This window comes from Pongo abelii, chromosome 5 (genome assembly GCF_028885655.2).
Source record: "Pongo abelii isolate AG06213 chromosome 5, NHGRI_mPonAbe1-v2.0_pri, whole genome shotgun sequence".
NCBI lineage: Eukaryota > Metazoa > Chordata > Mammalia > Primates > Hominidae > Pongo > Pongo abelii.
In genome coordinates this window covers 25,268,859-25,834,827 of record NC_071990.2, presented here as the reverse complement: position 1 = coordinate 25,834,827, position 565,969 = coordinate 25,268,859, and the positions used below count along the sequence as shown (strand labels likewise).

Sequence of the window (565,969 nt, the reverse complement as noted above, 5' to 3'; positions counted from 1 at the left end):
CCAGGCTTATTGGCAGCTTCCATTTGAAACACTGCAGCCAGTCTCATGGCACAGAAAAGAGAGAATATGTGGAGAAACTTATGGCTGGAAACATGTTATTTCTAATTAAATTGAATTGATCAAAGTAAGTCACATGATCCAGATGGACATTAATGCAGCCAAGAAGTATGAAGAAGGCAGCAAGTATCTGTGAACAATAATATATTCTACCATAGGGTCAAGTAGAAAAATAAAAAAAAAACTTGAGTCCCTCTGTCTTTATTGAACTGGTATACCAGATCTGAACTGCCTATAAATTGGGAAAAATAAAAATCTATTTGTTTAAGCCATTACCTGTATACAGTTCAAGAAGTAAGCACTGTCTAATTTGATATCAAACTTACTTGTATTGAGTTTTATTTTCAATGACTTCATTTTTTTAGGTCTTATTTGTCTCCTTGTAGGGAAAAGAAAAAGAGATCAGACTGTTATTGTGTCTATGTAGAAAAGGAAGACATAAGAAACTCCATTTTGACCTGTACCCTGAACAATTGCTTTGCCCTGAGATGCTGTTAATCTGTAACTTTACCCCAACCTTGAGCTCACAAAAACATGTGTTGTATGGAATCAAGGTTTAAGGGATCTAGGGCTGTGCAGGATGTGCCTTGTTAACAAAATGTTTACGGGCAGTATGCTTGGTAAAAGTCATCGCCATTCTCCATTCTCGATAAACCAGGGGCACAATGCACTGTGGAAAGCCGCAGGGACCTCTGCCTGGAAAGCTGGGTATTGTCCAAGGTTTCTCCCCATGTGATAGTCTGAAATATGGCCTCGTGGGATGGGGAAGACCTCACCATCCCCCAGCCCGACACCTGTGAAGGGTCTGTGCTGAGGAGGATTAATAAAAGAGGAAGACCTCTTGCAGCTGAGTTAAGAGGAAGGCCTCTGTCTCCTGCCTGTGCCTGGGAATGGAATGTCTCAGTACAAAACCCATTTGTACATTTGTTCAGTTCTGAGATAGGAGAAAAACTGCCCTGTGGCGGGAGGCGAGACATGTTGGCAGTAATGCTGCTTTGTTATTCTTTACTCCACTGAGATGTTTGGGTGGAGAGAAGCATAAATCTGGCCTATGTGCACGTCCAGGCATAGTGCCTTCCCTTGAACTTATTTGTGACACGGATTCCTTTGCTCACATGTTTTCTTGCTGACCTACTCCCCACTATCACCCTGCTCTCCTACCACATTCCTCTTGCTGAGATTCTTTCTCTATACTTTGTCTCTGTGTCTTATTTCTTTTCTCAGTCTCTCGTCCCACCTGTCGAGATATACCCACAGGTGTGGAGGGGCAGGCCATCCCTTCACTCCTCCCATTTTTTTCCCTTTTCTTCTAGTCTTTGTAAACAGTTTATTGGTGTTTTATATATCTATTTTCTTAGTTTCTGTAATTTCTTATGATGTTTTATTATCTCAAGATCTGGAGTAGGATGTCCAGTCTTTTTGTGTTCTCCTGACTCTTGCTCATATGGGATTGTTTCAGGTGTGTTGTGTAATTTCAGATTGTGAGCTCATATTTAATGAGTTTCACCTCAGCTAACCCTGTCATGGATTGAGAGATTGTTTCTCCAGAGAGATTTTGTGTTTGCCTCTGTTCAGTAACACCAGTCTGAGACCGTTTGTGTTCCTGACTGTCATAGACATAGTACTGATTTTTCACCATGAAACAAGACATTGGGGTTTAGGTTAAGGTATATTTGGCCCATGTATTAAGAATAATGTTATTCTTGTTTTACTAAGCATTTTTTCATGTAAAATAAGTAACAAATATACACATATGCCCTTCTAGCAAATTTTGAGATTTTTGAATTCACTTTTTTGAATCTTTGGCTTGGAATTATAAATTCCATATTATAGATTTCCAAATGTCAATATATCCTAAGCATCTTAGTCAATTTGGGCTGCTATAACAGAATACCATAGACTGGATGGCTTAAACAACAGAAATGTATTTCTCACAATTCTGAAGGCTGAGAAGTTCAAGATACTGCCAGACTCAGTATCTGATGAGGGCCCACTTCCCAGTTTGTGGACAGTTGTCTTCTCCAACTCCAGAGAGTTGTATCCTCCAGTGGTGAACAAAAGAGAAAGCATGCTCTCATGTCTCTTCTTATAAAGGCACTAATCTCATTCATGAGGAATCCAGCCTCATGACCTAATCATTTCCTAATCTCATCCCATTGGTGGTTAGGATTTTAACATATGAATTTGAGGGAGACTCAAACATTCAGTCCATAACAGTAGGTTTCTTGGAAGAATATTTTTGGCTAAAAGATACTCGAAGAATTTGTGCAGCTTTGGAGGTGTAGTGTTATTTGTTGGCTGATTTACTGATATCCTAGAGTCATATTCTCCAATCAGACAGTTGAGCTGAAGGCTGCAAGTTTACATGCCTCCTTTCATTGTTTCTAGTCCAACTAGCATTTAAGCCTACCTCTTACGTTGTGGAAATGGAAACCATAAAATAAGATTTCCCCATGGATCTACCATGATCTACATATTTATTCTTCTTTCTTAGGAACTGTGTTGTTGTCAGAATGCCAGAACAATTGCACTTTGCTCCTTTACCCTGAATGCCCTAACCCGGAAGAATGGCTATGATGCTGCAGGAATACACTGGGTTGATTACTCTGCTACCTGTAGGAGGTGCTAAAGTAGATCCACTTTGATACTGGCATCCTCTCTGCAGCCTTAAACATCATGAGTTTCTCTGTTGGTGATATCGTTGGTGAACTGCTTTGAGAGGCCCCTGTTATTACAATCAAAGATACTTTTTAGCATACTGAGAACTTACAAGAGTTGTGACAAAGTACTCTTTTTATTGTCAGTCTATCCCTGATGAATCAGTCAGTAGCTTTGTTGGCTCTGTTTCCTACTTTGTGACTAAAAGAAGTTGCATTACGTATTACAACCTAACCTCGAAAGTGGCATACCATCAATCCTGCCATATTGTTTTTCATTGGTTGCACAGGCCAACCCTGGTACAGGGTGAGAAGAGGATACACAAGGTTGGAATAGCAGGAGGCAGGAATAATGGGGTGCCACCTTAGAAGCTAGCTATTATACTAGGACTACAATTAAGTCATCCAAAAGTATGATATTGTCTTATAGTTGACCATGGCTAAATTCTATGCTTAATAACTTATCTAATATTCCACAACAAGACATATGGTGGTGATAAGAATTTGATTTTTGGGGGGATGTTTCTGATTCTAATGGCAATAAAACTATCTTACTACTGAACTTAGGATGCTGCTCCTTCTTTTGGGATGTATTCATTCAACAATTGTTATAACTTATCCCATTACCCCCAGTTTATTAAGAGTTTTAAACTTTAAAGAACCCATAGCTAGCATTTTTAATGCATTTTAGCAACTATTGTCAGGAACATAATATTTTATCAGTATTGACTTATTTAGTTAATTATCTTTATAAATGTTGTTATACTGGAATCATGGATGTCCCTTCACTTCGAAGAGGAACTCCATGAGGACTCCACCTGAAAATAAGCTGCTGAAGGATCATCAAAACGAAAGATTTTTCGCAGCAATTAAGTTTTAAAAATAAGAGCTGTGATTAACTATGGCTTCCTTATTTATATGCTTTCCATATTTATATGCTATTTATGAATCATACAGTTAATTTGATAAGACAGGTAATATAGATAGGACATGATGCATTTTTGTTGAATTTATTATCTGAAGCTGCAGTAAACATTTAAGTTCACTAGATTGATAACGGCTAATACTATTTATTGTTAGGATTGCAAAATCTGCTCATGAGTGATCCTCTCTGTCTTTTAAGTCAAATATGTGAATTTACTTCCAAGTATATCTTTAAAGACTTCTGAAGCAATCTTGTGCAATGGCACTTTTTCTACAAAGCCTATCAGAATCTGTTGGCTGAACTTTACAGATGAAATATGGTAGAACCAATTTTTCATATAAGGGAGAAGCTCTAAAGAAACAACTAATAAATGCCCTGATGATGCCCACATGGGTTTGGTCCCTCAGACCTTTCAGCCACAATACCAGAGTATTGTGAGTACTGGATTAGTTCCTTCTAGAAAGAGGCCAGATCATCTGTTTTGGTTACTTTGATGATTTGTTATTCTGTAAGTCTGAAATAGAAAGACCTGGAGCCTAAGAAAAGGCCTCCAACTTAGGGAAGTCCGTAACACAAAGATTGAGCAAGTTTTACTTTTTCTGTATGTTTTTTAGTGAAGGGAAAAGGTGTTCTTGCTATGATCTGGCCTTACTCACATTGGGAAACATGTGAATTTCAGACCAAAGACCAAGTAAATATTGAAGTATTCCTTTCTCTCTCATTGTCCTCCATACGCGTATTTCATTTGGAGGCCTCTCTCAAATGTATAGTTTGTAGATAGTTATGAGCTGGTATGTTTTTAACAACTGGCTCTAAGAGAAAAGTGAATATGCACATATACATACACAAAACATTTACACACCAATATCCATACATATATGTGTTAATAAAATCCATGGTACCACTTGCAAGTTAATGTAAAAACTTCCACTAACATTTCTGTATATAAATTGGGAAATAAATTTTAAGCTAAACTGCTTTCTTGATTTTCAGTTTAGACCTATAACTTCAGAGGAATTACTATTTCTTGTAAAAATTCTATCAATTTTTAGAATTTTATTGCCAACAATAGTGTCACCAAATCAGACTGCAAACTGCTTGATTACTATCTGTTTGATCAGAGAAGTCATTCACACATTAACTAATGGGTGCAGTCCTGACATAAATGTTGGTTATGTGCTTTAATTTCAGGTTTCAAAAAAAAAATGAAAGAAAATGAAAGTATATCAAAACTTTGCTCAGATGTCAATGGCATGAGCAACTACTTGCTGAATTGGATAATAGTTTTGGGGTACTGAAATAATATTTCCTTAATATTTTGCGCTATTCAGAATGTGATAGCTATAGATATGTCACACTTTTAAGTTTAATATACATTATTAACATTTTCTCCAAGATTTTCTTAAGTCTAGACAATCAACAATAAAGTCCTAATTTATAGTGTTTGTTGATTTCCATGGTGTGAGAATGTCCACCAGGCTGATTTCCAGCTACCTACACATTAGTGAATGCAGATTTGGGAAGAGATGCACAATAGCATACCATTAAATAGCATTTCTACTATTCAGATAAAATTGACAAAAATAACCTCAAGAGCATGGAGAGCAAATAGTAAAATGTACTGTATTTTCACCTTTCTAAATTTAATTTAATTGTAGTTTTATATAATTTAATTTTTAATAACGGTGGTGTTTAACAACCAGTTTGCAAAATTCCTGCAATTTTAATAATTGGTCCTTGTGAGTAAGATTGCATTCATTTGAGCCAGCTCCAGCACAACCCTGGCTCTGTGACTGCTTATAGAAATTAAGATTAAGTGACTCCTTAAGATCCCAACTTTCTGTCTGAAGCAAACTGGACAGGTGTGTTTGCTCATACTTTACCACTTCCCCATTACAATCCATTCACATTGATGCCACCAGTTTCTTGATTACTCATACATCTGACCATTTCACTCCTGTACTCAGAAGCCTTGGATGTTTACTTTTTAAATTAGAGGTTCCAATCTCCTTAGCATGCCACACAAAGGTTTGTGTCAACTGACCTCAAGCTGCCATCAAGTCGTATCTCCCCACTCTATGTCTATGTTCTCTAGTCATATTAGATTAGTCTTTATTACTCAAAAGAAGCCATGGCTGGCCACACCTTTGTGCCTTCGATGACTCTCTGCTATCTCCCTGAATGGACCTTGCCCTTTTCTCTGCATGGAACTTAGTGACACCCTTTTCCAGATCTGACTCAAATATTCTTCTCCTTGGGAAACTTTTCTCACCCTCTTCTCCCTCCAGTCAGAACCATATGCTCAACCCAGTAATTCTCATGAACTTTTGTACATGTATCTGCTATAGCACAGCTTTCTTTCACATTTATGATTTTCTGAAAGCATGTGGTTTATTTGTTTGTTTATCCATTTTATTACACATAAACTCCTTGAAACATTATCTAATTTACCCAGGCCAGGAGCAGTATCTGTCATATATGCATGCTCAGTAACCCTTGTTTAATGTGGATGACATTTAAGACCTTAACTATACTGGCATTGCAAGCATAAATCAAATACTTTCACAATATATTTTTTCTTAATAAACTACTTAATTGAATTTCATATTATTCTGTTTAGGACTTCTGCATCTACTCTAGTAATTGAGATTAGCTTCAGGTTGTCTTGTGTTTCCTTCATCTAGTTTTGATTTCATGGTAACACTAACTCACAGAATTACATAGAAGGTGCTATATTTTCATATGCTTTGAATTGGTTTATAAAACCTACAAAGTTTTTTTTTTAAGTTTCTGGCAGAAATAGAAGGCATCTCATAAAGAATGTATCATCAGAGAACTATATTCAAAAGTCATTGGAAATAATCTATTCTCTGTGTAGTCATGTTACCAATACAAAACACAATTTGTTTCATTCATTTCAGTTTGCTTTCAGTGTCAGAGTTTGCTTATTTTCCTTTTGATTTAATTTATTTCTTGAGCCTGTAAATCATTAACATGGTTTAAATTGTTCCTCCTTTTTACAAAAAAAAAGTAGTACTCAATACACAGTTTTTTCACCTTTTTTATAAAAACTTCAAATATATCATGGAGATTTCTGTACCAACACATGAAGATGATTCTCATTCATTTCCATGGCTTCCCAGGTGTTCTACTGTGAGTCTGTTCTAGACATTACTCAACATTTCCCCTGTGGATAGACTTTAACATTATTTCCAATTGTTTATATTACAAATAATCTGCATGTACAACCTTGTACATCTTTGTTGTTTCATATATGTGGAGTTGTATTTTCAGGATAGATTGTTAGGAGAATTCCTGGGTCCATGGTTAAGGCATATGTTATTTTGTTAGGTTTTACTAAATTCCGCACAAAATGTATTAATTTGTGTTTTTATTTTATTATTATTTTTTGAGAAATGGGGTTTCCCTCTGTTGCCCAGTGCAGTGGCAGGATCATAGCTAACTGCAGCCTTGAACTTCTGGGCTCAAGGAATTCTCCCACCTCAGCCCCTTGAGTAGCTAGGACTACAGGTGTGTGCCACCACACCTGACTAAATTTTCCACCATACGTGTTATACCATTGTACACTTCCACCAGCAGCTGTATGAGTGCGCCTATTTCTCTTCCAGCCTTGGCCTCCCCAGTAACTAGGATTACAGGTGCATACCACCACACCCAACTATTTTTTTTTTTTTTTTTTTTGTAAAACAGCATTTCAATATGTTGCCCAGGCTAGTCTTCATGGTCTCAAGCCATCCTCCCTCCTTGACCTCCCTAAATGATGGGATTATAGGCATGAGTCACTATGCCCCACTGGGTTTTGGTTTTATAACAAAAGTTTCCTGCCCAGGTTCCCAGTGAGGCCCATTTATGCAAATAAAGGATTTAAATTCACTTAGTTCTGATTGGTCAATGTAACTTAATTCTGATTGGTCAATACACTCAAGTCCTGATATGGCTGAACTCTGATTGGCCACCATAGCTGAACACTGATTGGTTGGCTTCCAAGCCCAGAAGTCTCTGTGCCGGATGATTCTTTTAAGCTTGGGAGTGGTTGCCCCGAGGCTCTGGCTGTAGTTTTACCTTGGCACCAGCAATGACCGGTTTGGCTTGATTATAGAAGGGGAGGTTTTGTGATACTTCTACAACATTTTTCTGAGAACACAGAGTATTTGAATGCTCTCTAACCCTGCTGTGGCCCTCTGGTTCTGTTTGAAGTTTGAGAGCCTCAGTTTGTCACAGGGAGTCCATTTTGTCTGTCGGCCAAGGATATACTTCAACAATGTGATATTTTGTATACATTTTTTTTTAGACAGAGTCTCACTCTGTCTTGGCGTGATCTCCGCTCACTGCAACCTCTGCCTCCCAGGTTCAAAGGATTCTCGTGCCTCAGCCACCCGACTAGCTGGGATTACAGGCATGCACAACCATGCTTGGCTAATTTTTTTTTTCTTTTTGTATTTTTGTTGTTGTTTTTGAGACAGAGTCTCGCTCTGTCGCTCAGACTGGAGTGCAGTGGCATGATCTGGGCTCACGGCAACCTCTGCCTCCTGGGTCCAAGCGATTCTCCTGTCTCTGCCTCCTGAGTAGCTGGGATTACAGGCGGCCCATCACCACGCCCAGCTAATTTTTGTATCTTCAGTACAGACAGGGTTTCACCATGTTGGCCAAGCTGGTCTCAAACTCCTGACCTCAGGTGATCCACTCGCCTCGGCCTCCCAAAGTGCTGGGATTACAGGCGTGACCCACCGCGCCCTTTGTTTTTTGGATTCTTAGTAGAGACGGGGTTTTGCCATGTTGGCCAGGCTGATCTCAAACTCCTGACCTCAAGTGATACACCCACCTTAGCCTCCCAAAGTGCTGGTATTACAGGTGTGAGCCACAGTGCCCAGCCATATTTTGTATACTTTAACAATGTGATATTTTGATACATGCATTCAATGTGTAATCATTAAATCAGGGTAATTAGGATATCCATCGCCTCAAATGTTTATCATTTCTTTGTGTTGGGAACATTACAAATCTTCTAGCTAATTTAAAATATATAATAAGTGATTATTAACTGTAGTCATCCTACTGTGCTATCAAATGGTAGAAATTATTCCTTTTATTTTCTACCTATTAACCAACCTCACTTCATTCCCTACCACCTCCTCCACCTTTCACAGTCTCTGGTAACCATAATTTTACTTTGTCTCCAAGAGATCAACTTTTTTAGCTCCCCCATATGACTGAGAACATGTGATATTTTTCTTTCTATGCCTATCTTATTTCACTTAACATCCTCCAGGTTCGCCCACGTTGCTGCTAATGACAGGATTTCCTTTTTTAAGGCTGAATAGTATTGCACTGTGCATATATAGCACATTTTTAAATTCCAGTCATCCATTGATGGACACTTAAGTTGATTCCATTTCTTGGCTATTGTGAGTAATGCTATAATTAACATGGAAGTGCAGATATTTTATATATTTTCTTAATGTGTTAGAATTGAGATTCATTTTTTGAACCATTTTATTTTCAGAATTATCTTTATAAAAATCTGAGAATAAACTCACTTTTCTGAGAAAGGAGCTCATCAGTAACGTCAGCATCTTGCATTCCATATAGTCCATTCTTTGGTGGTTAAATTTTTTGCAACTTACATTTTATTGTAATTTTGAACCACCCCCATGGTTATTTATTCTTTTCCTAATGAAATTAGAAGTTCAGTCTAATAACTGTTGTAATACAACAAATAACTTATATTAATCAATAATTTCTAATATTTGAGAAACCCAATTTAAAAAAAAATGACTTTGTAGATGCTTGAAGTTGTTATATCTTGTAAATACCCAAGTGTTTGGTTTGTTTTTTCCATTGTCTGGAGAATGTGGATCATATTTTAGTTTTCTTATGTAACTAAGGTTTAGGATCATTGTCTTCCCTTATGTCAGTCAGTTCCTGCTCCAGCCTGTGACTTTACATTTCTCTTCATAAAATTTTAATTTATTTTTATAATGTTATTTGATCCCAGATTTCTCCAGCTCTGGCTTTGTTTTCCCTAGTAACTAATGGATATGAGTTATACTGTTGCCTCGTAGCTAAAAGGGGCTGGTTTTAACGTTTTGTTTTGAAATAATTATAGGTTCACAGGAAGTTGCAAGGCTAGTATACAAAGGTGCCCTGTATCCTTCATTAATTTTATCCCAGTGGCCTTATCTTAATTACTATAGCACAATTTCAAAACCAGGCATGTGACATTGGTACAATGCGTGAATAGTTCCATATAATTTTATCATGTGTGTAGATTTGTGTAACTATCACAATCAAAGTACAGAACAATTCTATCATCACAAAGATCTCCTTAATGTTACACCTTAATAACCACACCTCATGCTATCCCCTCGGCCTCACCATCCCAAACCCCTGGAAACCATTAAGTTATTCTCCATCCCTATGACTTTATTTTGAAATGTTATATAAATGGAATCATACAGTATGTAATCTTTTGATATTGGCTTTATTTTTACTCAACATAATTTCCTAGAAGTCCATTCTACTCATTCTGTATACCAATAGCTTTTCTTTTTTGTTGCTGAGTAATATTTCATGGTATAAATGTACCACAGTGTGTTTAAACATTCACTCATTAAAGGACATCTTAATTGTTTCTAAGGCTTACCTATTAAAAACAATCTGCTATGGATATATGCATACAGATTTTTGTGTGAGCATAACATTGTAGACTGAATATTTGTGTCCCTTAGTTCATATGTTTGTGTCCCCTCAATTCACATGTTGAAATTCTAACTTCCAGTGTGATGGTATTAGGAGGTGGAGTTTTGGGAATGTAATTATGTCATAAGTGTAGAGCCCTCATGAATGAGATCAGTGCCCTTATGAAAAGAGAATCCAGAAAACTTGCTTTCTATCTCTCTTCTCTCTCTGCCACGTGAGGATACAAGAAGGCTATCCACAAACCAAGAAGAGTTCCCTTACCAGAGATGAGATCTGCCAGCACCCGGATCTTAGACTTCCCAGATTTCAGAACTATGAGAAATATTTTTGTTTGTCTGTTTAAGCCACTTGGTCTATAGTATTTTTGTTGTAGCAGCCCAAACTGACTAAAACACATACATTTTCATTTCTCTGGGATGAATGTTCCATAGTGGGAGTACTAGATCACGTTGTAAGTATATGTTTTGATTTTACAGAAACTGCAAAATGTTTCCCAAGGTGATCTGTACCATTTTATAGTTTTACCAGCAATGTATGGGAGATCAAGTTTTCCCATATTCATGCCATCATTTGATGTTGTCAATTTTTTAATTTTAGTTGCCCAATAGGTGTGTAGTGTTACCTCATCCTAGCCTTAATTTACACTTTCTTAATGAGCGTTAATGTTAAACATCTCCTCATGTGCTTGTTTGCCCTTTGTGTGTCCTTGGCAGTGAAATGTTTCTTCATGAATATTGTTCATTTTTTACTGGGATAGTTTGGTTTTTTATTGTTGAGATTTGAGAATTCTTTATATTAACATAGATCAAGTATTTTACCATATATATGGTTTGCAAATATATTCTGTAAGTCTGCAGCCTGTCATTTTTTTCTTCACGGAGACTTTCACAGAACAAAAGCTTTTACTCTTTTTTTCTTTTCCGGATTGTTTTGATTTCATATCTAAGAACTTTTTGCATACATCTAGACTCAAAAGACTTTTCTCCTACATATTTTTTCTAAAAGGTTTATAGTTTTACATTTTTCATATTTAAAGATATGACCCATATGAGTTAATTTTAGGCAAGGTGTAAGGTTTAAGTCAACCTACATATTTTTGCCTATTGCTCTAGCATCAGCTATTGAAAACACTATCCTTCCTTCATTAAATTGTTTTTTAATCTTTGTCAAAACTCAGTTGGTCATACTTGTGTAGGACTATCTGTGTGTTCTCTCTTCTGTTCCATTGATCTATTCTGCCATTACTACACAGTGTTGATTACTATATTATATAATAAGTCCTGAATTTGGTTACATTTATCCCTACCACTTTATTCTTTTTCAAAATAGTTTTAGATGTTCTAGTTCCTTTTACTGGTACTTTTAAGATTTAGTGTGACTTTTCACACAAACAATCATATCATCTGTGAATATAGGGAGTTTTATTTTCTCCCAAATCCATATGCCTTTAATTTCTTTTTCTTGCCTTGTTGTACTAGCAAGGACTTCCAGTATACAGTTGAATTTAACTGTGAGTGAACATTTTGCCTTGCTCCTGATCTTAGATACCAATCTAGAATCCAGGTAGAATCTGAATGTCTAGGATTAAGGGGAATCGGAAGAAACATGTTAAGAATGAAACACTTTATATAATGTAGGACTTATATTTCTCTGTCCTAACAATCGTAGAGAAGACTCTTTTGAAGGAATTCCTAATTTTGTTATTATATTTTGAAAGGGGGAAACTGTCAGTGATCTAGTAACATTGTTATATTTCACTGGAAGGCAGTAACTTTTATTTCCAAAATCATGTTATTTGGGTGCCATATGATGGTCATATATTACTGGTTGTAATAGCAGTTGTAACCACCCAATGAGTTTCTTTTGCCTGCTACCCAGATAAAGCCAATTTATCAATATAAGGAAATTGCAATAGAGAAACAGTTTAATACACATAAAACAGGCTAGAAGGGAGACTGGAGTTTTATTACTACTCAAACTAACCTCCCCGAAAATTTGGAGGCTAGGGTTTTTCAAAGATAGTTTGGCAAGCAGGGGGCTAGGGAATGGGTGCTGCTGATTGGTTGAGAAAGCAATCATAGGGATAGGGAAAATGGCCTTCCTGAAGCTGAGTCCACTTCTGAGTAGTGGCCATAGGACCAGTTGAGCCAAGAGTCATGGATCCAGTGGGGCCATCCAGTCATCAGAAATGCAAAAGCCTGAAAAGACATCCAAAAATCCAATCTTAGATTCTACACTAATGACATTATTTACAAGGCTAATTGGAGAAGTTGCAAATCTTGTCACCTATAGAATAATGGCTGGTAATGGAATAATGTTTCAACTACAAATTAAGACCCTCTCATCCTCTTAACCTGGTAGGCTTTCATTAGTTTTACAAAGGTGGTTTAATTTATTGAGAAGGGCTACTATAACTTAAACTATAAACTAAATTTCTCCCAAAGTTAGCTTGGCCCATGCCCAGAAATAACCAAGGGCAGTTTGGAGGTTGGTTAGGTAAGATCTAACAAGATCTAGCAAGATGAAGTTGGTTAGGTCAGATCTCTTTCACTGTCATAATTTTCTCACTGTTACAATTTTTGCAAATGTGATTTCATAATGAGTTCAGTTGGACCATGTAATTTTGTACAATTTAATGGAAAAGATAATAGGGTGTTAATTTTATTTTTACTGTGTAGAAAGACCTTGAGAACAATTTAGTTAAATATGGTCCAGTTCTGATAAATTTCAGGATTTTAAGAGAATCTTGGTGTAACAGAAGACACTGAGAGTCAGACCTGCCCATCCCACTGGTCTGATATGGGTTCTTAACAGTAGAAGGAAGGAATGGGTTAATGACCCCATGGAAGGGAGTCAAAATGTTCTGAGGATCCAAAAATCTTCTCAAAGCACCAGCCATACCCCTTGTTTGGCTCTAAATTTGTCTTCTAATTGCTTTACAGTATTAAAGGAAAGAGAAAAATTCCATCTTTTAGCTTAATTTCATGCTTCTTCCTTATTCTTCATTTATCCCTTCTGGCACACCCTGATTAAGAACAAAGCCATTTAGTCTCACCGAAATGAGTACTGAGATACGGGGCCATGGTTAAAGACCAAACACATTTAATTGACTATGATTTTGGGGAGGGGTTTTTATTGTGTCAAGCTGAAAATTTTTGCTTAAATTTGTCAGACAGATGTTCTTACAAAAGAAACTCATTATTGAGATAAATTAAGGAGGAAAGGGTGGGGCCCATTAACAGTTCTCTTCTAGGGTAACCGTAGACTAGAAAGAAAAGCTGCTGGGACCGAAGTCCTCAGAGAGTGGAATCTGAGATACACAGACATTCCCCCTACCACCCCACCCCCACCACCTTCTCTTTCAACAGCCACAGAAGTTTTTATTTCTGATGTCACCTTTATTTTTTAAAGTGCTCCAAGAGCAAGAGATTCAGCCCCTGGCAGCTCTGGATTAATTTTCTAAAATTTTTTATTTGTCCTGCAACCCTATAAATGTCTCTTCAATCTCCAGGTCTGAATATATCAGAAAAGATTCTTACTGGCTCAGCTTGGGTGGCATGCCCAACCTTTGAACCAATCATGGTACCCCAGTGAGTGCAGTTCCTTTATTGACTAAACCTGAGTGCAGAGTGGACTGCCCTGATTGACCATTTTCATCATCCCAATCTTGTTCTGAAGAGCAAGTCATGAACCACTTGTGAAATAGAACATACAATAAAACAATAGAACACAACACAATAATTTAGAAAGTAATGTCAGAATGCTTCCACCATAGCATATTGTTTTTGAAAACTTGTTTTAGCTCTTGGTATGTACATGTTTCCCTAACTGTGACTTTGGTCATGCAATGAAAGGTATTTCTTAAATGTTTGTTGTAGTTAAAAAAAAGTGAAAAAACTTTTAGCTCTACTGTACAGCTTGGGTACTTGAATTCAGTCAATGTTGATGTTTCCAGATTAGGAGTTTGTGATGTGTTACAGCAGTAAGACAGTTCCCTTGTTTGGTCTTTTGCAGAACAGACTGCATTAGAGCATGACTGCTCACTTAATCTCTCTGCTCCTCATTCACCCACTTTAGAGGGTAATCAGATGTACTTATGTCTCTTCTGGGCTTTAACACAAAGTATTATGTGTCCTTGCTCATTGTCCACTTCATTTGTCTTTAATCCCCCTACATTCCCTATTTTCCACAGTATAATTACAGTAGAATATTGTCATTTCCTTTAGCAAATGTTTACTATGGCTTTCTGAATGTATAAATGAAAAACAGCCAACACTCACCAGAAATGTTCTGTTTCACTTTTTAAAATTCCTTGTCATATAATACAATCTGCATGAACTAAGGATGACAGATTAATGCCATCATTTTGAAGCAGCTGCAATTACTACATTGAACATAAGTGAGTTACTGAAATGATATTTTTTGAAACTTGATCACAGGTCTTTTTCTGAAAGGGTGTATGGCTCTGAGGAGAACTGTTGATTTCCAATAATTATTTCCCAGTTAATTGTGGGGCATTGCCCTGCAGATGTTACTTAAATCTGATTTTATTTTCCTTCTACTGGTATGGGAGAATCTTTTTAATACCCTTTTTAAAGATTTGTCTAATCATAAAGAACATTGTTAAATAACAGTGATTTTAAAAGTCCTCTAACAACAACTACTAGTATTCCACTAAGAAACAAAGATTATCCATCTAAACATATTAACAAATGCCTTTTAAGCGTCTACTGAGTTTAAGATTTATTTTTCCTTTAGCAAACAGGTTTGCATTTTACTCAGCATTCAAACATCCTTACACTCGTAGATGGATCCCGGTTTATCACTGTTAACTTTTTAATTGGCTACCAGAGTTGATTGCTCATATTTAAGGGAAGATTTGTGTATATTTACTTATAACTGAGAATGTGCTGCACTTAGTAGCATGCCTTCTTCATTCACTTTTGGGATTTTTTTAATAATTTGAAACCACTTCGTTGGCTGTAGATTTATCCTTTTCTTAAATGTCTAGGAAGAAGGCTGATATTTGAGGATGTTAGCTCATTGGTAACCTCATTTTTTTCCCCGTTCATCTTAATCCTCACTGCTTTCTAGGTTTAATTTAAGCAATTTCTATTTTTTCAGAAACTCTTACATTTCTTCAATATTTTCAAATATGTTAACATAGGTTTTTTTAAACTATGTCCTTGTAACCTTAAAACAATTCCTAAATATCTCTATCTAAATTAAGTTCTCAGGAGGTTTAATAATTGTTTTCAACAAATAGTTCTTATATTTATTTAATTCTATAGGTTTAGGGTAATAATTTTATGGACACAAGCATTGTGAAGAAAATAACTTTTGGCAGTGCGCAGTGGCTCACACTTGTAATCCCAGCACTTTGGGAGGCCCAGGTGGGCAGATCACCTGATGTCAGGAGTTTGAGATCAACCTAACCATCGTGGTGAAACCCCGTCTCTACTAAAAACACAAAAAATTAGCCGGATAGAGCGGCACGTGCATGTAATCCCAGCTACTCGGGAGGCTGAGGCAGGAGAATCACTTCAACTCAGGAGGTGGAGGTTGCAGTGAGATTGTACCACTGCACTCCAGCCTGGGCGACAGAGCAATACTCTGTCATAAACACACATACACACACACAGTATTAGGCTTTGGTTTGAGATATAACCCACATACTAAAATATTAGTATCTTTATACTTATAAATATTAGTATTTATAAGTATGAACATATTTATATCTCAGTGTGTCCATTATATCTCAAACCAAAGCCTAATTATAGGTTTGTATCTTAATGTGTAGGTTATAAACCTTATAAACATTATAAACTTTATTGTAGTGTATTAGGCACTTTCACATAAGTAAGGTATCACATATCTGTGTGTACCTTTTATCTTTTGGTTTATTAACATGGCATGGCTACGTTCTTCTAGACATATAACCATCCTAGAATTCTCGGAAGGTAATTCTTTGGCAGAAGAAAACATGCGCCCTAGGAGTATGTTTAGATATGCCCATTCCTTGACTGATGTCCATACAGTCTCCCAACAAGAGTTGTGCTGAAAGCCGCAAGTTTACAAATCTTCCTTTGCTTCTAATCATTTAGTCTAATTCGACACTCTAACTAAAATTCAACCCCCAAAATAGGATTCCCCATCTTCACATTATTTTTCTCAGGAATTACATAGGGTGTCACAATGACGTCCTAATTTGTTTGTTCATTTTCCCAAGAAGAATGGCATTTCCCCTTCCAGGAGCCTGCTATAATCACTGCTCTGCCTACCTGAAGTAGGTGCTGAAACAGTTCCACCCAGAAACATCAAGTTCTGCTGTCAATACTACCGAGTATGAAAGGAAACTGCTTCGGATACCCCAATAACCAGAACTGTTCTGAGTCCTGTTTACGAAAGCTGTAGTCTTATTGACGAAACAGCATTTTGTAATCCTTTTGTAAACTAGCTCTTTCTCAGAAATTGAGTGGCTCTGAAAAGGGCCTTTGATTTCAGCTTTGGGGATTTTTTTGTTTTTGTTTTTGTTTCTTCTAGACATTAGACATTCAAGTCACTTCGCTGGCTTTTACAACTTGCGTGGTTATTCATACTGGACTTTGTGGTAATGGCTCCCAATCCTTTGGGACAGCAGCACAGCTTGGATTTTGGGCAAAACGTCACCCTAAGCCATTGTCACTCGGCCCAGCGCTTGTTGAGCTCCTCGTCGTTGCGGATGGCCAGCTGCGGGTGGCGCGGGATGATGCGGGTCTTCTTCTTGTCCCGACGCCAACTGCAGGGTGCCGGAGGCCAGGTACTCCAGAACCGCCGGCAGGTACGCTAGCGTGCAGCCCCCGACCCTCTCGGCATCGTTGCCCTTGCTGAGCAGCCGGCTGACACCGCCCACGGGGAACTGCAGAACCTCTCTGAATGAATAGCGCGTACCTTTCCCTCGAGCTTCCCTAGTCTAAGACATAGCCCAAAACTAAAAGTTATAACGGAAAAAGACACCCGTTAAAACGGGTACTCAGCGTATTTCTAGTCTGACAGCAGATTGTGGATTATCTGATTGATTGGCTGACAGCCATCTATCCAATCAGAGAACCTTACTGCTATTGCCTTATTTACATACTCTACCTAATATCCAATCAGATGTTGGATGCAAATGACGTAGGTTGAGGGCCATGCCTATAAATATCATGCTTCGCTCCAGTCAAACATCAGTTAGTGATCTCCCCGTGAACTTGGAAGATAAACATGCTGGAGCTTGCTTCAAAGGGGACTACCACTTCCAAAAAGGGCTTCAAGAAGGCAGTCGCTAAAACTCAAAAGAAGGAGGACAAAAAGCGCAAGAGATGCCGCAAAGATAGCTATTCTATTTACGTCTACAAGGTGCTGAAGCAGGTCCACCCGGACACTGGAATCTCTTCCAAGGCCATGAGTATCATGAATTCTTTTGTTAGTGACATTTTTGAGCGCATTGCCGGTGAGGCTTCCCGCCTGGCACATTATGACAAGCGCTCGACCATCACCTCTAGGGAGATCCAGACGGCCATGAGCCTTCTGCTGCCCGGGGAACTAGCCAAGCATGCTGTGTCGGAGGGCACCAAGGCTGTCACCAAGTATACCAGCTCCAAGTAAAACATGATCCAGCCAGCAGATGAGCTCCACAAACCAAAGGCTCTTTTAAGAGCCAATGAAAGTTTCTAATAGGGCTGTAGAATGTTTATTATAGAGTATGCCTCATTGCCAGACAGATAATTTTTTCCTAGACTAGGCATAACATGGTTAACTTTAAGTCTAAACTTTGCATTAATCAACTGTATCTGCAGCAGTATTGGTAAAAGCTAAAATCTCACAGCCGAGGCAATTAAATGGGAGCTCCCATAATCCTGGGTTCATGGGGATATTCTTTCTGTGGACAGTGCCATGGGGAAATATGGCTTGCCTTTTGTCAAGACGTTTTCTACTACAAACCCTCTACGATGACAGCAAAAAAGGCCTGGAGCTCCCCACTTAGGGAAGTCTGGCACTGAGCATTAGGCTGTTTGCTTTTTCTTGACTTTGGCCATAATGTGTGCAAAACATCCTCCAAGTCCGGGTGGACCTGCTTCAGCACCTTGTAGATGTAAACAGAATAGCTCTCTTTGCAGCATCTCTTGTGCTTTTTACACTCCTTTTCTTGCACATTATGAAAAGTGATCAGGCTAACTCCCCTTGAACTGCTGGAATTTGAGGTCCAAAGCCCAAGGTTTCTGCGTCTTTGTGAACTCCAGTAAACTGCTTACTCAGTATCACAGTTCTTATGTTGCTTAGCCCCTTAAGAATTCTCTCCATAGGGATTTCCAGTTGATCCCAACAGAACTGTTCCTGAACTTCTGCATTCTCTATATCCATGAGTACCACCCTATTCACATGGTTGTCCAAGCCAGAAATGTATTTTTTCCCTAACAGTCTCTGTTCAACCTCCATCCACTTCAATCTCTCAATATATGGTAATTTTACTTCCTACATATTTCTGTTGTCTGATTATTCACCATCTCCACCGCTACAATTTTTGTCTGCATACTCATGATCTCACACTTGAATTAGTTTCTAATTAATCTCACTGCTCTTAATCTTGCCTCCCTAAAATCCACTCTCCACCCAACTATTTTCATTTTTTAAATTGACAAAAATTATGTATTTATTGTGTACAACATGATGTTTTGATATATGTATACATTGCAAATCAATCTAATTAACATATGCATTACCCCACATATTTTTTATGAAAACACTTAAAATCTACTCTGTTTGCAATTTTCAAGAATACAACATATTGTTACCAACTATAATCAGCATATTGTACAATAGAGCTCTTCAACTTATTCCTCCTAAGTGAAATTTCATATCCTTTAACCAATAACTTCCCACCACTCCCCAACTGTAGCCACTGGTAACCACCACTCTGCCCTCTACTTATATGAGTTCAACTTTTTTTTAATTCCACTTATGAGATCATACAGCATTTGTCTTTCTGTGCCTTGCTCATTTCACTTAACATCCTCCAGGTTCATCCATGCTGCTGCCAATGACAGAATTCTTTTTCTTTTTTGAGGCCAAATAGTATTCTATTATGTATATATGCCACATTTTCTTTAGCCATTCATCTGCTGATGGACATTTATGTTCTTTCTATATCTTGTCTATTGAGAATAATTCTGCAGTGAACATGGGAGTACAGATATCTCTTTGAAAAACTGATTTTATTTCCTTTCAATATATACGCAGTAGTAGGATTGTTGGATTATATGGTAGTTCTATTTTTAACTTTTTGAGGAAATTCTATACTGTTTTCCACAATGTATGCACTAAAATATTACAATTTTCAATCTTATTTGAAGCACAAATATTACTATATCACACATTTTTAAAAATATTTTGAAAACTCAATTTGGTATTGTTTTATTAATAGTATTAAACATATTTTATTGCATGCACTTAGAAATTTATATTAAGCTGTGTATAGGATCAGCTAGACTTGCAAAGAAATCCATAGTACAATAAAAGTTTTGAATGTTGGAGCTTTTTGGATTACGGATGCTCAACCTGTATTGCAAACATGTAAAATTCAAGAAAATCTACCAGGAAACCAATAGGAAAATAAGTCAATTCAGTGAGGTGTACTAGAAGGATATAAAAAAAAAAACAATGCACAGAAAGCAGTCTTACATATACAACAACAAAATGTTAAAAAAAAATAACGAATAGGAAATACCTCATTTATAGTAACAACAAAAGCAAAATACCCAGAACTATACTTAACTTTTTAAAATGCCAAATATATATGAAGGTAGATGATCAGTTCACACCCATCCTGTGGTTTTCTGTAGGTGAATGACTCAGGCAGCACCTGGACTAGCTCAGTTCTAGAAAATGGACCTGAGAGGAACAGGGTCCTCTGGGAAGACTCCTCTTGCTCTCAATCCAAGACCCAGTGGAATAGGCTGACTCTTCCTGCCTTTACTTTATCCTATCCTCTCTGCATGAACACTTGGAACTGTAACCAGTATGATTGCAAAGTCACAGTGTGGAGAAGGGCAGAGGCATGACTGCAGGGTAGTGGAGCCAGGGCTGTGATCATCCTATTGGTGGAACTTCTCTGCCTTTATGTTGTCCTGTTTGGTTGCATTACTTATCTCAACCAGTTCAGCCAGCATTTCCTATTATTTGCAGCCAAAATACATCTGATATAAAAGCTACATGAAGTTTGGTCTGAAAAGAGTTTGTATTTGCTGGTATTCCTACTTATCTATTGCCCAAATAAGCCTAAAAGTCCTCGGGTAATCAGGGTAGTCTACTGACAGTGGTCACAAAGTTGACAGGTTATTTGGCAGCTATGTGATACCTGCTGTTTTCCAAGGTGTTAGAGAAGCATGAATCCCTGATTAGAGATGATCCCATCCCCTATACAAGGTGAGCATAGATGCTAGATGCCCCTTCCCCCCGATTTGTCACCTCCTTGGAAGATTTCCCAGCTGAAGCATGCAGGGGCTTTGCAGGGACTGTCTTACTGTGCACAAAAGTGTGGGGGCACTTATTTTAACGCGTCTTGTTGTACATTGATATATTTTTTTTTTTGTTTTTGAGACGGAGTCTCACTCTGTCACCCAGACTGGAGTGCAGTGGGGCGATCTCGGCTCACTGCAACCTCCGCCTCCTGGGTTCAAGCAATTCTCCTGCCTCAGCCTCTCGAGTAGCTGCAATTACAGGCACGTGCCACCACGCCCAGCTAATTTTTTGTATTTTTAGTAGAGACAGGGTTTAACCGTGTTAGCCAGGATGGTCTCGATCTCCTGACCTCGTGATCTGCCCTCCTCGGCCTCCCAAAGTGCGGGATTACAGGCGTGAGCCACTGCGCCCGGCCGGTACTAACTTTTTAATGTAAAGAAAGCACATATACTTATCCAAAATTTTGTTAAAAGATAAGGGTTAAATGAACATACGTTAAACAAATTGAGAATTCCAGCTAACCACAGGTTTCCAGGAAGTAATATTTGATCCATTTTTAAGGTGGCTGAAATCAGTTTAATGCTTGAGAGCCCTTACAGATGGAGTCCAACAACCGGTAACACGACAATGAAGGAAACTATTATAAATTTAAGAAAATTAAAGGACATTTTAAATCCCTTTAATTCCTGCTAACCAGATTTGTGAGTTCTCCAAAGAGTTCGCATAATCATTTCCACACCTTGACTTACTTGTGGCACAAAACGTAACTTCCTCTCAACTACTCCCTTTTTGTGAGGTCTTAAAATTTGGGATCATAATGCAAGTTATATTGTCTACGTCGCTGCGCTTTTTAGTTTTATATATGTAATGCTAACCTTAAATATACCAGTATCAGCATGTAGCTTTTACACAAACTAGGGGTTTTTTTGGTTTTTTTGAGACAGTCTCGCTGTCACCAGGTGACATCTCGGTGATGATCTCGGCTCACTGCAATCAAGCAATTCTCTTGCCTCAGCCTCCCAATCAGCTGGACTACGGTGCACACCACCACGCCCACCTAATTTTTGTATTTTTAGTAGAGACGGAGTTTCACCTTGTTGGCCAAGATGGTCTCCATCTCTTAACCTCGTGAACGCCAGCCTCGACCTCTGCAAGTGCTGGGATTACAGGCGTGAGTCACGGTGCCTAGCAAGGATTGTCTTGCTGCAACTAGTTCGTCTACCCACCCTTTTAAGAGACTCAAGTCTACCCTCAGCCCACAGCTGATGTGAGTATGTTCGCGGTGGCTCACGCTTGTGATCCCAGCACTTTGGGAGGCCGAAGCGGGTGCATCACGAGGTCAAGAGTTTGAGACCATCCTGGCCAACATGCTGAAACCCCGTCTCTACTAAAAACACAAAATTTAGCCGGGCGGAGTGGCGGGCGCCTGTAGTCCCAGCTACTCAGGAGGCTGAGGCAGGAGAACGGCGTTAACTCAGGAGGCGGAGCTTGCAGTGAGCCGAGATTCCGCCACTGCACTCCAGCCCAGGAGACAGAGCGAGACTCCGCCTCAAAAACACACACACACACACACACACACACACACACACACACACACACACACACACACACACACACACACAGCTAAGCCCACAGCTCTTTCAGTATGTTTAAGTGGCTCTGAAAAGAGCCTTTGGGTTAGAAATGACGTTTACTTGGCAGGCTTATTTGGAGCTGGTGTACTTAGTGACAGCTTTGGTGCCCTCAGACACGGCATGTTTAGCCAGCTCTCCCGGCAGGAGCAGGCGCACTGCTGTCTGAATCTCTCTGGAAGAGATGGTGGAGCGCTTGTTGTAGTGAGCCAAGCGTGATGCCTCACTCGCTATACGCTCAAAGATATCAGTGACGAAGGAATTCATAATACTCATGGCTTTGGAAGAGATTCCAGTGTCCGGATGGACCTGCTTTAGCACCTTGTAAATATAAATAGAATAGCTCTCCTTCCGGGTCCTCTTGCGCTTTTTGCCTTCTTTCTTCTGGGTCTTAACGACAGCTTTCTTAAAGCCCTTCTTGGAAATGGTAGCACTTTTAGACGACAACTCTGGCATAGCTACCACACACTTCTGTAGTGTTACACAGCTCTTCTTCAGTGTTACACAGCTCTTCAGTGTTACACAGCTCTTTTCAATGTTAAACAGCTCTTCAGCGTTCAACGGCCCCAAACGACCTCAGCCCCAACCTTCACCAAGTAAACGAACAAAGCGGGAAGATGAAAGACGCGGTATTTATAGGCACGGCCCTCAAACGCCGCATTCGGTATCCAAAATCTGATTGGACAATGGGAAGTGGCGTGAATGCAAATGAGGCGATTCTAGTACGACTTTCTGATTGGGTAGATGGCCATCAGCCAATCAGATAGCAAAGTCCAACCTCAGTCAGACTATAAATAGGCCCAGTAGCAGCTCTAGAAATCCGATTTTTCTATTGCTGTAATTTAGTGTGAGGAGATGTCTGGACGAGGGAAGCAGGGTGGAAAAGCCCGCGCCAAAGCTAAGTCCCGCTCTTCTAGAGCGGGCTTGCAGTTTCCCGTAGGTCGGATCCATCGTCTGCTTCGTAAAGGAAACTATGCAGAGCGGATAGGGGCAGGCGCACCAGTGTACTTGGCGGCAGTGTTAGAGTATCTGACAGCAGAAATCCTTGAACTGGCTGGCAATGCTTCTCGCGATAACAAGAAAACTCGCATTATTCCCCGCCACCTGCAGCTAGCTATCCGCAATGATGAGGAACTTAATAAGCTTTTGGGCGGCGTGACCATTGCCCAGGGCGGAGTCTTGCCCAACATTCAGGCAGTGCTGCTGCCCAAGAAGACTGAGAGTCACCACCATAAAGCCCAAAGCAAGTAACTTCGGGTTGTCATTGATAATGACGTGTCACAAAAAACAAAAGGCTCTTTTCAGAGCCACCTACCGTCTCAGAAAAGGCTGTACATTACAAAATGTTACTGCTGTTAGGCAGCCATCTTACGTGCCTGTCAGAAGTAATACCCGTTTAAGCGCATTTCGGGAATGTACGGGGACTGAATTTTCAAGGAGCGTTGCATCGACCATTAGTTTGAAGTAATTTTGGTTATATATGTCACTGGGCGAGGTGGTTTAACGCTTGTGAGCTGTCAATACTTGGCAGTTGTGGAGGTTGGAGCGGGAGGGTCGTTTAAGCCTGGGGCTTAACTGTTAACATAATTGCGACCCTGTCCCCACAGAAACTAGCCGGGCCTGGTGGTGCAGGCCTGTGGTTCCAGCTGCTCGGGAGGCTGCGGTGGGAGGGTTGTTCATGAGTCCGGGAGGCGAAAGTTACAGTGAACGAAGATTGCTCCACTGCACTCCAGTCTGGGTGACATGAGCGAGACTGTATCTCAAACTGGAGTTACGTATGTCAGTTATGTTAAGGGTTACACATGGAAGTGAAAATTGCATTACAAGCAGGAGAGGGGTAATCTTCCAGTTTAAATCCAGGCAACATCAGTCTGGCTGGTTAAAGTACATTTTAGAGAATTTCCTTTCAAATATGGTAGTTTCACGAAATACTCATAATTAAATGTGGCATGTAAGTAAGTTAAAATTTGGGTAAACGTATATTTGATACCGGTGGCTTCACGTACTCTGTAAAGAGTAATAGAATTATTTCTTAAAATGTAAGTAAAATATGTTTAAAAGCCTTACACCATATGTGATGGTGAGATACTAGTGTCAGACTCAGGCAGGAATGGGACTAGAAGGCCTAACATAATTTGAAGTTTAGAAATTTGGAACAGTATATGCTTCAAAAGTTTTGACTGTTGAAAAGAGGCAAAATAGTTTGTTGATCTGTGTTTGTAGTTTGTGCTGTAAACACCAAGAGAAAGTGAAAAACAAAACCCATTCAGTAACACTGGCAAATAACTAAATTAAAAATTACTGTACGATATTCAACAGCTGACCTTACCTCGAAAAAAAAAACTCATTTGGTTACAAAAAAAAAAAAAAACTGCTAAACACTTGATATCTACACATAATAAGGCGTGTATAGAAAGAGGTAAAGTTCTATAAAATAAAACATGCCGAGTAAGGACAATCAAGTTACAAAAGTCAGTCATCCCTTGAATTAACCTGCATACATAGTAAGTAAGGGATGCAATTAGGGAAGGCAAAAACTGAAGACATTTCTGAAAACAGAAATGGCAACTATATGTTGAATAAAACTGGGTAATATTTAGAACATGGCAAATGTGAAACTTAAAATCAGGATATAAGACAAATCTAAACAGATGAATTCCAAGTAATTAATGTAGATTCTTTGTCAAGGAAGTGGCACTTAACTTCCCAGACTTGCCAAGGCAGAGGAGGAGGGACTTGACTTTATAGAAGAGAACCTGTGTATTCTTCTATTCCAAATGCACTACATAATACTTTTATTTCCATCTCTAATGCAATCCTATTAAAATTGCATTAAACTAAATGTTTAGATAGAATAAAATATGTTGAAAAATTATTAATACATGTTAAAGGAGACATGCCCCTTGATTTTTCAAAACAATTTACTTGCAGAAGTTTCTGATTCTTCTTTTTTTGGAGCCAGAGTCTCCCTCTATCACCCAGGCTGGAGTGCAGTGGCACGATCTCGGCTCATTGCAACCTCCGGCTTCCGGGTTCAAGTGATTCTCCTACCTCAGCCTCCTGAGTAGCTGGGATTATGAGTGCCTGCCACCACGCCCAGCTAATTTTTGTATTGTTAGTAGAGACAGTGTTTCGCCATGTTGGCCAGGCTGGTCTCCAACTCCTGACCTCAAGTGATCTGCCCACCTCAGCCTCCCAAAGTGCTGGGATTACAGGTGTGAGCCACCGCACCCAGCCTTGATTTCTTCTTATAGAACTTTCACACATTTCTTAGAGTTTATCTCCAGGTATTCTTTTTATTACTGTATTTTGGGGAAATATTAGAAGGGTTTCTTTTATTATGTTTTCTGATTGACCATGTTTTACAGATAGAACATTCTTGATTTTCGTACTGATTTGTATTTCCTTCCTTATTCTGTCATTTCTGTTGTCCAGCTTTTTTCCTCTGTGGTTTTCCAGGCAGGCAGAAAAATCATATAATTTTGTCCTGTTGTTTTAAATAGTTGACTTTGTCTAAATGCATTGTCTAATAGTTATTCGTGATAATAAAAATGGTGATATTGACTTTTTTTTTCCCCCGACAGCCTTCCTCTGTCGCACAGACTGGAGTGCAGTGGCCTGATCTCAGCTCACTGCAGCCTCTGCCTCCTGGATTCAAGCGATTCTCCTCCCTCATTCTCCCAAGTAGCTGGGATTACAGGCGTGTACCATCATGTCTCGCTAATGTTTATATCTTTAGCAGAGACAGGGTTTCACCATGTTGGCCAGGCTGTCTCGAACTCCTGACCACCCACCTTGGCCTCCTAAAGTGCTGGGATTACAGACGTGAGCAACCATGCCCAGCTGACTTATTTTTTATTATAATCAGACTAATATGACACTTGCTCATGCCTAATGCCGGGTTTTTATGTGATTTGTGTAATTCCAAAATTTCTAAGAGTTGTTAATTAAAAATAAATATTGGCTATTAACAAAACTTTAGCAGCAACTGAGACAAATATATGCCACTTTTTTCCCTTTACTTTTTTTTTTTTTTTTTTGAGTGGTGAGGGCAGGGACAGAGTTTTGTTCTTATCACCCAGGCTGGAGTGCAATGGCACCATCTCAGCTCACTGCAACCTCTGCTTCCTGGCTTCAAGCGATTCTCCTGCCTCAGCCTCCTGAGTAGCTGGGATTACAGGCACCTGCCACCACACCCAGCTAATTTTTTTTTTTTTTTTTTTTTTTTTTTTTTTTTTAGTAGAGACAGCGTTTTGCCATGTTCAGCAGGCTGGTCTCGAACTCCTGACCTCAGGTGATCCGCCCGCCTCGGCCTTCCAAAGTGCTGGGATTACAGGCATGAGCCACCGTGCTCAGCCTCCTTTTATTTTTTATGATAAATCACGTTGAAGGAATTCAGAACACACCACTCCAAAATATGTCACTCTGACATATTGACTATTTGGAGTTAAAGACACTTGAAAAACAGCAGATGCACATACACTCTGACCTTCCTTTTGTTTCTTAAAAGCAGGAGATGAAAGATGCCCTCCCTATACCAGAAGGAAAGTATCATTCTCATCAAGGACAGAAAATTAAGGCCAAGGAAAATCTGTACAAATAAACCTTGTTACACCAACCCTTACCTCTCTAGTCACTTCTCCACCTAATTAATTACTCTAACCCAAGCCCCTTTGCTGTCACATTTTCACAACTTACTGCACTTTGTCAGATTCTTCATATAAGCATTCCATTCTTTGTCTTTGGGTCTTAATTTCCTACTCCTGTGCCACGTAAAACTTGCATTCAGTAAATTTATATGCTTTTCTCCTGTTGACCTCTCTTATGTCAATTTAATTCTCAAGCTCAACCAAAATATCCTGAGGGTAGAAGTAAAGTTTTGCTTCCTCCACTACATTATGGATTTCTCATCAGAAATCACAGAAGTCATGGAAGGATAGAATAATACCTTCCGAGTTCTAAAGCAAAATACCTTTCAATTTAAAATTCTGTGCTCAGATGAACTTTTTTTTGTGTAAGGGTGAAACAATTTTTGGACAAAGATTGGAAAGTTTTGCCACTCACAGATTCATACTAGAAGAATTAATGCTAAAGAATGTACTGAAATAAAAAGACTGAACTCAGAAGAAAGACTGAGGTGCAATAAACAATAATATTGCCAAAGGAAGAGGTAAAAGTATAAATACATCTAAATAAATACACTAGTTGTAAAAAAAAAAAAAACCTACAATAATACCACAATATTAAAAAACAATGAACCAAAAACACTGGACAATAGTTACAGAAGATGAAAGGGGCTGAAACAAATGAAAGCATGTTGATGTCCTTGTACTGTTTATAAGGAGGACAGACATACTGATATATTTTCTTAAGTCAGGTTTATATTTTATGATATTAAATGTAACCACTAAAATAATAAAATTAATGTAGACTAGAAAGAAGGGGGTAATAGCAAAAAAAATGAGTCCAGTGGAAAGCAGGAAATCAGAAAGGACTGGCATGACAAATTAGAATGCAAAGTCAAACATTAGAAATGAGTCCAAATATCAAAATGAAGGTTAACCGATTAAATTTGCCATTTAAAAGACAGTATTTGACTAGGAGTAAATCATAGCTATACCTTGGTTATAAAATACCTAAAATTTATTGGCACAGAACATTTAGAAGAAAAGGAATGGAAAAAATATATTCCAGACAAAACTGTCCCCCAAAAAATTGTTTTGCAAAATCAATAGCAGAGATATTTAATGAAAAAATAATTTGAAAATTAAAAGCGGAAAAATTAGGTAGATACACTATTTCTCATTGTGTTAACACCCCAAAGCACAGCTTTATAGAAAACAAACAGCAGAAATGTATGACAAAGAATACATTCACAATTATACTGTATATTTTAATATGTCTGTCTTGGAAAAAGGTAATCACCCCTACCACATATTGGAATGTTAAAAACACACTAAAGCATAATTCATGAGTTTAATAGCAAAACCATAAACCTCTTACTGTGTCTCTGTCTGTCTCTGTGTCAGTCTACCAGTATGCCTCTGTTTCTATCTCTCTCTAAAATGTATGTTATTAATTGTCATCTATATGCTTAAGCGTCCCAAAGAAACCTGAGTCCTCTACCCTAAACTTTATTTATTTTTAAAAAAATATATTATTATATATATATTTTTTGAGAGACGGAGTTTCTCTCTGTCGCCCAGGCTGGATTGCAGCCACACTATCTTGGCTCACTGCAATTGCCGCCTCCTGGATTCAGGCAATTCTCTTGCCTCAGCTTCCCAAGTAGCTAGGACTATAGGCTTGTGCCACTACATCCAGCTTTTGTATTTTTAGTAGAGACAGGGTTTCACTATATGTTGGTCAAGCTGATCTCCAACCCTGACCTCAGGTGATCCGCCCGCCTCGGCCTCCCAAAGTGCTGGGATTCTGGCCGTGAGCCACCGTGCCCGGCCTCTTCCCTAAACTTTAGAGTCATAGATTTATGATTTGTTCCACAAATATTGAGAGTTTACGAAGTACCAGGCGCAGTTCTAATCGTTTTACTATTATAAATAATGCTGAAACAAACATCTACATGCATACGGTGTTTTCTTTCTCCTGCAGTGTCTTTTTGATAGATATTTCCAGCATTGGAGAAACAGTGCTGTACAAATCAGATGAGATCCTGTCCTCCTGGAGCCGAAGTTCCTTATTCTTACTCACCACCCACATACCCGCCATCATCAAGTCTTACATATATAAGGTCTTCTCTCCCTTTGCCATTTCTCCGATTAAGATCTCTCAACTGCTCTCCCTAGCTGTCTCACCAGGCTCTTACTACACTATCCTATGCTGTGGTCATAACTAATCTACTTGCAGTTCCTTGAACCCATTGCGCTTTAATTCACCTGTATCTTTATGAGTTGTGTAACTTTTCTAGAATGTTCTTGCCATTCTTCGCTTAATTAGTTTCTATGCGTCCTTCAAGGATACGCTTACACATTACATCATTTGTGAAGCTTTCCTTGACGATTCCCCCCACAATCTTAGAGTCATTTAGATGTCCCTCTGGTGACCTTGTTGCACATTCTAGTTAAAGGTGTTAATGTTTATGTCTGTCTCTTCTACTAAAATATAAAGCTTTTTATATTTATAAAACTATAAAGCTTTTTATGAGAATGTTTTAATTGTTGAGCCAAATTTTGCAGTGCCTAAAATACAGAAGACACCAATTAATGACTGGTTGAATACATAAATAAAAACACTTTTTTCTGAGTTCCAGCTGCTTACTTTTTAGTATTTAAGTGATAATAGTAAAATAGAAAATTGAGAGTGGAAAGGTCATCAATCATTTCCCATTTTGACATATTTATTCTTATTTTTGTATTTTTTCCACCAACCTTTATGCTTATAGAGAACATTTTTCTCTTTCAATATCATGTTTTTTAAAATATATCATAACATTAGATTTTTAAGTGGTTATGTAATTTTATAATTCTTAATTTTTAATTCTCAATTTCGATAGCTGCATCAAGACATATACTGAGCACTTTGTACTACACATTTTTTTCTAAATGTGTTATGCACTTGATCTTGTTTAATCCTCAAAACAATCCTATAGCTAGGTACTACTATTATACCCACCTTACCAATGAAGAGATTAAACTTCTTTGGAGCAACAGAACTAGCACAGGAGCCAGCATTTCAACCCAGATAGTCTGACTCTAAAGCCCACCTTAACTGCGACTACACTAAAGTGGTTGTACCATAATTTAGTTAAATATACCATCTTTCATTGTTTGGGCTATTTTGGGGGGGATTTTTTTTTTCTTTTTTTGAGACGGAGTCTCACTCTGTCACCCAGGCTGGAGTCTAGTGGCACAACATCCCCCTCACTGCAACTTCTGCCTCCCAGATTCAAATGATTCTCCTGCCTCAGCCTCCCGAGTAGCTGAAATTACAGGCACGTGATGATTCACCTGCCTCAGCCTCCTAAAGTGCTGGGATTACAGGCGTGAGCCAAGCTGATCATTGTTAACTACTTAGGCTGTTTCCAATATTTTATTATTGCAATCAATCCTGTAACGAACATCTATGCAAAAATAGCTTTCACTCCTTCTGAAATATTTGTTTTAACCATTCCTAGATATGAGATGATTAGGTCAAAGATTACACAAGACTTTATGCCTTTTTCTACATATTATTACTATTCCAGATTATTGCACCAGAAGGCCAGTAGCACAGCATGGCAGTGTTTCTGTTTTATTTTGTCCTCCCATAATTTGGTGTTATTTAAAGAAAAATTTGTTTAGTTGGTAAAGTACAGCATTACCACATTATTTTAGTTTGCACTCGTTTTCATCAAAGTGAGACTGAACATTTCCATATATATATACACACACATCTATCATACATATATATATATATATACACACAATCTATCATACATTGCTTATCAACAGGGATACACATTCTAAGAAATTTATCATTAGCTGATTTCATTGTATTAACATCAGAGTGTACTTCCACAAACTTAGATGGTAGAGCCTGCTACACACCTAGGCTATAGGTTATAGCATATTTCTCCTGGGTTTCTGTACAGCATGTTACTGTGGTGAACACTGTGGGTAACTGTAACATAATAGTAAGTATTTGAATATCTAAACATAGAAAAGGTACAGTAAATATATAGTGTTATAATATATGGGACCACCGTTATATATGTGGTCTGGCATTGAGCAAAACATTGTTATGTGGCTCATGACTGTATATGTTTGTTTTTGCCAGTTACTCCCATATTCTGAAATGTCTCTTTGGGTCCATAAAAAATAATTTAAACAACAAATTCAAATTAGTTGTTTTGTAACATTATAAAACTTAAGTTATATTAGGCCCTTAAATATAATATTTGCAAAATCTGAATAAAAAACAATTTTATAACGCAATCAATGAGAGCCAGTTGAATTTTTTAAACTGCCTCTTAGAGAAAGCTCTCATTAATTTGAAATGCGGTCACACATGAGCTCCTTTAAAGTCAAATATAATCAAAGCTAACACCAGGGGGAGCCCTGTAGTCATTCCATGTGAAAATATATCTGACTTTTAATACATTTCTGAAGTGACACTGGAGAAAATGTACAGTGAAATTATGAATACTGCATTTAATAGTCCTACGGAGAAAAAATAGAAATCAGTGCTTAAAATATACATTCAGACTTCAACCTTTTAGTAAAGTGAAAAAGACATGAGAATGATGATTATGTGAACAACAGTTGTAGAACACCCACGAATGCCTGTACAGATCTTGTTTCCGTTGTTATTTCTGCCTCCTATCAGCATAGGAATCTGACAGGCCTACTTCAGAATCTAGCTCTGCTACTTCTAAGCTGAGAGTTCTTGAACCAGTTACATAATCTGTGCCTCAGTCTGTTCACCTGTACATGGTAATACCTACCTCACAGGGTTATTGTGAAGATCAAACTGAGCTCACATCAATAAAGCATCCGGCACATAGCCGAGGCTCAGATGTGTTAGTTCATTTCTTCCTCTAAGGCGGTGATTCTCAACCAAGGGTGATTTTGCTACCAATGGTCATTCAGCAATGTTGGGAAGCATTTTTGGTTGTCACAACTGGTGGTAGGTCCGGTATCTCATAGTCAAGGCCAGAGATGCTACTAAACATCTTACAAAGGACAACTCCCCAAAACGAAAAATTATCTGCCCCCAAATGCTAAAAGTGCCAGGTTTGAGAAATCTTTATCTATCCAGAGAAATCTAATATCATCATTAATACTCCTTTGCTGAGAGCCTATTCTATGTTGGATTCAATTTGAGTTTCTGGAAATACCATGAAATATAAAGATCTTGCCATGCAGGGGATTACGGTCTAATAGTGGAACTATGGCTTATCACAGTCTGCAAGTTTGGAGATGGGAAAGAGCGAGGAAAGTTCAGAGAATATCCCTTTTTCAGTTTAGAGTAAGCACCTTCAGCACCTCCACTTCTGTGAGCAAAAGGTTGCAGAGCACCCTGAGTGCCCTTTGGCTGTCTCCATGCTAGTGAAGCAGTCCAGAGTTTCCTTCCTGGGGTTTTCTATCCCTTAATTTAGGCTTGTTTCAGAAAGAAGTGCTGGTCACTTCCTCAGCACTTCTTATTCAAGTGCTGGCCTCTGCTGCAGTAGATGTTGGGGCACAGGGGCTCTGCCTTTTCCTGCAGAATGGGCCTATGTGAGGGTTGCTTCCACTTGCTGACCCTTCAGCACATCCCCTCCCTCAGCCCTGGGGAGTTTCCTGAGGTTAGCTACGGAGGAAAGTAAGAGCCACTTCTGCCCACCGCACATGGCCAGTGGCTCATGAGAGAAAAGGCTTTTGAGTCAGAAGTCCTCTGTGAGTCCGGCTCTGCTTCTTTCTTCCTGAGGAGCCTGGGGAAAGCCTTGACATTTCTGACCTCCACTTTATAGCATGGAAGGAGGAATCTCTCATGAGGTTTATGTGAACTTTATTTGGTGCTTTGCAAATATAAATCATAATCCCCCTCGGGGATGGATTTGCTTGTTGAGTCCTGCCTGCCCAAAAGTTCTGTAACCAAGCTCAGAATTTGCCACAAAATTACTCTAGTGTGGCCTTATGTCGACAGCTAGAGGCAGGTGGAATCACGCTTAAAAGCACCTACTGTGTGTCCATTCTGAATTCATCACTTTGTGCCCATTGTTTAAGACACAAGTATGGAAGAGCACTCTAAGGGAGGCTACGGGGCTGAGTGAGCTGAATGCCTGGGAGATCACTTACTGGCTCCTCCACTGCCCATGCTTCTGTCATCAGCCAGGTAGGGAGTTCTGAATACACTCCCTTCCTAGTTTCACGTTTTTCTAAAAAGAACGCAAACGCCTATGTCATGTATCCAAAATGCATAACATTTGTAGTTATGACTGTTCCATCACATCAGAAAGTTACCAGAAACCTTTAATGAAACAGTAAGAACCGTAGTAGGGCTAATTTTATGGATGTCCTTCTGTGGAGCTTCTGAAAGAAATTGTGGGTGATGTAATTTAAAATTATGTGTAGTGTTGCGCAACAATAGTAAGGAAGCCAATTGGTAGACTCTCAGAGAAGGACAGCAGAAGCAAGTTTTGGGCTCCCTGCCTGTGTAAGAGAAAAAGATCTGAATTGGTCTGACCCCACGCCCGCAGGGAAAGAGCACCCGTGAATCTGACCTATTACTTCTACAGCAGATGGTCCAAAGGAAATGTACAGGCATTTTATACAAACATGCACCTTAAAATGAAATTTGGAGTAAAATAAACACGCACTTGGAGAGCACTTTCTCTTCTTGCTGCATCTCATAATTGACTCCACTGAAGTAAATCCTGCGTCCCAGGCAGCAGCTGAAGGACTGAGGGAAAGACCACTACACCTTTCAAACATTAACTCATGAGTTGTGCTGGGTCATCTGGCACTGCAATCCCTCCAACAGACTGTAAGCTCTTTGCTTACGGCTTGTCTCCTTGCCTAGCTTGGTGCCTCACTGAAGGAAGTTGTTATGGTGTCCCCACTTCCCCCAGGGAGAAACCATCAATTATGTTTGGGTCTTCTCTCCTCTCTGCTTCCACTCATATATAGGTGTAAAAAGCGTAATAAGACAGCAGAAAATAAAAATGATAACATATGGAATCTAACATATGCATCCACTGAGCCACAGAGCTAGGTAACTACCTACGCTAATCCTTCCAAGGATTCCGTGAGTAGTTATTTCTACCTTACCTCTATTTTATAGGTCAGGAAACTGAGAGGGATTTTTTTTTTTCCTATGGGCCCTGTTACGGGTTGAATTGCATACTCTCCAAATTCATATCTTGAAGTCTAACCCTCAGTACCTCAGAATACGACCTATTTGTAAATAGGATCGTTGCAAATGTAATTAGTTAAGATGAAGTCATACTGGCATAGAGTGGGCCCCTAATCCAATATGAATGGTGTCCTTATAAAAAGAGGAAATTTGGATACAGAGCCAGACATGCAAACAGGTGGAATGCCATGTGAAGATAAAGGCAGACATCAGGGTAGCACTTCTACTAGCCAAGGAACACCAAAGATTGCCAGCAAACCAACAGAAGCTGGGAAAGAGACATGAAAGAGATTCTCACTCATAGCTTTCAGAAGGAAACAGCTCTGCTAACACCTTAATTTCAGATTTCCAGCCTCCAGAACTGTAAAATGATACATTTCTGTTGTTTAAAGCCACCTAGTATGTGATACTTTCTTACGGAAGCTCTGGGAAACTAATACAGTCCCTCAGTGAGTTCTCAGCAAAGCTGGACTTTGGGTTCAGCCGTTCTGTTTCTCAGTCTAATGCTCTTTTCTTCATAGAGCAGCTGTCTCATTTCCTGAGGGGAAGTGACCACTTCCATCTGATTAATCAGGGACTGCCTCCTGGAAGAAGTGAGCCTTGAGCTGTGCTTGAAGGTGAATAATGTTTTGATGTGTGGAAAAGAGAGTGGAGACTGAGGGTCACACCAAGGATTAGGAAGGCTCCAGGCAAGTTAAGGCTAGAACAGAGAACCCATATAAGGAAGCATATCTGGTTAAAACTTTTGCATATGCTGAGTACTAGCGATATGGCTTTGCAGTGTTTTATAAATCTGCTGGAGATAAAAGTTGTGGCCAATACAAAGCCATTTAGGATTTCTGTGAACCTGAGTGTGCCAGTAATTAAAGGGTCAAGTTTTGTGAAATCAAGTTGTTTCTTTGCCTTCCTGATAAAGGCAGGATGGGAAGTAGAGAGGGAGAAGTTCCATGAAATATATCAAATAGCCCAGTCCTACTGCTAGCAGACACTTCTCTCCTGAGTCAGTTACTTGAATCTTTTACTATTACAAGTGATCCTCTGTCTCTGGAAGATCTTTTTGTGTACCCCAGTTAAGGTAAAAATATTAGGCAAAACATTTGAAAATGAAGTTTTCTTATCCAAAACAGCCAAAGGGAAAATTTTCAGGAAGTGTTGAAGGGACTGGCACAAATGAATGATTTTGGTTAAACTGATCCCTGGGATATCCAAGCATAAGATCACAGATGGGGCTGGCTGGTGTGGTCTTTTAAGAGATCTCAACAATGACTTGTTGTATCTCAACAATAAGCCCAGAAAAATGCTTATTCAAATGGAGATAAAAATGTGATGCAGCCAGCTACAACACTTTGTTCATTTATCTGCTTTGGACTCAAGGGTTTATATATTCAGAATCTACATCTGTTAAAGGTCATCCCCAACTCTTGAGCATGTGAACCAGGCCTGCCAGCCCCCTGGTGACAAGCATGTTTAATTTAATTGCAGGCTGCCCTCTTTGCCAGCTCTTTTTGACTGAACAAGTGCTGGCTTTTTCACCCCTGCCTTAATTTGTGGTTGCAAAAATGCTGTAATCCTGATGCAGAAGCTGAGAATGGCTCTCAGATAATCACTCTGCAAAGCAATATCATTAGCAATATGAATGCTTGCCTGTGGATTGCTATCATTGTGCATGTAGTAACCAGTGCTGAGTCAGAATGGCACAGATTTATTAAAAAAATACGAAGTGTGCACCAAGAAAGGGTTCCACACAAACTATCCTTCCCTCTCCCTCTTCCCAACTGCGCACAACATTCCCTAACTCAATTTTGCTACCATCTGCACTCAGATAACTTGGGGAGTAAAATTTTGCTTCACTGTCTAGAAAAAAATGGGCATTATATTTTGACAGATGAAGAGCTGTTTGAGACTATTCGTTCTCAGATTCTTCTTTGTTATGCTTGGGTCACAGGAAGCCCTGATGTGACACATGGCAGTCTCCCCTCCAACAGCTTGCTGTTTCCCTGGGTTTCTGTTATGAAGCTAGGCCCAATTCCACTGCTCTGGGACCAAAAGGCCTTTCTTTCTTATTCTAGCCAAGGGAATTGTTTTTTGTTGTTGTTGTTTTTTGTTTGTTTGTTTGTTTGTTTTTTTGGTGGACAGTGAGGAGCCCAGGTTGCTCTCCTGGCTCTCTAAGATCTGATTTCCCCCCAAATCCTCTTCTTTATTCTATATCTTCTCCACAGACGAAGTTCTTAGGAACAACCTGGGAGACTTGCAGACCAGGGCCATGAACTTCCCAGGGTGCAATGGGGAGAATTCAAGCTGGTAATATTTTTTGTTTTTTGGAAACGGAATTTCGCTCTTGTCGCCCAGGCTGGAGTGCAATGGCGTGATCTCAACTCACTGCAACCTCCACCTCCCGGGTTCAAGCCATTCTCTTGCCTCAGCCTCCTGAATAGCTGGGATTACAGGCATGTGCCACCACGCTCAGCTAGTTTTTATATTATTAGTAGAGACGGGGTTTCACCATGTTGGCCAGGCTGGTCTCGAGCTCCTGACCTCAGGTGTTCCACTCGCCTGGGCCTCCCAAAGTGCTGGGATTACAGGCGTGAGCCACTGTGCCTGGACAAGCTGATCATAATTGATTAACAGGGTAACTAAAAAATGCAAAGTTGTCATTAATAAATGTGAAACTGTAAAAGCCAATCCTTCAGGATGAATCCCAAGTGGTTAACTGGACCTGAATTTAAAATAGAGCCAAAGACCAGTTGCTAACTAGAGGTCACAAGGAGTACTCTGAGTTCCCAGTGAATCCACACCTCTGTTCAAGTTCAGAATTTTCAGAGCTCACCTGAACCAACCAATCAGGGATCATCTGTGTTGACCAATGAGGGCTCAGCTGTATAAACCAATCAGAACTAAACAAATTTGAATATTTCATTTGCATAAACAGACCTGACTAGGAACTTGGGTGGGGCTTTTGCTATAAAACCTGTATTAAGATATACAAGCCCCATTACGTATGTCAGTACGTAAAAGCAACTCTCAACTCTGAATCTTCTTTAGGGCAGTTACAATTTTGCAGTGGCGGTTTCAGCAGCACATAGCCAGTAAGTGGTGGCCTCAAAAATTTAACTAGGTTCATATACTTTCTGCTCCCATTTATATAGGTTTTTTTCCTATTACATGTTCTTTCTGACCTGACATATCCTAGAGCTTTTCTAACTTTGGATGGGTTTATTTGGCCCAAATGGCTTGCATCTGCCCTATTAATGTATACAAGCCCCGTGAAGAATTTTAGTGCATAAAAGCTACTTTCCGGTCTGAATATTCTTTAGGGCAACAATTATTAGCAAGTAATTTTAATGAATAATATCTGTAATTAAAGTACAGAATGAAAATATTTGCATACTTTTCCATCAGGTTATTAATTCTTCAACATGGATTGTAATCAAGAATGTAGTTAGAACTAGAAGAAACCTTAGAAATCTATCTGGCCTTTCATTTTACATAAGCAATGTAATCCTGGGAGAGTCAGGTGACTTTGTCCGAGATAAAATGGCTTAAGCTGGAATTCACATTCAGGATTAGACCCCAGGTTCAATAACTCTTTCACCACACTGTGTTTGTCAGGGGGAAGCTTCCAGCCCCTCATAGAAGAAGACTGTATATATCAGATAGTCTCACTAGATGTTAACTCACCAGGCAACACTAACTACCAAGTGCTGCCCATAAAATTGAGCAGCCTTGTGGACCATTCATACACAGTGATTTATTCAGGGAAACGTCAATCTGACAGCCAAAAAACTTGAAAATTTTAGTCATTATTGAACTATTTCAATAAACATCAAAGGAGATTGCCATAAATAAAAAACCCAGTGAACTTTCTTAAACTTCTAGCAAAAGAAATTGTGCCAAAGAGTTGGCTTTGATCTTGTTGATTGCAAATAATGAAGTCAAATTAGTAGTAAAGGATCGTATTTTCACTACCATGAAGTTTTTCTGGTAATAGGTAAGCACTAGACGGCAGGCAAGCCGTTGGCTATTGTGTCTCTTTTCATGATGGGTATAAGAAGAAAGATGTTCCCTTGACTGTAATCTGGAATGCAAAAGAAAAAAAAATGGAGTTCATCATTTCATGCTCTAACAAATTAGTGAACACGGTTATAAATCCTTGGAAATGATTTCCCTGTGAAAATGATTACCTCAACTCTGTTGCAAACGCCATCTTCATTTTTACATACAAAAAATTAAGGTGAGAAAATGTTTAAAACTAATTAGATTCCAGGAAAGCCAATTAGGCAAGCACTAATTCTATATTTAAAGGAAGATAATGGATAGATTATTATGACAAGATAAATATGGATGATGGAAGAGGAGGAATCACGGCATAAGAAATACCACAAAATGCATCAGGTTTTTTGAAGGTCATCGCCACCCAACCCTCAACGTTCTCGCATCTCCATTGTCAGTCTCCACAGACAATTGGGAATTTTTCCTTGTGATTTTTTTTTTTTTTTTTTTTTTTTTTTTGAGACGGAATCTCGCTCTGTTGCCCAGGCTGGAGTGCAGTGGCGCGATCTCGGCTCACTGCAACCTCCGTCTCCCTGGTTCAAGCGATTCTCCTGCCTCAGGCTCCCGAGTAGCTGGAATTACAGGTGCATGTCACCACGCCCACCTAATTTTTTGTATTTTTAGTAGAGACGGCGTTTCACCGTGCTAGCCAGGATGGTCTTGATCTCCTGACCTCGTGATCCGCCCGCCTCGGCCTTCCCAAGTGCTGGGATTACAGGCGTGATCCACCGCACCTGGCCTTTTCTTTTTAATTTAACATAACGGAATAGAGTCAAGATAGACCCATTTCTTTTTCCTAAACAGTATCTCTAAATTGCTGGAATGCTACTTCTAAAATAGTGAATAATCTGATCTGTACTTTGAATTCCTAATTCATTCCTGTCCACTTTTTGTAATTTTTTGTTTGTACTCTTAATCTTAAAATGTCATTGCGCCTTTTTGGGGTTGCGTAATACTGACATGGAAAGGAAGGGCATGGTCCCTTTAAATGATATCGAAGCGGAAAGAGAAGTGCTGGGTAGAGGAGGGGTAGTCCTTGGCTAGGGGTCAGCCCCGAGCCTGTGCCCACGGACCTAGGTGAGGACAGGCATTGTTTTTTCCCCCGACCAAAGGTTGCATTTCCCAAGACCTTGGCCTGCCACACCCCCATCCTGTGCCTATAAAAATCCCCGAGACCGTAACAAGCGGACACAGAGACAGCTGTTCGTTTGGAGGAGTATGCTGCTGGTGAAACGCAAGAACGGGGAGTAGTACGCCGTTGGCAAGTGCAGAAGGAGGCGAAGCTTAGTCAGAGCAGCCAGAAGAATCCGAGCTGTTCAGCAGGCTTTTTACTCCCGGGGAAAGCTTTACCACTGCAGTCTTTTGACATTTTATGTCTGGTGCGTTCTGAAAACCTTACACTCATTCTCCAAGCCCACCTATCCATAGACGAAATCAAGAGCTTGCGAGAAAGTTACCTGTCCTTACGGTAGAGGATTTAATTGAGCTGTTTAGCATGCCGCCTACAGACAACAAGACAAACTGCGGGGTCCTGTAACAAGTCCGCCGGGGCTTCAGGAGTTGTAAACATTGATCCCCTAGGCACTGCCATAGCGTTAGAGTCCCATAACCTGACCGTCTGTGTACTGCCCTACAGATTTCAGCAGCGAGGCACGGAAGAAGCAGGCCACTTCCCCATCGCATGCCCTGCGAGAAAGACAAGGGAGCTGCTCCTTTTCAACATCATACTTTTGCCATCTTCAATAAAATACTTTAACCTCTTCTACTCCCAGGAAAATAACAGGCCACAAAGTCAGTTTCTGAGATTATTATGTAATCTACGAAAGACAGCTATTTAGGCAATGCGTGGTGGCTCACGGCTATACTCCCAGCACTTCCAGAGGCGGGCAGATCACCTGAGGTCAGGAGTTTGAGACCAGCCTGGCCAACAATGGTGAAGCCCCGTCTCTACTAAAAAATGCAAAACTGTGGTGGGCGCCTCTAATCCGAGCTACGCAGGAGGCTGAGGCAGGAGACTCACTTGAACCCGGGAGGCAGAGGTTGCAGTGAGCTGAGATTGTGCCACTGCACTCCAGCCTGGGCGACAGAGCAAGTCTCCGTCTCAAAAAAAAAAAAAAAATGTTTTAAGAGTCCAGATTTTTAATAAAAATGAAGTGCTGCAAAGTTTGGAGTAACACTATTGGGCATCTTGGTTGTTTCTATACTTTTGTATATTACAGCTAGTACTGTAGCGAACATCCTTACAAATCAATTTTTAGCCAAATCTCTGTCCATTTTAAGGCTTAAATATTTTAAAATCATTTTCCATACTATGCATCCCACACTTACTTTTGGATTTAGTTTTCTGCTTAAATACATCCTTATCTAGTTCTTAATAAGAATATATGGTGGAAGTTGAGTAAAGCCCTCAAAATATTTGTCTATGTAAAGTCTTTCATCCTAATTTTGAGTGATAGTTTGGATAGGTAACATTTTAGATTAACTGTTATTTTCCTTTCTTACTTGGAAATACTCCACTGTCCATTTGTTATCTGTCTTTGCTGATAAAAATCTACTGGCAATGTAGTTATTATTTAGTACATAATTTTCTCATTTTTCTCAGCTTTTGAGATTTTTTTAGCATTTATTTTCTACATTTTCAATATAAAGTTTCTGGTGTGGGTTTATTTTTATTTACCAGGTTTAGAATTCAATATGTATTCACATTCGGAGGATTCATGTCTTCATTTCTGGAAACTCAATTGTTATTTCTTCAAGTTGTATTGATCCACTATTTTTATTCTCTTTGTTTGCAATTGCTATAGACATATGTTGTGGACTCTAAAAACAACTATTATCTTCTTTTTAATTTTTATCTAGTGTGTCTCTGGGTGTCTTCCTGTGTGAATTATCTGCAATATGTGTATTCACTGATTCCAACTGTTACCAGTCAAAAGTTATTTCTTGCACTAATATTTCAGTAATCATATATTTTATTTTCATGATTTTAATGGGTTCTTATTTATGTCCAATTTTTTATAATTCATTCTGCCTATTTTAAAATAATTGTTTTAATTATTATACCTTTATTATTGTAAGAGTTCTAAGCAAACATATACTGGTATTATTATTAAATTTTATATTTATATATCTGTTTAAGTAGATAATACATTCATATGGTTCAAAATTCAAAAGGTACAAAGAATATTCTGTGAAGTCTCCTTCCTACCCTGTCACACAGTGCCTCTTCCTGGAGGCAAGTAAATTACAGATTCCTTTACAAACATAAGTTACATATATTTAAGCAATTACAAACATATCTATTTTGAAGGTATTTTTATATGGCTGTATTGTTTTTATTTCATTTGTTTACTCCATGGGTATTGATTTTGTAATAGTCTCTTCAGCATTAGCTTTTCTCATGAGCTTTTTTCCCAATGACCTTAAAAACTTTTTGTTTTATTTATTTTTAAAATAAATTTTATTGCATATATTTGGGTCTTACAACATGATGTTATGGGACACATATAGATAGTAAAATAGTTACTATAATAAAGCAGATTAACGTATCTGTCATCTCACATGGTTATTTTTTGTGACAAGGGCAGCTAAAATCTACTTATATAACATAAAATCCTAATACAATTTTACTAAGTTTAGTCCTCATGTTGTACATTAGATCTCTAAATTTGTTCATCCTAGTATACCTGCTATTTTATATCCTTTGACCTACATCTCCCCGCTGCCTGTGCCGTCCCCTCCTCACCCCCCAACCACTGTTTCATCCTCTATCTCTGTGTATTTGAGCTCTTTTTTACAAAACCCCAAATATTCCACATATAAGTGAGATCATGCAGTATTTTTCTTTTTTGTGCCTGGCTTAGTTCACATAGCATAATGTCCTCCAGGTCCATTCATATTGTGGCAAATGGCAGGCTCTCCTTCCTTTTTAAGGCTGAATATATATATCACATTTTCTTTATTCATTAATCTGTCAATGGACATGTAGATTGTTTCCATATCTTGGCTACTGTGAATAATGCTGCAATGAACATCACGGTGAGATATCTTTACAAGGTGGTGGTGATTTCTTCTCTTTTGGGCATATACTCAGAAGGATTGCTGATAGTTCTATTTCTAACCTTATGGGCTTTGGAATTAAAGTTTGCAGGCTTATGTGAATAAAAAATGATCTCTTTCTTTCTCTTTCTCTTTTTATTTCTCTTTCTCTCTGTGTCTCTTCTAAGTTCTTGTCCGGTAGCTTGGTGCTTACATAAGATTGGCCTTTTAGGGCCATAGCTTAAAACCTACATTTTGCACTGGGGGCCCGTGACTCCTTCCCTCTAAAAATACTGTGGATATTAGAGGTTGCATAATGGTACAGTGAGTGACTTGGCACAGGTCCAGCTCCCTAGATTTGAGCCATTCATAAGCCTTTGGCCCAGCAGTGCCTCTCAGCTTTTCCAGCCTCTTTTCATGCCTGTGAAGTCCATCTCCAGCCCCTGGTTTTGAGCAGTGAGACCCACTCCTTTCTCCCTGCTCAGGGACCTTTCTGGTGCCTGCTGCTGCCCCTTCTTGCCTCAGAATCTGGAGCCCAGCAAGACCTCAGGCTCTGCTTTATCCTACAGGAAAAGTCTCGTCTTATTTGTGAGGCTTATTTTTTAAAATTATTTCTTATCACTGATTCTGACAGTGCTATGCATTTGGAGTGGTGGCCCGCGGAGATGCTTGCTCAAATCCTGAACATAGAGCATCATTTTCACCAGAAGTCAGTATTATTTTTCAGATAAGGAAATGGGTATATAGAGAGATTTGTTGATTTTCCCCAGGCTATACAGCTAGGAAAAGTCAGAATTGGAAACAAATACCAGGGAACCAGCCTCAGAGGCAAGGCTTTCTCCGTCGCTCGATGATATAAGTTTCTCATCTGTGCTGGTAACTGTGCTAGGAGATGTATACTCATGTAGTGGTCTGGCAGGGCCAGACGGAGTTGCTACCAAAGTCTAAAACAAGGGTTTCAGATCTTACTGGAAGGTTTTCACCTCGTTGGAGGTGACACACACACATATGTATCACACACACAGATACAGCAACTACAGGAGAATTAGGATTAAATTATGGATATTAATTAAAAAATAATAGAAATTGGGTGAAAAGAGATAGTGGAGATTATTGGAGCAGATTTATGGAAAAGTTAGGACTTAAGGAGATCCAAGAAGAAAGGGTACATTTTAACTGGTCAAGGGCAAAAGGGATGAAGTGGAAGGTGGAAAGAAGAGATTAGAAAAAGGTCAAGAAGAGAGACTAGGGAGCTGTGAAGTCACTGCAGAGAGAGGAGGGAGCCTGAAGGGAGTGTGGGAGCAGAGGAGAGTGGGACCGATATCAGTGGAAGGAGTCAGGGAGACTGAGATGGCCCAGAATGTTAAGAAAAACAAGGGAAGGTCCACAGTTGAATGGAAGAAAAGTATCCATAAATAATTAGTTCCTTTAACCCTGGAGGGAATGAAGAGAGAAGGTCCTTGAGGAGACAGAAGCGGGTGTTTATCTCCCAGGTTGTGACTGTTTGTTATGATAGTTAGAGACTCAACATTGTCCTAAAAGTCTCATAGAGGAGGTCATGGCTCTAAGTATCCCTAACCCTGATAAAGCAAAAATAAGCTAACTATTGCTAAAATAAAAACCTATAAAAACCTATAAGCTTTTGCCTTCAAGAACTTATAAACAAATAAGCAATCAAGAAGCAAAACTGAAGCTTATGGGTCTGGCAGTAAGGCCTCTGAAGTTGTTTTTACACCAAGCCTTGTTCAGGTTTAATCAGAAAGTCCATTATTTGTGTTATATTAAGTCCACTCCAGCTACTGGGTTTTATAGAATTTGGGGCTGAATTGACCAGAAATTGCAATATCAAGAGATAAAGTAAAGCTGGATATCCACACCAATTTTACTGAAATTTTACAAAAATGAGTGATTGAGATCTATCACTGAACTATTTATTTTAGGCTATACTGTGCAGCAAATACAATTACATTTTTATTTTGCTTTATAATCATGTAGACCCAATAAAAGATTAGATTAAGCACTGCCCAATCACCAACTATGTTGTGCAGTAGATTCTTAGTCTACGAACACCATCATCACCACCAACAGCATCACCACCACCACTGTCAACAGCATTCTTGATTACAACTGAAATGCTTGATATACAAAGGATTGCATTGGTATCAATACCTTTACAATCCACTTAAGAAGAAAAGTATCCGTAAATATAAATTAACACTATTTGCAGGTATAGTTGGCAGATGAGTAGGACGGTGACTACCTGGGATCATAATTCAGGGTAGCGAGTGGTGTCTGAGGGCCTGACCAATTGAAGAAGGCTTCAATCATTCTTAATAGGTATTTGTTGAATGAAAGGATGAACACAAATCTTTGGACCAAAGCACAGCTTTCAGGATGTCATTCTTTTTCCCAACCCATCAAATATATACTACATGGGCTCTGATAAGAGACTTCTGCCTACTAGGAGCCTCTACGTCAGCTCCCTAATCTGCCTCTGGTTTTTCAACAAAAACCTAAGTCCATTTATCTTCCTTGGCCATCCATAAATGAATCCACCAGCACCTACATTATAGGATATAGTTAAATCATTCCTCACGTGGAACAAACCTACCCTCTTGCTATTCAAAGATCTTCACCAGCCCTTTCTTTGCATGCTTGGAAAGGTCTTCAACTTAAGATTGTAATAGAGCAGGAAACCTGAGAGCTTCTGATAGAGTCTCAGCTATGTGCCATGACTAAAAGCTTGCTGGTGCTCAAGGTAAGTAGTTTCTTTCAATGGGTCTGAACAAATTATTCCTAAAAGAATAAAACATCCCTTCCCACCCTTATCCTCATCTCAGCCACCACTAGGTAGACACTGAGGAGGATGCACATCCTTAGCTAAGAATGCAGTACACCCATTGCAGGAGCAGCAAAGCTCAAAGACTCTTCGTGTAGCTAAAGGAAGAGTCATAAATTAAGTGGATATGGCTCAGCCTTGGGTCCAGTTCTGATTTTTGCCAGTTCTGGAAAAAGCTCTATTTAGGAAGAGGAGATTAAAATTAGAGCCTTTATAGATTGCTAGTGGGAATGTAAAATGTTGCAGCTATATGGAAAACAGTTTGGCATTTCCTCAAAAAGATAAACATAGAATTAATACATGAACCACCAGTTCCACTCCTACGTATATACACAAAAGAATTGAAAACAGGGACGCAGATGCTCATATGCCAATATTCCTTGCAGCATTATTTACAATAACCAAAGGGTGGAAACAAACCAAGTGTCAATCAACAGGCAAATGAATAAACAAAATATAGACTACTCATACAATGGAAAATAATTCAGCCATAAAAAGGAATGACATTCTGATATGTGCTACAACATGGATAAATCATGAAATTACGATGCTTAGTAAAACCAACCAGACACAAAAGGTCAAATATTATATGATTCAACTTATATAAAATATCTAGAATAGGTGAATTCATATAGACAGAACATAGATTAGAGCTTAACAGAGAATGGAGAAGAGGGAAATTGGGAGTTATTATTTAGTGGGTACAGAGTTTCTGTCTGGGGTGATGAGTAAATTTTAGACATAGTGGTAATCATTGCACAAGATTGTAAATGTAATTAATGCCACTGAATTATACACTTAAAATTGTTAAATGGCAATTGTTATGCTACAAACACACACACATATGTATCTATGACTACAATTTTTTTAAAGTTTAAAAAAGTGACAGTGGAAGAGAATGCATTTGTGACATATAGAGTGGGTTTTCTCAAACCAAACATAAAATATGTTGCAATAAATAAATATAAAATAAATTCAACTATGTTAAAATAAAAGTCTTCTGTTATTTAAAACACAACAAGAAAACAGGAGATTAAGAGGAATTAATCACTGCAGAATAATGTGATGTCCTGGAAATAGAGAATGTCTTTTCCTCTTTGTAGGTTCAGGCAGTCTCAATCCTGAAAATGGTTGTTTGTCCTGTGAAGGGTGTATGTGTGTACAGTTAGCTCACCACTTGGACAATCAACAGAAGAATCTGGCATGTGTGGTTCACCCTGTGTTGCTTCCTGAACTCTCTTTAAGCTCCCACAAAGTGTACTCCAGGCTGAATGACCCAGACTTGGAGAACTGTTCTTCTGGGATGTGTGGCAGATCCCACTGTGAGAAAGAACCTGCAGGAAGGGGCCAAGGCTTCCTGAAAGGTACATGAAAATTGTCTGTAATTAAGTGGTTGTTGGCCGGGCATGGTGGTTCATGCCTGTAATCCCAGCACTTTCAGAAGCTGAGGCGAGTGGATCACTTGAGCCCAGGAGTTTGAGACCAGCCTGGGCAACATGGCGAAAGCCCATCTCAAAAAAAATAAAATAAAATAAAACAAAAAATAAGGTGGTGGTTAGGAACATGTGGTTCCAGAGTCAGACTCCCTGACTTCCCTCTTCTAAGAGCTATGATAACGAACATATTGTTTAGCTTCTATCTACCTTGGTTTCTTCATCTCTAAGATGAGTATCATGATAGTACCTATCTCACAGGGATTTGGTGAAGATTAAATTACTTAAGGTATGGAAAGCACCTAGAAGTACTTGGCACATAGAAAGCACTTAGTAAATAGTAGTTCTTAATATGAATTATCTATATGTTGGAGGTAAGGGTGACCTGAGGGGAAGAAAATCAGGTTAGGACAAGGGTGTGCAATGAAGGGAACCCCTGTAAGCAGAATTCTTGGGTTATGAACAGCTCTAAATACACTGTTCTACACTAATTTTTCTGAATTATCTATAACACTTCACTAAGCCTGAAATTACTGCACAGTCTAGTGTAAGGTAGGGGTGTTATGAAGAATAAAGGATGAAGACAGTAAAGGAAAGTGGGGCCTGACCCGCAGAAACTCTGCCCTTGCCCCAACAGTCTCCTTTCCATGGGGATGGCATCAGAGTTCCAGGAGAGAAGAGAGCAGGGCGCATGTTGGGGCCAGGAGCATGCAGAGGCATCCATGAGAGGCACTCATGTACCTAGAAGAAGACTGTCGTGGTCCCAGATTTGCTGGGGAGCACTGTTGGAAAAGGAAGGGATGGAGAGGGGAGCCTGGGTTACTTGGGAAACATTTTCTTCATATTTCTTCTCTATTTCTACCTGCCTAGCCATATGAGCTCACCAAGCACTTAAGAACAAAACCCAGTCCAGGATGAGTGTTCTGGTCTCCTCCTTCCAGTAAAAAGTGATTATTGGCAGCTCTCACTTTAATGCCAGCTCACCAGGAAGTCAGCCCTAGTGAGGGCATGTGAGAACTATAGAAGGACTGGTGGTGTGGATTTCTTTTAAGATATTGCCCTTCACTCTCCTTCTCTACCCTTCCCCCGATCCCCATTAGATAAGGGGTTTGTTAGTCAAACCATCAGGTAGAACATTTCAAAGGTCACAAGACAAAAGCAATTACCAGCACATTTTTGTTTCCAATTGCAGATTTATTTACACACACACACACAAAAATCTATGTTGAAGTTACAGAATTGCCATGAATGCCACACACCTTTCAGACTAAGCAGAAAGCCTACAAGAAAAGCACAAAATGAATGCACTCAGCTGCCCCTGTCCCCCCAACCCTGGTGACTGGGGAAGGACAGGCAGAGCCAACTAACAGGGGAGCTGAGTCTTTGGGAGGATAGGAAAGCCCAGAGTCAAGGGGAAAACAACACAGACACTACACAGGGGCTTTCGGTGAGGCAGGGATAGATCATGCCGGTGGAAGGAAGGCCCTAGCCTCCCTCCTCTTGCCCAAGAATAGCACACCATTTGTGAGTTTGCCCACTGTGTCCCCAGCAGCAATGCACAGATACAATTCTACCAGCAAGAGCACAGAAACATAGTAAGGGCAAAAGGCAAAGCAGTCTGGGATTATGGGTTGATTTTCAGCCCAAGACACAAAGCCAGCTCAGACTTCTGAATTTTTCCATCCTTGTTCACGTCGCAGTGACGCAAGAGAATCTCGCGGAACTTATCAAGGTCCACCCCGCTGATGCTGGGCTGAGGGCAACAAAAGTAACATGTTAACAGGCAAGCCAATGGTGTTCCCACCCTTTTCCCACCCTTTAACACCCTCTCTGATGCTCCCTAAGCTTAGGGTGTCCTGCCTTGAAGGAGACAGGCCACAGGGAGTGAGGGAATGAGTCTATCGCCTCATCCCACCAAATGCTGCCAAGGATAAGTTTTCTGCCAACAGCTTCATTTCTCAGCATGTCCCTTCAGGCCAAAAAACCTTTACTTCCACATCACTTCCCTGCAGTTCTTAGAGAAAGACTGCCTTATTAGCAACCATAGTAAAGATACTTTGCCTCAAAGTAGGGAATTATGATCATAAATTTCTGCCTTGCTGCGCTGATGAGAGAAGACACATTTCATTATCTCCCTGTAGGAGATTTTTGTGCCTCTGGTTTAAAAAAAAATGGTTATACTGAATGTAAATTTAAAACATGTGGTTGAGCTAGGGATGTAATATTTACTCCAAGGGATATGTTAGGGGGCAAGAAAGAATGTTAGCTAGAAATGTGATACATGTTAGCTAGGAAAAGTTTTTTACTTCAACTTCAAAGGCCTGCAAAAGTGAGGAATGCTTTAACAAATTGATTCTCCATAGGTTATTTCATTTAAGCTTCACAATAATGCTGGGAAGTAAACAATCCCACCTCTTTTACAAATTATGAAACAGAGGTGCAGAGAAAGCTTAAGCTTCCTGCCAAGCTGGAAAGTTGTGGCAGCATTTTTGAGCCCAAGAATAGTCCAACAGTCCTCTGACAATTGGAGACAGTCCTCAATAGTCCTCTGATTCCAATTGAGTGCTCATTGCAAAATTTCATACCATTCTCATGGAGAAAAGGCTGGTCTAATGAAACTACATGTGTGCTGATGCATCTGTGAATAAATGTCAAAATCAAAGAGCCCATCCTTCAAAATGGATCTCATGTGGCTTACTGGCCCTAAATTTTTTTTTTTTTTTTTTTTTTTTTTTTGAGACGAAGTCTCAGCCTCCCAGGCTGGAGTGCAGTGGCAGTGATCTCGGCTCACTGCAACCACCGTCTCCCGCGTTCAAGTGATTCTCCCATCTCAGCTTCCCGAGTAGCTGGGCTTACAGTCACCCGCCATCATGCCCGGCTAATTTTTGTATTTTAGTAGAGATAGGGTTTCACCATGTTGGCCAGGCTGGTCTTGAACTCCTGACCCCAGGTGATCCGCCCATCTTGGCCTCCCAAAGTGCTAGGATTACAGGAGTGAGCCACCGTGCCCGGCCACTGGCCCTAAATTTAAAATATATCCAAGTGGCCCTTTTTTGACTAGAGATGACAGCTTACTCAAGTTCCCTGGAAACCAGCACCTTTTTCATTTTAGGGCTTTCAGAGCTCACCCGAACCAACGAATCAGAACTCAGTTAAATTAACCAATCAGGGCTCAGCTCTATTGACCATCAGAACTTGGCTCCGACAACCAATCAGAACTAAGCAAGTTTGAATCCTTTATTTGCATAAACAGAACTAACTGGCAACGTGAGTGGGCACTGATTCTGTAAAATCCAAACCCCCTTTTGTTCTCTGCACCCTGGTTTACACTGAAAAGTGTGTCCTCCATTTTCCCGTTTTCTTTTCTTTCTTTTTTTTTTGAGACGGAGTTTCACTCTTGTCGCCAAGCTGGAGTGCAGTGGTGCCATCTCAGCTCATCGCAACCTCCGCCTCCCAAGTTCAAGCGATTCTCCAGCCTCAGCCTCCCAAGTAGCTGGGATTACAGGTGCCCACCACAACACCCGGCTAATTTTGTATTTTTTTAGTAGAGACGGGATTTCACCATGTTGGCCAGGCTGGTCTTAAACTCCTGACCTGAGATGACACACCCGCCTCGGCCTCCCAAAGTGCTGGGATTAGAGGCCTGAGGCATTGTGCCCAGCCCCGTTTTCAAACTATTAACGGGAATAAAGCCTTTCCATGAAATTCCTTTTCAGAAAACTTTTGTTCACAAATCTAAATTTAAAAGTCAATGTACAGAGAGAAAAACAAAACACAAATTTAGTCAAATTTCCAAGCCCCTTGATTACTGGAGTAGTTTTATGAGTGAACAGAGAAGGCAATGACCCGCAGGTTTGATTTCAGGGGCTCTGGGAAGCACTCTCCGTTACCCAACCCTGCCCCAAGATTTTCTCGCTTCCAAAAACAAAATCACTAAAAACATCATCAGTAGGGGAAGAAAAAGAAATTGTTCCTTAACTAGCCGAGCCACATTAAGACTCGTTAATTTGCACTGTCCCATGGGGTGAATGACTGACACCAAATCTATTACTGATAGCAGGTTTAAAATAGGAGGAAGGAGGAAAGAGCAACAGAAATTGGAAGCCAGATGGCAGAGCAGGAAAAATAAACACCAGAGTAGGGCTGGTATTCAGAGAGATATCAGGAGCTGAAAGTCTTGGACCAGAAGATAAACTTGATCAACTTCACTCTTCTGTGGAGAGTGGCCTGAATGATTAGACTCTGAGGCCACAATGTAACTCGACCTTGTCAATAGGTTCTCTTGTAGTTCTCTGCCAGTACCAGGCAAGTATAGATGTGGCCCAAGGAAATGTGGCTCAGAGGTCCTGAAAACAGCAGGCTGCATTCTGAGACCCCCTGGTGGGAGTTCATTTGTTGTACAGTGCAATGTGGGGATGTTTGCTTTTCAGCATCTACAGTGACTTGTTGGTAAAACTTTTCTCCACTAAACGGCCCCAGGATCCTTTTGGCAAATCCTGTTATTAGAAAATACTCAGGTGGTAGTCATTTACACATTAGTGTGAATTAATTTGCCAATGTATTTACCTCATTCAAACTATTCTAAGTTTGTTTTTGTTTTGTTTTGTTTTCTAATTGAAGAATAATGGACTTTGTTTCCCACCATAGTAATTATTTCCTTCAAGTGAGTAGAAAATATTTTTGGTGTATGAATGCATGTGTGTTAGGAGATGTGGGAATGGATGTGGATGTATGTAAAGGAAGTTCCTTTGGACCTTTTGAGTTATGTTTTCAATATTGGGCAACTCAATATGAGTCAGGAGACCTAAATGCCACAGCTCAAAAATGCACGTGTCACTGAAGACAAATCACCAGAAACCTTTAGAGCCTCAGTCTTAACAACAGTTTTTATAACAAGTGACTAATATAAGTGCAGATAGGTTCCTGAGGTAAGAGCTCTAAATATATTAACTCTAATCTTCAGAACAACCCTAAGAGGTTGTATCTACTTTCATCATTAATTTATAGATGAGTAAACTAAAGCACAGAGAAGTTAATTAACTTGCCCACTGTCACACAGCTGACACATGTCAGAACCAAGATACAAATCCAGGCAGTCAGGTCCAAAAGTGTATATTTTTTATCACTACACTGTATCATAATCTTTTATGTAAAAATGTAACTTTTTCCTCTTTCATCTCATAGGACAGTGTGAGAGTGGATCTGAAATAAAATTGATTGAAAAATGCTGACCTGTCTCCCTTTAATCCTGGCAATAGGGGGAACTTTGGGGCTGGCCTTCTCTTCCCAATTCTTGCCCGTAGTAGGTGCTCAATTATATATATGAAATTAGTGCACGACTATCCTCAAATGCAGCCTTCCTGTTTTTGTCATATACCTATCCTTTCCTGTACATTCCAATGCTCTTAAAATAATTAAAGTTCATATCCAAGCCTTCTGTTAACCAGCGCTCCACAAATCTCTATCCTAGAGTCAACATGACTCCAACACAGGATCATATTCTGACCACTAGAGGAACTGAATTAGAGTTTCACGGATGGTAAGTGCATTTTATTGTAATCCACTTAAAATAATTATCTACCAATCAAAATATTTAATTAACCAGAAACTTATTCTCTAACCATGCAAAATTACAACATGTTTTCTGTCTCCAGTTTGCTATTTATTGGCCACACTGGTGTTTGAAAACATTGAGGTGACAGGCAGAAGTTAAGACATTATTGCTTAAGATATCTGTCCAGGTCTCTACCAACAAGCCTCTGCTTGTTTACAAATTATCACCTGCCATTGCTTTTTAAAATGAAAATAAGAAATTACATTGATGTTCCTTTAGGATCAGTTTACTAGGCAAATGGAAATGTCTGCTCAGACACTGGGAAGTCTCCTAGAGAGTGGTGCACCCAGCAGTGCTTTAATTTGAGAAGCTCCTGGAAGAACCTCTTCAATCTTTCAACTTTCTTCCCATCGCTAGTTTCCACCACCCCAGACATTCTTTTGTTAGATATTCACTCTTTGGGATTATATTTTCTTCTCCTTGCCACCTATCCTCTCTTTTCAAAGTTTTTCATCACCCAAGAGATGGCAGCACGTTAAGTCCCTAACATAATAGTGCGAAAACATATAGTATATACACTAGAATGCTATCTTCCTTGATAGACAAAGCTAGGTCAAAATGAAGTCATCAGCAACTTTCTGGGTAGTGAGGGGAAGAAAAGTCCGGTTGGAGGAAAGGACGTTGAAGAAGGAAATGGGAAAGCACACCTGCTCTTTCTTCAGATGTTTGCTAAAACTTGACAATGGATCCCAGGAATTCTAAAGCACGCAAACCACTTGATTTAGTAATTTTATTCCCGGGACAAGGCCAAATACAGAGAAAGATTTTTGTACAAGGATATTATTGCATTATTGTTTTGAATCGCAGACATGGGAAACCATCTAAATTATTAATAATAGGGGAATGTTTAAGTAAATTATGATCTAACCACAGGTGAAATATTATGTGGTTACTGAATGACTATTAATATTATTCTATAATAGGCTATATATAGTATACTCTATATTATATATAATATACAATGATATTGTAATGTCTATTATTCACTGTAATCTCAACCATATAAAAACATACATAGGAGAAAATCAGTTCACAGTCAGTCTGTTAGAACATAGAGGTTATGCTTCTGTTTTTTCTGGTTTCTGTTTTCTGATTTCTCTATGATACATGTATCATTTTTACAATTTAAAAGTGAAAAGAAACATTTTTGCTAAGGGCTAGCTCTTTAGAGAGGCACATGTTAGATTCAATTCTTTATTCAATCTATCAATAACAAGAGGTATTGTCCCCTCTTGCCAATCATCTTCCTGTCAATAGCAGAGAAAAAGCAAATGGGGTGTCCATCAAGGAAAAGAAAGAACTTTAGGGAGGCCTGTGGGCAGGAACGCCCATCACTTCCAGGCAGCCAATTTATTTGGCTTCCAAATAAATTGGTGTCACTTCCGGCAGCCAATTTATTTGGCTTCCGATGTTACTGTTCACATTTCCACCTTCTCTTGGGAGATCTGGAATTTCTTGCCATTCTACTTTCTAATTTAAGCTGTAGATTCTTGTGTTGATTTTTATGCTGCTCTGAGTGAGCTATGGGCTGTTAAAAAGTTTTGTAGGCCAGGCGGAGTGGCTCATGCCAGCAATACCAGCATTTTGGGAGGCCAAGGTGGGCAGATCACTTGAGGTCAGGAATTTGAGACAAGTCTGGCCAACATGGTGAAACACCATCTCTACTAAAAATACAAAAATTAGCTGGGTGTGGTGGCATGCACCTGTGATTCCCAGCTACTCAGGAGGCTGAGGCAGGAGAATCACATGAACCCAGGAGGCGGAGGTTGCAGTGAGCTGAGATCGCACCATTGCACTCCAGCCTGGGCAACAGAGTGAGATTCTGTCTCAAAAGCAAACAAACAAAAATCTTGTATAGAAATTATTGTGCATATGATTAACAATATTGTATTGTATTGTATTGTATACTTGGACATTTGCTATGAGGGTAAATGTTATGTTAAGTGTTCTTGACATAAAAGAAAACAAAGCAAAACAAAAAGACAAAAAACGGTGGAGGGGGGTGGCTAGAGAAATGCTTGCAGGTGATGGATGTTTTTGTCATTGATCATGATGATGGTTTCATGGGCGTATACTTACCTCCAAATGCATCAAATTGTATACATTAAGTATACACAGTGCTTTTTTAAGTGTCAATCATATCTCAATACATTCGTTGGAAAAAAAGAAATCATGTTTATTCCTCAAGGACCTGCTATCTTATCAGATTGACAGAGGAAAGACTTGGGTGCCATTTTTCAGAGCTTGGGGAATGGGGTGTTTTGATAACCAAATAATCTTGTTCATGTAAAGTCAACATATGCATCATATATGATTGTCCAAGAATTAGAAGACTGTAAGATAAGCTTACTTCAGAGTTATTACTGCAAACACCAAAAACCCTGACCCAGACTTTGTAACTGGGCCAGCTTCCTGCTGACCCCATGGTATATGCTCTCTGATAGTTTCTTTTAAAATAAATTCCAAATACTGATTTGTTTACTTCTCCCATGGCCCTTTTATATAAAATGAAAATAAAGAAAAAAGTCACAGGAAAGACTATGTTTATAAAGCCAAGAAATGTGAAATTCAACTACTGGTCATCCTTTGACTACAGCATACAAATTATATGGCGAGTATTTTTAAAGAAACCTAGAAGACTAAGGAAGATCCAGTAAAGACTAGGAAAGACACAGTAAAGATATGCACCTTCAATTATCACTGTGTACATATGTTTTAGCTCAACAAATCATCTGGAGAATCCCAATAAATTCCTTTTGAATTACTGACCATAGTCTGACTTGGTCCCTAGGAACTAGCTCTGTCTCAAATTGGCTGGTGCTTACACTGAGAGGTGCCTTTGTGCTGCCCCAGCAGCTCTGCAGAAACAGAGAGGCAAAAAGGGGCGAGTATCTTCATCTTCCCATAGAGGTGATATAAGGTGATATAAATCCACTGAAGAACAAGGCTGATCTCTGCTTCCAATTAATTTTTTGCATGGTCTAGTATTTTTCCCATCTCTTTCATTTTCTCTGGAAAAAGTGTCTTGTCTGCTATGTTGTTGGTTTGGATTTTACTTCTATCTCCTCCTACTGGCCTTTGGAAACCATTGCCAAACTCAATGACAATTGAAAGGCAGAGTTATTGAAGATTATTAAGATTATCCAGATTCAAAAATCATGATTTTTTAAGAAGGGATACAGCAAAATTACTGCTGATAGATATCTGGGCTTTCTCTTAGAAAAATTATATAGAAATAGCAATGATCATAGTCACCGAAGTTATGAGAGCTATATCACTTTCCAGATCAACATGTGATATAGCTAATATTTTTTGAGTTTTTAGTAATAATTTATTACCATGGTATTAATTAGTGAAGTAGCACAATATTAATTGCCTTATACAGATTTTCCTCCTGTAATCTTCATGACAACTTTATGGAAGTAGGATCTATGACAATTTCCATCTTCCAGATGAGGAAACTGTGGTTTGGAGATGCAAAATGACTTGCCCAAGGTCTCATTGGCAGGGAGTGGTAAAATCAGACCTGGAACCCCAGGGGGTCAGCCTAGAATCCGAATTCTTAGCTTGAATTCTCATCAGCTTCTTAACTTTTACTTGCCTTTATTTTCAACATTTTTCTATAGTATGCAGAGATAATTTTATAATCAGAAAGGAAGCAAAAATTTTCAAGCTATGCATTCTAAAATATGTTAGTTAATTGCCATCTGACATAATCATACCTATCTTTTAGATGTTTTCTTTTGCACTGGCTTTTTTTACGTTATTGTTTCGGACAGGATTATCCAATAGAATGGCATAGCCATGCTTTGAGCAGATGATTCCTTTTATGAAATTCTCTTTCAAATGCTAACTATTCTCAGAAATGTACTCCAAAGATTACAGCAGCTTTGTTCCTTTTTTTTTTTTTTATTGAGACGGAGTCTTGCTCTGTCGCCAAGGCTGGAGTGCAGGGGCCCCATCTTGGCTCACTGCAAGCTCCGCCTCCCAGGTTCACACCGTTCTCCTGCCTCAGCCTCCTGAGTAGCTGGGACTACAGGCGCCCACCACCACGCCCAGCTAATTTTTTGCATTTTTAGTAGAGACGGGGTTTCACCGCATTAGCCAGGATATTCTCGATCTCCTGACCTCGTGATCCGCCTGCCTCTGCCTCCCAAAGTGCTGCGATTACAGGCGTGAGCCACCGCGCCCAGCCGCTTTGTTCTAATAAAATAATAAAGACTATTACTTTTGGAAATCATTTGATATCCCAGGGACTGTGATCAGTGTTTATGTTATTTCTAGTCAGCACACAACCTTGGGAAGTAAATATTGTTGTGCCCATATAATGGATGAGGAGACAAGTATCAGAGAGATTGAGTAACTTGCCCACACACATACAGTTCATAAATGGCTGATCTGGAATTAAAGCTCAGATCTGTCACAGTCCGAAGCACCGTCTCCCATTTTACACAGCCTCATCTACAAAAAAAATTCCAATCAGTTCTTTTCATAGTGAGGGAAAAGAGAAAGAAGGGAAGAGAATCAAAATGAGGTTACCAAAGAGGAGGAGCAGCAGCCACCCCCAACCAAGGCAGCCCCTCTGGAAACCACCCCTTCAAATTCTGTAAATCGGGTGTATTCTGATTCAAACAGAGCTTAATCCCTCAGCCAAGCCCAGCTGCCTCCCACAGCCTGGCGAAGATGTGGGATGCCACAAGACTGTTGTCAGCAACAAATGACACCTCTGACCTGAGAAAAAATTTTTTCCCACAAGTTTGAGACTAAAGAAAAGGGGGAGCAAAGAAGAAGGGAGGTTGATTTGGTTAATGACTGATTGCTCACTGTGACTCTGCATCCACACTCACAGCTGGGCTGTATGTGTGGGCCATGGAAGAGAAGAAGGCCAAAACCTCTGTGGGGGGTGGTGGGGTAGAGTGCTGTAAGGTTCCAAAGCCCCCAGGCTCTACACTCAGGCAGTCACTGCCCCTGGCTCCAATGCATAAGAGGCCAGGCAGCTCTCAAAAACAGACTGACTATCCCATTCATTCTCTCAAAAGCAAATTAAAACTCTAATTTAGCAAATGCTGCCATGCAACTTTAATATCCCATAGATAATTGCTCAGTTTCTATTACAGAAGCCATTCTGACATTAAATAGATAATTAGTGAAATGGGATTTTCCTCTAGCAATCAATAGAAAAAGCAATACCACACCAATACTCATCAGTTATTCTGGCTGTGCAAATGCCTGTGAAATCTCCAACAGAAGCAACAAGTGAACGAGGAAAAGAAGAGGCAAGGGACCCATTGGGATGAGAATAACAAAAGAAAGGAATCACAGAAGACGTCTCATCAGGCTGATTAGATGTCAGAAAGGCTTTTATCCATGCCTGCTCTATTACAGTACACAAACTTCCTGGAGATTCATGCAAAAATTGATATTTGCACATTTTTCAGCTGCAAGGCTCCATAGTGTTAATCTGATTTTCAAAGAAGTCTGGAACTCCACAAACAGTTCATAATTGCTACTCTAATTTTTTGCTATTTGGGCTGACCAGAACACAATCATTGTGTTCTGAACAAACCTCAAAAAATCCCTAAGGATACAAGACTACTAAATTCATTGTTTACATAATCCCATGGAAAAGGAAGAACTGGAAATGATCTGCTTAACTGGATCATGTAGCTGGTCAATACAGTTCAACAGGACCTCGAAGAAGGTTTTTTAAACATTGTCTGTCCTACATAAAACAGCTGTGTGATGTAAATATAATCTAAATTTCATCTGCCCCAACCTCAGCAATGTGTTAACCGATAAATAACCATCTTAGGCTAGGTATTAGAGAAACCTCTTAGTTAAAAAAAAAAATAGAATTCTGAAGATAAGTTTTATTACATGAAATTCAATTAAATGTTTTAGTTATTCTAATAACCAAGTCTAAGGGGAAGAGGGACTTTCTGTAACCAAAAAATAGAACAGAAAGATATTCAGTGGCACTGTGCTCCTTTGGTAAAATAGATGGCCTTTAAATGATGGTAAAAACATACTTGCATGATAGCTTCATGTAATTTAAACTACAATCTTAAGAAAGCGAGGGAGGTTTGTTGGGTTTCATAGCAATTCAAAGGTTATTAAATAAACTACATCCCTAGATTTTATCTTTGACATTAACCTTCAGTCTCACTGATTCCCACAAATAAACAATGGAATCAATCAAAACAACAACCCCAGTTCATAAGAAGAAAAACGTGCACTCACCTGGACAAGCTCCATCATGTCTTTGACAAACCCATCCACTTCTGGGCCTTCCAGGGCTCCTGTTTTACTCTGAAAAAGAAAAGATCCAATTGCCCAAATATCACTTTCTTAAGTCAAAAAGCAAAGGAATAAATTAGATAAATAAACTGTATCAGTATTCTTCTGTGGCTGCAAATAGATTTAGAAGTGGCATGTTCCAATTTATGTTCTCCATGCAGGACACGAATGTTCCACATGAATTAAAATAACTCATTGAAAACAGCTCCATGTAACCAAATGAGAAATCATACTTTTGAGTTCCTCGGCTTTTGCAGATTGCAGTCGTATGACATATATTGCCTTCGTTGGCTTCCCAGGTCCTAGGCTTCAGTTCAGATAAGTGTTAATTGTACCTAATATTAAGCCTTTGAGGTATAGATTGAAACATTTTTATTTTGCCCTATAATTTGGCAATGATATGGTGATTATTAAAATATTTATTTTAAATCCAGGGAGACTACATTGAATGGACATGTTAGAATTATCATTTGGTCTGTACATGAGACCCTTTATTTTTCTCTAACCATTTTATAACACATGCAAATATGAACATCTATAAAATACAATACATATTAAAATATTTGTTTCTTCTCTAAAGTTCCACTATAAGAACTCATCTACTCTTTTTGTGATTTCTTAATCCTGAGCCTTTAACATATTATTTTAAAAATTCCATTCCCTTAGTGTATTTACCAAACACTTATATAGTACTTGTCAGGCACTCTCATAAAAGCTTTATAAACCTGAATTCATTTAATTCTCATAACATCCCCAGAAGGTAGATATTATTATCCTTATCACCCTAATTTTACAAATAAGGAAAACAAAGCACAGGGAGGCTAAGGAACCTGCCCAAGGTCGCATAGGTAATAAGCCATGATTCAAACCTAGGTAATTGGTCACAGAAGCCACGTGTTTAACCACCTCTATGCTAGACTGCCTCTCCCAGGTGATACTGTTTTCTGCTCAGAACATGACACATAATTATCTAGTCTGATTAGTTTCAGGGAAACATCCTTATAACCTTTCCCAACATTTTTTCTGCTTTTCTACTTTTCTTCCTTCTTACATCATACTATCATGTCCTTAGGAAATTCAATCTCTTTGCCATACTTTGTACTTATAATTTTTATATTCTCCCCTTTTCATCAAATAATTGGTTCTACAAGAAAAAATAGTTTTTATGAGAAATAGGTATGAATTTTCCTCTATTTCTTTGGGTTGAATATTGGGTGGGAGGGTTGTATGTTTTTGTGCATGATATTATAAACGAACTCTTAGTCCTACAAGAGGGAGAAAACTTATAGTTTAGGCCCAAGGAGCCAAAAAAAAAAAAAGTCATTTTTTTCTCTTCTCAACCATGTGTACTCCTTTGGCTATTTTTACTTTATTCTCAGAAGGTCTAGAGAACTTGAGAGTATCTTGACCTAGAACACACAGATGGGATTGGTATTCATCATGTAAGTTTAGGGTCTGTGGGTAAGATGGCTCCACATAGGGGTTAAATAAGTTTCCTACTCAAAGATGGCCAGCACAGTATAAAGAGGCACACTTACAACATCATAGTAGGCAAAGATTTTCTCAAAGTCCCTTTTCCTTTCTTCAGCAGAACAAGCCTGTGTAAGGAAAAAACATTATGTCAGTTCAGCAATGTGACAATTCAGCTGTACAATTCTTCCAGAGTCCTGGGCAAATTTTGTAAACTTTGAGTCAACAACCTTTAAGATCCCTTGATTCCATGCTGAGCCTTGTCTGTTTTCTAAATAAGTTAAAAAGTAGGGCAAATAGATGCCTTCCTTTCTTCTTTCCTGCTCAAATCCGTAGAGAAACAGCAATGACATAAACCCATCTAGAGAAATGTCACTACTTACATCCATTTTAAATTGGAGAAGGAAGTTTTCCTGAAGAGCCAGAATCCTAAATAGAAAAAAAAAAAATCCACGTAAGGATCGTTCAGCTCTCAGTTATATGAAAACTTATAGCCCTGGTGTGTGGAAAGTACAGGCAATTTCCTGCAGAACAGAATAGGTACTTGAAAGACAGAACTTTCTACATCACAAAAAAAAAGAAATTAACTGGGAAAAACTCGTAGAGATTAGTAGTCACCATAGACTTTTAAAAGTTCATCTTGGTGGAAAATGGCACAGAATGGGCTTCTGGAAATTCGCTCCTCCATAAAGCAATGAGAAAACTGGAAAAAATAGTCAAAATAACTTTCCCAGAGCTCTGGAAAATAATTAAAGTCTTGCAGCAATCTGGGGAGTGTTTATTCTGAAAAAAACAGCTGAATCTTTTTTTTTTTTTTTTTTTGAGACAGAATCTCGCTCTGTCGCCCAGGCTGGAGTGCAGTGGTGCGATCTCGCCTCTCTGCAAGCTCGGCCTCCCGGGTTCACGCCATTCTCCTGCCTCAGCCTCCCAAGTAGCTGGGACTACAGGCGCCCGCCACCAGGCCCGGCTAATTTTTTTGTATTTTTAGTAGAGATGGGGTTTCACTGTGTTAGCCAGGATGGTCTCGATCTCCTGACCTCGTGATCCGCCCGCCTCGGCCTCCCAAAGTGCGGGGATTACAGGCGTGAGCCACCACACCGGGCCTCCGAAACAGGTGAATCTTGGTTAGAACAATGACTGTCGTAGCATTTAACTTGCCCTAACACATACACAGAGCCCGTTAGCAAGAGACTGGGAGACTTACTGGTTCAAGACATTTTAGAAAATCTCTGTCCATTTATGAACTGACCATTGAACTAACCTAACAGAGACTTCAGTGGACACACCTGACAAAGAATATAGACTTCATAGAATTAGTTCAGAAAAGTCACCAAATAAACAACAACAAAAATCATCAATACACCAGAAACATGACCTATAAGAAATACTAAAGGGAGTCCTTCAGGCTGAAATTAAAGGACACTAGACAGTAACTTAAATCCACATGAAAAAATAAAGAGCACCAGGAGCGGTAAATATATAACCAAATATAAAATACAGCATAAATGTATTTTTTGTGTGTAACTTTTTTGCTTTCTGATTTAAATGACAATTTCATAAAACAATAACTAAAAATCTATGTTGTGGAGCACACGATATATAAAAATATAATTTTAACAACAGAAAGGAGGAGAAAGGCATTTGAACTATACAGAAGTAAAATTTGGGGTATAATATTGAAATTAAGTTGTTATTAATCCACAATTAGATTTGATCTAAATTAAGGTGTTAATTGTAATCTAGCAGACAACCACTAAGAAAATAACTCAAAAAAAATAGCAAAAGAAATAATGAGGGAATTAAAATAGTACACTGGAAAATGTCTGTTTAACATGCAGGAGGCAGTAATGGAAGGACAGAAGAATTTTAAAAAAGCTTAAGACAAAAAGAAAACAAATAGCAAATATAAATCCTCCCTTCTCAGTAATCACGTTAAATATACACATATTAAATACTCCATTAAAAGCAGAGATTGGCAGAATAGAAAGAAATAAAACTATCTCTTTATAGATGATACAATATTGTATATAGAAAATCCTAAGGAATCCAACAAAAAACTACTAGAGCTAATACACAAATCCAGCATGTTGGCAGAATACCAGATTAATATAAAAAATTCAATGACATTTCTATACATTAACAATGGCCAGTCCAAAAGTGGAATTCAGAATACTAATCATTTCATGATAGCATCAAAAAGAATAAAATATTTAATAAATTTAACAAAAGTGGTTCAGTTTGTAGACTGAAAACTACAAAACATTGTTGAAAGAAATTAAAGAGCTAAGTAAATGAAAAAATATCCCATGTTCATACACTGGGAGACTTAATATTTTTAAGGAGACAACACTCCCCAAATTGATCTGCAGATTCAAAACAATCCTCATCAAAATCTGAATTGGTTTTTTTGCGGAAATTGACAATCTGGTCCTAAAATTAATGTGAATATGCAAATGAACCAGGATAGCCAAAACAGTCTTGAAAAAGAGGAACAAAGTTTGAGGACTCACATTTTTTATTTCAAAATTTGCCTGCAAATCTACAGAATCAAGATAGTGTGATATTGGCATAAGGACAGATATGTAGATAAACGGAATAGAATTGAGAGTACAGAAATAAACCCATACATATGGTCAACTGATTTTCAGAAAGGGTGCCAAGACCATTCAGTAAGGAAAAATATTCAAGAAATGGTGTTGGAACAAGTAGATATCTACATGCAAAATAATGAAATTGTGCCCCCACCTTACACTGTATTAAACAATTAACATGAAAAGGATTTACATAAAACAGAAACTTTATAGTTTATATAACTCTTAGAAGGAAACAAAGGGGTAAATCTTCATGAGCTTGGATTTTGACAATGGCTTCCTAGATATGACATCTAAAACACAAACAACCAAAAAAAATAGACAAATTGGACTTCCTGAGAATTAAAAACATTTGTGCTTCAAAGGACATCATCAAGAAAATGAAAACACGACTCTCATAATGGAAAAAAGTTTTTGCTGATTACACATCTGATAAGTGTCTAATGCACAGAATATATATAGAACTCTTATAGTTCAACAACAAAAGGACAAATCACCCAATTTTTTAATTGGGCAAAGGATCTGAACAGACATTTCTCCAAAGAAGACATACAAATTGCCAATAAAACATAAAAAATGTTCAAAATGCAAATCACAATGACATACTACTTCACACCCACTAGGATGATTACAATTAAAAGAAAGATGCAAACAATAACAAGTGCTGATTAGAATATGGAGAAATTAAAATCCTGATACATTGTTGGGAATGTAAAATGGTGCAGCCACTTTAGAAAACACTTTGGCAGTACCTCAGAAAATTAAATGTAAAATTACGACATGAACCAAAAATTCTGCTCCTTAATATATAACTAAGAGAATCACAAACATATATTTGTCCCAAAACATGTAGCAACGTTATTCATAATCTCTAAAATGTGAAAACAACTCAAATGAACATCAGCTGATGAATGGACAAAATGTGGTATGTACATACAAGGGACTATTATCCAGCCATAAAAAGGGATAAAGTTACAACATGGATGAACCTTGAAAACATTACTCCAAGTGAAATAGCCAGATAGGAAAGGCACATATTGTATGATTCCATTTATATAAAATGCCCAGAATAGGAAAGTCGATAGAAATAGAAAGTAGATTGGTGGTTGCCAGGGTCTTGTGAGAGGAGGAAGAGGGGAGTGACTGCTAATGTGTACTGAGTATCCTTCTGGCATAATGAAATGTTCTAAAATTAGATACTGGTGATGGTTGGACAACCTTATGAATATATCAAAATCTACCAAATTGTAGATTTGTAGATCTGACTTTAAAAGGGTAAACTTTGAGGTACATAAATTATATCTCAATTTTAGAATAATCTTGTTTTTGTTTTAGAAAGCAAATATGTCTGCCTCTTTTCTGTATAATTATAATTATAATTATACTTTAATAGAATACAGTCAGTTTCAGTAGATTCAACATTAGATTTATGTTGTATTCATAGTCAGGAGGATATATAGAAAAAGTAGAAAAAATGTAATAAACTATGTGGAAAATCTTTGCTCCTCCAAATGCTCAGAGTAGAGGGAATTAATTTGGGCCAATTAGAAGATAGAATATCCTGGAAGTCTGCAAGCAATATAGTTCTTACTATTTGCTGGCACCAGGCAGCCTAAATCATGTTGCCAGTCACAGCACATATACTTCGGAGGTGCTTTTATGTAGAGGAATTGAACTGCATTTCAGAGCTGAAAGTAGAGAGAGAAAAATCCTATCCGGAAATGTTTTAAGGCCTCTTTGTTGTTGTATTAGTTTCCTAGTGCTGCTGCGACACACTGCCACAAACACAGTGGCTTCAAATAACCATACTCATTTACAGCACTAGAAGCTGAAGTCTGAAATCGATCTCACTGGGCAAAATTCAAGCTGTCAACACAGCCGCATTCCTTCTGGAGGCTCTCAGGGAGAATCCCTTCCCTTGCCTTTTTCAGGTTCTAGAGGCTGCCTACATTCTTTAGCCTCTTCTTCCACTTTAAAGCCAGCAACTAGCATTTTCAAATCTCTCCGTGACTCTGACCTTCTGCCTCCCTCTTCCATATTTAAAGGATCTTTGTTATTATATTGGGCCGAATGTGGATAATCCAGAATAATCTCTATTATAAAGTCTATTGATTAGCAAACTTAATTATATCTGCAACTTTAATTCATTCTTGCCATGTAACATAAAATAGTCACCAGTTCTGGGTATTAGGATGTGGACATCCTTTTTTTTTTTTTTTTTTTTTTTTTTTTTTTTGAGATGGAATCTCACTCAGTCACCTAGCTAGAGTACTGTGATGCAATCTTGGCTCACTGCAACCTCTTTCCACTGAGTTCAAGCGATTCTCCTGCCTGAGCCTCTTGAAGAGCTGGGACTACAGGCATGCACCACCAGGCATAAATAATTTTATTTTATTTTATTTTATTTTGTATTTTTAGTAGAGACAGGGTTTCACTATGTTGGACAGGCTGGTCTCGAACTCTGATCTCAAGTGATGCACCTGCCTCGGCCTCCCACAGTGCTGGGATTACAAGTGTGAGCCACTGCACCCAGCCTAAGATGTGGACATCTGCATTCTGCTTACCACAGTTCTCATTTTCAAATTCCGTATCAAACTGGTTTTGAAATACACTTGGCACCCCATATCTGTGGGTTCTTCAGGGCCAGCTGTGGGACTTGAGCATCCGAGGATTTGGGTATCTGGTATCCGCGGAGGTTCTGGAACCAATCCCCAGAGGATACTTAGGGAAGACTGTACTGTACTAACTGATTTTGCTGTCTTGCATCTCTGTTCAGTGCTACTGTAGCTCCATCAATTCACAACTACTCATTGAATCCCCCTAAGTACACAACACTCCACCAAGTGAGAAGTTACTCAAGGGATTAAGGCATAGTTCCTGCCCTACCAGCAGGACTGTAGCAAACCCGCCTCTACAGAGTGTTTAGACGTATGCAGAAGGCCCTATTAGTTATCACAATCATAGAGGGGGCACAACTAGCATTTTGTACATAGGGCCAGGGATATTAGGTTTCTGGCATTGCATGGAAATTTCCACAGAATGAAGAATTGTCCCATGTCTCACTTGAACTTCAAATGTCCAGGGGGCAATTGTGACTGTAAAAACCTTGCTTTTAATTATTTATGCTTGGAACTGAATTCTTATTTGCATAAAAACTCGAGGTTTGCATAATTTACTACTTACATACGTTTTCCACATGGTACATGAATTGTGTTGAGAGATGAATGTACTTTGTCTCATTTGGAACTCTGTCAAGACTTATTATTTCATAAAAATCGTATCAACAGCACCTGAGTTACCAAAATGCCACAATTGTGTCAGTCAGCATCTGAGCTGCCCCATTTATGATAATTCTACACAGGTGAAAGCATCTGACCACTTCATTATATCTTCACTATGATTGTATGAAAGCACTTATACACTGAAATGTGCATTATTTTATAATTAACTGCTTTCCTCTTATTTCTCCTTTATATGTTACAGTCTGTGCATGATGTGAGTTATTTTAGCATTGTATACATAGGTAGGTCGTATTGTGTATGGACTAAGAGGGCAGAGAGCAGCTGCTCTGAGCCCTTTATTAACCCCAGCCTCCCAGGGCACACAAGGCTCCTCAACTCTCACTACCTCTGAGACATGCACAACTGAGTCAGGGCACAGGCGGATAGATGTTTTTGGTGAAGGGAACCATGAGATTGCAAGCTTTTGTTTTCATCTAGATTGTCATCTATTGAATGAATCCTTTGGTCGCTTTGGAATTGGCTCTCTCACATAACTTTCTGACCTCTACTTGAGAGGAACCCTGCCTCCATTGACCAGTGGAACCAGGTGGGATCCAGGGAGCAGAGGCAAGATGCCTTCTGCCCCAGGCCTGATGGAGAAACACTTTTGTCCCTCTTTGGCTGGTCCCTCAGTGGCTTTTCTATTTCAGTGTGGACAAAGTTAGAACGAAGGTCCTAAAAGAAGTAGCCAAGGAGGACACGCAGGCTGCCTCACAATTCCTATGAGCCACAGATAGAAGGCCATTTAGTGTACTGGGGTCAATATCCTGGCTGTTACTGAGGAGATATTCTTCCTGGTGAGTCCCCTTTCACAGATCTCAAAACCTGGCTGAGGTAGCTGCCAAGAAAGGAGATAGCTAGTGTGGGATTTGGTGATTCTGGACTCAGGTTAATGTCCACTAAGAGACGAAACCAACATCTTCTTGTGACTTCATCGAGTTACCTCCTCATCATTAAAAACTTGCCTTCAGTCCTTGGAATTCCTCTCTCTCAGCTATACCTGCTGCTGCGCTGCAGCCTGTAACTGCTGCCCCACTTACAATTACCATTGAGCCCTGCCCTGAAGCACTTGGTATTATAGATGCTCCCCAATAACAGGTATATCTGTGTATTCCAGATCCAATAATTTCAACTCTGACTATTTGCTCAGAATGGCTTTCTCTTTTTTGTAGACAACTCCATGCTGTTTGGGATCAGCCAGACTTGACAAAACATGCTGACACACCAATCACGTGTCACAACACCAGACTCACAGACAACATTTTCATGGACACTGAGCCACTTCTGCTTTTATCCTGTCCTCCTCCACTTCTAGCCTTCAGACACTTGGTGCCTCCCTGAGGATACACCAACACTTCAAGACCACAGAGTGCACCTGGAGTCTGGCTCAGTAGTCCTGTGTCCTGAAATAACTGCTCGACGTTCCCAGAGCCAGTAAATGGGATATGGGACATTTTTGTCATGAAGTCACAATGTGGCTTCTATAAATGTCTTGCCTTTAAGGGGAGGGTCTTCCCATGACCCATCCATAAAATTTGTGAAAATGTTATGTGTTGTACATTTTGGAGAGAAGAATTTTCGTTATCTTCACAAAGGGATCTGTTACCCTAAAAGATTTAGAATCACTCAGCTTATTTGGTAAGATGTGCCTATTCTTTTAGACTCCAGGTGAGGCTTGATCTCCAGTCTCAAAAGGAAATATACGATGTCATCAGACCCCTAGTAAGGTATTTCTGAATGTATGATATCATTTTCATGTAACTCACCTTGCTAAGTCATTTAGATCCAACCGACCATCTTTATTTCTGTCAAAAATCTTCATCTGAAATGCAGAAGGGAAAATGGTTGTACTTGTAACAGGAACTAATTCTGAAAGTTACTAAAGCACTTTTCTATTTTGCTCTTCTGATTACATATTTGCCTAAATTGGCTGAGGAGCCCACTTGCCTGGGGGAAAATTAGTATTTGTCACAGAAGGAATTGCATGTCAGCCTCTCTGTTAGGATGAGTCATAGTAGCCAAATCTCCTAAATCTCAGTGGCTTAACACAACACAGGTTTATTTTTCACAGGGTTAGCTGGCAGCTCTACTTCATGTTGTCTATACTCTGGCGACATGGAGTGACAAAGTAGTGACCATTTGGCACATTCCTGATTCCCATGGCAGAAAGAAAGAATAGTAAATAATTTAGTGATTAAAATTTTATTGTCCAAAGCAGATCCCTGGCCACACCTACCTTCGAAGGGACAGAATAATACAATCCTGCCATGTGCTTAAGAGGAAAACTAATTATTTGGAGGCTAGCAGCAACGACTACCACAGTCTCTGACAGGCAAAACAGGATTTTTATAAAGATTACAAGCTTGAAATATGGGTACTTGGTTTGAGTCAAGGTTTTCTGAAACTATTTTATTTTAGCCCTCATTTAGCATATCCACCACCAAGGAGGGCTTGGAGGGCTCATATCATAGGGTACTCTCATAAGGTATAAGAGAAACCTCATGTTTCCATGAAGGCAAAAGGTGTTGACATTGAGCCTTTCCTTTCATAGACAGACTTAGCATTGTCCAAAGAAGTTGTTTACGTTATTAGATGAGACTAAACTTTAAACAAGATAGGACTAAAAGTTAAAAATTTCTGCACTAACCACAAATTAGAAAGACCAGATTGGTTTGGGCAAAATAGAAGAGATAGATTTCTTTGCAGATCTGAGTTGAAATGTGAGTGAATTTTGTGACTTTACAACATTTTAATGCTCAGAATATCTCTAAACATATCCATATAAGGAGGCTGCACAGGGAAAAAGAGGGAGCGAGATAATCTGAAAATATATCCAACAGATTTTTGCTTTAAAAAATACATTAGTCCCCCATCCTTCCTCTATCTCCAAATCCAGTTTATTTTTAATATTTCAAATGAATTTGAAAACCTATTCTCACCACTTTGGCACCAAAAATGTGTATTACAGAATTAAAACACAGGTTATATTTTTATACATTTGGGCATGTTACATGTCCAATTATGTCCCTTAAACATAAACACTATACAGTATCCAGTAAAAAGTCTGATGGGGATAAACTTTGCTAGAAGATGAGCCATGAGTTATTTTCTGTGACACCTTCATTATGGGAGGTTCTATCTTAATAGAAAGCTAGGTCAGCTTGAGCTTTAAGCAAGTAACAACTCACCTTGAAAGACGTGGGCCTAACTCCATTGCTGTGCAAACTTACTCCAAGAGACAACAATCCTGTGCTCGAAATTGGCCTGGGATGAACTAAACACCAGTGTGGTAAATTATGCTTCTACCTATCAGAAAACTGGCTATGGCTCACGTAAGAATAAGAATCAGGAAAAAAATCATTTGCCTAATTTTTCCATCTCTGAGTGTATACCAGTGGGGATGAATGGCACACATATTCTGCTGTATCTGCTCTTCTACTTTCCTGGGGCCTCTGTAGCTCTAAGTTCAAATATTAATAATGAAAGAAGCTTGGAGTATGCCTGTAGCACCAGACTAGAAATCAGATCTTGTGTGACATTAAGACATTATGCTTCTTTGCAAGTATAACCTTTAGTGAATTTGAATGCTTGGCATATTTGTTTGAGACATAATGGCTTCTTAATTTTTAAACTATAATAAAGACCATTTATGGGGGCTCAATAGTTTGTATGTTATTACATTTAATTATCACAACATCCTTATAAGTTAAAAAAAATCTGCGTGTAATAAATAAGGAAACTGATATTTAGAAAGATTGAAGTAGGTTATTTAAGAAGCAAGATTTTAATCTAAGTATATCTGTCACCAGAGCTCTTTCCATAAAACCAGCCTCTTAGCTCTATAAAGTCTGGATATCTCATCATGAATTTGGTTTGCTTCATGTTTGGTTATGAAGTAAAACATCTGCTGCCATAGACTATGCCAGAGATGTGGTATTTACCTTTTCTAATTGCCTCTTTTTCCTTGGGAAAGCAAGAAAAGACTCTGTGGATTTTCCTCCAATTCAGTGGCCTGAATTTCCCCTAAAGAAATATAAACTTCATGATAGCTGAGTCACCTCTAAGACTGCCAATTTTCACTTCATTGGATGCATGCTTACATAGTTCATTTCTACCTATTTTCCCTACCCTTGACTATAAACCAAGAGATATAAACCTAGTGCCTGACAACTGCTCCAGGCAGTGGTGGCAGGTTGGTCACAGCCTGAGCTCCATGAGCAAGTGCCCCTGCCAGCCCTCAGCCCACAACCCAGCTCCCCTTCAATCCCCTGCACACACACCCCTGCCCACTGGCCTCCGTGCCCTGAAGCTGCACGGGTGCTCATTTACCCTGGCTGGAATGATGATGAAGTATTCCTAGGCCAGAACAGCCTCCAGAATTTCTGAAACCAAATGTTCACTTCCTTGTGACATTGGTACTCAAATCCCTATAGCAAACATACTGTGACCAAAAACAGTATATGAGGAGACGACCCCTGCCCAGAAACTCCTGTCCCAGTGACTGCTGACCAAGACCAGTGGGATGTCCTGCTGGGCTGAGCGGCTATTTCTTGCCAATGATGCTCACCCAGTGTCCATCCTGGAGGACTCTACTGGGCACCCACAGAATCAGAAGTGACCACCTTCACCTGTAGCATCAACCATGCCCAGCTGATGGTGGTGGAGGGACGATGTATTTACTGTGTGAACTCTAAGAACTGAACTAGTCCGAAATCCTCAGGGAAGCCTGGGTGTTCTCTAGCTTATCTAGTATCTCCAGAGCTGTCCAGGAACTTGGTCATGCTTTTTTCAAAAACAACATGATTGTAACTGTGAAGAGTTTTCAGTATATCTTGGCCAAGCTGCCAGATGATGCACCTTCCAAAACACCTGCTGGGACAGCCAAGGAAGACAAGGGGAAGGCAAAGAAGACAGCACTGACAGCTGCGGAGAAGGCCAAGGACCTAGCGAGCAAGGCAACCACTGAGACACAATAGCAGCAACAGTGCATGTAGCCAGCCTGGGCCCTGCCCACCACTGCCACAGCACCCCAGATGACCTGGTTCAAATCCCTCTGCCCTTTTCCAATTTACTTCCAGCCCTACCTACTTCCTGGGTGGTGGGTTGAGGGTGGGTGTCCTGTTGGCATCTACAGAACACCAGGCATATCCATATCTTAGCCAGTCCTGCTTATTTCCCCATTGGGCAGCTGAGGTCAGAAGCACAAAGAGGTGTGGTGACTTGCACAGGATCACAGACACGATGCAGATAAATTGGTAATAAATGCTAGACTGCAAACTCCATGAGGGTAGGGATCTTTGTTTTGTTTTGTGATGTGCCCCCAAGTACCTGGCACATATCTAGTACATAATAGGCATTCAATAATTATTTATTGAATTTTTTAAAAAAGAAAATAAATATAGGCCTGAATTTTTCCTCCCTCTTTACACTAATTCACTCCAGGAGGGCTGTGGCAGTTGAAGATGGTGGCGGTAGGGGGCATGGCTTCCATTCTGAAGGGCAATTGCTGAAAGGTGGTGAAGAGCCCTTCATCACTCTTCTCCCCTCTACCACTGCTTTTCCAAGACTTGCACTCATACTCCATCCACACATTTTTGAGAATTAACTACCTGAAAGGTGCTATAAAGTCTCCCAGAAATGGAACACAATGTCTTATTAACAAGTACCTTAGAATTCTAAGTGCGGTAGTTCCCATCCTCTGGCAAGAGACTCCTCAGGGACTTTGGAGTTTTTCAGAATTCTCCTTAGATTGAATAATATTTTAGTTTTTCAAATCTTTGTAGGTGCAATAGTGATTGTAAAATGCAAAATCACTTAAAATCATTACTGGGTAACTTCCTGTCAATAGATATTTTCTTAAGCAATAGATTCAAAGTACAATTACTGTCATGCGGTGGGAGAGGAAGTCTGTGACTTTTTAAAACAATTCTTAATGAAGAATTTTAGTATAATGCCTGCCCAAGGTGAAAAACATGCAAATAGTTCAGCAGAGTCAAGAGTGTGAGTCCCTCCCTTGCCTGTTCTGGTGGTAACTACCATTCACAGAGTCTTATGTATCCTTCCAGAAACTTTTTAAACATACAAGCATATGTATATATGTACACACACATATCACAACTATCTAGTTTTTTGACAAATAGGACCATATGCAATATACTATTTTGCAACTTCCTTTTTTTATTTAATAAATTATTGGAAATCATTCTTTAGCAGTTATTTTTTTAAAAAAATTTTAAAGGAGATCTTCATTCCTGCCTGGAAATTATTGCCATATGCTATTCCAAAAAAGATTTAGAACCCCCCTCCCATATTATCAATTGACAATTATTTGTCAGGTAATTACTGTGTGTCTAATAACATTCTACACACTATGAGATATCCCAAACAATTATTAAGGTGGTACATGATTTTAGGGCACACAATCGTAATTGAAGAGCCAGAAACAAATATCTGAAATATAGGTTAACAAATAAGATTCAGCATTATCTCTTTAACTCTGAGAAAAAGAGACAGAGCAATGTGACAGGATATTGGAGGAGACTGAGGAAGGAGATAAGAATTCAGGTAAGTTCTGAAAGAAGGATAGGATTTGGACATGAGGTAGAGAGAAGAGAGGAAGACATTGTAGGCTAGCAAATGTAAGAACAAAGGCACCGAAATAGAAATTCACATGATAGCAATAGGTTAGCCATAGAGAGTGACCAGGGAGGACAAGGGGTGTTCTGGGAGTGGAGGAGAGAAGTTAGACAGGGAGAGAGAATGGGACCAGAAGAAGCAAGAGTTTGAAAGCCATAAATAGGAGTTTAAACTTTTGTAGATCCATGCACAGGTGACTGGCATCATTCATTCATTTATTTGTGCGTTCATTCATTTAACAAATATGTATGGAGTGCCTACTATGTACCAGGCACTGTTCTATTTACTGAACAAACAAAGATTCATGCTCTCATGGAGCTGATTTGGAAAGAGGGGATGGAAGGGGGGATGGAAAATAAGACAGATAAGTAAAATACAGACTGCTTTACATATGTAACATGAAATATACATGTTATCTATGTTAAATGCTCTGGAGGAAAAATTAAGTAGCATATACTTAATTTAAGGTGAGAGGTACAATTTTAAATAGGATGGAAATGGAAAGCCTCAATTAAAAGGTGGCTTTTTCATAAAGACCTGAAAGAGATGACAGTAAATCAAATGCATACCAGGATTAAAAATAGATTGGCAGGGATATGGCAAGTGCAAAGGACCTGTGGCAGCACATACATGCATGTCAGAGTAACCAAAAGTATGTCAGGTAATAGTGTGGCAAGACTAGGACTGGGGAGGAGATAAAAGGAGATAAGGTGGGAAAGGTGATGACTTGGTGTGTGAGCAGGTGGTGTAAGAACTTTGGCTTTTTCTCAGAGACAGAGCCATTGGAGGTTTTTGATATGAAAAATGATATAATCTGACTCAGTATTAACAGGATCACTCTGGCTGCTGTGTTTCATAGAGATGGTAAGAGACAGGAGTGGAAATAGGGGGATCTGCTGGGAAGCATCTTGCAATTCAGTTGAGAAATAATTGTGCCTTGGAACAGGGTGAGAAATGGTCAGATTTAGAATGTAATTCAAATGTGTTCAACAAAATTTTCCAGTTAGATGTGGAGTGATAGAGAAAGAGGCATCAAAGATGGTTTCAAGTGTCATGCCTTGAGCAACTTGAAAGCTTGAGGAAGACCCAGTAGTGGAGCAGGTCTTTGGGGAAAGGTCAGAATTTCAATTTGAGACATGTTGAAGGTGTATATTAGGCATGCAATTCAAGTGGAGATACACAACTAAGTGTATCCAAGAAGTTTAGAGAAGTGGTCTGAGTCAGACATATAAATCAAGGGTGGTCAGCCTTTAGTTGGTCTTCAAAAGCATGAGACTAGTTGAGATCACCAAGAGTGAGAGTGGACATAGAAGAGAAGAGATCTGAGGACTGAGCCCAGACGAGCATCAGGTTGGCCTGGATCACAGTGATGAATGCCTAGACCCAGAGAAGGAAGCAGATATGAGCTGCTTTAATCCAGGCATAAAATATGAGAGCCAAGACCAGGATCATGGATGGGGACAAGCTTAAACTCATATCGTTCTCTGCCATTGTTGCAGGATTTAGGAGGACGAGAGTGACCTCGGGTTGAAACAGGAGAATCTTGAGTGCACTCAGGCCCAGCCGACTCACATCCAAAAGATCAGGCTCGGAATACAGACAGCACTTGACTTTTATATACACTTTACAAAAGGGAGTGGGCTAGCTTGAAGCAAGCTTGCAGTGGCGTGAAAGCAGGGATACAGAGGCAGAACAAACTTAGGATTGCACATAACCGTTGCCAAGCAACCCAGGTGTCCATTATCTAGGTTTGCCTGGGCACGGGCTTACTAACCTTCACTATGGTGCCCAGGCAGCTGTAGTTCAGGCCTACTCAGGCTTCTTATGACCTTCGTTGTACTTCTTAGATAAAACAGAATTCTTGAAGTCACTAGTTATAGAGAACAGGAATCTATGAACTCATTTCATAAAATAAAGGAAAATTTGTTTTTCTTCTCCCTATGTTGAGGGAGTGCTGGGAGAGTCTCCAGAGAATGTTAGATAATATTATCAAGACTTTTCCTGGGTCTGGGCTGTGCCTGTTGCTGCCTCTGGGACAAGTCAGCCTAATACAGGAAAACTTATTTCTCTTTCTTTTTATTTTTCTTTAATTTATCACCTCACCATAGTCTCAGATTTAAATTTGTTGTTTTATAAAAGTTCAAGTTTCCTGCTCTAATTAGTATGTGATTTAACATCAGCCAGAATTATTAGCTTAAATTTAACAAAAGTAAATATTATCTAAAAATATTCTATCCAGACAGTTAAATCTTTCCTCCTGCCTGGTGTTGGCAGCACCTCTAAATTCAGCATCATAATTTGATTTTAATAATAGGCTGTCTCCTTCCTTGTCCAGAACATTAATTAGGAATCAGGATAAGATAAGGTATGCAGACCTCAGCTTTTCTCTTCTGTTTAGTCATTCTGCCTTAACTCACTCATTAGTCATGCTTCAGCCAGTTTTTAAATGTGCCAATCCTTATTCAGATCGATTTGAATTCATTTAATAAGTTACATCTCTTAAGTAAAGCATTTGATGCTAAACCTCAGAACAAAATCTTTAATACAGTATTGCCATGACTATGTCCATTGCTCAATAAAAATCCATTAAAGCAGCAATAATGTGATTTCACGCTTGGTGTATCAGCGCTCAGGATGTAGAAGTCGTTTTTTAAAAAGTTAAGTTCCTAGAAGTTAGTACACCCAAAAGTTTCTAGGGAAATGTAAAAAGTCTTTTAAAAAATCAACTGTCAAGTTCCAAAATCTGTTTGTTGAAAAGTATAAGTCACCTCTATAATTTAGGGAAGAAAAATAAAATAGATTGGTCAAAATTTCACTGAACCCATTTTGTCTTCTGATCAAACTCAAATCTTTGGGTGGAAACTCTTTCACCAGCTTTCTCCACACTTGGTTCTCACCTCAGTGCATAAAAAGCCAATGAAAAGCTGATATAGTTTGGATGTTGTCTCCTCTAAATTTCATATTGAAATGTAATCCCGAGTGTTGGAGGTGGGGCCTGATGGGAGGTGATGAATCATGGGGGCAGATTTCTGATGAATGGTTTAGCACCATCCCCTTGGTGCTGTTCTTGCTATAGTGAATGATTTCTCCCAACATCTGGTTGTTTAAAAGTGTGTGGCATCCTCCTCGGCTCTCTCTCTCGTTCCTGCTTTTGCCATGTGATGTGCTTGCTCCTGCTTCACTGTCTACCATAAGTAAAAGCTCCCTGAGACCTCCTCAGAAGCAAAGCAGATGCCAGCACCATGCTTGTACAGCCTGCAGAACTATGAGCCAATGAAACCTTCTTTTATAAATTATAAACCCAGTCACAGGTATTTCTTTATAGCAACACAAGAATGGCCTAACACAGGGGCCATCTGGAGTTTGTTTGATTATGGACCTGTCTCCATGGGACAATTTAGAACCAAAATGAGTACTTAACTGCAGCACACATGAGCAGAAAAGCTATGAGGTGTGGGCAATTAAACAGACATAGAATAACAGGACCATCTTGGCCAAGGGACAGTTCTCAACGTAGATACTTAAACATTGTGTAAGATCACTCTGATTTCCCTCAGCTACTTCCCAGGACTCTAGACTTATGAATCTAGGCTAAAAATGTTGCATACTGCCAAAATTTCTTGATCTCAGGACATCCCATTGTAAGATGATGCCAGCCTGAAGCTTCTTTAATTCAAGCATGAAGGCTGTGAAGGGAAGAACTCTGGGCAACTAGGGCTGCTGGCCTGATGTGTGATGTGCATCATCTTTTTTCAGCCACATACTGCACCCTTTCTGATTCTGCCCTGGAGGGTCTGGTTTAAGGGGGAGGGGAAAAGGAGAATTTCAGAGCATAAAGCTCTGCTTGGGGAAGATTAGGTCTGTACAAAATGCTGAAATGTGCAATACGCAACCCTCTAAGCACCCCAAGAGGGAGCAAGAGCCATAATAGGGGCACAGGGTCACAAGAAACACTGACAGGGCAGATAGGAGGGTCCCAAAGACAAACGTTCCTTATTTTGTCATGGTTTCATCATAGCTGGCTATTAGGTAACAACTGAAAGTTCCGTTTAATTTGCATTAAGTAGCCTACTATGTGTCAGGTCACATGTGAGGGCTGGGACAAGAAGGTGAGATGCTCTCCTCACCCTTGAGGAGTCACAGTTTAGTGGGGTACAAGATCCATAAACAGATAACATCAGTGTCATCCTTGACTCCCACCTGATTCATCAGGAAATCTCGTCTGTCTTCAAAATATATTTAGTTCTCACCTCTTCTGCCACCTCACCTGAGTCCAAGCTGCCATCTTCTTTTTTATTTTTTTATTTATTTATTTATTTTTTTTTTTTTTTTTTTTTTTTTTTTAATTTATGAAGAATTTATTGATGATTCTTGGGTGTTTCTGGGAGAGGGGGATATGGCAGGGTCATAGGATAATAGTGGAGAGAAGGTCAGGAAATAAACACATGAACAAAGGTCTCTGGTTTTCCTAGGCAGAGGTCCCTGCGGCCTTCTGCAGTGTTTGTGCCCCTGAGTACTTGAGATTAGGGAGTGGTGATGACTCTTAAAGAGCATGCTGCCTTCAAGCATCTGTTTAACAAAGCACATCTTGCACCGCCCTTAATCCATTTAACCCTGAGTTGACACAGCATATGTTTCAGAGAGCAAGGGGCTGGGGGAAAGGCCATAGATCAACAGCATCCCAAGGCAGAAGAATTTCTCCTAGTCAGAACAAAATGGAGTCTCCTATGCCCACCTCTTTCTACACAGACACAGCAACAATCTGATCTCTCCTTCCTTTCCCCACACTTCCTCCTCTTCTCTTCAACAAAACCGCCATCGTCCTCATGGCCCGCTCCCGATGGTCGCTGTCTCTTCGGAGCTGTTGGGTACACCTCCCAGACAGGGCAGCCGGGCAGAGGCGCTCCTCACCTCCCAGACAGGGCGGCCGGGCAGAGGCGCTCCTCACTTCCCAGACGGGGCCGCCCGGGCAGAGGCGCTCCTCACTTCCTCCCAGACCGGGTGGCAGCCGGGCAGAGGCGCTCCTCACCTCCCAGACGGGGCGGCCGGGCAGAGGCGCTCCTCACTTCCCAGACCGGGCGGCCGGGCAGAGGCGCTCCTCACTTCCCAGACGGGGCGGCCGGGCAGAGACGCTCCTCACTTCCTCCCAGACGGGGTGGCGGCCAGGCAGAGGCGCTCTTCACCTCCCAGACAGGGAGGCCGGGCAGAGGCGCTCCTCACTTCCCAGACGGGGTGGTGGCCAGGCAGAGGTGCTCCTCACTTCCCATATGGGGTGGCGGCCGGGCAGAGGCAAGCTGCCATCTTCTATCATCTGGATGGCAACAATGGCCTCTCAACAGATCCTCCTGATTCCATACTTGCCCACTGAGGACTCTTCTCAACCCAGGGAGCAAATCTTGACATCCTCTGCATCATAGCCCTCTAGCCGTTTTCCATCTCACTAAAACCTCAAGTCCTCACGATGGCCTAAACATCCTGTGATGGTCTGGCTGCCGTTTAGTCTCATCCTTTCTTGCTCTGCTCCAGCCATGCTGGTCCCTCCCTGTTCTTAAAAATCCCAGGTGCGCTCTTGCACTAGGGGCCTTGTGCCTTCCGTACCCTCAGTCCCTCCTCACATCTCACCTTCTCAGAGGGGCCACCCTGACCACCTTATTGAAAAGTACCCCTTCTTCCCAGTCCCCTACCCCAACTGCTCCTGCTAGCACTGCCATTCCTGGCCCAACTCCACTTTTTAATTTTTTCTGTAACACTCATCACCCTCTGTTATGCAATATAATTAATTATTAATTACATTTATTATTTGTTGTCAGTCTCCCCTTTGTCTATTTTGCTCACTGTTGAATCCCTGGTGACTAGAATAATGCTTGGGGCATAGTAGATATGTAATGAATATTTGTGGAATAAATTAAATTATTAAGAGGCCAAGATGATGATATGCACAAGGCACTACACAGGAACAGAGAAGGAGTACTGGGCTCACTGTGGAGGGAAAGCTACAGAAGATTTATTTTTAGGGCAAGTTGATATCTAACTGAATCTCGAAGGATGAGCATGAACCAGGTGAAAAAAGTGGGGAGGGGGGGGAAGCTGAGCTATATTAAGAAGTAAAAGATTAGTGGTTTAGTATGGTTAGTTGGAGATGGGGGCAAGCCCCTCAGAGTCAAAGATAGTCAAACAAATACTGGCAACACACTGGAGATTCTACATGAGAATATATTCATTAAGTAGGTCATGTTTTATAAGTCAATAAAATCGAGATAACAACAGCCAGTGCTAACACTCTGTTAAATCAATGTTAAAAATATGCTGAACTAGAAAAACCACCTCCTTATTGTTCTGTACCCCAGGCAGTTTCCGTCTAATTTTCTTTTTCATAGTATTCATTCTATTAGAGGGCTTCACTGGAGCTTAGGTCAAAAGGAACCTAGAGATCCTCCTGTAGCTGGGAAACTGCTTCCCACTGCTGGGGAATTTCCCACTTCACCCTTTGGTGCTGAGCACATATTTACTCAGGATTTCAGACATCATTTTGCATGCTATTAAAACAAATCAATACAGTAAGAAGCTGAATAATTTCCTTAATTGAGATCCCGTCCTGAGATTTGATTCTCTCCTTGGCATTTGCCTTCTCCTGTCTAGGCCAATTACAAGTTACCAGGGTCAAGAGCACTTGCCTCCTTCCCAGCGCAGACTCACTTGACTGGGGGCACATTCAGAGCAGAGTACAGAGGGAAAACAGAGAAGGCTCCAGGGCTGAAAACCAGGGGAGCTTAGCTTCCAGCTTAACAGATGCTTTTAGCTAAGGAACGCTTTTTCTTAGTTATCTGGTCTTTAAAATGAGCTTAAGAACTCAACCTGGTGGTGACTTAGTCACTTACCCTTTCTAAGCCTTAGTCATCAGACATATAAAATTGCGTGAACAATACCAACACTGTAGAGAAATTGTTAGAAATAATATAGCATTTGGAAACACCAATTAAAAGCCTAAATATGTCAACTTGGTTGGTACACATTTTAACAAACTCTTCTCAGTAATATGTATCCCTGACTTCACCATAAGGCTCAATGAGGTGATTGTGCTCAATAACTCTTTATATAATAAATATAACAATCCTACAAGTAATTAAGGCTTTGTCAGCAAATTTCCTTGCTTACTAATTAAGAAACCTGAAGATTTTGATAGGAATGAAGCACTCACGTAGGGATGAGAAAGGAATAGGGGAGGAGAAAAAACAGAGGAGCTAGATGCAGTTCAACAGAAATCATTGACGAGTACTGGGAGAAATGCATCGAGTTAGGTGTTGAAACAGAACATGAGGATGAGTTCGCCAAAGGCAGCTCCTTACTTTACCACTCTCCATGGATCTTGACACAAAAATAGTCTCAAGGTCACTTGGAACAAGGATGACATGAGGGGAACATGAAATAATGACAACTACTGCAATAAGAGCTAACTCATTATATTCTGGACAGTATGCAAGTGCTTCATATGCATCAACGCATTTGCCCTCACAGGAATTAGGTACTGTTCATCCCCATTTTATAAGAGAAGTAAATAAAGTTGAGGGGCTTGACAGTTTTCTTACATCATAGCTAGTAAGTGGCAGAGGTAGGATATGCATCCTCATCCTCCATCTATCTGACTCTCCAACTGCACTAAATCAACATGCTAAATGAGGAGAATCATCCACTGTGGTGAGAGGCAGCTTCCATCTGTTTGGTCCTGATTGTCTAAGTACATGTTTACTTGTTTCCACGTGACTTCAATTAACATTGAGGTTATTGGCCTGATGCTTAGAAACCTAATGTTGACTGAACTTTTCAGGTTTCCCCACAGGCTGGTGAACAGCTTTCTCTCAAATAGATGCAACCTGTTCACAAGAGAGAGGCTAAAACAGTTCAGTTTTAGCCAGTATTTTTCAGAGTTGAAGTTTCCTCTTGCATTCATTTAGTCTTCAACTTCTCAAGGACGAACTCTCTAGCAGACACTGTTTCTGGGGTCTGGGGAGGGAGTAGGGGAGCTGCCCTCATGGAGATTACATTACTCATTACTTACCATGGTGCCAGTGTATTCTTCCAGTTTAGCCTCAGAAATGGCCTTTTTGTGGTGAAGAAAGAGGTCTCGGAGGAAGTTCTGTGGCGCCAAGAGAAGAGTCATATTTTATATAGTGAGCAAATAAACTGCAAAGGTCTTAAAAGGCCTTATTTCAAGAATTGTGGGTTGTTTGTTTCCAGAAGGAAATAAAATGCTTCTAGCAAGCAATAAATCCAAGAATGGAGGGCTGTCACTGTTTATAGGGAGCTCACGGGACCCAGGGAATAGCTCCAGCGTGAAAAAGTTATCATAAATGCTCAATTATGCTTCTTTTCCAGAGAGAGCAATGTGACTTGCACTTTCTAAACCTTTTAAAAATGAATATATACACATATGTACATATGTATGTATTTTTTGAGTCACATATTCAAATACATCTTTCTTGGGCCCACAGAAATCAAACTCATGATACACACATATCAAATTCCCAATGATAAACAAACCCACCCTTCACCCAGTGACACTCACGCGGAGCTCAGCAGCTGATATAAAGCCACTGCTATCAGCGTCATATTTGCGCCAAATCTGAAATACACAAAAGTCATTAATTAATTTATCCTCAGATAACTTGGAATAATTATGTGGTATCTACTACAGTTCAGCATCTGAAAACAGTACTTAACTGAATGGAAATTCCACTTTTGATGGAAAACTTTAGGCTTTCTTTGGTGAGAGCAATTTTGGGCAGAATCCACCACAAATGGATCACTGCATTCACTTGGATCCACTTAAGGAGGGCCACAATGGTTTCAATGAAAGACCATTGAGTGCGCTTTCATCAAAAGGGTCCTTTTGGAAAGCTCAGAATGGAAAGATAAAAAGGGATGAACTTCAGTTTGGGGCAATATGACAAACTAAGAAGCCTCCTCAGTACTAAATACCTAAAAATGCAGCATCCTATGAAAATAACTTTTTTTTTTTTTTTGAGACGGAGTCTCGCTCTGTCACCCAGGCTGGAGTGCAGTGGTGCCATCTCGGCTCACTGCAAGCTCTGTCTCCCAGGTTCACGCCATTCTCCTGCCTCAGCCTCCCAAGTAGCTGGGACTACAGGCACCCACCACCACGCGTGGCTAATTTTTTGTATTTTTAGTAAAAACGGGGTTTCACCGTGTTAGCCAGGATGGTCTCGATCTCCTGACCTGGTGATCCGCCCGCCTCGGCCTCCCAAAGTGCTGGGATTACAGGCGTGAGCCACCGTGCCCGGCCAATAGCTTTTAATTACATAGCATAGATCGCAAGAAAGTGAAAGGACTTCTAAGAGACCCGACATGATGGGAAAGCATAATCTCAGAGTGGTAATGTAGGACTGAAACCAAAGCCTGTCCCAAGCATATCTGCCGGCCCCTGGCAACAAAGCCTGCAGTTTTATGGGAAAACTGCACATGCGGTAGACAGGGAATAAATCATGGGACCCACACAGGTGGAAAATTAGATTGAGGTGCCTGCTTTAAACTAAAACTTCAAAACTAAAACCTTAATGAAAGATGAACTTTAAAAAATTACACTGCAGAAAAGTCCCCTAAGAAATCTTGCCTGTGCGGTCTTGTCTCTGATGGAGGGGATAAAATAACTCTAATAATTCCCAGTTATAAGCTACTCCTCTCATTAGTGTGAGGCCAGCATTCATCCAGCTGAAGATGCAGTTACTGAACTGGAAGACAGGACAGCTGAAACTTTTTGAGGAAAGCACTGAACTGCTTTATTTAATAAATGCTGTTACTCTCCCCACCTCTGATTATTCCATGGACAAGCCTCACATCAATTGGCAAGCTCATTAACTCTTGTACAAAATGAAAGATTACACTAAGTTTTTTTTTCATTGACAGATTTTTCTTGGATCCTAAATGGGTTGCCTGTGTTCTGTGTTACCAACCGCAAGAACCTTAATTATTAACCACAATCAGCGTCCTGAGCTCAGACTCTGCAGGGATGGTAGGAGGTGTTGATACTGATGCTGTGTTGACACTGATGCTGATATTTAGTGATAACAATTCAGAAACATCACTCCTTTCAGACCCTGTCACTTATGTCTGAATTTAGTCCAGTTTACAAAATCAGTGAGTTAAATGTGATTTATATATTTTATCATATGAATATGCCAAAACTATGAGAATTTCAAATAATTTTTAAAATTTTTTGCATGCTTTTTAAGTGCTGTTCTCCAATCAATTTCCCTTTAAATTATTGTATAGTTTCACTACAACTGAGCCATTGGAGCGCCAAAGATTTTTATGTGACTATTCAGCAAGCCTATCTTTAAAGAATAAAGACAAAGTAAAGACATTTCCAGACACACAGAAGCAGAGTTTATTACCAGCAGACTCTCAGTAAAGGATATATTCTAGGAAGAAGAAGGAACAGGAAGAAGGAAATCTAAGATATACAGAAAGGAATGGCGAACAAAGACAATGGTAGCAATATGATATGTGGTGACACATGGGCAAATTGAAACAAATCTTGACTGCATAAAATTTGTGGGGTTAAAGAAAACAAGATAGAACTAATACTCTGGACAATAATGGCACATGAGCTGGTGGGTAAGAGTTATAGTGTGTTAAGATCCTGTGGATCAGGGGAAAAGTAAAGACATTAACTTAGAATTTCTTAAAATATGTAGAATGTAATGGGATATAAGACAGTTAATTTTAAAAAACAAATTCAAGAATTCACAATGATAGTTTTAAAAATTGGGTACAGAAAGGGAAAGCTCTTCTTTACAGATAAAATTGACAAACTAGAAAGGCAGGAAAAGTGAAATTTAAAAAAAAAAAAGAAAAGATAAGAAGTCTCCATAGGGCCATGTGCTTTTCCCACTTCTCAAGATTATTCAAGACTACACTAGGCCTAACATTTTAATACAATTTTTCTATATTCATGATTTTTTTCTGAAATCATGTTCACTGTACAAAATTAATGAAATACAAAAAGAAAAAGTTTATAATCTCCAGAAATTCCTATCCTGAGATAATTACTTATTGTTTCTATGTGTTTCATTTCTATCATGTTTCTACAACATACACTAAAAAAACAGAATTGGGGGTCATATTGTCTATACACTTGAGCAGTCTATTTGTTATTTTTATTACAAATGTTATCTGAGTATTTTTAAACACGATTAGAATCATTTTTAAAATGTCATTTAAAATAAATTTTAAATAATTATGACTTTATACACAATTGGAAAATACAAAAGTACAAAGAATAAAATCACCTGAAATCCTACCACTTACAAAAAACCAATATTTTTTGTGTATTCTTACTTATATCTTATTTATTCAGGCTTTAGGGTAAACAACTTTTAAACAAAGTTAAGATCAAATTCCATATACAATTTTGTTTCTTAACATTGTATTGCATTTCCTTCATGTCATTAAATATTTTTTGAAAACTTGATCTTCAGTGATTAATAATGTTCAATACCAGAGTTTTTCTCTAATGAATCTGCAACACCTAGAACAGTGCCTTGCATATTAGGGTGCTCTTAAGAATTTGTAGAATGAATGAATTATATGAATATATCATAACTTAACTAACTGTTCCATTATTGTTAGACATTTATGTTATTTTCAGTTTGAACTATAAGTGACACTGCAACATTATATGAACATCATTGTACAGAAAACTTTTGTCTACATCTCTGATTTTTAACCATAAAATAGATGCCTGAAAAAGTAGAATTTTTGTTTTTTTTGAGAACGAGTTTCCTTCTTGTCACTGAGGCTGGAGTGCAATGGCGCGATCTATGCTCACTACAACTCCGCCTCCTGAGTTCAAGTGATTCTCCACCCTACGCCTCCCGACTAGCTGGGATTACAGGCGCCCACCAGCACACGCGGCTAATTTTTGTATTTTTTTTTTTTTTTTTTTTTTTTAGTAGAGATGGGGTTTCACAGTGTTGGCCAGGCTGCCTTTGAACTCCTCACCTCAGGTAATTTGCCCACCTTGGCCTCCCAGAGTGCTGGAATTATAGGCATGAGCCACTGCACCGGGCCAGGACAAAGTTTTTTTTAAAAAAATAAATAAGCAAATAACTGTGGATAATGAAATTTTAAAGGATCCTGATTGAATTTTTCCAAAAATTACTTTCCATAAAATTATTCCACAATGTATGCCTACCAACAGAACGTCAGTGACAATCTCTGGGCTTCCTTGAAAGCATTGCATATTTTTGTGGATTTTCTTAAAATCTTTGCCATTTTGCTTTAAAAAAAATCATTTTCTTAATGTGCATTTCTTGAGTTACTGGTATAAATTCATGGTCCATTCAGAATCTCTTCTGTGAATTGCGTATGTGAAACTTTTTATCTCCTAAATGGGGACGTGGTAACTATTTCCAGTGTGGGGCTCCGGATGCCGTGGCTGTCTTGAATCTGCTGCTCTGGCCTTGGGGAAACCCTTATCTGCCCTTCCCTGGTTGTTTGTCACCAATAGAGCGGGAACACTGAGAGGCTGAGAGAGGGGGTAGCCCAGAGGGAAAGCGGTAAGAGAGGTCATTGATACTGCCTTTGACTTTTACTCTCCCATGATTATAAACAGAAGGCCCACTGGCTGGACCAGCACTCTAATAAATTGTTTTGACTGTATCATCATGCCTTCAAAACTAAAATTAGTTGCCGCTATTTTCTAGAGTCTAGATTTCTAGACAGCATTCTCAAAAGGCTGAAGCTACATAGGGATATTGGCTTCAGATGGGGCACAGGCTCTCCAGTTTCCATAGTCCCCCACCTCTCCTCCCTCTCCATTCTTCAGTGTACCTGCTTGGCCTCTTGTCTAAAGTTTCCTCCAGCCCAAATTAAAGGAGCCTGTCAGCTCAGGAGCACCCCAGGACAGTACTGAGAGAACACTGGGGTTTGGGACCAAAGTCCTCACTCATCACTAAGGCATTTTTTGCTTGGTCTTATCCGCTGTGCTCAGCTCTCCCTTGAGCACTGGGCAGGAGTGGTGGCAGCCACAGCAGGTGGCTGAGATCATAGCCTTGTCTCAATCCCCTTTCTCCACAGAGACACAACCAAGCACTCACCTGCATAAACTCCACACTGCTGTCCAGTGGGTTTTCATGGCGAAAGAGCAGAAGAAAGTTTTCATCCTCACATAAGAACATACCAGCAAGCTAAGGAACAGAAAGAATAACAGTCAGGGACACTGGCCAGTGTCCATTTGAAGAGTTCTCCCTGGTAAAAGGCATGGTGGTGCATATTCCAGGGCAGAAGGGCTCAGATCTTCCAGGATGAAGAGCTCAGTTTGCAGTTCTGTGCTCTTGATTGACATTCTTTGATTCATTGATTCTTTCAGAAAGTATCACACTCCTACTAAGTATAAATCACTATGTATATCTGCCTTCCATCAGCTTAAAATCTAAAATAATAATGACTATAACATTAGTATCAATAATAAATTTCTTAAGTGCTTGATACGTTCCAGGCACTATTCTAAGAACTTCCAATACTAAATTAATTTAATTCCATAATAATAGAAAATAAAAATAGCAAATAATGCTTATGTTTGCCAGGCATTATTCTAAATGCTTGCATATGCTAATTCATTTAATCCTAATAACAATCTATAGGGTACACAATATACCATTACTGTTATTTTCTAGTTAAGGGAACTGGTCTATACAGAGATAAGGAACTTGCCAAAGTTTTGTAATTAGTGTGTAATGAAGTCAGTATTTCAGCTTGGCAATCTCAAGCCCACACTTTTAGTCAGTATGGTTTGCTGGTGAGATGCTGTATATATACAGTACTTCAGTGCAAAAGCAAGAATGGCTGCTGCCTGGCTTGATACTTGAGTGTTAGCTATGGTTTATATTCTTTTACATTATTAGTGTCTATAAGATACTACAACAGTTGACTCAAGTATGATAAATTCAACCAATCAGCTTTTTTATATGAGCACCAGTTTGACTGATTTACTTCATGCACTCCCTTGAACAAAGTTATAATAATATCTTATTCCCTTATGTAGTTATAATACTTTTTTCAGGTTTGGCTGTGTTCATTGCCAAACCTAGAGTATTGTAGTGTATGTTGTCTTCTTTCTGAGCTGTTCCCATAAACAATGGTCATGTCTTCTATAACTGAGTAGTTTGCTCAGTGTCTCATACAATACCACAGAGTGAGTCCACAACAAATGCTCTGGAAGGGATTTAGGTGTGATTAGCTCACATTCTCATTCATATTTTCTAATTGGATATAGGTCAGCTCAAGGACACACCATGTTAACAATAACTATCAGATGTTGAATGCCTGCTACATGGCAGGTACCAGCAAGGTGCTTTTGATTTATCATCTCATTAAGTCCTCACACCAGTTTTTCAGGATGAGTATAATTATCCCCTTTTTATCAATGGGAGGCAGTGCAGTTCAATGTGTGATAGGCTTTAGAGTGAAATTAAATTTCTTCTCCATTACTTACTAATTATTTGATCTTAGGTAATTTAGTTAACATATCTGTGCCTCCATTTCCTAATTTGGAAAATGGAGATAATAATATTAATATCCTGGTCCTGATGGGAAGACTAAAAGTAAGATGAGCCAGTATTTATAAACTGTTTAGGAACATACCTCATATATATCAAATAGTCAATAAATGATAACTGCCATGTTGGTAAAGATGATAAAATTGAGGCTCAGAGAAATTAAGTAACTTGCCTAAGGTTTCATATTCCACCATATTGACTTCATGCTTTTCCCATCAACCTACACAGGGTCAACTGGAACTTGGAACTGCTCTTTGAGACTAAGGGTGGACTTTTTCCCATCTTATTTTTTACTAGAAAATCCAACATGAGTCAAAGTGGGCTGATTTTTATGTCACGACTACCTGTAATTGGAGTAAGTGAAATGGTCAATGGTACAGCAAGGGAATATAGGGGAAACAAAAGGCCTTGCTGCTCCTTAGACTCATAGACTCATAACGTTTTAAGGAGCCTTGGGAACGATGCAGTCTTGCACCATCAACGTTTGTACAAACAACACCTCAATGACACTCATGTGCAGGATTACAAGACAAAATGGTTGGCCAATTACTCGGGAATGTCTATCTGTTATTAGTAAGATAATGACATAGTTTTCAGTTATTTGCTATGTTTTTCTCATTCATTAATTAGGTCAAGAAATACTGAGCACTACTATGCGCTATGCTCTGTTCCAGGTTCTGGAAAATTACAACAGTGAACATGTAGTTATGAATATTTTGTTTAGTGCACCTAACTTGCTGTTTGCATTTACTGTTCTGTTGATTGATACTTTTACATCCAGTATAATGAGAATTTTTGGTTACATATACAATTTTGCCTTTGATTAAAAGTTTGGAAACAGCTACACTCATAAATCTAGAGTTTAGTTTATTAGTTTTCTGAAAAGGCAGTCTCCTGGTGAACATGCCCACTTTTTATAAAGGGACATTATCCTGCCCTATTAACATAACTTCCTGAAGAAATTGTCCTATTATTTTCTTCAATAATACTGACTGCTCAAATATGGCAGTGTCACAGCATCAAGAGACTAGCTCTCCCAGTGTCAGGTAATATATCTAACAGGCAATTTTGACTATGAAAAAATATCTTAGCTTCAGATTGACTCATTTTCACATATAGATTTATAGCTACATAGTATGAACCTGTATAGATTCATATCTATAAGCAGGGTTCCATTAAAACCATTACCACTTATTTGGTCATGTTATTCTAGGAAAGTAACTCAAGTCTTTATCAGCAAAATAGGGATAATGTTCCATGCCTATCATCATCTTAACTACTATGGGAATACAATAACAAAATATACGTGGAAGTCCTTTCTAAACTGTAAACATTTTTGTAACTGGAAGGAGAAATGATCAGGTAAGTTGTAGACCATCCACAGCCCTACATACGTAGTATAGTTACATGCTTTAGTATGTGCTCCATAAAAGTGGGTTGAGTTGAAGTAAAGACAGATATTGTCTGTCATGCTTTTAATAATCTTAGGGATAGATCTTTCCCACCTGCACTGGGAGCTGATGCTGAAGTTTAACCTTATTTATTATCAGTAAGTTTTTCCTTATATCAATGTTCAATTTGAACAGGACACTGTATAAAGAGATAAATGGTAGATCAAGTAATTGAAAGGCCTCTATCGTTTCAATTCCCAAATTATAAAATAGGTACAAATATTGATTGACCTAAATAAAATGATAAAAGAATTGCACACTCTTTGTTACTAAGTAGATGAAAAAGGAGAGGTGATTACTTTTAAAATGTTATCTAGGCCAACTGCCTTTCAGAAATCTCTAATTTCCTGATCAAATGTAAGGTTTCCATTGTCTTTCAAAGAATATTACAGCCCAAGATGGCAAAGTAAAGAAAAAAACAGTCAAGAAGACTAGAGCCATGAAAGATACAGTCAGGAAAGTTACCTCTTTCATCTGAATGTGACCATCTTTAGAGGCGTCTTGGGTAGTCATAAATTGCTGTTTCACCTTGTGCAAATTTGCTTTCATGACCGTGTCCTGCAATTGACCAAACAGAGCCACATTAAAGCCACTGGGATCTCAAAGATATAGTTAGGATAGCAAATATTCAAAACATACCGTGTGAAAATTGTTTTTCAAACCTGGAAAGCAGGTTCCTTGGCCATTTAAAGTGATTTTACCCTTTTGTAGAAGAGAGAGCAATGCTGGGGATTTCTTGAGCAACCAAGCACTAATCAGAATCTTGACTAGGTACAATTTACAGTTAATGAGTTACTAAAATATTGATGAAAAGAAGCTTAGAGACTAGGGTGCTGAAAGAACAAATAAGAATAGTGTTATATTTGGTTGTGACAAAAGACTGTATTGTGATTACAGATTTTCTTCCCAATAACTCAGAGGTTTTACATTTTTTAACTGAAAAGTCCAGTTTTTCTGGGCCCCCAGGTGTCTGTAACTCATTTTTAATCTTCTTTTGTATTCTCTGAGGAAAAAAAATAATGAGAAGGGAGAAATAATTAAAGAGGAGACCAAAGTAATAAGGTAATTGCCGAGTTAACCAAAGATGTTACAACTCCCTTCTATGTAGAACCTTAATTGTCTTCTTTGGTGGATTTTATGGTTACTACAGTAAAAGTGACATATGTAACCAACAATAAAGAATGAATTCGGATGCAAGGGTTGAGAAGCATAGATAATCCCAAACAGTGCCCAATTCTGAGATTCTAGACTTGCTGAAATTTATGCTAAATTCATTCTCCCTAATACTATCATGCTGTCTCTTGTCCCAAGCCCTCCAGCTGTAAGTTAGAAGGGCTGAGAAGAGGTAATCCTGTTGACTCACTATCCTCCCTGTTGGTGTTGCAGGTGGAGGTGACTCAACCTTCAGCACACTGTCTGGATGCATCATCCATGCACATGTGTACAGGAGAGTTCTCTGGGTGGCCTTGGGCTAACTCAGTTCTTCTGCCTTTCTCACTTGTATTTCTCAAGAATAACCCCAGCATGTGCTGGTAATGCAACAACCTGAGATAAGGAAGAACTTGCCAGAACAACCCAGGTTCAAGATGTCCTAAAACACTTTAGCCCACCACAACATGTTGCCTTCAGGTATAAAACCCAGAAAAGACTGCTTTCTGTCAAGCACCTACCATGTGCCAAACACAATTCTGGCCCCTGGTGATATTATAGTCAGCAAAAGAGACCTGGTCTTTGCCCTCCATCACAGGCTGGTGGAAGGCATCTTTGTCCAGCCTTCCTTTCCACTGAGACCTCTCCCTAATGGGTTACAAAGAAGAGAGGAGATGGTGGAAAGAGAAGTGTGGTGGGGAATTAACAGCTGCCACATCCAGTTGCTAAGAACAGGAAAGAAGAGCAGGTGAATAAACATTTTTGGACTGCCAGCCAGAGGATGGGCACTAAGCCATGCTCTTTAACAAATATTATCTCCCTGGATCTTCACAACGGCCCTGGGAGGCAGAAAAAAATGTACTATACCCTTTAGCCCCTGGCTTCCTTGCTGGCCTGCTAGCTTCTTCCTCTTGGGGACCTTGTTTTTTTCTTTTGTGCTCCAGCTTCTTACGTGGAAATTCTCCTTTATCATTTTCCCATCACTGGCTGAGAAAATGTTTCTGTTTTTTATGTAGTCTTGACTCGGAGGGACTGTCAGTCCTCACCTCTTCCCATCAGGCTGTCATCTCTTCAGTTGACCTCTTGTATATGGCAAAGAACTTGCCAGAACAACCTATGCTCTGTTTTAGTCCTTCCTAGAACAAAATGTCCTAAAACAATTTAGCCTGGCACAACATGTTGCTCTCAGGCATAAAACCCAGGGAAGACTGCATATGGCAAATGTTTTCCAGTGAGTAGAAAATCTAGTAGAAAAGTAGTACAAACTCTCTACCTTCCAGATCTTAACATATGAAGACTAATACTCAAATTCATGATAATTTTATCCATTGCTGCAACTATAAATCAAAATATATGATTCCTTCAGATTAGTCTTTGTGATTTAGAAGCAAAAGAATAAACAAGAAAAAAAATCAGAGGAAGTTTGGCACCCTTTCTAAGGATCTGAGACACTGCCCTTTCATTTTACTGATGGAGAAAACAGGCCAGAAGGGTGATGCAGCTGAATACTGGCAGAACAATCTTGAAACCAGCACATTTGATATCTGGTCTAGTGCACTTTCCACCACACCTTGTTGTTGGTTGAGATGAGGCAGAGAGCACCTCATGGAGTCATTGCATTCCAACATTAAGTCGTTAATAAATGAGAAAGGTTCAAAAAAAATGCAAGGAGAGCTTGATGACTTGCTTTTGGGGATTTTTCAGGATGGGTTCTGGCAACTAGTTAGATAACCAGATGCTTTAAATATTATAAGACCCTGAAGGTTTGAAAGCATATTCTTAGAAAACCAGGGAACACTTCGGTCAGCAAGAACAATTTTAATGCTAGGGAATTTCCAGGGCATTATGCTAGACCTCAGCCCCTGACAATTGTCATCCATCATTGCAGGAGGTGGGTGCATAGCAAATGTTTGATGTCGGGTTATAATAGTGAGGTAGAAAAGATGCTGTGAGCTGATATGATTTAAGCTATTGGATCCTCTAATATCTGATTCTCTAAACTTCCAGGATTGGTGTGTATACTGGGTATATAGGGAACTGCCAAGTTTCGTGTCAGTCAGTAGTTTGCCTCTTCCCTGTTCAATCATACACAAACTTTTGTCAGCAAGTATAAAGATAGAATTGCACTTCCTTTTTTTTTCACTTGTTGCTTTTTGCTGCAGGGGATGATAAACAGATGAAATGCATGCAACAGAAAGAGGTTAATGAATTAATGGCTTGTATAGTTCCCAAATGGATAATAAATAGTGAGGAATAAACTTTATTTGAAATAAATTGCAGTGAAGGTGAGTCTCTTTGTGAAAAAATTAAAGTTACATGAATAAGAACTAAAAAATAGCATCTATATGTATAGCTATTTTTTTAAATTATAAACCCAAACCACTAGCATTTGTGATTGAGATGATGTATGAATCAAATGGATCTGTGTATCCTAGCCATATCAAGATCATCTGCTGTATCTCTGGCTTTGGTCCTGTATTTAGAAACCCAAAATGATTAAAATAAGAGGACTTAGACAGTCTGACTCTGTAAATATCAACCAAACATATTCATATGGTGATTATAAATGGGGAACAGTGAAGGGTCTAGTTAAAAAAAAACTGAATACCAGCCAGGTGTGGTGGCTCATGCCTGTAATCCCAGCACTTTGGGAGGCTGAGGTGGGTGGATCACGAGGTCAGGAGATTGAGACCATGCTGGCTAACATGGTGAAACCCTGTCTCTACTAAAATACAAAAAATTAGCCAGGCATGGTAGCATGCACCTGTAGTCCCAGCTACTCAGGAGGCTGAGGCAGGAGAATCGCTTGAACCCATGATGCGGAGGTTGCAGTGAGCCAAGATCGCACCACTACACTCCAGCCTGGGCAACAAAGCAACACTCCCTCTCAAAAAAAAAAAAAAAAAAAACCTTTCTAAATGAACACACACCAGACTAAAAATGTGAAAAAATACATTAGTAATTTGGAATCAAAGCATCAAGTGAAAAAATGAGAGATTATGCCTGTATCATTTGTCTAAGATAGAGCAAGTCTAACAGGTCCCTGAGGTGACAGTCTGTCTGTTGTCTTCTGTCTTCCTTTGAGTAGCTTCCTTTACTCATGAAGGACCAAAGAGTGGTGGTGAGTATGACTTAAGGCATCCTCCAAAAGCTACCCTAGCTTGGAAAACTTGCTCTCATAAACTGGAAATCATATATATATGCACACACACACATACACATATATATACATATATATACATATGATATATATGTATATATATATAATATATATATATAAAATCTTAAAAGCATTTCAGTGTTTAAGAGAGTAAGCTTCAATGATCCTGTGTGGGATAACCCCTTGGTGGATCTGAGGTAAAGTGGAGCGTAGAATAAACACTGGGAAAACTAAGGACCCAAGAAGATATTGCGTCAGCATAAGAACATATATGTTAGGTGCTTTTGCAACTAAAAGCGCCTTTCACTTGTGTTATCTTATCGGCCTTCACTGTGAAACAGGCAGGCCAAAACATTATTCTAATAATTATTATTTTATGGATAGGAAAATTGAGATCCAGGAGGTTTAAATGGTATGTTGCTATCACACAGCTCTAGGTGCAGAGATAGGGAATGAGCATCGGATTTCTGCCTCCACACATAGTTGTCCTTTCCCCCCACCATGAGTCTTCTTTGGAGTGGGCCTTCAGAGACAAGAGGTACATTTTTTTTATTCCCTGTGGAAGGTGAACAGGTTCTTTGAGACTCCAAGTTCTTCTGTCAACCAGGTTACCTCATGTGACATCCCACTAATCGTGGTGGGATTAACCTGTTTAGTCTCAGCACCAAAGATTTTGTGTGTGCTTACATTTGAGGGTTCATGTACCACACAGGAAAAGCACAATGGAAATCACTCAACAGGGTTGAACTTCACTTTGAATTTCAGCTTGATCTTTTAAATTAAGAACTCCACAAGTATAGCATTCATTTCTTTTTCTCTGGAACACAGGATCCATTGGATGAATAAATGATTCTTTATGATGGGCTGGGCATTCCCAAAGGAAGTTAACTAACATAGGTCATGTTGGTGAAAAATTAGATTTTAAAGTAAATAAATGTGAAGCCAAAGAAGCAGTGGCCAGATTCTACATTACCTTTAGTTTGAGGACACAGAATCTTGGCTTCTGTCTTCTCAGACCCCTAACCCCGATGCTCATGACTATCCCTTTGACCTAAAGCAAAAGAAACTGGGGCTTCCTCTGTTGTAATTTCCCATCAGTCATTATCTGAGACTCTAGGCTCCAGCAGGGTACTATAATCCCTGAAGTATTGAAAGAGGCCCAGGATGTGATACAGTCTGTATGTGAGGGGTATGCACACATATAATCTGATGCTTATCCATGGACTGGCTAAAATCTCAGCATTTGGAAAGAAAAGTTTTGCAGGGAGTAACAGAAACAGCAGCAATTGTAGCTGATGGTTCCATTAAGTCAATCCCCTCCAAGGCTCTGAGGAATAGGTAATTACAAGCAGGCTGGTTTGCTCTCCTGGATAGACTACCAGGCAGCTTGCTGTTAGAAACCTCAAAATACCTTCTTCTGAGATCTCTGTGATCCGCTAATCAGCAGAGGAAAGTAGAGCTATTCATGCCTCTGAAGGTTGGCTTACCACTGCTGAACACCAGAGCAAGGGGCTGCCTGATTGTGGCGGCCTCCCTGCTGCTGGATTCTGTACTCACTGGGCATTACCAATCAAAAGCAGGTGTCACAATCAAATGGTGACTGTTCCTCAACTGAAGGGCCTTCCATTTTGGAAGTCCTGCCCTATTGTTAAGAACTTGCTTAAGGTCCACTTATTACTCATCAGAGACAAAACCCAAGATTAGGAATAGCTTCCTTAATCATGGTTGTCCAGGTAGCATGGAGTGCCCAGTGAAAGTCCCTGCAAACACACTCCCCAGAGTAATGCCTCAGCGTTTTGAAAGGCATCCAATGGCAGATGATATCATTTCTAGTTAAGAGTTCAAATTTATCATCCTGGCTCCAAAAGCTTTCTTCCCAGCCAAGGGCTCATGAGATGTGCCTGGGGCTATTGCCACAGCTCAGTGGGATTGGCCTAATTATATCAGAATCCCCTCTCCAAAAGTCACTGTTCCTAGAGGAAAAGAGGGTAAAAAAACATGCAAACTGACTTTGAGTGCTTTTAAAATGAAAGATCCTTGGCAGACCCCAAATGTACTTAAATACCTACAGGATGAGACCTAGGGGTCTGCATTTTAACAAAAAAATATAATTCTCAGGCATACTGAAATTTGATTTGCACTAGGTTAAGGATTATGAGATCTTCCAACCCCCGTTCCAGCCTCAGAGACATTTGCACTGAATGCAGTTGCGCAGGACACCAGTGAGTCCTTTGTTGTCCTCTTTCCTCGAGGATTATGCTTGCCCCTGTGTAAGAGCATTAGTCCATGGACCAGGTCTGAGATAGGGGCAATGATAAAAACAGCCAAGCTGCAAGAGATGACATCCCTCTTTTCTGTCACAATGGCAACAATGCTTCTAAGCTTAGCCAAGATCTCAGATGAAGATATCTCACAGCATCCTCAACTTAGAGCAGACCCCAACTCGATGAATGGATATTAGATACTCCAGCTTCAACAGTGACAGCAAGTTTTCTCCTCCCTTTTATAAATCACTAGAACAAGGAGCCCTCTGAAAAGGTGAGAAGTTCCAGGTCCCTGAGGATAGATTTTTAGGAGCTGGCCATCCCATTTATTCCAAGATTTTGAATGGTTTTAACTTCATCTTTTTGCTTTCCTCAAATACCCATGTCTATGATAGATAAGATGGGTTGCTGGAATACGATGAGCCTTACATTTACAGATGTAAGTAGAAGCCCTGTGGGCAAGGCTGGTGGGCTTCACCATGGGCTGCTGGCATGTGAAAGTGGCTGGCTAGATTGAAGCAGAAGCCTCACCCGGGGGAGGCTTCCTCAGCTCTACCTGTAGCTTGTGTAGGTACAAGAATGAAGGATAAAGAGGAGTGTGTGCGAGTAGTCTGACCAGAGGAAAGAAGGGGCTTGTGTCTCTATCCTTCTCATCTGCTGATCCTTTTACTTCACAGGCTGCACAGGGTAAGGGGTGGAGTGCAGGCAGACAAAGAGCAATAAAAGGTACAGGGAAAGCGAGATAAGAGACAAAGAAAAGGGTGAATGAGAAAATGAGGAGAAAAGAAATGAAGGTCAAAAAGAGAGATAGGAAAGAAGAAAGGAGAAATAGAAGACATGGGGAGAGGAGAGACCAAAAGAGCTTTGAGAAGCAGAGAGACTGGAAAAAGAATGGGAAAACACAGAGACAGAGAGATGGAGAAAAAAATGAGAAACAGAGACAAGAAAGATGAGCAACAGAGAGGTCAGAGAGAAAGGCAAGAAACAGTAGGAGATGAGAGCCATGAAACACAGAGATGAGAAACAGAAGTGAGCAGAAAAATGACAGAGATAGACATAAAAAAAGAGAGAGAGACAGAATATGAGAGGCAGACAGAAATAGAGGGGCACCAAGAGATCTGTATGGCTGAAGGAGGCAGAAGCCAGCCCTTTTGTTTCTGAACTGGCTTCTCCTGCCCCCCACATACCCTTCCCATGTTCTCAACAGTGGTGAAGAGCTCCTTGTTCCCTCACTGAGCTCTCACATGAGAATGTGATGCACTTCTATTCTTCAGATAAACAGCTGAAGGATAAGGACAAACTATCTCCATCATTCATTTAAATTCAATTGTCCCTAGAACGTCTCCTTCTACTTTGCATGCCCTACTGGAGCTTTCATCAGATGGAGCCCATCCCCAGGCTGGCCTCTGCTCATGTGTTTCTGTGTAAAATTTTTCTCTGCTTTGGTACAGAGACTTTCAAGAGTTCATTTACATCTCCCAAGGACAGATTTACCATCAGATGGACACTAGATATATTGGCTTCCATTTGTATCTGGGCTCTGGGTATGCTGGTTGCTTTCTGGTTTGTCATTCCCTGAAAAATCTGTAACCTCTTCTAATAAAATGAGTAATGGAAAAATGATTTTAAATGGTTTGTGGTTTGCTATCAGAGGAGTATCATACATATTAAACACCCAGAACCTTAATGTGCTTAACATCTTTTCCAGCTTTTTGAACAAAGTGGGCTACTTTATCCCCAGGTATAAATCAATTAGCAGAGACATAACCAAGGAGATGTTCAAAACCAAGTTAACTGAGTCTACAGTTAGGATCTCTGAGTGGATGACAGATGTTACACTGAAAGTCAGTAACCAGCATGTCTAATGCTACAGTTGCACCTTTTATAAAACCTGCCTAAATCCCTCTGTGTTGCTAGGAGAGGGAGAGAAATTACATACACGCAAGGAAGAAAGGAAGTGAGTTGGAATTAATAGGTACAAATCAATATAAGACTTGGATGTGTGTATCTTACTAAGAGGCATAAATTAAGGCTTAGTGTGCAAGTACTTACATCAGTACCCAGTTTCATCAACATGTGGAGAAAGAAAGCATCGAGTTCCTTCTCTTCTATGTAACCTTTTTCTAAATGCGAGAAAATAAACATAAATAATACTAACATATAAAGTAACACGACAGTATTTATCTAAATATGTTTTTAATCTCACAATTTACAAAGCTTCCATCAACACTATTTTCTGTTATTCCAATAACAAAGTGCCAACACCTACCTCTAGAATACATGGGTTTGAAGAGTAAACACTGTTCCAGAATAAGTGCTTTATGCTAGGGTTTATGTTACTGCTTGGAAAAGGAAGGCTATTAAGTACATGAATTTTAATCAACGAATAAACATGAACTTTACAATAAAATTTAACCCCAAAATTTCTGAAGCTTGGAGAAACTTAACAGGTGTAAGTATTGAATCCCAGTTTGCAGAGTTAAGACACACCTTTTAGATATTTTGTTTCTTTATTAATAAAAACAAATATTAAGTAGTTCCATTTTATTTTTCAAGTAGTTTTTTGGTGGAGGAGTCGTTTTGAAAGTGATAAAATTTATTCTCATTTTGAAAGACTGAGGGGTGTACAACAAAGTCACTGAGTAAAAGTGAGCCCATTTAGGGAAGGATGACTTCAAATAGCTGAGTCTCAGCCCACAAGCCTTGAACATATACAATGATATTAATCATTATATATACAATATATATGCATGTCTACCATATATGACGCGCGCACACAAAGAGAGATTGGAAAGGGGAAAGTGGAAATTCACTACCCAGAATTTTAACAAGGTATATAGATGTGTATCACCAGTATGCCAAACGTCTGTTAATGATACTGTATTAGGTACACTGCATTAACAACCCAGGTCAATAACTTTTCCTACAGTAAAGGGGAAACTCTAGGTCCTTTCAGAGGGCTGAGCTTGGAGCCACGTCTACACCTGAGTGTGCAAGAGGCTTGTTCTACTCACCATCCGCATCAAAGCGCTGCCAGACCTGCCAGAAGCCAGCGGCGTCCAGGCGCCCCGGAGTCGGTTCGCGGGCGCTGTCCATGGTGTTGACGACGAAGACCAGGCACCGGCGCGAGAGGACCTAGACAACTTTGGTAAGGACTCCTTTACCGTATTTCTTGACTCCCTCTCCTGCTTCTTTCGCTATCTGATTAGCTTCGAGTAACTGTTGCTGGGGAGGACGCGAGCGCTGCTGGCCGTGGCGTCGCTGAGCCGTCCCTCAGCCCTCAGCAAAACCAGCTGCTGGAAGCCCGCCCCGCTCCTGGCGCGCCTGTCCCCGCCCCGCCCTGCGCGCTGTCCTGGCAGATCCTGTCTGTCTCCGCGCTGTCGGGGATTCAGGAAGAAAGAAACTGTCTCCAGGCGTCCACGGCTCACTGCTTTTGCCCTTTAACTTGCTTGTCAGACTCAGAGAAGACATCCCTCTTACGTTTGACTCACTTTCCAAACTTGCGTCTCAAGGGGTTTTCTAGGGAGAGCTACCTCATTTAAAGGGTTGCAAGAAGTGTCAGTGTTAGGGCCCTTTGGGCTTGAGGATTTAGAAATGTAGTGTGTGTGGAGAGGGCAGGTGAGAAGGGATGGTGATAGTGGTAAGTGGTTCCCTTTAAGCAAGGAGTAAGTCAACAGCAATTATTGAGTCCTGATTGTATAGGACATACACATTGCTGTACCATAATGCACTATAAGGACTTGCAACTAAGTAGGGATACTGCAATTCACTGTGATTTAAAGTAGCATCATTAGGATGCTGAGGAAAATATAAACTAAGCCATACTCTACCAGGAAAAGAGAGTCTGGGGGAGATGTGTCTGCCTGCAGGGTACTTAGGTAGAAGGCTTAGATGATTGTGTTTGGCTCCTAAGAGCCACATTAAGACCAAAGGATAAAAATCAGTTGGAGGAACACAGAGTTTCTAACAATCAGGACTGTTCAAAATTGGGCAATGCTCTGTGGAAAAGTGTACAAACTACACTGATACCTTTTGACTATATATTTAGAAGATTTCGTTGGATAATCTATAGAAAGTGCTTGGATATTAGATAAGAAGGTTGAACCAGATGTAAATCTTCTTTATGGCACACTGACTCTGGTTTTAGCATTCAGATGTATTTACGAAAAGCCCGCACGCATAAGTCATCTAAACCAGAGTAATGAAAAGAACATGACACTCAAGGTCAGATAGCCCTGGGTCGGGATCCGAGTTCCATTATTTACCAGCTTTGTGAACTGCACCATTAGTTCTCATCTCCCTAAGCCTCAATTTTATTATCTATAAAACGAAGATTAAAACATCTGTTTTGGAGGGTTGCTGTGAGGATCAGAACCACACATAGTAATGCACAATGAATTATAGCTGCTATGGTGTTGTAGCTGATGACGGGTGACTCTATTAGAGAAAACAAGTAAAGTCTAAGAGACTGTCACAGCCAAGAGGAACCTAATGAAAAATGACAAAGAAATGTGATGTTTTATCCTGGATGTGATGCTGGAACAGAAAAAGGCCATTAGGTAAAAATTAAGAAAATTTAAATAAATATGGACTTTAGCTAATAATAATGAAAAAAATGGTTCAGAAGAAAACAGTTCTGGGTTCAGGGCCCAGCTTTGCCTCTTACTAGTTGTGTGTGATATTGGGCAAGTTACTCAAAAGAAGCCTCACTTTCTTTGACTGTAAAATGGGAATAATAGTAGTATTTACCCTGTGTTATTATCATAAAGGTCAAATTAAAAAATCATATAAACCTATTGTCACAGTATATACAGTAACATTCAGTGTAAGTTAGTTACTAAAATGATGAATCTTCCATACATACATATTTGGAAGATGGTGAAGTAAACTTCAGGATTTTTGAGGACTGTGGCTTAGCCTAAAGGAGGAAAAGCAGTATTATCACCAATGAAGAAAGTGCTGGTTACAAAAATTGGAGAAAAGCATATGTAGCATAGGAGAAGAGCATATGTAGCATAGGAAGGTGTAAGGGTTCAGTATCTGTAATTATCATCTGTGACTTTAGGAAATTAGTGGATACAATGTCAAGCACCAGTTAGGAAAAGTAATTGGTATAAACTCACCGGGGCTGATCTTGTTTTCCGACAAATAGTGGAAAAAGATAAAACAAGGCAGATTTCAGAAGTAATAATCAAGATCTAACATGGAGGGATGGTTAAATAAATGATAGTAAATATCTATGATGGGCTTCGCTGCATACACAGAAATCTTGACTTTGAAGCTTGCTGATCCAGAAACCTTCTCAAAACATAAGGTTAAGATTAAAAAGCAAGTTACAAAAGTGTACATATATGATGACTCAATTCTGTAAAATAAAATACATGTTTCTACACATAGAAAACATGGAAGATGTATATTAATGACATTAATGATCTGTTTCTCCGGAGTGGGGAAGAGGGAGGCTCACAGATGATTTCAATTTTGCTATTTGTAATTCTTTTATCTTAAAACTTTGTGCAGTAAGCATATAATGCAAGCTATTATACTTTTTTAAAGTTGTAAAAGTGAAATCTAGGGAAAGAAGAAGAAAAGTACAGCCGCAAAGATTACTGTTCTTGGGACTGGAGAACAAACAGAACTTGGAACACTTTCCAGGAGCCTGTCATCTGGAGCTCTCTGGGGAGCTGCAGTCTCCATTCAATGATTTATTTCCTGTTTTCTTTGCATCCAAATATTTATCATGGCACTGGGTAGGGAGATACTGCTTAGGAATCCTGCATTCCCTCATATAAAAGTTTCTCTTTGAGAAAATCATCCAAGCCCTTAACAGAGAAGAGAGCCAGTAGGAAGGTATTTAAAGATCCTATAGGAGACACCTGTAAGACTGTCTCATTGGAAAAGCTCTCCTGCCTAAAAATGGAGTGATGGAGATAGTGATGAAAGAACCAGAGTGGTTTATCAGAGTCCCTTCCTGTCCAAAAAGAGAACTCAGAGTAAAGCAAATATTCAGCAGCTGGAATCAAGTTGAAATACATTATGCATCTTATGGATTAATTAGCACCTTCCACAGAGATTCTGATTTAAATGGTTTGGAGAAAGACCTCTACACTGATATTTTTTTAAGTGTTCCCCTAGGGATTACATTAGAACCACTGACTAACCTTTTGTCTATAAGTTTCCTGCTGCTCATATTCTGGTCATTTTATTATTTAGGTATGGCGTCTCTGAAGGGTAATCGAGAAAAGGAAAAAACTTCTAAAGAATTAACATTACTTTCTTATTAATATACTGTCTCTTTCAAAAAGAGGTTAGAATTTATACTTACATGTCATCCTGGTAAGTTTTGACAATTGATGGCTAAAACTAGAGACTAAAATCAGTTGTTTTTCTTTTTTCCCTACTGATTTCATTTTCTCCTGCAATCATTTCCTGCTTTTCTCATCAGCATAGCTAATTGATGGTTAGTTGTACAAGAAGCGGCAGTGGTCTCTAATTTGAAGCATTGCTAATTAACCCTGATGCATCCATTCAATTCTAAGCTAAAATATCTGCATCTTTTTACAAACTCAGAATGATATTTCTAACTGGAAATATAAACAATACTCATCTTCCTATGTTGTTGAACATTCAAGCATTGTAGCCATCTCACAGACTATATAGTAGACTTTAGAATTCAAAGAGACAGCCTTGGTTTAAAGCCACATCAGTTCCAAAGGGCCATGCAAGCAGAACAAAAGAAATTGGACAGTGGTTTTCATAAGAAAATAAGAAAACACTAGAAATAGAGTTATTTTTAAAATATATACATTTTACTGTTTCCTTTGCAATCACATGAATAGTACAGATAATTTAAACAATATAGATTAGAAAAACTACGAAACAAGAAAGAAAAGTTTCTTCCTAGAAACTTTTTTTGACACCTAGAGATAACTAGCAATAAGAACATATGGGTTTATGTCCTTACAGTAACTTTTTATATGCACAAAAAGTAGATTATACTGCTCTGTAACTTGCTTATTTCACTTAACATTATGAAGCATGTCATTAAATATTCTTCTATGATATTATTTTAATGTCGGTATTATCATAATTTATTTAACTAACATCCTCATTTTAGACTTTTCAATTGTCCCTAGGTTTTCACTATCATAAACTGTTACAGCTAAATTTGCACACTCTAGTAATTATTTCTTCGAGATAAAGTTCTAAAGGCACAAGTGCTGGGCTAAACAATGTATAACATCGTAAGTCTTTATAACATAAGGTTAAAAGTGGCCTCTAGCTGAATTTTACTGATTTATACTGCTATTAGCAGTGGAAGAGATACCTTTTTACACCATTCCTAACAATAAAAATAAAAATCTTTGAATAGTTTAAAGTAGTAGTTAATAGTGATTTTATAGGTGGTTGTTTGGGGTAATTTGGGATTTTTTAAGAGGTGGACTAAGTGTTAAAGTTAAAAGCCTATCACACTCCAGTGGCTCTTCAAAATTTCTTGTCCTCTCTCCCCTTCCTACCCCACAGAACATAGCATCTGGCACTGTGTCTTGCAAACAGTGGCTATTTAGTATTCTATATTACCCCAATGATACCATCTTTTCTTAAGGAGTTGATATCACTAAATTATGAAAGAAGACTTTTGTAACCTGACTAAAGCACAAAACCAGTGCTTTAAAAGCTCTAGGTCTGTTAAAATAAGTTGAAACTGTAAATGTTTTTCCAGCCACTTATACAGCCATCTTCTTACAAACTTTATAATACAAATGCATAGTGTAGCTTTTTAAATTTATTTTCTTCCTATTTTTCCCCTTCTGGGTCTACATTCCTAAATTATATAGCAGTTTTATCTCAGCACCAAGTCTGATACATAGTACTTACTAAACAAATGGTAAGTGTAGCTAAATCTAGGTGTCTACACAGAATAAGGACATTATTATATTTATTTCCCAAATAGTTTGTAAATTTTGTTCAGAAAATATTGATACCTTAATAACCATTTCTTTTTTAACTTAAATATATATGTACTTAACTTGTTAATTTGCAGCTTTTTAAAATATAATCATTTCAAAGCTATAAATTTCCCTCCAAGTAAGGCTTAAGAGACATCCTATGAGTTTTGCTTAATTATAATTTTCTTCTGATTCCCACTGTGATTTCTCTTGGACCATGAGTTAAAATATTCCTAAATTCTAAATACACATGGTTTATGTAACTTCTTTGTTATTGATTTTTAAATTTAATTGCATTGTAGGTGGAGAATGTGATCTATAGTAGCCATCTTTTGAAATTTGTTGAGGATTGCTTTATGGCCTTTTATAAAGTAAATATTCATAAATTTTTAGAGTGTGCTTTAAAAAATATGAATTTCTCCATTTGGTGATGTAGTATTCTATGTATGTTCATCACATCAGGTATGTTAGTTACATTGTTTAAACTTCTATATCCTTACTGATTTTTTGCCTGCATATGTTTAAGTCTTCTATTCTGATGGTGGATCTGACTGGTTCTTCTTGTCATTATTTGCATTTTTTGTTTAATGTATTTTGAGACTATGTGACAGGGTGAATATTGATTAAAAGTTATCTGTTCTTGGTGAACAAATTCCTTTTATTATTGTGTAGTGACCTTTTATCTCTTGTAAATTTTTTTGCTCTATTAAAGTTTATTTTACCTAATATTATTATAGGTACATCCACTTTCTTTTGTAGTATTTGCTTCATCTAGCTACTTTTATCCATTTACATTCATCATCTTGCATGTTTTAGATTGTATCCATAGACTATTTAGCTATTTTTACTTATCATAATTACTGATATATTTGGATTTATTTCATGTTATTTTTCCTGCCTTCTGTATGCTTATTTTTCCCTTCTGTCCTCTCTGCTTTTTGCTTGATAAAGTTTTTTGTTTCATTTAGTTTTTCCTATTTATTAACTTGGAAATTGTATATTCATCTTCTGTTTCAGTTTTTTTAATCCTAGCGATATCAACATGCATACATGACTTTTAAAGTAAAAATTAATACATTTACAGCCCTTGCACATAACGTTAAAACCTTAGGATATTTTAGAACTGTCCACCCCATCCCAACTTACATACTATTGTTATTATGTATTTTAAGTGTATTTTAAATCCACAAAATATTACCATTATTTTTTCATCTAGTAATATTTGTTTAGACTTTCCCATATATTTGTTATTGTTTTTGCTCATCTAATTCTTCTTGCATTTCAGAAATTCCATCTGGGATTACTCTTATTCTTCTGAAAGTTCATCCTTTAAAATCCCCTTTACTCGAGGTCTGTTGGAGGAAAAGTCATCATCTGTCTGAAAATGTCTTTATTTCATCTTTGCTCTTGACAAAAAAACATTGCCAGATACTGATTTTTGTGTTGACAGCTACTTTCTCTTAGAACGCTGAGATTATCTTTCCCTCAGGACCTTCTGAATGCCTTTGGTGCTGTTGAGAAGTCAGCTGTTTGTCTCTATGTAATTCCCTTGTAGGTCTCCGTTGTTTTGCTCTGGCTGCTTTAAGGATTTTTCTCTGTCTTTGGAGTTCTGTGGTTTTAGTACAATATGTCTAGAGATTTTTTTTATCCTGCTTAAAATTCATGGGGCTACTTGAATCTGTGATTTGATATCTCTCATTAGCTCTAGAAAAGTCTCAGCCATTTATTCTTTAATTTCTCTCTCTCCACTCCTTCCCTCCCCCTAACCATCTCTCTCCGCTTTTCTCCTGGGATTCTAATTAGAAATATATTAATCCTTCTCACTCTAAGTCTCCTCCTCATCATTACTATTCATATTTTCTGCCACTTTGTTTCTTTGTGCTGCATATTGCATGATTTTTTCAGATCCATCTTTTAATTCACTGATGCTCAGTGCAGCTATATTGAATCAATTGTTAAAGTCATCATTTAAGTTTTTAACATTATATATTTTGTTCTTTTTAAAATATGTTTGATTATGTCTCATAGTTTCTTGTTCTCTCATATTTTCCATCTTTTATTGATTTAAACTGATTAAAAATAACTATTGAACATTCCATTTTTTATTTTTCCCATCTCTGAAGTCTGATTCTACTGTGTGTTATTCCTGCTAGATCTCACTAATAGTGACTTATTTTCTTATGTTATTTTTATAATTTTGACTGTATACATTCATAAGTCTTGGAACTTTGTCTATGGGAATACTTTAAAGCCTAGGCTGAAGGTGAATTCCTCCAGAGAGGATTTGCATTTGCTTATAACAGATGTCTAAGGCATTATCTGCCCAAGGCAACTTTAAACTAAATTCATAGACTGAGGTTTTTTTGTTTTGTTTAACACCCAGTTAGAATGAATTCAGACAGCAAACATGTATGAGGGCCAATTTGTGGTTAGGAATTCTTAAGTTAGATGATTTTTCTCTTCCATCTGCACCGCAGTTTGGAATAGATATTTTTTAATGAAGTCACTTGGGCTTTATTATTTCTAGATTCCATTAACATTGATGGGACTCCTCCTTAGGCTTTCTCTCTTGATGCTGTGAAATTTGAAGGAAAATTCACCTGATTTGCTAAATATTTTCAAAGCAGAAACTAGATCCAGCCTACACTTACCTCTCTGCATTTCTATTTTCACTTAGCTGAGACCCTTAGTATCTTTTACTAAATGGTCCATGCATCAGAGTATTTTTAAGAGTTTGAAAATAGTCTGTCCAACATTTTCAGTTTTTCTTCAGTGGCTGGGTGCGATGGTTAATACGGAGTGTCAACTTGATTGGATCGAAGGATGCAAAGTATTGATCCTGGGTGTGTCTGTGAGGGTGTTGCCAAAGGAGATTAACATTTGAGTCAGTGGGCTGGGAAAGGCAGACCCACCATTAATCTGGGTGGGCACCATCTAATCAGCTGCCAGTGTGGCCAGAATATAAAAACAGGTAGAAAAATGTGAAAAGGCTAGATTGGCTTAGCCTCCCAGTTTACATCTTTCTCCTGTGCTGGATGGTTACTGCCCTCGAACACTGGACTCCAAGTTCTTCAGCTTTGGGACTCAGACTAACTTCATTGCTCCTCAGCTTGCAGACAGCCTATTGTTGGACATCATGATCTTGTGAGTTAATACTACTTAATAAACTCCCCTTTATATATATGTGTGTGTGTGTGTGTGTGTGTATCTTATTGGTTCTGTCCCTCTAGAGAACCTAGACTAATACAGTGGGTGAGCAGCATACTTCATCCACCACATTGTTAGAGATCATTGAGTTCTTAATGTCAAGACTCCTTTTAAAAATTTTAATTTTTCTGTGTAGATGCTAAATTAAAAAGTGTGAAACTTTATTTTTTGTAAATCTCAATCATTACAGTGATGAACAGGTTTGGTGTGGCTTCTTTTCTTCTCTCTTTCTTTCTTTGTCCTTTCTTTCCTTCTTTCTTTTTCTTTCCTTTTCTTTCTTCTTTCTTTCATCCTTCTGTCTTTTTTTTCTTTCTGTCCTTCTTTCCTTTCTTTTTTCAACACTGTAAAGTTCTTCTACCCATGGTATTCTTTTTGAGAATAGAGTAGATGCCTGAGGCTAAAGACACAACAAAGAAGAAAGTGATTTATAAAATTTGCTTGTCACACATGCTTATGAATGTATGTATAATCGTGTGTGCATAATTATAATGTCTTATCTTCGTCAGTCTTGGAATTTCAGAGATATTATTATTATAGGCTGAAACATTTTCTGCAAACCTTTGAAGACTTGAATAAAGCCAGCTGGTGAATTACAATGCAGGATGGAATAAGTACAAATTTACCAGATAATCTGGATATTTAATTAGCTGCTTGACTGCTGCTGATTACAAACCTCCCCTGCAATCCCACTAGGAAAGGGCTGCTCTCAATGTGCTCCACACAGTTAAGTCCTCTGAATGCATAAAGATGAAGAGAGTTGGAATGACAGCAACTGCCATGCTAAATTCAGATGATCCACCTAAAACTTCCATCACTAGATCTGGAAAGGAGTTTTTACAGCATCTAATTCAGAGTTTTCCAAACCTTCCCTGCTCATAGTCTAATTTGGGTTAGGGGTGCTCATACAATATAAAGATTCCTGGTTGCTATCCAAGATCTGATGGATTAATATTCCTAGAGCAAGGGCCTAGAATCTGTATTTTAAAAAAGCCATCTAGGAGATTTTAATTATCTATAAAATTTGGGAAACACTGATCTAGCATTGTTGAGAAAAACAAGACCCAGACAGATGGGATGCCTAAGGTCACCCAGGTTTCCTGACTAGCTGTCTTGTATCCTTTTCTTTACATCTATGGAAAGTTGTGGGGAAGGATAAAACTGACCTGTATCATCTGCCTGCAACTGCCCAGTCATGGCAGTGGGCACATGAGAGCACTTGGACAAGTTAAGAGAGCACCAAAGACATATGCGTTAGGGATTGTACTTTCCCTAATCATGAAGGATCTTTTAAGGATCCTTATGAAAGATCCTATGAAGGATCTTTTTAAGGATTAAACAGAACAAACTACTTCATTCTTCAAATCCTAGTGGTTGAGAGTGAAGGGCAACAGGATTTCACTGGGTTGCTTGTTTTCTTCCAGTTTCTACCTCATTCAAACTGGAAGTCCTTTGCACACAAAGCTTTGCCTAGTGTGATATCTCCTGGTGCACATTTAAACGCCAGCCAAGGCTTATGCTTGGTAACCGGAGTTTTCTATGTAGAGGAAGGTGAGTGGCTTTAGGTCATAGTATTGTGTGTATGCCTATTAATGTCTAGAGCCAGCAGTAAGTGCACAGGAGGGGTTCAAGTTTTCTGCTTGGGACTGAAAGGGACACTTCCAAGGAAAGAAAAAAGTTGGGGCATGCACAGGAGGGTTCTAGCATTCTGACCTTTTGTGCCTGATTTAAACTGGTATTTTCCCAAGAACGAATGCATTTGTGTGCAGCATGCCAAGAGTTGAGCCTCTTTTCAGAGAAAGGTTAATATTTTTCTAGGTGCCTACCCAAACTTTCATGGGAGAGTCCAACTTAACAGATTCCTCAAATAAACAAAACAAACAAAGGTTCACTTGTTTCCTGGGGATAGCTGCCTCTGTGTTGAACAGAATGCATTTCATGAGGCTATAAGCAACTGCTGAGATGTTTGCATTTTCAGAAAGCTCAGAGATTCATCAATATTTACCTGGAGAGATTTCAAGTTGTTTTGCTGACATTACGTGGACTAATATTTCCTTGATAGAAATCTGGCAAATCCAGTTGCCAAATACCTCTATGCTAAATTTAAAAGGAATGGCAGAGTTACCCATGGGTAACAGTTTGATTCCAAACATGAACTTGTCTTGTATCTAAAAGCCAAGCTCTTTGGAGCTTCTATTCAGACATAGACAGAAGGAAATACAGCACAGGACTGAAAGAGGGTGTGATCTTAGAAGGAGCTCATGTTTCCAGCTTCTTACCCTGTTTGTTTTAGGGAATCCATTAAATAACACCCCCTTTTCCCCAATAGAGAAATACAATACAGAGCTAGGTGAAAAATCAAAATACTAGCTTTATCACTAATAAAAGCTAGAAGGGAGGATATGGCTAATATGTGAGCATCATAGGCTTCCTAATATTTTCTGATTTCCAAAAGAAATGTACCCACAAGCCACAGGAAGAGCTGAGCAGCCACAGGCATCTCCATCATAGGAAGAGGCTAAGCTTATCATGTGGTACAGAAGAGGCCAGAGTGCACCTCGGGGTAGGCAGAGCTATGGAGTCAGCATACTCAGCCCCTGTTATGGACTGAATTGTGTCCCCTCACAATTCATATATTGAAGTTCTAACCCCCAATATGGCTGTAGTTGGAGATAGGGCCTTGAGGGAGGTAATTAAGATTAAATGGTGTCATAAGGATGGGGCCCTAATCTGATGGGATTGGTGTCCTTATAAGAAGAGGAAGCAAGAACAGAGATTGATTCCTCTCCCTGTATGCATAGATGAAAAGTTATGTAAGCTCACAGTGGGAATGTGACTGTCTTCAAGTCAGGAAGCGAGGCCTCACCAGAAACCAACTGTGATGGCATCTTGATCATTTTAGCCCCCAGAACTGTGAGAAAATCAATTTCTGTTGACTAAGTCACCCGGTCTGTGGTATTTTGCTGTGGCAGCCCAAGCAGACTAATATAGCCCCTTTTTCTAAATTCACCAATTTATAAAATCACTAAGTTCACCAGTGGGAAGGAGAGAGGAGATACATGTGCATCTGAAGAAAAATGGCAATTATTTAGTTCACATTTCCCCTTTTGGGGTATGGAATGGAAACAGCCTCCCTTTTGTGGACATTTGAGGAGAGGAGAACAAGCATTCCTCCTTAACATGATCCCCATGGGAATGCTGCCTCTAATTATTTCTGACAGGTGGTGTGTCCAGCCTCTGACCCAAATACCAAGGAACAAAGTCTCCTCCTCCTGAGTCATCCCACTCCACCTTTGGAGAGCTCTGACTCAGGGAAAATTGCCTTTAATAAAGTCTGCACCTTGCAGTGCTCCAACATAAGCCACAGAAATCTAGGCTGAAGCTTCTCTCATTTCACAGATTTACAGACATTTAAGGATACCTGTCTCTTACCTCCTTATTCTTCCGTTTCTTCTGTTAAACACACATGGGTCTCTTAATAGCACCAAGTGGTCCCCAGGACACTCTAGTGGGTTTCTAGCCATTAGGTCCTTCTGCTGGGGACCTTCACTCAGTACTCTAGCTCAGTCTGATTGGACAGGGATGGAGCAAGTTCTTTGTGCTACTTAGTTACTACACAACCATTGAGGCCAGACTCAGGTGTACTTGCAGCCCCAGACAGGCTGAGTAGTTTCCTTCTATGCTCTGAATGTAGAGCCTTGTATGCACTGGTGCCCAGCTGAGGGCTCATAGGCCCCTGGCCAAGCGTCTCAGGTAAGTAAATATTTGGTCTGTTATTCACCTGTTAGTGAATGTTCTGCCATATTATTGAGAGCTCACAGAGAGTTGTCATTGGCCATAATCTCCAGGTCTCTGACCACCAAGTCACCCTACTCTATTACTGTGCCCTTCTTTTTTAAACCTAAATGTAAGGCTTTGTTTGTTTGTTTGTTTCTGAATATATTTTAGCATTTTGGTTCCAATCTGATTATAGCCCTTTCTTTCAAAGCCCCAGCTCCAAATTCCCCTCACCTCCACTTTCTTATTCCATCGTCCTGCCTCCTGTCAGCAGAGGATCTATTCCTAATATTTCACATTGGGTATGATGTGGGCACTAAACAATCAGAAAGGACACTAACCACAGTGCAGGGTGCTAAGGGAGGTGCCCGGGCCCCCTGCTGTACCAGGCTTTGTTCCTTTTTTGGGGGCGGGGGTGGGGGTGGAGGCTAGATTACAGAAAGATCTAAGGGGTCCTGATGGAGAGGCTGAGTTTGCTAAGCTGGTAAGGGAGGTGGCCTGCAGGTGTTCTGGACAGTGGCTATTACCAGTTGGTAAGGAACTACATCGGTATTGTATCAGCTGTTGTGGGAACAGCTGATGGATGTTTTGAATTTGAGTTCTTCCAAGACTGAGGAAGCGTGATGACCCTAATGCTCCTAGCAGGGAAATGGAGTTCAGAACCGTGACTTACTCATGGTCCACAGGGAGAGAGTGGCACACTCAGGATCTTAACTCTGATCTCCAGCTTTCATGCTCCTGCCTGTGGTCAAGTTCCCACGATTTGCCAGTGAATATGACCAGACAAGATGAAGTATAAAAGAAGTAACAGAAAATGAGCAAAAGTATTTTTCCCAGAAGCCAGACACAAAGACAACTACTATGTGATTACAACGTATACGAAATTTCTAAAAAAGGCAAAATTCTACAGACAGAAAGGAGATCCGTGGTCATAAGATGTCAGGGATATCTACTTTTTTGACTAAAAACAGGCAGGATGGAACTTTTGGGGTGATGGAAGTGTTAAAAAAAAAACTGGATGGTGGTGCTTGCACAATCAGACGAATTTACTAAAATTCATTGAGCTATATTTAAAGTGGGTGAATGTTATGTTATATAAACTCTACCTCAGTAAAGCTGTTGACAAGGATTTTTTTTAAAAGGAGGCCTGGCACGGTGGCTCACACTTATAATCCCAGCACTTTGGGAAGCTGAGGCGGGTGGATTGCTTAAAGTCAGGAGTTCGAGATCAGCCTGCCCAACGTGGTGAAACCCTGTCTCTACTAAAATACAAAAATTAGCTGGGCATGGTGGTGGGCACCTGTAATCCCAGCTACTAGGGAGGCTGAGGTAGGAGAATTGCTTGAACCCAGAAGGTGGATGTTGCAGTGAGCCGAGATTGTGCCACTGCACTCCAGCCTGGGCAACAGAGCAAGACTCCATGTCAAATAAATAAATAAATAAAATTTTAAAAATAAAAAGAGAAAGAAAGCATTTGCCAGCATGAATTCTACTCCATTCTATTAGTACATATTGTTTCACAGTTCTCTAAGCACAGAAGTTGGGCACTTCAGGGTTGGTGTTAACTCTTTCTCACAAGTGATCTCAGTTTATAGAGCCATTTTAAATGGCCAGTTTATTTCTAGCTGGTCCATAAGAAAATAATTGTCCCCCTGAAATCCCTTAGGACATCCCTTACCACTGTAACCCACATTATATTCATTCAAGAAGTCAATGAGTTTCAATCGTCTAAATATTTACTGATAGCCCAGCCAGTGACAGGCACCTTTCAAGGGCAGTCTGGGGCAGTTGCTGGCGGCAGATAGTTGGTACTAAACTGAAAATAGAGGACTTGAGGTTTGTGGCCTGGGAGCCAGAGTTTCAAGGAATAACCAAGAGAAGCAAATATAGTGCATATGACTTACTAATTAGTGAATTATCTGCAAAGACATTCTTTTTATTTAACATAATATGTTTTCAATGATTTTTTTGACAATAAAGAGCATATAATACAAGTGAAGTTTCAAATAAAAAAGAACCAGATCCAAGTTAATTACTTAAAATGATAAAGCTTCCTGTTTTGAAACAGTAAACACTGAAATTTTTTCTTGCTCACAGGATGACTTAAAACTCATTTTCAGGTCTGGCTCCTTATTGCCAGACATTTCTCTCTGCCATACCATGTGTGTCTTGCTCTCTGTTCCATCTGTGGCCTTCCAACAAAGCCTGCCTGGTATCTGCCTCAGAGTTCACCCAAAAGAAACTTGGCATCGAGGTATGTCACATCTCTTCATCTGAACTGCAGCTTTTACACAATGGTCTCTTCCATTATTGATTGCTGGATAACACAGCATAGAGAACAGCAGTCATTTACTTGCTCACAAGGCTGTAATTTGGCCCTGACTCAGCAGGGGAGGCTTATTGCTGCTGCTTGTGGCATCACTTTGATTGTGCCTAAATGGCCTTGGGAGAATGGCCTCCCTCACCTGGCTGGCAGGTGGTGCTGTCTGTCAGCCAGGAGCTCAGCTGGGGCTGTCCAGCAAAATGGCCCAGTTCCCCTCCACGTGGCTCACCTGGGATTCTCATAGCATCGTAGCTGGATTCTGACAGATTCTTTGCTTGACCAAACTTTTGACAGGCTCCTGAAACTTCTCCTAGGCTCATCTGTACCCTTTTTGTAAAATCCACTTTTAGCAAGAGCCTTGATAAGTCAGTTTAGCAAGACCATCCCTTACTCCTTTCTGGATATCTGATCACTCTCAATATCTGACTGGTTCTTCAGCCTTCACCATCCCTGAGATAATGTCTGATCATCCTGGCCTGTCTTCAGCAAGGAATCCTGTTAGGTCAAGTTAGTCAGAATCTTCCTTACCCGCTTAGTCTTAGTTTAGTAATTTTTTATTCACTGACCCCATCTTGCTTCTTGGAATTCAGAGTTGAGCCCAGTCTCTTCCCCACAGCAAAATTCCATTACAGTGCTTCCTATACCTATAGAGAGAACACACCCCCTCCATAAAGTCCATAAAGTCTTTCCTACCATGCCTTAACAAGTGTCATTGAATAATGTTTAAATATTTAATATTTAATATTTCCAAGCAGAAGCATTCTAAGAGACAAATACGGAGGTTGTAGATATCTTAAGGCCCAGGCTCATAAATTGCACAACATCACTATTGCCACATTCCATTGACCAAAACAGGTTGCAAGGCCAGCTCAGACTACCTTTCAAAGCAAGGCATTGTAAAGAATTTTCAGCTACCTCTCCTCCACTGCAATATTTCTGACTCTAAAAAAATGCCTGTTCTTTTAAAATAGATTTCTTTTTTTGTCTTGTGGATTCTTTTTTCTTTTTTAATATTTACTTATTTTTAACATATTTATTTTTAGTACCCTTCAGAATGCTTTATTATCACTGGCAGAAGGGTTTCGTTGTTGCTTTATAATCTTTGTTTGTGATCTCATCTTCATGAGACTCTTGTGCCTGCCCCCTTGTTCATGGAGGCAGTCCCATATTGTGGATAAATCTCCAGCCCAAGGAGAAAGTTTTTTTATTGTGCACATACATAGATAGAACAATCTCTTTCTGACTCCTGGATTTTTGGTGTTAGGTGTTAGGATGGGAGGGAGGGCTTCCCACATCTGCTCAGTTCATCATCTTAATTTGAACTTCCCATGATAATCTCTTCTCAATGACAAATTTAAGTCTCTCTTTTACTAGCTTGCCTCTGCCAGTATTTGCAGTTTCTTCCCAGATTTAAAATCATACCTAAACACTGTAGTGATTAATTTGAAAAGTTAATAGTGATTTGTTCACAGGTAGGAAGAAAGTCACTCCACTAGGATGAGGAAAATAGTAACACTATGCACTTAAACAAACAATGAGGTGGCCAGTTTCTGTAACATAAGTTGCAAATATTTTTCCCAGTTTGTCATCTGTCTTTTAACTATCTTTATGATCATATTTTTAAATTTTTATGTATTAAGAGTTGGAATTGCTAAAATGTTCTTTTCTGGCTTCTGGTTTTGTGAGAAAAGAAGGTTTTGATCATTTTAATTATTCTCATCAGTGTCTTAGCTATTGGACCAGCTTCCCATTTACTCACCATATAGCACTGTGATCTTGTTACTTTGTGAAATTGTTGTCATGTTTTTTTCTATATTATGTGATATAAGTGAGGGTTATGATGCATTTCCGAGCATGGGCACCATAAGAACATACTGTTTTCCCTGAAAAAGAACCAAAGCATGAAAACATAAATACCACTATCATGGAACTTCAACCAACTAATTATCATCTTCCCATGCTCCTTTTGATTTATTCTTCGGTCTCCATTTTCTGCACACTCCTCATCAGACAGACAGCTGGGGAGGCCAGAGGCAGCCTCTGCTGAAAGCCTCTCTTGGATGCTTGTTGCTGCCCCACAGGAAGAGGGTGCAGTCTGCTTTGTCCAGACCTCAGGCTAAAGGTCAGCAGTGGCCCTTTTCACTCAAATGTGGATGAGTATGACTCACCAGGATCAGGGGACCCATGGATTAAGAGCCAAAGGTCCCTAGAAACAAGTACCTTTTATTGCCTACCATTGTTCTCTAAGCTTAACTCCCTCTGGGACTTATCAAGGGAATCAGCAGTGGACTCAAAGACCTTAATTGGTTCAGGCTTATTGCAGTCACATAATGGCCCCTATGGCTGATTTTTTCAGGAATCATTTGTTGAATAAAACAGGAACACATTTAAACTAGTTTAGGTAAAAAGGGTTTATTGTATACATGGGACAGTCACAGATACGGAGCACAAGCAAGGTTGATGTGTCTCACAGACACTGGAAGGTTTTCTGGCCCTTTCTGCCCTTTCTTTGAACTGCTTGGTTCTTTTCTGCTTCTCCTGGCACTCGCTGCTTCATGCTCTCTCTCTCTCACTTCCATGTCTCTGAGCACAGTTTCTTCTGTTCTGAGTGCACACGGCCCTCCTGCCTCCAAATGGTGGTCTCAGCCTCCAAGTCTCTGTAAACTTCTTGCTCTGGGGTTGGAAAGCTTTGCCTGTAAAGAGTCAGATAGTAAATATTTTATGCTTCCTGGATCCATAAAATATCTGCTGCAACTATTGACAGTCACAGACATTATTAAACTAGCAAGCATTGCCAGATTTGGCCTATGGGCAATAGTTTGCCAGCCCCTGAACTAGCTCTTCTTAACTTTTCCAAATTATTTGGAGAAACTGACTGATCCCCTGTGGGTCAGATGTTCATGCCAGTCATTTAGGGGAGAAGGTTTAGAGTTGCCCCTTTGGCCTATGGGCTGGGAAGAAAGATGGGCTTTTCCAGCAGAGTGGCTCAATTTTGCTGTCTGAATGGGAGCAGAGAGAGTGTGCATGGCTCATTTCCAGGCTTCAATATGAGTGTGGGTGAGAAAAATGTCCTAAATGCTGGGGCATGCTGGGTCTACATTAAGCTTTACATTAAAAAAAATAATCTAAGCAGTCCCAATTCAGAATGCTCAGATCCCTATAGTTGTGGCCTAAACCCAAGCTTTTCCATGTTTGCAGATGGTCAACAGAACTACAGGGACCTTCAGCTGGCTGCATAGGTCAAAGAATGGAGTCTCTGGTGCAAGAATAGAGTTTTTTGACTGAATTGTTTTCATGCATCACACACTTAGATGTAACCTAAAAAGACCTTTTATATGTTCCACTTTAATAACATATCCAGGTATTGAGTACAAGGAGTATGTTTGCCACAGCTCTGACCCTTGCATCCTATGTCATCTGTACAGGATGGGGAATGGAAGGAGCTGAGGCTCAGAATGTGCTTGGTGTGTTACTTCGTTGGTAATCAAAAGTAGCACATTTACATATTGGCACATCAAAATGTTCTTTTTGTACATTGCTTCAGGTTAAGAAAGACACAGCAGGACCTGCATAGAGTCAGAGAAGGGAAAAACAAGTATAGTCTGAGAAGGAAGGACTTCCACTCCTAAATATATAGCGAAAACCTACTCATCATCTGCCGGGTGGACAGAGCCTGGTTTGTATCACAGGAAGGGATATGGGAATCATGATGCTGTCACCAAATCAGGTATCTCACAAAGGATGACCAGAGGAGGTCTTTGGAAGCTGAGAGGATATAGATGAATTTTAGGGAAGATTAAAATCTTCTCTCTACACAGTGGGAAGAAGTTAGCAGAGGTCTTTTACCTGGAAGAGCTGCACTGGCCAGCAATTGAAGTGACTATGCCCTCTTGCATTTTGAGAAGATGCAAAATCAAGTGGCTGGAGAAACAGAACCACATTTGCTGAGTACCTACAGTGTGCTAGATGTTCCCCAAGTTATCTTGTGAATCCTCCAAACGGTCTTGAGATGTAGATATTAATTTTCCTGTTTTTAGAGATGAGCCAACTGGGACTCAGAGCGTTTAAGTAACTTCCTCAAAATTACTGTCAGTATGTAGCAGAGTTAGAGCTCAATCTTGGGTCTTTCTAAAGTCAAAGCTTGTTTTCTTTTTGCTAAAATAGCAGTTTTCAGTCCCATCAGACCCAAGGCCCCTTTTTATAATAAATATCTTGTAAGGTCTTCTTTACTACCCTGAAAAAAAATCATTGAAAACTATTTTCTTTTCTTTTCTTTTTTTTTTTTTTGAGATGGAGTCTTGCTCTGTTGCCCAGGCTGGACTGCAGTGGCGTGATCTCTGCTCACTGCAACATCTGCCTCCCAGGTTCAAGCGATTCTTCAGCCTCAGCCTCCCAAGTAGCTGGGACTACAGGTGCGTGCCACCACACCCAGCTAGTTTTTGTTTTTTTAGTAGAGACAGGGTTTCACTATGTTGGCCAGGCTGGTCTCGATCTCCTGACCTCATAGTCCCCCTTCCTTGGCCTCCCAAAGTGCTTGGATTACAGGCATAAGCCATCACACCAGGCCTGAAAACTAATCTTATGTATAGTACTTGGGTTTTGTTTGTTTTGTTTTTGTTTTTTGAGACAGGGTCTCACTCTGTTGCCCAGGCTGGAGTGTAGTGGCAGGATCATGGCTCACTGTAGCCTCAACTTCCTGGGCTCAAGCAATCCTCCCACCTCAGCCTCCCGAGTAGCCAGGGCTACAGGTGCATACCACCATGCCTGGCTAATTTTTATTTTTTGTGGAAATGGGATTTTGCCATGTTGTCCAGGCTGGTCTCAAACTTCTGAGCTCAAGCGATCCTTCCACCTCGGTCTCCCAAAGTACTGGGATTACAGGCATGAGCCACTGCACCTGGCCTAGTACTTGCTTTCTTAAAAAAGCAATAATATCTACATAAAAACTTGTACATAAATGTATATAGTGGCATTACTCCTAACAGCTAAAAAGTGGAAATGCCCAAACATTATCAACTGGATGATGGATACATATAGTCTATTCATACAGTGGAATATTATTCAGCAATAAAAAATGAATGAAATATTGATACATGCTACAACATAGAAGACTCTTGAAAACATTATGTTGAGTGAATGAAACCAGTCACAAAGAACAATATACCATGTGGTTCAATTTATATGAAATATCCAGAACAGGCAGATCCATAGAGATAGAAAGTAGATTAGTGGCTGCCTAGAGCTGGGGGATGGAGGGACTGAGGGTGAAATCTAAGGAGAGCAGGATTTTTTTTTTTTTTTTTTTTGAGACGAAGTCTCACTCTTGTCCCCCAGGCTGGAGTGCAATGGCACGATCTTGGCTCACTGGAACCTCTGCCTCCTGGGTTCAAGCGATTCTCCTGCCTCAGCCTCCCAAGTAGCTGGGATTACAGGCACCTGCCACCAAGCCCAGCTAATTTTTGTATTTTTAGTAGAGACAGGGTTTCACCATGTTGGCCAGGCTAGTCTTGAACTCCTGACCTCAGGTGATCTGCCTACCTCAGTCCCCCATAGTGCTGTGATACAGGTGTGAGCCACTGTGCCCGGCCAACTGAGCAGGATTTTTTTGAAGGGTGTAATGAAAGGATTCTAAAACTGATTGTGGTAATGGATGCACAACTGTGACTATACTAAAAACCATCGAGTTGTATACTTTCAGTGGGTAAATTGTATGGTGTGTGAATTATATCTCAATAAAGTACTTTTTAAAAAGCTATAAAATAATGTCTTGGCTGTAATGTAAATGAAACTAATTCATAATAAAACAATATAAACCATAACATGTAACAACATGCACAGCTACACAAGAAGACATGATCAAGTAGTCAGGGGCTTCAGCCTGTGTAGAATCCCCATAAATGTGACATTTACAAAATACAGACTGAATTGGTGTTTTATGTTGGTCACTCAACTATCATGAGCAATATTGCCATTCATGAAGTGATTTTCCAAAATGATGAACGATCCTTGGGTAGGCAAACAATTTGCTTGAGTGAGTACGCAGCTTTCTCTCTTTTCTAAGTAGTGGTTATTATTTTTTGAACACTTACAATGTGCCAGGCACTTTTCATAAATTTATATTCAATTTTCACTGCAACCTTAAGAGACAAGCAGTCATTATTGCCGGTTTCCAGATGGAGGAACTTACCTGTGGATTTAAATAACTTACAGAAGTCCATTAGCCACTCCTAGTACGGAGTCTGCTTCCCTAGTCATCCCTCTTTTGCACTTGCAGGACAGGGGCAGTCTGTGGTCTCTGCATATGTCTCTGCTCTCTTCTGGCATCCCTACCCCTTATACCCTCTGAATTCAGGACTGTGCATCACACACCTTGTCCTTCCTCCCTTCTTTCCCCATCTTATGACAGCCACACTCTCAGCAAGGAGAAAAGCCAACATTCAATGGCTCCACCAGGCAAAGATCAGCCACTGTGTACCACTGGCTGCCAGAGCACAGAACACAGCCCATGCTGAGGGCAGGTGGCAGAGCCACTGCACACATACATCTGTCTTGATGCCGAGCTTTGCTCTGGACACCTTCCATGTTGTGGAAGAAAAGCCATGTTACTTCTTCCAGTTCCCAAAAGCTAGCCTGCACAGTCCCTGCACCAGCAAAGGGACAGGAGCCATGCACCCAGGGTGCTCCACCAACATGGTCCAGTCCTTCCTTCCCACCTACTTTCCTGCTCACTTAATCCCCACTGAGTGTGTGTCTGGAGAGTCAAGCAAAACTCTCTACACTGGGCTTTTAACTTTTATTTTTTAAAGAGAGGACAGATATTTGAAACATTTTCTCTAAGTCTCCATAAAAAGCACTTTATGAAACAATCTAGGCTTACCAGCCTTGACATTCCCCAGCTCTCTGGACTTAATCACAAAGGGAGATGAGGCCAAGCCTTGAGGGGTAGAGTAGAAGAAAGTATAGGATTCCTTTGATGCCACCTACACACATTAAATGGACCAGCCACTTCTCTACTTTTCTTTGTGAAGAAGTTGTAAGCTAATCAATGTCCCTTCTCTGCATGAGATCGATTCTAAAGCTACAATCAGTGCTTTTACCAGCTTAGCTGCCCTGGGCCCATGGGGCTCCTGATTGTAAGGAAATAACCCCTCTTCTGCATGAGCTCTTCCTCACTCCACCTCTCCCAGTGGGATCTCTCATTACAGAGGAAATGCTGGAGGAGGCTGGGCTGTGATCATTTAGAGTGTACTTAGTGCCAGGACACCAGCCAGAAAGGGCTTTTTTTCTGGCAGGAGACAGGATGCCCTTTACAAATAAGTGCAGTGAGGTAAACCTTGGGACTTACCTGACTGTGCACTTTTCTGTCACTCCCAGTTGCTTCATCCTTTGCTTCCCACAACTCTGAAATGGCAATCAGGAGATGGACTGGCATAACATGGTGCTTAAGAGTGAGTGGTTTTGGCAATAGACTGCGTGGGTCATGAGCTGTGTGACCTTGGAGAAGTTACTCAACTTCTCTGAGCTTCAAATTCGTGATTTTTAAATGGAGGTGATAATACTACCTGCTTCCCAGGGTTGCTCTGAGGATTAAATAAGTGAGAAGGCATATAAGGTGCCAGGTACATAACCAAAGTTCAGATGTTTCCTATTCCTATTACCATCTTCTCCATCTTTCTGGAGGACATTCAGAAGGCCCTAACCATTCTCTTTCTGTATCTTCACCTGAAAATTGTGGATGATAGTGCATTTGAAAACATTTCACAATAGCCAGAAACTTTTAAGTATTAAAACCATCATATTGGCATATATCATAGAGAGTAGCAAGAAAACTGAGGGATAGAGGCTAGAGGAGGACCCATTGAGAATAGGAAGCTACTGTGGCCAAGAGAGAAAAAAATGATGACATAGAAAGAAACAAAATGGCAAACTTGAGCTGAGAGTTTAAGACCCTTCAACCAGCTCCAGCAGCTCTGGACAGGTTTATCAAGTTCTTTGGGGTGGTTCCCTGGTTGGACAGGTCTCTGGTAATGCTGGACCAGGTGTGGTTTCCAGGGAGAAGGGAGGTTCATAGGCTGGTGTTTGGCATATAGCAGATGCTCTGTAAATATTTGCTAACATTTAATGAAGACAGCACTGCCCACCTCTTAGAGAGTGTCAAAGAGATGGCAGCAGCACTGAGGAGAAGGTGAAAGGGAACTCCTGGATGTTTCCAAAACCTAACCTATGCAGCATCTGCTAATGGAAGATCCATTTGCTCACCAAGGAGGCTTCAGGAGAAGACCTTCTCCAAAAAGCGCACCCTGACTCAGGCCAGGAAATGCCAAGAGTCTGAATAAGAAGAGCAGGCTCCTCAGGTCTCCAAATGCCATCCTGGGAAAAGGTACTGGATGTCCGTGTTTGTAGGGGAGGAACCCAGGTGTACCAGGAGTTCGCAGAGCCTTGTTGAAGCCTATCCAATGAATGTTGAATATGAACTATAAATATATCCTGTTATATAAGTTCAACATAAATTTCAACCTCTTTAAATTCATTGTTTCAAAGTTTTCACAGGTTGGGTTCACCAGAAAGCTAGTTCTGAGATGGCGACTGGTGTGCAAGAGGGTTGTTAGGGGTGCTCTTGGAATCAACAACTGTGGATGGGAAGGCAGAAAGGAGGCAGGATTGGGCAAAGGAAAAGTTGAGCTGTGATGCTGTGCCAATGGAAGCCTCAGCCTACCTGAGTTCTGAAGATGGGATGACCTTTCACAGCTGTCCTGAGTTGAGGTGAGGGGCTGAACTTTCATGTTTCTGCATTGATTAGGTATTAGATGAGCTGCCAGGGAAAGTGGTGTGACCTTGAGCTTGTTGGCTCTCAGCCAAGGCAAATCCCTCAGGGAGCTGACAGCTGAAGTCATCTGCCAGTGGCAGCTGAATTTACAAATTCGTTATTCCTAAAGGGAGATCTGAGTGGTGCATCCCCGTGTCCACCACAATTGGGGAGCATAAATTAATAGAAAACACTAGTGTAGAAAAGAAAAGCCCTTTCATATCCAAATTGTTGTCCCAGCCATTGCCTTAGTCCCTTGCTGTGCAGAGCATTTGTGAAATTATGTCATTCACTAATTTGTTTATGTTCTCTCAGCTCCATGAGTCATAGCTCCATGAGTCAAAGGATGGGGATTTGGTCTTAGGAGACCAACACTCAGACCATTTCCTGGTACACAATAGGTGCTCAACAAATATTGAACAAGCTAACAAAATGAGAAAACATAACTGGCAAAAAGCTTGATTTGTATTTGAGGTATTCTCAGGAGTCGGGGAAAGCGAGAGGGAATATGCTTCAAAGCTAGATTCAACGGAACTATGGCTGGGGGAATCATTGAAACAGATTGGGTCATAGACGTGCAAAGTCTAATCCTGTGATTGAATGATGGCTGTCCCTTCAGTCTTCAGATGTCTTGTGTGGTTCTTTGGCCTTCTCCAGGGAAGGCAATGAGACAGTAAGGCACATTGTTTTCCTCCCCTTTAATCCACAGCGCATCTTGTCATAGTAACAATGGCCCCAGTCTTGTCTACCATCGAAGGGGAAATCTCAGCACTGGTGGACACTCAGCCTTGTTCCTTGTAGCCTGAACACCTGGAATTTCAAAAGCAGCATGTCGGTGTAAAACTTGCAAGAAGCTCACATGGCATATGAGATTTTTGCTGCTTAGCTTATGTCAGTTGCTGCCATTGGGGCTCCCTATGAGTGAATGCTAATAACACAGGCAGTGCCAGATATCTGGGCTGCACTGACATCCCCTCACTAACCTCAGGGTCTTGCTTTGTTTGCCTTTCAGCAGTGATTGGAGAGCTAACTTCTTCCCATAATTCAATTAAATGAAATTAGATTTAGGGAGAGGAAGTTTCTTCCTTTTGCCTTTTCCAAGAATAATCAATCTAATTAACATGTTCATGCCCCCAGAACTTTTTAAAATCTCTCCCTCCTGTTTTAATTAAACTCATTAGTGACACAGATTTCTTTTTTAAGTTATTAGAAGGTTGGAGTGGTTTGCAAGACCTATTCGGAACAAGCCATTTGCACAGTGATACCCCCAGAGTGGGTACTCCTGTAGCCACAAGATTAAATCAATTGCTTTTCCTTCTTGAACAGACCAAACATGGTCAACCCCAAAGTCTTCTTTGGGCCAGCCAGTTCTGGACCATAAGGTTGCCCTCAGACCCAAAGGCACTCAAGGGTGTTGGTTTCTAACCCTCTGCTCAGGCCTCAGAGGCACCTGGGACCCAAAAAGCCAGCAAAGCTGAGCTTCTTTTCCACCCACAGGAGGTAAGTGGTACGGTGGAGGGCAGGAAGAGCCCAGGGTGCTGGGACGATGCTCTAAAGACCTATTTCCATCTGAACATGAGGCTCTGCAGGTCCTGCATTTGTCATGGCTCAGGTCTCTACTAATGGATATTAATTTATTCACCTAAGAGACTGCAAGGGCACACCTTCTCCCCAGAACGCACCATCGCTTCAGCCAGGAATGCTAGGTGGCCTCTGTATTAATTACTCCTTTTGATTTTCTGTAATTCCTTTTTTCTTTTTTGAGATGGAGCCTCACTCTTGCCTCTGTAGTACAATGGTGTGATCTCAGCTCACTGCAACCTCTGCCTCCCGGGTTCAAGCAAATTCTTGTGACTCAGCCTCCTGATTAGCTGGGATTACAGGTGTGCGCCACTGTGCCCAGCTAATTTTTGTATTTTTATTAGAGATGGGGTTTTGCCATATTGGCCAGGCTGGTCTTGAACTCCCAGACTCAAGTGATCTGGCCCACCTCAGCCTCTCAAAGTGCCTATCCAATTGTCTGTAATTCTGTATCTTGGGGCTTTGCTGACCCTAAAGGGACTAGGCTGCCTAAAGGGAGCCGCTGCTTCTCAGAGATAGTAAATGAATCACCTGGAAGCATGCCTTTCATATGCAAACTGACCAATCCAGCACCTCCCCATCCCACAACCTCCTCTAAGTAGAAGTAGGCTCTCACACTCCAGGCTATTATTCCCCACTGTAATCACACCAAGGCCAGGTACTAGACAACGCAGGACAGTTGCTCTATCCTGAACCTTCTGAAATATTCAAGCTAGCCAATCCTAAGCCTGGTTACCTGACCTTGCCCATTCTTTCTCATGGGAAACACAATAAGAGCACTTGCTCGCATTTCCCTCTAGCTCCCACTGCCTCCTGACCAAACCTGCTGCTTCTCCATGTGGCCCTTCGTGGTATGGTGTGCCCTGTTTTCCTGGGAACTATGAGGAACTGGAGATCTTTTCAATAGTTGTTGTCTCTTGATCTGTTGACCTCACTATACCTGAATACTAATAAAACTTAACATTTAAAACAGCCTCCTAGGCCCTCTCTTGGAAGACAAAGTCCTGTAACCATTCACCTTGGTGGAGGAAAGCCACCTCTCTCCCTGTGTCTGAACAGGGGCTGAAGGCACACATAGCTGAGCCCACTTCACACTCCCTCCCCATCAGCCATGAAGATGATGCCTGGCAATGAAGTTTGAGATCCTGTTCCAATTTTGGAATCATTTTCTCCCATAGGTATTGACTTAATTTTTATACATTTCCAAGACCCATTGAAGATAATCCTCAGGGGCACATATGGTACAGGAGGATAGGAAACAGCTTGGAAGACAACAGAAAGGAATATGTATCCACAAGAAGAGCCTTTTCCAGTTTGTTTCCAAAAAAGTACTCCTGTCCTGCCCTGCTGGGCCCGGGGCGGCAGCTCTTAGAGTTGGTTTCTAACCTTGCTTGGACCATCATCTCTTTGGTAGTCTGATGAAGTCTCAGGATCCCTTCTCATCGTAAATATTTTATACGAATAAAGTAGAATACAGGGTATTACAGAGGAAACTAATAATATTAAAAATACAATTATTAGAATATTTTAAAACAAACTTTGATTTAGAAGTTAATGCACTGCTTTATTAATTCTTTACATAACACAGTGTATCAGAGGGTCTTATAAGTACCATAATTTTGAAGTAGTGGTGAGTGGGATAATGTATCGCAATATCTGCAGTGGTTGGAAACCGATCTAAAAATGTTTATGATTTCCATTTTCCCAGGCACTGTTAATACTATTATAGTTTGCTGCACATATTCATAGCTGAAAGAAATGCTAAATTGCAAAGGAGGTTAATGAAAATAAAGAAGTCATTTTTTTTTTTCACAATTCAAGCTCACAGACAGATGCCCAGCATTCTCCCCAGCCCATGGTATGCAGGATACGCACTCTGTCTAAAGCTTTGAAAATTAGTAGCAGCTAGAGGAGCTGGTCTCCTCTGCTGAGTGTGCCTGAGCCACAGTAGTGCTGGCTTCAGCTGGGAAGTGCCCATCTGGAGCCCAGTAGTTTGGGCCAGCAAATCATATTCTTATTTGCATATGGTCCTCCCTTCCCTCACACCTAGTCATTGTAGGCAATGAAGGCTCCATCAGGGTGCCTGGGATAGAGTAAGAGCAAACTAGCTCAGTGACCTTTGGGCAAAGTCTGTCTCTGTTCTGTAGAAATGGAAAGGCGTGGGGGTTCTGGTCCTCTATCTCCAGTGAGAGTTGAGTCTTATCCACTCTGGAGATCTCTCCAAGTGTCATAAAATTGAATTATCTCATTTCTAGGCATGGAGTATGGTCACCCTACACTCATGAATTATCTGATGCCCATGGGTCACCCTAATGATGCTGCATAGAGATGGAGCTAAAGCAAAAGACGAGGGAGACATCACTGCAAAGGTGGGAATTGTAGCCTTAGAAGGCAATAAGGTCACCTGGGGAAATGAGAAGAAGGTGCATCATGAGCCAGCCTCGAAATGACTTGATCACAGAGAGGACAGGCTTCAGTGAGGGCTGGTCTGGCCAAGGGTCAAATGTCCACTTGAATTCTTTGCTCTCAGTATGTGGGAAGAAGCCTGCCTTTTCTCCCCCCTCCTCTGAGGACCTGAGGGAAAAGCATGGGAGACCTGTTGACCCTTTGGGAACAGTCTAGGAATATCCCCAAGACAAGCTTCTGCCTGCATCGACACCTCCCATTCCACAGGACCTAGACCTAGGTAGGGCCCTTCTTCCATGTCCTTACTGCCATGGGTAAGGACACTCCTGCATGGAAGAATCCCTGTGCAGCTCATGTCTGAATTCTCTGCAGGGATTCAATGTCTAGAAGCTCAAGCACATCTGCCCAGCAGTGGTTTTTCTGTATCAGGCCCCTCTTATCACATGGTAGGCAACTTGAAGTGGCCTCTACCCTGACAATGCTTCTGTCTTTGAGATAATTCTTTTCTTCACACCTCCAGAAACTACAGTTAAGTGTATGCTCTTACTGTCAGAAGAGACCTCATGATCACTATATGTCACGGGAGGTGCAAAGTTGTGCCTAATCCTCAAAGTAGTGGTTTGGGTGTGGATGCATGAAACAGGCCCAGTGTAAGCTGTGTGTACACAGTGTAAGTGATGGCTTCACTTTGAGTTAAACCTAATACAAACTGTAATTGGAAGGTATAAATGGATCACCCTGGTCTTATTCAAATGTGCCACCATCCAATAACAGCAAGGACAGTCCCCTTGGAGAAAACACATTTTGTTTCTACTGTTTTCAAGAAATCTCTGACTAGGGAGAGTTTCTAATTCATGAGATAGATTTTCAAGTGTGACTAAGAGACTTAATCTCTATTAAGTTGTCCTAAAAAGGAAAAGAAGCTACACATTTAAGTTGTGATTATGAAATAACATACAATCTGACCTCAGACTAAGAAATCCTGAGATGCAATCTGTACGTCTCAAATGCTTTGCCTTACATTTTGAGAGTTAGTGATTTTGGTGGCAGTGGCACACACTGATCAACATTTCAAAACCCAGGCAGACTACCTTGGCTTTGGGCCAATGATAACCATTTGCACAGAAGCTGAATTCCCCCATTCTCCTATGTCTGTATATGATGCAAACACTGCATAGCTCTTAACTCACCTTAACTATAGCACCAGCAGGTTAAATTATGGCCCATTTCAGTGAACGGAGCCTTCTCCTACTCTCAGCTTTGTGATGTGTGGTGTGTGTGAGCCAAGAGTCACAGAAGGCTGAGATGTTAAATTGATGTGGCTCACTGAGCAGACAGTTTGCCCAGCCTATACCATCAGAGGGAAGGAGAGATCAGGCTGCCTCAAAGCATGGCTTTTAGTTACAGTTTTGCCTCATTCAGTCAAACCTCAGGAGAGACAAACAAAAAATCAAAACACAAGAAAGAGGGAGAGAAAAAATTATCCTCCTTCCATTGCTCTTTGTGTTCCCTACTTTGCCTCCCTGCTCTGGTTTTTAGCAGTTTGGCCAAGGGGTGGGGTTCTGGGCTAAAGAATTTAGGAAGGTAGGGTTCTATTTGAAATAATTTAGGAAAAGCAGGACCCTAAACATGGCAGTGACAACAGTGAGCATCTAGGAAACCTCTACTGTTTTCTTAGCACCTTTTAAAGGAGTAGAAATGAAGGCCAGCATCACTACAGCTATTGAAGGCATTGGTTCATGTTCTTGCTCTGAGGGAAAACATAAAAGAGAGACTGAGAATGAATAAAGGCCATATCATTTTTACTGCAGGGCCACACTGGGGCAGTGCTTTCAATCTAGCAAGTAAAAAAGTGATAAACAGAAATATCTTTTCAAGGCCACCTCAATTTAGGATTTTCACACTTGGGACAGAACAGGTTTAACGTCTCAGTTGAAAATCAGGGCTGTCCTGCCTACTGAGATTTCCTGTTGCAACCTATTTATTTCTTTAGTATTCTGTTTTCCCTTCAGTTGAAAAACTGTTTTCTCTGGGAATGCTGTTTTGCAAATGGAGTGTTAAAGTGAATAGTCAACAAAAGGAACTGGATCACCTGGGGAAATGAGCCAACACAGGGCAGGGTCAAAGTCATGAGAATGTCTTACCCACTGCAAGCTGTTTGCCCCTTCCTAATTGAACCACCTGTCCATTACCCTCTTCTGGGATTTTTAGTTGCCAATTTTTAATTGCAATTGAGTTCTCTCCAACACTTGACACATGCCTGATCAATTGCTGGCCAATGGCCTGTGCTAGTAGACCCACACTGACCAATGTTAAAGAAAAATAAAATTGGAAAGTCAGCCTGTTCCAAAGCTGCACAATGAATGCATCCCCAAAATAAGTGACCAAACAACTCCTAGATTATTTGGCCCCTGCTTAGTATATCCGAGAGGTGATTATGAAATCCATCTCATTCTTAATTTAGGCCTTGTGCATGGCACAAACAGAAAAAAGAATACGTGTGGTTTAGTATTCTAGGGGTTTTCTGGGAGGCTTCAACCCTTGCTCCATGAGCAGCACCCCCCACCGCCATCTGGCTGGTCCGAGTGGGCTCTCTGGGACCCACAGCTCCTGATGGGCTCCATTACTGCTCCAGCACTTAGCTTCACTGGGTTCCCAGATGCAAGCATGGTTCTCTTCACTTCTACTGGTACTTTACAAGGGTAACAGGAATCAAGGTGGTGTCTGTTGTGTCAAAATCCCAAAGGACCTCGAGAAGTCAGTTAGTCCCGTCTGCCTTAAGGGCATCTTTCTTTTAGGGACATATCACAAATTCTAATATATTCACAAAACAAACACAAAAGCTCACACATTTTGAGAAAAGATCTGCCAGCCACCAGCTCAGCAGATGTACATGGTAAAGCTGCCTTTCCATGTGTGTGTTTTTTTGTTTTAAGATGGAGTCTTTGTCGTCCAGGCTGGCGTGCAGCGGTGTGATCTCAGCTCACTGCAACCTCCACCTCTCAGGTTCAAGTGAGTCTCCTTCCTCAGCCTCCTCAGTAGCTGGGATTACGGGCATCCACCACCAAGCCCGGCTAATTTTTGTATTTTTAGTAGAGATGGGGTTTCACCATGTTGGCCAGGCTGGTCTCAAACTCCCTACCTCAAAGTTCACCCACCCAACTTGGCCTCTGAAAGTGCATGTATTCTTGATTGATAGTGACAGAATATGGAGAAGTGTGTCAGTTCAGGTTCTCCAAGAAGCATGTGCCCAGTTCGGATTAGACCGCAGAATATTTATTTACTGGGGGAAATGGCTGTGAAGTATAAAAGTGGAGGGAGCAGTAACAGGGAGTACCTTCAGACCATATTCAGGTTGATCACCTGTAAAAGAAAATTGGGAAGGAGGAAAGGAGACGTGGGTAGGAAGAGCTTTGGTGCAGCTCTCAGAAAGCCTTGGCCAGGCTAGAGGAGGGCCCTAGAGCAAAAGTTGCTTAGTAGAGTCCTGTGTTGGGCAGCTCTAGTGTACCAGCTGTCCTCGGTGGTTGGCAGGGAGAGTGGGGGTGGCCTAGCCACAGCAAGACCACTGTAGAGGGTCTGAAGGTGTGGCAGCTGGAAGCTGTTAGCCATGGTCGGCCCCCACATGCTCCCCATAGCCAAGTTCTCTTGAAGTTCTCTTGAAGGAGCATCTGAGTGGGCACCTCTTGACCACCACAAGGAGAGGGAAAATGATGAAGAATCCTTGCTCAGCCACTTCACTGGATGCCTGCCTCTAGTCTATAGGGTTTATCTTTATAATCTTAGCTCTGATTACATTATTGCTTTAAAAAACGCAGTGGCTCCTACTGCATAGAATCAGGATCCAACTCCATAATAAAGCACCAAGACTATTCACTATCCGGGCTTCTCTCGACTGTCTCTTTGAGGATAGTTCTTATGCTGAAACCCAGAGAGAGGTCCTAACCAGCAGCACGTGTGCCTTTTACCACATAGCATTCTAAGTGAATGTGAACTTGATTGCTCTGTGAGCACTTTTCTGTATCTTCCCACTATTCTCTATGGTTGAATACGGGTCACATCATACATTTACAGGGGGTACAGCTAGGAATCAGACACTGTTCCTGTACTTATGAAGGTATGACTTCAAGGCCTTGCACAAACATTGCCTCCTCTGAGGTTCCTGAGCAGCACAGGTAGACCTAACCCCCTTTCCACACCACTGTTTGTCATGAGTATGGTTCCATCACACTGTATTGTTTTGGGTTGGGTTATGGGTCTGTTTCCCCATAGCCTGTTAGCTCATGGAGGTACCATGCCCATCTTTTGTCTTCTGATGCTTCTCCCAGTTTGACAGCCGTAAGAGGTGTTTGTTCCCATCAGCATTTATGACAGCAGAGCTACAGCTGGAGGAAGCAATCTTCTGTCTTTCTGCCCTCATGAAGTCACGCAACGGCAGCAAACCATCTGGACTACATTATGGGCACTTACTTATAAGCCAGACACCTCAGCTGGGGAGAGGGCTAGTGGAGGATGATGAGAGAAATAGTCATGTCATGCCGACCCCACCTTCTATCATTCTTCTTTCCAATAGATAACCAAGCTTGCAACTCTTCAAATCATACTTCTTTGCTCACACTTGCATCTTTCATATGACCCTTATGCATGGTAATGGCAGGTGGATCAAACTCCTAATTCTATATTCTTCTGGTAAATTTCATCATTTTTCCCAAGGGTGAAAACAGGCAGTGGCATTAGTTATCTTTATTTCGTTATCTTTATTTCGAAGGTAATGGTTCCCAGATTGATTATCTGACAACATTGATTATTTTGGATTTTGGAAACAAAACCAAAGTTCACACCCTGAGCCAGTCCAAACTAAAAATGTAACTGGAGAAGGCCCAAATTCCACTTGTAAAATCATTTTATTGGTATAAATATACATATGAATAAAATACTTCCAGCCTGTAATGTAAGTGAATATTTGTGAAATGTCTTATAAAGAGTAGTATTTTGATTTTTACAGGTGTCAAAGTATTCTCTTAAAATCACACATTAAAAGCTAATATGCAGACAGAAATTAAAGGCCTTCAAAAACATGAATATTCATAAAACTTCATTCCAATCAACTATATACATTAATCTGGGCACATGGGTAAAATCAGCCGTGGGCCTCTCTCACTCTGTTCTTAGCTGTGCTCGTTGATGGTATGCAAAGGTCACCGACCAAGCTTTAAATGTACAATTCCACATCAGGAAGGAAGAAGTTCCCCATGGGAGAAGGTAAAAACCATAACCAAGATCTAATATATATAATCTATACAAATTATTAGTGTGCTCTGTTAATATAATTACAATGTGTAATTGCATACATCAAGAATAAATTGCTATATTGAGTCCTGTGCGGATTTGACACAGGTACACTCAGCAGTACTCCCAGATCTGCTGTGGTGTTACTTGTGTGAGTGTGTGTCCAGTTATTTCATTTATCTCCAAAAACTCATCTTGCAGGGCAATCTGTAGCTGCCTCAGATAAATTCAAGTAGGGCCCATGGGATAATTGCTGGCTTTCATTAAAGGCATATGAAGGAATGTTTAGAAATCAAATGCAAAGGGTTGGAGGAAGACCAAACAAATGTGCTTTGATTACCAAGAAATGGATCTGTTTCTATACAAAAAAAAAAAAAAAGGCAGGGGATGGGGGTGGGGGAGAAATAAAGAAAAAGAAGAGAATAAAGCGCCCAGAGAAGAATGCCTGGGAAGAAAAGATGTTGCCCTTGGTTCCTCTCTGATGGCTACCAAAGCACCCTGCACAGGAAGACTTCTGCGTGGGTGACCTTTACACAAAAATAAACTCTTTTTCTGCTTCTTCCCCAGAGTCACTAGATTTGCTGCCTTGATGGCCATCTTTACTGGAGGACCGTTGCTTTTGTTCTTGATACTCCTGGGCCTGCTGGCCCCAGCTTCTCCTTGAAACTGAAATAAAAAGGGAAGTCGCACAGTTTATTGACAAAGTAATATCAGTGGCCTGACTGATAACGGGCTGAGATGCAGCAGCCTTGAAGGTTTGGGGGAGGGGAGGGGGGCCAGGGTGAACTTTCTCAGAAACAAACTTGCTATTATGTTTAGAGACTCTAGACAGAAATGTAAAACAAACCAACAAAGCAGAAACAAAATGAGAAAACACACAAAAAACACAGTCTATGACAGGGTGAACCTCTCATAGATGTGGGCAAGAATCTGAGGTTAGGACCCCCGAGGAAAGGATGCTGGGGAAGCGGAGGGAGATGCCAGGAGGGAGGAGGACTTTGAAGCGGTTCTGCTCCAGGTGACCTCCTCAGTCGTAGCTGCCCCCTCACGCAGCAGAGAGAACAGGGCAGACAGAGCCTTGAGGAGATGCTGGGTGGACAGATGTCCCATTCGATGCCTTCTGCAGATGATTTGGGGCTTGTCATTCCTGCTTGTGGGACAGGATATCAGCAAAGGCCTCAGGAATCTTTGTCAGACCTTTCTGTGACTCAGAAAACCTCAGTTTCACCCTCTAGGAAATAAATACTTTAAAGTCTAGTGAAAAAGCATTAAATACTGCCTATGACACATTCAACCATTTTGGAATCACCCTCCAGGTAAAAGGATTACCACTATTGTTGCCTGCTCTGATTACACATAAATATGAAGAATCCACTGCGGCTTTATAAAGCAATGATAGGAGAATCATTACTGGAAGGGAGCCTCTGTTATGTGTTAGGCACTCTCTGTTTTATTATTGCTATTCCTCACAATTACCTTCTGTAAGGTAGGTTTTGTAAAACTTGAAACCAGGATTTAAACTAGATCTGTCTCTCCAAAACCTATGTTCTTTCCAACTAGAACATGGCTTCACTGCTATGATACCTTGGGAAAAGGTTTGGATGCTGTACTCCAGCATAGCTATTAAGGATTATTAAATACTATTCATCTTGTCTATTGTATAGACAGCTCTTGAGCTAAAAATACTAAACCCACACACTTCGTGCCAGCCTGAAGGAAGAGTACGGCTACCTCATCACTCGGAAGTTCCAATGATCTAACCAGGAACACACTGCATCAATCCTTTAAAAGCTATAGGATTCATTTGATGCTTCTAATCACTTGATGTTTGCATTCTGCTAAAAAAAAAAAAAAAAAAAAAAAACAACTCATCTTGCCAGGAGCTGGCTATTAAAATGTTGAACCCACTGAAGAGTGTTTCAGGAAGTGAAAGCTCATTAAACCTAATAGTCAAAATGCAAACCTAATAGAGTACTTCTCCTGCCAATACTGGTATTAGAGCCAGATTCTGGTATTTAGACAATAAAAATTTAAATCTTTAGTTAATGACATTAAATTGAAATAACTCAAAACTCTGAAAGGAAAAAAACCTTTCAAATCTGATAATAAAAGTAGTAATTTCTTAAATTGTGACTTCTTTTTGTCCAACAGATTCTCAAATCAGGGGAAGAAAGCAACAAACAAATATTATCATTGATTTCTATTATTTTTTCTTTTTAGAAACAGGGTCTTGCTCTGTCACCCAAACTGAAGTGCAACTTCTATTTTTAAGTTTGTGTTGGGTAAAAAAATTAAATGCACTTGTTTGGTCCTTTCAAAACTGTCAGTAAGCCAGGTTTGGAGAATGAAGGTGAATAAATGTCGATAAATATTTTGCTCTTTATCACAAAACCAATTTGACACTAATAGACAAAGAATCCTTTAATTACTAAGAACAAAAAAAAGTAGGGAAGACTTATATTATCTTCATCCTGAAAACATTTTACAATAAACCCAACCTCAAACTAGAGCATTTCTTGTGGTATCTGCTAGAAAATATTTTTCATCGTTTTAAAACCAAAATAAGTTGTTCCTCTATATTAAATGACTCAAAAATACACTACAGGTTCAAGGGAAGAAACAAATATAATACACTGCTCATTTGTCTTCAGAGCAAATATATTTGTTCTAATTCTTAGATTTAAAGGATAATCAAACTTTTCATTCTTCCCAATATTTTTGTTTCCTGGCAATCTTGGGTCTAACTCATGTTGTATGATAAGACATAAGAGTACTTTCTAAAAATGGAGAAATTCAAGAAACCAAAAATGTTTATGTCACAGATAAAAAATTGAGATAACCCTATAGACCAGGGTCATTACAATAGGCATGATTAAAATTCAAAGAAATCCAACATAGAAATCTTCCTGCAAAAAGTAGGTTGTCCTTCAGTCTCCACCTAAATGTTGATTCTTTTGAGTCACTGACACCAGGCTTCCAAATTCTCCAGGACTCAGGGGTTGTAGGAGGAAAAATAATATATTATTTCAAGAGGGCTGTCAAAGAATTTCACTATGGTGGCGACTTTATTTAGAAATTCATTCTAAATATATTTACCTCCATTGATTACACTCTACCAATTGTGAATGTGCATGTGATAATGAGACTAGTACCAGGCTGACATGTTCTTGGTATAGTAGGTAAGCACCATTCAAGAACAGGAAAACTAAGGCATAGTGAGATCAAGGACCTAAAGTTATGCAATTAATGTGATGAGTTTGAAGGTCAAAGCATTTGTTCCTCTAGTCTCCACCCTTATTAGTCCAGATCCCTAATGTGAACAACTTTGTAGGGCGAACGTTCTTTGTCATTTGTTTTCCAGCCCTTAAGGGAACATCTATTTGATTGCATGTAATTAAGATGTTGACTACAACTATATTGAAGTAGGTTTAGTCAGGCTTCTATTAAAAGATGGTCTAAATAGAATTATGTCTGTTTGAAACTTAAAACTCCAGAATGTATGTATGTATGTATGTATGTATGTATGTATGTATGTATGCATGCATGCATGCAAGCACTTACTCATTTATAGATACTGACTCTCACTCTGTTGTCCAGGCTGGAATTCAGTGGCACAGTCATAGCTCACTGTAGCCTCAGACTCCTGGGCTCAAGTGATCCTCCTGTCTCAGCTTCCAGAGTAGCGGACACTACAGGTGCACCTCCTTACCACACCCAGCTAATTTTTTATTTTTATTTTTGTACAGACAGGGTCTCATTTGTTGCCCAGGCTGGTCTCAAATTCCTGGCCTCAAGTGATCCTCCAGACTCAGCTTCCCAAAGTGCTGGGATTACAGATGTGAACCACTGTGCCTGGCTAGAATTTATTTTTAAAATATTTATAAGATTTAGACCTTTTACAAATTCAGACAGACCTCCTCTTAGGCAGCTTGAGTTAATGCTTGCTTTTATACAGGATGAAAAAAATCCAGTTGTTTCACAAACACTTCTTCAATGCAAGTATTTGTTAAGAGTGCTGGAGCATCTCTATGCGTGTGTCTATATACATATTTATCACTATTTTACATACTACTAAAGTAAATAGAAGATACTCAAGTAAATGAACAGGTAATTTATTCAACACAAACACTCCATGTATATGCACATCCTGTCTATAGTGGCAATAATTGGTGCAGAGAGGCTCGAACGTGAAATCTGTCATTCTTGAAGATGATTTGACATTGCATATATGTGATAATTTTAAAGCTTCTGAAACATGCATATAAATGCAGAATTAGAGAATCATATGAAAATCTGGTATTTTCTCCATTGAGAGCTCCACTGATATCCATATTTTCCAGGAGAAAAACACTATGATGACCTTAAAATAGTATTCAGTAGTTGGCCCTGATTTTTTATACTTTCTAGCAAGAGCCCAACATGCCAACCGTTAAATTTATCTTCAAGAACTCACTTAGGGGAAGCAGAACTTGAATCTGGTGGAAAAAGTAGAGCAGAGCACTGGCTTACAGACTGCAAGTCACAGCCAAGTATTTATTGGCTGTAGCTTGGATTATGGAAGAGGAAAGTGATATATAAAAGGAATCTTAGATGCCCTGTACAAACAGGAGCCATTACAATGCAGTCAAAGCCAAAATCAACTATTTTCTTCAAGAAAATAGGATATACTCTTACAAAAACATCACAACTTATAATTAAATGTAGAGAGGAAAAATATGAAATAAAAAATGTGCTTACAAATATTTCTAGTACAAGAAATTAAGCATTTTACCTGTCAAATCAATATAATAGCCACACAAAACATAATATTCATGATAAAAATATGCAGCATGCTTTGAGAACAATATTTGAGAACAATAGCCTCTGTTTGTTTCATGAATACATACTTTAGGAAAATAAGGCTGTTTTAGTGTAAACAAAGCTGCTCTTAAAAGACTTAAAAGAAAGTACAAGCAATTATTTAATAGAATTGATCTGCTAAATGTTATTTTTTTAACCAGGAACTATTCAGAAAGCAGACTGCTACGCAGTTCTCAAAGGTGAAGACAGTCAAGTGCTAGGAATCGGCACTAACAAAACAAAATTAAAATATTATGCATAAAATCACTTTAATTGAAGCTCTTATAAAAATTACTTCTTAATGCCTGTCATTATTTCAAGAAATCAAAGCAGAAAAATAAATACAAGATGGTCCTATTTAATTCCATCAAAATTTGACCAGCTCCTCACAATGAGAATTTTAAGCTAAAGAGGTCATGAATAAATCTGAGACATACAGAATCTCTTCTTGCTTTTCTATAATTTGGGTTATCTCTGTGTTTATTCTCTTTTTACTCTAACGCAAAGCCTCACTGGATGATCAATAGGCACTGGGCGGCAGGTAGCAGGGAGTGTCTCTTTTTGTGTTGTATAAAATGTTTTTAGTGGCCTCTTGAAGAAGGAACATTGCATTAATGGTGCTTTGTTAATAATCAAGTGATATAAGTCAATGAAAACAATAGTTCAAATGTAAAGCTCCAGAAACCAGAAACGTCTATGCGACCTTAGGTACGCTTAACAAAAGGGGCAATATAGAGACAGATTCTGGCCTAATAAATTCTCAAAGATAACTTGTCAGAAAATAAATGTCTTAGGTGTTCATTTATGTAACTTTTCTAGGACTGAAGATAGAGATTTTCTTGGCTATATGAGAGAAACTTTCTTGTAGAGAGGAGTCATTGTAACTATGTGTCTATAAACAAATCCACTACATAGGAAATTCTATAAAAGTAAAGGGTCAACTTAACTGGCTTTCTCTAGGGCAGGAGCTACCCAGCCCAAACAATGTTTTATTCTTACGTGTCCTGTAGACTTTGCTTTATGCTCTGAGAGGTATCTTTAACCCAGCCTGCCACCTAGCTAGTACATGCCGGAACCCCAAGCAAGTGAGCACATGTGGCTGAGCCCATGGCACTGGCTGAGAAGGCAGGCTCCAAATGTTGTCCCTGGCAGGCAGTTGGTAGATGTTTTTTTGTTTTAAAACCTATATCAAGGAAAATTCTCAAAGAGAACAGTTCCCACTTCAGGTATCATAACTCATTGGGCTGTTAAGCTGTGAAGTGTATCATAAGAAGTTTATTATCAATAGTAAAGTGTGAAAATTCAAGAATGGCTTATCCCTTTGCAATAAAGAGAAGGTATCCCTATAATAAGGTCACTCCCATTAACTTGTATTCTGAAATGCTTTCTTGGGAGGGCATGGTGTTACAGCCTGAATGCTGGGCCACACCTGATCCCTGGGAGCCTAAATACATGCATCTATTAACCCCTGATACGGTTTCACAGGAAGAAAAGAGCCTCATTCCAAGAGCAGAAGTCCTTTAAAGAAATCTCACATATCAGAATATGTTATATTCCTTACAGATACTAAGATTTCCTTTAACGGATTTTTGAAGTCATGTTTATAAAAAGTTAATATATTAACCCGGGAAGAGATGAGTACTTTAGGCACAAAAAAGACATTTTTTTCTCTGAGTCAGCAATACTTGTCCTTCAATTTCCCATTGGAGGGCAAAGCTGATTTGAAATCTGTCTCCTTTTTGTCTCTTGGGATTGTTCTCACCTGAACAGAACATTACAGAATTTACTACAGGGCCAAATGAAAGACAGAAGTCAGACAGTAACTCCTAAAAAATGGAATAAATTGTTCCTAATGGTTGACAAGTTAAATGGTACTTTTTCTTTCTTACTAAAGGGTGATAAAATGATAAAGGGTGAAAGATCATGTGCATGACCCAACGTCTGCATTGAGTCAGTGATTTTTTATTGATCCTTTCCTGAAAGAGTGTAAGATATTAGGCCAATATTCTCTAAGGATATAAACTCTGTCATTCTAAGAATCTCTGATCCAACCACAGTTGAAACCTAACAGGAGAGTAAAGATATAAAGGAAGAGAATAGGAAGCCTAACCCCAATTATAAAAATAAACTTGCATGATCACAAAAATTTGAAAGGACAAGTCACCAAAGTAACTTGATCTTCCTCATAAGAATTTCTAATTTTAGATTTTTAAGTCAATATTTTTTTTTTGCCCCAAATAAAAGGACCATCCTGTTGAGATTTAGAAAAAAACAAAAACAAAAACCTCTCTTGTATGACTAATCCCTGACCCAGTCCCACGATAGAATTTACTCAATTACAGTTTGTTTTTGTTAGTGCCAGTTCATAAGCTTCGGGTCAGTGAGGGATGATAATCGAAGGCTCTAACCATTTGTTGGCTGTGACTTCCTGTGCCCAATTGCATTCACTTCCTCTTCTGCAATGGTGGAGTACAGTTTTGAAGATCTTTTCCCTCTACTGGAAGGCTTGCCACTGTCATGATCTGAATGTCTTTTGTAATAATCTCCTCTTTGCACTACTGAGGAAAAGGGATTTATTTTACCCTTTATATTATTAGCACATACATCAATATGTTGACATTAATATTTAAAAATATAAATATTAAAATTAAATATCAGCTTACCCACCCCACTTAGGATTCAAGGAACCTACAGTGTTGGTCCTGGGCAGATATACATCATTATCTACAGAATTCAACAGCCAACATTATGGAAATGTCGTGCAAAATGAGGTGAGCTGCAAGTCTGCCCCAAAAAGGTATTAACAAAAAGGCTCCAGTATTACCATTTTGATTCCACGATGGATTAATGAAAATCACATTCACTATGGAATAATCCAGAAGAATCATAGCAATTTACCTGTTTCAGAAATTAGTTGGGCATGCTAGTCCAAAGGGAGGCAAAGAACAGGGAAATGAAGTAATCAGCATGAATAATAGATAAGAAAACAGAAATGAGCACAATATGGACAGTTTATAAAGAAAAAGATAGGACTCACAAGTGGCTGCCATTTCTGGGCAACCTTAGCAGACAAGCTGATAAAATCAAAATCTTACCACCTCAGACATTTACAGACTGTTGCCAGACTTCATGTACATTTTCAGTCCAATTTCAATACCAAGTGATAACATCAGGATGATGTCTATGATTAACTTATTCTGGATCCCAGATGGGAAACTCATGGTCTCCACAGCTCAGCCATCCCTACCGTCTGACTGGAAAGAAGGGAGCGTGAGCCATTCCTAAGATTTGCTACTTGGGGAGGGAGAAGGATGAGGAAGGGAATCAAACATCTACCCCTAAAGCTCTAAAACATTTAAGGAGCAACATGTTCTATTTCTAACTTCCTGGGGAAAGAACACTCAACTTTTCCATGGCAGCTAAGAGCCTGCAGTGGTATCCAGTACCCGACTTTGCTAACTAGAGAGGCTCCATGATCTATATTTGTACTTGTGAGGCTGGTAGGTTACTCTAGGCCTTGTTTTGATCATCTATAGGCATCTAGAAAACACCATTTTCCAGAAATGTTAAAACAATGATTTTTGTATTCAACCTTCTGATCTTTTTTCTTCTATTTTTGTAAATCTTTCAATATTTCAATTGCTTCAGACAAGATAGATGACCATTCCTACTTAGCACTACCATCCCTTCCTCACCTTTCTTTTTCTCTCCAACTGAACTCTTCGGGCATTTTCAACGCTTCCTTAAAAGTAAAGATGTAAAGTCAGCAGTTGCAGAAAGGATGGAAAATTAGGGTAGGAATGGGAGAGGCACTTGGTGGTGAGAACTGGACTGTCAGAGAATACTTGCGGGCTCAAGTCTCTCTGAGATGGCATCACCAAAGGTCCTTCCTTTTACACCAAGTCTTCCAAAGGCTTCAGTTATAATGCTGAACCCTGTATTTATTTACCTCATGTAAAATGACTATAGATACCAGCTACTTTTCAAAAGCTTTAGTTTGTCTATTTGACAGAAGTGGTTTAGCAGCTTTGGTCTGAACCCAACCATCTTTTATTTATAGCGAATAAGTGAGTGAAGCTTCTACCCAACAAATAAATCTGTAGGATGGAGATAAGAAAGCAGGCAGTGTTATTGTTTTTATTAGATTTCCAAGCCACAAAGACAGTACTCAGTAACACTTTCTATTAACTTCAACCCAATACTATTATTAATAAAAGAAAATAGGCCAATGTAGGAAGGGAACAGAGACAGAGAGATCAAAGGTTGTAAAGCATTAAAAAAATCTAAAATAAAACACAGCAACTCCAAACCACATTGAGAGCCTTCTGGGTGTAGACGCCTTGTGTGGCTCTAGAATTTCCTTATAGGTGGGGCTCAGAGATGGCATTGACACTATACTTTACGTAGGACAGAACCCCAAAGTCAATCACACATTTAAAAGAAATGGCATGGGTGCTGAAGCCACAACCATGCCTCACCTTTGATAATAACTGGTAACAGCTCAGTCTGATTTGGGAAGAAAGCATTCTCGTCACAGGATTAGCTTGCTGTGCTTCTACCTCAGCAAATTAGAAGGAAGAAACTGGTGCAAAGTCGCCCTGAGAATGTCCATGTCTGCACCACACTTCTGAGAGTAAGGAACATCTGACCTTGTGACTAAGCGAGCACAGTGAGCTACAAGGTGGCTCAGGTCCATGCTGGAAGTCAGTTCAGAAGCATCTAGAAATTACTCTTGAAAATAAGTTAGACCTTTGTGTCTCAGCTGCTTTTTGCATATGTCATTAAGATCCAATGTCATCAATCATGCTGAATCAAGTTTCTGAACTAAGAAACTACTCCATTTCCAAAAATTTAACCCAAGGAATGTTGACTTTAACAAACTCTAAGATATTAGGAAAGTCCGGGATGAGTTCCTTTATTTTGAAATGTCCCTCCTTGGGGAGAGCTAACCCAGAGAAAAGAAATCCTTACCTTCCTGTGAAAATGTCCTGGGGCTGGGCTGGGGGCTACTCTGGCCATCTCTCTCTTTGTCTGAAGGAACTTTTTTCAGGACAGGTGGAAGAAGGGCAACTTTCGGGCTAGATGGAGAGTCTGGAATGTCATCTAAGGAGACACAAACACGTGAATCAAACTGTTTCACAAACTGGATTCCAAGAACATAAAGCCTGGTAAATCTATATTTATAAATAAGACATTTAAAAAAATAAAGCATCATAGAATTTTTCTGGCCAAAAATTAGTTTTGTGTTTTTGCTCAGTGAAGTAACATCCACAAACAAAAGGGAAGAACAATGAATACTTATAAAAAGTTAATATCTGCACAAATATGAATCTATCCTGTAGATCAAGAATTTCAATGCACAGATATTTGAAAATTAGACTGTATGTGAACCACATGTTCCTTCTGACTTAAACACAAAGGCTGTTTGGTTTTCATAAAACATGTAACATTTATAAGACACTGCCTTTACCTGTTGTCAAACTCAGTACAAGGGTCACTATACATATGTATGTATGTGTATGCATGCATGCATGCATATATGTAGGTCACTAACAATAATTTGGAATCACAGTCTTTTAGAACCAGAAAAGACTTTGGGCACTGGACAAATGAAGAGATTAAAAACGAAAAAGATGACAAAATAGCTAGGACTAGAATTCTTTTCTCTTTTTTTTTTTTTTTTTGAGACAGAGTCTTGCTCTGTTGCCCAGGCTGGAGTGCAGTGGTGCGATCCCGGCTCACTGCAACCTCCGTCTCCTGGGTCCAAGCAATTCTCCTGCCTCAGCCTCCCAAGTAGCTGGGATTACAGGCGCGTGCCACCATGCCAGGCTAATTTTTTGTATTTTTAGTAGAGACGGGGTTTCACTGTGTTAGCCAGGATGGTCTCGATCTCCTGACCTCGTGATCCACCCGCCTTGGCCTCCCAAAGTGTTGGGATTACAGGTGTGAGCCACCACACCTGGCCAATTCTAGTCTCTTAATTCAAAAACCAGGGCTGCTTCACCCTAATTGAAAGAATCTACCACAAGCTTGTCCAACCCATGGCCCACAGGATTGGACAAGCATGCAGCCCAGGATGGCTTTGAATGCAGCCCAACACAAACTTGTAAACTTTCTTAAAACATTACAAGATTGTTTTGCTTTAAAAAAAAAAAAAAAAAAAGTAATCAGCTATTGTTAGTGTCAGCATATCTTGTGTATGTCCCAAGACAATTCTTCTTCCAATGTGGCCCAGGGAAGCCAAAAGACTGGACACCCCTGACTACTGGATCATTCTTCTTCCTTTGCTGTTACCAGCAAGGTGGTTCTTAAGTTGGTGTGTGAGTGTCTGTGCACATAGAAGACAATCTACAGCCACGTTCTCTTCAGTCTTAAACTTCTAGTTGCCTACTTGCTTAACCAAAATAAGCAGGGATGTGATAAGACATATGAAGAAAACACTATCTACCTTCACAATCTGTCAGAGCTGTGGTGGAGAGGAAATGAGATGGTGTATTTGAAAATGCCTGCTGAATTCCCAAGCTCTATAAAAACATGGGTTTATTAACATAATTCTTGATATACTAAGTGCTATGAAATAAATGAACACGTTTAGTAAATAAACAAAATAAAACTTCTTGCAACAGAATATTGGGAATTCAGCTAGTTTTATATTCAGCATTAGAAACTGGGGAGTGGTCCCCCTTTATCCACATGGGATACAATCCAAGACCTCCAGTGGATGCCTGAAACCATGGATAGTACTGAAACCTACATAAGCTGTGTTTTTTCCTATACACACACACCTATAATAAAGCTTAATGTATAAATTAGGCACAGTAAGAGATTAACACTAAAACCCAATAATAGAATAATTATAACAATATACTATAATAAAAATTATCTGAATGTGGTCTCTCTCTCTAAATATCTGCACCATGAATAACTGAGACTGTAAAAAGCAAAACCTTGGATAAGAGGGGCCTACTGTACTCTACAAACTAGGTTACTCTACAAACTAGATTCATTTTATAAGAACTGTTTCTTTATTGCAGACTAGAGACACACCCAGCTGATGACAATGTTAGGAGCAAGCCTCCTTTTGAGTACTTATTTGCTTTGCTTTCTATTAAAATTTTTTTCCATTTTCTTTGCCTCCATTCTCTCTACTCCTTCTACATGAAGACATTGTGTATGGACCAAGAAATTTTTTGTGTTCCCCATCATAGACTTTGGTTTGGGAAAAAGTTTGAGTAGAATTAGGAAGTCCTAAGGGGTTTGTTTCAAGGCTTAGTTCCTTGAGGTAAAGCCAGTACACCACTTTCTTTGTGGCTTCTCTTTGGAGACAGTTCACTGGTTTTCTCAAGGGACCAATGGGCTATGAAGACCAGGGACCATCCAAGCTGGCCACTCGGGAAATGAAAAAAAATACATGAGGGAACATGGGAAAGAACCACAAGTGGAAGAAGTTTGGACACACAGGATTCTACCTTTTTGCTCATTCTACCCAAATCATCTGCACATTGATAAATTATTAGGATGAGCTGCGCATCCTACTTTACAATATACATGTCCATGGGGGAGAGGTCAATAGAAACAGTTACCACGACAGTTGGTGGAGTCAGAACATCTGGCGGCTACACAGACACACCAGCTGTGTGACTTGGCAAACTCAGTATCTCTGTGCTTCATATTTCTCATCTGTAAATGGAGCAGTGATGAGGATATTGAGAGTTCATCAAAAAGCACTTACTACAGTGCCAAGGACACAGCTAAGTGCTCAAAGATTAGCCATGATGATGATCTGACTATCTATTTTTATCCCTGTTTGACTAATTTTTGTGGGAGAACAAGGGGAAGAGGTGAAGAATTGATGTAACTTTCATTATATTACCTACCCTACTTTTGCATATGTTTGAAAATTCTTATAATGCTAAGTTAAATTAAAAAAAAAAACCTAATGTGTGTGTGTGGTTTTTTTTGTGTGTTTTCTTGTTTGTTTGTTTGTTTTGTTTTTTTGAGATAGGGTGATAGGGTCTTGTCACTCAGGCTGGAGTGCAGTGGTGTGGTCACAGTGTGATCACAGCCTAAATTCCTAGGCTCAAGTGATCCTCCCACCTCAGCCTCCCAAGTAGCAGGGACTACAGGTGTGCACTACCACACCCGGCCTTATTTTGTGCAGGAGAGAATAAGGTGAAGACCAATCCATTTCTAATATTTTTAAGTTTCTTCTATCATTAGATTTTCTAAACTAATAGCAAACTTTTTTGTAAAGGGCCCAAGAGTAAATATTTTACACTTTGCAGACCATATGGCCCTGTTGCAAGTATACCACTCTGCCACTGTAGCGCAGCCACAGCCGCAGATGACACCAATACAAAAATAGTATGGCTGTGTCCACTAAAACTATTCACAAAAACAGGCCCATTGTTTGCCAAGTCTTGTTCTAAACCCTTGCTATATCATAGAACATGGCATAAAAACCAAAGAGCTTGTGCTTTCCCCATTTGTAGCCTTCCTCCTTAAATTGCTGCTTTTCAAAATGTCTGAACACCCTGGAGACAAATATTAGAAAGCCAAGCCGAGCACTACAGATGGGTCAACATGACAAAAGACTGATTTCTCTGTCTTGCCTACAAACTAACCTGTACCCCTGAAAGCAAGGACAGTCTCAGAGTCCCCAACTCTCACACATGGTGGGCCTCAGCATTAAATAAAAGAATCCCTCAGCTCTCATCACTTTCACAGCTTTGCACAGGTTTCTTGTGATCCCCTCCTGCAGAAGCCGCTGTACCTCGCTCACCAGCTGCCCCTGAAACCACCTGCAGAGTCTGATCCAGCTGGCTCTGGGAAGCCACCTGGTCACAATGCAACTACCTAACTGCAAAACTCTTACCAGGCCGTGAGGCGGTTCTTGGTTTCTGCAGGATGACAGGCCGTGCTGCCAGGCTGGGTTTGGGGGACTGCAGCAGGGGCTTCGGGCTCGTAGGTGTGCTGGATGAGCTCCGAGACCTGGAGCCTGCTTCCGCTTTGGGTTCTGCTTTGGTATTCTTTTCTGGTGTTCCCAAAGCAAAGCGGTTCTCTGGAAGACCTGGGTGCAGTTTAGGCACTAAGATGAAAAAGGCCACTTTAAAAATCAAAGGTCAAAGAAGCCAATAACTTGAAGCTAGAAGTCTGGTACAAACTGCTATAATCATCTGCCATCGTTTCTCATCATGGATGTTTTAAGAGTATTTTAAGAATATGCTGTTCTAGCATGTTTTAAAATCAAAACATGCTGGAGGAACAGTGACGTTCTTTGTAGAAAGGCAATAAACTTTTTGGTTCTTTTCTGATCACCCCTGACTATTCCAGCGATGACAAGCTTTTACATTTAATAGTGTACAGTGCCGTAATCACATACAAGGAAAACAGTGGTTCTTCATGCATTTGAAATACTCGGGTCTTTCTCAAATCTGGCACAAGGTACAGGTATAACCAAATGTAAGTGCCTTGGTTCTGGACAACAAGCAGTTAGGGCTCTGGCTGCAGGTTCTGAGTGAGGAGGGTGATGCTGATGGCTGCAATCTCATGTTTAGTGAGAACAGCTCCAGAAATGTCATCTCATCCCCCACCTCCATCCATACTGCTGCCTTAATTTAACAAGACAACTGGCAAAAATAAGCCCATAAAATGTGATTTATCATCCAACTCTTACTGCACCAAGATACTGTAGCTATGCATAAGAATCTCAAGTAGCAAAATGAGGATTCTATCACACAGTTAACACATTACTCTCCAGTTTTCATCTAAGGTATTTTCTTATTTTATTAAACCTAAAAAGTCAGAGGGACAAGGGATATTGGATTTCATGCATATTGAAGCTGCAAGGGAAGCATATTGTTCATACCAAACAAGACAGCCACCCATCTTCCATATGTCATGCATGGCTTATTCTTAAATACATCAGCCATGATCCTGTACGCTGCCCCCACCCCCAACTTTGCCAAAATGCTCAAAGTTCAGGAGTTTGCAATGAAAAAATAGTCAGAATTTCCTCCCTTTGGGAAATCAAAAAGTGCCCTGTCCAGGCACAATGCTACAGTAGGGCAGGATGCGCCCCAGGGGAAGGTAAGGCAGGTGAAGGGATGTGGTCTTTCAGGTGATAGCTGAGAATACACAACAAAGAGATTGGTTCTTGCCCCTGCATTTAAATTTTTCTTCTGTCAGTCACATGTGACTCCTGCAATCAGAAGGTAAGCGCTTTTCCTAAGGGGGTGATGGCAATGGCCTGACTTACCTGCCCCACCTCCATCCAACCGTTCTATGCTGCTCAAGGCTGGGCTGGAAGAATCCTGGGATACGGCATCATTCTCAAGCTTCTAAAAAATTCAAGCACCATCCCCCCAAAAAGTGCACATTTATTTAATGCAAAAGTGAAAAAACAATGCAGATAATAAATCACAGCAAAGAAGGGCTCTTTAACTCAGCTGCTGTTACAGCGACTGTGCCTGACCTGTCTCCATAGGCTCTCCGGCTGGGACAAAGCTGTGAGAAACACATTCTATTCTGTGTTTACGGTCAGGGCTCTGGGGTCCAAAGTGTGGCCGGTTTGGTTCCTCGGAAGGCTCCTCACAGGTGAGAGGTGCATGGGGCCAGGGAAAGTCAGTGGGCTTGGTGACCTTTACTGTTTTTCTTGTTGAACATCTATGCAGGCTCCGCAGCCTCTGATGCTTTATGCGATGAGGGCCCTTACATGCTAGAAATGTACAGAATCTGCTCTAGGTTTGGTTTCCAAAAATCTAGTTTTGGCTGGGTGCAGTGGCTCATGCCTGTAATCTATCTCAGCACTTTGGGAAACTGAGATGGGAGAATTGTTTGAGGTCACGAGTTTGAGACCAGCCTAGGCAATATAGTGTGACCCCCCATCTCTGCAAAAAAATAGAAAAATTAGCCAGGCATGATGGCATGCATTTGAAGTCCCAGCTACTCAGAAGGCTGAGGCAGGAGGATCACCTGACCAACCCCAGGAGTTCGAAGCTGCAGTGAACTATAAGCGCACCAATGCACTCCAGACTGGGTGACAGAGCAAGACCTTATCTATTAAAATATATATATATATAATTTTCAAAGCAGCAGAAACCTTTCCAACCTCAATAATAATATAGGTGAAAGGGGTCCTGAAAGAGGCAGGGTCTTCCCTTTGAGGTAGAACCACAGGACACAGATCTATTATTCAGGAGGCAAATACAGATAAATAGGACTGAATAAATTTTTTAAAAATTTGCAGGTGGGAGGAATTAGTGATGGTGAAGATGGTGATGATGGGGAAAGTAAAACACCACTGTCTTGGGGTAGGAGTGGAAAGTTTAGAAAGTCTACACTAGACTGAGGCATTTAGATACAAAAAAAAAAAAGATATACAAAGCAAAGTCTGGTGTTTACTTCATAATATCTAAGAATTACATTGACAAAGATGGTCCACATCTACTGCCTGTCTAACAAGCAAAAACAAGGTGGACCAGTAGACCAGGAGGCATGAGGATTCCCAAGGCAGTCTGACCTTCAGACTGCTGGTTCCTGCTCATCTCATGCTTCTGACAAACCTAAAAAGTGCTTCAGCCAATTCCTAACTTTAAACTGTGTTTGATGATACAGGAAGGAATATTTTAAATGCAGGTGAGATAAGCCTCACTCCCTGAATTCATCAATCTACCCCAGTCACACACTCCCCAGGAGTGCCGGCTCTATCAGAAGGAAGCACCCAAGTGGCAGGAAGGCTGAGGAATTTCTCAGGAAGATGACAAAAGTTCCACTGTCATGAATGCAAGGTGCTGAACAGGTCTCCAGGAGGAAATGTGTATACACGCACTGCAGCTAAAACAAGCACATTATTTCGCATCACTATGGAAAAGTGATCCCCTGAAAAGGAAGTCCCATGCCAGCCCTCTGTGCCCAGGACAGGTGTCTGCAGGACAGGGCTGGGGACCATCCATGAAGCCCCCTTCCACATCCTTCCCTTTGAGGTTCCTCCAAGTGCATGGCAGGCACCTGAAAGTGAGGACTTCCTTAAATTCTGTACCCAGAGCACCCCATTTGCCTGCATTTCTAAAGCAATCCTGGGAGTTTTCTTTTCCCTCCCAGATTTTTAAAGTTATTTATAAATCCCAAAGTGACTGTGGGAAATAAGGATAAAATAATATAATGCCCAATGCCTTTGTGTGTGGACAGATGACTTGGAGGCCCCAGAGGAAAATATATGAACTCTAAGTATTCACTGCTTATTTCTCTCTTTTGTCAATAAATGAAAAGTGTCATATCTTCATACTTACAGTTCTTTTTCTTTAAATATATATATATATCTCAAATGCCAACAATGCAAAGAGAATTACTTAGAGGAGGGTGAAGACATCATATATTTTATCAACAGTATATTGATCATTGACGCTAATTGTTGTTACCTTTATAAAGAATACAGTCATGGTACTTTAGGAAAAAAATGTTCTAAAGCTAATTTTTGAAAAACTTCATTATTTAATGATTTTGACAGAAGACCCATGACTGGTCTGAATTTTAAATAGCAAGAATTTTTAACGATGGTTGTTTTAAACTGACACTAGATGGCGCTAACAGATCATTAATACTGTGTAAGCCCTAAACAAATATAAACCATAAGGATTTTGTCACTTTAAGCCAATTTATATATCAAATCCAAAGTACATGAATAAAACACTCTAGTATATGTCATCTTTACACCAAAAAGAAACTGTTAATCATGAAAAACATAAACAGCATATTAATGAAAACTGCACATTCATTGTTATAAAGAAATTCACAACATGGATTAAAATTTTAACATTTCCCTGGGCATCTGACTCACTAATGACATGGTTGTAGTATTATCCAGAATGCTGACCAGTGAGGGCCACACCATGCCTCCTTTGTTGAGTGAGCAGGATATAGTTATGTGGTCTCTCCCAACTCTAAGGTTTGCTCAGTGAGTTAGGAGGGATCTGCAATTAGAGAATTGCTAAATAATGTTGATGTTGGTGGGAGAACTTTGGTGAATAGTTGTAAGATCAGGTGGGAAGTGGAGTTTAATTTTTAAACATTGGTTGTTTAGAAGCCATATAAAAGAGCTCCCTACACCTGCCATGTAGTTAATTGTTTACTTTCTGAAAGTCAAGGGCTCACCGGGATGAACTGTTTTATTGTGATACTTCAAATAAAATAGACATGTGATTTCCTTTCTTTGGAGAACCAATTGTGTAAAAATAATGGAGCTCAAGATAATGCACAGAAACCATAACCTGACTTAAACATGGGTATGTTCATCTTATCACACAGATACAATCCTTCATGTAGTGACAGGAGAAAAAGGGTAAAAAGAAAAGTGAAAAAGACTCCTTATACTTTAAAAGGAGGTTTGAAGAATAAATAATATTTTAAGTCAGATTTTGGGGGAACTCAGCAAATTTTAAACTATGAAGTTTTTCTTTGTAGCAACAGATGATATATATCAATGGTCAAATATTCAATTAATTCTAATGGAATACCTTGACTGTTTTTTCTTTTGTGTTTGTCTTTTAAATCTGGAATATACGAAGGCATTCTTAGGTTTGAAAAGAGAATAATTTTTAGGTTTGAAAAGGGAATAAGTTAGAAAATAGTTTCCATTTTTATACATAATCTAGTTTCAGTGCTTTTATTTCCCTCTGTTAGTTCACCTATCTTCAATATTACCCTCAGTCTTCCATTTGGATTCAGCTGACTCTCTTTTGCCCCAGACGTGAGCATTTCACCCGGCCCCGGAACATCTCTGACATGCTTCCATGACATGCACAAGAGGCCCCTGGGCAGGTGGGAAAAGACTGGAGTCTTCAAAGCCTACCTTAGAATGCCAGCACTCCAAAAGAGTGTAACCCTCAGGCCAAAGTGAGAACACGGCCATTTCTTTAGGGTCTGTGCTCCAGGTTCTTTAGCAATAAGTTATGGTTTTAGATTTCTGTTTAACCAACAGGCTATTTTTATTTTCTCACCCAAATAAACCAAGTGAGGGCAAAAACACAAACAAGGACAACCAAGTCAAAAATGAATCTCCCCACTTATCTCACGAAGACAAGGAGTAGATTGGGGGTTACCAGAGGGCAGGAAGTGTGGGGGCATGGGGGGAGATGAAAAGAGGTACAAAATGGGTACAAAAACACAGCTGACAGAAGAAACAAGTCCTAGTATTGGACAGATCAGTAGGGTAGCTCTAGTTAACAATAATCTATTGTCTATTTCAAAATAGCTAGAAGAGAGTAATTTGAATATTTCCAGCATAAAGGAAAGTTAAATGTTTAAGGTGATAGAGATACATGAAAATATCACATGCACCATGAAAATGTGTGCATCTATTATATATCAAATAAATTAATTAATTAAAAATAGGTCCACCCTTACCTTCTGTGCACACGCAGCTCTCTTCTCTTGCTTGGCTTTCATCTCTGCCAGCAGACCACTGCCCATCACCTGGACCCCATACCTCCGCCCTGCCTGTGGGCTGCTCTTGCTGTCACTCCGTTCCACCTTCCCTATTTCTTCCCCTTGACTCTCTTCAAAGGAATCAGGTGTTTTTATCTCCTCTATCCGTTCAGAATTGCCATTGTGCTCGGCGGCCTTTGTGTCCTTCCTGGGACAGTCCACAGGTGGACTTCTGACTGCTCCTTTTGGTGAGGAGGGTTCTTCTGTCATCAAGATGGTTGGTGGTCGCTCAGATTTGGACCGGGATTTGATTAAATTGAGAAAGCCACTACTTTTCCGAGAATCTCGCTTTTTCTTTTCATCTCCTCCTTCATTAAGCTCATGGGACTCTGAGCCTCTTGTTGACCATTTCCTGCATTCAAACCAAGACACAGATCTGTTGTTTTTACTGTAAATAAGTTCCAGCAAGAATCAGTCAAAATATAAATATGGAGATTGCTACATATACAGTAACCATTCAGAAGCATTTTTAAAAGCGGATTTGAGTTACTGCCCTTAGGAAACAGAAAGGAATGTGGAATATCATCATCATATTCACATGTGAGAAAATTGAGGAATGCACACATTAAGAATGAAAGATGAAAATGTAACTGGTACAGCCAGTTTGCTAGCTTACTCTAAAAGTAACCCCTCTCTCCCTTTGTTTCTTGTTTTATATATATATCTAACCACTTGCTCTGCTTGAGAATTCCAAAGGGTAATCTTGAAACAATCCAGGCATAAAACAGAGGTGGTGGTACAATTTTCTCCCTTCCAAGTAGAAATTGGTACACAGTTAATCCATAACCTAACCCCTGCCAAGAGGAAACCAACCAGACCTCCAAATGGTCCACTACTCAAGATAGTCATCAGAAAACAACCAACAGACCTGCACCCCACACCACTCCTGTGCATAGTTTTCATGCCGCCTTTCACCTTAAAACTCCTTTAGCCAGCCTGAAAATTTGAGATGGCTTTTTGGGACTTGAGTCTGGCCATCTCCCAAGCTGTTGGCACTTGCATAAACCAAACTTTGCTTCTCATGTGTTTGACTTTTTGAGGGGCAAGCAGCTAAACCTGAGTTTGGTTCCAAAAAAAGGCAGAGAGTATGCTCTGGGAGAGTTTTCAGAAGGAGAATATGCTAAAACTTGGGAAATGGAAGGGGAGAAGGAGTCAATGAAATGAGCTAAGTAGGAAGTATCACAGACAACTTGTCTCATTTAAAGCTGGCAGACTGAATATCCACTTAGCTTCCCTGAATCGCCATTAAAATAATAGCAAAGGATTTATAAAAGAAAGCATAAGCCCTACAGGGGAGAAAAGGCAAAAACAATAAAATCTGGAAGCCAAAATACACTAGTTAGGTGTGAAAATTGACTTAATAGATCAGAGAAAGCTGAAACCTAAGCCAACAGTCAGGAAGACCCAGAAGCATGTGATTTGTGCTGGCTCCAGAATGAGGAGATGCAGGTACCTCTGCAAGCGGAGGTGAAGGGGAAATGAAGACAGGAAGGTTCTCTTCTTTGTGAAGCCCATTCAGAAATTCATCAGATCCTCTCCCTAAACCACAGAGCCAGTGATGCCCATCCCAACACCCAAGTTCACTCTCTGGAGAGAATGAACCAAAGAAGCTGAGTTGGGGGACTCCAAATGCAGCTGAGCTGAGTGAGGATCACGAAGCAGGGAGGCTCAAGAAAGCCTGCACATTGAGCAGTGACACCCCCGGGACCCCTTTTCTCACTCTGCATGCCAGAATCAGGCAGGCAGGTTTACACCCGCCAGGCGGGAGATCAAAGTTTCCAAAGCTCAACAGAAAGGACCTAAAGATTATGAGAGTCAGGGATACCCTCTCCCCCCAACAAAATGGTCCAGGAAGACCACCCTACATTGAAGCCCACCAGTCGACAAGCTCTACCCACAAATTTCCAAGAAGCTCTTTGGTGCCCCATTCCTTTTCAACACGGAAGAGAAAAAATATTGCGTCCACCAACATGAATAATAGCAAAATGTGATAGCAGAAGTAGAAAACTCAAGGTTGGAAGATACAACTGAGGAAATCTCCCAGAAAAAAAAAAGGGAATATAAAGAATAAAAAAAAAGGGGGAGAAAAGGTAGAAATTAGTGGATTAATAGAGGAAATGAAAAATCTGAATAACGGCCTGGGCATGGTAGTTCATGCCTGTAATCCCAGCACTTTGGGAGGCTGAGGTGGGCAGACTGCTTGACCCTGGGAGTTCGAGACCAGCCTGGTCAGCATGGCAAAACCCCATCCCTATAAAAAATACAAAAATTAGCTGGGAGGGGTGGTCCATGCCTGTAGTCCCAGCTAATCAAGAGTCTGAGGTAGGAGTATCACCTGAGCCTGGAAGGTCAAAGTTGCAGTGAGCCATGATCACGCCACTGCATTACAGCCTGGGTGATAGAGTGAGATGCTATCTCAAATGATAATAATAATAGAAGTTAAAGAAAAAAGTACAAAGAAAAAAGGAAGAAATTATGAGATAAATAATTTTTAAAAATTCAGCAACAAAGGACATGAGTTTTCAGATTGAAATGGCTAATGAGTGTCCAGCAAATTGGTTTTTTAAAAAAATTAAAAAATAAAAAGCCCACCTCAGGGCACATATCATCATAAAATTTTGTACACTGGGAATGCAGAGAAGATCACAAACGCTTCCAGAGAAGAGGGAAAACAAAAGTAAGTCAGAAACAAAAGATTAGGATTCAAGTCGACATCAGATTCTCATAGCAACACCGGAAGCTAGAAGATAATGGAGCAAAGCTATCAAAATGCTAAGGTACAACGAAGACCAACCTATAATTCTATACCTAGTGACACTATTAATCCAAATGAAAGATATGCAACAGTTACAGAAACTTGTTTTCCAAACTCTCTTTCTCAGGAAGCAATTCAAGAAGGTGCTCCACCAAAACAGGGGCATAAACTAAGACAACATGGGCCAATGGAAACAGAAAAATGACACAGAGATGAGGTGAAGGGAATCTCCCAGCAGATGATGAAGGGAGATCCCAGACAACAGCAGTGGAATGGGCCTAGAGGTTACACTGGAGCTGGTCAGATGCTGGTGAGAGGTGTGTCCAAGAAGAAAAAAACCGAGAATACTTGAACAAATTGAAAGGAAATTTATATCTTTACTGGAGATTTAGGATATAAGTCAGTGAAAGGAATGCAGAAAACAAAACAAATGAAAAGGGGGACAATAATTAACATCAAGGAAAACAAAAGATTCTATAGAGAGAAAATGTAATCACAGTATACGATCTAACACAGTTGTCAATATTTACATGGTTAGGATGAAGCAAACACTAAATATTGATCTAACCAACTGCTGTGGTTTGTCCCCATCAAAACTCATGTTGAGGCTTGGGCTCAACATGTTTTGATAGTATTTGGAGGTGGTACCTTTAAGAGGTGATTAGGTTATTAAAACCAATTACGGAGACTGGATTAGTTCTCATGGGAATGGATACGTTCTTGAGAGAGTGGGTTGTTATGAAGTGAGTCAGTCTCCTTCACCCCTTTCTTTTTGCACACACTCAATTCTCCTTTCACTTCTCTGCCATGCCATTATGCAGCATGAGGCCCTCACCAGAAGCCAACCAGTGTGGCCACCCAAACTTGAACTTCCCAGCTTCCAGAACCATGAGCTAAATAAACCTCTTTCCTTTATAAATTACCCGCTCACAAGTATTTTGTTATAACAACAGAAAACAGCCTAAGACACCAATTATGATAAAATTAAATAAAGAAAGTGGGGCAAGGAAAAGTGTGTGTCTAAGTATGTGTGTACGTGTGTGTGTGTGTGTGTCTGTGTGTTTGGTGACAGAGTATACAGGTTGACTATCTGCAATCCATAATTTGAAATGCTCCAAAATTTGAAACTTTTTCAGCACCAACATGCTCAAAAGAAATGCTCATTGGAACATTTTGGATTTCAGATTAGGGATGTAAAACCAGCAAGTATAACACAAATATTCAAAAAAGAATCCCAAATATGAAACACTTCTGGTCACAAGCATTTCAGATAAGAGACACTCAGTCTGTATTATCATCATCTAAGTAAGAAGTTAGCGGTTATAGTACTATCTAAAAATGAAACACAGAAAACAGAAAAAAGAAAGCATGCTATTAAGACAAATGGAAGAAACAGCTAAAGGAATAAAAATTAGTTGCCTCTGGGGAATAGGGAGTGGGAAAATAATAAGGAACTTTTTTTAAGCCTTTGTAGAACATCTGACACTTTATGAGCATGTATAACTTTGATTTTCAAACTTTCTTCGTACTACTTCATGTTTTTACCTATCCCTTGACCTTTAAAGATTGGACTGACAATAATCTATTTATAAAAAAATTTCAAATCACAACTTTTAGTAGATTCCATCATATTAAATTTGATGATGAAAATTGATGTATTTATTTCTATTTGTGTACTGAAACATGAACAGAATCTTCCTTGAGCAGTATCTTTATAAAAAAAATATATTTTATACCTTACAAAATTTACCCAACTTTCATTCAGAGCCTATTAAAGAAGAAACCAGCATTAACGGGAGAGAAAATCACACTGGGGCGGGTATAACAATACATACAGTTTGGATCGAATGCTTATAAACCACCTCACTAACTGAATAGAAATTTCAGAAGTTTAAAAAGAGCAAACAATGGTATCTGTAAATTATATGGAGATGAGTCGAGATTTTCTCCTTTCATTTAACCATCACTAATTGAGGGCAGACTATATACTATGGGCTGTGTTAGACATTGAAGCTATAACAAAATAAGGCCCAGGTATCGCTCCTGAAGAGTAGCATTCTATTTGGGAAAAAAGACTTGAAAGCAAATCATTAACAGCAATTTCCCATTTTGCTATATGTTTGTGTTGGTTTTTCTTGAATCTTTTACATTGAAAACACATTCATCTATTCCTTCAATTATAAAAAAATTAAAAATCAAACAAACTCTTAAAGGATTACGTGGGCTTTAACAGATGTGTGTGAAGGATGGAAAGAAGAGTATTAAGTCAGCAGTAGAGAAACAGCAATTAATTTGGGGGGGTGGGAGAAGCAGTCCCAGAAAAGCTTCAAAGAATAAATGACATTTAGGTTGGTTCTTGAAAGACAGGAGAACAAAATTTTGCCAAGTATAGTATGCTAAGCTTCAAGGCCAGTGTCCAAGAAGACAAATAATTGGGTCCTAAAGGTTATAAGATTCAGTAAGTTACATTGTTATGGATATAAATTTAACTCACTGCCACCTCACCATCCTGCTGAGGCAAGATAAGGCACATCCATCTAATAGAATTGATTAGTTTCTTCCCTACCTGTGCCCAGCCTGCCGCCTTTGGCTTATCTGGCTTATGTTTGTTCCTGAACTTGATATCTCAAGGTGAAGAATCTTCATAAAGACAAATCCATGTTAAGAGTGTATTTTGGGATAGATTTGTATTTAGTTGAGGGTTAAATAACATGGTACAAATCATGCTTAAAGACTGAAATATTTCAAGTTAAAGAACTGTTAACAAAAGTACCACTGAACTATCTTCTAAGGGAACTGTCCCAGTAGCAAGAAAATAAGGAGAAAACTTCAGAAAATGCTGACTATGAGGGCTCTCTACTAATTTTGCTGTCATTTTGACACTGTCTGTTAAATCATGCCATTAAGCAATGACTTAGCCCCCCCAACCCCATAAATCAAATTATGAACAAGGAGAAGCTCAAAGTAAGTAATTCCAGCATACCCATGATCATTACCCTGTAATGGAACTACCCAAGTGATGAAGCCCTAAAAGAATCTTGGGGTGGTATATTTTGTGGTCTGGTTTAGATTCGTACAATAGGTCTCAAACTGGAGCATGCCTCAGCATAACCTGGAGGGCTTATTAAAATACAGATTGCTGGGCCCAACCTCCAGAGCTTTTGATTCAGTAGGTCTGGGGTAGGAGTTTGAGAGTTTGCATTTCTAACAAGGTCCCAGGTGACACTGGTATCGCCAGCCCAGAGACCATATTTTGTAAGCTGTCAGAATAGTAATTTCCATATATAAAATGAAACTTAGTATACTAAGTTTAATTGTAACTGTTAGTAATTTAAATATGAATTAAATAGTATTATTAGTGAAATTACTCTGAACTCACTTGGAATCCATTTTGGTCACCTTCTTGGTAAAAAATTCATCTACACCTTCATCCACTCTCCCCATGAGACCATTCTGTTCACCATCTTGGGAGACTATGTTGGCAGCACAGACCTGCAAAACAAACAGATGTAATGTTAATTCACATGCACCTTGATTTAGCAAACATTTATTACTAGATTTAAGACACTGTGACTAAGGGTTATGGGAGGGACAAGGCTCACTAAAATAGGGACCACGTAATCTACAGGAATAGAAGCCATATGTACAATCATAACATAGACAGGAAGAAACAAAAGTGAGGGATGCACTATAAACACCATGCCTTGTGGAGGATTCATGCTGACTGGTGCATCAGAAGCTTGGACCTAACAGATAGGATGAGTCGAGTGTTTCTAAAGGCAGAGAAAGGCACTGCAGGCGTGTGGTAAGGGCAAAGGGAGTGCATGGAGAAATGAAACACACACTGACTTCTGAGAGTGGTGATAACTCCAGGGCCCTGAGGTGTGTGGGTGGGGCTGGCTGCTAAGGATGGAGCATAGCAGATGCTATTACTGGCTTCCCGTAACCCTCTCCCCTGCCTACTTTCTTTCTTGCTGGAAGAGCCCAAGAGCCCTAGAGTCAGATTATGGATACTGATTTGCTTAAGCTACAATCCCTTCCTCTTGTCTGTGATTAATAGGCATGGGAGTGGGATATAATCCTGGTGTGTGAGATACAAGGGGAAATTTGCGAGGGAGCTCATGGGGGCAGGTTTTGTCAGGAGGAGAGAATGTGTTTTTCCGCAGTTATGTGAGGGAGATGTGATGTCTGAGCTGCAGAAGGCCCCTGGCATTCACCAAATGGGGAGGCCCAAGGATAAAAGGCTGCACGCTGGTTGACAATAACAAAGCAGAAAGGGGAAAGCACCTGGGTACCTGTGCTCTGCTGCTGAATAAGCACGCCTGGATCCTGAGGCCTCTGGATTTTTTGTTAGGTGAGAAAATAAATATTTCTCATTGTTTAAGTCACTTTTGAGTGAGTATTGAGTATTTCATAATATCCAGTTGAATACTTTCCAACTAATAATACAATAACCCATAAGGAACAGCCTTGAGCCTTATGCTAAGGAAGAAGGAATTTACTCCTTAGATGATAGGGAGCCCCCAACGCAGCAGCATGGCCCAACCTAAATTCTGGGGAGGTAATTCTGGGGCAGCATGAAGGACCAATTGGAGATGCCAGAGAATATAAGTAGGTAAACCTGTTCAGGAGCTGAAATCAAAGACTCTTGAATAATTTAATGTAATCTGGAGGTGATGAGGAACTAATGAAGTGGAGAAGTGAGAATGGGAAGACAAGAGCTGCCCAAGATATACATGGTCAAAGTTTCTAGGCCAGGTAAATGGGGACATGGTTCTAGGGAACACGTTACAAATATCATATTTAGGGAAAAAGCTGTGTCTTATCTTCTTGAGTGTTTGAGGTATTGTGGGAAATCCAGAAGCAGGTGTCCAGCAGGCAGCCAAAAACTCCGATCTTATGAGAGAGGCTGGTGAGAAGCTATCAGAAAGCTATACTAAGTTAGCATGTCTCTTTGAAAGGACAACTCATAGTAAGCTTAGTCAGATGCTTGATTTGTGTCTGCAATGTATATTAATATTTCACAGATAGGTTGTGGATGACTGAGAGAAAGCATGCATCTTGCCCATGCTGTTGGATACAAGGACAAATTCTCATGTGGTTGGGATACCTGGTCTAGATGTCTTGCCATAGAGCAGTGGGAAAGCTGTTTCCTGTAATCTTGATTTGCAAGTCTCAAGGTGCCTAGGGGGAACATGGCTTATGTCTGTATGGAAATTGTTTAAAGAAAAAACCCCTTGAACAATCATCCACTTCATTCATCGGGAAGCTCTCACTATGAAAATGAACTATGTGTCTGAGTTCATGTTTGTGACATGCTGAAAAGTGAAGAGACAACAGATAATAGACAAAGAACCCTATGAAATAACAATTATACCTCTCATCTGAATGGTGCTTTATATTGGAGCAAGGTTTTCCTACGTGTTGCAAAAGAGCAGACAATCAGCAAAGTTCTATAATTCCGTTATGCAGAGAAAAAGCTCACTGAATAACTTTTATTTTGATTACAAAAGATAAAGTAGTACAGAACTTGCTTGTATTATATCATTTTTCCCTTTTGGAAAAGAATTGAGGATAGAATCTCTATAGCAGTAATAGCCCCTTAAGTTAATATAGTTCTTGACAGTTTACATGTGTTTTACACATTATTATGTCACCCTTACGTCTACCCTTTAAACTGAAAGAGATAGTACTATCCTACTTTTTGGTTAGTCACAGATCAAACAGTGGCTCAGAAGGTTAGGGGCACCCACACTGGTCACCTGACTGATGGATGAAGAAAGATGTGACCCCAGGACATATGGTCCTAACACAGGGCTTCCTCCCAGCTTCCCCCAATGATTCCTCTTTCCATTTTGGGAAAAAAAAAAAAAAAAAAAAGTTAAGTTTTACTTGTATAATTTCTCCCCTCAGGAAAAATTTCTCTTTTCCTGCTTGGAAACAGAAGTCACAGCCAGCACGAATGGTTCTCTGGGAATGTGGGGTACATCAATGCGTTTCAGAGATGGAGGCACAGAGCTGAACAAAACAGTTTGCTTTCCTGCAGGACAGGCCAGCTTTTAGGGCTGGACTGGCCCCTACAGATCCTCCAGTCCAACCCTGTCATTTTAGAGATAAAGAGACAGAGAGCAGACAGGTTAAGAGAAGTCCAGTATCACTGGGAGATCTTCCATGAGACATGGTTTAAAATGCATCTGTTAAACTAGGAAGCAGGAGGTGACATCAGCCTATGTGAAGAGCGGTAGAAAAACTGAAGACTGAATTGAAATGTAGTTTGCAAAAGAGTTCAAGGTCAAATGCACATGCTGTTTCAGCTCCTTTTCTAACAAAAGCAAAGGAAGGGACAAACAGTTATCAGAAGTTCTCAAAATCCCATTTGCTTTTGGTCTTTTCTGTCAAGGAGAATACCTTTCAGACTGAAAAGGGTAGCACAGCTGTTGGAAAGGGAGGAAGCAGAAACCTTAGCCGTGAGCCTGGGGCCAGAACCCACTGCGTTTGCACTCAGAGAAAGGCTTTTACAAATAAAATTAGGAATCGCTGTTGTTGATATTTGATAAAGAAGGTAGATTTTGCACCTCCAGTGCGTAAGTGCTAAAAGGATAATTCGTGAATGCTGAGAAAATAAGCTGGTGATCGTGAGGACTAAAGACAATTCAGACCACCCTCTGTTTTCCCTCTGCCAGGATTATTACAGTGAATACAACAGGGAAAGACAGTAGGCGGTGCACCTGGATTTTGATGCGGCAGCTGCCAAATCTCTCACAATGTCTTCATTGGCTGGATGGAGATGAATGGGCAGGAAGTAAAGACAATTAGGTGCATTAGTAATTCTTCGAACAAATACACCAAGGAGTGCTAATTAGTGAACTGAATAATCATGGAATGTTATGTGCATATATTAGAATGTAAAAAACATGGAAAATTAATTAGCTAAGCAATCAAGAAATAAGGAACCCAAAGGAAGTAAAATGAAGAAAATATAAGAAAAAAATTTATGAACTTGAGAGGATTGATAAAACAGTTGACTCTTAGAAAAAGACTAATAAAAGAGATGACAACATTAAGAGAAAAGGCATTAAAAATATGTTAAAATGAAAAAGGGGACATAGCTATATAAGAGATTAAAGCTATCAGTATAAGAAAATTAAAACCTAAAGGAATTCTATAAACAATTAAATGAACAATTAGACTAAATGGAGGATATCCTAAAAATATATAAATTATCAAAATGATCTTAAGAATTAGGTAACCTGAACAGATCTATGACAAAAGAAATAAAATCCTTAGTAATATATCTACATACAAGTATCACATGCACACAAGCATATAGACAACACTTAGGGCCCAGATGGCATCCCAGGAGAGGAGGAGACAATCTCTATTATATGTAAACTGTTCCAGAGAATAGGAGAAAAGAAAGAGCTTCCCAATCAATTTTATGAAGATAGTATAACTTTGAAAGCCAAACTAGATGGATGGTTTAGACAAGAAAAATAAACATGTTAAGTCTCTCTCATTTATGCATATAGATGCAAAAATTCTCATAAAATATTAGCAAACAAAGCCTAGCAGTGTATTAAAACAAAGCAAAAAATCATGATCAAGAATGTTATAACACTAGAAAAAGTATATTAATGAGATTCACCCACATTTCACATTACAAAAGAAAAATTATCAGTCTCGACAAATACTGAAAAAAAAGAATCAAACTACCATTCATTCAAATGCAAAATTAGCAAAATAGAAGAAAACTCTCAACTGAATAAATTACAGCAGAAACTGCTTTGTGTCTATTTAGTGTCTATTTGCTCTTGTTGACTCAATAACAAAACCCTGACTTAACTGGAGTATCGATGTGACCAACTGGCTATTTATCTTCCTAGATTTTCCTGTAGCTGGGGATGGAAATATAGTTCATTTCTGGCCAATAAGTTGCAACTGGAAGTATACTAGGACTTCTGGGTAGTTTAGATTCCCTGCTGCATGCACCCCCTTTTTCTCTGTCTGAAATATGTGTATAAAAACAGATTACAGACCTTGCCTGAGAATAAGATCAATAACAGTCACCTGGATGATACAGCCATTTTAAAGGTGAATGCAGCCTGTGGTTGAATAAATAGAAGTTTCCTACTTAAAAGGAGAGAAGCAATGGGCTGGGTGTGGTGACTCGCACCTGTAATTCCAGTACTTTGGGAGGCTGAGGCATGTGGATCATGTGAGCTCAGGAGTGTGAGACCAGCCTGGGCAACATGGCAAAACCCTGTCTCTACAAAAAATACAAAAATTAGCAGGGTGTGGTGGTGCGCACCTGTAATCCCAGTTACTTGGGAGACTGAGGTGGGAGGATCACTTGGGCCTGGGAGGGGGAGGTGGCAGTGAACCGAGATTGCACCACTGCTCTCCAGCCTGGGTGACAGAGTGAGACCCTGTCTGAAAAATAAATAAATAAAAGGAGAGAAGCGATATGGCAGATCTTACTAAAGTACTCTATTTTGTCTTGGGTGCCACACTGCAATTTATTCAGAACAGAGTAACGAGACTTGTAAATGGATTCTAGACAATTTCATATGGAGAACATCGAAAGAGCTGAAGAATTAAGATTTGACCCACAAATATTGTTAAGTCTACTAAGTAGAAGAGACTTGGATACCACGTGCCACTCCAGAAGACAGAAACAAGATGGCTAAGTTCAAGCTATACAGTAAGAGTTTTAGCAACACAAAAAATAATTTGCTAATAATTAGAGCTTTAAGTAAATGGCAGTTTCAGAGAAAGAAGTCATCGTGGATGGAATGGCCAATCAATGGCTGTGTAGGGATTTTTAAGCATCTGATGAGGGACTGGACAAGATGACTTCAAGATCCTTTTCAGCCTTATGACACCATGATTCAATGCATACAGGAGAAAACCTATTACCCAGGAGTTAGTCCATTTTAATTTGAGTTGGTTTGTTTCATCATTGGGCTGACTAGTGTGGGGCTATGCCCTATGCCGAGAACATATGGCAAACTGACTGATACTGACATATCACACAAAGTGAAGCCACTGCATGGTATAATATTTCAGAGAATGATCATGGACAAATCAGTTATCTGCCCTGGGCTTCCTATTCCCTTGAATATTGAGTAATCTTTAAAATTCCTTCCACTAGGAGATTATTCTAGTTAGTAGTAGAGTCAGCACTATATCCCAGTCCAGTGTTCTTTCCACTCCTCTATGCAAATTTTTCAATGATTTTTCCTTAAGGGAATACTTCTCACCTATAGTTATGTTAGGAAAAAGTAAAAAGAAGCAATAGCTAACTGGCAGTGGATGAGTGAGTATAAGCATGCCTCCATCCCTGTTGGGTGTCGCGGTTAGAATGCTCACCTGCAGTTAGGTGGCCACGCGGCCAAGTTCTGGAAAGTGGTATTTAGATGAATGTGAAGCTCATCCTTTCAGACCCGGCCCTTAAAACCTCAGGGGTATGAGCCTTCATGCTTTATGTCATCCTCCAGCTGAATGCATATGACTTGAGGGACCAAAAAGGAGGGTAGAGCCACAAAGTAAAAGTAACCTGGATCCCTGACAATGGTAGCATCCCCTGGCCAGAAATACCCACAATGGACTATGATATGAACAAGAAATAAACTCCAAAATATCAGAGATTTAACATAGTAAAGGTTTATCTCATATAGTAGCTAGTGTTACCCCACCTAATACAGCTGAACTTCAGTATCCAAGGGGGATTGGTTCCAGGACCCTTGAGGATACAAAAATCCATAGATGCTCAAGTCGCTGCTATAAAATGGCATAGTATTTGTATATAACCTACAAACATCCTCCTGTGTGCTTTCAATAATCTCTAGATTACTTATAATACCTAATACAATGTAAATGCTATGTAAATAATTGTTATACTGTATTTTAAAATTTATATAATTTTTTTATTGTTGTGGTTTTTTTATTGCCTTTTAAATAAATATTTTCAATCTAGAGTTGGTTGAATGCTCAAATGAAGAATGTGTGGATATGGAGGGCTCACTGTACACTAGACATTTTCCCCCTTTTCTCTGTTGTAGCTGGAACATTCTGGTACCTGAGAAAATGGCATTTCCACTCTTAAATTACCCACGTGATGCTCTTTTCCCAAAAGCAAAGACTTTCTGAGAGTCAATTCAACTGAGGAAATAATTTTTGAATAAAATTGTATGTAAAGTTAGTTAATTTGTCTCTTAGTAAACATGGGTAAGAATCCCTATGAATTAATGAGGGTAAATGAGTGTGGTATTAAATCGGTTTCCAGGTATTTTTTTCTCTTCCTCCTCCATTTAAGTGTAGAAAAGGGAGAACAGGTACAAAAGCAAAAGCAAACATAAGATTTATATTGTAAAGATAATTAATATTAAAATGGAAATAATAGCTTTGAACAACAATGTTTTTAAGTAAAGGATGGCGTATTTTTATCCTATTTATTTCTTATGACAACTCAACGATGTAGGCAATGCTGGTATTTAGAAACAAGTTGGCTCAGGTTTTTAAAAAAAAAAACCCACAAGCCTCTGTCCAGATACACAATGCCAGGGAGTGGGAGAGCCCACTGGCTGAGCCTAGCATCTTGCTCTTACTACTACAGTAGAAGGTTAAATTCTATGGGCTAAGCAGCTATAATGTAATTGTTAAGAATTCTTTTATCTACTTAAATTAAGTAAAAAGGAAAAAAGAAAGAAACATTCTATCTTGTTATTTAAAAAAAAATCTTTGCTTTTGTTTTTGGAGTGGCAGAGGTGGAATTAAAACAGATAGCTAAAATATCTATATCCATTGTTCTTAAAATGACTGTGGTTTGATCTAAGGTTAAATTTTTGTGCCTAGTTTCTTTTTTTAAAAAATAGGTTATCTACTCTTCATATTTACACAAATATCTATTTGTACATTTTTGGCACAAAAATCAGTCATTACAACATGTTTGGCCTGGAAGAAACTGGCATGCTGGCATTTAACTCAGCCTTGGCGTTGAGAATTCTGACACCTGGAAAAGTTCACTTGAGGCATTAGGGTTCAGAGACGAACTCTAGAAAAGCTAAGACAGACTTTGGATGAACTGATTTTACTGAATCCTAGGAAGAAAAACAACGATAATTGTTAATAATTGCTCTTACTAAACACTAATAATAAAAGTAAGCCACAGCCTCCTCATTCTTACCTGAAAAATTTACATAATGGTGCCTGTGTGGCAGCTTCATAGGGCTGTTAGACATGAAAGCACTTTGGAAATTGTAAGCAGCGTGATATCATAAGGTAATATATTTTCACTATGAACTCAAGTAAAGGTGTGCTAATCTATACTTCTCAGTCCACCAGTGCTCTGGGAAAAAGCCAGATCTATTTAGACCTCTGGCCATAATGCATTATTTTGGGACTTACCTTTGTGTTACACAGTCCCTAAGGGAAAACAGCCTGGAGTATGCCAACCCTGTGAGTCCTGGCTTCATTGTGGACAAAGGTGAAATCTCTCTAGAACAGATTGATGAGGTTGGGACATGCTACCCCAAAATATGGCACCTTGGCATTTGAGGAAATAGCAAAAGCAGGAGGGTCATTCTCATCTTCCCCTTGCCTTCCTCCCTTGAGGCAGGTCATAAAAGTTTCATTCGAGAAGCGCCCTCCCTATAGGCAGGTAAAAGAAATGTCCTCCCTATAGCCAGAAAAAAGAAATGTCTCTGAAGACATGGGGAGAGGGAGATGAGTCTGAACAAACAGGCTTGCTAAGTGCCCCCAGTTTATTACCATTAGATCATACCCTCTTTGTCTAATCCTACTTCTCTGTAACTATCCACTTCATCAAACTTAGCACAAAAATACAAAGGGTTCTCCCGTTTCTTTGAGTCTGCATTTCTGAAGGTGCCCATGTCACATAAAACTTACATTAAATAAATTCTCTTATGCTTTTCCCTGGTTGACCTGTCTTTTGTTACTGGTGCTTCAGCCATGAAACCTAGTGATACATGAGAAATGTCTGTGTTCCCTTGCAATATCTAGTATGCACCTCAAATAGGACTCTGCCACAGCTTCCTTCCCTTCTATTTTTCAAACATTTAAGGAAAAAAGGCTGGCATGGTAGCTCATGCCTGCAATCCCAGCATTTTGGCAGCTCAAGCAGGAGGGTAGCTTGAGGCTAGGAGTTCCGAGATCAGCCTGGCCAACATACCAAGAGCCCATCACTACAAAAAAATTATTTAAATAATTAGCCAAGCATGGTGATATGCACCAGTAGTCCCAGCGACTCAGGAGGCTGAGGTGGGAAGATTGTCATTGCTTGAGCCCAAGAGTTCAAGGCTGCAGTTAGGAAATGACTGTGCCACTGCACTCCAGTCTGGGTCACAGAGTGAGACACTGTCTCAAAAAAAAGAAAACAAACAAAAAAAAAAAAAAAGAAAAGAAAAGATAAAAGTGCACAAGATTATCTCTTTCCATGAGTCACCAGTTTTATCAAGGATAAACTTAAGCCATTTCGCAGACAAGTTATATTGTTAGTGTTATTCCATATGGAAAGAGCCATAGAGAAACCACTTATTCAGTAACATCCTAGAACCTGAAGTGTGGGTTGCTGGGTGGGGGGGCGGTGGGGGGGAGTTGTCTTTTTATCTATCTACAAAAGTATTTCCCTTATTTTAAAAAGAGAAAGAAAGGAAAGCATATCCCTATAAGAATATGTAATAATGGACTAAAAAAGTTAAAAATCAGTAAATTAGAAAACAGCAAACTAGAATTTTTTTGTATTTTGAAACGGTGTCAAGCTATTTGGATTCAAATGAGAGAAATTAACCAAACACAACAAAAGCCTGATCTAAAGTGAGGAAACTATCAACCAGGCAGGTAAGTTATTGTGACCTTCATCCATCTATGTCTCCAGCTATCCACCTACTTATCCAATAAGTATTGTCGAACCCCTACTATATTCAAAACCCAATGTAAGCACTGAGCATATTACCATGAATAATAAATCACACGCCCTGCCTACACAGAACTTAGAGACAAGGAGTAAGCTGAGAAAACTCTGTGTGATGAGAGCTGTGACAGAGTAAGCATCAGGCACTGGAGGAGGTGGGGCCTCCACGGAGAGTTGCTCAGGCTGTGCACTGTGCACAACCAGCCTGTGAGAACAACTTCCCTGGTGTCATGTGACCCCAGCTCTGCGGGAACACAGTAGGAGGGGTAAGGAGGGCTTCCTGGAAGAAGCCTTGCCTTCTTTAGAAACAACTATGATCTAATGGTAATAACCTGGGGGCACTTAGTAAGGCCTGTTTGTTCAGATTCTTTCCTCTGTCCCCAAGTCTTCAGAGATAAGGACATTTCTTGCCTCTGGCTATACAGAGGGCACTTCTTGAAAGAAGCTTTTATGATCTGCCTCAAGGGAGAAAGGCAAGGGGAAGATGAGAATGACCTTCCTGCTTTTGTTATTTCCTCAAATGCCAAGGCGCCATATTTTGGGGTAGCATGTCCCAAACTCATCAGTCTGTTCTAGAGAGATTTCACCTTTGTCCACAATGAAGCCAGGACTCACAGGGTTGGCATACTCGAGGCTGTTTTCCCTTAGGCACTGTGTAACACAAAGGTAAGTCCCAAAATAATGTATTATGGCCAGAGGTCTAAATAGATCTGGCTTTTTCCCAGAGCACTGGTGGACAGAGAAGTATAGAGAAGTGGATAGTTACAGAGACATAGTGGAGATGTAAAAAATCTGAAAGTAGTTCTCAGCCCAGGAGATGGGGGGAAGCAATAAGAAAAGGGCTGTAGCATTGGAGGGCTGGAGCTCAGGTTGGGAGGTAGCCATAGCAAGGAGGAAGAGGGAGAGCTGGTGATCAGGATCATATTCAGCTTTCTAACCTGTCAACTGATAATGTCCCAAGAAAAACAGGGGATATGAGAAGGGCAGGCTTATAGGGAAAGGTGGGATCTAAGTTTCAAATTTTTGAGCCCGAGGTACTAATTCAAATTTAGGAGGCAAGTGGATATCCAGAAATCTACAGTCTACAACAAAGACTAAAACCATGAGTTCAGATGATATCACCCAGACGAACAATAAAAAACTTAAATGGGTCTGGCAGGAAAACTGAAAGGACACTGCTGGAGAGGTGGGTGGAAAAGAAAAGAGTGTGATGACTCAGATGAATGGGAAATCTGTGGGGAATGACAGAGCTTTCTGTGTCAAGGAACTGCTGAAACATCAAGATGACGGACAGCTGGAGAGTCCACAGGATTTGGTCTGGAGTGACCTTGGGAGGGTGGTTTAAAGGGTAGGTAGATATAGAAGGAAGATTTTGGTAAATTGTGGAGTGACTGGAAGGTGAAGAAGAGAGACAGTAGAGACAATTGGCACAGGCAAACTTTTTCAAGAAGTTTAGCTATAAAGGAGAGAAAAGACATTAACTAGAGAGAGACATGGGTAAACTACATTAAGGCTCATCAGCACACACAATTGAGCCTTCTACTGGAGTAGAAAGAGCACCATGTCAAGAGTCACACACTGGGGCTCCCACTTAGGGCTCTTCTCCAACACTTCGGTTACATCAGTTTGTGGAGGGGGGGATGCATGTGTGCACTCCAGAATCAAACAATTTTTAATTACCAATTAATTCTTTTGGTACTTGTATCTTTTTTGCCCAGACACTGCAAAATGCTAGAGACATTTATCTAGAATAAGGATTTCCTATCCTAGATAAACCTTATCTATCTAAGGATTTCCAAGGGCAGCTCTGTTCTGAAGAATTGGAAATTTTACAGCATTGTTTTCTCCACAATTATGTTGTTTTATTTAAGTGACACAATCTGTTCATTCTCCAAAATTATTGAGCACCAAGTTGAGATACTTTGTATATCTCATGTAAAGAGGTTCTAGTCTCCTTAACCATAGCTTTCATGTTTGTGCAAAGCACTTTAGCAAGACCCTCCAACTTTCCCCAGAGAAGAAAAGGGTGTGGGAGAGATGGGGCCTCTCCAGTCCACCTACCGCTGCTTGGGTGGGTTGCTGCTTCTTATTCCTTTTTGGCCTTAACTTGGTAAAGTGTTCCAGCTTCTTCCCCTCTTCGGAGGGCAACTCAGAGATAAATCCCGAGCTCCGTTTCTCCTGTCTGAGGGATGGGAAGGGCGGGTCTTCGATATGAATTGGTACCTCTTCCAGTGCTTTATCTAGATCAAACTCCATTTCTAAAATTAAAAAAAAAAAAAAAAAAAACAGCCCAAGGCCAAAGCTTAATGCATAGAGATGGATAAAAAATTCCTAAAAGTAATTTTAAGTCTAGCATAGAATAGCAAACACCCATTCACAGATCACTGAACTCTTTCTCAATATTTACCCATGTAGGGCATCCATAAGGAACATTCCTAAAATGGTCTAAGGTCTTGCTGAGGGTGCTTCACAGGTCCAAGGAAATGACTGGCAGCAGCAAAACACTTACCAAAGGCCCTAGAAACAGGCCGCAGCATTCGGCTGTGGATACTCTTCCTTTTGGATTTAGGGGTCATCTAGAAATGAAATAATTATAATTTAAAAAAACATTTAGGTAGCCACAGAAAACTTGCCTTTCAAACTTCTGAAACATTCTGGATCGATTGTTTAACTCAGTAGTTGTTTCTCTGCTTTAGAGGATGATTGAAAATCTGACTGAAGAGACCAAACTATTTCTAAATGTTTACAATTTCTCAAATGATACAGCTAACCTCTTTCTTTTGTTCCCCCATCCCTAACCAGTTGAATTCCACTTATATAGCTCAAAAGAACAATGAATGAATTTAATTCCAAGCTGTATAAGAGGATGTTAAAATGGATACAAAAATAAAAATCAAAGACTATAAAAATCAGTCACGAAAAATTGAAAACACTATTATTAACTGATCATTGTCACAGTAACATCAATGAAAGCAACCCTGACTTCTTTCTGTGTCACGTCAATGATTTAAGTAGTTTCACTCTCTTGTTTCAAATATTTGCCCCCAAGATTTTGATCCTTACATCATGGACAAAGACCAGGAAAAGGTGCCAGGATTCAAAAATCTGTATCTGCTGGCATTTCTCAGTGAAATGTCTTTGATCCTGTTCATCTTCTAAAAAATGAAACCCAAACTCAAACCAAGGGCCAAAACTGAAGAGCACTTTCCTAGTATTGGTGTCAACTGTTTATGGTGCAAAGTCAACCCTCAGAAAGGCACTATCTTCTCCCTCAATAGGATCACACAAATATCAAAGATGGAGGGAAGCTTTGTCATCACCTACACAAATAAACTCCAACGATGAAATTGAGTTACAGAGGTGACAAAAGCTAACATTCATGTTGTCAGAAGGAGCAGAGCCAGAGACAGAACCCAGTGAGGAGGGTCAGGCCAGCAGCCTTCCTGCCACATCATTCATGACCCATATAGACATGGATGGATGTTAGGGATGTTTTCACTGGTTTGATATCAGGAAACTGGTAAGTGTATAAACTAAGAGGTAACATAATTGAAAGACCTTAGTTTGCATACTTTCATTTCATTTAATAGGTTTTCACCTAATGCTTCCTCAAAAAAAAAAATCTACATGATTGAAAAACATTCTTTAGCTCCAAGGAGAAACTGGCTGATACTGATCTTTAAAGCAAACAAATCTATAGTTTTGACAATTATGCCAGTTTTAATAATAATATCGTTTTGCTATTATTTGTTGTTGAGAGAAAAGGGAGAGAAAAAAATGATTAGTAATTATATTGAAATACAGACTGGTTTTCCTAAACTACAAAATGAAACTTGCTGATTTGGCTTTTTTCAAGGTTTTGTAAAGGCAGACAATCTGAGGAAAAGCTATTTATAAAGTAACAGGCTTTGCAGGTTCAATAAAAACTCAGCTAACTCAATGCAAATGGAAAGGAATCCAGTTTAAGGCAGTTCTCCCCAAAGTTAGCCATGCAGTTGGCTGAAGAAGTTAGTGGCCTGCCTGGTCTATTCACAAGTGAAATCTCTGAAAATAATTCTCAGGAGATACAAGCTATCAAAATATATGCTGTGTTTGGTCGCAACAAGTTCTTCAGTATTCTATCCATCTTGTGCACAATCATGGCAGGTAAAATAATCAAGAAGTAGCTTCAGATATAATTTTTAGCCAATTCCATTTAGATTGTCACAAATAAAGAGGAAAGATGTTTAAAAATGCATAGACTGAAGATGTCTTTTTTTTTTTCTTGACTCGATTATATTTTATGGGAAGTGTATTCATGGGCAAAAATAGTCTGGTTTAAGTTTCCATATCATGAAAGTCTTTATGATGCCAAATATATGTAAAATATATAAAAATTATGATATTTCAAATATAATTTTAAACATATAAAAATATGTACTATATATACAATAAATGACAATATATAATATGTACAGAAAGAATCGCATTTACAAACTCGTGTGCATCTGTGAATAGGTCATTCAGCTTAGTTTAATTTCATAGACATAATTAAGAAACACACAAAATCATCAGGATAATTTGACGGTTGATATCACTCAAAGGGGAGCTAGTTTTCTCCTCTTGGTCTTGTTTTCCAATGCTTCAAAGCCCAGTATACAAAGCTTGAATATCAGAAAAACTCACTCTAATGTATTTTACTTGCTTTCCTTTACTTTGTGTGCTTTTTACAAGGGTAAGTAACTTCTAATTACATTTGCCATAAATCTAAACTATCATATCTTTTAGTTCTGAAGTTTTGGCACAGAGCCAATGGTCTTTTGCTAAAATAGAATTTCTAATCAGGCTAGTTTCTACAATTTGTATTAAGAAGGCAATCCAGCTTCTATATCTTTCCTTCATGGGATTTAAGTGCAACAAGAGAGAAAAAAAACTCAATCTCATTTCTCTCATTTTTTTTTACTTTTCTTTGGAAGTAATTCTTCCTTAGTTTTACAGAAAATGTGGACTTCCTTAATCTTATTGGCTTATTCTTACAATGCCATTACATATAAACCTAAAGCAAGAGGAAATATAAAAATGTACTATAATTATCCACCTAAGTGTATATTTAGGAGCAAATATTTAATGTTTGTCTAGAAATTTGGTTTATTTGCGTTCCTTCCTCCTCCCCTCCCCATCTGTTGGGTTGATGAATTACATCCCAGAAAAAGAAAACAATCTGACTTTACCATCTTCTTTAACACTGTTAGCTCTCTTCTCTTTTTGTACCAAAATGAAAGGGTCAATTTTTTCAAACTGTTACTTAGTCCTTATTGACCTTTCCCTGACATTTGTTAATGCCTAAGTATTTTCTGAGTCAGAGAAATCACAAACTGTCCATCAGATGAAGGGGGGTCAGCGTTTGAAAAAGAAGAGGTACATACTGCAAATGGACCTCTCATCAATCAACGGTTAACACTGTCAACTTGAGGCCTAGACAAAATTAACTTATCTTAAAAAATGCATCTTGCAAAAAATAAGGTATAATTTTCCAAACCCATATCCCAAAGAAGTATGAGGAAAAATGTGTTAAACCCTTATTTTAAATGTAATTTTAGCAGGAAAATCTTAAACATAGACTTCTTTCTTGTCCTAACATCACAAATCATCAATAAATCCCCACTGTGGCAGACACTGTGAACAAAAAGGCCACAACTCTATTTTCTGAGAATCCAAAAGCATCAATGTCTACATTACTCTGAAATTGTACTCATTTGATCAAATTTTTATGATGAATTTTAAACTATTCTGCACATAGCTCAATTGAGATATGTCTACTTTTACTACAAGTTAAAGACTAATCTTGGAACCTTCCAAACAACGTAACATTTTTTTCCTGTCAAACCCACTTTTAACATGTAATTCCTAGACATACTTTTTTTTAAAAAAATGAGAGTCAAATTGCTTAAGTCACCATAAAAATAGAAAGAGGTGCTTTGTTTTTGCCACGTTTTCTCAAAGAATAATAAATAACACTCTCACTCCAAGTTCAAGAATCCATAATTACCTCCCCCTCACCACCAAGGCTGTAGAAAGAAAAAAACAAATAACAATACCAGTTAAGAAGAAGATTAGGAAAGTTCTCCTAATATAAGAAACAAATCATAATGTCTATTTTCTACAACCCTGGGCCCGAAACAAGTAATATGACAAGAATCAGGAAAAAAATCTTAAAAGTAATCATGTCTTTATTATTGTTATTATTACATGAGTGGAATAAGCACTTGTCTCCTCTTGAATGTTTGTATCCTCTTCATCAACACTCTGCTTGCTTTCAGGCACATGGCTGGAGACATTTTAAATTCATCGCCTGTTTTGCTAGCTGAACCATCTTGCAAAATCCAATCTTGTCTCTAAATTGTTGCCTATTTCATTCAGGATCTGCAGATGGACGACGACACTACAGTCTCCTGGGAGACCAGCCAGGCAGCACAGAAGCAAATGGAGCACAAGAATATAAAGCAGTACAGCCAGAAACCGCAGAGCCACCAAAAATACTTACACTTGTACAGCAGAGAGTCTCCATGCAGCAAAAAGAAAGAAAAAAAATATGAATGGGAGAGAGATAAAGCAACAGCATTACTAGAAAAGGGGAGGGAGAGGGATACCATTCACAAACAAAGAAACAGAAAAGCTAAAACACATAAAAAGCCTTCATAGCAAAGGAATAAGGCAGGAATGAGGCCAACATATTAATGGCTTAAGACATCCAATCTAGCTTTTTATAAGCAGATGCACAATTACAGCTTGAAAAATTTCAGAAACTCCTAACCTACAGATATTATGTCTCTTGCTAGGTGTGTACAAAGTGATATTTACCAACCCCACAAGGCATTAACCTCATTTGGGGGAGGTGGCTTTATCAGCTCCAAAGCACATAATGGACAGAGCAGCGGATGGTTATTAAAGAACCCCATGCAAGTCCTGGCTCCTGGACCACAGGACCAGTCTCAAGAATTAAGTGGGGACAGTGTATCTGCAGGCACGTACAGGCGTCTCTTCTGGGGCCATTTACATGATTCTGTGCTCCCACTGCATTTTATGAGCAGCAGCTTTGAATTCTTTTGCCTCTTCAGTCATTAAAACTTTTCAGGAAAAGATCTGATGACAGTATTCAGCACAAGTTACCTACCCACAGTGTAATTCAATATTGATGATACCTTATACCTTAGCGGGAATTTAGGTCACCTTACATTTTACATTACATCTCTAAATAATTTTTTTCTTTATTTTCTTTCCTTCTCCATTCACCTTAGATTAAAAAAAAATCTCTAAATAATTCTTAAAACTCCATTGGTCATCATTAAATTTTGTTAGGGTATCCTCTTCTTAGTCTGAATGAATAATAATTATTCTGAAATAATAATGATGAATTTGAAAATTCATTTATAAAAGAATTTTTAAAAACAAAAAAGAAGTCCAGTTGTTGAATGCCAGTCTTTGTGAAAGCAAAGTGTCAGAGGTTGAGGGATCCTTTCCAAACCTCCTGAGGAAGGCCACCTACTCCTTCCACCTGGGGCTGGGGCTTTCTTTTTTCCAAGTTCTTTATTTTTCATGTCAATTATTTTCAATATAAAATGGGATGGAAATACAGGGCTCCTCAATTTGTTAATGTAAATGATTTGTGTCTCTTTAAAGTAAAGGCAGCACATAAGTAAAAAGCATTCCCTATAACCATCACCATCACTGGCACCAGTATTATGTGCTTATCAGAAAGGCTTCCACTGGCAAAGTCCTGAAAAATTTTCATTCTTCACATTTCTGATTTCATACTTGATTAGGCAATTTACTTCAAATATAACTCATTCTCTGACCCATTAAATTAGCATGAAAACATCCTTGCTGGATCAAAGGAGAAAAAGCAAAAATATATTTTCAAATATATTTTCCTGAATTGCCCAAAACAAAGACTCCTGCCCTGTCCGAACACATAGCCCTCAGAAGCTTTCTTAAAGGTATGACTATGAATACATACATAAGAGAGTTACAGCTGATGGTTAAGTCCCATAGATGACTTTTTACTTTCCTTCTCTTTGTGAAAGATTAATTCAACAAGACAAGTAGTCTGTCCCAATTATCCACCTAAAGATCATTATAAGTGATGGTGAGGAACTTTTCAATTGGTTCAACTCCTAAAATGACAGGCAAGCAAAAACTGTTCCCACGAAGAAGGAAAGCATGGCAACAGACATTTCAACTTTTTGATAGAAGGAAGATTAATAGTTCATTCTGCTACTCTTGTCCACTCTTTGGAACTCATTTGGGCTACACTGACTTCAACATCCCCCCATTAGGACAAGGGCAAGGGAAGGAGTATGTCTCATGCTCATGGCTTTGGCATCCAAGAACTGGGCATGAATCCTGAACCTGCTACTTACTGGGTTATGGGACTTTAACCAATGTTTTTGCAAAGTCAGCTTCCAGTTTTCTAGTTTGTAAAATAAATTGTGAGGATAAATAAGATAATAAATACCAAGTGCTTAGCACAGTGTCTGGCAAACAATGCCAATCAGTGACCTCTCAGTGCTTCAATAATTGGCTGTAATTATGAGGCTAATATCATTTTTAAAATCCTTCTATTCCCAAAGAGAGAGTATTAAGGAGGGGGGCCATTAATAAGAAGTAGATTTATAACAGCAAAAAAGTGAGAACAATCAAAAAGCCAATCAGTGGAGGAATAACTAAAATTAAATATATTTAAATAAAGGAACATCAATTAAAAGGAAAAATAAAAACTACCTGTAGCAACATGAACATGTCTCAAAATATAATATTGAGTGAAAAAAGCAAGTTTCAAAAAAGATACACATGGTACGATGCCATTTATGTAAACTCTAAAACATGCAAAATAATATTATACACTGTTCATGAATACATGGATGTTTGAACACAAAAAACAAACAGGAAGTGTCCAACTGAACTCATGAGAGTGCCTCAGGAGAAACGGGGAGAAGCGTGAGATTCTTAGTAGTGGTCAAATGATGCTATTACATTATCTGCGATGCCCTGTATTATTTAAGATTCAACAAATGCTACCAAGCACATACTGTGCATCAGGCATTCTTGGAGAAAGGGGTGGGTCTAGCAGTGAATAAGAGAGATAAGCTCTTGCACTCCTAGTGTGTGTGTTCCAGTGTATATTGGCAAAACAAAGATTCTAACATGTTAACAGGTGGCTCTTCAGGGTGTTAGGAACACAGGTATTTGGCATTTGTGAGTAATTTTTGTAATTTCTTAGGAATGTCCCAAAAAGTTTATTTAGGAATACTTAAAGAAATCACTCTGGTCATGGTATTGACCAATTATCTGGACTTACTATTCTGCAGACACTCTAATAGGAGCCCCTCTGAATGACCATATACTTCCACCACCTTTGCTACCTCCTGATGGGTAACAATGACAAAGACACCAACCAGATCATAATAGCTTGGGGATGGAAAGTGATCAACTACAACACATGGAAAGAAACTTTAAAGTTTCTTGAAGTAACTCGGAGTTGTTCTGCATATGTAAGTGTTTGATAAGTGTTAGTGCTGCTCTGTGCAGGTGTCAAAAAGTGGCTGGCTTCCTGATGTTCAGGAACTATTGTTTTCCAGAGCCCAAGAACTCAAATTAAATAAAAATCCCAGTGCCACATCCTCTTCATGTTCTTTGTCATGAACCTCACATGTAACGGATTTAAAAAAAATTAATATTAACCTTAATATAATTCACTCTATCAGAAATACACAAATGTTTTGCCGGTCATTTCAGCACCTCCTTTTAATACAGAACTGAGATGGATTAATTAGATGGTCAGAACTGGACAGACTGGGTGAAGGGGAAAAAAGCCAGTTAGTTAGAAAAATAAGGAAATGAAGGGTTTACCACTAAGCAAAAAAGAAATAAGCAAAAAGGATTTTTTTTTTTTTTGCTTAGAGGTAAACCCTTCGTTTTCTTATTGCTGGCAAAAAACTGGCAGAGGCGTCTTTTGGCCACTGTCTCATCAGTCCTCCCTCAGTCTCCAGGGGAAGAAAAGCAGAAAACCTACAAGAATTTCAACTACAGAGCCACCTCGTCAAGTATATTTACTTTTAAAAATGCGTTTAGAATAGAAACAGGAGGTGTGTAGGCAGAGAGAAATTCTTTTTATCTAATGGCCAACAAATTTACTATAGCATCCTTTAACACGAAAAGTAATTTTTTTCATTTTAATGAAATGAAAATGGTTTTCATGTAGTATACAGAAGAACACCTTTTGAAACATCTTAAGCAGTGTGTCAAAAACACATGATAGATAAATGGGACTAATTTGGGTGACGTAGGAGAATGCCTAGCGAGTGACTCAAAGGATTTCCTTTAGGTGCCCCTCCCCATCCTGCTCCCCCTAGTCATCCCTGGGGAAGACAAAATGAACATCTCTTGGGTGAAAAACATAAGCCAGGATTCTGTCTTGTTCACTTCTAGATCCCCAGAGCCCATAGAGGGCTTGGCATATAATGGGACTTCAAGAAGTGTGTGTTTGAATGAATGAACTGAATCAGTGCTTTAATCCAGTGCACTCCCCACATTCAGGTTCTATAGACTTGTTTAAAAAGAAAATATTACTAGTACCAACCATCGTTACCAAAAAGGGCATTTAGGCACAAAGATAAAATAGTAAGGACTTATTTATTATAAACAATAGTCCTTTAGAGACATTTATTTTCATGAAAAATCTGGTGTCTGTATTTTTTCTATTTCTTGTTACACAGACAAAAACTTCCTCATGGACCCTAGTGATTCATATACTGATGTCCACCTCTTTTTTTTTTTTATTTTGAGACAAGGTCTGGCTCTATTACCTAGGCCGAAGTGCAGTGGCTCAATCTCGGCTCATTGTCCAACCTCTGCCTCCTGGGCTTAAGCCATCTTCCCACCTCAGCCTCCTGAGTAGCTGGGACTACAGGTACGTACCACCATGCCCAGCTAATCTTTGTATTTTTTGTAGAGATAGGGTTTTGCCTTGTTGCCCAGGCTGGTCTCCAATTCCTGAGCTCAAGCAATCCTCCTGCCTTGGCCCCCTAAAGTGCTGGGATTACAGGCATGAGGCATGAGCCACTGCATCCAGCTATGATGTTCACCTCCTTAAACAATACACTTTTCAAATACATACATCCACTCTTTTTCCCCAACTATTTATTTTGAACATATTCAAATTTAGCAAAATTAAAAAGACAAGGATCGTCTAATAAATACAAATATACTCTTCACTTAGATTCAGCAATTGTTAAAATTTTGTCACACAAAATTACTTTATTTCCTTCATTCTCATCTCTCTCTAACACAAACACAGAAAAAAAAAATTCTGAACCATTTAAAGGTTGTTAACATCTTGACATTTCTCCCTTAAATACTTCTGCATGAATATCCTAAGAATCATATTTTCTTATATAACCATACATTATTATCAACATCTAAGAAAATTAACAGCAATTGCATAATATCTAACATACACACTATAGTCCATACTCAAACTCCCCCAACTGTCCCTCAAGTGCCTTAAAATATCCCCTCCCCTTTTGGGATCTTAATAGAGAATGCACTTATTATATAGGGTAATGTCTCTTCAGGCTCTTTCATCTAGCACATCCTCCCTCCCCACTCACATCCCCACCTTTCTTTTTCATAATACTGACTTTCTTCATGAACCCAGGCCAATTGTTTCATAGACTGCCTCACATGCTATATTTGTCTGATGGTTTCCTCATAATTAGATTCAGTGAAACATTTTTAGCATGAATACCACATAGGGGATGCTGTGAACTACTGACTGAATCACAGCGATTGGCACATATGTCAGGTTGTTCTACTACTGGTAAGACTGACTTTGATCCCTTGATTAGCATGGGGACTTTCCATCTGCGCTCCATTGTAAAGTACTCACTCCCTTGGTAATTAATAGTAACTCTATGAGGTGATACTTTTAGTCCATGTGGATTGTTAAGTAACTATTGGTAATCCTTGCCTGAATTAATGGATATGATCAGAACTGCAAAATTATAACTTTCTACTTCTTTCATTATTCTTATATTTATTAGCTGCCATTCCTATGAAAAGAGAAACATTTCCTCTCTTAAAATCCTCTGTACTGGCATTTCGATGTTTTCTAAGTATTACTATGAATGCATGGTTCTCTATTACTTCAATGTATCTTAAACTACTAGTCATTATGCTTTTTGGTGCTCAGAATGTCTCAGTGAAGCCCTTTCAACTGGATTTTCTGAGCTTTGAAACGATCCCATTGAATTTAGAGTTAATCATTGCTTTTTGATATAAAATATCCTAGACCTACCTTCCCTGTTTAACGAACTAGATTATAAAAACTAAATACTTACTACTAGCTTTTCAGCTCAAGGAGAAAACTCAGTAAGTTTTAATTGACTTTTACCCTCAATATCTAACCAAACAGTATTATCATATTTGTAGTTTACAAAAAGTAATTTTTGTGCATTTCCATTTTTAAAAGTCTGAGATGGTGTAAATCTCACTAAGAAAAAGAGATACCTAATTCTTTCTTAAGACAATTGTTGGACAGCATAAAGTCTTCCTTTGCAAGCCTAGGAAGAAAAGGTATAGGGAAGTCATAACTCTGAGAAAGCTGCAATAAATCGATGGACAAAAGGAGGAACGATATGTAGAGATTTAGTGATGTGCCACATTTCCTACTAAACACAACATTAAATCCAGCTATTCACGCTACACTCATTAACTTTTATATCCAGAGTCTCATTTCACATAAAAGTTAAACTGGCATCATGATGTTAAAACAAAAACATTTAGGGAATGGCACTGATGAGAGACTGTTGAAAAGATCATGGTAGAGAACTATTTTGAAATTAAAATGGTTTTTTTCCTTATTTTCCAGATCTGCACAATTTTTTTAATACAATAAAAATATTTATCTTCCTAACTTTGTCACGTTTTCTCCAGGAAACAGGAAATACCTCACTTTTTATTCCTCGTAACTCATCCTGCAACTGCTGCAAAAGTGAAAATTCATGTTTGAAGGTTCTCCTTAAAAAGCAAATAAAATTTAAAACAGTTTTCTTAAGAGCAGTCCAAAAATAGAATTCTCTGGCACTGATTTCAAGCAAATATCTTGCCACCACAATGTGTGTGACTCCTGTTGGGCACAGAAGCATGATGTTTATTACTACAAGATCAGGTATATGTTCATGTAGCATTATAATTTTTTAAAAAGTGGGAAAATTCTTTAATTACTTTATTGCACTATTAAGCAAGATGTTAATCCAATGGTCATAAAAACTTGAATAGCATTTTAATGTTTTCTTTATTGTGAAAACATAAACAAAGGGGAAAACCCTACTGAGTATTAAACTTCAGGTATTTTAAGTTGCAATCTTGGAAAATCCATGTTAAAATGAAAGGCAAAAACTAGGAATTCAGGAGACTTAAATACTTTCCTCTAGAATGGACATCACAGTTCAGTGACATCAAGATGAATAATCAAAATTAGCCTAAATTCTTCAGGTACCACATTTCCTCCCTTCATGGAATATCAGCTTTATAATGATGACAAAAATTAATAGTTAACAACAATACTGCCACCAACAAAAACCAGGTTAAATATAACAATTATTTTACTGCTTTAAGAAACTTGAGTCAAATAAACTACAGTAGTACCAAGTAAAAAGAGTGGAGGGTGATTTCGGGGCCTGGTGACTTAGGATCCTAGTTACAGAGCTGTGGTAATCAATCAGTAATCAGAAGATCTGGTTCCTACACTGTTTAACCACAGAGCAAGTGGTTCCCCAAGATTTACTGAAATTAGGTCCTAAAATCCCAACTCTTCAACCTCAAAGAGAGCTTCAGGGAAAGACGGCTTACCACCAAAACTCTGAAACCTGCTCCAGCTTGGAAACCCAAGATTTTCATCATGTTCAGTTTAACTCCTTTTAATCAACATCCCTACTGAATGAATTCTAAAGAGAGATTCTCAAAAGAGTGAATTCTCAAGATATCCCTCTCTAAATTACAGATCATTTTTTCTGATAGCTATTTTTCCATAACTTCAGATCATCATTCACACTATTCTACCTATGAGAACATCTGTCAAAAACGATATGTAATATTGTTTGCTGCTTTTGATCTTTTGTGGCTTTGATCTCATTTTCAAACGAATTATCGATTTACAGCCAAGGTATAATGAAAAGTTGGGTACATTTTCTATCAAACATATGACTTATATGCCACTAGGGCATTATTTTCTAACAAAACAAAACTGACTTTCAGAGCATAATGAGGGCAATCTCTTAGCTATTGTTTGATTTAATGTTAACTGGAACAAACCCCATATGAATCTTCCACTGACATTCTCCAACATTTAAAGTTTCAATATCAAATAACCATGTACAGGTGGCCAATTCATTCAGTTACCTAGAGGGAAGAGGCCACACAGTGCACAACTAGAAGCATTACTAAGGTTTTTATGGCCATGATAAAGAATACTCTGAAATCTTTTTCAGAAAAAAACTCATTTTGGCCATGCTGAATTGAGTTTGGCATTTGGGGATTTCCATTAAGTACTTGGCTCAAGGGCTGAAGTGGATTTGAAGCTGATTTCAGAGAAAAACCCTGTCTTGATTTGCAGGTACCCACCCTACAGCTCAGCTCTGGCTAGAAGATCTTCTGTCTGGACAACAGAAATGATCATATACCCCAATTTGGATAATCAAATGTTAGATCTAAAACTTGCAGCACTAGTTTCCAGGTGAGGGCTCCACCCTTAGCCAGCAAGCAGAATAGAGCACCATGTGGTCCTAGGCTGGGCGCTGATCCTTAAGTTTGCTGTATTATAATTCCTTCAGGTTTTCTTTCCTCTTAACTCTGCTCACCCCACTTTATCTTTTTAATTTCTATTAGTTATTAAATCTGCTACCTAAAATAGTTTCTCAAAGAAGTCAGAAACACATATAAATCCAAGAAATACATTTATATAAGGCTATATAATCTAGACAAGAATTTATAAAATAAATCCCTTACAGTTATATTTGGAGCATGGAAGTAATTTTTTTGGTCTAGTTTCCAAGTGTGATTTTTCAGAATGAAAGTCAATGTGATTTTCTTCAGCACATACATCAAAGGCCAAAGCTAAAAACCATTTATTGTATATTTTGATTTTTTTAAAGGATAGGCTTGTGATAGAGGTTTGGCCTCGGCCCTGAGAGATGGAAGAAATCTTAAATATAAATTCCAGTAGTGACAAGAGGTTTCCTCTGAGGCACATTTAGGGAAACTGAGAATTTGACAGGCCCACTTCACTCTCTGAATGTCTACATGTGAACTGAGGAATGAAGCTTAACTCATCCCAACTTTAATTGATGTTTCTAAACTATTAACAGTACAATTAGAAATTTAGACAGAATCACTTAATTTATCTACTGTGACCTAATCTTAAATGGCCAAAAGCATAATGCGGAGTCATGCACTAGTTTTCTTTCTCCCTCCACCCACATTTAGGCCACTTCTTTTTGTCATTCCCAAATTTCAGCCCAAGTAAATCTACCCTACTTGTTCCCTCCTCAGAAAGTCTTTAATCTCAGGGAATATTTGGTTAAACCTGAGATTCTATCAGGCAAGAAGGAAAACAATCCAATTCAAAGTTAGGGCAAGAAGTGCAGCCTGATTAACCACAAGGGCTGAATTTGGAAGGATCACGTGTGTTATATGTATGGGCAGCTTCCAGGGGCAAAGTCCTCTACCCCAGATCTTTCTGCTGTTTCCATCAGTTCAGGCATCTACAATCCATGCCATTGCTTGCCCCATAATTGGAGGAGGTATGGATTTGCTACCATAGGTTAGTATCTCCCCCAGTTCCACTGAGAACTAAGAATAAACCTCTATAAAGAAATAATTGGCCCGTGGGAATAAAGATACTATCCACCGAACACTCAGTGTAAGCCCTCAGTGCAAAGGCTCTTTCCCACCACAAACCTGTCCTGGGTCTTTGTTTCCTGGGATTCAGGCCAGCCTGAAGACCATGAATTCTGCAGACAGAGAACGTGTTTGAGAGTCAGATCATGTGGAGCTGGGCTTTCAGCTGCAGCTAACTCCTTATTGCAATGTGATGGGGGAAAGTGTGTTAACGTCCCTGACTTCTAAGAGTCTCATCTGAAAAATGGGTTAAAATAGCTTCCACACCTGGCTGCTATGACATACTGGCAATATGTGGTCAACAGCACAAAGTCCCGACCCGCCAGAAGCTTATACCTTCACGAGTAAGTAGGATCACTTCAAGTTCTGATAAGTGCTAAGATAATATAATATGCAAGGTGACTGGAAGGCTTCTTTGGCTCAGAGGATCAAGGACAACTTCTGAAAAGAAACACTGGAATTGTGACCTAAACGGTGAGAAGAAGACAGCCAAGGGACAAGCTAGTGGAGAATATTCCAAGGTGAAGGAACAAGAGCTGAGATGGGAGCCTGGACAAGTTCTAGGGAAAAGCAAGAAATCCACCAGTGGCTGGAGGGAAGAGAACAAAGGAGAGACGAGAGTAAAATTAGGAGACAGAGACAGAAGGCGGACCATGTAGGACCTTATGAACCATGAACCTTATTCTGGATACAATGTGAAGCTATCAGAGGATTTGACACCTTAGATACCAATCTGATTTCCATTTAGAAAACTCTTCTGGATACTAAATAGGGGATCGATTGACTGCAGAAGCAACAGTAAAGGTAGAAGTGTGAGGTACAAGCCTGTTTCAAGAGTCCAGACAAGAATCAAACATGTCTTGGATGAGGGAGGGAAGACAGATTTGGACAGTGAAAGAACAAGAGAGATTGAGGATGACAGATAGAGTTCAGAACAAATGGGTAGAAATAGAAAGTCATAAAGCTGATGGTGAAGCCTTAGGGAGGGAAAGGGGGAACTCAATGATTCTATTTGGGACATACTATATATGAGATACTTTTTGAACAGCTAATTGGAGATGTCAAGTAGGAAGCTGAATATATGTAACTGTAGCTGAAGGTAAATTTTTATTTTTATTTTTTATTTTTTATTTTTTTGAGACGGAGTCTCGCTCTGTTGCCAGGCTGGAGTGCAGGCTGTTTCGGCTCACTGCAACCTCCGACTCCTGGGTTCAAGCAATTCTCCTGCCTCAGCCTCCCGAGCAGCTGGGATTACAGGCATGTGCCATCACGCCCAGCTAATTTTTGTATTTTTAGTAGAGACAGGATTTCACCATGTTGGCCACGATGGTCTCGATCTCCTCACCTCATGATCTGCCCGCCTCAGCCTCCCAAAGTGCTGGGATTACAGGCGTGAGCCACTGTACCTAGCCGCTGAAGGTAAATTGAGATAAATATCATGAATGTGGAAAAAGAACAGTGCTGATAGAACTGAAGAGGCAATGATCACTTCAGGGAAGGCAGTCTGGTGAGCACATCTGTACTGTGGCTTTACTTGGGCATGGATGGCTCCTTATTCAGACTTGACTACTGAGCCCCAGAGCTACTCCTGGACATCACAACCAGGGCCTTGTGAGTACCTCAATCTTGATGAACAAAACAGAAGTCACCACTGTTTCTGCAAAAATCTAGCCCATCTTACAGCTTCCTCACCTTTGGTGGCTGCTTGCTACCTTAAAAATAAACAAATAAACAACAAACAAACCGTTAAGTGAGATCTACAAGGTTCTGGGTGATGAGGCTCATGCCTTCCCTTCCAGCCTCCCCAAATTGGGTTCCTCAATTTATACTACTTCCTCAAATTGCACTGTTCTGTCTTCACTCCAGAGCTCTATATGTGCCACTCTCCCTACTAAATTTACTTACTCATTTTCCTTCCAGCAAACTTCTCTTTCTCATGCCATCTCTCATTGTACCAACAGCTACTGAAGGCCTAGTATGTGCCAGGCATGATGCATAGAACCTTCCTCCAGGAAGCCTTCCTTAACAACACCCCTCCCCCAGGCTGGGCTGGACACCACTTCTCTGTGCTTCCATAGCAACCTACCTACCTTTACCAGAGCACTTTCCCACCATATCTAATTTTTCACTTTGCTAATGTATAACCACCTCAGTCTGAAAATGAGCTGAGGCCCATATGTAACGGCAATATTTTTTTTTTTAATGAGTAAAGACAATGAAGAAAAAAATGAAGTCAGAATTACAGCTTAATACAACAAACTATACTTCTTCAGGCACTGCACACTTTTTATAGGTCAAATGCACATTCAGTTCTGAGCCTCTCAATTAACAATACCAAAGTGAGACACATGGCACAATCCATCATGTCCTTAAGACAGAAGGCAAACTACTCAGAACGTCTACTACTCTTGCCTGCAATCTCACCTGGATATATCTGTAACAATTGCACTTTAAGATAAAACAGAGTGACAATAATAGTGGTATAGACAGTATAAAGAGTACATATGGTAACAAATTTCATAGGGATATTTATTAAAGTGGTCCTCAATGACGATCAACAACATAAGGCAAAAGCACTCTTCAGTAAAAATGATTTCATGGGAACTCAAAACAATGAAACAAACGATGAGCCTATTTAGAAGAGGCTCTCCAGGGTACCAAATTCTCTTCTACTCCTGCATCTCTGCTCAGGCCCTTTCCTGACCTGGACAGTGCAGTGGAGAAATAATAAGATCACGCATGAGCTGCTGTGTGGCTAATATTTTGAGAAAGTTGAAACACACCAGGTAGAGAGAGTTATTATAGATGAAAGTTTCTCAAACTTTTTTGACTGTGACCTATTCCTAAGACATATATGTTATTATGTCACACTCCAATTTACACATGCATGTATGTATAACTGAAACAAACATTTGGTGTAATATGATACTTATGGATACATTTTGTATGTTACTTATGATACTTAATATGATACAAAATATGTTCATACTTTGTATGTCAGATCATTTTTTTTTAATCCTGGTTGCAACCATTATACTGATTTCATGACTCACTAGTGGGTTGTGACCAAAGGTTTGAAAGATGTAACCTGTATGAATTCAAGCCTTTCTTGATGACCTCATTTCAGTGGTAGACTCATAGCTTCCAGCATCCAAGCAAATTCAGGTGATGGATTTACACAGACGGTGGTTCTGTGATCCACCAAAACTACCTTGCCACTTCTGCCCCTCAATGTAGCAAGCTTGGTGGGTGATACAACGGTTCTTTCACCTTCCATTCCTAGCAAGAAGCCAAGAATACCTGGTATATGATGGATGAACAATAAGCATTTGTTGAAAAAAATGAATGGCCGTCTAGCCTATGCTTGGCTTAAGGGATCTTCTGATAGCTCATCGCTACCTAAGACTTCAACATCAAGTACAACTGCCTCCTCCTCTGGGCTCTGTTGAGAGCCAGCAGCCACCTTCTTCCAGATGTTTCTTTTACCCCATCACCTGGGTAAACAAGTCCTCTCTAAGGACTTCCCATTGTCTTCCTCTTTAGGCAGGTTCTCTCACATACATATATACAGACAAGAATTACATCCTTAGTATTTAAAAACATTGTTTTCTCCAATTCGAATATTGTTTAAGTCAGAAATTAAAGAGGAAAACTTTCATCCCAAAGGGATTTGATCTTCTATTCCAACTGGAAAGCAGTGATAATTTGGAGCTTTTTTGACATAAACGAAACGCCGTTGACGCAAGTGTCATCATGGCATGCTGAAAAGCATGAGGTTTCTAAGGGAGGAAAAGTAAGACTGAGTTTAGAGAAATTATTTCACTTACTATTGGCTCTACTGTACTACACCCAGGAGCCATTAAATCTGTGACTGCTTGTAAATAACTTAATTCATTTAGACTCAGTTAAAATTCACTTAAAATTTTTCCTCCTTAAGTATATTCCTATGTCATACACACACATACAGAACTAATCAATGGAATGGTTTCTGTTTTATAAATCTTCAGGTTACTAGAGACATTTAATACAGTTCATGTTTAGTTTACGATTACAAAATTACTTTTTATAATGATGATTACATGTCAAAATTAAGCTCATAAGAATCATCATTTCCAATCAACAAGTCAGGTGCCCAATTTGGGTGCTGGTTTTAGAATACCCTGACTAGTCATAATTGGTTCAAAGTCATTTTGTGGAGGGATTTATTTAGTATGCCCCATCTTCTCCCTTAGGAGTTTAGCTCCTATTGGGAGTTTTAGGGCTCTGGGGGTGAAGCCTGCTCTGTTAACTGCAGGTCAAAGGTGTGGGATTCATCTCTTTCTAGAAATAACTGCAATAAGGGGGAAATCTTTTCTCTTGGGTGGCCTGTGAGGGCAGTCAACACTGTACCTTAGGCCTTGTTTTATTCCTTTAAAAAAGATGTCTGGCTGGGTGCGGTGGCTCATGCCTGTAATCCCAGCACTTTGGGAGGCCAAGGCAGGTGGATCATGAGGTCAGGAGTTCAAGACCAGACTGGCCAAGATGGTGAAACCCCATCTCTACTAAAAAAATACAAAAATTAGCCGGGCGCAGTGGCAGGCACCTGTAATCCCAGCTACTCAGGAGGCTGAGGCAGGAGAATCGCTTGAACCAGGGAGGTGGAGTCTGCAGTGAGCCGAGATCATGCCACTGCACTCTAGCCTGGGCGACAGAGCAAGACTCCGTCTCAAAGAAAAAAAAAAAAGATATCTGGGTCAGATCTCTGGAAGCTCCCTGGAATAGGGCCTCTGATAGTGGTATTCATGTGATTTAAAAATTAAAAGAATAACTCTGGGTCTTGAGGGTCTTCAGGGATGGGACATGCATTCCTGGCATTTTGACAAAGGACTGTAACAAATATTATTACATCAGAATAAGGATCTCTGAGGAAAGAAATAATAGTAATAATAAATAATAAATAAAAAATACTATTACAAACTTTGAGGAACACACATTAACCATTTTAGTTGGACTCAGAGAGTGTACTATAATTTTGAAACTTAGAATTTGGAAAAAAGGTGTTTTAATCAATTGCTTTCTACTAGTTAAAAAGTTAACTCTGTTTTCAAAGTAATATCAGTAAGAAAAAGACATTACAGAATAAAATTATAAGAGAAAATTAACAATTATGACTTGAACAACCCTCTGCACATAGTTAATATTAGTGTAAACCATTTTGAATGAGACATATTGACTCAATAGTCTGTGCTTGGCGACACTGTGAATAGATTAGTTCCATTAATAACTGTTGGCACTTGAGAATAAGGCCATTTGTTTAAATTTCTTCTCAAAAATAGTATTTTGACCAAGTCAAATAGACTTTTGCTGAATTTTAGTCTGTATTAAAAACTTAAAAAATATATATTGAAATTTGAAGTTGAATTTGTTAAGGGAAAATAATTGCTATTTTATCATTGGAGACAGGATTCAGAAAGATGCATTCTGTAATAATTCAAGCTTTTTAAGATTCTTTTCCTAGGAACAGCAATAAGCAGACAAACTGCTCCTCTGCATGAATATCTTTTGATTTAAAACTGGTATGATGCTCATTAAAATAATTGAAAGAATTACATACAATTAGTGAGCTAGTTATGCCTAAGGAGCAGACACTGGCTCTTCACTCACTTGGCATACTACTTAAATCCCAAACTTCTGCTATTTTTTAAAGATGGTATACTATATATGGTGACAAATTAAATATTTAGAGATAACTAATCAGCAGAACTAAAACTGCATCCTTCAATACCCCAAGGACCAATAAGACACCAAAGTTCAAAGATATGGTTCAGAATACTGATTTCCTAAGAGCACCCGACTGCAGAAGAACAGATGGTCTGTGAACAATAAAGATTCTAAAGAAATACACGTTTCAGCATGACATATAAGGCATGTGGGTTGAAATGATAAGAAGCATATAGGAAAACTAATTAATCATTGTCACCAACAAAATAACATATAGAGAGGCACAGGAGGTTTCAGGTAAGCCAAAAGTGGGCAACTTCATTTCTAACAATTGGATAACGATTGAACACAGCAGATATTTGACACACGTGTTTCCAACAATGTTCAAAAACTACAGGCTTCCATTATGATTATATGACACTACGCCTTCTATTTGTGTTTCTGTTCACATGTTCATTTCATCTGGGGCTAGTAAGCACCTTTTTTACAGAAATCAATGTGGTATAACTAAATTGAATGCAAATTTTAATCCTTTTGTAAGAAATACCATAGATGAAATCCATATACTCATCATAGCAGACTGGTTAAATGCAGACTCTGGCACCAAACTGCCTGCCTTTGGTTAACTGTGGGTTACTTACTTTACTTTTCTCTCCCTCAGTTTCCTAATTTGTTAAACAGAAGGTATTAATAAGACCTTATTATTCAGGTTGCTATGAAGATTGAACTGGTTAACAGTCACAAGAGCTCAGAATAGTGCCTGCACGTCACAGGTACTACATAAGTGTTAGGCACATGAATAAGAAGGCTTTTTAAACCATTTAATTTTCCGCCCTGCAGTTAAGGAGATGTCAGACTCTCTGGGGCTAAGAGAGTAGACACAGGCTGTAAAACAGTGCAGGTGATTTTAATAGTTTGTGTTATCTTCCTCCCCACTGTGTCCTACCACCTGAACTAGATTACCTCTTAGTTTCTTCTAGTTAAAAGAAAAAGATCATTTATCTTATTGGAAACAAACAAAATTCCCTTTTCTGACACTCTGTTTAAAAAGAACAGCCTTTTTCTTTAACTTTATAAAATTAAGTTTGATTAGAAGCTTAGTTATCCTCCAGTAGATAACAGGTCCCAAGAAATCACTCAATCATTCTTACTTCAGCCTTCGCTTAGTCAAAGCAAAAGTTTAATTGTTGTTGACTAAGTGATGAATTTCTTTCAAAGAAATCAATTGTATGGATTATCGTTTCCAACTCCAGGAAGGTAAACGTTAAAATTCAAATTAATATAAATTTCTACACCTAACATGCCCTTAAACCTCCCCTAGTGCAATTATAACTATTGGTTTTTTAAAGAGACTTAAGCACTGAAATGGAATTGACATTTGGACCAGGGAGAAATGGAAGAAAACATGAAGATTAGAAATCCAGGGGCAGGCGACGAAAGTGTTCCCAGAATCTCTGCCCAGTTTCCTAAAGAAATGCTCAAAAATGGGTTTAGTAGCTATGAACATCCTGCACAAAAAATGCCAGGATCTGTGAACAAACTTAAATCTGTGAATAGCAGGTTGGTGACATGTCAAAGTTCCTTTGGAATTCATAGGGAAAGTTTCACAGTTCTTTGGGCTATAAACAAACATTTTTGGTAATAGTAAAATTACAACATCTCCCAAAGCAATCAAATTCAACAGTGCTGTAGCTCCATCTGTGGCACAAATTCTACCCACCAGGGGTTTTTAATTCCATGAGGGAAAGGTTGCATGCATGTACTTATGTACTTGCCCTTCTGATAGTTTTCTACACAACAGTTAATCTTGAGTCTTAACTTTCCAGATCACTTAAGATAGAAATGCTGCCAAGGAAAATGCATACATTCTTTAGAAAACCATCATGAATTAAATGCACCTCCCTTTGAAATACGGACTGCAAACTTTTTTCCCCCAATGGCATCATATGAGGGTCACGGCTTGAAATATCTGGTAATAGATGTCAATAACAAACAATAATGGTTTGCTACTTTCATTATGAAAGGAGGCATTAAAAGACCAATCTATTGCTCTACTCCTTCCAAATTAGCTATGAGTTTGTACCAGCTCAGAAAATCGATTTCCTTTAGGAGAGGGATCCTTGCGCTTGGGGCAGCTGCTGCCATGTGAATGGTTCTATCTTTGGGTGGCTTGGAATTGATGGTTAGGCTGAAAGTATACAGGAAATTATTATCAATAGTATAAAATCTCGACTTGCACTTTTTACACACAAAAAAATATGCTTTTTCGTTACACTAACAGCAAAGTTAACTCTGGTTTTCTATTACTTAACAACTTATTAGCCTAGTTAGAACAATGAATGAAGACAATATCCATTAGAACAAAAGCTACTTTCATGACTTAAAAACTCATGCCTACCTATATATTCTTTTTTTGATGAAGAGCTCTTATGTTTCTCTGTCACTCCCTCAACACCCAGGGCCCTGCTCCTCACCCCAGGACTCAACACAGGCTCATCTCAGGAATGGCCGTCCCTGCTTACCTCCTTGGCCCTTTAAACCAGATAAAGTCTACCCTCCTAAAGTGGCTTGTCCTGAGAGTTGAATTCAAAGAGATCTACATCTACTCCTGCCTCTTTAGGCATCATGGCAACATGAATGTTTTTACAATGGATGCTGACTCACGGGGGCTGTGCCTGCTGCAGCGCTGTGTCTTAAGTTCTGAGGGTGGTCTTCCAACTGCATTTTTAAAAATTATTCCTTTCCTCCACCCTCAACTCACTCACTTAAAACAAACAAACAAACAACCTTTTTCTTCCTTTCACAAAACTAAACCAAATTAAACAAACAAAAAAACTTACTTCCAAACAAAGCTTACACAGTTTAAAACCAATGTTACAGTAGCTGAGCCGGTCTTTCATAACCAACTTTTCCTCATTCCAAACCACATCATCTATAAACCCAATAAAATACATTTTACTAGCTTGTTTTTTCCTTCACCCTTTTCCAATTTACACATGACCAAATAAATCTGGTAGGAAACGTGATATGTGGAGTTGATTTCAAATTTTTAATTCAAATCTATTTCTTATTATTTATTTTCTTTTAGGGCTAGTCTAAGAGCTTTCCAGAACAATTATCCTATAACATAGTGTCCAACTTCTAATGCCTCAAAAGGCAAACAAACTCAAAATACTTATGAAATATAAATTTTATAATGAGCTGGACAACCAAGTTTTTAAAAACTTGACAATTTCCTCCACCCAGATTAAATATATGTGCAGGTTTATATAATTATACAGAAAACTGTTTTTCAGCTTTATTTAGTGATATTAGAATGTTGCTTGCAATCTTGGATTATACATTAGGCTTTCTTTGCTGTTCTCCTTGTATAGGACAGGACTTTACATAGAGAACCCTCAAATATTTTATTCACAGACTTGAAAACATGATAACAGTGGTTTATAAAATAAGTAAACTTTTTAACACACTACGTTCCCTCCTAGGTTAGAAAAGTAATATCGGCCATATCAGATCCTTGGTGTTCAAAGTTAAAACAAGTACTATTTCTTAACAATGGCTTCATCTAAAAATTGCTAAAATCACAAGCTAATGTAGAAACATTTGGACATATAAGTAACCAAAACCTAGTCTTACCACCACCACCTCAGATTATAAGGAATTATTAAAAAGTAAACATTTTGTAAGACATAAACATATTGAATACAGAGGATGATATAGACACAAACAATTGTTTCATGTTAAAGTGAGAAGTAGCTATGCTGATTAATATAAATTTTAAAATAATGAAACAGGATTCGGATAAAATTTTCCTTAGAGTGAAAAGGTATTAACAACCTAAATACTCTAGTTATAGGGCCAGATGGATATGCTACATGAAATTTAGAAAATGGATAAGAAATTAAGACCTACAGTTAGGTAAACACTATAGTGTGCATTCCATCTTCTAAAGCACATCAAATCAGGTTAACGAAACAGAATCTCATCTAAACAGGAAGCCCAAATTTAAGGGTTTGTCAAAAAGTTGTGTAACAAAAGAAAACAGGTAAGACCAAGAAAGAGTCACCCTATAATATATTTTTTATTTGAAAAAGTCTTTCTTCACATTTGTAATGGCTTATTTATAATTTTATTTGAAGATATTTTCCTGTCACAAAAACCTTTAAGAGTTACCTAATCTATTTCTCCTAATTAGGAATTTTCCCACTATGGCTACAGGGCCTTAGAAGGGGGCTGAAGCTTCAGCTTTATTCACTTCATTAGCGGCCTCTTTAGGACTTTTCTGAAAGAATTGTCTGAGGGTGGGGACAGTGTTTTGTTTGGTCTGATTTCAAAAGGTGAGATTTGTTTTAAAAAAAACACAATGGCACAGTCCAATGAATAGGGTAATGGTGCCACCAGAGGATGTGTCTTACCATACAGGTATCCAGATCTTCCAAACGCTCTATCTCTGTTAGCTCCTCCACTGTGACGATGGAACGTTTAACTGGCTTCTCCTCAGCCAGCTCGATCTCTAAGGATTCTTGTGGAGGAAGGGTCTTGCCATGTCTGCTGAAATGGTCAGCCTAGAAGGTCAAGACGTGTACGAGGGGAAATTAAAGCACAGAGACAGAAAGTGCTGGTTAGCTGGATTCCTGAAGACGTCTTCCACAAGATGGCGCAGTGGAGCACAAGGTCGACGAGTGACAAGGACAATTCTTAACACATTCACAGTACAGTAACTTACCTCTTTTATTATCTCTCTTCGGAGGACAGAGTGTTTTAAGCAATAAGTTATAAATCTCTTTTAGTAAATGAAGAGACAACATAGTAGTGTTCTTTTTATTAATTTTATTTGATAATTCCTCTGAAGAAATTTTCTTCTATACTAAAAAGTATCTGAGAGTAATAAAACAATTCCAACTTTCATTATTTTTAAAGGACTGAAAAGAAGGAAATTACCAGCAAAATTTTAATTCCTGCTAGCTTTCATTGTTTTCATATAATGAATACCATATTTGATATGATTTCTTAATTTCCAGTGTTATACTTTAGGTAAACATAAAAAATTAAATGAGAGGTAGAATAAGCTTGGCTGAAATTAACAAACTTCAGTGCTGAGCTGAGCTGACACCAGGAACTTTGATTTAATTCTTCTGAAACAATGAAAACCAGCTGGCAAGTTCATGGAAACTTTGAGAACGTTTACAAACTTAAGTTGGTGAAAATGGAATCTGAAAGTCATTGAAAACAAGGTTTCATTTTGAAGATAGTATTTCCTTCATATGAGTCTTAATCTCTTTCCTTATAATCTAAATCAGCAGTATTAATGTTAAAATGAAGTTCAAACCAAAAGTGCATTCAGCAAATTTTTTCTCAAAAAAATCAATACTCTCTGAGTAAATTCTTTAAGAAAAAACAAACGCAAAAAAGTGAAAAATTCAAACTTTCAGTGTAATTCTCACATGAAGATTTCTGTTAGTATAATATGTACTATTTGTGTCATAAGTAAGCATTTTAAGGCCATTCCTGGAGCTATGGGTTATCAATAAACTGTTTCTAAAATAAGTTTATTTTAAAAGGATGCTCTAGGCCAGGTGCAGTGGCTTATACCTGTAATCGCAGCGCTTTGGGAGGCTGAGGCAGGCAGATCACTTGAGGTCAGGAGATCGAGAAAGGATTTCACATGGTGAAACCTCATCTCTACTTAAAATACAAAAATTAGCCAGGTGTGGTGGCACACACCTGTAGTCCCAGCTACTCGGGAGGCTGAGTCAGGAGAATCACTTGAACCTAGGGGCAGAGGTTGCAGTGAGCCAAGATCGCACCACTGCACTCCGGCCTGGGTGACAGAGCAAGACTCCATCTCAAATGAATGAAAGAATGAATGAATGAATGGATGAATACTCTATTGCTTTTGTTTGTACTTATTTAAAAAAAGGCTGAATCAGGAGCTCTAAACAATCATGTAGCTCTTTACCGTGCCAGGAAATAGAAAACAGTGTTTCTTACATTCAATGTGGTGATAAACTGGTTTTTTATATTTCCAATTTAGCACAAACCAATATACTATTAAAATACAATAAAAAAGAAAAATCGGAAAAATAACGTGTTTGGATACTCTATCTTTTTTGGTGCTACAATGAAAAACTACATTTTTTCATATGCACTGATATTGGACACTCAAGAAGTTTCTGGATGCTTCCTCTGGGGAACCATCCATTAGTGGGCCACCTATGGTCCACAGGCAGCATTTGAATCGTGCTATTAGAGATATCTGTCTTGTCTTTCAGATTTTGGAAGACAGTCTTACACGTTTTTCTCAAATGAATTTTTCAAAAACACGCATTTTGTCTGTTTCATGTAGAAGCTGTTGCTACTCCTCTCATTTTAGGATTCTCTAGTGTCACACAACAATTCAATGCCATAAAACTGGTATCTCCATCCCGCACAGTTAAGAAAACATTGAAGAATTATTTTTCTTGAAGGAAACATTGCTATAACTTTCCTGGGAGACTTCCACTGCATCATATTGAGACATAAGATATAACCAGTTATAAAAGCTTCATCTGTACCTCAGAGAACTTCCTGAAGTTTGCACAACATTGAGTTTCTGATACATTTTTTCATATGCACTGATATTGGAAGCAAAGTCCCCTACCTTGATGCAGAACCAGTCTCTAGATGAAGAAATTTTTTTTTTTACCTTGGTTATATCCAAGGCACCTGCGGGGCAGTCAGCAACTATCCATTACTAAATTATGCCCATTTTGTTCTTGCACTTCCTTTATTCGAATATTTTTATTTTCTCCCATATTTTTAGAATAGTCCATTATCAAATAATCATATCAGCAACAAAATGAGCAAAGATAAATTAAAATGTTAATTTCAGACATCAGTCTCAACATTTCTTCCCCAAGCTTTTGACCTTTATAATAAATGAACAATAAGATTTCTGGATACAATCAGTTCTGCTTTCCCTTATCATTCCCTCTGGAGAAGTTCTAACATGCTCCAGAATGGCTAGAAGCAACATAGAAGAGAAAGGAGGAAAACCAAGATCACAAACCATAAAGCTGTAATAGTGTGAAATGCAGAAAAGAAATCACATCCCCACACCGGAAGTTATCCTGCATCACAGCAGAGCTGAAACAGGAGGTCCTGCTCAAGATGTGCATAGCACTTACCAGTTTATGATGGCAATGTGAGAGTGCATCCAGGATTTCGTCCACAATTCGATCAGACAGGAAGGAGGCCACTGTCAACTTTACTTCACTGTGTGAAAATCAAAAGGACAGAGTACCATTTTAATTTGTGCAAGGGGAGAAAATCATCCACCCTTGCTGCTATAGTGATAAGGTTAACTGTGATTCCATTTCTGTCTTTGAAAGTGGAATATAAGAATGTGTGAACAGGACTAAGTATTTCCAAAAATAAACCTTAAACACTGCCATAAACACACAAGTAATAGACTTTCTTTACCAATTTCAACCTGCCTCTGCAATTTCAAACCTCAAGATTTAATGGTAGAAATGAAAAACATCTGGATAAAGACAAAGTTAATGGGAACCATATGTACCATGTGGTGAGGAACAATTCATCCATTGACATAAAGGAAAACAAACCTGGGCTGGAGTAAATTAAGAAAGTCTAGCCTGGTTGTTAAGTCTTAGTTACTGCTTTAGTATGCATATCACTCACCCTTTTAAAAAACTTTTCACCAATCAAATGATACCATGACTGCGTCTGCTTTGACCGACCATCTCACTTTGAATATTTACAAAATCACCTGCCCTTATCTTTTATGAAGAGAGGTTACTAAAATTTGCAGTTCTGGTGCCTGTTGCCTGACCTCAGAGAGTTGTCCACACAGCAGAAAGTGGCTTGTTGTTTTTACTAATAAACAGACCCAGCCACTAAGATTCTGTCAGATGGCTGGTATTTTTGTTTGCATTTTTGCAATTTGGTATTCCCAAGAATTCCACTTTCATGTGTGTTCTCGGTCTGAATATCTTAATGCACATATGTACAAATGTACATTAAGCACAATACATTTAAAGGTAAATATGTGAGAGAAATACATACCTATATTCCAATATTGTCTCATAAGCTAACGTTGAAAATATATTCGTGTAACACGGAAAAAATCTTGCTAACCTAAAGGCAGTAATTTGCATGGAGATTTCTCTGCCCGGGGAGACTTCTGAATAGAAGTACTAGTTTTTTACCTAGAGTAAAAATTATCTTAAGCTAAAGATAAAAAATACATTTAATTTCTGCCCCTGAAACAAGGTATCACTAGCTATTTGCTTTATCTGATACTTGACTATTCCGCAGAGGTGTCTACTGATAAGATTCACCCAGGTCTCATATTAAAAATACAGGTTACTGGGTCCCACCCCAAACTTTCAGAGGGACCTGAAAATCTAATTTTAAGTACTTCCTCTGATTCTTTTCAGGCATGTTTAGAAATTATACTTCCTCATAAAACTATAGGTTCAATAGTTTCTCTTTCTCTCCTCTCTGAAAGTGGGGAGGAGTGGTTTATCTATTTCAAATTGTAGCACCAAAAAAGATAGAGTCTTAAAAACACAATTATTTTTTAATATCTCAGGATCATTCTATCATTTTGCTATCGGATACTATGCTTCCTTCCTGGTTAAGCTTCCAGTTTGCAAAGGTTTTAGAGGAAAAGAGTCAACTTAACCTGCCCATGCAAACGTGCATATTATATGAATGTATACATACATGCATGTGTAGGTGTAAATATTTTCATTCTATCAATGTTCAGTATAATGCATTATAAAAAGCCAAGTATGGAGTTAATGGACATAAAATTGATTCATTGATGTGTATTCTATACTGCTGTTCAACTTTCAGAATTTGCCCATTTTCAAAGGAAATGATCATATTTGACAGAATTTGATACTCAAAGCTATCAAAATATGATCTATTTGTGGCTGAAACCACTATTATGAAAGAATAGTGGCCAATACATTATTTTCTCCTTAATGTTTAGGCATCTCCAACAAAAAAATTCTCAAACCACAGGTTATAAGAATAAGTAAGCACACCTAGTGAAGGGCTAGAGTTTATAAAGTCACTAATCTATGGGGTCCTATAAACCCTCTAGAAGTCTTTTCTAAAATTTCTCAAGTCCTTCCAATTGCCTTACAATTCAGCTGAGTAGGACTCAGGGGCTTCAGTAAAACAAAACAAACAAACAAACAAAAAAGACCTGAGATTATTCAGTTACTGCAGAATTTCTAAATCCTCAAAGTTCTATAATCTGGATTTAAAGTCATCAGCCTTTGATATCTAGTTAACGACAATATAATTTGGGGCTTTTTTTGTTTTTGACTCATTTTTCTCATGGATTGTCATTTAGTTGTATCATTGTGTGTTAGCACCACCCCCAGCTCTATAGACAGGAGCTATTATTTCTGCTACATCTAAATATCTTTATCAATATTCAAAAATGGTTAAAATGGAAAATTAAAAAATGTTTCTGAACTTACTTTTTAGTTATCTGGTTCCCCAACTAAGAAACATTATGAGAATTAGCTGAGCTATAATGTAATACTGTTGATGGACCAAGAGTCTCTATGTAAAAATTCGGAAAAGTTTGCCAGTAATCACAGCTTCTAAATATTTATATCTTGTCATATTTTTCAAACTTTTTCAAACAGAAATCTAGGTAAACACTGCAAAGACACCATTAATACACACATAGTATTACAGACCCACCAAAATAACCCAGAAGGAAAATATGGTAAGGTCAAAGTGGGCCTCTGCCTATTTATAGGCTGTGCATTTGTTCACAGTGTATGATGGTAAAAAGCAAACTGATCTCAATCTTCAAGCTAGTGATTTATAAAGATGAAAGATAAACTTCAGAAACAGAAAACAGGGATTACAAACATGTACCCCCTCTTAAATATAAAACCTTTAAACAGAGCAGATAATTCTATGTCCTTAAGTAATGCAGGCATTTACGTGATCATCTCATTTTGGAAATGTATAAAACCTATGCATTTATGCACGGTTATATTTACATACAGTTTCTGCCTATTAAACATGCCTAAACACATTATATATGGATACAGCCAACAATAACCCTCTTTACAGCTGCCTTGACTGCATTTACAGAAACTGCAGCTCCTAGGTTTATTAACATTATAAACCTACCTAATTTTGTTAAGGATGTCAATTCCAGACTGCTCCAACAGGACATTTTTAACAAAGGTACGTGGAATAGAAATCTTTTCGGTGCTGGCATGAATCAAGTCTTGTCGAATGTGGGCTTTTTTCATCACATTGGGACAAAGATTCTCAGCAGCATCAACCATGGACTCAAGCAACACCTGCAATGCAGCACAAGTGAAGGGAAGAGATGATGACACTGCACCCGAGGCGCCCACCATAAAACTGAAAGGTGGTTATATACGACACGGAGCCCTCAGAGAACAGGAGCACGACGGAGTCCCAGAGCGCAACCAAGAATTCGAGCTGCCCCAGGGTGACTTGTGACTGTTGGATGATCATTGATTTCTGGTAATCACTTTAAATCAGACACTTGGCAGAACCAAGCAAGCTTCATGCTGGCATCTGAAGTGTTATGGCGTGTCAGCTGTATTTAACACAAAGCCATTAACGAGAAGATTAAAAAATACAAACATCAAGCCTTTATATACCCCCTTACCACAAGAAATTGTTTTCCCTGGTACTAGAACATAAAGTCACAGGTAACCCCAGAAAATACATCATATGTGAATGCTTCTGAGATTCTGCAAATCACAGAAACTCCAAATTAGGGTGAACCATTCAATTGCTCTATCAAAACAGCAGTAGCAGAAAAATCACAGAAACTACTGCCAATTTTACTCTTTTAAAAGAAAAGCTTTAGGTAAGATATTAATTATTATGACAACAATGAACTATAGGAAAATAACAGACAAAAACATTAACAGCACTTTATAGACAGCATTAATAATAACACTGAAAACACATTCATATAGCACTTTAGAGTTTAAAAAATGTTTCTGCACATTTTATCCTTCCAACATCTGTGAAGATGGGTAGGGAAGCTATTCATGTGATCACCATTTTACGGTTGAAGAATGTGAGCTAAGGGAAGTTAAATGATTTGTCTGAGACGGGTGATATGGTTGGAAAGTGTGGAAAGGGCATCAGCGTCAGTGTCAGACCTAAATTTGAAATCTAGCTGAGTGACATTGGACAAAGTTACTGATCTCTCCATTTTACTTTCCTTGACCATAAAATGACAATAAAAACGTTCTCACCTCATAGGATTATTGAGAATAAATAATATTACATGTCTAATGTGTTCCACAGAGTGTCTAGCACAAAATAAGAGCTCAGTATATCACAGATATTAAAAGCTCAACATATCACAGACATTATTATTAATCTGATTTCGAACACTGTTCTTAATGATAAGAAATGCAGTTTTTGAAAGCAAGGCTTGGATCCTATTACTGGTCCAGTGTGAATAAGGACCAATGAAGCACTATTATCGAAAGACTAGTACAGTGGTCTATCTGCTCACATATTAAAATGCAAAGCACAATCCACCAGTAAAATTTCTCATTGCACTGCAGTATGAGCAGCAGAGTAGCAGGCTGTTTATAAGGATCATGTGGAAAACCAGGGGAAGAGAGGAGGGAGGCAGTCATTTGAGAAGTTTCCAAAAGCCTTTCCTATTTTGACAGTGCTCTGTCCCCATTATAACTCTGGTTGAATAATCACTGAATTAGTATATTTTCCAGGAAAGCTCCTATACCAATCATCTGCAAGAGATGCAAGTAACTCAGTTTAAGGCAAATTAGTTTCCTCTTTGACACTGAAATAAACACATTTTGTTCTAGATGGAGGAATAGTCTGGCACTCCTGATAAGAACAACCTCAGGAATCCAACACTCTGTTTTAATTCTGTCATGTTCTTCAACATATCAGTTACTTTCTGAAAGGTCTCCCTGCATGACAGTGCTAATTCAGTTTGAATGAACTTCACACCTAAAGGGAGGAGGCCTGGCTTCCAATGTAAACTCTGACATGAAATTTCTATGGAATGTTAAGTGAGTAGTATTAAGCGAATAATCTTTGCAGATCTCTGCATTTTCATCTATAAAATTATATAAGGTCTCTTTCTGCTCCATGATCTCATAACTTTGACCCTATAAAAAGGAATTTTAGCCTGTCTTAGGCATTTAATTAATCCAGCAAATATTCTGCAGTTAGTTCCTTACCACCACCTCTATCCCAACAGTACAATACAGCACTTTAAAAGTAACTTCATCCAGGATTTCCTTTGATCCACATAACAACTCTGTAGGTGAAGACAGACTTTAGATGAGGGAACTGGGGCTCACAGGACATAAGTGACTTGCTCAAGGTTGCTCAGCTGGTCACTGGAGTTGGTGAGATGGGGACTCAGGTCTTCTGTTTCCTACTCTTGTTTCCTATTATACCCATCCTCATTTAATGGCCCTGATCAGTATCCAAAAGAATGTGCCTTCCGTCTCTGCTTCATTACTTATAAGTTTGTTCCCTTGTTCTCTTAAGTAAACAGTATCTAGGGCTGCCAGGGTAAACTTTGCAGTGGCAGGGCTGGGAGAAAGATAAGAGAGGACTGCAGCCTCTCCTTCATGCCCCATGGACCTATGCACACCAGACCCTGTTCAACATCCATCCTTCCCATGGCTTCAAACTGTTACCTATATTCCAGTGAGTCTCAACCAAATGTTTATCTACAATCACCTATATAATACATATGATACAATATATACACAATAAAGCCTAGGAAACTTTTCCACCTGAATATATGCCATGGAAAGGTCAGCTGCAATGTGTTGTCCTCCCCTCCCCACTCAAACAATAACAACTACAACACCAAAATCAGCCTTTCCTGCTAAGTTCTTTACTGTGAAGAATGGTATTAAACTAGGTGAGAAATTTGCAAGTCTCACTAGACTCTACCTACCTCAACCCCTTCCACCACAACTATCTCCAAAACATGCTAAATGTATTCCTAGGTATTTCCTCAAAAGTGGAAATATGTCAAAATTATTATTCTTTAGCACAGAATAAAAATCCCTGAAGTATCTGGTAGATTCTGAGCTTGCCAGCTTCATTTCTTGCCCTATCTCTCTATTTCCTTTATAACTATTCATAATCCAATCATGGTTGCAGTTCCCGGTATGATCCAGGCTCTGTTTCCATGCTTTGTACACAATGTTTTCTTGGCCTAGATTCCTCCATTTTCCCCTCTGGGCCAGAATAAAACATCTGTACTCCTCCATACTCAGCTCAATATTTTTCTTTGAGAAGACTTTCTTTCTTCCCCTACTCTCGTCACACTCCAAGCTGTATTTGATGACATGTACTCTTTCCTGCTGCCATACAGTCGGAACCTCAGTGATAAAAAATAAAATAAAATAAAATGCTCAAGAAGTTAGTGACTTTTACCCATTTTTGGGCCAAGACACGCCTTTGAGAATCCGATGAACACTCATCCAGAAAAATTTATATGCAATTTTAATAGAATTCTGGAACTTCACAGAGAGCTAGAGTCATCAGACTCCAGATACAAAGTTAGAACCTGGTGGCAATTGTGAAGTCCCACCTTACATCCTCAGGGCCTGGCACACTTCTTAAAACAATCACTAAGGAACATATTAAAAAGTATTACAGGCCCAAGGACTCACTAAGTACGGGTATAGTCCATCTTTTCTGTACTAAACTTCAGTGCTACCTCTGTCATTTCTAACATTGGAATGTATGTATGGGTCTATTTATTGGATTTGTTTTTTTGGTTCATCTACCTCTGCATATTTTTCTAATTATCCTAAGTCTTAACATGCAGTAGAACAAGACTACCAACCTTCTTGTTCTTCTTTATATGTGTCTGGGCTATTTTTGAGCACTGCTTTTCCATATGTTTAGAATCAGCTTTGTCAAGTTCTATTAAAAACCTGTTGGAATGTCTATTAGAATTATCAAATAACAGATAAATTTGAGGAAAAACTGACATCTGTAACAATAACTTTTCCTACCCACAAATATGACACATATTTTTATTTTAGAATTTCCTTAAAGTCTCTCAATAAACTTTCTCCATTGAGGTGTTAGAGATTTTTGTGTGATTTATTTCCTAGGTACTTTAGATTTTTCGGTTACTATTTTATTTTATTATTATTATTATTATTCTGAGATGGAGTCTCGCTCTGTTACCCAGACTGGAGTGCAGTGGTGCCGTGATCTCGGCTCACTGCAACTTCCATCTCCCGGGTTCAAGCTGTTCTTCTGCCTCAGCCTCCTGAGTAGCTGGGATTACAAGCACGTGCCACCATATCTGGCTAATTTTTTTGTATTTTTTTAGTAGAGATGGGGTTCTGCCATGTTGGCCAGGCTGGTCTCGAACTCCTGACCTCAGGTGATCCACCTGCCTCAGCTTCCCAAAGTGCTGGGATTACAAATGTGAGCCACCATACCAGGCTCTCTGTTACTATTTTAAATGGTGACTATTTTTAATGACATTTTCTAACTAGTTGTTGCTGACATATAGAAACACAATTTTTTCTTTTTTTTTTTTTTTTGTTGAGACGGGATCTCATTCCGCCACCCAGGCTGGAGTGCAGTGGTGCAATCATAGCTCCCTCCCACCTTGCTGGGACTACAGGCATGGGCCACCATGTCCAGCTAATTTTTAAAATTTTTGTAGAGATGAGGTCTCACTGTGTTGTCCAGGCTGGTCTCAAACTCCTTGGCTCAAGACATCTTCCAGCCTCAGCCTCCCAAAGTGCTGGGATTACAGGTGTGAGCCACTGTGCCTGGCCTAACTTTTTACATATTGCTCTACATCTAGAAACCTTAGCACACAAATTCAATAACTTACCTGCAGATTCTTTTGGGTTTTCTATGTAGGACATCATAAAATCTGCAAATTCTGATAATTTTTCTTCGTTTTTAATTCTTACATTTCTCATTTCTTTTGCTTATCATTATGCACTGGCTAAGAGCTTCAGTATAAAGCTGAATAGAATTTTTCTTCCTTTTTAATTCTTACATTTCTCCCTTCTTTTGCTTATCATTATGCATTGGCTAAGACCTTCAGTATAAAGCTGAATAGAAGTGATGATAATAAACATCTTTGCCTTATTCCTGACTTTAAAGGAAATATTTTCTCCCATTAAAAAAAAAATCTAGACCTACAAAAATTGGAAAAAATAGGACAATAAGCATCTATCAACCTAACTCTTAAAATTCACCAGTTGCTAATAATTTGCAATATTTGTTTCCCCCTCTCTCTGAAACACCTGAAAGCATGTTGTAGGCATCATGACCCTCACTGCTAACTTCTTAAGTTATCCATTAACAGCTCATTAGTTTTCAACCTCTCCTCACTTCCAATATTGGCATTTAAAATTATGTATTTCACCCTAAGTACTGGTTTAGTTGCCTCCTACAGGTTCTTATATTACTATTTACATTACTGTTTCATTCCTTATATCCTCTGATTTAAATTATGTCCTCCTCTTTGACCCATGAGTTAGAAGTAATTTTTAAATTTATAAACATGTGGGGTCTTTTTTAGTTATCTTTTGTTATTCATTTCTAACTTATTTGAATTGAGACCAGAAAATATGTTCTCTGAAATTGTGCAGATGACCTTTATGACTTCATGGGCATTTTTCATAAATATTCCGTGGACACCTGAAAAAAATTTCACATTCTCCTTTTCTTGTGCACTGATTGAATAGTTGCATTAGATTACAATTAAGATTTCTGTTATTCAAATCTTCTTCATCATTGTTTTACTTGATCTATCAATTATGGACAGTTATTTTAAAAGATCTCTACCACAATGGCAAATTTGTCCATTTTTCTTTGTAATTTTGTCCACTTATTCATTCATTTATATATGAAGCCATATGATTAGATGCTCACACACTTCAAATTCTTACATATTTCTGGAAAACTGGACCATTTGTCATTATTCACGGACCTGTTTCTCTCTGGTGATACCTCTCCTATTGCCATTTGGGTGGGATCAATTCTGGCTTGGAACTCAACCTTGTACGATATTTAGGATCACTGTCACCTGCCCATGTCAGTCACTATGACACCAAAAATAACCCAACATTTCCTAATGCTCTTCTAGAAATGCAGTATAACTTCTAGTTTAGTGCCTCTGTTTTAGTGATTATACTAGGAATTTTAACATGCATATTTTACTTCATGTGTAAAGAAACACAGTCCAATAGAATTTTGAGATGATAGGAATATCTGTGCTGTCCAATAAGGGAGGCATTAGCCACATGTGGCTACTGATCCCTTGAAATGTACATAGTGCAACTGAGAAACTGAATTTTGAATTTTGTTTAATTGTAATTTTAATGGCTACATGTGGTTAATGCGTAACACACTGGACAATGCAAGTCTAATGCTGAGTTCTTAACACTTATCTAGAATAAAACTAGGACCTTGGATTGCTTTAACTGACTTTCTACTAACTTATACACTCACTTTCAGTATTTGCTTTTTAAAATTTTAAAGCATGTTAGACATTTATATCATTGTTTCATGTAATGTTACTATTTACTCATATTTGGACCTTCCCGGCTCATTAGTCTTTCTTGTAGCTCAGACTACCTTTTTAGATAAGTTTTCTTTGTCCTAAAGTATATCCTTTGGTGTTTGGTGTGTGTGTGTGTGTGTGTGTGTGTGTGTGTGTGTGTGTGTGTGTGTGTGTGTGTGTGTGTGTGTGTAGTCTATTGACAATAAATGATCTCAGTTTTTGCAGTGATGAAAATGTTTTCATCTTCATTTGTAAAAACTAGGTCCATTGGGTATATCATTCTAGATTGATACGTTATGTACTCTCTAAAGTTTAAAGATATTATTTCATTGTCTTTTGGATTCCATTAACTATTGAGAAGTGAACTGTCAGTGTTAATATTGGTCTTTTTTTAAGTAATAAAAAAGAGCCTCTCCCTGCCTGCCCCCAACCACCAACTCTGGCCTCCTTTCAAGATCTTTATCTTCAGCACTCTTCACTTTTTATTACAACGATTCTAGATATAAATTTGCTTTTATCTATCCTGCTTTAGGTTTCACTGGGCTTCCTGCATCAGAAGATTCTGGCCTTTAATTCATCTCTGAAATTCTCAGCTGTCATCTCTTCAAATGTTGCCTTCCCCTAGTCTCTGTTTTCTTTTTGGGGGGAAATCTAAATTAGGCTTATGCTAAATTTCTCATTCTATCCATATTTCCTAACTTTTCTTGTATAGTCTTCATCTTGTTAGTCTCTCTGTTTTACTACCTTCAGACAACTTGCAATGAACAGGCCCTGTTTATGAACTATGATAATCCGATTTTGTTTTGATGTATCTCTAATGACAGTTATGAGGTTCTATATTTCTTAACTGTAAAAATAACTAATGGTACTTAGGAAACCTGTTTAAAATTTGTAAAATACATTGGATTAATATCCTTAACATGGCAGCTATGCTCTTATATTCTTGCAGTGAGCCAATGACTTTTAATTCATTATAAGCAAATACAACTTCCATACTAAAATGCTCTGAAATCTTCCTTTCTTTTGCTTTGGAAAATATAAAGTCTAGAAAGAAGAAAACTCAGAAAACTCTTCTGGCCAAACTGAGTTGATAGTTGACAAAATGCCACCTAAACCCCTCAGGCCTCATATCCTAAGTAAAGCTGAAATTTACCAGTCAAGTATTTTACCATTTAAGCCCTGAATGAAATTAAGAATTTCGTAGGCCAACACAAATACCCTAGACTTTAAGTCCAGAAGGGAGAAATGAATGTTTCCTTATGTTAAAACATTCAAATCCCCCTTGTTCATCTACTACTACTCCAGGAATAAATGTTAGGATCAAAAGAGGGAAAACGGGGGAGTGTTGTCATTCTGAAATACCTAAAACAGGCCAGTTTAGAGAAAACATCATCTCCTTCAAAGAAGGAATTTCTCCAGACTTACTGCTTTATTCTCCTCCAGGAAGTATACTAAGAAGGCTGGCTTATCTGGCCATTTATTTTGCTTTCTGAAATAATACTTTGGAAAGATGGCTTAAAGAGCTATTTGAATTTATTCTCATTCAATGTTCAAAATATCTATGACTGGCCATGGTACAGGATGATCAAATATTAGAGCTGGAATAAATCCCCCTGATTATCATGAGGCCAAGATAATCTTGCAGAAGGAAATGTGGTCCAAAAAATTTAAGCAACTTGCTTAGCAGGAAGCCCAGGACACAAATCTAGGCCTGCGAGCTTCCTTTTCTGATTCTACCACTCCCTATAATAAAAACTATTTTTACAAAATAACATTTAAACAAGATAATCCATCGACTTTAGCTCTTGCAAGTTTAACATGTTAATTTTAGAGAATGTGGGAAATAGAAAAAGGAAAATTTTTAACTAGGAAAATTTGATAGTAGTAGTGAATTCAGTAACAGCCACAATAGTTTAATTTAAAACTGAACACTGGTTATATTAAAAATACATTTTCCTTACATAATTTTAAGAAAATCAATGCATTGGAAATTTATATAGACAAATGGTACTTTTTTTTAATAGTAAAAGGTTGTCCACTTGTCATGTAAACTGGAAGGAATTCTAAGGAAGTCCATTAGAAGTATCAAAAATGAAATGTGCACCCAGTTAAAAGAACATTTTAAAATACATTTAATTAAGACGTTTTGGTTGAGGATTTTCTCTGATTCATTCCAGACATCCCCAAAGGAAAAGAAACTTGAAACTCAGAAGGATTGAGAATAATAAAAACAAGCGAGTAGGGAACAGGAAAAGGTGGGGAAAAGGCCATTTGGAGGCCTGGGACCTCAGAAATAGTGAGAATGAGAGAAAAGCATGCTATGATATTTGCAAATAAGGAGGCGATGATGAATGGAGAACACTGGTGATGTTTAAAGAGGGGTCCGAGAAATCAAGGTCAAAATAATGTAGGAAATGCCTATTTACAGAAAATATTTTGAATCCTAAATATATTTATATTATTTTAGGCTTTAAAAAATTCAAATTGTTATACTTCAGACATTTTCCTTCTGCTCTTTCCTAAGAGACTGGCAAGAATCCATTTCACCAATTCCATGCAATGAGAAGGAAATGAACACCAAAGGTATAAGGGGTGGTTTGTCGTTTAGACCAGCTGAAATGACAATTAACAGTTTGAAGCTGTTTGATAGGAAAGGTCCTGTTACAAATGTTTCATGCCCATTTAAATTCTAGCCAATTTTCAGTATGGAATAAGTTCTTACAAATACTTTAATGAAACAAATTAGGCAACGCATATGAATACACAACTTACAGAAGAAGAAATACAAAGGGGGAATGAAATGACGTGATGCATCACTGAGTTACTGAAGAAATATAAAAGACACAATGAGGCCGGGAGCGGTGGCTCATGCCTGTAATCCCAGCACTTTGGGAGGCAGAGGCAAGCAGATCACTTGAGCTGACGTCAGGAGTTTGAGACCAGCCTGGCCAATATGGTGAAACCTCGTCTCTATTAAAAATACAAAAATTAGCCGGGCGTGACGGCCAGCACCTGTAGTCTCAGCAACTTGGGAGGCTGACTCAGGAGAATAGCTTGAACCCAGGAGGCAGAGGTTACAGTGAGCTGAGATAGTGCCACTGCACTCCAGCCTGGGTGACAGAGCTAGACATCATCTCAGAAAACAAACAAAAAGACACAATGAAAATTTTTTTCCCATTACATTGAAAAATATTGAAAGGTTGATAAACTTAGCATCGTTGAAGATGTGGCAAAATCAGCAATTGCCTGCACTAGTGAATAGCAGTGTGTGACTACATATGAAAGTATAATACTATTTGACATAACAATGGGTCAATTATAGACATTTACCCTAACTAAATTAATCAGAAATTATAAAATAAATTATGCTGGTACATCTATGCAATGGAATACCACATAGCCATTAAAAATGATTATTCATCAACCTATAATTGTATTCATGACATTGTACCAAATACAACAAGGTTACCAATCAGTATGCATAGTATTATCACTTATATAAAAAACTGTATATATAGGCACAGAATGTCTAGAAATTCACTAAGATATTAACAGAGACACTACCTCTGGGATCTCAGGGGATTTTCACTTTCTTTTTTTCCCTATATGTTAGTATTGTTTAAACATTTCACAAAGAGTAAGTCATTTTCTACAGTTAAAAATAAATAACAAAGCTGATTTTGTTTTAAATATGTTATCCTTCATGCAGGATAAAACAAGTGCTATTAGGTAACAAATGGTCTAGCAGAACTCTACCATCCACAATCCTTTTTCTGCCCATTTGTCTCTGCTCAGGATGGATTCAAAACAACCATGATTAAATAAAATAAAAATGACACACAGAGTCCCTCTGTATTATATGCACAGGAAGGCAGGGGATTAAACTCCTTAAAAAGACAACCCCACATTTTCTCCTTCATTAACTTGTCAAAGAGAGTAATTAACACGCTGAAAAGTTATTAATGAGTTGCACTTTAAATCCCTATATGCTGTAGTAATTGTGTTCTCAGAAGAAAACAGGCCAAATAATTATAGAAATTCAGACAGTTTTTAAAGGCTACCTTGATAGGCAGACTGGAAGTGATGAAAACTTTCTGAATGTGAAATTTATCTAGTGTAGCTGTTTCTTGAAGTTACTTTAAGCAAAAGCTGGTCTTAGATTACTCTAATTACTCTATTCCCCAAAAGTTTCAATAACTTTTTGTTTCTTTTCTTACCTTTTTTTTCAGTGAATCTATAGGCAGGTCTCTGCAACCTTGGGTACCTTGTAATTACATTTAAATACCTTTCCTAGTCTTTCAACCAGCCCCTTACAAGATTATCTATTTACCTAGTGGCAGACTCCCCACATAAGCACCATCTAGGTACTGTAAATGTAGTTACAATCATTTTCCCCATTCTCTAAATCAGATGTTAATAACAGAAGGTATTTTTTCCAGAAGCACACTTCTCTTTCTACCCCCTAAATAGAAATCAATCATTCCTTTATCAGTGGCAACCCATAATTTATTAGGTACATTTAGAGGTTTACCATCAAAAATGATTATGTAAGAAGTCTTTCCAAAACTTATAATGAAGCTGGAAAAGACACAGTATTCAATTTTTACTACAAGTACATCTTTGCAGCATGCACACATACAAGTCTATAAAACATAGATAGCTATGGTTTATAAATAAAATGCTATCATACATAGTTAAATCTTAACAATTTCATTTCCCAAATAACAAACCCCACAAACCTTTAGTTGTTCATCTACTACTCTTGTAACTTCTCCAGCCATTGATTCCAGGGTCTCCTGAATTGGACTGGATAGTAAGCCACTGGCTCCCGCCCAAGATGCACCACCAACATGGTATAAATTCGGTAACAACTGTAAGAGAAATAAAAAATAACCTCTTTAGAATTGGGTAAATATTTCAATCAAAGTCATTGCAGAGTGAATGAGAAGGGTGAAGGAATACTGTTAGGGATAATCTCTTCTCAGTCAAAGGCTCTTTGCACAGATAAATAAACAAGTCCAGACTATGGGCATTCATTTTTATTCAATGAGTCACAGCAACCCTAAGAAACACTAGACTGGGTAGTAGGAGACTTTCACATTGACCACTTCTGTCATTAAGCAGCTTTGAAACCACAGGAATAATACATTACCTCCTCATATCTTTTTTCTTTTTTTTTTTTGAGATGGAGTTTTGCTCTTGTTGCCCAGGCTGGAGTGCAATGGCGTGATCTCAGCTCACTGCAACCTCTGCCTCCTGGGTTCAAGCGATTCTCCTGTCTCAGTCTCCCGAGTAGCTGGGATTACAGGCGCATACCACCACGCCCAGCTCCCCTTCATGTCTTAATGTCTTCATCTGGGGTATGAAAGTTGAGCTGCTTTTACTCACAACACTTCTGTCACCAAAAGTGTAGGTGTTTGCCACACCGGGCAAGTCTCCAGTTCTCTGCATACACTAAATGGGTGTCCTACAAATCTATTCAATTCAATTCTGACACTGTCTACCCGGAGTTTGCCTCAGATCCCAAAAGTGAAGGACTCAGTCCCACCAGACTATCCTCAATTCAGATGGCACTCACAGGTCCCAGGTTGTTACTGGTACTTCTAACCAACAAGCCTTAAATTCGAGGGGTTCCCACAAATCCTTTTTCAGGTTCCATAATTTGCTAAAATAACTTATAGAACTCAGCCAAGCATTTTACTTACGATTACTGGTTTGTTATAAAAGATACAGCTCAGGAGTAGCCAAACAGAAGATGTATAGGGTGAAGTACGGGATCCGGGGAGCTTCAGGGGAGTTCTCCAGGTATACAACTCTCCCAGCACGTTGATGAGTTCATCAACCCAAAAGTTCTCTGAAGCCTACTGTTTAGAGATTTCATGGAGGACCCATTACATAGATACGACTGATTAAATCATTGGCCACTAGTGTCCATTCAATCTCTAGCCCCTCTCCATTTCCATGGCATCCAGCGGGTGGGGCTGACAGATTCAGTTCACTAATAACGTGGCTGGTTCCTCTGGCAACCTCCCCTATCCTGCAACTTTCTAGGGGCACAGGAAGGGTCACCTCATTAGGATAAACTCTAATGTGATGAGAGGGGCTTTTTATTAATAACAAAAGATGCTATTATCATCTCTGTCACTCAGGAAATTACAGGGGTTTTAGAAGCTCTGTTTCAGGAACCAGGGACAAAGACCAAACACTATAACAAAAGATGCTCCTATCATCCCTATCACTCAGGAAATTACAAGGTTTTAGAAGCTCCGTATCAGGAACTGGGAACAAAGACCAAATATACATTTCTTATTGTATCACAAGAGTATCTGATTGATCTACAGATTCCTCATACTAATGACATTCAGCGATTATGTGATTCTAGTAGCAGAACCAAAACCAGATTCCAGTTTTTCTGACTCACAGTTAAGTCCTTACTCTACTAAGTCACACATTGGGAACAAAAGTCTAATGTGAGAGAAGCTTCCTTTTAGGGGTAACAGAGGGGAGTTTCATGTTATCAGCTTAGAAGCAGAATCATTTTAAATGAGCTGTTACTCATTTAAACTACAGCTCCCCCTCAGTTGTTGAGGGCCCAATCGCACCCTCTGTGAATCACACTGGCCCTCTGCTTTTTATTCTATATCTTGATTATTGGTAATCAGCACAGGTACAGAAAGGAGGTCAAGGCTAATTCAGTTCACTTTGCCACTTGTTAGTAAACTTGGAATTGGGTAGAGAGAGAAAGTTGAAACTGGTTTCTAAAACTAAATTTTATGAAACGTTTTTATTATACCAGACTCTCACACAGCCTGAAGTGAAACTCACCGTTTTAGAGTTCTTAGCATCACGCATGAGCCGCTCTGCTGATTTTAAATCTTCCTGGATAGCATCTCCCCCACAATTTCGTAAGGAGTTGAGATGATCTTGTACTTTCACACATATTCTGTCAATCATCTGCTCCAAACCAGAAAAAGGCAAGCATCCAAGTCAGCCCAGCCGATATTCGGATAGAAGGAAACACAGAACGAAGGAGTATGAAAAAAACTTCAGCAAACCACAGAATGCACAAGGATGAAACCTCAAACCCTTCTAACTGGAGTCGTTGAGAATGCTGCTTGTAAGCAATTATTAATTTACTTTATTCATGCAAGTAACCTTTGGCAACTTTAATGCCAGAAAAAAATTGAAGGCATTTCAGTTCCCTTTCCTGCCTCAGGAAATGCAGCACGTAGAACAAAAGTGAACACTTCTTGATGATTCAGAACCTCACTCAGTGACACTTTGATAGATACTAACTCCTCCATTAACTTTTAGTGAGCACCCTCTATGTGTTAGACATAGAGTTAGGTTCGGAGGAAACAGAGAAAGGAAAATGTGCAACACTGAGACTGTTGCAATGACTACAAAATGATGCCCGACAGCCGGTTGGTCTCAATGCTATAGAAGCCAGAACATCCCTTACAAATTGGTATTTTAAAAATCGATTCAATTACATCAAGTATTTTTCTTTGTAAATTAAGAGCCACCAAAAAACAAAAACAAATTGAGGTTTTATTATATTAACATAGGTAGTAACGAAGTCAATATCATCTAGTTTCTATTACAATAAGATGCCTCCCCTACCAGGTTAATTGCACCTAAATCATTCTCAATTGTTTTACGGATATAAACACAAAACCCAATGGGAGATGGTGGATCCCTATGGTAGACAAAAAATATTACAGAAAAGGTTAAGATTATGCTCTTCTATATTTGTACTTATACAAAAAAGCATGAAGGAAGCCAAGAAGTCTGAAGAAAAAGATAACCACAGTGTGGTTTTAAAAGTGTCTCCAATATTTTCGTCAGAGCTGCCGGTTGTCTATTTATTTCATGTTCTTAAAAAAATTATTCATTCTTCAAAGGCCTTACATGTCAAGAGTCCCCTTCCATCTCATAATTCATTTGGCAGAGGAGACAAACAATATTCTTTTTTAGTTAAATTCACACTTCTCTATTTTGAATTATTTGATATCATAACGATAGGAAGCTAAAGTCTGCCCTTCTTCCCCCATAAATTTCAAAATGATAGAGACTTTACACACTATTCCGAAGACTTCAGGTCTGATCACAGAGCCCATGTCTACTTGCTGTAGCACTGCCATCTCTCTTGCCTTTTTCTTTGTAAAGTCAGGTTCATAATATCTACCGCACATTCTTTATTAGTGTGTTATGAAGACAATTCAGTAAAATAACAGCACTCAAGCACCTATTACTGAAAAAGGGCCAGTAATGCCAAAGTTTATGTATAATAAAAACAGCTCCTATTGCTGTAAAATATATTGAGGTTACATAAGTTATTATCTTGGGATCCCCCTAGAAAAAAGAAGTTATATGAATATTGCTTCTCACATCAAATTCTCTGCCTAAAATCCCTAAAATCTAAGACAAGAAAGTTATGATTCCTGCCTCTGATTGTAGGCAGGAATCATATCTTTCTGCATTTACACAATGCCCTGCATAGAGCTAACTGTAAGTTTTTTAAAATCTTAATTGATAGAAATCATAACTCTTCTAACTATTGTATTGATCTGTGCCTCCTGAAGCAAAAAGGGTAATCAATAATTCGTATCTTACCAAGAATGAATGCCTAATTTCAAGAGACAAATAAATCACACACTAAGAAAGAACTGATATACATTTGGGGCCGCAAAAGGCTAATTTGAGAGGCACTTGGATGAGGCACTATAAAGTTGGTATCTTTAATCACCATGAGAGAGCAAAGAGATGCTTGAAATGTATGCCCTTGAGCATTCACCAAGGAGTGCTTGAAATGTATGCCCTTGAGCATTCACCAAGGAGAGAGGATTTACATGAACTCAACAAAAATGGTCTTTAAGTAGAACATTTAAAATGTCATGTAAAAGAACAATCAAAATTAAGTTCTTCAATTCAAAGAAGAGATAAAATCTCTTGTCTCCCAAGATTCTTCTGAGCATAGCTCAGCAGACCACATTTAGATCCTTTACCATTAAAGAGCTCAAAGCTCAGAAAAGGTAATCTATTTAAGATGACATACAATGATTACACAGAGTACAGATTGAAAATTTTGAAAAAAGTAAATCAAGGGGTTTATCAGTTCATAATTCATCTCTCAAGTACATAAATATGAAAAATAAAGGAGATGCAATCTGAAAGGCTATAATCTCTTGGGTTACCCCGTTAGAAGACCTCATAGGAGACGGTTGTGTTAAGGCTGTTTAGTTTAACCTCTCTACTTCACCCTAACCCTATAGTGTTCAGTTTCTCTAAAGCAACACAGAAAAGTTGTTGACTACCATCGTTTACAAAGCTCAATTCCTTCCAAGAAAATGTACCCTGTCATTCCTAGATATGGTTTTGAGTCTTAATCTGTCTTCTTACATCCTTCCTGCAGGTCCCATATCTTCCCCTTGAGAACACCCTGCACAATCATATGCTCTCTTGCAGTGACAGTCTTGCACATATTTAAATACACTTATTTTTTCTTCCTTAGCCTTCTTTTCTTCAGGTTTAACATTCCCAGCTCCTTTTCCCATGCCTACACTGACACAGTTCTCCAGTCCTTGACCTCCTTTCCTGTAGGTCACTTTTGTATTCTGTCTTCCACCTAGAACCTCATGAAGTCTCCTCAGTGAAATGGATTGTAACTAAGAGTGGACTGGTAAGCACAGAGCTGAGCTGAATAGCACTATCATCTTCCTTATTGTAGAAAGTATACCTTCATTAATATGGTACAAGTCAAATTGGCTTCTTTGGCAACTATGTGACACCACTAACTCATATCACACTTGCTGGTGACTACCTAGGCTTTTTCAGATATACTGGGCTATTGAACCCACGGGTAAGAATTACAACTATTAGCAATAAATGCCATCTGTGGTTGCTCACAAGTTGATACAACTGTTCTTATTTCCAGCAAACAGCTTATTCATAGAAAATTTTATCATTTTCCACATCAGTTTCTTTATTCCATTCAAGAGAAATAAACTGAACACCTGGCATAGAGGAGCTACAGTCTTGAAAAAGGTTACCCCTTGCCATCAGCAACTTAAAAACCTAGAAGTGGGAAGAAATATTCACAATTAGCAGTAACACAAGACATAAAGTGCCACATAATATAATATCCACAAGGACATGAACATTTTATTTTCTTCACTGCTGAATCCCTGTTTCTTATGATAGTGCCTGCCATATTATAGACCTTTACAACTGTTTATTCAATGATAAATGAATGATATAAGCTTTTAAAAAAATTTTATCCAAAGGAGGAATCACACCTAGCTGAGGTTAAAAATAACTTTTATTTTTATTTTTAGCTGAGTCCTGAAAGATTTGTACTGATTGAGAAAAACAGAAGGGATCGTTAAACAAAAGAACAAACCCATGCAGTGGTACATCCAGACACTATGACTCCTATCTCCTGGTTAGGAACAGAGGCACCTTATAGTGGGAGATCAGATTGGAATGATGGGTTACAGCAGGACGGTATAGCACTCCAGTGCAGTCTAAGAGGTTGAACATGGTGTCCGAGGCACAGAGCGTCATTTCCCCAGCTCCTCCCCACAATTGTGAGCTCTAGAAATCCCTAACCCCATAAACATTCACAGTGGCTCAGCTTCCCTGATACAAAGAACATGGGCTGTGGAAAGCAGAAGGAGACAGATAAAATGAAAAAACTAGCTCTTGTAGTTCTTGTTAAAAAAAAAAAAAAAAAAAAAAGACGTGGAAGGTAGTTAGTAAAAAGACCTTAGCAAGAGAGCTGGTAGTATAAATAAAAACAAAAGAAGTATCTTTTGCAGCCACTGGACAGGGTTTAGTGGGTACTGGATGGGGAAAGCAAATGAAAAGTTCAAGATGACTCCAAAGGTTCAACCCTCAGTGAATGATGATGTCCCTGAGTGAAATGGCAAAATCAAGAGTTCAAAAGGATGAGTTTGGTCTTAATGACTGATATCTCAGAAGGCCAAAGTGGTGGAGATGCTGAAAAAAATAATTGGGAAGATAGGACTCTCTGGAAAGAAACAGGGACTGAATGGTTAGATCCAGGAGTCATCTATAAATGAGAGAGTTAAAATAGAAGTAAATAGCCAAAGGAAAAGAACACTAAATACAAAGCTTTGAAAAAAAATCCTGCATTGGGGATATGAAAAGAGAAAGAGTTGTGTAGAAAGCAGAAGGTAAGACACAAGAGTGGCAGAAGGACATTCAGAATGGCACATTGTCCAATGAACTAAGAACTGAGTTTTAAGAAAGATGAGATGGTCCATAATAATGATGGTAACTGTGATAATAAAAATAACAGTCCAAAAAAACCCATTAATGTTTACTGGTAAGAAGCCAAATACTTTTCAAGCATTATCTCAGTTACTCTTTACAGCACCTTCATAGATGGGTACTATCATCATCCCCAATAAACAGATGAAAAAACTGAGGCTTAAAGAGGTGAGTAAGTGACTAACATAAGTTCACACAGGGAATAGTAGAGCCTGGATTTACATCTGGGGTCATCTGACTTGAGAGCCCAAGTTCTTAACCATAATATTCTGCCTCTTTTATCAAGAGATGAAGAACGAGAAAAGGCCCCTGCACATTGTGACAAAGAAACCAATGAAAGAGCCATTTCAGTAGATAAAGAGGGACAGAGGCCATGTTTCAAAAGGTTGTAAAGTGAGTGTTTAACAAAGAAGTTAGGACTGCAAATGTAAAAATGTGCACATGAAAGAGGAAAGAGAACATAACAAGCAAATAGCTCTAAGCAGTAAAGCCCCCTCCCCACCCTTTCTTTCTCTCCCTCTCTCTTTCTCTCCTTCTCTCTTTCTTTCTTTCTTTCTTGGTGAGAAGGCTAAAGAGAAGAGCTTGGCGAGTGGCAGGCAATTCTGGGCCTGTTTTTATAACTACAGTTTTATTGTAACAACACTCATTCACTTATATATTGTCTAGGGTGGCTTTCACTCTACCGCAGCAGAGTTGAGTAGCTGCAACAGAGATCCTATGAGCTCCAAAGCCTAAAATATTTACTATATGGCTTTTTACAGAAAAGGTTTGCTGAGTCCTAATTAAGAGGCTTTATCATCTGGAAAAGAAGGTATCAAAAACGAAGGTAGAATGTTGAGTCTTACAAAAATATTTCCTAATCAAAGTCACCAGACAAAAACAAATACAAGCAGTTACAAGACTTCAATATTTCATTAAAACATTCTTTAATGCCTTTGGTGTCACCTGAGAATGATGACTGAGAATGATGGCTATCAAGTTGGCAAGGGCATTAGTCACAGAGGGTCTATCCTTTCTATATTCAGGTTTCTGGAATCTTCAAGGTAAATCTCTCCTAAAGTGACTAAAATGATTAAAGTCTAAAAACTGCTAATCATAACGTCCTAAGAAATTCCCGAAGTGAAAAGGTGGCAATATACCTACTACATAACTCAGATAATTCAGAATGCCATCTATGCAGAATTAAACATCCACATACTGCTCCTGTGTACAATTTTCTCTCAATTGATGAAACGTACTTTTAAGAATAAGCATTAAAGGTTGCTGCTGTAATTTTTTTTTTTGATGGGCAAAATCCACTCTGAATTAGGGGGAAAAAGTTGGAAAGATGTTGTATTAAGAAAAGAAAGGCTGAGGCAGGAGAATCGCTTGAACCCGGAGGCAGAGGTTGCAGTGAGCCAGGGTTGTGCCATTGCACTCCAGCCTGGGCAACAAGAGTGAAACTCCGTCTCAAAAAAAAAGGAAAAAAAAAAAAAAAAAAGAAAAGAAAAGAAGTCTTGGGCCGGGCATATGGTAGCTCACACCTATAATCCCAGCACTTTGGAAGGCCAAGGTGGGTGGATCACTTGAGGTGAGGAGTTTGAGACCAGCCTGGGAAACATGGTAAAACCCTGTCTCTACTAAAGATACAAAAATTAGTTGGGTGTGGTGATGGGCACCTATAATTCCAGCTACTCGGGAAGCTGAGGCAGAAGAATTGCTTGAACCCGGGAGGCAGAGGTTGCAGTGAGCCGAGATTGCGCCACTGCACTCCAGCCTGGGCGACAGAGTGAGAAGTCTTCATTATTGTAGCTCATAAAGGAACACAAGACAAAGTTTCAATGTAACTTTCATTGCTTTTCATGTTAAACACTAAAATCTGTTAATAGTAAACCATAAAATACTAGGCTAGTAGTATTAGTTCCTTGCAGGAAAAGAAATTAGATTTTTAAGGGACTGGTAAGGTCAAAATAATGGCTTTCTTTCTCAAATGTCCTGCTACTTCACTAGTATAACTTTTCTTCTCAACACATATTGGTTTACTTTTTCTTGCTTAAATAATGCATATTTACTGTAAAACATTCAAACCATACTGAGAAGAGAATAAAATACACCTTTCATACCACCTAAAATAACCATCATTAATATCGTGATGAACACCCTTTTACACGTCTCTATGCCTATCCATATAGTCACTCATATTTTACCTAATTGGAATATTATGCATGACATTTTTATTATGGACATCTTTCTTTCATTCTAAGAAGCAGCAACAAAAAATTAAGTAACATTTGTAACAAGGTAAGAAAATAATGCAAAGCATTCAACATGGTCTAAAATGACAAAAATTTCCCTACTAGTCAATCCTTTTCAATTTGCAGAGAAAAATTCTTTTGAAAGCCTCTGCCTCTTTAATTCCTCTGGTGGCTTCCATTTTAAATTTAAATAGGATACTTATTTTTATGTTTTTGATTTATGAATTATAGAAAATAGCAGTTGATTCCATGAAATAAAAACTAAACATTTATTTAGCATACTTACAATACCATTCAACTTTCTCCCTCTTAAACTTCTAATTTTAGTTTGTTTCATTACCTTTACATTATTGCGATTTTCAACATTTACAATCTGTTACGTAGCAATAATTAAGCTTGCCATTCTTGTCTGATATTAAAATTTTAAACCCTCTAAAATGTAGCTATAAAGTTGTGATTATGCCTGCCCCAGAGAAAGACATGCCAATCCCACGTCCCTTAACCCTGCAGCTCAAAGTAGATTTTCCCAAAGCAGTGATTTTTAAAAACTTTCTCTCAGCTTGTATAACTTCTACGATTTCATCTCTGCTATCATGTCCTATTTATACCTCATATTGCATACTTTTCTGTTTGAGAATTTATTCAAGTAACTTTTTTCATAAGGAATATGAAGGGAATAGAATTTCTCAGTTCATGTCTGAAAACGGTTAGGTATAGAATTTTTGATCCAAAATAAATCCGCTTCCAAACGAGGAAGACATTACCTCGTTTATGTCTACTAATTGGGATTGATGCTAAGAATTGATTCTAGTTCCCTTGTAAGATAGCCCATTTACTCTTTCTGGAACTCGTTTTTTGTTTTTTTTTTTTTTTTGAGTCAGAGTCTCGCGCAATCTTGGCTCACTGCAACCTCTACCTTCCAGGTTCAAGCGACTCTCCTGCCTCTGCCTCCCAAGTAGCTGGGATTACAGGTCTGTGCCACTACACCTGGCTACTTTTTCTTTTGTATGTTTAGTAGAGACAGGGTTTCACCACCTTGGCCAGCCTGGTCTGAAACTCCTGTGATCCACCTGTCTCGACCTTCCAAGCATTGAGATTGCAGGGGTGAGCCACAGCATCTGGCCTGGAACTCTTTTCTTTCTGGAACTCTTTAAGATTTTTTTTTCTGTATTCTAGGTGTTCTGAGATTCCACCAAGATATATTTAGGTGTGGGTCCTTTTGCCCACTCATTCTGATCAATTCTAGTGGGTTATATCAACCCCGAGACTCATATGAAATGGTTTTCTATTCTTTCCTGTCCTCTAATATCTCTCATTTTTATAATAATTTTGAAGCTCCATTAGAAGGCTGTTGATTATTCCAAGTCAATTCACCATTTCACTTACTTTGCTTTCATATTTTTCATCTGTCTTTTTTTATTATAAGCTATAAAGCTTTGCTCTACTTTTTCTTCCAGAGGACCAGCTTAGTTTGTGTCCATCAGTTTATTTAATTCTGTACTAGAGTATCATAATTTTAATTGTTAAGCATTGTTTCTTATTCTCTGACTACTCCTGTTCATAGCAGCCTATTCTTATTTTATGGACATATCATTCTCTGCAGTCCCAATGAACTTACAATGACAATTTTTTTTAAAGCTCTCTGCTGTACTCTGCATTATCTGAGCTCAATTCCTTTGTTCATCTTGCTCTTTGACACATCAATTGTTTTCCTCAAATATCTTGTGATTTTTGGTTTTGGCTAATTTTTGGAAAAGAAATACTTCACATTTTTTTATTATTATTATAATTCCGTTTCCTTGGTAAAGCTGGGTAGAGAGAAGAGGAATGCAGTATAAGAGAAAAACACCTCAGTTTCTCTTCAGAATGTGTTAATTAATATTCATCAAACTCTTCTTCAAAAGAATCTCGGAATTTTTTTAATGAACCTGACATTGTGAACATAAAATCTGGGAATCTGTATTCTACCCATGGAAGTGTGAAGGAATAAAGAGAAAGGGACAGAATATCTCCACAGTAGCAAATTTGATCACTTTCAGATTTTATTATCTATTATAATCAAAAGTTCCTAATATTTGTATAGAAACCTATCTTACTGGCAATTGTTAATGGATAATTAAAAGTGCATATTTAGCATTAGAATTAGCCTACCTTTTCCTCCTTCAGTATCTTCCCTCAAACTCTACTTAGATTTGTTGTCATTTTCAAAAACTAGTTCTTATTGACCCATTGGAAATGATTCAAATGCTAGAAGTCCTTTGCTCTCAGAGGGTCGGTTAAGAATAGAAGGAGAAGTCACAGGCACTGGCTCGCTTACCTGCTGGGTGGTGCTGGTGACAATACCCTGCTGCAGGCGGTAGGCCTGCTCTTGAAGGTATTTTCTAGTCTCGTGATTTCGTAGCAGGTAGTTTTCTATCTGGAAATAAAGCACAGGCATCCCTCAAGAATACATTTCAACCCAGCAGAGAATAAAGTGTAAGTGAAACAGTCAGTTGCTAAACTTAAAAACCAAAGCGCTAATACACACATCCTGCCAGTGCTTTGACCCCACAAAACACACGGGATGGAGAAACTGGCTTTCTTTGTAAGTACTGGTGTTTTTAGTTAGAGATTCAACTTGCAGGTAATTGGAGTAATTTTTGTGTAACTCAGTAGTTGAAAAAGACAAGCAAGCTTTTAATTGCCTGCAAGGTGAGAGACCCCACTTCGTGACTTTCCATCACTTTCAGCACACAATCTCAATCCTTCTCTCACATGAATTTTTAACTACCCAACAGTTCAGAAGTTAAATAAATATCCCCAAGGAATAAGGGTGGTGCTCTCTGAATCTCTTATAGCCTTATTCCAGCTGTAGAATGTATCAGCACTTAGAAAATTCTTTATTTTTACGTAAAGAGAGAAAGAATTGCTACAAAATTTGAAGGATATAGGCTGGTACAACTCAAAGATATATACTAATTTCATTAACCCATCAAATTTTCATATTTTCTCAAAAACAGGACTGAGTTATTAAAATTATAGCAAATAAAACATAGATTTCTGTATTTTTATACATAGATTATCTACTATGAAGAATTCAAAGGTACAAATGATAACTAGATTAAAATAAGCATTCAAGAAGAACAATATGCAATAAATACATATTTAACATAAATGCAAGGTTAACTATTTAAGAATGATGGATATCTATAAAGATGTTTTTAAAGGAATAATCTGAGGTTGGTAAATTTTGTCATCTATTTTTAAAAATTTGTTCGTTTTGTTTGTTTTTAATAACATCACTTAACCATTTGGCTTTTAATTTGTCACAGCAGTTCCCTGGTTAAGAACTAACTAATAACTGTGAAGCGCTAAGTATTTTTACATTTTAATTTTCATTTTCCATATGCTAAAATGCCTACTACTTAATATCAATTAGAAACTATTAAAATACAGACTACAATTACGATCATCCCTTGAAAATATAAAGCAGAACAAAATGTACCTTTACATTAAACATAAATGAAGAAATTACAAAAATGAAAAGATACCTGAAACATTATTAAAGTGACACATTAATGCCTTGACAGTATATTACATTACTTTCTCTTGCTGCTTCCCAAGAAATCATCTCTTTCCAAGGTGACATGACTATCAATGCAAAATATTTTGCTGAAAAGATTCTTGCCTGAAATATATGGCAGGCACACACCACCACCCAGCTTCCGGTCCTTTTGCTTTATTAATTCTTATACATTTGGCCTCACTGCAGCACTGGCTGTGGCTGGGTCCAAGAGAAGTTTGCTTTTTCAGAAGGCTCATCTCACACACAGGCAGTGCATCCAAGGCTGGCTCATGCCTTGCAGACATTTCCCCAGATGCACCAGTGGTGCTTTACAGACTTAAGTGCCAGGAAGAAATTTTTTAAAAAGTAATACTCTAAAGCCTGCTTCTAAAAACCAGTTCAAAAGGAAGAAACAGTAACAATTTTCAAGTGACTTTAACATCAGGCCTGTATACACCACCACCAAAATTATTTGCATCTTAGATTAATAGGGTAAACTTTGCTTGCATGTACCATTTCAGACTAAGGACAGAAAACCCACCTCCTGAAGGACCAAAGGGGTCACTGTCATGTTTACTGGGCTCCCCTGGACAGCTGAGAGCAAGCTGGGAAATAACCTAGAGCTAGTTAGACATCTCTGGTCTCACTGCTGAAAACAGCACCAGCAGAAGAAGCAAAAACGAAACAAAAAAATCTGTATTTTAGTAAAGGAATCTTGTGTGTGTTTTTTAAGATTGAGTATTGAATCACAGTATTTTTTTCTTCAGTAGAGTAAAAGGAAATAGTCATATTTTTTCCAGAAGACAAAAATCTACCTGTTAAAATAAAAACTTGAAAATATAAGAACACAGCAAGTTTTACAAGAAAAACCAATAGGCTGGGTGTGGTGGCTCATGCTTCAATCCCAACACTTTGGGAGGCTGAGGCAGGAGGATCACTTGAGCCCAGGAGTTTGAGACCAGCATGGGCAACATAGCAAGACCTCATCTCTACAAAAAATTAAAAAATTAGCCAGGCATTATGGCTCACTCCTGTAGTTCTAGCTACTCGGGAGGCTGAAGTGGGAGGATCACTTGAGCTCAGGAATTTGAGGCTATAGTGATCCATGACTGCGCCACTGTACTCTGGCCTGGGCAACAGAGTGAGACCTTGTCTCAGAAAAAAAAAAGAACAGAAGAGAAGGAGAGGAGAGGAAAAGGAGATGAGAGGCGAAGGAGGGGAGAAGAACAGGAGAATGAGAGAGAAGGAGAGGGGAGAGGAGAGAAAAGAAACCAATAAATATAAGCTTTAAAGTCACCTATTTTTTATTAACAAAGCACACATTTTACAGTTAACATATCTGCATATTTTGTCCAGAATGTCCATTTTCTTTTTTCTTTTTTTTTTGAGACGGAGTCTCGCTCTGTCGCCCAGGCTGGAGTGCAGTGGCACAATCTCGGCTCACTGCAAGCTCCACCTCCCGGGCTCACGCCATTCTCCCGCCTCAGCCTCCCGAGTAGCTGGGACTACAGGTGCCCACCACCACGCCTGGCTAATTTTTTTTTTTTTTTTTTTTTTTTTTGTATTTTTAGTAGAGACGGGGTTTCACCATTCACAGGATAGTCTTGATCTCCTGACCTTGTGATCCGCCCGCCTCAGCCTCCCAAAGTGCTGGGATTACAGGTGTTAGCCACGGCGCCCGGCCCTGAATGTCCATTTTCTTTTTCTTTTTTTTTTTTTTTCTAAGATGGAGTCTCGCTCTATCGCCCAGGCTGGAGTGCAGTGGCGCCATCTCGGCTCACTGCAAGCTCCACCTCCCGGGTTCACACCATTCTCCTGCCTCAGCCTCCCGAGTAGCTGGGACTACAGGCGCCTGCCACCACGCCCGGCTAATTTTTTGTATTTGTAGTAGAGATGGGGTTTCACCGTGTTAGCCAGGATGGTCTCATCTCCTGACCTCGTGATCCGCCCACCTGGGACTCCCAAGTGCTGGGATTACAGGCGTGAGCCACCGCGCCCGGCCTGAATGTCCATTTTCTATACCTATTTTCAATTTTCTGACCTGTCAATTATGTCTTAATATACTAGGATTCATATCTACCATGTTTGTAACTGTTTTCTATTTATTACATTTGTCCTTTGTTTCTTTTATCTTCCCTTTTTGCTACTGTCTGTGGTTTTAATTAAGCATTTTGTATGGTTACATTTCTCTTCTCTCCTAGTTTATCAATTATACTCCTTTTAAAAAAGTTTTTAGTGTTCGTCTTAGTGTTTGCAATATGCATTTATAAATAATCCAAGTCTACTTTCAAATAACGCTATATTGATTCATGAGTAGTGTAGGTGCCTTATAACAGAATATTGTAAATTCCTTTTCCATCCTTTATACCACATTCACCCAGTACATTGTTATTATTACTCTGAAAAAATAGTCATCTATTATATCAATTCATAATAAGAAAAATATAATGTTACCTTATTTTATTCCCTCTGATGCTCTTCTTTTCTTTATGCAGATCCAATTTCTAATCTATATCATTTTCCTTTTCCCTGAAGAACTTTTAACATTTCTTGCAAGACAGATCTACTGGTGATATATTCCCTCAGTTTTTGTTTATCCTAGAAAGTCTTTATTTCTCCATTACTTTTGAAGGATAATTTTCCTAGATATAGAATTCTAGGCTGCTAGGGGTTTTTTGCATCAACACTTTAAATATTTCACTCCACTCTCTTCTTTCTTACATGGTTTCTGACAAAAAGAGTGACGTAATTCTTATCCTGGTTTCTTAATGCACAGGTATTTTTTTAGTCTATGTTCTCTAAATATTTTCTCTTTGTTGTTGGTTATCCACATTTTGAATTTGCTATGCCTATGTGTGCTTTTTTTGGTATTTATCCTGCTTGGTGGTCTCTGAGCTTTCTGGATTTGTGGTTTAGTGTCTGTTGTGAATTTCAGAAAATTATCAGCCATTATTACTTCAGATGTTTCTTCTGTTCCTTTCTCTCTACTTTCCTTCTGGTATTCCCATTAGTTCCAAGTTTCATCTTCTATAATTATTCCACAGTGCTGGGATAGTCTGTTCTTTTGTTTTTGCAATTCAGTTTGGGAAGTTTCTATTGAAGAATCTTAGAGCTCAATGATTCTTCCCTCAGCCATGTCCAGTCTACCAATAACCTCATCAAAGGCATTCTTCATTTCTGTTACAGGTTTTTTACCTGTAGTATTTCCTTTTAATTTTTTTTCTTAAGAGCTTTTATCTCCTGCTAACATTACCCATCTGTTCTTGCATGTTGTCTGCTTTTTCCACTAGAGCCCTTAACAAGTTAATCATGGTTATTTTAAAGGCTCTGATAATTCCAAAACTGGTATCATAGATAAGTCTCGTTCTGATGCTTTTCTCTCGTTCACACTGTGTTTGTTGCTTTTTAACATGCTTAGTAATTTTTGGCTGAAAGCTGAAAATGACATACCTGGTAATACAAACTGAGGTAATCAGCCTTTTAGTGTGAGGTTTTATATATTAACTGGCTAAGAGCTGGGATCTGTTTAGTATTTGTTGTAGCTGTATATGCCAGAGGCTTTGATTTCCTCTAGTGTCCTTGCTTTTGTATCCCGTTATTTTGGGGTTTCCTTAGAAACTCTTTCTTAATTACAATCTGTGTCTTGCAGTTTGCTCAGTTGTAATCCACTGTTATTTTACTTGACGTGGTGATAAGGTGTTAGAAAGGGGAAGTATTTTATAATCTTATGATTAGTTTTTGTTTGTTTGTTTTTAAGCAATCCTGGTCCCTGGGCTATGGCCTTTGGAAATATTTCTTATCCTTTTTAACCCTATCCCTTATGTGAGACAGAAAGGCTAGAGAGGGTGGGTTGTTTAATTATCTTTCCCCTGTTCAGGTAAGGTCCTACTAAAGTAGTTTCTCTGGCTGGTAGACCTTTGTTATTTAGAAGATAATGCTCTGAGTATATTTCAAAATGGTTATTTTCCCCTTCCCCCTGCCAGAAAAAAAAAGGAAATTTTTCTCCAATCTTTACTGCGATAGCCTGTTGGGACTCATGGAAGTAAAACCCATTAAAGGGTGGGGGTTCCCCAAAACTGGACCCCTAGGAGTTTTTAGCTCTTAAGCTAGTCTATGCTAAGTCTCTGGCAATTCATCACTTACTGTTTAAGTGGTCCTATAAGTTATTATTCTACTAGCTTCTGCTCCTGGCAAGCTGATCTTGGCTATGATTCACTGTAATTCTCTGTACCTCTCTTCCCAGTCCCCAGTTTTCAGGGTGATAGTTTTCCTTGTGGCTTAAGGTCTTTGACAGATCTAAGAAAAGTCATTGATTTTGTGTTTGTTCAGATTTTTTTGTTGTTGTGAGGATGGGAGTGATAACTTCCAAGCTCTTGAGTGTTCAAATCTGAAACCAGAAACCTGGTTTCTCTAGAATATGTCTTTTATTCAAAGCTGATTAGTATCCTATTGGAAATTATAAAGATATCTAATATTTTTATGTAGCTTTTCACAAACTCCTTTTCACATATACTGTTTCACTGGATCCTCATGATCACCTTAGGCAAATTAATCTTCCTACTTTTTGTTTTCCATATCTGTAATACTAGAACCTACTGTATCATTTATTTTAAGGATTACATGTATTAATTTATGTAAAACATTTAAAATAGTGCCAGACACCCAGTAAGAATTACATATTGTCAGCTAAACATAGTTATTACATAGCTTTATTGTTCCTAGCTACACAGTTGAAGAAAATAAAGTTCAGAAAAATTGAGTAACTTACTGAAGGTTATGGGTCGAGTTTAATTTTAAGTCAGATATTCTAAATTCAAATCTTGATTTCTTTTGCCATACCACAGCTTTTTCCTCTCTCATCTCCAATCATATTGTCTTCTATTCAACATATGCCTAAAAAGTATTCAAGCGACCAGGCATGGTGACTCACACCTATAATCCCGACACTTTGGGAAGCCAAGGAGGAGGATTGCTTCAGTGCGGGAGTTTGAGACCAGCTTGGGCAACATAGTGAAACCTCATCTCTATAAAAAATTTTAAAAATTAGTTGGGCACAGTGGCATATGCTCATTGTCTTGGTTGAGATGGGAGGATCACTTGAGCACAGGTGGTTGAGGCTGCAGTGAGCCATGACTGCACCACTGCACTCCAGCTTGGACAACAGAGTGAGACCCTGTCAACCAATCAATCAATCAACAAAGTATCCAATCTTACACACCAGGCACTGTGCTAGCTGTGAGAATAAGCAAGATGAAAAAATACATAAGCTCTGCCATCAAATAACTCATAGACCATTAGGAGACTAAAACATGGAGCCAGGTAACTTAAATCAATGTTGTAAGGCCAATGACAGAGAGGAGCACAGGAAATCCTAAGACCACGCACCTAGAGAAGGAAAGGGCCTCTGAGAGGTCTTCCTGGATGAGCTGACACTTGATTTCAATCTTAACAGACCTGCATGGTAGTCAGGAAAGAAAAAGGATGTCTGGAATAGAGCAGGGATTCCCAAACTTTACAAACACCAGGAAAGCTTGTGAAAACACAAATGCTAAGTCCTACCCCAGTATCTGAGGCTTAATAATTTGCATTTTTAATGAGTTCCTTGAGACAGGTCAAAACAAAAGAGTTGGCCAAAGATGAAGTGGGAAGTGTACAGGAGGCAGATCCTGGACAGAATTTCCTGCTGTGTTAAGGAGACCCAGCTTTACTTATCCTGAAAGCCACTAGGAAGGGATAGAGTGAAGATTTTAGTCTGCTCAGATTTACCATGAAACAGGATGGCTATTTTTTATTGCAACATGTAAAACTGACAAGAGGAGGCAAATGTGGCAATAATCCTGGTAAGAAATGATGAGACTTGAAGGAAGGTATCCATACTGGGAACAGAGGGAAGGAAAGCTAATGAAGGGATTTATGCTACATGATGGTAGACTTACTGATTGATTAGCTAAGGAAGAGGAAAGTCAACTTTGGAAGACTAGACGGAAGGTGGTAACACTGTGATCTGAGCAACTCCTTCATCAACTAAGATGGACCCTAAGGTTAAGGAAACAAAGTTACCTATGTGGTAAGGGTTCAGGGCCAGCTGGCAAGGCAAATTTTTAAATCCCTACAGCTCTAAACTCCCTAACAACAGGAGCTATCAGATCCCTTCTACTCTGATTTACAACCCAGACCACTATGACTCTGACTGGACAGAGCGCCAGTCTTACATTCTTTTTTTTTTGAGATGGAGTCTCACTCTGTCACCCAGGCTGGAGTGCAGTGGCGTGATCTCTGCTCACTGCAAGCTCCGCCTCCCAGGTTCACGCCATTCTCCTGCCTCAGCGTCCCGAGTAGCTGGGACTACAGGTGCCCGCCACCATGATTGGCTAATTTTTTGTATTTTTAGTAGAGATGGGGTTTCACCGTGTTAGGCAGGATGGTCTCGATCTCCTGACCTCGTGATCCGCCCGCCTCAGCCTCGCAAAGTGCTGGGATTACAGGTGTGAGCCACCACACCTAGCAACATTGTTTTTTGATAAGTAACTGCAGACCTTAAACCAGTTTCAGCCAGTGTACAGAGGCTGCTCACAAACTGTCTTTGTGTACTATAGTTCTAACATAAAGAACCCAATTCACCCTCATTTTAATGCTAAAACCTCACCCCAAAGTGAATATGAGATGTATGTTACATATGTTTACCCATTGCACATGCGCTCTGCTCCCCTCATAAATATGTATCACTTCCCCCCAAGCCTGCTGATTATGTACAACTCGACTGTATGACCCAGGCCTTGTGAGGCATAAAACCCAACCTACCCTTCCCTTCTTTGAAGAGAGGAACACATTCAGCACACACCAGAGACTGTCTCTTCCCAGTTTGCAAACCAATATCATTAATGAAGCTCTCCTTTCTAAAATTTAGCCATCTTGGTGGTCTTTTGGATGACATCACCAAGGAGAAAGAATAAAGGGGGAGGAAAAGTTCAAAGATTCCTCAAATAATACCACAGTGTGAGTGAAGTAGGCTTCTTCAGATGGGAAATATTTAAGCACATCTAAAATGCAGAGAAAGGTGGCCATAGAAAGAGAAGGATGAAGATATGGAAGAGCAAGGGAATGATTCAGAGGTTTCCAGCACAGGGCAGAATAAGGGGGTCAAATGCACCAGGGAATGGCTGGGCTTTGAAGTGGAAGGTACCTCTGAGTTTGCCAGTACAGAGGCAGGAGTGGGTGTAGATTTACATACATTTATAGATGACGATGGTAAAGTGAGAGCTCAGGAATACTCTAAATTTCTTGATGAAAAAAGAAGAGAGGGACCCATCTGTTGAGGATGAAGAGGAGGGAAGCTGTGCAAACTGATATTCAGTTCCACACATTTCTCCAACAGCCAATCAGGAAGTTAACTATAGTTATGCTCTGGCATGTTGATGTTGTAAGAATGTTATTTTATTCCACTTAAATTGCATGACAAGCTTTAGTGTTCCTTAGTTTACTCCACCCCCAGTCATGCATTACCCCAGTTGTGGTCATAAGAACATAAGACAATGTGAAAAACTAAAATAAAAAAAAAACTTCATAAAATAACAAAGTATTGTTTATAAGTTCAGGAACATAACCACAATTCAAATGTGAATTTCTTGTAATTAAGCTACTGATTCTTTAATACCTTTTGCAGAGCATCTTCTGTTTTTTCAGGGTTTGTTTTTAGGGCTTGAGAAGCATCATACATAGGAATTGGCATAAATCTTAAAGTGTAGTTCCTAGAAAAAGGAGAAAATAATATACTTATTTAAAAATAACTTCCTATTACCTTAATTCAGCACTCTTTTTTTTTAATCCAAAAGGATAGCTGCAAGAGTAGCTTAGAAAATTCCAAACCACCAGACCATTTAGGCCCCTAGATTGCAGATTATCCTTTGTAATAACCACATGTGCAAATACCACAGGCAACCACATTAATTCACACTACCTACAAAACTGACACAACTTTGAGGAATGCAGTTTTGTTGTTTTGTTTTTAGTTTTAGATTCCATCAAGGACAGAATTTTCACACTGGGATTGAAAAGATGAACTGAGGGAAAGCCTGGGGAAAGTCCAGCATCAACCTGCTACATGGGTTTTAGTAACCAATAGATCTGACTGTACCTGGGTCCCCACAGTGATTATGTGTGACAACCAGCCCCAAACTGGTAGAGGAAAAAACAGAAATCAAAACAAAACATTTGCTTGCAAAATAAGCCATTAGCATCCACAAAATAGTCTATTAAGTTTCTGGGCTCCATTAAATGAAGATGTCCAATATACATGGGATTGTCTTTTTTAAAGCTGCTGGGAAAGGGTCTGCTGCCTGGCTAAACACTCTGATCTCTGCAGGTCCTTTCAGCTTGAGTTCAAGAGCTGATGTCCACCAGGTTCTAGAAACCAAATGAAGCAACTGTTGATTGCTGTATATTATCCCATTGCTACTGGCAGGCCTATTAAACACAAACATGCAGGAGTGAGCCATTTTTGTGTGAGGAAAACACACAGAACTCTGAATCTGGTCCTGGCCTTTGATCCTGACCCTGCTGCAAACTGCTATGTGCTCAGATGACCATTAACACCTGCTCACCTACCACAAATGCCAGTATTAGAGATGACTTCTGTCCTCCACCCCAAAATGCATCTGTCCATTTCTACAACATGGTGCTCAGGAAGAGCTCAATTTCACCTTGGGCTACTTGGTGGCAACTGGGACATGAAAATTGCATAGTAGCTGCCTTGTTTTAGGACTCTAAACTATCAGCAGCACTCAGTGTGCTTCTCAGGCATATTTAGATGACATCTACTAAAAGAATAAATTAGCAGCTAACTCCTAAAATAAGGTACTACTAAAGAATAAATAATAAAGAAAACCATCAACTTAATAGTAGCAGTCTAGATGGGCTAATGGAAAAAAATATTCACCCAGTCCAACTTATAGAGTAGCTTCAAGTAAAATAATCAAAGAGAAAGCTGTAATTTCTACGGCTTTAATTTTTATCTTAGCTTTGTTTTAGCAAAATTGTTTTTGTTTGCCTTCAGAAAATCCAGCCAAATGAAACTAAGAGACGATATGTCTTTTTTACGGCCTTGACAATTTTTCTTTCCCTCATCCAATTTTTATCATGTTACAGACCAGCATAGTTTATTTAAACCAAATGTGATTTTGAAGCATTGGCATCTTGGAGCAGAGCATACATAATCGACTGTGATCAAGGGAGTCCGATAGTCAATCTGGAAATGTTGAGTATTGGTTGTGCATGCTCCTGCTTCTTCCAAACACCAGCCTGGGCTGGCAGTCTACAACAATATCAGGGTGGCAACTGTGCTGTTAGCATCCAGATGCAGCTCAGTGTAAATAAATGTCTCCATTTGGGGTTTTGTGGTGCAACGGGAGTAACCATAGGTGGGTCTGTAATCATGCAGTGGCCATGCTAAACTGATGGTCTAAGCTGCCTTACCCCTATTTAGCGATGCCCTGGGGTCAGTACAGAAAAGGGGCTGAGAGATGGGTCTGTGATTTTGTAATGGCAGTAACTTTGAACTCCTGGCTGAAGTAGAGCCACAGGATTTAGAAATGGAAGGGGCTTAGAGATCATTTATCCTAATCCTCTCACTTCATGAAAAAAGAATTAATCAGAGAGGTAAAATGCCTTGATCAAGATCACAGGCTTGTGGGTGACAGAACTGAAGACTGAATGAAGGACTCCGGATTCCCAGTCTAGGGTTGTACCACAACACCATGTCAGGCATGAGAGGCCCTCCTGGGAGGCCTCACATATACAAGGAATCTGGAAAAACACAAAATAATGAGCATTTCCTCCCCTTTCCCAGGGAAATGGCTTCTATGCTATCCGCCCCTTATTTTTCACCCATATTTTATGGCCTCTCATTTTTAATGCTATAAGTCTGTTTCGTTCACTTATGCCTTTATAATACAGTATGAGGATTGAAAAGCCCAGAAAGAATCACATTCCTAGTATTACTTTCAACTATGTCTAGTATTATTTTCTCATTTAGTTTACTGGGAAAGTAAATTCAACAACAAATAATAATTGCAGGCTTTAGTTACTGAAGTAATGAAGAAAGTCTTTCATAGTAATGAGACAACTTAGCCCTGGGCTTACCATTTATCAATTTCACCTTTATTTTCTGGACCTCAGCTTTCTTCTCACCAGTGAATTCAAAGGTGTCACAATAGGCAAAAGAACGAGACCCAGTGTAGATTGTGAAACCACAAAGGGGAAAGGAAACAAGGCAAGTGTCACACAGCCCCTTTCCCGTGATCTCATTTAATTCTCATGACAGTGTGGTGTTTTTGGCAGAACAGGCATCTGTGCCCTCATTTCATACATAAGGAAACTCCCACCAGGAGAAATTCAATGTCTTCCAAGATCCCACAGTTGGTTAGCTGTAGACTAAATTCAGACCCAGATCTTCTGATCCCCAATAAACAGTTGATTCTATTACCCCACAGATAACACATATACCATTGGTTTTTGTTTTTTTATTTTCCTAGAAAGAAATCCTAATTCAAACTTACTTTTCCATAGCAACAGCTATATCCTGAAAGCCTTGTGCAGTGATGTTGTTCTTGTCCCATATTACAGTCCTGTTTGAAAACCAAATCACATAAATGATCAGACACTTAGAGAAAATGATTCTCACATTGAATATAAACCTCTTATAGACAGCACTGTCTAGATATTTCAGTATAGCTGCATTATGTGAGCAAAGAATGATGTTCATCTTCATTTCTAACAAAACAAGGATAAGCATTTCCCCCAATATTATATTCGTAACACATTTACCATGCAAGTAGTATGGAAAAACTGTACTTAAAAGCAACAGCACATATATTAACTTACTATTATGTTATCTAACCTTCACTAGACAGAAAACTCTAAATTCTGATATTTCTCTGATATTCTCCCAATCATATTCTCATATTTATGCCTGAGGTGGAAGCTATTTACAAAAGATGCTAACCAGTTCCATGCCCAATATAAAGAATTTCAGCTACTGAGATTTTTCCCCCCACACAGTAAAACACTAGTGTTTCTAAAACACTAGAGAGAATCTGTCATAGTTCCTTGTGTTTTCATTATTTCCCTGACATGGCTTAATTAGTAATCCTAGGAACTTCCTCACTCTGCTGGCAAAATATCAGTTACTATAAACTGGAGATTGTTTGCTTTTTAAACACAAAATCTATTTGGGGAGAAAAATATTACTTTACCTTCAGAATGTGTATACTTCAGAGGTATTTAGGATTTGTCAGTTCACCCTGACACATAAAATAGCTTTTATTTGTCTGGATGATCCCAGCCTCACAACTTTCACTGCCTTCGCTTCCTAATCTCGATGACCTGCTTTACACACATACTGACCTTCAAAGAAATTGCTGCAGATTTTGGCTTTTGGCTTCAGTTTAGACAGAAATCTCAGACTTTTATGCCAGCGAATAGAAAAACATCATGAAAGAGCCCTTGAGGAGCAATGTGAATTAATTCTTCATTCACCAGACTGCTGACCTAGGTAGCAACTCCAATCTCTCTGAATGATGGATGGCAACAAGGTGACAGTAGAGCTGGTCCTTGAGAAAAGCCATGCTTAGGAAACATGGAATAAAACTGCTAAAGGGAACAGCTAGCACCCAGTGTGAGCCTGGTTTTGAAGCAGCAGACCTCTTGTGCCCCTTGTTTTTAAGTCTTTATATATGCAGGCATGAGCAAGGGGGTTAAGACCTTGGGCTCACAGCGAAGTATGGGCTCTGCTCACTTAGTGTTGCCTACAAAACCCTCCTAGCTTCTCACTGCCTTTACCCACACATTGGTCAGCTATCAACACTGATGTGAAATGGGAAACTGTGGCAGTTCTCAGTCAGGTTCTACCTTACGACAGAACTATAAGACAACAGACCGAAGGAATCACTACGTCTAAATTTGGGAACACCCTCCTCATTATTCTGACAGAAGTCTTGACACTGTCACCTCTTCTCCTCAAGATGGCCTCATGGGAAGCCCAGGTTCCCTTGGGCCCAGCAGCTCTGCAATGCTTGCTGTTCAGAATGTGCTCCAAGCCTTCTTCATGAGCAGGGAAGGCGGGATCTGCCTACCTGAGCTTAGTGTTGATCTGCAGTGCTTTGGCCAGCATCTTCGCTCCCATGTCCCCCATTCCGTTGCCACTAATGTCCACTTTGGTCAGGGAGGTGTTGCTTCCCAGGGCATTGATGATGATGGTGACCTCAGTCTTGAGTTTCGAATCAGCCAGGGACAAGGACTGCAGAGGCTGTGGAGCAAATGGCACGCGGCACTCAGCAGTCTCATCAAAGCAGCACCCACTCTCCACGATGCATTTCGTGGAGAATGAGAGGGGATGGACCCACTGCACGTGTCTGATTTTAGAACTACTACCTAAAAGACACTCATGGATAGAAACTGAAGGTTCTGGCACAAAATGGACCGCTGGAGTCAAAGATGGAGAACTTGTGTTTTAATGCTGAATACCTACCACTTCTCTTTTAAGGGAAGCCAGGTAAAGACATGTAGGCTGACAAATGCCAGTGTGAAGCAGAGATAGGATGAAATAAATAAAAACATAAAATAAAAATTTCTCAGCTTTAATATGATCACCCTTTATACCCATTTTATTTTTATACAAGGTGAAATGACACCTTAAAATAGTAATAGAGGACAAATACAAGATAAAAGCCAGCCAGGATTAATAAATAATAGCTGACAATTATTGAACAATTACTATGTTTAACCACCATTTAAGCTTTTTATGCGTATTAATTCACTTAATCTTCCCACTAACCCACTGCTTAGATGCTACTGTTATCCCCATTTCCCAAACCAACAAACAGAAAAGTTAGGTGACTCAACCAAGGTTACATTGTTAGAAAGCACCTGAACTAGGATTCAAACCCAGATGTACTGGTTCCAGATTTCATGCTCCTAACCTTATACCACATCTCCCTACTAGCTTATCGCAGACCTTTTTGATCATCACCCTTTAATTTTATCTGTTTTTTTTTTTGAGACAGGGTCTCGCTTTGTGCAGAATGCACAGGCTGGAGTGCAGTGGTACTATCACCACTGCACTGCAGCCTTGACCTCTTGGGCTCAAGCCATCCTCCCACCTCAGCCTCCCAAGTAACTGGAACTACAGGTGCATGCCACCACATTTGACTCATTTTAAAATATTTTTTGTAGAGACAGGGTCTCACTATGTTGCCAAGGCTGGTCTCGAACTCCCAGGCTCAAGTGATCCTCTCACCTTGGTTTCCTAAAATGCTGGAATTACAGGCATGAGCCACCACACTCGGCCTTAACTTTATCTGTTAAGTTTCAATCAGAAGATACATCTACAATTCTTTTTTTAAGTCAAACTTGTGTGGCTTTTTTTTTTTTTTTTTTTTTTTTTGAGGCAAGGTGTCGCTCTGTCCCCCAAAGCTGGAGTGCTGCAGTGGCATAATCTCGGCTCACTGCAACCTCCGCCTCCCAGGTTCAAGTGATTCTCCTGCCTCAGTCTCCCGAGTAGCTGGGATTACAGGCACCCACTACCATGCCTGGCTAATTTTTGTATTTTTAGTAGAGACAGGGTTTCACCATGTTGGCCAGGCTGGTCTCAAACTCCTGACTTCAAGTGATCCACCAGCCTCAGTCTCCCAAAGTGCTAGGATTACAGGCGTGAACCACCGTGCCAGGCCTTGTGTGACCTTTTTATTTGACCATAAGCTGTATGGTGAATCCAAACCAGTCCACTCATTGTCCATCCATTTAAACCAGATATTGAAAGCACTCAGCCTAAAGGCAGGTTTTGTTTGTCTTGCATGGTATCTGACCAAATTAATAATAGTAACAATAAATTAATAGAGCTTCCTACTTACACCCAGCTCACTTTACTAGTTTATGTTGCCTTCCTAGCCCTGTGGGCATTTGAGTTTGCATTCCTTGATTTAAGCCATAACTTATTAAAGTGGGGTAAGAATTCCAGGTTAACCAGGTTGAACCAATGTAGCTCCAAATGTCAGAATTCAGACATCCCTGGGAGATGTGGATGTCTCCTGGGTTGCGTGGGGTCCTCTATATTGTCCTAGCCACACTAAACAAATTATATGGTTATTGCATAAGCAGTCCCAACACTACAGGAAGTACTGATAGAAGCAGCTTCTGGGGTAATCTATGACCAAGTTCCGCAACGCCTGGGGGATTGGAGCTCTCAAGGTGTGTCTGGGTGGTCTACATGACAGCCCCCACACACAGTCTGGGGTTTGTCTGTGTCTACTCAAACACTTAACATTGACTTCCAAAGCAACATCTGTGAGAGGTTCATCTACCAAAGGGCCACAGGAGACAGAATGAGGGTGTTGATGGTTTCAAGACTCAGATATCAACAAAGCATCATTATGCATTTGGTTGGTACCAAGAGACAATAAGCATATTATTGTCCTTATCATCCAAATTTACCATGGCTTTCAAAGTTAATACATTTATGGTAAAATCAAAAGGTAATGTTGTATTAATCAGAATCAAATTTATAAAAGTTAAATGGCCTGGTAAGTGCTAAGGCAATTAAAACCTGGGCCAAAAAGTCTGCATACATTTAGACTCAAGTGGGTTTAGCTTGGTTTCTTCAGTTTTCTTAACATCCTACATACAGGTAAGCGGAAATGACAACTAAAAACGCTTCAGGCTCAGGAAACTTACTGTTTTAAAGAAAAACAAACACAATATGCTTTAATAAAAAGATGTAATTACATCTTTCATCATTTCAATAATCTTGATTCAATTACTACGAAAATGATATATTATAGCTTCTTCCTAATACTGGAAAACTGCCAACTCTCCGAGCTATCAAGTATCAATTCCAGGACTATATTCAAATTCTAATACACCCCAGTTAATACTTAAAAATAATAGGCAGAGTCATTAATGCGAACAGAACAACCCGAATTGCATGCATATTTATAAGGTCATCCCTTCTTGATTTATTGTACTTCTGTGTAACATTACTATTTGAAATCTTACTATTTCTTTTTCATAGCTGAACATGCTTAATCCGAGAATCTGTCTCCTGGCTACAGGCACCCCCAGGAGAAACACATTCTGTTCTACTGGTTACAAAATGGGTTCGTATGTAATACTTCAGAACAAAACTCCCTGTCATCTTGGCCCCTCTATGTTACTGTCCCATGACTCTGGGTGCAGCGGACTGAAAACCACTGTCTATAGCTGAAGGTGACACTGGAACCCACCAGCATGTAGGTTTTTCAACTGAACATAATGTATAATACTGGGTGAATAAGGTATTCCATAGGCTGGTCAAAGAACAAGCTCTACAAACACCAGGTCAGAATGTAAAAAGTAAAGAGATTATTTTTTAATATGTAAAACTTGTTAATAAATAAAACAAAAAATGATCCCAATTGTACCAGGTATTGGTAAAAATTTTTATCATCACAAGACTCATCTCCTAATCATTTCAAATTCTTTTGCATATTACCGATTTAAAAGTAGAAAAAAACAGAATTGCTTTCTGAAAAAGCCATCTACTTTTCAATGGCAGGAACATAAAAAGCTTTTCATTGTACAGTATTATGAGTGACACTCTATTCAAACTTGTGACTTGACAGAATTCATATTTATATAGCAAACTTTATCATCTGCAAATATGGTTTTAGATATATTTTAACTATCATCTTTAAGTAACAGACTTCCAGAATTATAGATACAGTTTGAAGAACCTCACATAATGAGCAAAACATAAAATTTATGTACTTTTCATAAAAATATAAATTTTCCTAAAGTATGTGTAAAGGAAAAAACATTTTGGGGTGAATATTAAGTATAATTATGTAATATTAGCTTCCCTAATCTGTTAAAACTGGGCCAATACTGGAAAATCAGAAACTCAAACAAGGCAGAGTGATGCAAAGTCAAATTAAATATGTAAAGCAAACAGCATAAACTCTGAGAAGTCTAAATTACATTCTAATTATACGCCTAATTTCAATAACCCAGCATAAGAGCAACAAAATATGGGGTTTATTAGCAAATGAGGGTAAGGAGAAGTGCTGAATTCATTAAATAATAATGAGATTCATTTTCTAGCCCACAGATTGAAAATTACATCCACAGTGAAGAGGAAAGAGAACAGAATTTTCTCCTGCCCACCAGCTCAGAGCCCCGCCAAAGAAGTGGGGGCAACAGCAAGTGAGGAAGTGTCCAGTGTCCGTCCCTCCTGGCCTCTTAGCTTTCACAGAAAAGTCAGCTTACAGCTGTAATAGAATTTGCTATTCCCTGGTATGAATTCAGAAGGGAAAATGATACTTTTTCAAAATGTGACATACTTCACGTGATTAATGTAAAAATCATCCTCATGACCTACAAAAGTAGCTATTACAAAACATGAATAATATGACTCTTCATAGTAGGAATACAAATTGATCTGAGTTTTAGGAACTGGAAAAGCTGAGTCTGGTGACCAAATAGGACTTTGAGAGGAAAGGGACAAAATCTTAGAGAGCATCATGATGTAAAGTATAAGGTGTAACACACCAGCTCTAAATTAAATGGATTCATGGTAGAGTGCTTCTTATTTTGTCCATAAAATAACTTTTCTTTCTCCTAATCCATTTTAAAGGGCAGCAAAATAAGATATTATTTGAAATTAAACTTCTTTACCCTGAACTAAATTTTGGTTCGCTGCCCCTTTTGAGTAACGAAAGGGGATTAAAAATACAGAGTGCTACTAGACTTCAAGAAGCAATTAAAGATGGAAGAAAACTTCCTTGGTCTCCTATAATTCCACATAATTATTAGATGAAATTCAAATTAGCAATATGATATTTCTCAGCATTATATAAGATCATAAAGTCAACTAGATTGTAAAAATTCATGCCTGAAGATTAGTTTATTAGCTAAAGTTAGGGAGTAGTAAGGCTAATTAAAAGATAGGCTCAGGAGTCAATTTATACTTCTTTTTATCTATTAATGACAATCTTCCTTTAATTGACAGTGAGTTGAATGAAGTAAAAAAGTAAGTTTTTAAATACATTCTACAACTCTACTAAAGCGTATTTATTCCATTTTTAAAAAGTAATGGAAAATGTACACGTTGATAAAACTATCTGAAAGCATTTCAGCATTAATCCAGTAGAAATAGTAAGAATGGCAACAAACAGAAGATTTTAGTAAAAAATGTTTAACACAATACTCACTGATTCTTCATCTTGAATCATCTGTACTAAGTTGTCCAATACAGGTGTCAGATTTCTAAAGAGATTTTAGAGATGTGGACAGTGGAATCAAATCAAAAGCTTTCAGGAGGCTGGTTATTTTCATCATTGTCATATAAAAAAATTCAAAACTCTTACTTGGATTTCATATTATTAAAATTTTTGCCTAACGCCAGGTGTTGTATTGATCTGTTTTTACTGAGCCACACTATTAAGGTAGATAGGTCAGATTCTAAACCTGGAAAGAATCAGAGTAAGTAGAGCATCAAAACACATGTGTATAAATTAATTTTCAGCTGGAACACAATTAAGCAAAGGTGACATGTAGTTGGATGACTTCCTTTACCTTCCTGAGGGGCCTGGGATTCTAATCTTTTATTTTCAAAGGCACTCTTTGCTCTCTTTTCATGTCCTATTATTTCACAGGGATAAACTCATTCTCTACAAAGACTTATCTAAATCTCTTATACAATCAGTGGCTAAACCAAGTCAGCAGGAAATGGGAATGACTAAAGGCAGAAAGTTTCATCTCTCCCCACCACTCTGTAAGAGAAGATTCCAACAAACTGTTCACTGTGAGGTAAGTGGAGTTAAAGTTGTCTATGCAAATTTCACAGGTTCATACTAACATGATACTACAATCAGCAGAAATGAAGCTAATGAAATAAGCTTCTGAATAAATAAACAAGAGTACAATGCTATTATCAGCAAGAATGCAAAAAGTTGGTCTCAGACCTTTTTCAATGTACTGGTGATATTTTTATAACTGAGTTGTTTTACTGCATAGACTTTGCATAGTTGGCCACAGAATCAACTTAGTAAGACTCTGGCACAGATTTATTCTACAAATATACTTCATTGTTAAATTTAAAAGCCCTATTAGTCAAGAAATAAAATAATATTTTTATTAAGGTATTGTCTGGATTTGGGTAGAAGATTATTTTCCCCTTATTAACTTGCTTCAAAAAATATTTCAGTTTCATTTCTTTTCAATAGCTGACTTACCATTGTCAGAGATGTCTAAGCTGGTGATGTTGTGTATTTCAGCAATGCAACCTTCTAATACTTGAGCACCTCCTGATCTCAGCTAGAGAAACACAAACCAAACATAAAGTAAAGTCTTCACTCTATTGGAGATGTAATCAAAAAATCAAAAATAGGAGAGATAGTCAGTCTTAAAATAAACTTAGTACCAAAGAAAAAGTAAAAGCTTATCAACTCCAAAGAAGCTATAATCAGTGGGTAAAGATCCTATCACCAGCCATTGCTGCTGTTTCCTATGCCACGTGATCCCACATTAAATCCTAAAAACATTAGAAAAAAAAAAGAGAAACAAGATGACCATCACCCACACCACTATAGTAGCAAAGCAGTGCATTATCAACCCAGAAGAATTTCTTCATTTCTGACTTTTGGAAATTTAATAAATTCATTTTATACATGAGAAAGTTACTGTTTTATTTGACTGTTACTGATTCCAAGGTGTAAACTCTCCACCCAACCAAAGGAGACAATGAAGACTTACTTTGACTGTCAAGCATTTTAGGAAGGACCCATCCCTACCTGTTCTAAGACATGAGTGTGAGTTCTCACTAATAAGGCAGATATTAGCTAACTAAAGATGACTGCAAAATGATTTGTACAAATGCTTTGAGCCATGGAGGGAAAAATGTTAAATTAATATAAAATATTATTATGATGATTGTTTCAGAGCAAAACTAAGTGCAAATGATTATTCTCACCTCATTTGCAATTTTATTTAAAAGAGAAAGACAACCGGAAAAGCCCAATACAGTACTTTTCATCTTTTCCTATGAAACCAAAGCACATTTTACAGCAGTCATAATATCTCTGTATTTTCCATTCAGCAAATATTTGTTGAGTTCCTATTCTGTGTAAGGCATTGTGAAGGATGCAAAGTTTCCTAAGCTGTGGCCCTTTTGCTCTGTAAACTTACTATCTAATGAGGAAAAACCAACTATCATTTTTTGGAAACCTACTATGAACCAAGGAACACGGCAAGTCCTTTACTCATGTAGGAAAATTAAAATTTATAAAAATTTTGACAACAAATTTACAGCACAAGGTGCTATTTTCCACGTGTCTAGGTTTTGATGTAAGAATTAGAAGAATCCTCATTTCCCTATTTTGGATGCGATACCAGGAGAATTTCAATTGGGATATTCACATTCAGCCATTCCTACTTTTTTGAGACAGCATCTCACTGTGTTGCTCAGGCTGGTCTTGAACTCCTGGGTTCAAACGATCCTCCCACCTCAGCCTCCCAAGTAGCTGGAATTACAGGCATGTGCCACCGCATCTCACCATTTCTACTTTTTAAGGTGACAGATTGCTCTAAGGTGAGCTCTGAAGCAGAGTATTACAGAGAGGCAGACCTCTCCAAGGGACTGGTCTACATACTTCAGGGAAACCAAAACCAACTTCACAGCTGAAGGGCTTCTAACCTGTGTGTGAAGCTATTGTCAGGACTGACTGCCAGGCCCATTTCACTACACCTGCTTGTTTTCTCACGAGCTCTCCAGCTTACCTAAATGCCCCATCGAGCCTATCTCATCATGACACCTGTACCTCTTCCCCAGCACCTTGCTACTCAAAATTTGAGATGAATAAGTACAGAAATTGAGTGTAAAAATTTTTAGAAACCTTAGTAGTAAAAATTTTAGGTCTGTTGTATCTAATCATAAAAATTGGGGGCTTGCATATCTTATGTCTTTCTAAATCTTTCTTGTATTTTATTCGTATTATATTTTATAAATGTATTGGTTTATGATAGATTGGAAATTTAAAAAACATAAAAATAGTTTATTTACTACAGATATTTACTACTTGAAGAAGCAAATGTGTACATACACTATGTCAAAGCAAAAGCAAGAACTCACTTAAGCAAACACTTCTCAAAAAACAATTTGATTTTTAGAGCAAGAAAAAAGTATACTTTTGAGAAGATAAATGTAAATGCGTTAAGTCTTTACAATTTCATATTTGCTGATAGTGATTTACTTGTTGAGAAATAAAATTTCTGTCAGAAAATTTCTATGTTCTATCATTGTAAAGTACAGTAAAAATATTCCATTTATAGAAATAGAAAACATAGGTAACATTTAAATGTTTAACTTTGTTCATACATACTCCTTACTGATATTTGTAGTATATACACATAAAACATACTTTCCAATGCTTAAAAAATAATCAAATGTATCAATATATTCTAATTGATTCATAAAGTACTTACACAATGGCCAAGCTAATGAAAGCCCAAGGAGAAAAAACAGAAACCATTATCAGCAGTATGCAGAACAAGAATAAAGAAGCTAAAGTCTCTATCAATACAAAATGTAAAAAAGCAAAGAGTCAGAAAAAATACTTCTAACTAAAATTTGCTCCCAAAACAAAAATTAAGATAAGAAAATAACTAAGCTTTAGTTACCAAGAACATTCAAGTCACAGGTTATTAAATGTCTAAAATTCCCCAAAAGCTAAAGCTTTCCCAAAACAGTAAAAGCTTTTTCATTACTGTAAATGAAAATCCTTTTAAATGAATTTGCATAATTAGAGGCTGTCTGCATGTGTGCATGTAAAACTGGTTTTTAAATTACCCTTATTTGGATCCCACACATTAGCATTATTTAAAAGAAAGCAAGATCAAAGAGAAGTAAATGTGACTAAAATGTTGAACATTTTTTGAACTGTTAAAAATAAAATCATATTTCTTTCAAGAGAGTAGTATTCTTTCACTCAAGGAAGGTGGAACATTTCTGATCTTACTCATCATTCTAAGGAAAAAGTTATATCAAACACTCAAATATCCATAATGGGGATAAGGACAGCAAGGAAAATTAAAATCAAGAAGGAAGTTTTAATAATTTACTTTCCTTCCTTAATACCATTTGTCATTTAAAAAGATATGGCAAAAATATAAAATGACCCCCAAATTATCTACTATTCTTTCATGGGGTTCCAATAGTAATTTTTTTTTAATTAATTTTTATCCTGGGAAATTTTCATACATAAAACTAAATGGTGTAGGTTTCTCCAAGGACAGAAAAAATGATTAGACAACATCCAGTTCATAATGTCCACTTTCTTTTTTTTTTTTTTTTTTTTTTTTTTTTTTTTTTTTATGTATTCCAATTTTCTTTATTATAAATTAGACACATGTGTTACAGATAAGCTGAAGAACAGGTTCAAGATCATGGAGTTAATTAATGGAAAGATAATTAGAAAGAATTATTTGCATTATGACTCCTGGTCCAGTGCTATTTCTACCCAGTTAGACGTATAGATTTATCACTGAAAAAAAGTTAAAATATTATTAAATTTTGGTGTTCCTTTATAGAGCTACTATTTCCAGTTTTTAATATTCCTTTGCATTATTTATGATTACTTTAGTCACTACACAAGTTTTAAGAAAAACAATACAGGGCCATAAATGTCGTATTTCCTTAAACTCAGCTGGAAGTCTACATTCAGGCATTGATTTCACTATTTTCAAAATACAAACCTACAACAGCTCCTCTCCTCACTTATCTACTTTTTTTTTTTTTTAATTTTTTTTTTTTTAATTTTTTTTTTCTTTTATTGTAATTATTATTATTATTATTATTATACTTTAGGTTTTATGGTACATGTGCCCAATGTGCAGTAAGTTACATATGTATACATGTGCCATGCTGGTGCACTGCACCCACCAACTCGTCATCTAGCATTAGGTATATCTCCCAATGTTATCCCTCCCCCCTCCCCCCAACCCACAACAGTCCCTGAAGTGTGATGTTCCCCTTCCTGTGTCCATGTGTTCTCATTGTTCAATTCCCACCTATGAGTGAGAATATGCGGTGTTTGGTTTTTTGTTCTTGCGATAGTTTACTGAGAATGATGATTTCCAATTTCATCCATGTCCCTACAAAGGACATGAACTCATCATTTCTTATGGCTGCATAGTATTCCATGGTGTAGATGTGCCACATTTTCTTAATCCAGTCTATCATTGTTGGACATTTGGGTTGGTTCCAAGTCTTTGCTATTGTGAATAATGCCGCAATAAACATACGTGTGCATGTGTCTTTATAGCAGCATGATTTATAGTCCTTTGGGTATATACCCAGTAATGGAATGGCTGGGTCGAATGGAATTTCTAGTTCTAGATCCCTGAGGAATCGCCACACTGACTTCCACAAGGGTTGAACTAGTTTACAGTCCCACCAACAGTGTAAAAGTGTTCCTATTTCTCCACATCCTCTCCAGCACCTGTTGTTTCCTGACTTTTTAATGATTGCCATTCTAACTGGTGTGAGATGGTATCTCATTGTGGTTTTGATTTGCATTTCTCTGATGGCCAGTGATGGTGAGCATTTTTTCATGTGTCTTTTGGCTGCATAAATGTCTTCTTTTGAGAAGTGTCTGTTCATGTCCTTCGCCCACTTTTTGATGGGGTTGTTTGTTTTTTTCTTGTAAATTTGTTGGAGTTCATTGTAGATTCTGGATATTAGCCCTTTGTCAGATGAGTAGGTTGCGAAAATTTTCTCCCATTTTGTAGGTTGCCTGTTCACTCTGATGGTAGTTTCCTTTGCTGTGCAGAAGCTCTTTAGTTTAATTAGATCCCATTTGTCAATTTTGGCTTTTGTTGCCATTGCTTTTGGTGTTTTAGACATGAAGTCCTTGCCCATGCCTATGTCCTGAATGGTATTGCCTAGGTTTTCTTCTAGGGTTTTTATGGTTTTAGGTCTAACATTTAAGTCTTTAATCCATCTTGAATTGATTTTTGTATAAGGTGTAAGGAAGGGATCCAGTTTCAGCTTTCTACATATGGCTAGCCAGTTTTCCCAGCACCATTTATTAAATAGGGAATCCTTTCCCCATTTCTTGTTTTTCTCAGGTTTGTCAAAGATCAGATGGTTGTAGATATGTGGCATTATTTCTGACGGCTCTGTTCTGTTCCATTGATCTGTATCTCTGTTTTGGTACCAGTACCATGCTGTTTTGGTTACTGTAGCCTTGTAGTATAGTTTGAAGTCAGGTAGCGTGATGCCTCCAGCTTTGTTCTTTTGGCTTAGGATTGACTTGGCGATGCGGGCTCTTTTTTGGTTCCATATGAACTTTAAAGTAGTTTTTTCCAATTCTGTGAAGAAAGTCATTGGTAGCTTGATGGGGATGGCATTGAATCTGTAAATTACCTTGGGAAGGATGGCCATTTTCATGATATTGATTCTTCCTACCCATGAGCATGGAATGTTCTTCCATTTGTTTGTATCCTCTTTTATTTCCTTGAGCAGTGGTTTGTAGTTCTCCTTGAAGAGGTCTTTCACATCCCTTGTAAGTTGGATTCCTAGGTATTTTATTCTCTTTGAAGCAATTGTGAATGGGAGTTCACTCATGATTTGGCTCTCTGTTTGTCTGTTATTGATGTATAAGAATGCTTGTGATTTTTGCACATTGATTTTGTATCCTGAGACTTTGCTGAAGTTGCTTATCAGCTTAAGGAGATTTTGGGCTGAGACAATGGGGTTTTCTAGATATACTATCATGTCATCTGCAAACAGGGACAATTTGACTTCCTCTTTTCCTAATTGAATACCCTTGATTTCCTTCTCCTGCCTAATTGCCCTGGCCAGAACTTCCAACACTATGTTGAATAGAAGTGGCGAGAGAGGGCATCCCTGTCTTGTGCCAGTTTTCAAAGGGAATGCTTTCAGTTTTTGCCCATTCAGTATGATATTGGCTGTGGGTTTGTCATAAATAGCTCTTATTATTTTGAGATACGTCCCATCAATTCCTAATTTATTGAGAGTTTTTAGCATGAAGGGTTGTTGAATTTTGTCAAAGGCCTTTTCTGCATCTATTGAGATAATCATGTGGTTTTTGTCTTTGGTTCTGTTTATATGCTGGATTACATTTATTGATTTGCGTATATTGAACCAGCCTTGCATCCCAGGGATGAAGCCCACTTGATCATGGTGGATAAGCTTTTTGATGTGCTGCTGGATTCTGTTTGCCAGTATTTTATTGAGGATTTTTGCATCAATGTTCATCAAGGATATTGGTCTAAAATTCTCTTTTTTTGTTGTGTCTCTGCCAGGCTTTGGTATCAGGATGATGCTGGCCTCATAAAATGAGTTAGGGAGGATTCCCTCTTTTTCTATTGATTGGAATAGTTTCAGAAGGAATGGTACCAGCTCCTCCTTGTACCTCTGGTAGAATTCAGCTGTGAACCCATCTGGTCCTGGACTTTTTTTGGTTGGTAAGCTATTGATTATTGCCATAATTTCAGCTCCTGTTATTGGTCTATTCAGAGATTGAACTTCTTCTTGGTTTAGTCTTGGGAGGGTGTATGTGTTGAGGAATTTATCCATTTCTTCTAGATTTTCTAGTTTATTTGCATAGAGGTGTTTGTAATATTCTCTGATGGTAGTTTGTATTTCTGTGGGATCGGTGGTGATATCCCCTTTATCATTTTTTATTGCATCTATTTGATTCTTCTCTCTTTTTTTCTTTATTAATCTTGCTAGCGGTCTATCAATTTTGTTGATCCTTTCAAAAAACCAGCTCCTGGATTCATTTATTTTTTGAAGGGTTTTTTGTGTCTCTATTTCCTTCAGTTCTGCTCTGATTTTAGTTATTTCTTGCCTTCTGCTAGCTTTTGAATGTGTTTGCTCTTGCTTTTCTAGTTCTTTTAATTGTGATGTTAGGGTGTCAATTTTGGATCTTTCCTGCTTTCTCTTGTGGGCATTTAGTGCTATAAATTTCCCTCTACACACTGCTTTGAATGCATCCCAGAGATTCTGGTATGTTGTGTCTTGGTTCTCGTTCGTTTCAAAGAACATCTTTATTTCTGCCTTCATTTCGTTATGTACCCAGTAGTCATTCAGGAGCAGGTTGTTCAGTTTCCACGTAGTTGAGCGGTTTTGAGTGAGATTCTTAATCCTGAGTTCTAGCTTGATTGCACTGTGATCTGAGAGACAGTTTGTTACATTTTCTGTTCTTTTACATTTATTGAGGAGAGCTTTACTTCCAAGGATATGGTCAATTTTGGAATAGGTGTGGTGTGGTGCTGAAAAAAATGTATATTCTGTTGATTTGGGGTGGAGAGTTCTGTAGATGTCTATTAGGTCTGCTTGGTGCAGAGCTGAGTTCAATTCCTGGGTATCCTTGTTGACTTTCTGTCTCGTTGATCTGTCTAATGTTGACAGTGGGGTGTTAAAGTCTCCCATTATTAATGTGTGGGAGTCTAAGTCTCTTTGTAGGTCACTCAGGACTTGCTTTATGAATCTGGGTGCTCCTGTATTGGGTGCATATATATTTAGGATAGTTAGCTCTTCTTGTTGAATTAATCCCTTTACCATTATGTAATGGCCTTCTTTGTCTCTTTTGATCTTTGTTGGTTTAAAGTCTGTTTTATCAGAGACTAGGATTGCAACCCCTGCCTTTTTTTGTTTTCCATTTGCTTGGTAGATCTTCCTCCATCCTTTTATTTTGAGCCTATGTGTGTCTCTGCACGTGAGATGGGTTTCCTGAATACAGCACACTGATGGGTCTTGAGTCTTTATCCAATTTGCCAGTCTGTGTCTTTTAATTGGACCATTTAGTCCATTTACATTTAAAGTTAATATTGTTATGTGTGAATTTGATCCTGTCATTATGATGTTAGCTCGATGTTTTGCTCGTTAGTTGATGCAGTCTCTTCCTAGTCTCAATGGTCTTTACATTTCGGTATGATTTTGCAGTGGCTGGTACCGGTTGTGCCTTTCCATGTTTAGCGCTTCCTTCAAGAGCTCTTTTAGGGCAGGCCTGATGGTGACAAAATCTCTCAGCATTTGCTTGTCTGTAAAGTATTTTATTTCTCCTTCACTTATGAAGCTTAGTTTGGCAGGATATGAAATTCTGGGTTGAAAATTCTTTTCTTTAAGAATGTTGAATATTGGCCCCCACTCTCTTCTGGCTTGTAGGGTTTCTGCCGAGAGATCCGCTGTTAGTCTGATGGGCTTCCCTTTGATGGTAACCCGTCCTTTCTCTCTGGCTGCCCTTAACATTTTTTCCTTCATTTCAACTTTGGTGAATCTGACAATTATGTGTCTTGGAGTTGCTCTTCTCGAAGAGTATCTTTGTGGCGTTCTCTGTATTTCCTGAATCTGAATGTTGGCCTGCCTTGCTAGATTGGGGAAGTTCTCCTGGATAATATCCTGCAGAGTGTTTTCCAACTTGTTTCCATTCTCCCCATCACTTTCAGGTACACCAATCAGACGTAGATTTGGTCTTTTCACATAGTCCCACATTTCTTGGAGGCTTTGCTCATTTCTTTTTATTCTTTTTTCTCTAAACTTCCCCTCTCGCTTCATTTCATTCATTTCATCTTCCAGGGCTGATACCCTTTCTTCCATTTGATCGCATCGGCTCCTGAGGCTTCTGCATTCTTCACGTAGTTCTCGAGCCTTGGTTTTCAGCTCCATCAGCTCCTTTAAGCACTTCTCTGTATTGGTTATTCTAGTTATACATTCTTCTAAATTTTTTTCAAAGTTTTCAACTTCTTTGCCTTTGGATTGAATATCCTCCCGTAGCTCGGAGTAATTTGATCGTCTGAAGCCTTCTTCTCTCAGCTCGTCAAAGTCATTCTCCATCCAGCTTTGTTCCGTTGCTGGTGAGGAACTGCGTTCCTTTGGAGGAGGAGAGGTACTCTGGTTTTTAGAGTTTCCAGTTTTTCTGCTCTGTTTTTTCCCCATCTTTGTGGTTTTATCTACTTTTGGTCTTTGATGATGGTGATGTACAGATGGGTTTTTGGTGTGGATGTCCTTTCTGTTAGTTTTCCTTCTAACAGACAGAACCCTCAGCTGCAGGTCTGTTGGAGTACCTGGCCGGCCGTGTGAGGTGTCAGTCTGCCCCTGCTGGGGGGTGCCTCCCAGTGAGGCTGATCGGGGGTCAGGGGTCAGGGACCCACTTGAGGAGGCAGTCAGCCTGTTCTCAGATCTCCAGCTGCGTGCTGGGAGAACCACTGCTCTCCTCACAGCTGTCAGACAGGGACATTTAAGTCTGCAGAGGTTACTGCTGTCTTTTTGTTTGTCTGTGCCCTGCCCCCAGAGGTGGAGCCTACAGAGGCAGGCAGGCCTCCTTGAGCTGTGGTGGGCTCCACCCAGTTCAAGCTTCCAGGCTGCTTTGTTTACCTAAGCGAGCCTGGGCAATGGCGGGCGCCCCTCCCCCAGCCTCGCTGCCGACTTGCTGCTTGATCTCAGACTGCTGTGCTAGCAATCAGCGAGACTCCGTGGGCGTAGGACCCTCTGAGCCAGGTGCGGGCTATACTCTCCTGGGGCACCGTTTCCTAAGCCCGTCGGAAAAGCACAGTATTCGGGTGGGAGTGGCCCGATTTTCCAGGTGCCGTCTGTCACCTCTGGAAGGGGAACTCCCTGACCCCTTGCGCTTCCCGAGTGAGGCAATGCCTCGCCCCTGCTTCGGCTGGCGCACGGTGCGCTCACCCACTGACCTGCGCCCACTGTCTGGCACTCCCTAGTGAGACGAACACGGTACCTCAGATGGAAATGCAGAAATCACCCGTCTTCTGCGTCGCTCGCGCTGGGAGCTGTAGACCGGAGCTGTTCCTATTCGGCCATCTTGGCTCCTCCCCCCCATAATGTCCACTTTCTAGCAGGATTTGATGCCAAATAACAATCTAGTACCTAAGAAGGATGTATATAAACACAGTTGTTTTCTTTTTTTGTTTGTTTGTTTGTTTGAGACAGAGTCACTGTCTCCCAGGCTGGAGTGCAATGGCACGATCTCGACTGCAACCTCTACCTCCCAGGTTCAAGCGATTCTCCTGTCTCAGGGTCCCAAGTAGCTGGGATTACAGGCGTGCACTACCATGCCTAGCTAATTTTTGTATTTTTAGTAGAGACGGGTTTCACCATGTTAGCCAGGCTGGTCCTGAACTCCTGACCTTAAGTGATCTGCCTGCCTTGGCCTCCCAAAGTGCTGGGATGACAGGCATGAGCCATCATGCCCAGGCAAATACAGTCATTTTCAAGGTGCAAATAGTCGCAGATATTCATTGCTTTTATATATGCATCCTGTCGCGTGAAACATTTGCAATTCTGCATGCCGTATCTGGCCTGACAGGGAAGTGATAGGTGAGGGGCACTACAATGATGCTTGCCTCAAGGTTGGTTGAATGACTATCAAATGGAATGAAACTGTCTCAAAAGCTTGTATTCAATTGCTGCAAAACTCATTACAAATGTCAGTATTTGGTGCTCTTTTTTCTACTCATCATGAATTGCAATAAACTGTAGGATCATCTTCAGAAAAGCTTCCACTTAAAGAAACTAACTCCCACACCCAGGCCTACAACTAAGCCACAGCTATAATTAATTGCCCTTTGCATCTTCTCTGAAGTATTAGAGACTTTTGTCTCTCATTTGGAAGGAGACTGTTTGAAGAATTTAGTCCCAGCATTTACCAACTCTTCTCTTAATGTATAACTATGAAGTTATAAGATTTTTAAACATACAAGAATGCACATGGCCAGGCATAGGAGCTCATACCTGTAATCCCAGCACTTTGAGAGGCTGAGGTAGGTGGATTACTTGAGGTCAGGAGTTCGAGACCAGCCTGGCCAACATGGTAAAACCCCATCTCTACTAATAATATAAAAATTAGCCAGACACAGTGGCATATGTCTGTAATCCCAGCTACTCATAAGGCTGAGGCAGGAGAATAGCTTGAACCCCGGAGGTGCAGGTTGCAGTGAGCCAAGATTGCACAACTGCACTCCAGCCTTGATGACAGAGCAAAACTTCATCTCAATTTAAAAAAAAAGAGAGAATGAAAGATCCATTGCCTCTCTTCAGATACTTGGGTACATGGGAATACTACTCATGAATGCCACTATCACTACTGCCATAGAAATGGTTTTGAAGCTCTTCAGAACTAACCTAGAGGCCAATGGAACACACACATTTCTCTGAACATCTGTACTGACACTAAATCCTTACCCTTTGAGAATGAATAAGGATCAGCCACAGGCCATTCTGAAGCTAATCTGGCCATGAAGTATAACACTGTCTTGCATCAAAAAATCAGGTTTCAAGAAGAATTTGTCTCACCATAAGCTGATGAGAGTAATCCTTCTTGAAAGATGTAAAATAGCTTTGAAGGCAATTCCCAAAAATGTTTTGGTAAAGACTGAATATTTATAAAGCTTCTAAATAAAAATTCTTAGAAGGGCAATACTGACCTATGATGTCAATTCTGACATTCCAAATAAAGCTCCTCCATCTCAAATCTTTTACTCCCCAGATGATGGCTCACATATGCTGGGCTGGCGTAGTGACGTCGTACCAGACGCTAGCCCTGGAAACTATTATTTCCATTCAATAGATGAGCAACAAAGGCTGAAAGAAGGTGAGTCACCTAATAAGCTAAGCAACTGAGCCAGGTTTCAAAGAGGGCCTTTTGATTCCAAAGTGCTCACCCTTGGCTCACTCTTTTGCCTCCCATAACTACTTTGAGTCATTTTCATATACAAAAGAGACTCCTTTTCAGTACTAAAAGACCAAGGGAAAGAAAGAGAGGTGATGATATAATTAATGCAAAATGCCTTAAGGAACACAGAAGTTTTTTCCTATAAGTATGGAAGTTATCCGAAAATGTAAGGTTAATTTCAGTGCTTATTACCTTAGCTATCACAGATCCAAAAGAATAGAGACCAACATTTTAGATTTAATTTTCCAAATAACGATGATGTTTGTATTGTAAGTAAGCAACTCCATAAGTTCTAAATACCCACAGGGAACTTTTTTTTTAATAGCATGAAGTGTAAGTCTCCTCTCTCATTCAAATTGAGTGTAAAATGCCTATTTCAGGGGAATAAAGAATACCCTGAGAACTACAAGCCAACTTATTAGGAAAGGTGAGAATGAACAGTAAAGGAACCGGCATATGGCAAAATCAAAAATAATTTGCTTAAGTTATTCTAAGCTCCGTGTCCAAACACTTTTATTTCCTACTTTAAGACTGTTTTCCCCTTTCCTCCCAATAATCTCAACTACCATCTTTTACAATCATTTATCCTCTATAACACTCATACTAATCTGATTATAAAATCAATCACTGGATTTATTCCCCCTACCAGGAGAAGAAATAAATCTGGATCAAAAATTCTATATAGTAGAGGTTTTATATTAAAATTAATCACCTAGTTATAAATATAAGATGACATCAAGGTATCTCACAATAGCTTCTGTTTCCCTGGCTGAGGTGGACTTGTATTAGAGGTACCCACAGGATGCGTTGAGTTCTTACGGAGCCCACATCAGAAACTGCAGGAAAACACCCCCACCCCCCAACCCCCCACCGGCCCCAAGCACGATGATCAACACCTGCCAGCCGAATGCTCTGGACCTTGACTCATCCTAGGTCTGCCAGCCCCTCATCCTGAGTAAGTCATCCTCAGAAAAATAACCTCCCAAGATGACAATGGTATCAAGGAGAAATTTCATTTCTCACCACCTTTTGGATTTTAAGACTAGATTTATCTGATCATCAGGGAAAGTCAAGGGCTGAAGCTGCTATGATTTCAACTGGTATGCTAACAGCGGAGAGGGTTTGTTGCTAAATAGAGAACAGGCAGAAAGAAAATATAAATATTCATGATTTTAAACTTCCATGATAGTAAGAGCTTCTTTCTAAGAGGATTACATAAACTCTGCAATATCAAACACAGATGATTAAAGACTCAAACAGTTAACACTCAAAGTGTCAAGCATTCCAGCATGAATTATATTGGAAATCCAAACACTTTTGGGGGGAGATTTATTATATCATGAAGATAAGCAAACTGAAACCTACTTAAATGTGGACATCTAGGCCTAAGAAACAAAATGTGATAAAACACTATAACATAGTTTAGAAAAACAATTTTGTGTTTTGCCAACTTTCATGCATCAACATAACACATGACTTTATAAATGTGGTCACCAGTACTGTGATTCAAGTTATAAGTGGGGAGAACATGGTACTACAATACTTTCAAGACTTCCCCATATCGGCAGTATCAATTTATCATATAATGCATAAGTGAAAGGCCAAAATGTAGTTGGAATTATCATAATAATACTGTTCAATCCCATCATCAGAGATTAACCATTTGACCTGAATTCCTGCCTTTGTTAAAAAGATTATTAAGTCTACTAGCAATTAAGTTGAACTTCATGAAACTGCCAATAGTCTGCAATTTTTGACATGCAAAATATCAGTTTTATAGGGTTCATCTACTATAACTATCTGAAAGTTATTTCCAATAGATCATAAAGGAGTTTAAGGAACAAGGTATATAGCAATCTTTGGCAACATGGCCCCTATCAATTTATTTGAGAAGAAAATGCCTAACCATACTTAGTAGTCTAATAATTATCACAGTCAATATTACTATTAGCAAAAGAGAATGAGGACAGAGTATTTGCAGCATGGATCTGCCATTGGTGAGTTATATTATTTCCACTTCTTTCGACCTCAGTTTACCTATAATTAAGGAACCAGATGATCACTTATACCCATCCCAGCTTTATCACAGAACTGAATAAAAGATGTTAGACTGCTGGCAGTCACGATATTTAATCAGGATTGTAAAACCACATTAGAAGTTATCGCTAATTTAGTAGTTTGATCTGGTAGAGCAGTAAAGTTTACACCAACTTACCAACTTTTTTTTTTTGTTTTTTTTTATTTGAGATAGAGTCTAGCTGTCACCCAGGCTGGACTGCATTGGTACAATCTCAGCTCACTGCAACCTCCGCCCCCCAGGTTCAAGCAGTTCTCTGCCTCAGCCTCCTGAGTAGCTGGGATTACAGGCACCCGCCACCACACCCAGCTAATTTTTGTATTTTTAGTAGAGACAGGGTCACCATCTTGGCCAGGCTGGTCTTGAACTCTTGACCTCGTGATCCACCTGCCTAGGCCTCCCAAAGTGCTGGGATTACAGGCATTGACTGCGCCCAGCCTGGTGTTTTTTTTGTTGTTGTTTTTTTGTTCGTTTGTTTGACAGAATAACCTATTCCACCCCCTTCATCTCTCACTCCTCCCCCAATTAAAAATAAAATTACTATTGGCATGCCCTTCAGTAAAGTGCTGGTAAACAAATAATTAATTAATATTACCAGATTTGGTTTCTACTTTATAGTCTGTTTTTATAAATGAAAGATCATTAACTTGCATATGAAAATTCCACAACGCAAGGTTAGTTTTTTAGGGTTCTATTGCTTGGGTTTTTTTTTTTTTTTTTTTTTATAATATGTCTTTTTGTATTGTTTTTTGCTTTTCTTTTTTCAAAACAACAAGACTGTTAAATCACATAACTGGTGTTCACTCCAGCTTGAAACTAATGAAAAATACTACACTAACAATTTATATGGTACAAATTCAGACTTGTCCATTTCTAGAATTTTCATAGAGGCAAACCATTAATCTTATTCAATATTTAGTATTGGCTTGGTGCCTGACATTTTGCTAGGAGATAGGGGAAATACAAAATATAGTATGACATAAATACTGCCCTCCAGAAAGTTACATCCAAGCATACAGGAGTTAATTTAATATCTGTGCAAGGTACTATTAGCGATTTAGTGTCCAAGTGCATGCTATTATCATTAAGTGCTAAACAATTAGAAAAGATCAAGATCACAAAGGGCTGAAGCAGGCAGGGAAGAAACTTGGCAGACAGACAGGAAAACAGCAAGAGCAAATAACTTTTCTGCGCACCAGATACCCTAAGAAGCACTTTTCAAAAAGAGCTCCTTTAAACTTCCTAACAACCCATTGGGAGAGTTACTATTATCTCCATTTTGCAGGCACAGAAATTGAGATTTAGTGATATTAACCAATTCATCCAGGATTGCATAGCCTAGGAAGCTGATGCACGCATGCAGGAGACTGCACGTGAGTTAATTCCTCAAAGAGAGGGAGGTCTTGGGGAAGGGAAGGAAGAGGGACATGGGAGGAGTGCTGGGGAAGAGAGAACAGTGAGTGTAAAGTCCCGGGAATAGGAATGAGGAGACTTCCATCTCCATTCCTGGGAAGAAGTGATAAAGCTTGACATGTTAAGTCAGGCTCTGAACAAGCCATATAATTTGTATCCGGGTATTTTCTTACTAGTCACACAAAGTAAAAGTTTCAACATAGTAGAAGTTTAGGTGCCCTGTAAAACATAGACACTTTAGGCCGGGCGCGGTGGCTCACGACTGTAATCCCAGCACTTTGAGAGGCTGAGGCGGGCGGATCACGAGGTCAGGAAATCGAGACCATCCTGGCTAACACAGTGAAACCCCTGGCTAACACAGTGAAACCCCGTCTCTACTAAAAATGCAAAAAAAATTAGCCGGGCGTGGTGGCGGGCGCCTGTAGTCCCAGCTGCTCGGGAGGCTGAGGCAGGAGAATGGCGTGAACCCAGGAGGCAGAGCTTGCAGTGAGCCGAAATCGTGCCACTGTACTCCAGCCTGAGCGACAGAGCAAAACTCCATCTCAAAAAAAGAAGAAAAAAAAAACAAACATATATATATATATAGACACTTTAGTCTCAATTCTTCTTATGAGCTCTTTGATAGGAAGTGTTTGAAATTGCTATACTTTCTAGAGGTATGTTAATTTTCTTGTTTTAAATCAAGATATTAAAAAGTAAAATTAATAAGACAGCCATTCTCTTTCACGCTCTACAAAATCCAAGTTAGGTTTTACACATTTGTCCCTTGCAACAAATGCTGCATGTTTCATTTTCATGATGGCAAAGCAAGTCTATGGTTTTATATCTCAAGGCTTCATCATAAAATACTCAGCCATCCGGCACCAAGAATGGAACAACAACAAAACCCAAGTCATTAAAAACATACTTGAAAGCTTTCTAAATGATGTTCTGTGGCTGTCTGTAGATGAAACTTGCAAAATACAGAATGTTAGAAACTTGTATAATTTATTTTTCTGCTTCATTTACACCCTGTGGAATCACAGTATCACATTTTATCCAGGAAAAAGGCAAAGCGGTTGAGGCTATTATCTATTCCAGTATACAATCTAAGGGTGTTCTTACCTCACAGTTGCTGAGATCCAGAGAAACCCCTTTCAAGTTATGATTACAAGCCAGGCCCAATAACAGTGCTCTGAGGGGAGGAAACACACATATTAGATACACATTCCACACATTGCCCAAAACAAAAAATGTAAGCACACTGAATAAAGCCCAGAGAAAGAAGACTGCCTTTTCTGAATCACAGGTCAAGCACCAAGCACCCTCTTACTTTTTAAAATGCCAACTGCATTTCTGCCTCACAACTACAGTGAAAAACTGACTCTGCAGCATTCTTTTGCCTGACAGGCAGCCAGCCCATCATAAATGTAAAACCTGGTAGGATTGCTATTCCCATGCAAATAAACCAACAGCACACCTAATTGCATATTGAAATTAAATTGTGCTCATCACAGATAAATTCCCACCTGCATCTGCTTGAGAAGAGCTTTAATAATGTTTAGAATATTATTAAGCAATTGTTATTAGAGTCACAAAGTAAAGCTAGTTTTCCCTAAGGAATATGTAAGTGAGGAAGTCAGGCTCTGTAGTATACCAGGATGTGAAATTATATCTAGATGAGTTTATTAAACGACCTACAGTAGTGGGTGGGCAAGGGTATAAAACAAGGCACATGTCTTGAATTGGAGTCCAGGATCCTGCCTGTCCAACTACCTGCTGGGCTGGGACAAATCATATCACTGCTCTGAAAAGGAATTTTCTCATCTGCAAATTGAGGAGATTAGACTAATCACTTGGATCCACTTTGACAAGTCAGTCCTATAAAATCCAACACCATCAAGCAAGCTTGAAACAGAAAATTCACACATGCACACACAACCACTAAATTATACCAAGTGGACAGAAGACCCTAAATCAGACTTTGTGAAAAACATAGAGATGAGCATAAGATGGTTCCTGCTCTCAAGCAAGGCAAACAGATATGTGTGCCAATAACTCTACCACAAGGCTGCCAGTGGTAAGTACTAGAAGAGTGGAAACCAGGTATTTATTAACTGGGGGTGACTACCTGTTTTCCATGTTTCCAGGAAAAGGACCTCCACTCAGCATACCCCAAAAATACCCTAGGATAAGGGTGAGGTGGGAAGGTAGGGAATTATTTTATGCCCAAGTCTCTGAGACTTTCTTTTCTAGTGATTCTCTGGCTTTATCTACTAAGAGAGAACTCCAGCAGTGGCATGGAACACATAGGCGCTTGGCTGCCTCCAGCTATGAAAAGCCCCCCTTCTTCCACTCCCTGACCCTGTTAGGAGGCTGGAGGTGAGTGCCTTCCTTTTCACTTTTTTAAATTCAGTTCACTAGTCCCTTATTCTAAAACACTGTCCTATGAGAAAGACTGGGTATATCTCATCTGTGTACTTGTTCAATTACTTATTAAATTGCTTCTCTTTTCCTAAAAATTACTTATGTCCCCTTTCTTTCATGGGTGCCAGTACTGAGTCAGTGAAAGCGCTGGAGGCTGAAAACCAAAAGGCCAGTCCTCACATCCCAGCCGAGCAAGTAATGGTTGAATGACCTTAAGCACATCACTTTTCGTGTGTGTCTCAAGTTCTTGTCAGTAAAATGAGAGAATTAGGATATTACCAAAGAGGTCCCTTTTATTTCCAACATACGCTGAGTTTCTAGGATTTAGACACATATTTCAACATTGCATTTTTATGGTGCTTATGTGGAAGGAAAATACTTCCTACTTTTCTCACATGTGAATTAAGGCCAAGAAAACAAATGATATGCTTAAGGCATTTAATTATAGAAGGCCAATGATTAGGAGGCAACAACTCATGAGACTAGTAAAAATAAATAACCTATAGAAACTGTCCCTAGTAAAATAAAAGAACAAATACAATAAAGCATACTGGGCACTGGGGAAAAATTCTATAGCAAAATATATTGTTTATTCTAACCTAATGATGGCAAAATTGCCTTAACAACCATCTTCTAGATCCTCAATCGCTATTGCAAAATTGCTTAAGAAAACAATTTGTATTAAATTCTTCCAGCTCCAGATCGGTGGCACTAGTTATAATTTCAGGGTAGCACATTCAACAGGTTTATGAAAAATACTCAGCCAGAAAGATGGGGTCACAGAGAAGGGGTACCACACAGCAGGGAGAAAGGGGATGTCCAGGAAGAAAGGCTTGGGGGAGGGAAAACAAAAGACCAAGAATGAGCAGTAAGCAGGAACTCACACGGCACTCTGAGTGATGCTGGAGCAAGGAGCATCCTTGGGACTCACATGAAACAGTCTATTCTAGCAATTTTAGAAAACACCAAGGAACAGCGTCACCATGTTCTCTAAACCCCCTTGAAATACATTAACATGGACCAAAAAAGGCCTCAAAGGAAAATTGCAACAATGAAGTAAGCAGTCATATTCTTTGTCTTGCTTCCCCCTGCCACCTCCCACGTAACACTCTACTTCCCCAATTTGCTTGTAAAAGAATCTCAAATTAAGTGGGAAACTTGTGGGGAAAATATTGTTACGTCCAAACTTAAAGCATTGTCTCAAAAGAAATTGTGTTGCTTTCATTTATTCTCTCATAGCTACTAATCCCAAACCCTTAGAGAAACAAGGGTTTCTGCAGTTGAAGGTGGAATGAGGTAGAGAACACTGCTGAGCCCATGACAGCTGGCTGAGAGCAGTGGACACTGCCAGGCACTTCCCAGAACCCACTGTGGGGTCTTCCTCTTTACTGGAAGAGCCTCCCAGTGCAGCTTCTCCCTTTTGCCTGATCCTGCTTTCTCCCCCTTCCTTTTTCACCGGTGGTAATCCCAAGAGAATGTCCTTATAAATATCCTGCTTGCGAATCTCCATCTCAAAGTCGGCTCCTCAGGAAACCCAATCTTCAACAGAGATTTGGGGCAAATTACTTAGCTTCTCTGAGCCTCAATATCCTCCGCTGTAAAATGGGGATAATGATACTAACTTCTCATCACTGTCATCCACATTAAAGGTGACAGGCCATATGTAAGCACCCAGCGCAGTGTCTAGTTTAGGGTAGTACTGTGCAAATTCCTTTTCATCCTCACCCTCTCACACATAAAACCTGAGAACTTCAGTTTTGTGTTATCTTTTCAAATAATTATATCACATTAAATGTATACATGGAATTTTATTTACACAATCTTCAGCCATGAAGGCTTTCTCCCCATATTAAAATTTTTACTGATTAAAACACAGAGCTGAAAAGACTACTGATTTAACACTATCAAACATTCACACCAATAACATCAGGTCCAAGATTTAACAATTACAAAATATCTTTGAAGTACAACATTTACAGGTATATATGTGCAACAAAGTACAGTAAGTCCAGCCTTGTTGCAAAGTGAAATATTCCACAAAATCAGTTACATTAACCAATAAAATGTTACTCTATATTATACAAAAGTAAACAACATTGAAAGAATTAAAAATAGAAAACTATTCTGAATATGCTGATTTCCTGCTGATATATTACCAGGACAAGGACCCTCTCTGGTTTTGCTTCCTATCCTGTCATCCGGTGTCTAGCACATTGTAGATGCTCAGTAAGTATTACTTGAATGAAATACGTAAATGAGAATGATTATAATGGAACTTTAGAATACGATTCTGATAGCTTTCTTAATATCCATACAAACAGCCAAATCATGAGGTGTTTATTATTTGTGGCTGTTATATTTAAGGATCCCTAATATATTAACTCAACATTTTTTAAGCCTGCTATAACATAACATCAGACTTTTTTTTCAGCACTTGACTGGATCTACTTTTTTTTTTTTTTTTTTGGAGATGGAGTCTCACTCTGTCGCCAGGCTGGCAGTGGCGCAATCTCAGCTCACTGCAAACTCCGCCTCCCGGGTTCAAACGATTCTCCCACCTCAGCCTCCTGAGTAGCTGGGACTACAGGCACGCACCACCATGCCTGGCTAATTTTTGTATTTTTAGTAGAGTCGGGGTTTCACCATGTTGGCCAAGCTGGTCTCGAACTCCTGACCTCAAGTGATCTGCCCACCTCGGCCTTCCAGAGTGCTGAGATTACAGGCGTGAGCCACCGCACCCAGCCTGGATCTACTTTTTTAAAGGCATCCATTGTTTTGGTCATCTGGTACTATATGAAATCAAGAACTTCATACCTCTCAAAACAGAAATAAAAAAGGAAAAGAAAATTTATAAATTAAATGAAAATTAATTTTCTAGTAAGATGAATAGCAGACATTAATTTTAACATTTCATACACATTACGAGGGAAAAATTAAATGCTAATTTACAGTCAGCTGGGAAGGGAGAAATCCATGCATACATTTGAGCATATCTGACAACTTTCATAATCATAACTACTTGAAAATATCTTCTTTAGACTCAAAGAGAATTTGACCCTACAGTCAAATTCACTGAACTTGTACACTAAACTTTTGACTCTTTCTGGCAATAGTGAACAGAAATGTCAAGGATAATAAATTATTCTCAAACCTCAATTTAGCTAACAATTTTAACTTCACCACTATACCTACACTAGGGATATTAACCCATAAGTTGGCTGCCAAATAAAAGTGCCAAATAGCCCATACTAACCTCAGTAATTCAGAAACCAAAGTAGCTAAAAATTCATTCTGTTGCATACATACAATGTGTTTAGAGTTTATTACTATTAGTAGAAAGATTTAGAGTAAATGCTGATGAAAACACACACACACACACACACACACACACACACACACGAACGAATATGCCTGAAATGGAATGAACAGAGGTTAATATAAAAGCAATAGTAAGTACCTGGGAGTATAACTTTTGTAGATCAGTGACTCCTGCCAAGGTCATAAACCAAAAGATGTTTTTTCTTAGAAGATGCAATAATATCAATAGCGCACAATGTACTTTTTAAAATTTTAATTTATTTTTCTGCCCCAGAGTAAAAAGGCATTCTCATCTGTGGTTTTTGTCTTTGGATTATATATCTTTCTCCCTTCCCTCAAGCACATTCGTAAAAACAAGTTGAACTTTAAAAGCTCTGGAGAAAGTGAATTAACCACTCACTTTAAGGGCTCAGGAGACAGTTTTGTGCCTGAAAGGTTGATGTGCATCAAAGCCAGAGAACTACTAAAAAATTGCTTGAAAGATGGAGGTACTTCTTTTCCTTTCCTGAAAAAAACACAAGAGGTATACAAGCGGTTACACCTTCATCAAACATATTCATTGATTATTCAGACACTGTGAAATCTACAAAGCAGTCATATTTTCTGTAGAAATTTAAAAGTAAATAGAAACAAATAAATGTCCAAAACCTAAAGCCATAAATCCAATATCATTAAAGGAACCACTTAAGTGAGGTAAAGAAATATTTAGTCCACAAAATAATTCATTGCTATTCTTCATAGCCAATGAATTCATTTTGTTTTACCTCTTGATCAGGAAACTCCATGTTTGGAATTTTTAAAAATAGGAGGTCAGAGAAGATGTGTATTTCTCACCAATTTAAAAGCTTTCCCACTGGTGGCACAAAATGTTAGAGATCAATACCTGCATGTGGCAATGTTTTTAGATGTAGCAGGTTTCACATGCAACAAGACTGTGATCTGATGTTGAGCTAAAACAGCACAGAAAGTCCAAATGGCAGGAAGCCTGCATTACAAATAGCCTATTCAGCTAGTATGTCCATACCACAAACCTAATCATTTCAGGCCAACTATTAGAACAGTGAAAGACAAAACTACCAAATAAAATGGCTATAACCTCCGAATACATCCCCTTGCTACTACAGAGAAAAGTATGTGGATCAAATCATACAGCTCAATAATAAGGTAGCATCAACACTATATAATAAGGGTTTAAGAAAAACAGGATTCAAGAGTCCAAGGTGGAATCTTAACACTGTGTTTGTTCTGTTCTATCTGATAGAAATGATGGAAGGATTGAATAAGTCAGTATATGTAAAGCACTTAGGCTGATGCAGAGTAAGCACTCACTTAATGATAGTTATTCACATTCTGTGGAGGGACTCATGGAATCTCAGGGCAGAGGGCATCCTAGTGGTTTAGCTCAACCACATAATATTCAATAATATTTAATGTACAGAGCTCTGGGAAAATCTGTCAATATTTGACAGTTTTTTTTTTTAAGTTTTAAAACAGGACAATTGAAGGCTATTTGAGAAGAAAAATCTAAACAACCAAAATATCTGAGAAGATGAAAAATAAAACTAAGAGGAAAGAGAATTCTGGTAGACTGTGTGATATAAGAAATCTCAAACAACTCTGTTTCCATATAGTGGAACAATGTAAGCTTGTATATTCTTGTTCACTTTCTCCTGAGAAAATACTGTTAACTTACTCTAAATATATTTCTTCTCCTGTTATTCTGTCTTAGTGTTGAGTATTCCAGTGTTTCCAAATATTCACTGCCCCTTTTTGAAGAAGGATAATGCTTCATCCCTCCACTGACAGCAGGCTTGGCCATGTGACTCTCTTTGGCCAGTGAGACGTGAGCAGAAATGATGTGTATGACTTCCAGAGAGAAATGATGTGTATGACTTCCAGAGAGAAATGATGTGTATGACTTCCAGAGAGAAATGATGTGTATGACTTCCAGAGAGAAATGATGTGTATGACTTCCAGAGAGAAATGATGTGTATGACTTCCAGAGAGAAATGATGTGCATGACTTCCAGAGAGAAATGATGTGCATGACTTCCAGAGAGAAATGATGTGCATGACTTCCAGAGAGAAATGATGTGCATGACTTCCAGAGAGAAATGATGTGCATGACTTCCAGAGAGAAATGATGTGTATGACTTCCAGAGAGAAATGATGTGTATGACTTCCAGAGAGAAATGATGTGCATGACTTCCAGAGAGAAATGATGTGTATGACTTCCAGAGAGAAATGATGTGCATGACTTCCAGAGAGAAATGATGTGCATGACTTCCAGAGAGAAATGATGTGCATGACTTCCAGAGAGAAATGATGTGCATGACTTCCAGAGAGAAATGATGTGCATGACTTCCAGAGAGAAATGATGTGCATGACTTCCAGAGAGAAATGATGTGCATGACTTCCAGAGAGAAATGATGTGTATGACTTCCAGAGAGAAATGATGTGCATGACTTCCAGAGAGAAATGATGTGCATGACTTCCAGAGAGAAATGATGTGCATGACTTCCAGAGAGAAATGATGTGCATGACTTCCAGAGAGAAATGATGTGCATGACTTCCAGAGAGAAATGATGTGCATGACTTCCAGAGAGAAATGATGTGCATGACTTCCAGAGAGAAATGATGTGCATGACTTCCAGAGAGAAATGATGTGTATGACTTCCAGAGAGAAATGATGTGTATGACTTCCAGAGAGAAATGATTTGTATGACTTCCAGAGAGAAATGATGTGTATGACTTCCAGAGAGAAATGATGTGCATGACTTCCAGAGAGAAATGATGTGCATGACTTCCAGAGAGAAATGATGTGCATGACTTCCAGAGAGAAATGATGTGTATGACTTCCAGAGAGAAATGATGTGTATGACTTCCAGAGAGAAATGATGTGTATGACTTCCAGAGAGAAATGATGTGTATGACTTCCAGAGAGAAATGATGTGTATGACTTCCAGAGAGAAATGATGTGCATGACTTCCAGAGAGAAATGATGTGCATGACTTCCAGAGAGAAATGATGTGCATGACTTCCAGAGAGAAATGATGTGCATGACTTCCAGAGAGAAATGATGTGTATGACTTCCAGAGAGAAATGATGTGTATGACTTCCAGAGAGAAATGATGTGTATGACTTCCAGAGAGAAATGATGTGTATGACTTCCAGAGAGAAATGATGTGTATGACTTCCAGAGAGAAATGATGTGTATGACTTCCAGAGAGAAATGATGTGCATGACTTCCAGAGAGAAATGATGTGCATGACTTCCAGAGAGAAATGATGTGCATGACTTCCAGAGAGAAATGATGTGTATGACTTCCAGAGAGAAATGATGTGCATGACTTCCAGAGAGAAATGATGTGCATGACTTCCAGAGAGAAATGATGTGCATGACTTCCAGAGAGAAATGATGTGCATGACTTCCAGAGAGAAATGATGTGTATGACTTCCAGAGAGAAATGATGTGTATGACTTCCAGAGAGAAATGATGTGTATGACTTCCAGAGAGAAATGATGTGCATGACTTCCAGAGAGAAATGATGTGTATGACTTCCAGAGAGAAGCCTTGGGAGCCAGTATGTGCACTGCCATGATCTCTTTTTCTCGCTATATGACTGTGAATGTTCTAGATAGGAGGCTGCTCTGCCTCCTGAAGTGAAGGTTATATGCCAGCCCACAATGGACATTTCACAAAATCACTGTTGCTGAAACCCATGGACATTGGGGGAAAGGGGTCACTGTTACTGTGGAACAATCTAACTTATCCTGATGGATACACTTATGAAATTATCTGTGAATAAAAGAATGAATAGTCTGGCTGACAATCCACACCTCAACGTAAATGCAGTAATTTCAACAAAATTACTAAGGGCTTTCTACAACTATATCTAGATAAGGTATTAGGTATTAAACAGTTTAATCACAACCTTTCATGTGGAAGACAAGACAATTTGTTAGCGCAATTCTGTTCTATAAGCTTAACAGCTCTACTGAAGACCAGTCATCGTAGAATTCACAGTATTTTGAACTCAAAAGTGCTGATTATACAAAAACCTTTATAGTCTGTGCTTTCATCTTGTAACCCAGTTCCCCAGTCAATTACTGCTCCACCAAAGCATGGCTTTATAAGCTGGCTTCAAATACATGAGTTGACTAGGTTTCAATTAAAACTCTCAAATGTTCCCCAAAATATAATTATCATGGAAAATTCAACTTTTCCTACCATTATATTTTCAGACGTCACACTCCCTAACTTTAATCTATGGAGGTATTTGTGGCATATTTTTGCTACTGTAAAGATTTAATTACCATTGAAGTAATAAAAAATAGTACTTTAATATACAAAGTAATTGATTTGCAAGGCACAGTTATGGAATAAAGCATGCTACAAAACTGAATTTTCCAAATAAGTGAGGGTTATCCTTTTAAATACATAAGGCCTTTAAAAACTAGCAAAAATAAAAATACTTCTAATATTACCAATACTCATGTTATTTAAAAACATATAACTAAAATAGTATTTATAATTTATGGTCATAATTATAAATGCTAAGTGTTGAACTGTATTAATTCTTTAGATATTCCCAGATTCCATACCTATCTAACCCATGTACTTTTCATAATTCCTCTGATAATTCCTCTATAGTCTCTTTGCATTCTAAGTTGCTACTGTTTGTGAATCCTTGACGCTTCTAATCTACTGCCTTATTCTGCAAACAATTATAGTCAGGAGTGTATAAGTGAAGTAGTCAGACTGGCCCTCAATTACTTCTACAAGTGAAAATGCATGAGCTTTGAGATAACTATTCTCTTTACTCTCTGAAAGTAGTTTATACCTACATCCAAGCTCACCCGTGCGAAATACCTATAAAAGTTTCTAAAAGGGTTTTTCCCATATTAAGACAGATTGCCTGACCACATATGAGAAATAGTGCATTATCACATAGTTCACGTAAGCAGGCTGGAATTATTGGTAAGAACATTAACCTACATTTAAAATGATAAAACAAAAACTTGAATGTTCAAGGCCTAATATTTATAGATAATGCTTAAGGCCGCCTTCTTTCATATACAACATTCACCCTTTATCACTCTGTTTTCCTTATCACTACAACTTTTCTCAGAAAAAGACACTTCCAGATGACAATGAGAGCAGAAATAAATCTATACCGGTGAGAGAAGACAGTTCTGGAGAGGTTGAGCACAGCTAAATATTGAAGGCATCCACGGAGAAGAGCTCCACAGACCTGAAAAAGAAATAAGGCACTCTTCTTTTCAAGTATTTCTAGGTCCAGGAGAATCTTTTATTAGAGGTCCCCTACATCCCATCTAAATAGCTCTTCTGAGACCCCTCAGAGCAATATATATATATATATATATATATATATATATATATATTAAATTTACCATGTCCAGGGAACATTCTGTATTGGATAAATCCAGATGAGCAATGGCATTTGGCTGGGCCAAAAAATTATACATGTGCTTGAAAAAAAACAAAAGATAAATGTTAGGATTCTAGAAACACACACATACACACAATGCAAGTTAATGTTTTAAAAGGAAGTTGCCAGAATTTCTCAGATCATTCTCTGCTCTTCCCAAGGGGATTACCAGAATTTTCTGTCATTCCTTTACATTCCCTGACAGTGAAAATCCCAAGAATAGTTAAAATTATGTTTCAGTAAAGAAAGGCCAAATGGAATATTGAAAACCAAACCCCCATTTTGTTACACATGACTTAGTTTTCCTGATTAGCTTAATTTTTATTATACAATTTTGGAACTGTGCTAATTCATTTTAACTCCTGAGACTAAAATACCACCTGAACTGCAGTCACTCTATCAAAATGCTAATCACTTTTGAAAGTGTTTGCAGAACTACGAATCTGAATTTGAACCATAGGATGGTCTCAGGCTATCCTGTCTTCTGTCCGACATAATGATTTTTCTACCCTTAGTTACTTCTCAAAGCTAACAAGAATGGCTTGGCAGCAATATGAGTGCTTTTTAAAAAATTTCACTAATAGCTAAGACACTTCCGGTTTCAGGGGGTCACAATGCCTAAACTTCCCTAGTCCTCTCATTCAAGGCTAATCAACAGATCAGTTCAACTGAGATGCTGAACATCAACAGCGACGTTGTTCTGGAATTACCCTGTATGTGTAGTAACTGCCAGAGCCCACTCATAACAAACTGAGTCCAAGCTCCCTGCCACCAGGCAAATAGCTTAAATTCTCCTCTGCTTCACTGGATGCCACTGGATACTTGCAAAATCAAACAAGCTTATACTGAGTATGTCCTTGCAAACATTTACTATGTGTAGCAGTTTGGCTATATGGTGCTTCAGAAGAATCCTATCAAGGAATTCAGAAGAGCAAAAAAATAGCCTGTAAACACTTAACACTTTAAAATAACCATACACACAGAATGACATTTATTTATTTAATTATTTATTTATTTATTTAAAGACAGGGTCTGGCTCTATCGCCCAAGCTGGAGTGCAGTGGTATGATCTCGGCTCACTGCCACCTCCACTTCCCGGGCACAAGCCATCCTCCTGCCTCAACCTCCTGACTGGCTGGGACTACAGGCATGTGACACCACGCCCAGCTCATTTTTGTATTTTTTGTATTTTTTGTAGAGACAGGGTTTCAACATATTGTCCAGGCTGGTCACAAACTCCTGGACCCCAGAGATCCACCTGCCTTAGCCTCCAAAAGTGCTGGAATTCTAAGTGTGAGCCACTGCACCCAGCCATAGAATGGATTTTGTTATGAAAAGTTCTGATTCAGAAAAGTCATTTTGCTCTCACATGAAGATCCTCTGCCCCTCTCTGTTTGCCTGGCAAAAATTGTCTCGAGACTTTTAAGTTTACTGTGGCTTTACTCCCAATCACCAGCTGGGGGAGCTCTTATCACCATGAAATGGTGACAAGACTATCTGGCCACATATCTCCAAAGAGGCCAGGCCCTGCTAGGCTGCTTTCCCTGAGGGCACAGGGTCAGGTAAACTCCTGCACCTGCCACCAGGCTCCTGGAACTTTTGCCTTCCCCGCCCACTCTCCCTTCCAGCCCACTTTCACTCAGGCCTCATCGTTCCACTCCCCAGAAGCAAGCTACAACAGGACCCACCCTGGCCAGAAAAAGAAATCTTGAGCTATTTTGTTGTTTTAGGTAACTATTAATGTTCCTATTTTAGCTGAATCTTATTAATCTTTAGCCTCTCCTTTTATCCTTCCTTTTATTCTTCTACTTTGCCACAGTATTATTTTGGTGGTGTCACATTGGCCTCCTTGTTTTATTTTGGGAGGGAGCAGATTTATGAACTGTCAGTGAAGGTAACAACTGAAACTGGAAAATGGATTGAAAAATCATGGCACACTAGGAATCAAGTATTGTTTAAATAATTTTAAGTGCAAAGGAGAGGAAAAGGAAAAAAAAATACAAAAAGGCCTTCATTTGTACTTCCTGCCTTACAGGTAAACCAAAACAAGAGAAATAAGAATAAGTTTCCCAGTGTTTTTCAGCCCTGTGGCAAAGCAGTGCAATACAAATTAAGGCCCTTCAAAGATGGCCGCTGGGTGTAGGCCATGTTGTTAAAGAAAAAATTCTAAATTCTATCTTGGTGACCAGAGGGGATCATTCGCCACATATGGAAATGAGATCATACCTAATCCACTGTGTCAAAGATCTGCCAAATATTACATTATTGATTCAGTTACATTAAAAATTTTATTATAATTGAGGGAGTCGTTTTTGCCTTCATATTCAAACTCCGAAGAAATGGCCCCAGGTTATGTGTAGACCACCCTTCTCCCTATTTTATTCACAAAATAGACGAGTGCTCAGGTTTATCCCAATACTCCCTCTCAATTGTAACCTATAACCATCAGCCTTCCCAGTAACAATAATAATAATGAGAAAGTTCAGTTAGTGTTCCCAATCTTCCTTACCAGGCAATTTTAACCTGTAAGCTAATGGGTTTTTGTTGTTGTTGTTATTGTTTGATAGGGAGACTCACACTGTCGCCCAGGCTGGAGAGCAGTGGTGTAATCTCAGCTCACCATAACCTCCGCCTCCAGAGTTCAAGTACTTCTCCTGCCTCAGCCTCCTGAGTACGTGGGACTACAGGCACGTGCCACCACGCTTGGCTAATTTTTGTATTTTTAGTAGAGATGGGGTTTCACCATGTTGCCCAGGCTGGTCTCGATCTCCTGACCTCGTGATCTGCCTGCCTCAGCCTCCCAAAGTGCTGGGATTACAGGTGTGAGCCACCATGCCTGGCCCCTGTAAGCTAATGTTTTTAAATGATGAAAAAAATTCTTCAACAGCATTACTTCCAAAAAATGTGAACTTCAGCATCATTAAATGAGAAAAAAAAATTGTGGTGATATATGACATTTAATTAACGAAGGCTCTGGAATTTTCAGTAAAACACTTCATAAGCCCGTAACTAAATGATTCAAAGGCGTCATGACAAAGAGAGAGGCAGGAAAATGTACTACAAAGTCACGTTTAGAATTATTCCAGGCTTATTAAACACAGCTTCTTCGAAGATGGAATAAAGAAAAGAAAACTTACTGAGAGGTCATCTCCACGAAGGACGTTCCCTGAGAGGTCGAGGTGGACAAGGGCAGAGGCGGTCAATGGATTGGCACTGAGTGACTGAGAAAGGCTGTTCACCCCTGCAACATCAAGAAAATCCAGGCTCAGTTTGCACTCCAGGAAACAGAATGAGGTTTGTGTTTCTATAAATGGCCCAACACTTCCATCAAATTGCAGGACTGAGGTTAACCATGAGCACTGTCCCTGAAAGGTGGCGCTATGATTGTGTCTCCTTTTGATACACCCTCAGGAAGAACAGGTTTGTCAAAGACACAACCCCCTCACTGAATCAGAAGGAGTAATGAATTGGCTTCCCTTTGCTCCATGTCTTCTGATGTGTCCAAGGACAGAAAGCATTTTAATCTGAAGCCTTAGAATGATGAAAGCAATCTAGTTGACAATGTTTATCCTTCTCTTACTCCTGCCAGGTGATTCTTAAGTTAGTGCCTGGTGTTTAAATGATGCATGTCCAAATTCAGATAATTTAGGCTATTTAAAGTATTGGGAAGTTAAAAAGAGAAGTATACAGTTCTTCTTAAATGTATTACATTCAAGGAAACATTTGGATTAAATTGGATTTCACAAAGAATGAGATGATCTGTATACCACGTAAGATGCAATCATAAGGAAAAATGTATAATTAGCACTCTATACACTCTTTACATACATAACATAAATGGCTCAAGTTAACAGAAACTGAACTAAACTGACAAATTCACCTCAGAAAACAAAGAATGAATATGTGAGGAGGCTGCTTATCCCGTATGGATAGAACTAAGTTCTCTCACAGGTGGGTAACAGTTATTGACAGGCCCGCTAATCATGGTTGTCTAGTGGGCCACTTCTTTTCAGAAGGGAATAGGAGCATTTTGAGGTGTGTCATTATAAAATGGGAGCCCAGAAGGATATAATCACTCACTAAGACTCAATCACTCACCGCAGCACTGATGATTTTACTTAGCATAATGGGAATGTGAGAGATAGCAAAGCTCTTCGTGTTTCTACCAAAAGTCCATGGTTCCAAATGATATATTTTAGAAATATGGCTATTTCTTAATTGGGTATACTTTTATAAATTATTTTGTTTTTCTTATTTTTCAACAAAATTTTTTGAAAATCTCAACCTATCAAACTGAGACTCAAGTAAGTCAACTACTCTAAAGAACCAGGAAAAGGTTTTCTTTCCCCTCCACATTTGGGCAGACCCTTCATGGAGAAGAGGGGCCAAGGTCAGGTCTGCCAGTAAGAGCCAGTTCCAGTCATAGCAGCAGGATCTGATGAGGGTACTACAAGAGCTGTGGGGTGCAGGTGCAGCCTTCCACTGGAGCACCTCCCTGCTGTGAGCTTAGAACATTCAGTGTGGGGCTGATAAAGAGGCCATTGTCTTCTCCAGCTTCAGAGAGTTATGATAAACTGATTCTAGTGTGTGTGTGATAAAGGCTACTGAGCCATTTCTCAAAGTGGGCGCATATTTGGGTGGGGTATACAGGAGACCGAGACTTCGAATAAAAAATATTTAAGTGCAAAGAACTTCTCGGCTGTCAACTCACCATTTACTAAATGCTAATAAAATGCTGGGAATTAGGAGATAAATATAAATAAGATCATTTTTTTTTACCCTCAAAAATTGCAAAGACCATTAGGGAAAAACTTAATTAGACTCTACGATGAAAAGTCAGTGCTACACAAGGAATATTCATTTCAATAAACCTTTATTGAAATCCTACTGTGTACCAGGCAGGGTCTTCTGAGATACCATCTTACTTGCTGAAGGCCAGTGAAGCAGGAGACACAGACAGCTGAATAATCACTATCCAGTGAGGCAATAACTATCAATGGGGCAAGAACAAGAGCTTGGCAGTAGAGGAGGAAGAAATTTGATTAATTGTGTTAGATAAGAGGAACGTACAGTGGCTTATAAAAAAAGGTTATTTTCTGGAGGTTATCTTCTATAACTGTTTAAATGACCACTTCCTTTAGTTTGTCCCGATATTAGTATTAATGTATTTTTTAATGGAATAACTGAGTCCAAAACATACGGCCAATACCAGATTCTCATCAAGAAAATCATTTGTAAAATCATTTCCTTAGTGAGGTATAACAAAACTCAATAAATAAATTCCCAAAATAGAAGGCTAAATTAGTCCTGACAGCAAAATGCTCCTTGACAAGTGCGGGAGCTTGGCAGTTGTCCAACATCTGAATAGACTCGAGAGAGCATCATGTTATCAGCTCAGCTTCATGCTACTGAAACAGCATGAAGGATTTCCTCTGCTGCCCCCTAAGCCCATGCTCACATGAGGCCTGTGTTAATAAGCCCATGAAGAGTGGAGAATTATAAAAGTATAGAATTGAAAAAAAATCAAGGCCCTTACAGCCCGAACTAAACACATTTACATGCCTTTCTTGATTCTGGCTGTCTAGTGATTTTGACCATTCTGTTACTTATTATTGTAGTGTTTACAGCTGGAAAAAGGTGGTACCAGATGGTTCTGCCTTGACATAATCTGGCAACCAGCAGGACATTTGCTAGAAATCCAGAAAACTATCAGTTAGTTAACATCTGAGATAAAGAAAGGGTATTTGGAGGCAGTGGTGATGTCATGGGGAGTTTTTTTTTTTAATCTGTCTTGCATTATCAAGCCATGAATATAAATGCTAGTCAAATTCACCAGAAGTTTAACCCTGCAATGTAACTCCAGTCATTTTAAAACTGCGAATCTTTCAGATCCTATGTAAAATATTTCAAGAAGTCAATTTAAAAAAATAAATTAATAAACATTTCAAGATATTTTTGTCTTAGGGCAATTTGAAATTATTCAGGCCAGGCATGGTGGCTCATGCCTGTAATCCCAGCACTTTGGGAGGCTGAAGCAGATGGATCACCTGAGGTCAGGAATTTGAGATCAGCCTAGCCAACATGGCAAAACCTCATCTCTACTAAAAATACAAAAATTAGCTGGGCGTGGTGGCACACGCCTGTAATCCCAGCTACTCGGGAGGCTGAGGCAAGAGAATCACTTGAACCCTGGAGGTAGAGGTTGCAGTGAGCCAAGATTGTGCAAGTGAGCCAAGATCGTGCAACTGCACTCCAGCCCGAGCGACAGAGCGAGACTCCATCTAAATAAAATAAAATAAAATAAAATAAATAAAATAAAATAAAATAAATAAAATAAAATAAAAATTCTTCAAGTCATGTTATAAAACAATGCTAATTCTCAAAACACATATTTTAATATATTCATATTTTATTGCAGGTAAAAGATAAATGGGAGGACCCTTATTTGTAAAGGGTACAGGCAACGTGGGGCTGTCCTCATCATAAGGAGGTAGAGAAGCCCAGCTTTGCCCGTAGGACCTCCCCACTGTTACCACACTAAAAGGGACAGGGACATCAGGGAGAGGTGGCACTGAAGGTCCTCAGAACCAAACTTGCTCTAGGAAGGATAAATGATCACTATATCCTTTTACTTGTTATATGGTAATGAAGAAATGAATTAAAATAAATATAATCAAGGATTATTAATATAATCAGTTTTTTGTTTTTGTTTTCGTTTTAAGAGACGACAGGTTCTCACTCTGTCACCCAGGCTGGAGTGCAGTGGCACTGTCATAGCTCACTGCAACCTGAAACTCCTGAGCTCACGCATCCACCTCAGCCTCCTGGGTGGCTAGAATTACAGATGCAATTCATATAATCAGGTTTTTAAAAACCACCTTTATCTTATAAACGACTTAAACTAGATCTATGGAGCACACAATAAATAATGAATGCTTTTAATATGTACACAAGTCATACAAACTTTTTTTAAAATAGATTAACACTATAAACAGAAAACTAACAAAGGATGTAAACTTAGTGATTTCCCTAAAAGAAATACAAATGACCAAGGAACAAGGGAGTTTGGAGGGGGTTTGCCTTCTTATTTATACTTTTTAGCATCTTCTAAGTCTTTACTATAAATGTGTACTACATTGGTAATTACCAGAAAAAGGTTTATATAAAATGGATTTGCTGAAGTAGAACAGTGATAATGTAAAGGAGTTAAACTTAGCTGTAAGATCTGTAGATGGCTTCAGGCAATAGGTCTGAAAACACTGACTCCTGGGGAAATCCCTTTGGTAATTTATTTTCATGCCTTAATCTTAAATATGTGTGTATAAATGTGTGCACATAAAATCATGGGACTTATGGAACTAATCTCAATTTCAAACCATTCTTAATTTAACTTCATGTTCAGAATAATGTATGATGGCATGGATATAAAATCATCAAGGGATGACTTCCTTCACTCATTTATCCAAGGCACATTCCATGAGAGACTGAGAAGTGCCAGGACACAGCAATGAATGAGGCAAAGCCCTTATTGTCGAGAAATGTACAGGCTAAGACACAATCAAATGTGATGGACACATGCTAAGATAGAGGAATTTACAAAGGGCTAAGGAAAACAGAGAAAGGAGCATCTAGTCATACAGGGTGTGGTGAGAGGGGGTTGTTTGAGAACATTTCAAAGAGAAAGTGAGATAGAAGCAGCCAGGCTCAGTAGCTCATGCATGCAATCCCAGCACTTTGGGAGGCTGAGGCAGGCAGATCGCTTGAGCTCAGGAGTTCGAGACCGGCCTGGGAACATGGAAACCCTGTCTCTACAAAAAAATTAGCGGGGTGTGGTAGTGCATGCTTGTGGTCCCAGCTACTCGGGGGGCTGAGGCGGGAGGATCGCTTGAGCCCAAGAGGTCGAGGCTGCAATGAGCCAAGATCGTACCACTGCACTCCAGCCTGGGTGACAGAGCAAGACCCTATCTCCAAAAAAATAAATAAATAAAATTTAAAAATCCACCTCCGACTTTTTTTCAATCTACCTCTGATTTTTTTTTTTAATCCACCTCCAATTTTTTTTTTTTTTTTTTTGAGACAGAGAAGCTGAATCTGCATAGGATGTACGGTAATTCATGAGACATTCCAGGTAAGGACACTAAGGTTGCTCCAGCTAGAAACTGAGGCATATAAAAACATAAGACAGCTCAGGATGATGATAATTATGATGATGCTGGTAGTGGTGGTGGTGCTGGTGCTGGTGGGGGTGATGGTAGCAGTTTACTAAGCACTTTGTGACAGAAACCATACTATATGTATATTAAATCATTTAACTCTACCTGTGTAGAAACAAGATACTGTTATTTCTGTCTTACAAATGAGGCATCTGGGAGCAAAGACATTATAAATGCATGTTCATACATAAGTAGAAAAGTCAGAATTCAACCTTCAGCAGTCTGACTACAGAACTGACACTTTCAACCACTATACATACTGTTTCCAAAAGACAGCAACTTTCTTAATGGCAAGATGTTCAAGAAACTTTTGTTAAACAGTAGTCCAGGCACAGTGCCAGGTGCTGCAGATAAAAAGATGAGAGAAGCACAGGCCACAAGGAGAGCCCCAGTGTAGCAGGAAAGACACAATATTTATACAATAATGTTATATATGTGATCTCGAAGTAATACAAAGGGAACACTCATTGATTCTGTGTGGCCTTGGGAAGAGGGAACACATCTCAGCAGAGTTTATCACAGATAAACAGTTTAATAAAACAAACTGAACCTCTCTATTTGGGGATTAAAAAAAAAAATTTTCAGGCATCCAGGGCAAAATGTGAAGATATACAAAGGCACAAAGAATGCAGGATAATTTCTAATATTATTATTGAGGTGCTGCTGTGGCAAAATAATAATAGAAATGACAGGATTTGATGGAAAAAAATGAAGGTGAGTGAAGTTAGGAACTGACCTGGAGAGAAGACAAGGAAAACTCTAAAGACAGAACTACAAGGAGTGGAGCTACAGTGGTGATCCAGAAGTTAAGCCCAACAGTTTTCTGTAAAGCAGGCAGTCTATCTGACTAGAAAGGCCAACTTGCTGAACCAAGAGAAACACAACCAGGTGCATCTTGGAATGTGAGGCAGGAGGGTAGAGGCAGACAGGCGAGTATTCCCTGACTCAAAGTTTTAAAAGTTAAAGACTGCATGTACATGTCAAAATTACTCTCTACTCTGACAGCACTTCACTGCAGAGCATCAAAAATTGAATTACATAATGTCTTTATCCTCAAACTGCCAGAGTAATATAATACATATATTTTTAAATGTATTTTTTTCATGTATTTTTAAATGTAACAAATAATTCTAACTAAGGTAGCAGGTGCAGCAGAAATATTTCAGACACACTGTTAGGTAAATAAGAAATACTGTACCTTTAGGTGATAATGAGGTTTTAGATAAATTTAAGTGCTTTAATCCCTTTGGGAGTTTGGCAAATTGAATACTTAAAGAGGACACACCTGAGAAAGGAAAAAGAAGAGATTAGAATTTTCAAGTTCTCGGAACTGCATTTTTTACAATGGATGAAAATTAACTTAATTTTGATTCTGATTGAAGTGATCATATCTTTCTTTCTAATATCAGACATTGTTTTCTAAACATTTACCATCAAGCCCCCTTTTCTTTCCGTCCTACCTACAGGGTAAGAGAAGGGGAAGATTGTCTTATTAGGCATACAATATCTGAAACTTTTCCATTGGAGATACTTTTCTTGGGGCCACGTGTCACTCTTTTTCTCATAGTTCTATTTAAAATGCAAATCCTCTTGGAAAGGATAACTGTTAACCCCTTTTCTTTTTAACTTCTGTCTTAATCAGTTGATCGCTCTTCTAGGTGATCGGATGTATGCTATTTAATTATTGTCAAGAAGAATGGAGTAATATTAACCATTCTGATAATGGCAGATGGATTCCTATACTTAATTGGCTTATAGCTAACAACCTCATACAGAGCTTCGGAGCATGTTTTAACTTCTTAAAAGTAGATTTTGTAACTTTGGATAACTCACCAGGAATTTACGGTATTTAAAATCAGATATCTTCTAAATTTAATAACCAGAGTGGGAGATTGGGAACACCAGCTCACCCATCCAAGGACTACAATGAGCATAGACTGTTTTCTGGGAGGAAGTAAGTAATACACAAACATATGCCCTTCATACAGGTCCTTCAACTGACCTCCTGCTGTAGATGAGCCATCATTTCCCCAGGGGCATGTTCTTGAGAAGGCTCCTTAAACAATGTTAATTCCTGTTGCCTTAGACTAATTATCAAGCTTCAGGCAGCAATAAGAAATTACTGTGCTGGTTGCTTCCCTATTACATAACCCCAAATTATCTACAAATCTTATCACAACTTCTAAGAAACAACATGGAGGTCATGCAGCTAGACTAAGCCTCTACATGGGCGTTTCCCCTAGAATAGTGGGTGTTCTGGGAGCCCTATTTCCCCACTGTGTTTCCACAGTCAAAGAAGTTTGAAAATCACTGGATTAAATCATGTTAAACAGGTTTTTATCTGAGTATTTCTAGAGACTTGAGTATGCTAATCCATTTTGTAAATTACAAGAAGAGGGCAGCCTTGATATTTAGCTGATACACTCTTGTAAAAAAAAATAAAATAAAATAAGTGACTAACAAGTTGATGTGGAAAAGGGGGGAAGACAGAATAACTGTTAAAACTTGATTAATCTAAAGGGCAAAAAAGAGAGGAAAAAAGGAGACAAATAAAAAAATGGACCAGCACTTTGGGAGGCCGAGGAGGGTGGATCACAAGGTCAGGAGATCAAGACCACCCTGGCTAACACGGTGAAACCCCGTCTCTACTAAAAATACAAAAAATTAGCCGGGCGTGGTGGCGGGCACGGGTAGTTCCAACTACTCGGGAGGCTGAGGCAGGAGAATGGCGTGAACTCAGGAGGTGGAGGTTGCAGTGAGCCAAGATCGCGCCACTGCACTCCAGCCTGAGTAACACAGCAAGACTCCATCTCAAAAAAAAAAAAAAAAAAAAAAAGGAAACAAATAGTAATACAGATTTTCACCCAAATATTTCAATGATTACATTAAATATAAATTTATTAACTATAAATATTTAATTTAAATTTATATTATTTAAAAATATTATTATATAAATATAAAGACTCAAATTACAAGTCAAAGATGATTTATTTGAATAAAAATATCAAATGTTTTCAAGAGATACACCTAGAGATATATGTATTCAGAAGTAAATGTAAAAGCATGAAAAAAGATATGCTACAAACACTAACCAAAAGAAATCTGATGAAGCTGCAATAAGACAATTTAAATTTTAAGAAGCATTACTAAAGATAAATGGAATATTTCATTAATTAAGAAGATACAATTACTCTAAATCTATGCTCTGATTAACATCATCTGAAAATATATAAAGTAAATCTGACAGTAACAAAAGGAAAATACATATATTATTACATAAACACACATGCATATATAATAATGGAAGTTTTCTAACACACTTCTATTAGTAGCTAATAAACGAACAGAAAAAGTCAGTAAAGATATAGAGAATATCAAGATCATAATGAAAAAAGATATAACTGATATATTTAAAATGCTGTACCCAGTAACTATAGAATACATTTCTTCAAAGTCCACACTGAATATTTTCCAAAAGGAATCATATACCGAGCCATAAAGCCAGTCTCAACAAATAATAGAATGTTCCTTAGTACTGTGAATTCCTACACAGAATATTTGTATGTTCTCTGTTACCACTACTGCAGTTAAAATAGGAATTATAACAATAAGATAATTAGAAAATCCCCAAATAATTATAACTTAAGCAATATATTTCTAAATAACAAAAGAGTCAGAAATCACAGTGGGAATTTTAAAAATAATTTGAGTTAAATCTAAAAACTATGGTATTAAAATCTTTGGGATCTAACTAGAGCCATGCCTAGAGAGAAATCAATAGACCTAAATACATATTTTAAGAAAGATGAAAAACTGGAAAATAATTATCTAATTATCCATCTCAAAAAACAGCAAACTAATCCTCACCCACCTCTGTAAACAGAAGGAAGGAAAAAAATAAGAAAAAGGGAAGAATCCAATTAAATAGATAGCAGCCGTAAAAATAGGTAAATTTAACAAAGTTGGTTCTTTAAAAATACTAACAAAATTAATAAACTCCAGCAAGACTGGTAAAATAAATAAATGAGAAAGAGAGATCAAATTATCAAAATCAAATGAAAAGAGAATGTAAAGATCTTACAGGCATTGAATTATAACTCGAGGGTATTAACAAATCTGTAAGTCAAAAAACTGTCATTTTAATAGAAAGGAACAAATCCCTTATGAAAAACATGACAAACTGAAACTAATTTAAGAAGTAAATAATCTCAATAGTTCTCTATCTATTCAAGGAAACAAATCTATTATTAAAAAATCTCTCCACAAAGAGAAGCAAAAGAAGCCAAACACAAAGGAGTACATAGGCAAAGAACAGGCAAAGCTCATCCACCATGAGAGAAGTCAGAATAGTAGTTATCTTTTCCAAGTGGTAGAGGACAGGGCTGGTAATCACTGGGGCAAACCACAAGGTAAGTCTGGAGAATGCTGGGAACATTCTGTCTCTTGATCTTGGTAGTGGTTTCTGGGAGAAACAAAAGGCCTCTTCTCTGTTAGAAAGCATACAGATTGGAACATTGTAGATGTCAGAGCATAGGTGAGTAAAAATTTTTACATTTCCACCAATTCTATAACTTTCCTGGAGAGTTCAGAAACACTAAGAAAAGTAAGTGAAAAAACAAAATACAATGAAGTATTTCCATTTCAAAAATAAGGCTGAGAGGAAAAGACTTGGAACCAAGAATATAAGAATATAGGGATACTGGAAAAAATTGAGTCAATACTTCCAACTTTTAAATTCCCTAAAATCTAAATCTATGCCTTCTTTTTTCCCCCAAGATGGAGTCTCACTCTGTCACCCAGGCTGGAGTGCAGAGGTACGATCTCGGCTCACTGCAACCTCCTCCTCCCAGGTTCAAGGGAATCTCCTGCCTCAGCCTCCCGAGTAGCTGAGACTACAGGCATGTGCCACCACGCTCAGCTAATTTTTTGTATTTTTAGTAAAGATGGGGTTTCAGTGTGTTAGCCAGGATGGTCTCGATCTCCTGACCTTGTGATCTGCCCGCCTTGGCCTCCCAAAGTGCTAGGATTACAGGCGTGAGCCACCGTGCCCAGCCAATCTATGCCATTTTTAAGATATTGCTTTACCTGTTTAACCATAAAAATATCAATTGTCTCATTTAATCCTTAGAACATTCTTATTTGGTAGGTACTATTATTATATTTTTAATATAAGGAAGCTGAGTATACTTAGCTAGAAAGCTGTGAAGCCGGGAATTAAACCCATGTGTTTCGACTCTGGGACTCACTGATATACACTAAGAAATGAAAGACCTAAAACACCAAGAAAAGTAAGCAGCAATCCTAGAATCTATAAGTCTCTTGCCTTATTTAGAAGATCAAATCAGAGTCACCACCAAATAGCTGGGAAAAAATACAAGCATACTTCAGGTCAACAAAAAACACTAGAGCTAGGATTCTAAATGGTGTCTAAGTGAAATAATCGAATTTTGAATAGAGTGAGTGGAGGAGCCTGAGCAACATAGTGAAACCACATCACTACAAAAAACATTTAAAAATTAGCCAGGTGTGGTAGCGCACACCTGCAATCCCAGCTACTTGGGAGACTGAGTGGGGAGGATGGCTTGAGCCCAGGAAATCGAGGTTGCAGTGAGCCATTATTACACCACCATACTCCAGCCTGGGCAACAGAGTGAGATCTTGTCTCAAAAAAAAAAAAAAAAAAAAAAAGTGAGGAGAAGAAGTGAGGACAGACATTTCTGAAAAGGCTGAAATCATAAAAACTAAGGTAATTGGGATGGATAACTAGGAAAAACAGAACACAGAATTTGTAATGCTTACAGAAGTAAAGCATAAATGTACACACATATATTAGTATTAGAAAACTAAAACTAAAGTTTCCCCTAAACAATGTACTCTGGCATTTTCTGTTCTATTCCACTGCTTTAAAAAAAAAAAAAAATGCTTGTCATGAACTATTAAACTGATTTCACAGCCAGCTAATGGGTCTTGACCCACAGTCTAAAAAACACTGTTAGATGAAGACCAAGAGCAAGCTAGTAAACAAGCATGGCCTGGCAACAAGGATAAGAATAGCTTGTGTATGTGTGTGGTCTGTTCACCATCTTGTGTTGCTCTTGCAGAAAGAGAGCAGGAGGGTATCTAGCATTTGAAGGATTACTCATACACATTATACCTCTGCTTACTAAGTCATACTCGAACCTCCTTTACCACAACCCCCTCAGCAATCAGAAGACTGCAGGCCTGGTCCTCCGTACATAGATGTGAAAATAACAGAGATTTGCTGCATCAACATTCATATCATACAACTCTTTGAGAGTTTCCAAATAAGTCCCTGAGTGGAAGGTTTAGGTACAAAACCACATTCCATTTGCTGTTTAAATTCCTCAGAATTCCTGGCCACTTAACTGTTAAGATCTTATCTCCCTTGTTTTTTTTTGTTGTTGTTTGGCTTTTTTTTTTTTTGAGACGGAATTTCTCTCAGTCGCCAGGCTGGAGTGCAGTGGCACAATCTCGGCTCACTGCAACCTCCGACTCCCTGATTCAAGCGATTCTCCTGCCTCAGCCTCTCAAGTAGCTGGGATTACATGCACACACCACCACACCCAGCTAATTTTTGTATTTTTAGTAGAGATGGGGTTTCACCACATTGACCAGGATGGTTTCGATCTCCTGACCTCATGATCTGCTTGCCTCGGCCTCCCAAAGTGCTGGGATTATAGGCGTGAGCCACCGCGCCCAGGCCCTTGTATTTCTTTGCACTTCCTTACAAATAATGGTCCTGGCTTAGTCTTTTTTATATCCTGTATAACTTAATTACAGACTTCTCATTCACCCTTTTTATTAGTTTCAAACACAAAATACCATCACTGAAAAGCTTGGGAACAAAAATTACTAAAAGTTTTCTCTAGATTGAAATTTCAATAAATATTTTACACTCAATTAGATTTCTTGTGGAATTTCCATCCATGAGCAGAAAAGCTACCGATCATCTTCAGGTATTTAGCCTGAATGAAAAGAATAAAGAATTTGTGTTCAGAAGGCTCATCCCCAAGAGTAAAGAAAGGTGGGAGATATGAATGTTGGCAGTTGTCTGTGAGCACTGGCAAATACAGCAATGAATGAATTTAGAAGGGGCAGAAATGAGAAAAGTCTTGGTCTGTGAAAATATTTTCAGGATGTCAAAATTTGAGGGTATGTGAGCAGAAACCACACTACAGACTTGGCAGGAACATCCAAGGCTATCCTTGGAATGATTCATGATGACAGCACTGGTGAATGGGATGCAGCTAGATAAAAAGACACAAAGTCAGGTCTCAGAAGTAGGAAAGCAGAGGGAAAAAGCAGGCAAACATCATCTTTGAACACATGGTCTGACTCTATACAAAAGAAATCTCTCAAACTTCACTGTAATTTTCAAGTGCAAATAAAAAAACTATATAAGAGAATTAAGACTGAATAAAATCAAATAAATCAAATTCGATTTAAAAAAATATTTATTGATTGTGGACAAAGTCTTACACTGGACGCTTTGCATCTTAGGAAAGAAGGAAGGGGAGACAGAAAACCCAGAAAGTGGGGATGAGAGGAAGCAAGGTGCTGAAGCTTGGGGGAAGAAATGTCCACCTCTGGTTCTCATGTGGGCAGAATGAAGTAAGTGCTATTATGGAAGTTTGCACGGGAACTCCAAAGTGAGGGCAACACAGAAGAAACTGCACCTGTGGTGACAAGTTGTCCAATGTGGCTGCACCTCAGAGAACATGAAGTGGACAACGGGAGAGAAAACAAAGGACCTTATTCATTCTTCCTCTTCCATCTCCCCCAAACAATGTGTGGTGTTTTAGGTCTAGCTTCTTTCACTTAACAGTGTTTTTGAGGTTCATCCATGATGTGGCATGTGTCAGAATTCCATTCTCTTTTGAGTAGTATTCCAGTGCACATATTATATATACCGCATTTTATGTAACCACTCTCCAGTGATGAACATTTGGGTTGTTTCTACTTTTTGGCTATTATAGCTAATACTGCTACAAACATTCATTCACAAGTCTCTGTGTGGACCTAAGTCTCCTTTCTCTTGGGTGATATAAAACTAGGAGTGGAACTGCTGGATTATATGGCAGATTTGAGTTTAACTTTTTTTTTTTTGAGACGGAGTCTCGCTCTGTCACCCAGGCTGGAATGCAGTGGCGCCATCTCGGCTCACTGCAAGCTCCACTTCCTGGGTTCACACCATTCTCCTGTCTCAGCCTCCCAAGTAGCTGGGACTACAGGCGCCTGCCACCACGCCCAGCTAATTTTTTGTATTTTAATAGAGACGGAGTTTCACCGTGTTAGCCATGATGGTCTCGATTTCCTGACCTCGTGATCTGCCTGCCTCGGCCTCCCAAAGTGCTGGGATTACAGGCGTGAGCCACCATGCCCGGCTGAGTTTAACTTTTTAAGAAACTGTCTAGCTTGTTTTGCATGTGGCTGTACCATTTTACACTCCCACTAGCAATGTAGGAGTTTCCATTTCTTCACCTCCTTTCTAAGACTTATTTTGATTATTGCCACACTACTGCTTTTCAAATGGTAACTCACTGTGGTTTTAATCTGCATTTCTCTAAAGACTGAGAAGTGTCCCCTTCCTGGTCCATCTGAACTCTGGATTTCATTTGCTTAAGAACCTTCCTCAAACAACTACCTCCCTCTAGAGATTTTTTTCTTGTCTGTCGATAAATATGACTGAGTCCCTCCCATCTTAAAAACAAAACCAAAAATAGCCCTCCTGTCTATAAAACGATGATCACCATGATTTCTACTTTGTCACATTCACCTCTCTGTAGTATCTAATAGAGAAACATTTGTTTTTCCTAAGAATTGAGTATATCCTAGAGAAACTCCTATTCCAGTACTATGCATCCATTAATTTCAGCTTTGGCTTATTCTATGAGGGTGCTTTTTGCGAGATCTAGTTTTCTAATTCAGTCTCAACCTTCCTGTAGATTCACTACATTAGATGATGACAAGTTACCCTGGAGATTTTTGCTTGAATACAACCTAGGTATCTTTGTCAGCACAAAACAATGACCATATTAAGGACAAAAAGAAAAACTGAACATCTGTATCAGTATATTCAGCTCAGTTTAATAATTAATACTCGGCTGGGTGCGGTGGCTCACGCCTGTAATCCCAGCACTTTGGGAGGCCGAGGCGGGCAGATCACAAGGTCAGGAGTTCGAGCCCAACCTGGCTAACATGGTGAAACCCCGTCTCTACTAAAAAAAAAAAAAAAATACAAAAAATTAGCTGGGTGTGGTGGTGGGCACCTGTAGTCCCAACTACTTGGGAGGCTGAGGCAGGAGAATGGCATGAACTCGGGAGGCAGAGCTTGCAGTGAGCCAAGATCATACCACTGCACTCCAGCCTGGGCGACAAAGCAAGACTCCTTCTCAAAAAAAAAAAAAAAAAAAAAAAATTAATATTCATCAAATATAACATTGAAAGGTGGAAGGCCTTATTCAACAAACCTGGAAAACATTTGCAACAGAAAATGAAAACAAAATAGTCCCACTAGAATTCCTTCTTAAACCTTGTCCATCAATGTTCTACTAAGAATTCAAATTCTCGAGTTTCCCTTTCTAAACCTACTGACTCCTCTCTCTACCCATGCAAACACTTTTAATAAAACATTCTGACTCTTCGTGAACTATAGTCCTTCATCCTTTCCCTATTCTCACACTCAAATCTTGTTAAATATTAAAAGATAATAGTGGTAAAGAGAATTCTAAGATAGTCCCCAAGATTCTCACGCCCTGGTGTATACGCCCTGTGCAATTTCCTTGAATATGGGGGTGGGGAGCAGTAAATATACTGTTGACTCTTGAACAACATGGGTTTGAACTGCACTGGTCCACTTCTGTGTGGATTTTTCTTCACCTCTGCCACTGCTGACACAGCAAGATTAAGGCCTTCTTCTCTTCCTCCTCCTCCTCAGCCTAGTCAATGTGAAGATGACCAAGATAAAGACCTTTATGATGATCTACTTCCACTTAATGAATAGGAAATAATATTTTCTCTTTCTTATTATTTTCTTAATAAAATTTTATTTTATTTAGCTTAAAGAATACAATATATAATACATATACAAAATACATGTTAGTCAACTTTTTATTGGCAGGGCTTCCAGTCAACAGTGCTATTAGTAGTTAAGTTTTGAGGAAGTCAAAAGTTACATGTGGATTTTTGATTGCTTAGGGTCAGTGCCCCTAACTCTTGTGTTGTTCAAGGGTCAACAGTAATGAGACATCCCTACCATGATTAGGTTACTAATCACTTGACTTTGAGTTCATGAAAAACAGGGAAATTGTCATGGGTGGGCCTGGTCCAGTCAGGTGAACTGTTCAAAAGAAACTAAAGCATCAGAGAGATGTACTCCAGCTGGCCTCACACACAGAGCAAACTGCTGTGCTGTGAGATAAGGGGGTCACATGGCAAGAACCCTTCTAGGAGCACAGCCTCTAGGAGCTGGGAGTGGTGCCCACTGACAGCTAGCAAGAAACTGGGGACCTCGAGCCTATAGCTCCAAGGAAATTAATTCCACCAACAACCAGTGAACTTAAGGAGGACTCCAGGTCACAGATGAGAGCACAACCCCTGCTGACAACTTGCCTTGTCTTGAGAGAGAGACCCAGAGCACAGAACCCAGCTAACCCGTACCCAGACTCCTGAGCCAAGGACAGTATGAGATAATTAATTTGTATCATTTTAAGCTGCCAAGTATGTGGTAATTTGTTATGCAGGACTATGTAACTAATAAAATATATTAAAAATAATATCTTCCTTTCCTTTTGTTTCACTTCAAAAAAGGTTAAGCAGATCATACAATTTTAACATAAGCATTTATATGAAAGGGTGGAAAGAACTGGAAGCCAACAGGACCATCAACAACTTAGCTTGATACAGCTCTTCAGGCATGGCTAAATTAAAATTCTCTAATCCTCTTACAATTCTGGCATCAATGATAATGAGAACTCTGCAGTACCTCTATCCTCCAGTGGGTTGCCAGCAAGGTTAATTGTGTGGAGTCCTGAGTTGGGATTATGTGCTAGAGCACTGGCCAGTTTTTGTGCAAAATCTCTGCGTGTAAACAAAACGATAAGATTAAATAACAAAATGTAAAACCATTTTAACAGAACATTTAAAGCTTAGAACAGAGTGAAATTTAATAGAGAAACCTCCCTTACAATATTAGTCTATATAGCATATATTTCTTAATACCCATTAACACCTCATTAGAGAATTTATAAAGCCACAGCCAGAAAATGATTCATTTTGATTGGCTAAAAGTAAAAAGAAAATATATAATTGCCCCTTTAAAGGCACTCTGTTGTGTGCTATTAATAGACTTTCTGGCCCCTCCATGATTTAAAAAAAAAAAATCCTGGATTGAACCTACTTTTCATGAAAATTATAGTATTCACCACATCTTATTTCTCATTCCATGCAACTGTGAATGCAAAACTGACTATACTAATTATTAAGTTTAAAGGTTACAATTGCTAGTGCTACATTTTGGCAAAAATTAAAACCACTGTTTTAGTTATGTTTAACTTCAAATAACGTACTAAGTGCTATGATTATGAAACTGTCAACCCTTCTCATTTAGCAGTAAAATCTTTATTCTACTAGATTCTAACTCTTACGCTCTTAACAGTAGGCTTAGGTAGTGACTTCTAAACCACTAGATAAAGACTACGCAAGTGTTAAACTGAAAGGGGAGAAAAAATGACTAAAACTGATAAAAGCAAAGCAGTAAAGTCATATGAAATATGTTACCACTATGGCCACCACTAATGATAATAATAAAACCTACATATACCATCTACAGAGTAAAAGGCACTTTGCCAGGTACTTTAAATATATTAATTCATTTACCCTCGCAATTTTAATTCTATAAAATAGGCATTATTATTATCCCCATTTTAAGAGTGAAGAGAATGAGGCACAGAAAGCATAAACAACCTGCACAAGGCCAGGAGGCATCTGGCTCAAGGATCCACGCTCTTAAAAACTATACTATGTACTCTCAAAAATATCAAGTGACACAGTATCAAGAGATGTTACCAAATTCTTAGCCTCCATGATGATGGCAAGTACAGGGATTTTTTTTTCCCAGAAGGAAAAACATTGCTGTATATGTGATCAGCCCAATTAAAAAAAAAACAAAAAAACTATGAATTAATTAGAAGAGCAAATGGCACAGAGTTTTAAAGCAACATATTTATATATTCAGGAAAATACTCACGTTCTAAGTCCAGCATTTTCCAACACCAATTCTTCCAGTCGATTGGACCTACTCACCACCCTCAAGATCTGTTCACAGACATCAGTGGACTGTAACAGAAAACATTCTTTGACTATTCCATTACTCTAAAGAAGAAAAACTTTATTGTTATAAATCTATGCAATGCAAAGTTTTAATTAAGTAAAACATTCACTCATTCAATAAACTTTGAATGAGCATCTACTACTATGCACTATCATGATGAAGATCCTGGAAATACAATGATATAAAGGAGAAAGTTCCGGCCTTCAAGAGTGTGCCATCCAGCAGGGGAAACAGATAAGAAGAATGCTATGGTCAGAGTTTGTGTCCCTGCCCCCTCCCAAAATTCATAATTAAAAACCTAATCCCCACTGTGATAGCATTAGCAATTAGGTGCCTTTGGGAACTGACTAGGTCACGATGGTGGGGCCCTCATGAAGGAATTAGTGCTTTTGTAAAAGAGGCCCCAGAGAGCTATCTTGCCCCTTCCACTTAGTAAAGACACAGCTAAAAGGCACCACCTGTGAACAAGAAAGTGTGCCCTCACCAGACACCAAGTCTGCTGGAGCCTTGATCTTGGACTTCTCTGCCTCAAGAACTGGAAAACAAACCTGTTATTTATAAGCTACCCAATCTATGGCACTTTATTATAGCAGCCTGAATGAAATAAGATAAAAATATACAATTATGATAAAATAATAAAAAGACCATTTTGGTAGTGCTATGCATACATATAGGTGCACCTAATCCAGGCTCATGAAACTTAGAGGACTTCCCAAAGAAAGTGACGTTCAAAATGGAGAGCTGAAGACTAAGTGTTAGTGATTATGATAATGATGTTGAAAATATCTTTGCGGAGTTCTCATCATATGCCAGGCACTGAGTTAAGCCCTCTATGTGTATTGCACTATAAAACCATTAAAGATTATTATTCCATTTTCATAAATAAGAAAATTAAGGTTTAAAGATGTCATAAACTTAAACAGGAAGGCTAAATAAGTACTTGACGAACGCTAACTGGTATTAGAGTGTTCCTACTGGAACACAAATAGGATAAAGTGGGAAACAACCTAATAATAGGAAAAAGCTTAATAAATGTCTCATGTTAATAAACATAAAATTGTCTCATGTAATAAAAAATATCAAAAAAACCATTATGTAGTTATATAACTATTATGCCTATATGTTAAACAAGATTACAACAATTAAAATGAGTAATATATAACAAAATTTTCAGGGGACGGTGAAAAATGAAGAGTTGTGCCCTGGTGGTAGAATTGTGCATTTTTTTCTTTATTGATGTTTTTATATTTATAACCTGCCTCATTCCAAAACTAATTTAAAGTGGTTCTTGACCTTAATATTACTTATACATTAAAAAGTCATTTTGGCTTGTGCCTGTAATCCCAGGACTTTGGGAAACTGAGGAAGGCAGATTACCTGAGCTCAAGAGTTCAAGACCAGCCTTGGGAACATGGTGAAATTCCATTTCTACAAAATATACAAAAAGTAGTGGGGTGGGGTCCCAGACTGCGCACACCTGCAGTCCCAGCTACTCAGGAGGGTAAGGTGGGAGAATCACTTGAGCCCACGATGTCGAGGCTGCATTGAACTGTCATCGCACCACTGCATCCCAGCCTGGGCCACAGAGTGAGTCCCTGTTTCACACATGCACACACACACATACACATACACACACACACACACACGCACACACAAAGTGATTTTAAAATTCTCCTTGCAACCTAGGGTGTACTAAATACTTCATGATATTTAAAAAAAAAGAGTGAGAGAAAGAAGGCATGTTCTATGTGCCATGGCATATATCAAAGCACTTTCTTTTCTTAAAATAGCACATAAAAATATTACAGTACTTTGACTTATCAGATCACAAATACCCAACTGGATTAACCATGATTGGAACACAGTCTGAATGTGGCACAAGTTCTCTAGCCAAGTATTTTTAAGAAAATCTGACTTGGATACACCCCAAGGCCCACAGCATGTAAGGCTCTCATAATTCTTATTTGCTGTTTGATTCCATTCTGTCTATAATGCCACTTTTACACTATTGCTGGGTTTCTAATGTGTCCCACTGATTTAGGAGGAAAGAGAAAAATTAATTCCAATTGACCTGATGCCTACAATTTACATTATGCTGACAGTGATGATATTCAAAATGGTGACACCCTTATCAGTATAATTCTTTATCTCACAATGTACATACAAAGGAATTGGTCTTATTCTGTGTTGTGATGATAAAAAGTGATTACTTAGATAAAGTTTTTGCAGACACTATCCTAATAACCAGAAATAATTCTTGGGATCATTACCATTTCTGGGCTACCTTGCAGTGCACGCAGAAAAGTAATTTACCATAATGCTTTGAAGATTTATAGCTCATTGGGGTACAAATACTGTAATACAAATTTATTAAGGAAAATGTATGAAAGTGTCTCCAACTTTTCTTTAAAATGCCAGTAGGGGAGATGTGTAACAAATCATTCATGATTAAATTAATTCTACTAACTTTTATTGAGTGCCAAGTACATTAAAAGCATCATTTTCTACAGGGATGAATATAAGGAAGTGGAACTTTTAAAGGGAGACACACTCAAACCTAGCTACTAAGTATTATGTGATAATTCCAATAGTGTTATCCAAATGTCTACAGCATGTGCAGCACTACGTGCATCAATTTAGGAAATTTTTTAAAAACTGGATACAGTGGCTCTCCAGGAGCTTGCATTCAGTTAAAAATGGAATGTAAACAACAAAAACTAGAATCACTATAGAGTAATAAATGAACTATTGCAAAGTAAAATAATTTTTAAAAATGGAACTTTAGAACTGAAAGAAACCGTATACATTATCTGGTCCCACCATGTCATTCCCTAAAGACTAAAAAAAGATGCTCACCAATTTGCCTGAGTTGCAAAACAGAAGAAGCTGAGCAAGACCCTAATTCTACTGTTTTTTTAATGAATCAAGAATGTTTGCCAAAAACATGGTCCTAATTGCATATTCGGTACCATTTTTTTAAAAAAATCCTTGACTCAAATTAGAAATAGTGATTGCTAATTTGCTTCATAAGATCAACATAAAGTCATATTTTTCTTGTGGCACCTTAGCACAGGAGGCTTTTATTGGACTAGGAACAATCTTAATCCAGAGAGCTCATATAACTTGCGAAGCAGCCACTTATTTTTGCCCTTGCACTTCATGTTTACAAAATCCAAAGATGTGCTTCTTCGCATTGTCCTTTTCTTTGAATAAACCCAATGTTAGACAGTGCTCTGAGACTGCCCACTTCAGTACCAATCAAAAGGGAAAGTATCATTTCTTTTTAACTTTGGGTAAAAAACATCAAGAATTTAGTATTCTTTTTGAAGACCTGTAGAGTAATATCCACAAAGATCACTTCATTTTAAAATACCAAATATTAAAAATATATGCAAACTGTATTTTTGTGTTTAAATCTCAGTTAATAGAAAAGCAGCATGAGCAGTCCTCACATCCTGTCACTCTACTTCCTTCCATCTCAGGACACCTAAGAAAGCATACTAGCACTTACATGCTTTGTTTTGCCAGGACTGAAATGATTAGGTGCATATTTTATGTCCTAAACAGCTAAGGCAGCTGAAAGGAGATGATACCTGGAAGGAATAATGACAGAATGGCAGCAGCAATTGCCTGGACACCTTCCTGTAACTGCAGGTTGGGACAATCTCCAAAAGCGAGATATCCACAACCTTCTTGAAACCCTCTTGAGGCCCCATTTTGAAATTCACAAGCTTATGTAAATGTTTGAATGAGCCAGAAAAACTGACATGGTAACAAACCATTGTTCTCTCTGCTTCCACAATTCCAGGGCTAATCTCCTTCTCATTCCAATGGCTCCCCTTTCCCACCTGTACTCTTTGCTGGCTCAGTCCTGGAAATGGTCCCATCCCAGCAAGCAGCAAACAAGGGACTCCTATTCTTAGGTCTCCCATCATGGCTACCTGTCTGCTCCCTGAGAGCTCACCTGGCTCCAACTCATGCCAACCCTCACTCATCATCACTGCTCAGACACAACTCTTGTTTGAATTATATAGTTCACATAATTCATACTCTCATATTTGTTCATTTCCCAATCTCTTTGATAACTTATTAGACATCTACTTATTAAACCAATTTTTACTAAATAGTTACTATGAGCCACACACTCTCAAAAGCACTGGATAGAGATGAATAAGAAATTATTCCAACTAGCTCACAATAACAGGTATGCAGGAAGCTGAGTCCCTGGAAGGTCAGGTAAGTTATCTAAGGTAACACAGCCTTGTAATAAAAATCAGAATCTGAAATCCAGGTTTCTGATTCCAAGTCCATGCATTTTCCTCTACCATATTGGCTCTTAAGGGACCCCAAATGAGTTTAGTCCATTTTCATACATATAATGTTTTAGGCCACCCCTACCCCAGGCAAATTCAGAGAACCAAGTCACCTGCCCACTAGCCAGTCTCAACCCTCCGTGTCCTACAGATCCGATGTCTCATTCCAAGTCTGATGTATTCACTACGAAAATCTTAAACCCCCAGATTCTATGACCTCTGCAAGTTAGAGGCTTAAACATGAGAGTCTCCAGGAAAACACATAAATTCTTTCTTATCCCATAACAAACACCAGAGAGTTAATTTATGGATAAGCATTCTGTCCGTATGACTGATATGAACTGGCAGCAACCCCAACACAGCATCTTATTTCCACTAATAAAATACACCAAATATTTTTCTCTTTCATATCTTATGAAAACAGATTTCACTTTAATTTCATTTTGCTTTCATATAAATCTACCCAAAACCCCATCTAGAAAATCAACATTAACTATCATTACTCGACCAGGGGAACTCTACCTGTTAATGTTTTCCTAAATTCCTAGGAAGGGAAACTTTGTAGAGACAGAGTGTAAGATAGGAATATAAAATCTGCTATTTGCAGCTGTGCAAATTTAACTTTAGCAGTTTTTGCCAACTGAATGAGTTTATACTAAAGGCTACACTAAATGTATCCTTTTGTTCATCTTCTTAAATTGCCTGAAACAGCTGAATACATGAGGAAATACTTGGAAGCATCTCACATAACAAATTTGACTAAATGTTATGCAAATCATTTAAAGGAAAATACCTCCTCAAGAAATAAAATGTATACAGCTTACTAGTACAGTAAAAAAAATTGTTTTTTTTTTCACAATTATTGGGTTTTTGAAATTCAGCAAATCCAAGCAACATTTGCTGCATGTTTGATTACTTACCAGTTTTAGATCCTTAGAGGACAGCTTTGTGAACCACTGATTATATTCCAGAGCAGCAATGATAGGTATTAGGTCCCTGGAGGCAGAAACAACAAAGTACATGAAAGTGCTCCTACAGTAGCTACACTGACACTTAATTTTTAATCCATGACATCCAAGTTCACCTGTTAATTTCTATTATTCACAACATCTAGTTGGCCACTAGACAACAACTAAGTTCTCAAAGACTGATCTTCAAAGTTCCCAAAAGTTGAAGTAAATTGTCTCTAGGGACTCTGTTTCCTACTTCCAAAGGAAAGAGGCTGGTATCAGAATTTGCTTGAAGAACCTCCTTGCTCTGAGAGAAATCCTACCTCTAAGTCCATACCAATAACAAGTGTTATTTCTTTAGACCTCTCCTTCATAAAATCTTTTTTTTTTTTTTTGAGACAGGGTCTCACTTTGTCACCCAAGGTGGAGTGCAGTGACATGATCATGGCTCACTGCAGCCTTGACTTCCCAAACTCAGGTGATTCTCCCACCTCAGCCTCCCAAGTAGCTGGGACTACAGGCACGTGCCACCATGCCTCGCTAATTTTTGTATGGATGGGGTTTCCCCATGTTCCCCAGGCTAGTCTCAAACTCTGGGCTCAAAGAAACTCATCCACCTTGGCCCCCACCCAAAGTGCTGAGATTACAGGCATAAGCCACAGTGCCTGGCCTCCTTCATAAATTCTTTAACCATCAATTATCTCATATAGTATTCTCTAGTCAGAGGAGTTCATATTGCAAGCAAGTACTGCCTACCCTGACAGTAAGTGGCACTGGATGGATTCCCAATGCTTAGCAAGCATTTTGCAACCATTTGGTCTTTTTTTTTTTTAATTCTTAGTAGTGATTACATCCATAAGATAGCCCAGGTGCATTTTTGTCTTAGGCTTCGTATCAGCTCTTTGACCATGTAGTGAAGCTATCTGCATGACACTTCTGCCTCCATTCCAATTCTGCAGCCTAAGCTCCCACAACTCATCCCATGCTCAAGATAAAAAGCTGACAACTTGTTACTCATCTAACATGATGTGCAGTTTCACATTCAGAATAATCTTTTACTGCTCTGTTCAGTTATGAAAATCTATGTGTCCTTAAATGCCACTATCACACATCCTTACCTCCTTAAGTCCTCTCCTGATCAAACCCCACCGCCCTTTTTAGCATTTATTTATTCTATCTTATATTATAGTTTGTTGCTTTAAGCATCAGTCCCCTACCACCCCCAATTATTCAGTTCTTTGAAAACCAAGCCTTTGCCTACTTCAGTTTTTTAGCTTTAGTGACGTCATATCAGTTTTATACTCAGTGCAGGACAAGTAGCAGATACTCAGATTTTTACTGAAATAGAAAAGAAAGGCAGAAGGTGGAAAGAGGTCTGAGAATCAATATTATCTCATAGCTCTGGGTGGCCCAGCCCTGTGCTTGGCACTCTACATAGACCAGTTCATTTAAATCTCAAAACAACCCCAGGAGTTACTGTTGTTTACATCTTACAGACGAAGGAACAGATGTTCAGAAAATAAAGTGAAACTAGGCCAAAGGGACAGAACTACAGTCAGAACCCTGGCTCTGAAGCACCACATGTGTGCAGTTTCAACAGACATGCTTTAAAAAGATGAGATGAGTGCCCTCAGGTAGTAGAAAAAAAAATCCAGACAAATAGGCAGGCTCAGTCATGTGTTTCCACATGCCAGGTTTTCTACTGACAAGCCTCTTTACTAACTTTGCCTAAGTTTAAAATTTTTTTTAAGTTTTAGATTAAAAAGGAGAACAACTCTTTCAATAGTTATTTTATAGTCTTCACTCTCTTCGTCCCCCTCCATTGGCCACATGCTCTGTGCTCGGAACAAGTTCCTGTATCTCTTCCTATTGCCTAATTACAGGTTGTAGCTTCTCTAAGGGTGAATTCCATCTTATTACAGTCCCCAAAGCCCACGCTGAGAGTTCTCTTGTATATTTCAACATTCAGAACGACGGCAAAGCAGTCTCATCTCATCTTTTTGTGGATTTAATGTCAAGGAGTGACCACACTTCGGAACCATTTTTTGTGTATTCTGTTCTGTCACATGATCTGATTTGAAGTATAACTGGCTTTTGTCATAGATGAAGTCATTTTCAGGAACTGAAGGGCACATCACTTTACGGAATCATGAATGCAGTGAGTAAAATAGCATCATCTTTACATACGACAATACTCAACACCAAAAATGCTTATGGTTCAATATTAAATTTTTAAGGGATACAGCATTCTAAAGTGTACATCTGTGTGATATAATATATAATTGGGATTAATAAAATCTACATATAAAAAAGATATAAATGCTAACAAATATAGACTTTTCTTAAAAAAAGAAAGAAATATAGCTAAATGTCATAAGGATACCTTGTTAGCATTAAAGGTGATATCAATTTCTTCTAACAAAATTATGATGTTTTTAAATTGTTCTATGATTCATATTCACAATCTATTTTACAAAATCAAATCTTCTATGGATGATATAAACAAAATTTTGCTCTAGAAAAAGTTATTCATGAGGAGGATGGAGACTAAGCATATTGGCATGGTTTGCCTACCATGTTTCTCTAAATTGTGTTAACGCCTAGGCTTCTTATGTTAAAAAACAATTAGAAGGAGACAATCACATATCATATTCAGCAGATATTTATTTAGTCCTTAGCAGTACGCAGGGTTATTAGGCTCTGAGAGCTAAGAGATGAAAAAGAAGTGTAGCTCTTATTCCTCGATCGCACTCCACTGGTAAAGAAAAACCCCTACTCAACTATCTGTAATACAAGGAGAGACAAGAGACGTGCTGAATAGGGAAAATGTTAAAAAACAAACAAACAAAAAGTCCTAAGAACACAGCAGGACAGCAAGTAATTCAGCCTGAAGTAAATGGGGAATGGCTCACCAGCTTAAAAGATCAGAAGGAAACCAACCAGCCAGGGAGAAAGAATATTTTAAGAAATTAGGAATAGCATGTACAATGGCATGGGGAACCTGAGCATATCCAGCAATTCCATTCATTCTTATGTTCAACAAATGCCGGCCATCATGCATGAATCACTGGGCCTGATGCAAAAATGAACATAGAAAATGGTCCCTGCCCTGTAACACTGATAGCCTGGCACAGCCTAGCAGGAGACTCAGGAAGGAAAAGCAGCTATAACACAGTGAAACAAGCCCTAGTGAGGTAGGGGGAATACAAAATACTATGTGTGCATATAAAAGGGGTGCTAATCAAGACAACCAAGTTGAGAAAGAAGATGTTACTGAGCCCTCAGAGATGAGGGAGTGGGATGAGACACATATTATAAGCAGAAGAAATAGGCAACAGAGTAAAGTACGGCTTAGTCTAAGAGTTTTTAGATCTCTGAAAAGCAAAATACAAAAATAAAAAAATCGATAAACCGGACTTGATTCAAAATTAAAAACTTTTGCTCTACAAAAGATGTTGAGAAGAAAAAGATAAGCTACATGCTGACAGAAAATATTTACAAATCCCATTTCTGAAAAAGGAATTGTATCCAAAATGCATAAAGAACTATCAAAAATAAAAAACAATCACACAATTTTTTAAATGAGCAAAAGATCTAAACAGACACTTCACTAAATAAGATATATGTATAGCAAATAAGCACATGAAAGGATGCTCACAATTATTAGCATTAGAAAAATGCATTAGGGAAAAACCAAAAAGAGATGCACGGTTTAAAAAAGAGAAAAAATAAATTTTAAAAAAAACCTGACAATACCAATTGCTAATAAGGACCCAGAGCAACTGGAACTCTCAAATGGAGCCAATGAGGATGCAAAATGATACACTCAATGGGGAAAACAGTTTGACAGCATCTTATTAGGTTTAACAGATACTTGACATCTGATCCAGCAATCCCATTTGTAGGAAATTACCCAAGAAAAATCAAAATTTATGTTCACATAAAAATGTAAATGATTATTTATTTTTAAGAGCTATGTTCATAATTACCAGAAACTAAAAACAACACAGATGTCCTTCAAACTACAGGACTGTCAAGGCTAGATTAGAAGAGGTAATAATACAGTTTCTACCCAGCTCTCTCTCATGGCAAGCTCACCCATGGAACCCAGTGCTGCCTTCCAGCAGCCAGCCAGCATCAAGCACCAAACACATGAATGAGGAACTCTTCATTGTGACTCCTGACTGTTCTTGCTGTGGCCATTAAGTTTGAGGGGCTTTGTTACATAGCAACAGATAACCAGAACACTTAGCACCTACAAATGAGGCTTGAAAGCTACACTTAGGAGGCATGACTTCATGCATGCAAGGTAGTCGTAGAAAACTTTCGAACAGAAATGTTTCAGAAAGTTAATTTCTGCAATATCAGTGGGAGGTATCAGAGGCAAGGTAACAGTCTCTACAATGTAGACATGATGTATCAGAGAGATGGGAGGAGTCTAAGGCAGAAGGTGGGTTCAGAGGCTAGAACAAGCGCCAATGCAAAATAGTAATTTTTTCCAAATTGATTTATAGATAGATGTAATGCAATGCCAATCAAAATAGGCATACTTTTGTGATAAAACTATAAAGGAACACAAAGATTACTGGGATCATTATTATAACCAGGTGGGGCAGGCGGAGAAGGAGGGAACGGTGATTGAAAATTGATATACGTAAGTCTTTTAAGGAGAGGCAGTAGCCTATTTCTTGTGTTAAATGGTGGACATAGTGGTTAAACTTACAATGATTTCCATCCTGGTACATATCTGCATACTTTTCTCTAAGGAGACAAGTACAAGGATGGCCTTAGCAGCATTACAGATAACAGACAATACACTAGCCAAAATGTCTGACCAACATTCAGTAGAATGGATAAATTATGGAATGTTCATACATTAGAATATGAAATAGAAACAGAAGTTAATAAATTATAACTACACATACCAACATGTAAAACCTCAATTTCTTAGACCCTTAATACCTCTCAGCCTGGCTGCAATATGCTGAGAATGAGGAGCTTACAGTGTAAGACCAAGTGCTTAGGAAGTACTTCAGCAAATGCTTTATGTAAGAGGCAAGGTCTAGTGTAGAGTGACATTCAGGACCCCTAGAATTCATTACTTTCTGGGCATCAAGCCACCATGACAGCCAGAACAAACATGAAGACCAAGGATTAGGGAGACTGAGGCCTGCATGGGACAAACAAGTTTGGATATAATAAAAAAATTATGGAACCAGTAATAATCAAGACTCTGATGCGGTCTCATTTTAATAGAAAATACAAAATACACAAGACAGTACGTAACTAATCTCATTTCTGAGAGTTCATTTTCCTGGATGGCTTTCTTAGGACACAGTAATAAGTGAGCACATAAACAGATCATGAATAAATATTTAATTTGACATTTGCATGGGCCTCCCTACTGCTGTGCTGATACCAACTCACTGCAAAGGACTACCTGATTTTCCCTGGTGGAGTTTATGGCAGGACAGATCCTTCCTCGTGTTTTCACTAAGTGCTCATGCAATTAATTGACATAAGGAGAAAGGTTTCCAAACATCAGCCATTGTCATATTAACTGATTTCTCTTAGTTGGAAGTGGTGACAGCTTTTTACCATCACCAGTCCATGACATTTATTGTACATCCCCCACTGTGTTTTGCTTTGACATTCTAAGAAACTCCTAATTATGATGTAACCTTTGATCTGAAAAGTCAAGTCAGCCTTAAAAGGAGTTGTAATAGTTGAGAGAACCCTCTCATGAGTCCTGGCAATATGGCAACATTGCATTCTCCTATACATTTCCAAACATTACTTCTACCATTTCCTTAAAATGGTAGCAAAAACATCTTAAGACTACAAACCTTGAGGAGAAGGATCCAGTATTAACATCTTTTAGAGCCACGTGGCACAATCATTTCTTACACAACACTGAAGAGAGATGAGACAGTTAATATTCACTAACATTTTTCCTGATGTAAATTTACTACACATAGAGTTTTTTTGGTTTTGTTATTAGTCTAATCACTGGTTGGGGAGTATAAAAAATGTTGGGATCCAGGTCAGGTATGGTGACTCACACCTGTAATCCCAGCACCTTGGGAAGCTGAGGCAGGGGGATAGCTTTTGCCCAGGAGTTCATGACCAGCTGGGCAACATGGTGAAATCCCGTCTTTACAAATAAATCATAAATAAAATGTAAAACATTAAAAATATAAAAATTAGCCAGGCATGGTGGTACATGCCTGTAGTCCCAGCTACTGAGAATGAAGTGGGAGGATCAGCTAAGCCCAGGAGGTCAAGGCTGGGTAATACAACAAGACCCTGTCTTTAAAAAAAAAAAAAAAAAAAAAAAAAGAAAGAAAGAAAAAGTTGGGATCCTTATTTCTATGTCAGTTGACACTTCAGAATAATCGAAACCTTCCCTTACAACTCTAAAGAATCAAGTTTTTCTCTTACATCTTTTCAGAAGAAAAAGCCATCATAAAACCGATAAAATAAGAGCATCACAGAAAAAAATCCATGAACTAGTCGCAGGAAATCCAAAATTTTCTGTAACATAAGGATTTTCTAACTTTATTTTTCTTTTCAATTAAGAAAACTTGTCACGTTAGATAATTGTTCATTTAAAAAAAGGAAGACCTTTAAGCATATGAAAATAGCAAGCATTTATAACATTTTTATGTACTAACACAAAGTGCTTTAAATATATTTATCCATATAGTCTTCATAATTACCCCAGAAGAGACGTATAATTATTAACCCCATTTTCAGATGAACATTCCAAAGGCAGAGGGAAGTTTGAAATATGCAAGGTTACAAGGCTAGTTGAGGCAGAGCCAGGATTCAAACCCAGCCAGTGTGACTCATGATCCCGTGTCTTAACCACTGTGCTGTCATCTCACTAATGACTAACTTGCCTTCCATACCATCAAAAGAATCTTCATACTCTACAGAGGAACCCAGGATGGTATATCCACAGGTTTTCAGATCAAAGGATTGAAAACCCCTTCCATCACAACTAACCAATCATTTGGTTTCTGATTTTAAAGCTTTTTTCTTTTTTTTGAGACAGAGTCTCGCTCTGTCACCCAGGCTGGAATGCAGTGGTGGATCTCAGTTCACTGCGACCTCTGCCACCCGATTCAAGAAGCAATTCTCCTGCCTCAGCCTCCCAAGTAGCTGGGACTACAGGCACGTGCCACCACACCCAGCTAATTTTTTGTATTTTTAGTGGAGTATTAAGATGTATTCTGAAGTGACAATTGTACAGCCCTCTTTTTTTCTGAACATCAAAAACAAACTGCTAATATGTGGTGGCTATTTTATAATAAAAAGTTAAAATGCAAAAACAAAGAAGTTGGCAAGGGATTGAGAGTCTAGATCTCTTGCCAAATTCTTCACTATTCTACATGCTAGATAACCTATTAAACCTAGATTACCTAGTTCTGATCCCATCTTTCTGATCTGTATGACTTTATAAGGATTTAATTTTCCTAGTTATTATTATTAGTACAAATTTCCCTCCTGACCCCCTTTCCCCTGCCTGCCATCTCTCTGAAATTTTAAAAACACTGTGACTTTTAAATAGACAGTGTTAAATACACCAGGAAAGTGTTAAAGAACAAAAATAACTGTTGGATGTGAAGGACATCTAGCAAGCCCCACAACCTGCAATGTGAGAAAAGCACAAATAGAGAGAGCAGTAATTCAATGAACAACATCATGATTATTCTTAGTATATCCACCTACCACAGGAGTGAAGATTTCCCTCTCACAAATCTTATAAACATTTAAAGGCTCAAAGGAGGTGTTTTAATGCAAGAATGCACAGCCGTGCCACTCTTCATGCTCCATGCATGCACACAATGGATTATGCACTCTCATGGAAAGGCTGGTAAAACTCAGAGCCTAGCACTATCATTTCCTGACATATTCATTTGATAGCCTTTCCGGGAATAATTGAGACTTTTCTCCATTCCATCTATTTTGAATATGGGAGTTGGAGAGCTTTAAAAAGTTAAGAATGTCACAAATTAGCTATTCCTTCCTGCTATCCTAACATGTCTATAGAGACATGTCTTGTATATTATTAAATTATTAGCAGAACCACTCACCAACTCTGGGAAGGATGTAAATACCTAAAACAGTTCCCAGATGAGGACATTCCCAGGGGCCTAAATGAGTGGTCTCTATATTTTTTTGATCATTCATCCCCAAAAGCAAAGAATTTTGCATATCATCCCCTCTAAAAAATGTGTTAATCTATAAATCATATACATGTACTGCAGCACTAACATATTAAGCTCAGTATAAAACATACACACATGCATAAATAAAATGAATGAGAAAAAAATAGACAAAAATCAAGTTCTACTATTAATGTCACATCCCCAACATATCATCATCTTGTTCACCCCACAGAGTTCATGTTACCCAGGTTGAGGACCATTGTTCTACAGAACTATTTCAAGAAATTCAGGAATGGAAACAGAAGCCAATGCTGTTCACACCTGATTCCACTCTCCAAACAGCAATGCTTTTATAAATGAGACCAGGAATTTAAAAAAAAAAAAAAAAAATGGAGCTTTGATCAGGAAAAAATGACAGCAGTGTCCTTAGGACAACCTTGCCAAACATAATCCACACTCAGAACTCTTTCCTGATAGTATCACACTCAAGAATGTCACCCTGATCAGTAAGAAATATGACAACACAAAAAAGCATGAATCTGCTGCCTGGACTCTTGTGAGCCAAGTTGAAGCTCAATGATGCATGTCATTGAGTCTTCAAAGAATTGATGAGATTAGCTCCTCTTAAAAATCTTTCAGGAACAAGAGAAATCGATGTAGTTAAAGCTATATATTTTCTTCTTCTTGGCACCAGTAAGTACCTCTACCTTCATAATTCCCTACCACTCCAAATTACAGTGTAATTAAATTTTTTAACATGTCAGCTCACAGACCTTCGAGAAATCCCATGAGAAATTTACAACAAATTTTCAATCTATGCCTTTTTTTGGCCTACTGATAACCTAAAACAGAAGAAATTGAAAGAATATACTTAAATAAAATGCCAACTGGACATTTTATAAATAACAACTGGAGTGGGCATTTTTCCAAGTACTTCCTAATTACTGTTCTCCAGAGACTAACTGGCTAGATCTAGCATGATCACTGTCATCCTTACTCCTGAATGCTTATTCAGCAACAACAGAGGGACTGCTCCTAGATTCAGTTCTGATAGAACCATAGTAAATAAATAAGAAAACATTATCACAACATTCAAATTGCTTACAAATTACCATGAAGCGCCTAGACAGATCTTACAGGTTTTAGTGCAGTAGCAAGATATATAGAAATAGGAAGCCAAGTCCGCAATGAAAAGAGAATAGCAGGCTGGATAACTGAAAAGCAGCCCCAGGACAGGACGATGCACATGCCTCTCCATCCTTCGGTTCCTGTGGCTATAGATCACATGACATAAGGGGCACAGTGTCCTAACACTGGGCCTATGTCTGAAGAAGAGCAGATCCTAGGCAAATCAGAGGGGTGAGGACAGTAGTAGGGGCTCTTGGTGACAGAACAATGACCAAGGCACTGCCCTGTCACCACACCTGGACCTTCTAACACCATGTCTCACGTGTGGTGATGGGGTCCCACACAGACAGAATATTGCATCCTCCATCTCTGTGCTTCAGATGAGCAAGCTGCCAAAGCCATGTTTCATCCTCTCAGACCTGTGACATTAACATCAGTGCCTCTCCCATGACTAAAATCCCCGGCTTTGAATCTGAACTGGTCCTGGGAAAATGGTAGTTACAAACTTATAGGCAGAAAAAAATAATGACCTGGATGAGTAAACTAAAAGAAACAAATGGAACTGTATAAGAATCCAGATAGAATTTAGCCATGGCTTCAAGCAAAATGGGGTTAAGAATGTCATTAAAGCTATAACTGCCGACCGGAGCAGGGTGGTAGACAATATTTGAGTAATCTGACAGGCTTTCTAGAAATAATCCTACCTCGCAGGATTCTGATTTGCTCCACTAGAGCAGATCACTCACCATCTCTTAAAAATCCTTTATTCTGGGACTATGGTTTGACTGTAGAGTATCACATCACAGAGCATAAGCAAGACAGACACAGCCTAGCCCTCACTGAATTTCCATTCCAGAAGCACTGATGGTTTCAAGGACTGCTACAAATGGATGTTTCTAAGTATGAAGACTAAATATAATGGCGAGAAGAAGTGGAATGAAAAAATAAAGCTTTGGATGATGGCCAGTCAGGAGAGCTTTCTTATTGACTCTGAAACAAGTACAGCTTTCTAGAAGGAAGTCTAGCTGTAATATGAAGTTCACAGATCTCGACATACAAATGCATGCAGAATCTAATTTTAATAAATATAAATGGCAAACAAGGTTGCTTGCTTGTATCTGAATTATGTTCAAATAGGGGACATATGTTCAAATATGTTCAAATAGGGAACATAGGAACCAACTGCCACAGTGGGAAAATTCATGTATACATATGAGAATGACTCCCCATATTTGCTAACAAACTCCAGCTCAACACATAGCCCATTTGATGTCTTTTCTGACACCTCCAAATTTTCTAATTCCTCCTCTCCATAACTCACACCTCAATGAGAAAAATACCAGTAGAGGTAAGAGAATAACCCATACACATCACATCAACTTATGCCACAATGAATCCTACAACTCTACCATTTAAGTGCAGACTGATACCTTCATGAATTAGCATGTTGAAGCTTCTACTACATCGAAATAATCAGCCAATAAAATTTGTTGTAATTCAATTAGCAAAATAATATCAAAGCCCATCCAAAAGGACTGAGAACAGTCTCTTCATATATATAACCTGGCTCTAATTTTAATAGTAAGACTAGTAAAAAACAGTAAAAAAATTTTTTGAGTACCATCTATTTTTTAATATTTAGTTATTGCATCCCAAAGACTACCATAGTAATATTTATACACATATTATAAAACAAGGAGAAATATTAAAATAAGTCAATAATATAAAGTTCCACTAGTTTTTTGTAGCCCATCTTGGATTTTTCTCTAGGTACATACATTCCACATTAGAGGTGGCTGCTCTAGAGCAGGTATCAGCAAACTATAGCCCATGACACCTATTTATGCAAATACAGTTTTATTGGAACATAGCAATACTCATTCATATATTGTCTAGGTCTGCTTTCAAGCTACCACAGTGGAATTGTATAATTGCAACAGCAACTGTCTGGCTCATAAAGTCTAAAATATTTACTATCTGGTCCTTGACAAAAAAAAAGTTTTCCAAATCCTCCACTAGAGTCTCAATAATGACAAATGTCCTTCCAGCCCCTTAATTAAGCAAGAAAAGTAGATGATTTGGGTCTACTCCACTAATGCAGTCTTTACTGATGAAATGAAAATTCTCCAACTAAGGAATTAGTAAGTAATTTTTCTAAAAGGTTTGACAAATTTCTCATGCTACATAGTTCAGGTAACTGTATTTAGTGGCTTATTTAAATATAGTTTCCCTTTGCCGACAGATTAATTAAATGTGGTGAGTTAGTTGGTGGATGAGACCAAATTAAACATGGTGGATTAGCTGAAAAGTTTAGCACTGACCCTATACATACCTATCAATGGTATAAAAATCATTATGGCATAATAAAATAAGTCCAAAAAAACGCCTCAAGCTGCCCTACAGTGTCTTCACTCCCGTAGGCCAGATGTTCTCCAGGGATGGACCCTTGGGGACCCTGAGAGTCATTCAGGAGGTTCACAGGTTCAAAATCGTTTTCATAACAACACTAAAACAAACTTATCCTTTCACTGTGTTGACCTTTGCATGGAAGGTGCAAAAGCAATGGTGGGGAAAACTGCTAGCACCTGAGCACAAGGCAAGGCGGGAGTCTTCACTGACACAAGCTCCTAGTTTTTTAAACAAACATCAATTTCATTTTAGAATGTCCTCAGTGAAGCAGTAAACATTACTCATTTTATTACATTTTAGCTCTTGAGTACAAACATTTTAATATCCTGTGAAACAAAATGAGAAGTATGTTCAAAATGAGAAGTATCTTCCTCTTTCCTCTATATATCAAAGTGATCACTGTCTCAATGTAAAGTGTTTGTGTGATAGTTGCATTTTTCAGCAGAACCAGCTCTTTTTTCAGTGGACCATCACAAAAAAATGACAACGTATAGTTATTTAGATTTGGGATTTGGTAGACACTCCCTCTAAAATGTAAGAAGTAATCTGGTCACTTCAAGATATCACTTCACCTGATAATATGGTTTTTTCTTCCAATAGTAAAATCGTATCTTTCAAGCAAAAATTTAAATTTTGGAAAACTTTTGTCTGCTACTATGAGCTCAACAGCTCTAAAGTACTTAAAAAAACTTTTATAATATCAGCGATGATAGTTATGAAATGTCTTTCTTTTTTATTTTGCTATTATACAAGAGGAAGATACTTGAAAGCTATGTATAACTCAATGAACAAATATTTTCTAAGTTACCAATGCACAATGCTACAAAACTATGTATGGATAAGACCCAGTCAAAGAATAAGATAGACCAAACAGACTTTAATGTAACAAAATACAAAAAAGTTCATTGATATGGTTCTGATTCTACATTGCAACTTATCTTTAAGAAACCACCACTTGTTGAGTTTTGGTGAAGTACCAAGGAAGAATAGCCACAATTATGTGAAAAGGCTATTGAAAATACTCCCTTCTCTAACTACACATCTTTAAGGCTGGATTTTCTTTTCATACTTCAGTCAAAACAACGTATCACAATTTTATGAATGCAGAAGTAGATATGAGCATCCACTTTGTCTTCTATTAAGTCAAACATTAAAAAGATCTGCAAAAAGATAAGCCAATGCCACTCTTCTTGCTGACTTATTTTTGTTTTGGAAAACATATTTACTTTTTCATAAAAACAGTACCTATGTTAGTACCTAATGGTTTGGTTTATTAGTGTCATTTCTTTAATTAATAAATATTTCAAATTTTAGTTTTAATTTATAATATTGTAAATACCAATGTTTTGACCCACAAAAAACAAAGATCAATCATTTTTAAGATTGTAAAGGGACCAAAAACGCTGGGATCAAAAACGCTGAGACCAAACACTGGAGGACTGTGAACTTCTATCTTATTCCCATTCAATTTTCTTGTTTTATTAGAAAATACTTACAAAGTAAAATATTTTCCCTTTTTCTTTCTCAGTTCACTTTTTTCTGAGCTACACAGGAAACATCTGTCTAAATTTGAAAGTATAAAGCTGCCTCACTTATAGGAAGAAGGAGAACTGCTCTAAGAAGGAAAAAAAAAAATTGCCTGAGAATTGGAGGCTTGAGGCCCATCAGCCACAACTACAGACACAGCTGAGCCTGCTTCACCATCTTCCATAGTCCCAGGCTGTGCAAAGAGGAGGTATATCCAGCTAGTATACTTTTTCCCTGGCCGATTCAGTTGGCTAGAGCTCTTCAGGGACCACACTACAATTCTGGATTTCCTGCCAGGTAGGTGGAAAAATAATTCAAAACGGTATTTTGGGGGGCAAGATGCTGGTGATGAAATGACATATGGGCAACAACAATCCTCTGTGACACTTCAGTTGTCCAAATGGCACAAATGATATAGCTGGAATCCCAGATTTCTCTCTCAATTCCACTCAGAGAGAAAAGATTTATTGGGTTGGAGTTTATTAAGTAGGGCTGACCCCTGCCTACCTATAATAAGCAGCAGCACATCCAGGATTGAAGAGATTGGGATAGGCCAAGATAAATTACCAGACATTCTGGAATAGGGCCGGGCTCGACTGTTAGAGAGCAAAATAAATTTGCCAGGTCTGCTGTGCTAAGAGACATGGGGAGCAAATGAAGCTTTTCTCTGAGGCCTGAATCTCACAAGCCATAGCCCTAAATATATTCAAGTCAAGATCTTAAATCTAAAAGTTTCTCAAATAACTTGTAACAGGTTTCATGACTTTATTATCACTATCACACGGCAGATACTGACAAACTGATTTTCACCAACATACACATACACGCCCTACCAATGCCGAATTCATAAACTCTGAACTAAAAGTCTTATCTTAGAATTTCGGTATTAAAGTTCATCCTTGAAAAAATGTTCTAAATAGCAATTAGGTAAAATAATACTACATTTTATAGACAGGGTAGAATAGACAGACTTCTGTAGGCTGATATAAGAACCTAAGAATTGTACTGTTTTAATGGTAAAATTCAGCACATTTTCTAACTACGAACTCTGGATTTTGGATACACACATGCACTGTGGACCTCCACGAGTCATCCACAGTGATAAACATATTTGAAACTATAACTTGAAAGGCAAAAATCTAGAGATTCTTAGATTGTCCTGATTCCTCTTATAAAACAATTCTTTGGAGATAATGTACAGCCCTAAGTGCCAACAGAGAACTGCAGGAAAGAAAAGAGAGAAGAGAAGAGAAGAGAGAAAAGAGAGAGAAGAGAAGAAAAGAAAAGAGAAAAGAGAAGGGAAGGGAAGGGAGGGGAGGGGAGCGGAGGGAGGAAGGAAGGGAGGAAAGGAGGAAGGAAGGGAGGAAAGGAGGAAGGAAGGGAGGAAAGGAGGAAGGAAGGGAGGAAAGGAGGAAGGAAGGAAGGAAGCAGCTTACCTGTGGTCAAGATGACTAAAATCTTGTAAATTCAATTCCCTGGTGTCTTGGGTAAGATAAATTGTATCCACATCCTATTTGAAATATAATTCAGTCATATCATCAGTCCATGCAGATGACCAGGAAAGCAAGAGAGACAGTGAGAATTAGACAATGACAATGGCAGGTTTTTATGTAATCTGAGAAATGAAGATTTTAAGTGAAAAATAAATGAAGGGAAAAAAAGAAAAATAAGCCAGCCAAATATTAGAATATTTTCCAGGAGGGTGTTTGCTCATGCACATGGACACAGACATTCTTACCCATTGTACTTCTTCCCTGTATGAAAATCCAAGCCAGTCACAAACACAGGCATACATCTGAGAAAATCCACCTGAAACATATAACAAAAACACTGACAGGTCTTTGGCAAAATGATTTTTAAATTAAAATTTTAAAGCTTAAATATGGCCGATATTGACAATGCTGATTATCCTTTTCCTTTTTAGGGGGGAAAAAAGCAAAGATTCTCCTCCCTGTTCTATAGTAAGTACACAGCAGGATGCAATACAGCTTAAATATAGGACTTTTGTCCACCAATCTAAAGTCTGTGCGCTGCTAATTACACCTTGAAACTAATTGCACCTTTACAGTAGCACACTAGGAATAGACTTAACTTCCTGGCAGGGGGATATCCATCCAGCTATTCACATTTCAGTTTTAAAATGCATGCTCACCACAGGGGCCCTGCTCAGCCACGGTCTGGCTGTCCCACAGTGCCTGGAGACTAGCCAGGCGCTCAGATGGCTCCATGGAGACTTTTTTCATGATTCTCCTGTAAGATCAACAACAACAGCACATTTCACAAACCACACTTTTTGACTGCACATAGAAATAAATTTTGTCACATTCCTTTTTTGTAAACAAAGATGAGTGTCACTTCCTTTATAGATGAAAGGTATTTAGCAATGCAGTCTCCATGTTATAGTTTTATAATGTTAGATTTTGTTAGAATAGTTTGAAAAGTGTGTTCCACTTAATGAATTATTAGATTACGTGTATACCAAATATAAATTACTAATTTTCAATTAATTAAAGTAAAAATCTCTTCTGTCCTTCTATAGTGCCTTGCACAGATGTCCATCAAGAAACTGATCAAGTCATACTGGAATAGTTGTTCCTTTTGCTATCTCTTCCCCTGGGCCATGATTCTTCTGGGGCAGAGAACATATGCAGCTCCTCCCAACCCCCCATCCTCCTCCTCAGAACCTAACAAAGTTCTTGCCCACACATGCAGAGACAAGACAGAGTAGTGGTTAAAAGTACAGCCAACCATCCCAAAGTTTCCTTATTCAGGAACTGACACATTTCTGAATTTGTCAGTTTCTGAGATGCTATCCCATAGGGTTATTGTGAGAAAAAATGATAATAGTACCTACCAAGTTATTAGAATAACCCCCCCCAGGGCTGAGCCTGTAATCCCAGCACTTTGGGAGGCCAAGGCAGGCGATTACTTGAGCCCAGGAATTCAAGGCCAGCCTGGGCAATGTGATGAAACACCATCTATACAAAAATTAGCCAGGTGTGGTAGTATGCGCTTGTAGTCCCAGCCACTCAGGAGGCTGAGGTGGGAGGATTGCTTGAGCATGGGAGGTAGAGGCTGCAGTTAGATTGCACCACTGCACTCCAACCTAGGTGACAGAGGGAGACTCTCCAAAAACAAACAAAAAAAAAAGAATCCCTGGTGTGTGGTAATGTCAATATATGTTAACTGATACTGTCATTAGTTATCACAGAGTAATCATTTAATGAATAGTTTATGAATTCATTAATTCACTCAAAAAATTTTTATGAAAGATCTACAGAGTGCCAAGACGCAAAACCAGGTACCAGGCATACAACCATGATTAAACACAGATGCTGCCCCTGCCCTCACAAAGCTAGCAGTCTACTGTGAGAAACAGATGAATAACCAGGCACTAGTGGAAGAGAACTAACACAAGGAAAGTTCAGGGTGAAAGCGAGGGCAAAGAAGGGGCACTTAGCTTATTCCCTGGTGAGGAGAAGGGATGGGACGTAGGGAGTTCAAAATGCTCTTTGGTATAAAATATATCTCTGCTAAGACCCACAGGAGGGCAAAAAGAGACAATCAGGTGAAGCATGGAGAGAGGAGGTGTGAGCTAGGGGCCAGGAAGTGTTTCAGATAAAGGAACAGCACACCCCCAAAGATGAGAAAGCCCATGCTTACCAGAAATTCAATCTAGTTCAAAATAGTTGGCAAATGATGCGTGATAAGGAGAGGAGTAACAGAAGAATCTGGGGAGCAAGACAAAATCCCAGGTCATGGTGCGCCTCACAGGTCAAATAAAAGGATTTTGATTTTATTCTCAGGGCAATGAAGAGCCATGGCAGAATGTAAACAGACGAGTACGTGATGATTAGATGGGCACTGTGAACAAATATCTGCCTGTGTAGGTATTTGCTCTCAATTTTCTACAAAATTGAGAAATAGAAAACATAGCTTGAAAAATAAAAAAGAACTTTCCAGGACTGTTAAGAGTCCAGCTGAGAGTGAAGGTCTTGGATTCTTGGTGGTTCAGGACTAAACAGCTGTGGGATTTTCTCCTGCAGCCCTCAGCAGCCCAAATGTATATGGAGAGGTGGGAAGCTGGCTTGCTGCAGGATGCAGGATTTCCAGGTGGGTGTGTCAGAAAAACAGTGGGGACAGAAGGAGCAGAGGATACCGACAAGGCCTAGGTGAAGTCATGGATGTTGTGGGCTGAGCAGTTAAGAACGGACAGGAAGGCAGGACGGGGGTGGCAGAAGAAGAGAAAGCCAAGCCATCCCCAGTCTGGAGGCCTTGAAAAAGTCCAAATACTGGTACTTCAGGGGAGAGGAAGTGAAAGGCTGTAGTCAGAGGGGGAGAGCTGTTTTTTCATCATGGAATAAGCTGTTCCAGAAGATGACAAGGTCATGTGGCCACAAAAGCAAGTGGAAGTAGGGTAGAGGTGAAGAGGTCTTGAGCTGTGAGGAAGGGTGTCAGGGCGTCAGTCACCCAGTACCATGACAGGACGTGGGTGAGAGGTGGTGAAATAAATACATTAACCCATATTGAATATAGTTTCATCTTTAATGATTTCAAGGCACTCTGCTACATACAATGCTCTCAGTCATTCTTATGAATTTCCATCACCTTGTAGACACTGGAAGAAAATGTTCCCAGTTATTTACATTTTCTGATTGAATGGATGTATTCCAGATAAAATATGCTAGGGCCTGAGACGTCGCCTGGTTGGGTTGTTCTACTCCTGGAGAAAACCTCAAATACATATCAAATCATTTAAATACATTCTGTTAACATGGAAAATATTCCTCCTACTTCTTTGTAAGTTTTATGACTAAGACATAATCAGGTTCCGACATACCTCATTTTATTGTATTATACTCACAGGTATTGCATTTTTTGCCAATTGAAACTTTGTGGCAACCTTGCATTAAGCAAAGCTATCAGTGCCATTTTTCCAACAGCATGTGCTCACTTCCTGTCTCTGTGCCACATTCTGGTAATTTTCACAATATCTCGAACTTTCTCATTATTATAATATCGTTTTGGTGATGTGATGAGTGATCTTTGATGTTACTATTGTAACTATTTTGGGGGACCATGAATCACACCCATATAAGACAGCAAACTTAGCTACTTAAAAGTGTGTGTGATCTCACTCCTCCACTGACAACGATTCCTCTGTCTCTCCCTTTCACCAAGCCCCCCATTACTTGAGACATAACAATATTGAAATTAGGCCAATTAATAACCCTGCAATGGCCTCTAAGTGTTCAAGTAAAAGGAATAGTCGCACATCTCTCACTTTAAATCAAAAGCTAGAAACAAGCTTAATGAGAAAGGCACATGGAAAGCCGAGACAGGCTAAAAATTAGGCCTTTTGCAACAAAAAATTAGCAAAATTGCAAATGCAAGGGAAAAGTTATTGAAGGAAGTTAAAAGCGCTACTTTCATGAACATGTGAATGATGAGAAAGTGAAACAGCTTTATTCCTGAGATGCAGAAAGTTTTAGTGGTCTGGAATGAAATATTCCCTATGGCAAAGCTTAATCCAGAACAAGGCTTTAACTCTCTTCAATTCTATCAAGGCCGAGAGAGGGGAGGAAGCTGAAGTTGGAAGCTACCACAGGTTGGTTCATGAGGTTTAAGGAAAGTTGTCTCCATAACATAAAAGCACAAGATGAAGGAGCAAGTGCTAATGAAGAAGAAGATATAGCTAAGATGATTGAGGAAGATGGCTACACTAAACAACTGATTTTCAACATAGATGAAAGAGCCTCCTATTGGAAGGAGATGTCATCTAGGACTTTCTTAGCAAGGGAGAAGTCATTGTCAGGCTTCAAAGCTTCAAAAGACAGGCTGCCTCTCTTCTTAGTGGCTAATGCAGCTGGTGACTCTAAGTTGAGGCCAATCAGTGCTGATGTTCCATTCCAAAAACCCAAGGCCCTTAAGAATGATGCTAAATCTCCCTGCTTGTACTCCACAATAGAACAAGAAAGCCTGGGTGATAGCAGATCTATTTACAGAATGGTTTACTGAATATTTTAAGCCCACTGTTGAGACCTACTGATCAGAAAAAGAGATTCCTGTCAAAATGTTACTGCTCATTAACAATGCACCTAGTCACTCAAGAGTTCTGATGGAGAAGTACAAAAAAATCAATGTTGTTTTCATTCCTGCTAATTCAATATCCATTCTGCAGCCCATGGATCCAGGAATAGGTTTGACTTTCAAGTCTTATTAAGAAATATATTTTGTGCCTGTAATCCCAGCACTATGGGAGGCCAAGGCGGGCAGATCACGAGGTCAGGAGATCGAGACCATGCTGGCTAACATGGTGAAACCCCGTCTCTACTAAAACTACAAAAAAAAAAAATTAGCCAGGCGTGGTGGTGGGCACCTGTAGTCCCAGCTACTCGGGAGGCTGAGACAGGAGAATGGCATGAACCTGGGAGGCGGAGCTTGCAGTGAGCCAAGATCACACCACTGCACTCCAGCCTGGGTGACTGAGCAAGATTCCATCTCAAAATATATATATATATATTTTGTAGGGCAATATAAGCAGCCATAGATAGTGATTCCTCTGATGCACCCGGGCAAAGTAAATTGAAAACCTTCAGAAAAAAATCACCATTATAGATGCCATTGAGAACATTCATGACTCACGGGAAGAGGTCAAAATATCAACATCAACAGGAGTTTCAAAAAAGTTGATTCCAAACCTCATGGATGACCTTGAAGGGTTCAAGAGTTTAGTGGACGAAGTGAAAACAGCAATAGAATTAGAATTAAAAGTGGAGCCTGAAGATGTGACTGAATTGTTGTAATCTCATGAAAAAACTTTTAACAAATGAGATGTTGCTTCTTATGGAGGAGCAAAGAAAGAAGTTTCTTGAGATGGAATCTACTTCTGATAAGGATACTGTGAACATGCTGGTCATCAGAGAAATGCAAATCAAAACCACAATGAGATACCATCTCACGCCAGTTAGAATGGCAATCAGTAAAAAGTCAGGAAACAACAGATCCTGGGAAGGATATGGAGAAACAGGAACGCTTTTACACTGTTGGTGGGAGTGTAAATTAGTTCAACCATTGTGGAAGACAGTGTGGCGATTCCTCAAGGATCTAGAACTAGAATTACCATTTGACCCAGCAATCCCATTACTCGGTATATACCCAAAGGATTATAAATCATGCTACTATAAAGACACATGCACATGTGTGTTTACTGCAGCACTATTTACAATAGCAAAGACTTGGAACCAAACCAGATGTCCATCAATGATAGACTGGATTAAGAAAATGTGGCACATATACTCCATGGAATACTATGCTGCCATAAAAAAGGATGAATTCATGTCCTTTGCAGGGACATGGATGAGGCTGGAAACCATCATTCTCAGCAAACTGTCACAAGAACAGAAAACCAAACACCGCATCTTCTCACTCATAGGTGGGAACTGAACAATGAGATCACTTGGACACAGGGCAGGGAACATCACACACCGGGGCCTGTTAGGTGGCGGGGGGCTGGGGGAGGGATAGTATTAGGAGAAATACCTAATGTAAATGATGAGTTGATGCGTGCAGCAAACCAACATGGCACATGTATACCTTTGTATCAAACCTGCATGTTGTGCACATGTACCCTAGAACTTAAAGTATAATTTTAAAAAGATACTGTGAACCTGGTTGAAGTGACAATAAAAGATTGTTTTTCTTTTTTTTTTTTAATGTCCCTTAAGTCAAAACAAATGATTTAGAATATTTCGTAAACTTACCTGATAAAACAGTGGGAGGGTTGAAGACAATTGACTCCAATTTTGAAACAAGTTCTACTGTGAGTAAGATGCTATCAAACAGCATTGCGTGCCACAGAGAAATCACTCATGAAAGAAAGGGTCAATTGATGTGGTAAACCTCACTGTTGTCTTATTTTAAGAAATTGTAAGGCCAGGTGCAGTGGCTGATGCCTGTAATCCCAGTACTTTGGAAGGCTGAGGCGGGCGGATCACCTGAGGTTGGGAGTTCAAGAGCAACCTGACCAACATGGAGAAACCCCATCTCTACTAAAAACACAAAATTAGTCGGGCGTGGTGGTGCATGCCTGTAATCCCAGCTACTCTGGAGGCTGAGGCTGGAGAATGGCTTTAACCCGGGAGGCGGAGGTTGCAGTGAGCCAAGATCGTGCCATTACACTCTAGCCTGAGCAACAAGAGCAAAGCTCCCTCTCAAAAAAAAAAAAAAAGAAATTGCCACAGCCACCCCAACCCTTAGCAACCACCACCCTGATAGTCACAGCAGCCATCAGCATCCACACAAGCAAAAACTTCTCCAGCAAAAACATTACAATTCACTGAACGCTCAGGTGACTGTTAGCATTTTTTAGCAACAAAGTATTTTTAAGGTATATATATTCTTCTAGACATAATGCTATTGCATACTTTAGTAAACATAACTTTTATATGCACTGAGAAACCAAAAAGTTCTTGACTCACTTTATTGCAATGGTCTGGAACCAAACCCACAGTATCTCCAAGGTATGCCTGTTTACCTAATACATGTCAGATGTCATTAATTTCTTCAAATTCCGTGCAAATGCACAAGATCTACAAGTGTAGCATGATTTTTGTCTATTTTACCCAAAGGAACCTGTAATTAAGAACCATTATTTTAATACTTTGGGGTAACCATGTTTGAGAAGACATTATAATTAAAATGATATTACAGAATCTGGCAATTTGGAATGGTTCATCTTGGTTCAAAACCATCATCTGGCATTTTAATGGCATTATATTCTGTCTACATCAAGACAATGAAGCAGATATTATGCAAAGAAACAGCAAGGCTGTCAGAAGTAGGCTCAGCCATTATTCAACTCAATTAGGTAAACCTTGGACACAGAAAGCTGGACTTTTGTCTGACCTCATCTAGGATCACATTTCTCTTTTAAAATTCTTGCTTTGTTTCCATAAAACTGCAGGCCATGCTCTTCTGATGATACATAGGGGGTTTAGCTACTCAAACACAGGAAGAAAATATGGCAAAAAATCTTTGACTGGAAGCTGGTGGGATTAAAAACAGGAAGCTGGCAGTCTACAATTACAGAAAGAAATAAATTAATCTTGATGGTAGATTTGGAAACCAGAGCCTCAGTGTTACTCGAAAAACAACAGTGGACATTCACACTCAGGGTTAAGGGGAAATCAATCAGAGAGTAAGGGAGGCAGCAGCTAGGGCAGACATCTGTGCGAACCAACCTGCACACGTGTCCGGCGGAGTCTTTTCAAGTACCTCGGCTTCTTTACAGTTCTCATTTTTCTTTTTCAACTGAGATTTCAGGAGCTAAAGGAGTCTCATGAAACAAGTTTATTCATTTCCATAAGAGATAAAGTTGTAAGAACTAAATTTCCAGAAGGTGGTAACTGTTTCTTATCTATGCTAACACTGTGCACAGAAATAATGAGTTAGAGGAGAATCCACTCTACAGAAGTTGTTTTCTGCCTGTAGTTAAATGAGTGCAAGGAGCCCCATCAGTGTATTTGTTACCAGGCACCAGCTCACACACACATACACACACACATACATACACACACACACACACACACAGAGTGTTACACAGACAGAAAGACAGATGATTTGTTGTCCAAATAAGTACCATGAAAGGTAAACCAAAATCCTAAAACAAGACATGTCTCTCACATGCAGGCAGCACTAGCTTTGATTCAGCATTTGCACTATATGCATTTAAATTGCACAAGACTCAGAAAATAGTTATATGTGGCAGCAAGAAATAACAAACTAGATGACAAACATACCAACTCTTTCTCCATACAAATCTCATGATAAACTATTGACACAAAAATTATAGATTATTTTAATGTACTCATACTAATTGATTTCTTTAAAATTCAATTCCAGTACTCAGCCTATGCAACATGGCAACTGTCTCCAGAATAGCACATGCTTTAATGCTGCAAGCCACACCACAACAAAAGGCCACCTACTGCTTTGCAAAGTGAAGAGACTACCAAAACACAGCAACCACCTTTCTCTTGTTTATATATAAACTCCTATTTCATCAGCTTTCTCCATAATAACCTCACATTTTCATACCTCATACCTGTATTAACAATATCATTTAATACTAAAAAAAAATTCTAGCTTTGTTTTGGAGAACAGCCAAGGTTCTTGATAGTAGAAAAGCTGAAGGCCGAAACACAGAGTGACTTCCTGAAGAGAACTGCCATCACAGACAACCCTGAGAAAACAGATGACAACACTGAGGCTCTAAAACCTTCCCTAGTTCACCCCATAAGGTTGTCACTGTCTGAGAGGTGAGGCCTCCAAGGACAGTCTATAGCAAAGATTGGAATGTTAACAAAACACACAATAACAGTGATTTGAGTTGGGGTGATTTTTAAATTTAACTTAAATTTTCTTCTTTATACATGTTCTCTGTATTTTGAATTAAACGTTCCATATTTAATGAGGAGAAAATGTCACTTTAGAAGGGAAGGAGAAAGGGAGAGAGAAATATCCTAACATATATTTGGAGACAGGAGATGGGGAGAAAATATGACATGTAAATACTACAAATTTTAATTTAAATCCTTCATTTTTTTCCAACCTGCATTCTCTTGACTGTAAGAGCTGATTACATATACATACACACACACACACATATATACACATATATATATGTTTGTTTGTTTGTTTTGAGATGTGGTCTTACTCTGTCACCCAGGCTGGAGTGTAGTGGTGTGAGCATAGCTCACTGCAAGTTCAAACTCCTGGGCTCAAGTGATCCTCCCATTAGTTGGGAATACAGGCATATACCACCACACCCAGCTAATTTTTAAAATTTCTTAGTAGAAATGAGGTCTCACTATGTTGCCCAGGCTGCATATTTTCATATATTTGATTTGGATGATGGATGTTATTTTCAGAATTATATATGGGTAAAATCAGAAATTCAGATCTTTGGAGGTATAGTTTCATTTATATAGAGTCATACGTAGAGTATTCAAAACTGATTACCCAAACTGAGAACTTTCCAGGCTCTAATTCCTCCTGATTCATCTGGTTCCTAGTACCTCCTCATGAGACCCTTTTCTGTTCATCAGTTACTACCAGAAGTGCCCTAAGCAAGGAAGGAGATGAGGGCCCTGATGACAGGCTCAGAAAATAAATTTGATGGGACAAATGAGTCATACAAGGTCTAAGGATTCTAAATATAGTTTCATATTCTCCAATTTATCATGAGTGGAATATATGACATTACTGGAAACATATTTTATTTTGCATGTTCTATTGTGCATTATTTATATAAACAAATACTCCCCTGACTGATAGCTTTGACTTAAGGCATACTGGGAATGTAGGAGAAAAGATACGGTTACCGACTTCTCCACCCTCTCTAGTCACACAACCAATACCAATAAAATTGTGTTTCCCCTGCCAAAATCATATAATGCAATCTAAGGAACTTTAAGAGTAAAGGCATAACATAGAAACCACAAAATATTAGGCTTATTGAGACAAGCTAACTGTGTGTGTTGGGTAGAAAAGAGGAATCCAAGTCAAATACATTTGGGTAATTTAATTCTCTGCCAAGGCATTTTCTAAATTATAATCTGCACCTTCTCTCTGATTGGTCTCTTCATGTGAATTGCCTTTCCTTTCACTACTCACTCCTCTGAACTCTCTCCATCCATTTGCAGTAAATCTCCTCTGCAAAGCCAGCCTGTGCTCATTCGTCTCCCACTTACACCCAATCATCTCCTGTCTCACTGCTTCAGGTTACCTCAGCTAATGAGTTCATGGTTTGAAGGCAGGGCCACCGTCTTCTGACTTCTCTATGCCCCATGGTACATCACCCAATAAGGTACTGGGAATGGATTAAGTGTGAAGTGTATGTGCTCATCCAAAACCTCAGTCAGTACCTACTATGCGCCAAGAACTAGGGATTTAAGATTAATAAAAACATGGTCTTTGTTTAAGCAGCTCCCAGCTTGGAAGGAAAGACAGGTGTGTTTTGTACTTTGCCTCTCACTTTCTCAAGGATATTGCTGATTTATTTATTAGGGCAGTCTCCAGCAACAAATCTCTCTTTCTACTGATCATTTCCCTCATTACAGCCATATGGTTTAAGTACATGCTTTTATCTCCCATTTTAAACCCAAACAGAAATCCCCTGTAATCCCTCAGAGTGCACTAGCTACATTCAATTTGTCAGTTCCCCTTGATAGCTGATCTTCTCTATGAAGTTGTCCGCATATGCCACATCCACTTTCTCACTTCTGAGTTCATCCCTCAACCACAGCAGTCTTCCCCTCCCAACCAGACCCCTAGACCTGCTCTCATCAAGGTGCCTGTGTTACCCACATCACCAACACTGGACACCTCTCTGCCTGCAGCTTGTTCAGCCCCAGCATCATTCTGCAGAGTCAGCACTCCTTTCCAGGCCTTGGTTTTTCACTGGTTTTCTTCCTACCTTGACAGCCAGTCCTTACCCAACTCCATTTGTGGCTCTTCCTAGTTTACCTGACCTCTTAAGTGTTGAGCTCATTCCAAGTATGCTTCCTCTACACATCTTTCTCCAGGTGATGTCATCAACAGCCAGCCATGCAGTGAAGACCATCTCGTGGTCATGGCACTCACCTTTGCTCCAACTCCAGACCTCTCCTCCAAGCTTCACCCTCACAAATCTGCCTACCTGATAGCCTCACCTAGATGGAGCTTGGAGGAGAGGTCTATGGAGGTCTTGTAGGTCCTAGACAAATAGATCTCAAATTCCATATGCCTAAAACAGAATGGCTACAGATCCCACCCCCCAGAAAAAACTTGTCCCCCACCTACCCCAGGCCTTCTCTGTCTTGCTGTCATATTGGTCACCAAGTTATTAAACTGGACTCTGAGGAGCCATCCTTGTTTTTCTTCTCTTTCTTTCCTCACTGCCCTTACCCACACTTACCTAATCCATCAGCAACTCCTGCATCCAAAATAAAGCTTACATCTACCCTCTCTCTTATCTTAATATCTAATGCTGCTACCTTTCTCCTGACCACAGTCATCTCTTGCCTAGATTACTACAAGTGTCCAAATTAGCTTTCTACTTCTACTCTTGCTCTGCCACCAGTCCATTCTCTTTAGCAGACAAAAAAAAAAAAAAAAATTTTCATAAACTATCTAAAGATTCATTTCCCACCCCTAAACTGTTACAGTGGCTTCCCAGGAAAATACTACCAAATCCCAACCCCTTTCCCACGAGGCTCTATATCAACTACATCTACATCACCAGTGCTGGTTCCAGCACCCTCTTGAATCATTCCTCATCCCTTCCCATCTTTGTTCTTCATTATACCCCAGCCAAAGTGGATATCTTTCAGTTTCTCAGAGATACCAAGCCCTTTCTAGGCAAGAGAAATAGCATGAACAGAAGCCCTGGGAAGATGATATTCTTTGCCCTACTCTTATAGGGCAGGCGCCTTCCCTTCTACTAGGTCTGTTGAAGTTGTCATGTCCACAGGGAGGCCTTTGGAGACAGAAGTTTATTCTTTATATGAGTCCCATCTATTTCTCTCACAGCACTTACTCAAAGGTACTGTTACTTGATTTACATATTTCCCTCTTTGTGGGGTTTGTTTCCCCAAGTTAAAATGTAAATTCCATGTGGGCAGGGACCATGTTCACTGCTGGACCTCAACAGTTAGCACTATGCCTAGCATATAGTAGAAACTCAATAATAATCATGGAATATATAAGTGTATGAACAAGCCACTTACAACACAGTATGATGTGTACTAGTGCAGGAAGTGATCCAAAGTTCTTTGGAAACATGAATAAAGACTCTCTTTACAGATGAGAAGATACCCGAGTTAAATCTTTTCGAATTTGTCAGGATTAGAGCTATTATAATGGTGCTGAAAATATGAGAGTGCCTGACTGTGTTCAGGAACAGGAAAACAGTGGTATTCTGTGTCAGGCTATACAATTTACATTTTATCAGGAAAGCTAGCCATTTGAGAGCTTAGGCAAAGAACAGACACTGTTTGAATTATAAAAAGATAACTCTGATGACAGTATGAAGCATCACTTGCAAGAGAAGAACTAGAAGCAGGGAGACTAACTAGAAAGATGCAAGGGAGAAAGTCACCATGGCAGTGGAAATGAAAACAAGGAGAAAGAACCAGACCACGAGATATTAAGATAATATTTTTAAAAGCTTGGCAACCAATTGAATATGACAGTAAGGACCAAGAGATGAACATGGCTCAGCTTTTAACTTGTGAGTCTATGTGAACAACAATGCCATTAATTGAGATAGAAATACAGAATATAAGCAATTTTTAGGGGGGGAAGTGAGGAGTCCAGTGTGGGACATACTGAGTGTGAGGTGCCTGGGGCTATCCTTGTAGAGATGCCCAATAGGCAGATGGTAAGTGGGGATGAAGACCTGGGTACAGCAGAGGTCACAGATTTAGAAATCAACATAACACATGGGAACTTTCTTCCTAGAAACAGAGGTGATTAACACTTGTTTAATATTTGCCTGAAGATTTTAACAAGAAGTTAAATGGAAGCTATAAGTGAAAATACTATTCTTACTCAATGTTCTCTGGGAAGAAAAAAATGGAAGAATCCAAACCAAAAATAAAAATGGTTAATTTCTCTGAAAATCCTACAATACTAAACAAATAAGCCTGCCTTTTAAAGAAAATAGAGATTCTAAATATTGCTCTGAAGTGTCTTTAAAGTTCAGGGTATTATAAGCTCTTGCCAAGTAAGGTGGTGCTTAATAATTTTTTTATTTCATCAGTATTAATTTAGAAGGAAAGCAAGCACATTATAAAGAAACACATGTACAAAGTCGCATTACTGAAATGTAGTTTAAGGAAAATGGGTTGTAGCTATTGTTAACTCATGATTACCCCAGCTAGTTCTCTGGTGGCTTTAAGGATGATGTGGAAACCATTCCTAAGGTTTTGCTTCTTGGCAATTCCCATTGCCACCATGGATTCACTTCTTACCTCATCCTACCACCCACTACTGCCCACACCTCTTCTCCAGAACCGCCTGTGTGTGTGATTAGAGACCAGGAAAACTTGCCTTGAAGACACCTCATACCTGAAATTCTAGCCAAGCAGGAGTCAGAGGGCAGCCCCAGCTCACCCTCTCCACTCCACTAAAATGGAAGCCAGGGACGCTTAGCTCCCCCAGCAACCAGCTACCCTGATAATCAGAGAACCACAAGACTTAAGCTTCAGGGAGGAAGGAGCCCAAGGTGAACAACCAGCAAGCACAGGGCCAGCCTTCCGTTCTGGTGTGTTCACCTCCCACCACGTGGGGAAGGGAGAGAGCCCTGCAAAGGGCTATGAAGGGAACTGAGCAGGCCTCTTAAGGCCAAAGAGCTTGAAAGGGAGTGTCTGTCCCCACTGAGCCACTTTTAGTCATCCATAAGGTTTAAATGACTAGAAGCCTAGGTTTTCCTGCTGCTTTGTCTCTCAACTTGCAGGCAAGGCAATGCAGGAGGAGCATGTTCTATGAAGGACAACTGTTCCCAAAACTCCCCTCCCACCTCCACCACACAAGGAACACAGCTACCATGCTACACATGTCTACATGGGGCCTCCAGCCCTTCCCTGTATACACTTTCGCCTGCTGGGAGAGCAATAGGAGGGAAATTTTCTGCCATCTGTGAATCCTGTTCTTCTATCAGGAGGGTATTTTGACTATACCTGTTATTTTAGGAAGCTTTCAGACATAAGCATCTCTTTGCCTTTCACCTCAGTCAATCTAATTCCTCCATCCCAACAACCCACACACTCCCCAACTACAAACTCAGGTATCCAATATGAGGGCATGGATGAACAAAATTTACTAATATGCCTAATGGGTATTTCAGAACACTAACAGGACAATGAAAAAAAGGGATTTTTACATTCAATTTTTTTAGGTTTCTTGTTACTGAAAATAAAAAAGCAAAGAAAATAAAGCACTGTCTCTCTCTTCAACCGCATTATACTTGGTGCCACTATACAAAGCGTGCAGCCCCTGGCACTCTGGTAATAAGCTGTGAGTAATATTCACACTCGTGTAAATCTGGAGTTACATTAAACAGGTTACCATTTTATTCTTATGAGAAGTTAAAGGACTGCCAAATCCCTTCATCACTCAAGCTCTTTAAAGAATAAGCCACAGCCCTGTAGAAATCCTCAGACCAAAACACAAGGGTTTTGATAAGGGTTTTGATATTTAATGTTTAAGAGGAGAAGGAAGTCTGAGAGAGGAACTAAGTGAAGGGGTAAAAAGAAGGCCTTGTTGTATTTGCCATTTTGAGGAAGAACAGATTCTTTGCTCTCCTCACCCTGCCCAGGGAAACTCACACTGGAGAGAGGCCGGGAAATATCTTCCTCAGGCAGGTGCCTATGTGAGCCAGCACCTCACTCACATCCTCGGGCGACGCCATCTTCATGGAAATGCTGCACTTCTCAGTTTCCACAATCATCTGCAAGAACCAGTGGGACACTTCTTAAGAATGAGTCCAATTCCTTCTGTTTTTAATTATTTTAAATATTGTAAACTACATAGTCACACAGATAAATACTAATACAATATTAGCTTTTTTTTTCTTTAACAAGGTTCGAGGGTAGCACATCTCACATACGTGCGTGAACACCCAGCCATCATGCTCATGAACTACAAAAGGATCACAATATTAGCTTTTGAAGAAGCACTTTCTTAAAATAATGTGCTTAATTTAAGACTCAAAGAAGTGTTTGGGTAGAGGGTGGAAGTATTGTCAGAAACATCTAGAAACTGAAGCAAGTGTTTCCAAGGGCCAAGCTGGCAGATTCAAATACACTCCCATATGATAGAGACTGAATTCCCACATTCAAACATGACTTCTCCTTTTACCAAGATGTTGTCCTGAGCTGCAGTCTTACAAAGTTTTCATATCTCTGCTATGTAGTGTAAGTATGGCTATATCTTTCTGTGGGTACCCATGGGCAATCTAAAAGCTACCTTTAACACACACACACACACACACACACACACACACACACATACATTTTAAAGACAAGAAACCTTATCATATGCTTAAATAAAATGTTAAAACCTTTTGCTTGGGAGCAAAAGAGAAATGCTTTTAAAAGTTTCGATCGGCAGGGCACAGTGGCTCACGCCTGTAATCCCAGCACCTTGGGAGGCCAAGCCAGGTGGATCACAAGGTCAGGAGATCGAGACCATCCTGGCCAACATGGTGAAACCCTGTCTCTACTGAAAAAAAAAAAAAATACAAAAATTAGATGGGTATGGTAATGCATGCCTGTAATCCCATGTAATCCCAGCTACTCAGGAGGCTGAGGCACGAGATTCGCTTGAACCCAGGAGGCGGAGGTTGCATTGAGCTGAGATCGTGCCACTGCACTCCAGCCTGATGACAGAGCAAGACTCTGTCAAAAAAAAAAAAAAAAAAAAAAAAAAGATTTTGAGCTTTCTAAGAAGAGGGGAGACTTGGAATATTAAGGTAACACGTTAATAAAATGTTTGGTGTTAGGTTTAGTGCTAGGCTAAGACTCATTCCTCTAATTAATTGCTGGAGATGTCCAATACATGTCAAAACACGTTGAGACTGAGACAGCTAGTCCTCTAAATAAGTATAAATTAATTTGTGAAAATGAGGACAGGTCACAAAAGGGGCAAGAAGTTGAAGATGTACACATTACAAATAAGAAGAACTTCAACTACCTAAAAAGAAAAAAAGATGCCATTTTCTTTAATCTCAAAAACATTCATATAAACTGGGTGTGGTGGTGCATGCCTATAATCCCAGAAACTCAGGCGGCTGAGGCAGGACGATCGCTTGAGCCTAGGAGTTCAAGACCAGCCCAGGCAACATAGCAAAACCCCATCTTCCCACCCCCTAAAAAATTCCCATAAAATGCAATCCTCTTAGATTATCACTTCATCAAAATATCCGCACACATTTACTTCTGTTCTTACTTTATCTATACAAAAATATGATGGCAAACACTGTTTATAATGTGCAATGCAGTTTTTAGATTTTGCCATAGATTTTCCTAAAATTAGCCCAAACTGAAAATAATAATAATGTAAGTATTTCAACATACATATGTATGTTAAAATGAAAAGTAATGCAAGGTATGTCAAAATGATCAAAGAAAAGGACATAAATAATGTAAGTGTTTCAGATGTTACTTTTTCATAAATAACTCTAGAAGAATCTGTCAACAAGTATTTAATAAATACCACTTCTGTGCTAGTTAGTTGTACATAAAAAAATTAAAATTCCTATTTTTCAGCGCATTCCTCAAGAAATGAAAGGCAAAGCCTTTAAAATTCTCTAGGCAAAGGCTCCATTTGTCTTCTAAAAGCTGATTCAAGAGATATTCCTCTTGCAAAAGACACCAAGCATTATTGTACCTGGAGGCTAAACAACCCAGTAGTCTATAAGATGTTTTAAGTAAGACTAAATCTACTTAGTGCAATTAGGCTCATATTTTTCATATGCACATATCTGTGCATATGCATGTTTTTAAAAGCCAGACACTTTTGATGTGCCATTGTGTCTGTGCTCTGCACTCCACTCCCAACCTTCCCACCATGGGTAATTATATTTTTCACTACGGGGGTACTTTTACATTCTTCACATCTAGCACATTTATTCAGTTCACAGTTTGGGTGCGAGTAATTAGTAATTAGCTTATTCTAATTCCACTTAATCTTAACACCTAATCATCTTTAATTGCACAGGATTGAATAGAATGACAGAGAAGAAAAAAAAGGTGACAGGTGGAGGAAGAAATGAGGCTTTCAATTCAACCTTACAAGCAAGCACTCACCCAACCCTGTGTAAGGTGTCACCACCTTTGCATAATGTAAAGACTGCAACAAAGTGATGGAGGTGAAACCAACACAATAAGTCACCTCATCAAAAAAGAAAAAAAAGAGTTTCCTATCAAATATTCTTTTCCCTCCCACTTCAGCTGGGGAGGAACAGAATGTTTGAAACACATTTTCTTTAGACACCTAGCAGGATATAACCCATGATATCTAATATACATTTAAAATAATAATTAGAGATATAAGCCATAGTAATTTATGTATGATTCAAATTTCCCACCCCACTCCACCGCCTTTTTTAAGGTCGAACAACCTGACTAAACTTTAAGGGCAGCACGTTTTACTAATCCCCAGCTAACAGACCTGTGAGTTGTTTTTCTCTCCTCTGACAGAAATACCCATGGGTGGTGGGTGGCTTATCAATATCATTCTGTGACATAGCAAACAATTAACCCTATAATTCAAAAAAAAAATCATAGCAGGTATTCAGTTGTACAAAAAAATGGTCCAAAAATTGTGTAACTATGAAACTGTATAACTGCTAGCCTCAACTTAAATACGATGAAGGCAACAAAACTTGAGCACCAGAAAATAATGTGGCATAGAGACTTGTAAAATAAGATAAAGGTTTCCAACATTTCTGAAGAAAGGGGAAAATAACAATAGTAAAAGTCACATTTCACTAACTCAATAGAGCAATCACTCACTCTTAAACACAATGCAGTAGGTAAGTCTCAGGAATTTTATCTGAGTTTATGAACTATAATTAAATTATAATAAAAAAATAGCAAGGAGAAAAAAATCCCAGAGAACATTACAAAAGAATTCCTAATCAGGGCTAGATTCTGAGTGCCACTGGTAGACATTCCCATCCTTATGGTTTTATATAAAAGAAAATCAAAACTAGAGGTCACTGGTTACACAGGTCACTGGTTCTTAACCTTTGGAATGCAACAGAATCAAATGGTGCACTTGTTAAAAAACAAACGTCCACCGCAGATGTATAGAATTGTAACTGTCCTACGTATATGTTGTGTGTGTTTGAGGAGGATGAGGAAGTATGATGTGACACAGAGAAGGGTACTGCTGCAAGTATATTTTTAAAAACAATCACAGGCAGTTCCAAAACACAGCAAATTTTGAATACCATTAGGTTACTGGTATTGCCAGTCTCTGAATTGCTAGGCCGTTTACAGAAGCAGTGCCAATGTTCACTATAATTTCATCTCAAAGGTCCATACTGTGGGTCAAAGTTAAATCGAAGCACTGTTGTAAAGCCCCTGACACTGACAGGGGCTGAGACAGACGGCTTTATACACAGTTCCTCTGAATGGTAGGCATATTGAAAGGGGCAAGACTACAAGTGTGGTAAGACCAATTTTGGCAGCCACATGGGAAAATTAGTCTTGCTGCAACAACACCCTTTCTCATAATTAAATAGCACAGTGAAATCATATTTTGAACATAACCTTGCCATTAACATTTCGCTAATGCCCTTCTGCTCCCATCCCAGCTCTCAAATCATAAACAAGAACATTCCTGAATTAAGACCACCGAGAAGACCCTTGTTATGTCATTATGTCATCATTCACGAGTGATCATTCACTCCTGCATATGTTTGACCATTTGGGCAAACATATGTTGCTGTGATTTTTCTTTCAAATTCCAGTTTCTGGAAAATGATAAACACATAAGATAAAACATTGCTCTAAGATGAACTGTGGAAAAGTTCCAAGAGTTTGTATGAAATCTCAAAAAACATAGTGACAATTTTGACAATTTTAAAGAACATTACCAACAAACTCCACATACACACACATACACATACACACACACTTTCTTTGTTGCTTTAAAAGCTAAAACAAAAAGTAGAAGGGAAGAACAAAGATCAGAGCAAAAGTCGATGAAATAGGAAATACAAAATCAATGAAATCAATAAAGAAAACCAATGGAACCAAAAAGAAAGTTGTTTGAAAAGATCAAAAAAATTGGTAGACCTCTAACCTGACTGAAATGGAAAAAGAGAGAGATAACCAAATTACCAGTATTGGGAATGATATTCTACAGGTATTAGAAGTATAACAAGTGGATATTATTAACAACTTTATTTCAATAAATTCAACAACTTACATAAAATAAACAAATTTCTTAAAAGACACAAACTACCAAAACTCATTCAAGAAAAGAAATATAAATGGATCTATATAATTAAGGAATATTAATAGAATTTGCAATTTAAAACCTTCCCAGGTTGGGCACAGTGGCTCATGCCTGTAATCCCAGTACTTTGGGAGGCTGAGGGAGGTGGATCGCTTGAGCTCAGAAGTTCGAGTCGAGCCTGGGCAATGCAGAGAAACCCTGTCTCTAGGAAAAAATACACAAATTAGCCAGGCATGGTGGTGCATGCCTGTAGTCCCAGCTACTTGGGAGGATGAGGTGGGAGGATCGCTTGGGCCCGAGAAGTGAAGGTTGCCATGAGCCGAGATTGCACCCCTGCACTCCTGCCTGAGCAACAGAGCGAGACCCTGTCTGGAAAAAAAAAAAAAAAAAAAACAAACCTTCTCAAAGAGAAAACTCAAGGCTTCAAGGCCCAAATAACTTCACCAGCAAATTCAAGTAAACATTTAAGACAAAAATTAATACCACCTCAACAGAAAAAAATTTAAGAGAAGGAACTACGTCCTCCTCTATAGAGGAGAAATATATAGAATCATTCTATAAATCCATGATTCTCTAATAGAGAAGCCAGCCAAAAATGTTAAAAAAAAAAAAAAGACAAACCAATAACTCCCACAAACATCAATGCAAAACACTCTTCACAAAATTTTAATATTTGGAATTCAACATTAAAAAAATAATATATCATGGCTCACGTCTGTAATCCCAACACTTTGGGAGGATAAGGCGGGCGAATCACAAGGTCAGGAGATTGAGACCATCCTGGCCAACACGGTGAAACCCCATATCTACTAAAAATACAAAAATTAGGGGGATGTCATGACGCGCGCTTGTAGTCCCAGCTATTTGGGAGGCTGAGGCAAGAGAATCATTTGAACCCCGGAGGCGGAGGTTGCAGTGAGCCAAGATCATGCCACTGCACTCCAGCCTGGTGACAGAGTGAGACTCCATCTTAAAAATATATATATAATAATAATAATATATCATGGCCAAATGAGACTTATCCCAGGAATCAAAGATTTGATATTCAAAAAATTAATCAATATAATTCATCATTTTAAGAAGCTTAAAAAAAGAAAGAAAATCACACAATAATCTCAATAGACAGAGAAAAAACATTTGCCAAAATCCAACACTAATTCCCGATTAAAACCCTCAGCAAACTAAAAATAGAAAGAAACTTCTTAAACCAAATAAAGGGTATCTATTTTAAAAACCTACAGCTAACATCACACTTAATGATAAAAGAATGAATGCGTTCCCTCAAAGACTAGGAAAAAGACAAGAAGATTTGCTCTTGCCACTTCCATTTGGCACTGTCTTGTAAGTACCAGAACAATTGTCAAGTTCTGAGTTTTTACCCTACTTGTAGGCCAGTAAGTTAGCCTATTAGATGTTTCATTGATGCTGCAGAAGACAGGAGACGCCTGGGTCAGAGACATAGGATTTTATGATTCATGGTACAACAAAAGGCATGTGTACCACATTTGGATAGATTTCCCTGCCCTCAAAGTCCCACATGGTGCTTCAGATGGATGCTTGCACACACAGTAGGCTGCTGACAAGAAAGGAACCCTTGGACATTGGAAATCTACTGTTTTCATGGTAAGAAGTAAGCAAGCCTGTTCTTTGTTCAGTGGAACTATTCCACCATCCCACAAGATGCTCATTGCAATCAACCCTGAGAAATGGCCTGGGCAAAGAGAAGTCATGGCACTAAATTCTTGGCATACCCAGCAAAATATGTAGGAATTGCTCCACCAATGGAGGAATATCTCCCAATAGCAATAAGACTAGACAAAGAAATAAAAGGCACCCATGTTAAAAATAAAAGGTACCCATCCATATTCACAAATGACATCATCTTTGTAAAAAATGATGAAATCTATTTTTAAAAGCTACTAGAACTAATACGTGAGTAGAGCAACATAGCAGGTTACAGGATATAAGGTCAATATGCGAAAATCAATTATATTTCTAATACCAGCAAGAGACAACTGAAAACTGAAATGTAAAAAATAACACAATTTATAGTAGCATCAAAAAATATTAAACACTTAGGAATGAATTTAGAGATATGTAAGACCCGTACACTGAAAGCTACAACAAAATATGCTCAGAAAAACTGAAAAAGACCTAAACAAATGGAGAAATATATAGTTTTCTTAGGTCCGAAGACTGTACATTACTAAGATGTCAGCTCTTCCCCAAAGTGATTTAAAAATTCATTGTAATATCAGCCAAAATTCCAGCAAGCTTTTTTATAGAAACTGAGGCGTTTCTAAAATTCATATGGAATTGCAAAGGACCTAGAATCACTAGAACAATTTTGAAAAAGAAGAAAAACGTTGGAGGACAAACACTATCTGATTTCAAATTTTGTTGTAAACAAGCCACAAGAATAAAGAGAGTATAAGAGTGGCATGGAGATAGTAGCAAGGAGACGGGATTCAGAGTCCAGAAATAGATTCACACTTAAACGGACTATATAGAATTTCAACAAAGGTGAAAACAAGCTCAGTGAGGAAACAATAGTCTTTCAAACAAATGTTACTGGAACAAGTGAATATAATACACATATGAGAAAAAAAAGGCAAACTAAAAAAAAATTTTGATCTATACATAGCTTTATATTCAAAAATTACTTCAAAATGGATCATACTCCTACATGTGTAACCTAAAGCTGTAAAACTTCTGGAAGATATAGAACATTCTGTGACCTTGAGTTAAGCAAAGATTTATTCAATATGACACTAAAAGCACAACGCATAAAAGAAAACATTGATAAATTGGACGTTATCAACATTTAAAACTTCTGCTCTTTGAAAGACACTGTTAAGGGAATGAAAAGACAAGCCACCAGACTGAGAGAAAATATCTGATAAAGGCTTTGTATCCAGAATGTATTTTTTTAAAAACTCTCAAAATTCAATAAGAAAACAGCCCAATTTCTGTAATGGCAGAAGGAAATACGTGATGGCAAATAAACAGATAAAAAGATACTCAACATGTTCTGTCATTAGGGAAATGCAAATTAAAACCACAATAAAAAAGCACTACATACCTGTTGAATGGCTAATATTAAAAAGACTGACTATACCAGTGTTGGGGAGGATGTGGAGGAACTACAACTCTCATATGCTGCTGGTGACAATGTAAAATAATACAAGCGCTGTGGAAAAGTGTGACGGTTTCTCAAAAAGTTAAACATATAGCTACCATATGATTCAGCCATTCTACCCCTAGGTAATTACACATGGGAAATGAAAGTACAGGTCCAATCAAAAACTTGTACTTAAATATTCATAGCAGCTTTATTTATCATAGCCAAGATGGGAAACAACCCAAATGTCCCTCTCGTCGGGTGAACAGATAAACGAACTGTAATATGGCCACACAATTAAACACTACTCAGCAACAAACAGAATAAACTATTGAGACATGCAACAAAATAGATCAATCTCAAAATAATTAAACTGGGGTTGAGGGAGGGAGAGTATTAAGAAAAATAGCTAATGCTTGCTGGGCTTAATACCTAGGTGATGGGTGGATAGGTGCAGCAAACCACCATGGCACACATTTACCTGTGTAACAAACTGGCACACCCTGCACATGTACCCCAGAACTAAAAATAAAATTAAAAATTAAAATAATAATAATTAAACTGACTGAAAGAAGGCAGACAAGAAGGAGTATACATTGTATGACATCATTCATATAAAATTTTTAAAATGCAAACTATAGCAACCAAAAGTAGATACCTGCAGACTGACTGCAGGTAGGGAAGAGGGCGAAGACAGAGTCATACATATGTCAACACTTATCAAATTGTACACTTTAGTTTACTGCAGTTAGTTATAGCCCAATAAAGGTATTTTTTATCTGCATTTTATTAAATCCAAAAAATTCATTTATCACTATATTCCCACTAAGACCTTATATAGTACTATATAATTGCTATGAAATTTTAGTGTTAAAGCATGTTGTACAAACTCTATAAGGAACAGTACTCTCAGATTTACACTGCCAGTTATAAGAGCTAATTAGTTCTTCACAAACTGAGTTATGGAGAATGTGTTTTCCTTATCAGAATGAATTGCCAACTCCTGTCCACACAGCCAGCGTTGAGTCTCTCATTTTGAAAACTTCATCTTCCCTAACCTTGTTTATCCACATTGTCTCAAGGAACATTTTAGGGTTTCAGGAATTCAAGAAAGATCATGACCTTGCAGTGATCCATTTTTCACACTCACCTGAGCTGACTTGCTGCAAATGACGCCATGAATCTCCAAGTAGCTGAAGGTTAACTCGAGCTGCAATTGAGGGGAAAGGAGGAAAGAAAAGACCTGTAATGAGGGTTTTAAAAAAACATATAACTCAAGGTAAAAAAAAATCCTACAACTAGAAACAGCCCAAGAGCAAATAAGACATTGGGCATCTTCTGAAGGCGGGCTGGTTTAATATCTCCATTCATTCAACAAGATAGAAACATGATTTATCAAATTTCAGAAAAGGTGTTACTTACTTTACTAAAAAAAGAGAAGAAAGGAAGCTGCATGCCCAACTTTTAAAATTTTATCCAGAGACAAACACAATAGTAGAAGTTGGTGTAAAAGCAATCACAGTTTTTGCCATTAAAAGTAATAGCAAAAAACGCAATTACTTTTGCACGAACCTAGTAAGTTTTTGCACTTAACCACTATTTATTCATTGAGAAATGAATGTATGGAAGGAACCATCTAAACACTTTTTTCCCTTTTTCACTTCAAAATTTTGCTTCAGAAAGTCCAATCAGGATAAAGTCAATGTTGTTTTTCCCTTCTTTCTAAACCTTTAGCTATTTGTTACACTCTGACCACTTACCAGAGTCAGCCGTCCTTCTACTGTCTTCCATAAAAATGCACAGTTTGAATGGATTTAGAGAAATAAATCTATATCCAAATTCAATCCATATTTACACGAATACAATATTTAGGAATTTTAAGTTGTGCTTAAATGAAATGCACAGAGTTAAACAAAAGTCCTCTCTCTCTGCATGTAAATAAATGACGATTTGTTTCCTTTCTATTTTAACAAGTGCCCCTCTCTTCTCCTGTAATCAGCAGTTTTTTTTACTTTAAAATATCCCCAGTCTTTCATTCTTTACCTGTTTTTCCTGATAAACAGCCACTAATCTTTCGTCCCGGTTTTCCCCATTTCAGCAAATAATCACAGAGCATGGAGCTAGAGACAGTGGGGGACCAAGGTGGATCAATTTATTTTGCCCTCCCACATTAAACCGAGAAATATAATGATAAAAGAACACATCCAGAACCAAACCCACAAGAGATTTCGTTCCGCTCCCTGGTGGTATGCTGTGCCATGCTACACTGGTAGAATAAATTTTAGAGCAGAAGAACTCTGAATCTCCAGTTAAACATCTCAAAGTATACTGATGAAGTTATTATTAATAGTGGGGAGGGAAGTAAATACTGGGCAGAAAACCCCTGAATCTCCAGTTAAACAACACGAGTATACTGATGAGCTCTGGAAGTAGAAAGAGAACTCATTAGTTCATTATTCACTTGGTCAACTGACAAACACTTATGAAAAGCCCACTATGTGCCAGTACTGGAAATACAAAGAGTACTGAGACACTTGTTTCGTCCTCCAAGAGTTAAATGCAGCATTTAAGGCACGTGTTTAAAAGCATTAAATTAGAGTAGAAGTTTTCTTGCCTATCATTATCAAGATCTATATATAATTGCGTTTTGAAAAGTCATTTAAAGCAGGAAATTATTTTCTAAAAAGTATACATACCTTCCTTCATTATTTTAATTTAAAGTTTATGAATAAATATTCATTCACTACCCTTTAACATTGCGCCAAAGTTTTTCTTTGAGTTAAGCCCACTGGCTGGCCCTCCAGTGACCTTTCTGCATAAGCCATACTCACATGCATGGCTTCCAGCTTCCAATTTAAGTCTCTTTAAAAATGCAGAACTGCAAAATACTTGCAAAGTAATATGACGGCAGACGTTTTCTAGATTATTATGCTCCTCACCACCCCTCCCCCATCTATAAAGTTGTCTAGTCTTTAAAACAGCAATTTAAGCAATTCACTTTTATCAATATTCAATGTCACAGACACTCTTCTTTTGCACTCATATTTTATTGCTACATAAAATATCTTTCACTAAAATGTTGCATTAAAAACATTTGCTACTATAACTGCTATAAACAGGTTTAGGAATAAACCCATGACCCTCAATGAGCATCTCATTCAGTGGGTGGGAGCAGGTGTGAATAGGAGTGAGCAGGTACCCTCTCTTACGTGCTAATAGCTATGAAAATGCAGCTAGCATCAGTCAGCATCATCAGGGATAGGAATGGCCACCTTTGGTCAATGTGGCTCAGCAAGATTAGTTGGAGGTCAATTAAGATGCTTCTACTGTACCTGAGTGCTGTCCCTGGAGCAGAATAACAAAGTGCTGGGGAGTCAGCAAAGAGTGGTAACATTTCATCTAGGCCCTGAAGAATGACTTCAAGTTCCTCAAGCAAACAAGGAGTGTAGAGGGAAATTCAGGCAGAAGAAAAAGAATTTGCAAAGGCATTGAGGTGTTAAAAGAACTAGGACAAGGAAGAAACTAAAAGGAGCAGATCCTGCAGTATTAGTAACCAACAAGGATGACTGGCTGAGGCTGTGATTAGTTGAAGTCCCAGGTTATTATTAATAGTGGGGAGGGAAATCTCTAAAACATACTGAAAGACGTCACAGCAAGGTTCAAATCATTCTCTCTTATCTCATCTACGGCTATTTTTATTAGGCCTTTGCTCCTGGTCCCCGCAACCCATCATCCACTCCACTCCAACCCACCCAAAGACAGTTTAAAGAATGTCACTGGATTAGATTTATGGGCAGGAAGAGGCAGGAAGACTAGCTAAGAAGCTGAGGCAGATGTAGGCTGCATGAAGACTTGAGGACATTTTTCAGTTAGAAATTACACTGATTAAATATCACCACAGAAATTACTGAATTACTAGATAAGAGGAAAAACTTAACCCAGACTGTCAATAGCTTTTCCATCAATCTCTTGCTCACCTCACACCCAAACCCTGGCAAGACAGTGCCCATCCCACAGGCAACAGAGCAGATCTCAATGTGATAAAGAGCCTGTTCTTCAGTAACTCCCGCCCTTCCCCAGGCAGCAGTCCATGCTTCAGCTCTTCAGCCAGGCCTCGGCCCCGTCCGTCTTTCTGAGCTGTTTCCCTCCCACCACTGCCTCCTCCACAACCCTCAGCCCACACTACAGCTCCCCAAATGCACTGTGGTCTTCCAAACTGCTAAGCCTTCTGACCAGTATAAAACTCCTTACTTGCCTGGCTGATGGGAGATTTTTCAACCCGCCCTCTCTGCAAACCCTTCTTTGATCTCATAATTATCTACCCCCCGAAAGAAAAGTTAGGGCCTTCTGGGGTGATGGCACAGTTCTATATATTTATCTGGATGTGACTGCAGAAGCATTTGCTTTGTAGTTAATTACTGAAATGTACATCTCTGTTTTGTGCATTTGACTATATATTTCACAATAAAATGACAAAAGAAAGCATGTTTAATTAATCAGCTCCCAAAGAAAAGAGAAGACATCTATGTCATAGTCAGTGCTTTACACTAATGTTATAAATATACTTATTTCTCCAGAAAATTAGTATCATTCACATTGGTTTTACTTCTCAGTCAAGACTTAAGGTGGCACATGAAAACCAGCCTTCTCTAAGAGGGAAAGCTGCAAAGCTGCAAGCAGATCACTTTGGAAGAAAATCTGCCTTTCTTTATCTGTGATGCTGACAATATCAGAAATCAGAACCAATGTTCAAACTACCCTGGCCAGGCTGGCTGTGAAACATTATATATATCACAGGACACGGAGCCAAGCCTTTCCTCAGGGGCAGAGCAAGGAGGGGGCAGAATAAAGTCATATAAAGTCATCCGGCAAAAGGCAGGCAGGTGACTTCACAAGAGGTAACACACTTCCACTGTGTCACAACGTGTTAGGGTATGCATATTTTTTAGGCGTCTTCTATTCAATAGGGTGCTTGAATATTTTCCTAAGCCCATAAAATTTCCTTCTGTAATTAATTTCTTACCAGTGGGATAATGTCTAATTAAAGTCCTCATATCATGCCTTCAGGTATTTTGATGTATAGTTTAGTACAACTTCACTGACATAATTTATTTATAAAACATAATAAACATATAGGCTCATTTTATATTATCTAAAGGGGCTTGGGCCAAAAGTCTCATTTTTTGGAGAAACTTTATAAAAGTTAACATTTGTATGATCAGGAGAAAAAAAAAAAAAAGGCCACAGATATCCTAAGCCTATAACTAGCAAACATTGCATTGGCATCTTCCCAAAAGTCAGTGCAAATCATGCAAATCATGAGACTGCAAGTCCCAAAAGATCCATTTCATTTGTACCAATAACATTATAGTGCCCTAACTTGGCACCTAAGTCAGAATTTACAAAACAGTGGCTAAATGTTAAATTTTAAGAAACAAGAATGGACTAATGAGCAAATAACACTGCGGCCCAAACATCATAGCACGATAAGGCTGAAAGCATCTACCAGACCTTACCCATTTTCCTGGATATGCAGGCAGGGGAAGCAGTTGAGCTCAGTAAAAAGTCGAAATAAGTAGGACATGGTGAGTCTAATTTCTCTTTCTCCCATTCATTACTTTTGAATCTTTAGACTAGCCAACTTCATATCTTTTAGCTATTTTCTAATCACTCACCTACAAGGTTACTGTGAGAATTAAATGAGACTGTATCCTTACATACTTAGTAAATAACTTATTAGATTCTAGCAGTAACAGAAGCAGAGGCTTTGCAGTCAGCCTCCCTTGATTAGAATCACACATGTGCCACATACTAGTGGAAGTTTAACCTTGGTCAAGTTACTGAACCTCCTTGGGCCTCAGTTTTCTCATCAATAAAAGGGATAATAATAATAATAATAATCTCATGAGATTCTGTTAAGGATCAAGTTATTTACTAAAACAACACTCCAGTAAATGTTATCACCTTTTTAGGGAAAAAAAATCCCAATTTCTTATGACCACTAAGTCCATATCACATAAAAATGATAAACTCCTTTTAGTTAATATGAACAAAATAAGTCATTATTATGATTAATCCACAAACTATCAGTTCAAATTTTGCACCAAGTAATGAAGGACATCTCATGAAAAATGTTATCGATCTCTTTTAAAGAACAGAGTGGCACCTTGTTATTTCTTATAGGCAACATCAGAGTAGATGGAGAACAGCTGAGATGGTTACATTTCTGGTAGTGTATTCTTTGGAGTTATGAAGGTTATTCCCCACATGTCTGAAGTCTTAGAAAAATCTGCCAGTACTGATCCGAAGGAAATAAGAAGTAGACTTGAATAAAGTGGAAATCAAGCCCCAGTTGAGAGAGAAAAATAACTGGGACATGGAGCCTTGGGGACATAGAGCACAAAATCCTTCACTGATTTTCTTGGGATGCCTTTACACAAAGAGAGGGAACAAAGGAGTAAAAAATATGCTTCTCATTACAGCCTTTAGGTGCTTCTGGGAAGAAGGAAGGAAAACTTGAATGTGCTAAGAGAAATCTGAACGCAGCTTAAATCAAAATTAAATCTATGTAAGTGAGGTGTGTGTGTGTTGTGTTGCAGTATGTGAGGGAATATGTGTGCACACATGTAAGAATGCATGAGTGACTATGCATGAGTGGGTATGAGTGAGTGTGAGTGCTGAAGGAAGGACTTCATCAACACTTACCTTGGTGGGGATTCGCGCTGTTACAAGGAAGGCTCGGCATGATGTAAGCACCTGTAAGACAGAAGCAGCAGCATCAGTGTAAGTACGAAAAAGTGGGCCCAGTGGGCTTTGGTGTTTCCACGAGACTTTAATGATACTGAAGCCTCAGAAGGCCACATGGCTTGGCTCCTGTCATGTAAGAAGAATTATGACCTGGGACAGCTTCTTGGTCTCATAGAATTAGTTTTAACTTAGAGTCCCTGTATCAAAGTTCTTTTAGAACAAATCACAGGTGAATTCTCAAGATGAGAAATCTGTCAGCAGCCCAAAAACCCGACAGATTATTCAGATTAAGAAAAACAGGTCTCTGTGATACTAAAATGCAGATATATAGTCACAAGTCTCACTATATCAACAGTAAACTTTATGAAAAAAAAAACAACTAAGTACTCATTTGCACTTCCCAAATTACAAACACCACCCACATTTGCCCTCTTGCTTTCCATTCTTTGTACCCCAGCTAACATTTATATAATGCACAGAGCGAAATCAGGCTAAGCTTCCAAAAAATCATCCCTAACTTTGCTTCTCAGCTGTGCCTCTCTCAGTCTTAGAACATTTATGGAAGTTTCCTTTTTGATACTCAGCTAAGAACATACATACAGCCTGTGGGGTCCCATATGCCTATAGGTTCCTTTTACTTAGCAGAGGCCCTCATGAATACTAAGGGGCTAAGCTAGGAGTTCTGATCTTGAGCCAGGATCCCACATCCATGAAGCTTACTGCAAAACTTCCACTCTACAACTTTGAGATTCGGGCAGGCCTCATGAGTCTTTTCAATAAAGAAAGAAAACTCCAAGGCGTCTCCCTCTCCCTCTCCCTCTCCCCTTTCTTCGGTCTCCCTCTCCTTCTTTTTTCGGTCTCCCACTGTTATCGAAGCTGGACTGTACTGCCATGATCTCGGCTCGCTGCAACCTCCCTGCCTCGGGCTCCTGTGACTCTCCTGCCTCGGCCTGCCGAGTGCCTGGGATTGCAGGCGCGCGCCGCCACGCCTGAATGGTTTTTGTATTTTTGGTGGAGACGGGGTTTCACAGTGTTGACGGGGCTGGTCTCCAGCTCCTGGCCTCGAGTGATCTGCCTGCCTCAGCCTCCCGAGGTGCTGGGATTGCAGACGGAGTCTCGCTAACTCAATGCTCAATGGTGCTCAGGCTGGAGTGCAGTGGTGTGATCTCGGCTCGCTGCAACCTCCACCTACCAGCCTCCTGCCTTGGCCTCTTAAAGTGCTAAGATTACAGCCTCTGCCCCGCTGCCACCCCATCTAGGAAGTGAGGAGCGTCTCTGCCTGGCCGCCCATCGTCTGGGATGTGAGGAGCCCCTCTGCCCGGCCGCCCTATCTGGGAAGTGAGGAGCGCCTCTGCCCGGCCGCCCATCGTCTGGGATGTGAGGAGCGCCTCTGCCCGGCTGCCACCCCGTCTGGGAGGAAGTGAGGAGCGCCTCTGCCCGGCTGCCCCGTCTGGGAGATGAGGAGCACCTCTGCCCGGCCGCCCCGTCTGGGAGGAAGTGAGGAGCGCCTCTGCCCGGTTGCCTCATCTGGGAAGTGAGGAGCGCCTCTGCCTGGCCGCCACCCCGTCTGGGAAGTGAGGAGCGCCTCTGCCCGGCTGCCACCCCATATGGGAAGTGAGGAGCGCCTCTGCCCAGCCGCCCCTTCTGGGAGGTGAGGAGCGCCTCTGCCCAGCCGCCCCATCTGGGAGGTGAGGAGTGCCTCTGCCCGGCCGCCCCGTCTGGGAGGTGAGGAGCGCCTCTGCCTGGCCGCCACCCCGTCTGGGAGGAAGTGAGGAGCACCTCTGCCCAGCTGCCCCATCTGGGAAGTGAGGAGCGCCTCTGCCCGGCTGCCACCCCCTATGGGAAGTGAGGAGCGCCTCTGCCCAGCCGCCCACTCTGGGAAGTGAGGAGCGCCTCTGCCCGGCCGCCCACTCTGGGAAGTGAGGAGCGCCTCTGCCCGGCTGCCCACTCTGGGAGGTGAGGAGCGCCTCTGCCCAGCCGCCCCATCTGGGAGGTGAGGAGTGCCTCTGCCCGGCCGCCCCGTCTGGGAGGTGAGGAGCGCCTCTGCCTGGCCGCCACCCCGTCTGGGAGGAAGTGAGGAGCACCTCTGCCCAGCTGCCCCATCTGGGAAGTGAGGAGCACCTCTGCCCAGCTGCCCCATCTGGGAAGTGAGGAGCGCCTCTGCCCGGCCGCCCACTCTGGGAAGTGAGGAGCGCCTCTGCCCGGCCGCCCACTCTGGGAGGTGAGGAGCGCCTCTGCCTGGCCACTCCGTCTGGGAAAGGAGGAGCGCCTCTGCCCGGCCGCCCCGTCTAGGAGGTGAGGAGCGCCTCTGCCCGGCCGCCACCCCGTCTGGGAGGAAGTGGGGAGCACCTCTGCCCAGCCGCCCCGTCTGGGAAGTGAGGAGCGCCTCTGCCTGGCCGCCACCCCGTCTGGGAGGAAGTGAGGAGCGCCTCTGCTCGGCCGCCACCCCATATGGGAAGTGAGGAGCGCCTCTGCCTGACCACTCCGTCTGGGAGGTGAGGAGCGCCTCTGCCCGGCTGCCCCGTCTGGGAGGTGAGGAGTGCCTCTGCCCGGCCGTCACCCCGTCTGGGAGGAAGTGAGGAGCACCTCTGCCCGGCTGCCCCATCTGGGAGATGAGGAGCACCTCTGCCCGGCCGCCCCGTCTGGGAGATGAGGACCACCTCTGCCCGGCCGCCCCGTCTGGGAGATGAGGAGCACCTCTGCCCGGCCGCCCCGTCTGGGAGGTGAGGAGCGCCTCTGCCTGGCCGCCACCCCGTCTGGGAGGAAGTGAGGAGCGCCTCTGCCTGGCTGCCCCATCTGGGAAGTGAGGAGCGCCTCTGCCCGGCCGCCACCCCATATGGGAAGTGAGGAGCGCCTCTGCCCAGCCGCCCCGTCTGGGAGGTGAGGAGTGCCTCTGCCCGGCCGTCACCCCGTCTGGGAGGAAGTGAGGAGCACCTCTGCCCGGCTGCCCCGTCTGGGAGATGAGGAGCACCTCTGCCCGGCCGCCCCGTCTGGGAGGAGAGGAGCGCCTCTGCCCGGGCGGCCCCGTCTGGGAAGCGAGGAGCGCCTCTGCCCGGCCGCCCTGTCTGGGAGGTGAGGAGCACCTCTGCCCGGCTGCCCTGTCTGGGAGGTGTACCCAACAGCTCCGAAGAGACAGCGACCATCGGGAGCGGGCCATGAGGACGATGGCGGTTTTGTTGAAAAGAAGAGGGGGAAGTGTGGGGAAAGGAAGGAGAGATCAGATTGTTGCTGTGTCTGTGTAGAAAGGGGTGGGCATAGGAGACTCCATTTTGTTCTGACTAGGAGAAATTCTTCTGCCTTGGGATGCTGTTGATCTATGGCCTTTCCCCCAGCCCCGTGCTCTCTGAAACATATGCTGTGTCAACTCAGGGTTAAATGGATTAAGGGCGGTGCAAGATGTGCTTTGTTAAACAGGTGCTTCAACGCAGCATGCTCTTTAAGAGTCATCACCACTCCCTAATCTCAAGTACCCAGGGACACAAACACTGCAGAAGGCCGCAGGGACCTCTGCCTAGGAAAACCAGAGACCTTTGTTCATGTGTTTATCTCCTGACCTTCTCTCCACTATTATCCTATGACCCTGCCATATCCAATAAATACTTCATAAATTAAAAAAATAATAATTTAAAAAAAAAAAAAAAAAAAACTCCAAGGCTTCTCAAGTCCTGATGGCAGAATTGCACTTTTTTCATTTTCCAAGTAACTTCCTTGTCCCTAAGCCTGTATTTAGCAAGTGGTGCTTATTTGGCAAGTTATGCTTATGTGCTAGATTAGAACAAAACTGTAGAAAGTTAAGAACACTGGGACCTTAGGTTGTTAAAGGACCTATCCAAAGTCAAACAGCTTTACCCAGACACAACCCTGGGCTCAAACGGCCAAGCTGAGCACAGAAAGGGAATCAAGGCTGTGCCCCTGTGGTGTGCTTTATACCTTTCTCTAGTCTCCCAACTCCGAATAGAAACAGTGCATTTTCTATAAAATCTTTCTTTGAATAATCATATGTCATCACAGTAGGGGATAACTCAAGCCAGAACTACTTATGAGACAGATGAGAAGAGAAGTAATCTGACACTGGCTGGGAGAGTGTGATAAGAGCAGGTAAGGAAAGTTGAGGGAAAAGACACAGCCCATTTCAAGACCTTTCACCCATATGCCACCGTCACAGTTATTCACAGGATCAATTTTTACCTGGTATCATTTTTGTGGCTTGATTTTAGAGTTGGCATGCCCTAGGAAGCCATTAATAAATGACTTCTAAAAGTGTAGGCAACAAGTGCCTTCTCAATGCTACAGGCAGCATGTCAGTCTCATAAAAATGTGGGCAACAGGTGATGTCTATCTTTGAATATTCCGTATGCTGTGAGCCAAATCACAGCTTTTCCCTAAGGAATTTATCCTTTTTTTTTTATTTTTTAAACACCCTTCTAAGGCCTTGGGGGCAAGGAAATGGGACAAAGCACCAGGCAGTAGAAAGGAGAGGGACAGGGATGAAGTATGGCCAGGATGAGTGCATGGAGGTCAAGTGCAGCCCAGTTGTAGCAAGACTGGCTATATAATCTGTAGGGATATTGTTCAAATATGATTAAGAATTTCAAGACAATAACAATAAGGCATTAACCCAATGCAGGGAAATGATGAACTCACTTCAAAGTCATATAACTACAGGAGAAACAGAATTCACATGCTTGGGATGGAAGACATCCTGCTTGTAGGGTGTCCAGCTCTTTCTGTCTGCACAAGATGTTTCCAGCTTCAGGGCTGAGAATCTTGCATCCCGGGAAACTGGGACTGTTGGTCAACCTACTAGCTTGAATTTTGGAATCAGAAAGACTTACATTCAGATTCTGGCTCTGTCACTTTCTGGCTGCATTTACCTGTTAATGTCAAAGCCTGTGTCCTTATAACCACCACAATATATCTACATGTTACTACTTAATCGTGCCTCCTTGTGCTCTAGCCCCTGGCGGATGTGTCCTGTGCAACTGTACAGATTGCAGGCCATAAAAGCTGTCCCTGAGTCGTTGCTACTCTTTGTTGAGCATTTTCTATGTGCCATGAATAGGTGAATATCTTTGAGGAGAGTGGCAGACTTAATCCTCACAACAACTATATTTGATGTCATTATTCCCATTTTTCAAATGAGTAAATTGAGACTCAGTGATGAACTCACTTCAAGGTCATTCAATTAGAGCAGAAATCATTTATAAAAGCATCAGAGTTCAAAAGGTCCTTAAGAAGAGTATAATTTAAATCTTATAGCTTTGTTAACACCAAAACCGATGTTCTTAACCACCAGGCTATATTTATATGTTACTACTCAATCCTGCCTCCTCATGCTCTAGCCCCTGGAAGATCAGTTACAGTGAAGGTAGGAAGGGATAGCCCAGGGCAGCCATGACTGGAAGAGATCCACAAAGCTCTCAGCTTGAAGGAGTACCTTTTTCAACATTCCAACAGTTTTCAAAATGCTCTTTTTAAATCCAAGTATGCCCTGGAGAACTGAACTCTTCTGTCATCAGCACTAGTTAATCTTTGGCTAATACAGCAGTACTCGGGGAATTAAAGAGTTTGCAGGCCTTTTGCAAAAGGGCAGGAGATCATTTTGTTGCATGAGACACACAGGGTTAGATAACAGGCATCAGATAATCAAAAGAAGCATGACAGTAATAAAGAGGAATTTGGAAAGGGAGATAAAAGGCACCAGAGATACGCTTGGCTTGCACTGCCATTTGCCTAGGTCTGGGGAGCGGAATACGAGATTAGAACTCATCTTAAAGAATGAAATATTCACCTTCTCTAAACTAAGCTCCACAGTGCATCCAGCACCTTCTACTCCAGTTTAGCCCCAGGATATGACCCCTCTTTCAAATACTGCTCCTCCCCCAGAGTGGAAAAGAAAAAGAAATAAGATAATAATGCTGACAACCATGATCATAAGCATGGCTATAGGAAGACAGTCCCCTATTCTCACCATTTCTCCCTTTTTATTATTTACAAAGCAACACACATATTTCTCTCTCCCAGGGGTACTGGTATGATCAATCCCCAATCTTTCCAAAAAGCTTAGGTCCACAAAACCTCTGCATAGAGGTAAAATAACAGACAAATCCTAAAACTCGCATGCCAGAAAGGTCCCAACATCACATGGTCAAAGACCTAAAATTCCCTGAGTTTGTATATTATCTGACAGCAGGTCCAGAGAAACTCATCATCTCACAGCTAGTCGGTGGCAGAGCTGGAACTAGAAGCTGCAACTCCTCACTCTCAGTCTATCAACTCTCCACTCTCCCCTTACATTAAAAATAAGGTTCAAGGCCAAAAGCCAAAGACAGGAACTTGTAGCCTCTTCAGTATTCATAAAAATATATTTAACTCTGTGAACTTTCCTTCAAAGGAATCCAGGATCCTTTCACAAACATAGTAATAATTGCCAGTACCTGTTGAGTACACTGTTCTAATAGGTTTGAATATGTTACCACATTTAATCCTCACAGCACCCTATAAGGAAAACACTATTATAATCCCTATTTTAAGATGAAGAAACAGAGGCATATAGAGATTATGTAATTTGTGCAGGTCACCCAGCAAGTAGGTGGCAGTTGGGATTCGAGCCTGGAGGGTCTGGTTCCAGAGATGGTGTTCCTAATGACTTATACTGGCTGTCAAAGCTCACCTTTCCAAAAAACAGATTCCTCAATAGTCCACACACAGAAACATAGATGAGTCATGGAGCTTTAAAGCCAGAAAGAAGCAAACACATAAAATGACCAGCAGTAAATGAGAGATGTTTGGATATCATAAGGAAAAGGACCAATCCCTACTGGTCTGCGTGTCTCCTTTTGTCTCTTTCTATGCACTGCCATCATCTGTTAGTCTCTATCTCTCTGAATTTCTCTCTCATCTCTGTTCTGTATCTGTCTACATGATTCTACATATGTACCTCTCAGTCTATCTGTGCCTCTCCTCACTGGCTCCCCACCCCTCCTCTGACCCCTCTCTGCTACTGCTGCCAGTGTCCCCCACACTCCACCCCATCTTGCTCCATCTCCTTTCCCTCTTCTGGTGCCCTCCTCCTCTGCCTTCATTCTGCCCTCTATTCCCCAGCCCTTTCTCCATGAGAATCACTTGGGAACTTGTTATTTTTATTAATGCCTTTTGCAAGACAATAGACACCAATCACAGAAGAAAGACTACATTCTGGAAAAGTATTTCATTTGTAACACAGTTACAGAAAAACGTGAACAAAGTATGAACCAAAAATAATTAGACACCTTTTGACATCATTACACAATGAGCATATTGGCATTTAAGTGATTACAAGGTCCCCTGTGTGAATCTAATTAATAAGTCTTAAAAACTAATCTCAAACATGCACCCAAACAACTGAAATACAAAGCAATCACTAGCACAAGGAACCAGCCAGCCATTCCATCCTTTGACAATTGTTGCACTTTAAGGAATAACTCTCCCACTACCAGTGGGGGAGTGGAGGAGTGGGGGTGAGGGGTGGGGAGCAGGGGAGGGAGGGAGTCAGGTGACCTGCTTGTCTTCTCTTGACTTGCCCTTTCCAGAACAGTCACCATGGGAAGTTTCCAGAGGCCACTGACAGGGTATGAACTAGGGTCAGAATATTTAAAACAAGAGGAGAGCTGGCCGTGGTGGCTCTCACCTGTAGTCCCAACTACTCAGGAGGCTGAGGTGGAAGGATCTCTTGAGTCCAAGAGTTCGAGGTTACAGTGAGCTATGATGGTGCCACTGCACCCCAGCCTGGATGACAGAGCAAGACCCCATCTCTAAAAATAAAAAATGAAATAGGAAAAAAAAAAAGAGTAGAAAAAAGAAACCAGAATGTTCATATGGATTCACCTTTTGAGTAAAGATTAATTTTGTAACTATAGGTAGGTACATTAGGATCTAATGATCATTTCTACCTTCACCCCAGCAATAATAAGGTTCACAATCTGTGGCCCTCTGTGTCAACTCCCTTTCTTTAAAAGTATTTTACAGGCAGTGGAAGTACACAGTGTCGTTCAGAAGTTGGATACAGATCAAAATAATTTGTCTGAAAAGAAACACATTCATAAGGGAGCCCAGGCTTTGAAGGAAGACTGATAAGCCACAAAAGCTTTGTGCAGGATGGTCCCCATTTCTGGTGGTCAGTGAAAGCCTCCAGAAACACAGAGAGTTCACAGAAAATGTGGAAGGGGATGGGGGTTGGAATAGATGAAATCTTCCAAGCTTTCCCAAAACTGTACCCACTTGTGAGTACAACAGGGCAGCAATATTTTAAAGCAAGAGTGAAAATTACAAATACTACTGTTACAAGTCAGACTGTGACTCTTGTTTTATCAACACAAACTGAGCCAATTAATAGGGCTACATTCATGCTAGAAATCCCAATGAACTCAGTCTCCCAGGCTCTCTGTTTGGCTCCAAAACTGCCCTAGGATTTAAAGCTTCAGAGGATTTACAGTGCACACACATGGTTTCTAGCAGAGTCAGGGGCAGTCGCACAGGACACATCCTCTGTGACTTACCAAAAAGTGTTTCCTGATAATGAATACTTCTTCAGTGCTTGGGATGGGAGGCATCCTGCTTGTAGGGTGACCAACTCTTTCTGTGTGTATAAGACGTTTCCAGTTTCAGGGCTGAGAATCCCACATCCCAGGAAACTGGGACTGTTGGTCAGTCTACTAGATTGAATTTTGGAATCAGAAAGACTTATATTCAGATTCTGGCTCTGCCACTTAAACCTGATAGACTTTTGTTGATCTCTAGAGAGTCAGAGATTACAGAATTACAGATGAGCAAACTGAGGTGCCTCATACAAGAGGTCCTCAAACAAGAATATTTCTCTGCAGGACTGTTACTGTTGTATGGATTAAATAAGATACAAATGCAGATAAAGCCCTATCCCAGAACCTAATATGTCTTTGCTAAACACCAGCTCTTCTTATAACTTAACTAATAGCATCTTAGATTTAGTTTCACAAAGTAAGATTAAGTTGCTTCACCTACTGAATTTTTAAATAATTGTTTTTGTCAAAAGAACAAAACAAACAAAAAATACAAAGATATTGAAACTTCTCCTAGGCTGCAATTTTCTGTTCAATGCACATCTTTGGCTTTGAAGGGAAGAATTTTCTTGCCAAGTTAAAAAAAAAATTAGGGTGCATCAGATGGAGTATATGTGCGCTTAGCCAAGGAACCTTCACCACAAAGGGTAAGCTACAACTTCCCTCCCACCTCCCCTGGGAAGGCCCATTTTTCCACTACAGCCTTAACGTGCAAACCACATTTTCAACCTCTGTAATGAATTTCCTCTGCCTTTCATTGAAATGCAAGCAGCAGCCAGTTCCCTCTGAGGCTTCTTGGTTCAACTTTTAACTTCATAATTTCACTTAGAAACATTTATAAGTCCTCCTTACTGTTAAGACTCACAGTTTAGCAGAGAAGCCTACGTTTTCTTATGGAGATATGGAGGTCAACTATGGAATCTGCTCATTGCACACTTATTAGAAACTGAAATAAATACATACCATCTTAAATAACTCCATTGCCTAAAGCCTACTGCAGCACAGGCAATCCATAAATTCATGCTCTCTAAATCCACATTCTCTCATGCAGATTACCAGGAGTGCCTTTTCTTTAAAATTGGGCTCTACGTGCCAAACATTCAACAAATGGTCTTACACCCCTGAAGCACTCTCTAATTTGCAAGCAAACTAAATGATGAATGCCATCATTCCCCCTCTTAATACTTTCCCCTTCCAAACTCCCAGCTCTAAGTACATTACAGATAAAACCTCATTAATCCAAGACATATACCTAGGTGAGGGAGAAGGGCAGGTGGTGAGGCACATTATCATCACTGCAGAGTTATAAGTGGCAGATGATAAGGGACTTTTGCAAGGTCACCCAGAAAACTCAAGGAGAATAAAACCTCTCTCCTGGCTCTGAGCCTCCTAACACCATACTCAGCTATGATGAACACCATCCTTCCTGGCAGGAGGACACTTCACCCAAAAGGAACACCACAAAAATACATTTTAATTTAATTCCTGACCTCAAATCTTTTTTAAAATTAGAGCTTCACTCTTCATGGGCAGCTGTGGGATACATTGATATTAATGGATGTGCCCCAGTGAGGCTACACAGTCTAGTGTAGGGTTTGCAAACTACAGCTTATAAGTCAAACCCAGCCTCTTCCCACTACCCCATGCAGAGTTTTATGGCTCATAAAGCCCAAGATATGGTTGCTGACCCCTGGTCTAGTGGTTTAGAGAACAAATTGTAGATTTAGACTGCCTGGTTTTGAAACCAAGCTCCATTATTTAATATATACATGGCTAAGAGCAAATTACTAAACCTTTTCTGTGCCTCAATTTCCTCCTTTTTTCTTTAAGATACAGGGTCTCACTCTGTCACCTAGGGTGCAGTGGAATGATCATAACTCACTGCAGCCTTGACTTCCTGGGCTTAAGTAATCCTCTGGCCTCAGCCTCCGGAGTAGCTGGGACTACAAGCATGTGCCACCATGCCCAACTAGTTTTTAATTTTTTACAGAGATGGGGTATTGCTATGCTTCCCAGGCTGGTCCCAAACTTGTAGCCTCAAGCAATCCTCCCAGCTCGGCCTCCCAAAGGACTGGGGATTATAGGCATGGGCCATCAAGCCACTGCACCCGGCCCTCTTCTCTTTAAAAATGAGAGAAATATTTACACTTCATGGAATGATGAGGGTTAAATGAGTTAATATACCTAAAGTGCTCAGAAGAGTGCTGGCACATGAGAATTGCTATATGGTGTCTGTTACTGTTATTTATATTTTAATATCATAATAAAATTTTAGGTCCATAATAGTATTAAACCAAGAAGAGAGTTATCCAGATTTAGCCTGAGTCTGGCCTCAAGTTAGCCAAGTGGCCTAACCATGAACAAGTTACAATCTCTGTAGACCTTATTTTACCGAAATTTAAAATAAGAAGTTTGGCTGGAACAGGCCTCGAAGTCACCTCCCTACACTCTGAGCCCACGACTTAGACTCTCTCTGGGATTCTCCTCTAGCCCCATTCTTTTTGGGTAGACTTCTAGGAATGACAAGCCCCCAGTAAATATTTGCTGAGAGGAATTAATTCCCCCTTAGGTCTCTGCTCCCTGGACCAACAGGTGCTCCTTCAATAGGGGGTCAAGAAGTCACTGAGTTTCATTTTCTATTCAGAAGTTTCGTTTCAGAGGAAATCTATGTACTCTAACACCTGTGCAAATCCATTTATTTTCACCTAATTCATTCCTTTTCACATTATGTAGAAATGGAATGTTTACATACAGCATGCCAGACACAATCACTTCGTTCTTTCCAAAGTCCCACTATTGCAAGTTGTAAGGTGTTATCAAAGCATAAAAGAAACAAACACGTCTAATGTTCACCCACAGGTGAACACAGGGGCCAGTACATATCAGATCCTGTTTTCAAAGCACCCGCTGATACAGAAGTCTGGAATCTCCCATAGTGATTCTGTTAGAACAATGTATTTTAAAGTCAGAGTAATGACACATCTTCTTTAATGACAGTACTTTAGCAGTGACACACAAACATGAATGGACATCTTTAAGTGGTGGCAGGATGATAATTCTTAGCATGAGGCCATGGGTGAAGATGAGTGAAGTACCCAGCTCCAGGCCCACAAGGTCTATGAGGATTTTGTGTTAAGAACTCACATGTGGCAGAACTCCTACCCAGGCCTTCAACTATTGGGTGAGCAGAGAGCAGGGGACTCACAGGTCTGCATAGGGCATGTGTGCTAAGAGACCTCATCTAGTCATCACTGTCATATTTATGTTTTAAATAAATTCACAAGTAATAGAGTCACAGTTATTCAGGGAACACAGAAAAAATATAACTATAAAGTTCATATTAACCTAATTAATTACTAAAACTTCTGCTTCCCCAACACAGGGCCAGCCAGCCTCTTTTAGAACACATCCATTTGAGAATCACTAGAACCCAAGTCTAGCTAAAGATGCGAGAGTTAAGAGGGGTCAGGGGATATGTGTGCCCTTTTCCTTTGTTTTACAGATGAGGAAACAGATCAGGAAGAGTTAAATTATTCCTCTGTGCCTATTAGGGCTTATTCTTAGTTTCAAGAAACAGAATTTTAAGAATAAATAAATTTACTTAAAGGAAATGGAGTAGTTCTTGTAATCAAAAGAACAACCAGAACTCAATAGAGACAGAAACCAAATCAACTCTAAAGATGGGAGAAGCAGGGACTAATAAGGAGTTCCTCTGGCTGCCCTTGTGGAATGAATTGACTCCAATCTTCCACCCTAGCATGTTCCCTCTCAAGATTCAAAGCCTAGGGGGCAAAAGTCCCCTGTCCTGGGCCTGGCACCAAATAAAGACCACACGGAATTACTCAAAAGTTGAGACAAGTGGCAGCTATGGCCTAGTGACAATGAGCACTGGCTCCAGGGATTCTGGGTCTGAATTCCTGCTAGACCACTCACTACCAGCCATGCAACCTTGGGCAGGTAACTCGGCCTTCCATATCTCTGTCTCCTCATCTGAGATAATATATGCAAAACACAAGTACCTGGCACATGAAGGAGTCCAATAAATGCTAAATGGCAGAGTTGGAACAAGAAATCGGTTTCACTTTTCTTTTACTGTAAGTCTATTGCCGCAGTCCCTCCCCAGCCTACATCATTTCAACTTGTCTGTGTTTCTTGGCCTTACATTCTCATCTTCTCGAGCCAAGGAAACACAAATGTCACTTCTTTCTCCCTCCCTTGTTATATTAGCATTTTCATCAAATGAAAAAAATACATATTTTCTTTCCTTCTCTCAGAACAAAGTTATAAGACAATTTCCCACTTTGCAGAAAGGTGGTTGCCATATGGCGGCGGGGGGGTTGACTTAGATTTAACACCATTACATACATAATCAGAGAGATAGTCTTCATTAAATTCAGAGATTAAAAAATAAGGAAAGAAGGAGAATAGAAGATTTGGGGTAATCCTATCAAGAAATTAAGGTAGGTATATAATTTACAGCAGTGCTTTTCAAACTGAGGGCTGCAACCCATTGGTGGGTGGTTAAATCAATTCATTAGAGTTTAATGAGCATACTAACATGACAGACTAAACCAAAGTGAAAAGGAAAAGAAAGCCAAGGCACAGCAAGTAGAAAACATAAGCATTATTTCATAAAACTTGTTTGAGTGATGTCAGTATATACATGGTACTCGCATGCAAATGTGTGTGTGTGTGTGTGTGCATGCACACTTCTCGAAATCAATATAAAATGCATGTTTTACTCTGGATCCAGGTTTTGAAAGTTTGATAAATACTAGCATATGGTACCATATGCAGCTGTAAGCGGGATCCACCATGAGGCTATAGAAGAGGATGAGGCAGCTGGTAAGATGGCAAGAACATGAGCTTTAGAGTCAGACACACTTCGGGCGAAATCCCAGCTTTGCCATTTTGTGGACTGAGAGGTATTAGGCATGTTGCTTGAAATCTCCAAGCCTCAGCTTTTCACTTCTAAACTGGAGACAATCTGTATCCTAGTGTAGGTACTAGAGATAACCTATCAAGTGCTGAGCATACAGTAGATACTAATATAAAAGGAGCCATAATAATTATCCTCAAACTTATAGAATATAGCTCTGAAAATGATCTACAGGGACAAAGGTGTGAGACCTACAGAGACAGTGTACAAACTTGCTAGTTAGAAACAGAGCTGAGCCCAGAAGCCCAGTCTCCTGGTCTCAGCCTTGTTCATAACACATCATCTTCAGCATGTGGCTTGAGTCAGAGCAAGGGGGAGAATACTCCCATGGTAACTATAACCTATTTAAGAATTAGAAGAGAGTTTCCATTTCTATATGGTGATGGGATAAACTTTGGTATAAAAGAAGAATGGGCTTTGAATCCAGACCAATTTAGATCAAATTACCAACTCCTCCATTTATCAACTACCTAACCTCCTAAATTTTATTTTTCTTACCTGTAGAATGAGTATGAAATAGACTCTGTTGGACAGTTGTGGGGATCAAATGGGATAACATGTAAAAAGCCTACAAGTACTGTGCCTAGCACTCTCCTAGACATGCTGAACTTCATTCATAGGTGATGCTAATACCTGGCTCAAAATCTTTTTTTTTTTTTTTTCTATTTTATGAAGACAGGGTCTCACTATATTGCCCAGGCTGGTCTTAACTCCTAGGATCAAATGATTCTCCCACCTCACACTTTCTATACAGCCCCAACTTCTCTCATCAGGGGACCATACAGCATCCAATCATGCAGAGCACTAGGTTTTGAAACTGTACCACCCCAGTTTGAATTCTGGCCCCACCACTTACAAGCATGAATGATTTTGAGAAAGACCTCTGTGTGCCTTACTTTCCTCATGTGTAAAATATGGGATCACAATATATACCTCACTGGAGGTTGTCATAAGGATTAAAGAAGGTAATACACACAAGGTGCTTAGAAAAGTGTTGGCAATAGTCAGTGTCAGTCATCATTAATCTTGCATCCCTAAAGATATGATGATCAGGAAGCCTTTGAATTCTTCGGCCTTCTTGTTCACTCTGTCATATCCTGGGCCATGTTAGTTACGCTTGAGATTATACCATGTCAAAGGATTTCTAATTCAGGCATCCCACTCTCTGCCCGAAATCTTTTTTTTTTTTTTTTTAAAGAGACAGGCTCTTACTCTGTCACCCAGGCTGGAGTGCAGTGGTATAATCTCGGCTCACTGCAGCCTTGACCTCCCAGGCTCAGGTGATCTTCCTGACTCAGCTTTTCAAGTAGCTACTACGGGCACGAGCCACCACACCCAGGTAATTTTTAAAATTTCTGTAGAGATGATGTCTGTGTTGCCCAGGCTGGTCTCAAACTCCTCAGCTCAAGTGATCCTCCCACCTGGGCCTCACAAAGTGTTGGGATTATAGGCATGCACCACTATACCTGGCCCTCACAGTGTGATCCACGGGCCAGAGAGGCTGGCATGACAGGAACTTGTCAGAAGTGCAGAATCTGAGGCCTCAGCCCAGACCTGCTGAATCAGAATCTGCGTTTTTACTAAAATCCCCAGGTGATTCACGTTAGCATTACAGTTGGAGAAGCACTCATAGCTAGTTCCCTTATTCAGGTACTCCCACTACCCTGTTTATTGCCCCCTGACACTGCCAGGTCATTCTCCATCAGCACTAATCTATCTTCACCCCACTGAAACTCCACTGAAATCATTCCTCCATGTGTTAATGTCCTTAGCCTTCGTGTTCCTTGTCCTTTTATTACTCCCACAGAGTAAAACTTCAATCTTGGCTGAACTTACCTAGCCGCCTATTCCATGCTTGCAGTGGTAGCTGCCAAGCACAGCTGGAGAAGTGATCTTACCCAGCAAGCTAACTCCACTCCCTTCATCTGGGAAGATGACTTTCCCTCCTACTTCACAGAGAAAACAGAAATTATCAGAATGGTATCACTTACCATCCCACTCCAAACCTCCACACCTGCCTGCACCTGCAGCTGTATCCACCCCCTCCTCTTCCTCTCCTTCTGAAGTGCTGGAGATAAATGTCTGTCCCTTCATGTGGGCTCTGGGTTACATCCCACCTGTCTTTGCAGGAACCTTAAGCAACCAAATATCCTTTCCCTTCCATCCCTAAATATCCAAACATAGAGACGCTTAGACCTAGAGCTATATGCCTGGATCCTACACACCTCTTGCAGGTCCCCTCTAACTGTCTCTATCCTTTGAGCCCAACTTCTCAAAAAAGGTACCTATACTCAGTGTCTTCATATTCCTGCCTCCCATTCACTCATCTAGTGTTCAAAATTGGCTTCTGTCCCCACAACTCCACTGAAATTGCACCTGCTTGAGGTGCCAATCTTGATTGCTAAATCCAACCTCATGGCTGCTAAATCCATGCATTTCCTAACCAGATTTCTCCTTAGCACTGGGCATGGCCCTTCATGCTTGATGTTCTCGTTTCCATACATTTTCAACCGGCCTCTCTGGTTATTCCTAGTCGCATGTCCAATCCCCACTCCCTGCTACCATTCATTCTCTCTCATGACTTCAGTCCATCCCAGATGACTCCCAGCTTTATGCACAGCCCAGGTCTTCCCTTCGATCACCAGATCTATTGATCTAACTTCACTTGTATGTTACTCCAACCCTTAAATTCAGCATGTCAACAACTAAACCATGATCTTTCTTTCAAAATCTGCCCTTCCCATGATAGGTCTGGCTCAGGAACAAGGATGGTCACCCACATGGTTTCTGAAGCCAGAAATCCAAGCATTGTCCCCTTCTCTTCCTATCTCAGTCATTCTCCAAGTTCAATGCAGTCTACCTCCCTAAATACCTCTTAACATCCATTCACTACTCTCCATCTCTACTACTGTGATACTATTCCAAGCTACCACCATCCTGCTCCTAGACCACTTGCAATAGCCTTCTAACAGATCCACTCTTGCCCCCTCAAATCACCTGCTCATATAGGATCTGAACATGATCTTTTAAGACCCCAAACATTATTATGTCCCTTCTCTGCTTAAGCTCTTCAGTGGCTCTGCACCACTACACTGGCCCCTGCCTCCACCTCCAGCCTCATTTCAAACCAGCCACACTGGCCTTCTGTTGCTCTCCCAGGAGGAGGGCTCCTGCCCCACCTCTGCTTTAGGAGCTCTCCCTTCCCCCTCTTGCTTTACCTTCACCTGGCTCATGGCTACTCATCTCTCAGGTAAAGGACTTCCCTAAGAAAGTCCAGACTAACTACACCAGGTCTCCCTATTATATACTCCCACCGTATTTGCACATTTTCTTATGAATACTTACCACAGTTTTAATTAACAGTGGGATTATATATTTAATATCTACCAGCCCCATTAGACTGCAAGGTGCCTGGGAGCAGGGAACACATCTGTCCTATTCAAAGCTCTATTTCTCAGTGCCCAGTACATTCCAGGCACAAAGTAGGTGCTCAATTATCTGTTGAGTGAATGAATGCAACAAGTTTTACTGCCCCTTCTCACCTTATTTCCACCTCTGAAAATTCAGGGTTTTAGAAGGCAAAAAGTTGCTACAGTCTGTGAATCTGATAATAATTCTGTTCTGCCTGTTTTATCCTGCTGCCTACCACATAATTGACACATCCTGTTTAACAGCCATATCCTATAAGGGAAGTACCTAAAAATCTGTTGTTTGCAGCTTACCCACTTAAAACAGATCTACTAGCTAATTCCCAACTCACCTGCCAAAAGGAAAAGAAATAGAACAATAAAAAGATAGCCTAGTAGAGGAAAGGCATAGAAGTGTGAAGTGCTGACATCCCTACCTTTTGCCTACTGTGTTCAAAGAACTTCTTCATTCACAAATTCATTACAGAAAGACAGGGTTCCAGTTCCAGAATTCTGCAGCTCTTACAATCTGGGAATGTCATTTCTAACAATGGATGTAGGGTAAGCAAAATCCACTTTAATAAAGGATTTCAGGTAACTGATGTCTTTCTGGATCTTGATTTTGCCCTTGATTGTGCCAACAGGACTACAGGGTTAAATCCACAAAACTAAATAATTAGTAAATGGTGGGTCAGGGTACTAATGAGGCAGACCTTATATGAGGTATACAAATCACCATATATTATTTTAGTGGCAATGAATAAAAAATCTCAAACATAAGGCAGTCCATCTTCTAAAGCCAGGGCATATAGAAAGGGCATGTTCAAGGGAGCGAAGCTACTTTTACAAATAGAGAATATTGCCTTTCTCAAAGCTTCAGGTAAATGAGATCAGCTAGTGTTTCACTCAGGGAATATAGAAACATCACTGATTTACTAAAATAACTGCATCCAGCACTTTGACAAATGTCTCAAAGTTTCAAGATAAACTGAAAGTTCAGGCAGAGCTTTTTAAGCCAAACCCAGTCTTCACACAATGGGAGGAAGTGAAATGTTGATGGGTTTAGTCATAAACACTGCTGCTGCTACACCTTTTAACGTAGAAATTAGCAACCCAGGCTCTCTGCACAGTTGTGCCTCCTCTGCCGTGCCTCAGTGGGAACCAACAAACTGTAAGTGACTCCTCTGTCTTTACTGCTACAGATCCCTTTCCAAGCTTTCCCTTCCCCTGCACTTTGCCAGAAACAGGCTGGGTGCCCCAGTCTGGCACTAACGACTTCCTAGCGTGAAGCAGGGAACACTGCACCTCTATTATTTTATTTTTTTTTTTTTTAAGATGAAGTCCCACTCTGTCACCCCGGCTGGAGTGCAGTGGTATGATCTCAGCCCACTGCAACCTCTGCCTCCCGGGTTCAAGCGATTCTTGTGAATCAGCCTCCTCAGTAGCTGGGACTACAGGTGTGCCACCATGCCTGGCTAATTTTTGTATTTTTAGTAGAGATGGGGTTTTACCATGTTGGCCAGGCTGGTTTCAAACTCCCGACCGCAGGTGATCCACCCACCTCAGCCTCCCAAAATGCTGGGATTATAGGCATGAACCACCGCGCCCAGCCTCTATTATGTTTAAAGCTCATCACCTCCCCTCCCAAGGCAGCAAACTCCAGGTGGGTCCTTCATCCATGGTCCCTACCCCATCCGAACAAACATATACCCAAAGCGGCCCTGCTGCAAAACCCGTAAGATCCCTTCTTGCCTCCTTTGAGAATGCTGGCATGGTGACAAAGGACTGGCCAGCCAGCAAAGGGAACAGCCAACACGGGAAGCCCCAACTTCCCTCTCTCAGAAGCTGTCCACAGACAACTCCCTGAAGCCCTGGTTCAAACTCCCTTCTATGTGGCTCCTCAAGTGCAGGCAGGAGAGAAATGGAGGCCCCTTGTTGAGCCAGGCAGAAAGCAGAGCCTGAAACCAGAGTAATGTTAGAAATGGAGGGGAGGCAGGGTTACACCAGAGGATTGTCTTCCTGACTCTCTATCTCTTGCTAAAATGAATTTCAATTAGATCAGCACTCTTTGTTTACAAACACTGTCATTAAATATTTGAGTAATTCTTTCAACCAATAATTACTGAGTGCCTACCTTGTGGTAGGCACCAAGGATAAAAAGACATAAAGCTCTGCCTTCAAGCAGCTTATATTTCACTCAAAGGAGATTATACAGGAATAAATAAGTAAAACATATGGTATATCTATGGTGATAAGTGCTGTGGAGAAAAATGCAGTACAAAAAGAGAATAGAGTGCTTAATGCCTGGGGTTATGGACAGGTGTGGTGGGTTAGGTGGGTGGCATTTTTAAATAGCTTGGTGAGACGTAATTATGAAGTGAGGTTGAGAAAGATCTAAAGGCAGTAAGAGAAAGAACCATATGGCTATCTGGGATAAGCATGGTCCAGGCAGAGGGAACAGCAAATGCAAAGGCCCTGAGGCAAGAATATGCCTGCAGCAACTGAAAAATAAAGAAGAGCCTTGGCTTGAAGGGAATAAGTGCAGGGGAGGTCCGAGGGGTGGTAAGATGGGGGTGAGGTGAGCCAGGAGGTCTGTGAGGCTTTATAGGCTGTTGTCCACACTTTGTTCTGACTGATAATTGCCCTGAAGGCCAATCTCTGACTGAAAAGTGGGTGAGAGAAGGAGAGTGGAAGCAAGGAGCCCAGGCAGGGGCCAACGGCAATAGCTTGTGAGAGATGGTGATGGTTAAGCCACAGGAGTTAGCAGGAGTGCTGAGAGGTGGTCAGACCAGATATACACTGATGATGGAGCCCATTGATTTTGCTGATGAAGTGAAATTGGAATATAAGAGAAAACTAGTTATTTTGCTAAAGGTAACAGTTTGGTTTACACCCATGAAATAATTACATAGCAATTCAATTCAAGTGACTCCTGGATTGGTCTAGGTACTGTGTTACCTAGATAAAGTTTAAAAAAAAAAAAAAAAAACTCTTTATGGAAGAAATGCAACTTGAGAGGAAAGAGCTGGTTTCAGAATTTTCCAAGTGTTATTCTGAAGATTATCAAATTATGTTTGTCCTCAGTAGGGGAAAAAAATGATCTTCTGGAGTTGTGCTTTCCTGCTCAACCACCACCTTCATGCTCTAATAATTTCAAATGTATATTGTAAATATAATACCTACAATATATAACCTGAGATTCTATTTAAATTCTAAAACGCAATTTTGGGAAAAGGGACAATGGGAATATCCTTTCACCTTTTCTCCATTCCCCGAGAATAGTGTTCTCTCACGGAACTTTCGGGAAATGTTCTGTATCTTCACATTCGGATACAGAAGCCACCAGCCACGATGTAGCTACTAAGCACTTGAAGTGTGACTAGTGTGACTAACTACATTTTTTATTTAATTTAAATTAATATAGCAATTATGGCTAGTGGCTATCACACTGGACCATACAGCTCTAGAAGAAGAAAAAATCACTACACAGTAAAACATTCATGAATCAGACATTACACTTTACTCTTAAAATTGAATTATAAAATAAGTACAAAATAGATTGGCAAAATCAGAAAGCACATGTTCTTGTTTTTTATTATGCCCTAGAGTTACCTAATTTTCCTATTCCTACATATATTCTTTGAAAAGAAACAGTAGCTGGCTTGGTCTTAACAGTTTTTAAACACATTTTCTTGGTTTTTGCATGCAATTCCAATATCTTACAGGCCGTCATTCTAACACTGTCATTCAAAATGGGATTTTCTTCCTTGACGCGTATTCAACGCTAACATTTTAAATGTCACATAAAAATAAAGATAGAAGAGTCTTATTATAATTGAACCATCTTCCTGCTTTAAGTTCAAAGCACTCTCTGACATCAGTTATCTCTTTTTTTTTTCCTCCCAAGATCACCATGAATGAAAGGGCTGGTATTAGTTTAACCATTTTTTAGTTGAGGAAATCAAGGCAGAAAAAGATTAATGACAGTCAATTTCACAGTGTAAATATATAGCTTAGTCAGAAAAGAAGAAGAGAAATTAGGAAGGCATAAAAAGGGAAATTAATTGAAAATGAAAAAAAAAAAAAAAACTACATGTAAATCCTTGGTTGTCAAATTCAGCAGGCTGAGAGCCAGGTCTGAGAAATGTGGAGTGATTAATAGAGTTGGTGGCATTGTCTGTCCTTTCGGCCCTCTGTCTCAGACCTTCCACATGTCCCAACAATGTCCCTGAGGTCTGGCAAGTTGCTGGCTACACAATCGGAAGGTGAAGAGGATAAGGCGGTTTAGTTAGGATCGATTAGTGAGGTGGCTGTCAGTATAATGGGGTTCATTTATTCATCAGCAAACCCTACCAGATTCAAATGACAGGGCAACATTTGTGAATAATCTCCTAGCCCGACAGCTGGAGAATGAGTTTCCATTAATCTTGCTTTGAAACACTCAGGCTAACCCTAGTTATAGCGCTGAATTGCATGACCCAAGAGATTAATAAGGAAATTCAATGAGTTTAGAGTTGATCCTTGAATTCATCAGTTAAATTCCTTCTTTGAGAACGAGGAAATTGAGTCCCAGGAAGACTGTGACACTTGCATAAGAACACAATTTTATTCACTTTACAAGCAAGCGAGCTTGAGTTCCTATGTCTTGTATAAGCAAACATAGGAGCTGACTATCCTTGCTTTTTACTCCAATATAAATACACACACAATGTCATATACACATTTTATATGTGTACCTATAAACACACACATTTTGTGTGTATGTATATATACATATACATTTTGTGTGTGTGTGTGTATATATATATATATATAAAAAATGTTTCTTCCGGGGGGGAGCATTAAAATTAGCAATTGCATCCCTGAACAACATTATTAATTAAGAGCTGAGACATAACAATGTTATAAAAGCAAAGGTGAAACAAATGTAAACTGTTAAATAATTCAAAACTGTATAAATGTTATTAGTTCCTGTGAAATAGGCATAAATATACTAAATATATATGGAGATAAAAGTACCACACAATATGCAGGAAAGCCCTAAAACTAGAACTATATCATAAATCTAAACTAAAATAAGTATGTTAGCTATTTAATAATAAAAATATATTCTTTTGCTTCTTGGAATTTAGAAAGATTTTTTAAGGATGGCTTGGTTAGCCTGGTCTTCTCAATGAGTCTGGGCAAGTCTGAACTGATGGTTCCTCTTAGTGAAAGGAGACATTCAAACAATAGGCAGAGGCTTTATATACGTTTCACGATGACACTGAAGATTCTAGGGACAATTGGTTTTTGAAGTGCTAACGTAGAGAAAGGCAGACTTTCCTCTGCTATCGGTTACCTTCCCTAAGAAGGTTGCCAGCTGTGTGACATCACTTGGGTAATCATTCTGATGGCCACTATTAGAGAAAAACTCATTTCCTTCTAAAATGACTTTGTTTTAGTTCCCCAAGTTATAAGTTTTTAAAGGAGCTTTGGGATATGAATTCAAAAAATTCCCAGTCTTAATTCTGAACATTTTTTTGGCCATTACCATTAAGCACAGCTGGTGGGGGGATGGATATCATCTATTTCTCATCTATAGAGCATTTTACAATAAAAGGTGACAGTAAAAATTCCATCATTATGCTTAAAAAGTCCCTCTGATTCCCTGGAAAATTCATGGAAGGAAGACTGATTCTAATTCTTCCAAATCACGCAGGAAGGAAAAGCATCCAGGAAGATGCACATTCATCTAAAGCACCGAAGATAAAGCAGTCAGAATGGGCACGGGGAGAACCAGATGCTGGGTGTGGACTTTGTTTATAGGCCTTATCCCTTTTCCCTGAAAATGCCAAGTGGGTGCACCATGGATTGTGCTAGGTTAGCATGATTTACATGGAGATTTTAAGGTAAAGATAGAGAACTAAAGACAGAAAGGAATTGAGGCTAAGGACAGAAATGGAAGCTGCACAGATGTACTGCATGGATTCTGCGAGTCAGACAATACCTACAGATGTAATTGTAAGGTGGATGGTACAGCGCTTCTCAAGACAGACACGCCTGGGCCAGCTCCACCATTTACTAGCTGTGTGATTTGGAGCGAATTATCAGATCCCCTACACCTCACCCTTGGCTGTAAAAACACATAATGTAGTATCTACCTCCTGTAAGTGTTGTGAAGATTAAATAAGAGGATGTATATAAAAACTTTTTAGCACACAGCCTAGCTAACAACAGCTCAAAAGATACTAGTCACCTAATGAGAATTAAAATAACAGTCGTAGTTCAAACAGTAGTAACAGCTCTCTGAAAGGCCGAGCTAAATATTTTTTAATTCCCTTAACATATCAGTAAAGCAACCGAAATTGGAAATAAAATTTCCTCCAGGCATAATTTGATTTACACGTTCTCTAGGGATTACATGAAGGCTCCTACACAGAACAGGTTCTATCCAAATCATCCCTCCACATTCATTAGCATCATTTTTGAATTAAATAAGTTAAACAAAACTTATATTTTTCACTTCTTAGAAGTCAGCCTGTTACATTTTCTGAGTGCCTTAAGGCTTAGTTTGATATCTGGTTTCAATGCCTCTGATATTTTTGCCAAACTTGACGAATTTGCAACCATTCCCTGAAATCTGCCTCATATCCAGTCACCAAACATAAACCATCCACAACAGACTTAGAACATTCGGGTCTCCTATTAGCTTCCCCAGTCAAAGAGACCATGGCTGTTGACAGTCTTCTCTAATGCAAGGGTTGCATCCTCACCTGGGCAGGTAGACAACCACATTCTGGCAGAGCCAGACAATGGCAAGTCCAGAATCCTGAGCAGAAACACTTGGAATGACTGTCATAGTAGCTGTGCAGCCCCTACCATCTGTATTATACCTGCAAAACCAGGGGCCTAAGGCCTTTTTCTAGCCACAAAAGGCTGTGCATCCTGGATCGCTTACATAAGTATCAAAAGGTATCCTTCCAGATGCCTTCTCTCCACACACCAGTTCATAATAGCTCTTCCTTTTTTGAACCATCTGTGAGCAGGGAAGAAAAGGGGGGTGTTTTTGAAATCTGCTGTAAACCAGAAGTGGCAAGGCACTTACCTTATCACATTTAACTCCATGAGGAAGGTACCATGATTCTCTTCTTATAGACAAGGAAACCAAGACTTAAAGAGGTTTATAACAATTTAACTTGTCCCAACAACATTGGTAAGAGTTAGAATTTGAACCCTCCATTATCAGCTTCAAAAGCCACATTCCCTGCAGCACCCCATGAGGTGAGCCTCTCCTTGCTAATGCTTCTCATCAATACCCCAGACCAGCTCTTGGGGCTCATATCCTCGGTTACATTATTTACTCATAAAAGTCTTCTCATGGGGAGCAATAATGTGCATGATTCTGGAAGGGCTTGTTCATGTCACACTTCACACAGCACAGTGTCTGGTATAAAAAAGACAGTCGTCTGATCTAAATCTTCTATTCCCATAGCCAGAATATAGCCAGCCTGTGTCCTCTGCATGTGATTATCACATAAACAGGACTTGCTAACACCAAGCTTTGGAAAACAAACTTCTTCCCACCGACTAACAGGCTAGTTGGTAATTAAAACCCACATTGATTTATCACCGTAAGCACTTTACACAAGAAATGGATTAACTAGAATCAAGGACACTCACGACACACCTGTATGTGAGACCTTTGGGGGATAAGAGAAATATCCATTACTTTAATATACTTGCTGATTTCTCTATTTGTGAGTTTTCATGACTGATGATGTTCCTTTGCCACTGGTCATCAAAAAGGCTTATCATAGTTGTGAATTCTGAATACAAACAAATGAATTATCCCTAGTTGAGAGGTCTTGGTGGAAGAGGTCCTAGTCATGACATCACTAGGTCTTACTATAGGAAGTACAAAATTCCACCCATATCAGAAAAATATAAAATTACCTTGTTCATTAATTTTTAAATAGTTCTTTACCCAGTTGTTCCTCTTTTGCAGTAACCTAACATTCAGAGATATGGCCCGTTTTCTAATTCTTTAGAAAATGTAATCTTTTCCCCTCTAATATTCTTAAATCCTCCAAATTTGCATTAAATAACATCAATATTAAATGATAAGCCAGAAAAGATGTCAGTATCTCCCCTCACTGCATGCACATGCACACACAAACACAGAAAGCATGTGCTATTCGAATGAAAATAAACCTAAATGTATTTTAAATCTATGTATATGTTAAAAAGCTTATTTGCCCAATTTTAGATGTCTAAAATTAAGATTTCACATTTCATGTATTCTCCGAGAAAATTAAGCTGAGTGATGGAATACCTAGGAGTCCATTAGTGGAAAAGAGATGACGTCCCAAGGAAGAAACTATACTAAAGTTAATCCAGACACCACCATCCTTTATCCAGATAACAGCATTTCTCTAAGCAGCCCAGTGAATACCATGCTATTCACTTGACTGGAAACCCTCATGTGTCAAATAATGGCCTCTTCACAGGCACTGTGACCGCAGATTCCTTAGATAACCAGTGGCAAAAGTGCATGTAAAAACACCCTTTGTTTGGCAACTACGGCCACAACTTTCATTGCTTACCCTCTACCTCTTCAGACTCCCTATCTGCCCTACCCCATGCACCAGATGTCCCCATTCCTATTGACTGCTTGTCCCCCATGCTCTACTTGCTGCCATTTACCAAAACCATCAAGAATTTTATTCTGACCACCTGCTTGAAGATGCCCTCTTGAAAGGGGATTTGGACCACAATTAGCCCAACAGCCTGCAAGGCCCCCTTGGCAGACACCAGCACTTCCCCTTGTATGAGGGCTTAACCAAGAAGGACTTGCTTTTGTGGAGTTGGGGAAATAAAGGGTTTTTTTCGGGAAAATAAGTTCAAATGACTGAGCTAGAAAGAACTTTAAGAATGCTTAATTCTTTGCGGCACTTAGCTGTAAATATTCCTGCAAACCTTTTCTGGAGTGTTAGCCCCCTGAGGGCAGGACAGTGTCTCATCATCTTCATCTTGGTATCCCCCCACAATAAGTGTTTGCTGAATGACAACCTCCTCCATGATGCCGCTCTCATGAGCTAGGTTGTACATGAAAATTGTTAATCAGCTGGGGACTAGATGGCTTAAAATAAATGGCCCCATGTGTTACAGAAGACACTGGACTGGCAATCAGAAGACAGGTTCTCATCCCTAGTCTGCCATTAAATAGCCATTCAATGTTGGGTGAGCCCCTTGTCCTCTCTGAGCCCATTTCCGCATCTCTGCACGGAGTGAAAAATGCTCATCTCTAAGGACGCTGTGGCTCCATTATTATTCCGTGGCAGTTTGAGAAGCAGAAAAGTGTACTTTTCTACTGACAGCAAAGGTTGTTAATACAAAAAAAAAACGAAGTTACCATGAGTTAGTGAAACTACCTTAAGATTAAAACATGGCCAGGCCTGGTGGCCCACGCCTGCAATCCCAGCACTTTGGGAGGCCGAGGCGGGCGGATCACTTGAGGTCACCAGTTCGAGACCAGCCTGGCCAACATGGTGAAACCCCGTCTCTACTAAAAATACAAAAATTAGCTGGGCATGCTGGTGGGTGCCTGTAATCCCAGCTACTCGGGAGGCTGAGACAGGAGAATCGCTTGAACCCAGAAGCCAGAGGTTGCAGTGAGCCAAGATCGTGCCACTGCACTCCAGCCTGGGTGACAAGAGCAAAACTCCATCTCCAAAAAAAAAAGGAAAAAAAAATATTAAAACATGATTTTATTTTCCCAGGATGGTTTTGCTTCTGGTGAAGGTCTCTTTCAGCTCTGTAATTCTCTGACCCAGTGAGAAATTTTGAAAGCAATGTTATAATTCTACTATTAAATTTAGATGTATTTATAACATTGTGGCTTATAAAATGAAGCAGACAGTCTTAAAAAAAAAAAAAAAAGCAGAATAATTTTAAATTTTCCTGGAAAGAAATGGGGCAAGCCCTCCAGGTAGTGCTGTCAAAATAAACCTGCTCAGCTTTTTCACAGGGAGTCCGCATACCCCGAAGGGGATGAATCTCATATAAGGAAAACCTTGACTGCCACCCTTCAGTGGCAGTAGAGAAATAACCACAGGGCAGAAAAGACTGGGAGGAGGGCAAGGCACAGAAACTGTATGCAAGATCTGTGACATACGGAAGTCACAAGGACCCCCATGATCCTAGGAGCCATCCAAGTGGACAAGTCAACACACAACAGCATGAAAAACAGGCTTCATTCCCTGGCTGGAAACCACCTTTCCACTTGCTTATGTCTTACCTCAATAGGAAGACAAATGCAATTTTCTCATTTCCTCCATCCTCTATGTAAAATTATCATTTATAACAGCAACTTTCGAGGAATGCTAAGAGTGACTTGCAAATACTTAACGCAGATCACTGATTCAAAAAGTGAACAATACTATATGAGCAATCATTAAAGAAGGTCCCAAAATGTAACTTACGTATAACAAAAAGACTTTTAAAATTAATGTTATTTTTTAAGTTTTGTAACAAGAAAAATAAGTGAAAACAAAATTGTCATTATCTCTATTTCTGCCAGAAGATGCACTGTTCAGTTAACAATCTTATTCACAGAGATATTGATCAAGGAATGGCCACAATGAGGGTCAATTAAAAATAGTTTCTTTTAACTTGAATTTTTAATTTAAAAAGATTTGCATAGTCCAAAGAAGATAATGCTGCTATTGGAGCAAGATGTTTCTAAATTTTCAGCGATGTCAATCATTTATAACAGAAGATGCCTTATTTACTCTGTCACTCAACCGATGTTGACTAATGATGTCACAACAGTCACTTGTTTCTGTATCCTGTACATCCTCTCCAGGATGTTTCTCCTTGCACTGCCGTCCCAACAATGCATATTCTTACAGCACATGGGCTTGGGGACAGCAACACACAGAAATATGTCCATGCTCACAATTATGTAAGCCAATTCAGTGAGCTCCTAGTCCCCAGTAGGGTTTTAATTTTCATTTTTTTTGCGATGTGCTGGTAAATTTAGACAAAATCATGGAGAGAAATAAAGGGAAAAAACTTGAAGGGACAATATTTTTTAAAGTGCCTTGTGAAATGTAATTAGATACACCTTACCATAAATAGTCTAAGAGTTACCATTAATCGGAATATATTTTAAGGTTTCCTGGGTGCATTTCTCCCCAAATTATTTTTCTCTGCTAAGGCAAAAGGAAATAAGTAACGTATTTACTTATAAACAGTAAGACATTTCCAAATAGGTAGTACTCATTTGCTGGAATAATTAATCTTCTCACAGAAACCCCAAAATAGTAACTGTTAATGTATAAATGTTTCTTTTAAGTACAATTAGATAGGTAACTCTCCTTTACTGAAACTCTTCATTTCTAACAATTTCAGTATGGTTATTTATATTAAAACATCAATCCAACAACTCATAGTGGCTCTGTCCATTAGACTGGCTTGAGAGGAGAGACCCTGACTTAACCACCTGCACAAACCCAGTACTTGGTACCATTGCCACACAGTAGTCATTAAACCAACCTGAATCACAAAGAGCTGCAGTAGTTATTTTTCCTATTCCTAAATGGTGTCTTACTTCTTTTTTCACTGATTTTACAGATTAAAAGCAAGCAAACAAACAAGGCTTACTCAAGTGATTACCAGATTTCTGACTTAGCCCCTCAGGAACTGTGTAATACTGGATAGACGATTTAACCTCTCTGTGCCTCAGTTTCCTCTTCTGTAAAATAGAAATTAATTTTAGCACTTTAGCACTTGTCTTCTAGTGTTGTTAGAAGACTGAATGAGTTAATAGTGTACTGCTTTGTGCTGGCTACTGTGTCATCATCATAACCATCATTATCACTGCCGAGAAGATGAACAAAATCATAGTGGGAAGGGCTCCATTTCCCAGGGAAAACAACTATCATGCATCTTTCTCTGTAAATACAAGTTTGTAAACACTGGCTAATGACAGAGGGATGGAGAGATATGTGATAAAGCAAGTAAAATGTAAATGGTAGAAACTAAGTGGTGGTATGTGGGTGCTCACTTAACACTCTTCCAACTTTTCTGTATGTTAGAAAAATTTCATAAGAAAATGGCAAAAGAATTGCATAAGGCAGAAATAGGTGAAAAAGAAAAGGGAACTTAGCATGGAAGATCAGCCACACTACCTCCCCAAGGAAGTATTATTCATCAATAACAATAGAAACAATAATCATGATCTTTTTTTTCTTTTTTCTTTAAGAGATGGGGTTTCACTCTGTTGCCCAGGCTGGAGTGTGTGGAGCAATACAGCTCACTACAGCCTCCAACTCCTGGGTTCAAGCGATCCTCCTGCCTCAGCCTCTCAAGTAGCTAGGACTATAGCTAATTAAAAAAATTTTTAAAAATTGTAGAGCAGGTCTTTTTATGTTGCCAAAATTTGTCTCAAACTCCTGGCTTCAAGTGATCATCCCGCCTCAGCCTCTCAAAATGCTGGGATTACAGGCATGAGCCACCATGCCCAACCTAGAAACTTAACCATGATTTTTTTTTTTTTTTTTTTTTTGAGATGGAGTTTCGTTCTTGTTGCCCAGGCTGGAGTACAATGGTGTGATCTCGGCTCACTGCAAACTCTGCCTCCCAGATTCAAGTGATTCTCCTGCCTCAGCCTCCCGAGTAGCTGGGATTACAGGTGTGCGTCACCGTGCCCAGCTAATTTTGTATTTTTAGTAGAGATGGGGTTTCTCCATGTTGGTCAGGCTAGTCTCGAACTCCCGACCTCAAGTGATCTGCCCGCCTTGGCCTCCCAAAGTGCTGGGATTACAGGTGTGAGCCACCATGCCTGGCCTCACCATGATCTTTATAGAAATCTCACCTATAATTTTATTTCTAAGTCTTACAACAATCTTATAAGGAAGCTACTCCAAGTATCATTGCCATTTCAGAAATTCAAAAACAAGAATAGAATGAAAGACCTACTGAGGATCATGCAATTCATAAGTTATTGTGGAGATCTGAACAGAGTCCTACTGCATCCTTCCCACTGCCAGAATAATTAAATCACTCATTTCATGCCTCTCACCATGAAAGAAATCACTCTCTTCTTCAACATTGTGACCCTAGTGCCATAGTTAGTGACATATAACAGGCACACAAAGATTACTCAATGGATGGAATGAAGGGAGGGAAAGAAGGAGGGAGGAAGATCAGGAACACTGTTGTTGTTTTTTTTCCATCCACTAGACCTAAACTCTACCCAATCCAGTAATTATAAAGAGGGGTATTACTTTTATTAAAATGGTATAATAGTTTCTGATTATAAAAATAACACATTTGTTACAGACAACTACATTTCCTCTTACCAAAGAAAACTAAATCAATATATTTCCTACACATGGATACTGGTAGCCATTTTTTGCCTCAAGAAAGACTTATTCAGATTTTCCAAATGTATCTAGCATGACATCCATTCACATGAAAGGCAAAATGTTCAGTTACACAGATCTGAGCCATCCCCTGGAGTTGGGCCAGGAAGAAGCAAGCAGGGTGATGAGCAGTTTGCAAAACATGTCACATAAGGAAAAGCTGAAGGAAGTAGGTCTGCTTATCCTATAGGAGAAAAGACATAAGAATGACAGGAAAACAGACTTCAAATATTGGCAAGGCTGCATATGTCAGAGGGAATAAATGTTTTCCTCTGAGCCAACTGGGAACAATGTATAGAAATTATAGGAAGAAACATTTTTGCTTGATATAAAGAAAATTCCAAGATCAATTTGAAGTTGTGGAAAGAAGTGAACTCTTTTATAAGGCAGGGCTCTCACTATCAAAAACCTTGTCCGGAGTATTATACATACGTACAAGGTTAAGCTAGATACCTTCAAAAGTCCTGTCCAACTGCAATAACCTGCAATTCTAGATCCCATATATATCTACAGTTTGTGTATCATATATACCAGGTTAGCAATGTATGGCACAGGTGGCAAACTCTCACCATACCACATGTGATACACACACACACATATACACACGCATACACAAAAAAAAAGTCTAAGATGAATTGCAGATATTTTTAAAACTAAAATTATGTAGTAATAACTAATTTCTAACTCTTTCATTGAGTTTCTCACAGTTTGGAAGAAGAATGTGGCATGCCAGTGACAAATTTTTTAGTTCAAGTTGTAATACCCAAAACTGAAAGCCTGCGTGACATAAAAGAATAACTGCTGAACTAGTCCAAACACTTGGTTTGCACTGACTAGCCACGTGACCTTGGACAATCCACCACGCCTCTACAGATGTCAGTGTCCAGTAGAACTTGTACTGCTATACTCACCACTAGCCATATGCGGTTTTTTTGAGCCCTGGCAATATGGCTAGTGCAACTAAGGAATTTGCAATTTAAATATTGTTTTAATTATATCTCACTGTCGTTAATTTATTAAATTCAAACAGCCGCATGTGGCTAGTGGCTATCACATTGAACAGTAACTATTGCTGACAAGGCCCCTGAAGAAGAAAGTCAAATTCCAGACCAACCTCAACCCATCATCTTCTGCAAGATCTTGATACCATCTAGACAACTGTGACAGAAGGAAAAGATAAAAAATCTGAGGCTCTACCTCAGAAGGTCCTTAGGGCTCCTGTCAGCTATTGTCTAGCCCATTCATTATCACCACCATATCCTAGGATAGACAGCCCAGTGCCCTTTTATCCTTAGACTGTCCAGGTTGGGATCAACATCCAAGTATAGCAGTGTAATTATCAACGTTCCCTGGAAAGATGACATGTATAGAACAATGTCCTATGGAAATTACTCCCACCCAGCCAGCTACCCTATTATAATGACATTAGTGGATTATTAGTGAAATATCTGTGAATAACTAGTGAACATTATTGAAAAATACCATTTCTTGTAGAGTACAAATAGCTACCTTTAAATTAGTTAACTATCTCTTACGAAGGAAACCATTCGATTTATTTTAGCTTTCAAATCAAATCACGCAACCAACTCTAAAGTTCTTTCACAAGCTTGAAAACACACAAATATTAAAAGCCACAAAGTGGCTGGGTACAGTGGCTCACACCTGTAATTCCAGCACTTTGGGAGGCCAAGACAGGTGGATCACTTGAGGTCAGCAGTTCAAGACCAGCCCAGCCAACATGGCGAAACCCCATCTCTACTAAAAATACAAAAATTAGCCAGGCTGATTACAGGTGATGGTGTGCACGCCTGTAATCCCAGCTACTGGGAAGGCTGAGGCAGGAGAATCACTTGAACCCAGGAGGCAGAGGTGACAATGAGCCGAGATCACACCTCTGCACTCCAGCCTGGGCTAACAGAGCGAGACTGTCGCAAAAAATAAAAATTTTTAAAAAGCCAAAAAGTGTGACTTTTTAAAGAGTTGCCTTGGTTGTTTTTAAAACATATATAAAAAATCTAGGTGGGATGCAGTGGCTCACACTTGTAATCCCACCACTTTGGGAGGCTGAGGCAGGCAGATTGCTTGAGCCCAAAAGTTGGAGACCAGCCTGAGCAACATGACAAATCCCCATCTCTACAAAAAAATATAAAAATAGCCTGGCTTGTTGGCATGTGCCTGTAGTTGTAGCTACTTGGGAGGCTGAGGTGGGAGGATCACTTGAGCCCAAGAGGCGGAGGTTGCAATGAGCCAAGACTGTGCGACTGCACTCCAACCTGGGTGACAGACTGAGACCCTGTCTCAAAAAAAAAACAACATATATATATATGTGTAAATATACATGTGTACATATATATGTCTAGAAAAAATTATTTTTAAAAAATTACCAGGTAATGTCAATAATAGCCATATTCCAGAAGCTTAAGAGAAGCTTGGCAACAAATTTACTAACATATATTAGCAATATCAATCATTATAGCACCAAATAATGAGATCTCAAAATAGCACATGTGAAAGGGCAGTGAGCTGCCTAATCACAACTAATTTCAGGAAGAAGTTCATAGTGCATCTAGGAAAGTATTATTATTTTTGCAATACTTCACTTTTGCAATGTTTTAAATCTGTTTGTTTTTTTAAACTAGGCAATCGCCACCAGAAAAATCTTAAACAGATGATTAGTTCATAATGTATAACAATAGAGTAAAATGCTTCCTAGCACATAGTTCAACACCAGTGGCTAGTCTCACACAGAAAATTTTCCTAGGCAGGAAACTCAGCGTCTCCTGATTCTTCATTCCTAAACTGTATTCTGCTGATATTGCATGCCCTCTTGTAATTATCATGAGTCCTACACACACAGAACAAGACAGACAAAATCTTCATTGCTGCAGCCCACACCAACATTAGCTTGCCTTTCCCTGCTTAATTGGCTCTGATCACTGGGCAGAAACAACTCATTGCTTTTTCCTTTTCACATGCTGACTCAAGTATTCCTAACATCATTAGTCATGTTTCATAGTGTCTAGAATAAAAACAAACTGACATCCAATTCCAGCAATTATTCCATTTTACACTTTGGAGAAAAGAAGTGATCGACAACTTCCAATCTGCCTAAAATCTCAAGCAGCTAACACTTTTGCAAAACAATTTGACTATGCCACATGCCTGTATCCCCAGCTTCTTGGGAGGCTGAGGCAGGTGGATAGCTTGAGCCCAGGAGTTCAAGGCCAGCCTGGGCAACACAGCAAGACCCCCCCATCTCAAAAATGAAAACAATACAATATGACTAGAAGAAGATTTAAAGTTATGCAAAACATATAATAGACAGTATCATACTTTTTAAACCAATGAGAAGCTGAAAGATTCTTTTGAAGTTTGCTTATAGACTCCAATTAAGAAATAGAAGTCCTCCTCATGTCTTCTCAATTAAAACCATTCCATTTTCTACTGGCAGAGCATCTATGGATGAGACAAGCACAGTGCCAGGCACTTGGAAATGCTTGGTGAGTACTGAATGTAAAACATGGAAATGTGGGTTTCTCTAGTAGTGGAGGCAGGAAATCCCCATCAGTAAGGAGTGAAAGCTAATTCCCCTTAGGGCAGTCATTCCTACTTTCTTGGTAGTGCCTGTTAAGTAGAGGCCAGGTGTGGTGGCTCATGTCTGCAATCTCAGCACTTTTGGAGGCTGACACAGGAAGATCGCTTGAGGCCATGAATTCAAGACCAGCCTGGGCAACAAAGAGAAGCCTCCCCACCTTTACAAAAAAAATTGTAAAAATTTGCTGGGTGTGGTGGTCTGTGCCTATAGTCCCAGCTGCTACACTTTGAGAGGCTGGGGTGAAAGGACTGTTTGAGCCCAGGAGTTGTAGGCCGCAGTGAGCTATGATCATGCCATTGCACTCCAGCCTAGGTGACAGAGCAACACCCTGTCTCTTAAAATACAATAAAATAAAATTTAAAAAGGCCAGGTGCGGTGGCTTATGCCTGTAATCCCAGCACTTTGGGAGGCCAAGGCAGGTGGATCACAAGGTCAGGAGTTTGAGACCAGCCTGGCCAACATGGTAAAACCCCGTCTCTACTAAAAATACAGAAAAATTAGCCAGGCGTGGTGGCATCTGCCTGTAATCCCAGCTACTCAGGAGGCTGAGGCAGAATTGCTTGAACCCGGGAGGCGGAGGTTGCAGTGAGCTGAGATCGCTCCACTGCACTCCAGCCTGGGCGACAGAGCGAGACTTCGTCTCAAAAAAAAAAAAAAAAAAGTAGAGAAATCCACATCTAAAAGACAAAACATAATAAAACTGTTGTCTGTGCTAAATACCTTCATTTCTATCACCTAATAGTAGCTATTTTAACTAAGGCAGACATCACCAAAAGAAACATTAGCCTTTCAATACTCCTCCAGCATTTACTCTACTGTTGTAGAGAGAATAATGATGCCAAATCCAACATTTATCAACTTGAGGACATCAAGAAACGCTTCTACATCAAATGAGTTTCAAAACATCCAGAACACCTGCAGATACATTGCAGGTGTAATGCTACAATAGTAACATGGTTCAACAAAGTCTGGAGGCTCTAAATAATGAGGATTTTTACTTCTACTTACCTATCTGCTCAAGATCTTTTTCTCTTTTTTTCTTATGAACTGTTTCTCTCATAGTTCTGTTCCTTCCTTTTCATTCTTCCAACAGATACCCATAATGACAAGAGTCCATTTGCCAATTCACAGCTAGAGGCAAAGAAATCATTACCCACTAGGAAAAGGGGAGCATAATCGCATCTGGTGATTATTCTCTATTTCATACGATGCTTTCCCTGAGGCCTCAGTCTTCTACTGAAAATATTTTAATTGTAAATATAAAGTCATGACCATCCACATGTATAGCTGGTTTGCTTCAGTTAGAAGTCACTGCAACCAAAAAACAAAGCACTTTCAGTTCCTCACACTCATTGTGTTTAATGTCTCCATTGGTTGAATCTCACGAATGGCTCACTGAATTGAAGAAATGCCCCCAAGTAGGAATTCTAAATTCTGCACCTTCAAAAGATGGTCTTCAAAATCACAGAAAGAAAAGCTGCTGAACTGCAGAATATATATTGCTATTGAAAAGGTTGTAAATCTTTTAACTTAAGGAAGGGCAGAATTCTTCACTTAGAATATTCAGAACAACTTATGTTAATGTTTCATTTGTCTTGAACTAGAAACTGTGAGCATAGTGTTCAACAGATTCAGCTATCCACTTATTCACTGACTTTTATATCTCTGTATATGCTCTTCAGCCTATTATCTGGAGAACTATCAAAGAAAAGTTGTGGCCCAAATGCTGGATTTGCCTACTCCTCAGTTCATAACAAGTATTTCTCAAATGTAGACCTATAACTATAAACACTTTTAACTTTCCTTGAACCAGAGCATTTAAAAATGTATATAGTCTGCACATTAAATGTGTTGTTAGTGAAGTAAAAGGTGACATCATAGAGTGTTATCTAGTCTGTCGTGATTTTTTTTTTTTTTTTTTTGAGACGGAGTCTCACTCTGTCACCCAGGCTGGAGTGCAATGGTACAATCTCGGCCTCCCGGGTTCAAACGATTCTCCTGTCTCAGGCTCCTAAGTAGCTGAGATTACAGGCACCGGCCATCATGGCTGGCTAATTTTTGTATTTTTGTAGAGATGGGGTTTCACCATGTTGTTGGCCAGGCTGGTATTGAACTTCTGACCTCAGGTGATACGCCCACCTCGGCCTCCCAAAGTGCTAGGATTACAGGCATGAGCCACCACAGCCAGCCTCATGATGTCTTGTATTATCTAGTACTATCGTGATTTTCACCTATTGCTTGTTACTTTCATGCAAATTCTAATTGACTTTCAAAGTAAAATCAATAAAAATGACCAGTGTCTATATGACATTTACTATGTGCTGGACCTTAGTCTTTGCTTATATCAACACATTTAACCCTCCTGACAACCCTATGAAGTGGGTACAGTTATTTCTTCAATGTCCTGGGGGGTGTTTCTTTTCATTTTAAAGTCCCTACTCCTAAACTCTACTAACAAAGTTCAAGTAGCAAGATATCAGATTACAAACAACAGGCCAGGCATGGTGGCTCAGGCCTGTAATCCCAGCACTTTGGGAGGCTGAGGTAGGTGGATCACTTGAGGTCAGCAGTTTCACCAATATGGTGAAACCCCATCTCTACTAAAAATACAAAAAGTTAGCCAGGTGTGGTGGCAGACACCTGTAATCCCAGCTACCTGGGAGGCTGAGGCAGCAGGATCACTTGAATCTGTGAGGTGGAGGTTGAAGTGAGCCAAGATTGAGCCACTGCACTCCAGCCTGGGCGACAGAGCAAGATTCCGTCCTCACCACCCACCCCACACACACACAAAGATTATAAACAACAAAATTAATTCCATGTCCTTATACCATACCAAGGTAACTGCTTTGACATTGCAAATAACCAGTGTGATTCGTAAAATAATTAAATGTATTATTAAATGTATTAATTCTTGGGCTATTTGCCCACACCAAATTTCCAAGGTTAATCCTACCCTTCATTGTGCATGAGGCAAATACACTCAGATATATCCAGACAGCAAGTTAGCTACAGTTGAGAGAAAGCAAGAACTGCAGGCAAGAACAAGCCCAAAAACAACCTGTAACCTGATTTTGAAAACTAAATATTAATTTCATCACCTTCTTTTACCAAATCTTCTAACAAGTGGCAAGTCAGACTGAAGTTTCTCTCTCTTCCTTCCTCTCCATTCTTTGAGGTGCTAATGAGCAGAAAATGAGAGTCTAAGGCTCAGAATAATCTACAGACTGGAATAATGAGTCTTGGAAAAATTCAAGAGCTGAAACTAAAGCCTTACTAATTTGCACCATGAAAGAGGCCATTTTTTATGTTAGTGCTGACTGATCCAAATCCAAAATAAAAATACCACCAAATCAATATATTCCTCTAGAAAACATGTATTCAAAAGTTTGTCATGATCAAAGTGAACACTGTGATTTATTTGGTATCTATTTATCCCAAAAAAGCTACTACTATTTATCTCTTTTGTTTATCTATGTGAAAATAAATTCCAAATGACTATAACAGGGCATGGTCCATAGTAAGTGCTCAATAAATGTTTACTAAATGAAATGCATGAACGAATCATTAGGCCCCTCAGCATTCTCACTTATCTACCCTGTCTCCAGTCCTCACTCCCTGAAAACCACATTGCATAGAGCCACCAGAGGGATTCTTCTAGAACACAAATATAATCATGCCACTCAACTGTTTGAATCCCGTTCACAGACTTCCCCACACCTCACCAGCAAACTGAAGTTCAAACTCTGTCACAGAGCACCTTTGTTACATCTCCAGCCCATTCTCTCACCACTCTTGGCCTTGGATATATGGCAATAATAGTAAAATTCCCCTTGCCTACATGGTGTTCCCTCCTCCCTTCTGTGAACAAGATGCCTTAGATAACTGTTGTCCTGGTAAGTTGTACATAACTTTATAGCTGCACTTAGCTCACCACATTACTATCTGTTTTAATGTCCAACTTTCCTCTCTCACCGAATATGAACTCTGTAAAGAAAGATTATCTTATTAATCATTGTCCCTCCAGCATCTAGAAGAGTACTCAGCACATAGTAGGTACTCGATAAATGTTTACTGGATGCTTGGATAGATGAATGGATGGGCGAAATTAAATAGTGTTACATCTATCCAAAAGGAAATTCACAGGCAACCATGCTTTTGAGGACGATGATGTTAGGCTTGCCGAGAGGAAAAAAATAAACAAATTTAAGCGGCTTGAACAAAACACTCTATTATTAGCAATGATTATAGAATTTATAGTTCCAGTACCTGCTGGAACTGTCTCTTAATTTCTCAAGGCAGTGAAGCTTGGATATCCCTAAGAACGAGGCAACGAGGTAGAAGTTATACATTCTTGGGTTCTCTGCCCCATAGGTCGCATTCTGAAAGCAAATCTAAAAACAGCAATGTTTTTTAAAAAAACACAAACTGGTGTCCATACAGCACCATGTGGGCATACACAGCTTCCATTGAGTGGACCAGGGGAGGGGACCGGCTCAGAGCAACCTCAACTATCACCCAACGGACACACGAGTCCAAGGCCACTCTTGTGGTAGAAGAAAAAGCAAATGACACCTGAGTACCCGTTGTACACGTGGCTGATACTACAGAAACTACTATATAATTAGAATTTTTGGTTTGTGTCTTAATTGAGGCAGCCACCTTTGGCACACGTGCTGGTTATTGGTGGCCACAGAGGGATCTGAGCATCAACGCTGGCAAAACCAACAAAATGTGCCGTTGCTGCATGTGGGCTGTGTTGGCAATGGTGCCAGTAATGTCCCACCGTGCTATTCTCCTGTGCCTCAGGCTCTGTCCTCAAATAAAGCATTGAGGCAATTGGGCTTTCTTTCTTGAAAACAATCATTCTGAAATTTCATGTCTTAAAAACCTGCCGGGCGCGGTGGCTCACACCTGTAATCCCAGCACTTTGGGAGGCTAAGGTGGGTGGAGCACTTGAGGTCAGGAATTCGAGACCTGCCTGGCAAACATGTGAAACCCCATCTCTACTAAAAATACAAAAATTAGCCGGGGATGGTGGCAAATGCCTGTAATCCCAGCTACTCAGGAGGCTGAGGCAGGAAGAATTGCTTGAACCCAGGAGGCGGAGGTTGCAGTGAGCCAAGATCACACCACTGCACTCTAGCCTGGGCGACAGAGCGAGACTCCACCTCAAAAATTAAATAAATAAATAAATAAAATGTAGACGGGAAGTTTATTATCCTATTCTATTTTTGCATGTATTTAAAAGTTCCCATAATTATTTGTTCTCAAGAAGTTTTGCATAATACAAAGTTTTAAAAATATACAAGCCATAATTTTGTTTTAAAAAATATGAAATATTTCACAAATTTGCATGTCATCTTTCGACAGGGGCCATGTTATTGTCTTTATTGTTCTAGTTTTAGTATATGTGCTACCAAAGCAAGAACCACAGTTTTTCTATTTCAAGATATTAATTTCAAGGTAATCAGGACACAAAAAGCAAGAAATCAAGGTTATCAAGATTATCTTACTAAAGGGAAAATACCAAAATACTAATACCAGTAATTTAAACATAGATTTCATCCAACCTGGCATAAAGCATTTCAATTAATGTCACCAGAAGGAGATTACACTCTTCCCTATGGATTGTTATATGTTTATGGAAATTATTTGTACCTTTAAAATATATTATTTTTGGTTTTCACTTCAAAAAAACTTTAGAATGGCACCATTCTTCCTTCTACATCTATGTACATTTGAAACCTTATAAAGACATTTCTTGGCACCCTCAAAAACCACAATCCGAGCCTACCTTATTCCCAACAACAGACCCGCTTTCTCATGCCACTACCCAAGTTAGGGAACAATCTTCTATCTTTTCTGTGACACTGTGACATTTAAATGTCCTCATGGCTCCTGAGGTACCCACTATCAGACTCATCGGAACCTATCCAATCAAATCTCCCCATAGTACTCAACCCGACCCACTCCTCAGGGCCAGAGAAGTCCACATTCTGCCCTCATTTGGACTTTAGAGCCTCTCTCGTTCATACACTGCCCTCCCTCACCCCCATCCAACTCCACTGTGATTTTATGATATAATAAGAAATATAAGGCCAGGCACTGTGGCTCATGCCTGTAATCCCAGCACTTTGGGAGGCCCAGGCAGACAGATCACTTGTGAGAGGTGAAGCCAGCTGAACTTCCTGGGTCGAGTGGGGACTTGGAGAACTTTTCTGTCTAGGTAGAGAATTGTAAACGCACCAATCAGCGCCCTGTGTCTAGCTAAAGGATTGTAAATGCATCAATCAGCACTCTGTAAAAACGCACCAATCAGCACTCTGTGTCTAGCTAAAGGATTGTAAATGCACCAATCAGCACTCTGTAAAAATGCACCAATGAGCGCTCTGTGTCTTGCCAAAGGATTGTAAATGCACCAATCAGCACTCTGTAAAAACGCACCAATAAGCACTCTGTGTCTAAAGGATTGTAAACACACCAATCAGCACTCTGTAAAATGGACCAATCAGCAGGACATAGGCAGGGACAAATAAGGGAATAAAAGGTGGCCACCCCCAGCCAACAGCGGCAACCCACACGGGTCCCCTTCCACGCTGTGGAAGCTTTGTTCTTTCGCTCTTCACAATAAATCTTGCTGCTGCTCACTCTTTGGCTCTGTGCCACCTTTAAGAGCTGTAACACTCACTGCAAAGGTCTGCGGCTTCATTCTTGAAGTCAGTGAGACCAAGAACCCACTGGAAGGAACCAACTCCGGACACAACTGGAGTCAGGAGTTTAAGACCAGCCTGGCCAACATGGTAAAACCCCATCTCTACTAAAAATACAAAAATTAGCCGGACGTGGTGACATACACATATAATCCCAGCTACTCAGGAGACTGAGGCATGAGAATTGCTTTAACCGGAAAGGCAGAGGTTGCAATGAGCTGAGATTGAGCCACTGCACTCCAGCCTGGGTGACAGAGTGAGACTCTGTCTTAAAAAAACAAAAATAAGTTCTTCATCCCCAGTTCCTAGCACAGAGTTTCTAAAACCTTTGGAATCTCCTGGGCGACAGGAATGAGAAGAGTGTCTCTTGTTCATTATAAGCCCATTTTCAATCATACTTGAGTTTAGGCAAATGTGATGACTCTTGGTGGGCCCCTAGAGAGCTTCAGGATGAGGGCTGGTGGTTGCCAGGGGAACCAACCATGAAATTTGAGGAATGAACTTTCAGCCCCTGCCCCATTTCTGGGGAGGGAAGAAGGGATGGAGATTGAACTAATCACCAATGACCAGTGATGTAGTCAACCATGACTATGTAATGGAAACGCCATAAAACCCCTAAGTTACAGAGTTCAAAGAGTTTCTGGATTGGTGAACACACGAAGGTGCTGGGAGGGTGGGCATCTAGAGAGGGCATGCCCTTCCTCTATACCTTGTCCTGTGCATGTCTTCCATTTGGCTGTTCCTGGGTTGTAACTTCTATAACAAACCAGTAATAGGAAGTAAAGTGACTTTGTGAGTTCTGTGAGCCTTTATAGAGAATTACTGAATCCAAAGAGTGGGACTCATAGAAACTCAAGATTTATCATCTCTTGGTCAGAAGTATAGGAGACCTGGACTTACAACTGGCATCTAAAGTGGAGAAGAATCTTGTGGGTCTAAGCCCATAACTTGTGGGGTCTGTGCTAACTCTGGGTAGTGTCAGAGTCGAAGAATTGGTTGTTGGTGTGGAAAAAATCCAGCCATTTGTGTCAGAAGTGTTGTGAGTAGAAACAGATCACAGACCCACCCAATGTGCAAGGGCCAGAATGGCTTAGGTCTAAAGGAAAACATTCTAGAAGAGCTGTTAGACTTAGGTGACACAATTTTTTATAACTGCCTATTTCAATACTATTAAGATATAACCTTCTGCAATTTGGTGGTGCTTGTTTATAATTTGATAGGCAGAACTCAAAGAAATTCAACAACTGAATTAAGGTGACTAAGTGAAAATTTTAAAGTGCAGAAAAACACAACCTCTGGAATCAAGACTAGGAATTTTGGCAACTAAGTTATCAAAATATTCTCACCATTTATAAATTCTAGCAGACTTTCTCTAACAATACAAAAATAAAGAGAAACAAAAATATAGCAGTCCAAACACACATACAGTAGAAAGAGAAAAAAAGATGAGTGTACCCTCAAAAAGTCCCTTTTCCAATGCAGGTTTCTTGCTACTTTAGACCAAATATTTCATGTGGTCCAAGGCATGAGTCCACATCTGGCAAAAAAGAGTACACAGTCTAGACTGTGGCTCCTTAAAGGAAAAATGCGTGTCTAAGTTATTTGTAAATTTCCAATGACCTACACAGTGCCTGGTGCAAAGAAAACGATAAATGATTGATGAATAAAGAGAGGCTTGTTGTGAACCAAGGCCTTAGATTTTAAAAAGGAACAACTATCAATAAAGGTATTTGGGATTTATTTACAAATTCATATCAAACATGAAATCTAATTCAAACAACAGGAGGTATAAGTTTTTTTTAGTTTTTCGTAGAGTTCATTATCTGGAAATTTTGTAATTCCTGTAATTTTCCATTTACCTTCCCAACCCAACAAATCTCTCTCTTTCCTTGAGGGCAAGGGTCAGCAAACTACTCCAGAGAGCCAAATCTGACCCACTGTCTATTGCTGTAAATAAAGTTTTAATGCAGAATAACCACATCCATCAGTTTGTATACTTTCTATGGCTGCTTTCACACTACCATGGCAGAACTAAGTATCTACAACAGAAAATCGGCCTGCAAGCCTAAAATATTTGCTATCTGGCCCTTTAGAGTAAAAGTTTGGTGACTTCTGCTTTAGAGTATCATATAATACTAAATACCCAATAAAATACTGTGTTTTTAAAATAACATCGGAGATTTACTAAGCTAAAGTTATTTATAAGATAATTAAATATGCTATTCACTTTTGGTCCATATGACTTTATTTACATCCTCACAATTAAAATCTCCCAAAGACACAGCTTTAGAAGAATAGAAGCCTAATGATAAAGAAAATCCTTTCTTGCCACCTAATTTATGCCATGATCTACTATGCCTTTGAGAGTCCTTAAAGAGCAGAATAAATTCCATAGAGGTAAGAAAAGAAAAGAAAAAAAGTGCATAAAGAAGTTCAAAAGAAATGTAAGGCTATACAAAGTAGAACCAGGGTACAGGGTCACACATACAACATCTTGATCACTCCACATATTGAGTAAATGTGGTATTTAACAAAATGAGTTACAAGTAATGTTAAAGAAAAAGAAATGGCAGAAAAAGCAAGTGAGCCTTTTGGTTTACTTAACCAGGCTAAAAGGCTATTCACAGAAAAGTGCCCTTTTGGAAATATAGCAATCCCGGCCCTTGAGGAGACTCAAGGAAGACAATGTGAAGAGATCAAAGGCATTTCACCCTGACCTGTATGCATTTCACCAGAAGGTTCATTCCATCCACCTTTTAGTAATCAGAAAGAAGCAAAGCCCTGGAGCCACCTCAAGACACACAGCCTGACTACCTCTGCTCAATGCAAAAAGCTCTCTGGCCAGCTGAGAGGTCTCACCATCCTCTGAAAGAATCTTGTTTTTTCCTACCAAACCCAAACCCCTCCTTCCATCTATCCAAATTCTACACATCTTTCATGGTCACATTCAAAATTCCAAGCAGTGCAACTGCACTACTCCAGAGGGACCCATTCTCAAAGATGATGTAAATGGTGTTCCCTGGCATTGTACAACACAGTGGCCCCAATCCCAACTCCTCAAGAAAGTCTCTCCCAACACATCACAGCAGGCTGACATTCCCCTTTCTTTCCTCAATATGTATCTTATGGCCCTACTGGACTGTAAGCTCCTAGAAGACAGGACAATATATACCTCTTTAATACAAAGCTAATAATGGCACGAACACCAAAAGCACCTACTGAGTCAAACTTTGTGCTAAATGCTTTGTATGCATTATCTTATTTAAGTCTCAAAATAATCTTATGGGTATGTGTGACCACCATTATTTTAGTTTTACAGATGAGGAAACCGAGACTTAAGTTTTAAATTTGCTGTAGTCCACACAACCAGAAAATGGCTGAGCCAGGAGTCTGACCAAGGTCTGTCTGGTTCCAAGAATAATGTCCCTAAATTGTACACTAACTCTCACCCCAAAGATACCCAATAAAATCTGGATTTTTTTTATCCCCAAGATAGTGGATTGGAGGCACTGTGAGCAAGCCTCTACCACTTGGAAAGACAAAATAGTGTGGAGAGATTCACACTGTGAATTTTTTTTCAGGAAGAAACACAGGAACTTACTATGAGGCAGATGGAAAACTCTAAGTCCCCAGAGTGTGAGAAGACAATAAACTGCCTCTAGGATATACACTCCTACTGGGGAACCTGGCAATCCAGGCCACAAGGGAAGCCTTCAACCCTACCCAGCACTAAAGCTGATTCAGTGAGCCATGGGGAGTATATGAGAAGGAGTAGCACTGGACATGCTTTCAGTGTGCTCCCAGTCTCCAGCAAGGAGAGAGGGAAGCCATTGCTGATCCTACCTCACAAGGGACCTTGTGGAAGTCAGCCAGCTAACTCAGACAGCAATCACAGGTTGAGAGAAGCTCAACTGAGATTTACGATATGAGTGGGAACAAGCTCCCTTGGTCAGAACTGAGGGGCAAGTGGGAAGTGTGCTGCAGCCATAAGAGAGCACAGGGGTTGGGTGCCCCTGCTGTGTGGGGAGACTAAGAGAAATGTGGCCTGAAGGCCATGCAAAGGCTAATGGCTTGGGGCAGTTTTGAGTTCTGAGTGCCAATTGTCTGGAACCCAGCTAGCTGCTGCTAGTGGTACGCTGTGGCTACAAGACCTGCCTTGCCAAGTGCATGAAAGCTGAGTAGAGCTTGCTGCTACCTGCTAGTCCCCACTCTCCATGCAGACTCTTCGGTGCAGCAGAAGCAGCTGTGCTTTTTCCTTGAATATACCCTAGCAGCCAGAGAACTGCCTTCTGATCCCCACTGGAACCGCTACTTTTGCCCACATATGTAGAGCTAGAGCACAGACTTGCCTGACCCAGCCCTTACCTGGCTTTGCCCCTCAATCCTACCCTGGTAGATTAATACAAAGAACAGAAACTTTTGGGAGTTCTATGGCCCCACCAATTGCCTGAGACACCAGAGTGCCTCCCCTGGGTACATAAGGCAAGCACAAATCCTACCACCACCACAGCTAGTACTCTTTTGCAAGCACCACCTTCTGGTTGGAGGCCAACTGACATAGGAGATTAGCATCTTCAGGCAGAAGAACACAGCACGCAGGAAGGAGAAAACTCATGTGTGACCTCAGCAATCACTATTGCCTGCAACACCCTGGCTAACCAAGAGATCCTGAGTCTGTCCATGTGACCAGTTCATCTACTACTACAACCAGTACTTGAGAAAACCAACACACTAAGGCTTTTCATGACCAAGGAATCTCACAGCACTCCCCTGCCATCCCAATCAGAACTGGTGCTGGTACCCACTGCTGGCATACTTGAGGACAGGTCACATCACTGGATCCCTTGGAGACATCCCCCAGCACCACCCTGGAGTGTGGCAGCCCCACTAGGCAGCTAGACCCAGGTAAGAGTTGCATTCACAGTAGTCTGGACTTCAGGGATTTCTACTCCTAAGGGAAAAAGTGCATGACATCAAGGGAGCACTCCATGAAACAAAAGAATCAAGATGGCAGGCCTTGAGTCCCAGAAATTTTCCATTTCTGGGAAGTTTCTTTTAGCAGAGGCACAGTTGCAGTGCTTGGCTCAGCAGAAAACGTCTGTGGCTCTACCCCAACAGCCAGTCAGCCCTGGTGCTCATGAAGGGTCTTGGAGAAGGTGATTTCTTCTCCTCTTCATCCACTATCGACATAGCTGAGGCTTCCCCCATGGGAGCTCAGCATGGATGCACCTGTAGACAGCCTTTCTGGAATACTTCAGGGTAACTGCATCCACAGAGAATGCATGTCCCCTAGGTTCAAGCTTGGATGAGGGGTACAATCACAATCCCTTTCTATGTTGAACATCAACATTCCTGCAGATGAAAAGAGGTGCCTGATCTGAATAGCTGGATCTCTGGGTCAGGAGTGTAATTGGAAGGTGGATCACTTTCCTGCTGGCCTAGCAGGGAAGCTGAGGTGGCTTCTTCCCTTTCCCTTGAAAAGACCTCAGTGCATTTCACTGAGAGCTGCCCCAGCTGCTTCTCTATCAAGGCTGGGACCTCTGCCCACCACTGAGTACTGCATTTACCAACCTGCTTTAGCCACAACTGATTTTTACCCATGGACATCTCTCCTACTGGCCTGAAGCCTAAGCTGTTTCAACTCAGTAAATAAAATACTGCGGAAAAAAATTAATTAATTAAAAAGTACACACCACTGGGGAATGAGATAAGCTTTAAGAGACCTCTGCAATTCCAACCCCACAGGAGACAATGAACCTGCTCACAAACCAAGCACTATGCTACTACAACCAGCATGTGAGAAAGCTGTCATACAAAGACTCTCTATAACCAAGGAAGTCATACACAGTCTTCACCCCTGAAAGCACCAAGAGCTGAATTAGGCTACAATAAACTATAAAGTCACATCCTCAAGGGGGAAAAAATTTTTTTAAGTCAAATCAAAAATAAATTCAAGAATAATTAGAATAGCCTACCCAAATTAGAAGGAACTAGAAAAATAATTCTGGCAGCCAGGTGCAGTGGCTTATGCCTGTAATCCTAGCATTTTGGGAGGCTGAGGCAGACGGAACACCTGAGGTACGAAGTTTGAGATCAGCCTGGCCAACATGTTGAAACCCCATCTCTATTAAAAATACAAAAACTAGCTGGGCATGGTGATGGGCACTGTAAGCCCAGCTACTCGCAAGGCTGAGGCAGGAGAATCCCTTGAACCCAGGAGGCAGAGGCTGCAGTGTGCCAAGATTGTGCCATTGCACTCCAGCCTGGGTGACAAAACAAAACTCCACCTCAAAAAATAATAATAATAATTCTGGCAATATGACAAAACAGGGTTCTATAACAACCCCAAAAGATCACACTAGCTCTTCTGCAATGGGTCCAAACCAAGATGAAATCTTTGAAATACCAGATAAAGAATTCAAAAGGTGGATTATTAAAGCTATTCAAGGAAATACAAGACAGAGGTGAAAACCAGCATAAAGAAATTGAAAAAACATTTCACGGTATGAACAAAAAATTTTCTAAAGAGATAGATATTCTGAAGAAAAATCAATCCGAACTTCTGGAAATTAAAGATACACTTAGGAAATTGCAAAATATAGTAGAAAGTTTTAATGCTAGACTAGAACAAGTAGAAAAAAGAATTTCAGAGCTTGAAGATAAGCCTTTCAAATTAACCCAGACAAAAATAAAGAAGAATTAAAAGAAATGAACAAAGTCTCCAAGAAATATGAGATTATGTAAAACAGTCAAGCCTTAGAATCAATGGTGTTACTGAGGGAGAAGAGAAAGCAAAAATTTGGGAAACTTATTTGAGAAAATAGGTGAGAAAAATTTCCCTGGCCTTGCTGGAGATTTAGGTAACCAAATGCAAGAAGCATAAATAATTCCTGGGAGATTCACTGCAAAAAGGACATCATCAAGGCATACAGTCATCAGGCTATCTAAAGTAAACATCAAGGAAAGAATTCTAAGAGTAGTGAGACAAAAGTATCAGGTAACCTACAGGGGAAAACATACCAGACTAACAGCAGACTTCTCTGCAGAAACCTTACAAGCCAGAAGAGATTGGAGTCCTATCTTTAGCCTCTTCAAACAGAATAACTGTCAGCCAATAATTTTTTATCCAACAAGACTAAGTTTTACAAATGAAGGAGTCTTTTTCAGAGAAGCAAATGCTGAGGGAATGTGTCACTACCAGACCAACCCTACAAGAAATACTAAAAGGAGTTATTAATCTTGAATCAAAAGGTTGATATGCACCAGAATAGAACCTCTAGAAAGCATAAAATGTGTAGGGCTGATCAACAATAACACAATGAAGAAAACCAAGTACCTATGTAACAATCAACATAACTGAACAGTACCTTGCATCTTGAGATTAAATACTCCATTTAAAAGATATATTTTGGCAGAATGGATAAAAAGTTACAAATCAAATATCTGCTGTCTTCAAGAGAATCACCTAACATGAAAGGATTCTTATAGACTCCAGGGAAAGAGGTGGAAAAAGGTATTTCACAAAATATACGTTCTTCTCATCAGAATATGGACCATTCTCCAAGACACACCATATGATAGGCCACAAAACAAGTCTCAATAAATTTTAAAAAATCAAAATCATACCAAGTATCTTCTCAGACCACGGTGGAATAAAACTAGAAATCATCTGCAAAAGGAATTCCCAAAACCATACAAATACATAGAAATTAAACAACCTACTCCTGTATGACTTTTAGATGAACAATGAAATCAAGATAGATATTAAGAAATATTTCAAAATGAATAATAGTGACACACATCATCAAACCTCTGGGACACAGCAAGAGCAGTGCTGTGAGTTAAGTTTACAGCACTAAATGCCTACATCAAAAAGTATGAAATATCACAAACTGACAATCTAACAGCATACCTCAAGGAGCTAGAGAAGCAAGAACAAACCAAACCCAAAGCTAGCAGAATGAAAGAAATAACAAAGAGCTTCTCATTAGAGCAGAACTAAATGAAACTGAAACAAACAAACAAAAAATACAAAAGATCAAGGAAACGAAAACTTGGTTTTTTGAAAAGATAAACAAAATCGCTAGATGACTAGCTAGATTAACTAGGAAAAGATTCAAGTAAGCTCAATTAGAAATGAAAATGGAGGCCGGGCGTGGTGGCTCAGGCCTGTAATCCCAGCATTTGAGAGGCCGAGGCGGATGGATCACAAGGTCAGGAGATCGAGATCATTCTGGCCAACATGGTGAAACCCCGTGTCTACTAAAAATACAAAAAAATTAGCCACGCATGGTGGCGCAGGCCTGTAGTCCCAGCTACTCGGGAGGCTGAAGCAGGAGAATCGCTTGAACCAGGGAGGCGGAGGTTGCAGTGAGCCAAGATCGCGCCACTGCACTTCAGCCTGGCAATAAAGTGAGACTCTGTTAAAAAACAAAAAAAAAAAGAGAGAGAGAGAGAGAGATGAAAATGGAGACATTATAACCAACAGAAATACAAAAGATCATTCAAGACTACTACGAACACCTCCATGCAAACAAACTAGAAAACCTAGAGGAAATGGACAAATTCCTGGAAACATACAATCCTCCTAGCTTGAATCAGGAAGAAATAGAAATCCTGAACAGACCAACAAATAGCAAGATTGAATCAGTAATTTTAAAATTGCCACAAAAAAAAAAGCCAAGGGCCAGATAGATTCACAGCTGAACTGTATCAGACATTCAAAGAAGAACTGGTACCAATCTGCTGAAACTATTCCAAAAGGTTGAGAAAAAGGGCATCCTCTATAACTCATTCTATGACACCAATATCACCCTGATACCAAAACCAGGGAAGGACATAACAGAAAAAAAAAAGACAAAGAAAACTACAGAACAATATCCTTGAATCAACAAAGATGTAAAAATCCTCAACAAAATACTAGCAAACTGAATCCAACAGCACATCAAAAAGGTAATTCACCATGATCAAGTGGGTTTCATCCAGGATGTAGGGATGGTTTAACAAATGCAGGTCAATAAATGTGAAACATCATATAAGCAGAATTTTAAAAAAACAAAAATCTATTGATCATCTCAATAGATGCAGAAAAAGCATTCAATAAAATCCAGCATCCCTTTATGATAAAAATTCTCAACAAACTAGGGATAGAAGGAATATACTTCAAAATAATAAAAGCCATATATGACAAACTCACAGCCAACATCACACTGAAGGGGAAAAGTTGAAACCATTGCCCTTCGGCACTGGAACAAGACAAGGATGCCCACTTTCACTACTTTATTCAACATAGCACCAGAAGCCCTAGTCAGAGCAATCAGGCAAGAAGAAAAATAAAGGGTATCCAAATTGGAAAAGAGTAAATTACACTATCTCTGTTTGCCAATGGTATGATTGTATACGTAGAAAACCCTAAAGACTCCTCCAAAAGACTCCTAGATTTGATAAATGAACTCAGTGAAGTCTCAGGTTACAAAATCAATGTACACAAATCAGTAGCACTGCCATACACCAACAACAATCAAACTCAGAATCAAATCAAGAACTCAATCACTTTTATAATAACGGCAAAAATAAAATAAAATAAATCACCTAGAAATATACTTAACAAGGAGGTGAAAAATCTCTTCAAGAATGACAAAACACTGCTGAAGGAAATCAAAGATAACACAAACAAATGGAAAAAATATCCCATGCTCATGAATTGGAAGAATCAATCTCATGAAAATGGCCATACTACCCAAAGCAATCTGGAGATTCAATGCAACTTCTATCAAAATACCAACAGCATTTTTCACAGAATTAGAAAAAAAAAAATTCATATGGAACCCAAAATAACCCAAATAGCCAAAGCAATCCTAAGCAAAAAGAACAAACATGAAGGCATCACATTACCTAACTTCAAATTATACTACAAGGTTATAGGTACCAAAACAGCATGGTATTGGTATAAAAGTAGATACACAGACCAACGTAACAGAACAGAGAACACAGTAATAAAACCAAATACTTACCAACGACAATTGATCTTCGACAAAGTATACAAAAACATAAATTGGAGAAAGGACTCCCTATTCAATAAATGGTGCTGAAAAAACTGGATAGCCACATGTATAAGAAAGAAACTGGATCCCTATCTCTCACCATATACAAAAATCAACTCAAGATAGATCAAAGACTTACCTCTAAGAGCTGAAACCATAAAAATTACAGTAGACAACCTAGGAAAAACTTCTGGACATTGGTCTAGGTAAAGAATTTATGACTAAGACCCCAAAAGCAAATGCAACAAAAACAAAAATAAATAAATAGAACCTAATTAAACTAAAAAGCTTCTGCACAGCAAATCATAATCAGAGTAAACAGACGACCCACAAAGTAGGAGAAAATATTTGCAAACTATGCATCCTACAAAGAACTAATATCCACAATCTACAAGTAACTCAAATAAATTAGCAAGAAAAAAAACAAATAATCCCATCAAAAAGTGGGCAAATGACATGAATAGACATTTCTCAAAAGAAGATATACAAATGGCCAACAAATATACAAAACAATGTTCAACATCACTGATCATCAGGGAAATGCAAATTAAAACCACAACAAGATACCACCTTACCCCAGCCAGAATGGCCATTACTAAAAAGTTAAAATACAATAGATGTTGCCATGGATGTGGTAAAAAGAGAACACTTACTTATACACTGCTGGTAGGAATGTAAATTAGTACAACCTCTACGGAAAACAGCATGAAGATTCCTTAAAGAACTGAAAGTAAAGATACCATTCCATCCAGCAATCTCACTACTGGGCATCTACTAAAAGGAAAAGAGGTCATTCTATCAAAAAGACACGTGCACACATCACAGCACCATTCACAATTGCAAAGATACAGAACCAACCTAAGTGCCCATCAACTGATGAGTGGATAAAGAAAATGTGGTCTATATACACTATGGAATACTACTCAGACAAAAAACAGAATGAAATATCTTTCAAAGCAATTTGGATGGAGCTGGAGGCCATTATTCTACATGAAGTAACTCAGGAATGGAAAACCAAATACCGTATGTTCTCACTTATAAGTGGGAGCTAAACTATGGGTACACAAAAGCATACAGAGTCATTTAACGAACTTTGGTGACTCAGAAGAGGGGAGGGGAGGAGAGAGATGAGAGATTAAAAAAAACTACATATTGGGTACAATACACACAGATGATGGGTGCACCAAAATCGCAGACGTCACCACTATACAATTTGTCCATGTAACCAAAAACCATTTGTACCTCAAAAGCTATTGAAATTTTACATATATATATATATATATCAACTCAAAATAAAAAATCTGTTTAGTGAATAAAACTCCTGGTTCAACCTACAGTTGGTCCTTTAGACTTTCCACTTCCTAAGTGAGAACAGCTCTCAGGGTGGAAGAGCTATGAGGCAGACAAACCCCATAGTGCTATTCTATCATCCCACACAAATGCAAGGGCTGTATGACTCCATCGGGGCAGTACAAAAGACAAAATATTCCTGTCCTTTGCTCCTAAGAGCAAGCACATCATGGCAGGCAGTTTACGATTATTTTCCACATGTCTTCTTTACTAGCCAGGCCATTCATGTCTTTATATTTGACAACTGGCTACACACCCTCAAAAATAAACACAGTGATGGAAAGGTTGCTCTGTTCCTTGCTAATACATGTGTAATAAAGCTACTCTTGCAGACGCTTGGCGTTGTGGTCAAAAGGAACACCTTCCCCCTCCTACCCCCCATAAAGACGAAGGTCTTGAATAAAACAGAAGCCACCCAGAGTCCAGTTCTGAAATGAAAATATCACACTCATAAAAGCATTAAGAAGGTTCCCTATTGAGCTGGTTTCAAATGTTTAATTACTGTAATTATATGCATACATACTTTATCACTGTTTTCTAATGAGGCTGGCAAGGAGATAGAAACTTGGCATTTTATTCCTAGTTTAATGTGCTTGTTTTTATGCTTACTGTAACAGCTTGCTAGAAGAGCACTGGAGATAGAGCCGGATATGCTTTAAAGGACAAGGGAAAACAGCTCCCAGTGGATGGTACACACATGGCAAAAGGCCAAGACTAGAAGCACCGTCATTAGGAAAAGGAATCAGCCAAGGTAAGCAACATCATTCACAAACAGGAAAACCTGGACTGCAACCTACCTACCTTCTCTCCTCACTTCAAATAAGACTTTGAGCTTTAAAAACAAAGAGGTTGGCTGGGAGGGGGAGCCACAGCTGCTTAATCTGAAAGCACCTTTCAGTTTCTTTGCAAAAGTTTCCAAGTCAAGGGGAAAATTCAACACCCAAACATACAAAGCAAGCTCCAGAGGCAAATGTGGGCACTTCTGAGAGCAGCAGTACTCCAGGGTTGGTTCCTAGCCTACGACAGTTCTGGTGAAAGAGGCTACTGTGAACCAAAGGCCCAGCCTTCCCGCAGGGGAGGAAAGTCAGCAGTTTACTTGGGAATTTGCCACCTCGATACATAGCAAGTGAGGAAGTGGTGAGAGGTGGCAGATGGAAAGGGGTAAGGGGGGCGAGGGGCACAAGCTAGATCCAGACAGCTGTGGTGTTATAAAAATGTAGCAGCCAAGCAATGTGGAAACGGGAGTCTTAAGCATCTGATTAACCAAGAAGCAGCTGTGGTAATTTCTGGACTAGCTTTAAAAAAAGAAAACAAAATACAGCATTGCATTCAACTGTTACGCTGCCTGCAAGAGCGATCAATGGGTTGAGAATAAAACTAAAGCTTGAGACACTGAGCCTTGCTCTAATAGTGTCGATGGCACGGGGCCATGCTACGGGGTAAAACCAGGTTATGATGAGTTCCCCGTCTGGGACTTCCAAGAAGCATTCCCTAAAACAGGATCCAAGACAGAGCCACCCAATATTTAAATCCAGTCTTTAACAAAGGCCCTGTATACACCAGACTAACTAATTTGAGCCTAAAAGGAGACTCCTAAAAGTTCAGATAAACTTAGTTACACTCCTCTATTATAGCAGAAATAGACATGTGATCTAATCATGTAAGGGGTTTTAAATTCAGCCAAAATAACTGGCAAATTTTCCTTGCTAAAATGAAAAAATGAACCCTCCTAACAGAGTTGCTCCATTGTAATTCTTTACAGTAAATCAATAAGTACATCATTCTGTATAACATATTGATCAATACAACATATTTTGACCAATTAAACATTTTAGTCAAAAAACATGAGTCTGGGACAAGGAAGAATATACATACATGAAGCCATTTATCACATTAAAATACATAAAGAGTGTAGACATGTAAAATCTCATTAATTCCACATCTAGATATTTCAACCATTTCTGAAAGGTAGACAGAGGACTCCAGAGTAAAGAGTACAGGACTTCACCATTTTAGTAGAGATTTTAGGGAGATTCACAGAACTGCCAATCAGGTGGGTCTTACGTTATTGGTTATATCATAATCATCTGGGGTTCTATGAGATTCCTGAGTAATGTCTGTTTTGTCTCCATAAATTGAATGTATGTCTTTGGTTTCATTTGAAAACATTGATCTGTATGCAGCCGGTGCTTATTAGGAGGTGTTAGCTGTCTGTTCAATGTGCTCTAAGAGTGATGTACTGGGCTAATTTAACTCAAATAGCTTTATAATTCTGTCACAACCTCTCTGCAGCCGCCTATTTTCCTAGGGCAGGGAAATGGAAATCATTTTAAGAAATGGAAAAAGTGTGATTTAAGTAATTCAGCTTAGCTTATTTCCCTTGGGAAAAGGACAGCTAACAACTACTCTCAGAAACTAAGTAAGTCGTGTCTGACCTCTCTTAGTTATTTAAGTTTAGCCACACCTTTAACTAACAAAGAGAAGGTGTCCTAATCAACTCCAGTAAGGATCAGGGTTCTCTGCTTCTGGCATACCAACTGATTTGAACTCTGAATTTCTCTCAGAGTTGTGCTCAGAATTTTACTGATAGTTCAGCTGACATGGAAAGGTCTGAATGTGGCCGGGTGCGGTGGCTTACACCTGTAATCCCAACACTTTGCGAGGTCAAGGCAGGCGGATCACTTGAGGTCAGGAGTTTGTGACCAGCCTGGCCAACATAGTGAAACCTCATCTCTACTAAAAATACAAAAATCAGCCGGGTATGGTGGTGTGTGCCTGTAATCCCAGCTACTCGGAACACTGAGGCAGGAGAATCATTTGAACCTGGGAGGCAGAAGTTGCAGTGAGCCGAGATCACGCCACTGCACTCCAGCCTAGGCAACAGACCGAGGCTCTGTCGGGGTTTGGGGGAGAGTCTGAATGCAGCACAGAAGAGGTGGTCTGTAGATAATGAAGCCAAGTGTGGGCTGTTTGGAACTCAAGTGTTCACACATGGGAACCTGTCTCAAAATACTAATTACTTCCTTACTGCATTAATATTCTCCCTCCTTAACTCTTCCCTCTCCAAGTCTTACCCTCCTTAACTTCCTCTTCAAGCCTTAACAGGACTGAGTATCAGCAAGGGCACACACAGCCACACCACACACAGCTGAGTGTTCTAGGGGCACTGGTGATGTTGGTTTGCTAGCTCTCCCCTAGGAGGTCCTTCCAGACACAGCAGCAACCCCCACTTCCTGCTCCTCAATGGCAGCCACCCTCCAAACCATTCCCAAACCCCAAACCAGCCCCAAGGAGACCAGGTCTTCACCCCACTCAGCAGCTTACATCCCACTCGACCAAACTGTCAATGACAACATTGCTTTGTTTTTTAACCAGCATCTATAGGGATACCCTCAGTATTCTTAGCACTAACCAAAAGAGCTCCAAAGAGAGAAATTGAAACCAAAAGTTTACATCATGGATTCCCCTTCCACCAAAAAAGTAAATGTTATGCAGCACTAGACCACACCCCCCCACATCAAAACTGCAGCACAAGCTTTCCAAACATTTGAGAGAAACCAATTTTCACAGTAGCAGCCAACATGTGAAAACACTTTTATTGCAAAATCGAAGAGTATAGTTCAGCAAATGCATACTGGAATGCTACTATCAGTAATTGCACAGGTGGTTATGCAAACACTGAACTCATGCTTCAATTTGGCAGAAGTATAAACATTTCTAGAATAGTACGCAAGGTTCAGTTACCTAGATCTGCTAGTTAACTTCCTTTACCTCTGAAAGAGCTCCCCCAAAGTCAATCATTTTCCAAAGGAAGTCATAGTTAGAAATACATTTTAAGTAGGCAAGAAAAGAACACACTTACATTAAACTGACACAACCATTTCTAAATGAGCATCTTACCAGGGGCCAACCTGTACAGACAAGATTATTCTCTTGTGTCCTGTAAGAGGGTGCTGTTGCTTAACTTAATTCATACAAATCTTTAATCTTGAAAACTTTCATTTATTTGTATAATGTATAATGAGATCTAGTATGTGCCAGGCACTACTCTAAAAGGCTGGATATACAGCAGTGAGCAAAATAGGCAAAAATCCCTGCCTTCAGGAGGTTTACATTCTAGGAAAGAGAAAACAATGCATAGACACATAACGAAGACATAGGGGCATGTTCAAAGCTGCTCAAAGTGTGATGGAGAAAAATAAAGCAGAATGGGGTGAGGGTGAGGTGTTACAATTTTAAATGTCAGGCACAGACACAGAAAAAAGGTAACATTGTACAGAGATTTGAAGAAGGTGAGGAAGTGCCCCAAACTGCATGGAAATCTTAGGAAAGTTTTCCAGGCAGAGGGAACAGCTAGTTCAAAGACACTGAAAGGCAGTTTATGGTGGCTTATGCCTGTAATCCCAGCACTTTGAGAGGCCAAGATGGAAAGACTGCTTGAGGCTAGGAGTTTAAGATCAGCCTGGGCAACACAGTGAGACCACATCTCTACAATTTTTTTTTTTTTTTAATTAGCCAGGCATGGTAGTACACACTTGTAATCCTAGCTATTTGGGAGGCTGAAATGGGAGGACTGCTTGTGAACCCAGGAGTTCGAGGTTCCAGTGAGCTGTGATAGTGCCACTGTACTACAGCCTGAGCAAAAGAGCAAGACGCTGTCTCTAAATACATAATACATACATACATAAATGGACACTGAAAGAAGAGAATGTCTAGGCGGTTCAACGATCAACAAAAATCTACACATTTTGCTGTTTCCTAATCTTCTTAAATACTACATCCCACATACATTTCAAAAGTACAGCTTTCAAAAGGCTTATGGTCAGGCATGGTGGCTCACACTTGTACACCTGTAACCCTAGCACTTTGGAATGCCAAGGCAGGCGGATCGCTTGAACTCAAGAGTTCAAGGCCATCCTAGGCAACATGGCAAAACCCCATCTCTACTAAAAAAGAAAATGAGCCAGGTGCAGTGGCACATGCCTATAGTCCCAGCTACTCAGGAGGCTGAGGCAGGAGAATCACTTGAGCCTGAGAAGTGCAGGTTGCAGTGGGCTGAGATTGCATCAAAACACTCCAGTCTGGGTGACAGAGCCAGACCCTGTTTAAAAAAAAAAAAAAAAAAAAAAAGAGTGAGCGGGGCGGACGGCAATTCTTCTCCAATATTGGAAGTTTTTTTCTTAAATATACAGCATCTGGCACTACTGTGATAAATAGAAATGTATGCATTTTGCTTTCCCACCATCCCTCAGTGCACTGACAGCTTCTTGCCTGTAGTGAGTTAAGTCCCAAAGGCGCTGGGAATATGTTTAGCACCAGAGCAACCAAAGCTAGTAGGCTGAATACAGCACTCAGATGGGCTGCAAGCCAAAGATGCCTATACATGGATTCAAGAAATGATGTGCAAGAATCTCCACCTTTATTCTCTACACTACAACCATCCTCATCATTTGTGGCAGCATCAAGGTGGTGAAGCAACTCAGCACAGAAAACACTGAAAATGGTAACAAGACCAAAATAGAGCTGGACGGAAAAAATATCCAATCTCTGCACTTCCAAAATAATAATGTGATCCAAGCTTATTTTTTAAAATTTAAGATTTATAAAAAACGAGAGAGACTTTATTTTGAGTATAGAGGAAGAGAAAAGGAGAACTGTGTCGGTAGAAACAGAATGTGAACACTGGGAATCCAGATAGAGAAAGGCCAACGCTGAGTGAAAGGAGTCAAGGCTGAGAATCAGGGATGTTTGGGCCCCTCCTCGCTTCCTGGTCCACTAGTAGTATAGCCTTGGGCATGACACTGTACTCTTCCAGGGTTTCACTTCCTCATCTACTAAAAGGAATTCACCCCAGCACTTTGGGAGGCCGAGGCAGATGGATCGCCTGAGGTCAGGAGTTCAAGACAAGCCTGGCCAACATGGCGAAACCCCATCTCTACTAAAAATACAAAAAATTAGCCGGGCGTGGTGGCAGGCACTTGTAACACCAGCTACTCAGGAAGCTAAGGCAGGAGAATCATTTGAACCCGGGAGAGGGAGGTCGCAGTGAGCCAAGATTGCGCCACTGCACTCCAGCCTGGGCAACAAGACAGAAACTCTGTCTCAAAAAAAAAAAAGAAAGAAAGAAAAAAAGAAAAAAAAAGAATCCATATAGGATTGCTGTAATAATTGGCAACAGTGGATTAAAAGCAGCTAGGATGTTAAAAAGCCAATCTCAAAAGGTTACATGTTGTATAGTTCCATTTATAGAGACTACTTAAAATGACAAAATTATAGAGAAGGAGAGAGTTGGCTATGGTTATAAAGGCATACCATTTGGGATCCTTGTGATGGAACTGTTCTGTATCTTAACTGCGGTGGTGGTCACACAAATTTTCACATGTGAAAAACTGCATAGAACTAAATGTACACACACACACACACAAAGAATGTGTGTAAAACCTATGAAATCTAAAAAATGGCAGGGCATGGTGGTTCATGTCTGTAATCCCAACACTCTGGGAGGCCAGGCAGGAGGGTCACTTGAGCCCAGGAGTTCAAGACCAGCCGAGGCAACATAGTGAGACCCCATCTCTACACATTTTTTTTTAAATTACGGGTATGGTAGTGCATACCTATGGTCATAGCTAGCTACATGGGAGGCTGAGGAGGGAGGATTGCTTGAGCCCAGGAGGTCAAGGCTGTGCTGAACCATGATATTGCTACTGTAGTCCAGCCTGGGCAACAGAGCGAGACCCTGTCTCAAAAAAAGAAAGAAACGAAAGAAGAGAGAAGAGGAGAAGAGAAGAGAAGAAAAGAGAAGGGAAGGGAAGAGGAGAAGAGAGGAGAGAAAGGAAGAAAAAATATAAAAAGTGTTAAAGTGTTGATCACTGTATCAGTGTTAATTGCCTGATTGTGATACTGTAATACTGTTATGCAACACGTTACCATTGGGAGAAACTGGGTGAAAGGGACACAGAATCATTCTGTATAACTTCTTACAACTATATATCAATCTCTATATAAAACTATACATGATTTTTAAAATCTTTTCACCTTAAAATGTCTGGCATGTTGGAAATGATCCATAAATGGCATATTGGTCAAGTTATCCTCTCACCTAAAAAGCAGAACTGCAAATTCGTACTTCCCACTAATGAGATTCTGGAGGAAATGCTCAGCAATGTAGCTGGCACCAAGTTAAGAGCTCACTCAATGGTCATTATCCCAGCCCTTCAAAACCTCACAAATATCCAAGGAAAATGCAAACACTTTTTATATAACCAATGGAGAAAGTTACAGAGTTTGCTGGCTCTGAATAATAAACATGTATGCACCAAAATAAAAGAGCCCTCTAAAAGAGAGAGAGGAAAAAAAAATCTTCTGTGGTGTAGAACAGCCTTTGTCACAGTGTTCTCCATGGAACACTAATCCTCTGAGCTGCTCCTAAATAAATAAATACATGGTCCCTGGTCAAATAAATTTGGGAAATGTTGCATATACCATCCCCCTTTGGAAGCACCAATAAAAAAGAAAATCCCTATCCAACTTCACTTAACCCATCTTTCTCCAAATTTACTTGGTCAAAAATAATTTTTAATACCTACTGGCATCCTGAGAAATGCTCCCAAGTCTGGAATTTTAAAAGTCAATCTACATTGGTCAGGTACTCACTACCTGAGTAGTGAGTACTTTCTTCACCCATTGTGTGCTTTCTTTCTTTCTTTTCTTTCTTTGTTTTGGAGACAGAGTCTCACTCTGTCACCCAGGCTGGGGTGCAGTGGCGCAATCTCGGCTCACTGCAACCTCCGCCTCCCAGGTTCAGGCAATTCTCATGCCTCAGCCTCCAGAGTAGCTGGGATTACAGGCATGCGCCATCATGCCCAGCTAATTTTTGTATTTTTAGTAGAGACGAGGTTTCACCATGTTGGCCAGGCTGGTTTCAAACTCCTGACCTCAGGTGATGTGCCTGCCTTGGCCTCCCAAAGTGTGGAAATTACAGGTGTGAGCCACCGTGCCCAGCCCCATTATGTACTTTAGAAGAGAAACAAATGGGCTTTTCTACAGCTCGTGTAGTGGTTTTTTTGTTTTGTTTTGTTTTTGAGACGGAGTCTCTCTCTGTTTCCCAGGCTGGAGTGCAATAGCACGATCTCAGCTCACCTCAACCTCCACCTCCTGGGTTCAAGTGATTCCCCTGCCTCAGCCTCCCAATTAGCTGGGATTACAGGCATGTGCCACCATGCCCGGATAATTTTGTATTTTTAGTAGAGACAGGGTTTTACCATGTTGTCCAGACTGGTCTCAAACTCCTGACCTCAGGTGATCCACCCACCTCGGCCTCCCAAAGTGCTAGGATTACAGGCATGAGCCACCGCACCCAGCCCGTGAAGTGGTTTTAACTATATACATAGCTGGTCTTCAATAAATGTTTGCTGAATTGGATTCAATAAAAGTGTGATTCCAGGATGACAACTGTAGGCATTAGGGGAAGTGACTTTTACTGATTTTCTTTTTTAATCTCTCACTTAGTGAGGAAAACAAAGGCACTCCTTCCTGGAACTTTCTGAAAGGCTGTCAGAAACTTTCAGGTGCCTAGGTTTTCCACTTATGCCAGTAGTATCTGGCCTGATGGGGAGCTGCACACAAGTGGAAGAGCAGTTAGCAAGCTGATGTGATTATCAGAGTTCTGGGAACCGGCCTTAGTTCATTTTCTGTTGCTACAACACAGTATCACAGACTGTGTAATTTATTTTTCAAAAGAATTTTTTAAAAATTTTTTTTAATTTATTTTTTTCTTTTTCTTTTTCTTTTTTGCTCTGTCTTATGGGTCCTGAAAAAGAAATGTATTTCTTACAGTTCTGGAGGCTGAAAAGTCCAAACTCAAGAGGCTGCATCTGGCGAGGGCCTTCCTGCTATGTCATAACATAGTAGAGAGCATCATATGTTGAGAGAGCAAGAGCATGCTAGCTCAGGTCTCTCTTCTTATAAAGCCACCTGTACCATCAATGGGAACCCCCCTGATAACCTTATTTAACCCTTATTACGTCTCACAGGCCCCACCTCCAAATGCAACCAACATATGGATTTGGGGATTAAGTTTCCAACACATGAAATTTGGCGGACATTTTCAAACCATAGCAAAGCTCATGACTAAAAATATAGCTACTTATAACTGTAAATCCTGAAATTCCTTTAGCAGGATACAAAGCCTTTCATACCAAGAAAAATAAGAAAAAAGCTCTGCCTGCAACTGTTCCTAAAACAGGTAGTAAGTTAAAGATAAGTCATTTTCATAAAGATGACTTAAGATTAAAGTCATATAAATGAATTTTGGAAGTCAATGACTTTGTTGAGATCAAGCTTGGAAGGGTGGGGTGGGAGGAGTGTGCAGGGGGGGAAAGGTAAAGACTTTCCCCCAGAAGTAGGAGAAAGACAAAACTAGTTTCACCTAATTCACAGGCCCATCAAGACCAAAAACACTGTTTCTATTTAGAGGAATGACCCATATTCTAACTTGCAAAACTATAAACTACCTGCAAAATGTTGCCAGTTTTAAAAGAAAAATTCATCAGAATAATGAATAAGAAAAAGTATTCTTAAATACAAACAAGATTTGAGGGAAACCTCAAAATCTGCTCAATTATATATATCTTCTACATAAAGATCTGAAAATGAAGACTTTATCATAAGCCCCTAACATAATGAAAACAAGTCTCAAACACTCAAGGGTAGGAAAGCCTACTCACCAAGCACACCCCCAAAGCACACTCAGGCATTTTTAGGAACATTTCCAACATGTTTGAAAACAAAATGGGTTTCAGATAAAACCTCAACTTAACTGGGACAGCCATGTTTCCCAAGCATTCTAGTTCTTGAAGGTTGCTATGTAAAACTGAGTGATGGTTTGGACATTCCATTACACTTAATAATCCTAAAATCACATGCATATGGCTGTCAGCATATCCATTCCTCAACATGAATAAGGGAAGGTCTAATCACAACATTTCAAATTAGCTAAGACATCAGATGGGAAACCCAGGCTGCACACTTCCCAATATGTCCCTGTTACTCTTTCTCAACAGTCCCCCTGCAGTATCACAGGGCCAAATCTCTCCTCTTGGACACAATAATTTGAGCAGCATTTGCCTTGGCTATCCCAGTCTTCTCCTCTCATTGGCCAGAAAACATGACAGAGAAAAAAATATTGCCAAAAAAAATTTTCTGGTAGTTGAACTGAATTTGACACAACAAAAAAGGTATGTAAGGTTTAGCAGCGATTCCAGTGGGCTTCCAGAAATCAAAGTCCCCACAGACTAAACAAGTTGGAGACAAGAAAATTAAAAATCTGCCTGCTGAATAACTGTCTATGAAAGTTTTCTTACAAGAAGCCTGGTTATCTTTTTAGATTCTCATTCTTCACTGCAAGATGTTCTCTTCTGTATTTCAAAGAGAAAGTCAGTCTCTCTTTTCTTCCTTCTTTCCCTCCCCCACTCACACATACAAGAAATAGTGATTTTTCTAAATTCCTTTTAAAACTGATGGAAGGAGGGAGAAGCCTAAGTATTCTTCCTAATCCAATGTTCTATTAATAGAATTTTTAATGCAGTGCAGGTTTTACAATACTGTAAGCGGGAAGACAATGAACAATGACTGTATTGTGCCACACCTGCTCCCCCACCCCTCAGGGAGGCTGAATGATGTCTTATCTGGCATCCCTCATTTGGACACTGATACACCTGTGAAGTGACAGGCCTGCCAAACTGCAGAAAAAAGTTCTCCCTTTTACTCTGTTAACATGCCTAACATCATTTAGTCCAATAATGCCATGTTAAAAAAAAAAAAAGTTAAACTTATTTTTCCTTTTTTAAAAACAAAGTGCTTTAGTTTCTGCAAGACTAAACCATTCAGCCAGACTTGGCCAAACCTTCAATTTACACAGTGGGACACACTATAACAATTGGCCCAAATACCCTAAGGGAAAAGCCAGACTCATGGATTCAGAAATGAGAAAAATGCCTCCGACTTGCCTTCCCGATTCCGCCCACTGTGCACATCAGTGCACCCACAGGAAATGATTCCCATTTCAGTTTCTCTGTTGCAATAGTCAAGGGAACGCAATCCCAATATCAGGAAAAAAAATTAGCATGTCACTGGAGTGCAAAGGCTGCTGGATCATCAGAGTGCTTCCTCTCAAATTCCAAACACAAACCCACATGCCCCAAATGCTACACTGACCCAAGTGGTTGTGTGCCTGCCTCAAAGTTACGCTCTGCTGAGTGTCTTCTTATTTATCTTTGAGCGCTGTACCAGCTTAACAGCTGATCCTTCTGCCCTCTTGGGTCCAGTGTCAAATCTGCCAGGAGAGCCTCATCAACAGGCAGAACGAGCCTCAGTGAGCTAGGGGAAGCCAGAGGTCAGAGAAGTATGCATCTGAGAAATCAGCCTGCCCTGTCATGAGGTTCTGAAACACTAGCTCACTGAAAAGCACATTAAAGGGTTCCAACAGCAGGGCTGAATGGGTGTCAGCACAAATCAGTGAGTCCAAGTCCTTCCGGCTTCCTTTCCTGGCCAGAATGGGAGAGTCTTAGCTATAATGGCATTCACAGACTTCTGCCCAGCAGAGCAAGCCAAGAGAGAGCCTTCTATTAGTAGCACCCAAGCAGCCTGTGACCACGGTGCCCAGTGTCCATCTTGGCAGAAAAAAAGACATGCTGTGATCCCAATAATAAATGTACAACCACCACAGAATACATTGTACATAGAATGATGATACTTCATATTTAGCTTCCAACACTAAGCTAAATGATCAGTAGTCTTGGCCACAATGACCATATAATAAAATTGTTATAGTAAGATATTTCTACAGTGCAATGCCTTCATTCCCATGATAACTATTCCCATCTTTGAATCCTTCTCAAGTTGTTACGTTACTTAAATTGCATATACACCAAGTATACCTGTTTTGCAGTGCATTCCCAGACATTATTTCTCAGAAATGTATGGTACACATTTCCACTGCTTGCTACTTAGTACTCACTTCAGCAATATATCACTTCTTTATAATAAAATGGCTCTATATGCCCTATCATAGAGTAAGGGGATTCACCAAATTATTTTTCCCCCTTAGAAGCGTTGCTTGACCTGGGTAAAGAAAGTTCAAAATGACCACTTTATATATACCTTATGATATGCTTTGTAAGTATTGCAATGTTTAAGTATAATAGGAAACATCTTAATTTTCTAATTTTGACTCTTCTTTATCTATAGCATGTTCTCTAACCCCACCCCCCAAAACAATAGAAAACTTTATATTTTTTTTTGCATCACATAAAAGTAATGCTTCTCCTACCTATATATTCCCACTTCTTTTCTACTGTCTACTTATATGTTTTTTATGTATCACGTTCAAGTAACACCTCTCCTACCTTTATATTCCCACTTCTTTTCTACTGTCTATATAATATGACCAGAAACAAAAGTATAAGCCAATTACAATGCTTCACCCAGAAATGAAATCTATCTTTTACTCTACAGAAGAAATATTACAGTCAACATAACACTGTCTGTTAATGTTTTTAAGACCACAGCCAACACACAAGACAAACTGTGCTCACAGTTTTGCTCAGAAATGGTTGGCCCATGCATTAGATAAGCTAAGTTTATTCTTAACCAATATTAATTTTTATTACCAAAAAGTTAGTTTAAAATGCATGTGAGGTACTTCTGTGGTACTCCTTATATGGACAAAACCAGCAAGAAAGATAAGTCAGCCCAAGCTGTCAGACTAAATGCTTACAGCCAGCTCAGTTATAACTGAAAATGTTCATCCTGCACTAACATAAAATCATAAAATGTACGATTTCAACCTCTGAGATAATCACACCTAGAAAATGCAACCGAAAGTAATGTACCTGCCATACTGCATTATTTCCACCTTATTGATTAAAGCTGAAATAGGTATGCTAACTTCATTGACCATCTACTTGTTGAAAAGGCACTTTTAACTTAAGAAAGTAGTTCAAGCTTCTCATTTCATTAACCACAGAACTACAGGCTGTTTACACTGAGAAGTTTAATGATGGAGTAAACTGCAACTTCTCAAGGCTTATTAAAATTAAAGAATTGGAATCATAACTCCATAAATATCTATGTGTTTTGTTTTTTTGTTTGTTTGTTTTGGTTTTCTTTTTGACACAAAATTTCACTCTCTCCCCTAGGCTAGAGTGCAGTGGCACTATCTTGGTTAACTGCAACCTCTGCCTCCCAGGTTCAAGTGATTCTCATACCTCAGCCTTCCAAGTAGCTGAGATTACAAGCATGTACCAACACACCTGGCTAATTTTTTTGCATTTTTAGTAGACACGAGGTTTTGCCATGTTGGCCAGGCTGGTCTCGAACTCCTGGCCTCAAGTGATCTGCCTGTCTCAGCCTCCCAAAGTGCTGGGATTACAGGCATGAGCATCTATGTACTTTTCAACTGTTGAGTTTTTGTGGTATAAATTCATGAATCTGAAATTTCAAGTGCTTTCAAAGTGTAGCAAGGAAACAGAACCTGACAACAACCATCTATGTAGTAGGAAATTCCAGTTATCTAATTGATTAAGTTTATTTTAGAGGTGAGTACTCCTGAGAAAAACTTCATTCAAATCACAGAATTTCCTCAAACCTTACAGAGTGCCAAAAAAAACACAATCACTTCTGCTGAGCCTTAGAACACAGTCTCCATCCTACCCCAATAGTTAATCCCAGTAAAGGTAGCCATTCTGAAGTTAAGACCCACACCCACCTGCAACGTAAGAGCTGGAAGTAAAGAAAAGGCTGCCGTTCAAGGGTTCCGGAAGAGGATTCTGTTTTTCCCACCATCATTCACTAAAGACTACACAAAGAGCATCTGTCCAGTCCAAAAGAAGGTCTGCTGGACAGACCACAGATTGCCAGGGGGCCTGCCTGCTAAACACAAATTAATGACTAATTCATGAATTCAAGAAAACACCATACAAGACTCTAGCAGCAAAAAGCTCAATTAGCTGAAAATTAAACAGCACCCAACACCTGTGATGTAGCTCCCCAAGATAAGAACTTGGCTGCCAGAGGGCATTAAGAATAAGGGCACTAACATATGGGCTATTTGGAAGGGAGAAGTGCCAGGAAAAACAACCTTGTTCATCTTTCCGTGCTGGGACCTTGTACTAAATTGAGAAAGTATTTTCAGCCGAGTTACTTGGTGAGGTTTACACCCTAACCACCTAGAATCCTTGCTGCTCCCAGATATTCCCTCTCTTTAAACCAAATCTCTGGTTTTTCAACCCCACTTCTACTTAAGCATTCAACTAATGAAATGGTAAGGACTGTAAGAGGACTTGAGCAAACTCACTGAATGGCTGACACAGAAGTCTTAGAAGGAGGAAAGTCCAGCCAAAGGAACCTCTTTCTTGTACTATAAGCTAGGGGCATTTTGTGGAAGGAGTATAAGTAGCAGGGTAAGCAGTGAATGTACAAGTGTATAAAGACATGGCTCACCCTACACTGCCATAAAAGATAGTCAGCAGACAAGACGGAAAAGTTCCAGAGATCTGTGGCACAGCAATGTCAATTGCTGAAATGCACAATTAAAAATGGTTAAGATGACAAATTTCATGTGGGTTTCTCTTTTTACCAGAATTAAAAAATTTTAAATTAAAAGAAAGATATTTAGCAGAAACAGCTCTCAGGCATTTATTTTGAGAGGCTTCTTTGGTTTGGGTTTTTGTTTTTTGTTTTTGTTTTGTTTTGTTTTTTTCTTTTTCCAGACAAGGTCTTGCTCTGTCACCCAGGCTGGATTGCAGTGGTGCGATCATAGCTCACTGCAGCCTTAAACTGCTGGGTTCAAGTGATCCTCCCACCTCAACCTCCAGAGTAGCTGGGACTACGCAACTACTCTGGACTGCTACGCAGTAGCAGGTGCACACCACCACACCCAATTAACTTTTTTTTTTTTTTTTTTCGTAAAGATAGAGTCTCCCTATGTTTCCCAGGCTAGTCTTTAAACTCCTGGCCTAAAGCGATCCTCCAGCCTCAACCTCCCAAAGTGCTGGGATTACAGACATGAGCCACCTGTCCTTACTCTGAGGGGTTTTGAGGCACTTAGTTATTTGTAAACTGGATTGAAAATAAAGGTAATCAGGAGGAAAGTAGTATTCCTGGTGTCTTGCCCAAGACACAGAGGAAAGATTAAGGGTAGTCAAGCCACTGAGAGTTCCTTCTTGGCTCATTCATGTGGTTATAATATCAGAAGCATCTAGTATATTTATGTTGACTCTAAAGTCCTATGTAGGAAACTAAAGGGCTTGGGGGTCCCAGAGGTCACATCTTTTTATTTTACTAATGGCCTCGCCTTTGGACTGTGGCTCTAAAGAGCTACCCAAGGAGACGGTGTTATGTTCTAGATGTACATCCCTCCAGAATATTTGGAAGAGAGTGTCTGTCAGTAGACTTGCCAGCTTGATCAGGATGACTTTTCACTGACATCTAAGAAAGTGTGGGAGTGACTGTCCAGGTGACTCCCAGGTCAGCATCACACTGGGTCTATAAGCAGAAGCTTCAGGGGTCAAATTTCCTTATTGTAAGAGAGAACTGTTGGAATGGATATAGATCTGCAACAAAATTAGACTCCCTCCCAAAGCAGTGGATTATGTCACCAGAAACGTTGGAAAAGTCTTTGATGAGGTCAGGCTGGGCTTAATTCCTTCCCAACTCAAGTTTCTGTGGTCTATTAGCTCAGGAATGTGTTTGGTTACAAGTAAAAGAAAACTCAAACATTTTTTATCTTTTCACTTCACCACCCTTAGCATGCTGACTTTTATCTTCATGTTTGTTCCCTCTTGGTCACAAGATGCATGGATATTCTACCTCCAGGTTCAAGCTCATGTTGAAAGCAGAAGAAGCTGAAAACATGAAGGGGCAATCCTCTCTCATGGAAGCATAATTTTCCTAGAAAGCCACAGCAGGGCAAGTACGGTGGCTCACTCCTGTAATCCCAGCACTTTGGGAAGCCAAGGAGGGAGGATCACTTGAGGCCAGGAGTTCAAGACCATGTTGGGCAATATAGCAAGGCCCTGTCTCTACAAAAAAAAAAAAACAAAATTAATTAGTCGAGTGTCGTGGTACGCCACTATAGTCCCAGCTACTCGGAAGCTGAGGCAGGAGGATCACTTGAGTCCAGGAACTGCAGGCTGCAGTGAGCTATGAGCACATCACTGCACCCTAGCCTAGCTGACAGAGCAAAATACTGTCCCAAAAAAGAAAAGAAAGCCACAGCAGACCCTTCCACTTATATTTAATTGACCAGAACATATCATATTGCTACCTCTAGTCCAGAGTTTCTCAGCCTTGGCACTATCGACATTTGGAACCAGACAATATTCTTATCTGTGGATTATCTATTTTTATCTGTGCACTATCAGCATCCCTGGCCTGTACCCCGTGGATGCCAGTAGCACCCCATTCCTAGTTGTGAAAATCCAAAATATCTGTCTCTAGACACTGCCAAATGTCCCCTGCAGGGCAAAACTTCTTCTAACGGAGAAGCACTCTTAGACTAATCCCTCCAGAAACTAAAATGAAAAGGGTAGTGAATGGTACAGGGTCAGCCAATAGACACTGTCAGTAGCAAATTCTCTATGTCTGTTTCTTAAATGTCTAGTTCATAAATTTTTCTTAATGAGCTTACTCACTACCATGCTAAGTATGTTGAAGAATGTAAGAGAAACATACAAAGTGCCCTCATCTTAGAAGTACTAACAATAAAATTTGGAAAATCAAGATTGATGTACGAGAAACAATCAGAAAAAAATACATTATAAAAGGCTAACTAAGCCATAGAGACAAGCAAGACATCCTTCAGCTGGCTCAGAGCAATGGGGATAAGAGCACATAACATGCAGCCTAGAGTCCATAATGAAAATGTCACTTCAGAGGTAGAACTTGTGTTTGAAGACTAGAAATAGTTAGACACATGGCAAGAGATCAGGAAAACAACATAAACAAAGATCAGAAAACAAGCACTGTTAAAACCTCAAGATCTACTCTGATAGACCTGGGTTCTAATCTGAGACTTTGGGACAGCATTTACCCTGTCTGCACCTCAGTTTTATCATCTGAATAATAGGGATAATAACACATCTCTCCTAGGATTGTTGAGAGACTCAAAAGAGAACAAATCAATTACAAGAGCATCTAGCACACAGTAAGCAATCAGTTGTTATCTTCTATTATTACAATTATAGATATCATATTATTTAACATAATCATAATTTATGAAGAGGAGACATCTATCAGGAATCAGAGAATTCTTGCTAGAGAGCAGCTGTCATATCCTGAGCAGGACAGCCAGAACCTATAGTTGGTGGGTAAAGCCAGGCTTGTGATGGCCAAAAGATAGCAGCTGAGATACAGGCAGGGCAGCAGAAGCCACACAGAAGCACCATCCACACCTACAACAGGTGGTGGCAGGAGGGGTTGACTGGAACCTGTGGATGAAATCAAGTGAGCTTCATGGCCAGCAGCCATGGTCAGCTTAGTAATAAGACTGTAGTTATTAAGCGACTGTAGCTCACAAAGCATTCTTACATAGTATCTGACTGATTCGGATATAATAAGACTGCCCATAGGTAAGAGAGAGCTACTCCAGCAAGATAGTTTTTTTAATTACTTGAAAAGTCACTGCCAAGCAAAGTGGCAAGAAGTGGGAAATATAAGACTTGCCTTCTATTAGTACAAGAGACATGAGTGTGAAGCAGAGAATGACACACGTAGTGTCTTTCATAGACACAGAGAAAATAAATAAGCTTTAAAAAAACATTTACCAATCTGCACTCTTACATGTTAGCAGGCCACCAGTGGGCCTTCTGAGTCCTGAGTTCCCACCTTCCAAGTCTCAATTCTTTTATGATCAAGGGAGAAAAATAAAGTCCACTCAAAACTATCTTCCTATTTTTCTTGTCAAGGTTTCTCTAGTAGTTAACTTACACAGATGCTCCCCTGAGTTATATACGTTAGTCGTATACTAAGTTTAATAAGTTCTACAGCACATAATAAAAGCTTGAAGACACATAATAAAAGTTTAGCCTCACCTCAAAAAAAAAAAAAAAAAGTATCCCACAAGTACCTGAACACCACAGAGAAAGAGCAAGATGACCAGGTTGACGGTCCCCATGGCATGGTTTTCGTGACTGCTCCCATCCTCCATTGTCCAGTTCCTGTTACCTGGGGTCTTTTATGTAGTCACCCATAGATGAATACTTTTTGTTTTTACTGTATCCAATACATGTTTTCAACTTCTGTGAAAATTCAAGGTGCCAAATATTTTCTTAAACATTTAGTCCTTGCTTGGTTTTGATAAAATTGAACATCAGCAAAAAAAAGAAGACTGATACAATAAAAACCTATGCCATGAAACTAGTGAATAGAAAAAAAATCCATTTATTATAAATGGTTTCTGATAGACCCAGTATCACACCACAGAAGCAAAAAGGAGCCGTTTCCTGATTTTGAGGGCAGGCTTAACTCCTAGCACACAGAAGTGCTGAATAAGATTTTTTTTTCATACTGTCAGGAATAATAATCATAACACTGGGCACTTTACATATGTTATTTTCCATAATAGTCATTCACTGTGGTGCATCATCATTGTCCATTATTTATAAAGGAGGACAACGAGGCTCAGGGAGGTTAAAACAACTAACCCAAGGTCAAGTAGCTGGGCTGGAATTCCAAGTAGCAACTGTTTAACTTCAAGTCCCTTGTTCTGAACCATTATGTAACACTACCACACCATGAATATAATGAAGGAAGTGAAAAGGCAACCTCGCATCCATCTAAATGCACCAAAACCCTAAAGTGAGGAGTTAAGTATAAACTTTATTAAAGGCAAGAGGTGTGAAAACAATTTACGATTTGCAGTCTCTCCACATTTGTTCTTTGTACTTTGCTTTACCAAGGTCTAGACAACAGGCTGCTCACCCTTTCCCACCATCAAGTACAGCAGAATCTAGAGCAGCTCTGTCCAATAGAAACAGAATATGTGCTGTGTCTGAAGTTTAAATTTTCTTGTAGCTACATTTTTTAAAAAGATGAGAGTATCTTTAATAATATTTTATTTAACCTCATATATCCAAAACATTATCCTTTAAGCATGTAATCAATATAAAAAAATTATTAATGAGACATTTTACATCCTTTCTTTCACAGTAGGTCTTTGAAATCCAGAGTGTATTTTATAATCACAGCACATCTCTTACAAGAAAAAAACAAACAACCCCATCAAAAAGTGGGCAAAGGACATGAACAGACACTTCTCAAAAGAAGACATTTATGCAGCCAAAAAACACATGAAAAAATGCTCACCATCACTGGCCATCAGAGAAATGCAAATCAAAACCACAATGAGATACCATCTCACACCAGTTAGAATGGCAATCATTAAAAAGTCAGGAAACAACAGGTGCTGGAGAGGATGTGGAGAAATAGGAACACTTTTACACTGTTGGTGGGACTGTAAACTAGTTCAACCCTTGTGGAAGTCAGTGTGGCGGTTCCTCAGGGATCTAGAACTAGAAATTCCATTCGACCCAGCCATCCCATTACTGGGTATATACCCAAAGGACTATAAATCATGCTGCTATAAAGACACATGCACACGTATGTTTATTGCGGCACTATTCACAATAGCAAAGACTTGGAACCAACCCAAATGTCCAACAATGATAGACCGGATTAAGAAAATGTGGCACATATACACCATGGAATACTATGCAGCCATAAAAAATGATGAGTTCATGTCCTTTGTAGGGACATGGATGAAATTGGAAATCATCATTCTCAGTAAACTATCGCAAGAACAAAAAACCAAACACCGCATATTCTCACTCATAGGTGAGAATTGAACAATGAGAACACATGGACACAGGAAGGGGAACATCACACTTCGGGGACTGTTGTGGGGTGGGGGGAGGGGGGAAGGATAGCATTGGGAGATATACCTAATGCTAGATGACGAGTTGGTGGGTGCAGCGCACCAGCATGGCACATGTATACATATGTAACTTACCTGCACATTGCGCACATGTACCATAAAACCTAAAGTATAATAATAATAATAATAATAATAATAAAAAAATCACAGCACATCTCAATGTAGACTGGCATATTTCAAGTGCTCGGTGGCCATATGTGACCAGCAGCTACCATACAGGGCCACACAGATCTAGACCCTTAAGAGTTACACATACATATAACACCCCTTTAATAATCTCTTCCATGTTTCTATAATGATCCAAAGAGGGAGTGCTCTACTCTCGTTTCTATGCTTACACACTTCTGGGATGAAATTACAGGGATACCATCCAATGAATGCCTGAAATTCCACCACGGTAGCTTACACTCAATTCTTTAAATACACTGTGCTTCAAGTTGTATTTAAACAAAAATGCCCCAAAAGGGGGAATACTCTAAGCTAATATCTGTCTATCATTAAACCTTAGGTTACATGAAGGGAACTGACAGCACATCCAGGGAGAGTCAGTAGGGGCACAGAAGACAAAAATTAGATGGCTGACTTTTGGCAAACCTCATCTCAGATTCTATTAGAAGTCCCTGTTCCAAACTCCCTCTCTCCTCAAGAACTTTAAAGGAATTACTTCAATAACTCCTTGTCAAGAATAACTATTATCAAGAAACACAAACAGGAAACTACTGGGGCTTCTCTGATTTTCAACCTAATAACTTGAGGCAAACACTGCAAACTCAAATGCCCACAGGAACCCGGGCAGGCCCCAAAAATGAGAATAAGGGGTCAGATGAGACTGTGCCCATTTGAGAAGGCAGCCTTGACCCCAGCCCAGGAGCCCATGCCTGGTGAGACGGTGGCCCCAGTGCTGCAGGTCATCTGATTTATCAAAATAAGTCACAAATCTGGATTTTCAGGCTCATCACTTGATTTTTACCATTAGTAACTCATAATACTTTAGATAACCACATACAAGTAAACAGGAAGTGACTACAAAGCAAATGCACCAGTCTACAAACTCTAGTATTTGAGGGACACAAGCAAAAATACTAAGAATAGGCCTAGACCTGGAGGGGAGTTAATACTGCATCCTCTTTCAGCTATCATCTTTGCTGCTCAAAGAAGCCAAAACCATGCCCACCCAGCTCTCTCTTAGACTAAGAGGAGCAGGCAAACGCCAGACAAGGCGAGGTGGCTTTCTGCCACTGTGCTGGTCCCCTGAGGCATTTCCATTTATAAAATGAGGGGGCTGGTGGAGGCTGGACGTGGTGGCTCACACCTGTAATCCCAGCACTTTGGGAGGCTGAGGCGGGCGGATCACGAGGTCAGGAGATCCAGACCATCCTGGCCAACATGGTGAAACCCCATCTCTACTAAAATTACAAAAATTAGCTGGGCGTGGTGGCATGTGCCTGTAATCCCAGCTACTCGGGAGCCTGAGGCAGGAGAATAGCTTGAACCAGGGAGTTGGAGGTTGCAGTGAGCCGAGATTGTACCACTGCACTCCAGCCTGGCAACAAAGCAAGACTCCATCACAAAAAAAAAAAAAAAAAAAAAAAAAAAAAATGAGGGGACTGGTTTATATCAGGGTAGTATCAGGAGGGTGCGATCCTTGCCCATAGTGAAGGGCCCCCTCAGGGCCATGTGATCATTCCTGGTGGTAAACACAGACCCCAGGCAGCGGGAACTACCAATCTTTTAAAGAGAAGCCACAAACATAAATTTTTCTGGAAAACCTTTTAGTCATTAAATTTTGGAAAATTCAAATCATATTTCCAACAGTATATGAGCCCCACAGGGCCACCCGTCTGTAGCCCCCGGATCAGAATGTCTCCCAGTCCCAACAGTCTATCTGCCTTAAACCTATACAGCAGGTCCGTGAATAATGTCATTTCATTTGGTTAACAACATTGATGAGAAGAAAAAGAAATCAATTCCTGACTGGGACCACTGTCTGCTGTAGAGTTTGCATGTTTTCACCATGTCTGAGTGAGTTTTTCCAGGTTTCTAGTTTCCTCCTACATTGCAAAGCCATGCACATTAGGTTCACTGGCATGCCTAACTGTCCCAGTCTGATTGAGAGAGTGTGTGTGTGCATGTGTATGTGCACCCTGCAGTGGAATGGAGCCCTGTCCAGAGTTGGTTCCCACCTTGTGCCCTGCCTGCCGGGATACTCTCCAGCCACCTTCAACCCTGAACTAAAGCAAGCAAGTTGAAAAATGAATGAAGGAAGGAAGGAATGAATACAAATTACTTTCAAATTTAAATTCACCGAGTAGACAATAATCATACAAATACACAACAATAAAGATGAGGTACGAAAGCACTCAGCAAGCTCACTATATTTGTTTTTAAAACGTGTGATGGTAGGGAGGACTCTACAATTTTCACTTTGCAAACATTTACTCCTTGATTTAACCCATCACCAAGATGACTGCTATCACTCACTGATTCACCAAAAATTGGATAATTATCTTGTTTTTATTTTTATTTTTTATTTTTTTACGACAGAGTCTAGCTCTGTCACCAGGCTGGAGTGCAGTGGCACGATCTCGGCTCACTGCAACCTCTGCCTCCCGGGTTCAAGTGTTTCTCCTGCCTCAGCCTCCTGAGTAGCTAGGATTACAGGAATGCGCAGCCACGCCCAGCTAATTTTTGTATTTTTAGTAGAGATGGGGTTTCACCATGTTGGCCAGGATGGTCTGGATCTCCTGACCTCGTGATCCGCCCAGCTCGGCCTCCCAAAGTGCTGGGATTACAGGCGTGAGCCATCACACCTGGCCTATTGCTCTTTCTTAAATGTATGTATAACTCACATTTATTTCTATGTTTAAGACTAGAAGTGCTTTAACGGCCAGGCATGATGGCTCACGCCTGTAATCCCAACACTTTGGGAGGCCAAGGCGGGGGGATCACCAGAGGCCAGGAGTTCGAGACCAGCCTGCCCAACATGGTGAAACCCCATCTCTACTAAAAATACAAAATTAGCTGGCTGTGGTGGCGCATGCCTCTAATCCCAGCTACTAGGGAGACTGAGGCAGGAGAATCGATTGAACCCGGGAGGCGGAGGCTGCAGTGGGCTGAGATCGCACCATTGCACTCCACCCTAGAGCAAGACTCCATCTCAAAAAAAAGAAAAAGAAGTGCTTTAAGTGTTTATATAGACGTTTGATGATCTTTTGTAACTAGAAATCTGCAGTAGGAACTTAATTGTTGTTTATATCAATGAGCCTGTGGCCAAATTGGTTTCCTTACATCATGTTTCACTTAAAGTCACAGCTTCCAAGACCCTATCGATGACATTAAGTGAGGACTTACTGTACACTCTCATGACTTCACCACAGCATTAACTTAACCTCCTTTCTCTATCCATGTAAGTTTGAAAGTGGTGCTACTACTGATTGTAAGACTAAAAGACAAATGAATAAGTAAAACATGATATCCTGGATGAGAACCTGAAATGGAAAAAGGACATTAGTGGAAAAACTGGTAAAAATCTATATAAATTCTGCAGTTTAGTTAATGGTATTGTACCACTGTTGATTTCTTGGTTTTAATCCATTTACTACAGTTAAATAAGATGTTAACATTAGGGAAAGCTGGGTAAAGGGTACATGGGAACTTTCTAAACTACCTTTGCCATTCTTTCATATATCTAAAATAATTTCCAAGTAAAATGATTTTTCAAAAACTCAAAGAACCATACCCCACTCAAAAATGTTAATTTCACAGTATTTTTTTAAATGAAATGCTTTTGAAAACTTACTAGGAAGCAGAAATATGAATTGCTCTGAATCTTCTTCACTCTGGTTAACTATGACACTAACGGAAACCAGAAAAGACTAAGAGAAAAACCAGAGTGCACCAGCCTGGGTTCTGTCCTTTGCTTTATAGTTACGCGCAACAGCCAGTGGTGCATGGGATCAACGGGCTGTTGGTAAAATACCATATGGCTAAATTTAGGTAGTTGTGATTAACTTGACTTTGAGAAACTGCCGCTCAATTGCTTTTTGCCTATAATACAAATTAGCTTACATTTAGAGGACTGGAGACATTATTTCCCAAACAAGAGAGGTAGAACTGAAGTAATAAATACAAAAGCTTTGGCATAGAATGCTGCAAACTGCACAATAGACAGATATCAGTGCCTCTTAGAGAGGAGATTATTGACATCAATAATGTATGGTCTAAACATTTGAAACACCACGTTAAGTTGCCCCATCCTTACATCATCACATTTCCAAATAGCCCCCTTAAATCTTTTTTGTTTTTCTAATAAGGCAAGATACATTTAAATAAATAAGCTGACATATTTCCAAATGCATGTAGAGAGAACTGTACCATGAATGGGACTCACTTAAAGCAGCATGAAAAGCTGTAGGAACTCTTCTCTATTTGTATTCTGTCATGCCTAATATTATGCTTTTAAATTAATTTGACACCTGTAATAAATATACTTTAAGAGGAAACATGAAATAAAATAATTAGCTTTATTAGTGTACTGTGGCAAGCAGATTTACAGTGACTTCAAGCCAAAATGTGCCTAGAGCCAGAAATAGTTATTTTTCTCTTAAACAAATACTTATGACGCCCTACCATGACACAAACTACGCCCTAGTCCCCAGGAATAAGCAATGAGAAAAACAAAGGTCCCTGGTCTTGTGGAACTTATACTCCAGTAGGAGAGAAAAGAGACAAGGAATAAGATAAATGAACAAAACATATACTCTATTAGATTATGCTAAATACTAAGGAATAATAAATTAGGCAAGGGAGAGAGAAAGTGTCAGGAGGGGTGTGGAAAGTTAAGATTGGTGGCCAGGGAAGTCCTCACTGAAAAAGTGACATTTGAAGACCTGAAGGAAGTGAGGGAGCGGGATAAGGGATCATGAGGACATGGATAAAGGGCAGGAAGTTAAAGGGAATTCCAGGCAGAGGGAAGAACAAATGCAAAAAGCTCCGAGGTAGACTCAGGCCTGGACTGTTTCAAGAAACAGCAAGACCAGAGGGGGAAACAAGGAAACAAGTGGGCAGGAAGTGGGAGATGAAGCCAGAGGGTAATGGAGGGCTAGGGCACACCACAGCTTGTCGGTCACGGTAATCACTTCAGCTTTTACTCTGAATGAGATGGGAAGAAGACTGACATAATCTGCACACAGCTGATGACAGACTGAAGGGGATAAGGCTGGAAGCTGAAAGACCAGTTAGAAGGATACTCTGCGAATCCAGGTGAAAAATTATATGGCAGCTTAGACCAGGGTGATAGCAATAAAGGTGATAAGAAATCAACTCTGGATATGTTTTGAAGACAGAGCCTATAGGATTTGCTGATGGGGTATGTGAGAAAGAGAAATCAAGAATGACACCAGACTGGGCGCAGTGGCTCACACCTGTAATCCCAGCACTTTGGGAGACCAAGGTGGGCAGATCACTTGAGGTCAGGAGTTCGAGACCAGCCTAGCCAACATGGCAAAACCCCATCTCTACTAAAACTACAAAAATTAGTTGTGCATGGTGGCAGGCGCCTGTAATCCCAGCTACTCAGGAGGCTGAGGCACAATAACTGCATGAACCTGGGAGGTGGAGGTTGCAGTGAGCAGAAATCATGCCACTGCACTTAAGCCTGGGCAACAGAGGGAGACTCTGTCTCAAAAAAGAAATAAAAGAAAAGAATGGCACCAAATGTCTTCTCTTAAGTAAGTGGAAGAGCAGGATGCTATTAACTGAGATGGGAATGACTGTGGAGGAAGCAGATTGGAGATTGGGCATGTTATGTTTTGAAATGCCTGTTAGACGCATCCCAGGAGAGATGTCCAGCAGGCAGCCAGATGAAGGGGTCTGGAGTTCAAGAGAGAGATCCAGGCTACAAATACAAAGGCAGAAGTCATCATACAGGTGATACTTAAAGCACTGAATGTAGATATGATGAGGAACAAGTACCCTGAAGCACTTTGTTTAGAGTTTGGAGCGATAAGGAATTAGCAAAGGAGACTGAGAAAGACCAGAAAAACCAAAAAAATGAGGTACATGTGTGTCCAAGCAGTCCTGTAAAGAATGTATTTCATGGAGGGGAATTACTGACTGTGTTAAATGCTGCTGGTAAATGAAGTAGGAAGGAGTGGGTCCTGACCATGGGCTTCGGCAAGGAAATGCCACCCGTGGCCCCGAAAAGCACAATGCCAGTGGAGTATGATGAGTTAAGGTGCAAACTTGACTGTGATGGGCTCGGGATAGAATGGGAGGGGAGATGTTAGACCTAATGAATACAGATGACTCATTCAAACGTTCTGCAGTAAAAGCAAGAAAAGAAACTGGCTAGTAGCTGGAGGAGAAATCAAAGTCAAGAGAGGATGTTTTTATTTAATAAGAAAAATAATAACTCATATGCCAGTGGGAATTAGGTAGAAAGAAGAAAATAGATGACATAGGAAAGGGAGGGAAAATTTCATACAGCAATGTCCTTGAGAAGGTACGTGTGGATGGAGATAGAACATCATGCCCAAGGAGGTGGGAGCACAGGCACAGATGCAGGCAGGTGGTGGGTGTGCTGGTGGCAGTCTCTACTGATTATTTCTGGGGTTTTTGGTGAAAAAGGAAACAACCAAGAGTAAGGAGACCATGGATGTTTGAACAGCAAGTAGAAAGTATGCAACAGTTGTCTGAGAGAGTGGTGGGAATGAACAGACAGTGGAAACACAATGAGACTGCCAGGTAGCATCAAGGGCCCACTTAAGATCTGTGATCAGCTTAGAGTGAGACAAACAATATGGTGGTGTGGTTTTCTCCAAGCACATTTGGCCTCATGGGTGCAAGCACAGAACAGGTGAAGAGAGAGAAGGATTTAACCAGAACTGTGATTTAGTCAAGCAAGAATGACCAAGCGTGAGGGGTCAAGGGTGATAAGGATCTATGCCATGGTAGACATTACAGTGGTTGATCGTGGACTCCAAGCTGGGGAAGGGAAGAAGTGAGGACATGGGGTGAGTGTGGGTCCGTGAAGACGTGATGGATTCAATGGACTGAAAATCCTGGTGGATCAATGGACTACTGAGGTTGGAGGTACCACATGAGGCTTGCGAGAGAAGAGGAAGTGGTGATAAGAATGGGATGTTTCAAAGTGAGTGATGGAGGCACTGAAGTCACCAGTGATGAGAGGATCAAGATATGACCGTGGGATGGAGTGAACATGAGGATTGAAATCCTGGAGAACTCACAGAAGTAGTGTTGGAGAGAGGGACAGTGAACCAGAAACAAAATTTTTCAAAGAAAGAGGGGAATGACCACGTGGAAGAGCAGAGGACTTGCGACAAGGAGGCAAAGTGGGCCATGCAGAGACCTGAAAGTCAGAGGAGGTGGCATTTCAGGAGAAGGAGGAGCAGCACTATGAAAATAGCATAGAGGAGGCTACCCCCAGCTCTACCCATGGTGCACGGGAAAGGTGAAAAAGGGTGGCCACTTGAGACGGCTGAAGGAGGGGCAGTACTGCTAGGAGAGACCCAAGTGTCCAATAAAGCAAGGAGATGAAGGCCATGCTCCCAGACAAGGTGAGGAAGTGGGGGGTTTGCTAATGACTGATGGTGAGCACACAAACTGTACAGTGAAGGGGCTTCATGAGTTCCCTAGGGGAGGGAGGCAGGATTGGAAAAGCTGAAGTAAAGAGGCAAATGAGGATCAGGACACGGGAGTGAGAGATGACACGGGAGTCCAGGCTTCCTATGGTGACTGACATAAACAGGAATAAGAGGTGTGATGAGATTGCTTCTGAGGGTCAAGCAGAGATTGGTGGAGAGGCTGGGAGTACAGAGGGTCCTTGCCAGGAGTAGCATCACAGGGATCCCACTTGACCCCTACTAAGGAAGGTGAGTGGCTGAAGAAGGGAGGGAGGATGAAGAAGTACAGACTTACCCCTTGTTCATGGATCAGCAGAGGGACATTTTGTAAAACTGGCTTGTCCAAAAAAAAAAAGCAAAAATACTGATTTTAGCTAACTCTCCGAGTAATTACCTTCAATCCTCTATGTGCAAAATAAATTTAAATCCTCTCTAATCCCTATTCTGCATTTTTTAAAATTACAATTCAAACTACCCAAAATTTCATCAACTCCAGGAGAGTGCAGGAAAGCACACACTGCTTTAGAGTGATGCACTGGTCACTGGATACTATAAAACATTCCACATTGAGGAAACACCCAATGAGGTGCATTCTTCTCTAAGTGCAATCTTAAAAAACATCAGAACAAGAAGAAACAATGCTTAGGCTGGAGCACTTTAGAAGGATTCTTAGAAGGAAGCCGTGTTCTTGTTTTGTGTTTGGAAAATAAGATTAGACAGATAGTTGCATCAGATTTCCTGACAGGATTATTAGAGTGCGGTTACCACAGTAACCAGTAAACTACATGTGCAGCTGGAGGAGGAGCAAGGTAGAAGGCATCTTTTTCAAAAACAATTAAATCCTATAATTTTAGAGCTGTAAAGGATTTCTAAAAGCCCTGTAGTTGAATCCTTTGCCTAAATACCCTAGACAGTATAAAGTATTTAAATATAGAGAAACTATAAGAAATGCCCTTATAAAAATCATCCAAAGAGAAAAATAAGGTGAAAATGAAACTTTTTGGTCAGGAGTTGGGAGGTGCTAGAAAACTTAGTAATAATAAGTACATAAAATAAAGAAGGATTTCAAGCCTAACTAGAAAGAGGCAAGAACATACACTTAGCCCTTCCTATAATGCTAAGTATTCCCTTTTCACTAATCCTCACAATGTAACACGGTTACAGATTAAGTGTCAGAGCTGGGATTTGAACCCAGGTAGGCCTATCCCAAAATCAATGCTGCCTCCTAGAGACTCCTGATGGCCCAGTCCACAGGTGAGCTGCAGTAAGAAGAGAGCAGCAAGAAAGCAGGTGAGCATCCAGCCTGCCTTGGTCACCAAACAGCTCAGTAGCTTAGGGAAAGTCACTCCCATCCTCTCTGAACCCAAATTTCTTCATCTGGAAATGAGACTAAATGGCCTCTTCACAAATGGAAAACCAAAGATCCAAATAAATCTCTGGCCAGTTTCAAAGATACTAAATCGCATTCTCAGAGGAAAACTTAATGATCGAATCACCCCCTGACGTTCCCATTCCATCTGAACCATTCTTATGCCAAAGTCTCTCCCATCTTACACCTACATTCTTCTAAATGTGGGCTGCCCACTAGCTAATGAACAGACTCACTGCAGCTTTCAACAACTAGCCATAGTAAGTTGCTAGCAACTAGCCCTGAATATTTAAAGATATCAACTTCTTTCAAACAATGCTTTCCAACCTTTTCCACACCAAAGTGCACCTGTGCCCCCTCCTCCGCCTTTCTAGTGTTATTTCTGTTCCCATGCTTCCTCACAGATCATCACGGACTTGGTTGAATAATGTGGATCCAAAATGTTCTCAGAACCCTGTGGAGAAATTCTGTCGGGCTAAGAGGCTTAAATTCATTTAGAAAAAATATGTCTGTCTTATTACTTCTCCAACATATTTTTGACATTCTGAGTTTTCTGTTGTTGTTGCTGTTGTTTTGAGACAGAGTCTCGCTCTGTTGCCCAGGCTGGAGCAGTGGCGCAATCTCAGCTCACTGCAACCTCTGCCTCGCAGGTTCAAGTGATTCTCCTGCCTCAGCCTCCCAAGTAGCTGAGACTACAGGCGTGTGCACCACGCTAATTTTTGTATTTTTAGTAGAGACTGGGTTTCACCATGTTGGCCTGGCTGGTCTTGAACTCCTGACCTCAGGTGATCCACCCGCCTCAGCCTCCCAAAATGCTGGGATTACAGGCATGAGCCACCACGCTCGGCCAGCATTCTGAGTTTTCTATATATAAAAGATAAATGGACAACAGGAGTTAAAAGGCTATGCTCTATGACTACCCACAGCCACCATCAGTTCCACTCAGAGCAAATATATTCTTTCCTTATGACTCTGAACACTTCTTTCAACAACTTTTTTTATTGTCTCTGGCACCTTCTGCAAGTCTCAGATCTCTCTGGAATCTGACTACCTCAACTTAAATCCCAGCGCAGTTACTTAACTAGCTATGTAAATGACAGCAAATACCTAAACGCCCAAAGCCTCCCGTTTACACCTCTGTAAAAGGGCAATAATAATACCATCTACTTCATAAGGTTATCATGAGATCAAACAAGGATGTGAGTGCTTAGGACACTGCCTGACACACAATATGTTAATATGAGCTAAGATCACTGCCAGTCCCTCCTGATTGTGAGCCTTCTATCTTGTGTGTGCTTCCTTTTAAGACTTAAGTTCATTAGAAAACTGCCACATTGTGACACTCCTTCCTTTTGGTACTTACCCCTTATCTTCCACAATGGAATCATTTATTACATGGTCAGAATTTAAATATCTGGGAATTTCCTAACTCCTCTACTGACTTCTGGACTATGATCTGTCCCTTAGCAATTCTTATACAACTTAAAAAAAAAAAAAGAAAAAAGAAAAAAACCTTCACTGACAGCCTTCTCCAGCATTCCTTTGTGAGGTTTCTTCTACTGACCCACCTGCACATTGAGGCATTTGGATTTTTCCTCGTAGCATGTAGTTCATGGTCTGCTGATCTGCCCAGAGTAATTAATGCTCCTGTGGCCAACAGCATATATCTCAAAGATAGGTGGCCAGGGTTTGGGGTTCAATCTTACATTATGGAACAAAGCTACATGAATTGGCCTATCTGGGCATTACGTACTCTGCTCTTTGGTCTCTTTAAGTGTCATACCCTAAACCAATGATCCAATATTCTTGGCCTCCAACCAAAAGCAATACATTCTAATCAGATTGTTCTTAGCCATTTATAAATTCCTACAAGCTAAGCGTTGTCAAATAAGGAATATTCTATACTCAAAACATTGTGACAAAAACACTGGTTCAAAAATAGCAATCATTTTAAAAGGCATTAAGCTACACACTGAACACTGAAGGTTTTAATGGAAATTGACTTTAGAAGTAAGGAGAACCCTCTGCTTCTTTACCACGTGGCTTGAAAAATAAATGACACTCTAAATGAAGGTCTGCCCAACTGGGTTAATTGGGGAGAAGGTCAGATTCAGATGCTCAATCAAATTTCTCTTTTAGTTCTATTTAGCAAATAGTCTCTGACTAGGGTAAGGCTAAAGAAAACATCTTAAGGGTATGGGCAATGGATTTGCAAGAATGGAAAAGTAATAAGGAGCCAAATAAATTATAAAATCGATGATTTCTTTATGCTCGACAACAATGCAGGCAGACTGGGCATGATGTTGGGATCTTAGAAAGTGGGGAGGGGCATCTACAGCCAATTCTATTTTAATAAAATCACCATAACCTCCACCACGTACTGAGTATGTGCCAGAAAATGACTATGTGAAGTATTTTATATTATACCTCATTAATCTTTATAAAGGCCCCAATGGCACAGGTTATTGAGGTTTAACACAGGTAAGTAACTTGCCCAAGGTCACACTGAGCAGGGCTGGGATTCAAACTCCAAAGCCTTTAATCACTGCCCTGCATCTACACCAGCATTCCTGCATCTGGACACCCACTGCCCAGCCAGAGGCAACCTGACCCTGCTGAAAACTGAAGCTTCTATCTATTATCCTTGCCAGTACTGGACAGCACAGCCAAAAAGACCACAAATCTGCCTAAGGCCACACTGCTGGGAGATACTTTTGTACTCGAGAAAGAATATCTGAGATATCTACTACCTGAATACCAAAACAAGGAAGAATACTGAAAACTGGACAGACTCCATGATAGGAATCAAAGATCAGCCTAGAAAAGGATTGGGCAGAATTCATAAAAGGAAAAAGATGTCCTTCCCCTGTGCTACATTAAAGAAATAACCTTGTGTCAAGGAAGACTCTAATTGACCCTCCACAAATCTCACTATGGAAGAAGAGAGAAAATAAGGAAAATTTAACCCCACCCTCATACGCTAGTCAGAACCAACTAGTTATCTGCAATGTCCAGAACTCACATATTCAAATGACTTCGTAAGAGGACTCAAATAGTTAAACACAGGAAAATATTCTCCTTCCCAGGCTAGGCTTATTGGAGATAGTGGGTGTGCATGAGAGAGGTGACACTACACACCTGTCCATAATACAAGTAACAATTTCTTGATTTTCACCTCCTTTAGTTTGTTGTGGTCATTTTAATTTATTTTATATTGATGGGGACAAAAATGGGAACAAACTGAGAAAAAAATCATGAAAAGGAAATTCTATATTTTTTTCATTCATAGAATGTATACATTTCATCAAAACTATAATATAGCCTTTAGGGGCCCTCTATGGGAGGATTCATGCTGGCAGAGACTCAAATTCAGAAACAATGGGATCACCCTTCAACTCTCAGCATATAAAACTTATGTGCTGGTTCTTTTCATTTTATGTAACTTTCAAAGTACAAAAATAGCACAACCCAAGAAGCAACATTTAAGTGTAAAATCCTTCCATAAACAGAACAACTCATTCATCAAAATAGTTTGTTATAACCGAATCAATGGCCCACTTAGTGGAAAAGTGCTAAACACAAAGAATTTCATTGAAATCAGATTTTCTGAGCTGGCTCTATAAAGTAAGTGCAATAATTTACATTTGTTCATAAGTAATGACATAATGGCAAAACTACCACCAAAAGTGTAAATTCTCCTAACAAAACTAGTCAAGAAATAAAAAAAAAAGTAGGACCAGCTTTTTTCAGTAAAACATATAAAAGAACTGCTAGGACAATCTGTGGTATAATCTGCATGCTATTTCCATCTTATGCACAGAAAATGAGGACTATGATCTGACAAGAAACCTGTGCAAGACAGAGTCTACCAAGGGGCAAAAGTTCTGGAGACAGAGCTTAGCAGCACACTGTCATAGCAAGTGGAGCATTGTACTCCTGTAACATTAATGACTGAGTATTTGTAACTATAAAATATAGTACCCCTTTTTTTATACTAACACCTTATTTATTTTATTTTATATTTTTATTTTATTTATTTTATTTTATTTTATTTTATTTTTTGAGACAGAGTCTTCCTCTGTTGCCCAGGCTGGAGTGCAGTGGTGCAATCTCGGCTCACTGCATCCTTTGCCTCCTGGGTTCAAGCGATTCTCCTAACTCAGCCTCCGGAGTAGCTGGGATTATAGGCATGCGCCACCACGCCTGGCTAATTTTTGTATTTTCAGTACAGACGGGATTTCGCCATGTTGGCCAGGCTGGTCTTGAACCCCTGACCTCAGGTGGTCCACCCGCCTCAGCCTCCCAAAGTGCTGTGGAAGAAGAGCGAAGATAGGGAAAAACTAACCCTACCCTCATATGCTAGTCAGAACCAGCTAGTTAGTTCCTAAAGCCAGATTACAGGAGTGAGCCACCATGCCCGGCCACTAACCCCTTTTTGTTAAAAAATGTTTTTCATATCTTTAACTGAGCCAAAATATTAGTCGCTAAATGAAGAGTTTACAAAAACTCACTATATCATGTCCACTCTAACCAAACATGATTCTTTGTTAAGAGAACATTTTAGTACTTTATTTCACTATGCAACAACAGAATCATTCACTGCACTGTCTTCATTCCTGGCTGGCCTCCTTCACTCCACTTGAGGAGCCTCTGACCCACAACCATTACAATCGCCCTTCACACTTGTGTTTTCTCTATAGCACCTTTCAGAGAACACCACCATACAGTTCAGATGTCAATGATGCCATTATGGACACGGCCCTTTTAGACGATGTTGGCTGGTTACACCATTGTGTGATAAGACAATTAACTTGACATTCAATTTTTTAGAGTTGGTCTAGATTTCATATTTCTTCCAACATCCTTATGCTACATAGAGGTGAGATCATCAAGGTTAGAAGACATGTGCCGGATTACTTTAATATAACTAAAGAAACAGAAATGTACAAAGAAGTCTCATAGTTCACAAATGTTAAATGGGTCTTATGCAATCCTCAGGAAATGATACTTAATGCGAATATATGGGAGAAAATACTGGAAACTCAACCATCAACACTTGAATTTTGAACAGATACAGGGCTGATTTGCAATAAGATACTTATTAACTTAGAAGGAGAGCTGTATGGCAATAAGGAAGTAGAGAAATGCATTTGGCTATCTCTACTTTGTTTTAAGTACTAACAAATGATAAGCATTAGTTTCCTTAAGCCTCATGACATCATACTCCAACATAATATATGCCCTGACAAATAAGTACTACACTTATTCAAGCAGGCATACAGTTTAAACACAATATATTTATGTTCAATTGATATGCTGTCTTTTAAAGGGCAACTGTGCCAAAACTATAAATGTTAGTGGAAAGAGAATTTCAAAATGAAATTCCAAACGGCTTGTGACTCTGAGGAAAATATAGATTTTAAAGTTTACAGATATATACATTGCTCCTTAAAGTGTACATCTAAAACCCTAATGGAAATAAATCATTTTCTGGAACAAAGCAGGGCATAACTTAACAAACACTAAAATAAGTGTTCTGTGTTTACTGACTTTTTGTTTCACTTATTCACGTAAGCAACATTTATTGACTGCCTACCATGTCCTATGTACTATAAAAGGGGCCTGAGGGTACAAAAATGGAATCAGACTGGTTTTCCAGGCTTAAAAGCTAGTAATACTAGATTGTGAGCAACAGGATGTTTGTATGTGCACCTTCATGAATGATTCACATCCATTAACTCATTTAATCCTAAACAACCTTAAATACTATTAATTAGAGATGAGAGCTAAAGCCCAAAGAAGTTAAGTGATTTGTCCAACGTCACACTGCTGGGAGCTGGGTTTGAACCCAGGCAACCTGAGACCACAGCCCACACTCTTTGCTACCATACTGCCTTAGGCTGCTCACAGGGGAGGTGAGTAGAGTAGAGTCTGTCACTGGCAGGACTTCCTAGGGAAGCACATATAGAAGCTGAGTCCTAATGGCTGAAATGGGGAGAGGAAGGTATTCTGGTCATAGGATGGTGCAACAACCTACAAGCATGGAGAGATGAAATCTGTCACTGTCAAGACAGCAAGTAGTTCCTAAAGCCAGAATAAGAAGGGTGCGTGCAAACAGGACAGGAGAAACAGCTAGAAAGCGGGGCAGGGGGCAGAAAACAGTACCTAAAATCTGGGGGTTAGGGGAGACATTAAAGTTTTTGTTTTTATTTTTTTTCTCCTGGAAATATGGAAGATGGTTGGAAGGGGGATGAACTAGGAAGCAAGCTGCGAAACAGTCTAGGGCCTAAACTGAAGTAGTTGAATGGCCGAGACTATTTCATTGGGCCAGCACAGTAACAGGGCAGACAGAGATCCCACCAGGAGTGATTAACTTAGACACACGTACTCTTCCTATAAAAGACATGTACAAGTCCATATAAGGTGAGTCTCATTGCCTACAAAGGATGTAGAAACTAGTGACAATAAACAAAAATCTGGATGCCAGCACAGGGCAGGGGAAAGCACATTGAGCATGCACTCAAGGCTTTAGCGCCCACCCTGCCGCCCCACAGTGAGCACAGCTCACCTGGCCACTCAGGTGCTGCGTTCTCTGAAATTAGTCTAGAAATGGACTGTAAGAACCCTTCTTGTACAGACAGCCTCTGAATACCATTTCTCACTTGGGGACATGTCAGAATTAGTAAAACATGTAAAATATCTTCAACCTATTTCTCTCCTTTATTGGTTTATTTTAAACAATTGTTCACATTTAAGCACAGCTTCAGGAAAATCACAAGGAGATTAAAAACAGTACAACTACACACAGAAAATATATCTTTTTAAATATACATTGCATCAAAATGGAAATTGCTTAATAGCATTTTCCAGAATACAGAATTTTTAGAAACCTCATTTCATTTTCATAATTTAACACATCCTTATAATTTAAAGCCAGGAACCCAGAGTGATTATGCATTCCTTATCTTATAACAAAATCAAATCAACAGAGCTGCGTGCTTTTCGGGATTTTCACGGATTAACTACCCATCTACAGAGAAAGCCTTAGTAATATAGAAGAACTGGAATTACCAGTTGCAACACAAATTGCAATTTAAAACACACACACAGAGATCAGCGCAGATGATTCCCAGGGAGACTTCCTATGCTTCATTGAAAGAAAAAAGCATAACCCCATGCAGGACAGTGAAATGAACAGAAGAGACAGGAAACTGAGTTTTTCCTCCAGACTAGCTCTTATTTGCATGACCTCAAGCAAGTATCTTAACCTATACAGAAACCTTTAAAGACAGGCTATTTCCAAGGATGGTAGCAAAGATGAAATGACAGAAGAGGTGTGAAGGGCCTATGGTTTCAGATTGTTACTGTTCATGCTTCAGAAAATGTCACCATCTCCAACAGCTCACTTCCCAACTTTGATCAAATGTAGTCAAGACTGGCCATCTAAAGATTTGCCAGCAAATTGCATCCCTTAGATCTGTGAGAAGCTGGCCTTTCCAAAGACCTCAGGTTAACACTGTGCTTAGTAGACTGCCACAGAAGGGGGCTGTTAAAGGTTCATCTCAGAACTAAGACTTTTTTAAAAGAAATCACAAGATAAATATCTACCAACTCAGCAAATGACTAAATAATATAAAATATTTAATTAAGAATTAATAAGAACTATTATATCAGGTACCTAGTTGAAAAGGTTTTAAATGATAAAATCTACAATGAGTTATCATCAAGGATCTGGGTCAGTAACAGGGAGAGAAGCAAGAAGTGTGGGCATGGAGATTATTTAAGCTGATAACTGCAAATTCCCCATTTGATTGAGATGTTAATGGTTAGCAGTTGGTAGAAGAAAACAATTTATAAAAGCCAAAAAGCAATTTATCCTCTATACAAATCACCAAGGCATGAGAAGAGAGACAGCCAGGGAGTAGAAGTTCACATAACTATAATACATTCACTCTCTCCAAGTAATTTATCAGCATAAGTGAATCTGAATATATTTTTAAGGTAGGGTGGGGAAACCAAGGTACTCTGTGTGTCCAGAATCAGGAAGGCCTCTGGCCCTATGGCCTCCCTGACTCTGTTCCAGATACCTCTCTGCCTCAGGTAGCTGCTATGAGCTGCAAGATTTCCTAACAAATTTCTCATCTTTAATACCAGGATCACTACTCAACCCTGAGCTACACCAGCCACCAGGGGTGTGTTGAGCTGAGTCTTTGAAGAAAGAATAACCACTTTAAGTGTTGTCCTGCACACACATACCTGTGCACTCACAAAACACCAGCAGAGGAGAAAGAATACAGGGAAAGTACATTCTAGGATCAATTCTGAAACTTATCATTGGTGTGATGCTGAGAAAATCTCTGAGCCAAAATTCATACCTAAGCATAAATAATGTCTGGTACTAACATGTTAAAATACTAGGAGAAGAAAAAAGGCTTTTGTCTCCTTAACAAGCTATAAAACATCAGGAAGTAATGACGGTTATATGGAGCCTACCAGTTTTCCCAGAAATAAAGAACAACTCACCCATCCCCACTACGACTACCAAAAAAATGACGACCTGTTATAGCATTTCAAGCAATATTTCAAGCTGGGTTCCAACTGAGAGATATTTATAGATGTCCCATTTAAAAACAAAAAACAAAACCCTCCACTGTCAAACAGATTTCCTCCTCTTAAAGAAGCACAAAACATATTCTTTATTTATTTATTTATTTATTTATACAGTGTCTTGCTCTGTCACTCAGGCTGGAGCGCAGTGGCACAATCTTGGCTCACAGCAGCCTCGACCCTCCAGGCTCAAGCAATGCCCCTGCCTCAGCCTCCCAAGTAGCTGGGACTACAGGTGCACTCATCACTGATTTTTCTGTGTTTTTTGTATTTTTTACAGAGAAGGGGTCTTGTGATGTTGCCCAGGCTGGTCTCGAACTTCTGGGGTCAAGCAATCCACCCACCTCAGCCTCCCAAAGTGCTGGGATTACAGACATGAGCCACCATGCCCAGCCGCATATTTATTACAAAGGCTCATCTGAAAAGTTCTGCTGTCAAGAAATCTCTTCCTTTAAATTTATTTGACCAAAGAAGTTTTATTCACTTAACACCTTTAAACGCTGGCATTCCAAGGGATACAGTGTAGCAAACAGCAGGGAGGGGCCTTTCCACATTTCTGGAGAATCTCTGCTTTTCTGGGCAAGGTCATCAATCTGTACTATTCAGATGGGCTTCCTCCACGTAGCAGGAATCACAGCACAGGCATCTGAGTGTAAACCATTTAGTTTCTCCAGCAGAAAAACAGGGCCTCTCTCTTCAAGGCAGTATCTCCCTAGACCCCAGTGAAGGACTCTTGGGTCATATGTCCACCTCCTGGACTAATCACTATAGCCAGGAGACTACAGCACAAAGGCCAGCAGGCACGGAAGTATCAGGTCTTCTGTGGCTGAAGAAGCTGAAACCATAGTAGAATCACATGGTTGCTGTGGACATGAGAAGTTCCCTAAAAGAAGTGTGCATGTGTGTGTGTATGCATGTGTGCATGGTGGGTGGTGCGATGGAATGGAGACAGAATCTCTACCCTGAGCTCTGGAAAACCTAAATGACATCTCCATTTGGATATGTAACAAGTATTACAAATTAACATTTCCCAAATGTTTTCAGCTGTCCTTCCCTTCTTCCTCAACTTGTTCCTCCTTCAGTTTCAGCAAAAGTCAGTATCACATACCTAATCAAAACCTGGGAATCGTCCTGGATTCCTCTTTTTCCCTCATTCCCCACTTTTGATCATCAGCAAATTCACTTGCTTCTACCTTAAAAATACATTCAGAACCCACCCACTTCTCTACACCTTCACTGCAAACACCCACCCAAGCAACTATTATCTCATACCTGGATGAGCACAATCCAACCACTTCCATTTTTGCCTACCCGTCTTATTCACTACAGCTTTCTCAGTGCCCAGCACATGACAACTACTCAAAAAAAATTTGTAAACAAACGAGTAAATGGGGAAAAGCCTCCTAGGCTGGAAAGACAAAAACAGCAGATTTCCTGTTCATCATTACTTTTATGACTATCATGACAAATCTTTAGATTTGAGGCTCCTGGCAACAAAAGTCAAAAAGCAAATACACAATAGTCCTAGTGATTCAGGAGGCTGAGGCGAGAGGATCACCTGGAGTCCAGGAGTTCAAGGCCAGCCTGGGCAACATAGTAAGACCACCCCCCCATCTCTAAAAATATAAAATTTATGTTTTTAAAAAAGCAAACACCCTATTATTTTAATTGATTTTTTTAAAGGAAGCATACAAGATTTTTAAATGAGAAAAGTTCTTTTTTCCTGGCACTAAATGCTAAAAGCAATTTAGAATATGAACTATTCATTTAACGATTATTCATAGGTCCTTAAAGAAAGCATTGAATTGCAAAACAGACTTACGATTCCTTTAACAAACAACACGGACCTGAACTTCACAGGTGGCTTCTCATATCAACTTTGTAAAAGCCAAAGGCAAACATCAAAAATTAAAGTAAGTGGGCTTCAGGGAGTGTAGAATAATGGGGTCCAGTCACGTAGCTTTCTAGAGATCTAACAGGAAGGACTGAACTTTGACTCCCTTGGGGGACGGATGCCTCACGGGTCCTGCAGGAGGCGATGAGGCAGAGTAGAAAGACACAGGCTGCAAGACCAGAGAGACTCACATTCTTGCCTTCCCACTCCCATGGATTAGCTCTGGGGAACTGCTGAAAGGTTTTAAGTAGGAGAATGATATACTTCAATGTGCAGTTCAGAAAATCATTCTGGCAGCTGTACACACAATGGATCAGGGTGAGGTCACAGCCTGGGTGGGGCTAATTAAAAGGGTACTGAGGTTTCCTGGAGAACAACGATAACAGCCTGAACTAAATTTTAATAGAACTTAGTACCCACAAAATCTCTTTAGCCTATCACGGGCTGCAGCATCAGTGGAGCGTCTATCATGGAGGCAGTGTCTCAGGAACGGGCAATCCTTTCCCAGTAAATACTGTGCAGGGCTTTTCACCCCCACCTGCTACTGAGGTCCTGGCATAACACAGAACATTTGAGTTGTGCAGCTCCTATATTAAAATAAACAGAAGAAAAGTTGTTTTGACAGCAGGATGCTGGAAGGAGGCTTAGAGTCAACTAGTCCCAGAGCACAAGGGAGATACTTCAATCCTCAACTTCCTCAGGGGCAGAAGAATATACTGAGTGCCTCCTCCCAGGAAGTTTGCTGCTTGTTGTTGAAGAATGATTTCCCATAGAAACAATATTATAAGCAAACAAACTTCTTCTTTCTACAATTTATCTTGATAAACATGATTCACTTCTGGGAAACTTTTAGCAAAATTATGTTACAATAAGTTCCCTTCTCCTCCCTCCTCCTCGAAAAAAAAAAAAAAAAAAAAACCTCTTGAAAATGTAAAGCAGCAAAATAATAAAATTGATCAATCTTCCTCAATCTAAGTCCATAATGGAGCATCTAAAAGCTGGTTCTTCAAAATGGCAAAAGGTCAGCACTTCCAAAAAGTATCTCACCTAATGAGGGGGTAAATCACGGCTTGTGCCACTCCAGATCCCATCCTCATTTGTCTTTTTTTTTTTTTTTTTTTTTTAATAGAGATGGCGGCGGGGAGTCTCACTATGTTGCCCAGGATGGTCTCAAACTCCTAAGCTCAAGTGATCCCTCTGCCTCAGCCTCCCAAAGTGCTAGGATTACAGGCATGAGCCACCACACCCAGCCCCTCACTGTCTTCTAAAACCAAAAAGGATTTTCTAACTTGGTTGAAATCTTCCTGGTCTCCCAGCCTCCAGTTCTGCCACACTGTAATCCAGTTACCAAACTGCAATCAAAATGGAAATCTGATCATCTCTCCCCTTCTTCCCTGGCTCCCCAAAATCTTCATCAAAGCCTCTTCCATATTTTAGCCCTTCCTGCATCATCTCTGTTCCTTAAATTGAACTTCACACTTTAAATCCCTCTCCCTCTTGTCGATCACTGCCTGGCCAGCTCATTCGGGCCTTAAGGCTCAACTCAGTCATCACCATAGAGCATCCCTCTGCCCTGCTCTGGGCCAACGCCAGTCTATAATCGCAGAGTACCATGGGCACACCTCCTACCACACCGTACTGTTCGAGTCTGCGTGTTCTCTTTGTCTTATTTATCTTCCTACCTCTAGTAGCAGCGTAAAGCCTGACACATCAGGAAGATTCAATGTTTACTGAACTAATTCCAGAATGAAACTCTTCTACTTGCCCTCAACTCCCTACCTTCAATTTCCTGACCTACAACAGTGACCTCAATGTGTTCTTTTAACAATGAACCCCTGATGCTGAATAGGATCACGTGCTTTGCACAAGTTCATCATTAAACAACTCATATCAGAGACTAATGATAATGAGCTGATGTCCAGGCTGGGAACAAAAACTTCGCAAATATCTTCTCATATGTTGAATCCCCTGAACAACTCTGGAGGACAGATATCCCTGTTATCTTTTCATTGTTTTCTTCAACCCTATCTTTCAAAACATACATACAACAAGAGCCAAGATACTTTGAGTATCTTTGAAAAATTTTGTCTGAAGCAAGAAGAAATCTGCATTTAGGTATGATTGAAGAGGTAATCAGAATTCTTGTTTGACTTCTCCAAAAGATCCCTGATGCATTCAATTTAAATATGTGCTTCCTCTCAGCCATATCTTGGTATGAATACCAGCAATGTCACTTACTAAACAGACTTTGCTCATGTGCTTTTACAAGATAATACAAACTTCTGAATGTGCCATGTCCTGATCATTTAGGCTAAGGATCAATGAACTCAAATGTATAAGGAGGCCAAAGTAGCTTTGTCAAAGAGCAAAGCCGGCTCTGTGGAAAAAATGACAGCCTTGAGGACAATGACAAATTGCAGTCAATATGGGCATCATGGCCAATGAGAAACACTAGGGTGCTTTTGGGATGGCAGAAAACTGAAAAGAGCTTGCCATTGCTTAAAAAAAAAAAAAAAGAGCCTGGTCACAACCCAGCTCTTCCAATTCCTGCTAAGCACAAACATAGACCTAGTGTTCCCAGATCCAACTTTTTCTTTTTAAGGTGGGGGAGGATGGAATCTAGATTTATGGCTGATATCTCCCAATTTATAAATATTGGGAACCAACATCAATTTTTTAAATACTGTATATTTAAAGCACAGTAGAGTAGGCTGCAAGCCACCAGCTTGTAACATCTGGCTTTAGGCCTAAGTTGCTCATTATCATTTTAAATGGCCCACTGATTCTTATAAACGTTTGTCTTCTCCAACATGACAGAAAGATCTTTTGTGCCTGGAAATACATATGACCCTCCTAAGACTGGCACCCATTGTAGAACCCAAGATTTGATGCCCCGGACTCAGGAACAGCTGGATTAAAGCAACCATGTTAACTAACATGAAGTTTTGTCTAGCTCATCAATCCAGGAGATTTTTTCCCCTCTCATTGCACTTTTTTTAATTTTTAATTATTATATGAGTACATAATACTTATATATATTCCTCATATCTCAATTTAATTACCACAATCACTGTTTTTACAAGGTCCCAGGCAAGAAGAGGTGAGGCAAATGGAGGCTCTGAGAAAAGTGGCTCCAAAGCCTACATGATGGAAGATAACTCTGGAAGAGAAAGACATGACATTCCTAAGTTTGTATAGCAAAACTTGAGAGAAGGTAATGAAGATGTGACACTTGAACTCAGAGAAATATAACTTCTATAGAAAAGAAACAAGGCCTTGCAGCTCTATAAGGAACAGGAAATAAATCAAGCATGCACACAAGAAGTAAAAAAACATATCCAAGTAGAAAGGAAGCTTTTAATGAAATGTCCACAGAGCTCATGGTCTGTAGTGACTTTAATGCAAGATTCAAGATTTCTATCTAGAAAACTCCTAGCCAGTCTTGACAGACCAAGACCTATACTGAGCATGTACAGAGTCTTTCTGTTCCATGCAGTACAAAACTAAATTTAAATGCCTTGCCATGACTCGATCTCCTTTAAGTCCTTGATATCCCTTTGCTGTATCTCTGGCTTGTCTTGCCACTGCTCTGTGAGTCCCCACAACTCCTCCTCCACACATACTCTTCCCCCAAGAGCTTGGCACAGAATAAAGATCTATTTTAGACCTGGATTTAAATAGTTTTCTTTACTAGCTCATTTCCTTATCTACTAATGAGGGAAATACCACCTACGTCAGAGTGGGAATTAAATGAAATAATAAACCTAAAGACCCCAGCTCAATGGTTCAAACATAAATAATGCCAAATATTCATTCCTCTCCCCATACCTGTATCCTCCCACCAAGCCCCAATGTTCTATAGCTTATGACCCAAAACGCTAAAAGTAGAACATTCTAATATTGACCACATTAACAGAAGCTTGAAGAGATATGCAAGTTATAAATCTGTTTTGTTCTTCCACACCAATATAAATTTGCTAAGTGACAGATTAAAAGACAGTCAATTCCAAGAAGTTGGATTCAATAACATGACATGAGGCACAAAGTAGCCCGTATCAATAGCCAGGAATGATTTTATTGCAGCTTGTTATGTTAGTTGCCAGGAATTTTTTTAATCTTGAATGTTGCTTTAAATATAGTAATAAAAGAAAATATGACCGGCTGTTGAAGCCCATATGCTACCCCTTTTCAGGACTACAAAATGCTCATTCAGAGTTTGTTTGTGCACAGCAAGCAGCCGGAGGGGAGCCAGTGAAATCAATGAAAACTCGCTGTTTGGAAAACTAGCAAATAGGAAATTGGGGCTGTGTTTCTCTGGTTTCTTCTAATCTAAAACCTGTGATATAAATCAAGTTGATTCTTGACTTTTTATTTCAATTTCACTGACAGTCCAAATAGAATGCCTAGTGATCTCTATGCTACAATTCTCCGCATCATCATATGAATTAAGCACAGTTGATCACTCTGTTCCTGAAATATTTCCCCATGAAACCAGTTTCCTGGTTTTCTTCTCTTCTCTCCCCGGCCGTTCTTTCTGTTCTTTTGCTGGCTCTTGCTCCTGTGAATGTCAAGAGTTCCTTCCAGCTTGGTCCTTTGCCCGCTTTTGCACTCTCTCTCCTTGCTATCTCTCTCCTTTGGTGATATCACACCTATTTCAATTGCTTTAAATACTCCCTGTACACCGGCAAGTCCCGAATTCCTTTCTGGAAACTATATCTTTCCGCTGAGCTGTATTTGAAACTACATCTTCCCTCTGGGCTGTATGCTTATTTTGCCATCAACAGGCCAACATCTTCACTTGGACATTTCATGAACACTCCAAACGCAATGTGTTCAAAAGTTATGTCCTTTTGCTACCCCCGCCAGTCTCCCTCATCACAATAAACAAGGTCCTTATCAGGTTGCAGTGAGCCAAGATCATGCCACTGCACTCTAGCCTGGGTGACAGTGGGATTCCGTCTTGAAAAATTAATAATAATACTAATAATATTTCTGATTTCTCCTTTTTCCTCAGCTCCCATATACAAAAGTCCTACCATTCCTACCTTCAAAACATATCCAGAATCTGTCTACTGCTTCCCATCTCCTCCAGCAATCCCTAGACCAGTGGTTCTCAAACTTTTCTGTATATCAGATCATCCAAAGGACTTGTTAAAGCAGATTGCTGAGTCCCACCTCCAGTTTCTGAATCAGCAAGTCCATAATAAGACTTGAAGTTTGCATTTCTTACAGGTTTCCAGGTAATTCTGATAGGGCTGACCCTGAGACCACACACTGAGAAGCACTGCCCTAGACCAAGCCTGACCTCTCACTCCCACTACTGTTAACAGTGTAATTCTCTACTCAGAAGCCTCAGTAATCATTTTAAACATACCAGAGTATGTTATTTCCCCATTAAAATCAAATCCAAGCTCCTTACTGACCAGTATATGTAATCCAGCATGACTTCTTGGATATCCCCTGATGCTCTTGCCTCATTGTTCTTTAGCTCTCCACTAAAACCACACACTTCCTCAGGGCCTTTGCACAATGTATTCAATCTGCCTGGAAACCTCTTTCCCTCACTCTTCAAATGGCTGGCACTGTTTTCCTCCAGGCCTCATCTTAAATGTTATTTTCTCAAAAATGTCTCATCTAGGCCGGGCGCAGTGGCTCAAGCCTGTAATCCCAGCATTTTCGGAGGCCAAGGTGGGCGGATCACGAGGTCAGGAAATCGACACCATCCTGGCCAACACGGTGAAACTCCGTCTCTACTAAAATACAAAAAATTAGCCGGGCGCGCTGGTGTGCGCCTGTAGTCCCAACTGCTAGGGAGGCTGAGGCAGGGGAATTGGTTGAACCCGGGAGGCGGGGACTGCAGTGAGCTGAGATGGCGCCACTGCACTCCAGCCTGGCGACAGAGCAAGAGTCTGTCTCAAAAAAAAAAAGTCTCATCTGACTATCCTACACAGCTCCCCACCCCACTCCAAATTCCCTATCACTATACTCTTTTCAATAAGTTTTAGCCCTTACCATAATTAGCGTGGATGTGTATGCATATGTTTGTCTCTTGCTGCCTAGCAAGACTAATCAAGCCATATCTGTTCCATTTGCTGTATCTTCAGCACACTGTCTGCTACACACTACATGCTGAATCACTTTTTGTTGTATAAATGGATGGATAAATTAATGAATAAATAATGAACTTTTCAGTAAAGCCAAAAACTTCTAATTTCTAGCTAACATAATTTTTTAAACTTCTCAGATTATTTGAATAGTTCCCTTTAAGCCAAGCAAATTGTCTTCCAAACAAGTCAAAACAATACCATATGAAAGCTGTAGGGGAAAAAATGCTACTGAACACAAATCATTTCCACAAAAACAGACCTACAGCAAAACCCTAAAATCTGCAAGCAAATTGTCTTTTCCAGTATTTTTTAAAGACAGTTAAATATCAGCCTTCACACCAGATGACACTTTTACAAATATTCCCAGATTAAGCAGCTCATGGTATGTGACAGTATGTCAACACCCTTTCATGGAATATACACTTCTGCCTCACATAATGGCACATATTCAAGTTTCAATGAATTCTCTACCACACAAATATAGAAAACTCATCTCAGGGCACAGCTCAACGAATGAGAAAAGGGCCTTTAATCTACCACCCATCAACATCTGAGGTCTAAGCAAGAATCCTTTAGTTTCCAGAAGTAAGTTTTATATAGAACTTTCTATTTTCCCACTAATATTCATCACACTAGAACTAATGTTGCCACATAGGAAAACAAGCTCCGAAGCAGATGAAGGAGAGACCACTGAGAAAGCTCAGGACCTAAGAGGCTCTGCATGGCTTGGCCGCTGGTCACCCTCAGCCCCACCTCCCTACCCTAGCTCTTCCACTTCTGCCCAGTGGTCCTCTTAGGGTTCACTTCCTTGACCCAGCCAAGCACACTTCCACGTTAGGGTCTACATTCACACCTGTACCCTCGCCTGGAACGCCTTCTCCCTCACTTCAGTCCTCTACTAAACACCCTCCCTTCCCTGACACATTATCTACAACAGCACCCATCACCCTACTCCATCTCCTATCCTCCCAGCTCTTATGACTACCATATACTTTATCAGATATTTATTTTCCATCTCCCCAAAGCTTAGGGATTTGCTTTGCTTGTTGCTTTACTCCCAACACCAAGAAAGTGCTTAGCTCACAGTAAGCACTCAAATATGTGTTACATAAATGAAGGACAAGTTACATTCAGCCCAAAATGAGAGGAAAAACCATGAAACTGAACAACATTCTTAGGATTGCCGTGCCAGGCTTAAGCATTCTGTAAAAATTTGCTGCTATTTCCTGACATCAGGAATTTGCTTCTCTTTTTCTTCTGATGAGGGTGTTTAATATCTAAGAGAGCTTTGCTCCTATAATCCCTCTATGAATAGGCATTCATGTTTAAGGCAAAAAAAAAAAAAAAAACTTGTTGAATCTTGAGGTGTCACATTCTTCAACATAATTACTGCTTTGCACTGTGAACTCTGACACCATTCAGGGCCTCCCCAGCTCTATAAGTGAAGTGACTGCAGCAGTGTCCCTCCAGGGACATGCCCAAGTCTCCTCTCCACGCCTAGCATGGGATTTGCTACCCTCTGTGGCAGCTGCAGACAGGAGAAGGTGTTCCTACAGGTCTGTTCCTTTGTGAGGCATTAAACAGGGTTAACTCCCACAATTCATGATGACCTGGAGTATTATCTGAGCCATGGGCTCCCAGATGGAGGATCTAGACTTGGGATGCCAGCCAGAACAGGCTTGTCCTCTATCTCTTTTCTCTGTGCCTTTTTGCCTTGTGCCATCACAGTCAATTACCACAACTGATCACTGCTCTTCCATCCCGATTTTATGAGCTAGAAAATCAAAATACCCTAAATCCTAAATTATCTTTAATCTCTTATAATTTGATCGTTTACATGTGAAAACTATAGTAGAAAGGGAAAAAAAAATGAAACGAAACAAATGAGCAAACTGTGCTTTGCACAGTGGGGAATGTGAAGATGATGAATGGAACAGTCCCAGCTTCCAAAGGTTTACAATCTAGTGACTATCCATAAAATAAGTTGTCATGTTACTTTACTGGATAAAGTAACCAGGAACCACAGAAACCATACATCTATGATTTTCAGAAATGTTTGCAACCATTTATAAATTCTTTAAGGACAGCTTCAACTAAGACAAATAACCAAGCTTTTTATGCTGCAGTGCAGTGGTGTGATCATAGCTCATGGCAGCCTCAACCTCCTGGGCTCAAGCAATCCTCCCGAGTAGCTGGGACCATAGGTATGTGCCACCACACCTGGCTAATTCTGGGGGGTTTTTCGCTTTTTTTTTTTTTTTTTTTTTTTGTAGAGACAGGGTCTCGCTCTGTTGCCTAGGCTGGTCTCGAATTCCTGGTTTCAAGCCATCCTCCTACCTTGGCCTCCCAAAGTGCTGGGATTACAGGCGTGGCCACTGTGCCAGGCCTTTAGTTCACATTGTTTTACTTGTTCCTTCTCCTTCTCACTGAGAATATTCTTTTCTACCAATACTTTTCCAGATGCTGAACCAGGTCAGGCACACAAGATAAAAGTCACTAAAAAGTAAAAACCCCACCTACCAAGCAGATTTTTGTGTCTGTGAGTCTGTTAGAATTTGAGAACTACCTAGAGAGCAGGCTACTGAGAGAGAAACCTTCCAAATGAATCTGGAATTACTTGGGATATCCGCAAAACAACCAAGAATAGGGAGGAAAGGGTGCACCTGGAAAAAATGAATTAATCCAACCATTACAATTCTAGCCCTCCTCTGAGTCTTCCCTAATACAAATGGACCATAAATCATCATGTTGCCTTTGAAGCTAAATGGAGCAACCTAAACACAAAAAGATCATGCCTTAGACTGTGCGGAATGCCACTCTGTTAAAAGATGAGATCCTGGCTTCACACTTGAATCAGTCCTGTGAAAACTGTGTGAATATTGAGAAGGAGGGGCAAAGAAATATAAAAATGGAACTTACAGGGTAACAGTAAGCTACCTGCACATCACAGAAACTCTGCTCTTTAGAGAGCTTCAGTCCAAGACTATGAATCCAGTAACTCCTTTGATCCAATCCTAGTTGGGCTGAAGAATGTACCACTGCATTGTAGCATTTCTCAGGTAGTCATAATGTGGAGACAGTTAGTAAAGGGAAGGTTACAAGCTCAGAAAAATGCAGCATTCACTGACAGCCACACACATTTATGTTACCTAAACAGTGTGTGTATTTGTGTGTGTGTATGTATGTGCATGTGTGTGTTTGTATGTGTGTGATCCAGAGCACTTTAATAACCACTCTATTTATTCCTTTGTATAAAAGCACTGGAGGCGGGGCATAGTGTCTCAGGCCTGTAATCCCAGCACTTTGGGAGGCTGAGGCAGGTGGATCACTTGAGGTCAGGAGTTCGAGACTAGCCTGGCCAACATGGCAAAACCCTGTCTCTACTAAAAATACAAAAATTAGCCAGGTATGGTGGAGAGCGCCTGTAATCCCAGCTAATCAGAAGGCTGAGGCACAAGAATTGTTTGAACCCAGGAGGCAGAGGTTGCAGTGAGCCAAGATAGTGCCACTGCACTGCTGCCTGGGTGACAGAGCGAGACTCTGTCTCAAAAAAACAAAAACAAAAACACTAGATTTCCTTAAAGTTAACTGAAAGAGAGCCAGGCATGGTGGTATGTGCTATATGGCAGCTACTTTGGAGGCTGAGGCAGGAGCATCTCTTGAGCCCAGGAGTTCTAACGCAGCCTAGGCAACACAGCGTGACGCGGTCTCTTTAAAAAACAAATAAATAGGGCCGGGCGCAGTGGCTCATGCCTGTAATCCCAGTACTTTGGGAGGCCAAGGCGGGCGGATCATGAGGTCAGGAGATCGAGACCATCCTGGCTAACACGGTGAAACCCTGTCTCTACTAAAAATACAAAAAATTAGCTGGGCGTGGCAGTGGGCACCTGTAGTCCCAGCTACTTGGGAGGCTGAGGCAGGAGAATGGCGTGAACCCAGGAGGCAGAGGTTGCAGTGAGCCAAGATCGTGCCACTGCACTCCAGCCTGGGCAACAGCAAGACTTCAGCTAAAAAAAAAAAAAAATTAAATTAATAAATAAGCGAAATACACAAATAAAATTAATTAAAAGAATGAAAGGTTTAAAACAGTACTGAATATTCAAATTTCCTGCATTTTGTTGATTCAGTTATCATTTTTAGATGGTATTTTTGTTATTTTATTTGGAAAATTACCTTAACCTTTCTATTTGTGTAAAGTATCAGAGGCTGTAACATCCCTGAGCTTTATAATAACAATATGCATTCACCATTAATGCACTCATTAATTCAGATGCCACCTTGTCTCCTCAAGGCTGAATCAGACCCTCCTCTAGGCTTTGGAAGCATCTTGTGTGGCCTCTAGCAGCGCTCACCAGAACATCCAGCTTACCTATATGTCCCTACAAGTCTGAGAACAAGTCAAATGCAAAGACTCTATTCTTGTTTTGCCACAGAACCCCCTAAATTCCTCCAGCCCCGTGGGTGGGTGCTCAATAAAGGTTGAAAAATATTACAGGATCACATTTTACTAGCCAAATATCATATACTATGCTACAAGGTGCTGTAAATCTCCCCTCAAGGGGTAGTTTCGGAAAAGACAGGTACTCAGCTATTCAGGCAGAGGCCAGACAACCAATGTGTGGAGAATTCTGAATGTGTGGGGTGGGGGTGGGGGCTGGGGGAGGCAGATGAGTAGTTCAGAACGGTCTAGATAAAGCTTGTCCAATTCATGGCCCATGGGCCACATGCAGTCCAGGATGGCTTTAAATGCAGCCCAACACAAATTCATAAACTTTCTTAAAACATTGAGTTTTTCTGGCAATTTTTTAAGATCATTAGCTATCATTAGTGTTAGTGTATTTTATGTGCGGTCCAAGATAATTCTTCTTCTTACAATGTGGCCCAGGGAAGCCAAAAGAATGGACACCCCTGGTCTAGATCTTTAAGGTCCTTCCCATTCCTGGGATCCTTTGGAAAAGCCAAAGTCCACCCCTCCCACCTGCACTCCAGAGCAACTGGGAAGCAGCTTTCAAGGAAATCACCACTTCCACCAAGAATGCTAAGGAATGTTATCTCAAACATCTGACCAGCCTGTGGGAAGAGGTCACTGCTTTGTTTCCTTTTCATACCTCACCAAGGCCAACTCAAACCACACCATTTGTTAGGGGTAGAGGAGGGATAAAATGAGTTGTTATATGTGAAAGGCTCAGAAACAGTTCCTGGCAAATGATAAGCACTCAATAGCCTTAGCTATTAAACATGTGTTTTCCATTTAGTTCAAACAAAGGTAAAACAAGACATTTTGGTGACAACCATTTTCCTTACTTCTGAAGTCTCTGTTACATTATTCAGCCACTCATGCAAATGAACAAACCTGGGAAATACAATCCTCAAACAAGCAAACAAACAATACCCTCCTCTGCAAGTCTAGGTCTTTGCTTTGGTGGATGCAGCCAAAGAACCAGGTACTGCTTTCTCTAACCCCACTAGAAATCACCAAATGTTCCCACTACTCCTCCAAAACCTGTTTCAAATGTAGACAGAGGGGTGGGTAGGAGGAAGAAGACAGACAATATACTATCTTACCTACCTTGCTGGAGTGGTTTTTCTCTTCAGAAAAATGTCATAAACTACCACAATTAACACGATACTCCAGCACATTTTGAGTCTTTAAGCAAGACTGACCATGTTCATTGACTAGTTCTCATTGACTAATTTTCATTGGCTAATGTTCGAACATAACATGTGCAAGTAAGTTTTCTTGATAGGCAGGGTAAACAGTACTTAACTAATCCACTTTCAGGGAGCGATAACAATATATTTCTTTAAAGAGGTGAAAATAGGCCGATGCAGGAGAATCGCTTGAACCCTGGAGGCAGAGGTTCAGTAAGCTGAGATCTCGCCACTGCACTCCAGCCTGGGTGACAGAGCAAGACTCTGTCTAAAAAAAAAAAAAAAAAAGTGAACAAATGTAGAGATTCAGTATTTCTCAAATCGCAACAATGTTATCTCACTCAAGAAGTTATTCTGCAGAAGTTCCTAGCTTCTAGGAGTCATCTACTCCTTTGAAAATGTAATAAAAGCTATGGGCCCCAGAAAAATGTGTATTAAATGTGTATGTACCTTTCATGAGATTAGATTAGGACAGTTAGACTAAAAAACAGGCTAACTTTCTGTGTGCACTGCCCTCCCCTACGGAAAAGACTACCATTCTCCCTTCATTAGCTACTGCCAGATTTATAGGCCCCTTCCAGTTAAGGAAATCGAGCTCTTTGAAACTAGCAGAGCTCTTAATATCAAAGGGCATGGCTTAGAAGAATGCATGCTACAATACACAGCAAATCCTTACCTAAGTTATTTTCCTAAAATTATTAAATATTAATATTAAATATTATTACACTAAATAAGTCTCAATCATAAAAAGATATTTTATTACTTGCAAACATTCACAGAAAGTCAGAACAAGAAGTCAGCCACATGATGCCCAGTACAGCCTGCAGAGCAAAGGATTTCTCTGAATAAATCAGAATAATCCACAATTCGTCTAATTAATTTACTCGACATGTAAGCTAAGGAAGGCTTCTGTAGGCTTGAGTAGGACCCTTTAACAACAGTCTATCCTCGTAGTAATTTTAAACACGGCAGTTCCTTCTCATTTGATTTGCCCTCCTCTACCCACATTAAATTGCCTCATTCATGAGTAAACAGCTAATAAGAGCTCATGGAAGTCAATGAGCCCAGCCTCAGAAAAACACAATTTTCAAATTTTGGTAGTCACTGAGTAAGGCTGCACTAAGCATAGGGTCCCATTTCAGGTCCAGAGAAAAAGATCATTTCATCCTTCTCTGATTGCATCTGTCCCCGCTGTTGAGCACCTCACAAACCAGGGCAAACAATGGCTTTGAGGAGATGGGGCTGGGCCAACATCCAGACCCCCCAGGACAGCCATCTGTTCCTGACTCGCCTTCCTAACACAACTCCCAGGAGCATCTCTCTGACAAAGGGAACGCGGCTCCCACGTGGGGTCTCCTGGGTGGCTTGGCTGATGAGTCTGGAGTGGTATTAGAAAATGGGACTCCCAAAAAGTGAAAGAGATCTTGCTAAGGAAGTTCAGTCCACCTCTCCTCTAGTGGTAGAGAACTTGAGGTACGAGGCCGAGAAAAGGGAACAAGAACAGGTTAGGTGCCTTCTGCAGCTACTTCACATTTCCCAGAGTAGGACTGATGACAAAGAGCTCAGAAAGATCAAAACAACAAAAGTCCAAGGCTTAGTTTATCAAGCTTCCCATATACAAGAAAAAAATATCAAAAACCAGAGAGGACTGTTCTCAAAGCAACATCAAGGCCTGAAAACCAGGGTCACATATATTCGTCCCTGTTCCTTACTCTCTGCACCTCACCCGTTGCCCAAATCAGTCCACTTTGTCCCCAGTCTTTCCCTTCCTGACCCTCTCCTTTCCAATTTCAGCATGAATGCGGTAGTCTGAGACCACCAAGGCAGCTGCCAAACGGATGCCCTGCTGCTCCCCTTCCAACCCACTGTGCGCACAGCTGTCAAGGCAATCCTCCCAAGCAGACCTCACTCTTGCCCAAAACTTCCTCAGCCCCTCAACTCTGAACTGAGAACAAAATTAGAGACTGCTTGGTCTGGCGCATTCCAAGCCCAACAGTCCTGCATATGGCTGATGCTCACACAAGGTCAAGTTCATAAAACAGAAACAAATTGAATACACTTTACAGTTTCTACACAAGGTTAGCATTTACTCCCTCACTACTTCCAAAAGGAATTTGGGATGACTTAAAATAAAATGCAGATTCTAAAAACACAAGAATGTGTAATGTCTGTAATCCCAGCACTTTCCGAGGCTAATGCGGAAGGGTGACTTGAGGTCAGGAGTTCTAGATCAACCCGCGTGACATAGCAAGACCACCTCTCTACAAAAAAGAATTTTTTTAATTAGCCCAGTGTGGTGGTGAGTGCCTGTAGTCCTACTCAGGAGAATGAGGTAGGGGTTGATCCCAGGAGTTGGAGGCTGCAGCGAGCTGTGATGGTATCACTGCATTCTAGCCTGGGTGACCATGAGATCCCCCATCTCTATTAAAAAAAAAAAAAAAAAAAGCTTAGGAATTTCCTGGAAGATGAAAAGAATATGGAAATAATATTATGTTATGGCTCTCACTAAATAAAAGCATTTAGGGTAGGGTGCAGTGGCTCATGCCTGTAATCCCAACACTTTGGTACTTTGGGAGGTCAAGGCAGGAGGACTGCTTGAGCCCAGGAGTTCAAGACTGGGCAACATAGGGAGAGCTCATCTTTAAAAAAAAAATAAAAATACATTAGCTAAGCACAGTAATACACATCTATAGTCCCGGCTACTCAGGAGGTTGAGATGGAAGGACTGTTTGAGCCCAGAAGGTCAAGGCTGCAGTAAGCCATAGCACTTCAGCCTGGGCAACAGACTGAGACCCCATCCCAAAAAAAGAAAGAAAACATTTAGGAAAAAAATCACCCTAACTCAACTTTGAGAGAAACTTCTCCCATGGAACTGAGCATTAGAGAATAAACAGCATGCTCAGTACCCTCAGTGACACCTTTTAGTTTTAAAATTGTAGTAACAGTCTTCAAACATTCCCTCTCTGCTCAACTTCCTAATTAAAAACTAAGGGCCTAATGCTAAATCTTACTTTAGAAAGACAGCTCTGGGACAGGAGTACCGAGTCTCCAGGTGCACTGCTTTCTAGTAACCTAACAGGACTCAAGAGTAACAGGATAATGAGGATTTAACAATTGGCCCTCTGGCTAATCTGCAGGCTGTGAATTATCTCCATTGATTGTTCACAGTCAGTTACAGACAGAACTTCTTGTTCTTCTCTTTCCCTCTTCTATTACACTAGACTAGTCTTTTAAAAAATTATAATAATAATGGCCCAGTGTGGTGGCTCGTCTAATTCCAGCACTTTGGGAGGCCGAGGCGGGCAGATCACCTGAGGTCAGGAGTTCAAGACCAGCCTGGCCAACATGACGAAACCCCGTCTCTACTAAAAATACAAAAATTAGCCAGGTGCAGTGGCATGCGCCTGTAATTCCAGCTACTTGGGAGGCTGAGGCAGGAGAATCGCTTGAACCCGTGAGGTGGAGGTTGCGGTGAGTGGAGATCGATTGCACTCCAGCCTGGGCGACAGAGTGAGACTCCGTCTCAAAAAAAAAAAAAAAAAAAAAGCTCTCTGGAATATAAACTATCTCATCTAAAATCACTAAGACAATTCAAAATTGAGACCCTGACAGTCCCCAAGAAACAGCTGTCCATGAGGCTTAAGGACTGAAAGGACAGTGTTTCTCGACAAACGCAAAACACCTGAGTGCTGCATCTGTGCCCACTCCTCACACCATGCAATGCTTCGCCAGGCAGGCAGTGTTCCCTATACAATTTTAACCTGTTTTACAGTAATCACTTCAATTAATTAAGGCTACTTTCAATTCTGTCTTCCTGGTCATTAGAAGCATTTCTCAGTTTAACGTCAAGAAACATTTTCAGTTTAATGTTATCTACAAACCTTATCAGCACCAACATCATTACTAATAATGGCACTGAAGGCTTTCAGCTGTGACCAAGTCATAACATTTAGCTTAGGAAGAAAAGGACAGAAATAGGGTAGGCTTACAGTGTTTCTTAAGTGTAAAGTGCAAATAAGCACCTGCAGATCTTGTTAGACTGCAGGACCTGGTTCTGTAGGCCTGGGAGGGGCTGAGATTTTGCAGTTCTAACAAGCCCCAGGTATTGGCAATGATGCTGGTCATGGACCACAATTTGAGTAGCAAGGGACTAGAGGGTGCCTATTACTTTTTAATTCTGCTGTATCTGGTTCTGTGTGAGCACAGTGAAAGGAAAACTAACAGCCTAGAATATTGATGAATCAAATCCTGCCAATTTCCAATCTGTGGGAAAGGGTTCCTTCATTTATATGACAACAGTGTGAAACTAAGAATGCATTTTGTCATGGAAAGAACAAGAGATTACCTGAGGTGGAATTAACTAATCTGCCTGGAAGGAAACACAAAAAACAATGGCGGGTGGTGGAAGAGATGAGAGAAAAAAAGCAGGCAGTGGTATGGAGGAGGCTGTGGAGAGCCAGTGCCCTGCTCGGGCCCCAGTCTGGCACCTGCCGCCATGGGTGGGCATTTGGGGAGCCCTTAGGGTAGACCTCAGAGGGAGCGACCAAGCTGCTGTTTGCAAGGGTGATGTTTATAACTGAGGAGTGCCTATCATCCTCACACAGTGAGCAGTAAATGAGGAGAGAAGATGCCTACCAAGACAAAGGATCAAAGCGGAGGCTTAGAATTGGTATGTAAGAGAAAACCTCTCCACACCACAGGGTTCCTAGGATTAAACAGGATAGACTAGGATATTTTCCTTAATGCAATGGAAATGAGCACTGTCCTTATAATCTAAGACATAGAGCCTCGTCCACACTCTGCCTCTCATGTTCTGCAACGTTGGGAGGACATCTAAAGACTCTGCCTTCACTTTCTTCATCTGTAAAAGGAAGATAATTAGAACCCGCTTCACACAGTTACTGTGAGGATTAAAACAGATAATATAGTACTAACATATAGGAAGCTTTTAATAAATGGGAGCTATTGTATTTTTCTCCACTGCTTTCTCACAAAGCAGTGCAAAGGCTACCTCTGTAGTTCCATTCCTACTATAATACCTCCTAAGTCAGTGATACTTTTTCAGTCCCCTCTCAGAGTTTGCTGCTATTTTTCTGACTCTGAAGCAAATTAGTATATACAGCAAAACCTTAAATATGCAGGCAAAATCTAATCATCATAAAAACAAAAGTTATTTTGGGCATCTATACACAGTACATCCATCTGTATCATAGCCAGGTCCTGCAATAAAGCCAAGTATATACTCAACTGTTGGTAAATACCTGAAAGATGGAGATGGTCTCATTAAGGAAACAGCTGGATATACCAGGAAACAACATGGATATGTGACATACTGATAAGGAGGGCAAAAACTAGCTTAACTATCATTGTGAATATGTAAGTGCATGTGTGAATGTATGCATACATATATGTGTATGTGTATGCATACATATATGTGTATGTGTATGTATAAATATATATGTGTATGTGTGTATTCTGTGTGGGGGTGTGTATATATATCATTTTTTTTTTTTTTTTGAGACAGAATCTTGCTCTGTCGCCCAGGCTGGAGTGCAGTGGTGCGATCTCAGCTCACTGCAACCTCTGCCTCCCAGGTTCAGGCAATTCTCCTGCCTCAGTCTCCCAAGTAGCTGGGACTACAGGCACGTGCCACCACACCCAGCTAATTTTTGTATTTTTAGTAGAGACAGGGTTTCACCATGTTGGCCAGGATGGTCTTGGCCTCCTGACCTCGTGATCCACCCGCCTCGGCCTCCCAAAGTGCTGGAATGGAGGCCGAGGCGGGTGGGTGGATCATGAGGTCAGGAGCCACAGCATAAGCCACTACGCCCAGCCACATATATAATCTTTAAATTGGCTTCAAAATTCAGGCAGAAAGACTTGCCAAAGAGTTTAGAGTTCAGACTTCCTCTAGGATTTTTTTATATCCTTTAACGTAGCACATTTATCTCCCTATATTCAAATGTCTTACCCACTTTAATTAGAAAAAGACTGACTACAAAGAAAACATAGAATCAATAACTGAACATCTAATTTTAAACTCTCATTGGACTCATCGCCTCTTCCCCTCCAAGTCTCACGAGGGCCTGCTTTAGCAAAACTGACTCCATGTTTCTACATCCTGTGGTTTCTCATGCCCACTCTGAGAAGTGAAAAAAAACAGTTGAAAGGCAAGACGTCAGAGACGGAATGGAATAGGCCAACCTCCAGATAAGTGAGCTCTAAAACGCATTTATTTGGAAGTTTAAGGCATCCAATTTTTTTAAATACACCATTTCTGGTTTCCCCCAAATAACTGTATATATATGTGTGTGTGTGTGTGTGTGTGTGTGTGTATATATGTGTGTGTGTGTGTGTGTATATATATAACAGCCTTCCCTGGGTAAAGATCTTTAAAATGCTGGCACTATTAATGTACACAAGGTCTCTGTCCTTGACTATTTGCCTGACTGCTAACTAGTTAGCTATGGCCCTGGCCCTGCCCCTCATCCTCATGCTGCCCAGAGTCCCTCCAAATAGGTTGTAGGCTCAGTGCTCTCATCCCCACATCTTTCTGCCCACTATATATCTACAGCCTTATAGGACCAAATCTATACTGGCACAAAAATATAAAATGATAAGGATAGCAACTTGAGCAGGGAAGGTGCACCAGGGAAACAGCCAGGCCTATGGGCAAGGCTGGCAGAAGAGTCAGCAATTCCTTTCTATCCGAAGAAGAAACCCGTTCTTCCAGGGCAGGCTGCAGGCGCTGTCAAGAACAGAGTGAAAGGAGGAAGAGACCCTTCTCTCCCTCTGGGCAAAACTTCAGGTCACCCATCTTGCAAATCTAAGCTTGGGTTTTTTTCTTAATCATTCCCACACTCGTGAAGATAACTGTGTTTACTATGTGGGGAAAATTTTTTATTTTCAAAATAAAATTGTGGGAGGTAAGCTCAGCTCATCCACAGTTTTTGCGGAGTTCTTACTGGCCAATTTGGGAGAAGAGTTTCTCTGAGTTCATCACATGCTGCTATCCACTAGAGGACAGAAGCATGACAATGTAAACCTTGATAAACGCTTTTTGCAACTCAGAAAGGGAAACAAGGGTTTCTTCTCCTGTCCACTCATTCCCCTCCTCTGGCATTTTTTTTTTTTTTTTTAACTGAGTCATGCAAAGGAAATTTTAGGCACTGGCAGAACAGAGGTGGGGCATTACAGAGATCTGCCAGCTGTTTCCTTAAATAATGCAAATCTTACAACGTGGCAAGACTTCAAACTGTTTTCACTAATTTCTCAGGGAAAAAAAAAAAAAAGACAAAAGTAATTTGAAAGTGGGGGGGATGGAAAATTCCAAAAGCTACCCCAATAGTAATACTGAATGACTGAAGGAATAAAATAATATAAACTCTAAAAAGAAAGTTTCCCCATCAGAATATTAATCTCCCAACCGAGTAAGTGACCTCAATTAAAGGGACTTACATATTTGAGTTTAAAAAAACAAAAACAACAAAAAATGAGTTAGGAATTAAATGAAAATTCCAGAGTTATCACGGGTGTGGCCCTCAAGAAAGTTTACTTTCTTACATCCATGGAGTTTTGCCTTTTTACAAGCTTATGTTTTGCAATCATCCTGGCTATTTTCCCAGAAGGAAAAAAAAAAAAAATTGGTGGAACAAGGGGAAGGATGCCTAAAATTTGGAAATCATCCTTGGTATCTTAACCAGGGAAAAGCTCTCAGGTCTCTTGTCTTGGGGAATATACTCCTGTACTAAAGCAGTCAAACAAAATTTCAACAAGTTTATGACAAATAGGAAGCCTAGCCTTTGGTGAGGTCGCTGTCAGGAGTTCTATAAATCTTGGGTGCTCTAAAGTTTATCTGAGCCCACCCAGATGGCAGGGGGTGAGAGGAAATACGGACAGGATAGGACAAAAGGTTTTTAATCCTTTACCTTGACAAGATGTCTTATTTTGAAAGTGTTTAATTTAGAATGTATATAATCACTAATAACTAGATTTGAAGTTCCATGAGCACAGGACAATGTTTTACCCTTTTGTTGTCATCGTTGTCTCCTACAAGACCTAGCACATGCTATATGTGATGGATGTCAAACTACTTTTATTGACTAAGAGAAAAATAATGTCCCAGCAGTTTGACAGGCGGCTAATGCCTCCTGAGACAAAATCAGTGGCTAGTAATCGAGAGTGGGATGGGAGAATTGTCTTCAAAATCACCTTGGAGATAACTTTCAAACTACTTATCCCCTGCCCCTCTAAGATCACGACACACCCACAAGGGTATGCCCACTTTTCCCTTCTAAACTAAGTGTGCCATTGTTTCTGATGGGTGTGTATCATATCTATTAGGTGTGTACCTTTGCAGGTTGGGGGGATGGATGGCTAATGATTCACAGCTTTTCACAATAGAATCTTCAGGGTGAGAGGAGGGGCAAGCACCTGGATCTGATGGGTGGGGGTGGGAACTGGGGCTTAACAGCTTTTATAGATCTCCATCTAATGCTCTTTTTTTCCCCCGCTCTATATATCCTACAGCCTTATGCAAGACCTAGAGCTTCCAAATCCTGAACTTTTCTGGAGTTTTATGGAGCTAACTGCCTCACTTACTGACATCCTCTTTGAGATCCTTAGAGTCCAGCTTCCTCTGCTTAGCCACATCAGTGACTCCTTCCAAAGACATCTTGATGGCAATTAACTGCTGGGATCTCCTCTCCTATTCTCCTACCTTTGAGGTGCCTGTGTCTTTTTAATTTCATTATTTATTTTATTTCATTTTAGAGACATTTTGGAAAAATTAAAGATATTTATGCATTCAACCCATCATGGTTTTTGTTGTTGTTTTGTTTTGTTTTGAGACAGAGTCTTGCTCTGCCACCCAGGCTGGAGTGCAGTGGCACGATCTTGGCTCACTGCAACCTCCGCCTCCTGAGTTCAAGCAATTCTCCGGCCTCAGCCTCCCAAGTAGCTGGTATTACAGGCGCCCACCACCACACCCGGCCAGTTTTTGTATTTTTAGTAGAGATGGAATTTCACCATGTTGGCCAGGCTGGTCTCAACCTTCTGACCTCAGGTGATCCACCCGCCTTGGCCACCGCACCCGGCCTCAACCCACCATGTTTTATAGAAGTCATTCTAATTGCTTGTACATCTTCTCTGCCAGATCCCAAAAGAACCAAAATCACACAAATCTTACATACGCTCCCAGAACTTAGTGCAATCTAGGTCTATGGTAAATATTTTAATATTTGTTGAATAAATGAATCATTTTAAAAGTGTAAAAATCACAGAACTTTAAGTTTTCAAAGGATCTTCAGCTTTCTAGGTTCTTCTCTCTCCTGTATCTCTCCAATCTTCTAGTGGAACCATATTTAAAGCTCCAGATTAATAAATAATTTCCTTTTAAAAAATCCCTAGAGCAGTGGCTTTCATATTTTTCTGATTGCAACCCAGAATACAGAATACATCTTACGTCACAATTTGCTAGATGCGCTCATATAGCTACTGAAAATAAATTTCATGCAATAATACTTATCCTTACTACATGAAACGTCCTCTAACATCTACTATCCTATTTTAGTTCACCTCCTAAAAAATGCTGGCCATGATTCACTAAATTGAATTCACAACCTACTAATGGGTGATCAGCTGCAGTTTGAAAAACTTTTCTATTCAACCTATCTCTCAAGCCGCAGCTTGGATATGGTGGCCTCAGGGGCAGCCTTCCCTGACTCCCTAATTAAGTCTACATGTCCCTCCTTTATGTTCTCATGGTATATGATCTTCTACATTTTTTTGTGGTAGGCCTGGATCTGTAGGACAGGCAAGACAGCTAGGGGATCAGAGACTTGAGCACATATGCCCACACAAAAACTTGTATGCACGCTCATAAGAGCATTACTCACATAGTGAGAAGGTGGAAACAACCCACAATCTATTAGTGAAGGAATAGATTAAAAAAAGATGTGGCCGGGTGTGGTGGCTCATGCCTGTAATCCCAGCACTTTGGGAGGCAGAGGCGGGTGGATCACGAGGTCAGGAGTTTGAGACCAGCCTGGCCAAGATGGTGAAACCCCACCTCTACTAAAAATACAAAAATTAGCTGGGTGTGGTGGCATGCACCTGTAATCCCAACTACTCAAGAGGCTGAGACAGGAGAATTGCTTGAACCCAGGAGGCGGAGGTTGCAGTGAGCCAAGATTGTGCCACTGCATTCTAGCCTGGGCAACAGAGCAAGATTCTGTCTCAAAAAAAAAAGATGTGGTATATTCATACAGTGGAATATCATTCAGCCATAAAAAAAGAATGAAGTTCTAACCCATGCTACAACATGGAAGAACCTTGAAAATATGCTAAATGACATAAGCCAGACATGAAGGCCACATATTATATAATTCCATTTATATAAAATATCTAGACTAGGCCAGTCCATAGAGACAGAAAGTAGACTAGCTGTTGCCAAGGGCTGAGAAGGATAGGTGGACTGGGGACAAGTACTAAAGGGAACAGATTTCTTTTTGGGGTTTAAAAAAAAAGAAGGCTCAAAATTGATTCTGGCAATAGATGCACAACTCTGTGAATATACTAATAGCCACTGAGTTGTACACTTTAAACAGGTGAAATGTATGATATGTGAATTACTTTTTTTTTTTTTTTTGAGATGGACTCTTGCTCTGTTGCCCAAGCTGGAATGCAGTGGCATCATCTCAGCTCACTGCAACCTCCGCCTCCCGACTTCAAGTAATTTTCAAGTGCTGGGAATACAGATGTGAGCCACCACACCCGGCCTGAATTACATCTTTAATAAAGTTGTTTTAAGAGAGAGGCTAGGTGTGATGGCTCATGCTTGTAATCTCAGCACTTTAAGAGGCCTAGGCGGGAGGATCACTTGAGCCCAGGAGTTCATGACCAGCCTAGGCAACATAGTGAGACCCTGTCTCCATTTTAAAAATAAAAATTAAAACAGAGAAAAATCTAAGGGAGATCTGGAAATTGGACTAAGTTGCAGGAGGCAGGTGCAGAATTTATTTTACTTATCCCTGGCTTCTAGCACAAGGCTCATAGGCATGGCAAAGGCTCCATAAGTATTTGTTGAATTAATAATTGATTCTATGACAATGAGTGGATGGGCTTTCTCAGTCATGTAAAGCTTCCACCTTGGGGTACTCCCATGTTAACCATTCAATGAAGGAAAAATGAGCTTCCTTTTTTATTAAGTGAACTTCCACCTTCACTTACAAGATATCCAATACTCCTGATGATTATAAACTGAAGGATTTTTTAAAGTAAGAAAAATATTATGTTTCCCTGTTTCACTGTTAAAAAAAAAAAAAAAAACGGCCGGCGCAGTGGCTCACGCCTGTAATCCCAGCACTTTGGGAGGCCGAGGCAGGTGGATCACAAGGTCAGGAGTTCGAGACCAGCCTGGCCAACAAGGGGAAACTCCATCTGTATGAAAAATACAAAAAATTAACCAGGTGTGGTGGCACGTGCCTGTAGTCCCTGCTACTCGGGAGGCTGAGGCAGGAGAATCACTTGAATCTAGGAGTCAGAGGTTGCAGTAAGCCGAGATCGTGCCACTGCACTCCAGCCTGGGTGACAAAGGGAGACTCCATCTCAAAAAAAAAGGTTGTACAATAGCCCTTCTCACGGAACCTCACATGAAATTCTATTAATAAGAGCTTTCTCAGGCACAGTGACAAAGGAGTGCTGTTGGAAACTGTGTTGCTGAAAGTTTTATCATACTCCACAGCTGACTACAAACTGATATTTTAAGCTTAATTCCTGCACAGAAAGTTTCAGCTCAGCTACAGACAACAGCAAGCCACCAAAAGAGACAAGAAATAAGGGCTAAGAGAAACTAAAAACACAAAAGCAATGCACAGTTATGTTTGTTAATAAAAGTAGAACTTTATATCCATGTGAAATATGTAGCCTAATCTGCACACAGCCATTTTTTAGCCTAAGCATAACTGGATGGCTACCTTGTTTAAAGTCTTATCAGTGCCGTTTGAATGCCAACATCCACAACCACCTGCCGTAACAACACTTGCTTGCTATAAATAAGTAGATAACATTCTCTCCCAAGAGGTAAAAATTCTGGTTATCTATTAAAAGCAAAACCAACAACCAAAATAACCCATCTTTCACCTATCCCTCATTTATCAAAAAAGAGGCTTACACTTCAGATTTAGATGCCTGCAGAGTGGTCCCCCAAAAAAGCAGTGTCTAAACAAAATAAAGACTAACATGGCACAGAACTACTCTAACAATAGCGATTCTCTTCCCACAATATTTCAGCTCCCAGTGGAAGCCTTTCCCCAATGTCTAAATACATCTGTTTACTTCCTACATCTAGCATTTATTTTTAACAGCAGGAATACTTTTCATTCCATAACCAAGAGAAATTAACAAATAATGTCAGATCTTAACTTTAGCAAAACAAAACCTGGGAATAATTCCAATGTGCTTCTTGTAAATGGATCTCTTTTTTAAAAATAATAGTTTAGAATATGTTGCACATCTAATCAATTTATCAACAAACATTTATTGAGTACAGGGTACAAAAAAGGTGAACAAAGATGGAGAAATGCAGATCAGGTCAAGGAACTTCTAGTAGAGTAGGAAACACACACAGGTATCCAAACAACAGACATTCAGGAAACACAAATAATAAGTTCCATGACATAATGTAAGTACATAAAGTGCTAACAAATAGAGTCTGTTCACTTTTCTAATTTAAAGTTCCAAAAGGTTGATAAATATTTGTAAACACTCTTACAAACACAGGTATTACTGCCCAGTTTCAAAATGACCAGGGCAGCCGGGCGCGGTGGCTCACACCTATAATCCCAGCACTTTGGGAGACCAAGGCGGGCGGATCACCTGAGGTCAGGAGTTCGAGACCAGCCTGGCCAACATGGTGAAAACCTGTCTCTACTAAAAATACAAAAAAATTAGCCAGGCTTCGTGGCAGGCGCCTGTAATCCAAGCTACTCCAGAGGCTGAGGCAGGAGAATCACTTGAACTGGGGAGGCAGAGGTTGCAGTGAGCCGAGATCGTGCCAGTGCGTTCCAGCCTGGGCGACAAGAATGAGACTCCTCAAAAAAAAAAAAAAAAAAAGCCAAGGCATTGCAGTAAACAGGTGGTTAAACACAGAACTGCCATATGATCCAGCAATTCCACTCCTAGGTATATACTCAAAAGAACTGACAGCAGGAACTCAGATACAGCAATGTTCAGCCATACAGTAATTGTTCACAACATTATTCACAGCAGCCAAAAAGTAAAAACAATTCAAATGTCCACTGAAGTATGAATGACTTTTTTAAAAATTGGTATATGCATACAACAGAATATTATTCAGCATTAAAAAGGAATGAACTTCTGGCACATGCTACAACATAGAGGAAACTTGAAAACATATGCTAAGTCAGCAGTCCCCAACCTTGTTGGCACCAAGGACTGGTTTCCTGGAAGACAACGTTTCAATATAAGTGGTGGGAGGAGGGATGGTTTCAGGATGAAAATGTTCCACCTCAGATCATCAAGCATCAATTAGATTCTCATATGGAGCACGCAGCCTACATCTCTTGAGTGCACAGTTCACAACAGGGTTCTCGTACCTATGAGAATCTAATGCCACTGCTGATCTGACAGGAGGTAGAACTCGGGCAGTAATGCTCCCTTACTGCCGCTCACCTCCTGCTGCGTGACCCAGGTTCCTAAAAGGTCATGGAACAGCACCTATCCGCAGCCCCAGGGTTGGGGACCCTTCTGCTAAATGACACAAGCCAGACACAAAAGGCCATGTATTATATAATTGATTTATATAAGACATGCCAAATAGGGATATTTTCTGTTTCCACGGAAACAGAAAGTAGATTAGTGATTGTCAGGGGCGATGCGGGGGTGGAATGAGGAGTCAGTGTTTGATACAGATTCTGTTTGGGATGAAAAAGTTCTGGAAATGGATACGTTGCATAACATTGAGAATATACTTAATGCCGCTGAACATATATTTATTAATAGTGGTTAAAATGGTAAATTTTAAGTGATGTATACTTAATGGCAATTATTTCAAAATGAAAAAAAGGATATTTTTAATGTCTGAGGCAAATATTGGCTTGATGAACATGTCTTCAGTGGTAGAGACAGGCACAGGCCTCACTTTCCCCACCAGGCAGCCCTTAGGCCAGTAACCTATATATCAGCTACATATTTATAAGGGATGTCAGTTCTCTCCCAGTCCCCATAAGAGAAATGTTGTATTGCTTCATTTTGTGCACCATTAGCTAGCAGGGACCACTTACAAAAAACTTCAGAAGAAGAAATTATCAATAGTTTCCATGGGATGAAACTCACTAAAATTTAAGGGTCTAAAAGCCACGGATGAGACAATTCTTAGAGCCGCAGACCATATTAGAGAAGGAAGAGTGTGAATTAACTGCCTCATCAACTTGCTATTTGTTTTATCTGCTCAGCAATATCCATGTCAGTGCAATGACAGTATTTACAGGAAAACTCTACAATTCACCTGAAAGACAAACTAAAAAACCTGTGGATTGTCTTACTTTTCGAAACCCAAAGAAAGGAGGACTCTGAAAGGAGAAAACTCCTCATGTATTATTAACTGAAATAGCCATGCCCTTTTCTCCTAAAATTCTAAAAGCTCTACTTCCCACTTACTCTCACGATATTCCTGGAAAAAAGGCTTTTTCAGCCCCACACTATTAACTAAAATTGCAGACCTAAGAACCTTTTAAAGTATTAGCACTAACCCTAAGGACTCCTGATTCTCAAGTTCCTAAAATTAGAATGGCTCTTTAAATGCCTGTGTATCTGCCCCCAAAGAGACAAGCAAACAAAGTCCAATGTCTTCTGCCACCAGGACAGCAGGGAGAGAATTCTTCTCACATTTATATTCAGAAATGCCAAAATCAAACCTTGCTAAACATGTTCAGAAAAGCTTCACACATCTCTACTGGAACTAAAAAGTAACAAACCCAGCCAGCAGCCAAAGGGACAGACCTCCTAACTGGATTTTAACCTCATCAAAATGATATCATGTACTCAATCCTAGGACATAGAACCAATCCAAACAGTCACTGAGGGACTCAACTATCCTTACCAACTGCTCTGCCTCATAACAGAAGTTTTAAGTTCTTGACAGTAAAATTGTGACGTTCAATAAGCTCTAGCTAATACATCATTTGATATATGAGCAGGGAACATTGTAAATTTCAGAATCTTAGTCCAAAGGAAGTATTTTCCTACTTGAATGCTCTTTAGCAGGTGTCCCCAACCCCTGGGCTGTGGACCAGTACCAGTCTGTGGCCTGTCAGGAACCAGGCCACACAGCAGGAGGTGAGCGGCGGGTGACCAAACATTACCACCTGAGTTCTGCCTCCTGTCAGATCAGCCAAGGCATTCGATTCTCATAGGAGCGTGAACCCTACTGTGAACCGCACATGCCAGGGATGCAGGCTGCACACTCCTTATGAGAATCTAATGCCTGATGATCTGAGGTGGAACAGTTTATCCCAAAACCATCCCCCTACCCACTCGGTCTGTGGAAAAATTGTCTTCCACAAAACTGCTCCCTGGTACCAAAAAGGTCGGGGACAGCTGTTCTACAGGACATCCTAGTTAAGAGGGCAAGCAAGCTATACTTGAACTTACCCAGCTGCAAGGAATTCAATCCCCCATCCTCTATCCCCACCCTCACAATAAGCACATTCTATGAGTGGACAGCTCTGTTAGGAAGATTATTCTGCGTTTCAAGCCAATCCTCAGTCCCCTGTAATTTTTATCAATTGTCCCAGTTCAGGACCATAGATAATAAATCTATGTCTTCTTCTCTGGGATGGCCCCTCCCATGTGTGAGCACAGCTCAGCACCTGTGGAGGCAGCAGGCTCATAATATAAACTGCACACAATCAACAAGTGTAAATGATATAAGGAAACTTTCCCAACCCCATTTCACAAGACTTTTAAAGCAGAGTGATCTGAAATTATCTTAAACATTTATAATGAGGAGACTAATCTTATCTGATTTGTTCTTCTCAAGTCAAACCCAATGATGAAGTTCCCTGGACAAAGGACTTCTCTGACTTTATTCCAGTACATTCCCAAGTCACCAGCTTCTTCCTTTAAAACTTACGTGTCCTTTATAAACAGATAGTGCTGAATGATTGTTAAATGGAATGTTTTAGTAATCTTCCTAAAAGTAGGTTGGGTGATTGTGTCTTGTTCACCCGTTATTTAACATATATTTCTCCAGTTGGCTAATTTGTACAGCGTTAAAGCAGATATGGCAAATTCTAAAACAGAGTCCCTTTGTGTAAAAGATAACACACTAAAATAACTTGTCAGCTTTTCTCCAAGTTCCCTGGAACACCAGTGTCCTGTGAGATGATAATTGGTGCTTCAAGAAATGTACATGTTAAGTATAAGAATACCAAAGGTTCTAAGAACAGAGAAATGGAGAAACTTGTTTAAGTTTGGAAAATGAAGGGTCAAAGTCCTTGAGCACAGAGCACTTCTCACCCAGCACACCTATTCATATCTTGGGAACAGAGTCTGTTACTTCCCCAATTGAGGAAATAGGCTTAGAGCCACACAAGGCTTCTGATTTGTATGCTAAAAAGGATTGCTCATGGAACCAATAGGAAATGAGATGCTTTCTTAGTTTTTTACCCAACTGTAGAGGAAATGTTAGCTGACAGCTTTACTTTTTAAAAATAAAAAAATAAAATCACGCATTATGATTTTATCACATGGAAGAAATGAAGTGTCATCACTGAAAGCCTAAGAAAACGAATCTTTTCAATCAGCATAAACAACTCTCACAATGGAAAAAAAAAAAAAAAAGGAGAAGCCTATAACCAGCCAAAAGTTGAAAGTACATGCAATTTCTCTCTCATCTAAATGATGAGACCAAGCCTTCGCAAACAGAAAATAAATCACTATCTCTAAAATGACGTGCAGACAAGGAAACAAGAGAGGCAGCTCATTTGCACTGTGATTCACATTCCTGAGACAGTGGTACAAACACTACTCAGTACCACACAGGGAGACACGACACTCTTTCTCCTCAAGCATCTGTAATCTCCTGGGTTAGTCATTGAGTGTAGTGGGAAGCAGAACTCAGACGAACTAGTCAGAGAGCACTTAATGGCTCTCCAGAATGCACTAATCATTCTGACCAAAGTAGAGTTCAGTTCAAGTGCTCAGATGGGCGGCTGTTTGCAGCTGGCCATTCTCTCTCCCTCCCAGCATCGCTGTTATTGATCCCTGCATCGTGAACAAAGCTAAATTAAAGATGGGCAACATCAGATAAGGCTGCTGAGTAAAGAGACTGCCTGGGCCCCTGAGGAAACCAGCTTGGGCTTAAAATTTGTACTCTAGGCTGAGTGACTTACCGGGCAAATATTCTGTGTATATCACAAAGAGATTGCTTTTAGGGGTAGAGGTACTTAACATAAAAGTACAATAGGTAAACAGTCCTGGACTTTCGAGTAGTTTACAATCTCTTCAAGGATACTAGGTTGGAGAATAAGAGAATCCTGATTATGCTCTCAGTCAGGCCCCAAATCTTTTAAGCTGGCCTTGAAAACAAGCACTGGACCACATTCCCAGAATATTATTACCCTAATGGAACTCAGCCAACCATCTGAGCAACAATGTAAAGTATTCTGTATCTTCACTCATTCCCCTCTGGATTGATTTGTGTCAGAGAATCCAGTGGATTTGCTGCATGAAGGTACTTGTATACTTTCCTTGGTTTTAATAGGAAAGACAGGAGGAAGAGGTGACTAGCAGGATAAGGGAGGCACTGACCAACTGGATAGGGTCAGTGCCGATCACTCAGAAAAACTTCTGTAGACTTACCGAATTTTCAGAAAATGATTTACAAGGCTGATTTCAACACTCCACTCCATTGCATGTATTTTTAATGACTTTTTTAAGGCTTTTCAAACTCTTAGCATCTCCCTCAAAAGAAATGGTACCCAGAGGCCCTAACAGGAAATGTTAAGAGAAAATGTTATTGGAGGCAAAGCAACACATCTCTGGAATAAATATGGTGAGCTGGCTTATTTGGTCTGATCTAAGGAAATGAATGAAGTAGGGCCTGAGGTTTTCTGAAGTACGCCCTGTGCAGCTTTATTTTGGGAAAGTCAACCCATCAACAAGCTGAAAGTAACAGCTTCTATCCTCCATTCTCTCCTGTAATACAGACTTCAACTGCCCGTGAGAATCTCACATACAGAGTATTTTTAAATAAAGAGGCAGAGGCTACCCAGGTGTTTCTGAGGCACAGCCAGGCTGAGTCACTGCTTCAATGAAGCAGCATGCCATGAAACCCACCTGCAACCCATCTGAAACCACTTGGTCTTCTAATATAGGTATATATTCAACGGGTTCATCCAGGCAACAAGGAATAGACATATTATGAAACTGCCTCAGTTAATGATGATTTAACATGAGGCTCCCTAGAGAAGCAAGCAAAATAGGGAAGTACAAAACAAGAACCCCTATGAGCAGCTGCCCAGTTGGGCCTTCTAGAAAACTAAAACATACTGTGCACATATTAGTTTAAGTAGTTTGATTCAACTTCGATTCTAAAAGTCACCCTTTCCAAAGCAGCCATCCTGTGCTCTGTCACCCAATTCCACCTCCTATTGTTCTTGTTACCACTGGCTCATTAAGAGCCTCTTCATCTCCTCATGGTTTCTGCTTAACTAAGGGTTTTTATTGCCTCATGCCTTTTGCTGTCTTCCCATTTCTTTGTTTCTGTCTCAAACTCCCAAGAGGATCAATCTCTGCCCAATATAGGCTGCTGGTTAGCCTATCGATGCGTACCTTGGGAGTCAGGCATAAGCATACCTAGTTCAAGCAGCTATGGCCACCAAACTGTGGAGTTGCATGCACCAAGCTTGGGGATACTAACAAAAGGAAATTCTGTAAAGAAAGCTGTGGACATGGCAGGCTCTTGCATGGAAGCCAATATGACCAGCAGACACTTAGCATGATCTGTCTGGTAAAAGTCATTTCCTAAGCAGATTTCAAAGTTCTGTACATAGCAGGTTATACTTATTTCTCAATAAGGTTTATTCTATGGGTCTCTAATTGGAGCTAACTTAATTATCTAAGTAACTTAGTAATATACTTTGTTACCTAGTTACCTAAGTAACTAAGGAAGTGTTTCTCTAACTTCAGTGTGCATCAAAATGACCTGAAGGGCTTGTTAAAACAGATCGCAGGGCTCCACTGCCAGATTTTCTGATTTAGTAGGTCTAGATAGGTCTCCTATGCTTTGATTTTGCTTTTTTGTTTTGTGTGGTTTTGAGAAAGAGTCTCACCCTGTCACCCAGGCTGGAGTGCAGTGGCACGATCTCAGCCCACTGCAACCTCTACCTCCCAGGTTCAAGTGACTCTCATGCCTTAGCCTCCCAAATAGCTGGGATTACAGGTGTGTGCCTCCATGCCCCGTTAATTTTTGTATTTTAGCAGAGACAGGAGTTGGCCATGTTGGCCAGGCTGGTCTCGAACTCCTGGCCTCAAGTGATCTGCCTTCCTTGGCCTCCCAAAGTGCTGGGATTACAGGCATGAGCCACCACGCTTGGCCTGCTTTTGCATTTTTGATAAGTTATCAGGTGATGTTAATGTTGCTGTTTCTCGGGACCAAATATTGAGAACCACTGGTCTGATCTTTCAGGTATCTTAAAACAAGACAAATTGCTATGTGGTAGGATTTGTTATTTTTGTTACATACAGATTTGGTTATCTAAATACTTCAAAAATAAGCATTTTAAATGCATATAGATTTTTAGATAAATCAACAATAGCTATATCATAAAACTGTAAATTTTGAGACTTAGACATAACTCTAGAAGCTAAACATGATAAAATACACACCTGCTCTCCAACATTTGAAACCCACTGATCTAAACCAATGATTCTCAGTGGGGGGCAATTCTACAATCCAAAGGACATGTGACAATGTTTGGAAACTTTTTTTTTTTTTTTTTTTGAGATGGAGTCTCACTCTGTCCCCCAGGCTGGAGTGCAGTGGCACAATCTCAGCTCACTGCAACCTCTGCCTCCCAGGTTCAAGCAATTCTCATGCCTCAGCCTCCCAAGTAGCTAGGATTACAGGCACCCGCCACCACACTCGGCTAATTTTTGTACTTTTAGTAGAGATGGGTTTTCGCCATGTTGGCCAGGCTGGTCTCAAAAACTCCTGATCTCAGGTGATCTGCTCACTCGGCCTCCCAAAGTGCTGGAAATACAGGCATGAGCCACCATGCCCAGCCTCTGGAGACATTTTTAATTATCCCAACTGTGGGAAGAGTGGGTGATGGTGCCAAGATCTAGTGGGTAGGGGCCACAGATGCTAGTAAACATCCTATCATGCACAGGACAGCCCCCACAACAATTGTTTTGACCAAAATGTCAATAGTGCTGAGACTGAAATACCTCAAGTTGGTTAGAAGGTGAGAGTGTAGCACAGCCTGGAGATTAAGAATCCAGCATGGGCCGGGTGCAGTGACTTCGGCCTGTAATCCCAGCACTTTGGGAGGCCGAGGCGGGCAGATCACCTGAGGTCAGGACTTTGAGACCAGCCTGGCCAACATGGTGAAACCCCGTCTCTACTAAAAATACAAAAAATTAGCTGGATGTGGTGGTGGGCACCCGTAATCCCAGCTATTCAGGAGGCTGAGGCAGGAGAATCCCTTGAGCCCGGGAGGCGGAAGTTGCAGTGAGCTAAGATTGCACCACTGCACTCCAGCCTGGGCAACAGAGTGAGACTCTTTTTCAAAAAAAAAAAAAAAAAAAGAATCCAGCATGCCCAGGAATCCTCCTGACTATGGAGACAAAGAGCCATACACACCAATGAACTCAGATAATGCACCCTGCACCCCCGATGAAGGACTGGCTATAAAACAAAAGCAATCGGACAAGCGCAGTGGCTCACACCTGTAATCCCAGCACTTTGGGAGGCCGAGGCAGGCAGATCACCTGAGGTCGGGAGTTCAAGACCAGCCTAACCAACATGGAGAAACCCTGTCTCCACTAAAAATACAAAATAAGCCAGGCGTGGTGGCACACACCTGTAATCCTAGCTACTTGGGAGTCTGAGGCAGGAGAATCGCTTGAACCCAAGAGGCACAGGTTGCAGTGAGCCGAGATCACGCCATCGCACTCCAGCCCAGGCAACAAGAGCAAAACTCCGTCTCAAAAAAAAAAAAAAAAAAGCAATCATAACTGAAATCCAAGAGGAAGCAATCTGAGTGAGGCAACAGGAACAGACAGCAGCAGTGCCCCGAAAGGACCAAGAAAGTCCTAAGTGAATGAACAGGCACCAACTACTGATGTTTTCTTTTTTTCACTCTAAGTAACTGGGAAGTGAAAGAGGGACTTGAGCATATATCTAAATACATGCAGATATGCAATGAAAGCAAAATGAAAAACAGATACCTATTGGAAATGCACAGCATTGTCTTCAGAGACAAATTTCTCAACACTGAACTTGAACCCTTTCTTTAAAAAAGATTTCTCAAAAGCAGTGTACCCTATTTAAGAACAGCAGAGTGAAAAAAACATTCTAAACCCATTTCTGTAGACAGTCTGTACTGGCTTAAAATAGCTCTGAGCAGAGAAAACATAACAACATGTACCTTGTACACGGCCAGGGAGACATGCAAAGTTGAGGTATTTCTTTTGAAATATTTATATAAAATATATCTGAATAATCTTGACTCAAATATACAATTAGATTCTTTTAATAAAAGCATTTAGCATTATCACAACACTACCCCTAACAATAACAGCAAAGACTTATTCATGACTTACTATGTGCCAGGCACTATTACGAAATATTTTATATGTAATATCCCACTTAATTTTCAAAACAAAGCTACAATGTAGTGTTTTGTTATTACACCCATTTTACAGATGAAGAAAGTAAGGCACACAGAAGTTAAATAACTTGGCCAAGGTTAAATGTTAGCAAATGCCATTTCAGAATTTAAATGTAGGCACACTTGCCTATTAACACAGAAAATGGGAGGCGTAAAATGTGAAGACATTGAAAAAAGAAGCCATTCCTGAATTTAAGGCTAAATAAATCACCACAAGCATCTCTCTCTAGAATATTAAAATGTAAAGCCCTACTCTGATGAATAAAGAAGTTGGCTACTCCCAGAGAACACAGAAAAAACGAAGTGAACATGAAGCCTTCCTGCATATTCAGTGTTGCTGACACCACTTGTTCAGTTCTGCGGACAACCTGCATATGTCAGGTGTAAAGACGGATGTCACTTTCATTAAATCTCTGCAGCAAGAACACATAAATGGAACAATGCTTAAGAAACTCCAAGTGACAAGGTGCTAATAGCCTTTCCTTTGCTCCAGATGCTTTATTAACAAGCAACCCTGGACAGGAAAGATTGAACCAACTTCATGCATCCAGGCTTTGCCAAGAAAGAGAGAGAGAAATATTGAACAGAGAAGACCCAACATGTTCTCCACAGAGACCACTTCAGAGAGAGTAAAATGATAGAGGGTTAAGTGCTATTTAAACTCCAAAAGTTTTTTTCTAGAAAGGCAAACTGTTGAAATCGCTCCCAGAACTTTACAGTTAATTCACAAACAATGAATTTGGGGGAGATAAAATTCTGATAAGGAGCAAGACATCCAAGATGCTTGAAGGGAAACATCTGTACACCCAAGCCAAATATGTGACTACATCACTCTGTGCAGCCTAGTTTTGATTATCAACAGCACAAGCAGTGACTGTGATTCAGTGAACAAAGTTGTACAAAATGTTTCCCCAAACTTCAACATTTGTGCTGTCCCAAGGATGCTGGCAAAGAACATAAATTGGACCAAGAGATTTAAAAGAAAGGGAGCTGAGGCTGGGCATGGTGGCCTGTGCCTGTAGTCTCAGACACTCAGGAGGCTGAGATGGGAGAAGTGCTTGAGTCCAAGAGTTGGAGACGAGCCTGAGCAACAAAGCAAGATGCCACATTTTAAAATGCTTTAGTTAGTTAGTTAGTTAGTTAAAGATAGATAGATAGATAGATAGATAGATAGATAGATAGATAGATAGATAAAGATATTCTTATAAGAAAAGTAGCTGGAATACTCTAAGTGCCAAATTGAACTGCCCAAGACTTAGCAAAAAACAAAGCACAGCTGCTTCTCTTCAGGTCATGCCTATGACAGATTATAAGATCTTTTTTTGGTTGCTAGTGACTGTTGATTTAAGACAGATGGATTCAGGCAACCAAGAAATGACCACTGATAACATTCACTGGCCTAGACTTCTCCTCGCCACACCTTATCTCAGATTCTGCAAGTGAGTGTGGCTGTGCCCCATAAGGTTAGGCATCAAAGAGCAGAGAGATTGCCTTAAAAGAACCTTGCAAGGTTCTCAGTCACTTCCCCACATCTGGGCCTCTTGATTTTCTTTGTCTGTTCTACAGGGTAACTAAGAAAGTTCTCTGTGCTTGTTTTCTGAGACAGCAAATAAGGAGGTCCCTGAGGAATATCATCCCATCTGCCAGGCTTGGAAGAAAAGACAGCCACAAGCAACATGGTACACAATGGTAGCTTTGAAAGGATACAGAAAGGCAGGCGGAATTCTGGAGGGCCTCAGCAAGGAGGACAGGGCTCCACAAGGAGCTCCTCATGGCAGAAAAGAGACCATAGGTCCTCCTCACCTGGACATGCCTCTCCCAGGACAGGGAGATAGTGAAAGGGTCAGGAAATTGGGACAGTAAATGAGAATGGGAAGGACTACTCTGCAGCTTCTAGAGGAGTGGGGAAGGACCATGAGACTTAAGAAATTGTTGTTGGCTATACAGATGAAATTAACTGCCTTCAGAACTGTCTGGGAAGAAAAACAATGTCTCCTTTCATTATGACACTAAATTATCTTCTAAGACATTGGACTAGTTCTACATGCATATTAGCTTATGGTTCTTGTTAATTACATTTCATCTAATGAAAGTGCCATGCACCTTATCATTTGCAAATCTACTCAACTACCATTTATGAGAGCATTCAAAGGCCCAAGGTAAGAAAGTCCCACGACAAGGGCAAAGATCTGAATCATATAATACAGGCTTACACCTACCTAGGGTTCAGCCAAGGAAAAAGCTATGGCTGATTCTGCCAAGACAATGATACTTGGAAGCTGTGACTCTGAAACCACAAGTGAAGTCACAGGACTTTCTCATTCCAGCAAACATACTGTAGTAGAAGACAACTCTTCCACACAGGGAGATCTGAAAGAACCCTAAATTGCATGAAAAAGGTTTGCCTCAGGAGCTAGGGTCCAAGGAGCACTGGTCTAAGAAATACACGGATCCGAGCAAAGAGAACAAGCCATTCTGCCAAGTAGACTCTTGTTTAAGACAATGAAATTGATGAGGTGGAGGATTTATTCTCTATTGAGACTTCCTGAATAATAATCAGGTGAAAAAATTCATCCTTCAAAATGCCTATTAGGCAATGATGGCAATGATTCCACTTCCACGAATTTATCCAAGAGAAATAAATATGAGGACATGGACAGTTATAAGGCAAAATATTGGAAATAACCTAAATTATCTGACAATAAGGGACATGGTTAGATAAACTACAGTACTCCTCTACAGTGGGTAAATGGAGTACCATGCTTTCCACTGCCCTAGAAAGCTTTGACCCCAAAAACTAAATTTTAAAAGTATATCACAAAATAGTATTCATGATTCCATTTTTTAAAATATATATTTTATGTAAGTTAGCACAGAAAAATATGAAAAATACTGATTTTTTTCCAATGATTATATCTAAATTGATAGGATTAGGTGATGTTCGCTTTTTCTTTCCAATGTTTTATTATTGTTTTAGTAATGCAAATATCAGGGATATTTCCAAAACTTAAAAAACAACAATAACAAAACCTTTTGTCCGAGCAATACGTAGGTAGTATTCTTCACCAGGCAGGTTGCACTTAGATTGATGTTCCCCACCCTGCCTGGAGGAACACAGATGCTGTGATGCCACAGGCTCCATACCCTCTTCAAAAGGCACAATCCACAGGAGCCCGAGAAAGTCTGTTTAATTCAGTTCAAGGGTGTTCGCCAAGCATGTGTGATCCCCAAACACCAACAGTTGTTTAAAAGGTTCATAGACAAAGTAGGGTGATTCCAAAGCAAGGTGATCAGAATAGTGATAAGTCTGAAAACAACATCTCCAAGGACTGAGGCTCCAGGATGTGAGCCTATTTAGCCTGAGGACTATAAGACCAAAGAAAAGTATGATAACCTTCTTCAAATACTTGAACTGCACTCATGGATAGGGAGGGAGAAAAATTGTTCTGTGATATTCCAGTAGACTATGCAAGAAGAAATGAAGAGTGAGAAGCAGATCTCAGTCCAAAAGAAGACAGGGCTTTTGGGGGCTTTTGCTTTTCTCATCACTGGAAATAGTGAAGCAAAAAGTAGATACCTAGCTGTCAGAGGTGCTACAGAAGAAACTTCTCCTAGGTTAGGACACATGGTTAGATGGCTGCCAAGAGTCCTCCAGCCCCAAGATCCTCTAGGCAGCAATCAATGAGGGCAAGGTCTGAATAAATTTCCCCAGAGTCTGTTTGAGTCAATCTGTCTACACCAGATCCTGTCTGATGGATATACCTACTAATCCCAGTCAATGTCCATAAATGTCTCCTGAGACTCCAGGGCCCAGGGATCAGCAGAAATAGGCACATTTGCCTCCTTAGCAGGAACTAAGCACATCTGTCTCAAACCCTTGCCAAAGGCTGGTGAGGCTGTAAGTACAGCTCAGGACATGTGTACATGCCTGCTTCCTACCTCTAAGAGGACGTCCTGTGCATCTACACATATCTAAAGAAACCAAGACACTTGCTGGCCAATGTTCATCAAGTGATAATGCTTTCAAAAAAAGAAAAACCTTGGGTTGGGCACAGTGGTTCACACCCATAATTCCAGCACTTTGGGAGGCCGAGGCAGGTGGATGACTTGAGCTCAGGAGTTCAAGACCAGCCTGGGCAACATGGTGAAACCCTATCTCTACAAAAAATAACAGAAATTAGCCAGGTGGGGCAGCCCATGCCTGTAGTCTTAGCCACTTGGCAGGCTGAGGTGGGAGGATCACTTGAGCCTGGATGGCACAGGTTGCAGTGAGTTGAGATTAAGCCACTGCACACCAGCCTGGGTGACAAAGTGAGGCCCTGTCAAAAGGGAAGAGGAAGGGGGAAGGGAAGAGGGAGGGGAAGGGGGAAAGGAAGGGGAAAGGGAAGGGAAAGGAGAGGAAGGGAAGGGAAGACCAGCTCGCATATGTAATCCCACTACTTGGGGAGGCTAAGGTGGAAGAATTGCTTGAGTCCAGGAGTTTAAGACTGGCCTAGGCAACAAAGTGAGACCCCATCTCTAGAAAAAAAAAAAAAAAAAAAAAAAAAATCGGCATGGTGGCATGTGATTGTAGTCCCAGCTCCCAAGAGGCTGACACAGGAGGATCTCTTGAGCCCAGGATATCAAGGCTACAGTGAGCTGTGTTTGAACCACTGCACTCCAGCTTGGATGACAGAGCAAGACACTGTCTCAAAAATAAATAAATAAGAAAAACCTTCTCCTAAGAAACAAGATGAGGAAAATAACCCAGTGAATGAAAGTGAACACTCTTTTACCTACTACTACTACTGCTACAAAACACACACACGCACACACACAAACACACCCACCAAGCATCCTTCTTTCCCCTCTTTTCCCCTCTTTCCTCAAAGAGCTGGGGAAAGTGGTCTATCGAGAGAGAAAAAAATAAATAAAACACAGTAACGTAAAGATTTAGACAATGATATACCCCATATATACCAATCCAAATTCTTATATTCTATTAAAAAAAAAAGCATTTTAGAAAGCAGAGGGGATAAGAGAGGGAACAAACATCTTTTATCCTTCAGATTGTAGCTGCATTTTTCATCTATTTTAACAAAGACATTAAGTGTTTCCAATGAAATGAAACCTAAAGTTGTTACAGTAACCTTTTACTAAAGTCTTTATTTTCTCTGTAACTATTTTATAACTATGAAAAAAGGAAGAGTTCTCCCTATTCATTCCATATTTTGATTAGATTTCCTGGCTCCTTAATGTCCACAATGTCCCTTTCATGCTACTCTCCTACTCCCCCTCCTCACTTACCTTCCTCCCCTCTCCAGGTTCTATACCTAATTGCCCTGGTCCAAGGGTGGCTAAATCCCAGAGACTGGAAAAAGAGTATCTTTTTAGAACAATGAAAAGTTACACCAAGCCTGGTGTATGTTCAACAGTTTCTTTACCCAAGGTCATTTGACTCGCCTATCCTAACTACAGAAGAAACTGGGGCAGTTGCAGATGAGGAGAGAGTAGAATGTAAATGCAGCTCAGGTAACAAGTTCAAGTTAGCCAGAACTGCCTCCTGAAAATGCACACCCAGGGCCAGAGCCTGCCCCCAGCCCCAACCCAGAGATTAGTGGAAACAGGTAGGAACTGACACCAGTGTTCAGTTCAGGTAAATTGTGAAGTGCTCAAATACGGATTCTTTTATTTTGAAGTTCCCAGAATTTATGCCAGGATCCTTGGCAACAATGCGTGTTCTCTGATAACTCACTCCCAAAGATCGTTTCAATGTTGTTGCTGTTTTCTAAAGCTCAATTTTCTAGAACCATGTAACTTCACCCAGGTGCTATGAAAATCACCTATGCACAGAATTGTAAGTGATCCTTAAAAGGTGAGACTCCTAATGGTACCACAAAGGCAACTGTTCAAATTACCCAACAACTGGTACAAGAGCCTCTCACAGAGGGATGTAAACCTGGGGGCCTAGAATAATGATTTTCTGACAGCATTCTTCAGAAGACATTACAGTCTACAAACATTTTATATGAATTTGTCTTATGTCTATTTTAACTACTGGAATAAAACACCAACACACACACTCAGATGTGTTACACCAAGTTTTACATATCAGAGAACAACTACGAGGTACACTGTGCTGCCAGGATAACCCACTTTTGTGCAGATCTCAGAATAAAGCTTCCCCTGCCGTCTCTGTTTACTTGGAAAGCATCCTGAGATTGCAAGACTAGCTATTTTAAAAACTGTGATATCTGTACTGCTTAACTGGTGAATCGGGAGTCTCTCTATTCCATGCAACCAGAGCAAAAACCAAATCTCCCCTACTATTTCTAATTTGTGTTCATCAAAACAGCCTCACTGAAATCAGTGATTAGGTTTACACTATTATAGGTTCAACTATGAACTCCCAAAATACAATCCCAAAACATTACTACATTATAAGTTCCATGAAAAAAAAATTGTTTTAAACAGGCACTAAGTCTGAAAACCATTGGCCAAGGCTGATGTTGCCTTAAAGAAGCCGAACACAAATTTCAGCATGAATATCTGTCTGAAAAGTGACTATGGCACAGGTCATACTGCTGAATCAAGTTAGGTACTAGAGACTGGCGAACTAGAAAAGCATTAAACAGACTGGTCATGCAAAATGAGTATGGCCTACTGCAAAAGAACAATAGTTTTCATATTGCAGAATATCTGAGATTGAAGATAATTTGTGACTAAGTGGGTCAAATACTTCCAAAACTTCTATATGAGAGATATTTCTTTTTTCATGTCCTCTTAAAAAATAAGCAGGTGGAATAGAGTTTATACTTTATGTTAATGAAAGACAGCACTGCCACCAAAATATTTTAGGGATACGTTACCCAAAATAATACCCCTATACCTTTCGACATTTTTTTAAGTTAACTTATAGTTACTCCAAGCCAGTCTAATTAAGATGTTCAAACGCCATAAATAAATAGCCAAGGGGAAAAAAATATGTTAAAGGGATTTCAGGCCTGGCACATTGGCTCACGCCTATAATCCCAGCACTTTGGGAGGCCGAGGTGGGAGAATCGCTTGAGTCCAGAAGTTCAAGACCAGCCTGCGCAAAATAATGAGACTGTCTCTAAAAAAATAAATAATTAATTAATAAAAAATTAATTAGGCAGGCATGGTGGCATGTGCCTGTAGTCCAGCTACTCAAGAGGCTGAACTGGGCAAGGCTCAGTTCAAGCGATTGCAAGAGGCAATCACTTGAGCAAGGCTCGTGATTGTGATTGTGCCATTGCACTCCAGCTTGTGCAACACAGTGAGACCCTGTCGTTGGGGGGTGGGGAGGTGGATTTCATATTAACTTTTCAAAGAAAACAAATGGACAACAGATGGGTAGTTTTAAAGAGAATAGGTTTTAAACAGAATAGTTCGATCTGTATGCCACTTCCCCTACTTGCTCAGTTTAAGAAGAAAGGAAGTCCTGCTTCTGACCCATTTTATGAAGGGTGTGGAAGAAGAAGGGGTTGGCAAAGATGATGTAACCCAAATCCCAAATCAAACAGAAAAAACCAAAGTGGAGACTAGGAATGACTTTTCATACACTTTAAGGCCACCATCCTGGAGAGAGGAGTGCCACATTCCTCTCCCCCAAACAGGCAACAGCAGAATTGTGGGGAACAAGAGGTCATCAGGGCTCTTGCTCCTGCCGGACATTGTTTTTCCTTCAACTTAGTTCTCCAAAAAAAAAAAAAAGAATCCCAGGACTTTGGGAGGCCAAGGCAGAAAGCTTGCTTGAACCCAGGAGTTCAAGAGCAGCCTGGACAACGTGGTGAAACCTAGCTCTACAAAAAATACAAAAATTAGCCGGGTGTGGTGACACACGCCTGTAGTCCCAGCTACTTGGGAGGCTAAGATGGGAGGATCACTTAAGCCTGGGAGATTGAGGCTGCAGTGAGCTGTGTTCATGTCACTATACTCCAGCTTGGGTGATAAAGTGAGACCCTATCTCAGAAAAAAAAGAAGTCCAGACAATGCCAAATGCTGCCAAGGATTTAGAGAAACTAGACCACTCATACATTGCTGGTAGAACCATATAATGGTACAGCCACTCTGGGAAACAGTTTGCCAGTTTCTTATAAAAGTAAACATGCAATTCCCATGCAAACCAGCAATTGCACTCCTTGGCATTTATCACAGAGCAAGGAAAAGTATGTTCACTCAAAAATCTGTACACAAATGTTTACATCAGTTTTATTCCTAATAGACAAAAACTGGAAACAACTCAGATGTCCATCAACTAGCCAATGGCTAAACCAAACGTGGTACATCCATACCATGAAGTACTCCTTAGCTAAACTGATACAGCTTGGATGAAGGTCCAGGGAATTATGCTGAGCAACAACAACCAATCCCAAAAAGGCATATACTATATGAGTACATTTATATAATGTTCTTAAAATGACAAATTTATAGAAATGGAGAATAGATTAGTGGCTACCAGGGATCAGAGAAGTGGGGAATGCTAGGTATGGCTATAAAAAGGCAATGTTAGGGGTCCTCGTGGTGATGGAAATCTGCATTTTACAGTATCAATCAATGTCAGTATCCTGGTTGTGACATTATACTATAATTTTGCAAAAAGGGAAAACTAAATAAAGGGCATAAGATAACCCCTCTGAATTATCTGATATACTGCAGACAAATCTACAATTATTTAAAAATGAAAAAGTTTAATTTTAAAAAAATACATAAGTTAAAATACGTTTTTTACACTCCAAGTACTATAAAAATTGGGTGAAGTTTCATTTAGCAAATGGGAGAAGGGAATTAGAGTCAAAGAAACACGGAATGACATCATTTCTAATGACATCCCCTAAAGACAACAGAGAAAGGTATTTCAACAACATATGACATGTCAAGCCAACGTAGCCCAGAGTGGGACTACTCACAACGTAGATTTTAAAAAACATGGACTAAAGGACCATTTCTCAGGAGAACACTCCTAATGATGGAGAGCCTATTCAAGCCTGTTCTATCTTTTCTTAACTGTCCCAAGAGGCATCATCTCTGGCCTGTCCCTTCTTAGCCCACGGTCATTAGGGTCTCTGGCCAAATAAGTTTGGAAAAAACAGCATACTTTATCCAATTCTTAGAAATTTACAATGCACAGGGGTGTATTAATGGCTCTGAAAACTCATGCAGTAAAGAAATTGATTTAACACTCTGATTGCCAAATTTATTTGAGAATAGAACACTCTTGCCCCAGAACATCTAGCATTTCTGATTTCATTTGAGGAGAGCATACCTTAGGAATTTTAGATCCAGCCTGTTGCCCTCTATCCTGCTAATAAGGTGCCACAAACTATGAATAAACCCTCTTGGCCTTATGGTGAACTGACCTCAACCTGTCAATGGAGGGAGCAGATACTTGGGCTTCAGAAGGAATGGCATTTTCTGCACCACGGAGAAAACAGAATGCAGGACCCCTTTGTTCCTGTTGTCTTATTATTTTTTGGGTGTTTGCTGCATGCAGCCACTGTGCTATGCAGTATTTAAATAAATTCCACTTGACATGCAAAGCAACCAGATACCAATAGATACTGTTATAACATAGGTTTTTTTCCATAGGGGAAAAAAAAAAAAAAAAAAACCTGATTCTTAACATTGTCATAAAGTTGCTGAGCAACAGTGTGAACCCAAAATCTGGGCTCTTAACCACTGAGCCTTAATATTTCATTATACACAGGTGGCAAGAAGAGACCTGTTTAACCAGTCCTAACTTTCACCTGACATCCCAACTACAAAGATAGGACTCAGGCTTTACACCTGCCCATTCTCTACCCTGTATATGCCTTACCCCAGCTGTACCTTAGTATGTTTCTCTAACATAAGCTCTCTCAGGCTTCCAGACATATTCTGTTCCCTTTGTCCAGAACATGTCTCCACTCTCTTCCCTTGGCTAACTCCTACTCATCCAGTGAACGCCAGCTTAAGCTTATCTTCCTTCTGAAGTCTTCCCTGATTCTCAGGCCTGAGTTGGGAGTTCCTCTCCGTGCTCCTGAAGCCCCGATTCATCCACTCATAGCACATCTCAAACCACTACCTGGCTACATGTTTACCTCCCCAACTAGACTGTAAGCTTGGAGTCCTATGAAGTCAAAGACTAGGACTATTTTGTATATACCATGTGCCTGGGACACAGCAGATGCTCAATAAATATAAAACTAGTGTATAAATCAATCAATCAAAGACAGAGAGACTCTGAAGTCCAAATCTCCCCTATCATTGTTTGAAGTCAGCAACCATGGAACAAAGTAACAGCTGCTTTCTTTTTGACCACAAAGGCAAAGCAGATAGGCTCTGAGTGAGGCAGACCTGGGTTCAAAACCCAGCTGTTATTAACTAGCCAAATAATGTGAAGCAATTTACTTTGGCTTCTCCAAATCTCAATTCCCTCATCTGTAAAATGGAGATGTAAAAAGTGCCCACCTCATAGCATTGTAGTGGGAATATAGCAAGGCAATGAGTAATTAAGTACTCAGCACAGTCTCTGGCACTTGGCCAGTGTTTAATAAATATTAGCTATTATGATCATGGCTGGTCTGAGTGTAGGGGTGTTTACAACTAATTGATCACAACTCATTATAGATTTCTTTGCTCTTCTTCCACCCCCATTGCTTCACTTGACTAGCCTTCAAAAACAGATTTTTAGAAATATTAGCTATTACGATTATAGGAAGATGAAGATAAGCCCTCTACAAAAGATAAGCTAGAAATAGTATAAAGTCTCAAGTGTAAGAAGAACGAACCATGTAAAATACAGCACACTCCTAATTTTATAAGAAGAAAAGGAGTGAATGGTGGGCAATGGGGGAAAGTAACAAAAGCACAACTCAAAAAGCATACTGTAGATATTCAGCCAACTAATTTATGAACCATTTTAGTAGGCTAACAATGGATTAAGCAATTAAATTTCTCTAAACTCAGAAACTCAGAAATCCACAACTTTGAGGTTACTTCATACATCTTCTTGTTCTAACTTGAAGCCTGTCAAAGAAAGCCAGACCTTGAGTATTTCTATTAATAATTCCTGCCCATGCAAGTAAGTAACAGCCACAATGAGTTCCGGCTATGCTCCTAGAGACTGCTTAGATTCCATATTTGGGGAGATAAATGCTTAAACTCAAATACATTTTTAATTTGGTTACAACTTTAATCAATTCCAGCTGTTAGATGAGGCCCAAAAAACTTACAATTAAGTACTAATCATAAGTATTTTTAAATAGTGCTAATTTTATATTGGACATTTAAATTTGTCTTTGAAATTTTAACATGGTAAATTGCACTCATGATGCGGGTTTGTTCTTAGCATAATAATAATTTCCGTATCAAATAATATCAAGCCCCAATTTTTTAGACTGTCATAGCAACCACTACCTTATATTTAAGTTGTAGAGAAGTTGATTCATCTTATAAAGTTACTACCTTATTAAAAACTTACTTTAAATTTATAAAAAAGCAAATGCCAGAAACAGTATTTCTTCTCTACACTACCACTTCCAAAAAAAACACAATCATTGGTGAACAACATCAAGAAAAACGTAACTTAAGGAAATCTCACCTTTACTGAAGTTAAATACAACAGAACAATGGCACCAATCATTTCTTCTACCGATAACTTAATCATGCAGTTTACGTAAGCACATTTTGTTGCTGGGCAAAAGCCACTCAAGTTTTCCCATTCAATGCCTTTACCATCCCGACTTGTATATATAGACAACATAGAAACAGAAGTCATCCATCACAAGCATAATCCTTACTAACAAGAAAAGACAGTCACATATCCTGGAGTTAGATATTTTAGAAGATTCTCAGGACAGATGTGATCAGAAAGACACTGCAAATTCTTTGGCAACTTTAACTGAAGAAATGGAATACTGAAAATATTCTTTTTCAGGCCACGCACAGTGGCTCATGCCTGTAATCCCAGCACTTTGGGAGGCCGAGGCAGGCAGATCGCTTGAGTCCAGGAGTTTGAGACCAGCCTCGGGAATACAGGGAGACCCTATCTCTACAAAAAATAAACAAAATTAGCTAGGCATGGTGGCTCACACCTGTAGTCCCAGCTACTCAGGAGGCTGAGGTGGGAGGATCGCTTGAGCCTGGGAGGTTGAGGCTACAAGGAGCCGAGATCACGCCATTGCACTCCAGCCTGGGCAACAGACTGAAATCCTGTCTCAAAAAAACTTTAAAAAATTAAAAAATTATTCTCTTTCAATAACATATACCTGGGATTTGTTTTAAAATTCTCCAGAGAAAAAAACAACAACAACAACAAACACACACCATGGGGAAGATATTTAATATTAGTACAATGCTGAAAATGGTTGAAGCTGGGAAGGACAGGTACACAGGGTTCAATATACTGTTCTCTGTTTTTTGCATATGTTTGAAAATATCCATGATAAAAAGTTAAACAATATTCTCTCCATCAAAATATTCTTTCCACCTAAGCTTAAATTTAGATTTGCCACAATCTCAGCCTAGAAACCATTAAAATACCACAAAATGTTTTCACCTCTCTAAAGGTACAACTCCGTCACTGACACCTCTCTAAGAAGTTTTCTGCAGCCGGGCCCAATCCCTCAGCCCCTCAGCATCTCCTCTCACAAACTAGAAGGAACCCCAAGTCCAATCGCAACACTAGCAGATACTGCCTTCAGCAGGAGTTTCCCTCCAAAGCACCAACGCCCTACGTAAAATGACAATGCTTTGTTAGCTGATCACCCCTTAGATGGACTCATATATAACATCTGAGAAAATCTAATTAAGTAATTAAACCAACATGAGATGAACTGTTTAAACTCCTCCATAAGACTTTATGAATAAAGTCATAGGATCAGCCACTACACACCAAATAAAAAAGTTCCATTTAACATCAAACTCTGAATATTATGAAAACAGACTCTAGAGATTACCTAAATACAGGCAGCAATTACAACTTTGAGAAATACAATCTAAAAGCCTTTGATCTTTAAAATTCAAATTACCCTATTTTTAACTTTTGACAAATAAATATTCCAATTAACCTAAGACAAAACGGTCATCAGAACTTTTGAACAATATATAAAACACAGAAGTAATGCTGCATGAAAATTAAGTAATCTAAACAATGAAAAGACACTTTCATTTCCAAATATTTAATAAAAATAAACAGCAATACTTACCAGCACTTTGTTTTCAACTTTGTCTCCCTTAACTTCCAACTTTACTTTCTTCTTCACTGAAATTTTTATCTTTCTGCCAATAACATCCTTTATGCTTTCTGAAAAAAAAGGAATAGTTTCATTATGTTATTAGTAAGAAAAAAAGCATTGGGGAGGAGTAAGCATTTGGAGGAGTATATTTGGTTATTTTTACTGTTGTTGTCTTTTGAGACAGAGTCTTACTCTGTCACCCAGGCTGGAGTGCAGTGGTGAGATCTTGGCTCACTGCAACCTCCGCCTCCTCGGTTCAAGTGATTCTCCTGCCTCAGCTTCCCGAACAGCTGGGACTACAGGCGCACACCACTGGGTCCAGCTAATTTTTTGTATTTAGTAGAGACGGAGTTTTACCATGTTGGTCAGGCTGGTCTTGAACTCCTGACCTCAAGTGATCTGCCTGCCTTGGCCTCCCACAGTGCTGGGATTACAGGTATGAGCCACCATGCCTGACTGTCTTTTTTTACTTGTTTTAACAAGTTGGATGGTTATCACCCATCAAGTATTTAATAAACACCTACTTTATACCTCATACTGTATATTGATATGCTGAGGCAAACACAAAAGCACGACATAATACCAGCCCATGCAAAGCATGACATAATCTTGTTTGGAAAATAAGATACATACAAAAGAAAAAACAAAAAACAGCAAACAGTGAAGTTGGGCAGTATGATGAAACACTACATTGCATGCAGAACACAACAGGAATTCATAAATTCCCTTTGCCCTTGGCTGGTTACCTCTGGTGCCCAGCAGCCTCTGGGTTCACCATAGTGTCATACAAATATTAGCATTCTCTAAGAGTAAGTCTTGACATGATGGTTGGGGAATATGGCAAAATAAAACAGAACAGAACTGGGCCGGGCACATTGGCTCACGTCTGTAATCCCAGCACTTTGGGAGGCTGAGGAAGGTGGATCGCTTGAGGCCAGGAGTTCAAGACCAGCCTGGCCAACATGGATAAACCCCGCCTCTACTAAAAATACAAAAAAAAAATTAGCCAGGTGTGGTGGTGCGTGCCTGTAATCCCAGCTAGTCCAGAGGCTGAAGCACGAGAATTGCTTGAACCCGGGAGGTGGAGGTTGCAGTGAGCTGAGATCGTGCCACTGCATTCCAGGCTGAGTGACACGGTGAGACTCTGTCTCAAAAAAATAAAAATAAACCAGAACTATACCAAATGATTTAGCCAAAGAAAGGCACTCCCAGCCATCTGTCTTTCCAAAATCATCACAGCACAATACCCCCAAGAAGTGGTCAAAGGCAATAGAAAGAGAAATCTGGAGACTTGACATTTCAGATGGTGGTAGAAAAGTCTTCCTAGTGCTCCCATGAGTACCTCAAAATGAACATGTCTGAAATCAAACTCATTATCTCCTACTCTGGACACTAATGATGCTGGAAAATGCTTATCTCCAACTCCTTTCTCTCAGACGGAAAGTCAGTCTCCTAAAATCTACCTCCTCCACGGCTCCTGACCACCTAGGCATGACTGCAGTAAGGACCTCAGAATCTCTCACCAAGACTAAGTCCAGGGCCTCTAACCCATCCGCCCACTGTCACCTCCATAACCACAGTGACTCTTCCAAAACTGTGAGATTCATCATGTTTCTCCCAGTCTATGAGTTGCAGTCATTTTTGAACAAACCCAAAACTCATAGCATGCCATTCACGGTCTTTCACATTTATTTTCAGTGTGACTTCTCAGCACATACCTAAACATCCAATTATCCCTAATATCTTCATCTTTTATACCCCTAGGATTGTGTATCTATTATACTCTTTCTTGGGATGCTCTTTCTCTATTGTCCTCCTGGTTATATTCTATTTATCCTCCAAAATACAGTCCCCTCCTTTATGCTCCCATACCTCTGTATTCTGTATTATAATCATTTTGGTCTATTCACATGTTCAACAAATAAACGTACATAGGAGTACCTCTTGCGTGTCAGGTACTCTACTAGGTGCTAGATAGAGATGGTCTTTGCATTTCACGGGAGTTTGCAATCTAGTGGAGGTCACTGAGAGATGTCATAAAACAAATTCACACACAATGCATAAGATCATGGATTCGGAAGCATGCGAAGGTTTCAGGGAGGAGAGGATCCCTGAGCTGAATCTTGAAGGCATAGGAAATAAGATCACTGGTTTCCAAAGTAGAGTGTACAATACAATCCATTGAGATGAAAGAAGAAAATAGAATTTTCATTTCTACTTACAATGTGTGTTTCAGTTTGTGTTTAGATTATACACACTAAATGGTGTATGTAGTTTAACAAATATATGTTTATTAAGGGGTAATCAAAATTTTCTTCTTGGAAATACCGCCATGAAAGTTTAGAGCTGCTGAGATAAAGCAGAATGAAAACGGGGAGAAAAAGACAGTGTACGCATAAAGAACAGCATGGAAATCTGAGAAAGCACAGCCTGTTCAAGGAACAGCAAGGAGGTGGAATGTTTGGGGCAAGGGAACATGTAGAAGAGCTCACTGCACTTTGAGTTCTTCACAAAGCTCCTATCTTATCAGAACTCGAGAAACAAGCACAGGCCACTCCTCCCTCCCCTAAAAAAGAATTGCGGGAAATGGGCATCTGAAATTGACTTAAGAACATATGCACATGGAAAGAGACTGGAAAATCATATACCCTTTAAAATAACCACCTCTAAGTGGTAACAGGAGTGACATATAGTCTTCTTATTCTTCTCTACATTTAAATTTTTTCTACATAAAGTCTGTAACACTTTTTTTCTTTTTTTTTTTTTGAGATGGAGTTTCACTCTTATTGCCCAGGCTGGAGTGAAATGGCTCGATCTCGGCTCACCGCAACCTCTGCCTCCAAGGGTTCAAGTGATTCTCCTGCCTCAGCCTCCCGAGTAGCTGGGATTACAGCCATGTGCCCCCACGCCCAGCTAATTTTTGTATTTTTAGTAGAGACGGGGTTTCTTCATGCTGGTCAGGCTGGTCTCCAACTCCCGACCTCAGGTGATCCACCTGCCTCGGCCTCCCAAAGTGCTGGGATTATAGGGGTGAGCCACCACACTCAGCCAAGTCTGTAACACTTTTTAAATATCTTGAGGGAATCTTAAGGGAATATATAGAGGTTTTCACGTGGTCGGTCGCCATTTTGAACTGATCAGAGCAGAACTCTTGTGAGCACTTGAATTTAGAGGAAAGCAGGTGCAGGTATTTATTCTATCCCAGCCTAACTTGACCACTGAAAGGCCCAGAAAAATCATATCGGGCATAATATGTCACTCTGTTGAAAGAGATATGAGATAGGCAATACTTGATAAAAACAAAAATTCCATTTCAAGATAAAGGTCAAACTCAACTTTTAAAATATACAAACTATTCCTTTTGAAAACCATGAATAGAAACCCAGACACCTTATTTCCACTCTACCCTTCACTCTTTCTCTTGGGTCTAAGTAATTACCTACACTTTCCATTTCCAGACTCAAGGACAACTCCTTATATAAAGTAAAAATCTGCCACCCACTTTAGCCATCCTTATCCCCTGACCAGCCAGGCAAGCCCTGCCCTAAACTCATTCTCAGGACCTCTGGAGGCATCTTCAGAGCCTCTGGCGTTTGCTTGGGGTGTTGGAAAGGTCGCAGCCTCCCAGAACCGGATGGGTCACTCACTCCAGCAAAAGATGCAGACTCCACAGGGTTGGGGAGACAGAAGAGGACCTGCTGGGATCATGATGAGAGGTGCGTGTGTGTGTGTGTGTGCGCGCGCGCGCGCGCGCGTGCGCGTCTGTGAATAATTTCATACTGTAAATTCTGGTAAAAGATCAAGTTTGTCTGTCTGTAATTCAGCAGAAGTAGAGGCTTCCATACAAACCTAGCAACAGCCTCTCTACATCAAGTTTTACCTGCTGAGTTAACAGTCACCAACTGAAGGGCATACACAAATTCCTTCAAAGTATTATTAGCTGAAAGAAACAACAGAGGGGCAAATTCCACACATGGAGATCAATGGGTGCTCAGAACTTCCTCTTGTTGTCAGCACCGATTAAACATCATCTTTGTGAGCTGTAGGCTGTGTAGTGTGCCAAGAATGGTACAGTAGGGAATATAGGTCACTAGGGCTCAAAACACATCTGTACACAGACGCACATACCTTGTTACAATATAACATGCTACACACATATACATGCTTAAACGCTAGGTTTTCAGAACACTCTCCCATCCTATTTCAGCTCTGCCATTTTAACCCTCCAGATAATTAAGTTAAACCGCAAGACTTAACCAGCCCCGCCCCCACCACCACCAAAAAAAAAAAAAACCTTAAGGTACTCAAACAATGGGTCACCTTGCACAGGGTAACACACACGGGTTCCCTAAGAGATCCCCTGTAGGGAGAATCGGTAGGTTAATCATTATTAAAATAAGGCTTTTATCATTAACCCTCTATTTCCTGGCCCGAGTCTGCGTCAGCCCTGTAACCCTTTCGCTCCCAGCTGGCTACACCAAGCCACACCTTGCCAGGCCCAGTCATTTTACCAGACTAGCGCCTACTCCCCCAAGTCTGCGTGTCAGAAGATCACCTCCCGCGGGGCATTTTCAGGAAGGCGCCTGACACGTGCCGCAGACGACCTACTGTGCGCTCGCCACCTGTCCTTCCGACAGGTTTTCCCGGACTTTCCCGAGTTTGGGGCAGTGGGCTGGGCGCTGTAAAGGGCTCCCCTCGCTTGCAGAACTCCCAAGTCTAAGATGGCCCGCCCCCTTCTTTCGCCAACCTGGATCCCCGCTTCTGGGCAAGAGAAGGTGCCCAGGGCTCACAGTCGAGACTCCCCTCCCACCCACCTCCCGAGGACTCCCGATTCCTCCCCGACGCCTTCCCTCTCTGCACTTGGCTCTAGAGGCGGTCGGATGGGAACAAACTTCCCGGCACCCCCAGTGACCCTGCCCAACACCACTCTGCCCTAAGGGGCGCCAAGACTTCTCGGGACCTGCGGGAAGGCAGAGGTGGGAAGGGAGGTAGAGGTGAGGAGTACGCAGAGGAAGATGGAAAACCAACAACCGCGTGAATCTTACCTATCAACTCCCTGGGAACGTCAGAGCTCTCCTCGGTCATGGTTGCCCTGTAGGTGTGGAGGTTATTGCAGGTCCAACTCTGATTTATGGCCCCCTGCCCTTCCCCGAACTCCTCAATTTTTTAAGAGAGGCAGATGCAGCTTGCAAATGGAAGTGGGCAAGAAAAGGGGGGGCGGAGACACAATTTTGCCGCGCGCCCCCCGCCCCACCAAAAAAAAAAAAAAAAAAAAAAGAGTTGCAAATGCGAGGCGGATTTGCTGCTGCTGCTACATGACGCCTCCTCGCAGTTCCCGGCGGCTGAATAAGGAGCGGACCGGATTACAAGCGGGCGCAGGGCGAGGGGCGCAAGGCGGCTGTGGCCCCTGCTCCTCCCCCCGGCTCGCTGGTCCACGGCGGGGCTTGGGCCGGCGTAGCTCCCGCCCAGTCTCCGCGCCGCACCTACAGCCCTAGGTGAAAGCGGAAGGCGTGGGAGAGGGCGGGGAGAGCGGCGCGGGGCGGGGGGAGTAGGTTTTCCTCGCGCTCCTGCCGGGCTCCGGCTGGGCGGGGGCAGCTCCGGCCCTCCTCCTTCTCCTCCTTCTCCTTCTCTTCCTCCTCCGTTTCCTCCTCACCTCGCGAGAGCCGGCCTCCGCACCGGTGCCAGGCCGGCCTCCGGTGCCCGAGCGCTGGGTTCCCGGCGTAGGGCGCACCCCAAGGAGAGACGCTGTGCGGTGCTGCGGTGGCGGCGGCGGCGGCGGCGGGCACCGCACCCCTCCTCGCAGCCTCCCTCCCAAACCGCAGAAGCCCGGCGTCTGGAGTGGGGGCGAGCGGGCTCGCGAGAGAGCCCGGGAGCCATCTGCTGGCTGCGAGGGAGGAGAGCCGGGTGAGCCGGGCTTTCCGATTCCTTGTCCCCACTTCGGGGCGGGCCAAGGGACCTAGAAGACGGGAGACTGCAGATTCTGCAGACCCGTCTACACGGAAGCTGGTTCTTTTTGGGACCCTCTTACGCACTTTTTCTTTTTCAACCCTCCCGGTGACATGTCATTTCATCATCGCTATTCTTCATTTCTGATGAGCTAGACGAAACCTGTGAACACTAATCATACCGTGAGAAGACACTTTTGTGTGTGTGTTCAGCGGGTGCTCTGCAGCCGCAGTTCGCTATCTCAGACATTCCCGTTGAGAGCGCCTTGGAAAATGCCTTTCACTCGAAAAAGTCTCTTTTATCCTCGGGGCATATTCGGGAAGCTGAGCTTTAATCACTGGAGCCTATGTTAAGCCTGCGGATAGGTCTGATCCTACCTGGGCCCAAACTCCCTATGACTTCCCTGAGCTCCATCCCCAGAGGTTCAACTTCAGGACCAAGAATACTTTGTGCCTCAATCGCTGCTTTTTAGCCTAGGGCTGGGAATGTCCCAGACTGTCTAATCAGGTTCTGCTTTTAAACGACAGAAAAGGAGGAAAGGAAAGGGAATCTGTGCACTTGGCAATCTAATTTTAAACACTGCTGTTGACCTTGGACCCCTTAGAATCATCTTCAGCCCCACAGCCAGGCCTTACCACTAAGGATTTGCCAACCTGGCCCCTTCCCACCCTCCTTAACCTCTCCCACTCCCCACTCTATTACAACCAGACTCACTGCTTCCTCCTTCCTCTTAAGGTTATCTGATTCTTATCTATGTTTTCAAACCCATCCCAGTGGTCTACCTTCTTTGTGAATATTTTCCAGGGATTTTCAGATTACTGTGATCCCTAAGCCTCTAGAATATGTATTGCCTGAAACACACTTTTCTAAGCCCAACCATACAGTGTCTTGTTTCATTGCTTGTGTATTTGTCTGGTTTTACTATCTAACTCTTGCATTGTCCCCTGAGTTTGGATTTTTTCTGCCCAACTAGACTGTAGGTGAGTTGAAAGTGGGAATTTATCTTAGACTTTTGAACTTCTTCAACAGCCTAGTTCAAAGTAGGTGTTCAATGAACATTTGTTAACTGATTTTAGAGCTTTGGACCTCAGGCCTCCAACCATTTGTTTCAGAAGTGGACCATGTCTTTAAGCTAGACATTTCCTTAATGCATTAAATGTATTTTTTCTGCAGTAAATGGAAATTAACATCTCAAACTGTCTTTCATTCAACCGGGTGTGTTAAAGAGGACTTTTCTGGCACATACCAATGAAGTTTCAGAAATGCCCTGAAGTTTCCAAACCATGTGATAACTTGTGAAAATAAGAACAGAAGTTTGTCTTTTTTTTTTTTCCCTGTGGCCTGGGTGATGGAAAGAATAAAGGGAAGGCTGTATGGCAGTTCTGTAATTCAGTACTCTTTGGCTTCTTTTAAAGGAAGCTGGGGTTTCAATAAAAGAATCATTTTCACTGCAACAGGATCCTGATTGGCTCCTGCATCTCTGAAGAAGTGAATTCAAATGAATCTCCTATCACAACACTGAAAAATGACTGACTGATTTTGGAAATCAAAGTCATTTACTTCTCGGTTGCAAAACTCAAATATGTTTCAGAATAGCAAGCAGAGAACTCCAAGGAGCACTGTTCATAAAGCTGTAAACCCAACAAGCAGTAAATATCCCCAGCACCGTAAAACCATGGTGCCAGCTCGGAGAATGCAGTTTGCATTCTGAAATGTGTGCTTGTTTACTGAATCGGCCTACCCCTTCTACTGCTACTGCTGCAAAAACAAACTTTTCTCACTCCATCCCTCCAACTTCCTTAAATTCATCCCTGTTTATATAGTCTTGAATAAAAGAGTGATCAAACCACTACATGAAACTGGTAGCATTACGTATGTGATTAGCCATAGCTTCATCTAAGTATTTACGTGTGGCTGTGTTTAAGCCATACAACTAGTACTGATAATCTGAAAGCTGTTAGTAAGATAAAACTTTTTCAGAGAATCGCTACAGCATTTGAATCTGTAAAATGTTAAACATTTAACATATAGTGAGTGGCAACATTATTTTGAAAAGGAAGATAGAGAAGAATGTAATTTGAAAAGCATGGCAAGGCCAGGTGCAGTGGCTCACGTTTGTAATTCCAAATGCTTTGGGAGGCCGAAGTGGGTGGATTGCTTGAGCCTAGGAGTCTGGGGCAGACCAGACTGGGCAACAAGTGAAACCCCATCTCTTTTGAAACATATAGTGAGTGGCAACATTATTTTGAAAACTTATCCTGGATTTTTATTTTTAATTCTAAGCATATATTCACATCTATATAGTACATTTTGTAATGCATTATGGTCAGAAAACACTCTGAGTAAAAAAGTTTGCAGAAAATAGTGTCCCTAAAATGACCCAACATACTGTCATTAGACCCATATCATGTAATGATTAAACCCATGGAGACAAAGCAAACAAAAAAGTTAAGAAGAAATCAGCACTCTAACAAAAGAAAAATCGCAAACTTATGTAGGTCAGTTTCTGATCTTGTCTACTGCATTAAGAACTAGTTTTAAAATGGAAAGGTATTCAGAAATGTGGGAACCACCAGCATTTTACTCCCCAAGTAATGATTTTAAGATTACCTCCCACCCCCAGTGACTACTGGGGAAGGGACCTTCTTAAGAAAGTGTATTTTTCAACTTGGTTAATAAATATCTTTCAGGAGAGTATGCAATGTGGACTGAGCTTGCAAACACCTCTAAGAAAACTTAGTTTATCTCTGACTAGAAGACAGTGGAAGGTAAATGGCTATTTAACAATACTCCTTCAAAGTATTTACAAATGAAATTATATGAGACCTGAGATTTGCTTGAAAATAGCCCATGGGGATGGTGGGGGGGTGGAGAGTATTGAGTAGGGATATAGACAAAATCAGAGTGACCCTGTGTTGATTTTTGTTGCAGCTGGATATCAGATCCATGGGAATTCATTGCTTTCACTTTTGTATGTGTTTGCAATGTTTCATAACAATAATAAAACAGAACGAATCCTTAACACATATGACTGAACAAAAAGGAGGAAAATCAACTCAGTCATTAATTCAGAACACATCTGTTTGAATGTGCCATAATTAGAGCTCCCAATTTTACAATGGTTTTCCAACTTCAGAACACTTGAACACTTCAATAGATAACATGTTGTCTTGATTCAAAGAAACATTTTCTTATGTTAATGAAATCTGAATGCATTTTATAATTGGTATAGACAGTTAAAATCATGCTTCTCACACCCCATCCCCAACACAAATGCAAAATATATTATGAAATCCATGATTCATCTGACAATAAGTGACCTATGACAAGTGAGGAAATAAGGGTTTGACATATCTGAGCTACCCAGTGACTCCTTGGGTAAAAAGTATAATTACTATATCTATCACAATGAGGAAATAAGTTCACATTTGTGGAGTGACTTGCCCAGAGTCACAGCCTTAAGGGTCAAAGATTGAACTCAGAATTTGAGATTTCCAGGTAAGTGTTCATTTTACTATAGTAGTTGTTGTTGTTGTTGTTTTGAGACAGGGTCTTGCTCGGTCGCCCAGGCTGGAGTGCAGTGGCGCGTGATCTTGGCTCACTCCAACCTCTGCCTCCTGGGTTCAAGTGATTCTCTTGCCTCAGCCTCCCAAGGAGAGTAGCTGGGACTATAGGTGCGTGCCACCACATCGGGCTGATGTTTGTATTTTTAGTAGAGATGGAGTTTCAGCATGTTGGCCAGGCTGGTCTCAAACTCCTGACCTCAAGTGATCCGCCAGCCTCGGCCTCCCAAAGTGCTGGGATTACAGGTGTGAGCCACGACGTCCGACCCATTTTACTATAGTTTTTATGCTACTCTACAGGCTCCTAGGCTAGGTTCCCTGGGAAGCATACAGGTGACCAGGGCTTGGCCCCACTCACCTACAAGGAGCTCCTTCTCTAGGAGGATGATCAAGATGAGCTTCGATTGGCCTGCAACTAGCCCGGTGCCAGCCACATAGTAGGTGAGGGGACACTCCTTCAGAAGGCTCAACTAAGCCAAGCCCTTTTATAAAATAATAAATACAAAATGTGCTAGATATCAAAATGTGTTCAGTAAGTGCTATAGAAATTTGTAGGAGGGGGAGAGAGGGAGCAATAAAATGTGGAAAGGTTCTTATATAAATTGACTCAGGAAATATGAGTTGAGCACTTACTATTTGCCAGAGGTTATAATGGTAAATTATGTGGCTGCTTCATGCAGCCCTCATGGAGCAGTCTAGAGGAGAAAGAGAGCAAGACCAAGACAAAAAAAAAGCAACATTTTTTATAACTTAATCTTGGAAATGACATACCATCACTTCTGTTCTATTTTACTGGTCACATGGATCAACCCAGGTCAATGGAGGAAGGTGACACACAAGAATGTGAATACCAAGAGTTGGGGATCATTGAGGACCATCTTAGAGAATGGCTAAAGCAGAGAGAGAGAGAAAAAAAGTGGCTAATGGCTAATGTAGAGAAAGTAAAGGATCAATGATTAGAGTAGCTGGGAATCAGGAAGGTAAGATGTCAAGTTGGGAAGTTAAGAAAAAAATAATTCAATAAGGGAGAAAGGGTTAACAGTGTCCTGTGCTGCTACAAAGTCAAATTTGATAAGGAATAATAATGCATACTTGAACTTAGTAATAAAGGAGGTATTGTTTTCTGTGGAAAGATACACTTTAGTAAAATGACAGAGAAGATAAAGTACAATGGGTTGAAGCATGATGAAGAGATGGAAAAGATGAAGGGAAAAAGGGAATGCATATGACTCTAGAATTTTGAGGGTGACAAAAAGGAGAGAAGTAGCCAAAGGCCTACATAGAAGACTTTCTGTTAACCCTGGAAGATTTAATACTTACATTTATTTCTGCCACTTTCCAATGAGAGGAGAAGAATAAAACATGCATCAAGTCTCTAATGTAGATTATAGACTTTAATAATATTGTATCAATATTATTACTTGCTCATTACTTGTAACAAATGTACCACACTGATGCAAAACAATAATAGGGGACACTGCTGGGGTAGGAAGCATGTGGAAACTCTCTGTGCTTTCTGCTCGATTTTTCTGTAGACCTAAAACTATTCTTAAAAAAGAAGACTGCTCTTCCTCTCAGTCCCAAATCGAACTCAATTTGGAAAAGGCGAGTTCGGGCTCAAAATGGAGGCACATGATCCAAAGGAACCAGAGCACTTGAGGAAACTGTTTACTGGTGCTCTTGGCTTTGAAAATACAGACGATAGTTTGAGAAATGGCGCATACTCACAGGCTGTGTGATAATGAGAGACTCCCACACAACACGTTCCAGAGGCTTTGGTTTTGTGACTTACTCTTGTGTTAAAGAGGTGGATACAGTGACTTGTCCTCAACCACACAAGGCTGACAGGTGTGTACTGGAACCAAAGAGAGCTGTTTCTAGAGAGGATTCTATAAGGCCTGGTGCCCATCTAACCGTGAAGAAAATCTTTATTTGTGATATCAAGGAAGATAGAGAAGAATGTAATTTGAAAAGCATGGCAAGGCCAGGTGCAGTGGCTCACATTTGTAATTCCAAATGCTTTGGGAGGCCGAAGTGGGTGGATTGCTTGAGCCCAGGAGTTTGGGACAGACCAGACTGGGCAACATAGTGAAACCCCATCTCTACAAAAAAATGCAAAAATTAGCTGCGCAGAGTGGCACGTGCCTGTGGTCCCAGCTACTTGGGAGGCTGAGATGGGAGGATTATTTGAGCCTGGGAGGTAGAGGGTGCAGTGAGCCAAGATTGCACCACTACACTCCAGCCTGGGTGACAGAGTGAGACCCTGTCTCAAAAAAAGAAAAGAAGGAAAGAGAGAAAGAGAGAGAGAGAGAGAGGAAAGAAAAGTATGGCACTATTTAAACCATAGATGTTATGGAAGGCAGGCAGAGTGGAAAAAAGAGGAGATTTGCTTTTTTAAAATTTTCTTTTATCTATTTTTTATTTTGAGACAGGATCTCACTTTATCATCCAGGCTGGAGTGCAGTGGCCTGATCATAGCTCACTCAACCTCATGGGCTCGAGCAATCATCCCACCTCAGCTCCCAAGTAGCTGGGAGCAAAGACATGTGCCATTACACCCAGCTGATTTTTAAATTTTTTATAGAGATTGGGTCTCCTTATGTGGCTCAGGCTGGTCTCAAACTCCCTGGATCAAGCGATCCTCCCACCTTGGCCCCTAAAGTGCTTGGGAGGCATGAGCCACTGCACCTGGCTTTGCCATAACTTTTTAGGATCATAATACACTTGATAAAGTTGTAATTGTCACAGAGGAAAATTTGGAGGCGGTGGAGGTAATTTTGGCTGTGGTGAAAACTTTGGTGGAAGAGGAGGCTATGATGGAGGTGCTGGAAGCAGAGGTAGTTGCGGAGGAGGAGATGGTGAATATAATGGATTTGGAAGTGATGGTGGCAACTATGGTGGTGGTCCTGGTTATAGTAGAATAGGGGGCTATGGTGGTGGTGGACCAGGACATGAAAACCAAGGTGGTGGATATGGTGGCATTGGTAGAGGACGTGATGGTTGCAATGAAGGAGGAAATTTTGACAGTGGTAACTATGGTGGTGGTGGGAAGTATAGTGATTTTGGAAATTATAGTGAACAACAGCAATCAAATTATGGACCCATGAAAGGAGGCTTTCTGGGTGGAAGAAGCTTGGGCAGTCCCTATGGTGGTGATTATGGATCTGGTGGTAGAAGTGGTGGATATAATAGCAGAAGGTTCTAAAAAACAGCAAAAAAGGGCTTCAGTTCCTAGCAGGAGTTAAAGTGAGGAGTTACCAGGAAAGCAGCAGGTTACTTTTGAGACAGTCGTCTTAAATGCATTAGAGGAACTGGAAAAATCTGCCATAAAAGGAACAATTATCCATAGTTAGAAAAGTTACTGCAGCTTAAAAAGGAAACCTTTCTTGTTCAGGACTGTCATAGCCACAGTTTGCAAAAAGTACAGCTATTAATTAATGCAATGTAGTGTCAATTAGATGTACATTCCTGAGGTCTTTTATCTGTTGTAACTTTTTCTTTTTCTTTTCGTCACATCAGGTGTATAGCCCTGTAAATTGTGATAGTGGTACCAGGAACAAAGAATTAAAGAGTTTTTAACTTTTTTAAAAAAAGAAGCCTAATAATTTATATAAAAATGCATAAAGCGGCTGGGTGCAGTGGCTTATGCCTGTAATCCCAGCACTTTGGGAGGCAGAGGCAGGTGGATCACGAGGTCAGGAGTTCAAGACCTGCCTGGCCAAGATGGTGAAACCCCCTCTCTACTAAAAATACAAAAAAAAAAATTAGCTGGGCATGGTGGTGGGCACCTGTAATCCCAGCTACTCTGGAGGCTAAGGCAGAGAATTGCTTGAACCCGGGAGACAGAGATTGCAGTGAGCCGAGATCGTGCTGCTGCACTCCAGCCTGGGTGACAGAGGGAGACTCCATCTCAAAAAAAAAAAAAAAAGCAAAAAAAAAAAAAGCATAAAGCCACAAGGACAAAGAAAATAGGACATGGTAGTGAACAGGAAAATTCAACATTTTGGAACTGAGAAAGCTAATAGATGAATGGTAGCTGACTTAGCAGACCAGTGAAAGATAAACTCTAACCCTCCAGGGAGAGAGTGAATAAAAAGCAAGTTAATTTCTGTAGCAGAATCCAAGAAAAATCTCAGGACCTAAATACACAAGTTATCTCTAAATGTGGAAGTACAGAATGAAAGGAGGATTGGTACAGATTTTAAAAGCTCTAGACACTCCATAGATTCCTTCCCCTACCTCACACAGCCAGTCTATGCACCCCCTGCACAGCTGCCTCAGATGGGAAGTTAACTCTTTGGAGAGGTTAAACCAAAAAAGACCTAGTCTTGGAACAGCAGAGGGTGAAAGTGAGAAGCCATACCATATGGAAAGGGAAACATTCCTAAATATAAACCCCTCAAGAATTCATTCTCTGTTTAGTTATCAGAAGTCTAGCAGCAAGGCTTATAATCCCAGTCAGAGAATTGGAGAATTCCTCTCTTATGTCATTAATCAGCTTTAAATGAAAAACCTTTGAGATACTGACATACAGGGACTGGCTAGTGAATAGGTCAAGTCCCCACCTGTTCCCCTCAATTGAGACTCACCATTTGACAAACCCTGCCCATTCATGTAAAGCTTCAGATCAGCTTTTTTATGCCTCACTATAAATACAGACATCAAAGGCACACTGACATTTGAGGGAAGACTCTACCAAGAAAGCCAGAGACCAAAACAGACAAACCCCAACAGGGGACATAGAAGAGCATGGCAGTGAAAGAAAACTTCAAAAATCTGTAGTAGGAGAAATTCTGCCTCTAGCTGCAATGGAATAACAAGGATTGGACGTTCTCTCCCACCAAAACCCAGAAAAATATGCAGAACATAAAAAGCTTTTATTTTTCAAACATTGGACATCAGGTAGGACAAGACTTTAATCACTAAAAGAAGTTGAAACAAACAAGGTGATCACTATGATTGCCCCTGATATCTTCCTGGAAATAACCAGATTGTGGATGCAAAGAAGGGGATCCTAAACAGAGTCTATTGAGTCAAGGAGATGTAGGGATCAGAGAGGCCAAGGGAGCTGAATGTTGCGAGGTAGAGTTCTAGGGAGGAGGGAGCTGTGCTGAAAAGAGCTCCAGAAATCTGCAGAGAGGTCTCTTTGAGTCTTTGCTGTGTATGTGGCCAGACAGGCATAGGGTGAAACTCTGCAAGGGCAGGCAAAAACCATGGGAGAGTTGTAAGGTGAACTACTTCTAGAGCTCACACAGGACAGAGAGATATTTGAGTTCTGACCAGTCCAAGTGGGAAGTTATCTGTTCTCATTCTGGGCATCTAGTGGAGACTTTGAGAAGCTGGGAAAAGAAGAGAAAATAAAATCCAAAGCAAACAGAAGAAAGAAAATAATACAGGTCATAGCAGAAATCAATGAAATTGAAATTGGACCCATAATTTTTTAAAATTAGTAAAACTTAATCTGAGTCTTTGCAAAAAATTTATTAAATTTTATGCAACACTTGGTGGACTGATCAAGACAAAAAGATAGAAGACACAAATGACCAATATTAGGAATGAGAGGGGGACATGATTACAAATATTAAAAGGGATAACATTGAAGATATTATGAAGAACATTATGCCAATAAATTTGACAGGTTAAATGAAACCTACATATCCCTTGAAAGACAAAAACGTCAAAAGTGACTCAAGAAGAAACAGAAAAAATCTGAAAAGCCCTGTATCTACTAAAGAAATTTGAATTTCAAAATAAAAACCTTCCCATAAAGAAAAGGAAAAACAATCACATTAATTATCTCTATACACACACACACACAAACAACCATAAGACAAAATTCAACACCCATTCAAAATAAAAACTCGCATTAACTAGCAATAGAGGAGAATTTCCTCAAATTAATAAATTGAATCTATGGAAAACCTATAACTAATGTTATATTTAATGGTGAAAGCATTTAGTCCCCCTTATGCTTCCCCCCTTAAATCAGAACCAATACAAGAGTATCTACTCTTCCTATTTATACTCAATATTATGCTAGAAGTCTTAGCCATTCTAATAAGGCAAGAATAAGAAATGAAAGACATAATGGGCAGAAAGGAAGAAAAGCCTGTCTTATTTGATAATGGCTTGACTGTATACATAGAAAATTCTAAGCAGGCCAGGCACGCTGGCTCACGCCTGTAATGCCAGAACTTTGGGAGGCCAAGGCGGGTGGATCACGAGGTCAGGAGATCGAGACCATCCTGGCTAACACGGTGAAACCCCGTCTCTACTAAAAATACAAAAAATTAGCCAGGCATGGTGGCAGGCACCTGTAGTTCCACCTACTCAGGAGGCTGAGGCAGGAGAATGGCATGAACTTGGGAGGTGGAGCTTGCAGTGAGCCGAGTGGACTCCAGCCTGGGTGACAGAGCGAGACTCTGTCTCAAAACAAAAAGAAAAGAAAAGAAAAAAGAAAATCCTAAGCAAACTACCAAAAAAGCTACTAGAAATAATAAATGAGTCTAGCAAAGTTGCAGGACACAGGTCAATACACAATGAATTGGATTTTCACATACCAGCAATGAAAAATTGGTAACTGAAATGTTTAAAAAATCATTTACAATGACATCAAAGTATTTAATAAGTGGGGATGAACTTAAAATAGATGCAAGACATGTACAGCGAAAACTACAAAACATTGCTAAGACAATGTAATGAAGAGTAAATAATTATACAATATATCAACTTTTGTGGGTTGGAAGACTCAGTCAATATGGTTATCAATTCTTAAATTGAACTACAGACATTAATGAAATCCCAGTAAAAATATAAGGAGGATTTTCTGTGGAAATTAACAAGATAATTCTAAAATTCATATGAAAATCCAAAGGATCCAGTCTGGGTAATATAGTTGGACCCCTTCTCCACAAAAAAAATTTTAAAAAAATACCCAGGCATGGTGGTGTGCACCTGTAGTCCCAGCTACTCAGGAGACTAAGGTGGGAGGATTGCTTGAGCCCAGGAGGTTGAGACTACATTGAGCCAGGATCATGTTGTTGCACTTCAGCCTGGGTGACAGAGTAAGACCCTGTCTCAAAAACAAATAAATGTTGTATTTGTGAGAGGTGTCAAATTGTTAAAAAAAAAAAAAAAAAAGAAAGAAAGAAAAGAAAAGAAAAACAAACAAATAAAAGAATAGAAAATCCAAAGGAGTTAAACTAGTCAAAGCAATTTTGAAGAAGAACAAACTTATACAACTTATACTACCTAAATTTGAGACTTACTATAAAGCTGTTAACAATTAAGATATATGATATTGGGGTGGGGCACAGTGGCTCACACCTGTAAATCTAGCACTTTGGGAGGCTGAGCTTGGTAGGAGGATCGCTTGAGTCCAGGAGTTTGAGACCAGCTAGGGCAACATAGTGAGACCCCATCTCTATAAAATAAAAAAAAAAGATAGTGACATTGGCATTTTATTGTATGTATGTATGTATGGAGACAGGGTCTTACTCTATCACCCAGGCTACAGTACAGGGATGCCTTCATAGCTCACTGCAGCCTCCTGGGTTCAAGTGATCCTCCTACTTCAAGCTCCCAAGTAGCAAAAACCACAGGTATGTGCTACCACGCCTGGCTAATGATTTTTATTTTTATTATTTTTAGAGACAAGGTCTCACTGTGTTGCCCAGGCTGGTCTCAAATTCCTGGCCTCAAGTGATCCTTCTACCTCAGCCTCCCAAAGTGTAGGGGTTTATAGGTGTGAGCCACTGTGCCCAGCAAGAGAATAGATTTATAGATCAGCAGAACAGAATAGAAGGTACAGAAATAGTCCCACACATACGTGATCTATTGATTTTTTACAAAGGTACCAAGGTAATTCAATGAGAAGGAGTAGTCTCTTCAACAAATGGTGCTGAAATAACTGATTATCCATATGGAAAACAATGATCTTTGACCTTTGCCTCATGCCATAACAAATATTAACTCTAAATGAATCAAAAGCTATACATAAAGGTTAAAGCTGTAGATCTTCTAGATAGCAACATGGTAGAAAGTCTTCATGGTTTGGGGTACGCAAAATTTTCTTGGATTGCATTCATAAAACACAAGTCATAAAATAAAAAAAAAACTGATAAATTGAATTCCATCAAAATTAAAAACTGCTGCCCCTTGAATTACACTGTTAAGAAAAGGTAAAAGGAACACATTTTCTCAATAACATATTTGACAAAGGATGGTATATGGAATATACAAAGAATTCTTATGACTCAATGACAACAATGAGCAAAACATTTAAACAGACATTTCACCAAAGAAAATATACAGATGACCAATGAGAATATGAGAAGGGGCTCAATACCATTAATCATCATAGAAATGCTAATTAAAATCGTATTGAGTTGGAAAGGCCAGGAGTTCCAGACCAGCCTGGGCAACATGGCCAAACCCCATCTCTACAAAAAATTAAAAACTTAGCCAGGTGTGGTGTTGCTTACCTGTAGTTTCAGCTATTTGGGAGGCTGAGGTGGGAGGATTGCTTGCGCCTGGGTGGCAGAGGTTGCAGTGAGGCAAGATTGCTCCACTGCACTCCAGCCTGGACGACAGAGCGAGACCATGTCTCAAAAAAAAAAATTAGCTGGGTGTGGTGGTGTGTGCTTGGGGTCCTAGCTACTTGGGAGACTGAGGCGGAAGGATGGGTTGAGCCCAAGAGTATGAGGCTGCAGTGAGCTATGATTAGGCCACTGCACTCCAGTTTAGGTGACAGAGGAGAGCGTGTCTCAAAATAAACCAATCAAACAACAAAAAAAAACTAAACCATATTGAGGTACCACCACATCCACCAGAATGGCTAAAATTTATAAGGCTGATAATATTAAGTGTTGGAGAAGATGTGGAGTAACTGAAACTCCCATGCAATTGATAGTAGGAATGTAAAATAATACAATTACTTTGGAAATATGTTGGCAGTTTCATACAAAGTTAAGCAGATAATTAACATACAACTTGGCTATTTGCCTATATATATTTACCTAAGTGAAATAAAAAACATATGTTCCCACCAAGACTTATGTGTGAATGTTTACAGCACTTTTATTTGTAATAGCCAAAAACTAGACTGAAGCAAAATGCACACAGCAGATAAATGGATAAACAGATTTAGCATATTCATACATTAAAATAAATACTCGGTGGGGCATGGTGGCTCACACCTGTAATCCCAGCACTTGGGGAGCCTGAGGCGAGCAGATCACTTTAGCCCAGGAGTTCAAGACCAACCTGGGGAACATGGCAAAACCCTGTGTCTGCAAAAAATAAAAAAAAATTAGGCCAGGCGCAGTGGCTTACACCTGTAATCCCAGCACTTTGGGAGGCTGAGGCAGGCGGATCACAAGGTCCAGAGATCAAGACCATCCTGGCTAACACAGTGAAACCCTGTCTCTACTAAAAATACAAAAAAATTAGCCAGGTGTGGTGGTGGGTGCCTGTAGTCCCAGCTACTCGGGAGGCTGAGGCAGGAGAATGGCATGAACCTGGGAGGCAGAGCTTGCAGTGAGCCAAGATGGCACTACTGCACTCCAGCCTGGGCTACAGAGCGAGACTCTGTCTCAAAAAAAAAAAAAAAAAAAAAAAAAATTAGCTGGGCATGGTGGTGTGTGCCTGTAGTCCTAGCTACCTAGGAAGCTAAGGTGGAAGACTCACCTGAGTCCAGAAGGTCGAGGCTACAGTGAGCCATGATCCCACCACTGTACTTCTGCCTGGGTGACAGAGTGAGATCTTGTCTCAAAAAAATAAATAAAATAAATTAAAGAGAGAGAAACACTCAGCAATAAAAAGAAATGAACTAATATTATATATGGCAATATGGATGAATCTCAAAAACATGCTAAGAAAAAGAAATCTAGACACAAAAGAGTGTGTACTTGTGGTAACAGGAGGCATACATTTGTCTAACCTCAGATTCCATGGGGATTCTATATTTGGAAATCAGAAAAGATAAAATAACTCTCAGAATGATATATATATTACCAGAAATGTTTATTTCTGTAGGTTATTGGGAAGAATCTGCTTTCTACCTCATTCAGGATGTCGACAGAATTTAGTTCCTTGTGTTTATGGAACTGAAATCTCTGTTTCCTTGCTGGCTGTCACTCAGGGCCCATTCTCAGCTCCGAGGGCCAGCTTACTTTCCTTGGCATGTGGCCCCTTTCCATTTTCAAAGTGAGCAAAGCTAGAATCTCTCTTGCATCAAACTCCTCTCATGCTTCTAACCTCTTTCACCAGAAAGAGACTTGTCCTTTTTAAGGATTCACCTGGACAGGTCAGGACCACCAAGTATAGTCTCTCTTTCTCTCTCTTTTTTTTTTTTTTTTTTTGAGACAGGGTCTCACTGTGGTTGCCCAGGCTGGAGTGCAGTGGCGCAATATTGGCTCACTGCAGCCTCAACCTCCCAGGCTCAAGTGATTCTCCTGTCTCAGCCTCCCGAGTAGTTGGGATTACAGGTGCACACCACCACGCCTGGCTAACATTTTTGTATTTTTAGTAGAGACAGGGTTTCACTACGTTGCTCAGGCTGGTCTCAAACTCCTGGACTCAAGTAATCCGCCTGCCTTGGCTTCCCAGAGTGTGGGATTGCAGGCGTGAGCCACCGCACCTGGCTAGTCTCTCTCTCTATTTATTTATTTAACTTTAAGTACTGGGATACATGTGCAGAACGTGCAGGTTTGTTACATAGGTATACAAGTGCCATGGTTGTTTGCTATACCCATCAACCTGTCATCTAGGCTTTAAGCCCTGCATGCATTAGGTTAATGCTCTCCCTCCCTTTCCCCCTCACCCTAGTCCCTCTTTCTTAAAGTCACCTGTACTACATATAACACAACTTAATAATGAAAGATCCCATCATATTTACAGGTGCCTTCCACGCTCTAGGGGAGGGAATATACCACAATCTGCTATTACAATAAAGTTGGCATAAAACATAGAAAAAATTAAGAGAAATTTCAGCAAATCATTGTATTGTGGATGCTGAATGATGGGCTATACATTTTTTTTTTAGTTTTACTAACTTTGGTGTGTGTGTGTGTGTGTGTGTGTGTGTGTGTGTTGTATTTTTAGCATATTGATCAATCACAAAAAGAATACTAAACTACTTTTATTAGTGAATGTACTGATTTTTCACGTTCCTTTTCTATTTTATTAATATCTACATACTCAGGATTAACCTTTGTTGTTTGCTTCTCTCCTCTGGAACCTGATATCTGGGGCAATTTCAAGAAGTAATTTCTGAAGTGGTGGCAGTAAATAAGTCAATCTAAGAAAAGAAAATAGCAGTTTGAGAAATCTTTCCCAATTTTCTGTTTAAAAAATCTGGCCACATAAGAAGTAAAAATAACAATAATAGCCATCAATGATGCTAAGCCACTGACGCATTTCATCAGCATTGCTTACCTCCTATTTTCCCATTGTTCAATGTCATCACATGAATTGTCATAAAAATGAGATTATTATTGTTCAGTTGCTCATTAGTTCAGACTGTGGAGATCTCTTAAAAAGGATAACTTGTCTTGTGAAACCTCCCTATTTGTTACTAGAGAAAAGTGTGGGATGTTTTGGATTGCAAATGGAAAGTTTTCCTCTTTAACTGAACTCTTGAGATTGTAGTGAAATCATCCATGCCCTGAAGCATCATAATTGTTCCCATATGGACGAATTCATTCAATAAACAGTTATATTTGCATATGTAGATTATCCCTAGAAATAGTTTGTCCCTGTTTTGGGAATCTTTGCTGTTCAAACAGCTCTCAAGGGTATATAAGAGGATTTTACTCCTCTTACCCACCTCCCCATTACAACTCAGTTCCCTAGTGTTTTCCTCCAAATATTTTTAAGAAGTGAGGTAAGCTGGCTCTGAGGCTTCTAAATTCTGAATTCTGGCTCATTTTAACTGAGTCATTCTGGAGGTCCTAGCCTTGAAACAACTTCTCTTTTGTTCCAATAAACAATAAGCTTAAGAAAAAAAGTTAACTGTCTAAGAGCCCCATGATTCCTTGGCTATCTAGCTAGAAACTCTGTTTGCAAATCTGCTACCTCTTTGATTAATAGGAAATTTACAAATAATTCACAATTATGTTGAGTTAGCGCAGGTAGGGAGTTATCAGACAGTCAAAATACTTTAAAAGTGACCTGTTGGAAAAGTAGTAATTTAAAAACATGCTCAGGTTTTTGCTTTCTTTCTAGTGATTACCTTAAGATTGTATTGCACCCTTTGTTATCTTTTTAGATGTTTAGATTTTCTTTTCCTTTATTGCCGATATTGTTATTGCTCTATGAAGCAATACAACTTTTAGCCATCTGCTTCTCTTCCTCTTTTTGATAATTGACATTTTGTCAAATGGCAAAAAAACAGTATCAACCATACTAAGTAATAACTAGCATTTATTAACCCTTCCTTCATGTTGAAGATAAAGCACTTCAAGTGTTTTATCTCATGTAACTCTCAAGACAACTTAAGAGGTAGGTGCTTTTATTATCTCTAGTATTTAAATAGGGAAGCTTCACCCCAGACGGGTTAGATAATTGTCCCTAAGTCACACATTGACACCACAGAGTAGTTCTGATGACAGGTCGGTGCTTCTACACATTCCTAATCTAAAATGCCAGTAAAGAAGTAACTGCTACTGCCATCTGCTGGTAACTAGCAGAGTTGCTAGCTACTTTTGCTCATGCTGCAATTAAAAACCTGTACAAATTAGTGTTTGCAATGAGAGTGCCCTTCTGACACACGTTGGTGTCTCATGATGCCATCTATCATGCTAGTGTTTAGAACAGTCCCTGACACACAGTAAGCACTCAATATTTATGGAATGAACAAATGGAGATCCCAGGAGAGTTTTTGTTGGTAAAATTTCACAAGTTGTCCTGAAAGAAAACAGAAGCTGTCTCCACACAAAGCAGTGATGGTATCTTTCTTTCTTTCTTTTCTCTTTCTTTCTTTCTTCCTTCTTTTCTTTCTTTCTTTCTTTCCTTCCTTCCTTCCTTCCTTCCTTCCTTCCTTCCTTCCTTCCTTCCTTCCTTCTTTCTTTCTTTTTCTTTCTTTCTTTCTTTCTTTCTTTCTCTCTCTCTCTCTCTCTCTCTCTCTCTCTCTCTCTCTCTCTCCTTCCTTCCTTCCTTCCTTCTTTCTTTTTTTCTTGAGATGGAGCTCTGTTTCCCAGGCTGGAGTGAAGTGGTGCGATCTTGGCTCATTGCAACCTCCACCTCCTGGGTTCAAGCGATTCTTCTGTCTCAGCCTCCTGAATAGCTGGAATTACAGGTGCTGGCCACCACACCTGGCTAAGTTTTGTATTTTTAATAGAGACAGGGTTTCACCATGTTGGGCAGGCTGGTCTCCAACTCCTGACCTCAGGTGATCTGCCCACCTCAGCCTCCCAAAATGTTGAGATTACAGGCATGAGCCACTGTGCATGGCCTATGATGCTGTTTTTCAAGTGTTTACTTCATTCACTGTGCTGCCTCTTCATTTACAATATCCTTTGAATTTCCTTGTTATAACCCAGTTTATAAGTGGAGTCTCACTCGTGTTTAAATCTAACTTTATCAGTTACATCATATAGGTCTTAGAAGGAATCCTAGTTTCAGAACTGACAAAGACCTGAAAAATCCTGGCTAGTGTTTCCCAAGCCCTGTTTCAAAAGATGGTGATTTTTAAAAAGTGTTTAATAGACAAATAAGTTTCAGAAACAGTACATTAGATAAATTTCCCTTGTTTTCTTTCTTTTTTTTTTTTTTTTCACTGTAGAACTTCTCAGAGTATTGAGGCAGGAGAATGGCGTGAACCCGGGAGGCGGAGCTTGCAGTGAGCCGAGATTGCGCCACCGCACTCCAGCCCGGGCGACAGCGAGACTCCGTCTCAAAAAAAAAAAAAAAAAAGAACTTCTCTAGAAATCTTTGAGAAGAGTTATACATAAAACCGTATTTGGCAGCTTGGGCTGCCATAAAAAAATATCATGGGCTAGGGGCTTAAACAAGAAAAATTAATTTTCTTACAGTCTGGAGGCTGGAAGTTCAAGATCAAGGTGCTGACCTGTTAGGTTTCCAGTGAAGGCTCTCTTCCTGGCTTGCACATACCTGCCTTCTTGTTTTGTCTTCAGAGGGTCTTTCCTTGGAGGATGATATTGGAGAGAGTGAGAGGTGCTCTTCTTATGTCTCTTCTATTAATGACACTAATCCAATTGGATCAGTTCTGCAACCTTATGACCTAATTCAACCTTAAATACTTCCTTAGAGGCCCCATCTCCAAATACAGCCACACAGGAGGTGAGGGCTTCAAAATATGAATCTGGGGGGACACAAACATTCAGTCCACTTCCAAATAGGACTTGATCACAGATTCTTTCTCATTTAGCCCCTATTAACATCCTAAAAGACATTAGTGTTTTGTGGAACTCACTTGGAAATTTCCAATACACCAAACTCCAGTTACTACAGATGGAGCCCAGTGAGAATAATTTTCCTAATATCATACAGCTAGTTATTGGCAGAGCTAGAACTCTCGCTTTAAGTGTTGTTTTCATGATATCATGCTTGTTCTATTTCTCCATATGAAAATAAACACTAGTACTGCCTTTGCAGAACTTTACAGTTATAAAGGGGATGTGAACTAACATTTATTGAGTGCTACTGTGTGGCTTTTCTACCCTTCCCCATGCTAAATGGGTTAAATGTTCCAGACTTTATGATTGTTGCATTTCACATCATGATTTAATAAATGCTTGAATGACAGCCTCTATGGGATGGGTCAGTGAGAATCCGCCCTGAGAGATATATCTTGCTGATTTTCTATGTGTCAGGCACACAGAAAATGTTTCTTTTTTCTTTTTTTTTCTGAGACAGAGTCTCACTGTGTTGCCCAGGCTGGAGTGGGGTGGCACGATCTTGGTTCACTGCAATCTCCACCTCTTGGGTTCAAGCAATTCTCCTGCCTCAGCCTCTCAAGTAGCTGGGACTACAGGCACCAGCCACCGCACCTGGCTAATTTTTTTTTGTATTTTTAGTAGAGATGGGGTTTCACTGTGTTGATCAGGCTGGTCTTCAATTCCTGACCTCGTGATCCACCTGCCTTGGCCTCCCAAAGTGCTCGGATTACAGGCATGAGCCACCACACCCAGCGGCCTTTTTTCTTTCTCTTTTTTTTTTTTTTTTTTTTTGAGACGGAGTCTCACTCTGTCGCCCAGGCTGGAGTGCAGTGGCCCGATCTCAGCTCACTGCAAGCTCCACCTCCCGTGTTCATGCCATTCTCCTGCCTCAGCCTACCAAGTAGCTGGGACTACAGGCCCTGCCACCATGCCTGGCTAATTTTTTGTATCTTTAGTAGAGACGGGGTTTCACCGTGTTAGCCAGGATGGTCTGGATCTCCTGACCTCATGATCCGCCCGCCTCGGCCTCCCAAAGTGTTGGGGTTACAGGAGTGAGCCAGCATGCCCGGCCGGGCTTTTTTCTTTTTTAAAAAAAATTTTAATCTTTTAAAAACCTTTAACCTGACAAATAATAATTGTACATATTCATGGGGGTATATAGTAATGTTTTGAAACATAATGCATGGTGATCAGATCAGGGTAATTAGCATATCCATCATCTGAAACAATGGTCATTTCTTGGGTTGGGAACATGCCGTATCCTCTTCCTCCTCTAGCTATTCGAAACTATGTATTACCTACAGTGGTATAGAACAATATAACTTATTCCTCCTATCTACCTGTAATTTTGTCCTTTAACAAATCTCTCCCTATCCTGCCCCCGACCCACCCTTCCCTTGACCCTCCCCAGCCTCTGGTATCCTCTGTCCTACTTTATACTTCTATGAGCTCAACATTTTTTTTTTTTTTTAAGCTTCCACATATGTGTGAGAACATGTGGTGTTTAACTTTCTGTTCCTGGATTATTTCACTTAACATAATGTCCTCCAGTTCCAGCCGTGCTCACATTGGCCTTTTTTTTATGCTCTAGAAAGTTATATTGTTTTCTGCCACAGACTTCATAATGCTGTGTTCTTTTCTACTCTTCTTTTTTACTTCCCACCTTGTTCTCCTGCACTTCAGATGCACAGAATTGTGTTAACCATAAACTTTGGGTGTTTATATGCCATCATCCTTGATCCATTCACAATACTATTCAATAATATAATAAACATCCAACCCAACAATCAGAATAAGTAACTATATTTATCTACATGTGCCTTTCTTGTCTCATCCCGTCGCATCTCCCTCAAATAATATTTTGATCCTAAATGTTAGATTTATTGTTTGCTTGCTTTTTGTTGTTTTTGCTTGCCTAACCACACACAACACCACACACACACACACACACACACACACCCCTACCTCTATTGGTTACATGGTTTAATGTTTTTTTGTTTTTGTTTGTTTGTTTGTTTGTTTTGAGATGGAGTCTCGCTCTGTCACCCAGGCTGGAGTGCAGTGGCGCTATCTTGGCTCACTTCAAGCTCCGCCTCCCGGGTTCACGCCATTCTCCTGCCTCAGCCTCCCAAGTAGCTGGGACTACAGGCACCTGCCACCACGCCTGGCTAATTTTTTGTATTTTTAGTAGAGACGGGGTTTCACTGTGTTGCTAGGATGGTGTTGATCTCCTGACCTTGTGATCTGCCCGCCTCGGCCTCCCAAAGTGCTGGGATTGCAGGCGTGAGCCACCGCGCCTGGCGCTTTGTTGTTGTTTTTTTTTTTTTAACAGTCCAGAGGTCTTTTATTTTATTTCTTTAACACCTATTATGCATTAATTCATAGGGAATAGATTCCAGCAGCTCAAGCTCTTTCCCATTGGTTCTCATACAGTGTGCTACTCTGGGTGGAGCAGGCTGGTGCTTCAGTTGAACCCAGGTACTTTTCTCTTTGGCTTCCTTCTTTTTCTGATCATTTTCCTTCACACGTTTCAGGAAGCTACCTCGGCTCTTAGAGTGTTTAATGTGCTCAATACGCACATTAATTCTCTTGGCAAGAATCTTGCCCTTAACTCGTTTGTTTAAAACAATGCCAAAAGCATGCTGGGTAAAATCGTAGACTCTTCCAGTTTTGCCATGGTAACACCTGTGGGGCATTCCTTTTTGAACAGTATCCCTTCCCTTGATGTCTACAATATCACCTTTCTTATAGATTCGCATATATGTGGCCAAAGGAAAAACTCCATGTTTTCGCAAAGACCTAGAGAACATATATCCGGTGCCTTTCCTATTTGCCTTTGTATTCATCATTTTGGCAAATTACTGGAAGATGACAGTTCTGGCCAAAAGGCTGGTTTTGTTTTTGGGTCACATTTTCTTGCTCTTCTGCATGAGAATCTTGGATTAGATGATGGACATTGTGAAGGTTATATTATTTAGTGTCTAGACTTTGTAATCTTCCTTTAAACATAACAATATTATCTTGAGTTTTTTTTTCTAGCAGGGTTACTGATTCTTTCAAAGGATTTGTTTGTTTATTTGTTTTATAAAAAACTGGATCTGCTATATTGCCAAGGCTGGGCTCAACTTTCGGGATCAAGTAGTCCTCCTGCTTCAGCCTCCGGAGTAGCTGAGACTACAGACATGCATCACCATGGCCGGCTTAAAGGTTGTCGTTAATCTTTGTTAGGGTTGGTCTGGAGTACCCTGTACTACTAGCTATTTTAGCTTTGCTCCAAAGGTGCAGCTTTTCTGGGGCCTTTGGTGAATACATGAAGTGTTTAGCAAGGTGTTTCTATTCTGCTTGGTCAGAAATGTAACATCCCTCAGTCCTCCGAGAGTTGTTTAGCTTCAGTTACCTGGTAACTGTTCTTAGCAGGATTCATCCATGCTATCACATATGGTTTGTATTTATTCACTTTTACTAGTTACTGTGCTAAATTCTTTCTATGATTTTTCATGTGGTGGTATTATCACTTATTTTATAGATGGAAAATATGAGGTGCAGAAAAGTGATGGAAAAAAGAGAAGATCAGGATTTCAGTTTTTTTCTGCATTTCTCATCATCCCATGAAGTCTCTGGATAACATAAGCCAAGTTTTCATATACCTTGACGTGAATGATACTTACGTGGTGCCAAGAACAAGATGCATACTAAAAAAATATTCATCACTATAGGCAAAAGTGGGCACAGATGGAAAATAAAATTATTTGAAGGTAAAGAACACTTGATTAAGAATTAGTCAGCAAAATAACATTGAGGTGAGTCAGAATAATTGGGTTCTAGGCTTCACCCCATTGTGAATGAATAATATATTACTTTTAGACAGTGTTTTCCTATACTTGTTTACGTTTGCTCCTCACAAAAACCTGCTAAGCTAACCTAGTGTAAGGTCTTGGTAGGAAGACATCCCAGAGTCATCAGACAACAAACACATGATAAAGGCAAGTTTTAAAATCAGATCTTCTGAATGTAAAAAAAAAAAAAAAAAAAAAAAAAAAAAATTTTTTTGAAGGGTCTCACTCTCACCCAGGCTGGAGTGCAAGGGTGCTGCCATAGCTCCCTGCAGCCTCAAATTCCTGGGCTCACGCGATCCTCTCATTATCTTAATCGCTTTGAGTCTCAGTTTTCCCATCTATAAAATGGGGATATCATTTAGTTCACTAGGTTGCTCTGGTGTTTAAGCGAAATAAATAAATATAAAGCATATTGAAATATTTAAAGAATTCAATAAATGTTTATTATTAGGAAACAAACATATGGTAATTTTTGAGCCAGAGTCTCATTCTGTTGCCCAGGCTGGAATGCAGTGGCACAATCTCGGCTCACCACAACCTCCGCCTCCTGGGTTCAAGGAATTCTCCTGGGTTCAAGCAATTCTCATGGCTCAGCCTCCCAAGTAGCTGGGACTACAGTTGCACGCCACCATGCCCAGCTAATGTATGTATTTTTAGTAGAGACGGGGTTTCACCACATTGGTCAGGGTGGTCTTGAACTCCTAACATCAGGTGATCTGCCCACCTTGGCCTCCCAAAGTTCTAGGATTACAGGTGTGAGCCACTGCGCCCAGCAATCAAAAAAAAAAAAAAATCTTAAACAAACAAAAAACCCAACAGGGTTTATGACTCCAAATCCTGTCAACCGTCAACCACACCATATTGTACCTCTCACTATATATTTTTACTTAAATTACCTAACATTTCTTAGCCTTGGTTTTCTCACTGAAAACAGGGGAGGCTGAACTTAACTATATATAACTCTTCTGCTTCTAAATGTGTCTAAGAGAGAGACTGAAATAAGCAAGGGAGAGTGGATGTCCTTCATGCTTAAACACAAGAACCCAATTTTTATCCGAAATGAGCTCAAACTTTCCCTCTTGTGAATTTGCTACTCTTTTTGAGGCTAATAACAATTAAAAAATAGAGCTATCTTTAATTCAGCAAAAAATAATTATTTCTAAATCCTGAGAGATCAATGAGACTGCGAATCTAACAAATTCATTTTTAATGATAAAAACACTAATTTCGTCATAAGGAGGCAATGATAAGATTCATTTATTTTGTATAAAACATTATAATTTATCATTTTTAACAAAATGGATACCACAAATTTTCCTTTCAGAATAAATGTTTTAATCACCCTTTGGATGTGATATCTTTTGATCAACAGGAGTTTTTGGCATCTCTAAACACTCTTCCAAATTATTCAGGGCTCACTTTGGTTTTTAAAATTAACATTTGATTGATTTAAGTAACAAATGCAAAAGCCCAGTTTCCCCTTACATTTAAGTTCATTTTATACATTTTAAAATTCGATTTATAAATAAGGTAATATTATAAAATTCACTTTTAAGGTGGCCTTTGATTATTGCTTAGTCTGATTTGCAAACTTTGTTAAATATTTTAAGCAACCTATACATTTATTATTTTCAAATTTTTTAAGTTCTTTAGTTTTCTGACTTACAAAGAAATCTTCCTAGGTATTTAAATAAGCATAATAAACCTAATAAGTAATCTTGTATTTATGCTGAATCCTTATAAATTACATAAAATTGTCTTAAGCCTTTCAACCTAAGAGAAGTCTGGATCAATGGTGATGTTTCACATTTTAAATTCAGGGCCATTTGGCCAATCTATTGAATAATTAATATATTCAGAATTTCTTAAACATTACATTACTTAAAGCTACCACATTAGTCACAGTTTATCCACAAACATAAACCTGAAATATTAGAACTAATTTTTTGCTTTTAAAAAAGCATTCCTCTACTAAATTCTAGCTTTTTTTTAGGACTAATTCACTTTCGAGAAAAAAACAATTCGGTCTTTCCACTACCATACCAGAGATTTTGGTAAGGAGCTTAAGCTGAGGCATCCAATACAATTTCCCTCTCAGCCATGACGGACATGTGGAAGCTTCCAAGCCCACGCCATCCATGTAACCAAGGAACATGTTATGTAAGTGTCAAGGCTGGGTTAATTCGGCAACTCATTCTAGATTGTTTTATTATTTGATTATATTAAAATAATTTAAGATTAATTTTTTTATTCTAAAATTATTTTCATGTCTCCTAATTGAGACCTGGTTAGATTCCACATATCCTTCTTGTCTTATCCAGCTCTAAGTCACAGTTCTGGGGACATTTTAATGATGCCTCCAAGCACATACAGACATTGCCAGGAACCTTGCTGCTCACTAACAGATGCTCCAGTCCTTGGACATCCCACATTTGAAAAGGCAGCACAGTCTGTGAGAAAAGCATAAATAATTTAAACAAAATAGGAAGAGCTAGAATGAGAACTAGTGTGAAAAGTCAAGACAAATCAAAGTATATTACTTGAATGTAGATGTGATCTACAGTGAGACCAGAGTCTATCACATGCACACATGGAATATGATTATATTTGTTCAGCACATCAGCATAAACAGATAAGGTAGCTCTCAACTGAAGGAGGTCTTCCCAGGGGATCCAGCACATCCCCAGGCCCTGCCTGGCTGTCCTGTGGGCTGAGAGAATCAATATGTCAACACATCTGATATCTATTCACTGTATGACAGCATGGATTATCTGGGCTAAGGGTTCTTGTAATTTAAAAAATACTATTTAAGACAGAAATGTGATAAGGGAGCCTACAACTTGTATGGCCCCCAGGGACTCATAGTAATTGTTGAGATGTTTAAGATCTGAGGCTGGCTCCTTAGTGGCACTGAACAAACATATTTCAGTGTCAATCAATTGCATAACCATCACCTTAGTATCAATGTCGTGGATCTCCACACACTAATATACACATATAATTACATATGTTTTACATCTTAGAGTGCAGCAAAATTTATTTTTTTAAAGCTCCATCATCTTTTAAAAACATTTGTTCTCATTAGGCTTTCTGATTCACGTTTACTAACAAGTAATAGGAAATATAAGTTCATTGTTTTATTTATTTGTTCAACAATGGGAACACACCTAGTAAATGAAAGAGCTAGTACTTGAACCCAGGTTCTTAACTATAATCTTATTGCATCTGTTGCTGCTGAGGCACACATTATTAACCATCATTAGTAGGTAACTTTTCTGCAGAACTAAAGAGATACTCGAAGACAACAATAGCAAATACCACCATCAGAATTGGCCCCAAAAGAATATGATCTTGGATATTTTATTTTTGCATAAATACAGTTCAAGTTTCCACAACTCAAAAGAAAAGAGGGAATCTGGAGAAGTTTCAGTGTACAACCGTAAAGTCTGATTTTTTTTTAATCACATGAGGAAAGCTGAATAATACCAATTTACTTAGTTTGAGGGTGAGAAGAGCTCTCATGTACAAGAAAGCCCACATCCCTGCCTTAATCTTAAATGATATATCTGTGTGATTTTTTTTTTTTAGACGGAGTTTTGCTGTGTCACCCGGGCTGGGCTGCAGTGGTATGATCCCGGCCCACTGCAACCTCCACTTCCTGGGTTCAAGTGATTCTCCTGCCTCAGCCTCCCAAGTAGCTGGGACTACAGGTGCACACCACCATGCCTGGCTAATTTTTGTATTTTTAGTAGAGACAGGGTTTCGCCATGTTGGCCAGGCTAGTCTCAAACTCCTGACCTCAGGTGATCTGTCCTCCTCAGCCTCCCAAAGTGCTGGGATTACAGGCATGAGCCACTGCGCCTGGTCATGATTTCTTTTTTTCTTTTTCTTTCTTTCTTTTTTTTTTTTTGAAACGGGATCTCACTCTGATGCCCAGGCTAGAGTGCAGTGGCGCAATCTGAGCTCACTTCAGCCTTGACCTCCAGGGCTCAAGTGATCCTCCCACCTCAGCCTCCTGAGTAGCTGGGACCACGGGTGTGTGCCTCCACACCCAGCTAACTTTGCTTAATTTTTGTAGCAATGAGATCTCACTATGTTGCCCAGGCTGGTCTTGAACTCCTGGCCTCAAGTGATCTTTCCATATTGGCCTCCTGAAGTGCTGAGATTACAGGTGTGAGCCACTGCACCTGGCCTATTTGTGTGATTTCTTACTTAAAATGATAAGGCTTTCAAGAACAGTCTAGAAACTACCATAGAATTTTAGGATTACAAGTACACCATCAGTTAGATTGCATTATTAACCAGCCAATTGTCAAACATGCCTCCAAAAAGAGGAAAGTCCTTTATTAGGTTAAATATATGTATATTTATAATTTAAATCCTCAGTTCTAAACATACCTGCATGCAATCTCAAGGCAATAGAAAAAAACTGAAGAAATTCTAATATGGAAATGTGGTATCCTTAGCCAAAATAACAAATAGAGAGGATGGAAATGTTTATCCTTACAACAGAGCGAGAAAAAATATACTTAAGCCAAAGCAGGAGAAATGCAAGTTGTGTTTAAGGAAGATTTCACTGACAGTTAAGTTTATTGCTCACTGGAAAAAGAAATAGGAAAAGATACTTAATTTCCTTCTCTTAAGCCTTATGTAGTATTTTAAACTTATTAAATATAATCATAGTAGGGTATATTTGGGAAATAGAAATACTTTTAAATTACCTATACTTCTATACTGCTGTATTTCTAACAAAGCAACTGCCATCACTTCTGGTGTATCCTTGGCTAATCTTTCTGAATTATATTCATTGATGACATAGCTGTTGCTATAACACAGCACATAGCTTTGTATTTAACAATTTTCATTTGTTATTTTGACATTTTCCAAGCATTTTTTTATATTGCAGTTGATATGATAATTGTTCTTTTTCTTTTTGAAACAGAGTCTTGCTCTGTCACACAGCCTGGAGTGTAGTGGCATGATCTCGGCTCATTGCAACTTCTGCCCCCTCGGTTCAAGCAATCCTCCTACCTCAGCCTCCTGAGTAGCTTGGACTACAGGTGAGCACAACCATGCCCACCTAATTTTTGTACTTTTAGTAGAGACAGAGTGCCATCATGTTGGCCAGGCTGGTCTCGAACTCCTAACCTCAAATGATCCACTCACCATGGCCTCCCAAAGTGCTGGGATTACAGGGGCCGATAATTGTTCTTGAAATTAAAATTCCATCTAGTAGATACACTGTAACTTCCTTAAACATTGCCACATTGTTGCTTCTCATTTCCTATCAGTATAAATTGTGCTGCAATGGACATGTTCATGCACATGGCTTTTATTCCTGTTTGGACAAGTTTCTCAGGATGAAATCCCAGAAGTTGGATCAGAGGCTAGGAAATTTTATGTGGCTTCCTAAATTCTTTCCAGGAAAGTATCTTTTTCTGTTGCCATCAGCAGTGCCTCAGAGCACCGGTCTTACTGAAACTTCATTGGCATTGAATATCATAGCTTTTTTTTTTTTTTTTTTTTTTTTTTTTCAGACAGAGTCTTGCTCTATCCCCCAGGCTGGAGTGCAGTGGCACCATCTCGGCTCACTGCAATCTCCGCCTCCTGGTTTCAAGCGATTCTCATGCCTCAGCCTCCTGAGTAGCTGGGATTGCAGGTGCCTGCCACCATGTCTGGCTACATTTTTGTATTTTTAGTAGAGATAGGGCTTTGTCATGTTGGCCAGGCTGGTCTCAAACTCCTGACCTCAGGTGATCCACCTACCTTGGCCTACCAAAGTGCTAGGATTACAGGCATGAGCCACTGCGCCCGGCCAAATATCAAAGCTTTTTATAATACATGTTTGACTTTTCAATAGGAAGTAATTGGTCCCTCACTCTAGGTTGAACTCCTGGGCTCAAGCGATCCTCCTGCCTTGGTCTCCCAAAGTGCTAGAATTTACAGGTGTGAGCCACTTTGCACCCAGCCTCTTGGCTTTTACTTACAGCTACAGGACAACACAGTAATTAGCAATGTATCTAATTTACCGCTTCATCAGTTCACTGAATGAGATGTTTACTTAAAGCAATCTTTAGGACAGGCGATGACTCCCATTTAGAATGATGTTCAATCATCTCATTATTTTGATGTACAAATAGAAAAGATGGTCTTTCTCAACTGTTGGCTTAGAAGTCACATATTGTAGCTTGATTTAAGCCCATTTATGTTTGAAACTGTTTGAAACTGAAGAAGACAGAATTTGAAGGAGAAATATTCACAGGCAAGAATGTTTATTAATAGAAGGAATGTGACTCTAAATATGCACAACTATATTCAAACCTCCAAACATAATTAGCAAGCTCTATAACTTATGTAAAGTACCCCAGCCTTGAAAAATCTCAGCTGCAATAAGATTGTGACCATCACTTTTTAAATTAAAATATAAAAATAAAGTATTTCTTCATTAATTATTTCTGCCCACAAACATATCACCCCTGATCGATAAGTTCAATCCAACCCACAGTTATTTAACACCTACTTAATTCATGCTACTATATGCTCTGATCTACAAAGGTAGATGAGATTTCAAAAAGTCCTGATCTTTTCCCTCAAGACACACAGAACTTTATATCATAGATCATTGAATCATTTTCAGTTGATAGACAGTTCAGAAACTATGTCCAAGACTGTAAAATAACATGTTGCATCTGGAACACTTTGAGACTCAGGGCAATTTACTTGAAGGCGTATTTGCCGTGGAACCTGTCCAAGAGAGCATCAAAGCTTTTGGTTGTTGTTTCGTTTTTTTAATGATGTGGTCTCATCTCTGAACAGGCCCACAGCGTGGTCCTGTAGAGTAGCCTGGGCTCATGTGTTTACAAATAAAAAATCAATACCCTCCTTAAAATATTGACTTGCTGTCTTTGCAGAGAGCACACTTTCAAATGATCCTGCCTAGTGTGTATTTATTTGAATAGTTTTTTAAAAATCTTTGTTTTTACTGGATATTGGAAAATACCTTGCTAGAACTAAAAAATCTAACAGCCATTGCCAGGTTTTCTGAACAGAGTATATTAATAGCTAGTTGATATGACAAGCGCTAGCCTAGCCATACACCCAGATTACACTGGGCTACAAGTTTGGGTTAGCCATGCGTATCAGTTACTGTCCATTACTGGAGCCGGGGCCTACAAGATCTTTATAAAAGACTGGGCATTGTCTTCATTTCCAACGAGCAGGTAGTCTCCTGGAGGATGTAGTATAACATTCAGAGAGAACCACTGTCATAGTGATAATATGCTGAAGATGGAAGTGGGATGGGAGCAACATTAATCAGGCATGGGATGTAAACTAACATTTTTTAAGTGCCCACCCTGTACCAAGCACTGGACTAGGCACTTGATGTGTTTAGTCTGACGTTTTTCTAAGGAGTGCATGGAAAAAGTATTCTTTCAACTTTGACAATGTAGAAACTAAGGCTTAGAGAAATAAAACAATTATTGTCAAGCCCCCATAACCAATAACTTGCATTGCCAGGATTCAAATCCAGAACAGCCCAACTCCAGAGCTTATGTTCTCTTTTTTATACCATCATGTGCAATAAAAGTGTCTGAGAAGACAGAGGTCGAATGTGATCAGAGGGAAAAGCAATTGGTCAAGGGCAGCATCTTAAATATTTGAAATTCTTTGAACAAATAAGCCAGTCTGCCTTTGAAGTTATTTGGGGTTCCGCTATGCTGTTCTAAAGTTATTTGGGACCACCAACCAATAAATAATGTGAACTTGAGGGAGGTGATAAAGAACAAGGTCAGGAAGAAATCAGAATGCTTCCCCCACTCCCTTTATTTGAGACAGGGTTTTGCTCTTTTGCCCAGGCTGGAGTGCAGTGACACAATCATAGCTCACTGCAGCCTCAAACTCGGGGATCAAGTGATCCTCCCAACTCAGCCTCCTGAGTATCTGGGACCACAGACACCATGCCTGGCTAGTTTTTATGTATATATATTTTTAGTAGAATCTTGCTATGTTGCTCAGGCTGATCCTTTTAACTCAAAATGCTTCCTTTAATCAAAAATATATATTACTGAAATGTACATATACAGCATCGGCATTAATAAACATGTGAAGCTAGATGTGGTAGTTCATGCCGGTAATCCCAGCACTTGGGGAGGCCAAAGTGGGAGGATCACTTGAGGCCAGGAATTCAAGACCAGCCTAGGCAACAGAGCAAGAACCCATTTCTATAAAAAATTTTAAAAATTAGCCAGGTGTGGTGGTGCACAGCTGTAGTCCCAGCTGCTTGGGAGGCTGAGGCAGGAGGATTACTTGAGCCTGGGGGGTCGAAGCTGCAGTGAGCTGTAATCACACCACTGCACTACAGCCTGGGTGACAGAGCGAAACTGATTTTTTGTTTTTGTTTTTGTTTTTAAAAAAAAGCATGTGAAAAAGAAGGCTGGGCTCCACAACTTCATTTATTTAAAAAACTTGATTGACATACTATTTTAAATGGTTAATTTACTTATTAGAGTTATTAGAGCTGTTGTTCCTAAAATATATCTTCTTCTTGCTTGATTCTCTCTGGCTTCTGTAGCTTCTGCCACTTAGACCCTCCTTTTCTTTTTGTTGTTTATCATCAACTGCTGTCAGCTGTCAAATCATGCTGGCTGACAGCAAAATTACTGTGCATTTAGACACAAGTGACAAGACTGGCCTGGCCATGTTTTCAAAGGAATCCGGGTGGTTTTAAAAAATATGTTTATGGGCCATTATTAGAAAGTGGTAACAACTGCTCTCCAGTGGAAGGTCAAACAATTTGTCTGACAAAGTGATTTGTGAAGCTTCCATAGTGAATGAAGATTCTGTAGTCATCTAAAAATAAGCAGCAGAAGGTGGTCGTCGGTAGAATAAGTGGCATCTAGAAAGCTTTAATGAAGTATCAATTTTCCAGGAAAGTGAAAAAAAACAAAACAAAACAAGAAAGTTTAACAGCTTTCTGTTAGTTACACAAAAGGAAAGTGCCCTGGTGCCAACCACCACTCCTCCTCACCACAGAAGGTGAGTTTTAGGAGTCAGGTAGTGACTTTGGCTCAGACAGTGTTCGTATGTCAGAGTGCTTGCCATGCGACTCAGCAAGTGACTTCATCTGTCTGAGAGCCCATTTCCCCATCTATAAGACAAAAATCATCTATCAACCCTGCGAGGTAGGTGTGGGAATTAAAGGCAGTGAAAAATTAAGCAATGACACATGACAGAAACTCAGCAGATGTGAGCTCCTTCTGACTCACTCTTCTGCTCCTGAAGTATTTTTCAGCTGCCTGTGAGGACGGCAGAAAGACACCATGTGTGTTTCCCCCACTGTTGTCTTGCATCCTTGCTGTGTTGACGTGGGGTTCATTTGTTTAAAACAGTTTTTTTTTTTAATTGGCCAGGTGCAGGGGCTCATATCTGTAATCCCAGCACTTTGGGATGCTGAGGTGGAAGCATTGTCCAAGGCAAGGAGTTTCAGACCGTCCTGGGCAATGTAGTGAGACCCCTGTCTCTACAAAATATTTTTAAAATTAATTTAAAAATCTTTCCTTTCACCCTCTCTCCCTCCCTTCCATCTGTGTACATTCAAGTACATGTGTATTTTAGGAAAATGTACATGTTTATTGTAGACAAAGCAGATAAGCCAAAAGAAAAATATAGAACTTCCCATGATCCACATTACACGTAGATGTACTCTCTGTGTGTGTTGAGGAAGGCTGTGTGCGTGCTTCTAAATCAGTAGTTCTCAGCCTTAGCTTACCTGGGGAGCTATTGAAGTAGATGTCTATGACACCCACTCAGAGATTCTGACTTAATCAGGCTGAGGTAGGGTTTGGTCATTGGATGTTTAGCCCAGGCAGGTGGATCACAAGGTCAGGAGATCGAGACCATCCTGGCTAACATGGTGAAACCCTGTCTCTACTAAAAATACAAAAAATTGGCCGGGCGTGGTGGCACGCGCCTGTAGTCCCAACTACTCGGGAGGCTGAGGCAGGAGAATCGCTTGAACCCGGGAGGCAGAGGTTGCAGTGAGCTAAGATCGCACCACTGCACTCCAGCCTGGGTGACAGAGTGAGACTCCATCTCAAAAAAAAAAAAAAAAAAAGCTCCTCAAGTGGTCCTTACTGTGCAACCAGTACCTGCCATAGACTTTTTTCTATCCTTATATCATATTTGCACAAAATAAGCTCATAACCTGCCACTTCCCCTTAATATACTGTGAGGATCCTCTAATGTAGACAAATGAACTTCCATAAAATAATTTTTAAAAGCAAAAACTAGAAAGAATGAATTTATTCAAATAAAAGAAACTTAAAAGACATAGAACTAGAGATATTAGAAATCTGCATGCAGTAAAAAAGGTGAATATAAATTAGCTAATTCCATAAACATTTCAACTTAAGTATCTGCAAAGTAATATGCACCTCTTTTCTTTCACAGAGACACAGTATACACGTTCATGTCGTGTTGATTCTGGCAAAAATGAGAGAAATCAAAAATATACTTGAGTTTCATAAACTCTGTGAAGCTAGTTTCAACAGCAACATTCTATATAAATATAAAACCTCAATATTTCATAGATGTATTTTATCTTGTCAGAAGCCTAATGGTTTTAATTTTTAATAGTTATTTATCTAATAGCATATATTAGCTTATTAATATCATAATCAATGTCATTAATGTTTTTCTTACATAATATCTCAGTATGAACTGAGAACAAATATTAATGTTATTTGCTATTAAAAATATTTTAAATATTTTTCAACATAAGAAAATAGCTATACACATTTAAATATTTTGTTATAAAATAATAGTAAAACAAATTAATGGTGATTGCCATTTGCTGTTTCTAGCAATAAATGCTGTCTTTATGGAAGTATAAATTATGTTCTTGTGCAATATGAAGGCATAGTATTCTGTTTTTTGTGGGTTTTCTTTTTTTGAGACAGGGTCTCACTCTGCCACCCAAATTGGTGTGCAGTGGCACAATCATGGGGCTCACTGCAGCCTGTACCTGCTGGGGTCAAGTGATCCTCCCACCTCAGCCTCCCACATAGCTGAGACTACAGGTGCATGCCACCACACCCAGCTAATATTAGAGACATGGTTTCACTATGTTGCCTAGGCTGGTCTTGAACTCCTGGTCTCAAATGATCCTCCCGCCTTGGCCTCCCAAACTACTGGGATTACAGGCATAAGCCACCATGCTCGGCCAACACAAAGCATTCTTAAGCAATGTTAGAAATTTCATTGGAGGAATTTTTCACAGTGCATTGTCACCCCATTGAGGTTGAAAATGTTCTTTCAGATGTTTTTCCACTTTGCTGTGAAGTAGATTGTTGTTTCATTGGTGGTTTCATTATGAGGCTTTAAAAAAAGGTTTTATTCCCTCCACAGTTCATAGCTCTCCGAATCTTTCTGTGAACTATATATTTTGAGATATTTTGAATAATCAAACACTCTTTAGTAGGCAAAGCCTTTCAATGAAACCACAATAAACATGCCTCTACATACTTAGCCATATTACTAGGATGTTCTGAAACCGAAGTAAGATGGTCTTCCCATTTCCATATTTCATTTAATTGTTTTAAAATCTTATCATTTTCGTCACATTTGGTTTGGCCTTATAAAAAATAACAGTTTAAAATAAACTTAGACAAATTATCTTATATTCTCCATTTACTTTTTGGTAATGACTTTATAAGAGGCAACAACCCAACACAAGAGCAAAGTAAGATTTGTTATTTTTCTTTCCGTGGATTATTGATGAGCATGAGAAAACAAACCAACACAACACCAAGAGTGCTACAAAGTTCACTTACACTTCTCTTCCCCTAGAATTTGAAGCCACATTCAAAGTTAAATTCCAGAACTTGTATCATTGATTCATCGTTATGAAAAGCCTCAGAAAAATACTCACTATATTTTTATTATGGGTCCTCTGTGATGAATCATAACCACTTCAGTTAAACTTCAGTTCATGGAATAATTTCTCAGGCAGGGGCCTGCACAAATCATGTAAATTTTTAGTTACCAGGTTACAGTCATAACTTCTAGGGACTTTTTTTTCCCCCAACAAGATTTTGGAAAAGAATGACAATTTTTTTTTTTTTGATCCTTACGTTGGGCCCAATCTCTTAAAGTATATTTCTGTATCTAGAATCTGGGTTACAAATACAGTCATTCAAACATGATTGTCCAGTCAGCTGAGATTACTGTCATTTGGGCCTATACCAAATTATTTTTTAATGATGGAATATCATTCCACCATACCATAATTTATTTAACTCAATAACCTGGTATTGGGAATATAAGTTATTTCTGAATTCTGACTTATATAAATTATAATAACCCTGAACATATTCCCATATTCTAAAATAAATTCCCTTTGAAGTGAATTGCTAGGTTTTATTATGTACATATAATCATTTGATAGGTAAAAAGACATCTTATTTTCATTTGTACTTCTTTAATCGTTAAGTTTGAACATTTGTTTCCATATGTTTATTGGCCATCTATATAAATTGTTCATGGCCTTCAGCCATTTTCCATTTGAGTTGTTCATCTTTTTTCTTACTGCTTTTTGTAAGTATTTATTTAGGGCAATTAGGTACAGATGAGATACTGTAACAAAAAGTTACCAAAATAGAGTGGCTTAAATAAAACAGGAGTTACTTTTCTCTCATGAAACAGTTTAGAGGTGAGCAGTCAGAGTTAGTAGGATGTCTCTGATGCACATGACCTTTTAGGGACTGGAGTTTCTTTCATCTTATTCCTCAGCTATCTCCTAGGTTGCTATCCTTGTCTGCATGGCGAAGTTAAGAATAAGACTGCCTGTACTCTAGCTCTTAGAGAGAGAAGAAGCATGGAGAATGTGTGTGTGTATGTGTATGTGTGTGTGTGTGTGTGTGGGTGTGTGTATTTATATAGTTTAAAACTTAAAACTATAATATACCTATATATAGTTTTAAGGCCAGGACCCATACATGGCAAACTTCACTTATTTTCATCTAAGTGAGAACTTTGATATGGCCATATCATACCTAGGTACAAGGGAGGATGAGATTATATTCTCTAGCTGCATAGCTATTTAACCAACTATGACTGTCTTCCATGGAACAGATGGAGAATGGATTCAGGTAGACAACAGGTAGTCTCTACAACAATGAATTAATTTTCACTTGTAAGTCCCTAAGATTTGGCTAAATCCTCACTTTCTCTGGGAAGTGTCCTATAATTTCTCTTCGCTATCAGAGTATACTGAGTTCCTCCTTTCTCTATGCTGCCATTTTACCTTATACCTACATCTACAATAGTAAAAATATAATGCTGTTATTTAATTATGTATTATTCTTCCCCGCTAGAGTTATGAGCTTCTTGTGAGACCATGTTTTCCAATCTTATTCATTTCTCCCACCCACCTCCTAGTAAAGTGTCTAGCATATATTAAGTATTCAATAAATGACTTTGAATGAATGAAAGGACTGCTTTTTATGTAAAGCACTTTGCATCTTGAAAGTGCTTTATATAAATATTATTTCACCTGACCTATATAAGAACCCAGAGAAGTAGCCACTACTATCCGTAAGAGATATTAAGTGAATTATCTAAAGTCAAATAGCTAGTATGATCTAATATCAAGATCAATTTTTGTGTCACTGCAATAAACACCAATTTTTTCCTTTAAAAAAAATCTTTTTTTTTTTTTTTTTTTTTTTTTTTTTGAGACAGGATCCGGCTCTGTCACCCAGGCTGGAGAGCAGTGGCAATATCTTGACTCAGTGTAACCTCCACCTCCTGGGCTCAAGCAATCCTCCCACCTAAATCTCCTGAGTAGCTGAGACTATAGGCAGATACCACCATGCTGGGCTAATTTTTGTATTTTTTTTAGAGATCAGGTTTTGCCATATTGCCCAGGCAGGCAATCTGCCTTCCCTGGCCTTCCAAAGTGCTGGGATTACAGTCATGAGCCACCGTGCCTGGCTGTGATAACACCAATTTGGGCTTTTTTTTTTTTTCTTTTGAGACAGAGCCTCACTCTGTCACCCAGGCTGGAGTGCAGTGGTGCAACCTGTGCCTCCTAGGCTCAAGCGATTCTTGTGCCTCAGCCTCCCAAGTAGCTGGGATTACAGGCGTGCACCACCACACTTGGCTAATTTTTGCATTTTTAGTAGAGACAGGGATTCACCATGTTGGCCAGGCTTGTCTTCAACTTCTGTCCTCAAGTGATCCACCCACTTTGGCCTCCCAAAGTGCTGGGATTACAGGCGTGAGCCACAGTGCCCAGCCAATAGACACCAATTTGATTATGTTGCCCATAAGTGGTTTTCCACTTGTGGAAATAGGTCATGGCTGCATAGTGCTCCTGTACAACAATCAGAAAACTGGATAAATTACAAAAATCACATTTTTTAGACATCAAAGAGCTGTGAGAGCAACACAGACTAGATGAATTGAAATTCCAGAGAGAACGGGAAGTCCTTCTGGAGTAAGTTGATAATTACCTGCTGTTTTCTTCACTGAGCCATTTGCTGAATCTAAGCACTGAGGGAGCATCAGGCTTAGCTATGCAGTGCGACTCTGCAGGAGAAAAGGGAAACCAATAAAACTGTGCAAGGCTGGTATGACAGATTGGAAATTTGGAGAGCAGCAAATGTGGTTAGCATCTCTATGAAACATTAGTTGAATTCTGGGGTTATTAGAAAGAAGCTAAGAGGCTGTGTTTGAAAAAGTAGAACAAAATCAATAATTCTGCATTCTTTAGGAGACAAAATCCTGCTAGAGAGAAGGGGCCTGCTTCAAGCACATAACTGGATTCTACCTCAAGACAATCTGCCACATTTGAAGCTCAGAATCTTCAAAGAGCAGAATAGAACATGCTGTACTCTTTCAGGACTAAAGAGACAAAGACTTCTAGGGTCTCAATCGACAGCCTTGGAGGACAATGTCTAAGGAATAGGGGTGAACCGGAGAAGACCTAGCTTACTGAAATTACAATGTGGTTCCAATCCAGCTAAACCCCTGATTGGATTGAGGTAATCAATCTCTCACCCTATCTACAGAAGAAAAGAGAAACTCATGCTAGAGTAAGATGCCATCTGGAGCCTCTATGATTCATTTATCTATATCCTACAGAATACAGTCAAAATTGCTAGATATGCAAAACACAGGAAAAGGTGATTTAAAAATCAAGAGAAAAACAGAAAATAGAAGTAGACACATCATGTTGGAGTTAGCAGACAATGATTTGAAACTAACCATGATTGATATGTCAAAAATGTATGAAAGTTGATAAAAAACAATAAGATGCGTGTTAAAAGAAAATTTGAATTCATAACCAAAGAACCAACTAGACATTCTAGAAGAGAAAAATACAATATCTGAAATTAAAAACTCATGGGATCAATTCACCAGCTATACTGTGCATGCATGTGGGAGACCTAAAGAACATAGTAAAAAAGCAGGCAGAGACCAGAGAGAAATTTACTTTCAAAAAATAGAATGATACAGAGTAAGATCAATGAGTTTTCTGCTTTTGAGCCAAGTGTATTTATTCCCCAAGAATGTGCAGCTCAGGTAGCAGAAAGCTAAAGCCTTGCAGGCTTGATGTGTAAGAGAACAGAGTCCAAGGTTGGCAAAAAAGTTAAAATTGAGGAGGCATCCTTAGAAGCAAGTAACTCACAGAGAAGCCACAAAGTCTGAGTATATTCTCTGTCCAAATATTTGGTTGACTAATAAATTACGCAGGAAAAGAGGAAACCTCCCAAATGGCCAGGGCTTTTTAAAAAAGCAGCAGCTGGGTCGGGCGCGGTGGCTCACCCCTGTAATCCCAGCACTTTGGGAGGCCGAGGCGGGCGGATCACGAGGTCAGAAGATCGAGACCATCCTGGCTAACACGGTGAAACCCCGTCTCTACTAAAAAATACAAAAAATTAGCCGGTCGTGGTGGCGGGCGCCTGTAGTCCCAGCTACTTGGGAGGCTGAGGCAGGAGAATGGCGTGAACCCGGAGGCGGAGCTTGCAGTGAGCAGAGATCGCGCCATTGCACTCCAGCCTGGGCGACAGAGCGAGCCTCCATCTCAAAACAAACAAAAAATCAGCAGCTGGAGGCTATAAAAACAGGCAAAGATATTAGCATTTGAATAGTAGGGAAGACAAAGTTTGCAATTTGATTCCAGGTAAATTGACTTCCAACTGCCTAATACAACAAATGACTAATAATCTTCAGAACACAATAGATTCTAAAGCCACTACATGTTATCTATAATGTCCACGCTTCAACCAAAATTTATTAGCATCTGAAAAAAACAAGAAAGTGTGACCCATATACAGGCAAAAAGGCAATCAATAGAAATTGAAATTGACTGAAAGTGGACCCAGACGTTGAATTTAACATAAAAAGACTTCAAAGCAGCTATTATTAAAATTGTCAAAAGATTAAAAGAAAATGTATTCTAAGAATTATAGGAAAATATGAGGGGTAGCAAACAGATAGGAAATCTCAAAAGAATAATAGAAACTATTAGAAAAGAACAAATTAAACACTAAAATAAAATAATAATTGATTAACACAAACCAAAGCATGAAAAGAGAAACAAAAAATTACTGAGCAAGTAATCAATAAATAGCAGAATGGCAGATCTAAATACGGCCATATTGGCTAGGCACAGTGGCTCACACCTGTAATCCCAGAACTGTCACTTTGGGAGGTTGAGACGGGTGGATCACCTGAGATCAGGAGTTCGAGACCAGCCTGACCACTATGGTGAAACCCCATCTCTACTAAAAATACAACAAATCAGGCATAGTGGCATGCGCCTGGAGTCCCAGCTACTCGGGAGGCTGAGACAAGAGAATTGCTTGAACCCACGAGGTGGAGGTTGCAGTGAGCCAAGATCACACCACTGCACTCCAGCCTGGGCGACAGAGCAAGAGTCTGTCTCAAAAATAAAAGTAAAGATAAAAAAAAAATAAGTACCACCATCTCAATAATTATATCTGTCTCAGGGGTCCCATAATCACCCACTAGTTGGGTGATTCACTGCAGGACTCACCACAACTTAGCATGAAGTTAAACCGGATAGCTGAAGTTTATCATAGCAAAAGATACAGTGCAGGAACAGCAGGACAAATATATACCTTGGCAAAGGCTAGAGAGATCATGTGCAGGTTCCTGAGTCCTCCCTTTCTAAGATTATCACACTGGTGTAATCCTCTCTCTAGCTTCAAATTGTAAAGACATGTACAAGATTTCCACATTCAGGAAAGCCCATTTGGGGCTTGGAGTCCAACATTCTTGAAGAGAGCGTGTCACATTAATATACAACTGCCACATCAGTAACCATGGTGCAGACCCCAAACCAGGTACCAGGTGCACATCATGAATCTTCATGTTTACTTTAAATCTGCTGACCACCTGGTTCATCTTGACCTACTGGATTGGGTGTATAGAATGACATCATTACTTAGTACGAGGTAAACATTACAGTACTTTAGTTCTTAGCATTAGACCAAGAGTCACTGTTATAGCTACAGAAATAAGCAAGAAGTAAATAAAAATAAACTGCTGTGTTAACTTTCTTTGTAGCATTAATTTTGTGTGTGTGTGTGTGTGTGTGTGTGTGTGTGTGTGTGTGTGAGACAAGGTCTCACTCTGTGGCCCAGACTGGAGTGCAGTGACATGATGTTGGCTCACTGCAACCTCTGCCCCCCAGGCTCAGGTGATTCTCCCATCTCAGCCTTCTGGGTAGCTAGGACTGCAGGCGCATCCTACTATGCCCAGCTAATTTTTGTATTTGTAGTAGAGATGGGGTTTCACCATGTTGCCCATGCTGGTCTAAAATTCCTGGGCTCAAGCGATCTGCCTGCCTCAGCCTCCCAAAGTCTTGGGTTTGCAGGTGTGAGCCACCATGCCTGGACTTTGCTGCATTACATGTAAATGGACTAAACAACCAAAAGGCAGAGATTATTGTAAGACTGAATTAAAAAAAAATCAAGAACCAATTATAAGGTGTCTACAAGAGATGCATTTTAAATGAAAAGATACAAATAGATTAAAAGTAAAAGGACAGAAAAATATGTAGCATGGAAAACTGGAGAAAACTAGAGTGATTTTCTTAATATTAAACAAAATAGACTTCAATAAAGAAGTATTACTAGAGACAAAGACAAATACTTCATACTAATAAAAAAGTCAAATACCTCAGTAAAATGGAGCAATTATAAACGTATATGTGCCTAATTAACAGAGCTTCAAAATGTGTGAAGCAAACATCTGGCAGAACTAAAGACAGAAATAGACAAATCCACAATCATTGTTGGAAACTTAAACATACCTCTCAATAATGAACAGAACAACTAAGCAAAAAGTCAGTAACAATGAATGAAAGTAGAAGATCTCCTCTTCTTATACTTTCCCTTAGTCTCTTCCTAAACCAAGAAGTTCTTACAAGGTATTGTTTCTGGAGAAGGCTAGAACAATTTGGCTTCTTCTGTGCTTCCAAGGCCATATCCATGTCTGAGATCTGCATTAGTTTTATTTTCAGTTGCGAGTAACCAAAAGCTTAATTCAAACTTCCTTATACAATAGAGGGAATTTTTTCTTTTAGGTACAGATCAATCAGGGTTAAATTTCTCTTTAATTTTTTCTCTTGTGTGTTGGATTTATTCTTTTTTTTTAGACAGAGTCTTGCTTTGTCACTCAGGCTAGTGTGCAGTAGTGCAGTCTCAGCTCACTGTAACCTCCGCCTCCCGGGATCAAGTGATTCTCCTGCCTCAGCCTCCCAAGTAGCTGAGATTACAGGTGTGTACCACCATGCCTGACTAATTTTTGTATTTTTAGTAGAGACAGGGTTTCACCATGTTGACCAGGCTGGTCTCAAACTTCCGACCTCAGGTGATTTGCCTGCCTCAGACTCCCAAAGTGCTGGGATTACAGGCGTGAGCCACTGGGCCGACCCAATTTATTCTTTTTTTTTTTTTTTTTTGAGACCAAGTCTTGCTCTGTCACCCAGGCTGGAGTGCAGTGGCATGATCTTGGCTCACTACAACCTCCATCTCCCAGGTTCAAGCGATTCTCATGCCTCAGCCTCCTAAGTAACTGGCACTGCAGGCATACACCAACATGCCTGGCTAATTTTTTGTATTTTTAGTAGAGATGGGATTTTGCCATGTTGGCCGGCTGGTCTTGAACTCCTGGCTTTTAGGGATCTGCCCGCCTTGGACTCCCAAAGTTGGACTCAACATCCCAAAGTGTTGAGATTATAGGCGTGAGCCACAGTGCCTGGCAATTCTTCAAAATTTTTTTTTTGTATTGTAAGATCAGAGAAAATGTATTGGATTAATTCTGAGGTGAACATACTATATGGTGGCAAAGTGAGGATAGCAGTTCTCCCTTCACAACCACATCCCACACTACACAGAAAGAAAGAAATACGTGTTCCAGAATTGTCAGCAAAAATCCTGAAATTCGCACTTGACTTAGACCACAGACCCATGACTGATCTAATTACTGAAATAAGGGCAATAAGACTTTCCTGGGCACAGTACATGTCATTCATTTTATCCCTGAAATAATGGGATAGTTGGGGGTAGAGTAACAATAAATTTCCAATAGAAGTGTACACTGTTGGGAAAGGTTAAGTGGGACATGGATACCAGAGCATTAACCAAGAGGTGAATAACAGGTGAATAATAGTGTGTTTAACATGGTCTATCTCTTGTCTCGCACACACACACACACACACACACACACATACACACAGCAATGAGCAGTAACTAGCCAAACAAATGAAACATTAATCATTTACGGTGTATGTTAGAGCAACATACTCATATAGAAAACAGGAATTTCATTAAATTACAAAACCGTTGTTTGATAAACTAGTGAGGATAAATAATACACAGTATTGTGATAGTTTTTCTTTTATCTTTCCTGTAGAAAGTTATGAATGAAAAAAGAGCACTGACTTTAAGTCTTTAGCATTTGGGAAATTTCCTATTATTCTCAAGTATAGTCACACTACATCAGATTTCAAGCCAAGACTTAATTTTTTAAAATGTTCTAAGAGGCATGGTGGCTTATGCCTATAATCCCAGCACTTTGGGAGTCCGAGATGGATGGATCACTTGAGGTCAGGAGTTTGAGACCAGCCTGGCCAATATGGTGAAACCCCAGCTCTACTAAAAATACAAAAATTAGCCAGGCGTGGTAACACATGCTAATCCCAGCTCCTCGGGAGGCTGACTTGGGAGGATCCCTTGAGCCGGGGAGGTGGTTTTGCAGTGAGCCAAGATTGAGCTACTGCACTCCAGCTTGGGCAAAAGAGTAAGACCCTGTCTTAAAAAAATAAATGAATAAAATAAAATGTTCTAAGAGTGTTCCATGCTCATGACTGCATAAGCATTACTAAACTTGGCATTCTGCTCTTGTCTCCTTCATTGTTAGATTAATGTTCACATAAAAACATTTCCATAATTATACCAATAAAGGGTTAGACACCCTCTGTGAGTATAAAAGGAAAATTAAGACATAAAGAAAATATGTGGTAAAGAGGAAAGGGCTAGGTTGAGCAATGGGTGATAAGTCCAAGATAAAATTCATTGAATATAAGAGTTAGAATTACTGAGCTCGAAAGGATCCCAAGAGGTCATCTGATCCAGTCTGCCTTCTAAGCAACAGCACACTTAAAAATTATTGAAAACTAACGGTTAATTGTATTCTGTGTATCACTTTTTTTTTTGGCTTTTGAAAAATTGATCAAACAGTAGGGATACAGAAAAGCCTAATTAATTCTTAATTCAAAGCTTACTGTATTTTGTGGTTCTAAAATATTTTGAAAAGGTTTTAAAATGTCAAATCCCTACCAGATAGAAAGCAGATATTCCAAAATAAATATTTTACTGTTTTCTCTGCCAGTGTGATATGAGACAATAATTTCTTTATTACCAGGAAAGCTAAGGGAGGCCCTTGGAACCAGCATCAAAGTAATAATCCTGTTTCTCTGAGACTTTTGGCAGGCAGTTTGTTCTTTAGTTTTCCTAGAGATTGTTAAGCACACAATTCAACCAAAACACTAACAATTCAAATGAATTATATTTGTCAACAACTGTCACATACTTTAGGAAAGTATATTACTCTTCTGCATATCCTATTGATCTGTTAACATAATTTTGCACAACACTATTTGCTCTGGCAACTCAATTTCTACTACTAAACATTTATTCTGAAGAAATAATCATAGATGCAAGCAAAGATTTATATACAGTTGTTTATTAAAACATTTCTGACCAAGCATGGTGACCCATGCCTGTAATCCCAGCACTTTGGGAGGCTGAGGCAGGTGGATTGCTTGAGCCCAGGAGTTTGAGACCAGCCTAGGCACATGGTGAAATCCTATCTCTACTAAAAATATTTTTAAAAATGAATCTGGGGATGGTGGCATGTGCCTGTAGTCCCAGCTACTTGGAGATTGCTTGAGCCTGGGAGGTGGAAGTTGCAGTGAGCCTAGATCACACCACTGCACTCAGGCCTGAGTGATGGAGCAAGACCCTGTCTCAGAAAAAAATAAAATAAAATAAACCAAACCCCCCCACATCATTTGTAATATCCAAAATTAGAAACCACTTAAATACCCAACAATAGAAAATTGGTTAAATAAATTATGGTGTGTGTCTATACAACAAAATACTACATAGCCATTAAAATTATGTTATCAAATATCCAAGGTGATGAGAAAATGTTTATGATGTGTCATTATGAAAAAATTCAAAACATAAGCAGTATGTATAGCATGATCCCATTTCTGAAAACAAACAATATGCTTGAAAGGAAATATACCAAAATATTAGATAGAGTTAAAACTGGGTGGCAGAGGTTTAGTTTAATTAAAAAATGCAATACATGATTGCATTTTCCTCTTTCTCCTGTATCACATTTATTATAGTGATTACATGTCACTTTGATAGAAAAAATCTATATTTTTAATGCTGTACCTTTTAGCTTTAGGACACAAATATTTAAAATAGTCACAGTTTCTATATATTTTGAAGGATGTACGTAGATACATATATTTATATTTCTTTCTCAGTCTACACATAAGTAGACTGGCCACCATTACCATAGATTGTTATATACATTATTTAGAAGTAGTTATATGTGCTGGTGCTTGTATTTCTAATTATTCTTTCAAATATTTTTTCACTATAGTAATGTTTTTCATTTTTCAGTAGTGCTTTGAGACTCTTTAACATTGTTTTTCTATTAGATGTGCTGTTGCTACAGGTATCAATTCATTCTGAGAGAGAAATACTTTCTACCCAGCTTGTCTTCTATAACATTGTAGGCCTCCTTGGCAAGACTCGTCAATTCCTTGCTATGACTCAAACTCAAAGATCATTTTAGGAGATTTCATTTAAAAAAAAAGTCTTTACCCTGGATACGATAATTGGGTTAACTCCAATAAACAGAGCTTTCTTTTTACAAGGCCATGTATCAGAGCTGCTTGACACTGGAATTTTCAGTGAAGGCTTCCTCTTGTAAATTGAAAGCATGTACTTGTACATTAAGAGCACACTATTCCAGCGCACTCACCTGACTCTGCCATAAGTACACCAGGTGAGATCATGAAGAACATTTTAGCTGTCCTAAAGAGCTATAAAATAGATTTGCTTATGTTCCAAATTGTCTCAAAGATATTTTAGTTGATTCGTGCCTTCCTTCCTTCCTTCTTGATTAGTTCAGTTCAAAGTCATTAAGAAGGGCAGAGTGAGGTAGGTCTTGGGCAGGAGTGGCAGCAGCCCAGTCTGAGGTATTACAGCCCCAGTGGAGTGAGGAGGGCATCTGTGTCCGGGCTTGGGGGTATCAGCAGCAACCCACTATTGGGTTTTTGAGCCAAAGAAGTGTGAGAAGACACCCACATGGGGGGCAGTGACAGGGGGCTCACACAGGATGTCAGAGACCAAATGGAGTGAGGAGGTCACCCACACCCACATGAGATTGAGGGATTGTGGTGGCAGCACCAATGAGAGATGAGTAGTTTATAGGCAATGGGGAGCGGAAATTAGCCAGTAAGTGAGTATACTGAGGATAAATGTAGCCTGATTTCTCACTGTCAGAGAAGAAAGTTATAAATACGAAAAAGGAGAAAACTAGAATGAACCTGTGTTATCAGATTCAAACTGGAGGTATCAGTGTAGACTCATGATTTTCAAAATGTATTTGGATATATAGATATAGAAATAAAGATGTCAATATGTATTCATGTATACAGACCAGCCCTCTACACTCATGGGTTCTGCATCTGTGGATTAAAGATATTTTTAAAAAATGGATGGTTGCATCTGTACTGAATACATACAGACTCTTTTCTTTGTCATGATTCCCCAAACAGTACAGTTTAACTAACAACTATTTACAAAGCATTTACACTGTTTACTAGTTTGTTCTCACACTGCTATGAGGAAATACCTGAGACTGGGTAATTTATAAAGAAAAGAGGCTTAACTGGCTCACGGTTCCACAGGCCCATGATTCCATACAGGTATGGTGACATCGGCTTTTGGGGAGGCCTCAGGAAACTTACAATCATGGTGGAGGGCAAAGGGAGAGCAAATACTTCACCTGGCCAGAGTAGGAGGAAGAGACAGTGGGGAGGTGCACACTATACACTTTAAACAAACAGATCTCATGATAACTCACTTAGTACCTATCATGAGAACGGCACTGAGGGGATTGTGCTAAGCCACTCACGCAGGACCACCCCTATGATCAAGTTCCCCTCTCACAAGGCCCCACCTCCAACACTGGGGATTACAATTCGACATGAAATTTGATGGGGACATAGAACCAAACCATATCACACCATATTAGGTATTATAAGTAATCTAGGGTATACAGGAGGATATGTGTAGGTTATATGCAAATACTATACCATTTTATATAAGAATCTTGAGCATCCTTGGATTTTGGTATCTGGGGAGGGGTCTTGGAACCAAGGCCCCACAGATACTGAGGGATGACTCTATATGTAGATACATGCATATATTCCTCAGCTCTGTCCACTGAGAGGGCCTAGGAGTATCTGCAACACTCCAATAGCCATAAGCACAGCCGGTACCCAGATATAGGTACTTAAATATCACACTCCATTAAAATGAACCAGGGCTTTCTAGAGAAATGGCTGATCCCAAGACAGTCACAGGGAAAGTGATCCTGGAACATCTTGTGCCAGAAAGTGAGAAAGTGAGCAAAGAATGATGGGGCCAAGTCAAAAGGACATGGGAGTGAGTTAGGTTTAATGAGGTTTTCATTGGTGAAATCTGGGACAATTTAGCTTCAAAATAAATAATGACAGTAACAGAGTATATCCCATTGCATAAACTAGTAACCCACGAGTCCATACTAATATAAATAAATACATGGGGAGAAGAAAAGGTTTCTTTCCCTTGCAGTAGGATTCCAACTAATAAATAGAAGGAATGTTGGAATTAGGAAATCACCATTTGGCAACCACCAAAGTAATAATTGAGCTAAGAAATATCAATGGATGACAAAACCGGTAAGTAAAATTTTGATATCAACATAGTCTCAGCACATGTATTCCACCATTGAGAATGAACTCCTGGGGGGGCCCACTGTGGCTAACAATAAAAGCATATTTATGTGTGCCTGCAGTGTTACTGGTTGGTTACCAACATCTCAGTGGCCTCTGACTCGGGGTTTATGGTCCACAGCATAAGCACTGGTAATTTCCACTAAGAGACCATGTATTGAACAATTAAACACACACACACACACACACATATATATATATATATTCCAAATCCTAGAGCCTTTGTCTAAACTAAGGGGTTCCAGATATCCTGGCTGGTCCTTCAGGATGGGGTGACAACCCCTCAGCAGGTCATAAAGATTCAGTAGACACAGAAGTCTCCACAGAGGGGTGTGCCCCTCCGGCCATCCTCAGTAACATTCTAATAGAATCCTCAGTAACATTCCAATAGAAATATAATGCTGTCCATAAATCCAAGCTACATTTATAATATGAAATTTCCTAGTAGCCAAAAAAAGCAAAAGAAATAGTTAAATTTAATAGTGTATTTTATTTAATCCAGTTGTATCTAAAGTATCATCATTCCAACACATAATCAATGTGAAAATTGTTAGTGAAATATTTAATATTCCTGTTATATAATGTATTCAAAATCTGGTGATATTTTATATTTAGAGCACATCTCACTTCCAACTAGCCACATTTTAAGTGCTGGGGAGCCATGTGTGGCTAGTGGCTACCTTATTGAACTGTATAGCTCTAAGGTCTTCAGAGTCTGTTCACAGTAGCAAAGGGGTCCTTGGCAACTCTTTTCTGGGTAGTGCCAGCATTTTCTGTGCATCCTGATGTAACTGAGGGTTAAGAGAAGACTTCCCTCATGGTCTTTCTTAAGCTCTTTAAAGCAGGGATTCTTTCCCTAGGGCCTTAGGTACACATTCACTGGCAGCTCCCAGAGCTTAAAGAAACACATCAGAAACATTGTCTAGGATTGGGAGGAAGTAGTTATAGTCCACCCTGGTGGGTTAGCTAGAGCATTGTGAATTGGATTTCGGCAAAGCCATGAGATTAGCTAAAGGAATTTTGGTAAAAAAGCCGTAGCAAAATACATAATTTCATGATAGAAAAACAAGAAACAGATGAATGTGGCATGGAAGACAGAGTCTGGTAGTTTTGGGAACACAGTTGGATCAGGTTCCAAGGGATGAGGTAGACCCAGCAAAATTTTGTTGCTCAGGAACATTTGGAACAGAAATGTTGAATCTGGAGTTCACGTTCTCTTAGAAAGGCCAGAAATGGGCTTCAGGGGCCTATAGATCTCCTGAAACTATAAGCAAAATGTTGTGTTACATGCATGTTAGGGGGTGACAGATTCTCAAAGGAGCGCATTACCCACAAATGACTGAGAATCCTGCCTTATGGATTATAGGACCCCTATTAACTTCAGCAGGGATGGCACCAGGTTCACAAGACTGAAGAAGAGACATGGAGCCAGCAGGTGAAACATAGGGTTTATTTGGGAACTTACAGGGCAGTCCAGTGGCAGTGGCCTGGTCAGAAGAACCAACATCACTTAAAAAAAGCATGCTGTTTATATAGCATTTTTCCTTAATACTCATTTCCCCAACCCCACCTCCTTCCACACAACCTCCACATGGCAACCCTCACATCATAAGTGACATTATGCTGTCAGGTGCATCTGCCATACAGAATATGCTTAAGTTAAATTATTGCATCTACCATACATAGGGCCACCAGGTAGAAAGTTAAAAATGAGAATTGTCAGCCAGGTGTGGTAGCTTATGCTTATAATCCCAGCACTTTGGGAGGCTGTAGGTGCGAGGATCACTTGAGCCTAGGAATTCAAGGCCAGCCTGTACAACATGGTGAAACCCCTGTCTCTGTTTAAAAAAATTTTTTTTAAACAGTGAGAACTGTCACTTGTTCAAAGCCAGGAGAGACCTTGGGCCCCTGAATCAAATCTCACTTTTCAGTGGAAAAAAATGAAATACAGAGATGTCGAGTTACTGGGCTAAGCAAGGCTTTTCACTGACAATGTATTGACTGACATACAGAAATACAATATTTAGGGACACTAGAGGACCTCTAAGACTCAGAAAAATTAGGCATTCTGGACCACAGAAAAACCCACTTAAAGAATTCTTGAAATCTTTGATCATCCCAACTGGATGTGACCTTTCTTTCTTTCTTTGCTCTGCCGGAGCACCTGATTTGTATCACACAGAGAGCACCACACTAATTACACTCAGAGTTTCTCACCTTGGTGCTGTTGACGTTTCATATAGGATAATTCTTAGTTGTTGGGGGGCTGTTCTGTGCATTGTAGGATGTTTAGCAGCATCCCTGGTCTCTACCTACTAGATGCCATTAGCATCATTTCCATTACTGTACCCACAGTTGTGACAATGATAATTGCATTTAGACACTGCCAAATGGGGGAGAAGGGGAAACAAAATCACTCCTGGTTAAGATCCACTGCCTTATACCAAAGCTATTTTAACATATCTCAGAACTCTAATTGAATCTTGCATTGGCACAGGCCATGCCTCACACAGCTTGAAGCAATCACAGTATGTTTAATATGCTGGATAAATAAATATTCAGTTTTTGTGTTCATGGATTCTGCATGCCACGTAAGCTATTTCCAAATAAACAATGGGTTAATGGTTTCAAAAGAGAAGAAAATAAAAAAAGGAAACATTTCATTCCACTTGCTCTTTTAGGAGCTCCTGAGTTCTGCATCAGAAACAAGTTGAGCCTTGTATTTTCTTTTTTGAGCAGTAAAATATAGGTTGTCAGCTTCTCCTGCACGATACGGAAGAATACAATTAGAATCTTACCCAAATGAAGTTTTCCTTTAGCTTCACACAATGCACTCCATTTAGAGTTCGTTCACAAAGAGAACATTTCCCCCTACTTCCTTCGTATTGTTTTAACAGGGAGTTTTTAAAAGTTCCAACACTCAAATTTTTTTAAAAATGTACCCCTCTTAATTGTTACCTCTGAAAATAAGCACGGTGGAAAATAATTTTTAAAAACCTACTTTCCAAAAAAAAATTAAACTGTGCTCTTACGAAGTATTTCAACTCAAGTCGATGAGCCCAAAGATCTTTCTTTAACAACTCCTCCCTACAGTGCTTTATATTGTGTGGTTCTTATGGTAGACATATACGCAAAGAATATAAATAGAGAGGAAATACATTTCAAGCCAAATCTTAGATGCAGGCAAATCAACTCCACATGATTTCAATCTTGGATTCTTAACCAGATGGAAATGGTTTCCCAGGAGACAGAGCTGCGGGGCAGGGGCTAGAAGCAGCAGCCTGGACGTGCATCAACGATTACGCACAGGCTGCGTATAAAAAGCCCCCGAGGGAAGGAAAGCCGAAACTGCATCCTGAGGGATGCTGCGGCGAGAGAATCTCCAACTCATGGAGGCAGAACTTCTGCGGGAGAGGCCCGAGCCTGAAGAAGAGGTGGGATCGGAAATAAACCTGCCTGGGAGACCTGCAGGCAACAGCAGGTCATTCTCATTTGTTTATTATATTTAATAAGCGTTTTAGTTTGGAATGCTCCGAAATGATTTAAAATTGCAAAGCGAGCGAGTTCAGAGAGTTCCCATATACCTCTCACCCAGTTTCCCTCATTAATATCTTACATTATCATGGAATATTTGCCAAAGCTAAAACATTGACATTGGCATTATATTAATTTATGAGACATGGTTTTGCTCTGTCGCCCAGGCTGGAGTGCAGTGGCACGATCTCGGCTCACTGCAACCTCTGCCTCCCGGGTTCAAGCGATTTTCTTGCCTCAGCCTCCTGAGTAGCTACCACTGCAGGTGCATACCACCATGCCCGGCTAATTTTTGTATTTTCAGTAGAGGCAGGATTTCCACATGTTGGCCAGGCTGCTCTTGAACTCCAGGGCTCAAGCAGTCCTCCCATCTCAGTCTCCCAAAGTGCTGGGATTACAGGGGTGAGCCACCGTGCCTGGCCAGCATATTATTATTTATTTGTAACTAAAGAGTTAAACAATTTCCTTTAATAGAAAAACATTCAACACGTTTGTTCGAAGTTTCATATGTTTGGGGTGTAAGCTAGTGGTTCTTAAGAGCATAGAAAAATTCTTCCTGAGGGCAGTTTATTAGATGCTCCTGTTGCTTCCGTGCTAAAGAACAAACTCCACAGGAAGGCCTGTTTCCCAACATTTGGAGTAGTTCTTTGTCTCCCAAAATTCCAGTTATAACACCTGTAAGGGTATGTGGCCTCTCAGAGGGAGTTTGCTGCTTGTAAGATAGCAGGGTGGGAAGGGGAATTTCCCTAGGACTTTGCCTGTGGTTTTCCTTGGGGTGCCAGGTTAAAATCTGAAGAATGGAGGGTCTCGGGGCCTCCATCTGGTCATGCCACAGGCGCTGGTGGCAGCCCACTTTCTTCCCTCTTGAGAAAAATCCTGGGCTTGGCTCAAGGAGGCAGGTGTCATCTGGTCCTCAAAGACCAGTTGTGCAGCTGATGGAGCCCCTGGGGTAGGATCCAGGTTGGAGGCTACCCCACCCCTTGTAGAAGGGCAAAAATCTCAGATCTCAATGACTTATTTTAGTGAGAATTCCCTCTTTTATTAATATTTGCTATAAAAAATAAGTTCCACCCACACTTGTGTGTCTAAGAACCACCCAGGGAAGTTGCTGACAGGCAGATGCCTAAACCCAGATTTGGTGGGTCTGGGTTAGATCCTGGAGATGTGTGTTTCTAACAAGCACCCAGAAGATTCTGATTCGAATAGATGGCACTTAAGTCAGATACACTGCTTAATTAGTTTGCTTATTCTAGATTAACTACTAGAATTTGGATTGCTGTCAGCTGGGGGTATCTTTTTAGCATTCTCCAGAGGGGCTCTTTAATTCAGAATGTTATGCATCTTGTTTTGTTGTCATTCATTGACAGTAAGTGAAAACATATAATGTGAGAACTAAGTAAAATTTGCTAAACACTTAACTCAAGCATGAATGTATATGTCACAACTTATAGACAGTGTCATTCCAGTGATAAATCTCCATTTTTCTCTATTACGTGCAGCCAAGTTGTAGTGTCTGATTCTCATAGTCGGTACCTATGCAAGGAATATAAATAGAGAGGGAAAGCATTTCAAGCTAAATCTTAATGTAGGCAAATCATCTGTTCTGGGTCTTGTTCCCTTCAGGGACCTGGCTCCTGGCTTTTTGCTGGTTTTCCAGGATCTATATTGTCTATTTATCATTTTATATACTGTAGGTGAGCCTGTCCTAAAATAATCATCCTCTTGAGTTTTCTAATATCAATTGCCACTTTTCACTTTAATATTCAGAGACTCAAATCTGGGACCCCGTTCTGAGTGACAGCAAGTGCTTGGACACACACATTCTTGAAGATACTGCTTTTCACTTCACATTGTTCTGCTCAGCTTCTCCACTGCTCCCAGTGTCTCTGCTGTGCCTCTTCTGGACATATAGAAGTGATGTAGTCTTCATATTCTAAGAGCCTCAGCAATATTTATAGCAATCTTTAATTTCCACTTAGTAAGTATTTTGAACTTATGAAATTCCTGTAAGTGAATTTTAGGTCATGCCACGTGTGCTCCACCTTCTGAAGTCTGCCCGTGATGACCTTCTTTCAGGTACAATAGGTACAATTTGTCTAGTGTAGATTGTCTAATCTTGATTAATATAGATTTTCTTCAGTTCAGAAATACAATTTAAATGCCATTAAAAACTTAATATTTGACTGACTTTTCTTGTGTTTCTTATTTAACATAAAGCCTCAATTTCTGGTAAAGCCATCCAGTCTTTCAGTTACTCTTAGTGTGCTTGCCTGTGGAAACTGAAGAACTATAAATATGCTCCAATTCACATCAGTCTGGTGTTTCTGAAGTTGCCCTGTTTCTACTTTTCAAATCTCATGTGGTTTTTTCATTTAGAATATAATTCCAGATACCAATTATTTTATCTGATTTCATAAATCCCAGTAACTTCTTTTTCTATTTGGCCTATTTCTTCCTTCATTCCAGATGTAGTTATCTGATGACTTAGTTATCTAATGACCACAGGGTGTGGTTTTACAATCACGTCCAGCTCTTGCATCTGTGCCTGAGTTTGGGGGCCTGTAGGACTTGCAATTTTAATTGGTGGCAAGGGAGTATGCAGTTCATGCGTGTGGCTTGCATAATAAGATTTTGTTCTCCTTTTTCTCACATAATATCTAAGTAACTGTCTTTCTTGCTATTGTAGCTTTCTCCAGGCCAATCTGTCACTCTGTGGTTTCTGATTTTGCTCTTCATTCTCCCAAGAATCACTGTAGCATTTAAGAAACTTTACTGAAGACTTGAAAATAAGGTCAAAGACCTGCAACGCAGAAAGGAAAGTCTGTGCCTGAGTTGTCCTCAGATCCCATTGCTCCTGAAACCTTTCAGTCGTGGCCTTTTCACAGGACGATCCCTGGTCATCCTTCTACCCACCTTCTCCCACTCCCACCCATGTCTCCAAGTTACTGGCTGTCTTAGTTTGTTTCAGCTGCTGTAACAAAAATACCATAAGCTAGGTGGCTTGTAAACAACCTTTACTCCTCACAGTGCTGGAGGCTGGGAAGTCCAAGATCAGGGCACTGATGAGTTCAGTGTCTAGTGAGGGCCTGCTTCCTGGTTTGTAGACAGCCATCATCTTGCTGTGTTGTTCCATGAGAGAAGGGACAAGGCAACTCTCTGGGGTCTCTTGTAAGAAGGGTACTAATTCCACTCATGATAGTTCTGCCCTAATGACCTAACCATCTCCCAAAAGCCCCACCTCCTAATACCATCACCCTGGTAGTTAGGTTTCAACATAAGAATTTTGAGGGGATGTTCAGACCACAGCACTGGGTCGGCCTCCCACCTGAACAAACAGTTCCCTTGACTCTCTCCATCGTAAAGCCCACAGCTCCATCATCATTTCTTCTTAGCTATAGCCGTAGGAGAATTGGAGTTAAGCTCACGATAATCTCTAGGCACAGGGCCAGAATGAGAGTAAGGCAATGATGCATGAGGCCACAAGTTTTAACAGAGCACCAAAAAAGTTAACAAGAGCAATAATATGTTAACACAATATTTTAAAAATTAAAATTAATCCCAAAATCGATAATAAAATGGCAATAGTTTAAATAAAACAGGCTGTTTTGCAACTCTGCATTTTTGTGCAATAAAGCATAGTTGTTGATTAGCTCAGGGTTCCTGGGCCCACAGAGCTAGGTGGGTTTATAAGGAGAGATGATGGTGTGTGAACAGATTGGACAATACAATGCTTTATATTTAGTCATATTTTTGAATTGTAGAACTTTTATTACTTTTTTGTATTTGGTTCAAAATATGGGGGAGGGTACTTTGTGTGTGTGTATAATATATAATATAATATATAAAATATATATAATATATAATATATAAAATATATTATATATAATATATAATATATAAAATATATATTAATTATATATAATATATGTAATATATATAATATATAATATATATAAAATATATATATGGGTACATATTTATCCTTTTGCCTCAGGCTCCAATATGACATTGCTCACCAGTGTTCTATCCACAAAGAGAAGAGGTTTTTATATTACCATCAGAGCTGGATTCTGGGCCCTGTTATGCACAATTAAAATCTATTACTGTCCCCTCCACCTGCAAAAGAGAAGTCTTCCCCCAAAATGGAGTCTGCCACCTTTATAGTAATATAAATTACATGCAGCTTTTCAAAAATTGTGAAAAACACGTATTTACCATCTTAACCATTTCTATGCGTAATGTTTAATGTTAAGTACATTCACATTATTGTGCAACCAGTCTCCAGAATGCTTTTCATCTTATAAAACTGAAACTGCCCACCAAACAACTCCCCATTCTCTCATCCCCACAACCATTCTACTTGGCACTGGCAATACCATTCTACTTTCTATCTCTATGAATTTGACTACTTTAGGAGGCTTACATAAGTGGAGTCATACAGTGTTTGCTCTTTTATGACTGGCTTATTTAACTTAGCATAATGGCTTCAAGGTTCATCCATGTTGCAGCAAGTATCAGAATTTCTTTCCTTTTTAAGATTGAATAATATTCCGTTGTATATACCATATTTTGTTCATTCCTCTGTCAATGGACATTTGGGTGGTTTACACCTTTTGGCTATTGTGAATAGTGCTACTAGGAACACAGGCGTACAAATCTCTCTTCACTGGCAGCTTTCAAAGATCACAGAATCATATCTCACAAAATCCATTCCACCAATGATTATTTGTGAATTGGATTTCTGCTCTGCACTCTTTGTGGTAAGAGGAGGAATTTTCTGCAAGCCTCTGGCTCTTTGGTGGCAAAAGCCATTCCTAGATTGAAGTGCAGAAGTCATTAGAATATTTAACACTCCACCTGACTTGCAACTGTGGTTACTCTTTAATCATTTCTTGCCCACTTCCATGAAGGCTACACTTTCCTATACAATATCATATTTAATCTTTCTTTATAAAAAATCCGTGACATTGATGTTATAATTCTCTTTTTATAGTCAAAGAAACTGAGTCTCAGGAAGGTAAGTGACTTATTTAATTAATAACCCATTTGGGACCTAACATGTAAGGATCTAGTAAGTGCAAATAAGCTAGCACTGTCCACATAGACTGTGAGTTTTGCTAAATCTATAAATCTTTCTATTTGAGCAAAATAAATGTAAGAAGTTTTCAGAATTCATAACTCTACTTACCAATTTCCAAAAGGGGCAGTTTCCAAATTATTTTGTATAGAAAGAGATGCTACAGCCTTCCTTAGGAACTCAATCTAGTGACTGATCACTAACATACCTCTGGGAGGAAAAATCATCTTAATACAGATTAGTTTAATAAGACAATAAGACAGCCTGATACAGAAATTAAAACGAGGGTATGGAGGTTAAAGTTTTGGCATATGGCTTCTGCACTGACAGACATTTTACTTTCATGCTATTCTGATGGTCTTTGCCTAATGACTGCGGTGTGTGTGTGTGTGTCTGTCTGTCTATCAGTGCTATCCAACAGAGTTTTCTGCAATGATGGAAATACTTTTTGATTGTCCAATGAAGTAGCTATTAGCCACATGTGGCAACTGAGCACTTGAGTGGTGACTAGTATAAAAGGGAAAGTCAAATTTTTAATTTTATTTAATTTATATTTAAACAGCCACATGTAGTTATAACAACAGAATATTGGACAACGTGTGGGCTATAGAATGGGTGTAACAATGTTGTATTTCAGTTCTACCAGTTCTTCAGATTCGTTTTCTTGAACAGAGTCCAAGATGGAATATTTTACCGTGAATTCCGGGTTGGAATAGGTAGGATTACAGTGAAACTCTAGCATTTAGTCACATGAATAAAAGCTGAATGAGGACAAAGCATTTCAAAGAAGGATCATATGTCTACAAAGAAAGATAATCTGGCCCAATAAACCAGGTAAATTGTGTGTTTTGGAACGCTCTAGTGTATTTTATTGCTAACACCCATTTAGTGAATGGATTGATTTTCCTGTTAGAATGTAGTGGGAACATAATCTGAATGCCTTTGACTCTGAAGCCTACTGCAGCTAACAAGAACATCATTTGTATTTCATTGGCCCAGACAGATTATGATAAATGGTTGGATGAACACATTCTAAGTTGAATTTATGTAGCACAGTGCTTCCCATTATTTTTTCCTGTCAAGGAACTATTTTATGTTCTATTAAATTACACAAATATAGTTTTATTTTTATAACATTACTTCCTCCTATCTGAACACCTGCATCTTCTCTCATAATGTCAACCTCTCTCTTTGTATTGCAATTTGGCTTCTGTATCTACTCTGTTCCTTCCCCCCTGCCCCCACCCCCGAGACAAAGTCTCACTCGGTGGCCCAGGCTGGAGTGCAGTGGTGCAATCTTAGCTCACTGCAGCCTCGACCTCCCAAGCTCAAGTGACCCTCCCATCTCAGCCTTTGGGTTGCTGGGACCACAGACGCACACCACCATGCCCAGCTAATTTCTTGTATTTCTAGTAGGGACAGGATTTCGCTATTTTGCCCAGGCTGGTCTCGAAATCCTGGGCTCAAGCAATTCTCTCAGCCCCCTAAAGTGCTGGGATTGCTGGTGTGAGCCACCATACCCACCTTGTTTCTTTTATTCTCAGAATATTCTTAATAATCTCAAGAACATTCTTGGCTTCCCTGCCGTTTATAATGTTTCCTCCTTTGGTTTCTTTATTTTCCTTCATTCACACTCTGATTGCACCATGCAGTTTGACTCAATTGTAGTCAAATTCAACTTACAGGCCTGTTAACCCTAGTTTGGTGAACATAAGAAGTCTTTTGGATGCTGGTTGGAAATGCAGCTCCTCAATCCCTAACACCAACATTTAAGCAGCAGAAAGAAGAGGAGCAGCCCATGGTGAAAGCGACTGGAAAGGTCAGAGACCCAAGGGGAGATACGATGAAAGTTATCAGTGGTGCCTAATGAAGAAGAGCTGTTCTGTGAGGCAAGGACTGAGAATGCTCTTCATGAGGACATCATCGATGACCTTGGTAAGAACAGTCAGCAGAAGGTTGAGAAATTATTGGGAGGTGCTGAAGCTGCCACAAGTACAGACTATGCTTCTGAGAGAGTTGGATAATAACAGAAGGAGAAAGTGAAAAAGGGCTCAGGGTAGAGAGGCTTTTGTTTAGGATGGGAGAAGCTGGAGCAAGCCAATGTCAGTTGGGGCCTCCCTGACTCTGTGAGATGTTGGTCCATCTTTGTAAACTTGGTCCAAAGCCACAGTCCAAGGTTCCTTTCATGATTTCCCTAAATTTCTGAGGCTTGCTCCCTCATGCTTCTCTTTGTGTCCACTGACACATCTGTACCTGTGGTCCCAGATCCATCTTGTGGCACCACAGTGCAAATCTCAGCCTTCTCACCAGTTTCTACACAAACACTCATGTTAACAGTAATCTATTGAATTAACAATTTCACAAGGAACTTTAAGGTAGTTTGGAGGTGCTCCTGGAGAGGGGTTATACGCCCAACCACACTGCCCTCTGCCATCCTGCTGGCTCCTCCTCCGTTTTTCCCAACTTCCTCCTCCTTTAGAGCAAGGAATTACTTTTCTTGTCTAGAACTGAGTGATCAACCCAGAGTCAAGGTCTTGCCTTCAACCTCAATGGGCTTATCCATGAATTTTTCTAAGAAATCTCCAAAAGGAATTTTCATGCCATTTGCTAAGAGAATTCGATTGTCCTCTAATATGTCCTCTTGTCATATTAGCATTCTGGGGGTGGGGGTGGGGCAAACAGTTTATGTAGATACAGAAATTGATGCATGCAGTGAAATGCTGGGAAATACCTGGAGGGGAGAGGAGGGCAGCTGTTCTATTTCTTGTGATTGGTGGGACAGGAAGTAAGAATGAGTGAAAATGAAGATAAACCTGTATGGGGGCAGGTTGTGTATGGGGGTGGGATGGAAGAGTGAAGATTTGAGGGTTTGTGGGCTCAGTAGTCTCTGTGGGGGCAAGATCACCTGCTGACAGGGGGTGGACAGAACTGAAGGTATGAGATTCTTGCTATAGGGAGGAGTGAGGGAAGGAGAAGGGATGAGGGGAGAGATGGTGTTTTTAGATAAGGAGAAGTATTGACAAGCTGAATTGAGTATTCTTCTGAAATCAAAAAGTATACCTTTGTGAAGATACCGATTCCCATAGTTGTGTTTCTCTCTAGAAGCCCTAATTCGCTAAGATATAGAAGCAGAGAAGGGGGATTTCAGGATTCATCTGGGGTTGGAGCTTGCAGAGCAGGACAGTGTGAGTTCTAGTGCTTTATTATGAAGTCCTAGTGAAAAAGAGAAGATTGAGTAGGAAGAAGCCTGCCCATTAGCACTGGGTTGACATTCAGCTCCACTCTGGACCATGTTACCTTGGTGATAATGAAAGTCGAAGGAGGGATGCTTTTCTACCAATTTTATCTAAGCATCTTGGGCAATTTTAATTTAAACGTATGATACTACCTCCATTTTTTCCTGCTATGATTCCTTTCATTTAGTTAGGCTCTATTGGTGGAAAGTAGTTGATCTTTGATGACGTTGTTATCTCCTGAACATTATTATCTCTCCCGCTCTGGTTTACAGATTTTTCCTGACTCTTCTCTTCTATGTTACAGCTCAGGACTGCCATCCAGTGGCCAGTTAGCATAGAGCTCTGGAAATGCTGATTTTTTTCTTCAATACAGCCACAGAATAAGACAATAAGAAAATATTTGCTTCCTTGTTGGGGAAAGTAAAATGCAGAACTTCCTATTTACCAGCCAAACAAAAGAAGAATGCATTCTCTCAGGACCTCGGGGACTGTCAGAAAATAAGAAAAGCTTTTTTGACTTTAGGAACTTTTGACACGGTTCTCTGAGAGCTAGTGTGTTTAGCCAGGAATTTATACTAAACAGGGAATGGAATGAAAGCAGGATCAGGATTTTGAAGAAAAAGACCTCTCAAATTGGGGAGAGTTAGGCAAAGAGATTGTGAATGTAAAGCCATTTGGGGAAGAGGTAGGCCCTTGGATAAAGCTTACTTTTTTTGCTTTCCTATTTTACTTTCTTCCTCACCCTTTAACACACATAAGATGAGTCCCTATGTCCTCCGGGTCTGATAGGAGTTGTCAGACTGCAGTTGCTTGAGTTACTTTATTTACTTGGAATTTCTGGATGTGAGAAGCTATGGAAGCCAAGTTCAGATTCAGCCATTCTAATTCTTTTATAAGATTATCCTCTATGAAACAGTGGTGTACATTTCAGTTTCATTTTTGTAAAAATTGAGTGTCAAAATTTTAAAATCCTACATGTTTTATTATCAAAAGATAACTTATAGGCATAAGCTCTGGTATAATTTTTAATTTTTTGAATTGTAGATTATCTTTTTCTTTTTTATCATAGACACTCTGAAAGCTAATTGGGGATGACAGAGGAGAAAAAGAGAAAAGAATCTTGAATAAGAGGCCCAGTGGCCTCACTAGAAGGATGAGAAGATAAGACTTGCTCTAGAGGAGGAAAAATGGCAGCTTCCTTGCCCACTAAGGGGAGCCACAGAGACGCTTGAGTGCAATGTAGAGCGTCCTTCCTTAGCCCTTATGGTGGTTCTTCAAAGTTGTGACTGTTACTACAAATGTTATTTTCAGCCTGGGCCTTCATTAAGCCAGAATATTTCCCTGAACACTACTAGAGATGTGCTCTGTAATAGTAGCAAGGTCTTGCTGATACCAAGGGAGGGAAAGTAGGTGAATATCTGTGCATGGCTCTGGAGGCATACCTAGGGCAGTGTGGGTGGAGTGCCAGGCTGTGTTAAGAATTCCCAGTGGGTCAGCCACAAGCATATGGAGTGATGGCTCCTGACCAAAGACTGGGCAGAAAAGTGGGCAGAAGGGAATGCCAGAAATTGGAGACAGAGATAAGATACTAAACACAAACTTTTCCACTTCCTAATTTTGTCTAAGATAAGAAGATTCTAAAAACAAACTTTTCCACTTTCTCATTTTGTCTAAGTCCAGCCCTGATTGCATCCAATAGAAGATAAAAGATTTAAACTAGGCATTATTTTCAACAAGCATGAATAGAGGACCTACTATAATTGGTTTATTGAGCAGTCTTGCTTCACTGGACAATGAAAGTAGGAAGACATATTATTTTTTCCTGTCATTGCTTTTACCTGGGCTCTGCAAAATATCCCTTTCCTGACACTTAATGAAATCTTGGGGAGATTCAGTAATGTCAGGATCAGTTTGGTTATTAAACATCATTTTGTTTAAAACTCCAATCATATCCTATTCAAATTTCAAATATTACCTTACCTCACTCCTGCCCCAGGTACTAGGTCACAAAGAAAGTCTTTAAAGTCAAAATGTTTAAGAATCTAAGTTATATGAACCATATTATCTGGCTATATTGTAATAATCATATAAGAAATAAGAGAGTTGATGTAAATCCTATACTGTTATAGGTAAAAAAAATTGTGAGGCATTTACATTAACAGTGAAGAAGGGAAACATTGATATTTTCTTTTTCATAAAAACACCACACTACTTCTTTTAGCATCTGAGATAGAAACAGAAGCTAATAAGTAGGGAAAGAGTTTTCGATTTTTAACTTTGTATTTGATATACTAAAATAGCAGCCCATAAGTTCAAACCCCATGTGTTTCATTTTTATTCTGATATAATAATTTAAATAGAGAAAATTCTTAAAGTATCTTAAATGCTCATTTTTCTCTCAAATATCTCATATAACATGGTGCTCAGAATAAGGTGAAATGCAATATGTTGCTGTTTGTAGCAGCAGAGTTTCTATTTTAATGGCTGATGATTTAAAATTTTATTTTAAAATTTATATATGCATATATCTATATTAAAATAGATTATTTTATATTTATATTTTATTTTAAAATCATCTTCTAAGATCAAAAACAATTTGGTTTGAAATGACAGTACAAGGAATGTGCATCAGTGCCTCCATGTGAACTTGCTGACACTGAACGTTCAGTTTTATTCTGCAACCTTCTGCAAGATAATTTATACAGCATCCAAAGCTAAGGCGAAAATCAGGCCTGGAGTTAGAAGAACTCACTGGATGTCAGTCTGGTTTCTGATGGATAACAGAGGCTGAGGACATATAATAGTCCGAGTGTTATTTATGCTATTCAGCTAGATATGTTTCATTGAAAGCAACTTGTTTTAAAATGTCTGTGAGCTTGGAGTTGTATTTATATTGCATCAGATCCACAAAGGTGTGCAGTTTCTGGCTGGCACTGATCTGTTGACATGTCCTTGGCATAACACACTTGAAAAGTTACAACAGACTGCTTTTTTCTCCATGTTGTTGGTTTTCAGAAACTTATAAATAACTGACCAAATCTTCTAAATTAGAAGTAGTTGGATACTAGCAATGGTTCAAAACTTCCTACAGGGAAGTCCAACTGAGTATACTTGGAATGTTGTTGTGGCACAGCCTGAATACAGGCACTAAGGTTCTGTATATGAGGCCTAGTATTAAACTCAGATTTGTAGGGAAAGTCTGATTCATGGCATGGAAGTTGGAAAAGACCTCATACTGTTGTAGGTCTTGCTGGGAATATCTGCAAGGCATGGCCTGATTAGAACTCCAATCTGTAAGCTGCCATTTACTTGCTATGCCTCATTTTGTGACCCAGTTGCTGCTGCTTCATCTCATGAATTTGTTGGTGCTAAAGCTATTGGGGTGGTTGTAACTACCCTGTAGCTTGAGTTGAGAACCAAGGAATGTTGCTGCTTATGACCTGAATACACGAAGGCAGACTTGTAAAATAGTCTTGGATATAAGTTAGGATTTTATCTGTTATGCCTAGTAGATAAAATCTTCACCAGAAAGTCAGATCTGAAGTTCCTCATTCTGCTGATTGTATTTGATATCTTCAAAATCAATGTTTAAGTTTTTCCTAGTCTTGTATTAAGTCATTATTATTATTATATGGAAGGAAACTTGCAGGATCTCCACAAAGTGTCAGGTTCATTTGCTGGGATGGATCAATAGATTCATGTTTTAAGACATTGCCTTTTTGCATGTGGCACAATATTATCTTGCTAATTACTGGCTTCACTCATAGATGCATTTAAAAAGCTCTTTCAAAGGGTGCAGTATTTGAAACAGGATAAAACGCCCAGACTCATTTTGTCGCATCATAGCCCTCAGAAAGGAAGTAGGATTAATGGAATCCTTATTTTGAGCTAATTTGGTAGCAGAGTATTTTCCAGTAGTGCTACTATTAGTCCTCATTAGTAAGAGTTCCTTCATGACAGGGAAAGGGCTGATGATCTCATCCATCACGGCTTCTCCAGCAGTAAACATAATAAAAGATAATTTCTATTTTATTTTTGTAAATGCTCTGTTCCTTCTTCATTTTGGAGATGTCTTGAGTTGCACTGATACAATCTAGCCTGCCATTTTAAAAAACAAAGGTTGTGTTTAACTGAACCCAGGTCCATTGCTTTTTTTTGGTAGAAAGCCTGTATACGCTCAGGCCTTTTTCTTCAAGCTTACTCATCTCAACACGGTTTTTGACTCAACAAAGTGTATTAGCAGTCGGATCCCCCATACACACAATTTTGCTTCAGCATATCCCAGAACAATTTTTCTTTTTGGCATCCCAAACTGTAGGTGTAAAATCTAGTTTGTGTTTCGTTTTAGATTTGTTTTTTGTTGTTTGTTTGTTTGTTTTTGGTTTAGGTCTCAGTATGAATGGAGGTTTAAGTATGGCTGGATCAACTACTATATAAAAGCCAAGGGAAGTGGAAGATTCATCTTTGCCTTTCTTGTCTGTCCATTAGGATACTTTAACCACTCTTGGGAATTTATGGCCAGGAAGTCTATTCAGCAGCCTTCCTAATTGGCAGAGGAAGCACATTTCCATAAAAGAAGAGTTTCTGGAGGAAGCTGGCAGCTCCATTAGTTCTGTTGGGAGACAGTGCACTTGAAAGGTGTTTTTTGTTTTTTTGTTTCTTTGAGACAGAGTTTTGCTCTTGTTGCCCAGGCTACAGTGCAGTGGCACAATCTCTGCTCACTGCAGCCTCCACCTCCTGGGTTCAAGAGATTCTCCTGCCTCAGCCTCCTGAGTAGCTGGGATTACCTGGGCCATGCCTAGTGTGACTGATGCTGAAGCTGAGTTCTGACTTTGGTGCCGTTCAGTTCATACATCTCTGATGTTGACATCAGAAGCAGAAACCCCGGAGAATATTGTATAGTAGAAACACAAAAGATTTATAGGGATAACTAATACCAAGCCATTCGGAGCCTGATATGTGAAGTTTCCTTCCGTGTTCAGGCTTTCTGAGTTTTGCTCTATGGTATTCTGGCCTCTATTTCTGTTAGCTGGGAAGGATTTTAATGTAACGTTAAGAAAACTCTTTTCTCAGGTGTGTGATACTGAGCCTATAAACTGTTTGTTCAGCTTATTAATAAAATCTTGTGGAAAAGGTGTCATGCTATCCAAACAGGCAAATTCTGTAATAGGAGAGTCTCTGACGCCTGAAATATTATAGTTTGCTTTGACTCCCTCAGACTGGTTTGGTGTGATGTTTTCTGCCAGTGGCGTGTACCCGCCTGCACCTGGGGCGGTGGGGTCCCTGCGGGCTGCGGGCTCCCTGCGGGCTGCGGGCTCCCTGCGGGCTGCAGGCTCCGGGTTGCCGCGGAGACGCGTCTGCTTTCCCTCGGTCTTCGCGGGTGGGGGCGGGGGGGGAGGCGGTGAGGCCAGGGTGCCTCGAGGCCTGATCACATCCAACAGCTCTAGCAGGCTGAGGGCGAGCCCAAGCTGGGGCTGAGGACAGTAGATCTGAACGAAGACGCACCTGAGACGGTCTACACCCGCGGTGTCGCTGCTCGAAAGTGAGAGAAGGCTGATACTGCTAGCTGGAATCCAGGCCTGGGTGCTGCATGGTGGCGCCCCTCCCCGTGACCACCGCTGCGTTCTCTCGGGGTGAGAAAGGCGCCCCCACCATGCCCCTGCCCCTGGGCTTCTGGCCTAAGCAGCTCCAGCGTCCGCTACCTCCCTGGGAGGGAGTGGGGTGGGGGGGGGTGGGGAGCAGGACATGTTCTGGATTCTCAGGCCGCCCCCTGCACGTTCCATTGACTTTTAGTATGGGACATGGAGATATTAAGCGGCATCTCAGAGAATCTCCTGGGTTTAGACACAGACTTCCCTAGCCCTGTTGTTTAGTAGCAATCTAATTTCCCTTTTGTAATCAGGATCTATGGCTGCAGCAATTGAGAACTGTTCTTCTTTGTTTCAGTGGCAGGAGAAGCCCCAAAAGGCCAGGCGCTTGTTTCAGCTGCCAATTCACGGGCCCCATTGTTGTTGGCACTAAGACCCACAGCCAGCAGGGCTCAGAGTTGTGGGGACAGGAAGCAAAAGTCCTGCAATTGAGTTGTTATCTATGAAATAATAAGGGGAATCACCTCACGACCATTCCTTGATCCTGGGCTGGTGGAAGAAACAGTACCCATGTATCAATCCCTCTCCCCCTCCCTCCCCCTCCCTCCCCCTCCCTCCCCCTCCCTCCCCCTCCCTCCCCCTCCCTCCCCCTCCCTCCCCCTCCCTCCCCCTCCCTCCCCCTCCCCCTCCCTCCCCCTCCCTCCCCCTCCCTCCCCCTCCCTCTCTCTCCCTCTCTCTCCCTCTCTCCCTCTGGCATTATGTAAGATAGAATCTATCCTTTTAGGATGTTGTCCCCTAATTGGTACCATCTGTAGCTGAGTTTTTGGTAAGCCCCTTACCAGCTTGTTACCATGACCCACATGTTGCGTGGTCATGGGTTACCTGGTAAGGCCAGTGAATTTCTAGGGCATCAGTCCATCACTGTGCTGTTTTGTGAGTGCAGATGGTGCTGGCTAGGGAGAGCTAATCCATATTCAGAATAGTGTCTATTCCAAGGAGGACAAATCAGTTCTCTCTCTATGATGTAAGGGGCCTGATGTAATCAATCTGTCACCAGGTGTTTGGCTGATTTTCCCTGGGGAATGGTGCTATATTGGAGACTCAGCTTTGGTCTCTGCTGTTGGAAGATCCCACATCTGGTAATGTTGGTAGCAGGCCTCAGAGAGGGGAACTCACATTATTGATCCCTGCCAATACAGCCACTTTGCATTTGGGAAAGAGGCTGACTGAAGGAATGTGATTTTTGTTTTTTCTTTGAGACAGAGTTTCACTCTTGCTGCTCAGGCTGGAGTGCAATGGCATGATCTCAGCTCACTGCATCTTCTGCCTATTGGGTTCAAGCAATTCTCCTGCCTCAGCCTCCCAAGTAGCTGGGATTACAGATGTGTGCCACCACACCCGACTAATTTTTGTATTTTGAGTAGAGACAGGGTTTCACCATATTGGCCAGGCTGGTCTTGAACTCCTGACCTCAGGTGATCCGCCCACCTCAGCCTCCCAAAGTGCTGGGATTATAGGCGTGAACCACCGCACCCGGCCAGGAATGTGATTTTTATCTACCTGTAGGGGTTGCCCTTTGGTGAGCATGCACATGAGGACGCGGATATCCAATCTACCCTGATTGGCTGATTCCATATACCTCTTTAGAGGCATTCCTATTAAAGCCAAAAATAAGACAAACATGCCTGCTATCCCCACGTCAGTCAACATTGTAGAGAGAATTTGATTAATGTAGTGAGACCTGAAAAAGAAATAGACCTGAAAAACTAGTGTCTACTATAGACACTGGTTGCTTGAGCTCATAGGACTTGCTCAGAAGCCTTATGAAATGCATCTCAGAACTGTCTGCATAGGGGAATAAAGGGGAAAGCACTTTTCCACTTGTCCCTATTCCCCATCTGTCAAGGATTTCCTCATTAAGCATTAACTCTCCCTCCCCTACCCCACTTCTGGGTTGTCTCTGTCTGAGTGCTGCTGAGCAAATTTCCAGGGCAGGAAGAATTTCCAGGACACAGTGAGGTTACCATCAGCTTGCACCTGGGTGGCAAAGAGGTCAGAAGTGGTGAGCAAGACATATCCAATATCAAGTGTGTAATAATAAGGAAGAGAATAAACTAATTTACATAAACATGATTATTAGAAAATCCAAAAAATATTATAAACAGAATTAATAAGAGGCCTCAACAGCATTTCTATATTGACCAATGTACAAAAATCCATAGTGGTTTTGTATATTGATTAGAAAAGGCAATCAAAGGCTGGGTGCGGTCACTCACGCCTGTACTCCCAGCACTTTGGGAGGCTGAGGTGGGCGATCACTTGAGGCCAGGAGTTCAAGACCATCCAGGTCAACATGATGAAACCCCGTCTCTACTAAAAAGGCAAAAATTATCCGGGCAGGGTGCAGGCCTTGCAGGCCTGTAATCCCAGCTACTCGGGAGGCTGAGGCACAAGAATGAGCCTGAGGGGAAGGTTGCAGTGAGCTGTGATTGCGCCACTACACTCCAGTCTGGGCAACAGTGGGAGACTCTGTCTCCAAAACAAAGCAAGAGAAAACAAACAAAACACAAAACCTTAAAACTCCCCAAACTCCTATTCCTGAGGCAAATAGGCAAAATACTAAAATATGATAAAACACAATGGAGGTTCAGGGATGTTCGTTGCATTATTTTCTTTTTTCTTTTTTTTTTTTCGAGACGGAGTCTCGCTCTGTCACCCAGGCTGGAGGGCAGTGGTGTGATCTCGGCTCGCTGCAAGTTCTGCCTCCCGGGTTCCCACCATTCTCCTGCCTCAGCCTCCCGAGTAGCTGGGACTACTGGTGCCCGCCACCACACTCGGCTAATTTTTTGTATTTTTTAGTAGAGACAGGGTTTCACCATGTTAGCCAGGATGGTCTCGATCTCCTGATGTCGTGATCCACCCATCTCGGCCTCCCAAAGTGCTGGGATTACAGGCGTGAGCCACCGCGCCCGGCCTCATTGCATTATTTTCTACATTCATCTTTATGTACAAAAAAACTTAAGTCCAGTTAAGGCCGATTGGTTTAATCTGAATTCTGACTTTATTTCTCTGTGAGAATTTGAGCTTTGTTCTCCCTTGTGTGCAATCTTTATTCTCTAGTCCGTTTCTGTGGTCACAGGATGGCTGCCAGTAACATCTGGGGCTTCATGCATCCTTGTTCACATCCAGAGACAGACCTCTCAGAGCTATTGTGAAAATTTTTTGAGCTTCTCAGAGTATCTTGGGTCAGGTGCGCACTTCTACGTCAATCCCGGGGGCTGGGGGAATTCCATGCCCTGACTAGCTTGGGTAGGACTGTGTAAATTAATCAATATGGCAGGGGGGATGGGACTACCCTGATTGGCTGAGGAGGTTGTCAGTCCCATTAAAACCACATAGCTACTACACAATGGTGACAGACGGAAAGAGTATTGGGAGGGTCGGGTGTGGTGGCTCAGGCCTGAAATCCCAACTCTTTGGGAGGCCAAGAGGGTGGACAGTTTGAGCTCAGGAGCTCAAGACCAGCTTGGGCAACATGGTGAAACCCTGACTCCCATTAAAAAATACAAAAGTTAGCCGGGTGTGGTGGTGTACACCAGTAGTCCCAGCTACTCGGGAGGCTGAGGTGGGAGGATCGCTTGAGCCTGCGAGGCGGAGGTTGCAGTGGGCTGAAATCGCACCAGTGCGCTCCAACCTGGGTGACAGAGCGAGACTCAGAGGGTCTCAAAAAAAAAAAAAAAAAAAAAGGCAGAGGGTGTCTCAAAAAAAAAAAAAAAAAGTATTAGGAGACAATGACTATGTATGTAGGTATAGTTTTTCTTGTTTACATACGAATCTGAGACCATGTTATATGTATGGCTAAAATATATTTAGAATTTTTTGTTTAGAGCAGGATTATTTGTATCAATAATAGTTTCTAAAAACCTGGATTCAACCGAAATAGTTAACTAAAAAGGAACAAAAATGTGGGCTATTATGCAGGTATTAATAATGACAAATTGTAGACTTAGCTTTTTCAAAGCTTGCCAATGACTTGGCAGTGAAGTAAATAATAAAAAGTCATGTTGATGTGATTCTTCTGTCCAGTAACCTCAGATAATTATTTAAAGCCATCTTTAATATGTCTTCCTGATGAAAAAGTGAATGCTTTGGGCAAGGAAAACAGTATTCAGTGATTCAGTGGGTGCTTTATTAGATGTAGTCACAACTCCATTATTCCGTTTCATGGTTCTCATGTTTTCAACATCATGAATGTTTCAGGACTTTTTTTGTGTTCTGATTATGTCATTTTTTTTATTTGTCCTCTTGGTCCTATAATTCCCCCCTGCATCAGAACATTAGAATCTACCTACTCTACTAGGAAGTAGTCTCAACAAGTTGAAAACATGAGTGGAAAAAAGTCATGTGCCAATGAAAGTGGGGAAGCATTAGTTTAATTTCCAAGGTACTAATTAAAAAAAAGTTGTAAAATACTTATAAATGTTATTTTAACCCTTTTTGAGTGTGAAATTTGGTAGAATTAACTATATTTACATTGTTGTGCAACCATCACTACATGCCATCTCCAAAACATTTTTATTATCCAAAACTGAAACTCCCTGTTCTCCCACCCTGGTAACCACTATTATATTTTCTTTCTCTACCAGTTTGATACTTCTAGATACCTCATTTAAGTGGGACCATATAATATTTACTCTTTTGTCTAGCTTATTTCATTTAGTATAAAGTTTTCAAGATTTAACCATGTTGTAGCTTGTAATTATTGATAGGTAAGAACTTACTTTTACCTTTTTAAAATTTATTTTCTGTACATCATAGCTTTGTTTCCCATTCCTTCTGTTACTGCCTTTCTTTGTCTTTATTTTTTCTGAGCTGACTCATTTTGATTAACTTTTCATTTCATTTGTGTGTTTTCTGTAGATAATTTCTTTGTGATCACTATGGGGTTTACGTGTAATATGCTAAAGTTATAATGATCTACTTTGAATTGATAATTTAACTTCAGTCATATACAAAAACTATATTCCTATACAATTTCATCCCACCTTTATGTTACTGATATCACAAATTACATCTTTATACATTGTATACCCATTAATATAGATTTATAATTAATTTTTATGCATTTGGCTTTTAAATCCTGTAGAGAATAAAAAGTGGTGTTACAAACCAAAATTACAATAAGACTGATTTTTTTCAAACCCTTGGTCAATCTGAAAAATTTAAATTTTTTTTTTTATTTTACTTTAAGTTCTGGGATACATGTGCAGAACATGCAGGTTGGCTACATAGGAATGCATGTGCCATGGTGGTTTGCTGCACCTATCAACCCATCATCTAGGTTTTAAGTCCCACATGCATTAGGTATTTGTCCTAATGCTGTCACTCCCCTTGCACCCCACCCCCTGACAGGCCTTGGTGTGTGATGTTCCCCTCCCTTCGTCCATGTGTTCTCACTGTTCAACTCCCACTTATGAGTGAGAACATGCCGTGTTTAGTTTTCTGTTTCTGTGTTACTTTGCTGAGAATGATGGTTTCCAGCTTCATCCATGTCCCTGCAAAGGACATGGATTCATTCTTTTTTATGGCTGCGTAGTATTCCACAGTGTATGTGTGCCACATTTTCTTTATCCAGTCTATCACTGATGGGAATTTGGGTTGGTTCTAAGTCTTTGCTGTTGTAAATAGTGCTGCAATAAACATGCATGTACATGTGTCTTTATAGCAGAATGATTTGTAATCCTTTGTGTATATACCCAGTAATGGGATTGCTGGGTCAAATGGTATTTCTGATTCTAGATCCTTGAGGAATCACCACACCGTCTTCCACAATGGTTGAACTAATTTATACTCCCACCAACAGTGTAAAAGCCTTCCTATTTTTCCACAGCCTCGCCAGCATCTGTTGTTTCCTGAATTTTAAATGATCGTCATTCTAACTGGTGTGAGATGGTATCTCATTGTGGTTTTGATTTGCATTTCTCTAATGACCAGTGATGATGAGGTTTTTTTAAATATGTTTGTTGGCTGCATAAATGTCTTCTTTTGAAAAGTATCTGTTCATATCCTCCATCCACTTTTTGATGGGGTTGTTTGTTCTTTTCTTGTTAATTTAAGTTCCTTGTTTAGACATTTGTCAAGTGGGTAGATTGCAAATTTTTCTCCCATTCCATAGGTTGCCTGTTCACTCTGATGATAGTTTCTTTTGCTGAGAAGAAGCTCCTTAGTTTAATTAGATCCCATTTGTCAATTTTGGCTTTTGTCACAATTGCTTTTGGTGTTTGAGTCAGAAAGTCTTTGCCCATGCCTATGTCCTGAAGGGTATTGCCTAGGTTTTCTTCTAGGGTTTTAATGGTTTTGGGTTTTACATGTAAATCTTTAATCCATCTTGAGTTAGTTTTCATATAAGGTGTAAGGAAGGGGTCCAGTGTGTGTTTTCTGCATATGGCTAGCCAGTTTTCCCAGCACTATTTATTAAATAGGGACTCCTTTCCCCACTGCTTCTTTTTGTCAGGTTTGTCAAAGATCAGATGGCTGTAGTTGTGTGGTGTTATTTCTGAGGTCTCTGTTCTGTTCCATTGGTCTATATATATGTTTTGATACCAGTACCATGCTGTTTTGGTTACTGTAGCCTTGTAGTATAGTTTGAAGTCAGGTAGTGTAATGCCTCCAGCTTTGTTCTTTTTGCTTAGGATTGTCTTGGCTATATGGGCTCTTTTGGTTCCATATGAAATTTAATGTAGTTTTTTCTAATTCTGCAAAGGAAGTCAATGGTAGCTTGATGCGAATAGCATTGAATCTATAAATTACTTTGGGCTATATGGCCATTGTCACAATATTGATTCTTCTTATCCATGAGCATGGAATATTTTTCCATTTGTTTGTTTACTCTCTTATTTCCTTGAGCAGTGGTTTGTAGTTCTCCTTGAAGAGGTGCTTCATGTCCCTTGTAAGTTACATTCTTAAGTACTTTATTCTCTTTGTAGCAATTGTGAATGGGAGTTCACTCATGATTTGGCTCTCTGCTTGTCTGTTATCGGTGTATGCTTGTGATTTCTGCACATTAACTTTGTATCCTGAGACTTTGCTGAAGTTGCTTATCAGCTTAAGGAGATTTTGGGCTGAGATGATGGGGTTTTCTAAATATACAATCATGTCATCTGCAAACAGAGATAATTTGACTTCCTCTCTTCCTATTTGAATACCCTTTATTTCTCTCTCTTGCCTGATTGCCCTGGCCAGAACTTCCAATACTATGTTGAATAGGAGTGGTGAGAGAGGGCATCCTTGTCTTGTACCGGTTTTCAAAGGGAATGCTTCAGCTTTTGCCCATTCAGTATGATATTGGCTATAGATTTACCATAAATAGCTCTTATTATTTTGAGATGTTCCATCAATACCCAGTTTATTGAGAGTTTTTAGCATGAAGGGATGTTGAATTTTATCAAAGCCATTTGCTGCATCTATTGAGATAATCATGTGGTTTTGTCATTGGTTGTGTTTATGCGACAGATTATGTTTATTGATTTGTGCATGTTGAACCAGCCTTGCGTCCCAGGGATGAAGCTGACTTGATCATGGTGGATAAGCTTTTTGATGGCTGCTGGATTAGGTTTGCCAGTATTTTATTGAGGATTTTCTCATCAATGTTCATCAGGGATATTGGCCTATAATTTTCTTTTTTTGTTGTATGTCTTCCAGGTGATGGTATCAGGATGATGCTGGCCTTATAAAATGAGTAAGGGAGGAGTCCTTCTTTTTCTATTGTTTGGAATAGTTTCAGAAGGAATGGTACCAGCTCCTCTTTGTGCCTCTGGTAGAATTCAGCTGTGAATCAGTCTGGTCCTGGGCTTTGTTTGGGAAGGTATTCATTACTGCCTCAATTTCAGAACTTGTTATTGATCTATTCAGGGATTCAACTTCTTCCTTGTTTAGTCCCGGGAGGGTGTATGTGTCCAGGAATTTATCTATTTCTTCTAGATTTTCTGGTTTGTGTAGAGGTGTTTATAGCTAATAGTATTCTCTGATGGTAGTTTGTATTTCTGTGGGGTCAGTGGTGATATCCCCTTTATCATTTTTTATTGTGTCTATTTGATTATTTCTTTTCTCCTTTATTAGTCTAGCTAGCAGTCCATCTATTTTGTTAATCTTTTCAAAAAAAAACAGCTCTTGGATTCACTGATTTTTTTTTTTTAAGGGTTTTTTATGTCTCTATCTCTCTCAGTTCTGTTCTGATCTTAGTTATTTCTTGTCTCCTGCTAGCTTTTGAATTTGTTTGCTCTTGCTTCTCTGGTTCTTTTAATTGTGATGTTAGGTGTCGATTTTAGATCTTTCCTGCTTTCTGATGTGGGCATTTAGTTCTATAAATTTCCCTCTTAACACTGCTTTAGCTGTGTCCCAGTGATTCTGGTACGTTGTCTCTTTGTTCTCATTGGTTTTAAAGAACTTTGTTATTTCTGCCTTCATTTCATTATTTACCCAGTAGTCATTCAACAGCAAGTTGTTCAGTTTCCATGTGGTCATGTGGTTTTGAGTGAGTTTTTTAATCCTGAGTTCTAATCTGACTGCTCTGTGGTCTGAGAGACTGTTTGTTATGATTTCTGTTCTTTTGCATTTGCTGAGGAGTGTTTTACTTCCAATTATGTCGTCAAGTTTAGAATAAGTGCCATGTGGTACTGAGAAGAACGTATATTTTGTTGGGGTGGAGAGTTCTGTAGATGTCTATTAGGTCCACTTGGTCCAGAGCTGAGTTCAAGTCCTGAATATCCTTGTTAATTTTCTGTCTTGTTGAGCCATCTAATATTGACAGTGGAGTGTTAAAGTTTCCCACCATTATTGTGTGGGAGTCTAAGTCTCTTTATAGGTCTCTAAGAACTTGGTTTATGAATCTGGGTGCTCCTGTATTGGGTGCATATATATTTAGGACAGTTAGCTCTTCTTGTTGCATTGATCCCTTTACCATTGTGTAATGCCCTTCATTGTCCTTTTTGATCTTTGTTGGTTTAAAGTCTGTTTTATCAGAAACCAGGATTGCAACCCCTGTTGTTTATTTGCTTTCCATTTGCTTGGTAAATATTCCTCTATCCCTTTATTTTGAGCCTATATGTGTCTTTGCATGTGAGATGGGTCTCCTGAATGCAGCACACCAATAGGTCTTAACTCCTTACCCAATTGCCAGTCTGTGTCTTTTAATTAGGGCATTTAGCCCATTTACATTTAAGGTTAATATTGTTATGTATAAATTTGATCCTGTCATCATGATGCTAGCTGGTTATTTTGCACATTAGTTGATGCAGTTTCTTCACAATGTCATTGGTCTTTATATTTTGATATGTTTTTGCAGTGGCTGGTACTGGTTTTTCCTTTCCATATTTAGTGCTTCCTTCAGGAACTCTTGTAAGGCAGGCCTAGTGGTGACAAAATCCCTCAGCATTGGCTTGTGTGGAAAGGATTTTATTTATCCTTCACTTATGAAGCTTAGTTTGACTGGATATGAAATTCTGGATTGAAAATTCTTTCAGAATGTTGAATATTGGCCCCTACCCTCTTCTGGTTTGTAGGGTTTCTACAGAGAGATCAGCTGTTAGTCTAATGAGCTTCCCTTTGTAGGTAACTTGACCTTTCTCTCTGGCTGCCCTTATCATTTTTTCTTTTGTTTCAACCTTGGAGAATCTGCAATTATGTGTCTTGGGGTTGCTCTTCTTGAGAAGTATCTTAGTGGTGTTCTCTGTATTTCCTGAATTTGAATGTTGGCCTATCTTGCTAGGTTGGGGAAGTTCTCCTGGATAATATCCTGAAGTGTGTTTTCCAACTTGGTTCCATTCTCCCCGTCACTTTCAGGTACACCAGTTAATCATAGGTTTGGTCTTTTCCACCTAGTACCATATTTCTTGGAGGCTTTGTTTGTTCCTTTTCATTCCTTTTTTTTTTTTTTTCTAATCTTGTCTTTACGCCTTATTTTAGTAAGGTGATCTTCAATCTCTGATACCCTTTCTTCCGCTTGATGGATTTGGCTATTGATACTTGGGAATGCTTCACAAAGTTGTCATGCTGTGTTTTTCAGCTCCATCAGGTCAATTTATGTTCTTCTTTAAACTGGTTATTCTAGTTAGCAGTTCCTGTAATCTTTTGTCAAGGTTCTTAGCTTCCTTGCATTGGGTTAGAACATACTCCTTTAGCTCAGAGAGTTTATTACCCACCTTCTGAAGCCTACTTCTGTCAATTCATCAATTTCATCCTCTATCCAGTTTGTGTCCTTGCTAGAAAGGAGTTGTGATCATTTGGAGAAGAGGCATTCTGGTTTTTAGAATTTTCAGCATTTTTGTGCTGGTTTTTCCTCATCTTTGTGGATTTATTTACCTTCGATCTTTGGGGATGATGACCTTTGGATTGGGTTTCTGTGTGGGGTTCTTTTTTGTTGATGTTGATGTTGTTGCTTTCTGTGTATTAGTTTTTCTTCTAACAGGCCCCTCTTCTGTAAGTCTGCTGCTGTTTGCTGGAGGTCCACTCCAGACCCTGTTTTCCTGGGTATCACCAGGGGAGGCTGCAGAACAGCAAAGATTGCTGCCTGCTCCTTCCTCTGGAAGCTTTGTCCCAGAGGGGCACTGGCCTGATGCCAGCCAGAGCTCTCCTGCATGAGGTGTCTGTCGACCCCTGTTGGAAGGTCTCTCTCAGTCAGGAGGCACGGGGGTCAGGGACCCACCTGAGGAGGCAGGCTGTCCCTTTGCAGAGCTGGTGCACTGTGCTGGGAGAATCCCCCTTGTCAGGATCAGCTGCTCTCTTCAGAGTTAGCAGGCAGGAAAAATTAAATTCGTTGAAGCTGCCCCGCAGCTGCCCTTCCCCCAGGTGCTCTGTCCCATGGAGATGAGAGTTTTATCTGTAATCCCCTGACTGCGGCTGCTGCTTTTCCTTCAGAGATTCCCTGCCCAGTGAGGAGGAATCTAGGGAAGCAGTCTGGCCACATCTTTGCTGTGCTGTGGTGAATTCTGCCCAGTCCATACCTCCCAGCCTCCTTAGCACTGTCAGGGGAAAACGGCAGACTAAAGCCTCATAATAGCAGATGCCCCTCCCCCTACCAAGCTTGATTGTCCCAGGTCAACTTCAGACTGCTGTGCTGGCAATAAGGATTTCAAGCTAGTGGTTCTTAGCTTGCTGGGCTCCTTGAGAATGGGACCTGCTGAGCCAGACCACTTGGCTCCCTGGCTTCAGCTGCCTTTCCAGGGGAGTGAATGGTTCTGTCTTGCTGGGGTTCCTGGCGCCACTGGGGTGTGAAAAAACTCCTGCAGTTAGCCTGGTGTCTGCCCAAACAGCCACCCAGTTTTGGGCTTGAAACCCAGTGCCCTGGTGGTGTAGGCACACGAGGGAACCTCCTGATCTGTGGGTTGCAAAAACCATGAGAAAAATGCACTACCCAGTCTTGGTAGCACAGTCCCTCACGGCTTCCCTTGGCTTGAGGAGGGAGGTCCCCTGGCTTCTTGCACTTTCCGGGTGAAGTGACACTTCAGCTTGCTTCTGCTTGCTATCCGTGGGTTGCACCCAATACCTAACCAGTCCCAGTGAGATGAACTGGGTACCTCAGTTGGAAATGCACCCACCTTCTGCATTGGTCTCACTGAGAGCTGCAGACTGGAGTTATTTCTATTTGGCTCTCTTGGCCCCTCCCTAAACACATCTTTTTAAATATGCCATCCAATGTGTTGTCAAAAAATGATTAATTAAAACATGGAATAAAAAATGTACACATTTCTAGGCTTCCAGGGGGGTCCTGACATCTTAGCTGTGGATCTCCCAATACCTGCAGGTCACAGGGCCACAGAAGCTGCACCTCTAGGAGCAGAGGACACAGCAGTGAAGAGGAGACCTGGAGCTCTGGCTGTAGTGAGAGACCCAGTTTGCAAAATTTTTATTGCTGCTTTTGTAATTTTGTTGCTTTTCTTTTATTACCTTTCATATATATGTATATATATATATTAACCTCTCTCATGTATGTGTGTGTGTGTGTGTGTGTGTGTGTGTGTGTGTGCGCGCATGAGTCTTTTTTTTATGCTGGTACCACACTGTCTTGCTATGTTGCCCAGCTGATCTCAAGCTGATCTTGTCTCAGTGCCCTGAGTAGCTGGGATTACAAGTGGCCGTAATCACCCGGCTGATCTTTTTTTTATATTAGTCCATGTATTTATTTTTGCTGAAGATCTTCATATCTTCCTGTGGGTATGAGTTACTGTAAGTGTCCTTGCATTTCTACCTGAAGGACTACCATTAACATTTTTTATAAGGCAGGTCTAGTGGTAAGGAATTTCCCAGGTTTCTGGTTATCTGTGAATGTCTTAACTTTTTCCTCATTTTGAAAGACTGTTTGGCCAGATGCAGAATTCTCAGCTGACATTTTCTTTCAGCACTTTATCCCACTACATTTTGTCCTCCAAAGTATCTGCTGAAAAATTGGTTGATAGTATTTTTGAAGATTGCTTGTATGTGATGAGTTGCTTCTCTCTTCTCTCAATTCTGTCTTTAACAGTTTGATTATAATGTGTTTTGGAGTGGACCACTTTGGAAGTTGAGTTTCTTGGATTTGTATATTGATGTCTTTCATTGTATTTGGGATTTTTTTTAGTCATTATTTCTGCATATAATCTCACTGTCTCTTTCTTCTCCTTGGATTCTCATAATGCATGTATTAATCTGCTTCATAAGTCCCTTCATCTCTGTTCACTTTTATTTTAGATTTGAAAATTTTGAAAGTACTATCTTCCACTGATTTTTTTTTTTTTCCTTCTGCCTGTTCACATCTGCTTTGATTTCTCTTGAATAAATACCTAGGAGTGAAATTGCTGGGTTATGGTTTCAGTATATGTTTAATTTTATGAGAAACTGCCAGACATTTTTGGAAAGTGGCTATGTATTTTACACTTTTATCCATAATGCATCAGAGTTGCTATTGATATATATTTTTGCCAGCATTTGGTGTTAAAGTCTTCAATTTTAACCATTCTGATGGGTGTGTAATAGTACCTTATTGTAGTTTAAATCTGTGGGTTTTTTGGGCTCTGATCATTAATCTCTGATGGCTAATGATATTAAATACTTTTTCATGTGTTTATTTGCCATTAGTAGATCTTCATTTGTAAAATATCTGTTCAGATATATTGCCCCTTATTTAATTGAGTGGTTTGAACCTTTTAAAGAAATTGAGTTGTAGGAGTTCCTTATCTATTCCAATTATTAGTCCTATGTCACACTTTAGTTTTGAGAATATTTTCTCTTGGTCTGGAGTTTGTCTATTTTTTTTAATGGTGTATTTGGATTAGGAGCAGCTTTTAATTTGGATAAAGTCTAATTTATCAATTTTTTTATGGTTATGGCCTTCTTTGTCCTTTCCAAGAAACTTTTGCCTACTCCCAAGCCATAAATACATTCTTCCAGAAGTTTCATAGTTTTATTCTTTGTTTAGACCTGTGATCCATTTTGAGTTGACTTTTGTGCAGGTGTGGGATAAAGGTCAAGGTTAATTTGTTTTCCAATTTGGATTTTCAGTTGTTTTGGTACCATTTGATGAAAAGACTTCTTTTTGCATAAGATTGCTTTGATACTTTTGTTGTTGAAAATTAGTTGACCATATAAATATGAATCTACTTCTAAGCTCTGTTCTATTTATCTACTTGTCTGTTTTTTATGCTGGTACCACACTGTCTTGATTACCACACTTTATAGTAAATCATAGAGATAGACAGTATCAGCCCTTCAAGTTTGTTCCTCTTTTACAAGATGTATTTGGCTATTTTGGGTCCTTTTCATTTACGTGTAAATTTTAGAATCAGCTTGTCAATTTCTTTGAAAGCACCTTTCAGGATTATGATTTGGGTTGCCATTGAATCTACAGGTAAATTTGAGGAGAATTGACATCTTAAAAACATTGAGCCTTCCATCTATGAACAGATGTATTTCTCCATTTACTTCAGTTTTCTTCATTGTCCTTCAGCAATGTTTTACAGTTTTCAATGTAGAGGTTTTGCACATCCTTTGTTAAATTTATTTTTAAACATCTAATTTTTTGATATTGAAAATAAAATTTATTTCAAATCATTTGCTGCTAGTATATAAAAACATAATTGCTTTTTATACTAACTTGCATCTTGCAGCTTTGCTAAACTCATTTATTCTAATAGTTGTTTTGCTGATTACTTGGAATTTTCTACAATGTTGATTAGAAGCGTTGAGAATAGACATCTTTGCTTTTTCTTTTTATCTTAGGGGGAAACATTTATTCCACCACTTCATATGATGTTAAATATAAGTATTTTGTAAATGTTCTTTATCAGATTGAGAAAGTTCCTTCCAATTCTAAACTTACTGAGACTTTTCTAAAAATTCACGATAAAATAATAATGAATTTTGCCAAATGGCCTTTTCTGTACCTACTAAAATGATTTTTATTATCTCCTTTATTCTGTTAATATAGTGAATTTCATTTTTTTTCAAACAATAAACTAAACTTGCATCTCTAGGAAAATCCGCAACTGCTCTCAATGTATTCTTTTTAACATATTGCTAGGTTTGACTTGTTAATATATTAAGACTTTTTTCACCTACTTTTCTAGCAGTTTTGTTTTAGAATCCAAAAGCAATATATATTTATCGCGGGGGCGGGGGGGACCTTCAACCAATTTAAAAGTGAATGAATTAAATATAAAAGTTACTTCTTTCTATTCCATCCATCCTCTTAAAGAAATAATCACAATGAACAATTTGATGTGTATTCCTCTCACTTTTTAAATACATGCACAAATATATACAGTTTAAATTCTGCTTTTTCACATAACACTTCTTCATAACATTAAATATTCTCCAAAATATGTATTTTTAATATATTTAACTATTTTCCTATTGTTGGACATATAGGTCACATATATTTATTCATTGATACAAGGTCTCACTGTGTCACTCAGGCTGGAGTGCAATGGTGCGATTATGGTTCACTGCAGGCTTGACCTCCTGGGCTCAAGTAATCCTCCCACCTTAGGCTCCCCAGAAGCTGGGACCACAGGCACATGCCACCACATCTAGCTAATTTTTTGACTTTTTTGTAGAGATATGGGGGTCTCACTTTGTTGCCCAGGTTGGTTTCAAACTCCTGGGCTCAAGAGATCCTCCCGCCTTGGCTTCTCAAAGTGTTGGGATTACAGGTGTGAGCCACGGTGCCTGGCCATATTACTTTATTATGGAATGAAACAAAATGTTAAAGATGATGTATGCTAAGAGTACAATGGAGTTACATACCAGGTGCTGAAAAGACTTCTCAAAGTAGATGGCTGTGCTTGAGCTGATTTCTGATAGTTGACAGAATGCTGAGTTATTTCATTGAGAATGGAAGACAGAGAGGGAAGGAAGACAAAGTAGGAAAAAGAGAAGGAAGACAGAAATAAAGAAGGGGGGAAGGAGAAGAGAAAAAAGATGAAGAAAAAAAATCATTAGTATCATGCTTAGTAGCTGCTCGACATATATAGTGTTCTGAACCACCAGCCCATTTCTCCATCCCATCTTTAAAAGAAAGATCCTTCCAGTGTAGTTCACCCTTTCCTTGCAAAATGATTTTTGTTATTTGAATTTTACTATTTTTAGCTGGTGAAAAGCCAAACAACTCACGGAAAACTTTCCCATGAGATAATAGGAACCACTGAGCAACATTCCAAATGTCTTATTTCAAGTGATTACACATAAGATTTGTTTTTCTCCTATGCTTTTCTGTTGGATAATGAGGAATATATACAGATGTTTATTTTGTAATGGCTCCAATTCCTCTTGTAGATCCTATCATGGTGTATCCTCTAAAATCTAAACATACTTGGCAGGGGATTTTTCCTCTTTTGACCTCCCTCCTTTGAATGGCCAACAACAGAATATCTCCACTTCCTAAGTTTGGCTCTTTTACTTTTCTTTTCTTTCTTTCTTTCTTTCTTTCTTTTTTTTTTTTTTTGAGACTGGGTTTCACTCTGTTGCCCAGACTGGAGTGCAGTGGCGCAATCTCGGCTCACTGCAACCTCTGCCTCCCGGGTTCAAGTGATTCTCCTGCCTCAGCCTCCTGAGTAGCTGGGATTACAGGCGCATGCCACCATGCCTGGCTAATTTATTTATTTATTTTTTTCAAGTAGGGACGGGGTTTCACCATGTTGGCCAGGCTGGTCTCGAACTCCTGACCTCAACTGATCCACCCACCTCGGCCTCCCAAAGTGCTGGGATTACAGGTGTGAACCACCATGCCTGGCTCTTTATTTATTTATTTATTTATTTTTAATGAGACAGGGTCTCACTCCATCACCCAGGCTGGAGTGCCGTGGTGTGCTCATGGCTCATTTCAGCCTTGACCTCCTGGGCTCAAGTGATCCTCCCACCTCAGCCTCCTGAGTAGCTGGGAATGCAGGTGCACACCACCATTCCCAGCTAAGTTTTGTATTTTTTGTAGAGACAGCCATTTGCCACGTTGCCCAGGCTAGTCTCAAACTCCTGGATTCAAGAGATTCACCCATCTCAGTCTCCCAAAGTGCTGGGATTACAGGCATGAAGTTTGGCTCTTTTAAATCTACCTGAATTCTGCTTCTCTAGTATCCCACTGTCTTCCTACTGAATACTATTTAAGAGTAAAATATATTGGAGATTCTCATTATTTCCTGCTGGTCTTCTAGCATCATTGATTTGCGCAAAAGGAAATTGCTTCCTAGACTGTTCTAGCTATTGTAGTGCCCCATAGTCTTTTCAGGTGGAACTAGTTCTTGCTCTACTTTACTTAAAACAAGGTATATTTTCTTTCTGTGCACGATTTTTCTTTTCTTTTTCTTTTGTTTTTGTTTTTTTTTTTGACCTTGCCATCTCAAAAGTGAGATGGAGTGCCGTGGTGCCATCTTGGCTCACAGCAGCCTCTGCCTCCTAGGCTCAAGCTATCCTCCCACCTCAGCCTCCCAAGTAGCTGGGATTACTAGTAGCATAGGCCACCATGCCCGGCTTATTTTCATATTGTTAGTAGAGAGGGGGTTTTGCCATGTTGGCTGGGCTGGTCCCAAACTGCTGGCTTCAAGTGATCCACCTGCCTCAGCCTCCCGAAGTGCTGGGATTACAGCATGAGCAACTGCACCCAGCTCTGTGCATAATTTTTCTTATCTGAAACATGGGTGTAAATTTACCATGCTGCTTTCTGAAGGGAGGCTGTGATAATCAAATGGAATGTGTGTAAAACTTGCTTAAATGGTCAAAAGTGGTTGATGTCATGCTCATTATTAATATATATTAATAATGATAGCTGCCATTTAGTTTAGTCTTTGATATGTACTAGGCCCTGAGGTAGGTCCTTTATTGACATTATCTCACTTTAATTCTCAAAACAATTCTATTATTCACATTTTAGAGATGAGGAATTAAAGTAATTTACCTAACGGCATTCAGAGACAGAATTCAGGTCTGTCTGAATCCATAACCTAAGCTTTTAAACATTATATTGAATGCCTGTCAAGAATATTTATTGAATGTACGGTATGAAATGTAATAATAAGGTTACCTGAATAGTCACTAAATAGCAGCAATCTATGATTGCTTAGGTGGTTTCCCCACTATTGGTTTAGCCATAAGCTAGCAATAATAATAATTTTAAAATACCTTATTTTTGTGTAGCACTTACTGTATAGACATTTAATTCAATCAACACTGCATTAACCAGGGCAGATATTAACCTCACTTTGCACGTGGTAAAACAATGCTTCAGAGAGGTTGATAGTCTTAGATCCCACAACTAGCTGAGTGCCAATGCCAGATCTTTCCTTTTTTATGTTCATTACTATAACTTTATTGACCTGCAGTAGCTTTATTTTTATTTTTTTTAGGAAATAGAAACAACAGTCAATCGTAATACTTAAATATAATTATCTCACAGATCAGAAGTCTCATTTCAGTCATTCTCCAAGATTTAATGTATGTATCATGTTAATTCTCTCATGCTAATGGTTTTTGTCCTTGGGGCTGTATTAGTTTTCTGTGGTTGCTGTGACAAATTACCACAAACTTGGCGATTTAAAACAATGTATATTTACTGGCCTACAATTTTTTAGGTAAGAAATCCAAGATGTCTCTCACTGGGCTAAAATCAAGGTGTTGGCAAGGCTGTATTCCTTTCTAGAGATCCTAAGGGAATAATTCATTTCCTTGCCTTTCTAGCGTCTAGAGACTGCCCATACTGCTTGGATCACGGCCCTTCCTCTATTATCATAGCCAGCAATGAAGGGTCAAATCCATCTCACATGGCATCATTCCAGTCTCCTGCTTTTCTTCCTCTTCCACTTTCATGGACCCTTGTGATTCCACTGGGCCCACCCAGACAATCCAGAATAATTTCCCTATCTTAAGGTCAGCTGATTAACAACCATAATTCCCTGTTGTTATGTAACATAATATATTCACAGGTTTCAGGGATTAGGATTAGGACATGGAATCTTTGTGGGACCATTATTCTGCCTGCCACAGGGGCTCATTTATGTTTAAAATGAAGGACAAAAGTGATTAGCATAGGTAGTTGCAGTGACTTTCCTCAGTGGTCTGTAGATCTGTTTCCATAACAGCAAGAAGAGAGCTGTTAAATTGTGGGTTGGTTAGCCAGTGGGTTGGGCATGCTCATACACAAACTGCTCGGTAGGGAAAGGAGCAGGCACATGAGTAAGGGATGACCCTGGTGGCCAGGGTAAGGATTTTACTTTGTGCTGAGGCATTCTAAACTATTTGGGTTTGGAAAATAAGTTTCAAACCACTGAGCTCGGCCAATAAGGTTTTTCATAATATAGCCCTTACTTTCTTTTCAAGTCTCAATGAGTTATTTTTTCTAGCTTAAATGAGATACTAAATATCAAATACTTGGTATAAGGTAGATATATTAGTCAAGGTACTTAGTTATAAAAGCAAAAAACAAACCTACTTCAGTTAGTGTAAGCGGTAAAGAAATTTGTTGAAGAATAGTAGAATCTTGAGGGCAGGACAACCATGCCAGGTGGAGGAACAGGAACAATGTCCCAGTTTATATTAAGGAAGGCTTCAGGGCCCGGACACAGGCCTGAACATGGGATGCAACTGCTGGACTCCCAGCAAGTGCTGCCTCTGAAGGCTGAATGCTTCCTTTCCATCCTGGTGAGAAATAATTCTTACCAGCACCTCCTTATTCATGTCACTCTTTTAATTTGATGACTTAGCTAGGTATCTGTGATCAACAGAGTCCAGGTCCCATACCTATATCCCACTCACAAACGAGGTTAAATAGGTGAGTTTCTGACTTCTGTACTGGAGAGGCAGGGACTCCAATGGTAGGGAATTCCCAAAATATATGAAACTTGTTAAAAAGCTGTGAGAAAACATGACAAATATTCCAAGAGTAGGTAGTCAATAAATAGTACCTCTCTTCTCCAGGGAGAAGAACATACTAGAATGGGTACATAAACATCCATTAACAGGTTAGATGAGTGAAGTTCACTATGTAATTTTATTATGAAAACTTTCAAATACATACCAAGCTTCAACTTTTGTCAACTGATGGTCTACCTTGTTTTAGCTCTACCTGTACTCGTTCCTTCATTTTCCCTACCCCCAATATTTTGAGGAAAATCTCAAACATTAAATATTTTCATTCATAAATGTTAACATGCATCTCTAAAACATGAAGATTGCTTATGAATTTTTGATTGTGGAGAAGTAACATGGCATAACCACATTTCTGAATTTAGATAAGGATTCATATTTTCCTTCAGGGCAGAAGTGTTGATCCAGTCACCACTGTGTGGAAGATATAGTTAGTTCACATTCTTCAGGAGCTCATTTATTCATTCATCCATGCATTCTTCCATGAAGCAGGAAAACAGGTAAGTAAGTACCGGCTACCTTTTCTACGCTGGACTCAACACAGATGAATCAAAATAAAGTCACTGTTCTTAGGAAATTTTGACGAAAAGCAGATAAAGGCCTAAAGCATTAAACAACAAAGCTGAATATAAACCATTAGTAAGCAATAGACAGATATGGTAAGGCAGTAGGTGAGTGATCACAAAATGAATTAAGAAATAGTAGACAAAATTCTCTGTTTTTATAGAAGGTTTTTGATATGCTCATTCATAGTTAGTGTTCATTTTGCATTGCTAAAAAGGAGTACCCGAGGCTGGCTAATTTATGAAGAAAAAAGGTTTAATTAGCTCACAGTTCTGCACGCTGTTCAAGCATGGCACCTGCATCTATCTGTTCAGCTTCTGGTGAGGCTTCAGGAAGCTTTTACTCGTGGCAGAAGATGATGGCGGAGCAGGCAGGTCCCATGGTGAGAGAGAGAGCAAGAGAGGGAGAGAGGAATGCCATGCTCTTTTAAACAACCAGCTCTTATGTGAATGAACAGAATGAGAACTCATTCATTACTGCAGTTAGGGCACCACACCACTCATGAGGGATCTGTCCCCATGACCCAAACACCTTCCACCTGGCCCCACCTCCAACACTGGGGATCACATTTCAACATGAGATTTGGAAGGAACAAATATCCAAACCATATCAGTTACTCACAGGTAGAAATTACATGGGTACTTAAGATAATTGAGTATCTTTATGGATTATTCAATCACAGAAATTTGAAACAAATTTTAGAACAGAGAAAAATTTGCCCAACGTATTTGTTAAACTTTCCTGTCAGGGGATTACATCAAAGCACGTTCATCTCCTCAAACATATTGCTAATTTTTATTCAAATATGAAGTGGTATCTGGAATTATGTCAGTCTCTGGGGTTGTACTTGTAGATGTGCAACTTCAGTAATTTCCAAACCCAAAGAGGCACACATCTAACTCATAATGGCTATAACAAATGTGTACATGAGAAAGAAATACAACCCTTTATGTTTGTAAGTAAAACATGGATAAATATTACCAGAACTAAACTGAGTTTTTAAATTTTTATTAATTTCATAAGTGTAGTCAGTCTTCAACTCCTCTGTTTTTATCATTTTCAGTAGAGATCGAATTGCAAACAAGGAAAGAACTCTGTGGACTAGACAAGTTGGTCTAGTGCTTTGGGCGATAAGCTAATCCTCAAATTGCTTAACTCTGAGCATATTATGACATTCATCAGATAGCATATCTTAAATTGACACTGTGCAAGACACCTTGGGTGTGGGTGCTGGGTTGTATAAAGTTCTATATTTCATGTAAAAAGCACGGGGTAAAAAGTTATCACCCTAAAAGTGAGGTTAGAATTTCTCAAGTATGGCAAATTAACATGAGAGGAACAGTATTTTCTGAGTGATTGGGCACATGACTCATTTGTTTTGAAACCTGCCATTCTAAGTACAAGTCATTGACTTGGAAATGGATATCAGAGAGAAGGTCATAATAGTGATGAAGAAGCTTACACTCAAATCTTTTTAAAAAACCTTCAACCAGTTACTGAAAATGAAACAAAATATCAAAGGTCTTCCTCTGCATGGGCGATCATATAGGCACTGCTATCATCATGGGGAAACTGTTTCTTTGGGATATTTTGTGTCTAAACTTTCTTGTAAGATGCTCTGAAAAGTGAAGAAAGGGATAAGAACTACAATGTCTTTGGCCAAGAAAAGTAGATTTGAAAGGGCTGTCTGGCCTATAAGTGGATGACACTAGGGCTCTGGAGGAAAATTGTTATTTACTGAAAAGAAATAATATTGAGTGGCTTCACCATGTTTACTATGAAAACAGACTGGAGGCTGCTGATGTAATTATATTTTCATTGTGCACTTGACTCCTTATAATTATTTGGAGGCTGTACAGAAAAGAGTTGGCATAACAGGCCCAAGTGCTATTCTTTGACAGGCTTGATTATAAGGCTGGCATCTGCGAACTTAGGTTGTGGGAGGGTTCCCGTGATTAACTGGTAGAGTGGCTCACTGTACCTAAGCTATCTGAACAAACAATGTGGTTATACTGAACATGTGATTTTCTTCTGGGAATTTAAAGCTTGCGTATGTGCCAATCAGAGGATGCCTACATAACTAGCCCCCAATAAAATCCCTAAGTGCCGAGTCTCTCCTGGTTGGTAATATTTCACATGTGTGCTTTCAACTTGTTGCCAGGGGAACTACGCACATCCCATGTAACTCTGTTGAGAGAGGGCTCTGGAAACTCACGCCTGGTTTCCCCCTTGCTTTGCCCCATGCGCCTTTTTTCCTTTGCTGATCCTGCTTTGTATCATTTCACTGCAATAAGTCATGGATGTGAGTATGACTATGTGCCGAGTCCCTCAAACAAATCATGGGACCCTGCATGGTCTTGGGAACTCCTTACACAGTGGCTCTAAAGAGAAATATGAGAGGATTATGGCCTTGAATTTCAGAATATTGCTTTTTTTGTACATTTGTTATATTTAGTAGGGTAGAGTCAGTATGCTACAGAGAAAACTTGTCTAATCTGTGGCCCACAGGCCGCAGGCAGCTCAGGACAGCTTTGAATATGGCTCAACACAAATTCATAAACTTTCTTAAAACAATATGACATTATGAGATTTTCTTGCAATTTTTTTTTTGTTTTAGCTCATCAGCTACTGTTAGTATTCGTGTATTTTATGTGTGGCCCAAGGCAATTCT

The 565,969-nt window shown here is 39.7% G+C and overlaps 7 protein-coding genes and 3 pseudogenes across 20 annotated transcripts in view; 3 read left to right on the top strand and 7 right to left on the bottom strand.

Moving 5' to 3' along the window:
- Positions 1–12,284: 12,284 nt before the first annotated feature.
- Positions 12,285–17,530, bottom strand: LOC112133800 (histone H2A-beta, sperm-like; annotated as a pseudogene).
- LOC100939777 (histone H2B type 1-A-like) lies at positions 17,417–18,550 on the top strand. The gene has a single exon (XM_024248408.3). It carries the CDS (start codon positions 17,602–17,604, stop codon positions 17,983–17,985), a length of 384 nt encoding a protein of 127 aa, XP_024104176.1. The 5' UTR covers positions 17,417–17,601; the 3' UTR covers positions 17,986–18,550.
- A 3,186-nt stretch (positions 18,551–21,736) lies between these two features.
- LOC100462573 (histone H2A type 1-A) lies at positions 21,737–26,681 on the top strand. Of its 2 annotated transcripts, none has more exons than XR_008526077.2 (2): positions 21,737–22,105; positions 26,054–26,681. XR_008526077.2 is itself a non-coding variant. In XM_002816493.4 (2 exons), exon 1 carries the CDS (start codon positions 23,325–23,327, stop codon positions 23,718–23,720), a length of 396 nt encoding a protein of 131 aa, XP_002816539.1. In that variant the 5' UTR covers positions 23,295–23,324; the 3' UTR covers positions 23,721–23,933; positions 26,054–26,681. The 2 variants fall into 2 exon arrangements, 1 of the variants encoding a protein (XP_002816539.1); XM_002816493.4 differs by lacking the exon at positions 21,737–22,105 and adding an exon at positions 23,295–23,933.
- Positions 22,489–23,075, bottom strand: LOC100431491 (histone H2B type 1-A). Its single transcript, XM_002816494.4, has one exon. It carries the CDS (start codon positions 22,923–22,925, stop codon positions 22,542–22,544), a length of 384 nt encoding a protein of 127 aa, XP_002816540.1. The 5' UTR covers positions 22,926–23,075; the 3' UTR covers positions 22,489–22,541.
- A 21,188-nt stretch (positions 26,682–47,869) lies between the features above and the next one.
- SCGN (secretagogin, EF-hand calcium binding protein) lies at positions 47,870–98,377 on the bottom strand. The gene is made up of 11 exons (XM_002816492.4): positions 98,162–98,377; positions 97,200–97,270; positions 89,040–89,132; positions 85,663–85,752; positions 81,111–81,167; positions 80,604–80,681; positions 67,678–67,733; positions 60,423–60,468; positions 60,108–60,167; positions 58,513–58,581; positions 47,870–48,411 (listed from the first exon to the last, which is right to left on the bottom strand). Exons 1-11 carry the CDS (start codon positions 98,241–98,243, stop codon positions 48,283–48,285), a joined length of 831 nt encoding a protein of 276 aa, XP_002816538.3. The 5' UTR covers positions 98,244–98,377; the 3' UTR covers positions 47,870–48,282.
- Positions 98,378–129,930: 31,553 nt separating this feature from the next.
- CARMIL1 (capping protein regulator and myosin 1 linker 1) lies at positions 129,931–479,568 on the bottom strand. 13 transcript variants are annotated; one of them, XM_054557000.2, is made up of 39 exons: positions 478,599–479,568; positions 473,524–473,621; positions 335,087–335,137; positions 329,532–329,591; positions 320,619–320,740; positions 306,401–306,498; positions 305,987–306,057; positions 305,685–305,758; positions 290,981–291,056; positions 285,664–285,752; positions 284,401–284,495; positions 274,594–274,680; positions 268,320–268,423; positions 265,145–265,222; positions 264,908–264,984; positions 260,132–260,236; positions 255,112–255,181; positions 239,037–239,118; positions 238,170–238,269; positions 238,014–238,068; positions 232,905–233,077; positions 231,330–231,398; positions 228,431–228,524; positions 219,550–219,648; positions 210,529–210,657; positions 208,443–208,574; positions 197,292–197,467; positions 194,291–194,378; positions 191,540–191,689; positions 172,012–172,029; positions 167,998–168,064; positions 167,550–167,746; positions 155,937–156,049; positions 149,722–150,154; positions 145,577–145,658; positions 144,194–144,406; positions 140,290–140,421; positions 137,727–137,876; positions 130,076–131,145 (listed from the first exon to the last, which is right to left on the bottom strand). In XM_054557000.2, exons 1-39 carry the CDS (start codon positions 478,636–478,638, stop codon positions 131,009–131,011), a joined length of 4,284 nt encoding a protein of 1,427 aa, XP_054412975.2. In that variant the 5' UTR covers positions 478,639–479,568; the 3' UTR covers positions 130,076–131,008.
- On the bottom strand, positions 320,822–320,943 carry LOC112134089 (small nucleolar RNA U13; annotated as a pseudogene).
- On the bottom strand, positions 374,380–374,479 carry LOC112134014 (U6 spliceosomal RNA; annotated as a pseudogene).
- LOC112133799 (uncharacterized) lies at positions 479,037–484,971 on the bottom strand. Its single transcript, XM_054557075.2, has 3 exons — positions 484,855–484,971; positions 483,421–483,532; positions 479,037–479,545 (listed from the first exon to the last, which is right to left on the bottom strand). Exons 1-3 carry the CDS (start codon positions 484,969–484,971, stop codon positions 479,037–479,039), a joined length of 738 nt encoding a protein of 245 aa, XP_054413050.1.
- A 58,161-nt stretch (positions 484,972–543,132) lies between these two features.
- CMAH (cytidine monophosphate-N-acetylneuraminic acid hydroxylase) overlaps positions 543,133–565,969 on the top strand; it is a 377,256-nt gene continuing 354,419 nt past the window's right edge. The window contains exon 1 of the mRNA XM_054557301.2: positions 543,133–543,396. The gene's annotated coding sequence lies outside the window, so the exon portion shown is untranslated. The remainder of the gene's footprint in view (positions 543,397–565,969) is intronic.

Coding starts and splice junctions, on each gene's coding strand:
- LOC100462573 (XM_002816493.4), top strand. CDS start 23,325: ATGTCTGGACGAGGGAAGCAGGGTGGAAAAGCCCGCGCCAAAGCTAAG.
- LOC112133799 (XM_054557075.2), bottom strand. CDS start 484,971: ATGGGCACCAGGCCTTATAGAATCCTCTCTAGAAACAGCTCTCTTTGG. Junction 483,533..484,854: donor TCCACCTCTTTAACACAAGA/GTAAGTCACAAA, acceptor GGCTTGGCTTAG/TTGAGCCTTCTGAAGGAGTG. Junction 479,546..483,420: donor AGAGAAGGAGCTCCTTGTAG/GTGAGTGGGGCC, acceptor GCTTCCGTGTAG/ACGGGTCTGCAGAATCTGCA.
- CARMIL1 (XM_054557000.2), bottom strand. CDS start 478,638: ATGACCGAGGAGAGCTCTGACGTTCCCAGGGAGTTGATAG. Junction 291,057..305,684: donor TTTAGTCATCTTGACCACAG/GTAAGCTGCTTC, acceptor TTCTGCCTCCAG/GGACCTAATACCTATCATTG. Junction 231,399..232,904: donor CAGATCAACACTAAGCTCAG/GTAGGCAGATCC, acceptor GTTTTCAAACAG/GACTGTAATATGGGACAAGA.
- LOC100939777 (XM_024248408.3), top strand. CDS start 17,602: ATGCTGGAGCTTGCTTCAAAGGGGACTACCACTTCCAAAAAGGGCTTC.
- SCGN (XM_002816492.4), bottom strand. CDS start 98,243: ATGGACAGCGCCCGCGAACCGACTCCGGGGCGCCTGGACGCCGCTGGC. Junction 89,133..97,199: donor TGATGAAACTGGGTACTGAT/GTAAGTACTTGC, acceptor GGTCAATTGCAG/GACACGGTCATGAAAGCAAA. Junction 85,753..89,039: donor GTCACATTCAGATGAAAGAG/GTAACTTTCCTG, acceptor TCTGTTCCTTAG/CTTGCTGGTATGTTCTTATG.
- LOC100431491 (XM_002816494.4), bottom strand. CDS start 22,925: ATGCCAGAGTTGTCGTCTAAAAGTGCTACCATTTCCAAGAAGGGCTTT.